The sequence below is a fragment of the Scyliorhinus torazame genome, chromosome 15 (assembly GCF_047496885.1).
Source record: "Scyliorhinus torazame isolate Kashiwa2021f chromosome 15, sScyTor2.1, whole genome shotgun sequence".
NCBI classification, from domain to species: domain Eukaryota; kingdom Metazoa; phylum Chordata; class Chondrichthyes; order Carcharhiniformes; family Scyliorhinidae; genus Scyliorhinus; species Scyliorhinus torazame.
This window is the reverse complement of record NC_092721.1, coordinates 152,152,058-152,604,981: the sequence shown is the minus strand read 5'-3', so window position 1 is coordinate 152,604,981 and position 452,924 is coordinate 152,152,058. Positions and strand designations below refer to the sequence as shown.

The following is a 452,924-nucleotide window of genomic DNA, read 5'->3' as shown; positions in this document are numbered from 1 at the left end:
AATACTCAGCCATAGCGGTTTCGGATCATGCCCCACATTGGGTGGACCTGGAAGTAGGAGAGGACAGGGAACAGAGAACACTATGGCGATTAGATGTGGGACTGATGGCGGATGAGGGAGTGTGTGCAAGAGTGAGGGGGTGTATCGAGAGATACCTGGAGGCGACAGAGAGGGGTGCGGGGAGCCCTGGTGGGGTCCCCTATCAGGAACAACCATAGGTTCGCCCCAGGAAGAATGGATGGAGGATTTCAAAGCTGGTACCAGTTGGGAATTAGGAAGGTGGGAGATTTATTCATAGATGGGACTTTCGCGAGCTTGGGAGCACTGGAGGAAAAGTATAAGTTACCCCAGGGGAATTTCTTGAGATATATGCAGGTGAGGGCGTTTACTAGACAACAGGTGAGGGAATTTCCGCGGCTCCCGACACAGGGGATACAGGACAGGTTGCTTTCAGGGGTGTGGGTCGGAGAGGGCAAGGTGTCAGAGATTTATAGTGAGATGAGGGAAGAGGGGGAGGAGTCAGTGGGCGAACTAAAAAGAAAGTGGGAAGAAGAATTAGGGGAGGAGATAGAGGAGGGTATGTGGGCTGATGCCCTAAGCAGGGTAAATTCCTCTTCGTCATGCGCCAGGCTTAGCCTGATTCAATTTAAGGTGCTACATAGAGCACACATAACGGGGGCAAGATTGAGCAGGTTCTTTGGAGTGGAGGACAAATGTGGGAGGTGTGGCGGGAGCCCGGCAAACCACGCACATATGTTTTGGGCGTGCCCGGCCCTGGAAGGGTATTGGAAGGGAGTGACGGGAGTGATTTCGCAGGTGGTGAAGGCCCGGGTCAAACCAGGCTGGGGGTTAGCTCTATTTGGAGTTGCAGAAGAGCCGGGAGTGCAGGAGGCGAAAGAGGCCGATGTCGTGGTCTTTGCGTCCCTCGTAGCCCGGCGCAGGATCCTACTCATGTGGAAGGAGGCGAAACCCCCCGAACTGGTGGCCTGGGTAAACGATATGGCGGGGTTTATTAAACTGGAGCAGATAAAGTTTGCCCTGAGAGGATCGGCTCAAGGTTCACCAGGCGGTGGCAGCCATTTCTCGACTACCTCGGGGAACGTTAGAGGGAAGACGGATGACCAGCAGCAGCAACCCAGGGGGGAGGGGGGGAGGCAGTTGAGTATAGGTCAATAGAGTACGAGGTTTTGTTACTTGTATATTATTATTATTATTATTATTATTGTTAAAAAGTTTAAAAATTTCTGTTTTGTTACTGTTATCGTTTCGCTTGTTTTGTAAGCGGGAAAAATGTTGCTCAGGGAAAAAAATTTCAATAAAATATATTTTTTTTTAAAAAAGATCAGCCATGATCTCATTGAATGGCGGAGCAGGCTCGAAGTGCCAGATGGCCTACTCGTGCTCCTAGTTCTTATGTTCTTATCCTTGACTTATGCAAATAATCGACTCACCCTGGCCTCAGTGAGGTGCACCTTACACGATCTTTAGCTGTATCAAGCTCAGCCTCGCACAGGATGACATAGCATTCATCCTGTGAAAGGTCTAACTTCACACCTCCTCATCCACAATGGGTCCTAGCTCATCCTCCCACCTAGCCTTCACCTCAACCACCAAAACCTACTCTTCTCCCATAATCCACCGGTATATCCCAGATGTGCTACTCTCCTCCGACCCTGCACACGAATGGATCCTCTCCAGCAAGATAGGTGCCTCTGGGAAAGTCAGAAATGCCCGTTGAACAAAATCCCGCACCTGGAAATATCTGATCCTTTTCAGTCCCCAAGCTCTGCTTTCTCCTCAACTCCTCCTAACTCACAGACCGCCCCTCTCCAGAAACAAATCCCTCACCCTCTCTAGCCCCTTATCTTTCCACCCCTTGAATGTAATATCCAATTTTTCAGGCTTAAATAAGTGGTTCCTACAGATTGGGGCCCACCTTGACATCGCCCTTAACCTGAAATGCTGACTGAGTTGCAGCCATATTTTTGGCATGGAGACTACCATCAGATTCACAGAATATTTGGCGAGCGAAAACGGCAGAGATACCGTCACCAGGGCCTCCAGACTCGTCCCTCTACGTGACCCCGACTCCATCTGTACCCAACTAATGTCCTGATCCCCAAACCACCCAACACTTTCTCTGCAATGACTGCCCAAGAATACAACAAATTTGGCAGCGCCAACCCCCCCCCCCCCACATGCCTTTCCCTCTGTAGGATCCCTCTCTGAATCCGAGGTGTTCTCCCTGCCCATATGAAGCCCATTGTGAGCTGCTCCATCTCTCAAAAAAAATGACTTTGGCAGAAGAACTGGGAGGCATTGAAATAAGAATACAAATCGCGGCAAAATGTTTATCCTAATAGATTGAACTCCAGCCCACCGGCCTCCGTGGAAGGCTGTCCCACCTCTGCAACTTCGCTCTAACCCTGCTTGCCAAGCTTGTAAAATTTAGTTTGTGAAGTCGCAACCAATCCCGGGCCACCTGAACCCCCAAATAGCAAGAATTGGTCTCCGCCAGACGGGATGGCAATCCCCCCAACCCAGCACCTTCCCTCAGAGGACTCTCCTTTCAGAACTTAAAAGGTGGCTTTCAAATTCAAGGACAGATAAAATGTTCTAAGGACACCAAAAACCTCATTGGAAAAGGGACAAACGAACAGCATTGTTTAGGAGAAATTTACAGTAAGCTATGCCACTTGGGGACGCCTCATCTAACACAACCGGAAACTGCATAGACTCCGCTGTAGAGAAATGGCGAAAGCGGACAGAGGGAGAACAAAATTCTGGCTGGGGAGCTCCCCTTCCTCAGAGCAATTCTCATCTCATCTCCATGTGGCTCTAGGGTTGATTTGCTGAGTCATGGGACCACGAGAAGAAGACATCCTCGTTGAGGAACTGAGAACTGGATAACACTCAGAATCAGGAGAGATTTCCTTTCTCCTCACCCTAGGGCACAGTGAGCAAGTGTAGCTTCCCCGGTTGACACCCTGGAAAGAATTACGTAACTCACCTCAGACCAAATTGAATACGAAACTACAGATTATACATGTTAATTTTAGATCTTAACATTATGCCATGTTTCACAGTAACAGGGAATGACTCAGCTATGAACCTCACTACGAGGTTACTGGGCAAGAGGTGTGATACAGACAGCATAACATCATGGTAGATCACTCAATCCCTTTATAGCTGGTGATGACTGTATTGGTTGGTGCTCAGGAAAAGGCTGCCTATTCGGACCTTTGGCCAGGGTACCGAGAATAGTTCAAGGGAGATAAATGCTCCCATTTTAGGGGCAATCATTGTTCTTACAAATTCAATTAAATACCAATTAACAGCATGCCTTCGCTATTTTTTTCAATACGATTTTGAGATGACTTGTTCTATATCAACCACTAGAGGGCACAGATTTAAGGTGACTGGCAAAAGAATCAGAGGCAATGTGAGGAAAAGTTTTTTTTTTAAATGATGAATGGTTAGGATTTGGAGTGCACCAGTCCCTTCGGAAGGAAATTGTATAAATACTTGAAGAACAAATTACAGATTATGGGGGACTGGGAGTGAGACGAACCAGATTGTTCTTTGAAAGAACAAGAGCAGACTCAATGAGCCGAATGACCCTCTGGAGTACTCTAATTTCTGCATTTCCACATATGTGGACTCCAGAGGTTACTGTTCCAGAGAAGCAATAATGGCCAACACTGATGGTTTCGTTGTCAATAACCACCAGATAATCACAGCAAATAACTTCAAAGTTTTCTAAGGAGTCAACATGATTTTTTTATTTATTTGCGTTAAATGAATTCGGTAGAGAGACGAGATTGACAATCGCAAGTTTTTCCTTTGGTGTCAACATAGAATGGGTGCTGCCTGCTTGATTCGATACAGTGATAGTATTCAGAACAAAATGTGGAAATTTGTCAAAATTGAAACAGCTGGCTGTTTCTGCAGGGGCAGTCATTTCACAAATCAACACCTCAAGTAAATATGACTATAGAAATCTATTGGAGTACTCTTGTTTTATGGCAAGGGGTATAGAACATAAAAGCAAAGTAGTAATGACAAATCTAACATCTGGAGTGAAACCACAGATGGGTTATTGTGTAAACAAATGTTGCAGCAATAGAGAGTACAGCACAGACTTACTAGGATGCTGTCTGGTTACTAGAGATACAAATACAAAGGATGTTTTGTGTTAAAACTCTCACGATGACCAATGGGGAAATCGCTGATTGATCTCCCCATGGGCTTGTGGAACAAGAGTTTGCCTGTTGAGCGGGCGGAGACCAGCCCAATAGGGGCTCACCAGCGGAGCCTTAAATGTTGACCCACAGACCCGGACCGACAGTTCCCAATAAGTCCGGGCTGGAACATTTATTTAGTACGCTGCTTAGTATGTCTGAAAATAAACCTGCTTGGTCTTTCAGCCTGCACCTTCTGGAATTATTACAATTTAAATAATTAAGAATTAGCTAGATTAGATTAAGGGGTAATTTGATAGAGACATTTAAAGTTTTAAAGAGAGGGTCAGTGTGTCCATTAATTGAGTTTAGTTAGAAGAGAATATGAAAACATGATTAAATGCAAGAGAATTGAGACGAGAAATTTGTTTTAAAAAGGTGAATCTTGACGCTGGAGAATAACCTGATTAACAAAAGGTTGTATTTATATAGCACAATTAAGTAAACCACCCCCCCCCTCCCCCCCCCCCCCCCCGAGGCACCCCCAAAGAAAACGCAACACCAAGCAACATACGGAGATGTTCAAGATTACTAAATGCTTAATCAAGAGGTTGATTTTAAGGAGTGTCTGAGAGAGAGAGGCAGCAAGATTTAGGGAAGGAATTCCAGGGCTTGTGGCCTGGACAGTTGAATGTATAGCCCTAATGGTGGAGCAACATACTACGACTCATGGCAATCCTTGCAATAGACTTTCCATTGTCATCCAGGAGACATGCCGATGACATGCCCAAAGGGTAGGCACGTATACGGAAACAAAATGTGCGAAACAGAAGCTTGGGAAACCTGGTGTGACTCATGTTTAGCTTTGTACAAGACTGACCTCCAGACAACCTTGCGCAGAAGTCTTGATTCTTGGTGATTGGATATTTATCTAACTTGGCAGCCTGATTAACTGTTAATTGGTAGTCTCCACAGATGTGGACGGTCTTGTCAGGCTTTATCACAGGAATCACTCCATGAATTAGCTGGCAGGATAATGCCCGGTTCTTCCGATCTCTTCAGTTCCATGTCCAACCTTTCTCGTGAAGCATATGGCACTGATCTCGCTCTAAAAAAACAAGGGGTTGCCTCTGGATCACATAGATCTTCGCCTAGAGGCCCTTTATCGCGGATAACGTTCTCAAACTTCTTAACGCAGGCAGTCGCCTTCCCATACTTGGAAGATCTCCAACTGGATTACCTTGAGATATTCACAGCTGAAAAGGCTTGGCCCTTTGCCTGACAGTTATCACCAGGAGCTGAGCAGAGTGCTGCTGAGAGCTTACAGGTACTGCGGTAGTACCGTTTTTCTTGGCGGCTTCTCCTGTGTAAGTTGTTAGTTTTGCTCTGGTACCCCTCAAACTCAATGGCTGGACTCCTTGTAAATATCAAATGTGTGCTCTTATCACCATGGCAGAGGCTCCCATGGCAACTTCCATCTTAAAGGGTCTACCGTTCACCAAAAACAAGTGATGGGGAATACTTTGCCCACTTTCTTTGCAATAAGTTTTCCCAAGGGCTCTCCTGGTTGAGTTGAATTTAAATTGTTGCAATATCACTGATAGCTTTAAGTAGTAGTGTTTTGACCAATTCAACTATCTCAGTGAATGACTTGAGTCGATCCGCTTGGGGATGAGGCTGCATATTAAATTGTAGGCCTAGGTCTCACGCACTCAGGATTGCCTTTCTCTTCCCTGCCTCCTCTATTTTGTTAGGTCTGAAAAAAATAGCCCAAACATTCAATGTATTGTGTTCAATCGTCCACAGAAGCATCAAAAGGATCTATCCATCAGACTAAGGGCACAACTGAACACTGTTTTTATGTTTCTCAACTCAAACTGAACTTCAACGTGACTTAATGCTCACAATCTTGACTGCTTTTCTTCCTTTTATCCTCAGCACCAATGTAATATTTTCATTTCATCATTAGGCAGACAGCAATTGCAACACTTATTTTCATGTAACTACAATACAGAGGCGTGTAGCCTCGAGCTGTTGCTGCCTCGGGGATCACAGCCAAAAAGTCTCACTTCGTGACCCCACTGGGGGTGACTGCCCAGTTTAGGAAGCCTAAGTACAAGCTTTTTTGTCCCCATCTATATTCTCCCCTCTTAGTGATCACTGTGCTTCTCTCTGGTGAAAAGTGAAGATAGATCCTGGGGGGAATAAACACAGGATTAGTGACCTTCAGGATGTGGGGAAATTGAGTGAAAGTCAATTGATGCATTTTAACATACCATGATCTTAGTCCAAATTCAAGGATGATAACAGCAGCAATGTTACCATTGCACCATAAACTCTGATTCCAGAGGGGCTTTTAACAAGTGGCATTCCCCTTAGTCTGAAGTTAGCATGCAGCAGTGGTTGAAGTCTGAGAGAGGTGTACAGACTGCCCAAAGTGAAAAAAAATGTTTTGTAGGCTGTTTGCATATAGCAGAAAATGCAAATTCTACACTTTAAAAATAAAGTTTAATCTGTGAAACAAGATCATGCAGGAAAGCTATACAGATTTTTAAAACCAGGCCATTTTTTTTTTTTTTTTTTTAAATGGTTAGAGACCCAGGAATAGTGAAAATTTAAATCACTTCCAGATGGGATTTATTCAATCCAGATATTGTTGTGCCTTGAAACAAATGTTTGAATCTTTGAACATTCTCCTCAAAATGAATTTTCAAAGCAAAATTTAGTTCACGTAGTTACAGGTTAAAATGGTCATTATTTTATAGATTTTAAGAGACAAGTCCACAGGTCACTGAAAGGGGCATCACAGGTGGAGAAGGTAGTCAAGAAAGCATACGGTATGCTTGCCTTCATTTGCCGGGGCATTGAGTATAAAAATTGGCAAGTCATGTTGCAGCTGTATAGAACCTTAGTTAGGCCACACTTGGAGTATAGTGTTCAATTCTGGTTGCCACACTACCAGAAGGATGTGGAGACTTTAGAGGGGGTGCAGAAGAGATTTACCAGGACATTGCCTGGTATGGAGGGCGGCAATGAGGAGAGGTTGAATAAACTTGGTTTGTTCTCACTGGAACGACGGAGGTTGAGGGGCGACCAGATAGAGGTCTACAAAATTATGAGGGGCATAGACAGAGTGGATAGTTAGAGGCCTTTTCCCAGGGTAGAGGGGTCAATTACTAGGGGGTATAGGTTTAAGGTGTGAGGGGCTAGGTTTAGAGGAGATGTACGAGGCAAGTTCATTACACAGAGGGTAGTGGGTGCCTGGAACTCGCTGCCGGAGGTGGTGGTGGAAGCAGGGACGATAGTAACGTTTAAGGGGCATCTTGACAAATACATGAATAGGATGGGAACAGAGGTATACGGACCCCGGAAGCGCAGAAAATTTTAGTTTAGACGGGGAGCATGGTCGGCACAGGCTTGGAGGTCCGAATTTATTCTTCCGTTCTTTATTCTGGAGGGCATCTTAAATGACAGGACAATTATATTTGCACTCAAGCACCATTTCTGGTCAAACACATAATAAAACATTGAATAAAATTCTGTCTCAAGCTTGTATATGTGAAATGTGCTGAGTAATTTACTGCTTCATACAGTAATTTCTTATAAAGATTAACCATCCAAGTAGTGATAAAGTAGTAAATAAGTCAAATTCATTATATGCATTTTTATTTAATGAATTAAAAAATACAGAATCAACTACATTTCTGCTCGAAGTGACAAGATTGCAAACCTAACAAACTCTTTCATTTTTTAAATAAACTCAAGGCTTTCATTTATCAGATGGACTGTACACAATTTTATATTTCAGATAATTAGAACTGGGGGAAAAAAAGAGTGGGAAAGGAGAGAAGCAAAATGCAAAGTAACCTGACATTTAACTATTCTTCTTCTTCCCTTTCTGACATAATTCTGCTCTTTGTCTGCCAACCAGCTTCAAGTTTTATGGAATCTGAAAGATTTGTGCAATTTTCTTTTTGCTCACCAATAAAATTAATGGATTCTGGAGCACCTATTGGAACTTGCCTAAAGTGTTTTTACCTAATTGTAGCAGATGAGCTTTCAATATGGAAACACATTTTAAGGAGACAATATTTTCTCAATATGACTTAATGTTTGAACTGAGAAATCAAAACATATTTCCTTATACAATGTGCCAAGTTAAGATATGAAGTATCTTGGACATTAAATCACTTAAGGATACAACCTTCTGCTGATCAAAAGGCAATAATGTTGACATTGAAACAAAATGCACAAGCCAACTTGGTTTGCAGTAAATCCTTGCATCCTATTCCCAGCCCAAAGCATTTCAGCATTTGTTTAGGTACAAAATCTCAGATCCTCTGTAAAAGTGGCTCAATAATAGCACTGCAATCCTAATGGTTATTAAATGCTTTGACTGACAACATCAATCCACATCTGAAATAACTGATGTAAGTCTTGGACATATCTCACACTTAAGTCACATCATAAATGGCAAGGCATTTTAAAGAGTGTGCAACTTCATACGTTGCTGTTTTTATAATCATACAACTGGTGTTTGAGCTATCTTAATAAGTATTATTTTGGAAAAGTTTGGACTTTGTCAGCAGTCCAGTTTTGCTAAACTATAAGCTTAACAGTTGCTATTTTTTCGGAAGTTGAAATCCTCATAAGTGTCAAATCACTCTTCATTTGGGCCAGTCATTTGCGCAGAGGGTCTTTATTTTAGATGTTCCTGAAACATACCTATGCAGAGCAACAGGAAGCAATACTTGTCTCTAAAATTTTCAGTAATGTCAGTTAATTACATTAAGCCAAGTTTGTACTCCATCATAAGATGTGGTTCTCCCATAACTTCGCTCTGGGCTGGATCTAAAAAGGAAAGGAAATTAAGTGGAAGCTTTCGCAATCTCAAGATTACATATCTAAGATAAAGTGCAACAAGGATACTTCTACACAAACTGCTCGATAAGTAACTAATTTCACCATAACACACAGTTTACAAAACTATTGATACTCAAGACATCTAATTCGCTTTTCTGTTCAGATATTTTAATATTTACACCAATTGCTATTTTTTTTTTTTAATATAAAAGCAAAGCCAGGAAAAAATAAAATAAAAATATTTTTATTTGCTGCACAGGTATGAATTCAGATGCTAAATAAAGCACAAGAATGCACCAAGCCGTATAAACTTACCATTCAATATGTCTTCAAAGCCAATGCATTCATCGTTCCCTTGGAGAGTTTCCAGTGCAATGTTCGAGCTTATGAGGAAAGGCAAACGCTGTGCCTAATTTGAAACAGCAGAGTTATCTTTTGGTAGCTTTTGAAACAGCATTTTGAGATCAACAGTCAACCATTCAAAAATAAAGCAAAAAAATTGTATTAATACAATTTTCAAATAAGTTAGGTTATTCATGAAGGCCCTGCCTTTTCAACCTTGCCCTTGCCTCCGCCTCTCCACCGCCGCCGCCCACCCCCCCCCCCCCCCCCCCCCCCCCCCCCCCCCCCCCCCAACGCCCGAGGTGAGATATCATCAGGTTAAATCACCACCAGTCAGCTCTCCCCCTTAGGTTTCATAGAATTTACAGTGCAGAAGGAGGCCATTCGGCCCATCGAGTCTGCACCGGCTCTTGGAAAGAGCACCCTACCCAAGGTCAACACCTCCACCTTATCCCCATAACTCAGTAACCCCACCCAACACTAAGGGCAATTTTCGACAGTAAGGGCAATTTATCATGGCCAATCCACCTAACCTGCACATCTTTGGACTGTGGGAGGAAACCGGAGCACCCGGAGGAAACCCACGCACGCACGGGGAGGATGTGCAGACTCCGCACAGACAGCTGCCCCTAAAGGGAAAAGCAGCCTCTGGTCATTTGGAATGATGGTGGCTTTACCTTTACCGAGAATAGGTTAAGACATTTCATATGCAATTGCCTTGAACTGCAAGCAAATGTGGCAACCATGTTGTGCAAGGTTTTGTCCTACAAACGGCAAAGGAGGGATGACCAGTTCATTTTTTGTTTTAGTGCTATTAATCAAGGGAAGAACATTGGCCAGATTTGGAAGAAGTCCCTTGCTTTTTTACAAATAGTGCCGAAGAGCTCTGGTTTAATATCCCATCCAAATAATATTTGGATACAAGTACATCATGCTCCCAGTACTGCAGTGAATTGTCAGCATAACCCCATGCATTAAAATACAGAAGTGAAACTGAAATCCCAAACTTCTGACTGTCAACTTGGTTCAATACTTTTACCACAAGGAATTGGGAGGAGCGTTGATTATTTAAGTAGGAAATGTCTCCTGACAAGAAAATATTAGGAAATTGTGAACATATAGAACATAGAACATAGAAAATACAGCACAGAACAGGCCCTTCGGCCCACGATGTTGTGCCGAACCTTTGTCCTAGATTAATCATAGATTATCATTGAATTTACAGTGCAGAAGGAGGCCATTCGGCCCTTTGAGTCTGCACCGGCTCTTGGAAAGAGCACCCTACCCAAACTCAACACCTCCACCCAACACCAAGGGCAATTTGGACATTAAGGGCAATTTATCATTGGCCAATTCACCTAACCCGCACATCTTTGGACTGTGGGAGGAAACCGGAGCACCCGGAGGAAACCCACGCAGACACGGGGAGGACGTGCAGACTCCGCACAGACAATGACCCAAGCAGGAATCGAACCTGGGACCATGGATCTGTGAAGCAATTGTGCTATCCACAATGCTACCGTGCTGCCCTTAAGAACAAATAAATCTACACTACATCATTTTCCCGTAATCCATGTACCTATCCAACAGCTGCTTGAAGGTCCCTAATGTTTCCGACTCAACTACTTCCACAGGCAGTGCATTCCATGCCCCCACTACTCTCTGGGTAAAGAACCTACCTCTGATATCCCTCCTATATCTTCCACCTTTCACCTTAAATTTATGTCCCCTTGTAACGGTGTGTTCCACCTGGGGAAAAAGTCTCTGACTGTCTACTCTATCTATTCCCCTGATCATCTTATAAACCTCTATCAAGTCGCCCCTCATCCTTCTCCGCTCTAATGAGAAAAGGCCTAGCACCCTCAACCTTTCCTCGGAAGACCTACTCTCCATTCCAGGCAACATCCTGGTAAATCTTGTTTGCACCTTTTCCAGAGCTTCCACATCCTTCCTAAAATGAGGCGACCAGAACTGTACACAGTACTCCAAATGTGGCCTTACCAAAGTTTTGTACAGCTGCATCATCACCTCACGGCTCTTAAATTCAATCCCTCTGTTAATGAACGCGAGCACACCATAGGCCTTCTTCACAGCTCTATCCACTTGAGTGGCAACTTTCAAAGATGTATGAACATAGACCCCAAGGTCTCTCTGCTCCTCCACAATGCCAAGAACTCTACCGTTAACCCTGTATTCCGCATTCATATTTGTCCTTCCAAAATGGACAACCTCACACTTTTCAGGGTTAAACTCCATCTGCCACTTCTCAGCCCAGCTCTGCATCCTATCTATGTCTCTTTGCAGCCGACAACAGCCCTCCTTACTATCCACAACTCCACCAATCTTCGTATCGTCTGCAAATTTACTGACCCACCCTTCAACTCCCTCATCCAAGTCATTAATGAAAATCACAAACAGCAGAGGACCCAGAACTGATCCCTGCGGTACACCACTGGTAACTGGGATCCAGGCTGAATATTTGCCATCCACCACCACTCTCTGACTTCTATCGGTTAGCCAGTTCGTTATCCAACTGGCCAAATTTCCCACTATCCCATGCCTCCTTACTTTGTGCAGAAGCCTACCATGGGGAACTTTATCAAATGCCTTACTAAAATCCATGTACACTACATCCACTGCTTTACCTTCATCCACATGCTTGGTCACCTCCTCAAAGAATTCAATAAGATTTGTAAGGCAAGACCTACCCCTCACAAATCCGTGCTGACTATCCCTAATCAAGCAGTGTCTTTCCAGATGCTCAGAAATCCTATCCTTCAGTACCCTTTCCATTACTTTGCCTACCACCGAAGTAAGACTAACTGGCCTGTAATTCCCAGGGTTATCCCTAGTTCCTTTTTTGAACAGGGGCACGACATTCGCCACTCTCCAATCCCCTGGTACCACCCCTGTTGACAGTGAGGACGAAAAGATAATTGCCAACGGCTCTGCAATTTCATCTCTTGCTTCCCATAGAATCCTTGGATATATCCCGTCAGGCCCGGGGGACTTGTCTATCCTCAAGTTTTTCAAAATGCCCAACACATCTTCTTTCCTAACAAGTATTTCCTCGAGCTTACCAATCTGTTTCACACTGTCCTCTCCAACAATATCACCCCTCTCATTTGTAAATACAGAAGAAAAGTACTCATTCAAGACCTCTCCTATCTCTTCAGACTCGATACACAATCTCCCGCCACTGTCCTTGATCGGACCTACCCTCGCTCTAGTCATTCTCATATTTCTCACATATGTGTAAAAGGCCTTGGGGTTTTCCTTGATCCTACCCGCCAAAGATTGTTCATGCCCTCTCTTAGCTCTCCTAATCCCTTTCTTCAGTTCCCTCCTGGCTATCTTGTATCCCTCCAATGCCCTGTCTGAACCTTGTTTCCTCAGCCTTACATAAGTCACCTTTTTCCTCTTAACAAGACATTCAACCTCTCTTGTCAACCATGGTTCCCTCACTCGACCATCTCTTCCCTGCCTGACAGGGACATACATATCAAGGACACGTAGCACCTGTTCCTTGAACAAGTTCCACATTTCACTTGTGTCCTTCCCTGCCAGCCTATGTTCCCAACTTATGCACTTCAATTCTTGTCTGACAACATCGTATTTACCCTTCCCCCAATTGTAAACCTTGCCCTGTTGCACGTACCTATCCCTCTCCATTACTAAAGTGAAAGTCACAGAATTGTGGTCACTATCTCCAAAATGCTCCCCCACTAACAAATCTATCACTTGCCCTGGTTCATTACCCAGTACTAAATCCAATATTGCCCCTCCTCTAGTTGGACAATCTACATACTGTGTTAGAAAAGCTTCCTGGACACACTGCACAAACACCACCCCATCCAAACTATTTGATCTAAAGAGTTTCCACTCAATATTTGGGAAGTTAAAGTCGCCCATGACTACTACCCTATGACTTCTGCACCTTTCCAAAATCTGTTTCCCAATCTGTTCCTCCACATCTCTGCTACTATTGGGGGGCCTATAGAAAACTCCTAACAAGGTGACTGCTCCTTTCCTATTTCTGACTTCAACCCATACTACCTCAATAGGGTGATACTCCTCGAACTGCCTTTCTGCAGCTGTTATACTATCTCTAACTAATAATGCCACCCCCCCACCTCTTTTACCACCCTCCCTAATCTTATTGAAACATCTATACCCAGGGACCTCCAACAACCATTTCTGCCCCTCTTCTATCCAAGTTTCCGTGATGGCCACCACATCGTAGTCCCAAGTACCGATCCATGCCTTAAGTTCACCCACCTTATTCCTGATGCTTCTTGCGTTGAAGTATACACACTTCAACCCATCTCCGTGCCTGCAAATACTCTCCTTTGTCAGTGTTCCCTTCCCCACTGCCTCATTACATGCTTTGGCGTCCTGAATATCGGCTACCTTAGTTGCTGGACTACAAATCCGGTTCCCATTCCCCTGCCAAATTAGTTTAAACCCTCCCGAAGAGTACTAGCAAACCTCCCTCCCAGGATATTGGTGCCCCTCTGGTTCAGATGCAACCCGTCCTGCTTGTACAGGTCCCACCTTCCCCAGAATGCGCTCCAATTATCCAAATACCTGAAGCCCTCCCTCCTACACCATTCCTGCAGCCACGTGTTCAACTGCACTCTCTCCCTATTCCTAGCCTCGCTATCACGTGGCACCGGCAACAAACCAGAGATGACAACTCTGTCTGTCCTGGCTTTCAACTTCCAGCCTAACTCCCTAAACTTGTTTATTACCTCCACACCCCTTTTCCTACCTATGTCGTTGGTACCAATGTGCACCACGACTTCTGGCTGCTCCCCCTCCCCCTTAAGGATCCTGAAGACACGATCCGAGACATCCCTGGCCCTGGCACCCGGGAGGCAACATACCTTCCGGGAGTCTCGCTCGCGACCACAGAATCTCCTATCTATTCCCCTAACCATTGAATCTCCTACAACTATTGCTTTTCTATTCTCCCCCCTTCCCTTCTGAGCCCCAGAGCCAGACTCAGTGCCAGAGACCTGGCCGCTAGGGCCTTCCCCCGGTAGGTCATCCCCCCCAACAGCATCCAAAACGGTATACTTGTTTTGAAGGGGAACGGCCACGAGGGATCCCTGCACTGTCTGCCTGTTTGTTTTTTTCCCCCTGACTGTAACCCAGCTATTCTTGTCCTGTACCTTGGGTGTGGTTACCTCCCTGTAACTCTTCTCAATCACCCCCTCTGCCTCCCGGATGATCCGAAGTTCATCCAGCTTCAGCTCCAGTTCCCTAACACGGTCTTTGAGGAGCTGAAGTTGGGTGCACTTCCCGCAGGTATAGTCAGTGGGGACACCGGTGGTATCCCTCACCACCCACATCCTACAGGAGGAGCATGTAACTGGCCTAGCCTCCATCCCCTCTTACCTTACAGAATATAGCTGCTGTGTGGACTAACTAGATCTCCGCCCTCCGACTCTGCTACACTTCTTGTAAACTCCTGGCTCTCTTCGCACTCTTTGCGGAAATGTCGGAAACAAAATGAAAGGAGCACCGTAGTCCCTTCTCACCTAACTCCCTCGGTCATCAAACTCTCACTATCGCACTCAAAAAGCACCAAATTCAGCACTCAGTGTATAAATATCTGCAATCTCCTTTCTGGAGACCACTCAAAAATATCCCCGAAGTTTCATAATTTAAACCCCTTCAAACATCGGTACAGCAATCCTAGTGGTTGTGGTATAGCAATCCAGAGGTTGAAAGTTCAAATCTACCACAGCAAAGTGGCATCCCAGCAACAAGCAACTCATACTAGTCATGAAACGGAATTCAGAAAATCTGGTCATTTGCAGGAGAGCACTAAAATGCAATCATAAAAACTGCTGGCTCATGAAGGGAGCCTCCTATTCAGTCTGACCTAGATATAAATCTAGGTCCACACAATGTGGTTGACTCATCGTCTAAATGGCACCTCAGAATAGGTCACTCCACATTGCTGGAAAAATCAGAATCTCCATCACTATCTTTTTTGTGGGCTGATTTTAACATAGTGCTAGAAACCTGGATTAAAATCAGCAGAGAAAAGTGCTATTTAAATCTCTCGGTGCTGATAGGAGCAACACCCGACAACAATTGATAGAAATAAGTTGGAACACTTGATGCTGACTGCATTGACTTTAGTAAAATTTCTAAGAACACCAGATAAAGTAAATGCATAAACTACCTGCAGTCCTATTTTTAAAGCTCAAATGCATGCAAAGACTTGTAGCCTTCGATAGAAATGTATAGAGAGAGTTTATTCAAGTGCATTTTTGGCAACTTCATTTCTATTATGTTGTAGATATTTTTCATTGCTCTCATTATGCCTTCTATTATTTATTTTACTTAAATACTGTTTCCCACCACCTTTAAGATACTGTACTTTTGTACTTCCAGTTCTGACAAAGATTTCAACTCTGCTGTTCTCTCCAGAGGCTGACCAATCTGCTGATAGTATTTTTTCCATTGTTCCACATGTATCTCATTAAATCATGTCTCTCACTCCTCATTCATAAGGCAGACAAACACACACACAATATCTGTACCAGCTGAAGCTAGATCTAACAAAGTACAAAAGGAAATTCACACTGCTAATTTCCTACGGGTAATGCCACATGAAGATTCACACTAGTGACCAAATGTCTGTTGTTATATGAACCTTGTAGATAAACGTTAGTTTGTAAAAACAGATCTGCAGCTAATAATTAGTGACAGAGATGCAAAATTCTGTATTCAAACTGCAGCAGAATCTGCACATGCCCAGTATTATAGTAAACGTTTTGTATACATGCTTTCAGAAACAGTGTAAATATAAGCCTCTCCATGCACTGTTCATATACATTATAAAAAATCCTCACAACGCAATTACTTCTATTATTGAAAGTGCTCAAACAAACCACCTTACCTGTTTTACAGCTCTGTATTCCATTTGCAACTTTAGTGGAGCATGCAGTCCTTGAATATTTCTCAATGTAGCAAAATTCATTTTATTTTGATTGAGCTGAAACTGAATACATAAAATACACATTAAATATGAAAGTGAAATCAGAATGACCCGAATCATGGCACTTATCCAAATTGTTCTCCTGTTTGCAATAAATATAGTTTTGCCTTTTTCATATCTACATTTTGGTACAAGCTGTTCATAGAAATTTTAAACACTATAATGTGCATACACACCAGTCAATCTCCATTCCATCACACACAGGCAATGAAGACGAGATGCAGCATTCAGGTTAAGGAAAGTTAGAAAGGAATAACTGAACTCTGATCTGTGATGGGAAAATTGGAGGAGGCAGAGAACAGGAAATGAGGAGAAAAACATTGCACTCCAATAATTTCTGCTCAGTTGGGTGATTTATAACCAGTTAAACCTGCTTTTCAAAGGTAGGAAGTTTAGAGGATAATCCTTCCAGCAACTATATCCAGCAGCATCACTACAGAGGTAGCTAATCCAAATTGTTGCAACAATTTACAATCTAATGACTTAGATGAAAGGACCAAGTGTCATGTATCCAAGTTTAAGAATACAAAGTTGGATGCAATAGCTGTGAGGATGGCAGTGTATGCAAAGAGATAAAGAAAGGTTAAGGGAGTGGGCAAAAAGGTAGTTGGTTAGTAATGTGGGAAATGAGGTAGAAAAAAACAAAAAAAACTGAATATTATTTAATTAGTGAGAAACCCTAAAATGGTGATATTCAGCCCCTGTGCAAGAAACACGGCAGGCTAAGTGCAGACAGGGTTTCCCAAACTGGATTCCGTTGGATCCATCAAGAGTTCCACGATAGACCAGCCTAATGTATAAACTTTGAACACATTTGCTTTGAAGCTGCTTGTCCAATCTGAGGCTAGTTTTTCCCTGCATTGGCTGCTGATAGGATGTATAGTCACAGATGTGTAGTCACTGGGACGTGTAGTCACTAGTGAGCCTCTCTCTTCAGATAATAATCCAATTCTCTTGAATGCCTTGATTGAACCTGCCTCCACCACTCTCAGGCAGCGCATATTACATGCGTGGAAAAGTTGGATTATTTGAATCTTTTTCAAATTATAACCTAACCCAATAGAGCCGGTCAAGTCTCCTGATAAATCAACAACTCTTGCTAATGCACAGGGTCCGCAGTCTTTCTGCCAGGATTTGACTGCAGGTAAATGAAGAGGTGGGTTCCAGAAACACACACATATATATATATATATATAATATATATAGACAAAGTCAAAGATGCAAGACAATACTTTGACTGCAAGTCTTTGCAGGTAATTAAGTTTTTACAGAGCCAGACGGAGCAACTGGAGAGAGGGATAATCACAGGTTCAAGAGGTATGAATTGTCTCAAGCCAGGACAGTTGGTAGGATTTCGCAAGCCCAGGCCAGATGGTGGGCGACATGAATCCAAAGTCCTAGTTGAGGCCGTCCGGAACTTGGCTAATGCTTCTGCTCGGCGATTCTGCGTTGTCACGCGTCCTGAAGGCCGCCTTGGAGACCACTTACCCGAAAATCAGAGTCTGATTGCCCTTAACTGCTGAAGTGTTCTCCGACTGGAAGGGAACATTCCTGCCTGGCGATTCTCGCGCGACCTGTAAAGACTTAATTACCTGCAAAGACTCGCATTCAAAGTATCGTCTTGCAACTTTGACTTTGTCTATATATATGTTTCTGAAACCCACCTTTTCGTTCACCGGAGGAAGGAGCTGTGCTCCGAAAGCTAGTGATTCGAAACAAACCTGTTGGACTTTAACCTGGTGTTGTAAGACTTCTTACTGTGCTCACTCCAGTCCAGCACCGGCATCTCCACATCAGGATTTGACTGATCAACGTTTTATTGTTCGTGTCAGATGTGCATGTACAGATTTTAATCAAATGCAGTTTTAATGAAGCTTTTTTACACAATTTGGTTCAGTGAAGTTGGTATAGAATTAATTTAATTCCTTCTGTAGGTGATGCATGGGCCTTTTATTTTAAAGATACTTTGAGCTAAATTAATATACATGCACCAATGAAGATGTTCAGAATGTACTCAGGCCAGAAGAACGACAGAGGCAGATTATTATAAATACCAATTTACAACTTTGGGTGTAATCACAAAAGCTTGGACAAACTGTAAATGTTTATAGAATAAATCCTCCTGTTCTCAGTTATCTGCTTCCATCCTTTGACAACATTGTCGTTACAATATTGGCCAGTCGTTATCGCAAATGACTCACCTGGCTAAATAAAGGTCAAATAAATGTGTGAACCTTGACCTTGGGTTTCTTAACCATGAGGAAGTATGACCCTGTAACATTTAATGTCTTGCATGCTTAAACAACAAGTGGAAATCATTGTTCACGTATCTTCTCATTGAACTGTTGACCCTGCCCTCATGAGGTTCTCATGCATGCATTTTTGAACACGAATCATGACAATGTAAATCAGGAACAGGAATCGTGACCTTTTCCTCTCAAATGCATTGAAGCTAACCAAAGTACCCCAACTGTTGCAATGACTGGCCAGCAATGCAATATGAAGCTATGCATGATGTCCAGGAGTTGGTAGTTGTGACCTTGTGTCGCACTGCACTGCATCTGTGCTTGCTAGATCATTGAGGAGAATAAATATATGCGGCATTAAAATGTATTTTAAAAATCAAACTTTCTGGACTTACATTGTTTTCCATAACTTCCAGCGGATGACTTGGCATAAGTTCAGACTTCACATTGGAGAATCTTAAGATAAGAAAACACAGAACTTATTTAAAAAAATATTCATTGTAATTTGCACAGTATTCGATACTCGATGGGTCCTGACTTAATAATAAAAGGCTGTGCTCCAAATCTATGTCTTCAATCTTCCCTTGTTTTTATGCTTCCTAACAGTATTTGTTTCCTTTGCCCTGGTGGCCATTCTTATTTCACTTTATAACTAAATTTACTAACTATAGTACATGCGCTTGTCTCTTGCTTTACAAACGGTCATGCTCCCTAGGTTGACATTATCAAACCTCAGGCACAACAGGAATTATACAACGAGATCCCAGTACAGATCCTGAGGTGACTGCACTATTCAGATTCCACCAATCTAAAACCATCTGTCGATACTCTTTATCTACTGATATTCATGGTTATGTTCTCCTTTCAGATAGCAAAATGAACACAAATAGGGATAGGAAATGTTGAGATACAAACTACTCTATAAAAATTGAAGTGACAAAATAAAAAAGATTTTATTTTACGATGGAGTGTTTACTTCAATTCATAACTCTTAATACTACTGAATCTACAATAGCCTTCAGGTGTCATCTCTCCATACAAATGTGGCAATTAGGAATTCTCCTGGGTTCGATTCCGACCTTGGGTAACTGGTGTGTGGATTGGATTGGATTAGTTTATTGTCACATGTGCCGAGGTACAGTGAAAAGTATTTTTCTGCGAGCAGCTCAACAGATCATTCAGTACATGGGAAGAAAAGGGAATAAAAGAAAATACATAATAGGGCAACACAAGGTATACAATGTAACTACATAAGCACTGGCATTGGATGAAACATACAGGGTGTAGTGTTAATGAGGTCAGTCCATAAGAGGGTCATTTAGGAGTGTGGTAACAGCAGGGAAGAAGCTGTTTTTGAGTCTGTTTGTGCGTGTTCTCAGACTTCTGTATCTCTTGCCCGATGGAAGAAGTTGGAAGAGTGAGTAAGCCGGGTGGGAGGGGTCTTTGATTATACTGCCCGCTTTCCCCAGGCAGCGGGACGTGTCAATGGAGTCAATGGATGGGAGGCAGGTTTGTGTGATGGACTGGGCGGTGTTCACGAGTTTCTTGCGGTCCTGGGCCGAGCAGTTGCCATATCAGGCTGTGCAGCAGCCAGATAGGATGCTTTCTATGGTGCATCTGTAAAAGTTGGTACGGGTTAATGTGGACATGCCGAATTTCCTTAAGTTTCCTGAGGAAGTATAGGCGCTGTTGTGCTTTCTTGGTGGTAGCGTCGACGTGGGTGGACCAGGACTGATTTTTTGAGATGTGCACCCCATGGAATTTGAAACTGCTAACCATCTCCACCTCGGCCCCGTTGATGCTGACAGGGGTGTGTACAGTACTTTGCTTCCTGAAGTCAATGACCAGCTCTTTAGTTTTGCTGGCATTGAGGGAGAGATTGTTGTCGCTGCACCACTCTACTAGGTTCTCTATCTCCCTCCTGTATTCTGACTCATCGTTATTCAAGATCCGGCCCACTACGGTCGTATTGTCAGCAAACTTGTAGATGGAGTTGGAACCAAATTTTGCCACGCAGTCGTGTGTGTACAGGGAGTAGAGTAGGGCGCTAAGTACACAGCCTTGCGGGGCCCCGGTATTGAGGACTATTGTGAAGGCGGTGTTGTGGTTCATTCTTACTGATTGTGGTCTGTTGGTCAGAAAATCGAGGATCCAGTTGCAGAGTGGGGAACCAAGCCCTAGGTTTTGGAGTTTTGATATAAGCTTGGCTGGGATTATGGTGTTGAAGGCGGAGCTGTAGTCAATAAATAGGAGTCTGATGTAGGAGTCCTCGTTTTCGAGATGCTCTAGGGATGAGTGTAGGGCCACAGAAATGGCATCTTCTGTGGACCGGTATGTGAATTGCAGTGGATCAAGGTGTTCTGGGAGTATGGCGGTGATGCGCTTCATGATCAACCTCTCGAAGCACTTCATTGCAACTGAAGTCAGGGCCACCGGACGGTAGTCATTGAGGTATGTTGCCTGGTTCTTCTTTGGCATCGGTATAATGGTGGTCTTCTTGAAGCAGGTGGGGACCTCGGAGTGGAGTAGGGATAGGTTGAAGATGTCCGCGAATACCTCTGCCAGCTGGTCCGCGCAGGCTCTGAGTGCACGACCAGGGATCCTGTCCGGGCCTGTCACTTTCCGAGGGTTCACTTTCAGGAAGGCCGATGGAGTCTGCACATTCTCTCCGTGTCTGCGAGGGGTTCCTCCGGGTGCTCCAGTTTCCTCCCACAGTCCAAGAATGTGCAGGTTAGGTGGATGGGTCATGCTAAACTGCCCCAAAGGTTAGATGGGGTTACAGGGATAAGGCAGGGGAATGGGTAGGATGCTCTTTCGGAGGGTTCCTGCAGACTTGTTGGGTCAAATGGCCTCCTTCTGCACTGTAGGGAATCTAATGATTCTACCTGCTCTAATACACAGACAACCCAAACAGAAAAGTATATTAGACCCAACCAATCTTTTGATATTAGCAAACACAAGGGTGATTGAGAAACTGTATTTTTAACCATAGACATTGAGAAAACAAAATGGACCATAAATCACCCAATAGGCAGCTCCTAACTGCCAACAGTTGTAGTGACTGCTGTACTGATGCAACCATAAGATGACACTGCAAAGAGGAAGTTTCTCTCCGTCCCAAACCAAAACCATTGTGAGGAGTTGAGGTAAGTGTGGGAGTTTAGGAGAATAAATCTTCATCTTTTACCTTCTTAACATTTAGCACAAATTGCTGGTAATTGATGAATAGACATTTAAGTATATTTTTTGGCCTAAGGAAAGTAAAAAAAGGTCTCTAATTTGGGCAAAGAGGGAGCTGAATAGGGCAGTTAGCAACTGGCTAGGACAGGCTCCTGAAACAGGAGGCTGAAAATATAAAAACAGGCCTCAAACATGCAGTCTGTGTGGGTTGCTAGCTGCAGTGAGTGAGACTCTGGAGTTAAGTGTGGGAGTTTAGGGAAGTGGGGGAGAGAAGTATTTGTTTCCCTTACTACGTCCACAGGTTAGTGGGCCAGGAGCAGACCGAAGCCGGAGAGGTAAGTTGCAGCAGTCCTACAACATTGAGTTAACACTTCCATGTAATATCACAGGTAAGGATTTGGTAGATGAGTATTTTCCTCTTTTTGGACTTGCTTTGAAATTGAAGGCTAGGTTGAAAATGTTAGTGCGAAAGTAGATAAGTAGTAAGATTAAAAACCAATTGAAAATCTAATAAAATAAAATAAGGATGGAGGGCCAGGCAATGTGCTGTAGTTGCAGCATGTGGGAGATTGTGGACCCCATTGTGGTTCATGTGACCACACCTGTAGCAATTGTTGGTTGCTCGAGGAACTTCGGCTCAGAGTTAATGAGCTGGAGTCTGAGCTTCAGACATTGCAACACTTCAGGGAGAGTTACCTGAACACTGTTTCAGGAGGCACTTGCACCCCTTAGATTACCTTGCAGTAGCCTCAGGCCCTGCCCTTGTCCAACAGGTACCTTGGGCTGGATTCTCCGATTTTCAGGCTACGTCCTGACGCCGGCGTGGGAACGGTGGCATTTTACGACCGAGGTTTTGGCGCAAACAGCTACCGATCCTCCATTTCGTGGGGGGTTAGCAGTCAGGCAGCGTAGAGCACCCGGCTCTAGCTGCCAATACAGCTGGAGAATTGCCGGGTCCGTGGCCGCGCATGCGCACGGCAGCAGCAGCGCCGTGCAACATGGTGCCGGCCGTGCACAGACCCAGTCTGCCAACTTATACCCCACCTTTGTCCGGCTCGCGACCCCCAGACCACCCCCAATAGTGCCCCAGCCCCTGCCATAATCCCCCTGCCCACGGATCGGCCCTCCCCTGACTGTGGCAGTGCTGGACTGAGTCTGCAGCCTCCACGCCGAGTTCCCGACAAATAATAGAAGAGACCAATGCCGTCGGGAACTCGGCCAGTCGGGGTCGGAGCATCGGGGGGGGAGCCTCAGGCAATGTCCGGAGGCTGTCAATTAGGCGTGCGGTGCTTTGGAGGGGGCAGAGCAGAGAAAGTGGCCCGCCCCCAATCTCAGCATGAACATTTATTCTCTGGCCGATGGCCGAACGAGGTTTCGCCATTGGTGACCGGACAGTCACGCGCCTTGAATTCGATCATGGTCGGGAACAGGAGGGTGTGGTTACAAGTGAGGCAGGTAGAGGGATCCAAGAGGTAGCACTGCAGTAGCCACAGACCCCACCCTTGTCCCACAGGTTGGAGATTCTTGCTCCCTGTGTGGACAAGAGCAGGGACTGTAGGGAGGATGAGCAAACTGACCACCGCAATGTGGTACAGGCAGCCAATCAAGTGGGGGCAGAAAAGATAAATGTAGTCAAAGTGAGGCATAGTATAGTTTGGGGAACAGACACCGTTCTCTGTAGTCAGATGGAGAGTCCCGACGGTGGTGTTGCCTGCCCAGTGCATCTGTTCCGGGCTGGAGAGGAACTTGCATGTGGGAGGGGGGAGGATCTCGCTGTTGTGGTCCATGTAGGTATCAATGATATAGGTAGATCAAAGAAAGAGGTCTGCAAAAGAGCTAGGTACTAAATTAAACAACAAAACCTCAAAGTTTATAATATCTGGATTATTACCTGAGCCATGTGTAAATTGGCATAGGGTACATAAAATTAAGATATGAATATGTGGTCAAAGACTGGTGTGGGAGAAGTGGATTTCGGTTTGTGGGGCACTGGCATCGGTACTGGGGAAAGTGGGGGTTGTACCATTGGAACAGCCTACATCTGAGCTTTGCTGGGGCTATAGTCCCCTGGACCTGATGGGTTGCAGCATATTAAAGGAAGTAGCTTTCAAGATAGTGGATGCAGCCATAGCAACCTTCCAAGAATCCTTAAATACTGGAACAGTCCCAAAGGATTGTAAAACTGCTAATGTAACAGCTTTATTCAAAAAGAGGGAGACAAAAAAGTAGTAACTGAAGACCAGTTAGCTTAACTTCTGTCATTAGGAAAATGTTAAGAGGCCATTATAAAGGATGTAATACCAGAGCATTTAGATATGCATAGTATATTGTAGCAGAGCCAGCATGGCTTTATGAAGGGAAAATCATGCTTGACAAATTTATTAGAATTTTTTGAGGTGTTAACGAGCAATGTGGATGAAGGGGAACCAGAAAATGTAATATACTTGGATTTCCAAAAAGCGTTCGATGAGGTAGCACACAAAAGGCTACTTGGCCCATGGTGTTGGGGGTAGTATGTTAGCATGGATAGGGGATTGGCTAACTGATAGAAGACAGAGTTGGGACAAGAGGAGCATTTTCAGGATGGCAACCTATAACTAGTGGAGTGCCACGTGCTGGGGCCACAATAATTCAAAATATCTATTAATGACTTGGACGAGGGAACGGAATATACTACAGCCTACAGAGGAATGTAAACAGGTTAGGTGAGTGAACAAAAACTTGGCAGATGGAATATAACATAGAAAAATATAAAGCTATGCACTTTGGTAGGAAGAATAAAGGAGGTGAATATTATTTAAATGGAGAAAGACTGCAGCAGAGAGGGATTTGGGGATCCTCGTGCATGAATTACAAAAAGCTAGCATGTAAGTTCAGCAGGTAATTGGGAAGGCAAATACAATGTTGGCCTTTATTTCAAAGGGAACAGAGTATAAAAATATGGAAGTCCAGCTAAAATTACATAAGGCACTAGTTAGACCACATCTGGAATACTGTGAACATTTTTAGTCCCTTTGTCTAAGGAAATATTTGCTGGCATCGGAGGCAGTCTAGAGCAGGTACACTAGGTTGATCCCAGGTATGAAGGGAATTTCTTATTAGGAGAGGTTAAATAGATTGTGCCTGTATTCAATGGAGTTTAGAAGAGCAAGCGGTGATCTTATTGAGACATATAGGATTCACAGGGGGGCTTGACAGGGTAGATGCTGAGAGGATGTTTCCTCTTGAGGGAGAGTCTAGGACCAGAGAGCATAATCAAAGTGTACGGGTATTAAGACAGATGCGGAGGAATTTTGTCTCAGAGGGTAGTGAATCTGTGGAATTCTTTACTGCAGAAATCTGTAGAGGCTCGATCGTTAATTGTGTTCATGGCTGAGATAGACAGATTTTTAATCAGTAATGGAATCAAGGGTTATGGCGATAAACTGGGAATGTGGAGTTGAGGGTTAAAGCAGATCAGCCAAGATCTGATTGAATGGATGAGCAGACTCGATGGGCTGAGTGGGCTACTTCTGCACCTATGTCTTGTGGTCAGTGGGTAAAATGCAATACTGCACGGCCATTCTGTAAGATCACCATTGTTTTCACCCAGAACCATTGTAAAATGATGAAGTGTTTTGTAATTAAGAGAATTTCCTGCTTATCCAGCCTGAAAGGAAATTGTAGCTTACATTCTTCACCTCTGTCCTTGATCAATTATATCTCTGTTCAGCTCCTCCACTTAGGAGGCAGCATCTGCATGCTTAGTAATAGACAAAAATCCGCAGGCTTTGTCAATCAAACTGTGAAGAGTTGAATCACTTAACTATTAACAATTAATAGTGTTGTGCAGAGAATTGATCACATTTAATCTGGAATGCCATGTTCAGTTTTAGACATTGAATACTAGGAATGATACACTGGCCCTGCAGGGATTGCAGTATACATTCACCAGAACGCCAGGGCTTATGGAATTAAATGAGGACAATTTGCACAAACAGTGCTAGTATTTCCTTCAGCATAGAAATCATGGCGATCAACCACAATCTAATTAAATGTCAGTAAAGACTAGAGGGGTTACATGGTCCACTCCTGTTCCTTATGCTCCTGAAGCACAAACCAGCCACCCAGAACAAAACTGATTCAGCTATCATGTCAAAAGTTTAAAACGTACATTTCCAAGTAATCTATTTCTCAATCAGTGCTTCGCCATAATGCGCATCTATAAATAGATATTGACTGTGTAACCCAGTTCCAGAAACCACTAATTAATTTTCCAGATTAACCTTTCATTGTTTGTTTCTGCAGAACTGACGTTTTTGGCTCCACAACCAGGAAAGACAAGGTACTGAAATATGATGGTTCTTTGAATAACAAGGTAGTTTCACATTTGTAAAAAAACAAAAATACTTCCTTTTTTGTTCCAATTAGTTGTTTACACAATAACAATCAATCCAACTAAATATAGTGTTTTTGCAAAACTAAGATACTAAAATATTAATATGTTGTCATATTACAAATAAATTTCTCTCCCCATGTCTGCATGGATCTCACCTCAACCCAAAAATATGCAGGGTAGATAGATTAGCCACACTAAATTGCCCCTCAATTGGGAAAATTAAAAAGAAATTTCAAGGAGCTGTCTTTCTGATCCCATTTCTGTTGTTGTAAACTATTACATTTGAAACCTGTTCTATGGACTTACAGGGGCATTTCTTTGAAGCAGAAAATGTTATTTTAGGCCCACACAACATCACTTAAGATGCAAATTACAGATATAGAACTATGACATCATTAGCTCTTTAAGGATTTGAGTATCATTTAATCCAATCTACTATGTCAAGTAAATTATTCCACAGAATGTGCATACTTAAGAATCAAATTTGTATGCTAGTTTGGAAAGTCTCTTGTGCAATCTATCCAATTTCAGAACTGATTACCACCACGCCTACAGCAGTCAAGGCAACTCATAAGCTCGACTAAATTCCACCCCTAAAATGTAGAACAGAAAGACAATGATGTAACCCTATTCCTTCCACAGGTCCTCATAAAATACTTACCAATGATGAACTCTACAAGTACTTCAGTGCCAGTAACGTAGGATTGGTGTATTGGTTTCTAAATTTAACGTATTTTTAATTCAATTTATTCTTTTAATATCCCATCCACCACTCCCCTGTTTTCTGAATTTGTTTGTCACTACAGGATTGTCACATTTCATAGAATCCCTACAGTGCAGAAAGCCTTTCTGCCCATCGAGTCTGTATCGACCCTTGGAAAGAACACCCTCCTCAAACCCACGGCTCCACCCTTTTCCATAAACCAGTAACCCCACCTAACCTTGGATGCTAAGGGCAATTTAGCATGGCCACTCCACCTAACCAGTACATCTTTGGACTGTGGGAGGAAACCGGAGCACCCAGAGGAAGCCCACTCAGACACAGGGAGAAAGTCCAAACTCTACATGGCAGAACAAAGTGCTTCCTTCTGCGCTGTAATCATTCAATGGATTATGTAACGAACTAATCAATTTTCACCTTGTTGCTATTTTTTGGGACTGAAGTTGTAGAATTAGATAAATAATTCCAGCAGTCTGCAGGCTTAACTCTGAACAACATACTAGTTTAACAACAAACACACTAGTAGAAATGTACAATCTCTGCATGACAAATGTTACTATTCTAAAAGAATCTTAATCCTGAAATACAAAGAAAAATACATAATTGACAAAAATAGGCAACACTGAGACATGGGGTTCTTTGGATTCATTTAATACAAACAAATTTGAGTGGTAATAAGCTAGTAATAGGCAAAACAAAATGTAGTTGCATCAATATTGCTTACGTTCCAAGAACAAATAAATATCAATGGGTGGTTAAGTCAGTATTTATAAAAGAATCATGGGTTGCAGGTTTAAATATCAAAACTCTCTGGTCCATCTCTTCAATTCAAACAATTCCTGCTAGCTTGAATTATATCTCATAACTAGAGAGTAGATTTGCGAGTTTTATTCCAAACACAGGACTCTAAATGCAGTACTTGCAGCAACTGAACTCTAATCAGCTTTTGGTGCCACACCACTGTAATGTCCGTAATTAAAAATCATCCTTTGTGACTCTGACAGTAGAAGATTTTCAGCCCTGGTCTTTTCTGCACCTTTGACCACACCACCCTCTCCAATACCTTTCTTTCATTATCAAGCTCAGTAGAACTGTCCTGTTTAGTTCCATTCTTGCCTATTTTGTAGCCAGAGCACCTTTCTGCCCCCACACAAGACTGCAGGATGCCATAAGGATCTGTTCTTGATCATCTCCTCACCTTGCAGCTGTTTGCATCTGTAGACATGAAGTTAACTTATATAATATATAGACATCCAACCCCTCCACTGCCTCTGTGCTGTCCAACTGTTTATCCAACATTCAGTATTCAATGAGCCACAAATTTCTGTGGTAAATATCGGGAAGACTAAAGCCACTATCCTCAGCTCTCATCACCAAATCATTTTCCCGCCCAATCACGGACTTAAGTTGAAACAGACAATTTACGATTTTTTTTATAAAAAGATTTTTTATTCAAATCTTCAACATTTGTACAACAATACACAAGCCCCCGAGCCCCCTTGCACTCCTGGACAGCAACCAGATCCCCAAAATGTAAAACAAACAAGCCCCATCTCTGGTGGAACCCGTCACCTGCCCGTCTCAGAGCAAATTTCACCTTCTCCAAATACAGGAACTCCATTAAGTCCCCCAGACACGCCGATGCTCGGGGGGGGTGGGGGGAAGAGAAGCTGACCTCCACCCCAACAGAATCCGGCTGCAAGCAATCAATGAGGCGAAGGCTAAAACATCTTCTCCCACTCCCGTCTGCAACTCCATCAGGTCTGACACCCCGAATATGGCCCCAAAGGACCCCGCTCTAATTTCACATGCTGAAAAACAATCCCCAATATTTCTCCAACTTCAGGCAGGACCAGGACAAATGGACATGATTGGCTGGGTCTCTCCCATACCGCTCTCAACTATCCTCCGCTCCCTCAAAAAGCCAGATCATCCTTGGCTTCATTAAGTGCGCCCTATACACCACCTTTAACTGAATCAAACCCAGCCTCACACGAGGTCAGGGCATTACCCCGTTGCAGCATGTAATTGATAATATGGAATGATGTGGAGATGCTGGCGTTGGACTGGGGTGAGCACAGCAAGAAGTCTTACAACACCAGGTTAAAGTCCAACAGGTTTGTTTCAAACACTAGCTTTCGGAGCACTGCTCCTTCCTCAGATGAATGAAGAGGTATGTTCCAGAAACATATATATAGACAAATTCAAAGATGCAAGACAATGCTTAGAATGTGAGCATTTGCAGTTAATTAAGTGTTTACATAGCCAGAGATAGGGGTAACCCCAGGTTAAAGAGGTGTGAATTGTCTCAAGTCAGGGCAGTTGGTAGGATTTCGCAAGCCCAGGCCAGGTGGGGGGGTGAATGTAATGCAACATGAATCCCAGGTCCCGGTTGAGGCCGCACTCATGTGTGCGGAACTTGGCTATAGGTTTCTGCTCGGCGATTCTGCGTTGTCGGGCGTCCTGAAGACCGCCTTGGAGAACCCATACCCGGAGATCAGAGGCTGAATGCCCTTGACTGCTGAAGTGTTCCCAACTGGAAGGGAACATTCCTGCCTGGTGATTGTCGTGCGATGTCCGTTCATTCGTTGTCACAGTGTCTGCATGATCTCACATCCATCCTTCCTGTCTCGAATCTATGATTCCCTCTTATTGGCATCACCCTTAACCCTGCCCTCAACTTGGAAGTGCTGCCAAACATTCCCCCAAATCTTCAGCGTGGCTACCATTACATGATCACCCGAATACTTCCCTAGGGTGAACGGTAGTGGTGCCATTGCCAGCGCCCGTAACCTCGACTCTTTACAAGAACCCGTCTCTATCCGCACCCAAAAAGCCCCTGTCTCCTCACTCCAGACCCACACCTTCTCCGCCCAGCAAAAGTACAACAAGTTCGGAAGGGCCAAGCCCCTCGACTGCCGCCCCCTTTGGAGCACAGGCTTCCTTATTCTAGCTACCTTCCTTCTCCACACAAACGATGAGACCAGCCTGCCCACCCCTCAAAAGAATGACTTTGGCAAGAAGAGCAACAGACACTGGAACAGAAACTATGGCAAAAAAAAATCATTCTTACTGCCTGCACCTAGCCTGCCAACGACAAAGGGAGACTGTGCCATCTCACCAAGTCCTCCTTCAGCCTCCCCAAGCTCTGAAATTTAGCTTACAAAGTCGTGCCCAATCCGACTGTTTACAAGCTTAGTACTGTATTCAACCTTAAGCTGAACCTCTGAACCTAAAGCTGAACCTCTGAACCTATACCCTCATCATCACAAAGATGATTATGTTCATTCTGGAACATTGTCAGCCTCTGTCCCAGCCACCTGCTCTTAACTCGATTCCATTTCTTTATCACTTCCAGACTTTATTCCAATGGTATAATGGCATTTTCCAGGAAAAGGACACTGGGCCACGGTATGGAACAGGACAGATTTAGAGGGAGATGGTGGTGTAGTGGTTATATTGCTGGACTACGAATCCAGAGGTTCGGGTGAATGCTCTGGGGACATGGGTTCAAATCCCACCACAGCAGCTGATGGAATTTAAATTGAAAGCTGTTCTCAGTAATGGTGACCATGAAACTATTGTTGAACCCTTCTGGTTCACTAATGACCTTCAGGGAAATAAATCTGATATCCATACCCAGTCTGGCCTACGTGTAACTCCAAATCCACCACAATGGAAGCCCTCTGAATTGACCCTGCAAGCCATTCAGCTCAAGGGCATAGAGTGGTGACCAGAACTGCACACAGTATTGTATCATAACCTCCCTATTCTTATATTCTATGCCTCAGCTAATAAAGCCAAGTATTCCATATGCCTTTTAACCACCTTATCTATCTGTCCTGCTACCTTCAGGGATCTTTGGATGTGTACCCTAAGGTCCCTCTGGTCCTCTGTACTTCCTGGCATCCTACTGTTCATTGTGTATTCCTGTCCCTTGCTAGTCTCCTCAAAACAAAATCCTTGATCCCATCATTCTTTCTTGTCCAATTTTTGAATATGTTTCCGCATCCCAAATTTGTGCCCATCTTTCCCGGAACTCCATTTTTGAATCCCTCCAATCAAGTTACCACCCCTGCCACTGTACCAAAACAGCTCTCAAAGTCATAAATGACATCCTATTTGACTGTGAGAAAGATAAAGCATTCTCCTCATCCTTCTCGACCTGCCTTTGGTACGATTGACCATGTTATCGTTCAACATCTTTGACTACATTGACCTCATACCATTCTTATCTAATTGTAACCAGAACATCAATTGCAGTGGCTTCTCTTCCTGCTCCTGAACCATAACCTCTGGTGTTCCCCAAGGATCTATCCTTAGCACCCCTCCTATTTCTCATTTAAATATTGCTTCTCGAGAGCACATTTAGTTTTTACATGAGCTGTTGACACCCAGCTCACTACCAGTTCTCTGACTCCTTCGTTATTGCTAAATTATCAAACAGAGTCAAATGTACAATCTTCTGATGCGTAGTTACACATGTTATCCATTACACCACTGAGTCAGTCAGTAAGCCGGTGGTATTCCCAATTGGTCTACCATCCACGTATGGACAGGCTCTGCACCCCCTCAGCTTCAAAGAGCAGAGAACAGGCTTTCTCAGACTACTACAGCCATAGATAAAAGTGTGTGCTTAAGTAGAATGGTCAGTGGGGTTATGCCTGGCAAGGTGGGCTGCTCTGTACTATTTTTGTCATTCCAGGGGCTGTTGTAACCTGCTGGCTGGCTCTAAATTAAATAAAGGCTTTCCCAAGAATTGAACCCATGATCGGCCATTTACGTGACAGGAATTTTGTCCAAATAAATAGTAGGAAGACTGAGCACTCCAGGCTGTTTCCTAGCTACCAATGCCATCCCTCTCCTTGGCAACAAACTGAGACTCACCCAGTCTGTACTCAACCTCGGATCATGCTTGACCGAGAATAACTTTCCAATTCCATATTTGGGATATCACTGAGACCACCTATTTCCACCTCTGTAATATCACTTGACTTTGCCTGCCCAAGTTAATCTGCTGTTGAAACCCTGATTCATGCATTTTGTTACCTCTAGTCTTAACTACTGCAACTTACTCAAGGCTGGTCTCCCATTCTATCGTCGGTAAACTTGAGTCCAAAACTCTGCTGCCTGTGTCTCAACTCACAGCAAGTACCCTGTTCTCACTGGCCTACACTGGCTCGTGGTCTAGATGACATAAGGAGGCTACAAAAAGATATAGATAGGCTCAGTAAGTGGACAAAGATCTGGCCACTGGGACATATTGTGGAAAAATGTGAAATTATCAATTTTGGCAGGAAGAATAATAGAGAAACATTATCCATATGGTGAGAGATTGCACAGCATTGAGGTGCAGAGGGATCTGATTGTCCTTTTGCATGAATTGCAAAAGTCAATAACAGTAATGGCTGAACTCCATGATCATCCCACAGAATAACTCTGTCCCTAGATTCTCACAGATCACACAATATACATTGGCAAAGAGTGGAGAACAGGAAGACAAACCAGTCAGTAATGTTGTCAACTTGGAGGAAAAAATGCTTAGACAAACAAGCTGTTCTAGGTATTTAACAGAACTTCCCACCAAGTTATTGGTTTTGAAATACTTAACTATGTCATACCACAATTCTGAGTAATTTTAGTATTATTCAACAATAATTTCAGCAATCAATATCCATACAAGCTATACAATACTTACCCTCGACGCAAAGTATCATGCACACCATAGGGTCCTGCATGAGGAGCAAGTTCACCAACAGGAACACTGTCCTTCAGCTGGGATTTAAGTCCTCTGGTATACTGTAACAACAATATTACAAATGCCTAAAAAGTGGGCTTCATTTGCAAATATTATATAGCTTACAACAGTGAAATGCTATGCAACTGTTTAGTCTTTCTGTAGAGCATTCCATTTATAGTAGAGGAGATTTGTTGCCAATGTGCTAATCTTGGGGTAAATAAATGGACATGGTACTTAATGTACTTAGAGCAGCCAGCAGTAACTGCTCTTGGCACAATACAAACCATGCTCCATTTATTAATGTTCCAACTCTCAGGGATACCCAATGACATATGCACTCGATTGTAAAAGATTCTTGACCAAGTTGATATTAAACTGACAATTCAAATACACTTTTCAACTCAAACTTGCATATTTTACCTTGAAAGGAGGCCTTTTAAAATATGCATGTGACTTTATTATAAAGGTCACTACAGATGATGTCACATGAACATATAAATGATACCCATATCCCTAAACTTTTGGTATCACAATTCACAGAATAGTACCCCCAACAATATAGAATTGAAATCTCAATAGAGAATGTCAGTCATGTTGTTCATCAGATATTCCATGTCATATTGCAAGTACTGTAGCATCATAAAATATATCAGATAGGTGTAGCAAGCTCACCCTGAATCAGACAATACAAGTCCAAAAGATCTAGATGTAGTGTAGAACTGTCATGGGCAATTAAGGATGGGCAATAAATGCTGCCATACCAACGATACCCATTGCTCATGAATGAATAAAAAGTGCCATCTTTTGGAAGAGACATTAAACAAAGGTTCCATTTGTAAAAAAATTAATTTACGCGATGCAGACATTGCTGGTTAGGCCAGCATTTAGTGCCCATCCCTCGCTGCCCTTCAGAAGGCAGAGGTGAGTTGCCTTCTTGAACAACTACAATCCTCGAGGTGTAGGTACACCCACAATGCTGTTAGGGAGGGAGTTTCAGGGTTTTGATCTAGCGAGTGAAGGAACGACAATATATTTAGTAATCGGGGTGGCGAATGACTTGGAGGGCAACCGCCTGGTGGTGGGTTTCCCAGATATCTGCTGCTCGTCCTTCTAGATGGTTGTGGTTGCAGGGTTGAAAGGTGCTGCCTAAGGAACTTTGGCGAGTTCTTGCAGTGCATCTTGTAGATGGTACACATGCTTGCTTGCCACTGTTCGGCAGTGGAGGGATTGTCTCAGTTGAAACTTTTTTTAATTGAAGGACAGTTCTAACCAACATTTATTTCTCAAACAACATCACTACAAAAATAATTATTGTGTTTGCCAACGCCTCATGGCTTTGTGCACAGTTTCCTATATTACAAAAGTGACTGGCGGCACAGTAACAATGGTTAGCACTGTTGCTTCACACGCCAGGGTCGCAGGTTCAATTCCCAACTTGGGTCACTGTCTGTGTGGAATCAGCACGTTCTCCCTGTGCCTGCGTGGGTTTCCTCTGGGTGCTCAGATTTCCTCCAAGTCCCAAAAAACGTGCTGTTAGGTAATTTGGACATTCTGAATTCTCCCTCTGTGTATTCGAACAGGTGCCGGGGTGTGGCGACTAGTGGATTTTCAGTTTGGACAGAACGGCCAATAGCTTACATTTCCAGAACCCTGGCTGGCACAGAGCACCACTGTGCATAAATTGAGAAGGAAGAACTGGCCATCATATTGTCAGTAAAGAAATTCCACCAGTAAGTCTATGGGCATCATTTCACATGGGCTCGAAAGACATGCTGCTAGGTAATTTGGATATTCTGAATTCTCCCTCCGTGTACCCAAACAGGCGCCAAAATGTGGCGACTAGGGGCATTTCACAGTAACTTTATTGCAGTGTTAATGTAAGCCTACTTGTGACAATAAAGATTATTGTAAAATAAAGTGACAGGCTATAAAGCTGCATGGATTTCCCCGAGGTTCTGAAAGGGGTTGGATAAAAAGTTTTTTCTTCAACAAGAGCAGTAGTCTCAAAAGGGCCGTGACTGGGTGAAAAAGAAAACGTGCCGGGCTGGTTTTCAGAAATCCCGTTGAAGCAAAGCGGGACTGAAACCGCTAGCCCGAGCAAACAATTCCGAGGTGCTCCTCCCTCACTTCAATGTGCTGCTTTATAAAAACGCCGTGCAGCAACCCACTGATGAGAAGTTTCGCTTTCGGTGGCGGCCTCTCGACTCCAGAAGGAATCGTCAAGTAAATGAGGCCGTTGGATGGGAATTAGTCTCGGAGACGGCCCGCTGCCCCTCGCACGGCGTCAGCCGCTTGAGAAAGCGGCGCCGGGAGCCCTCAGCCGGCCCGCCCGGGAGCCCTCAGCCGGCCCGCCCGGGAGCCCTCAGCCGGCCCGCCCGGGAGCCCTCAGCCGGCCCGCCCGGGAGCCCTCAGCCGGCCCGCCCGGGAGCCCTCAGCCGGCCCGCCCGGGAGCCCTCAGCCGGCCCGCCCGGGAGCCCTCAGCCGGCCCGCCCGGGAGCCCTCAGCCGGTGACTAATCAAAATTGAAACCCGCCCGCTCCGGAACCGGCCCCCCGCCGTCCACCAGGCGCATGCCGGTCGGCCCGGCTAGCTCGCCCAGGCCCCAGTAGCCCTCAGCAACTCCGCTTCTCACCATCTCCAATGCCCGATTTTCACCCTCCGTCTCCGCTCAGCGACAACTTCCGACCAGGTGATCCCCCCCGGGCGCGCGCCACTTCCGGCGGCTGCTTCCCGCTCATCAAACCCGGAGAAGAGGAACGGCCCCGTTAATAAACTGCCCCAAACTTGCAGCATGCGTATCTCGGTCTTTTGGCTAAGATCAAGCCCAAAATGAGGTGCGATGTCTCTTCTGGTCAGCTCGGATCTTGAATGTCTCCCTTGTGGAAATTATGCGTTGGATTCAGTTTGAATTTGAATTGTTTTTTGGAGCAAGAAATGAGATGGATTAAGAGCTTCCCTTGTCCATTCTGCTCATTGGCTTTGTAACCATAAGAATGGAGTAAAAACTTAAATTAAATCAAATACCTTTCCGGGAAGGAAAAGTCAAATTATTCCCCCTCCCCAGTAACCCCACATAACCTCTGGAAGGTAATTGTCAAATGTGGATCCTATTATTTAACATTTTTATAATAAGTTACTCAAATGAAGCTTAAAATTCTAAGGAAATTTGTTATATAAACTGGTTAATTTTCTTCAAGATGAACCAATGAGAAGACAGATGATGACATAGAAAGCTCTCACACTCAATTTCTATTCACAATGGTGTGATTTCAGTTGCCCAGTCTAATTGAGCTCAGAACTAAGTTGGGTCATGTATATTGTAGAAATATTGAAAATAGAAGCAAGAGTTGGCCATTCAGCCCTTTGAGCCTGCGCCACCATTCAACATGATCATTGGCTGATCCTCCATCTCAACGCCATACTCCCAGTCTTTCCCCATACTCCATGATGCCTTTAGAGTCTAAAAATTATCTATTTCCTTCTTAACTATATTCATTGACTTGGCCTCGACATCCTTCTGTGGTAGAGAATTCCACAAGTTCACCACCTTTCCAGTGAAGAAGTTTCTCCTCATCTCAGTTCTAAATGGCCTACCCCATATCCTGAGACTGTGACCCCTTGTTCTAGACCCCCCCAGCAAGAGGAAACAACATCCCTGCATCTAGTCTGTCCAGAATGTTATATGTTCCAATGAGATCTCCTCATTCTTCTGAATTCCAGTGAATACAGGCCCAGTCGATCCAATCCTCATACAAAAATCCTGTCATCCCAGGAATCAGTCTGGTGAGCATTCGCTGCACTCTATGGCAAGTATATCCCTTTCTTAGATAAGAAGACCAAATCTACACACAGTACTTAAGGTGTAGTCTCACCAAGGCCCTGTACAGCTGCAGTAATATATCCTTGCTCCTGTATTCAAGTCCTCTTGCAAATGAAAGCTAACATTCTATTTGCCTTCCTAACTGCTTTTAGCCCCTACATGCTTACTTTCAGTGATTGGTGTATTAGACACCCAGGTCGCTTTGTATGTCAACATTTCTCAATCTATCACCTTTTAAATAATACTCTTGTCATTCTGTTTATCCATCAGAAGTGGATAACTTCACATTATCCACGTTATACTGCATCTGTTGTGTATTTGCCCACTCACTCAACTTGTCTAAATCACCTTGAAGCCTCTTTTTTACATTCTCCCCACCACCCACATTTCCACCAAGCTACATGTCAGCAAACCTGGAAATATTACATTTAGTTCCCTTACAAAATCATTGATGTATATTGTGAATAGCTGGGGTGCAGCAGTGATCCCTGCAGGACTCCACTTGTCACTGCCTGCCACTTTGAAAAAGATCCATTTATTCCGACTCTCTTGTTTCCTGTCAGCTAATGAATTCTCAATCCATGTCAATATATTACCCCCAATCCCATTTGCTTTAATTTTGCACATTAACCTTTGATGTTGGGCTTTATCAAAAGCTTTCTAAAATTCAAATAAACCACATCAGCTTGTTCACCCTTATTTATTGTACTAGTTACCTCCTCAAAAAACTCCAGTAGGTTTGTCAAATGATTTCCCTTTCATAAATCAATGTTGACTTTGGCTAATCCTATTAATATTTTCTAAATGTCCTGTTATCATGTCTTTTATAATAAACACCAGCATGAGGCTAACCAGTCTGTAATTCTCTATTTTCTCCCTTTTTTAAATAGAAGGACTACATTTGTACCCTCCAATCTGCTGGGACTGTTACAGAATTTTGGAAGATGATGACCAATGCGTCCAGTATTTCCATGACCACCACCTTAGTACCCTGGGATGTAGATTATCGGGCACTGGGGATTTTTCGGCTTTCAGTCCCACTAATTTCTCCAGCACTATTTTTTTAGTAATACCTGTTTCCTTCAATTCCTTCTTCTCACTAGACCTTTGGTACCCTAGAATTTCTGAAAAGTTATTTGTGTCTTCCTATGTGAAGACAAAACTAAAAAGTAATTGCTTAATTGTTCTGCCGTTTCCTTGTTCTCTATTGTAAATTCTTCTGTTTTGGACTTTAAGTGACCTATGTTTGTCTTCACTAATCTTTTTACATATGTATAGAAGCTTTTGCAATATGATTTTATGTTACATGAAAGCTTACTGTCATACTCTATTTTTCTCCTATTAGTCAATCTCTTTGTCCTCTTTTGCTGAACTTCTCCCAAACCTCAGGCTTGCTACTTTTTCTAGCAATTTTATATGACTCCTCTTTGGATCTAATATTATCCTTGGATTTAGGCACCTAGTGTAGACACCTGGGTTGGCCACTTCCCGACTTAAAATGGAGAACCGCAAAAGCTGAAGGGAAATTCAGCCAACACAGGCAAAGACTAGCAAATACAGAAATCATGTATATTGAAACCTGCAAAACAACCAGACAGCACTGAAACCAGCAGCCATCTGCATAGTAATGTAGCAGCCATCTGCATAGTAATGAGCGATTCCAAGGCACAATGGCAACAGTTAAGTCTCAAGTCAACGCTCGCTACAAGATAGGCGCCCTAGCTACCAATCCATACCAGCTTTTGAATCCTGCAGACTCAGGACCTGTACGAAAGGCCATTTGTTCCCCTGACCTGGTGGGCCAGTCCGAAGCTAAGTATCGGCCTTTTAGTGATAGGTATAGCCTAGAAAGTAGAGTTTATGCATGAGTAGTGATTTACTGTGTATAATAAATGTGTTTTGATTTGAATCTTACTAATTGGTGTGTTGAGTTATTGATCATTACTTGAACTTGAACCTGGTGGTATAAAGATACCTGGCGACTCTAGAGCAAAGATTAAACAAACAGAGCAAATTACGAATTAAGAGCCAACCAAAAGTTAGCAACATATTACTGGTGACATCCTGACAGGACCCGACTTAGAAGTGGCTTAACCACTCCGGGAGAACCCAAAATTTGAATTATAAATCCAATTGGGAACAGAAAAACCTCAAGTGTTCAAGCAGTTCTGATCAATCCTCTTAATTCGGAAGTGTGTTAATGCATGCGTAACTAATAGGGCGATAAGGTAAACTGATAGATTTTTGTTGCGAAAGACTGTCGGGGGTTTGTATTCCGGAAAATAGCAAAAGCTGTACCCATAATTACAGCACCGCCTTAATACCCCTCGTTCCAAATTTTAAGAGAAGTATTCAGAGAGGAAAGATGGCAATGCAGGCAATGCAACGCCTCATGAACCCCAAAGAATTTGTGGTCGCAGCGACCAGCAGTAGAGTAGGACAGTGTCCCGTTTGGGAAGAGGAAATCAGAAAGTACCTCAAAGGAAAAGGATGGCCCCTTTGGAGCGAATTCTGTGACAATGAGGAAACAGGATCCGGGAGTATAGGACATACTTGGTGGGAGAACCTGTCAGAGATTCATAAGAAGAGCTTGGGGAAAGCCGATGGCAATCGTGTCCTGTTTGGCACAATTGCGAGGCACAGAGGAGGTCGTTCGGACGCTCCGTAAAGAGATAGAGGAGACACATCGAATGAGTAAGGTCGATGTGGGCGAGATAGAGAAAGAGAACCTAGAATTAAGAAGGAAGTTAGCAGCAAAGGACGGAGAGGTGGATGATGCCAAGAGGGCACACCAGTCTTGTCTGGCGCACCTAAGCAGCTTCCAGACACAGTACGAAAAGACCTATCAGGACACGCAACGTGCAGTCCTGGTAAGAGAGGAAATAGACAAACAGGTAGAGGCATTGCAAAGGCAGAGTAGCGACCTGAAAGCAGCATTACGAGCACTCCATTCTACCACCACGGATCACAGACAGAGCTCAGTAGATCACGCTAAGTGCCGGAAGCAGATTGCAGAACTGCAGTCTTTGCTTTCAGTTCAGAATGGATTCCAGAGCACCTTTGGATCCCAGTTAGATGCAGAAGACGGCCCGGATTGGGAAGAATTAAATGAGACCACGCATAGATATGTTCAGGGAACATGTGCGCAAGGAAAGCCCCAGAAGAGAAAAGCGCCCCAATCCCCCACAGAGCAGATATTTCAGGCTCCAATGAACCCAGTCACCTCCCACCGCACAGCCACATCGGACGACACGGAATTTCTGTACACCACCTCCTTAACAGTGACCCAATTACGGGACGCGTGCGATAAAATCACACCGTTCCTCCCCACCTCAGACCCCCACCACTTCTTTGCCAGAGTAAAACAGCAGGCTACCATGTACGGCCTGGATGAGCGAGAGCAAGTAAAGCTCACAGTTTTGAGTTTAGACCCTTCGGTCGTAGCAGCCCTTCCCGACCCACAGAATGTAGGAGGAGGCACCCTTGCAGAAATGCATATCACGATCCTAGACACGATCAGCTACAACAGAGGTGACCCCGTAGAAGGCCTCAATAAGTGCAGGCAAAAGAAAACCGAGCACCCCACAGCGTTTGCTGGACGCTTGTGGATCCATTTCGCAGCTGTTTTCGGAGACTTAGACCGCGCCCATTTGTCCCCAGACAACATGGCCAAATGGACCCACACCCTTATCTCCCATGCCACAGAAAAGGACAAAAAGCTTGTGCCAATTATGATCCCTCAGAGGAGGTTCATAATGAGAAATGAGTTGTAAAAAGATTGTCCCGCACCTGGGAGCAATCTGTTCAAAACAAACCCACGAACAAAAATCCTGAAGAACAGCAGGCAGAAGCAGACATGCACACAGTTAAGGCACACCAGAACCCCGCATGGGTAAATGAAGGCAGGAACAGCTCCCCACAAAAGTCACAGGAGTGTTACAACTGTGGACAGTTGGGACACTTTGCAAGAGAATGCAATGCCCCACAAAAGCAACAGAGAGCCCAGCAGACAGGCACTCTAAATAAAATCAGGACATAGTGTTAGAACCCGTTCAGATCAGACAGACCTGAACGGAACGGACTGACGGTGTTCGGGCTCCCCCAGTTGGGTCTGCGACACCCTTTGGGATAGGTCCGGCCGACCAGTAGTTGCAGCAAAAATACGGGGACAGCCCATCGCGTTTCTCTGGGACACAGGGGGGTGCCGCACCACAATAAATTCCTCCACCATGTTTCAAAAGGACACGTGGCCCACTACAGCCACCATCACCCTCAGTGGCTTTACAGGCCACTCACAGCAGGGACACATCACAGCCCCTGTACCCATTCAAATCGGCAACATCACCACCAAGCACCCCATAGTTTTAATCGATCTACCCCACACAGCAGAACACATTTTCGGCATAGATTTTATGAATTCCCACAATCTATCCTTTGATCCAGTCAACCAATGTGTCTGGAGAATGGCAAAATCTGCAAGAGCCTCCGCAACGCTCACCATAGGAGAATATGCAAACAAGATTAGCGCAGTAGGCAAATTTTGGTTTGACCCGACTACGATTAGCACGGACAAGCAGGTTAGGGCAGTTTTACAAAAGAACAGGACAGCATTCGCGACCCACAAACACGACTGTGGCCGGATGACTGGTTCAGTACAAATCATAGGACCTGACCCTAGATCCCAAAAGCAATATGGATTTCCCCAAGAGGCAGAGGGAGAAATCGCAAAAGTTATCGACAGCTGATTAGAGCAGGACGTACTCAGATCAGTAGCCTCTACTAATAATGCCCCGATTTGGCCAGTGAGAAAGCCCGATGGATCATGGCGACTGACCATCGATTACCGGGAACTCAACAAAGTCACCCCTGCAGCAGCCCCCACGGTAGCCACAAGTCCCGAGACCATGCTCAAACAGGGACTCAACTCACGATACTTTATGGTTTTGGACGTCAGTAATGGATTCTGGTCCATTCCATTGGCAAAAGCGTGCCAATACAAATTTGCCTTCACTTTTAAAAATCAGCAGTACACGTGGACATGCCGTCCACAAGGATTCCACAACTCCCCCTCCATTTTCCACTGACAGTTGGCAAATGGTTTGTCAAAATTTTCTCGCCCCGAATGTCTGGTCCAGCATGTGGACGACCTATTACTTCAGACAGACCCCAAGGCAGAGCACATTGAGCTTCTGGCCGAACTCCTACAGAAAATTGGTTGTAAAGTTAACCCCAAAAAGGCCCAGATTTTGGAAAACAAAGTGATATATTTGGGTACAATTATCACACATGGTAAATGAGAGAGCGAGCATAAAAGGATTGACTCGATTGCCAAATTGCCCCTTCCCCAGAATGTTTCAGCCCTCCAGTCGTTTTTAGGACTGGTTGGCTACTGCCGAAACCACATTGACGGTTTCGCCAGCAAGGCAGCACCCCTCTCAGACCTAAAGAAAGGAGCCCCCTAGGAATGGCTTCTGCAGCATACGGATGCTGTGGACTTATTGAAAAGAGCACTCATTGCAGCCCCCGCACTACAAGTTCCAGACCCGCTCTCCCCCTATGCGATAGAGGTAGCAAGCACAGACCGCACCCTTTCGGCCGTGCTCCTCCAGGAACGGCATGAACAGTTAAGGCCCGTGGCTTACAGGTGAGGACCTTGAGAGGATTGTTATCACCAAGGAGGTAGTGATGGGCAAGCTAATGGGGCTAAAGGTAGACAAGTCTCCTGGACCTGATGGAATGCATCCCAGAGTGCTAAAAGAGATGGCTAGGGAAATTGCAAATGCACTAGTGATAATTTACCAAAATTCACTTGACTGGGGTGGTCCCGGCGGATTGGAAATTAGCAAACGTGACACCACTGTTTAAAAAAAGAGGTAGGCAGAAAGTGGGTAATTATAGGCCAGTGAGCTTAACTTCGGTAGTAGGGAAGATGCTGGAATCTATCATCAAGGAAGAAATAGCGAGCATCTGGATGGAAATTGTCCCATTGGGCAGACGCAGCATGGGTTCATAAAGGGCAGGTCGTGCCTAACTAATTTAGTGGAATTTTTTGAGGACATTAACAGTGCGGTAGATAACGGGGAGCCAATGGATGTGGTATATCTGGATTTTCAGAAAGCCTTTAACAAGGTGCCACACAAAAGGTTGTTGCATAAGATAAAGATGCATGGCATTAAGGGGAAAGTAGTAGCATGGATAGAGGATTGGTTAATTAATAGAAAGCAAAGAGTGGGGATTAATGGGTGTTTCTCTGGTTGGCAATCAGTAGCTAGTGGTGTCCCTCAGGGATCAGTGTTGGGCCCACAACTGTTCACAATTTACATAGATGATTTGGAGTTGGGGACCAAGGGCAATGTGTCCAAGTTTGCAGACGACACTAAGATAAGTGGTAAAGCAAAAAGTGCAGAGGATACTGGAAGTCTGCAGAGGGATTTGGATAGGCTAAGAGAAAGGGCTAGGGTCTGGCAGATGGAATACAATGTTGACAAATGTGAGGTTATCCATTTTGGTAGGAATAACAGCAAAAGGGATTATTATTTAAATGATAAAATATTAAAACATGCTGCTGTGCAGAGAGACCTGGGTGTGCTAGTGCATGAGTCGCAAAAAGTTGGTTTACAGGTGCAACAGGTGATTAAGAAGGCAAATGGAATTTTGTCCTTCATTGCTAGAGGGATGGAGTTTAAGACTAGGGAGGTTCTGCTGCAATTGTATAAGGTGTTAGTGAGGCCACACCTGGAGTATTGTGTTCAGTATTGGTCTGCTTACCTGAGAAAGGATGTACTGGCACTGGAGGGTGTGCAGAGGAGATTCACTAGGTTAATCCCAGAGCTGAAGGGGTTGGATTACGAGGAGAGGTTGAGTAGACTGGGACTGTACTCATTGGAATTTAGAAGGATGAGGGGGGATCTTATAGAAACATATAAGATTATGAAGGGAATAGATAGGATAGATGCGGGCAGGTTGTTTCCACTGGCGGGTGAAAGCAGAACTAGGGGGCATAGCCTCAAAATAAGGGGAAGTAGATTTAGGACTGAGTTTAGGAGGAACTTCTTCACCCAAAGGGTTGTGAATCTATGGAGGTCCTTGCCCAGTGAAGCAGTAGAGGCTCCTTCATTAAATGTTTTTAAGATAAAGATAGATAGTTTTTTGAAGAATAAAGGGATTAAGGGTTATGGTGTTCGGACCGGAAAGTGGAGCTGTGTCCACAAAAGATCAGCCATGATCTCATTGAATGGTGGAGCAGGCTCGAGGGGCCAGATGGCCTACTCCTGCTCCTAGTTCTTATGCCTCCAGAGTCTCAGATGTTGTGGAGCAGGGACGGGACATCACTGTTAAAAGGACCAAGACCCTTCTTTTGCAGGGACGGGACATCACTGTTAAAAGGACCAAGACCCACACTTTCTTTGCAGATAACCTACAGTACCCAGGCACCCCCCACCAATGTGAAATCATCTCACCGCACCACAACACAGGCCCCTTTATTGCAAAAACACCCCCCAGAAAGATAGGTAGTCCAACCCAGAGCCCCAAGCACACAGACACGTGCGAACCCATGAGAACATATGTGGATGGATCTTTCACAATATTAGAAGGGAAGCGCATAACAGGATGCGGCATTTACGTCGAGGATGCGCAGGGACGCGCCCTAGAAGAAATAGCAATAAAACTACCAGGCCACTTAGGCGTGCAAGCTGCAGAACTTGCGACCATCGCATACATAGTGGAACGCCCAGATTCCTTCCCCAGCCCAGCAGACATATATTCGGACAGCCTCTATGTCTGCAACAGCCTTACGGAATTCCGACCCCTGTGGAAAGCAAGAGGATTTGTTTCCGCAGAGGGAAAACCCCTCCCTTCAGCCCCATTGCTCTGCCACATTTTAGAGAATGCACAGGACAGGACCTTTGGAATAGTTAAAGTTCGTAGTCACCACCGTTCCTCCCCCCCGGAAATGTAAACGCCGACGCACTGGAAAAAGCAGGTTCCAGGCACGGATATTTTTGGACACCCCCCGAGAGCGCACCAGTGAATGCAGATCAGGTCTCGCAGACTAATATCGAGGATTTAGTACATGCCCAGAAGCAGGACAGCAATCTCATGGAGATTTTGAAAGGAAACTATCCAGCACCCTATGATAGATTCAAAAATGCACTGACCACACATGACGGTGTGGTGTTAAAAGACACCCTTTATGTGGTTCCTGAACAGGACAGGAATCAGCTCATTTGTTTGTTCCATGACAGTCATGGACATCAGGGAATTGATCCCACTACAGCCCACCTCCGGCAGCTCTGTTGGTGGCCCAGTTTAAAGGAAGACGTAACGCACTACGTTGAGAATTGCCTTATCTGTGCCCAGAACAATCCGGACAGATACGCCAAGAAAGCTCAACTTAGTCACACCCGCCCCGTTAATGGCCCCTGGACTAACCTCCAGATCGATTTTATAGGACCATTGCCCCCTTGCAGGAATGGTTACAAATACGTATTAGTCGTCATAGACACTTTTACGAAATGGGTAGAGGCATTCCCATCCAGAACGAACACGGCAAAGACCACAGCCAAGATCTTAACCCACCACATCTTTACGAGATGGGGACTCCCCCGCAGCATTGAATCTGACCAAGGTTCCCATTTTACGGAACGTGTCATGAAGAACGTCCTCACGATATTTGGCATTATCCAAAAATTCCACATCGCATACCACCCCCAGTCAAGTGGTATCGTGGAGCGCATGAATCGGACCCTAAAATCAACCCTCAGAAAAATGGTCCAACAAAACAACACCACTTGGGATTCAGTCCTCCCTTTCGCGCTGATGTTTTTGAGAAATACTGTCTCAACTTCCACAGGTTACACCCCACACACTCTCATGACCGGACGCCCCATGGAAGGCACAGAATTATTATTAGGATTGGACTTGACCAGTCCCGAAGTGACGGCCCTCACACACGAGAACGCAGTCAAACAGTTAGTGGAGAATGTAAAAACGGCTCAGCTAGCAGCCGCAGTAAGATTAGGCACACGAAAGAAACAGAGCAAGGCCTGTTTTGACAAAACTGTGCATGCAACTGAGTTTGAGGTAGGACAGCAGGTCATGCTCTCAATTTACAACCCCAGCACATTCCTGTCACAAAAGTATTCGGGTCCGTACTCCATTGCGGACAAAGTAAGCCCCTCCGTCAAAAAATTAAGTACCCCAACGGAAAGACTGCGTGGTTCCATATTAACCAGCTTAAGGCATATGGCCCACAGTCCAACCACGCACACCACGTCATGCTCGACGCAGCAGACCACACCCTGCCCACACCCAACGTATCCCTACCCTCCCCCAACACGGCCACCTCATCCACGGACTCGCCCTCGACTCCACCCCCGACCTCTAGACTCCGCCCTAGAACGCCCACAGGCAGCAGCGACTGTGACACAGACAATAGCCACAGCACGCCTCCCTACTATCCCCAGGCAACAGGACCCACACCCAGCGAATCTGACCACGATTCGAGTCATCCCTTCCTCATCACTTTCCTCAACAAACACCCTACGATGACGATTCCGTCCCCACAGAACTAGAGACCACCTTTTGGCACCGCGATAATTCGTTCAGGCTCGTCCGGAACGACGAGATGGACCCCAAATCGCATCATGCAGCCCTATCAGCCCTTATACACTCCAGAGTATGGCATCCGGGAGAAGATGATGACTTTGAGTCTGACTCCCAAAGCGAGAACCCCTTCGCGACCCTGTTCGCAACCGATAACTGAGGTGGCCAGATGATGTTTTAACAAGGAACCGCTTGGGAGAAAACGGTGTCCTTTCTGATGGAACCTGCAGCATGTTGTTTAATGTTGTTTGTTACTGTTAGTGTTAAATGTTGTTCGTAAGATCGGAAATTTTTTCCACGGCCCCATGCCTTATTTGTCTGTAGAAACCTATGAGAACTTGCCAGCACACTCATCAGCAGAAACCGCTGCGAGCTTGCCAACCCCCCGTTCATAACTGCCCTTCTGGTTCGAAGGAAGAACCTTTACGGCAACCCCCCACGATGACTACATTTTTGCCTGTTCTTGTCGGTTGCTCAGGCAGTGGAGAAACGGCATTGGTCTCCGCCCTGCCTGAGGACCCCCCTCTGGTCAGCTACGCTCGGGTAGAGCACACACGGCATTGGTCGCCGTCCTACCCGGGGATTTCATCCAAATCTTACCCGTCGCGGCCCATACGCACCTCATTTCGGCACTTTTGGTTCAAAAAAGTTTTGTTTTGTTTTCAGGCGACCCTTAGGTTGCCATCCCTATGCTATTTACATCCTCAAACATTTGGATGGTAAATCGCACAGCCTGCAAGACGGCTCGCACTGTTTCAGTATTTTTTAGTGTGTCTTGTCCGGAATATTCGGTTTAAAAAATAAATAAAAATGAGGGAGTCACACATAGTGACAAATTGTAAAGGGAGAATTGGCACTAAAGTACAGACATACTAACGGACGAGATATTAACCAAGATAGTAACAGACACTACTCTTGATCCCACAGAACCCCAGAAGCTCCAGGAAAAGAGATGAAACGGAAAGGAAGAGAAGAGAAGAGAAAGAAGAAGACAATGAAGACAGCATACGAGTTTTTCGTCATAATGTGTACCCGGTTTCGCGCGAACGCGAACCCCCTGACCCCAACCCCCCCCAGCCGTTAATGATTCACTTCCCCATAGCACCCATAGCCCAGTAACAGGCAACACCACACCACCATGGTGTGATAAGCTCATAACGTGGTACTCCCTTTCCTACGTAGTCGAATCCCTATTAGTGTTGGCGATACTCTGCAGCATCGTGCAGACTATCCGCATGAGGAAATGGAGAAGGAGAGCCTACCGCGCTAGCACCCCGGTATACAGAATGAGATCCCCTATTTTCTGTTTTCACCAGACCCCCGAACCCGTCGATCTGTAATAAAGGACATTCGTTTGCGTTCGTCTGTAAATAATGAAATGGAAATATTGTACACCCCTGTGCTTGACTGCCAAGCCAGGAAAAATGTAAATGCTGCTATTATTTTGTATTGTTTAGGAAGTTAGAATGATTGAATGTGTGAGTGAGTGTAGTTTATTGAGGACAGTTAGAGGTACCGTTTTTTTAATTTTGTAATGCATGTCCCTGTTTTGACATTGCGCCACTTAGAAATTGTTAGTTAAAACTTTTCTTGCATAGTCAGTGTAGAGGCCATAGAAGAGTGCTCGCTGGGTCAGGGAATGAAGACAATGCAGTTATGTGATCCTTCACGCTTCGCGTTGGGGATCACAAGGAGGGAGTGTAGCCGCCTGGGTTGGCCACTACCCGACTTAAAATGGAGAACCGCAAAGGCTGAAGGGAAATTCAGCCAACACAGGCAAAGACTAGCAAATACAGAAATCATGTATATTGAAACCTGCAAAACAACCAGACAGCACTGAAACCAGCATCCATCTGCATAGTAATGCAGCAGTCATCTGCATAGTAATGAGCGATTCCAAGGCACAATGGCAACCGTTAAGGTGAATAAAGCCAAGCCAGACTCCTTGGCGCCAGCTGGAGCCAAGACAAAGGAAGGCCAACGGACACTTCGGGACCGCCCAGTGATCAGGGAACAACTCCAGTATTGGAGAAATCGATCCAAGTGATCGGGACGCAGTCCAATCACTTGGAACCAGGTACGGGGTCCGCCCCGAAAGGTGGGAAGCCCCTGGGGACTATAAACTAAAGCCCCCAAGTTCAAATCGTCCTTCTTTGGCAGGGTCACTCAGCAACTTGAATCAACCCGTGAGAGTGACCTGTCTCAGCTGCTGCCAACCAAGTAAGTCTCAAGTCAACGCTCGCTACGAGATAGGCGCTCCTAGCTACCAGTCCATACCAGCTTTTGAATCCTGCAGACTCAGGACCTGAACGAAAGGCCATTTGTTACCCTGACCTGGTGGGCCAGTCCGAAGCTAAGTATCGGCCTTTTAGTGATAGGTATAGCCTAGAAAGTAGAGTTTATGCATGAGTAGTGATTTACTGTGTATAATAAATGTGTTTTGATTTGAATCTTACTAATTGGTGTGTTGAGTTATTGATCATTACTTGAACTTGAACCTGGTGGTTGTATCATAAAGATACCTGGCGACTCTAGAGCAAAGGTTAAACAAACAGAGCAAATTACGAATTAAGAGCCAACCAAAAGTTCGCAACACTAGTTTCAAATCAGAGTTCTTCAGTTTCCATCCTAATGAAGAATTCTATCACGTTATGGTCACTGTTCCCTAAGGGCACAATATATTATTTATTAATCCTTTCTCACTGCATATTACCAAATCCAGGATAGCATATTCCCTAGTCGATTCCTTGACAAACCATCTGGTATGCACTCCAGGAATTTATCCGCCACAGTATTACTGCTAATTTTGTTCGCCTAATCTATACATAGATTAAAATCACCCATGAATACTGTAGCACCCATGCATCTCTAATTTCCTGCTTAATGCTATCCCCTACCTTACCACTGCTGTTTGGAGGCGAATAAACAACTCCCACTAATGTTTTCCACCCAGATTGATTGTACATGAAGATTTTCTGAGCCAATATTCTTTATCATTATTGCACTGATTTCATCCTTAACTAACAATGCCATCCCATCTGTTTTTATTTTTTGCCTGTCCGTCCTAAATATCAGATAGGTGCCACACTAATTATATCTGCTAGGATATGACTGGAAAATGGACAGATAGTTTAGGGCAGGTAATGTTAAGAGGAATGCATAGGGTGAAAGAAAGATTTACATTTATATAGCGTTTTTAATGACCATTAGATGTTTCAAACACTTTACGGCTGACAAAATACTTTTCTAGTATAGTCACTGTTGTAATATAGGAAATGTACCAGGAATGTGGAAAAATGAAATTTGACTTGCCAGTAATTTGACCCTAATTGCGAAGTGAAATGATATCAGGTGCAAATAGGATTTATATCGAAGAAACGTAAATATGACAAAAAGTGTACTGAAATAAGGTTTACTTGGACTGGAGCCAGTGAAAACCCTCAGTCTGTATTATGTGTTGAAGTTCTGACAAAGCCATCTCTTCTGTTGCAGACACTAGGAAAGAAAACATGAACAGCACAATAATTAGAAGCCAACATTTTTCAAATACAAGTGGCCACTGTTTAAAGTATGTTGTAATAGCGGATTTCTGTTTTTGTGCAGTTGGTAAATTAGGGATGTTCCCCAATAATGTTGCAGCTATTTTATTTTTATTTCTTAAAATCATACTGTTGTGTCCCTCCCTAACCAGTCACCACATCTTCCGCTTCCTGCCTCCATCCCCAATCCTCCCACTCACTTTCTTCCTCTCTTGTTCACCTACCTTCCCATTCACCTCCTCCTTCCCCAACTCTCCCACTCACCGTTTCCCTCAAAAAGCCTTCCTGCTCATTGCCTCCATCACACTCCATATAAGCCATAGATTCCCTAAAGTGCAGATTTGGCCCATCGAGCCTGCACTAACCCTCTGAAAGAGCACCTGCCTATGCCCACTCCCCTGCACTATATCCGTAACCCTGAGCAACTATGGGAGGAAACCAGAGCATTTAGAGGAAACCCACACAGACACTGGGAGAACCCGGGTCTCTAATGCTGTGAAGCAGCAGTGCAAACCTCTGTGCTAACTTGCTGCTCTCTCCTGACTGTCACTCACCGCCTCTCCTGACGAGTTGATACTTCCGCTTGCCAATTTTCCTGCTCACCGACCATCCACCTGCTGCCTCTCCTACAACACCATTTCTTCTGTTCATCAATCCTTCCACTCACTGATGTGGAGATGCCGGCACAAGGGTGGTGATATGCCTATGGGCAATATCATTGATGGATGGTGTATGACCTCCAACCAGCAGGTGGCGGTGCAGGCACATCATGCGGCCTCCAGACCATGGTCATGTGACCAGTGACTCCCATATAAGTAGAGACATATCCAGCCATCACCAGATGGTTGTAAGACATACAAGTCGGTGCTAGGTGCAGTTCCAGAGGAGTAACAAGGAGACTCCATGATAACATGCTCTGTAACAGATTACTATCTTACCACATGAGACTCAATAAAGATCCTGGTTTAGACAAGTCAAGGTGTTTGGTAGGTTTTGGTAGGTTCTATACCTTTGCAAGGTATAGAAGACCAAACACAGCAATCAGAACACATACGATGGATTTTTTTCTGGGTTGAAGACTTGAATTGATGCAGGCTTATAATTCTTATTATCAACTGATGAAAAGCTCTTGTAGTCTAGAAGGACAGAATCACTGCTGTTTTATGTTCACAGTGGCAGATTTCTCTTATTAACATATACTCCAGTTAAGGTGCAATGCTGGAGTCCTCACATGGTTCTTCAGGTAAAGAGTTACGGCCAACTTGCGTCTCTGTCGATACGTGGTAAAAGAGCAGGTGACCTTAGGTCCTTTTTTCCTTTGCTGGCATAGGTGCTTTTGTCTGTTTGACCAGAATGTGCCTTATTGAAACCCTGTTAACGATCCTCTTTCCATGCCACCCCGTATGAGCCCAAATTTTTCAATAACCTTTGTTGTAGCACCTTGTTAAATGCCTGCTGGAAATCTTAAGTGCACCAGAAACACATACACTTTTATCCACATTGTTTGTTCATATGGCATAAGTTCATATTTACAGTTCCTAAGTTTGTATTGCATAAGCATGACAAAGGTCAAGAATATAACGCCCTTATTAGATAGTTTCTTTTTTTATAAGTATGTTTATTGAGATTTTACATTTTATAGCAAAATAACACAACAAAGTTACAAAATACAACAGCAACAAAAGCAAGGAAAAGAAACAGAAATGGTGTAACACGCATGAGCACAGTATGGAACAGGGGAACAACGTCCCAATTGGTTGAATACCATCATTACATCATGAGCCCCTGGGGATAACAACCACAGTGCCAGGCCTAGCCTAGCACCAATTGACTCATTAAAAAAAGTATACCCCCCAGGGCCTCCAGCACACCCCAAAACCTGCACCCCAGTCATGCTTGTATCTTTACTACCCCATCGTGAGTAATGCCCCAGAAGAGGATAACTATTCCAGCCCCAGGCAAGAGAGAGGGGCCCTCACCCGGGAAGAACACCTAATAATTAGGCCCCCTGGAGGAGAGGCCATCTCCCTGTCACAAACACAGAAACCACCTCCCCAGAAGCAAACAAAACAACATCTGGCTCGCCCGAATGAAGAGAAAAACAGAACCCCCCAGAAAGGGGATATCCAGCATATCTCAAAGCAACCACCATCAACAGCAGAAAAGATATCCAGAATAACATCCCTGCTCAACAACCCGACCACCACACAAGCCCAAGGGAAGAATACAAAGAGAGACCCAAACAAGGGGGGAAAAAAACTCAAACTCAAAAAAGAGATAGAAGAAGCCCATTCCTCCTCAGGACACAAACTCTGCCCAGGCCAAAGAAAAATTAAAACGCCGATTCTTAATTCAAAGAAAGGAAAAATACAAAAGAAAAATTCAAAACGGATTAGCTCTAATTGGGATGGGGGGAGGGCGGTGGGTGGGGGTACTCTCCTCAATCTCAGTGAGGACTGAGCTAACCCTACCAATCACACCTACTCACCCTTCACCCTGCCCCAGCTCCACTTTTCTTCATAAGCGAGATGGGGTGACAAAAGTTACGCCCCTAACCACAAGTATTATAAGACACAATAACCAGAAGGAGTAAAATCTGCACAAATCACATTTGTCATTATTGACTCAAAATTACCTTCCCAACACAGAATAAGGATAATCAATGGTGCAGGCCATCACACTCACATTTCGCACTTCCCTACAGGAAAAAAGTCAACTACATGATCAACAGGGAGTCACAATAAAGATTCTTGAAGAATCGCAAGGTAGATTTCAGGATAAAGACGTCTTCCCTGTCATACGAGAAGGCAAAGGATAAGGCAGGATCAACAAACACTCTCCAGGATATCTGCAGGATTCCATCGATCGAAGCACGGGAAGTCATTCCTTCTATATACCATCTCTCTGACGCCCAGGAGGTCCCTGGACAGGGGTAGAGTCGACCTGCTCACCCACCTCCAACTCCTCACGATGAACATCAAAAATGGGGCGATATAGGACCAGTGATCGGTTGGCCCTTCTGACCGTGGTCTCGCACACAGGATATGTTGTACTCCATTGACTGTGATGCACCCAGCCTCTGCATCAAGATTACCAAAGCATGGAAGCCAATTCTTGAACTCAGTCAGGAATTGATCTTTCATCTCTCGCCAGGGCAGGGCTCAGGAGGTCATCTCGCCCGGACCTCATCTCCTGATCCCGTCAAGATACCAGACACACCATGCAGTTGGATTTTGATGACACAAAAGCAGCCCCTGACCAGAGACAATGTTCTTTTTAGTGCAATAATCCTCTCATGCACTTCTACTGCTCTTCTGAAGGTACCCTGCGAGCCTTCAAAGTGAGCTGACGACCTGTGCTGCAGAGCCGAAATTCTCTGTCAAGGCAATATCTTCGAAGACGGCCATCACCCAATGCAGATAGCACCGTCAAGGCGAGAACCTGCTCAGCAACAATTGCACCACTCCCAGCAGTGCCTAACCCCAGCCCACTCCAACCACCATGAACAAATTGAGGTTTTTAGAATTTTGGGGGGGCTCTTCCTCACAAAAAGACCAATCAGGAACTTCTTGGGACATGTAGCCCAAGAAAAAACAAGTAAGAAATGTGCATCAGGATGAAACAATGGATTAAAAGACGAGCAGAGCCAGAGATCGCGAAAATGCAATTGCTCCCAGGCCCACATCACGTGACCCCCCCTCCCCATTACATGATTCTAATGGACGCGTGATCATTGTTTTGCACATTTTCATTTCGCAATATTTTTTAGGAATACATTAGGAGAGCAAACCAAGAGATAGCTGTATAAGTTTTGACTCTGCTGCTGACATTAAAGTCCCTTGGAGTCTTATGCTTATGAGTTAGAGTAGCAAAATCTCAGGAAACATTACACTACAGAAAGGAACTAATAATACTTGTATCTAGAAAACTATAGACCTGTGCTCTGAATATATCAATGACAGCCTCCACAGCCATCTGGGGTAGAGAATTACAAAGATTTATCACCCTCTGATTGAAGAAATTCCTCCTCACCTCAGTCCTAAATGGTCTCCCTCTTATTCTGAGACTGTGTCCCCTGGTTCTAGAACCCCTCCCCCCAAACCAGGGGAAACATTCTGCATTTACCCTGTCGAGGCCTGTAGAATTTTGTACAGTTGAATGCGATCATCTGTCATTCTTCTAAACTCTAGACAATACAAGTCTCCTCAATCTCTCCTCATAGGACAATCTCACCATCCCTGCGATTAGCCTGGTTGACCTTTGTTGCACACTCTTTAAGGCCAGTACATACTGCAGGAAGGGGCATGAGGTCCTGCAGCAGGGGTTCAGGGAGCTAGGCAGAAAGTTAAAAGACAGGACCTCTAGGGTTGTAATCTTGGGATTACTCCCTGTGCCACGTGCCAGTGAGGCTAGAAATAGGAAGATAGAGCAGCTAAACACGTGGCTAAACAGCTGGTGTAGGAGGGAGGGTTTCCATTATCTGGACCACTGGGAGCTCTTCCGGGGCAGGTGTGACCTATATAAGAAGGACGGGTTGCATCTAAACTGGAGAGGCATAAATATCCTGGCCGCGAGGTTCGCTAGTGTCACACAGGAGGGTTTAAACTAGTATGGCAGGGGGGTGGGCACGGGAGCAATAGGTCAGAAGGTGAGAGCATTGAGGGAGAACTAGGGAATAGGGACAGTGTGGCTCTGAGGCAGAGCAGACAGGGAGAAGTTGCTGAACACAGTGGGTCTGATGGCCTGAAGTGCATATGTTTTAATGCAAGAAGTATTACGGGTAAGGCAGGTGAACTTAGAGCTTGGATTAGTACTTGGAACTATGATGTTGTTGCCATTCCAGAGACCTGGTTGAGGGACGGGCAGGATTGGCAGCTAAACGTTCCAGTATTTAGATGTTTCAGGCGGGATAGAGGGGGATGTAAAAGGGGTGGCGGAGTTGCGCTACTGGTTAGGGAGGATATCACAGCCGTACTACGGGAGGACACCTCAGAGGGCAGTGAGGCTATATATGGTAGAGATCAGGAATAAGAAGGGTGCAGTCACAATGTTGGGGGTTTACTACAGGCCTCCCAACAGCCAGCGGGAGATAGAGGAGCAGATAGGTAGACAAATTTTGGAAAAGAGTAAAAACAACAGGGTTGTGGTGATTGGAGACTTCAACTTCCCCAGTATTGACTGGGACTCACTTAGTGCCAGGGGCTTAGACGGGGCAGAGTTTGTAAGGAGCATCCAGGAGGGCTTCTTAAAACAATATGTAGACAGTCCAACGAGGGAAGGGGCGGTACTGAACCTGGTATTGGGGAATGAGCCCGGCCAGGTGGTAGAGGTTTCAGTAGGGGAGCATTTCTGGAACAGTGACCACAATTCAGTAAGTTTTAAAGTGCTGGTGGTCAAGGATAAGAGTGGTCCTAGGGTGAGTGTGCTAAATTGGGGGAAGGCTAATTATAACAATATTAGGAGGGAACTGAAGAACCTAGATTGGGGGCGGATGTTTGAGGGCAAATCAACATCTGACATGTGGGAGGTTTTCAAGTGTTAGTTGAAAGGAATTCAGGACCGGCATGTTCCTGCGAGGAAGAACTTTACAACTTTACAAACTGGACTGGGCGTATGATGCCCAACCTCTCTCGCCTGCTTAGTTCTTCATCCACATTTGTAAGCGGGACATGACCGTCAAGCCCTGAAATATTTGGGCTGATCCTCTGGGTCAGCATTAATTTTTGCATTGGCCCCCTTTATTTTTCCCAGGCCGTCCTGAAAACCTCTGGTTACTTTCTGAGGATTTCATACAGACCACCAGTACCCATCCAGAAAATCTGTTGCCAGTCCAGATGGAGTCTTTGTAACCAATCATAGCTCATGAGGCTGGGCCCGAGTCCTTGCAGCACTGCTAGGGGTAGCCTAACCGACTGCTTTCCATGGGTAATGAGGGTCACTGTGGTACCGATGATGGTCAATGGTTCCCCAGTGTATGCTGCCAGCTGGGCCTTGGTATCCCTCAAGCCCAGGTGCAGGATACCCATATAGAGTTTATGGAAAGTTTCTTGCCCGATAATAGAGACAGCAGTCCCCTGTTGATTTCCATGTCCAAGGGGTGACGGTTGACAAGCCTTATTCTAATTGGGACCATTTTGGGGGAAGTGATACGGTTTTACTGCATTAGGTCTTCTTCGGGCAGGGCAATTTTCAAAGCCCTGGCTCGGGTAGCTTGTGCCATCTGGCCAGGGCAACGCATTTGCTGTCAATCCTGTTGCCACTACAGTTCATGCAACCACAAGTGCAGTGCTGTTGTGGGTACTCCTCATCGTCCGCCAGGGAGATGCCCCATCGATCCGTGGTGGCCCTTGTCCATTGGGTTTGCCTGTGACACTGTTTCAGTGGTGACTGGGTTACGTGAACCCTATCCTTAGGGGGCGTCACCCTTTCGAATGGGGACCAAAGGTGTATAAACCATATTCCATGGAACCATGGAGCCCTAGACCTCCTTTCCCTCTCATGGGAGAGTGGCAGCTCTGTAGCCCTTTGTAGATCCAAGGCCGGCTCCACTAACAACTTCCATTGAGTCGCCATATTGTCAATGCCAGACACCAAACGATATCTTAACATCTCAGGGAGGGATGGGCCGAAGTTGCAATGTTCAGCTAACTTGCGAAAGCGCGTCAGCAATTCTGTAATTACTGGGCGTCGAACGTGGAGAAGGTGCGGAGCTAGGCCAGAGGGGTGGATTCCCAGTGGGTCAGAATGGAGGAGAGTTTGTGTAGGAAGTCGAGATTGAAGGCGCTAACAACAGCGTCGCTCCTGATGGCCCCAGGGAAATACTCAGGGAGTCCAGTAGTAATAGCATCGTTGACAATTTGGAGGCAGTTTCGCCAAAACTTCAGGTTGGGGCAGGGTCAAGGGAAATGCCAATTCGGGGAAATTTGAGCCAGGGAAGTGGGATGGAAATTTTCGGAGATGGGAGGAGAAGGGAGTTAGGGCACCAAAAGATCTGTTTCTTCGGAGTCAGTTTGCAGGATTGACAGAGCTGGGAGCGAAGTATGGGCTGGAGCAGGGGGAAATATTTAGATACATGCAGGTTCGAGACTTTGCCAAGAAGGAGATACAGAGCTTCCCGGTGGAGTCGGCTTCCACATTGCTGGAGGAGGGACTGGAGAAGTGGGTAGTGTCAGCGGTTTAGGGGGCTATTTTGGAAAAGGAAAAGGCACCGCGGGAAGGGATCAAAGCAAAGTGGGAGGAAGAGTTGGGAGAGGTTATGGAGAAGGGGTTCTGGTGTGAGGTGTTCCGGAGAGTGAATGCCTCCACCTCGTGCGCGAGGTAGGGGCTGATACAGCTGAAGGTGATATATAGAGCACACGTCACAAGGGCGAGGATGATCCGGCTCTTTGAGGGGGTAGAAGATGTGTGTGAACATTGTGGGGGGGGGGGGAAACCATGTTCAAATATCTTGGTCCTGTCCAAAGCTGGAGGATTACTGGAAGGAGGTTTTTAGGGTAATCTCTAAGGTGGTGCACGTGAAACTGGACCAGGGCCCTCGTTGGAAACGGGCGCGGAGGCAGATGCTGTAGCCTTCGCCTCATTGATCTCCCAAAGGCGGATCCTGTTGGCATGAAGAGCAACCTATCCACCCTGTGCCCTGGCATGGCGGGGGTCCTGCTGGAATTCTTAACTCTTGAGAGGGTTAAGTTTGAACTGAGGGGAAGGATGGAGGGTTTCTATAATTCATGGGCGTTATTCATTATGCACTTTCAAGAATTGGATGACATCGAACATTAGGGGGGGGGAGTTGAGGGGTGGCGGGGGGGGGATTATGTATGTTGATGGTGACTATGGATGATTCCTGATTCCTTTTTTTTGATTTGATGTTTGTGTTGACATGTGGGCTGTTGTTTGGGAGTTTGGTGGGAGGGTGGGATTGTTGTTGATAAGGGGATTGACATTGCATTCATTACCATTTATTGTTTGTTGGTGGGTGTAAATTTTGAAGAAAATGTGAAAAAGGAGAATAAAAATATATTTTTAAAAAGAAATTCCGTAATCGATTTCCCAGAGGTTCACTCCACCGTATTGAACCGGTACCTCGGAATATCACCGACGGTAAAGGGTCGTGATGATTCGAGATAAGTTCCACGAGTTCCTTAAATGTCCTCGAATCCGGGCTGCTGGGTAGGTGAGGCTCTTGATGACACCACCAAATGGCGGGGCCCCGCAGGCAGTCAGGTGTATCCACCAATACCATTTGCTTGGATAAAATACTGCATCCGTTCGGAATACTGTGCCCAGTCTTCTACGTCTGCGTCAAAAGCCTCTAGTCTTCCAAAGAGTGCCATTTTCAAACACCCGCTGACCTCGTTCCCGAGCGACGGTATTCTGGTGTGGTCAGGACGTCCAGAATCACAGCCACTGTTTTCCTCGTCGCCAGTATAAAAGCTCAGGAGACCCGAGAAGGTAAGGTAAACCGTATTTAATAAACCAACACAAAGTAAAGGCAGCAACGCGGCTTCCAGTTCAAAGGTCCCAAAGATCACACTGGTCCCAGTCTAGGTCGGCTTTTAATTGGCGGATTTACAAGCCCCAACTGGGTGCCTCTTCGCCCACTAGCGAGGGAACTCATATTCCATGAGTCCCATGGGGAGATCAATTGAGGTGTCCCCATGGGTCTCTTGAGGGTTATTACAAATCTTCATCAGAGAACTTTTAAATTATTTTAAAATTTATTTTTATTTTTCATAAATTTAAACTACCAATTCCTTTTTTTCCAATTAAGGCATTTAGTGTGGCCAATTCACCTACCGTGCGTATCTTTGGATTGTGGGGGTGAGAGCCACGCAGACACGGGGAGAATGTGCAACTTCCACACGGACAGTGACCTGGGTAGGATCGAACGCGGGGCCTCGGCGGTGTGAGGCAGCAGTGCTAACCACTGCATCAGCAAGCCGCCCCAAACTTTTTAATTGTTACCTGATTAATATATGCATAGATATAGCTTTTATTTAAAAAGTGCCCAATTCTTTTTTTTTCCAATTAAGGGGAAATTTAGCGTAGCCAATCCACCTACCCTGCACATCTTTGGGTTGTGGAGGTGAGCCCCACGCAGACACGGGGAGAATGTGCAAACTCCACACAAACAGTGACCCGGGATCGAACCCGGGTCCTCAACGCCATGAGCCAATGCACAGATATAACTACAAAAGACTTGTTCACATTTGATTTTTGTGTTTGCACCTATTTTGTGCCAAAAAGGGGTTCTGACATTGTGAGAATGCTTGGGTGTCCTCGATGCTCTTGTTAGCTCCAGAGGGATTTTGCGGGAATCCCACACACTGAAACTATGGCCTGTTCGACCAAATCAATCATAATCATAGTGGATGAGGTGCCAATCAAGCAGACTGCTTCATCCTGGATGGTGTTGATCTCCATGGTTGTTGCACCCATGCAGGAAAGTATCTCATTACATTCCTGACTTGTGCCTTTAGATGATGGAGAGGCTTTGAGGAGTCAAGCCAAGAACCACTTACCACAGAATACCCAGCCTTTGATCTGGTCTACGAGCCACTTTACTTCTGCGCTTGGTCCAGTTAATTTTCTGAAAAATGGTACCCATGCAATGTTGATAAGTGGTGAACATGCCAATGATAATGTCAAGGATGGTGGTTATGCTCTCACTTGTTGGAGATTGCCTGGCAATTGTGAAAGTGACATGGCACTTATCAGCCAAGTTTGAATGTTTACCAGTCTTTAAATCGATTGCTTCATTGTTGCCCTATTGTGTATTTTCTTTTCATGTACTAAATTATCTGTTTGAGCTGCACGTGGAAAAATACTTTTCACTGTACCTCAGTACATGTGACAATAAACAAATCCAACAAATCCAATATAAGAGAAATTGTGAGCGGCATTGAATACTGTCCAGTTATGATGGAGAAAAGATTATTGATGAAGCAGCTAAAGATGGTTGATGCGAGGTTGCTGTAAAGTGCTCTTGCAGTGGTGTCTTGGGGCTGAGATGATTGCCTCAAGCAATTAAAACGATTTTCCATTACTTTATGTCAGATATGATTCCAACCACTGGAGAGTATCACCCCCTAATCGCCACTGACTTGAATTTTACCAGGGCTCTTTGGTGAAATTCTGCCTTGACATCAATTCAGGAACTCTGAAATTTAGCTCTTGTGTCCATGTTTCAACATTGTTTTTAATGAGATCTGGAGCCAAGTCATTCTGGCAGCATCTAATTTGAGCATTGATGAGCAACTTATTGATGAGTAAGCTTGTGGTCATTCAAAAGTCTGCTTCCCATGTCCTAACGTGGTCAATTCATGTTCACCTATCACCTCTGTGCTAGCTGACCCACATTGCCTCCCAGTTAAGCAGAAAATTGATTTTAAAATTCTCATCCTTGTATTTTAATCTGACTTTGACTTTGCCCCTACCTATCTCTTTAACAATCTCCAGCCTTACAACCCTCTGCACAATATCTGCACTCCTTCAATTCCTTAAGCATCCCTGATTTATAACCTTTGGCTGTCAAGACCTTAAGCTCTGGAATTCCCTCCCTAAACCTCTCTGCCTCTTCTCCTCTCTTTTGACCTTTAAGCCACTCTAAAACCTACCTCTTTGTCCAACCTTTCAGTCATTTACCCTTATATCTCCTAATCGTGTCACATTTTGTTTAATAAAGCGCCAGGGAAGCACCTTGGGGCATTTTATTACTTTCAGGTGCTGCATGTTTGTTGTTTGGCTTAATAACACTGTTGATGACAGCTTCCATCATTTAGCTGATGATTGGTAGAACACTAATAGGATGATAATTGGCAAGGTTGGATTTGTCCTGCTTTTTGTAAACAAAGCAGAAGTATCCAATTTACCATAGTATCATGTATATGCAAGTGTTGTAGCTGTAGCAGTGAAAGCTTATATCAGAGTGTGGCTAGTTCTGGAGCACAGGTCTTCGTCACTACAGCTGAAGTGTTGTTGGTACCTGATGTGTTAGGCAGGTAGGTTCGATGTGGACTGCACTCGATGCAGGGAAGCTAGAAACAGACGTCTAACACTGGAGAAGATCCAACACATTTATTCAACGATAGAACTGATATACATATTCAGCTGTGGGTTGACACTATACTGAACTGACTGGAGACCTTGTAGTAGCCTGACCAGACTTACTAGCTACCGCATGGTGTTTGCACTAGCTAGCTCGTGGACTCTGACTGTCTCAGTGGCTGGGTCCCAAAGAGCAGGAAACCTAGTGCCCTCTGGCTTTATAGTGGTAGTGTCCTGTCTGGTGATTGGCTGCACTGTGTTGTGTGCTTACTGGTCATCCTGTGTGTCAATCACTGCCTGTCTGCATCTTATTATATACATGCGTGGATATTATGACATCCCCCTTTTTTTTTAGATAAATAAATACTAAGGTGTGCGTGCGTATATATATATATATGCCTGACTATATACAAAAGGTGTCTAAATGAACGTATATACATAGGAAGGTGTCGATGGTGCAGATACATGGCAAACAAAACAATATTTATAGAGGTTAAATCGATGAAGTCACAAAATGTACAAAGGTTCAGTCTATAGATTCAGTCTTTGTGGTGGGCAACGAATTCTTGTCGATCGCCGCAGAGGTGGATCAGGAGCCGCCTACACATGGATAGGTGGCATCGCTGCCATCGCAGTGGTCGCATGGGCTGGCAGGATTGCTGGTAGATCGGTGGTCTCGTGGCAGGATACATCCGGAGGAAGCATCGTAGGCGGCAGGGCACGTCGGTCACGTAGCAGGCGTGGAACTCTTCGCAGTGCCCGTCTGTTGCGCCGTAGCAGGGAGCCATCAGCCATGCGAACAAGGAACGATTTTGGGGCCACTTGTTTGATCACAACAGCTGTGGCTGACCAGCCGCCCTCAGGCAACTGGACACGAACATGATCAGTTGGGGCCAGCTCGGGTAGATCCATGGCATGAGCATCGTATGTGGCTTTCTGTTGGGCCCGTGACTGCTGCATTTTCTGTAAGACCGTGAGGTGGTCAAGGTCTGGAACATGGATGGCTGGAACTGTGGTCCTCAGCGTGCAATTCATGAGCATCTGCGCTGGAGACAACCCAGTGGACAGCGGGGTTGCCCTGTATGCCAGCATCGCCAGGGTGACGTCGGAGCCTGAGTCTGCACCTTTGCACAGCAACCGCTTTACAATATGGACCCCTTTCTCGGCCTTCCCATTTGACTGCGGGTAGTGGGGACTGGAGGTTATGTGACGGAAGTTGTAGGACTGTGCAAGATCAGACCATTCCTGGCTGTAAAAACAAGGACCGTTGTCGCTCATTACCGTGAGCGGAATCCCATGCCTGGCGAACGTTTCTTTGCAGGCTTTGATATCCGCCTTCGACGTGAGGTCGGATAGTTTCACCATTTCTGGGTAACTGGAGAAGTAGTCGACCAGGGGTACGTAGTCACGCCCCTTGGTGTGGAAAAGGTCTCCACCTACTTTGGACCGCGGAGAGGTCACGATCTCGTGCTGCTGCAATGTTTCTTTGGGTTGAGCTGGTTGAAACTTCTGACAGGTAGGGCAGTTGAGGACTTTGTCGGCAATGTCCTGGCTGATGCCCGGCCAATAGGCCACCTCCCAAGCTCTGTGTCGGCATTTCTCGGCCCCAAGGTGACCCTCATGGAGTTGGCCCAGCAACATAGCCCGCATGCTCTGAGGAATTACGATCCGGTTGAGTTTCAGAAGGATTCCCTCCACCACCGTCAGGTCGTCTTTTACGTTATAGAACTGGGGACATTGTCCCTTCTGCCAGCCATTGGTAAGGTGCTGCATCACACGCTGCAGCAGAGGATCCTTGGCTGTCTCCTCACGAATTTGGACCACCCGTTCATCAGAGGCCGGAAGGTTGGTGGCATACAACTGCACTTGCGCTTCTATGTGGCAGATGAAGTCACTTTGTTCACACGGTGTGGTAATGGACCTGGACAGGGCATCTGCAACGATCAGCTCTTTGCCTGGCGTGTAGACAAGTTCGAAGTCGTAGCAGCGTAGCTTAAGAAGGATTCGCTGTAACCGAGGTGTCATGTCATTTAAATCCTTCTGGATTATGTGGACTAGAGGCCTGTGGTCTGTTTCTACCATGAATTTTGACAGGCCGTAAACGTAGTCGTGAAACTTGACTATCCCTGTCAGGAGGCCCAGACACTCCTTCTCAATCTGAGCGTACCGTTGCTCAGTGGCCATCATGGCCCTGGAGGCATATGCCACTGGAGCTCAGGACGAGGAGTCATCTCGCTGAAGGAGCACCGCCCCAATGCCGTCCTGGCTTGCATAAGTCGATATATTGGTTTCCTTGATTGGGTCGAAGAACGCTAGAACCGGGGCTGTGGTGAGCTTTGCTTCCAGCTCACGCCATTCCTCTTCATGCATGGGCAGCCACTGGATTTCCGTCGACTTCTTGACGAGATGGCGGAGGGCCGTGGTGTGGGATGCCATATTGGGAATGAATTTCCCGAGGAAGTTGACCATCCCGAGGAAGCGGAGGACCGCCTTCTTGTCCTCCAGGGTCTTCATGGCGTTGATCGTCGATACCTTGTCGGGATCTGGCCGCACACCCTGCTGCGAGATGTGGTCACCCAGGAACTTAATATCCAATTGACCAAATGAGCACTTGGCCCTGTTGAGCTGGAGACCATGTTCATGAATTCTCTGGAATACTTTCTTGAGGCAAGCGATGTGTTCCTGGGGTGTTGTGGATCAGATAATTACGTCGTCAACATATACTTGCACCCCGTCGATGCCCTCCATCATCTGCTCCATGATGCGATGAAACACTTCGGAGGCAGATGTGATCCCAAAAGGCATCCGGTTGTAGCAGTAGCGACCAAACGGGGTGTTGAACGTGCACAGCTTGCGACTGGACGCGTCCAGCTGTATTTGCCAAAAACCCTTGGAGGCGTCCAGCTTAGTAAAGAATCTGGCATGAGCCATCTCACTGATCAACTCTTCACGTTTTGGTATCGGGTAATGCTCCCGCATGATGTTGCGGTTTAGATCCTTAGGGTCAATGCAAATGCGAAGCTCCCCTGACGGCTTCTTAACGCAGACCATGGAGCTGACCCAGTCTGTTGGCTCTGTGACCTTCGATATGATGCCCTGGTCTTGGAGGTCCTGTAATTGCTTCTTCAGCCGATCCTTGAGGGGCGCCGGCATCCGGCATGGTGCATGAATTACAGTGGTGGCGTTCGGCTTGAGCAGGATTTTATATTGGTATGGGAGCGTGCCCATTCCATCGAATACGCTGTGGTACTGCGTGATAATGTCATCTATGTCGGCTTGCATGTTTCCATCAGGCGAGGTCGCCGCCGGTGATGATGACATGGTGTGGACTCGCTGAACCAGGTTCAGGAGCTTGCAGGCTCGAGCACCGAGCAGGGATGCTCTGTCAGGCCCGATGATTTCAAACCGCAGTGTTGCCTCGATCGCCTTGTTGGATACCCCTAGTTGACAGGAGCCACTGGCAGCTATGCCATTGCCATTGTAGTCAAGGATCTGGCAGGCCGGTGGAAGGATGCTTGGTCTGGCGCGGATCATGTTGAGGTCAGATTTTGAGATAAGGTTCGCTAATGCGCCGGTGTCCAGTTTAAATCGGATGTGAGCCTTGTTAACTGTGAGGACAGCACACCACTCGTCATCGGGATCCACACTGAGGATCGAGAGGCGTTTCGCCGTTGTGGTGGAAGGCAGTGCATGTGTAGTTATGACCACCGCGTGGTCCCCTGCGGTGGAGAGAAATAGGGCGATCTTCCTGGCATCCGATGCTGATTCGAGGTCAGAGGGCTCGATGTACAAGAGGAACTTTTGCTTGAAGATTTTCCAATTGGTGCCGAGGTTGTCGGAGGTGCGGAGCTGCGGAGGAGGCTGGATGTTTTCCATTTCACCGGATGGCTGCTTGCTGGTCAATGCTGATTCACTCGAGGTAGGTCCATCAAGATCAGTGTCACTCTGGTTCCATGATGTGTTAGGCAGGTAGGTTCGATGTGGACTGCACTCGATGCAGGGAAGCTAGAAACAGACTTCTAACACTGGAGAAGATCCAACACTGTTTTATTCAACGATAGAACTGATATACATATTCAGCTGTGGGCTGACACTATACTGAACTGATTGGAGACCTTGTAGTAGCCTAACCAGACTTACTAGCTACTGCATGGTGTTTGCACTTGCTAGCTCGTGGACTCTGACTGTCTCAGTGGCTGGGTCCCCAGAGAGCAGGAAACCTAGTGCCCTCTGGCTTTATAGTGGTGGTGTCCTGTCTGGTGATTGGCTGCACAGTGTTGTGTGCTTACTGGTCATCCTGTGTGTCAATCGCTGCTTGTCTGCATCTCATTATATACATGAGTGGATGTTATGACAGTACCCTTAGCCGTTTTTGTGTCCGGTACACTTACTACACTTGCTCCACGTTCTGACAATTTCACAATTCAGTTGTTGCTTGGGGTACAAAGTTTCACCTTACTTAATTTTATTTGTAACTTCTTTGAATTTTTATTATTTCAATCTGTATGGATTTTGAACCTTTCATTGCAAATAATTTATCCTTATTCGATTCATTAATTCTCTTCATAATCTTGAAAACAGCAGGTGAATTACCTTGTATTGTCCTCTTTCCCGAAAATCCACAATCACATTTCCTTATAAACTTAAATCCTTGATAACCAGAACAATCTTTGTTTACCTGACTCGGTGCTCTGTCAAAGATGATAATTTCCTTCCTATACTGGAGTGACAAATAACATGACCATTAGACTTTCTGAGGTTCACTGGGATGAAAAAAGATAACACTCATTTCCTAAAAAGCAGAGTAAGATCAGCCCTTAGAGGATTCAGAAGGAATTACCAATTCAATGTGAAAGGAGGAAGAAGAGCAAAGATAAAGCTTCCTGGTTCAAAATAAACATTAAAATCCTGTGCTATTGTTTTAAGAAGGAGGCTAGAAGGTTTAATGTAACTATTGCTGATCCCATTATGTATGACTTTTCAAGAAAGGGGCCCAATTCTGGAAGATCTTTCCCTGCTGAAGATACAGGAAGTGGATTTGTTTTCTTTCACTTCTTGTCCATTATGTGTGTCCAGTGATATCTTGTGTTTTATTTCTTTGTTGAGCAGAGAGAAAAGGCCTGGAGGTGCCCAAACTCTGGATTCTTGTAAAACATGATGAGAGGTATATTAAGGATGTTGCTCATACAATCAATATGGTGATCTGCTCAAAGCCTGCGGAAACACTAATCTGAAGTCACTACAGATGCAGAATCAGCAAGAATGTATTCCCAGATGTATAACATACCTCCCTCTTTACTTCATTAGTGCAACGACAACGGTTAACATTTACACAACAGATTTCCAGATATGATATTTCTATACATATATACAATTCAGTAAAACAGTTTCTGTGATGGATGCCTATTCCTTTTTGGTAGAATTTGGCGTTCTTGAACTCAGAAGTGTCCTTATTCCTTTCTGTAGGTGGTACTTCTTGAGTTCTTATTTCAGTATCTGTCACTTTCGGCATTAAAAGGTCCTCTGAAACAGAATCTGAACTCGTCACTTTCTCTGGGCTCCATTCCAAAGTATAGCTCTCCAGATTTTCTAACAGTAGAACCTCTTGAGAAGTTTCTGCAAACTCACTTTGTGCAGCAAGCAACTGATTAGCATGATGTCGCCAAACTCTTTCATCATCCATCTGTATGGTGTATGATATTGGACTTGCCTTTGCTAGGATCATAGCTGGCACCCATTATCACTGTCAATTCGCTCTAGTGTTCCAAATCATGTGAATATTTTGTCTAGTTTTCAATGGTCTGCTCAGTCATCATTGACTTCATTATCGTGGCTTCTGGACATTTCGAGGGTGCATCCACAATCACTAAGAACATGTGTCTCTCCAGCGGATCAGCATGATCGATGTGTATTCTCTGCCATTGATGAGTCGGTCATTCCCACCAATGTAATGGTTGTAATGGTGGATTGTTCCCTTAGTTTTGCACAAAATTGGCATTGCCCAAATTTTGCTTCAATTTGATCATCTAATCCTGGCCACCAAAAATAACTGCGTGCCAATTTCTTCATCCTTACCACACAGGATGTCCCTCATGCAGTTGGTCAAGGCCTCTACGACATAAGCACGGAGGAAGAATCACACACATTCCCCACAATAGAACTTCATTCTGTACTGTCAATTCAAATCTTTGTGTGATGTAGAGTTTGAGGTCTGAATGTTTCCTGTGAACGTCTGACAGCATTCCTTTTTGGAGCAAATCCATCACCTTCCCCTTCATTGGATCGGTTCTTGGATATCTTTGAACTTGAGATGAAGTCACAGGTACAGTATGCATGAGCGAGAAATGCAAAATATTGTCAAAATGCTCTTATGAGTGATGGTTGACTTATGGGTGATGCTTGACTTGTAATGGCAATCGTGATTAAAGCATCAGCATTTGAATTCTGCTCAGACTGCAATATGGGATATTGTAAGCGTATGCTGACAATATCAATGACCATCTTTGCAATCTCCTAGCTGCCAAAGGAGGTAAACCTTTACATGGCCCAACAATTGTAGCCAAAGGCTGATGATCCATCAAAGGGGTAAAATAACACCCATAAAGGTAATGGTGGAACTTTCTTATATCGGAAATGATGCTCAAAGCTTCTTTTTCTAGCTGAGCATATTTCATTTAATGATAAGAGTGCATGAAGCAAATGTTATCGGTCCTTACTCTCCAGAAGGCATGATGTGGAGATGCTGGCGTTGGACTGGGGTGGGCACAGTAAGAAGTCTTACAACACCAGGTTAAAGTCCAACAGATTTATTTGGTATCACTAGCTTTCAGAGTGCAGCTTCTTGATCAGTGAAGAGGTGGGTTCCACAACCACATATATAGACAAAGTCGCCCTGCAGTTCTTGACATGCCTGCGTCTGTCTGTGGCCTGTGCGTGTTTATAAACGAGGAAGAAAAATCTCAGTGCAAATGTCTTCGGTACCAGCAAGTTGCCATCTTCCGGTCTTATCCTCATTGGCTGGGACACCCGGTTACTGGGATCGTGCTATGCTCAGTCTTGATGGGCTTCATTGTGTTCTCTTATTTCTTGTGTCATGGGGCTGACTGACTTGTTGAAGTGAGCTTTCTGCTAGGGGTGGGGAGTGAATAATATCTCTAATACCATTGTCTCTCTCTTCACAAAAAAAAATATATAGACAAAGTCAATGGTGAAAGATGATACTTTGAATGCAAGTCTTTGCAGGTAATTAAGTCTTTACAGGACCAGACGGTGCGACTGGAGAGAGCGATAATCATAGGTTAAAGAGGTGTGAATTGTCTCAAGCTGAGACAGTTGGTAGGATTTTGCAAGCCCAGACCAGATGGTGATGGGTGAATGTAGTGAGACATGAATCTAAAGGTCCCGGTTGATAGCCAAGTTCCGCATGCATGAGTATGGCCTTAACCGGCTTGTAGCTTTGAGTTCGAGCTTTGAGACATTTGGATGTGTTGTCTGACTTGATTTTTAGGTGTAGCTCAACTCCAGTCATACAGCCTAATAAATCTTCAAACACCTTCACATACTTCTTCAGAAGTTGTTGCAAGTTGCTCTTTGAATTCACTAATTGATTTACTATAGGCGGGATTCTCCGTCCCCCCGCACCAGATTCTCCGTCTTGCCAGGCGGCCAATGGGGTTTCCCATTGTGGGCAGTCCCACACTGTTGGGAAATCTCCAGGCTGCCGGCACAATGGAGAATCCAGACAGCGGAGAATCCAGCCCTATGTCTCTCTGAAACTCGCCACTATGTTTTGTTGCAACATCTCGCAGCTGCACTTAAAAATCTAACACATTCTTCTTTTTTCCAGAGGTGGAGGATAAGTGTGGGCGGTGTTCAAGGGGGCAGACAAACCATACTCACATGTTTTGGGCTTGCCCAAAATTGGTAGAGTTTTGTGAAGCCTTTTCGAGTTTCAATCAGAGATTTTGGGGGTGAATGTGGCCCCGGGCCCATGGATGGCAATATTCAGGGTTAGGGGATCTGAAGGTGCAGGTGGGGAGTGAGGCTGACATGTTGGACTTTGCTTCCCTGAGAACCTGGAGGATGATCTTGTTAGGGGGGCGGGCCCCGGAGATGCCAAGGTGGCAGGGTGTGTGAGTGACCTGGCGAAATTCCTATATCGGTAAAGATAAAGTGGTCAGAGGAGGGGTTCTTCTCGGGGTGGAGGTTGTTCATCGCTTTCTTTAAGGAATGCTAGGCGTCAGTGAGGAGGGAGGAAGGGGAGTTTGTTTTGTTACGTGGTGTCTTTCTTTTATATTATAGTTATAAAGTAGGCCATGCAATGTGGTCAAGGGAATGGAGGGGTTTTTGTCTGGTGACAAGTGTATAAGGATGATTGTTTTGTGTGTTTGCATTTAAATGGAAAATGCCTTGAATCTTTGTTTTTAAAGTAGGGAGTTTATGCTTCAGTTAAACAAGGCAATAGAGAGACCACATCTTCAGTACTGTGTACAGTATTAGTCTCCTTATTGGTCTCCAGCTCTCCAGAGGCTGGTTTAGTTCAGTGGGCTAGACAGCTGGTTTGTGATGTAGAACAAGGCCAGCAGCACGGGTTCAATTCCCATACCAGCTGAGAATTCTGAATTCTCCCTCTGTGCATCCGAACAGGCGTTGGAATGTGGCGACTAGGGGCTTTTCACAGTAACTTCATTGCAGTGTAATTGTAAACCTCCTTGTGACAATAAAGTTTATTCTTTCTTCTTCTTTATTTCAAGAATGACGTAAATGCGTTGGAACCAGTATACCAGGTTTACCAATGTTTACCAGACTAATACCAGGAATGGGCAGAATGCCTTATGAGAAATTGTTGGACAGACTAGGCTTGCTGGAGTTTACAAGAGTATGAGGTGACTTGATTGAAACCTGGAAGATCCTGAGGGGTATTGACAGGGTGAATGTGGGAGAGGGTGTTTCCTCTTGTGGGGAATCCAGAACTAGGGGTCACTGTTTAAAAATAAGGGATCACTTATTTAAGACAGATGAGGAGAACTCTGTTCTGTCAGAGGGTTGTGAGTCTTTGGAGCTGTTTCTGAAGAGGTGGTAGTAGCAGTGTCTCTGTACATTTTTAAAGCAGAGGGGGAAGGATCTTGGTATGTAAAGGGGTGAAAGGTTATGGGGGGGGGGCAGGCTTAGGTGGCACAGTGATTAGCACTGCTGCCTCACAGCACCAGGGATCCGGGTTCAATCTCGGCCTTAGGTGACTGTGTGTGCAGAGTTTGCACTTTCTCCCCATGTCTGCTCTGGTTTCCTCCCACAGTCCAAAGGTGTGCAGGTTAGGTAGATTGGCCACACTAAATTGCCCCTTTGTGTTCAAAAATGTGCAAGTTAGGTTGGGTTAAGGAGATAGGGTGCAGGAATAGACCGAGGTAGGGTGCTCTTTCAGAGGGTCAGTGGAGACTCAATGGGCTGAATGGCCTCCTTCTGCACTGTAGGGAATCTATGGAATGTGGATTTGAGGTTATCAGATCAGCCACGATCTTATTAAATGGCGGAGCAGATTTGAGGGACCGAATGGCCAACTTCTGCTCCTTGTTGGCCTGTTCCTGTCATATTGAATGACCTAGCAGCTTCCACGGAACTGGATTCTCTGTCAGCGGGATCCTCCGTTTCGCCGGCAGCGCACACGCCCGCGGATTTCCAGACGGCGTGGGCTGCCCGCACAGGAGTCTTGGTCTTTTCCTTCTCCTAGTTTTTAAATTCTCGCCTCTGATGGCCAACCCCAATTGCATCTCGATCCAATTTAACAACAAATACACAGAGTGCATTAAATGTTTCTAATCGTATAACTAAAGTCAAGTATTGGTGGCTCACTGTCACAATGACCCCCAACCCCATTATCACGCTCCAAACAAGAAACTTTTCAATAAAAGCAAATTACTGCGGATGCTGGAATATGAAACCAAAGAGAAAATGCTGGAAAATATCAGCAGGTCTGGCAGCATCTGTAGGGAGAGAAAAGAGCTAACGTTCCGAGTCCAGGTGACCCTTTGTCAAAGAAACTTTTCAATGTCAGATTAAAATTAAGAGCGTGCTTCTGTCCAGTGCCATACTGCAAGTACCACCTCAGTCACTTCTGTTTAGAAATGCACACATGGTGGTTTAGCACAGTGGGCTAAACAGCTGGCTTGTAATGCAGAACAAGGCCAGCAGCACAGGTTCAATTCCCCTACTGGCCTCCCCGAACAAGCGCAGGAATGTGGCGGCGAGGGGCCTTTTCACAGTAACTTCATTGAAGCCTACTCGTGACAATAAGTGATGATTATTATTATTATTATTGTGGCGAAAGTGTTAAAGGGCGTCTTTTCTACTTTGGTTTGCATCAAGGCAAAAACAGCCCCAAACATTAAAAACGAATTCTGAACATAACGCGGCTTCCACTTGGCAAGAATGCGTGGCACATCGGGTTTAACTTCTGATTACTTGAGCTTTCGATCTGGGATCTGAGCAGCAACTTCCTCAGCCCCATCCCATTTGTGTCATGTTTAAATGCTTCTCAACACGCAAATAAGGTGGTTTCCTTCCTGCCAACCGTGAGAATGGCCCAAGTTCCAAAAGAGGAATCAAACACAGGAGGAAACACGCAACAGACAGACCGTGCTCAGTACCTGTGCCTATCCAAATCACCCCCATCCCAGCACAACATATATTCCCAGGTCAAGTTTTAAACTGACTGTCCCGTCCTTCGGCGTTTCAACCAACCGCGGATATACTGACAAACTGCCCTTTATACTAATTTCAGGGAATTGACACTTCATTTTACAAGGGATTGTACCACAATGTAAATAGTTATTCCTGGAATTGAAAGCTCTCTCGTTGTGTTGTGTGGTTTGCAAACGCTGCAATAGTGTCGGGTAAACCAGATGTTGGTCAGGAGCGAGTTTCGGGGGGGGGGGGGACATTTCTTAATGACAGGACATAATTTTTCTTTTCAAGTTAAGGAATAGTTTGGGAGCCAGTTTGCCGGTTTTGTTCTGCACCCTTCGCAAAACCGAGGCCAACTAAAATAATCAGGCTGCTGCTGAAACGCTTCGATTCTGACTCATTCAAAAGCGAAAGTTTCAAACTATCCCCGGAATAACCATGTTGGGCATTCAGTCCGCATGGGATCGCTGGAAAGCGACAATGTCACTGACTGGCTGGCGGTGCAGCGCCATACAACCGTTTCCAAACCCTCTCTCTCTCTCTGGCTAATCTGGAATCAATTCAACCAGAGAGGGAGGAATTAGATGGTCTCAGTCATGTTGGCCGGTGGTGTCCGTCCCCAGATCGCTGCGACGTCATTGGGGTGTAACGTTTCCGAGGCGAGTCGGCAGCAACGGTATAAAAGCACAGGATACTGATCACAGAGTAGAAATTATCCCAGTCTGGGCTCACACTGCACTGGATACATTATTCATGAGCTGAGACCCCCCCCCCCCCCTTAATTCTAGTTATTTGCAAAACGCGCCTTCTGCTGAATCCGAGTTGATGTGAAGGGGCAGAGCTTTGGGGTCGCCCCAGGAGTGTTCGCATTGGACATGTAGACGACTTCATTCCGCTGGCTATTTCACACCCAGAGCTCGCTCCATCGTGCTGACTGACACAGAGAGCAGATAAATAACCTGGGGGAAAGCAGTCTTCATTCAAGAAAACGTCCATCATTCATCCCCACACAAGAAGCAGCCACGTGTTCCACTTCAAGATGTCCTATGTTTTGATAACATTCATGCTGTATAGTCAGGTCGGAAATGTAGTTACAGCACGTAAGTAATATTTTATGTTTGAAATTCTGAGGGAAGCTGGCAATCGTCAAGAAATGTAACTTCTTCCAATGGGTGAAACAAGCAAATTGATTGTCTCGTCCTTCGGGGACTTTAATCAGATGTTGAACCAATCGTGCATTTATTGAAAGGGTGAATTCTTACTCATGCCCATTGCAGGGAACGGTTACTAAATCTGAGAAGTGACATCCCCCGATTGCAGCAAATGACTGTCTAACGGGAACCGGCTATTCCCGGAATCTGAAGGCGCTCGCAATATTCCAGGCGTGGGTAGCCTGTCCTCTGAAAGTGGCGAGTAAGCCCGGAATTGGAATGAGGAACACTGGCTCGCGTTTTATTTTAGTTAATGCATCGTTTTAAAAGGAAGTATGAAACAAGTATGCTTCATTTCGCAATACTCAGTTCTTAATTCATTCAGTGTGTTGCGAGAAAGTAGACAAATCCCATTCGCGGGTTTTCTTTTAACCTTTTTGTTATTTCGTTGGCTGGTACCTGAACTCCAGCAAACCTCGCTCAGCCTCTAGGAGCTCCGTTATTGAAGGGACAGGACGCGTGGTTTTGCACATATTTAATATGTGGGTTCTGGATTGCTAATCTGGGAATTCCCTTGTTGGTACCCGTAGCTTCTTCATATCGGCTGTAGACTTGTACCCTCTCGACCCGCATCACCACCAGGTTCGCTGTCTACGGTCCCGGGTTGATTTGACATCTGGGCAGAGGGAGTCAGCACTTTGCACTAAGCTTTCCCTCTGACCCTCTGCTGATCATTCATATGCACCGAGTTGTGAACTTACCGACTTGCCCTCTCCTTTTTGGAAGGCGGAAAGCTACATTCGAGTGCACGCGTCGCTTCTACTTTCCAAAATGTGGGGTCGTACATATCGCGGAAAATACATAATTAGCATTTGCCCTTCCACTCTTGTAATTATGATGTGGAGATGCCGGCGTTGGACTGGGGTGAGCACAGTACGAAGTCTTACAACACCAGGTTAAAGTCCAACAGGTTTGTTTCGATGTCACTAGCTTTCGGAGCGCTGCTCCTTCCTCAGGTAGTGACATAGTGAAAGCTAGTGACATCGAAACAAACCTTTAACCTGGACTTTAACCTGGTGTTGTAAGACTTCGTACTGTACTCTTGTAATTAGTTAGCACCGGAAGATTAATTAACCCTTCTAATATCCAACACAGACAATGGGACACTCAATTGGTTAACATAATTATTTTCAGTCATCATTTCTAAGCACGTTACTTGTATCATTGATGATAACTATCATTTCACAAGCTGAGGTTTCTAATAGGGACAAAATCAAAATTAGGGTGCTGGAAATCGGAAATGAACCCAGAAAATGCTGCTCAAGTCATATCTGACCCTGCTGAATACCGTAACTGATCTCGCAGAGTATATAATGAAGGTGATGTGGCCCACTCACCTAACCTGAAAGATAACGTTAACACTCCGCATGGAGAAGTGGGCGCGAAGGAGGGGGCTGGAGTCCTGCAGTGGGTCGCAGTTTGTGCAGCGACAGACTGCGGGTGGGTTGACGAAGCGGCCACAGTGTGAGCTGCACGAAGCCAGGCAGATGTGCAGCAAACAGCTCGCACGCACAGCCTGTGAGCCCAACCTACCGCACACAGCCCATCATGCGGCAGCTACCGCAGCTCGATAGTCCGCTTTGAGAGAGAGGTCTCTGCATGAACGGCAGCTTCGAGTGGACAATAATGGAATGGATGACAGATTATAAACTGACTCAGATCAGATTCACATCAGGCCAAATGTACAGATGTCTAAAATAAAACACAATTCCACCACCTCGGAGCGCTCTAATACAGACAAAGTAATTACAATATGCCTTTAATGTGGCAGATTGAATTGTAGTTCAGTAATAGAATAACATTTTAATTGTGTTCAAGATTCACCGGCGTTATGTAAAGTTCTGAAGTGAAATACAGTAAATTACTTGAGGGTTCAGCTTGGATATGAAATCAACAGTTAATGAATTGCTTTCCTCGCACCCTCCCGAATAATGCCCAGAGATAGCCCAGTGAATGTACCAATACTAATTCAACTCATTTTTACCTATTTTGTACTGTAGTGCTATAATAAAGTGAGACTGAGTTGAATGGTTAGCAATCTGATAAATAAAATCATGGAATGTTTCAAGCTGGTAATTTTAAGGGGGAGCCGGCGTGAATGCTACTGTTTATATGTTGGGAAAATAAGCGGTCTTATCTCATAGCACAGGCTCGAAGTCCAGGGGTCAGTAAAGAACCAACATTCGTCAAATGTAATTTCAGGTACATAATACAATTGATTTAGAAACGAAAATGGAAAATCAAGCCATCCTTCATATCATGTGTTCATTGCCCTCAGCCAGCAGTGCTTTCCTCCACATCTGGGATAGGATGGTGTTCACTAATGCTCCTGGCTCAATGATTTCTTCTAATAGCGGGTTCAGCAATTTTGGCGTGCCTATCGAATTAGTTCTGGAGTGCAGCTATGGAGTAGGATCCATTCCAACCTGCCACTGTCTGAGTTGTGCACCTTTGTAGTGAATTGATATCTCAGAACCAGGAGAGAGTTCTGTGGACACCTAGTTATGTATTCTTGCAGAACAATTCTGCATAATATTTTTTTAAATGTCCATAAAATCTTAAGGGCTCCCTGAGTGTCTTAAACCAGGCACGACAATATAATTGATACTTGGTTTCAAACCCAGCAGTGCGAAAGGATTTCCTCAAGGCAGAGGAGGGGGGGGGGGGGGGGTGAGGGGAGTTGCTGTGTGAGACAGGTTCCTCCAACAACACTTAGACAAGAATGTAGCGATAGTTGTATACAATGGAGACAGGCCGGATACTAACAGCGATACATACACTTGAATATCGTTCAAAAATATAACTGCTTTACATTAAAGAAAACATTTTTATTGCTTTTTCATGCAACACAGTTGTGATTATATAGTTCAATACAATTGAGCAAGACAAAAAATGCTGACTATGAAAGAGAAAGTGATATTTTTGCATATCTGATATTTGTGGGATTCAAATAGAAGCATATATTTGAAGAATATACTTGAGATTGTCAACCAGAATATACTTGAGATTGTCAACCAGCTAAAAAAAAATGGGTGGCCAATGATAATTTGAAAGATGGATTTTGATAAGTTATCTTTATCAATTGCTAAATTATATTATTAACAGGAGGGCCTGAACATTATTCAAATAATAGCTGCAGTTTTTTAATTTCCTGCATCACGTTTTGGTACAGTGGCATCTCCACCATCCAGTTTAAGATGTATAGTGCCACAATAAGCTTTCACAAAAGGAAAAAGAGAAACTTTACTTTGGAACTAGGAAATGTGGAGCCACAGTTTCCATTCTGAAACACACACACAGCAGGAGCATTGTCCAGTTGTCTGAGAGTGAAATCTTGGTAAATTAATGAGTGATTGATCAGCACAGTCACAACAACAATTAAATGCACTTTTACTCTTTCTCACTTCCATTGTAGTAATCAAGTGGACCCAGGCAAACGGATTAAAGAAAAAAATTGTTTCCATTATGATTAAACAACAACTAAGTTAATTTAAAATTGATATTCTTAATATTTATCCAGAGTTTAGTTTGTCTTCCTTTCAGCATTTCACTGCACACTAGACACTGTACTAAAGTGTGGTATGAGTGACAATTTCCAGTATTTGTGTGTCCTGCTTTTTGCTTTGTTGTACAAAGCACTGCAACATGTTGGAACTTATCAACATTTACCCTAAATTGAGGTCACTGCATCTAAAAACTTCACAGCATGGAGAAAGGGCCTTTTTAGTATGTCAATGTATGTCATTGCTTTTCACTTCTGATTGTTCTGTTCTCGGACCTCAGGGCTTTCCTTTATACTTCTTCAGGAGTTCAGAAGGATTTATTTTACTCCATTGCACAGTTTTGAGCTAAAGCTACAGGGTGCTCAGAGAGATAGCTACAGTAATATATCTAAATATTTTTAAAACATATTTTGGTAGCTTGACTTACAATAGACTTAGCCTTCAGTTTTATTCAGGTTAAGATTCAAAGTAGCCATCATTTTTTGGCAATATAACTCTGATGGATTTTCACCCTTATGATTACAGAAAGATGTATATTTGACAATGTATGGGACAATGCATGAGAAGATGTTTAATGGGGCTTGAAATGTATGCAGAAGGACCACTGTGCAAAACCATTGCTGCATGATTGATAACTTTATTGCAAGCTGATGGCTATTTAGATCTTAAAGGTCAGGGGCTCTGTACACACCATGATTTGTTAAAGTGAATTAGAGTTGTCTTCCATTAAAACTACCTTAACGTGGTTCAAAATACATTGACAAAACACCAGCATCTCTCAGAGATCATATAGTTGTAAAATATGCCACGCAAAATGTTGACAGAAGTGAAATTTGTAAATTAATCAATTGTTTTAACTTACGAATGTAATAGCAGGGGAGTAATGCATAGGTAAAAGTGCCAAATAATGTCAATTATGCGTAAAGGTTTTAAAAAATAAATTTAGAGTACCAAATTCAATTTTTTTACCAAATGAGGGGCAATTTAGCGTGGCCAATTCACCGCCCCTGCACACCTTTAGGTTGTGGAGGTGAGACCCAGGCAGACATGGGGAGAATGTGCAAACTCCAGTATTGCTCAAAGGTACTTCTATTTTTCTTTTATGCATAATACCACCCTTTATCAGAGTGATTCATAGAAATAAGTTACAGATTTTAATAAAATTGAGATGTCCCGTAGATTTGAAAATAAATTCTTACTCACAGTCACACACCATATGATTAAATGCTTACATGCAAAACTGACTTGGAATTGGTGCCCCTGCACGAATAGTCCCTACCATTTTCAGGACTATTCTTTATCTGAGTGTATGCTGAAAAGTTTTTGTGGGTTAATGAAGAGTTCCTACCCTCTTGGAGGTTATTTAAAAAGGGAGTAATATTGGAATTAATTTATGTGGCTTCAACATTTTTGTGTTTTTCTCAGCCTTCTTTTGCAATCACAAAAAGTAGCCTCAGTAGGGTGTAGGTCATTGCAGGGTAGGCTCCTGACCGTCGCTCGGTGACAGACTAATTGATAAATTACAATGTATTTTCAAGCAATGACCTTTTAGAGAAACTTGTGCAGGAATAATGTGGGTAGGATTTAACATCTTCACAATACTGACATCAGTATCTTCCCAAAGCCAAATCAACTAAGCTGATTTATTACTCTTCCCCTCACTGTACTTATAGAACAAATTGTTAAGACTATTTACACATGAATGTATGTGTGTTATGGGGATTTTGTAAAAGAATATCGCAATGTTTATGAACCTGCCATTATTGTTATGTATTTCTCCTCACATATTCTATGAAGAATACATGATATGCGCCAATACTTTCTATGGTGAAAGTACATTTTGGATGCCTTCTTTTTCAAGAATTATATTCTAAGATAGTTCTGCTTATCAAAGTAGATCAGCGTGAGGAAAAATAATACTTTTCCATTTCAAGCTTTCATTTTAAGTGTTCAGCAGTCCAGAGAAAACATGGTTTATGTCTAAGTGCTGTGAAATTTGGCTCCTTGGTGTCTGGTTATTCAGCACCATTACTGTTGTATTGTCTTCAAAATGGCATCTGTGAATCATGCGCACACTTCTGGTGCTAACCGGACTGGACACCATTTTGGTAAGGATGGTAGTGTATGGGTAGGGAATGTCTGCCAGAAGCACAGAGTAGGCAGAACCTGACATCAATCAGCATATCATGCTGATATGATGCCAGAGCTGACATGTTGGATTCAGTGCACTCTCTTATTAATGCTTTCTCTTAACCTCACACAACTGAACACATTTTGATATCAGAAAGGACCCCACACCAGCAATATTTAATCGGATCACCAACTACTTTCAGATTAGTTGCTGGTTAACTTGTAGTGGCTACGCCATGATGGTAGAAGTGTTTGATGAGTTGCAGAGTTGTTTAAAGTTGCTGAAGTCTACATGTGTATGTGCTGAAGAACTTTGTTCTGGCTGCCAGACATATATAAAAATCACTTGCTCTCAGACATAGGTGAAGCCGTATGTATTCCTCTTGTACTACAGCATGGTAATGAGAATGAGGTGAGACAAAGCAGGGCAAGCTATTGGAAGAGGGAGGAGGTAGAGTGGGGAGAAGAATTCTTAGCAGGAGGTCATATCTATTCAGGACAATCAGGTGCAATTCACCTACCTGGACATCAATCAGGAACAGTGGGTGAAATTTAATCAGTTGCATAGCATTCCCAATGGCGGTATCAAGATAATTTCTGCTTCCATGTTAGGAACTGGTGCCCACCCAATTGATATTAAAATGTAAAAGGTCAGCAAAACATGTGCCAATGCGAAGCATGGGGCATTTCCATTGGAAGATTCTGCTATCAGGTGACAGTTACACAGGTCCGGGCAGGCTATAAAAGAGCTGCCTGGACAAGCTGGGAGGCTGTGCATCAAGGCCTTGAATTCCACTTGTACCTTTGTTTGTTCTGCAGTTTTGTCAGTTTATTTTTACAACTCTTCACAACCATTAGCCTCCCTTAAATATATTTCCCTCCCAGTCAATCTCCCCATGCTAATGTATTAAAATCTATTGTCCTGGAAGCTCCCCCCACCCAACTCACCATCATGTTTATGCCCTTTACAAGTATAATTTGAGATGTCCGAACAAAGACATTGATTGTCCACAGTTCAGGGTGGCTTCCCTGCAGATTATCCTGCAGGCTGTCAGGGAGTGACAGGGGGTGCACTTCCCGAGCAATGACAACAGGAGACACTCCTGCCTATCCAAGATGGTGTGGGTGGAGATTACAGAGGAGGTTAGCAACTGTGTGGTCCACCATTATGGCTGCAGTGCCGGAAAAAGATCAATGACTTCCTTCAATCTGTCCGGGTAAGTGTCAAGTTGTCATGGGATTGTCCCTCATGTGGGTATCAGACCATTTATGTGTGCAAGCGCACAGCTAGATTAGCAGACAAATGTCTGATCAGCCTCGTGACTATATGACACTTGAGGCTAAAGCATGTGGCAGTTTGGTTTGAGTGAGGGATTTGATACAAACCAACATATTTATGGGCCAGTATATGCGATGGATATGCATGCTGGCAAAGGGGTCATTTAATATTTGTCAAGTCACTAATATCCACTTTCTCCTGCAGGACAAGCAGACCCATAATTAAAAGGAAAGGACAAAGACAAGTGGTACTTGATCTCAAGGTCCTCACTCCTGTTGACGAATAAATCCTCTAGATAGTTGGGAAACAGGGAGGCCGACCCTTTGCTGATGGCAAAGCTGAAGTGGCAAGGCAGCAGAATGAGAATGCATCGAGCCTGGTGCTGCCATATTGCGCACTTCGGCCCTGAAAGGATTGTGCTGTGCTCGTAGACTCTGTGGAACTTTAACTTTCTTTCTGTTCTCCTTTACAGTTGCCCACATCCAGATCTGGGGCATAATCCACTGGAGACTGAAGACTCCACCTCTGGGCACAATGACACCAGCCATCCTGAGGATGCATCATCACCTACCCCTCCCGCACCCTCCACCAGCTCAGATACACTCACCCAGGTCATGAAGGGATCGAATTTAGAATCTGGGCCACATTTTGGTGAGCACAGCGCAGACACATCCCAGCAGCTGATGGAAGCTATGATATCTGAGGTCCTGGACACTCAGATGACTGCTGCGGATCAGGCCCCTGCTAAGTTCCAGGCTAATGACGGGCCCCAAGAAATTTGCTGAAAATGCAGCAAAGGTTAGGGGAAGATATGGTGGAATTGCCAGAATTTATTTGCAGAGTGCCGAGGAGTTCATGCATGCCATGAGTTATGTCTTTTCTCAAGCATATGAGTGCATGGTTTCCTCCATGGAGAGATTGGGGGCCACTTTGGAGAGCTGGTCGAGCAGTCAATTCGTGTGAACTCTGACCTGCACTCCGTCATTTTAGTCATTGATGTCATACAGCAACGGATAGGTGAGAGAAGGATGAGGTACCTTCCTCCAGGTGCCCCTTCTCAGGGAGATAGGGATGTGTCCTTGAACACTCTGATGGAAGAGGAGCCTGAGCCATTTACTCTGGGACTTCCTCTCAGGACACCTCCAGGGTGAACAACCTCTCATCTTCCCCTTGGCCATTGACCCTATTGCCTTCAGCAGACATGACCAAGGAGGATGCCCCTGCCACCCTCAGTAGGATGGGAAATCACACTCAGCAGCCTGCCTCCACCTCAGCTGCTAGTGTTCGTACGACCAAGACCTGGTGGTAGAAAAAGAAAACTTAACAATTTATTAGAGCACAAAGGTAGCACAGAGGTTTATTATGACATGTAAATATTGTACAATATATTGTTTCTACTTTATTCACGTGTCCGTCATTATCCATTTTAGGGACTTGATTAGTCAGACACCTAACTATATTGTCATGTTGCATGGCTGGCACTCGCGGCTGCAGGGGAATGTTATACATTTACTTTATTGTATAAGAGACTACAGTGTTGTTTGTTGGTGACCAGTCTTTATTTAGTGTTTATGTGTGTGTCAATTTTGATGTTCGCCAATCTGTGGGATTTCGGGGAACATGCAGGTTCTGCAGACACTCCATTATTGCCAAGGAGATTGCCTGAGATTATGTTCCACAGGGACAATTGAATTTCCTTATGTGAAATCGATCACCTCCAATGATGCGGTAGGTTCTGATGTTTTGGTCATTATGGGCATTAAACGGTCATTATATGCCTTCAGGGTATTATGCCCACTGATGCATCAGTTTTCCAGACAAGTGTGTGTGACAGATATCCACACCCCTTGCTATTCTAAGTAGTAGAAGATGCAGGTTCAGGTTTAATTTCTTGGAGGGTGTGGGTTGAGGAGGAGAGGGGAGGAGGGAGCGGTTGGTGTTGGTGGGTGTGGAGGTGTTGTTGATGGAAGCTGGCAGGGGTTGGTAGACAACCTGAGTAGACAAATCTGTCCCAGGGATGGAAGAATGGTTGTGTAAGCTCCTTAATCTTGGTTGAATATTTATGTGTATTAGATTGTCCCTGGTATCCCCAGCACGTCTCTCCTCGGCTTTGAATCCATTAGAAACTCATTCACATTCATGTTCTCTTCCTGAGGCTCATCCCATTCATCTTTACCAAATTGTGCAGAGCACAACATACCACGACTATCTGTGAAACATTGTGTGATACATAATGCAGAGTCCCTCCGGATCTGTCAAGGCAGCAGAGGTGCATTTTTGACATGCCAATGATCATTTTGACATGCCAATGATCTATTCGATGATGGCTCTGGTGGGGGTGTTGGCTTCATTGTCGCGAATTTCCACTCTTCTGATGGTATCATCAACCAGGACCGGAGCGGACAGCCTCGCCAAACATAATCCAGCTGGCAATCTGAACAAGGACTTCGAAAAGCTCAAAAAGTCGTAGGTTCCACAAGATATACAAGTTATGAGAACTAACTAGGAAATGAGTACAACCTGCATGATTCTTTGCCTGTGGTCGCTAACCAGTGGACAGTAAGAGGAATCCCTTGTGGTTCACATGTGCCACTGGAAGCTGTAATACAAATGAGTGCAGTCAGTTGCCCCTTGCACACCACGGAAAATGAGCGATAACCACAAAGTCCAGTGCCTTGCCTAGCTGGCTGTCATCATCAGTGGTGAACCTAACAAACACATTGGCACAATGGAAGAGGGCATTGGTCACCTCTTTGTTGCATCTGTGTGTGGCAGTCTGTGACATGTTACACAAGTTACTTGTGAAGCTCTGATGGCAGCCGGTGGTGAAAATGTTGAGTGGCGTGACCACTGGATTGGAGGAGCTGCCAAATCCATGTGACTGCATGTCTCACTGCAGGATACAACACATTTTAGTGACTGCCTCAGGTACTGCTGATATTTCCCCATGGTAGGGCCAGCAGGCTTTGTTGTCTTAATATGTTTGAGGGGGGTGGACCTAGGTAGAGTGCGTTTCGGAGCTTCGGTGCAGATTTGATGGGGCAAAGGGCCTTCTTCTGCACGGTAGGGATTGTATGGATTGCTTGCTTTCATCGGGGGTGGTATACTCATGTGTTCTACCATAGGTACAGCCTGGATGGTGTCAGCTGCTACTGCGAATTCATGGTTGAGAAGTTGTTGAAAATGTCCTTTCTAACATTGACGGATGGCAATGTCATCCTTAAGGAGAGAAATATCACTTGGTGAGTGAAGGGATTTTGCTAATTTGACCTTGGTCAATAGATGTGCTTGGTGGCTCCAAAAAAACTTTTCATGTCATGAGGATCAGCAGAGTGTTGGATCTCTCAGGCTTTCTCTTCCCACCACATGTTCTCTATCTTTTGGATTTGTCTCTGTGCATCAATCTTGAGCTGTTTTGATGCTGCCTTCTTGACTGGTGATCTTGGGTTATTCTGCCAGCCAATGAAGGCTGCTCGTTTTTGTTCAAGAAGGTTAAGATGGTCACATATGTCAGCATTATTTTCAGCAAAACAATCCTGGTGATGATAATGCACAAACACAATGGACTGGACCCTGGAGTCTAGTACAGCTGAGTTTATCTGATCCCACTGTTCTGAAATTGAGTTGAATGTATGAAGAATTTCCAGATTGGTTGTGAGTTGAGCTCAGAATTCCTGTCTCTGGTTTGGCTGTTTTCGGGCTGAGACACTGATCTTCTCCATCTCCAGCTTGTGCGTCTTATAATGTCTTGGTGCTAGGTAGATGTTCATCACCGATCAAACAAGTCCATGATCTGTTCAGCAGGCATGAGTCTCCTGCAATGATTGAGTGATATAGACATTGCTTAGATCTTTGATCTGAACAATGACATAATCCAGGGGATACCAATGCTTTGATCTAGGATCCTCCATGTAGTTTTGTATTTGTCCTTTTGGCATAAGAGGGTGTTTGTTATAATGAGGCCATGTTGAATGCACTTTGTCAGCAGGAGTGTGCTATTTGCATTGGCTTTTTCCACGCCGCTATTCTCAATGGTTCTGCTCCAGCCATTGCAATTACAACCAACTATGGCATTACAGTCCCACAGAATCATAGAATCATACAGTACAGAAGAGGTCATTCGGTCCATCAAGCCTGCACTAACAAAACTCTACTCTAAATCTACACTAATCCCACTTCCCAGCACTTGGCCCATAGCTTTGAATGTTATCCTGATGAAAACAGCACAGTCACAGATGCTGCAGCCCAAAGTCACCTCTGTCTCAACGTAAGTGTCTAATTATCCAAAAACCTTCGTACAGTGGCATTGTGGCACAGTGGTTAACAGTGCTACCTCACAGCACCAGGGACTCGGGTTCAATTCCGACCTTGGGTGACTGCCTGTGTGGAGTTTGCACATTCTCCCTGTGTTTGCGTGGGCTTCATCCAGGTGCTCCAATTTCCTCCCACAGTCTAAAGATGTGCAGGTTAGGTGGGGCTATGGGGTTACCAGAATAGGGTGGGGGAATGGGCCTAGGTATGGTGCTCTTTCAGAGGGTCGGTCCAGACTCGATGGGCCAAATGGCCTCCTTCTGCACAGTAGTGATTCTATGGGTTTAGCTGTGCCTGTGAAAATTCTTGTCTGGGGTCTCACATTCAAAGTTACTCGTGTTACCAATCCTCCATTGCCATAGGACTTGGTAATTAGACTCTGGCAAAAGCCTATGTGAGGATTTGTTTAACTTGGGAACCGGGAGGGGCTGTCATTGTCCACAAGATCTTGACGGGTTAGTGATCAGATATTGGTGACATGTCAAACTAGAATGGATGGGACCACTTTGCCACTGAAGTGTTATCCTGAAGATAACACTTCTCCACCTTTGTGGCCGGTGAGATGGACAGTCTTCCTCCACCTGTTCAACTGTTGAGGGCATTTTAGACAATACTTTGTCAGGCACTTCCCTCCGATCTTGCTGCCATGGATGGCCCTACCAGGAGCAGGGTGCTTTTGATTACATCATTCAAGAGATCGTCAGAGCGCATCAGCTTTTTCCACCACGTCAAATGGTGATCCATGATAACATGGCCTGAAGTGTACAGCATGCATATACCCAAAGCCATGCTGCCACATAAAATGTGATAGACGAAGCCACTGGTAAATCTTGCAGCCTGATCTGTCATTTCTGTCACCTGCACTGCGATGCCACCAACGAATATATCTTCCCCTCCACGATTGTTCACTCTGCAACACCCTGGCCTACTCCTCAATCACCCCAGTACTCTACTCCTTCCCACAACTCCTTTCCATGGAAGCGCAGGAGATGCTCTTTTTACCTCCTCTCCCCTCACCATTAAAGGCTCTGAACACTCCTTCCAAGTGAAACAATGATCTACATATAATTCTTCCAATTTAGTATACTGAAGTCACTATTCACTATGCGGTGTCCTCTACATTAGTGAGATTGAACATAGATTTCATGACTGCTTTGTTGAACATTTCTGTTCAGTCTACAAGCATGACCCTGGGTTTTCAGTCATCTGCCATTTTAATTCTCCAACTTGCCCTGAAGCTGATATTGCTGTCCTCTGTTTCCTGCAGTGGCCAAGTTGGTACCAGACTCCACCAAGATCCTCAACATTGAATGAAGGCTTTCTGGCAGACCTGCTCGTGCATCAGGCATTTCATTGCGATACTCATTAGCCTTCTTCTGTAGGCTGCCTCATCAAAGTCCTTATCTGTCTCTACAGCAGAATTCATGTCCAACCTCACCCTCTGGTGAGCTGGCACCTGGTCTTCCCTTGTTCCCCTGTCCTGCCTGCAGGCCCCTCGTGTCCGGTGGCTCACCAGATGCAGATCGTGCCTCTAAGCTATCCATTAAAATATATTCAATGTTCGTATCTGAGCTGATGGCTCCAAATATGAGAATAAGTGACTACGTTTCTTCTTTATCACTGCCTTCCTGCTCTTTCATCTCTTGTTCTTCCACCACTGCTAAACCAGGCACAAGGATGAGGTTAGGGGAAAGACAACAGAAAAATGACTTGCAAGCTTACATCATCCACAGCTGCAAGTCAGAAAAGATTTTGGGTGATAGGATGTGGGTGTCACTGGCTGGGCCAGCATTTATTGCCAAACCCTAATTATGTTTGAACTGAGTGCCTTTCAGAGGGCATTTTAAGAGTCAACCACATTGCTGTGAATCTGGATTCACATGTAGGACAGACCAGGGGCGTCATTCTCCGACCCCCCAGTGGGTCGGAGAATGGCCGTTGGCCGCCGTGAATCCCGCCCCCGCTGGTTGCTGAAGTCTCCGGTACCGGATATTCGGCGGGGGCGGGAATCGGGCCGCGCCGGTTGGCGGGCACCCCCGCTGGATTCTCCGGCCTGGATGGGCCGAAGTCCCGCCGATAAATTGCCTGTCCCGCCGGCGTAAATTAGAGTACCTATTTACCGGCGGGACAAGGCGGCGTGGGTGGGCTCCGGGGTCCTGGGGGGGGGGGGCGCGGGGCGATCTGACCCCGGGGGGTGCCCCCACGGTGGCCTGGCCCGCGATCGGGGCCCACCGATCCGCGGGCGGGCCTGTGCCGTGGGTGCACTCTTTCCCTTCCGCCTCCGCAACGGTCTCCACCATGGCAGAGGCGGAAGAGACTCTCCCCACTGCGCATGCGCGGGAAACTGTCAGCGGCCGCTGACGCTCCCGCGCATGCGCCGCCCCGACATGTCATTTCCGCGCCAGCTGGCAGGGCAACAAAGGCCGTTTCCGCCAGCTGGCAGGGCGGAAATCCCTCCGGCGCCGGCCTAGCCCCTCAATGTTGGGGCTCAGCCCCCAAAGATGCGGAGCATTCCGTACCTTTGGGGCGGCGCGATGCCCGTCTGATTGGCGCCGTTTTGGGCGCCAGTCGGCGGACATCGCGCCGTTTGGGGAAAATTTCGCCCTAGATGTGGATAGCAGGTTTCCTACCCTAAAAGACATTAGTGAACCAGATGGGTCTTTACAACAATAGTTTCATGGTCATCATTAGACTTTTATTCCAGATGTTTCATTGAATTCAAATCTCACCATCTGTTATGACAGGATTCAAACACTGGTCCCTAGAGCCTTATGCTGGGTCTCTGGGTGGGGGAGTGGAATACAAATTTGATGTTGGGAATGAGTCTTAATTCCGAGAAATTGTTGAATGGACACGTGGTACACTGAGCAGCCTATCAGGCTAGTGGCACAATTGGTGTGATAGGGCCTTTGAAAGTACAGTCACTGACCTGGATCTCTTGCATGAGGTAATTGAACTTGTTTGAACAAAGTTTGCGCCTTGCTTGCATTGCAAGAAACTGAATGCGGTAATCACTCACCACAATCCCCATGGCTGTTTTCAGGGCCTGTACAATTGTATGGTGAAGATCTCTTGACTCTGTCCCAGCTACATTATATAACCATGACTTTAAAAACCATATGCTGATCTCACTTCGATGGTCAGTCGGACCCCTGGCTGCATTGTCAGTGGAGATCAATGGATTGGCTACCGCTGGGGCTGCCATCCCTATTCAGGACAGTGGCTTGCATCACCCACCTCCTCCCGACAAGAACTTCCAGCTAATCAGTGGGTCAGCAGCTCATCAGCTTCAGCAGGAGCAGTGGCCACGGGTGGGACTGCACTGGGAAGAGGAATGTGCAGTGATGGATGAACACCCTCACAACCAGGTAAATGGGATCTGCAGTTGCCAGGACCAATCAAACAGGTAGTGACAAGGTGGTGGTGGGAGGGTAGGGGTTGGTGAGGGAAGGTGGCACCATTGTTGTGGGATACAATTGGGGTCCCTCTGGATACTAAAGAGTGACCAAAAATGAATGCCCACCGGAGGCCTCCAGATTTTACCTAGTAGTCGCCCCATGCAACAGAAAACCTCCTAAGTGCCTGTAAGATGTCAGCGAAAACAGGAAGAGGCCCTCCATTGGCCACTTAAATGACTCAATTGGACTGGCAAAATGGTATGGCGACAGGAAGAGAACAGGCAAGCCACACACTGCCTTTCTGTGCCTCTTGACAGCCGTTTCACATTGCCTTTTTCGGGGAAGGCCAGCTGTAGTAAGTGCCACTGGACAGTGTCAGACCTTCCCTGTGATCAAGGACCCCAGGGCTGAGCCCCACCCGCTGAGAGTTGCTGTCAACTCCATTTAATGGCAGCACCATCAGGGAGGTGGTAACTGCTGCTGGTCTAACACCCACCTGAGGTTTAGGATCATTGCTGGATCCAAGCCTATATATAGGTGAATGATGGTTGGATGGGAGTCTCGGAGAGGAAAAATGGAGGTTGGCAGCAAGGGCAGAGGGTGGCTTTCAATGGGCTCTCCTCTCTTCCCGTTGCTGGGGTCTTTGAGTGCCTTTGAACAAGGGACACCTCCTAGCAGCCCTCAAACCCAACAGAGTTTGCTTTACGGGTTTCCTGCATGGCGGGCTCCCACTGCAGCTGCCTATGTATAAGCATCAGCTGGACGAGGCCTATAATTGGTCTGTCCACAGCTCTTCCCACTATGAACTTAATAAGGGTGGAGGCTGGAAGTTGGCGGATTTCCCACCCACCGCTCTCCCGTCTGATGAAATTACCCAGGGGGTGGTATGAAAATCTGCCCCTAAGAGTTAACTTGGCTCAATAGTGGCACTGTTACCCCTGACAGAAGATTCAAAACTAGACTGTTACTTCACCACAGTACTGAGGGAAAGCTGCATTGTAGGAGATTTCTCTTTTTTTGCATGAAATATTAAATCTAAGCATCCACTGCCTGTTAAGTTGGAGGTAAAGGATTATATAGCACTATCTAAAGAAGAAAAGGAAGCTCTTCTAGCCAAAGTTTTCCCCACCAAAAATAAATTCACAGTCAATTGCTTCAAGCTAATTTCTTGTTTGAAGAAACTTACTGTGCAAATTAGCTGCTATATTTGTCTTTATAAACAAGAGTGATTGCACTCTAACAGCAATTCATATGCTGTGACGTGTTTAGTCTTAGGATGCGATTAGGTGCTATAGAAATGCAACTCCGTCACTATATGATCCTGTCAATGTTATCGTGAAGTAGTATCAAGTTGGCTCATTTTATTCCACAACAAAAAGGGGTTGCATAATCTATTATTTAAGTGTTCAGAGGAATGGGCAATAAATAGGTAAATTTCTCCGTGAAAGTGATATTTGATCATTTCTATATTGAATGTAATGTAAACCATCTTGTTTGTCTCAGGTGAATGCTTTTCAACGGGCCTCTTGTTTAAATGGAGAAATATCAGCACAATTGAGATTATTATTGTTATGCTTATGGGTTTGGATAGTAGAGCATTTTCCAGATTGTAGAAGTCCACTGGCAGGAGTGACCATGAAACTGAATCTTAAGAGAAATATAAGGGCTGACTTTTCATTCGGCTGCAGAGATGGGACCAGAGGGTGATAATTTTGACACCACCTGCTGGTGGGAGGTCACACTGCTGAGTACATGGCCATCTGCTGGTGGGAGGTCACACTCCTGCATACATGTAATATCTCAAGGCATATCACCACAAATTGGATATGTGCCACCTCCTCAAAAATCATTCTCTGGATCCCAAAGGTGGCATTTGCATGTTCCCGACCTGCATTTCCTCCCGATGATGGACTCAGGACCTGGGAAAGAAAATTGAGCCTCCTAGTTCAGACCTGAAACTTTTAACAAGGTTCAATGGGGAATTTTGTATTGCCATTAAACCTGATGAACACAATTTGAAACTGCTAGTTATTTTCTTTTCTGTCCAGTTTTCTTATTCCAAAAAACAAATTAAAAAATATCTGCTGTTGCTTATTGTTGCCCTTGTTGGTGAGCTTTTCAGAGAAAGCGGAGGCATCCTTCATTGGGAAAATTAAAATGACCAATTAATGATTAACTAATCCAACGTCTGGAGTTAAAACAACAATGGAGCAACCAAATATTTGATGGACTTGTGATGTTAACTGGGCTAGTGTTGTTGCAATAGAACTATCCTGCAATGCTGGATCAACTGAAGAGTAAGCACCCACTCCATCAATTACTAGCAAGCTTTCAAACTGCTGGTCACTGGCATTCATCAATTGAGAAGCACAAGGTTCAGGGTCACCTTAAATATCAGTAAACTGCTGAAAAACTCTGATGCACTACTTAGTTGTATTTTCTTCTCATAGGAGTCAAAGATTTCAAGATTTGGATGTTTCAATTAATCATTACAAACATAGAGAAGATTAGAATTAAATATTTTTTATTGTAATTCTCAGGATTTTACTTTATTTAGTTAAGACACATGGGAGTGGAGAAACTATTGTTATTGCAGGTGTGTCTTGATTGTCAAGTTTTGGCAATAGGGCAAACAAAATCCTATCAACAAACCCGTCCAGCAGAAAACTGCATTTCTATTTTCCTGTGAAATTATTTCTAAAATTAGAAACTATCTTTTTATTGGGGCCGAGTTTATTTTGCAGCTGTATATGTCACCGATGGGTTTGGCAATGCTTGCTGCTGGTAGAACGTGCTGAAAGAGGGAAAATGTTGAATCTACATTTGGATCCCACCTGATTCTCCAAATAATTCAACTGCAAGTTAGTAGAAGGAATGGAACCTTTTAATGTTGTTTCATGGCTTTGTATTGTCAAACAAATGCTGGTTAAAAACTTTAGTGACAGAGTGGCAAGTTAACAATGTTAGAGTCAGCGACTGATAGATCCAACAATTTGTTAATTAGGCACAGTTTGGTATACCTTTGAAAGGGCATGTGCAAGGGAGTTTCAAAGCTTCAGAATTTTCCTTTAGAAAATGAAATCCTTCACCTGTTACAATAAAAGTCATAGTGCCAGATTTTCACAGAGGAGCCAGGAAAGTTGGGATAGGAAACGTCCTGAATCAGCACACCCATCCCCTTTAAGAGGGGCCTGCCATAATTTCATTCTGAAGAGGCAGGGGCGGAATAGATTTGGCCTGTTTAGAGACGGTCATGAAATCAGGTGAGTGCTGAGGCAGGATGCTTAGAAGTTTCACCATGAATTTCTGAGACCTTGGGCGCGATCCAACCACAAACAGAGTCCATTCTTGGTGCGGTCATTCCAGGCGTTAACGACCCCACTATCTAACTGAACTCTATCTTTTCTTCAGTCCTCAGAGGGGAACGCCCTGCTGAGGCTGCACTCAGTCACAATTACTGCACTCAGGAGCTCTGCTCCTCACTGTAGGAAGAGATGTGGCACCCCAATCTCTCGACCCACTCGTCCCCCCCAACTCACCTGTTGGAGGATCCTCGAGCCCTGCGTACCCCATCTCATATGGACAGTGCACCTTCCGGCCTGATCCCTGGTGCGGGCAAAATACCACCTGGGCACCTTGGCACTGCTAGCCTGGCAGTGTTCCTGCCAGCATCACCTAGGCCCACTGGCAGTGACAGGCTGGTGCCTAGGTGGCACTGCCAGGGTGCCAGGCTGGCAGAACCAAGGTGCCTGGATGGCATCAACAATGCCAGTATGCCACCTTGCCCAGATACCAACCACCCAGGGGCCTCCAATCAGCTGGGATATCCCCTCAAGTGCCGTTCTGCCTGTTCCCCCTTTGTGGGGACCAGTGCTAAATGGCGCCTGGCTGGGGTCTCCTCGGCGATGGCAGTAGGTCCCGGGAACTGGTTAGATCTGGTGTAGGCAGATTTAAACTTAACTCTGCAAGTCTGGGTCCTGCCCTTTGTGAATGGCATCCAGAACGCAAAATCTCATTTGATCCCGCGAGGCATAACGTCCGTTGAGAATCCCAGACGAGGCTCTCCCGGGATCTACTGGCCCCATCCTGTTTTGATTCTGGCGGGAAGCAGCTGGTAAATTGCATCCCTTGTTCCAGTTGTATTAAAGGTTGTTAGGCTGGGCCACATGGTGGCCCAGTGGTTAGCACTGCTGTCCCACTGCGCCGAGGACCTGGGTTCGTTCCCGGCTGTCCGTGTGGAGTTTGCACATTCTCTCCGTGTCTGCGTGGGTCTCACCCCCACAACCCAAGAAGATGTGCAGGGTAAGTCAATTGGCCACACTAAATTGCCCCTTAATTGGAAAAAAGATTCTGTACTCTACATTTAAAAAAAAAAAACGGTTGTTAGGCCTCAGACTCTCACTGCCCCCTACCCACTCTCGTGCCTGACGTATTCCACTCCACCTCCATGCCCCTTCAGAATCCCTATTCCCCCTCCACAGCCATTCACTCAGTATCCAGTATGGACAAACCTCAGGAGCTATATGGAGATGAAAAATTAAACTTTTACAATCTAAGAGAGCTCTCTCTCTTCTGCACTTACTACTGAAAAATTTCTCATTCATGAAACCCATAAAAAAAATTAATCTCCTCAAATGGTAAATCTGTTGTAAAAATTAACAAACGTCTATGCAGTAACCACATTAAAACAGCTAATCCTTTAATGGCATCTCACCTTTGAGCCAGAAATTCTGGGTTCAAATCCCAGTCCAGGGCTTTATGACCTCTGATGGCATGTGCATACTGAGGCCAAACAAGTTGATTATCAACCTGTAAATTCTTTTACTATGCCTATGACCGGTGGTAAGAGCAGATGAGGTTCCTGGTCAGCCTTGCTTGATGTGGAATGGTGTGCCTCAAGCTCTAGCCTCTGGTAATAAGCTAGAGACCTGTTCCAGGAAAAATTAGCCATGGAAACAGATGTAAGCATATGCTTCATCTGCAGGAAGAGAATCAAGAAGATTCTCCCTCATGAACTTTTAATAGTTAAAGCAAAAGCCTTCTTTGGTATCCTGATGTAGCTTTTTCAGCTTCGGTGGAACAGATTTCTTTTGGTAACAATAATTCATTTTCCTGGTATCATCCTGGTGAATCTTTGATGTGTAATATTTATGGCTTCAACATTCTCCTATAACAAAATGCCCAAAACTGTCGACAGAACTCCATCGGCAAACTATTGCTAATCAGAAGCTCTTTGCTTCATACCTTAAGTCACAATTTATAAAATACAAAATTATATATTTTTAATGGCCTTATCTGACTTGAGGCTCGCTTTCTACAAATTATGTACTCTATGGTCTCTCTGCTTCATAATTTTTTCTTTGAGTTAAAATTCCCACTTGTTCCTCTTCCCAAAATGCATTGTCACATACAGTTCACTACACTAACTTTTTAAAAAGAAATTTAGAGTACCCAATTCTTTTTTTTCCAATTTAGGGGCAATTTAACGTGGCCAATCCTCCTACCCTGCACATCTTTGGGTTGTGGGGATGAGACCCACGTAGACATTGGGGGATGTGCAAACTCCACAAGGACAATGACCTGGGGCTGGGATCGAACCCGGGTCCTCAGTGCTGTGAGGCAGCAGTGCTAACCACTGTGCCACCATGCCGCCCCTTCACTACATTAACTTGGATGTACCAACAGCACGGTAGCATTGTGGATAGCACAATTGCTTCACAGCTCCAGGGTCCCAGGTTCGATTCCGGCTTGGGACACTGTCTGTGCGGAGTGCGCACATCCTCCCCGTGTCTGCAAGGGTTTCCTCTGGGTGCTTCGGTTTCCTCCCACAGTCCAAAGATGTGCAGGTTAGGTGGATTGGCCATGATAAATTGCCCTTAGTGTCCAAAATTGCCCTTAGTGTTGGGTGGGGTTGGGTGAGGTTACTGGGTTATGGGGATAGGGTGGAGGTGTTGACCTTGGGTAGGGTGCTCTTTCCAAGAGCCGGTGCAGACTCGATGGGCCGAATGGCCTCCTTCTGCACTGTAAATTCTATGTAAAAAAAACAAACTGCATACATGTTCTGCAACTTGTCTGCCACTCTGAAATTATTTACAGTTCCCCGCTTTGCCAAATCTCCTCCTTTACAAATAAATTTAGAACATATTTGTATGACCACAAGGCGAAAATTTTCTTTCGGTATTATGGGATACATCTTGAGGTTCAATTGGTCTTCGGTCTAAAGAAACCACTCAATTCCTGGAAGCTATGGAAAAGATGCATGGAATTTATTGAAAACATTAATTGTTTCAGGCTGCTTAGGTACTTCTTGATCTTCTGCATTGATATTGTGCTTTAGAAAAAATTATACTGTGAACACGTCTAAAACAGTAAAACATTTTGATCAATTATGTTGAAGTTCTACGATAAGTAACTTATGAACGGGGTTATCCCTACAAACTGTGATAGATGGCAACCATTTTGAAGTCTGGGGGCCAAGATTTGATTGCATTACTGCATGATCTGAGGAAATGTCTTTTTGTTTTGCATTTAAAACAACTTAACAACTTTAGAAATTTGAGGGTAATACATCCAACTTCTATTGTCTAAAGGATTAGTTCCTGTTTATACTTTGCTATTTTAAAAGTGTTATATCCAAATGTGCTACAATGGCTATTTCTTTAACTGCCTGAATTATTTTCCTTTGGGGTGCGTTTTATAAACTTATTTGTTTTCCATTGACGATACTTTGCTTGTTAGTTGGTGCAGCAATGATAGTCAAACAAATGTCTTTTTTCTAAGGTGAGGGCGTGCCCTGGAATCTAAAGACAGGTTGCTCAAATGTAAATATGTCAAGGCTAATTCTACAAAACCAAATATATGTTGACAAGCTGTTTAGCTTTTGTCCCTGATTGCATATCTTGTCCATTAAGATTTATGAAAAAAGTAAAACATAGAGGGGAAGACACATACAGGAGTGGAGTCAATGTCAGATGAACCCATCTCAGCTTTTATCATTAGAGATTTGGTGGGACAGAGTGGTCACATTTTGATCTCCTATGGCCTACCTGCCATAGTGATTTAAACACAGTATTTGCTTGTTTATTTTTATAATAAAAAACCTCATGGAACCTCATCCTAGAATCATAAAATTTACAGTGCAGAAGGAGGCCATTCGGCCCATCGAGTCTGCACTGGCCCTTGGAGAGAGAACCCTACTTAAGCCCAGGCCTCCAACCTATCCCCATAACCCATTAACCCGACCTTTTGGACACTAAGGGGCAATTTAGCATGGCCAATCCACCCAACCTGCACATCTTTGGACTGTGGGAACAAACTGGATCATCCATAGGAAACCCACGCAGACGTTGGGAGAAAGTGCAAACTCCACACAGACAGTCACCCAAGGCTGGAATTGAATCTGGGTCCCTGGAGTTGTGAGGCAGCAGTGCTAAGCACAGTGCAGCTGTGCTACTCCCCCTGGCCCTGGCAGAAGCCCCCCGTCCAGCGGCACAACTGACATCAACCTATGGCGATGTTGGACACTTTCCGTGCTCCCTCTCTCTCCCGCAGCAGCCACGATGCTGGTTTCACGATTTTTAAAAGCCCATCAGAGGCGGAGCATCGCGGAGGCCCCGGAGAATACCGGGTCGGGCCTGCTAATGACATGCAAATGATGTTTACTGTATGTATGTTCTGGACTCCATTGACGAGGTGACAGAGAATTGTGATTTGGTGCCTGCCGCGATAGGGTCGGAACCTATTCTCCGCCCAATCGCATTTCACAATTTGGCGTCAGCCAACGGAGAATCCCGCTCATGGTCAAAAATATGTTACAATGGAAGTTTGGTGCAATTTAATTTAAAACAATTTGATCCACATTTTCTCCTCGCTGATGGAATGGACCACCTGCCCCTGTCCATTGCAGGACACAACTTATTTTCATTCTATTTACTTCAATCAAATAAAAATCAGACAGGTTCTACAACAGTCAGCCTGTTCCACCATTACCACCCAAGCAATAAAGGTGCAATTTCCATGTTTATCGGAGATTTTAACAAATACACTTATGTGATCATGAAGCTTTGAATTTAGAATTGATCCTTATGTTAGCAATGGTGTCGAACAGGTGCTTTACCTGGAAGCTGTAGAGGGAAGAGATAAGCAATCAGCTTACAGCTGGTTTGTGCTATAATTCTATGCAATGATTAATGTACTTTTGTAAGAATTGTTCTGAGAATTACAAATCAAACATCCAGAACCTGAAGGTTAAAGAGTTCTGTTGTCTTAAATCAGCAACTGTGACTTTATGATTGATGATGACTCAAATATAGTTGCACTGCCCTACTTACAAAAATGTGCTCTAGGTTCCCGACTACAGTGTATTTAGCTTGAAAAACACCTTCTGTTAAAGTTAGTAGGTCATTAAAATACCATACTAAATATTAACAGCGGGAGATCATTTTGACTTTTTGGAAACATTTGATATTTTTCAGAGTGTGTTGTGACCTTAGTTTAACAATTGAGTTTCAAAAGCAAGTATCAGTTAACAACACCATGCCATGTAAACATCATAATAGTCAAGAAAACCAACATGTTATACTATTCCCCTTTCTTGTACCATGGGGTTCTTGGGAGATAAGGATATTCCGTGTTCTGGTATCTTGATATTGTGAGTATCATTTAGCATAAAATAATGCAGTATATCATGAAAATGTCAAAAATACTTTTGAGAGCTAATGGAGTATTGAATTTACAGTGCAGAAAGAGGCCATTCGGCCCATCGAGCCTGCACCTTGGAAAGAGCACCCTACTTAAGCCCAAGCCTCCACCCCATCCCCATAACCCAGTAACCCCACCTAACCTTTTTGGACACTGAGGGATAATTTAGCATGGCCAATCCACCTAACCTGCACATCTTTGGACTGTGGGGGAAACCGGAGCTCCCGGAGGAAACCCACACAGACACGGAGAAAGTGCAAACTCCATAGAGACAGTCACCCGAGGCTGGAATTGAACCCGGGACCCTGGAGCTGTGAGGCAGCAGTGCTAACCACTGTGTCATCGTGCCGCCTGTGCTAATGTGGATGGTATGTACTGAGAACGAGGCAGGAGGAAAATGTATTCAAATAGAACCAGCTAATACACAGGGTGCGATTTAACGGAAACATTTCTAAGTTTCGTTTTGGGCAAGTTTAACTGGGTGTTTCCTGCCAGCTTTGTCGGTGAGATCCACACTGCTATTTAACCAGCCCATACTTGGAAATGCTTTAATCATTGGGAAGCTGAACTCTCCGGCCAAACTGGCTCCTCAGAGATCGGGCCGACATTTGAAAAGATTCCCCAATCTCGAAGTGAGCTTGAAGGTCCCCAACACTCCCTACCCGTGGGTGATGTCACCCTCTCCTGACACACGGGCATTCCCCACAGCCCCCCAAGTGAAGAAATCCTTCTATGGGGTCACTGAGGGCCCGCCTTTTCAGGTCTCCCAATGCCTCTTTTTGGGTCTCCCCTCCTTTCAGGACCCACCCTACACCCTCCAAACCTTTACGAGGCCCGTTCATACCCCTCCTCATCCCCCTTTCATGGGCATGGCCCCACTCAGTCCCGGCCCTTGGCAGTGCCACCCTGGCACCATGGCAGTGCCGCTTGGACCTTTGAGCAACATCTAATTGTTTATATTACTGTGTGCAATTCATTTAAGTGCGCCCTACATTTGAAATGTTTTGATGCAATGTTTAAAAGGTGTCTTATGGACTGTTCTGTAACTTCTGGGTTGCTGCTGGGCTGCGCACCCACACACCCTAGAAGGACCTTTGCCATTGACCATGAATAATTGGTGTGTAGCAGCTCACTGCAATGTGACCAATGGACACCATATGGAATCTTTATTCTAATTTATCTCATTTAGAAATAAATGATTTATTCTAAGTTTTTATTTAATTTGTTAATTAATTTTATTTTAGTGATCACCAGACCTATGCTCAATAAATATTATGATAAGATACTGGACTGTACTCAAAAAAAATGAAAGATAAAAAGAACGTTAGTCCTTAGATCGAGTGGTTTGTGGCTGGAATTAAGTTATATAAACCTCTGGTTTGGCCCCATTTAGTGCACTGTTTTCAGTTTTGGCACCTCAGTAAAGAAGGATATAGGGGCCTTGAAAGGGAAGCATTGCATATTCACTTAAATATCCAGAAGCTAGAAAAGTTAAACTATGAGGGTGCATGGAGCAGTCTAATGTTGCATTGACGTAGAACATTAAAGTGACATCTAATCGTTAGGGGAGAGGGACAGGGCTACATTAGAAGGAGCGATAGTGGAGCAGGAGATAAAAGATGGGATTGGGAGGATGCAGTTGGGGAAGGTGGCAGGGCCGGATGGGTTTCCGGTGGAATATTATTAAAAATTCAAGGATATGTTGGCACTCCTGATGATGGGGATGTTTGAAGAGGCGATAGGGATGGGGGTGTTGCCACAAACTTTGGGGCAGGCATCTATTTCCCTGTTGCTAAAAAAAGATACGGATACGACGGAGTATGTGTTGTATAGGCCCAGATCACTTTTAAACGTGGACGCAAAAGTATTGGCGAAGGTACTGGCGGGTAGGCTGGAGGAGTGCCTCCCGAAGGTGAGAGGTGAAGATCAGACGGGGTTTGTGAGAGGGAGGCAGCTCTTTTCAAACATTAGGGTATTGAACGTCGTTATGGCACCGACAGAGGGGAAGGAAACCGAGGTGGTTGTGGCATTGGACGCTGAGAAGGTGTTTGGCCGGGTAGAATGGGGGTACTTGATGGCAGTTCTGGAGCGGTTTGGGATTGGACCAAGATTTGTGAACTGGATAAAGCTACTATATAAGGAGCCGAGGGCAAGTGTCCTCACAAACATCAGCTCAAGATACTTTTCTCTCAACCTTGGGACTAGGCAGGGATGTCCTGTGTTCCCTCTGCTGTTTGCACTCGTGATTGAGCCGTTGGCCATCGCATTAAGAAGTTCAGGGGTATGGACAGGAATAGTGCGGGGGGCGGATAGTGCATAGGGTGTCCTTATATGCCGATGACTTGCTGTTATACGTGTCGGAACCAAGTGTGTCGATAGGGGGAATATTGGAGCTGCTTCGAGAGTTTGGGTCTTTCTCAGGGTACAAACTAAATCTAGACAAGAGTGAGTATTTTGTGGTGTCTCAGCTGGGGGTGGGGGCAGGGGTGGGGGGGGGGGGTGCTGCCATTCCGTAGGGCAGGGACTCACTTTAGGTGCCTGGGGGTGCAGGTTGCCGGGGGTGGTGAGGGCTCCGCAGGTACAACATTTCTAGTTTGGTGGGAAGAGTGGAAGCTGATCTGGCAAGGTGGGATGGTCTCCCTCTGTCACTGGCGGGCCAGGTACAGGTGGTTAAAATGAACGTGTTGCCGCGATTTCTGTTATTTTTCAATGCCTGCCGATTTTCCTGCCAAAGGCTTTTTTCAGAGAGATTGAGGGAAGGATTAGTTCGTTCATATGGGGAGGGAAGGTGGCCAGAGTTAGAAAGGTGCTGCTACAGAGGGGAAGGCAGGCAGGGGGTTTGGGTCTTCCGAAACTGATGTATTACTACTGGGCGGCGAATGTGGAGAAGGTGCGGAGCTGGGTAAGAGGGGTTGATTCCCAGTGGGTCAGAATAGAGGAGAGTTTGTGCAGGGAGTTGGGATTGAAAGCACTGGCAACTGCATGCTCCCGATGGCCCCGGGGAAATACTCAGGGAGTCCGGTAATAATAGCTTCATTGAGAATTTGGAGGCAGTTTCGCCAACACTTCGGGTTGGGGGCAGGGTCAAGGGAAATGCCCATTCGGGGGAACCACAGATTTGAGCCAGGGAAATGGGATGGAAATTTTCGGAAATGGGAGGAGAAGGGGATTAAGACACTAAAAGATTTGTTTCTTAGGGGTCGGTTTGCAGGATTGAAGGGGCTGGAAACAAAGTATGGGCTGGAGCAGGTGGAAATGTTTAGATACATGCAGGTTCGAGATTTTGCCAGAGAGGAGATACAGAGCTTCCCGGTGGAGCCGGCCTCCACATTGCTGGAGGAGGTGCTGACGACAGGGGGACTGGAGAAGGGGGTAGTGTCGGCGGTTTATGGAGCTATTTTGGTAGAGGAGAAGGCACCGCTGGAAGGGATTAAAGCAAAGTGGGAGGAAGAGTTGGGAGAGGATATGGAGGAGGGGTTCTGGTGTGAGGTGCTCCGGAGTGTGAATGCCTCCACCGCGAGGTTGGGGCTGATTCAGCTGAAGGTGGAATACAGAGCACACCTCACGAGGGCGAGGATGAGCCGATTCTTTGAAGGAGTAGAAGATGTGTGTGAACGTTGCGGGGAGGTCCCCGCTAATCACGTTCATATGTTTTCGTCCTGTCCAAAGCTAGAGGATTACTGGAAGGAGGTTTTTAGGGTAATTTCTAAAGTGGTGCACATGAAACTGGACCCGGGCCCCCGGGAGGCCATATTCGGGGTGTCAGACCAGCCAGGGTTGGAAACGGGTGCGGAGGCAGATGTTGTAGCCTTCGCCTCGTTGATCGCCCGATGGCAGATCCTGATGGGGTGGAGAGCAACCTCTCCACCCTGTGCCCTGGCATGGTGGGGAGATCTGTTGGAATTCTTGACTCTTGAGAAGGTTAAGTTTGAACTGAGGGGAAGGATGGAGGGGTTTTACAATTCATGGGCATTATTCATTATGCACTTTCAAGAACTGGATAACATCGAACATTAGTTGGGGCGGGTGGGTGGGAGGGTTGGGGGGAGGGGGGCTGTGTGTTTTAATGGCGACTATGGGTGATCCCTAATTCCTTTTTGTCATTTGTTTGTGTGAACATGTGGGCTAATGTTTGGAGTTTGGTGGGAAGATGGGATCGTTGTTATTGATATGGGGACTGACATATTTGTTACTGATTATTGTTTATTGTTGGTGGGAGTAAATTTGGGAGAAAATGTGAAAAAGGAGGAGAATAAAAAATATTTTTTTTAAAAAAGTGACATCTAATCAAGTTGCTTAAGACGATTAAAGGGATTTATGGGGGAGATAGAGAAAAACTTATGACCTCTGATAGGGGAGTCCATGAGAAGGAAGTGTAACTTTAAAATTAGAGCTAGGAATTCGGGTGTGATTCCAAGAAGCACTTATTCATAAAAAGGTTAGTGAAAATGTTATGGAATCAAGGCAGGTAGACAGAGTTAAGATACAGATCAGCCATGATCCACTTGAATGTTGGGGCAGACGTTAGGAGGCTGAATGGCCTACTCCATTTCCTATGCTTCTATAATTATGCTCCTGTGGGTCTTGGTTTATCTGACTGACTTGTTTCACTTACTTACATCTATAATTCCTTAGCCACCCATTTAATTGACCCATCAGTCGTTCTTATGTTTGTCAACTAAAGTTATTTTAGTATCAAAAGTGAATTTTCATAATACATAAAGTACTCATCTTTATATTGCCCGAGAACCAATACTGCCGGACTCCACTACTCGCACCCTCTGGCGAGAGCTTTTCGTAAATCTCTTCCTTTTAACCTTATATATAGGTAATTTTTTTCTTTGACCCCATAAAACTGGAAATAGTCTGTTTCAAATTACTAGGTTTCATCCCTTCATCATTTTAAATACTTTTATTAGATAAGCTTTCTTTTGGTCCTCAGAATTACTTACTACATCTCCTATTTTAATACTGTTTGTAAATATAGTCTCTCTAGTTTACTATCTGAATAATTGATATACAAATGAATTGAAGTAATACCAGAGTGAAGATAGCACGATAGCACAGCGGGTAGCACTGTTGCTTCACAGCTCCAGGGTCCCAGGTTCGATTCCCGGCTTGTGTGGGGTCTGCACATCTCCCCGCGTCTGTGTGGGTTTCCTCCGGGTGCTCTGGTTTTCTCCCACAAGTCGCTGTTAGGTAATTTGGACACTCTGAATTCTCCTTCTGTATACCCAAACAGGCGCCGGAATGTGGTGACTAGGGGCTTTTCACAGTAACCTCATTGCAGTGTAAATGTAAGCCTACTTGTGACAATGAAGATAACTTTATTACTTTAAATACCTGTTTGTAATCACTCTGATAATTGCTTTAACTCTTATTCTCGGTTTCCTTCAACAATTTTTAATGTGGGATTTAATCACGCTTTCAAAAAGTGTAGGTATACTAGATTTCCATCACCAACCAATTTATTGATGTCTTGAAAGAATTTCTGAAGATTAGTGAAACACAACAGACATGATTTAACTAAATGGCAACATAGCCTCATAGTGAATGTGTTTAGCCGCATGATTCCCAGCGCTCCAGCACCGAGAAACACAACGCTATCAAATGTCACTTTGGTTAGACGTGGGGCTGCAGGAGGGAGCATGTGGCCAAGGCCGAACATAGCCTCATTTTCTGTACTGAGGAGCTCCGCTCGCCGGAACTCCACAGTGTAGCGAGCGATCGAGATGCCATTTTTAAGTCCCCTCTGAGCCCCCGATGTGATCCCTGATCCCCTCCTCCAAGCTCCAACTCACTATGAGGGGGCCTCAGACCCCCCACCAGTGACCGCACAGGGAACCACTGCCTGATCGCTGCTGCATGAAAAATGCCAGCTTGGCACCTCATGTGCCTACCTGATACCAAGGCAGTGCCACCTGGGCATCTTGGCAGTGCCAGACTGGCACCCAAGTGACACTACCAGGGTGCCAGGCTGCCTCAGTGGCAGCAGCAGTGCCAGGGCACCACTCTGTCCAAAGGGCATGCACCTGGGAACCTCCGATCCTATGGCAGACCCCCACAAGTGCCATTCTGTTTTTAATTCAAAAAAATATACTTTATTCATAAAATTTATCATTAGCATTACAGAACATTTCGAATTGTCTTGACTGTACATTTCCATCAGAGTTACACATTGCCTTGACTTTCTTCCATTCAATTTTGATAATATTATACACATATCACTCTTTACGTTACAATTCCTTCTTAAATATTTACATTGTCATGTTTATTTTATACATTGGAGTGTTGGTGGCCCAGACCGAGGGGGGTTTACACTGTTACCCGCCCCTCGGTGTACATTTGCTGGAAAGACTTTACACAGTGGTCTTTCCCCATTGCGCCTTGGCGGCAGCTACCCCAAGCTTGAGTGCGTCCCTCAGCACGTAGTCCTGGACCTTGGAATGTGCCAGTCTGCAACACTCGGTCAAGGACAAGTCTTTGCACTGGAAGATCAGCAAGTTTCGGGCAGACCAAAGAGCGTCTTTCACCGAGTTGATGACCTTCCAGCAGCAGTTGATATTTGTCTCGGTGTGTGTCCCTGGAAACAATCCGTAGAGCACAGAGTCCTGTGTCACAGAGCTGCTCGGGATAAACCTTGACAAATACCACTGCATCTCTCTCCAGACCTTCTTTGCAAAGGCACATTCCACAAGGAGGTGTGTGACCGTCTCATTTCCACCACAGCCACTCCAAGGGCAGCGTGCATTGGCGCAGAGTCTTCGGGTGTACATGAAGAATCTGACAGGGAGGGCCCTTCTCACCACCAGCCAAGCTAGGTCTTGGTGCTTGTGTGAAAGTTCTGGTGATGAGGCGTTCTGCCAGATGACTCTGGCAGTCTGCTCAGGGAACCATCCAACGTCCTCCACGGTCTCCTTTTCCCTGAGGGCCTTCGAGGACATTACGTGCTGACCACTGCTTCCTTGCCTTGTGGTCAAAGGTGTTTTCCTTCAAAAACTTTTCCACGAAGGACAGGTGGTACGGTACGGTCCAACTACTTGGAGCGTTCCGCGGCAATGAGGCCAGGCCCATCCTTCGTAACACCGGGGACAGGTAGAACGTCAGTATGTAGTGACACTTGGTGTTTGCATACTGGGGGTCCACGCACAGCTTGATGCAGCTGGATACAAAGGTGGCCAACAGGATGAGGGAGGCATTGGGTACGTTCCGCCCTCCCTTCTCCAGAGGTTTGTACATGGTGTCCCTTCGGACACGGTCCATCTTGGATCTCCAGATAAATTTGAAGATGGCCCGGATGACTGCTGTGGCGTAGGGTCGGGTTATGGGCCAGACCTGCGCTACGTACAGTAACACCGAGAGTACCTCACACCTGATGACCAGGATTTTGCCCGTAATGGAGAGGGAGCGTTGCTCCCACCAGCCCAGTTTCTGTCTTACCTTTGCTATGCGCTCCTCCCAGTTTTTGGTGCACGCCCCAGCAGCTCCGAACCATATTCCCAGCACCTTCAGTTAATCTGACCTGACAGTGAAGGGGACAAAGGACCGGTCGGCCCAGTTCCCAAAGAACATGGCCTCGCTCTTGCCACAGTTTACCTTGGCTCCCGAGGCCAGTTCAAACTGGTCGCAGGCATTCACGAGCCTGCGCACAGACGCAGGATCTGAGCAGAAGACGGCAACGTCGTCCATGTACAGGGAGGCCTTGATTTGCATGCCTCCACTGCCTGGGATCGTCACTCCTCTTATACCCGGATCCTTCCTGATGGATTCGGCAAAAGGTTCTATGCAGCACACAAATAGGGCAGAGGAGAGAGGGCAGCCCTGCCTGATTCCAGATTTGATCTAGAACTTTTCTGATTCCCACCCATTGATTGAGACTGCGCTATAGATGTTTGTGTAGAGCAGTTTGATCCAATTGCAAATTCCCTCCCCAAACCCCATTTTGGAGAGCACATCCATCATGTAAGTGTGTGATATTCTGTCAAAAGCCTTCTCCTGGTCAAGGCTGATGAGGCAGGTGTCCACCCTCCTGTCCTGCACATAGGCAATTGTATCCCTGAGTAGCGCGAGGCTATCAGAGATCTTCCTGCCAGGTACAGCACAGGTCTGGTCAGGGTGGATCACCGACTCCAGAGCAGACTTGACCTGATTGAACAGTGCTTGTCCAAGATGAAGGGGAATGATCCAAATGCCTTAGGTGCCTCGGGAAACTGCATATTAAAGTGAGACTAGCTGTCTCACTCTAATATGCAGATTTGCCAAAAAGTGACCCGCCCACAATGGACAGTATTCAGATTGTCCCGTCTTGCTCCCAAGATTGCTTTAGATCTTGTGAGCCGTTGCAAGCCGGGTAGATCCCGGGAGCGATGTATCCCGGCTTCTATTGGCCATGTTGCGCCGAGGCGGCTGCTTTTCAGGTGCAACGTGGCTATTCGATTGCACCCAACATGTTACTTTTTATATTGACTTCCTTGTAGCATCCTTTTAAAAAGAAAATCTGCAATAACAATGGTGCATGGTGGTAATTTTTCAAAGTCAGGATTACATTTGCTACACTGAAATCACTTAGTCATGTTTATGGAACTTGCTAAAACGCATTGCCCTGAATTTAATCTATTTTTCTCTCAGTTTCTTAAATGTTCTAGTGTATATGCACTATGCTTGGGAACCTTTAGTTTCTTCTAATTGCTTTCATTGCACAAGTGGTTTGCTGATGCTTACTTGTATTATAGATAAATTCCTGTGCTAAAGTAATTGACTATGTGGAGACTGATGTGAACATTCCATTTCAACATTTTTGGCATTTCTCAATCTACAAATAACTATCACGCATGCTCTTACCTCTTTATTTATTTTGTTTCCTGCTATGTATATAATTGAAAGAAAATAATTTGGATGGCTCTTGCTGCTGTCTGTGATGTGGCTTTCAATTGTCCTCTTACCATTTCCGGTCGAAGTTTAGCATCGCCTTAATTAGCCTCCATCTCAAGAAGGTGTGACCTGATGGTAATTGTTATGATTATGAAAAAAGTTTAATGGGTAGACATAGAGATAATGCTTCCACTTGTGGCATGGTCAAAACTCAGGGCTGTAAATAATAGTGACAAGCAAATCCAATCAGGAATTCAGGAGAAACTTCTTTACCCAGTGAGTGGTTAGAATGTGAAACTTGTTAAAATGCAGTTGTTGCGTTTAATAGCAAGACATCCCAACTACTGTATTCAAATGACACCAAGTTTGCCGAATGCCTTCTTCGCCACCCTGTCCACCTGTGACTTCACTTTCAAGGAGCTATGAGCCTGTACTCCTAGATCTCTTTGTTCTATAACTCTCCTCAACACCCTACCATTAACTGAGTAGGTCCTGCCCCGATTTGATCTACCAAAATGCATCACCTCACATTTATCTAAATTAAATTCCATCTGCCATTCATCGGCCCACTGGCCCAATTGATCAAGGTCCCATTGCAATCCGAGATAACCTTCTGCACTGTCCACTATGCCACCAATCTTGGTCTCATATGCAAACTTACTAACCATGCCTCCTAAATTCTCACCCAAATCATTAATATAAATAACAAATAACAGCGGACCCAGCACCGATCCCTGAGGCACACCGCTGGTTGCAGACCTCCAGTTTGAAAAACAACCCTCTACAACCACCCTTTGTCTTCTGTCGTCAAGCCACTTTTGTATCCAATTGGCTACCTCACCCTGGATCGCGTGAGATTTAACCTTATGCAACAACCTACCATGCAGTACCTTGCTAAAGTCCATGTAGACAACGTCGACTGCACTGCCCTCATCTACCTTCTTGGTTACCCCTTCAAAAAACTCAATCAAATTCATGAGGCATGATTTTCCACTCATAATGCCATGCTGACTGCCCCTAATCAGTCCTTGCCTCTCTAATAGCCTGTAGATCCTATCGCTCAGAATACCTTCTAACAACTTACCCACCACAGACATTAGGCTCACTGGTCTTAGTTCCCAGGCTTTTCCCTGCAGCCCTACTTAAACAAGGGCACAACATTTGCTACCTTCCAATCTTCAGGCACCTCACCTGTGGCTGTCGATGATTCAAATATCTCTACTCGGTGACCCACAATTTCCTCCCTAGCCTCCCACAACGTCCTGGGATACATTTCATCAGGTCCCAGGGATGTATCTACCTTGATGCGCCTTGAGCACCTCCTTCTCTGTGATAGGTACATGCCTCAAGACATCACTATTTATTTCCTCCATTTTATTGGTTAATAGTTTGAGTTGCAGATGATCTAGAACTCCAGTCGAATTTATGAATTAGCAGATAAAGATCCAAATAAATGTTATTAACCGGGCAATGTGCATCCAATACTTTACCTTCCTTCTCAAAGTTTCCAATTGGCTTCAAATCTGAAGATCTTTAGTATCTAAAGCCATGCCTGTATATGAAACAATACAGAAGTGTATTTGTACTCGGACATTACTGTGCTGTTAATGCAATATGAAAAATCACAATGACGATCAGTTGAATAATTTATCATTTTGACTGTGAAGAGACACAACTCTTATTTGTGAAGCAAGAAATGTGGACCTGGACTCTTGGGCTGGATCATTACGCTCCCCTCGGCGGGTTCTGAGGTGGTTTGGGTGGGAGGGGGTGAGAGATGAGGTTAGCTTGAAACTGCATGGATGGGATTCCCCCTGGGTTCCAGCCCACCCTATCCTGGTAGCGATTTTACACTGAGATGGACAGGGCCTCAGGCGGCAGGCACACCCTTGTCCCAGTTAAGGCGCTTATGTAGCCGCTTGATGAAAGTGGGTATTTTCCCATCGAGCCTCAATTTCTGAGCCGGCGGGCAAATGACAAGTCGAGGGGGGGACAATGGAAAAATAAAGTATGTCCTATCTCTGGTAGGGTGGGGGGGGGGGGGGGCTCTGTCGGAAGCCTCCTTCTGACTGGTGGCGATGGCCTCCCTCCTCAGACCTATCCACTGAGACCCCAGGTTGTCCCCAGGCATTCCCGACCCCCGCCACTTACCCAGGGGCTCCGTGTTGGGGAGTTCCCTGCAGTGCCTCTTCCGGCCACTGCAGCGCTGTGCCTGGAGGGGACTGGGGAGCTGGCGGCCACTCTGAATCGCCAGCAACTCTCCAAGGCGGCACTTCCTCCCAAGCGAGAGATCGATGTCCAGCCCAACGCCGATCCACTGGAGTGTAATATGGCAGCTGGGCGGAAGGAGCTGGCGGGGACGTGTTCCCCGCCGAATCTGGACCCTCCACCATCCTGAAAATTCAGGCCAGGCTTTGCCACATGCTAAAATTTTAATTTTAGCCTTGACGCAATGAGAGGTGCCCAGCAGATGACAGGTGCTTTCCTTCAGGAGGAAAGGAAAACTGGAAAGCAAATCATTATTTTTCTACTTCCGAACATGTTGCCCAAAGCACTGGCCAGAGAGCCAGCTGGGTAACCACAGGCTACCTGAGGCACCAGAGCTTAAAGATGAAATAGTTAGAAATATATTGGAAGGATAGCATTTTCGTATCAATAATAAAGAAAGAGAACTAATTTAAAAATATTTCAGCTTTAAACTTTAATTTCTGAGTTATTTTAAGAAAAATCCATGGAGGACAATATATTTATAAAATCTATAGGTAACTAAGCTCTGTACATTGAAAAAAAGAACTATTAGGCAGTCTTTTAAAACTGATCGTTCAATAAAAACATTGATTTAATAATAATATTTATTAGTGTCACAAGTAGGCTTACATGAACACTGCAATTAAGTTACTATGAAAAGCCCCCAGTCGCCACATTCCGCCGCCTGTTCGGGTACACTGAGGGAGAATTCAGAATGTCCAATTCACCTAAGAAGCACGTCTTTCGGGACTTGTGGGAGGAAACCAGAGCACCCGTAGGAAACCCACACAGACACGGGGAGAATGTGCAGACTCCGCACCGACAGTGAACCAAGCCGGGAATCGAACCTGAGACCATGGTGCTGTCAAGCAACAGTGCTAACCACTGTGCTACCATGCCGCCCATGATTTTTCCATAATAGTACCGAAACCAAACACTCCATAGAATCTTGCTTTGGACTGAAATAGCTGCAAGTGTACTAAAATACTTAGTTAATTTGGTTAGTCTGATACATAGAGATCAACAATGAGTTATCAGCAAGCATAATAACATCTCTGAGTACAGCGTCATGGCGAGCAGTTAGATTGGTGATAGAATTATGCTTTGTCACTGAGAATTTTTAATATTGCTCGATTGGAAATTAAAGTAAATCCTCAACCGATATTGTTGAAAATGATTTTTATGTACATCCCACTAATATGATTTGTTAATATTCAACAAATGGTATGCCTCCGACATGTGAGATTGTTCAGCAAGTTATTTATTAGCAACCCTCCCCAGTTTAGAAATCAATGACAAGGGGGTCACGTGATGTGAGCGCGGGGGCGATTTCATTTTCCTGAGCTCTGGCTCTGCTCATCTTGTGATCCTTTATTTTATCCTGGTGTACATTTCATATTTTTGGGATGTCCCTGGAGGATCTCAAGTGGTGTTTTGCAAAGACAAGCAAGATAAATCGTAAAAATCCTCATTTGATTGTGGCGGTTGGAGTGGGCTGGGGTTGGGCCCAGATTGCATTGGCATTGTTGTGGCTGAGCGGGCTCTCACTTCAGTGGTACTGTGTGCATCCAGATGATGGCCACCATTGAAAATGTTCTGGATGAGGATCGTGGCTCTGAGGTGCAGGTCGCTAAAGCTCACTTTGAAGATTTGCGAGGTATCCTTAGGAGAGCAATGGAGGTGCGTGTGAGAGTTCGTGCATTCGAAAGAGCACTTTCCCTGGTAGGGGCCCACCTTTGAATCATCGAGATCTTGCAATATGGTGTGTCATCTCACCCGGACGGGTTTGGGAGGTAGGGGTTGGGCAAGGTGGTTCTGTGAACCTGGTCCCTGGCGAGAATTGGGTGGCGAGTTCCTGATTGATTGAAAATTGGCCGCCATGCCAGGATGGAACACAACGTATCCAGTCTTTGAGGCCAGAGGCCGTTTGCACCCCCCCTCCCCCTCCCCATTCACTGATCCTATATTATCCCTGTTCATTGTAAGGGGATGGAGGTGGCCAAGTGGGTGGAGTCACCCCCCCCCCCCCTCCCCCCCTCCCCGACTGGAGCCTAAGCTGTGGGTTGCCTGGGTGTCAGAGTGATGGCATAGTGGAAGTGATGGTGCTTCGTCCTTTGGAGTCGTTTAGAGATCCTGAGCAATGTTCGCTGATCCTGTCTTAGCTTTTGCCTTCTCGAAAATATGGATGGTTTTATTATCCTGCAGTTCTTCTATAATCCTGGACGTTACTCTCTTGTGATTATGTCATTGATTATATATAGTTGCCTTTTCTCCTGCAAGGGCGTGCGAGATATAAGCACAAGGACAAGTGTCCTCTGTCTGTTGAGTTGATTTTGTGGAGTGTACAGTTTTACTCCTTTTTATCATCATGTGTTATAATCCTTGTGGTTATGGGAGGGCAATGCTTTTTTGTCATCTCTTATCTCATTCATAATGAAGATGAGTGGAGCCAAAGCAGGGCAACAGGTGGATTGTTGGGGTGGAGTTGGATGGTAGGGTTAGTTCAGTCCTCTATGCAATTGAGGATAGCCCCCTAGTTAGAACTAACTGTATCCGGTTTTTATTTTGTTTTTTTTTGTTGTTTGAATTTTAAAATCCATGTCTTTCTCCTTCCATGGCCTGGGCAGACTATGTTTCCTGGAGAGGATTGGGTTCCTTCTGACTCTTCGCTGAGGTTGTAGTTTTTCCTTTGGGCCTCTTTCTTTTCTCTACAGAGCTATTAGGATGAGAGGATTCGACTAACGGTGCACACCGAGGGACGTTGGTTAATCTGTGGTTGGTCTGGTGAGGGAGATGTATATTGGTGTGCGCCAGAACATGGCGTGAAAAATTTATCCTGAACTCTTGTGGTAATTGTGAGCAGACATGTGGGAAAGCATTTTCATGGTCTCAACCTGTCTCTCCCTTGATCTTTGGTGGGATGTGTAGAGGGATCTAGCTATGCCCAATGATTTATCGAGACGCCAGTAGTGTTTTCTCCTGCCCCCCTCTGTACTCAAGTACATTGAACTGTTTTTTTCTTTGCTTATGGCTATGTACCATTAAAAAAAATTTGTTGTGTTGTTTGGTAAAATGTAAAACCTCAATAAACCTTTTTTTTTTCAAATCAGTGACAATAAGCCAACACGTATCAGTTAAATTATGATATTTAAGTTGAGAATGCAATGCTTTGTTGACAGAAACTCATTTTCATTTATCGAACAGAATATGTTGAATTTGAAGAACAGCATTACTATACTCTTCATGTTTAGAAGATAACACATTCTTAACAAACTCCTATTTATTTACAAGTTAGCAGAAAAAAATATTTGTGTTGCTTTTGAAAGTATTATGATAAAACCTTTAACACACACATTGAACCTTTATCTTGATACATTTTAATAGTTGCACCTCTAACTCTGGGGCTAGTACACAATTTTAACTCTTAGTTCTTTGGTACAGGGTCAAAGCAGAGAACAATTGACCTGATTGCGGACTTTAAATATAATTACTTTGAAAATGAAACAATATTTCATTTTGTTAGACAGGGCAAATTTTATTAAAAAGGATGTGGGGGCAACCCTCTATTGAATTTAGATTTGTATCTTTTTACAGCCTTTTGGGACTCAAGGAAGTACAGTATAATAAGACTTCCTGTATTGAATCTATTGTGAGCTGCAGGCATTCATTGTTTCATATTTACCCACTGTAACTCTCACAGAACCCAGATATTAAAACTTGTTGGTATTGTTTCCATTTATGTTGCTATAATTGTAAAACTAATTTAAAAATATACTACCCATGATAAATTGATTTTTCTGGAGGTGGGAAACTGTCCTTACGACCTAACTTAAGGGTACACGTTAGATTCATTCTGAATACCTTAAGGTAGGATCTTGTTCCCTCCCCAATGGTAAATTTAGTGCAGGGGATATTTAACCAAGCAGGAGGGTGCCGGGTGGGGACTCTCCTGTCTTCCCATTTCAACCCTGAATAATTCTGTGGTGGGAAGGCCACCCACATGCCTTCCCGCCCCACCCTCAGTTGAGGCCTGAAGTGGGAAATTAATGTCTACTTAAGGGCCTTTACCTGTTGGCGCTGGTATTAACCCAACAGCGGGTAGGGGTCTTGCTCATGACAATGAATTCGGTATGGGGTTTGTTGCCATCTCCAAGGAAGGGGGTCCCTCATTCAGAGGCACTCTTGCCTGACCAAGAGACCTGACATTGGGAAGTGAGGAGCAGGTGGGCCCACTGAGAGCTATCCCAGCCCTCACTGCTGACCTCTCCTCCACACCCACCATCGTTCACCTCTGGCCTGGGATCCACAGATAACCCTAGGTCTCTGTGGTGGTTGTCGTATCACTAGCAGTTACTTCTAGCCAGAGGTGCTGCCATTCAACAGAGCTGCTGGACATCAGCTCTTGGGAGAGCATGACTTCTGCCTCCAAGCTCCTTGATTTTGAGGGAAGGCTTGCTCCTGGCTTGTTACATGCCTGAGTGGCACATGATGCAGTGAATGTTCCCTAAAAGAGGCAAAATGGTGCTCTCTCAGCTCTCCAACTGATGGCCGAGAGCCCTGCCGTCTCCACAAGATTCTGCCCCTGGATTTGTTTCATTAACTTGAAAGCCAATGTGGAAAATAAAAATCTTTTCTATTTTTCAGGTTCATCTGACCTCCTCGCTCCTGTACTTAGCCCAAGAGCTAAACAACATGTCATCAGCCTTAACCAGACACTACAGGTGACATGCAGGTAATTGTACAGTAATATGTATACATATAAAACATTTTAATAAGCATGATTTCTCATTAGGCTATCCAACTACTGAATGAAAGTGTTAAGTAAGAAATCAGATTGTGATGCATGATGAACTAATATGCTATTTATACGAAATGTGAAAAATAATTCCTTTATGTAATATATATAACAAGCTCTATGCTCTACATGTTCTTTAAATATTTAACTGAAGTAATCTATACTCCATGCGGGTGAATTTCCTCACTATTTTCTCTGCAGCAGTGATGTATAAATGTCATATTTTGTGATGGAGGCATTTTGATGGCAATTATTTCTACCATTTCCTTGCTTTTAAGAGGCTACACATGAGTTTTCTTGTATTTTTGAGCCTCCTTGTGATCCAACCATCAAGTCACAGTGCTAGTTGCATGCGGTACAGTGAAGCCAGCAATATAATAGCTGCAAGTTTCCTGGGTTTACATTGCTATTGTCCTCTGACAACATCGTCAGCATCTGTCCATCTCTGAAGACGATGAACGTGTAACAAACACTTATTTCAGAGGTGTCCTCATCCCATGGTGCAACTTTGTTGATGGCTAGAACTGAATCCTTGAGAGGCAGTTTCTGCCACAAATGTCCACGTGAAGCTTCCAAGTGTTATTGTGGGGTGTTGTTTTTAGCATTGGTGCCTGTTGCCAAGTTTCTGTAGCCATTGGTCATTGTGGTGGTGCACTCTAACCTAAAGGAGGTGTTGCCATTTTCCTCTGTTATCAGTTAGCGACTCCCAGGTGTAATAATCATGTTTAGGGCCTTCAGGTTTGCTTGTAAGCATCCTTGAAGCAGAGATTTGGCTGTTTCACTGATTGCCTGGCTCTGGCTACCTCACCACACAAAGTTCTTGGGTGTGTGACCATCTTCCATCCTGTGGATGTGCCCAAACTCTGTTTGATGAGTGCAAATAAAGTTGGGAGCTGTGCCCTTGAATGGACTGTCACATTTGAGATTTTGCCCTACCAACTATGGGGCATCTCATTCCTTAGAGTCATTATGGGGAAGGCATTTTCTAGGGTCATACTTAAAAGACTTAGTGTGATTGTTTATTACTCTCAAGTCCTTTTCTAAATTTCCTTATTCTATTGTTGATGGGATTTAGTGGCACGTTAGACATGGGTACAAATCCCATAATGACCGCTAAATCTCGTGCGAACCCAAAATGGGATTTGCGCTGGTGAGATTTTGGAACATGATCTTCCCAGGCCCTCCTCGATGACATGGTCAGGAGGACGCAAACCTGATTTGCATGAATTTGAATGCATTATAATATAATTAGCATGGTTAATGCCACATCTTCAGCCCGCCTAAAATCTTCCACCCACCAGCTGTGATGGGAACCAGATGCCATGACCGAAGAGGGAGGTGAGCACCACTATCGCCATGTAGCACACGGGAGTCCAAAGGGACAGAGCCCACTGCTCAGCTCTAGCGGGGGGGAGGGCAGGAGGGAGTCGCAGCTGGTGTAGGTGGTCTTGAAGTATGCTGCCTGTGCTGTTTAAAAGACCTTGGAGGCTGAGTTAGTCTGATGTGTGTGGCATGGAGGTATGGGATGGCTGCGGGGCACATGTGGTGGGAGGTTGGAGTGTGATGAGACCCCGAAAGAGAAGGCAACATGGTGCCCAGCCTGGTGAGGGGGAGAGTCTCAGGTGTTGTGGCAATGTGATAACTGAATGATGCAACCTGAGTAAGAAGGGTGCCTATGAGCTTTGCCTATTCCTGAAGCAGAAAGCAATTGTGCTTGCTCTCTCTCCCTGGTGCAGAGGCTCTTAACTGTTCTCTCACAGGCCCACCTCACTCTCAGTGCAGGCCACTCCTACTCCTCCCCTCCAAACTCCATGATTCTCTCCTCAGACGGAGTCAGGATCCTCAGCTCAGGTATCGCGCCACACTTTTCCTCTTGCTCACAGTGGTTGTGGGCGAACTTCTCCTGCAGGAACATAATTGGGGATAATGTGAGCTGGATGCCTGGCGGGTCAGAGGTTGATGGCACCTGGCATGTGTGGGCACTGCGCCTAAGCAGAGAGGGATTCTGATGAGGAGTGTCAGGAGGGTTTGAGGATGCTGGTTGGAGGTCGAGCGCTGGGACCCCCACGACGTGGCGGCATGTGGGACTGAGGTGAGATTGCATGGGGTGACAGAAGGTTGGAGTGCAGCGAGAAGCCAAGGAGCTCTTACCCTAGCAATCGGAGTAGGTTGTTCATCTTTTTTCTGCATTGCACACCCCTCGTCTTGGTCAGGCTGCTGGCACTGACCAGTGCTTCCAACATCTCCCAGCTGGGATTCACCATCTTACTAGTGGGCCTCCTGCCAGCCCAAAGGTATATTGCTGCCTGTCCCTCCTCCACAGCACCCAGCACATGGATGAGTGCTCCCTCTGTGAAGCCAGGAATTGGTTTCCTCACTGCCATCTTCCAGGCTTGAGTGAGAGCAAGTGCTGTGGAGCCATTTACATGCAGTGCCTCCTTGATTAACGTGCTCAGGTGACCGCGGGAGTGAGCGAATCAGACACTTCATGCCTCAGGTGCAGTGTTTTTCATGTCGGGAAGAATAAATTCTTCTAATTGCCTGAAAATTCCGGTCTGGATTGCGTTGCCGTGGCTGGCGGTAATCACACCAATATTCTCACCGAAAATGACACTTGTTTGAAAAATTCCACCCTTTATTTCTATCACTACAGATGTACTTCTTCCCCATTGTCAATATAAAGTGTCGACCTTGAAGTATAATTGATCTAAATCACTTCCACTGCTGGTAAACCTGCCAGAGGCTGGCGTCTATCTCATTTACATCCCGCCAATGAATGCCTGACACCCGCACGCCAGATTCGCCGCGAAGCAGCTGGGAAAACACGCGGATGTGAAGTTATTAAGAATAACATGGTGTGCAGATGTCGGGGCTCACCTAAACAATGCCTGTGTCTGTCACCACAGTTCAACATGGAGGCTGCTCATAACCATGGATACTGAACAACTACAGCAGTGGGTCGGGGGGAGCATGTACAGGTGGCCCTTCCAGATTGTCCTGGAGGGGCCCTTCCAGATTGTCCTGGAGGGGCTCTATCTTCCAGCCTCAGAATGTTCCTGGAGGTCCATCTTCATTGTCAGGAGGTTCATCTTCAGGTCTCCGAGTGCTCCCGGAGATCTATCTGCATTTTTAGGTGGTCCTCCTTCTTTCTTCATTAGTGGGTCAGTGATGTTGAGTGACTTTTCAATCAGGTACCCCCACACGACAGAAAACTACACGGCATTCAAACCTACCCTGCCACTGAGTGTGGTGTGAAATACCTGGGTGAAAAATTAGTGTCCTCCCCGAGGGACCCTGATCTGTGTTGCCACTTTAAGGGATGATCCTTTGCAGTTCAGTTGTCTGCTGCCCCTTTAAAATTTGGATCCAATAATGGATGCAGAATTTTCTGCCTGAGGCTCCACACTCAGGAGTGTCAGTTCAGAAAAGTTTTTACACACAAAACATCTCCAAGATCAATTCAATGCCCTATGACTCAGCATCCTAGTCCAAAGGACTCTCACATTGTGTCAAGGGCCTGGATTTCCACTGCAATGGAGAGACCCAAACCGGAAGTCCCGTACCTGAACACAGCACCAACTATTTTCACAGGTGTAGGAATGGACCTAGGTCAGGCTTTAGACCATAAGAGAGAGGAGCAGAATTAGGCCATTCAGCCCTTTGAGTCTGCTCCACCAATCGATCATGGCTGGTATGTTTCTCATCCCCATTCTCCTTCTTTCTTCCCGTAACCTTGATCCACTTACTAATCAAGAACTTATCTATCTCTGTCTTAAAGACATTCAGTGACTTGGCCTTGTGCATGCAGGTTTTGAAGAGATTGTATCCATAGAAATCAGCAGCTGCCTCCAGTCATGCACGATTTTGGTGTGAGACATGTCTGAAACTCGCTGTGTGCACATTAGACCTAGTAAGAGCAAATCTGAACTTTGTGGATTTGTTTGAATGGCCAGAGTACTCTTCTGGAAATGTAAAATACTCCTTTAAATATGGTCCTGGAATACCTTTGGGATAGGTAAGGTGCCTTTTGGCAGAGGTTATGAACAGAGGATTACTAAACAGAGGCATGAATATGCATATAAAGTGCATAAACTCATTGCAACTGTGAAGCTCATTGGAGTTGTCAAAACCAACTGTCAGAGATACAGAGATTCCCGGTGGAGCCGGCCTCCACATTGCTGGAGGAGGTGCTGACGACAGGGGACTGGAGAAGGGGGTAGTGTCGGCGGTTTGCGGGGCTATTTTGGAAAAGGAGAAGGCACCAGTGGGAGGGATCAAAGCAAAGTGGGAGGAAGAGTTGGGAGAGGATATGAAGGAGGGTTTCTGTTGTGGGGTGCTCCGGAGAGTGAACGCCTCCACCTTGTGCGTGAGGTTGGGGTTGATACGGCTGAAGGTGGTATACAGAGCACACCTCACGAGGGCGAGGATGAGTCGATTCTTTGAAGGAGTAGAAGATGTGTGTGAACGTTATGGGGGGGCCCCCGCTAATCATGTTCATATGTTTTGGTCCTGTCCAAAGCTAGAGGATTACTGGAAGGAGGTTTTTAGGGTAATTTCTAAAGTGGTGCACGTGAAACTGGACCCGGGACCCTGGGAGGCCATATTCGGGGTGTCGGACCAGCCAGGGCTGGAAACAGGTATGGAGGCAGATGTTGTAGCCTCCGTCTCATTGATCGCCCGAAGGTGGATCCTGATAGGTTGGAGAGCAACCTCTCCACCCTGTACCCTGGCGTGGCGGGGGGACCTGTTGGAATTCTTGACTCTTGGGAAGGTTAAGTTTGAACTGAGGGGAAGGATGGAGGGGTTTTACAATTCATGGGCATTATTCATTATGCACTTTCAAGAACTGGATAACATCGAACATTAGTTGGGGCGTGTGGGTGGGAGGGTTGGGGGGAGGGGGGCTGTGTGTGTTAATGGCGACTATGGGTGATCCCTAATTCCTTTTTGTCATTTGTGTGAACATGCGGGCCAATGTTTGGGGTTTGGTGGGAGGATGGGATCGTTGTTATTGATATGGAGATTGACATATTTGTTACTGATTATTGTTTATTAGAACATAGAACATAGAACATAGAAAAATACAGCACAGAACAGGCCCTTCGGCCCACGATGTTGTGCCGAACCTTTGTCCTAGATTAATCATAGATTATCATAGAATTTACAGTGCAGAAGGAGGCCATTCGGCCCATTGAGTCTGCACCGGTTCTTGGAAAGAGCACCCTACCCATAGTCAACACATCCACCCAACACTAAGGGCAATTTTGGACACTAAGGGCAATTTAGCGTGGCCAATCCTCCTAACCTGCACATCTTTGGACTGTGGGAGGAAACCGGAGCACCTGGAGGAAACCCACGCAGACACGGGGAGGATGTGCAGACTCCACACAGACAGTGACCCAAGCCGGAATCAAACCTGGGACCCTGGAGCTGTGAAGCAATTGTGCTATCCACAATGCTACCGTGCTGCCCTTAAGAACAAATAAATCTACACTATATCATTTTACCGTAATCCATGTACCTATCCAATAGCTGCTTGTAGGTCCCTAATGTTTCCCACTCAACTACTTCCACAGGCAGTGCATTCCACGCCCCCACTACTCTCTGGGTAAAGAACCTACCTCTGACATCCCCCCTATATCTTCCACCATTCACCTTAAATTTATGTCCCCTTGTAATGGTTTGTTCCACCCGGGGAAACAGTCTCTGACTGTCTACTCTATCTATTCCCCTGATCATCTTATAAACCTCTATCAAGTCGCCCCTCATCCTTCTCCGTTCTAATGAGAAAAGGCCTAGCACCCTCAACCTTTCCTCGTAAGACCTACTCTCCATTCCAGGCAACATCCTGGTAACTGTCCTTTGCACCTTTTCCAAAGCTTCCACATCCTTCCTAAAATGAAGCGACCAGAACTGTCCACAGTACTCCAAATGTGGCCTTACCAAAGTTTTGTACAGCTGCATCATCACCTCACGGCTCTTAAATTCAATCCCTCTGTTAATGAACGCTAGCACACCATAGGCCTTCTTTACAGCTCTATCCACTTGAGTGGCAACTTTCAAAGATGTATGAACATAGACCCCAAGATCTCTCTGCTCCTCCACATTGCCAAGAACTCTACCGTTAACCCTGTATTCCGCATTCATATTTGTCCTTCCAAAATGGACAACCTCACACTTTTCAGGGTTAAACTCCATCTGCCACTTCTCAGCCCAGCTCTGCATCCTATCTATGTCTCTTGGCAGCCGACAACAGCCCTCCTCACTATCCACAACTCCACCAATCTTCGTATCATCTGCAAATTTACTGACCCACCCTTCAACTCCCTCATCCAAGTCATTAATGAAAATCACAAACAGCAGAGGACCCAGAACTGATCCCTGCGGTACGCCACTGGTAATGGGATCCAGGCTGAATATTTGCCATCTACCACCACTCTCTGACTTCTATCGGTTAGCCAGTTTGTTATCCAACTGGCCAAATTTCCCACTATCCCATGCCTCCTTACTTTCTGCAGACGTCTACCATGGGGAACCTTATCAAATGCGTTACTAAAATCCATGTACACTACATCCACTGCTTTACCTTCATCCACATGCTTGGTCACCTCCTCAAAGAATTCAATAAGACTTGTAAGGCAAGACCTACGCCTCACAAATCCGTGCTGACTATCCCTAATCAAGCAGTGTCTTTCCAGATGCTCAGAAATCCTATCCTTCAGTACCCTTTCCATGACTTTGCCTACCACCGAAGTAAGACTAACTGGCCTGTAATTCCCAGGGTTATCCCTATTCCCTTTTTTGAACAGGGGCACGACATTCGCCACTCTCCAATCCCCTGGTACCACCCCTGTTGACAGTGAGGACGAAAAGATCATTGCCAACGGCTCTGCAATTTCATCTCTTGCTCCCCATAGAATCCTTGGATATATCCCGTCAGGCCCGGGGAACTTGTCTATCCTCAAGTTTTTCAAAATGCCCAACACATCTTCCTTCCTAACAAGTATTTCCTCGAGCTTACCAGTCTGTTTCACACTGTCCTCTCCAACAATATGGCCCCTCTCATTTGTAAATACAGAAGAAAAGTACTCGTTCAAGACCTCTCCTATCTCTTCAGACTCCATACACAATCTCCCGCTACTGTCCTAGATCGGACCTACCCTCGCTCTAGTCATTCTCATATTTCTCACATATGTGTAAAAGGCCGTGGGGTTTTCCTTGATCCTACCCGCCAAAGATTGTTCATGCTCTCTCTTAGCTCTCCTAATCCCTTTCTTCAGTTCCCTTCTGGCTATCTTGTATCACTCCAACGCCCTGTCGGAACCTTGTTTCCTCAGTCTTATATAAGTCTCCTTTTTCCTCTTAACAAGACATTCAACCTCTCTTGTCAACCATGGTTCCCTCACTCGACCATCTCTTCCCTGCCTGACAGGGTGGGTGTATTGTTGTTGGTGGGTGTAAATTTGGGAGAAAATGTGAAAAAGGAGGAAAATAACAACTGTCAGTAATGTCAAGGTTAACTGTTAAAGGGAGCTGTCAAACTGTCGAGGCATCTAAAACCCCTGCCCTTTAAAAACTAAGTGTTCTTTTTTTTAAATGACTTCTTGCTGTTTCTCTCTGTCTGTTGACACAATCTTTAGGGCCACCATTATGAGATAAGTGCTGCATGACTGATTTCACAACAGTCCATAATCACAGTAGGATGCCTATCATTTCAGTTTGATTGACAGCTCCAAATGGTTATGGGCTCTCTGAAGTGGGACTATGAATTGCAATGCTTGTTTTCATAAGTAATTCTGTAATTGAATAGAATGTTTGTTGTTATAAGGGAAAATGTAGTTCAAGGAATATAAATGTAGTAACTTTTTTATGAATGAGTGTTTTTTTAAAAGTCTGCAATAGAATTAGTTTTATTTAATCAGACTATGTTCTGAGATCTTCCGATGGTGTAAACTGGGTGAGTTGGCATGGTAGGTGTAAAATCAAAAAGGGATGGTGGGGGGCATGGGTTAGCATGAGTTGTCATGTAGGCATAGGGGTTATTAAGGGCACCTCTGAGTCATTTTCTTCCAGGTTGGGTTTGCGGAGCGAGGAAATGTCTTGTCTCTCCACGCCCACATGGGTGTAAATATCCAGGCCAAGGAAGCCAAATATAAGTCACCAGCTTTCACTGGGTGCATTACCAAAGGCATAAGACATGTATGAATTTCACGAAATCGGAAGGCAGGATTAAATTGCATTGAAATAATATGCAAGTGGGCAATTATGCATACTATTGAGGTTCCTGATTTTGTTTCCATACTGGGGCTGATCTAATTGCCTCCAGTTTTGCCACTGCTGTGAGTCTGACAGATGGCCTCCAGCACAATTCTCTGTTCCCACTTGCCATCTTGCCCGTTCCAGTGGGCTTCCAATATCCAGCCCAATGAATACCTGGATGCTGTTTTTAATATTCTTTCATGGGATCTGGGCATCGCTGACAAAGCCAGCATTTGTTGTCCATCCCTAATTACCTTGAACTGAGTGGCTTGTTGGACCATTTCAGAGGGCAGTTAAGAGTCAAGTACATTGCTGCCTGTCTGGAGTCACGTGTAGGCCAGACCAGGTAAGGACGACGGATTCCATTCCCTAAAGACCTAAAGTGAGCCAGATAGATGTTTAGAAAAATTGATGATGGTTAGACTAGCTTTATATTTCAATAATATTAATTGAATTTAAATTAGACCAGATATTATGGTTGAATTCGAACCCGTGTCCCCACCGAATACGAATCCAGCAACATTACCAGTACACCACCATCTCCCCCAGTGTGACTTCCCACACTGCTTTTCATTGGCTGCAGGGGATTAAAACTGTTACCGTTGCAATTCTGTCACATGCTCTGGTTGTAAGTGGGAGCAGCTGTTATTAATTGGGGAAAGGCTAAGGCATTATTCTTAAGTACATATAAGAAACAACTTTCACCGGGTTTAGGGGAAGGAAATGGGAGTCTATGTTCTCAGGGTTTTGTGAAGAAACTGATGTGAGGAAAGATCGGTTCTAGATTCCTCCTTTGCTCAGTGAATGAGCAGCGTGGCATAACACTAATGGGGTTGCCAATTGGCCTGTTGTGTTTACAGATGCTGAATAACCCGATGTTTATTACAAGCATTTCCTGTCTTTATTCCATATTTCCAGTGTTTCATTTAAGTGAATAAAATGCATGAATAAAACATGTGCGTAGATTTGATTTTTGATTGCACATCCAGACCATTAAAATTGTAACATTGAAGCTCAGTATACAGCTGATATTTCCAGAGTGATCTGATTTTATTTAAACGAAAACATAACTGGACTGTGTAATGATTTATCTTTTTATTTTCACAGGGGATCATCACGCATATCATGGTCCTGGCCAAATCATGTAATTAACGGAACTGAAAGAATAAGTATAATTAACTTTAACAGTTGGGACAGCGATAGACCTTACTGTAGTAATCTGACTTTGAGCAAAGCTCAGGCTAAAGACACAGGATACTATTACTGCAATAGCTCATCTTCAAATGCTCGACAAAAAAAGACTGCACTCTACATATTTGTCAAGGGTAAGACAAACATCACAGTTTTTATTCGTTTAAAAGATTCCTTGGGCGGAATCCACACCACCCCCCCCCCCCCCCCCACCCCCACCCCCCACGCCGGATGGGAGAATGACCCGGGCGCCGCGCGAGTCCCACCACGCCGCCCCAATGCCCGCCCGCGATTTCCCCCCCCCCCAAACAAACCGGTGTGGCGCGAATCACGGCTGGCCGCTGGGAGAATCGCCGCTTGCCGTTGGTAATGGGCGAGCGGCGATTCTCCGGCCCGGATGGGCTGAGCGGCCTGCCCAACACGACAGGTTCCCGCCGGCGCCATCCACACCTGGTCCCTACCGGCGGGAACAGTGGGGGCACGCTGGGGGGGGGGGGGGGCGGCCTGTGGGGGGCCGAGGGGGGGTTCCTGCACCGGGGGGGCTCAAAAGGGGTCTGGCTCGCGATCGGTGCCCACCGATCGGTGGGCCGGCCTCTCTGAAGGAGGATCTCCTTTCCTCCGCTGCCCCGCAAGATCCATCCGACATCTTCTTTCGGGGCGGCTGCGGGGAGGACTGCAACCGCGCATGCGCAGGTGACGTCATTTACGCGGTGCCGGTCACGTCATTTACACGGCGCCGCTTTTACGCGGCGCCAAGGCCCGGCACGCGTAAATGACGTGCGCCGCTCCTAGCCCTCCGGGGGCGGGGGAATAGGGGGCGGGGAACGGCCTCCGACGGCGGAGTGAAACATTCTGGGTTTCACGCTGGCGTCGGAACTTAGTCTCCTGATGGGAGAATTGCGCCCCTTTTGTTTCTGCTAAGCTTCTGACATTTTACATTCAATGATTTATTGATTCTGTTAGAAATAAAATGTTACAAAATAATGACTATGTAGATGCAAGGAAGCAGATCGGATTGGGATCAAATATTTAGTACCATCCTTTATGGAGTTTAAAACATGAAGTACAGTGGGACCAAGCAGCATACAGAAGGCCATTGAAGTCATTTGGCAGGATTTTCCCATTGGAGTCGAGTTTTTATTTTGTGTCAGAAGCTTGTTTCCACTAGAAATCTTACTTCTGCAATTTTTCCAGGGCTGAGCCCCTAATTGGGATGATGGTGGGTTTCCCACTCAATTAAATCTTATGGGGGTGCGAATGAGACATGATTCAGACACCATCACTGTGGATGCTGCTTGTCATAAGGGAGAGAGTTTGTGCCAATGCCTGCCACTGCACCACCTGGACCCCAGATGGCACAAGAGGCCTGGCACCCATGAAGGAGAGGAGGTGGGTACTCTTCCTGGATGTGCCAATTGAAAACCATCTCATGCAGCAGGGAAACCACACTCTTCAGGGTCATCTGCCTTGGCTTGAGGGTGTTGCAGGACACCACCTGACCACCCTTGGCACTAGAACAAGCACCATCTGTGCCTGTGATGTCCCATTCATTGTGAATTTGATGAGTAATCCATCACTTGTGAAGGGGACATCTATTACTTGTGTGATGCAGTTGCCTGTAAGATGCCACAGAGTTGTAGCTGAAGAGGGCACCATCTTCTGTGACCATCTTCCTAGAAAATCGGAGTTCCCTTTGCCAGTGGTTCTCAGCCGTCTACAGGTGTCTTTTCTCTTGCCTATAGATCCTGTGCTCAGAGTAGTATCTACTCCTTTGTGACACTTGTCCCTTTCCTCTGACCTCCTGATGTCAGGTACTCTGCCAATCTTGTGCAGCCTGTTGCTCCTTAACTCCAGTTGCCATAATCTCTGAAGATGCAGAACCCATTTCCATCTGCACCCTTCCTGGCGCTCAGCTGGTGTTTGAACCACTGTGCTCACTACTCTAATGCCGCGGAGGTTGAGGACACCCTAATTCTGGCTCCTCCAATGACTTGTGGGGGAACTTTAACAAGAAAAACTTTTAAAAAAACATTTTAAGTACCTTTTAAATTCATCTCGCCTCCAAATCATGCTTCTTGCCTCCATGCAACAATCCCAGCCGCCTCATTGAAAATTTCAATACTTGAAAGGAATCTAAGCAGAGGGAAGAGGCCTTAAGTAGGCCTCAGTTGGTGACCAGACAGGATGCTGTCCATATGCTTTCCCACCAGGACATAATTGGGACAGAGATGGGAAGGTAACAGGGAGCGAAATTCTCCATCCCGTCGCGCCACATTTCTGCCCCGACCCGCCGGCGGGATGCTCCGTTACACCGGCCGGTCAATGGGGTTTCCCATTGTGGGGCAGCCCCACGCCGTCGGGAAACCCCCAGGCGCCGGCAAAACGGAGACCCCCGCCGGCGGAGAATGACGCCCAGGGTCTCCGTCGATTAAATGACACTAAACCCATCATGGGGGGAGCATTAAATTCTGCCCACCCAGGGAAGTACAAACCTTGTCAAGGGTTGCTTGTGGGAAACTGGGGTCGCTCGTTCAAAGACATTCAGTGGAGGACAAGTGGAAATAAAGTCAGTCACACTCTATCCTGAAAATGAATAAAACAAAAAGAAAATATACCTAAATATTTCTAACAAAGTTCTTGTGAGATACCTAATTGAAATATATTATAATTTAACCAGCATGTCTTAAGTTTGATGAATATTAATGGATTCTATACTGTTTATCGTTAAAAAGAATCCCTCCAGTGTTTTCCGTATATATCAGAGTTTGGGAAACAGATTGTGGGTAGAATTAGATTCACTAGTGGTTCTGGATTATTTCCTGTGGCAGGACATTGTTTAGTCAACTTCTCAAATTAGCTCCATGAGGCCCACTGATCTGCCTTTTTCCCAGGTTTAGAGTGAAACTTCTGTTTGCATTGTTTGTAAATACACAAACCACACCAAAAGTGCCTTCAGTTTAAAGTGGAAGTGTGATTGCATGCCTTAAGATTCACTATTCTTATCAGCCACATGTAATCTTTTTATTTTATCATTGGGCAGTTATTAATAATACGATAATGAAAAATACTGCACTCTGTATAACCCGAAAATCATCTTTATTTTTGTTAGTACTTAATCAATACTGGACTTCTGCTCCTTTACATACTGATAAAATGGTTTCTTCTAATCATCAACATAGTTCACAAATTTATTGCTGTCTAGTACTGAAGCTGATCTAAATCATCCCTGGCTCCTGTATGGGTTTTCCATATTTAAAAAATTAAAAATTTAGTGATTTGTCTATCCTATTTTACTATCTTTTACTGAATGCTACTTGGTGGACTATGGTTCCATGCATGTTCAATTATCCACTGCTAATGTATGAATTTTCCTTCCCTACCACCCCCTCACAAACTCTCCCTCCCCCACAACCCCTTCACAAACTCTCCCTCCCCCATAACCCCTTCACAAACTCTCCCTCCCCTATAACTCCCTCACAAACTCTCCCTCCCCATAACCCCTTCACAAACTCTCCCTCCCCTATAACTCCCTCACAAACTCTCCCTCCCCATAACCCCTTCACAAACTCTCCCACACCCACAACCCCTTCACAAATTCTCCATCCCCCCATAACCCCCTCACAAACTCTCCCTCCCCCACAACCCCTTGACAAACTCTCCATCCCCCATAATCCCTTCACAAACTCTCCCTCCCCTATAACTCCCTCACAAACTCTCCCTCCCCACATAACCCCTTCACAAACTCTCCCTCCCCCCATAACCCCTTCACAAACTCTCCCTCACCCATAACCCCTTCACAAACTCTTCATCCCCCCATAACCCCCTCACAAACTCTCCCTCCCCTATAACTCCCTCACAAACTCTCCCTCCCCTATAACTCCCTCACAAACTCTCCCTCCCCCATAACCCCCTCACAAACTCTCCCTCCCCCCACAACCCCTTCGCAAACTCTCCCTCCCCTATAACTCCCTCACAAACTCTCCCTCCCCCCACAACCCCTTCACAAACTCTCCCTCCCCTATAACTCCCTCACAAACTCTCCCCCCCAACCCCTTCACAAACTCTCCCTCCACCCACAATTCCCTCACAAACTCTCTCTCCCCCACCACTCCTCACAATCTCTCCATCCCCTATAACTCCCTCACAAACTCTCCCTCTGCCCACAATTCCCTCGCAAACTCTCCCTCTCCCCATAACCCCCTCACAAACTCTCCCTCCCCTATAACCCCTTCACAAACTCTCCCTCCACTATAACGCCCTCACAAACTCTCCCTCCCCCCACAACCCCTTCACAAACTCTCCATCCCCCCATAACCCCCTCACAAACTCTCTCCCCCCACCACCCCCTCACAAACTCTACCTCCGCCTACAATTCCCTCGCAAACTCTCCCTCTCCCCATAACCCCCTCACAAACTCTCCCTCCCCTATAACCCCTTCACAAACTCTCCCTCCCCCCACAACACCTTCACAAACTCTCCATCCCCCCATAACCCCTTCACAAACTCTCCCTCCACTATAACGCCCTCACGAACTCTCCCTCCCCCCACAACCCCTTCACAAACTCTCCATCCCCCCATAACCCCCTCACAAACTCTCTCCCCCCACCACCCCCTCACAAACTCTACCTCCGCCTACAATTCCCTCACAAACTCTCCCTCCCCTATACCTCCCTCACAAACTCCCCCGTGCTGCCCACAATTCCCTCACAAATTCTCCCTCCGCCCACAATTCCCTCACAAACTCTCCCTCTCCCCATAATCTCCTCACAAACTCTCCATCCCCTATAACTCCCTCACAAACTCTCACTCTGGTCATAACCCACTCACAAACTCTCCCCCCCATACCCCCTCACAAACTCTCCCTCCCACCCATAACTCCCTTGAGCGCCTGCTTCTGGCCTGGGCGGGGGAGGGGGGGGGGGCGGAAAGGGTTCCGCTCTGATGGCTTCACAACACTGTATCCTCATCAAGGCCCCAGGGCTTCGCATGCCTGCTGCTGGCCTGGGGGAAGGTCTGCTCTGTTGCCGGTGCATAACCAGGCCTCTCCCTCGTCTCATGGTCTTGTGTGTACTGCCAACCGTTACTTACCTTCCACTCTTTGGTTCTCATCCAATCAGAGTCTGATTTCACTCTGCATTTTCTGCTGATAGGCTCATTTGAGCCCAGTGCAGGGAGTAATCAGCCTCTGATTGGATGCCCTGCTAACTGTCTGATCTCATTGATGTGCACTCCCGCTGATGTGATTCTGAGCATTCCAGTAACAGGTCTGGTGGTACAACAGGGTGGCTAATGGCAGGGGTCCTCCACTGCACGGAGCACTGTGCCTAGGCACAGTATAGTTCATTGGCCGCAATATACCAGCACACCATGGCCGAAAAGCAGCTCACCATGGTGCAATGTGGCCGGTAACTGCCGAGAGACCACACTCCCAGGATCTACCTGGCTTGCCACGCGGCATGAAATCTAATGCAATCTCACTAGACATCGCAATGTGAAGCCCGTCCATTACGGGCAGGGTCAATTTTTGGCAAAACTGCATATTAGAAAGAGACAGCTAGTCCCACTCTAATATGCAGTTCTCTGAGGTAACCAAGGTGTTGCGATCTATCCCCTTCACCTTGGAGACCTCGGCTGAGCGCTGTTCAGTACTGATGTGCACGAGTGGGGACCAGACGGAATGACACTCGTGGGGGTCTCCCAGGGGATCAAAGGCCCCCAGGTGCTCCTCCACTGGGCAGGGTGGCATCCAGGCAGTGCAGATACCAGCCTGGAAACCTGACAGTGCCACCTAGGTACCAGCCTGACTCTGCCAAAGTGCCCAGGTGGCACTGCCAGGCTGGTTGAGCCAAGGTGCGAAGCTGGTGGTGATTGGGCCTAGGGGTGCCTTATGCATGTGAGGTGGGGTGTGTGGGGTGAGGGGGGGGGTGGTGAGGACCCCCTTGTAGGTTAGTTGGGGTTTTGGGGTTATTTGGGAGTCAAGTCTGGGGGTCGAGAGATCAGGACGCCATTTAAAAATTGCATTCCAATCTCTCCCTGCACTGAGGAGTTTCAATGAGCGGGGTTCCTCGGTGCAGGAAATGGGACTACATTCCGGCCCCGGCTGCATGTTCCCCGCCGAGGACCCGTATCTAACCAAAGTCGCGTTAGATAACATTGTGTTTCTTGGTGCTGGGAGCGCGGGGAAACACGCAGCTAAATGTGCTTGCTATAGGACATAGTTCCCAAATGGCTCGATTGCGTCCATTGTAAATCCGCCCCTGCCTATTGCAGAATTACAGGACCTTACTCTAGCTATGGCAATCTCTTCCGGCTCCATTCTCAGCAGTGATGGCTTTGAGGTTAAAGTAAGGAGCAGTCCCATAGCTTCAGTTGCTGGTGACACTGTGTCTGCATGCTGCAATATCCAGCATCTCTTCCTAATACTTCTCATAATCTCCACAATGAGATGGTCAGTCTCAGGAAACAACATGGCAATCAATTATCTTTACGCATGGAAGTAGCTCTTTTCTTCATTTTTTGCCATTTTTGAATAGTCCACAAGGGAGTAATTATTTTTTTCTCTCTGGTAATGGTTGTTGAGGGTGTGTATAATGTAACAACATTTAAAAAAATATATACTTTAAGAATACAACTTTCCTCAAATGAAAAGAAAACAAAATCTAGCCTTTCATCTCATTAAGTGGTTCTCAGGGCATCTTTTTCCTTTTGGCTTTTTTCTTTGTGTGGGATCACAGACAATAGAAATGTTTTGCTCAAAATACAGTAAAACATCTTGGGAATAAGTCTGTCAGACAAATTTGGGAGTGTTGAATGCACTCAGCGAAAAAGGTTGGACTAATCTGTAGCTTTGAACAGTATTGCCATTCCATAGCTAAATTGTTAGAATTATGGGATGAGGTGATTTTAGTTTGGCTGAGAATAATGAAATTAATTATTGTCCAATTAAACTGCAGTTTTTGCGTTGCTGAAAGTAATTTTGGTTTTACATTAACATATAACTTGCATGCAAAGCTGCTGCATGAAGCAGTTAAAAAATAACTTATATTGTTGGAGAATTTAGCATGTACAAAGAGACAACTTTACAAGGTTGTGGTTGGCAAATGGGCATTCAATGGAAGTGGAAGCATAAATGGAAAAGTACCAAAGAAGATAATTTAAAAGAGGCTTTTGAAGCTGGAAAGGAGAGAGTACAAAGTTTGTCTGAAAGTTCCCAGGTGATCTTGAAACTTAAATGCATGCCAACGAGCAAAGTTCTGTGCAAGCTTGAAAACACTGTTGCACAGAGCTTTGTTTTTTCTTACTTGACAGTAATTTTGACCCAACAGAATAATTCAGAGCTAATGGGTGGGATTTAACGAAATGGGAACAAAGTCCATTAGTGAGCGCGTTTAGCGCATGCTCCCCAGCCCGTGCAGCGCCGAGAAACACAATGCCAGAAAACGGCACTCGTGTTAGATGGGTGCCCCAGCAGGGAACTCAGGGAATGGGCGGGATTTGCATCGCAACACCTCGCGACGTTGCGTTAGATCTCGTGAGGCGTTGCGAGCCGGGTAGATCCTGCGAGTGGGGTATCCCGGCTTCTGTTGGCCACACTGTTGCAGGCGCAGCGTGGCCATAAAATTGCGCCCAATATCTTCATTCTGCTACAAGCTGTATTTGTTCCATCACTGCATCCTAAGAGATAAGGTGGGTTATGGTTGCTGCATTTCGACTGTCCACTTAATTGGTTTGGTTCCCTTCTGAAAACCTAATATTCCAATAGAAGCCAGTTATGATTAGGCAGAGTAGTTGTCCGATTACTGCTGTTATTTTTTGGGTGGCAGGCTTGCCCATACCACCACCTGAAAAGTTGGTATGGGACCCTTCCTCAGTGATCACAGCAGTCCCACAACCATTTAATGTTCCGAGGAGTGATAATTGGCTGGAGAAGAAAGTCCCAGCCCATGGTAACCCCAGAGTCCAGGAGATGGTGAGTGCAGGGAGTCTCATGACGGGGATGTGAGGCCTGGGGGAAGTGGGGAGAGTGGGTTGCAGGTCTCGATGGAGAGGCCAGGTTGGGAGGGAACACCAATGGGGGAAACAGACCTTGTGGGGACATGAGATAGGTGCCCCCCCACCCAGGCTTTGTGGGGCCCGAACAGGATGACCTCCTGGGCTTCCCCCTGCAGTTGAACTCTTCCTGCATCCTCAAAATTGGCCACTTAAGGGCCTCAATTGGCTCGAGGGTGGGCCCAACATAAAATTGCAGACAGGTGGGGCTGGGTGGGAAGGCAGCTGGAAGGCCACCCATGGAATTTTATGGGTCCCCTGCCTATGGGTTTGCAGGCGGGCACCATGAAATTCTGCCCAGTTAATCCATTGGAATTGTTCCATGCATATGCCCTATCAAAGCATGCATCCAGCAAGGCTAATTGAAACTTGTGCAAATGAACACTGATACCCATTAGATACTTTCAATGTCAGTAGATTATTGACACCAGTGATGCAACGGTGTCTATTCATGAGATTCACAACCGTGGCAAGAATAGAGGAAGTCTGAAGCTTCATAGTATCCAACAGACTTGCAAAATTACTTTAAAGGTGTTCTTCTGCTTAAAGATTATGCTGCAGGTATGGAATCTTTTGAAGACAACTGCCATTTTCAGTGAAAACCACTGTCACAACCAAACTTTTATTCTGATAAGTCTTTGGAAGAATGTCAGTGCAGTTCTGTAACTTCCAGCTGTATTTACATTTCTGCAGACTTTGGTGAAATCTGACTAGAGTCTTTGGGTTGGCAACTTGAGATACCACAAAATCTTTTTCTTACATTTCCACTGACTAAAAACATCGATTTTGTTTCAGACAAACACAGTCCATTTGTGGAGCAACACACAGATTTTCCCAAAGTTGTGTTAATGATGGAAGGAAAGAGGCTAATTATTCCATGCCGGGTCACAGCCCCAAATCTCACTGTCACTTTAAAAACGGTAGGTTGGATGGAGTATTTATATAGATTGCTAACAACTTGTAGTGCATTGTTTCTTCAAGCATTTATTTCATGAGTTGTTTTCTGAACCCATGGTAATTCTTGCTGATAATGATAGGTTTTTTATTTCACTGATTAAACAGCTTGGCATCTGAATCGTTCCGAACAAGTGTACAACTTCCTGAAAGCCAAATTGAAAACAAACATTTCAGTTATAATAATGAAACAAGCTGAAAATAGTAGCAAATTTCACTCATTTGGTTGGTTGAATTCAGCTTTATGCTTTTATTATTATTATTAATCATGCTCGTCTGCCAATTTCTACTGACTTTAAAACTCAGATCCTGCTTTTGGATGATTGTTTAATTTTTTGAGTACTGTTTTGCCGTTACAAATTTTAAAATGCGTACTGAATTTGTGTACTGTTTGAAGAATATGTAAAACATAATTTATATAACATTCCCTTAGTGCCATCCTCCTGTCTCCTCGCCATAAACCTGCACATTGTTCCTTTTCAAATAACCGCTCAATTCCTTTCTGAAGGCCCCATTTGAACCTGCATCCACCATGTTGTCAGGCAGTGCATTTCCGACCCTAATCACTCGCTGTGTGAAAGATGTTTCTCACATCACTTTTGCTGAATTTTGATTAATCTGAGTAATATTTTAATTTGGTTGTTACATATGTTCTGGCCAAGATTTGAGAAACATTATTTAGTAAAAATCTAGGTGGCGGTCGCTGTTCAACACACTCCCTCATTAGAACATTTTGTAAATGTTATCATCTGTGTGAACCTGCAGTGCTTGCAATTATAGAAATTGGACTTGTATAGTGAAACTGTCTGTCACAGTTAATTGCCAGAAATTTAAAGTATGGCATTGAGTTTCGCTACTGTAGCTCTAAGCTTTCTCGTCAATCCTTTCCTCTCCGCCTCCCTTCCTGTTCATTCCAAATTTCTACTGCTGTTTGTGCAATCTTCTCTTTATATGTCCACTAACCTTGGCCTGTGATTCCTCTGTTGAGCTTGGCTAAGTCAGTGATTTGAGTGTTGTACCGGTGCCAAAAGATCTTGGGTTCAAATCCTGGCAAGGTTGTCTCAGTGTTTCATTCTTCTGTGTTGTCTGCAAGCAGCATAATATAGGAGATGGGTAGAAAGTAGGACAGTGCAGAGACTATGCAGTGTTTGTTATACAGTGTGGCATTTTAAGCAGGGATCAGGACTGCATTCAGTGAACATTTCAGAATGTTACTGCCTCTTTCTCTCACACCCTTTCCCAGCATCTGCTACTGTTAGGGCCTAACTCAATTGTTTTTACTGTCACCTGGAACTTTAAAAAAAGAACCCTGGAAGTATTAAAGAAAGTAAGAAATTAGGTTAAGAAACATGAAGAAGAATTTGAATCTTCACAGGGCAGAATTTTCCTAAAAAATGGCAAAGTGTCAGGTTCCGAATGAAAACCGGCATATTACTCCCCACAAGCACAGCCAGGTTTTCACTCCAGATTTACTGACACTTTGTCACAAAAAAATAGGGGTCATATTTTGCGTTGTCACTCTGTCAGGGCCTGATGGAGGCGGCAAATGGTGCCCCAATCTCAAAGTGCACTTAAAGGCCCCTCGGGACATCAGGACCCCTGGCAGACAAGGAGAACACCCCCAACACTCAAACACGCAGGTTTCCCCCCCCTCCCACACACACACACACACACACACAACACTCAGGCATCAGGGTGATCCCCACCCCCGCATCACCACCGGCATCATCATTCCTCCATTCTCAGTGTCTGCCACCCCTCAACTGCCATTCAGGCACAAATGTGATGATCCCCCCCCCCCCCCCCCCCCGCAAATAATGGGAACCCCCTGCCCCAGTGGAGTTCCCTGGAGGCCTGTCCTTCGCCCTGGCAGTGCCTAGATGCCAGGGAGTGGCATCATCACACAGGGGTTATACTCTACTCCGCGTTCCGGCATGGTTATCACGATTGGTTTTCGTTTTTGAAGCAATGCCTTTCGACACCTTTCCGGGGAGGGAGCGGGGTGGGGGGGGGGGGACAAGGGAGATATGAAGCTGAGATCTCACTGCCAGAAACCCCGATTATGACTCCCTTGCAAGTGTTAGCAGCCATAACGGGATTTGTGCCTGTGGCAAACGGCCCTGAAATCTTCTCACATGCTTCAAACTGCTTGAAGTTCGTCATGTACAGCAAATTGTTTTGAAACATAGTACTGCTGTTGTGTAGGCAAATATCTTTACAATGAGGAAAGTAAACAGGTAAGAATAGCAGAAGACAAATTAGGAATATGAAAAAAGAAATGAATAAGTAAATAGAAAAGATTAACGAAATGAATATAACTCTGAATTTGCATATATCAATAAAAATTGAAAGACCTTTCTGATCAAGTTATTTAGTACTGGCCATATTAAATAATGTTAAGTGAGAAATGTTTACAAATACCAGTATTTCTAATCCATTTAGTTTGAATAATTTCCATACAATTCTTATTTGAAACAAAATTGAACTTCAAGGTTTTCCAGGTTTATTATGATCCAATGTACTCTGCAAGTAACTTAAACGGCAGCAAACTTAAAGTGTGTAGAAGTGCAGTTAATTTCACTCTTTGTTGGTGTAAATATACATATATATTTCCAAAGGATATGTTATAGTTTGGGTAATAGGACAAAAATGTTTCCCATTGAGCAGCATAATCCACAAGCAGGAGCGTCCATATAATACCCAAGTTGGCAGCACAGCAGAGACAGTAGGTCTGTATCCTGTGTTGACAGGAAGTCAGTGAGATAGGCCGAAAGTCACATTTATTACATCCTACTCGAGGCATCCCTCCTGTCCCACCCTGTAGAACTCTTTACATGAGAAACGTGTATGCAATTACATTTGTTTCATATTGTTTTTTCCTTTTGCATCAAAGCACTTAGTTGGCAAAATCTAATCCATGGGTCTTTTATTTATTTATTTTTATGCCCCTTTCTTCCCAAGAGAGCTACTCGCCACAATGAAACTGCCTTCCGCTGAGAGCGTGGAATTCTCTGAGACGTAAACTTTTCAATAACTGCTTTTAATGGCAGTCCCTGCTCAGTTAACAGAACTGGGAAGACAATATATTTTCCTCTCCTTGAGGTGTGGGTTACTGTGGTGTAGCATTCCATATAGAAGCAACTGACCGAGACATCAGAAAGCCCTCACGAGAGCATTTTACTGGTGATAGGTCAGCTGTGCAGAATACAGATATAAAGATTGCTTTGTTGGAGAAGATGCGGTGTGCTGAGTGTGTGGTCAGTAAGAACTCATGTTACAATATGAGGTTTACCAGGATCTGCAGCTGCGTATCATCAAAGTTAGATATGATAGATGAGGCCAACAAGTGTTCTTGGAAGTGCATCTTTCTATCAGTCTCCGGACAGATTGGTTCATTGTTAGTAAATTAATTAACATTTGTTTATTGCTCAGTGTACAGAGGAGAAAGTTGTTTGGCAGAATTTTACCATGAAACATGCAACTAAAAAAACCCTTTAATTTAACTAGTGGCGATTTAAAAAAACTGAAATTCTACTGCACTGTGTTAAAATAATTAGTTGTGACATAACCTAGAATTTCACACAGTTATAAATCATCCAGCATCTTTGAATACATTCTGTGGTGATTTAAATAAAGCAACATATCAGCTCCCAAAGTGCTCATTTAAGTTTTGATCCCTGTCAAGGGCAATCAAATGTACATTCACATAAGGAAAAGTCAAGATCACATGACACATTGACCACTTCTGACATAGCTTGTGTCAGTGGAGAGAGGTTATAAACAACTAAAATGTCTCTGTATATTCAGAGGCTACTGTGGATTGAGAAATACTTTGCAGTTTCAGTGCTTTGATGGAGAAAGTGACGTAGCAACTTTTTTGCCTTTATTAGGGTGAACTCATGGGCGTCATTCTCCGACCCCCCGCCGGGTCGGAGAATGGCCGTTGGCCGCCGTGAATCCCGCCCCCGCCCCCGCCGAAGTCTCCGCTCCCGGAGATTGGGCGGGGGCGGGAATCCAGCCGCGCCGGTTGGCGGGACCCCCCGCTGGATTCTCCGGCCCGGATGGGCCGAAGTCCCGCCCAGAAACTGCCTGTCCCGCCGACGTAAATCAAACCTGGTATTTACCGGCGGGACCAGGCAGCGTGGGCGGGCTCCGGGGTCCTGGGGGGGGGCGCGGGGCGATCTGACCCCGGGGGGTGCCCCCACGGTGGCCTGGCCCGCGATCGGGGCCCACCGATCCGCGGGCGGGCCTGTGCCGTGGGGGCACTCTTTCCCTTCCGCCTCCGCTACGGCCTCCACCATGGCGGAGGCGGAAGAGACTCTCCCCACTGCGCATGCGCGGGGAAACTGACAGCGGCCGCTGACGCTCCCGCGCATGCGCCGCATTTCCGCGCCAGCTGGCGGGGCAACAAACGCCATTTCCGCCAGCTGGCGGGGCGGAAATCCCTCCGGCGTCGGCCTAGCCCCTCAATGTTGGGGCTAGGCCGCCAAAGATGCGGAGACTTCCGCACCTTTTTGCCGGCGCGATGCCCGTCTGATTTGCGCCGGCTTTGGCGCCAGTCGCCGGGCATCCCGCCGTTGGGGGAGAATTTCGCCCATGGAAACTGAAAAATTAGCTGGATAAAATAATGCATGGCATTTATCAATATGGAAGGAGAAAAGATGAAAACATAAATGAGAATGGGTAACATTGAATCACATGGGTGGTATAATTTTAGGTGTAGGTGTTACATAACTGAGAACTCAAAAATGGAAATTTGATTCAATATGAAATGGCTGAAAACAATTCACAGAAAAAAATTAATCAAAAAGGCATAGTTTTACATTTTACAAAAGAAAAACGAGTTTGTCAGGTTTTGATCCACTGATAGAATTGAACTATAGCAAACAATCAAAGCCAAACAACAATTGCAGGAAATAAGACTACAATCTAATATATTTGAAACACACCATACACAAATATAATAATTTTGTTTTCTTTTGCTAACTTATGTCTCAAAATAATATTATTATACTTTGATATCATTTTTAAAATCTGTACCATAATAAGAGTATTCATCTTCTATAAAATAAACATCTTGCAATGTTGTATTAGAAAGAACAATCTAAGATGGAAGAGACCCAGGGAAGGGTTATAGAAAAATTCTCTTCAGATAAATCTTTGCTGTATGTGTGATTTCTGAATGTTGAATAGTTTTTCTCAAAGAGTGACTACACTCCCTGTGGATAAATTCCATGTTGTATTAGTTGGCATCCAGGAATTGAAAGGCATAGACGGTTACTTAAATAGGCTCACTTACAGTGCCGAGGATCCGGGTTCGATCCCGGCTACGGGTCACTGTCCGTACAGAGTTTGCATATTTTCCATGTGTCTGTGTGGGTCTCATCCCCAAAGATGTGCAGGATAGGTAGATTGGCCATGCTAAATTGCCCCTTAATTTAACAAAATTAAATAGGCTTGCTAATAATCTGGTGTATTATTTGAGATTATTGCTTTTCATTTCACAGCAATTAATTAAATTTGAGGCACTATTTTAATCACTTTGCCCTTTATCATAGAAATGCTCATATCAATGTCTTTTCAGCCTGAGATGATTCACTATAATGACAAAACTTCTGTTTTTTACTTTTAGAATTCCTTATCCTTTATCGTTGATGGCAAGGAGGTTATGTGGGACAGCAAACGAGGCTTTGTTATTCCCAGACCCACATACAGATTTATTGGACTGCTGACATGCGAAACCAGTGTGAATGGAAGGATGTTTCGTTCTATTTATTTAACACACAGACAGGGTTTGTAGCTCCATTTCCTGTTGTTATTTAATAATATGATAATAATCGCTTATTGTCACAAGTAGGCTTCAATGAAGTTACTGTGAAAAGCCCTAGTCGCCACATTCCGGTGCTTGTTTGGGGAGACCGGTACGGGAATTGAACCTGCGCTGCTGGCATTGTTCTGCATTACAAGCCAGCTGTTTAGCCCACTGTGCTAAACTAACCCCTTATTTGCCATTATTATAACTGCTTATATTTGCTGTATTGCACTTTAGTATCCACCAACCAGTTCTTTGCCGGGCTGACAACTGATCCACACATAATGATGTTTGTGCGTTAGGTATTTAGTGGTGACATTGTAGAGCCATTTATGGCACAGAAGGAGGCCATTTTGCCAGTTGTGTTTATGTCAGCTTTCCATGGAGCAGTCCAGTCAGTCGCATCCCCCAAGGAAACACGTTTGTTTGCTTCAAGTGCTCATCCAATATCCTTTTTAAAATCATGGATCATCTCTGTTTCTACCACCTTTTGTGGGCAGCGAGTTCTCGGTCATTACTACTCACTGCATAAACATGTTCTTCCTCCCAACCACCTGCATCTCGTTCCCGAAACCTTAGATCTGTGTCCTCTAGCCCTTTTGCCACCAGCGAGTGGGAATAGATTTTCCTTGTTTATCCAAACCTGTCATAAGCTTGTGCACCCTTATCAAATCTCTCCTCAATCTCCTTTGCTCCAAGAAGAACACCCCAGTTTCTCCAACCTAATCTTGTGCTAAAATTCCAAATACCTGGAACAATTCTAAGTCTCCTCTGTACTCGCACACATTTCCTAAAGTGTGGTGACCAGAACTGGATGCAATACTCTAGTTGTGGACTAAGCAGAGATTTATACAGATTCTGCTTAAGCTTTGTGCTTAATATCTCTGTGTATCAAGCCCAAGATCTCATAAGCATTGCTAACCACTCTTTCAATACGTCCTGCCATCTTTAAAGGTACATACACATGAACCCCAGGTCCCTCAGTTCCTGCAAATCTTTTAGAACTGTACCATTAAATCTGTATTGCAACTCCCTATCCATTTTGATAAAATGCACCAAGACACCCTTCTCTGTATTAAATGCGACCTGCAACTTGTCTGCCCATTCTCCTCTCTTATCTTTGTCCTGTTGCAGTCGATTGGTATCATGGTCACTGCTTATCCCTCCCCAAAGTTTGATATCAGCGGCAAAATAAATTTTTTTACTGTGTATTCCAATATGCATACTGTGTGTATGCCATTCAACTCCTACATTTGAGATTCTTGAAACATGTAACAAATCTCTCCTCCTTTATATTATTTCCATCTTCCCTCTACTCCGCCCCCCCACCCCCCAAAATCAGGGTTTATGCCCCTTACTAGCTGATAAAGTTTTGATTCTGAGTTTCCGTTTTGCTGCTTGTGAATTGCATAGGAGCAGGTAAAATCAGACTAGATGACTTGGTCATTAAATTCCTCTCCATCTCTGTCACAGACCCCCAGTTCACCCTCATTTCTAGGGTGACCCCTCAAATTAGTAACTGCTCAGTAAGAAGTCTTACAACGCCAGGTTAAAGTCCAACAGGTTTGTTTCAAACACTAGGGGTGCAATTCTCCCATCGGGAGACTAAGTCCCGATGCCGGAGTGAAAACCGGAGTGTTTCACTCCGGCGTCGGAGGCCGTTCCCAGCCCCCTATTGGCGCCGCGTCATTTACGTGCGCCGGGCCTTGGCGCCGCGTAAAAGCGGCGCCGCGTAATTGACGCGACTGGCGCCGCGTAAATGACGCGACCGGCGCCGCGTAAATGACGCGACCGGCGCCGCGTAAATGATGTCACCCGCGCATGCGCGGTTGTCGTTCTCCCCGCAAGAAGATGGCGGATCGATCTTGTGGGGCAGCGGAGGAAAGGAGGTCCTCCTTCAGAGAGGCCGGCCCGCCGATCGATGGGCACCAATCACGGGCCAGACCCCTATTGAGCCACCCCCCCCGGTGCAGGAACCCCCCTCGCCCCCCCACAGGCCGCCTCCCCAGCGTTCCCGCGCTGTTCCGGCCGCCTGTGACCTGGTGTGGATGGCGCCGGCGGGAACCTGTCGTGTTGGGCAGGCCGCTCGGCCCATCTGGGCCAAAGAATCGCCACTCGCCCATTACCAACGGCAAGCGCCGGTTCTCCCAGCGGCCAGCCGTGATTCGCGCCGGGCCGGTTTCGTGGGGGGGGCGGGGGGGGAGAATCGCGTGCGGGCGCCGGGACGGCGTGGCGGGACTTGCGCGGCGTCCGGGCGATTCTCCCACCTGGCGTGGGGGGGGGGAGATTTCCGCCCTAGCTTTCGGAGCACTGCTCCTTCCTCATTCCTCATTGACCTGAGGAAGGAGCAGTGTTCCGAAAGCTAGTGTTTGAAACAAACCTGTTGGACTTTAACCTGGTGTTGTAAGACTTCTTACTGTGCTCACCCCAGTCCAATGCCGGCATCTCCACATCATTAGTAACTGCTGATTAACCAGTGTAGTTTTTCTAAATCCAACCGATTGTTTAGTTAAGAACACAGCAAAATATGCTGGAAACCTGAAATAAAACTGAAAGCTAGGTCAGGCAACATCCATGGAGAAAGAAGCAGAGTTCATTTTTAAGGTCAAAGACTTTTCATCAAATCTGTTTAGTTCACCAGTACATTTTGTTTAAAAAATAAATGAAGGACTTGCAACAACTAAAAGAATTTTGGTGACCCAAAGCAGATAATTATTGCCTGACCACTTTGATTGTATCTGGCATCACTGTTGTTGAATTCAGAAGCTTCCCTGTTGTTGATCCCAGAATCAAATTAATTTTGGAAAAGGTGAAATCCATGTCTCCAAGGTCAGTAGTTCTCTGCCAGAATGTAACGGCTTGCTGGAAATCGATCACATTTTTGGTGTTGAACACATGTTCGATGACAAGTATTCACCTTAATGAATGTTTCCTCAGATTTTACAGCATATTATAAATTAATTACAGCACAGAGAGAAGGCATTCAGCCCAACAGGCCCATGTTGGTGTTTATGCGCCATATAAGCTTTCTCCCACCTTACTTCATCTCATTCCATAAACATATCAATTTGGAAGACCTGCCCTGACATCAAGTCTAATTTTGAAGGTTGCCTCATATAAATTTCAGCACTCAGGACATGGAAGCACTGGCCCACGGGTAGGGCATCACTGAAAAAGAGATCTTTAAACATTTCAGTGCTATGCTTTTAAGAGTTTGAATACTTATTAAAAACATTTATTCCATTATTTAAAGTAAATCAGGTGTGCCAAACATTTTTGCATACATTCTGGGGGCGATTCTCCAATATTGAGCCCAAGTGTGAACGCCGTCGCGTTTCACGACGGCGTGAACTGGGCCCAGGTACGACGGATTCTGGACCCCACAGGGTCCAGCACGGCACTGGAGCGGTTCACGCCGCTCCAGCCTCCTTACGCGGTGCCAAATGGGCGCCGCACCAACCCGCGCATGCGCAATTGGGCCGTGCCAACCTGCGCATGCGCGGGGACTTCTTATGCGCGTCGGCCCCGACCCAACATGGGGTCGGTGTTCAGGGGCCGGCCACGGCAGAAAGTCGGCCTGGGGGAGGAGAGGCCAGCCCGCAGATCGGTGGGCCCCGATCGTGGGCCAGACCCCATCGGAGGCCCCCCCACCCCCCGGTGAAGGAGCCCCCCTCCCCGCCCACAGGCCGCCCCCCGACCGTTTCCGCAGAGTTCCTGCCGGCAGCGACCAGGGGTGGGTGAACGGCGATGGCGGTATTCTGTCGTATCGGCGCAGCCGCTCGGCCCATCCAGGCCGGAGAATCGGCGGCCCCACAGATTCCAGTGGTCCGCGGCCGGTGCCGCGCCAAACGCGCCGGTGCAAATGGCGGCGATTCTCCGCACCTCGGAGAATCGCGCGCCGGTGTCGTGGCGCGGTTGCGGCGATTCTCCAGCCCGGCGCGGGGCTTGGAGAATCGCCCCCTCTAACTTTCACAGGCAGAAAGTAGCACTCTTACCCAATGAATTCTAAGCCTCGTAGATATGTAACGATCTTCTGAATATTATAGAACATAGAACAGTACAGCACAGTACAGGCCCTTCGGCCCACGATGTTATGCCGACCATTTATCCCAATGTAAGATCAACCTAACCTTCACCCCTTCAATTTACTGCTGTCCATGTGCCTGTCCAAGAGTCGCTTAAAGGTCCCTAATGACTCTGAATCCACCACCTCTGCTGGCAATGCATTCCACGCACCCACCACTCTCTCTGTAAAGAACCTACCTCTGAAAGCTCCCCTATACCTTCCTCCAATCACCTTAAAATTATGTCCCGTCGTGACAGCCATTTCCGCCCTGGGGAAAAGTCTCTGGCTATCCACTCTATCCATGCCTCTCATCACCTTGTACACCTCTATCATGTCACCCCTCTTCCTTTTTCGCTCCAGTGAGAAAAGCCCTCGCTCCCTCAACCTTTCTCCATAAGACATGCCCTCCAGTCCAGGCAGCTTCCTGGTAAATCTGCTCTGCACCCTCTCCAAAGCATCCACATTCTTCCTATAATGAGCCGACCAGAACTGGACACAATATTCCAAGTGTGGTCTAACTAGGGTTTTATAAAGCTGCAGCAAAACCTCACGGCTCTTAAACTCAATCCCCCTTTTAATGAAAATCAATACACCATACGCCTTCTTAACAACCCTATCAACCTGGGTGGCAACTTTGAGGGATCTATGTATGTGGACCCCAAGATCCCTCTGTTTCTCCACACTTCCAAGAATCCTGCCTTTAACCGTGTATTCAGCATTCAAGTTAGACCTTCCAAAATGAATCACTTCACATTTATTTAGGTTGAACTCCATCTGCCACTTCTCCGCCCAACTCTGCATCCTGTCAATGTCCTGTTATAACCTGCAACAGCCCTCAACACTATCTACAACTCCACTTCCTCATCCAAGTCATTTATAAAAACCACAAAGAGCAGAGGTCCCAGAACAGATTCCTGTGGGACACCACTGGTCACCGACCTCCAAGCGGAATACTTTCCATCCACTACCACTCGCTGTCTTCTTTCGGCCAGCCAATTCTGTATCCAGACAGCCAAATTTCCCTGTATCCCATGCCCCCTAACTTTCTGAATGAGCCTACCATGGGGAACCTTATCAAATGTCTGACTGAAATCAATATACACCACATCCACTGCCCAACCTTCATCAATGTGTCTCATCACATCCCCAAAGAATTCAGTGAGGCTTGTGAGGCATGACCTACCTGCCCCTCACAAAGCCATGCTGACTATCTTTAATCAAACTATGTTTTTTTAAATAATTATAAATCCTATCTCTCAGAATCCTTTCCAATATTTTGCTCACCACAGACGTAAGATTGACGGGTATGTAATTCCAGGGGATTTCCCTATTCCCTTTCTTGAACAGGAGAACAACATTCGCCTCCTTCCAGTCATCCAGTGCTACTCCCGTGGAGAGTGAGGACGCAAAGATCATTGCCAACGGCGCAGCAATCTCCTCCCTCGCTTCCGTAGTAACCTTGGGTATATTCCGTCAGGCCCAGGGGACTTATCTATCCTGATGCTTTTCAAAATTTCATATATGATCCTGCAGTTTAGGTTAGCGCAATATTATCGTAACTTCATAAATAAAATACAATGATGGATCTGCAGAATTACAAAAACAACTTTTTTGGATTGCTATCAATGATTTTGTAGTTAATGGGATTGGCAATCAGCAAAAGCTAAAAGGAAGGTAGCAGATTATATCAGGCTGCGATTTTTCGACTCTGCCGCAGCACGCTCCCCTGTGGCTGATGCAGTGAGCCATTCAGATGTCCATTGACTTCAGCTCGAATGGAAGACCCCACCGGCAGCACAGGCCAGAAAATTCTATCTATAGTTTCAACACTTAAAATCTTATTCATTTTAAACTAACCTTAGAGCAACATATTTTAATTGTTGTGTAGCCATTTTAGCCCAGTCCATATAACTTTTAAAATAACTTGATTTCTGTCATAGCATACAGATAGTACTGTGAATTTCTAATGCTGATTGTTTTTTATAAATATGCCTTCCTCTTTGTGACTATCAATTTTGTGCTTCCCACCCTCCACCAGCATTCAAGTCATGCATAATTTTACAAACATTCCCGTCAGGTTGTGCCAATGTAATCAGTTGCTATAATAAATGTATTTTCTTACCGAATGACTCACCCTCTTATTACCCCTAGTCCATTTCTGTTTTTAAACAAAAAAACCTTATAAATAAGAAATCTTTCCAATCTGTTCTGAGCTGCTTTTCACTTGGATATGCAGTAATTATATATTTTAATACATATATATGAGTGAAAAATTCCTGAGGTACACTTGTTTAGATTTTTAAATTTAAAAGAAATCTTTTTATTGTCACAAGTAGACTTACATTAACACTGCAATGAAATTACTGTGAAAAGCCCCTAGTCGCCACATTCCAGCGCCTGTTCGGGTACACAGAGGGAGAATTCGGAATTCTTAGCTGGTACGGGAATTGAGACCGCGCTGCTGGCCTTGTTCTGCATCAATAACAACTAGCAAATATGCATTTTTCAGTATGAGACCTATGTATAGGCGGCACAGTGGTTAGCACTGCTGCCTCACAGCGCCAGGGATCTGGGTTCAATTCTGGCCTTGGGTAACTGTTTGTGTGGAGTTTGCACGTTCTCCCCGTGTGTGCGTGGGTTTCCTCTGGATGCTCTGGTTTCCTCCCGCAGTCTAAAGATGTGCAGGCTAGGTGGATTGGCCATGATAAAAAATTCCCCTTAGTGTCCAAGGATGTCAAGGTTAGGTGGAGTTATAGGGATAGTGTGGGGGAGTGGGCCTAAGGATGGCCCGATTTAAAGGAAATGAAACAGAGTCCTGTGTTGGGCACGTTTAGCTGGGCGTTTCCTGGCGCTGGTAGCACCGAGAACGACCCTGCTATTAAATGGGTTTCTGCTTCATTTCTGGGCCTCAGCGAGGAATGCCACATCAAAGCCGCACTTTGACCCATTTCCTGCACCAACGAGCTCCATTTAAAACCGTGGCCTTCGGACCACACCAACACCCCAGCTTAACAATTAGGGAGTCATCGAGTCCCTCCGCACCTCACCTCATAAGGGCAGGGCAACACCGGGCCCGATCCTTGGCATGTGCAAGATGCCACCTGGGCACCTTGCCAACCTGGCAGTGCCCTGCTAGTCTGACAGTCCCACCTGGGGATCCTGGTATGGCAAGGGTGGCACCCAGATGGCACTGACAGGGTGCCTGGCTAGCAGCAGGGTGCTGGGTACAACCCTGCCCAGAGCCCGACCACCCGGGGCACCCGATCACCTGGGAGACTCCCTCCTCAAGTGCTGCCACATCTGGTCCATGTTTGTGGAAACCAGTGCTGAACTGCGTCCACTTGGGGTCTCCGGGGCAAGCCGTTCAATCCCGGGCGCCCGGTAGCTCCGACCGACGTAAGTGAGACTAACCACTTACAAGGAATATGCAAATCTGGATCCCGCACTCAATGGACGGATTCCAGATCATGACACCTCGTGAGATCTCGTTAGATCTCGCGAGGCGTGGTGAAGCCGGTAAATCTTACGCGAGGCCTTTCGCAAGATTTACCGGCCTTGATGCGTCCTGATTCGTGTGCGTCGAGGCCGATAGAACGCACCCTATATCTTTTTGAATTTTGATTTGAAGTATAAATGCCAAGTTTTTTCAAAGATGAGTTACAAAAATTGTGTCAACGTTCTTGGAACCTGCTGTTTTAAAAAAGTGTGTGCTAATGACCTAATTTGACCGCGTTGGGGAAAAATGTACTGAGTCCACAATGTGGTTGTGATGTCAGCATAAATGTCATTACTTATGGTTTTTCAATGAATTAATCTTTACTACTTTGTGTTAAAGAAATTTTGCATAATAAGTGTGTGCGGCAACCCTCAAAAGTCTCGGCAAAACATTCTCCCATTTAAAAATACATTGGCCCGAATATTGCGGTCAGTAAAACCTTGAAGGAAGCTGCCCACAAAGCCAATCTCTGAGGCGTGGATTTCACCTTTTCCAACATTAATTTCTGGCAGCAATCACAGAGGAGCTTCAGAATCCAGTGACAGTGATGTCATTGAGCAGGTTAAGCAACCAATCACATTAATGAATTTTAACAGACAGCAGACCAGGAAATAAATACATGGATTATCTTTTGCTAATTTCACAGACAGCAAAATAAAGATTTGGACATACACTGGAATTTAAGCAGAAACTGAAATATCTTAAACAAACCCAAAAAGTAATTTTATTGAAAACCTATCGAATTTTTGTCATAATGGAGAAATTCAACATTTCACAAATATAAAATCAGATTTTAGGCCTGGAGAGATCATTGAGGAGTAACGTTTAAAATCCAGTTACACCTCATTCAGAAAGGTGTGATTCCCTTTTGGGTAGAGTGTAAAAGTAGAAGTTCACACAAACGCAAGTGATTTCTGCACCGTCTGTGGAGATTTGAACAATGCACCATGTGGAACATCAGGGAATCACTGACAGCAATTTCTAGATTGCCACATTTAACTGTGCAGGTGCAGATACAAATACCAGAAGTATCTGTCAATTTTATAGTTGTGATGATAGTGAACACAGATTATTTTCCTATCTTGGCTGTTCTTTACACAAAAGTTTGGAATAAAAATTAGTTTTAAAAACATAGGTCACAACTGCAGTAGCCATGAGTACAAATCCCATAATGGCTGCTAAATCTTGCAAGAGGCCCAAAACAGGATTTGTGCTGTGAGATATTGGTTTTGTATCTTCCCTGCCCGCCCCCCCCCCTTGTTTGAGATCGGGGAGGGGAGGGCCAATGTCTATGAAAGGAAAGGTCAATGGCTGTGAAGTGATAGGGTGAAGCTTGTGAAGGGGGGATTCCTGGGGGAGGATGATGCCTGTGAAGAAGGCGTGGTGCCTTTGAGAGGAATGCACTGATGCGTGTATGGTGATGGTGAGGCCATCGCAATGCTTGTAGGGGTGGGGGCAGTGCAGTTAGGGGGGCTCTCTGTGGTGAGCTGTGGGGGAAGTTTATTTTTCATACAGATCAGGGCACTGAGTGCCAGACAATCTGGAGTAAAGGTTTGGCTATGTTTCTGGAGAGAAACATGCCCGTTCTTAGTCTGAACCTGACATTCTGCCAGATTTTGGAAATATTCTGCCCATAGTCACTAATCATTCCTGTTAGATTGGAGTTATAATTTTGGAATCCTCCTAAAAAACGCACACAATTAATTTCTAACAATGTTAAAGCATAAATGGCTGGACAATCACATCTGACCGATATCTGCCATCGTGGATTCTGTCCAGAATGAAGGTTGCATCACCTTGTTTTGTTTCAATGCAGAATTGTAAAGTGGGTTGATTAATCAAAGCATTTGAATATATCTTTTTCCGGGGGAGAACTAATCTAATCTGTTGGTTTGTTTCAATCAATCTGGGAATGCTCGTATTTGGTGATGAATGTGCTGCACTTGATAATAGATAAATTTGCTATTAAAAAAAAACTATTGCACATCATAACTTAGTGTAAACATGCTGTATTTACTAGTTATTTATTAGTATTCTTAAATTATAAAATTTGATTGTATATAGAATGATATGAAGTGATGCATACAGTATGCATTGTATCCAGATGGCTGAGTTTTTTTTACAATCTTAATTTTCTTTTATTATTGTTTGAAATATAGTTGATGGCATCAACAAGGTACAGCTTAATGTTACCAACCCAGTCAAAATGCTGAGTGGAAAAACACTCGCTATCAAGTGCACAGTGACAGCAAAACTGAATTCAAGAGTTGAGATTATTTGGGATTTCCCTGGCAAAGTAAGTACCTTCAGCAGGATACATACTTCAAAGGCATTGTAAGACAAAGTCTTGTTGATAACTCAGCTTTTGTTTCTGGATCACACTCTTGCCCTTCAGAATTACTAGGAAATGTTGAAAGATGTTGCCCTTTTAGATCAAAAGTATGAATGAATAATTTGGATTGGCAGAGAGCCCGGAAACTGAAAAGATATTGCATAACTTTTAATTTTACTTTTTAAAAATATATTTGCACAGTGACAGTCCCTTATAGTTTTAAACCACAAACTACACAAAAGTGATAGAGTGCTGAATAAATACAAAATAAAATTAAACAGAAAATCATCCAGAACTATCTTTGACTGTCTCTACAGTTTTATTATTCTCTGAGTAAGCTTGAAATGCAACCATAATATTCTTTTTATGGAAAAATACCAGTTAAAAATGAATTATATTTGAAGTACAAACTTTTAAAAATGGCGTTCACCCTCCAAACCCTCAACCATGTGGCCAGAACCTACTGGCCGTTCACACCACTGGGAGCATCCGGTCCCTTAGACAAGGCACCCCCTCCAAGGGTTCCCGATGGCGAGGGGTGCATTCAATGGGAAACCTGCTGATAATGGCGGGACCAGAAGATCCTGCCGATGGCGATTGGTGGGCTGGCTCTGCTGCCATGAAACACGCAACGGAATGCGCGGAAAATCCTGCCCACAAAATCATCAAAAGAAATACATATTTAGGATAAACATTTCAAAAGCCCTTTATTGGTTCCTGCTCCACTGTAAACATCTAACCATTTGCTGGAAATCTATCCTGTTTTAGGTATTGAACATTTATTTTGTAATGCAATGATCATTGAGACTGCAATTTTTCAGCACATTCATGAAAGACACTGTCAGATAAACTCACTCCCACGCTCGATGTATTTTGAGAAAGTTATCGCAATGTCATTAATCACATTGGGCAGGATTCTCTGTTTGGGAGACTATGCTCTCCAGTCGCAGTAGAATCACTCATGGTCTCTGCTGACACTAGGAGTGGCGCCCAGGAGCGATTCCCACTCCCTTGCCATGCAAATATATGCATGACTGGGAGCTCCCCATTCTGAATCCTGCTATCTGACCGCCATTGGGAATGGCACACCAATACCAAGGTCTGGTGCTTTCTCCCCCCCCCTCCCCCCCACCCATAATGCAAATCCCGCTCCCCACCCTCTGCTGACAAGTAGGGGCATCCTTCCCCGTACCACCACCGCGGGAAATGCTGGGTCACCCCCCCCCCCCCACAAAGCACGCACATCTGAAGGTGAGCTGAGCCACCCATGATTCCCCACCAGAGAACCCCCATATCAGAGCCCCCCCCATATCAGAGGACCCCCATATCAGTCACCCCTGCCTGAAAGTTAAGGAGCAGTCCAGATAGAAACAATGAAAAATCACTGCATTTTCATTTAGCTGTCTCTCACACCTGCTGTCTCAGACAGAAGTGTAGAAAGCAGCTGATGTTACTTCTTAGAAAGCCAAAACACATGACAAGGCTTTAAACCCCCTCGGGTCCTTTGATCTGTGAGACTTCTATTACCTTTCAAAGAAAAATAGCTTTTGGTAGGCTGTAACTGATAGGGCATTAACTTCCAGATAACCAGGTGTCAGGATTGTTTATTTTCATTTCCCTTCACACTTGAATGCATCTCAAGTACCTGCAGTGAACCCTAACCACAATGTTTATAAACATCTAGCTATGATTCAGAGGTCATGTGCTTTCTGCTGAGTAAAAGACAAAGTGAAAGCACTTAACTCCTAGATGTTTCTAAACATTGTGGTTAGCCGCTGGCATAGGACTGGAGCATAGGAACAGCACCTATCCTACTTTTTACCCAATGCATGATTCTCCACCAGGAACTTTACTACTGGCGGTGGGCGGTGAAGAAGCTACTCCATTGTCATTCATAAAATGTCGGAAATAATTTATTTTTGGTATATTAATGAGTAAAGGATTATTATCATCATATTTTCTTTAAAAGTGGCATAATGATTACTCAACATCACAAGTGATTTGTCTGGTTATCAGGAATGCAGAGGTAGTTTTAAATGATCTATATTTATATTGTCAAACACTAGAAATAAGGTAAAAAGTTAAGTGGGTTTATTTTAGTGGTTCTGTGTAAAGGAGGGTGAACATTAATTAGATTCATGTTAGACATGGCTGTTTACATCTAGGTTATTTTGGTTTCAGTCTAATACTGTGCTGCTATTGTGCTGAGAGCACCTACAGCGTGAAAAGTTAACAGGCTCGAAGAAGGAAGGAGATGTTGCCTAGCAACCAGGGGCACCTTTAGGGTAGGAAGGCTTTTTATGATTAACTGAATTCATGGCAGTTGATGAGAGGAAGCTCAAGGGTGAGAAGAAAAGCCATACAATGGAGTAATAGATAAGAAGGCCAGTGCCAGAAATCGATAGAAGAGCTGGTTAACGAAACTAGAGATGTTGGGAAGCACTTCTCCATGCAAAGAGTGGTAGAGGTTTAGAACTCTCTTCGTCAAACAGCAATTGATGCTAGATCAGTTGTTAATTTTAAATCTGAGATAGATAAATTTTTGTTTAACAAAGCTTTTAGCTTTGTGGGCGAAGGGCAGGTATATGGAGTTAGGCCACAGATCAGCCATTATTTCATTGAATGGTGGTGCAGGCTCGAGGGACTGAATGGCATACTCCTGTCCCTATGTTCCTATGTAAATTCAGAGAGATTTCCAGGAAATCTGCAGTTAAAAATACAGAAAATTGGAATTATAACACAATGTTGAACAGTGAGGACAGACTGAGTGAGAGGGAGCTGGCTTGTGAGAAGCCAGAAAGATATATAAAGTGGCTATATGATTTGTGATAATTTACTACAGTTTGTGAGACGTTAGTTGCAATAATTATGGAAATCAATGGTTGAATCTCAGAGTTTGTGTAAAAGCATTCAAGACAAAGGAATCTTGCATAGAGAGTTGGAAAACCTGGAGACCGATTCCTGTTAAACAGCGGAGGTGAAGCTTTGTTTGAAAGGATAGTTTAAAAACCTGGAGGTGTATTCTTGATGTAAACAGCTAATGGAAAGCATTGTTTTAAAGAACGTTTTAAAGTGCATCTTTTTTAGAATGGAGCTTGGAAACACATGTGACAATCATCTGGAGGGAATTGAGATGTAATCCATGGAGGGTCAAATAAATGGCATCTGCCATTTTGTTTCAGGATGGAGTGTTATCCTTGAAATCTGTGTACATTTGTGAAGATGAGGGGGAGTGGAGGAATATTCTATTAAAATCAAACTTTTCATGTTTAATAAATGTTTTTTGTTCTTAAAACCAAATTGGCATTCCTGTGACTGTTCCTCCACGTTTTCTAAAAAAAAGTAAAACATTACGACCAGGATTCCATTCTGGGACTTTCCCATTTCTTAGTAAGACCTACAGGGACAGTGTACATGATAGTACTGTGGGCAGGATTCTGCAGGGATGTTCGCAGTGGGCACAAATCCTGCAATGACCATAGATTCTCGCGAGAGGCCAAAAACGGAATTTGTATTGGCGATATTTCGCACCACCATGTTCCTGGGCTCTCCCCGAATAAGCAATCAGATTCACGCCCAAGAAGGGTGATAACATGATTTGCATCAAATTGAATCAATTTCAATATCATTCGTCAGATTATAGTTGATTCTTCTGACCTCATTGAATCTTCCCGCCCACCAGTGGGGTGTCACGCGGGCATGATTTGCTACTCGTTACCTGTCATAATGATCATGCTGGGAGTGCAGAGGGCCCTGGAGGTCCTGGGGTTGAGGGCCGAGTCTGGGCTGTTCCCCCTGGCACTGTGCCAAAGGGGATCGACCCAAAGCTTGTAGGGCTGTGGGGGGGGGGGGGGGGGGGGGGTATATTTTTAGTGCAGATCTCTGAGTAGCTGGGTTTACACGCTTTATGAAGCCTCGCCAGAGTGACAGTGCTAAACATGTGCACCGATTTTGTTCTGACAAAGTATCAGAAGATCTAGACAGAAAACGTAGCTGTGTTTCTGGGGAGAAACATGCCGGTTTTCAGTCAGAACCTGGCACTCTGCCATTTTTTCGGAAAATTCCGCCCTATGTTTAAAACGTGCTACATGAAACATATTTCTTGTTTTGTTTTCATTTTAAGAACTTGGTTGTGCGCAAATCATCACAGGAACAGCCTAATCTGAAATTCATATTTCCCCCCTCCCTTCCTGTTGAAATTAATGTGAAGAACATTATGAATTGCTTCACAGGAAAAGTGTATTGTGTACACTATACCCACTCTGTGTAACAAATTACACATGCTGTCGAAAAATGTATAGTATATGAAATATATTTATTTAATCAAACAAAACTTATACCAAAGCAAAAGCAAATCCTATGCTACGTGAATTTAAAAAGGAAACATTTCTTCAATTGATAATAATAATCTTTATTAGTGTCACAAGTAGGCTTACATTAACGCTGCAATGGAGTTACTGTGAAAATCCCCCAGTCGTCACACTCCGGCGCCTGTTCGACTGAGGGAGAATTCAGAATGTCCAATTCACCTAACAAGCACATCTTTCGGGAGGAAACCAGAGCGCCCGGAGCAAACCCACACAGACACGGGGAGAACATGCAGACTCTGCACAATGACCCAAGCCGGGAATCAAACCCGGCTCCCTGGTGCTGTGAAGCAACAGTGCTAGCCACTGTGCTATCATGCAAGTAATGAAAAAAATGAGGTGTATTGGTTTCCCGTTTATGTGCAGTACTACACTCTCTCGGTCCTCTGTTATACATATGATTAGAACATTCTCTTTAAAGTGCAATTAGTTGAAGGAAAATGGAGTTAAGACACTGTTCATTGTTTTTATGAATGATGTAATCCAGGCTCATATGTGGCAAGTAACATTTGCATTCCACAAGTGCCAGACAATGGCCACCTTCATCTCACTTTAACATTCAATGGCATTACCATGACTGAATTCTTAACTGAAACTTAACTGAACCAGCCACATAGATATGGTGGTAACAAGAGCAGACCAAGGGCTGCGAATTGTGCAGCGAATAACTTGCCTTCTGACTCCCCAAAGCCCCTCCACCATCTAATAGGCACAAATCAGAAGTGTGATGGAATTCTCTCCAGTTACCTTGATGCATGCAGCTCCATCGATATCCAAGATAAAGCTTCCCACACCATCCACCACTCCCATTCGTTGCCTCCACCAATGGTGCATAGTGGCAGCAGTGTGTATCATCTATAAAATGCAGCTTGCAGCAACACTCCTTGGCTCCAAACTTGCGACCGCTATCCGCTAGTTCACTTCATTGTCACTGAGTCAAAATCCTGGGACTTCCTCCAAAAAGCCTGCACCACATGGACTACAATAATTCAAGAAGGCAGCTCACGCTGACCTTTATTGGCAATTAGGGATGGTTGTTAAATTTTGGCCTTGCCAGTAGTACACACATCCTCTGAAAGAAAATGATTTTTAAAAATCGCACAGGCTCTTTTGACGGCTCACTTCACAAATGTGTTGCAAAATGTAACACTAAACCAGACATCAGAGGCGGGATTCTCCATCTTGCCAGCTGGCCAATGGGGTTTCCCATTGTGGGCAGCCCCATGCCATTGGGAAATCCCCAGGCGTGCGTGCGCTGCCGTTGCAACGGAGAATCCCGACAGTGGAGAATCCAACCCCTGATTCCTGGATCATGCCCTGTTAGTCATGCAGGCATTAATGGAGATACTAGAATTAGCTATTGTTCTGCATTCAGTCTATACGGGTTGTCCCATACATGGAAAAAAAACTATAGGACATACATCAATACACAATGTAAATACATAGTCACAGACATCAGGGGAAGCATACAGAGTGTAGTACTGCTCAGTAGAGAAGATGTGTGAAGAGATCAGTTCAGACCATAAGAGGGTCATTCAGGGGTCTGGTAACAGTGGGGAAGAAGCTGTTTTTGAATCTGTTAGTGTGTGTTCTCAGACTTTTGTATCTCCTGCCCGATGGAAGACATTGGAAGAGAGAATAACCCAGGTGGGAGGGGTCTTTGATAATGCTGCCTGCTTTCCCAAGGCAGCCGGAGGTGTAGACTGAGTCAATGGATGGGAGGCAGTTTTGTGTGATGGACTGGGCTGTGTTCATGACTCTCTGTAGTTTCTTACGATCTTGGGCTGAGCAGTTGCTATGCCAGGCTGTGATGCAGCCCGATAGGATGCATCATCATTAAAGATAAATGAGAATCCATCACTAACTGATGTTACAGCTATGTTGTATACAATCTTAATATCTTCTCTGTCTGTTTCAGGGAAACAGGAGCACATCTATAACAAATAGAATTGACCAGACAGACCGGAGAATAAATACATTTTACAGCATCCTTGTTATTGACAAAGTACTCACATCTGACAAAGGGAACTACGTATGTCAAGTAAAAAGTGGGGAATCTGTGAAAAAAAGAAAAGCAACAGTCAAAGTTTATGGTAAGAAATAGTAAAATAAAATCAATATTCAAAGTCAAAATGTTCATTTATTCTACTTGTCCTAAAATCCTTCGTAAATGCTATGCTTGCCTAAAAGTGCTATGTAGGCCAGAACACCTGACGCCTGCATTTGTGCTCTGTACATTTTCAGTTTGCAATGTACACAAGTTGGTGTCGAGCTCCAGTTCAAAGAGCTTTTTGAAGGAAACACTTCCATTTTCTGATTTCAAATGAATTTCAGAGCCTATTAGATTTACTTTGGTCTGTGTGCATTATATTTTTCCAAATCAAATATGTTTATCACTCTCCTAACATTATTAGAGCAATTGTAATCTCACAGACAATGAGAAAAAGGATTCCATCAAAATTAATTGATGGGAAATTCTATGAGTGGGATCTCACAGCCCCTCCCGCCAGCGGATCGTCTGGTCCTGTTGAAGTTGACCCCTTGCAACGGGTTCCCCAGCAGAAGGCAGAAGGGAGGGCAAGCCATACAAAAGCCATAGACTTTGGTGGGACCAGAAGATCCCACTGGTAGCCAGGGGGGCGGGGGCAGGGTGAGGGTGGGGGGCTGGGGTGGTGCTGAGAAAATCCTGGCCTTCGGGTCCGCTGAGCAGGAAATCCTGTCATCTGCTCCTTTCCAAAACCTGCCGTAAGAAATGATGAACAATAACATGAAAAAAATAATTTACAATTAAACACTGTCAAAGTTCTTGTGCCAGTTTAATATAAGCGAAATACCTATAATTAGTCTTTTTAATGAGGCCATTCATGTAATTTAAAATATCTCACAGGCCTTCACAGTTAATGAATTTCCTTTGGACATGTAATAAGTACTGTTTTGTAGGCATAGAAAGCAGCTAATTTGCAAACCACAAAATCCTGGAAGTAGCATTCAAATAAATGACCATTTAATCTATGTTGACTTTTACCAGCTGAGGGATAAACATTGTCCAAAGCACTGGGAGAAACATTGATCTCTTCTTTAAATAGCATCCTGCAATTGTAACACTGTCCCAATAAACATATCATCTTGGATTAATGTCATAAAGTTATAACAGATCCAAAAGTTGAAGGGCGCGATTCTCCCCAAAGACTGACTTGTGTTATTTTGGGTGAGTTTGGCGGGGTGTTTGAGAACCCATCCATCCTCGTGGACATTGGGACATCACTCCCTGCCCTTAGTGAGCATACTCTGCTCTGGAGTTGATGAGGGTCTTCACACCTTCAGGGACCCCCTTTCAGTCCCCCACTTTAAGCCTACCTTCCACTTCATCTCTCCCAACCTTCATAACTGTAAATTCCTTCTGCACTGTAAATTCTATGATAACCCACCTTCGTACCCCCTCTTCACACATCTTTTCATTGGCATGGCCGACATCAGGTCCTGCCACTTGACTGGACCAACCTTGCGCCTGGGCACTGCTCCTGGCACGCTGGCAGTGCCAACCTCATATCCCACCATTTTTGGAGACCAGTACTAATTTGCACCTGTGTGAGGCCTGGCCGCTTTGATCGGTGACTCCCGGGAGCCAATTGAATTTGACCTCAAACGGGGTGGGCATATTTTTCTGAGCTATTAATATGATTATCTGGATCACACCTCGTAAGGGCATGATCCAGACCATGTCAGACGCCGTGGGTCGGGTGCATCACGTTTGGCTCGGTGCCTAGCGCAAAACCCATTTTGGCCCACTCTTGGTATGCACCCGGCAGAACGGGATCAGTGCCGGATGCAATGCAGTGGGAAAATCGTGCCTGACATATCTCAAAATGCAGCACTTGCAGTATGTTGCTTTGCCAAGCACTCTATTTTCCAGTAAAATAGTTCAGAGTGGGAAGTGTTGTGATGATGTCACATGTATGCCATGTGATAATATACTTCAATACAATTTGTAATATCCCATCTTGTCAACATTTCATATACGTATTTAAAAAGATAGGGCGCGACCTTCCCAAAAGGCAACATTTAGCCACGTGTTTCCTGGTACTCGCAGTGCTGAGAAACACATAGCTATTCAATGCAACTTGTGTTGAATAAGGGGTCTGAATGGGGAACGTGCGGCCGAAGGCGGACATAACCCCATTTTTTACAATGGGGAGCTCTGCTTTGTAGCGAGAGATCAGAACACCATTTTAAAATCGAACCTGGGTCCTCGGCGTTGTGAAGCAGCAGTGCTAACCACTGTGCCACCGTGCTACCCCCAGAAGTTTTCATCAATCTATTTTACCTGCATTTTATAACATGAATATGGATGAATCATCATTCCACATCAAAATCACAGGTAAACGATCCCTAAAAAGGTGTTGATATCACTAAAACATTTGCTTTCCTTGTATTTTCTATCCCTACCAGATAAACCATTTATTAATGCAAGATGCCGGAAATCATGTATTGCTGATGTGCTTGCTGGGCAGGCAGCCTATCGTTTTCCAGTAAAAGTCAAAGCATTTCCACGGCCGGAGGTTTTATGGTAAGATTAAAATTAAACAGCTATGACTTGGAAACTGACCACAAGAAAAATTGCCTAAAAAGTTTGTCTTTACATGACTTCACATTTAGACAGGACACAGACCAAAAGGGTGTATATGAGTAAGAATAAAACATTTGTAATTCACAAAGGATGAAAATGCATTCACTGGTTTGCAATTTAAGAGATTTAGCTTAGTCATACCAGGCGTGGGTTTGACATTTCCAAAAGATAAACATAGGCTCAGTGTTTAACTTCCCTGTTTTGGATTACAGTTTAGAGAGTTCAGAATGGAGGGGCAACATGTACTTTTATATGCACATTGTGGCCTAGAGCTATTGGATAGGCTCTAATGTTCTTTCCATTATATGTCTGATCAGGAATCTCTCCCGCTCTTACTGCCTGCTATTGGCGTGTGTTGGAAGGTTTCACAGTTTGATACTCAACCTGATTGGCCACATTATGAATGTACCTTTCTTAACTATTAAGTCCTGGGGCAGGACTTGAACTCAGAGAGACTGGTTAAGGGTTGCTACCCAATGTGCCACAAGACCTCCTTGCTTCTTTGATTTACTGACTACTTATTTACTATTTCGAATCATTATTGAGAGCACACAAATAATCTTTTGAGGGAAATGATGCAGAATGACGAGGAACATAGCGCACGATCTAGCAGCCCTGTTGGCTGCCGGCACAAATCCCGTTATGACTGCTAAGTTTCGTGAGCGGAATAAACAGGATTTGCGATGATGAGATCTCAGTTTGATATCTTTCCCTCTCCCTGCTGGTGACGTTATCAGGTTCACGCCCTTTAAATACATTTTATTATAAGTAAAGGGATTTACGCTGCAGATTCCGCCCACGATGTCTCCTCCCCCTTCCCCTGGCGGCATAACGTCACTCCGGAGTGAATTGCGACTGGTTTTCAAAAGCCAAGACCAGTCGTGATGACCATACTGGGGATGCAGAGGTTCCTGTTGGCCCCGGGGTTTGAAGGACAAGACTCGGTACTGCCCCCCTTGTACCCTTGCAATGTTCCCTGGGGACAGTGCCAAGGGGGATGTGCCAAAGCAACAGTGCCAAGGGGGCACATGAAGGGGCAGTGCCAATGGGGCTCTGGCAGGGGGGGATAATTATTCCTTCACCCCGGGAGGTTCTCCTTATGTGTGGTGGGGGGGTGGGGAGAGATGTCTGTGGGGGGTGGGGGTATGGCTGTGAAGGAGGAGAGTGCCCATGACACTGCCATTGTTGATGTGTGGGGGGGGGGAAGTACCCCCCCCCCGATACTTGTGGGGTAATGGTGGAGGGGGTGCAGTGAGGGGGGGGAAGAGTGCCCCCCAATACTTCCGTGGTTGGGGTTGTTGCCCCGGTGCTTATGGGAGTCCTGGAGGATTTGGGGGAACTTAATTTAAACGCAGTTCGGGGCACCCTTTAAAGATGGCACCCCGATCTGTGTGGAGCCGGACTTGCTGGCTCTATCAGGCCCCATACCACCAGAGTAAAGACATAAACCACCCCCCCAGATTTTCTGCGCGCTAAGTACCAGGAAATCTGGTATGAAAACTCGGCTGTGTTTCACGCCGGTTTTCTGTCAGAGCCTGACATTCCGACATATTTTGGGAAAACTCCACCCATGGGGCGGGATTCTCAACTCCCATGCCGAAGTGGCCGCGCCGTCGTGAACGCCGTCGAGGTTCACGACGGCGCGGAACGGCCAGGAAGGGGGCCAGGATCGGGGCCGCGGCATCTACACGCGTCAGGCCTTGTCACCCGTGTAAAAGCGGCGCCGCATAGATGACGCGGCCGGCGCCGCATAACGGCGTCATCCGCGCATGTGTGGTTGCCGTCCTCTCTAAGTCCGCCCCGCAAGAAGATGGGGGACGGATCTTGCGGGGCCGCGGAAGGAAGGAGGTCCTCCTTCAGAGAGGACCGCCCGACGATCAGTGGGCACCGAACCCGGGCCACCCCACATTCCGGGTAAAGCCCGGTGCAGGATCCCCCCTCGCCCCCCCACAGGCCGCCCCCCCCCCAGCGTTCACGCACCGCCCACGACTGCAGCGACCAGGTGTGGACGGTGCCGGGGGGAACCCGCCGTTTTGGCCTGGCCGCTCGGCCCATCCGGGCCTGAGAATAGCGGGGGTGCCGGAGAATCGCCATTTTCGGTGTCTCTGGCGATTCTCCGGCCTGAGAAACCCGACCGGGCTGTTCCCGCCGTTTGGGAGAATCGCGGGAGTGCGTCGGACCGGCGTCCCCGGAAATCTTGGTGGCCCAGGCGATTCTCCCAACCGGCATGGGAGTGGAGAATCGCGCCCATGATCTTTGACCAGCTAAATGTAGACAAAGTAATTAATTTTGTTGTTGAAATCTGCATGATATCTATTATTTTGCTGATGAAGATTCCAGAATACAGTGCTGTATTCCCATTGGAGCTGTAAGAAGTATGTTGTAAGGCCCTTGGAATTTTCTGTAATGAAAAGACACTTGGCAGCAAGTTCTGGGAAAAAAAATCATTCTTTAGCCCAGACCCGAGCACCCATTCGTAATATTTAAATGAGGTGACCTCACCCTGACTCCATGTGGTCAAGAGTAGGAGTGCGCCACTGGGCCTAACCGGGAAACTTTCTACTCCCCAGCCCTGGATTCCCACTCTTGCAACCACGGCAGTGTCTCTTGCCACCTGGAAACCAGTTCCTGGCCATGCTGATTAGACCGGTTAATTAAAATCCTTTTTCATGCTGTAGGGCGTAGAGCGTTTGTCTGCTGATTCCACCCAGACTGAAAATTCCTGTCCCAAATTAAAATTGGCCCTAGTGACTCATCTCAGAGAATGAATTAAAAAGGATTTGTATTTTAGCACATTTGTGGTGGTTCAGAAGCTCCTAGTGCTACCTCTGTCATCTATAATGGCTATAGAATTAAAGAGGAAAGAAGCATGCAGACAATGAGAGCAGCATTCCATCTCCATGATAGAAGATGTAGGCTATGAGGAGGCTTTTGAAAATAGGGAGCGATATTGTAAGGTGGCGTGCAAAATTATGCTGAAGAAATAACAGCCCAAATGAGCTGCCTATGAAAAGGTTTACCTATAAGATAATAAGGACAGAAGAAATAGGAGCGGAAATAGGGGCCAGGATTCTCCGAAAATGGGGCTATGTCCCCACGCCTGCCGGAAAACGGGCGCGAATCACTCCAGACTTTTTTCAAAAAGTCCGAAGTGATTCTCCGACTTCAAGAGGGATAGCAGGCGCCCCGCAGCTCCTGCTGGTGATACGGGGCCCTGGTAGAGTGGGCGTTAAAGTCTCGGATGGATTTTAACACAGAAGTATGAGGTCATGCATTTAGGGAGGTCAAAACATTATAGGGAGTACACAATAAATGGGATATACTAAAAGGGGTAGATGAAGTGAGAGATTTTGGCGTGCAAGTACACAGGTCCCTAATGGCAGTAGTTCAAGTAGAAGAGGTTATAAAGAAGGCAAATGGAATACTCTCCTTAATTGACAGAGGCATAGAATATAAAAGTAAGGATATAATGTTGGAATTGTGTAAAACACTATTGAGGCCAATACTAGAGTATTGTGTGTAGTCCTGGCCTATCCCTAATTGTCCTTGAGAAGAGGGTGGTGAGCCAAACTTTACTTTGCTGTCTGTATAATGATATCTACAGATGAAAGATAATCAGTGTGTTTTATTTATTGGTTTGTCTTCTGTGAGAATTCTTCAATGTGATTGGTTCCTTACCCTGTTTGAATACATCACTGTTCCTGGAGGCCTGGAAGTCCCCATGGCTTAACACCAGATTCAAATTAATGTCAGGGAGAGGGGAATCAATGCCACAGCCATTGCTAGATCTTTGTGGGTAGCTTCCTTCAAGAACAGCAGTCAGTGTGTTTGCTTCACAACGGATCATAAAATCCAGGCCTCTAGTTACCTAGATGTTACACACTGTATTGTAAAAAAAATGATTTTTCTCAACAGGTTAAAGAATGGGCAGCCTCTTCCTGAAAGGTCTACTCGTTATAAGATCACTGGCTATGCACTAACAATAAGAGACATTTCAGAAGAGGATGTTGGTAGTTATAGTATTATACTGGGGCTCAAACAATGGAACTTTTACAAGAACCTCACATTCTCTCTCAACGTAAATGGTGAGTAAATATAGACTACATATTTCTAAGTGCCCATTATGAACAAGGAGTTCCAGAATTCCTTTATTTGAAAATTCTTAATTTTTAAGTACAATTATACAGTCCGATTGTTGTTGAATTGGCATCAGAAATGTAATGTGACATTATAAATTGGATCAAACAATTAAAGCATCAGTTTAGACCACACAATGTGATTTAGCTTCATGACAATCACAAAGTAGATTCAGCTGATGCAAAGCCCTCTTTCAGTTTTAAGTGGCCTCCTGACCATTACATTAATTGAAAAAACCTGCCCATTACTTTACTTTGATCAGTTGGAAATTCACTTGCAATACTGGAGGTTGGTACATTGTACTGTACAACTTTATCGAACTCTGCCACCCTCTTGCTCACTTAGTCTCTTAAGATAGCAGAACAGTATGCTTACTGCCAATTATAGTGGACGGTGCTACTAATGCACTAGGAATTTCAGTGTAACATTAATAAACAGTAATCGACACATATTCAAAGCTCCGTTAACTAGACAATTGTGAAGAGGTTTGCTCTCCTGCCCACTCAATTCTCCATCTGAAAATATAAACAGACAGAAAATTGATGAGCTCCTTTTGAAAACAGCCATTGTCCCAAGCACCGTGCCGAGATCAAATGTGCCAAGGTGCAAGAGACCATCGTCAATTTACAGGGAAGTATAATTCACAGAAATCCAAACTCTGAGATTGGATGACATAATTTGTAATATGAAGATGGAGCAGGTTTATGAAACAAGGTGGAGGAAACATGTAAAAAGGGCAAACATTGTAAATTCGACAAGTGGAGCCAGGGCAGATTAGGGAACTTAATTAGGGTGGGCTGGGCATACACAGGAAATGAAGTGGGAGGTGGAATTGGTGTTTGTGTCAGGTGAAGTCTGGCAGGTGATAAGAATCCTGCAATGCAAAGAAGCCTTTTAGTGTTCTTAATAAATAGACATTTTTAGAGACACTTTTTAATATAAAGTTAAATTAAGCTGTGTATTTGATTATTTAATTATTCTTTCTTGGGATGTAAAGAATGCCATTCCCCATCCTTAATTTCTCTTGAGAGGGTGATGGTTAGTCCCACTTGAACAAGCAAAACATTCAAAGTATAATCCAAATTCCTGTCCCAGCTCCACAGCATAAATGTAGCTGTTAATATTTAATTATCAAGGTACAATCCAAGTAAAATATTCTTTTTACAGAATTCATTGCAAATGAAATTGAGCAGATGAGGGATTATTGCTGAAGTATAACTCTGAGGTGAATTAGAATGAGTAGTTTCCTGGTTGCCTCTTAGTATTACTGGATATGAGTGGCTAAATAATGCACAGAGTATCGGGCACATGTTTATAGCAAAGGATTGGAAAAGATTAGGTGAATGGAATATCTCTATACTTATATTTACAGTTATATTACAACTCTTGATCTGATCTTCATTATTTGCTCCCTTTCCCTATTTTCTTTTTTTGGCCAACTGGCTGTCTGATACATGCAGATCCCACCATCATAATTAGAGTCTCAAAACCAAGAATTATACAGGTAGTTTCTCTTTTCCTGACATGCAGCAGTAGTTGTGTAGTAAGGATAATGAGACTAATGATTAGCGGCACGGTGGCATAGTGGTTAGCACTGCTGCCTCACAGCTCCAGGAACCCGGGTTCAATTCCAAGCTCGGGCAACTGTCTGTGTAGAGTTTGTATTTTCTCTCCGTGACTGTGTGGGTTTCCTCTGAGTGCTCCGGTTTCCTCCCATAATCCAAAGATGTGCAGGTTAAATTTCCCCTTGGTGTCCAAAAGGTTAGATGTGGTTACGAGGATAGGGTGGAGGCGTGGGTTTAAGTAGGTTACACTTTCTAAGAGCTGGTGTAGACACGATGGGCCGAATGGCCTTCTTCTGCACTGTAGTGATTCTATGAATTAATATTCAAATAGTCAAAGGTGTGAAGGTTCATTTCTTGGCAACCCAAGTGTGATAGCCACTGAGTCCTAGATGCGTAAGCACATATTCTTGTACCTAGATGCCAGTACTGCTTTCCTGCAGCTGTCTTACCCAAGTGGCAATTTTTCTAGCTGTACAATGGACATTTTTCTTTAGCATCCTGGAAGAACCTATAAAAGAAACATACAATGTGCCAGCCATTATAACCATTAACATGTCCAACTCCTGTTCTGTTACATCAGCACCCAGTCAATCAAAGTGCTTTTGTGAATGGCTTTGGAAAGGGCTCCATTTCCAGGGGCCTACTTAAGGGGGCAGTGATTTTCGGAGTATGATTCCATGGTGTCATGTCTCTTCTAATAGTCGTTGTTTTTCTTGCCGCTGAGGTGGGCCCATTGAAATCTTTACCTAATTCCCATTTGCGCACAATTTCCAGAGGGAATATTCCTCAGCATGTTTTTAAATTCCAAATGTATAAATTGTGAAGATGCTCCTTTTGTTTCCATTGTTAGTTAGTATGTGAATTAATTATATTTATTTTATTTTAGTTTATTCGAATACATTTTGTAAGGATCCACTCCTGTCACAATGTCTCATTAAATGAGGCAACACATCAGAGGAATAGTTGTGCTGGCCTCCTCACTCGATTTGTAGTGCTCCTAATTTTCTGGTCACTAAGATCAACCACTCTTAAAATCAGGGATCTACTGAACAGGAGGCATGATTCTCCAATCTGTACTTGCATCAGATGTGGTTCTGTGTGGGGAGTGGAGTCTCACAAAACTTACCATATCATCAATAATCAACAGATGGAAAGTATAAAGAGTTTAAGAATGAAAAAGTTAAAGTTAAAAATTATATTTTGTAAAAATTGACAGGACAGGACATAATGTGGCTAGTTGCTTGAGATAATATGCAACCCAAACTTATCAATTAAAAAAAAAAATGTAGGTTTAGGAAGTCGATACTCACATCTTTGAAACTGATAACTGTGCTTCATACAGTGAAACCAATGACAGCAACCATCTGTGAGCAACAAATGCCTACCAATAAAATGACCACAAAATCAACAAAATGCCCAGTTACTTTTATTTTTGAAAAACCTCTTTGTAGTGCCCCGTGACATGTAATTGTCACTGATTTTAAAATTATCCATGGTGAACATTATGGCAATCCAGATCAGCACAAAGCAGGGGCTACATATCCTTTCAAAAATGGCTGCCATAAAGTGCAATAGTTCCCAATGATACAAGAACCTTTCTGATGCTGGAAGATAGAGTAAGAGTAATAAAAGAGCAAAGAGAAAGAAGGAGTGGTGAAGAAGTGTTACCATTCTTGCCATAATGTCCTTTGGTGATAAACGCAAAAGTAATACTGTGTGGAGTAATGTTGTATGAGAGGTGCAGTTACTTACAACTGTACAAGAGGACATTTTTAAAAATTTGTTCATGGGAAGTGGGCACCGTTGGCTGGGCCAGCATCTATTGTCTGTCCCTGAGGGTATTTTAAGAATCAACACCATTGTTGTGGGACTGGAGTCACATATAGGTCAGACCCTAAAGGACATTAGTGAACCATATGGGTTTTTGCAACAATTGACAATGGTTTCATAGTCATCATTAGACTTTTAATTCCAGATTTTTCATTGAATTAAATTTCACCATCTGCCATGGTGGGACTCGAACCTAGGTTCCAAGAGCATTACGCTGGGTCTCCAGATTACTAGTCCAGTGACAATACCACAATACTGCCGTCACATGCTGGGAATAAAGAGTTGCTTGTGAGAACCACGGATGGTTGCTGTTGACGGGTTTCATGGTATAATGTAAAATATGTAGCCAGGTAAAATCCAATATACCAACAGAAACCTAGGCTGGAATTCTCCGGCTGTTGGGATTCTTTTTTCCCGATGGCAGCGCACCCCCTCCCGTGGGTTTCCTGGTGGAGTGGGGTGGCTTCAATGGGAAATCCCATTGACAAGCGGCAGGAAGAGAGAATCCCGACGCCAAGGAATGGTGTGCCACCGAGAAACAGGTGGCTGTGGTACTGGAGGATCCTGCTCATAATATAAACCAAGTTCTTAGAGAGATCAGGGCAATGAAAAATTCCTAATTTTTTCTATATAATTAGCAAATCTTTTAGTGAATTCCACCTCTGACCAGTTTCCCACAATCGTATATTAAGAGCAATATTTTTTCACTTTTAAAATCTTAGTATAATGTTGCATGTTTTAATTGTAATACTATATACTGCCCTACAAAATGTATTTGGACAATCCCTGTGTAGTTATCACCCAGTGACATTAAGCCATGTTAGGGAATGTTCTCGAGCAACTGTGGACACTATAAAAAAACACATTCTTGCTATCCTAGGTGCCTCAGCTTTACTCAGAATGGAAAAACTGAAGCAACTCTCAGAGTTTCAAAAAGCTATCATTATTGACTATCACTTGTGTAAAAAGTCTGCCCATGAAATATCCAGGAGGACTGGAATACCAAAGTCGTCTGTGAACTTCATTATCAACAAGTACAGGAAGAGAAGCAATGTAGACAATAAATCCTGCCCAGAAAGAGCAAAGAAGGTCCAAGGCGAAGCCCATCATTCCTTGAGGAAGAAGGTCAAACAAAATCGAAAAGTCAATCATCAAAGTATATTGAGATTCAGCAGAGACATGTGAATGCAGCCTGCTATACAGGCACCTGCAACATAGCAGCAGGACCTTGCTATCTGTGATACTGCTAAAGCTGTGAGATTCTGCTTTGAAACACAAAAAAAAGTGTTCAGCTGCTGGAGTGGATACCAAAGGAGAGCAGAACTGAATCCAATAAACACTATATGGCAGGAGCCTGAACACATCCTAAAAGTATGAATCCATACTTTTGCTTCCTTATCCAGCAACTTAACGATGTTAAGGAACTTGAGACATTGCTAAAATCAGAAATGCAGAAGATAAACATGTTTATTACATGCAGAGAACTTGTAAAATCGTTAGCAGAAGACTTCCGGCCTTTATTAAGAGCAGAAGATTTGCAACTCAATGCTGAAATAATTGGGACATAGAACACTTTCTTGTTATTCATTCAGCCATTTGTTTGCTTTAGTATTGTAACATATCTCCTGAGGATTGTTCAAACACTTTTTGTAGGGCAGCATTCTTTTCGTGAAATTGCAGTATGTATCTTCACAGATGACTGTGTAAAGTTCGATTTTTCTCACATACAAAAAAAAAGAATTTTGATGAGACAAACAGGACAGAGCATGAATACATTCCACTGCAAAGATGGTACTCTCTTCACTTAGGGTCTGTGAATAAGGGCCTTAGTGTGTAATTTAGCGAATTGTCATTTTGATTTCATATCTTTTCTATTTAGCTTTTGGTTTTCTAATTAATTTGTTTTTGCAGTCAAACCACATATATGTGAAAAGCCAGTGTCCTCTCAGAACTTTGAGCTCTACCCTTTGGGCAGCAAACAGATTCTGTCATGCATTGCCTATGGCATCCCTATTCCTAGAATTCAATGGGCATGGCAACCTTGTGCCCAAAATAGTTCAAAAGCACAGTAAGTAGATTTGTTTGTTTGACTTTTCATTTATTTACACTGTAAAGTACTATTAACAATATGGGTTAAGTGCAGGTTGTGGGTTTACTTACATTTATTTAATAAAAAAAGTCAATGTGTTTAATATATATTTCATTATAGTAATTTCTCATGCCCGATGATTGTGGCTAGCTACAAATTGTGCCAAATGAATATTTTTTATAAGTGCATATATGCCAAACACAAAAATAGAAATGAAACATTGTTAACTATAAATAAAATCCTCAGGGCAGTCAGTGTTTAAAAACTTAGATATTTTTGTTTACCTAAACAGGCTTTTTCATTATTTTTAAATTATCAGAAATGGAATTCACATATTATCTCCTCTATCAAATATCATTTTATTCAGAAACTTCCAATGAGCCTCCTTTAAACATTCTCTCAATCCAAGTGTATTTAAACCTATTTAAAGGCTGGTTCTTTTCCCCCTCAAAGCCCCTCCCCTTTACCATTGTACTATTTTGCCTGTTGGCTGGTAAAGTTTATACAAAAGAATTGCACACCACTGTGTTTGACTGGGATTTCACACATAGAAGCTGTTGGCAAACTGCCTGTGGTAAGCACTTTCTGTTTGCACTTATTTTCAGGGGGCATGTATTTAAATGGTCAAAGATTAATGTGAATCTCTTTTTTGTAGAGTTAATCATGGTTAAACATGTGTGAGATTTTGTTTTCTTGTCTATTTTTTGCTTTCTTTGACACTGATTTATGATTGATGCAACAAACATAGTTTAGAAGTTTGTTACTGTGGCCTGGGCTTTCGCAGAGTCAGAGCGACTCTGGCGGCATGTAAAAATGGTGGGTGGGATCTGATCCCAGGATTCCCACTCCCATTCCTGGTGCCCTCATTTTTCGCTGATGCATAATAAGGGTGCCAGTTGTGCACTCCTGACATGACCGGCTGCATTGCATCTCCTAGCCCTCTGTAATTTACGTGGAGTTTGGCCAGCTTCTCCATGACTCATGGCTCACGACCTCTCAGGAGTAGTGAACCATAGTCTAGATTCAGGAACCTTTTGAAAGGTAAGTTCAAAAGGACTTACACATGGCCCTTTCATGCCCCACTGATGCCTCTACCCCAACACAGTGCCAACTCATGCCCCTCACCCACCCCTGTGGCCCTTCATACTTTCCATACCAACTCAGGAGCCATGTAATAACAATAATAATCACTGAAAAAACAACCTAGTATATCCACTTAAAGATGTCAATCAAGCAAAGCCAAAAATTCACTTGCCAAACAAGAATCCTCTGTAGAGGTAAAGCTTTTATTAGTCTGGATTCACAGTCAAGTATGCATAATAATGCTTGATTGTGATCCCAGATGGATAAAAACATTAGCTCAGCAAAGGGTTCTATTTTGACAGCTGAAGTGAATTGTTAACTTTGCTTGATTGAAAACTTTAAGTGGTTATATAATTTGTTCTTTCTGTAATCTCTTTAGTCAAAGTCTGAATGTTTATTTATATGTGTTTGAAGCCTCTGTTATTGATAATTTAATTGTCTGTCTGACTGACTCTTCCATCGGGTTGTAGGACCAGCATTTAGTTTCTTTTACTGGAGTTCCACACTTACCATTGTTACGATATGGCTCATTAGTTATATACATCGTACACTGTGGGTGATTGGACATTGAAGAGGCCTGAGTTGGTATTGAGTTGGCTTGGACCATGGGGTGTGGTTGGAGGTGCATGACATGGCACTGAGAACATAAGGGCCATTGGTGGTAGTTGGGTGGGGGATGAGGGGGTGTGAGAGATGAGGACTAGAGAGCCCAAAGTCATCTAACACAACTGGTGCAATGTCCCAAAGGACAAAAGCGAGCCTTCAAACCAGCCCATCTCAGCACTCACCGACTCCCCCGTGTACACTGATGTTCTGCTCCTGGGGTCGGCAGGTCCGACTCCATCTCAACCCCGGTCCCCAGAGCAAATATTGTGAGTATCAGGGCACATTTTACCGAGGCAGGCGCAGCAAGTCAGGACATTTCTCAACTTTAACTGCCTCCTTGATGGCCGAAATCCAGCCAATGTATTTAACCTGTTTGATTACAGACTATATACACTCATTTATAAATGCAGAAATTTAATGTGCATTATTTCTGCAGATGTTTAGAAATGCGAGTATACTTAGAATAGAAGGATGCAACATACAAAAGTAGTGAAGCATCTGTACCAAGTAATTTTAATAATACTCCCTGAACAGACAACAGGAAAAGGAGAAAGTAACACTTTGCGGATTGTGATAGAATAATCTTGACTGAATTATAGAGACAATTGTTCTTTGGAAAAGCTGGTTTATTCAAGAATCATTGCGAGAAAAGGCATGTCCTGTGATTCCTGCTTCTGTTGCATAATATTATTGGAAACCCGCAGAAATATTTTTCATATGTAGTATGTCTATTTTCAAAGCTACAAAGGAATTCAGTCCACCAGTTAATGTGAACATTTGTGGGAAGGTTTAAGGCATATATTTCTTGTAATGTCAAAAATAGGTTCTGCTGGCTTTCCCCATTTTAATGTATTTTAATCTCTCCTTGGTGTTTAAAGATTTACAGAATTATTGTCCAATGATCAAGAGAGCTTTGATGTATTTCTGCTGCTCTTGCCACTTTATTAAGCTGTTTATTACTTAATTTAAATAAAGAGTCTTGTAATCCATTTGAATCAAATGTGTCATGCTAATTTTAGTGTTGATGTTTCTAACAAATTGACATGCAGGCTCAGTGTATATCTAATAGCGAACAATGCACCTTCAAACAGCATTTATGTTGAGCAAGACTTCTGTTTTCTATCTGACTTTGTGTAAACTGAATTTTACCAGTTCATATGGGGTGGGGTTGGGAGGAGGTGAATGGCAAAATGAATTAGATTTTCACCTCTGTGATCTGAAATTGAATCAATTGGTCTTTTCACCTGACTATGAAGCAATTAGAGTTTTTTTGTAGTGTCAACCACCATTGGTGGTGTTTGGGGGGCATGAATTGGCATGGGAGATATAAGGAGCCATGGGTCAGGGGGTGTAAGGGGATGCGGTCTCACAGCAATTGATTGTTCGCAGATCATTATTTAATGGCCTCATGTAGGGAAGGAATATGTTAAAAGATTTTGAGTGCCTGCATCAATTGCAGCGCCTTGTATTCCACCAATCACTTCTCAGAAGACCATGCATGACACATCAAAGATTTTCTGAAAATTCACTCATTATGTGTGACGGCCTACTTGGAATGAGGTTTCTCAGAAAATTGAAGATTATTTAGAGGCAGCTTGGCGCAGTGGTTAGCACTGTTGCCTCATGGCGCCGAGGACCCAGGTTCGATCCCGGTCCCAGGTCACTGTCTGTGTGGAGTTTGCACATTCTCCCTGTGCCTGCGTGGGTCTCACCCACAAAATCCAAAGATGTGCAGGTTAGGTGGATTGACCATGCTAAATTGCCCCTTAGGCTGGCATTACAGGGAGGGGCATTGGGCCTTGGAAAGGTGGTCTTTCAAATGGTCGATGCAATGCTCAATGGCCTCTTTCTGCACTGTAGGGATTCTATGATTATCTTAACAGAAATTTCAGCCCGGATTCTTCATTCTCCACTGCTGCGATCGGGAATCCGTGGGTGTGGGGAGAGGGGGAGATGCAATATCGGGATGCGCACCAGGCAGCAAATCGGTCACAAGTTTCAGTGTCTGCCCGGTGGCCATAACACGTTTCCTGACGACCCACTCGGGCTTCCCATCCCGACCCGGTGACACCATTAGGGCTATTTTGCATGTCATTGGCGGGCAGCATGCACCATTCGAGAAAAGAACAACTGTGTGGGCTGCCACTTAACTTTCTATGAAGCACTGGAAAACAAATAGGCAGACATTTAAAAAAAAATACAGTTAGAGAAACAACTACTACCCTGACTTAATAGATCCCTGCAGGGCTATAAAAATAAACAATCTGATTTATTGCTTTGAAATTCCAGCTAGCTGTCAATCACAATGCTTTTAGCAGGCAATGGAGCATAAATTTCAATGTGAACAGTCCAGTTCAAAGCATTTAACCTCCTCGCCATATACACTACCTTCAATAATTCAAAAGGCAATAAAATTGACTGTGTGTAATCCACTTCAAAGTTTTCCACCACTTTAAAGGCACAACTTTCACCTTCATTTCACAGAAGTTTAAACTTGGCATTATAGAACATAGAACATAGAACAATACAGCGCAGTACAGGCCCTTCGGCCCACGATGTTGCACCGAAACAAAAGCCATCTAACCTACACTATGCCATTATCATCCATATGTTTATCCAATAAACTTTTAAATGCCCTCAATGTTGGCGAGTTCACTACTGTAGCAGGTAGGGCATTCCACGGCCTCACTACTCTTTGCGTGAAGAACCTACCTCTGACCTCTGTCCTATATCTATTACCCCTCAGTTTAAAGTTATGTCCCCTCGTGCCAGCCATATCCATCCGCGGGAGAAGGCTCTCACTGTCCACCCTATCCAACCCCCTGATCATTTTGTATGCCTCTATTAAGTCTCCTCTTAACCTTCTTCTCTCCAACGAAAACAACCTCAAGTCCATCAGCCTTTCCTCATAAGATTTTCCCTCCATACCAGGCAACATCCTGGTAAATCTCCTCTGCACCCACTCCAAAGCCTCCACGTCCTTCCTATAATGCGGTGACCAGAACTGTACGCAATACTCCAAATGCGGCCGTACCAGAGTTCTGTACAGCTGCAACATGACCTCCCGACTCCGGAACTCAATCCCTCTACCAATAAAGACCAACACTCCATAGGCCTTCTTCACAACCCTATCAACCTGGGTGGCAACTTTCAGGGATCTATGTACACACTATGTATTATGACAGGCTTTTTAAAGGGTTTAGGGGTGCAAAGAACATTTTCAATGTATTATTATGGATGTGTATTTATGAGATAACAAGTGACTTCTGACCCATGACTTGAGCCCCTCTAGCCCAGTACAAGCCCCCACAGACCCTTAGCTCCCATGAAGGCCCCACTTGGCACCCTGGCGGGAATTTCTGGGAGGCTACTTACCAATTTGCAAACTCTAGGACTGCAAGGTGCAAGGTTGGCACAGCCAAGGGGTAGATCCTGAAGGGCAGCAATGATGTGAGGGGCTGAATAGTGGGCCAGGTGAAGTTGAAGGGAAGTTCTGGGACAAGGTAAGGAGGGATAGAATAGAGGGGTCTGCCCACGATTCTAAGTTGGGGTGGTGCCCTTCCTGCGATCCGATCTCAGAGGTGCGTAACCTGCCTGAGAGATTAGGTCCTGCCCCTCTCTGTGGCATCGCGGATTCTGGTGTGCCATAGAATGGCAATGAAAACCTGATTTCCAGTAAAACAAATTCCGGTTTCCAATTAGTTCTTTTCCAAGTGCCATGGAATGACATGTCGGGGGGTGGGGGGGGGGGGGGGGGGGGGGGGGGGACGACTTCTCGCGCCAGCGGAGACCAGTCCCAATTCTCTGCTGGTGGGAGCACTTTGACTCCCGAGCGGAGAATCCCGGCCTTCATTTAAAGGCATTGTACTTCTCTACATTTTTAATTAACCGAAAAAGTTGCACATAGGAGCAACTACATTCAATGATGTGGCTTCACTAAAGAGGCAGCATTATTGCCCTAATTGTTCTTCAGATGGTTCTGGTGAGCTACAGTCTGTGTGGTAAAGATTCACTCAGACTGCTGTTAGGAAAGGAGTTCCAGGGTTTTGACACCTTGACAATGAAAGAATGACAAAATATTTCCAAGTCCAGAGGTGCGTTACGTGGAGGGAATCTTGCAGGTGCTGGTGTTCCCATGCATATATTAGACCCTCGAGCCTGTTCCGCCATTCAGTCAGATAATGAATGATCACTAATGGTTTTGCTCCATATCACTTTATATCTTTAGCTAACAAAATGGATCAATACAAAGCAAAACGCTGCAGATGCTGGAAATCTGAAATAAATACCAAATGCTGGAAATACTAATACTCAGCAAGTCAGGAAGCTTCTGTGGAGGAAACAGAGTTAAGAGGATCCTTCATCAGAACTGAGAAAGGCTAGAAATTGGTTTTGAGCAAGTGAAGGGGTGGAGGGAGGAGGAAGAACAAAAGTTCAGGCCTATGACAGGGTAGGAGAGATTAAGCAGGAAACGGTTTTATGGTGTGCAAAAACCGAAGGGAGACTAACTAACTTAAGACCAAAACTAATAGGTAGGGTAAAAACAAAACAAAAGTTGTGTCCAGCTGAGGTGCAATGGCTGCAAGTCAGGTGTCTGAATGCAAAGTGAAGGCATAAAGAAATAAAAAATTAACGGCAAAAGAAAGGAATAAAATGGAAGCAGATGCTACCATCTAAAATTGTTGACGTCAATGTTAAAGCAAGAAAGCTTTCGAGTGCTGAGTTTAAAGATGAGGTGCTGTTGCTCGAACTTGCGTTGGGGTTCATTTGGAACAATGTGGTAGGCCAAGGAGAGAGAGGTCAGAGTGAGACAAGGTGGAGAATTGAAATGACAAGTGACAGGAAGCTCAGGCTATGTTTGAGGATTGAACAGAGAGGACGTCCTCTGGAAGTCCTGGACTTTACAGATGCCAATCTTCAGACAATTCGATTCACTCCACATTATACTAAAAAACGGCTGAAGGCGATGGATACTGCAAAGGCTCTAGGACCTGACAATATTCCAGCATTAATACTGAAGATTTGTGCACCTGAACATGCTGCATCCCTAGTAATGATGTTCCAGTACAGCTACAACATTGGCAATGTGGAAAATTGCCCCGACATTCCTTGTCCACAAAATGCTGGAGAAATCCAATCCAGCCAATTACCGTCCCATCAGTCCACTCTTGATCATCAGTAAAATGATGGAAAGAGTAATAAACAGTGCTTTCAAGCGGCACTTCATTCTAAATAACCTGCTCACTGACTCTCAGTTTGGGGGCCGCCAGGCTCACTCAGCCCCTGACCTCATTACAGCCTTGGTTCAAAAATTGACATAAGAACTAAACTCCAGAGATAAAGGGCGGGATTCTCTGATCCTGAGGCGAAGTGTTGACACGTTTCTCAATGGTGTCAACATGGCCTCAGGAGCAGCGGCTCTGACCCCTTCAGGGGGCCAGCATGGCACTGGAGCAATCCGCGCCGCTCCAGCTGCCGATCCCCGGCATCAGATAGATGCCGCGGGTCTGGGCATGCGCAGTGGGACCGCCTCCAATGCGCGCATGCGCAGTGGCTCCATTATCCGCGCTGGCCCCGACGCAACATGGCGTAGAGCTACAGGGGCCGGCGCAGAACAAAAGAGGCCCTCAGCCCAAGAGGCCAGCCCGCCGATCGGTTGGCCCCGATTGCGGGCCAGGCCACAGCAGAGGCCCCCCGGGGTCGGACCCCCCTCCCCACCCACCAGGCCGCCCCCGGATGCATGCACGCCGAGGTCCCGCCGGGTAAGAGCAGGTGTGAATGGCGCCAGCGGGACTCGGGTTTTTTTGCGTGGCCGCTCGGCCCACCCCAGCGGAGAATGGCTGGAGGGGGGCGCGTAGAGCGGCCCCCAACTGGCGCTGCGCCGGCGCCAATGGCGCCGATTCTCCACTCTCCGGAGAATCGGCAGACCAGCGTTGTGCGATTCGGGCCCGTCCCGGCGATTCTCCGGCCCGGCCTAGGCTGAGAGAATCCCGCCCAACTTTGACTGAGAATGGCATCAAGGAGCTCGAGCAAAACTGGAGACCATGGGAATCAGGGAAAAACACTCTACTGGTTGGAGTCATACCTGGCACAAAGGAAGGTGGTTGTGGTGACTGGAGGTCAATTTCGGTTCCAGGACATCACTGCAGGAGTTCCTCAGGGTAGTGTCCTATGCTCAACCACCTTCAGCTGCTTCATCGATTACCTTCCATCATAAGGTTAGAAGTGGGGATGTTCACTAATGTCTGCATAATGTTCAGCACCATTCGCAACCCCTCAGATACTGAAGCAACCCATGTCCAAATGCTGAAAGAGCTGGACAATATTTAGGCTTGGGCTGATAAGTGTCATCTAACCTACATGCCACATCAGTGCCAGGCATTGGCTTTCTCCAGCAAAAGAGACTCTAACCATGACCCCTTGAAATTCAATGGCATTACCATCACTGAATTCCCCTATATCACCATTGACCAGAAACTGAACTGGACTAGCCATATAAATACGGTGGCTACATGAGCAGGTCAGAGGCTAGGAATCCTGCAAGTAACTCACCTCCTGATGTCCCAAAGCCTGTCCAGCATCTACAAGGCACGAGTCAGGATGAAATCCTTTCCACTTGCCTGGATGAGTATAGCTGCAACAACAGACAAGAAGCTTAGCACCGGCCATGACAAAGCAGCTCACTTGATTGACACCCCAATGATAAAAATACTTTCTCTGCACCACTGACGCACAGTACAGCAATGGGTAGCATCGACAAGATGCATTTCAGGAACTGACCAATATTCCTCAGACAGCACCTTCCAAAGATACAACTGCTACCACCTGGAAGGAAAGGAAAAGCAGACTCATGGAAACACCACCACCTGGACATTCCCCTCCAAACCACACACAATCCTAACTTGTAAATATATCATCATTCCCAACAAAACTCTATAACTGCCTCCCTAACAGCACTGTGGGTGTACCTACACCACATGGACTACAGCAGGTCAAAGGGTAGCTTAAGGGCAATTCGGGATGGGTATTAAATGCTGGCATAGCCAGTGAAGCCCACATCCGGTGAACTAATGTAAAAAGTGGTCACGAAAGGCATACAGTATAGAGGAGACTACCTTTTGAGCATTAAGAAGTGAAAGTAATTTAATGTTTCACTTGCTTATAGCTTAACCATTGGTACCCATGTATCATTCTAGTTAAATCTATGCTGTAGTCTCTCCAAGGCCAATATATCCTTCCTAGGTATGGTGTCTAGATCTGCTCATTCACAGTACCCTGGGTGTGGTACTTACTGCCCTTTTCTTTCCAGGGTGTAGAGGTTGCAGTTTTGGGAGGTGCAGTTGAGGAAACTTTGGTGAGTTCCTATAGTGATCTTGTAGATGGTGCATACTGTTGGCTCTGTGCATTAGTCGTGGAGGGATTGAATGTGTACGGTGATGGTCGGGATGCCATCAATTTAGTTTTTTTGCTTTGTTCCGGATGTGTTGAGCTTTTTTAATGTTGTTGGAGCTGCAAAGTGGAGAGTATTCCATCACAATTCTGACATGTGCCATGTAGATTTGACAAGGATTTGGGGAGTCGGGAGGTGAGTCATCCAACTTAGATATACTGCCTCCGACCTATGCTACTGCACTCACAATATTTATTTAGTGGGTCCAGTTATTTTGGTGGTCAATGGTGCCCCCCTCCGGGTGTTGATGATGGGGAATTGGTGATGGTAAGGCCTTTGAATGTCTAAGGGGGTTAGACTCCCCTTTGTTGGACATGATTATTCACTGAAACTTCTGTACTGTAGTGCACTTGTACATATCGTCAATTTATCAGCCCAAGCTTGTATGTTGTCCAGGTTTTGTAGCATGCTCACATTGTGAACAAAACTGAAATCTGCACAATCTTCTGATCTTGGGATTGAGGGAAGGTCATTGATCAAATAGTTGAAGATAGTTGGACCTAGGACACTGCCCTGAGGGACTCCTGCAGCAATATTCTGGAGCTGATATGATTGGCCTCCAACACATACAACTACCTTCCATTGTTCTAGGTTTGACTCCAGCCATTGGAACTATTTCCACCAATTCCCATTAAAATCAATTTTGATAGGACTCCTTGATGCTACACTCAATGAAATGCTTCCTTGATGTCATGGGCAAGCACTCACACCTCTTTTGGAATTCAGCTCTTTGTTCATGTTTTGACCAAGGCTCTAATGAGGTATGGAGCCAAGTAGTCCTTTTTGAACCTAACTGAGCAGAAGTGAGCAGGCTGGCAGGCAGATTGATGGCAGCTGAGTAGTCCCAGTAGTGTCAGAAGCATTTTAGTGGCCAAAGTTGGGACTACAGGCAGTCCCCAGGGAGGGAATACCAGATTATAAGGTAAGTCTGGTTTTTTAGTTAGAGAGGGATGAAGGACCCTAGCAGGGGGGGAAAGGGGTCAGGATTTGGAGTGGGGATTTACACAGACTCATTCAGAGCCTTTGGGTAGGGTAGGCACAAATGGGCTGGGGGGGGCGTTTACTACCTTGGGGTTGCATCCAATGGGAACAGTGGGTCCCCCAAAAGGATGTACTCCCCCATCCTTCCCACCTTTTATCACAAACTGGCAAAGTTTGTGGGATGGACACATTCTTTCCGTCTTCTCCTACGTAACGTATTATAGTGGCAGAGGCGGAATGAAGCCCTTAGGTGGTCTTTAATTTGCAACTTAGGGGCTTCAATAACCTAAGGGTTGGTGGGCTGGTTGACGCCTTACTTATCCCCGATAAAATGGGGGACAGCTCAGGGTGGGTGGGAAGGCAGTATTTTATGGTGTCCCCATGCATTCAAATATTTGGGCGAGGAGCTGTAAAATTTACTTCAAGGATCAGGATGAGGACATTTTTTGTTTTCCTATCAGCCTGTTTACGCTAAAATAAAAGGAAGAAGCCAAATTAAATGCCCAAAGGATGCCTGAGGTCTACTCAACTCCATTTGCAAGTGCTACTTGATATGGACGGCCTGTGCACCTACTAAATCACTTCAGAGCATGAATAAATATTTTTATTCAGGCCCAAGCATTAATTTGTTTGGGCCTCTTGCTAGTGCCCTTGAATGGATGGTTCCACTGCTGTGCGCTATACTTGAAAATCTGCCACATTCTGTCGGAGTGTGAACAGTAAGCTTTGAGAGATAAAAGTTGGTTGAAGTAAAGGAAGTTTGTGTCAACTGAATGGTGATTAGCCTTGCATTAACAGTAGTCTAACAAAAGATTGGTACAAGCCTCCTGACACATGCCACCATTGGTGTGCAAGCCTCTTTATGTTGTTTCTTTATTCTCAAGAAGGCTGTTTGGCTTGAGAAAAGTGTTGAAAGAAAATTGAATTCTCTGTATGACAAGAGTCACTGAGTTTAAGTCAAGAACTGAGTCAAACTCAATTTGAATTCACACTGTGGAGAATTTATCACTGCTCAAGGTGAATTTTGAATCCAGATAAGGCACTTTACTATTTAGAGATTCTGAATCATATCCTAATTTGGAGTTGATGTGACATGACAGCTTTGTGCAAGTTCCATTGCTAAGAGGTGGTTCTCAAACACGTTGGTAGGCAAATAGCAGTGGCCTTCTCCTGCATGGGCCATGGGAGTTTTCTTATCTCAATGTAGCAGAAGGTGCTGCTAGTTTCCTGTGCAAAAATCACAGTTTATGCTGCTTTCCTCTTGTTGTTTTAGCTTCCTCCCCCACTACAAGATCATTCCCAGCAGCACAATTCTCCCTCACTCTTCAAATGTGGTGCAATGTACTTCCCTTAGCTGCCTGATTAGCGCTTGAGACTCAATCAATCCTAAACATTCCATCACAACCACAATAGTTAGGAATATTTTTTCAAGATTTAAATTACTCTGACAGCCATGCTCTTTAACAGTACCATGAGAAACTGGTATTGGAACAAAATTAGATTGTGTTGTATATTTAACAGCACGTTCTTGGCTATGCTTTCCTTAACATGTTTTTACAATCTATTTCAAATATCACAATTATCCTTTGTCCCAATGTCCAATTTTTTTCAGTGTTGATAAAAATACTATATTACAAATCTTTCAGATGTTTCCTCCAGAAGGGAGTGTTGCACATTTAGCCTGCATAAAGAAATAGTGTGCTCTTAAAAAATACTAGAAAGACTGAAATAGCAATAAGGTAACTTATCATATTTATTAAGACCCTTATCGTTTCATATGCCATTTGTAAAATTCCCAAATGGCGGTGGCAGGTTTAACATATTGCATTATACATAGATTAGAAATCTAATACCAACATCCAATAGCCTATACATCTGCTCAACTAACCAATTATAAAATTAGATCTTTCTTACACACAGTTTTTCCTTGTCTTGTTATTTGCTTATTTCTCTAGGTCACTTCACGCTATGGAACATTCCCCGTAAAAAAGAGCGAGGGAGGAATGGGGCAGAAATTCAACAATTTTGCACCTATTTTACTGGAGTAAAACTTGTGTAATGACAAATTAGTAATATGATGGTTGTGCTCAATCTGACCATCTATTTGGGTAACTGCTTAATATGCCAGGGCATTGAATATATTAATGAGAAGCCTAATTCCTGTTGAAGCATGCATTGGAGAAATTGATAGATGCTTGCAGGGAAAGTGGCTGACCAGCTCTACTTAGATTTTCAGGAGCTTCCTCCTGTCTAATCTGCAGTTGTCAGCAAAACGGGTAACTTTTATTAAAAAAAACCTAAAGTGAAGCCAGAGGTAGAGCAGGAATGCTTGTTCTAGTTCCAAGCACTACTGTAGGCTGCTGCCAGCTGATATTTGCCTCTCCTCTTTCACTGGCTCCTCTCCAATATTGTTTTCTCTTCCCCCCCCCCCCCCTCCCCCCCCCCCCTCATTGCCCTCGACCATCCCTGATGTGGTATGCAGCCCATGATTGGTGCAGCAGCTCAACTCGATTAGTAGTGAAGCCAGTTTCTGTTAACTCTTGGGCCTGAAAGTTTGCTTGCACTCTGGAAGCATCCAAAAATGAGCCAAACTTAAACCTCATGACTCCTGTCAGTTTTTCCTCTGTTGGTTTGCAGGGTGACTTTTCCAGGGCTTTTACAATTTGCCTTGCATCAACACCATGCTATCACCTCCCTGTCAACTTTTCACTGTAATTCTCGTTTACATTAAATTATTCCCAATTGGCATTCTACTCTGCTCATAGGCCAATTCTGCTTCTCTGATCACACTTTCCTGAAAGCTAGTACGTGACTTACTTAAAATTTTGAAAAGCCTGTTCGTTGGCAGGTGATATGTATCCCAGTTTAATTACCATTAATTGTTACAATTTGGACAGCCTCTCAACTCCCTCTATTTGTGCTCACAGCAAAAGAACAGAAGACTGTGCCCCCATATGATCTGAAAATTCTAATCTTATGAATGCTGTAAGATGTGATGGCAAAATGTAGGACTAACAGTTACCCTTTTACCACAGTGTTAAACAATGCAAACCTACTTGGATTACTTGCCCAGGCTTCTTTCCTCTTCAAAAGGTAGAAAATGCTTCTGTTGCTGATTTTCTCCTTGGTTCAATTGCTCTGTTTTATTACCTTTGCTCTCGTGTCGCCAGGTATCTTTATGATACCGCCACGAGGTTCAAGTCCGAGTAATGATCAATAACCCAATACACCAATTAGTAAGATTTAAATCAAAGCACATTTATTATACACAGTAATCACTATTCATGCACAAATTCTACATCTAAGCTACTTCTACAACTAACAGGCCTATACTTAACTTTGGACTGGCCCACCAGGTCAGGGGAACAAATGGCCTTTCGTTCGGGTTCTGAGTCTGCGAGATTCGAAGTTGGTACGGATTGGTAGCGCCTATCTCGTAGCGAGCGTTGAATTAGGACTTACTGGTTTCGGTGATCACTGGAGTCACTGCACCAGTCACGGTCAATGTTGGTTCGTGTTGCTGGGTGACCCGGGCAGGAAGAAGAGAGCGGTGAAGAGAGCGAAGAGGTGGAGAAGAAGAGAGCGATTTGAACTTGGGGCTCAATTCTTATAGTCCCCAGGGGCTTCCTGCCTTTCGGGGCGGACCCTGTACCTGGTCCCAAGTGATTGGACTTTGTTTTTCGAGGAGGTCACTAAGATGATTGATGCAGGTAGGGCAGTAGATGTTGTCTATATGGACTTCAGTAAGGCCTTTGACAAGGTCCCTCATGGTAGACTAGTACAAAAGGTGAAGTCACACGGGATCAGGGGTGAACTGGCAAGGTGGATACAGAACTGGCTAGGCCATAGAAGGCAGAGGGTAGCAATGGAGGGATGCTTTTCTAATTGGAGGGCTGTGACCAGTGGTGTTCCAGAGGGATCAGTGCTGGGACCTTTGCTCTTTGTAGTATATATAAATGATTTGGAGGAAAATGTAACTGGTCTGATTAGTAAGTTTGCAGACGACACAAAGGTTGGTGGAATTGCGGATAGCGATGAGGACTGTCTGAGGATACAGCAGGATTTAGATTGTCTGGAGACTTGGGCGGAGAGATGGCAGATGGAGTTTAATCTGGACAAATGTGAGGTAATGCATTTTGGAAGGGCTAATGCAGGTAGGGAATATACAGTGAATGGTAGAACCCTCAAGAGTATTGAAAGTCAAAGAGATCTAGGAGTACAGGTCCACAGGTCATTGAAAGGGGCAACACAGGTGGAGAAGGCATACAGCATGCTTGCCTTCATTGGCCGGGGCATTGAGTATAAGAATTGGCAGGTCATGTTGCAGCTGTATAGAACCTTAGTTAGGCCACACTTGGAGTATAGTGTTCAATTCTGGTCGCCACACTACCAGAAGGATGTGGAGGCTTTAGAGAGGGTGCAGAAGAGATTTACCAGAATGTTGCCTGGTATGGAGGGCATAAGCTATGAGGAGCGATTGAATAAACTCGGTTTGTTCTCACTGGAACGAAGGAGGTTGAGGGGCGACCTGATAGAGGTATACAAAATTATGAGGGGCCTAGACAGAGTGGATAGTCAGAGGCTTTTCCCCAGGGTAGAGGGGTCAATTACTAGGGGGCATAGGCTTAAGGTGAGAGGGGCAAGGTTTAGAGTAGATGTACGAGGCAAGTTTTTTACGCAGAGGGTAGTGGGTGCCTGGAACTCACTACCGGAGGAGGTAGTGGAAGCAGGGACGATAGGGACATTTAAGGGGCATCTTGACAAATATATGAATAGGATGGGAATAGAAGGATACGGACCCAGGAAGTGTAGAAGATTGTAGTTTAGTCGGGCAGTATGGTCGGCACGGGCTTGGAGGGCCGAAGGGCCTGTTCCTGTGCTGTACATTTCTTTGTTCTTTGTTGTTCTTTGTTCTTTGTCCCAATCGCTTGGTTTGATTTTCTCCAATGCTGGAGCGGTTCCCTGATCGATGGGCGGTCTTGAGGTGCTCGTTCACCTCCTTTTGTGTAGGCTCCTGCTGGCGCCGAAGAGTCTGGTGTTGCTTTGTGTGTCTAAATGTTGCTTATTGTTCCCAGGGATTGCTCATTAGTATGCAGATGGCTGTTGTTTTGTTATGCTGATGGTTGCTGGTATCGATATTGTCTGGCCTTTCCAGAGGTAAATACACAGCCAACGTGCAGCTGCTGGTTTTTGTCTTGTTGGCTGACTTTCCCATCAGCCTTTGCCGTTCGCCATTTTGAATCGGGAGTTGGCCATTTTAAGTGGCTACATTCCCTCCTTGTGATTCTAAAGCGAAGCGTGAAGGATCACATAACTATGTTGCTTTCCATTCCCTGACCTGGGGGGGCACTTCCTTCATGGCCTCTGCACTGACCATAACTATGCAAAAAAATATTTAACTGACAATTCTAAGGGCGCAATGTCAAACAGGGACATGCATTACAAAACAATAAATTGGGAACCTCTAACTATTCTTAATACACTACACTCACTTAAACATTTCATTATCCTAACTTCCTCAACCACACAACAAAATCATAGCAGTTTATACACAGTTTTCCTGGCTTGGCAGTCAAGCTCAGGATCACACAATTTGCTCATGAACAGTTCTTTACATTTCTTTATTTACAATAAAACCGCAAATGAATGCTCTTTATTATAGATCGCGGGGGTCGGGGGTCTGGTCGTATCCAAAAATAGGGGATCTGATCCTATATACTGGGATGCGAGCGCGGTAGGCTCTCCTTCTCCATTTCCGTAGACGCATAGTCTGCACGATGCAGCAGAGTATCGCCAATACCAGTAAGGTTTCTATTACATATGACAGAGAGTACCAGGTTATAAACCTGGCACACCAAGATGATGTGGTATCGCTGGTGACTGGGCTCTGGGTACTGCGGGGAAGTGAAACATTAACGGCTGGGGGGCTTGAAGTCATGGGGTTCGCGTTCCCGCGCAACTGAATGTTCAAAATCATGAGGGTGATCCACGTGAAGGAAGTCCTCATGGCTCTTCTCTTTCCTTTTCTTTCTTCTCTTCTCTGGTCCTAGAGCTTCTGGAGTTCTGTGGAAACCAGCATAGTGTCTGTAACTATCTTTGTTTAATATCTTGTACGCTAGTGTGTCTGTCCTGCAATGCCAATTACTCCCTTTATAATTGGTCACTATGTGTGACTCCCTCATTTTTTGTTTTTCCAAAAACCAAATTTTAGGACAAGACACACTTACAAATAATGAACCAGTGCGAGCCGTCTCGCAGACTGCGCAATTTACCATCCAAATGTTTCAGGATGTAAATAGCATGTGGTTGGCAACCTAAGGATTACCTGAAACAGAACAAAACTTTTTGAACTAAAATTTCCAAAATGAGGTGCGTATGGGCCGCGACGGGTAAGAGTTGGATGGAGTCCCCGGGTAGGACGGCTACCAATGCCGTGTCTCTCCTACCTAAGCGTAGTTGATCAGAGGGGGGGTTCCCAGGCAGGGTGGGTCCCAAGCCATTTCTCCACTGCCTGAGCAACCAACAAGAACGGGCAAGAAATGTAGTCACCGTGGTGGGGCTGCCGTAGTGGTTCTACCTTCGAACCAGAAGGGCAGCTACGAACGGGCGTCTGGTACCTTAACAAGTCTCTGCAGACAAGCTAGTTCCGCTGAACTAGTGTCTGGCAATAGTGAGTCTCTGTAGGCAAGTCCTCAGAGGTTTCTGCTGAAAAGGCGTGCGGACAAGTTCTCAGAGGTTTCGGCTGAAAAGGCGTGGGGCCGTGAAATCTTTTTTTCCTGTCAGACATACAACATTTAACGAACATACAAACAACATAAAACATGCTGCAGGTTCCATCAGAAAGGACACCACTTCTCCCAAGCGGTTCCTTTTAAAACATCATCTGGACACCTCAGGTCTCGGTTGCGAACAGGGTCGCAAAGGGGTTCTCGGTTTGGGAGTCAGACCCAAAGTCGTCCTCTTCTCCCGGGTGCCAAACTCTTGAGTGTATCAGGGCTGAAAAGGCTGCATGGTGTGACTTGGGGTCGCTCTCGTCGTTGCGGACGAGTCGGAATGAGTTATCTCGGTGCCAATAGTTGGTGTCTAGTTGTGTGGGAACGGAATCGGGGTCGTCAATGTGGTTCGGTGGTCGGTGGTGGGGTTTGTTGAGGAAAGTGATCATGAAGGGATCACTTGGATCATAGTCGGAGTCGCTGGGTGTGTTTCCTGTTGCATGGGGATAGTAGGGAGGCGTGCTGTGGCTGTCGTCCGAGTCACAGTCGCTGTCTCTGCTGCTGCAGTCTGTGGGCGTTCTGGGGCGGAGTGTATATTTCGGGGGTGGAGTCGTGGTCGAGTCCGTGGCTGGGCTGGACGTGTTGGGGGATGGTAGGGTTACGTTGGCTGTGGGCGGGGCGTGGTGTGCTGCGTCGAGCATGACGTGGTGTGCGTGGTTCGACTGTGTCCCATATGCCTTCAGCTGGTTGATATGGAACCACGCAGTCTTTCCGTTGGGATACTTTATTTTATATACGGAAGGGTTTACTTTGTCCGCAATGGAGTACGGACCCAAGTATTTTGGTGACAGGAATGTGCTGGGGTTATATACGGAGAGCATAACTTGCTGTCCTACACTGTACTCAGTCGCATGCACTGTCTCGTCGAAACAAGCCTTGCTCTGTTTCTTCCTTGTGCCCAATTTTACTGCAGCTGCTAGCTGAGCCGTTTTAACATTTTCAACTAATTGCTCTACTGCTTTCTTGTGTTTGAGGGCCATCACCTCGGGGCTGGTCAAGTCTAAACCTAACAAAAATTTTGTGCCTTTCATGGGGCGTCCGGTCATGAGAGTGTAACCTGTGGAAGTAGAAATTGTGTTACACAAAAACATCAGCGCAAAAGGGAGGACTGAGTCCCAAGTGGTGTTGTTTTGCTGGACCATTTTTCTGAGGGTGGATTTTAGGGTCCGATTCATGCGCTCCACGATACCACTCGACTATGGGTGGTATGCTATGTGGAATTTTTGGGTGATGCCAAATATCGTGAGGACGTTCTGCATGACACGTCCCGTAAAATGGGAACCTTGGTCAGATTCAATGCTGCTGGGGAGTCCCCATCTTGTAAAAATGTGGTGGGTCAAAATCTTGGCTGTGGTTTTTGCAGTGTTTGTCCTGGCTGGGAATGCTTCCACCCATTTCGTAAATGTGTCAATTACCACAAGTACATATTTATAGCCATTCCTGCAAGGGGGCAATGGTCCTATAAAATCAATCTGGAGGTTAGTCCAGGGGCCATTAACGGGTCGGGAGTGGCTGAGTTGAGCCTTTTTGGCATATCTGTCCGGATTATTCTGGGCACAGATAAGACAATTCTCGATGTAGTGGTTTACATCGTCCTTTAAATTCGGCCACGAGCAAAGCTGCTTGAGATGGGCTGTAGTGGGATCGATTCCCTGATGTCCATGACCGTCATGGAACAAACAAATCAGTTGATTCCTGTCCTGTTTAGAAACCACATAAAGGGTGTCTTTTAACACCACACCGTCATGTGTGGTCAGTGCATTTTTGAACCTCTCATAGGGAGCTGGATATTTTCCTTTTACAATCTCCCTGAGATTGCTATCCTGCTTCTGGGCCAACACTAGATCCTTGATCTTTGTCTGTGAAACCTGAACTGCATTCACTGGTGCGCTTTCGGGGGGTGTCCAAAAATATCCATGCCTGGAACCTGCTTTAGCCAGTGCGTCGGCTTTCACATTTCCAGGGGGGGAGGAACGATGGTGACTGCGAACTTTGATTATCCCAAAAGTCCTGTTCTGGGCTCTCTGTAAAATATGACGGAGCAATGGGGTTGAGGGGAGGGGTTTTCCATCTGCGGAAACAAATCTTCTTGCTTTTCACAGGGGCAGAAATTCCGTGAGGCTGTTGCAGACATAGAGGCTGTCCGAGTATATGTCTGCTGGGCTGGGGAAGGAATCTGGGTGTTCCACTATATATGCGATGGCCGCAAGCTCTGCTGCCTGCGCGCCTAAGTGGCCTGGCAGTTTTATCAATATTTCCTCGAGGGTGCGTCCCTGCGTGTCCTCAACATAGATACCGCAACCTGTTATGCGCTTCCCATCCAAGACTGTGGAAGATCCATCCACATAGACCTTTATGGGCTCACACGTATCCGTGTGCTGGGGGCTCTGGGTTGAACTACCTATCTTTCTGGGGGGGTGTTTTTGCGATAAAGGGGCCTGTGTTGTGGTGTGGAGAGATAATTTCGCATTCATGGGGGGTTCCGGGGTATTGTAAGTTGTCGGCTAAAAAGATGTGCTTCTTTGTCCTTTTAACAGTGATGTCCCGTCCCTGCAAGAGAAGGGTCCATCTAGCTGCTCTAATCTGGCTTACTGTACCGTCCTTGAGTCGGCCGTCCAGGAAAAGCTGGATGGGGGTGTGTTCGGTGAGAATTGTGCTGGGGTTCAGTCCGGTAATATACGAAAAATACTGAACTGCCAAAAAATACTGCGAGCAGGTGCCTCTCACAGGCTGAAAATCCCTGTTCCACAGCATCTAAAAGTCTGGAGGCGTAAGCCACGGGCCTTAACTGGTCGTGCCGTTCCTGGAGGAGCACGGCCGAAAGGGTGCGGTCTGTGGTCGCTACCTCTATGGTGTAAGGGGAAAGCAGGTCTGGAACTTATAGTGCGGGGGCTGCTATGAGTGCCTGTTTTAAAGAGTCCACAGCATCCGTATGCTGCGGAAGCCATTCCCAGGGGGCTCCCTTCTTTAGGAGGTCTGAGAGGGGCGCTCCCTTGCTGGCGAAACTGCCAACGTGGTTTCGGCAGTAGCCAACCAGTCCTAAAAACGGCCGGAGGGCTGAAACGTTCTGGGGAAGGCACAATTTAGCAATCGAGTCAATCCTTTTATGCTCGATCTCGCGTTTACCGTGCGTGATAATTGTTCCCAAATATATCCCTTTATCTTCCAAAATCTGGGCCTTTTTGGGGTTGACTTTACAACCAATTGAGTGTAAGAGTTCCAGGAGTTCGGATAGAAGCTCAATATGCTCTTCCTTGGTGTCTGTCTGCAGTCGTAGGTCATCTACATACTGTACCAGACATTCGGGGTGAGAGAATTTGGCTAAACCATTTGCCAGCTGTCGGTGGAAAATAGAGGGGGAGTTGTGGAAGCCTTGTGGCAGGCATGTCCACGTGTACTGCTGTGCTTTAAAGGTGAAGGCAAATTTGTACTGGCACGCCTTTGCCAATGGAATGGACCAAAATCCATTACTGACATCCAAAACTGTAAAGAATCGGGAATTGAGTCCCTGCTTGAGCATGGTCTCGGGACTTGTTGCTACTGTGAGGGCTGCTGCGGGGGTGATTTTGTTGAGTTCCCGGTAATCGATGGTCAGTCGCCATGATGCATCGGGCTTTCTCATTGGCCAAATCGGGACATTATTAGTGGAGGCTACTGATCTAAGTACGCCCTGCTCTAATAAGCTTGGAGATTTCTCCCTCTGCCTCTTGGCGAAATCTATACTGTTTTTGGGGTCTAGGGTCAGGTCCTGTTATTTGTACGGAGCCAGTCATCCGTCCACAGTCGTGCTTGTGGGTCGCGAATGCTGCCCTGTTCTTTTGCAGAACTGCCCTAACCTGCTTGTCCATCCTAAGTGTGGTCGGGTTGAACCAAAATTCGCCTACTACGCTAATTTTATTTGCGTACTCTCCTATGTTGAGCGTTGCGGGGGCTCTTGCGGATTTTGCCATCTTCCAGACACACTGGTTGACTGGATCAAATGAAAGATTATGGGAATTCATGAAATCGATTCCCAGAATGTGTTCTGCTGTGTGGAGCAGGTCAACTAAAACTACGGGGTGCTTGGTGGTGATGGTACCGATTTGAATGGGTACAGGGGCTGTGATGTGTCCCTGCTGTGAGTGGCCTGTAAAGCCGCTGAGGGTGATCATAGATAATCATAGAATTTACAGTGCAGAAGGAGGCCATTCGGCCCATCGAGTCAGCACCGGCTCTTGGAAAGAGCACCCCACCCAAGGTCAACACCGCCACCCTATTCCCGTAACCCAGTAACCCCACCCAACACCAAGGGCAATTTTGGACACTCAGGGCAATTTATCATGGCCAATCCACCTAACCTGCACATCTTTGGACTGTGGGAGGAAACCGGAGCACCCGGAGGAAACCCACGCAGACACGGGGAGAACGTGCAGACTCTGCACAGACAGTGACCCAAGCTGGAATCGAACCTGGGACCCTGGAGCTGTGAAGCAATTGTGCTATCCACAAGTCTACCATGCTGCCTCGGGTTGGGGCAGTATGGTGATAGTGGCTGTAGTGGACCACGTGTCCTTTTGGAACATGGTGGAGGAATTTATTGTGGTGCGGGACCCTCCTGTGTCCTAGAGAAATTCGATGGGCTGTCCCCGAATTTCCGCTGCAACTACCGGTTGTCCGGACCTATCCCAAAGGGTGTCGCAGACCCAACTGGGGGAGCCCGTACACCGTCAGTCCGTTCCGGTCAAGTCCGTCTGGTCTGAACGGGCGCTAGCGCTATGAATGGGCTCTGTCTTTTTCTTACTCAGAGTGCCCGTCTGCTGGGCTCTCTGTGGCTTTTGAGGGGCATTGCACTCTCTTGCGAAGTGTCCCAACTGTCCGCAGTTGTAACACTCCTGTGACTTGGGTGGGGGGCTGTTCTTTACCTCATTCACCCATGCAGGGTTCTGGTGTGTTTTTACTGCCTGCATATCTGCTCCGGCCTGTTTTTCCTCGGGATTCTTGACTGCGGGTTTACTTTGTATAGATTGCTCCCAAGCGCGGGACAATCTGTTCACTACCCACTTCTCGTTATGGGCCTCCTCTGAGGGATCATAACTCACGCAGGCTTTCTGTCCTGTTTCTGTGGCATGGGAGATCCATTTGGCCATGTTATCTGGGGACAAATGGGCACGGTCTAAGTCTCTAAAGACTGCTGCAAAGTGGATCCACAGGCGTCCAGCAAACGCTGTGGGGTGCTCGGATTTCTTTTGCCTGCATTTGTTGAGGCCATCTACGGGGTCACCCCGGTTATATCCGATCACATCCAGGATCGTGGTATGCATTTTTGCAAGGGTGCCTCCTCCTACATTCTGTGGGTCGGGAAGGGCTGCTGCTACTGAAGGATCTAAACTTAAAACTGTGAGCTTTACATGCTCTCGCTCATCCAGGCCGTACATGGTCGCCTGATGCTTGACTGTGGCAAAGAAATGGTGGGGGTCTGAGGTGGGGAGGAACGGTGTGATCTTATCGCACGCGTCCCGTAATTGGGTCACTGTTAAGGGGGTGTAGTATAGAAATTCCGTGTCGTCTACTATGGCTGTGCGGCGGGTGGTTACTGGGTTCATTGGAGCGTGAACTATCTGCTGTGTGGGGGGTTGGGGAGCTTTCTTCTTTTGTGGCTTTCCCTGCGCACATGTTCCCTGAACATATCTCTGCGCTGTTTCGTTCAATTCTTCCCAATCAGGGCCGTCTTCCTGATCTAATTTTTCTCCAAAGGTTTCCTGGAAACCTTTCTGAACTGAAAGCAGCGGCTGCAGTGATCTAATGTGCTTTGTCTTTGTTCTGTGGTGGCAGCATGGAGTGCTCTTAATGCTGCCTTTAGGTCACTACACTGTCTCTGTAATGCCTCTACCTGCTTTTCTGTTTCTTCACGTACCAGGACTGCACGTTGCATATCCTGATAGGCCTTTTCACATTGAGACTGGAAGCTGCTTAAGTGCGCCAGACAAGACTGGTGTGCCCTTTTGGCATCCTCCACCTCTCCATCTTTTGCTGCCAACTTCCTGCTCAATTCCAAATTCTCCTTTTCTACCTCGCTTACATCGACCTTACTCATTCGATGTATGCCCTCAACTTCTTTCCGGAGCCTCCTCTGTGCCTCGCAATTGTGCCAAGCAGGACACGATTGCCATCGGCTTGCGAGCTTTCCCTAAGCTCTTTTTGTGGATCTCGCTAAGGGTCTCCCACCAAGTATGTCCTATACTCCCGGGACCTGATTCCTCGTTGTCACAGAATTCATTCCAAAGGGGCCATCCTTTCCCTTTGAGATATTTCCTGATCTCTTCTTCCCAAATGGGACATTGTCCCACTCTACTGCTGCTGGTCGCTGCGACCGCAAATTCCTCGGGGTTCATGAGGCGCTGCATTGCCTGCATTGTCATCTTTCCTATCCGAATGCTGCTCTTCAAATTTGGGACAGGGGTATTAATCCGAATGCTGCTCTTCAAATTTGGGACAGGGGTATTAATCCGAATGCTGCTCTTCAAATTTGGGACAGGGGTATTAATCCGAATGCTGCTCTTCAAATTTGGGACAGGGGTATTAAGGCGGTGCTGTAAATACGGGTACGGCTTTCGCTACTTTCCAAAATACAAACTTCCGACAGTTTTGTCGCAACAAAAAATCTATCAGTTTTACCTTATCGTCCTGTTAGTTACGCATGCATACACACACTTCCGAATTCTGAGTATTGATCAGAACTACTTAAACACTTGTGGTTTTCTGTTTCCAATTGGATCTCTAATTCAAATTCTGGGTTCTCCCGGAGTGGTTTTCCATTTCTAGATTGGGTCCCGTCAGGATGTCGCCAAATAATGTTGCTGATTTTCTCCTTGGTTCAATTGCTCTGTTTTATTACCTTTGCTCTCGCGTCGCCAGATATCTTTCTGATACCGCCACGAGGTTCAAGTCCGAGTAATGATCAATAACCCAATACACCGATTAGTAAGATTTAAATCAAAGCACATTTATTATACACAGTAATCGCTACTCATGCACAAATTCTACGTCTAAGCTACTTCTACAACTAACAGGCCTATACTTAACTTCGGACTGGCCCACTAGGTCAGGGGAACAAATGGCCTTTCGTTCGGGTTCTGAGTCTGCGGCATTCGAAGTTGGTACGGATTGGTAGCTAGGAGCGCCTATCTCGTAGCGAGCGTTGAATTAAGACTGACTGGTTTCAGTGATCACTGGAGTCACTGCACCGGTCACGGTCAATGTTGGTTCGTGTTGCTGGGTGACCCGGGCAGGAAGAAGAGAGCGGTGAAGAGAGCGAAGAGGTGGAGATGAAGAGAGCGATTTGAATTTGGGGCTCAATTCTTATAGTCCCCAGGGGCTTCCCGCCTTTCGGGGCGGACCCTGTACCTGGTCCCAAATGATTGGACTTTGTCCCAATCGCTTGGTTCGATTTTCTCCAATGCCTGATCGATGGGCGGTCTTGAGGTGCTCGTTCGCCTCCTTTTGTGTAGGCTCCTGCTGGCGTCGAAGAGTCTGGTTTTGCTTTGTGTGTCTAAATGTTGCTTATTGTTCCCGGGGATTGCACATTAGTATGCAGATGGCTGTTGTTATGTTATGCTGATGGTTGCTGGTATCGATATTGTCTGGCCTTTCCAGAGGTAAATACACAGCCAACGTGCAGCTGCTGGTTTTTGTCTTGTTGGCTGACTTTCCCATCAGCCTTTGCCGTTCGCCATTTTGAATCGGAGTTGGCCATTTTAAGTGGCTACACTCCACTCTCAGACAGTAAAGTTCAGACATGTAAGTTGCTCTAAACTGAAATAATAGAACCCCAAAACATTAATGCCCTTTCGGAAGCTTTGATGAACAAAACATAAGCATCAGCATCCTTGAAGCCACTGCCACAGCTGCAATGTGGAAAGCAGCAGTTAAACATGGAGCTACAGTGCAACGAATACTATGGGGGTGATTCTCCCATGCCACGCCGTCTGGGAGAATCGCTGTGAACGCCAGTTTTTCTCGCGACGCCGTTCCGCCATTCTCCTAACCGACAAGAACGGCATCATCGAGGTAGGCGCCGCGCATGCTGGAGAATCTGTCGAGCAGGCAGTAGAGGCAATTCTCCCAGCACCCCGCTATTCTCCAGCCGGATGGGCCGAGGTCCCTGGGGTCAGGCTGTCGCCGTTCAGCCCTGCTAAATAAATTTGTCAGCCAGTCGTGCTGGCTGACGATGCGGATGAGGGAGGTGAGTAGGCGGGTTGGGAGTTTGGGGGGGGTAAGGGGGTTGGGGGGAAGGGGGTTGGCGGAAGGGGTGTTGGGATGGGTAACGACAGGGCTAAGGAGGATGTGTTGTGGAAAGGAGCAGAGAGAAGGGGGATGGGGTAGGAGAAGGGGGAGAGGTGGGGGAATGAGAGGGGGGAAGGAGGAGGGGGTGGTGCAAATGATGCCACCATCCTGTCTGCTTGGAACGGGGGGGGGGGCCTCCACGGTTGCCCGCAGGACTGAAACCCCCAGCTGGAGTGCCATGGCAGGAAGGTGGTGAAGACACCCTTCCAATTCGAGGGCATAGTGAAGGGCTGTGTCCGCTGGCGCTGCGATGAGGAGGGACGGGGTGAACTGTGCGGGATACGGATACTGTGGGCAGGTGTCACGGTGCGTGTCTGAATGAACCGTGACCAGGCAGCCGGGCACCCATTCATCAAAAGGCCCCTGGCTGCCTACGTGCCAAAGCGCCCGCCTAACAAATTTTGTTGCCTCTCCCTTCCAAACCTCCCACCCCCCTTCAAGTTCATGATGTATTCACAGCAGCCATCGATGTTCGCCGCCATGGCGGCAGCAGCAGCCATGCAGATTGGCATTCGCCTCGGGCTGGCCAGGCGGCTCAGTGAGGGTGCTGCAGAGGCGGATGCAGCAGAGGTAGTGGCTGCGGAGGGCCCTGTGCCAGGCGCTCCTGCTGCAGGCCATCACGCCGGACAACTCCAAGAGGAGGCAGAGGGTGCGAATCACCTCCATGTCGTCGGCCAGGAAGAGGGTGACGACTCCGATCCTGATGGGGCACCAGGGGAGGAGCACGAGCAGGTGGTCGTGCCAAGGCGGCGGAGGCGTCCCGTGCGTCACCATGTCTATCGGGACCGCAGTTCCTTTGAGGACCTAACAGAAGCGGCATGCAGGAGGAGACTCCGATTGGGCCGTGAGATGGTCGGGCATATATGCCACCTAATAGCGCACCTGGCACCACATGGAACGGGGGGAGGACATGCCATCCCAGTGAGAGTGAAGGTCACGGTCGCCCTGAATTTTTTCGCAACCGGCTCCTTCCAGTCGCCGAGCGGGGCCCTTTGTGGAATCAGTCAGCCCTCGGTGCACCAGTGCATCTGGGCAGTTACCAACGGCCTTTATGCCGTCGCGGGATGATACATCAATTTCCCGGAGGAGCACGCGCACCAGGCTGCCAGGGCAGCGCAATTTGCCTCAGTGGCCGGGATCCCGATGGTACAGGGCGTCATGGATGGGGTGCACGTCCACCTGCGTGCACCGACGTGGAACAGGGATGTCTTCCTGAACAGGAAGGGGACATATTCTATGAACGTCCAGGTGGTATGTGACCACAGAATGCGAATAATGCACGTGTGTGCCCAATACCTGGGCAGCATGCATGACGCCTTTATACAGGCGCAGTCCTTCATCCCCGCAATTTTCGAGGGTCACCCCCCCCCCCACCCCTCCCCGGATGAGGTGCTGGTTGCTGGGCGACAGGGTTTATCCGTTGCGTCCGTGGCTGATGACGCCTATACGGAGGCCGCAGACCAACGCAGAGATCAGCTACAATGAGGCCCATACTGCAACCAGGGGTGTCATGGGGAGGTGCTTCGGCCTCCTTAAAATGAGGTTCCGGTGCCTGGACCGCTCTGGAGGCGCTCTACAGTACGATCCCGACAGGGTCAGAAGAATCGTCGTTGCATGCTGCGTCTTGCACAACATCGCCCAACAGAGGGGCGATGTAATGGAGGAGAAAGAAGCGGTGAGCCCGATGAGGGCATCGACTGTGAACATGAGGATGAGGATGAGGAGGAGGAGGAGGTGGATGATGAGGAGGGCGAGGATGGGAGGGCGGCGGGGCACGGACACCACCAGGGTGCGGGATTTGGCCGTTAGGCCGCACAACGCTACCATTTGGGACTGCGAGCACGCGAGGCGTCGATTGCCGCACGTTTCGCACACTAGGGGGAGGGCTTGTTCAGGGCACTCGCACCGTTGACCGCGCGCACAGGCACCACCCAGCACCTCCCTCACCCACCACCCGCACCATCGCACAACCCTACCACACGCGGCACCACTCTCTCGCAACCCCACACCTGCGGCAACTCGTTACTGTCGTTACACTTTTACTTCCGTAAGCGGGTGTGAACAGTGCCATGTTGGATGATGACAGCCCGCTCTGCGATGAGCTGTGAGCTCCGGATCGCGACAGAATGTCTGACTCATGGTCATATCTGAACCCTCCAGCTCCGTGTTCCCTTTATGCATCACGGACACTCCATCACATGCCCATGTGGGGCAGCGGGCGTCGGAGCACTGCGGACGATGGCGTGTTTGGTGTTGGGGGGGAGGGGGCACACCCGGCATCACTCTTGCAATGGGGGGAGGCACACCTGGCCTCACCCTTGCAATGATTTTTGAACACCATCGTCACTGGGCACCCTCACGTCCCCCCTCGGCACCGGACATAGGACAGACGCATGTAGGTTTGGTGTAACAACTTTAATTGTGACATTGAAAGACACGTGCCCTAGCCCCTATTACTAATCTGTGCCCTGCATCCGTGCCAACTTACTACGTGTCTAACTTTTTGGCATTACGGGCCCTATCACTACGTCTAGGTGTTTCCCCAAACGGTACAGCAGGAGTGGAGGCGGACTGCTGAGAATCACGCCCTGCGACGTGGCTCCCCGTCGGCGCGCGCTTCCTGGGGCGGCCCGGCCTGGATGGGCCAGGCTGCTCGGCGTGCGTGCTGGATGGCGTGTTGCCACCCTCCTCTGCCCGCTTCCCACCAGATGCACCAGGGACAGGACGGGGGGAGTGCGAGTGTTCCGGTCCCTCCCTTGCTGGTGTAACGGGGACGGACACCGGAACCTCCACCTCCCTCGGGGTGCCCGGTGGCCCCCGGGCCTCTCTATGGGACGGTGGTGCGTGCGGAGGCAAGCCCCGTTGCACCACCGACACCTGGCGCTGCCAGTCCTGGAGGCCCGCTGTGGAATCGACCAGGGTCTGAACGTTCCCAGCGATGGAGCTCAGGGAGTGTGACATCCCTGTCAGGGACTGTGCTGCCTCCCGCTGGGTCTGCGCGACGCCATCCAGCACATGGGCAAGGCCGCCGATGCTCTCAGCGATGGCCTGCTGGGACTGGGCCATGGCCTGCTGGGACAGGGCCAGACCCCGGAGCGCGGCGGCAATGTCCAGCTGGCTATGGAGCATGGCTGCCTGTAAGAGGGCAGCTCTGTCATGGGCCACGGGTGACGCGTGCACACTAAGCCCCAAGCCCTGAAGAATCTGACCCATGCCCGAGACCGTTTCCCCCATTGTCTCCACCGCGGACGCCACCCGTGCGGTGTCGGCCTGGGTGGCAGCCATGACCGGCACCACTCCCTGCTCGAGGACCCAAATTGACTCCTCCAGCTGCGTCTGCAGTTGCCGGAAGACAGCCGTCATCCCGTTATCTGGTCCCTGGGGTTGCAAATGCATCGGACCTGTGGGTGGGCCTGGAAAGCCCAGGGACCCGGGAACCGTCTGGGCAGCAGCTGGGTGCTGGGCATGGCCTGCCCTCCGACCGCCCAGCCCCTCGGCTGCTCCTACCTCCACCTGCTGTACCGGTTCAGCTGTGTGGTGCGCACCAGTCTGTGACCCAGAAGCCTCGTCACTTACTTGCCCAACCGAGGTGAGTGTATCTGCGATGGCTGAAGTGGTGGGTGACAGCAGTGCCTCGGCCACTAGGTCCTCGTCTGTACCCAGGTCTGGGGTCTCCTGGCTGGAACCTTGGCCGGTGCATTGAGTCCACGGCCCATGTCAGGTGCCGTGCCCCTGTGCCTCGTATGTTGCAAAATCCTCTGTGCGTCACTGTCCTGAGGGGCTGTCCTGTCGCCGTCACTGTCCCGGCTCGCTATACCCTCCTCGTCCGTCTCACTGTCATCTGTGTCATGACTGTCCGTCCTGACGTCTCTGTCTGTCCTCTGTGTGTAACCCCTTGGTGGCCCGGCCTCAGAGGAGGGCCCTCCTGCCCGTGATCCTTCCCCTCTGTCCCGTGCATCCCTGTGGCTGGAAGAGGTTGGAGCTGGACGGCGGCGGGTTGACCGAGCAGTTCCAGGACGGTGCTCCTCTGGCCCTGGAGAACACAGTAAGGCACAATTCGTTAGGCAAGCGGGGTCGTATGTGAGGGGGTGGAGGGGGCAGTGTGAGGGTGTGGACTGTGGGGGTGGTGCAGTGTCAGGCGGTGGGGTGTGAGGGTGCGGATTGTGGGGTTGGTGCAGTGTCAGGCGGTGGGGTGTGAGGGTGTGGACTGTGGGGGGTGGTGCAGTGTCAGGCGGTGGGGTGTGGACTGTGGGGACGGTGCAGTGTCAGGCGGTGGGGTGTGAGGGGATGGACTGTGGGGGTGGTGCAGTGTCAGGCGGTGGGGTGTGAGGGGGTGGTGTGTGAGGGGGTGGGGGTACTGATGGGCTGAGGGACTGCATGCAGACAGGGGATTATCACTTGGTGCTTCGCCTCCGACCTGGCACGGTGCTATCTCCCGGCTGGTGGCTCCCCCAGCAAGGTCAGTGCCCTTTGCTCGTAGACGGTAAGGGGGTGCAGCTCAGGTGATCCCCCTCTGTTCTTGAACGCTCCCTCTGATCGTGAGCTGCCTTGCCCTTGGGGAGTGGGGTGATGAACCTCAGGGTTAGGTGGTCATTAGCACACATGTAAGCACCATTATCACTAGGTGGGGACACTGGGACCCACGCCATGGCACCTGCCCACGGTGTGGGGTGGGGGGTTCATGATGTGTCCCGGGTGCAACGTGGGGCCCCAGCTCCCCCCGCCCCCCCCCCCACCGGGCGTGGGCACAGGGGAGTTGGGGCGTTGCCCGGGGGAAGTGTCAGGGTACTTACCCTCGCTGCCCTCGCGGGGTCATGCAGTTTCTTCCTGCACTGGTCTCCCGTGCGGGGGATGTGCCCCACAGCACTGACCGCCGTCCCGACCTCTCGCCATCCATGCCTCACAGTGCTGCACGGCAGCTGCTGTTCCCCGTCTGGGGAAGAGGATGCCCCGGCGCTCCTCCACAGCCTCCAGAAGTGCCTCCAGGTCGCTGTCCCGGAAGCGGGGAGCAGCGCGATGGGGCTCATCCATCTCCGACCTCGGTGTCTTTGTGCCGATCCGCGCACTTCCTCTTACACAGCATGGCGTCGCCCTGGCGTCGCGCGATGACGCCGCTGGTCTTTCGCCATGCCCACCGCGTTTCCCGTGGTGCCGCTGCTGGCCCCTTTTCTGTCCCTGAATCGGTCGCCCCCTATATCTATTAGGCCATTCTTGTGGGATTCTAAGTAACACTATAAGACATATGAACAAATAAATTATTCCCTGTTAGACTGGAATTTTGCACCCATTTAACATGTTAAGGATATGAAATATTCTTGTTAAAATTAAGTTGAAGTTGCAGCCAGATAACACTATGGATCGACTAGCTGCAACTTCCAGAAATGCACATATACATGGCTAATATTTATTATACATCTCCGCACAGATAATACAGAATGTTTGCACGACAGCATGCTGCTCTGTTACATCCCATCTTAATAAAGGGTCAGTGTATAGGTACCACAATGTGATGATGTCATATCAAGCAGTGTACTTAATAGAATAATTTAATTAAGGAATTTTGGCAGTCCATTTAATCTATTTCAAGATAGCTGAAATTCTACAACCATTCGCTGGTGGTGTGAGTTTCTTCCTGCACTGGTCTCCCGTGCGGGGGATGTGCCCCACAGCGCTGACCGCCGTCCCGACCTCTCGCCATCCATGCCTCACAGTGCTGCACGGCAGCTGCTGTTCCCCGTCTGGGGAAGAGGATGCCCCGGAGCTCCTCCACAGCCTCCAGAAGTGCCTCCAGGTCGCTGTCCCGGAAGCGTGGTGTGAGTCTCTGGTCCCGCCAGCAGCACACCCCCACCCTTGTGTTTCCCAGCAGCGTGGGGTGGCTTTAATGGGAATTCCCATTGACAGTGCTGGGAGCAGAGAATTCTGCTCAGGCGAATGGTGCGCTGCCTCCCGCCAGCGAAAACACACGACTGGGAGGCTGAAGAATCCCGCTCAATGTATAGAGGAACATAGGACTTAGGAGTAGGCTTTTCGGCCCTTTGAGCGTGTTGCACCATTTGATAAGATCATGGCTGAAGTGATTTGGGCCTCAACTCCACCTTCCTGTCTGCCCTCCCCATAACCCTTGAGTCCCTTGCCTATCAAAACTCTTTCTAACTCAGCCTTGAATAAATTCAGTGGCCTAACCTCCACTGCTTTCTGTGGAAGAGAATTCCACAGCCGAACAACCGTCTGAGAGAAAACATTTTTCCTCATCTCCATCTTAAAAGGTAGACCTCATTTTTTAAACTATGTTTCCTAGTTCTCATCTCTCACATCTACCCGGTATCCACCCGGTCAAGTCCCCTCAGAGTCTTATATGTTTCAATAAGGTCACCTCTCAGTCTTCTAAACTTCAATCGGTATAGGCCCAACTTAAGAGCATAAGACAATAAGACATAGGAGCAGAATTAGGTCACTCGGCCCATTGGGTCTGCTCCGCCATTCAATCATGGCTGATTTGTTTCTCATCCCCATTCTCCTGCCTTCTCCCCATAACCCCCGAGCCCCTTATATGTTTCTTTTTCAAACATTATTAAAATAAATCTATTCACTTGATTTCATGGGTGAGATTCTCCGACCCCCCGCCGGGTCGGAGAATCGCCGGGGGCTGGCGTGAATCCCGCCCCGGCCGGTTGCCGAATTCTCTGGCACCGGATATTCGGCGGGGGCGGGAATCGCACCACGCCAGTTGGCGCCCCCCACCCCCCGCGATTCTCCGGCCCGGATGGGCCGAAGACCCGCCGCTAAAATGCCTGTCCCGCCGGCGTAGGTTAAACCACCTACCTTACCGGCGGGACAAGGCGGTGCGGGTGGGCTCCGGGGTCCTGGGGGGGCGTGGGGCGATCTGGCCCCGGGGGGTGCCCACCGATCCGCGGGCGGGCCTGTGACATGGGGGCACTCTTTTCCTTCCGCCTTCGCCAAGGTCTCCACCATGGCGGAGGCGGAAGAGACTCCCTCCACTGCACATGCGTGGGAATGCCGTCAGCGGCCGCTAACGCTCCCGCACTTGCGCCGCCCGGAGATGTCATTTCCGCCAGCTGGCGGGGCGGAAATCCCTCCGGCGCGGGCCCAGCCCCTTAAGGTTGGGGCTCGGCCCCCAAAGATGCAGAGCATTCCGCACCTTTGGGGCGGTGCGATGCCCGACTGATTTGCGCCATTTTGGGCGCCAGTCAGCGGACATGGCGCCGATACCGGAGAACTTCGCCCCATGTGTCTCCTATTAATTGAATTAAGGGGCGAAATTCTCCCCCAACGGCGCGATGTCCGCCGACTGGCGCCAAAGACGGCGCCAATCAGACGGGCATCGCGCCGGCCCAAAGGTGCGGAATGCTCCACATCTTTGGCGGCCTAGCCCCAACATTGAGGGGCTAGGCCGACGCCGGAGGGATTTCCGCCCCGCCAGCTGGCGGAAATGGCGTTTGTTGCCCCGCCAGCTGGCGCGGAAATGCAGCGCATGCGCGGGAGCGTCAGCGGCCGCTGACAGTTTCCCGGCGCATGCGCGGGAGCGTCAGCGGCCGCTGAAAGTTTCCCGCGCATGCACAGTGGGGAGAGTCTCTTCCGCCTCCGCCATGGTGGAGGCCGTAGCGGAGGCGGAAGGGAAAGAGTGCCCCCACGGCACAGGCCCGCCCGCGGATCGGTGGGCCCCGATCGTGGGCCAGGCCACTGTGGGGGCACCCCCCAGGGTCAGATCGCCCCGCGCCCCCCCCAGGACCCTGGAGCCCGCCCACGCCGCCTGGTCCCGCCGGTAAATACCAGCTTTGATTTACGCTGGCGGGACAGGCAATTTCTGGGCGGGACTTCGGCCCATCCGGGACGGAGAATTGAACGGGGGGTCCCGCCAACCGGCGCGGCCCGATTCCCGCCCCGCCCAATCTCCGGTATCGGAGACTTTGGCGGGGGCGGGATTCACGGCGGCCAACGGCCATTCTCCGACCCGGCGGGGGGTCGGAGAATGACGCCCAAGGTTCCAATTTTTTTTCTCTTAGAGCTTGCAAGTTTGAAATCTGACACTGTGCCTGTATTTTTTTAAATTCTGGGACAATAAACTAATCTTATAAAATTGAGATGGTGGTGTACCACAGATATATCAGTGATCCAGGATACAAATTCCAATGGTCATTGTAGCCTTGATTTTCTATAGCTGGTATTTTAAGGCTACCATTAGCCTGCTTAAAATAATTTACCCATGTTAAAATAAGTGAACTTGCTATGAACACCTTCCAAAACAATTAAATTATTTTTTAAAATAAGGAGACCAAAACTGTACACAGAACTCCATGGGCGGCATTCTCCGAAGCCGCGCAGGCTGGGAGAATCGGCGTTCGCGCCATTTTTTCACGTGTTGCCGGCGCGCGATTCTCCGAGGTGCGGAGAATCGCCGCCGTTCGCGCCAGCGCGTTTGGCGTGGCGCCAGTCGCTATCCGCGGCCGGGCCGCCAAGTCTCCGGCCCGGATGGGCCGAGCAGCCGCGCGTAAACGGCCTAGTCCCGCCAGCGATTTCCACACCTGGCCGCTGCCGACAGGTACTCGTCGCGAAGGCTTGGGGGGCGGCCTGTGGGGAGGGTAGGGGGGATCCGTTTCCGGGGGGGGGCCTCCGATGGGGTCTGTCCCACGATCGGGGCTCACCGATTGGTGGGTCGGCCTCTCCCCTCCCGGGCCTACTTACTTGCACGAACGGCCCCAGAACCCCGGCGACAAGTTGGTGAGGGGCCGGAGTGCTCTGCGAGGCTACCACACATGCGTCGGTTGGCACCGGCGCCACTGCGCATGCACGGATCCCGCAGCGCCCAGTTCGCGCCGGGATCTGCGGCTGGAGTGGTGCGAACCACTCCAGCGCCATGTTGGCCCCCTGTAGGGGCCAGAATTCATCGTGGGAGCGGCCTGTTCATGCCGTCGTAAACGCGACGGCATGGACACTGTGCCTCCATTTCGGAGAATCCCGCCCCATACATGGGCTGTAAAACTTCCCTACTTTTATATTCCATTCCCCTTGCAATAAATGGCAACATTCCATTTGCTTTCTTCGTCACTTGCTCTACCTGCATACTAAGATATTGTGATTCATGTATCAGAGCACCGAGATCCCTCTGTACCACCATGTTCTGCAATCTCTCTCCATTTAAATAGCATATTCTTCCTGCCAAAGTGGACAATTCCACATTTCCCCACATTATACACGATCTGCCAAATCTTTACTCACTCACTTAACCTATCTATATATGTTTGTAGACTTTTTGCCTCTTGTTAACTTACTGTCCTACCTATCTTTATGTCATTAGCATATTTAGCAATCATACAGCCAGTTCCTTCATTCAAGGCATCGGTACAGATTCTAAATAGTGGAGCTCAACACTGATCCCTGTAGCATTCCACGAGTTACAGCTTGCCAACCCGAAAAGGACCCATTTATCCCAAGTGTGTGCTTCCTGTTAGCTAACCAATCTTTTATCCATGTTAACATGTTACCCCCTATTTTGTGTGGTAACTTTTGATGTGGCACCTTATCATATACCTTTGGGAATTCCAAGTACACTACATCTACAGGCTCCCCATCTACATGCTTTACCAGTGAAAATGATCTTGTATAAAAATATCATACCAATAAATGAATCCAATTACTGAGAAAGGCATTATATAAATGGCGAATTGGAGCACAATTCAATAAATAATGGGCGGGATTCTCCGACCCTCCGTGCCAGAATCGCGCCCGGCGCGGCGGTGGAGAATAGCCATTCATGCCAGAAATCCGGCCCGCGGACCCGCCAGTCGCGCGCAGCGCGCACGGTCGATGCGGCACTGGTCGGGGGCCGTTGGAACAGGCCCCCGCAGCGATTCTCCGCGGTCGACCGGTCGAACACCCGCCGGCGTGGTTTACATCTGGTACCACCCACGAACACGGTGGCGGTCCTGGTGGGGGGCGGAGGGAAATCTGATTCCCGGGGGGGAGGGCCTCAGCGGTGGCCAGACCCACGAACGGGGGCCACCGATTGGCGGGCCATCGCGATCTGGTGGGGAGGTACCTTCCTCCGCGCGGCCCGTTATGTGGCTCCGCCATGTCTGCGGTGCCTGCGCCGAGGTGGGCCTCCGTGCGCATGTGCGGAACTGCTTGCCGCCGCCATGCGCATGAGCGGCCGCGCGGTCTGGACAGCAGGGCCCCGCCGGCAGCCAGAGCTGCGGAATGCATGTCGGGGCTCTGCTAGCCCCCTGGAAAACAGAGAATCACCCCTGACTTTTGAGGAAAAAGTCCGGAGTGATTCTCGCCCATTTTCCAGCGAGCGTGTGGACTTAGTCCCCAAAAGAGAGAATCCCGGCCAATGTTTTTTTGAGACTTAATTTAATTCTCTGGGTATTTAAATTCTCTGAGGCTTTGTTAAACGATTTGTTAAATCTGTTTATTGTATATAAGATTGTGACAGTTTACTACATCTGTAGTTTTCATCAAAAAATATTGAGGTGGAAATTCAATTTCATTTAAGGGAGACTAATAATCCAGCAAATCCTACACTGGTTTTCTACAAAAATGTCCCTCAATTCAAATTTATTTTCTTTGCTGAACTCTCATTTGAATACAGCTGTTAATTTAGTTAGCCTAACAATTGAACTAGTTTGTCACATAATTCTATTCTCATAGGGGGATCCACTGTTTTACTTTCTTATATAGTAATGTCAGATGATTAGTTAGAAAGAATAGGCGATGTGTGTGTGGTAGTCACCACTAGTTTTATTATATGTATTACGGTAAGACACATATACTAGAGGTACGGGGGTAAATCCCTGCCTGCTGGCTCCGCCCAGTAGGCGGTGTATAAATGTGTATGTTTGCCGGTGCTGCAGCCATTCTGGTTCCAGCTACAGGAGGCACAACATCTTTGCTCAATAAAGCCTCAATTATTCCACTACTCTCGTCTTTGTGGTAATTGATAGTGCATCAGTGTGTGACTTAAACCTTGACAGTTTTGATGGGGGTGGGGCGTGGGGGAAGTAAAGTTGCAATGGTACAAGTTATGAGGGGAATAAACAGATACCTAGCAACAGAGTCAGAAGCAGAGTGAGAGCTTCCTGCTTAATTTTAGTACAAACCAGTTTGAAAGACTTTGCTACTTAGAAAAAGCAGATAGCTTAGTAACAGCGATGACATGATACAGTTTGTTATTTCCTATGTAACAAAGAGCATTCTGAAATAGGGTTGAACTATTTTGTTTGCATCGTAATCATCATTGAGCCCTACAGTGCAGAAGGAGTCCATTCGGCACATCAAGTCTGCATCGGCCCTACGCCGATAGAGCACCCTACCTAGGCTCAATCCCCCACCCCATATTAACTATTAAAAAATCCTCTGGGTATGCATTTGGCTCTTAAATAAATATATATATATATTTAAAATAAATTTAGAATACCCAATTTTATTTTTCAATTTAGGGGCAATTTAGCATGGCCAATCCACCTACCCTGCACATCTTTTGGAATGTGGGGGTGAAACCCACGCAGACACAGGGAGAATGTGCAAACTCTACATGGACAGTGACCCAGGGCCAGGATTCGAACCTGGGACCTCAGCACCATAGTCCCAGTGCTAACCACTGTGCCATGTGCCACCCGGCTTTTAAATGTATATGATCATATAGGATATACAACAAAGAAATAGGCCATTTGTCCCACCCAGTTCGTACCGGTCTTTATTCTCCACTTGAACATCTTTCCTTCTTTCCTCATCTAAATCTACCATCATAACCATCTACTTCCTTTTTCACATGCTTGTCCAGCTTCTCCTTAAAACTCATCGTCACGTTTCCAATTAGTAAAATAGGGCAGGGCATACTGCCTCCAATTTAATACAATAATGTGTCTAGCCCAGTGTTTTTCAAACGTTTTTTTTAAGGGAATAGTGTAGATGGGCTTTAGAGTGGTTTCTCAGGTCGGCGCAACATCGAGGGCCGAAGGGCCTGTACTGCGCTGTAATGTTCTATGATATAACCATTCCCTGCGGTAGCAAGTTCCATATTCTCACAGTCTTTGTGTAAAAATAAATCTTCTGAATTGTCTCATTAGATTATTCATTAGTCTGTCTCATCCAAGATAGGAGAAAGGCAATTGAAGGTATATGCAAGGTTCTGGCCGGGATTCTCTAAAATTGCGGCTAAGTGTTGAGGCTGGTGTATAAACACCGGAGTGTTTCATGCCGGGTCAACGGGCCTCCTGGCCCAGCGATTCCATGGCCCACAGGGGGCCAGCACGGCGCCAGAGTGCTGCACGCAGCGCCGGCGCCGATATGCGGCCCTGCACTGTCGGATCGCCACGCGCATGCACGGATCCGGGGCCGGCAGTGCAGGTCCGCGGCGGCCGCTTCCGCACCAGGCCCGTGCAACATGGCGGAGCCACACAGCAGGCCGACGCGGAAGAAGGTAGGCCCCGTTCCCGGATCGTGCGCGCCCGCCAATCGGTGGCCCCCGATCGTGGGCCTGACTGTCGTGGAGGCCCCCTCGCCGGAGTCTGTTTCCCCCCCCGCCCGCCCACCAGGACGGCCACCGCAGCCGCGGGTCCGAGCTCCCACCGTGTGGAACCATGTTAGAACCACGCCAGCGGGAACTCGGCCGGTTGACTGTGGAGAATCGCCGCAGGGGCCTCTTTCAACGGCCCCCGACCGCCGCCGGTCGCCGGAGAATCGCGTCCCGGCGTCGAACCGGCATCGTGGGCCGTCTCGATGTCAACTCCGATTCTCCGAGCCGGCGCGGACTCGGAGAATCCCGGCCACAGTATCCAGTTCACACAATGTGACTTACCACTGACATAACCTTGAAGCATAAAATGGCATTGCTCCAATGCTGCTGGAACTCCCTCCTTAACAGTACTGTGGGTGTATCTACACCAGACAGATTGCAGCGGTTCAAGAAAGCAGCTCATCATCATCCTCCCAAGGACAATTAGGGATGGGCAATAAATGCTGGCCCAGCCAGACAAACCCACATTCCATGAATTAATTAAAATGATTAACCCAAAAGTAACAGTTTAAGTTTGTTCCATGTATGTGAAATTATAAACAACACCGCATTTCAGAATATGATACAGATTGAATGTTCAATTAAGGTACAATAGGTGCAAAATGGATTGACACAATTGCAATGCAATACAATTTTGAAAATATAAGGCTGGATTCTCTGATTCTGCGGCTATGTCCGTCTGGTCGTACGCCCAGTGGGGGGCTAGCAGCCTTGCCACATAAAGCCCCGGCTTTACCTGCCGACATGGACGCGCCATACAACATGATGCCGGCCGCACGCGGACCTGGCCTGCCAAATAATGCCCCCTGTAATCCCCCCAGCCTCGCCGAAGCCTCCCCTGCCACGTAACAGCTCCCCCCTCTTCCCCCTCCGACTGTGGCGGCGCTGGACACAGTCCACAGCCACCACACCAGGTTTACGAAAAGTGAGAAAACACGTATCCCACGCCGTTGGGAAGTCGGCCCATCGGGGGCGGGGCATCGGGGAGGGCCTCAGGTGATGACATCCTGAGGCCATCCCAACAGCGTGGGGCGTAGTACACCGTTCCTGAGGGGACAGAATATTGGAAAAACGATTTCGCCGTAAAAACGGATTCTCCGGCCGATCGCCAAACGCGATTCCGGTGTCAGTGATCGGAGAATCCCGCCCATAGTATTTTACTTTCATTGGTAATTTGTAGGAAACTGGGGCGGGATTCTCCGCAATCGGCGCGATGTCCGCCGACCGGCGCCAAAAACGGCGCTAATCAATCCGGCATCGCGCCGCCCAAAAGGTGTGGAATTCTCCGCATCTTGAGGGGCCGAGCCCTCACCTTGAGGGGCTAGGCGCGCGCCGGACTGATTTCTGCCCCACCAGCTGGCGCGAAGCTGACTTTGCCGTGCGGCTCATGCACGGGAGCGTCAGCGGCCGCACATGGCATCACGGCGCATGCACAATGGAGGGGGTCTCATCCGCCTCCGCCATGGTGGAGACCATGGCGAAGGCGGAAGGAAAAGAGTGCCCCCACCGCACAGGCCCGCCCGCGGATTGGTGGGCCCCGATCGCGGGCCAGGCCACCGTGGGGGCACCCCCCGGGGCCAGATCGGCCCGCGCCCACCCCAGGGCCCCGGAGCCTGCCCGCGCCGCCTTGTCCCGCCGGTAAGAGAGGTGGTTTGATTCTCGCCAGCGGGACAGGCATTCCAGCAGCGGGACTTCGGCCCATCGCAGGCTGGAGAATCGCCGGGGGGGCCTGCCAACCGGCGCGGTGTGATTCCCACCCCCGCCGAATATCCGGTGCCGGAGAATTCGGCAACCGGCGGGGGCGGGATTCACGCCAACCCCCGGCGATTCTCCGACCCGGCGGGGGGTTGGAGAATCCCGCCCCTGTTATTGAAAACATTGCCTAATCAAATGCCATATCAGCACTGACGAAAAATTGTTTAAATTAAAAAAGTGTTACTATTCAGTTGCAGCGCACTTCAGGGGCGTCATTCTCCGACCTCCCAGCGGGTCGGAGAATGGCCGTTGGCCGCCGTGAATCCCGCCCCCGCCGGTTGCCGAAGTCTCCGAAGGGAGAAAAGTCGGCGGGGCGTTAATGTCGCCACTGCCGCGGAGAATGTCATGGGTCTGCGCAAGGCAGCCGATTTTCGGCCTGCCGATATTCTCCCTTCCGGATGGGCCGAAGTCCCGTCGACGTGATGACCGTTCACGTCGACGTAAATTAAACCTCCTTTTCATCGGCGTGACCCGGTGCTCCAGGCTCACGCCGACCAGCGTGGAGGTGAGTGACGGCCTGGGGGGTTGGCTCTGGGCAGGCAATGGCGTGGGCGCAGTCTGAATGCGTGAGGAGAGGTGTGTCTCGGGTTGTGTGTGTGTGTGTGCGGCGGGGGGGGGGTTTTGTTAGAGTAGGCTGGGCTCCGGGGGAGTGCCGGGAAGGGGTCCGTGCCGGGGAGGTGGATGGGGGGTCCGTGCCGGGGTGGAGGTTGGGGGGGGGTCCGTGCCGGAGTGGAGGTTGGGGGGGGGTCCGTGCCGGGGTGGAGGTTGGGGGGGGGTCCGTGCCGGGGTGGAGGTTGGGGGGGGGTCCGTGCCGGGGTGGAGGTTGGGGGGGGGTCCGTGCCGGGGTGGAGGTTGGGGGCTGGTCCGTGCCGGGGTGGAGGTTGGGGGGGGGTCCGTGCCGGGGTGGAGGTTGGGGGGGGGGTCCGTGCCGGGGTGGAGGTTGGGGGGGGGTCCGTGCCGGGGTGGAGGTTTGGGTGGGGTCCGTGCCGGGGTGGAGGTTGGGGGGGGGGGGTCCGTGCTGGGATGGAGGTTGGGGGGGGATCCGTGCCGGGGTGGAGGTTGGGGGGGGGGGGTCCGTGCCGGGGTGGAGGTTGGGGGGGGGGTCCGTGCCGGGGTGGAGGTTGGGGGGGGGTCCGTGCCGGGGTGGAGGTTGGGGGGGGGGTCCGTGCCGGGGTGGAGGTTGGGGGGGTCCGTGCTGGGGTGGAGGTTAGGGGGGGGTCCGTGCCGAGGAGGGGGATGGGAGGGCAAGTGAGTTGGTCCACCTGGCCAGGTGCCAGCCTCCAACAGTTGGACCCATGCGGTCCATGCCACCTGGCTGGGGGGAGGAGGGGATATGGGCAATGATGACATGTCGTCGTTCCCCTCCCCCCCACCAGGCCATCATGTTTTCAGATCATCCAGCGATGTTGGCCGCCCTGGCGGCAGCCGCTCATGTCTATGTTGCCCTGGATGAGGAGGAGGAGGAGGAGGAGGAGCGTGCCAGAGAGGTGGCGCAGGCTGCCGCAGAGGGGCAAGCGGCAGCCGCCCAGGCTGGAGGGACACCTGACCGACAGGACGAGGAGGGGGAGGAGGATGCCGCGGCCCCACGGCAACGGAGGCACCCGAGGGCGCCCCGTGTGTACCGGCCCCGGCAGTCATACCAGGACCTCATGGACCGGGAATGCAGGAGGAGACTCCGGATGAGCCGGGAAACCGTGGCACACATCTGCCACCTGCTGGCACACCTGTCACCGCGTGGCACTGGCGGGGGACACCCTCTCCCCGTGTCCGTCAAGGTTACGGTGGCCCTGAACTTTTATGCAATGGGGTCATTCCAGGCACCGAGTGGGGACCTGTCCGGCATATCGCAGACATCGGTGCACCGCTGCATCCGGGCAGTGACAGATGCCCTAAATGCCATGGCGCACCGCTACATCCGCTTCCCCGTGGACCGGGCCAGCCAAGATGCCCGGGCCGTGGGCTTCTCTGCCGTGGCCGGGTTCCCCATGGTCCAGGGCGCGATCGATGGGATGCACGTCGCCGTGCGGCCACCTGCAGATAACAGGGCCGTGTTCACTAATAGGAAGGGGACCTATTCGATGAACGTACAGGTGGTCTGTGACCACCGCATGATGATCCTGCACGTCTGCGCCCATCACCCAGGCAGTGTACACGACTCATTCGTGTTGTCGCGGTCATCCATCCCCGGCATGTACGAGGGACGCCATCCCCGGCTGAGGGGCTGGTTGCTGGGCGATAGGGGCTACCCATTGCGATCGTGGCTGATGACGCCTATACGGAGGCCACGCGATGAGGCGGAGAACCGCTACAATGATGCACATGTAGCGAAAAGGGGAGTGATAGAGAGGTGCTTTGGCGTGCTGAAGATGCGTTTCAGGTGCCTGGACCTCTCTGGGGGCGCCCTCCAGTATCGGTCAGATCGGGTCGGCCGCATCATTGTGGTGTGCTGCGTCCTGCACAACATAGCCCAGCAGAGGGGCGATGTGCCGCAGGCAGAGGAGGGCGGAGTGGAGGAGCAGCAGGAAGAGGCCCAGTCCTCCCCAGATGAGGGGGATGGGGGCAATGGTCAGGGCAGGCGGGGTAGACACAGGCGGGTGGCTGTCCACCGTTACCGGCTGGCCCAGCGGGCACGGGACAGACTGATAGACGCCCGCTTCACTGACTAGATGGGCGTGGGAATCGGGTAGTATGGCCACAGACCGCACACCATGGCAACAGCCGACCACCCACACCCCCCACCCATCCACCCACCCAGCACCCTCACCCCCCTCCCCAACCCCATCCACCCCACCTGCATGCACACCACCCCCCCCCCCCCATTGCCGATCCACCTGCGGCACAACGGGCCGGGCTCACACAGTTGCGGGTGGACGCGTGTCTATCGCAGGCCATGGAGGATGATGACAACCGCCCTGCGATGAGCTCCTGGCTCTACATCGTTGGACTATGTCTGACCCATGGCCACAGTACCACCATCCACCCGGACCATCCCTGCATGCGGCTGTGACACTGCAGCGCACGGTCCCGTCCTCTGCCCGGGGGATGTTGATGGCGGCCCAGGGGGAAGGGGGCAGACTCACCTGGGGCTGAGGTAAGACCACCCCTCACACACACACTTGCGCTCAACGTACATGACACCCCCGCACACTTTGGACAGAGCACAAAGGCAGCTTCGGTAGGTGTAACATTGACTTTAATAACCAAAGGAGTTCATGCACGTGCCCTAGCCCCTAAAACTCATCTGTGCCCTGCACCCGTGCCAACTTACTCAGTGTCTAATTGTTTGGCCTTACGGGCCCTTTGACTACGTCTACGTGGTTCCCCAGACGGTACAGCAGAACTGGAGGTGGACTCCTGTGATTCCTGCCCTCTGACACTGGATCCCTTTGGCGGCCGTTTCCTGGGGCGTCCTGGCCTAGATGGGCCAGGCTGCGGCCCGGGCGACTGGGATGGCGAGCTGCCAGCCTGTCCTGCCCGTTGCCCACCCGATGCACCTGGGACAGAAGGGGGGGAGTCCGAGGTGTCGCGGTGTACCGGGACCTCCCCTACAGAGGGAGCCGGGACGGACCACACCACCTCCTCCTCCCTCGGGGTGCCCGATGGCCCCCAGGCCTCTACATGGGTGGGGGATGCGAACGGACTGGCCATCCGACGCCCCCCCCGACATCTGGCGCTGCCAGTCCTGGAGGCCCGTGCTGGTATCGACAGGGGTCTGCAGGTTTGCAGCCATGGAGCCCAGGGGGTTGGCAATCCCTGTCTGTGACAGTGCGACGCCGGCTCGCACATGGCCACTGGTGCCGATGCCCTCAGCCATGGCCTGCAGAGACTGGGCCATGGCCTGCTGAGACTGGGCCATGGCCTGCAGAGACTGGGCCATGGCCTGCTGAGACTGGGCTATGGCGTTGAGCGCCTCTGCCATCTGGCGCTGGCACTGGCTCATGGCCTCCTGTGAGAGGGCAGCCATTTCCTGGGCCACAGACGCCGCCTGCACGGAAGGCCCCAGGCCTCGCAAACCGTTCCCCATGTCTGACACCGTCGCACCCATTGCCTCCACCGCGGACGCCACCCGTGCGGTGTCAGCCTGGGTGGCACGCATGACTGGCACCACTCCCAGCTCCTGGACGCGGGTGGACTCCTCCACCTGCGACCGCAGCCGCCGCAAGCCGCCCGTCACCCTCTTCGCTCGTCTCCGGGTCGGTGGTTGCATCGGATCTATGTGTGGGTGTGGTAACTGCAGGAACCCGGGATCCATCTGGGCGGCAGATGTTCGCTTGGGCTGGGCTGCCCTCCGACCGCCCGGTCCCTCTGCTGCTCCTACCTCCACCTGCTGTACCGGGACGGCTGTGTTGTGCGCACCAGTGAGTGTACCAGATGCCTCATCACTAAAGTGCCCAACCGTGGTGAGTGTTTCTGCGATGGTGGAGGGTGTTGGTGACAGCAGTGGCGTTGTGTCGTGCTCTTCGTCCCACTCTGAGTCCATGGCACTTTGGGGTGGGGGTTCGTCTCCACCCATCCACTCTGAGTCACTGTCCGGTATTTCGTCTTCCTGGGTAGTGCTGTCCCGGGTAGGGGTGTCCTGGGTAGTGGTGTCCTGGGTAGTGGTGTCCTGGGTAGTGGTGTCCTGGGCAGTGGTGTCCTGGCTCGGATGTGACGGGGGCCTGTGGCTGCCCCCCTCGTCGCTGGGTGGTCGTTCCCGCACGTGACGGGGGTGTCGTCTCCCTGTTGCTCCAGGTCTCTCCATCTCCCGTGGTGTGCAAGGGGCATCCTGCGGGCGTCGCATGCTGGAGGGTCCGGGTCTCTCCGTCTCCCGTGTTCTCCGAGGGGCATCCTGCGGGCGTCGCATGCTGGAGGGTCCGGGTCTCTCCGTCTCCCGTGGTCTCCGAGGGGCATCCTGCGGGCGTCGCATGCTGGAGGGTCCGGGTCTCTCCGTCTCCTGTGGTCTCCGAGGGGCATCCTGCGGGCGTCGCATGCTGGAGGGTGCGGGTCTCTCCGTCTCCTGTGGTCTCCGAGGGGCATCCTGCGGGCGGTCTGCATCTGCGGGGATGGGTGCCTGGACGTTTGGTCCTGCGATACACAATGAAGCATGCATGGTTAGACATCAGGCAGTGATCTGGTGATACGGGGGAGGGGGATATAGGGGAGGGGGGATATGGGGACGGGCTGTCGGTGGCTCACTCGCTAGTACGCCCCCCGACCTCTGCATCAGCAACCTCCCGGTCCTCAGGTCCGCCAGCCAGTTCCAGGGCCCTTTCCTCGTGTACGGTCAGTGGCCTCTCATCAGCGGGCCCTCCTCCAGTCCTCACATGCTCCCTATTGTTGTGTGCGCGCTTCTCCTGTGGGGGGGGGGGGGCAGGGGTAAAAGGCAACAGTGTTAGGCTGGTATATGAATGCACGCCATCGGTTGCGCGTGCATTGCAGAGGTTAAGGTTAGGGCTGGATTCACTTGGGGATATGGGGGATATGGGGGAGGGGGGGATATGGGGGAGGGGGGATATGGGGGAGGGGGGATATGGGGCAGGGGGGATATGGAGGAGGGGGGATATGGGGGAGGGGGGATATGGGGGAGGGGGGATATGGGGGAGGGGGGATATGGGGAGGGGGGATATGGGGGAGGGGGGATATGGGGGAGGGGGGATATGGGGGAGGGGGGATATGGGGGAGTGGGGGATATGGGGGATATGGGGGAGGGGGGATATGGGGGAGGGGGATATGGGGGAGGGGGGATATGGGGGAGGGGGGATATGGGGGATATGGGGAGGGGGGATATGGGGGAGGGGGGGATATGGGGAGGGAGGATATGGGGAGGGGGGATATGGGGGAGGGGGGATATGGCCCGTATGACGCTGCACGGCGTGAACCACTGCGCAAGCGCGGATCCCGTTACGTCGCTGCTAGCCCATTTCGGGCCGGAGACTATCGACCCATTTTTCCGATGTGACGCAAGTCGGATTTGCGCCGTTTTTTGCGCCGATCGGCGGACTTTCCGCCGATAACGGAGAATTTCGCCCCAGATATTTACAATTGATTTTATACTGGACTTACATTTTAATTCTCTAAGATGCAATAAAGGCGATCGTGCAGTTCATTTCAAGAGTGCCGTGAACTAGTAAAACCTTTTTTTTCTATACGTTTGTCTAAATTCAACTTCACCTCATTTACTACACAGAATATGAAAGTTCTAGATTTTGTGTGACAGAAAGAAACTGCAAGTGGCAATTAGTATTCATAGACATATTAACCTTGTCTGTTATGACCCCTAAGTGGGCAGACACGGCATGTATTGGAACAAATCTGTGTAGATCAGTCTTGCCAGGTCTCTTCCCATGTTGTGCTTGACATGCATTTCCGGTCAGGATATCATCAGGCGCCAGAAGCTCCTGCCAGAATTAGGTGGAAACTTCATTATAATACGAATACAGGCTCTTAAATTCACTGAAATGCATTTGAAGTCCAGGGTTGCTGGACTGATCCTGTCAATAAAAATGTGTTAAAGAGACAATCGGCAACTTTCAGGCGCTATTCAAAATTGTCATTTTGTTTTACATTTGCTATTACGTTTATTCATGGACAATTCTGAGTAAAAGAGCTTTTTAGAAATTCATTTGGTGCACTCACACGCACATTTGAAAGCAAGTATCCTGTGAAAGAACGGGTGGTTCTGTGGAAATTCCTCCATATTTGTGCTTTTTCGATGAAGAGGGAGAAGAATGTAGGAATGCACAAGACAGCTTACATTATCAGAAGATTATGCATTTTCATCATTAGCCCCATAAATACATTGGTAAACAATAAAAATTTGTGCGTGAAATTATTTGAGTAAAAATGTTCGCAGAGACTTTGCTTACTTAGGGAAGCTGTGATAGAGTATGGCACAGCCAGTGGTGGGTAAGGTCACTCCAGTCCTGAAATTGTTCACCTTGGGCTCCTTCTAGGCTGCTACATGATCATTATTAGTCAATGTGTAGTTCACAGATGGATTATGCAGATGACTGTTGCCAGAACAAGCTGCCTTTGTGCATGACTGGCAACTGCTGTGGGGTCTCAAGCTTTTTTCCAAATGATAGCAAATATTGGCACACTTGTTTGCAGTCAAGTAGCCCTACATACTCCTGCATGCATGAATTTCAAAGGGTACTACCCAACTGCTCCATCTACAGTTCCTCTTTGACCAAGTGTGGAGGGCCATGTTTGGGGGAACATGCACTTCACCAGCAGTCACATTACTTTAATTTTGAGACAACCTATCATGCCTCCATTATTTGGTTCACAAATCGAACACCAATATGAGCTTATACAGCACCTTCAGCGTAGTAAAATATTCTGAGGTGCTTCACAGGAGGGTTATCCAACAACATTTCACTTCAAACCACAGAAGGAGATATTAGGACATATGCCAAAAGCTTAGTCAAAGAGGTAGGCTTTGTAGATTCATACAAACGTTACAGCATAGATGGGAACATTCAGCCAAGCATATCTGTGCTGGCTCTCTGAAAGACCAGTTTATCTAGTACCGCTCCCTCACCTTCTCCCTGTAGCGCTGCAGGTTATTTTCTTTTCCCTGTTAAATGCCATGGCTGAATCTGCCTCCATCACACACTTAGACAATGGATTCAAGATCCTAACCACAGGCTTTTTGCAATGGCGTAGTGGTATTGTCACTGGACTAATAATCCAGAGACCCAGGCTAATGCTCTGGAGACCCAGGTTCAAACCCCACCATGGCAGATGGTGAAGTTTGAATTCAATAAAAGTCTGGAATTAAACGTTTGACGATGACCATGAAACCATTGTTGATTAGTGAACCCATCTGGTTCACTAATATCCTTCAGGGAAGGAAATCTGCAATCCTTACCTTGTGGCCTACATGTGACTCCAGATGGGCAGCAACATGGTTGACACTGAACTGGGCAATAAATGCTGACCCAGGCAGCGACACCTCATGATTTAATTTTTTTTAAATTACTTTAAATCTGTGCCCTCAGGTTCTCAATCCTTCCACCAATGGGAACAATTTCTTTCTATGTATTCTGCCCAGATCCCTCATGATTTTGATTACTTCCACCGAATCTACCCTCAAACTTCTCCTCCAAGGAAAACAGGCCCAGGCCTAACTTTTCTAATCGTTCTACACAACTGAAGGTCCTCATCCCTGAAACCACTCTCATGAATCTTTTTTGTACTTTCTCTGATTTCTTCAAATCGTTCTTAAAGTGTGGTGGCCCCTGAACGTAATACTCCAATTGAGGCCAAACCAGTTTTATACAGGTAGATCATAACTTCCTTGCTCTTATACTCTATGCCTTTATTTATGAAGGTCAAGATCCTGTGTATTTTACTAGCTGCTCTCAACCTTCAATGATTTGTACCTATATACCCACAGGTCCCTCTGTTCCTGCACTCTTTTAGAATTGTCTTCCTTATCTTATATTGACCCTCTACATTCTTCATATTAGAATTAATCACAGCACACTTCTCTGCATTAAACTTCAACTGATACTTGTCTGTCCATTCCACCAACCTGTCTATTTCCTTTTTTGGATTGGATTGGATTTTGTTTATTTTCACGTGTACCGAGGTACAGTGGAAAGTATTTTTCTGCGAGCAGCTCAACAGATCATTAAGTGCATGAAAAGAAAAGGAAATAAAAGAAAATACATAATAGGGCAACACAAAGTACACAATGTAACTACATAACACCGGCATCGGGTGAAGCATACAGGGGTGTAGTGTTAATAAGGTCAGTCCATAAGAGGGTCATTTGTTTTAATCCTCCTCACTGTTCACAATATTTCAGAGATTTGCATTGTCTGCAAATTTGAAATTGTACCTCATACACCAAGGTCTAGATCATTCATGTTTCAAAAAAAAAAAACAGGGGTTCGCACCCCAACCAATGGAGAACTTAATAAAGATTATTATTATTATAAACCTTCCTCGTGCCTGAAAAACAACCACTCACCACCACTTTCTCTTTCCTGTCATACAGCCAATTTTGTATCCATGTTGTTACTGTCCCTTTTAGTCCATGAGTACTAACTTTATCAAATGCCTTTTGGAAGTCCATGTACACCACATCAACCATATCACCTTCATCAATCCTCTCCGTTACTTCATCAAAAAACATACATAAGTTAAATAAACATGATTTTCCCTGAACCAATCTATGCTTATTTTCCTTAATTATCCAACATTTGGTAAGGAACTATTAATGTTGTCCTGAATCATCTTTCAAATGCTTCCTCACCACCAAGATTGAACTGACTAGTTACTGGGTTTATCTTTTAACATTTACAATTCTCTAGTCCTCTGACACCACCCTTGTATCTAAGGAAAATTGGAAAATTATGGCCCGTGGCTCTGCAATTACACCTGCACTTCCATCACTATCCTTGGATGCATCTCATCCGGTCTGGTGCCTTATCAAATTTAAAGGAGTCTGCTTTCCACTGCCTCCTTCTTAAAAATGTTAAAACAATCAACTGTCTGAACAACCTCCTTTTTCACCATGGCCTGCACAGTGCTTTCTTCCTTGGTAAGAGCAGATGAAAAGTACTAACTTAGTTCCCCAACCATGCTCATGCCCCCACGTGTAATTACCATTTTTGGTATCTAATTGGTCCTACTCCTTTATCACCCTTTTACTCTTTATATGCCTGTAGAAAAACTTTGCATTTCAAAGAACAATACAGCATGGGAAAAGGACCTTAGGCCTTCCAAGCCTGTACCGGCCCTGATACCACCCTTGGCCAAAACCCTCAGGACATCCTAGTACCATATCCCTCTATACCCATCCTATCCATGTATTTGTCGAGATGGCTTTTGAATACTGTTAATGTATCTGCGTCCACAACATCCCCTGGCAGCGCGTTCCAGGCACTTACCACCCTCTGGGTAAAAACCCTGCCTCGCATATCTCCTCTAAACTTTGCCCCACGGACCTTAAAGCTAATGACTGACCCCCTCACCCTGGGAAAGAGTGCCTGCCTATTCACTCTATCCATGCCCCTCATAATCTTGTAGACCTCTATCAGGTCGCCCCTCAACCTCCGTCGTTCTAATGAAAACAGTCCGAGTCTATTCAGCCTCTCCACATAGCTAACATCCTCCATACCAGGCAACATCCTGGTTAACCTCCTCTGCACCCTCTCCAAAACCTCCACATCCTTCTGGTAGTGTGGCAACCCGAATTGTGCGTAAAATTCCAAGTGCGGCCTTACCAAGGTTCTATACAACTGTAGCATGGCTTGCCAGTTGAGTTTTTATACTTGATGCCGTGTCCAATGAAGGCAAGCATTCCGTATGCTTTCTTGACTAACTTGTCCACTTGTGTTGCCACTTTCAATGATCTGTGGACTTGTGCACTCGGACCGCTCTGATGTTCCATATTCCTAAGAGTTTTTTCCTTTTATGTAATTGTCAATTTCTTCCTATACACTTGTTTAGTTTCTTTTATTTGCTTTTTCAATTTCCCTCTGAACCTTCTGTATTGAGTCTATGATTTTCAATTATATTATCCACCTGACAACTACCATCGACAGATTTGTACACCCTACCTTTCCCTCGCAGGGGGAATGAACTTTAACTGATTCTGTACTATCTCTTTTCATGATTCTGTAAAGGCAGCCAATTGTTCGTTACAATTTTGCCTACCAGTCTGTGCTTGCAATTTATCTGGATTAAGATTAATTCTCACTCCATTGAAGTTGGCTGTTCTCCAATTAATCATTCTTATTCTGTATTGTTCCTTGTCCTTTCCATAGCCAACCTAAACCTCATGATGCAATGATCACTATTCCCTAAATTCTCCCCACTGACACTTGATCCACTTGTCCCACTCTTTCCCAAGAACCAGGTCCAGCCGTGTCTCTTTTCTTGTTGGACTGGAAACATGCTGTTGTCGAAAATTTTCCCAAACACACTCGAGGAACTCTCCCTCCTCTCTGCCCATTACACTACTACTATCGCAGCCTATAGATCATTAAAGTCTCCATTATAACTATACTATGATTCTTGCACTTCTCTGTAATTGCTTTTAAAATTTAAAATCTTCTCCCACTATAGGTGGCCTAAAGATTACACACAGCAATGTAATTGCACATTTCCCCCCTTTTTAAATTTGTTCATGGGACGTGGGTGTCGCAGGCTGTGCCAGCATTTGTTGCCCATCCCTTATTGCCCTTAAGTGGCAGTTAAGAGTCAACCACATTGCTGTGGGTCTGGAGGCACATGTAGGCCAGACCAGGTAAGGATGGCAGATTTCCTTCCCTAAAGGACATTAGTGAACCAGATGGGTTTTTACAACAATCGGCAATGGTTTCCTGGTCATCATTGGTGGAAGGATTGAGAACCTGAGGGCACAGATTTAAAGTAATTTTTAAAAAATTCACCCACAGCATATGGGTGTCGCTGCTTGGTCATCATTTATTGTCCTTCTGCACTTCTGGTGTCCCCCCCCCCCGCAGCGCGATTCAAGTCGCCACCCCCGGATCTCTGGGTCCCCTCCTCCGCCTGAGCACAGGAGTGACCCTTCCCCCCTCCCCCCTGAGACCCACCCAGAGACCCTATAAATAAAGAGACTCCTCCTGAGATCTCCTAAATAAGGAACTCCCACAGAGACCCCCGAAACAAAGAGACCCCCACAGATACCTGCTAAATAAAAGAGACCCCTGCACTGACTGCCCCTCCCCGGAAAAGTGCCCCCTATCAGAAAGCCCCAGATGAGAGACTCCTACCTGGAAGCTAGAGAGCAATCCAGACAGAGGCAGTGAAAAACATGAATGCTCTAAAACTCACCTGGGCATATACCTGCTAGCTCAGGCAGAGGAAGCAGCACCTGCCAATTCCTGGAAAGAGAAAATCAGTCAGCTGAGTTTAAACTCCCTCAGATCTTTGATCTGCAAGCCATTCATTTATTTCTCTTTGATATTAATTTTAATAGGCTGTGGTTGACAGCTTCCACACACCCCAGCTGTCAGCATTGTTCCATTCATCTCCCTTCATGGTTGAGTAACTCTGAAATGCTCTGACTACAATGTTTATAAACATCAAACTTTGATTGACAGCTCCTGAACCACTTCAGGCAGAGTTAAGTGCTGTAAATTTCTAGCTGACCACTTCACAATCATTCAATCGTGAAAGGAGGTGATTGGAAAGCACTTAATTTAAACACAGCTGACAGGCTTTCTCTTTCCAGGAATTGACAGGTGCTGCTACTTGTGTCTGAGGCAGCAGGTGTATAGCTCAGGTGAGTGTTAAAGCAGTAGTTTTTTTCACTGCCTCTGTCTGGACTGCTCTTTAGCTTCCAGGCAGGGGTCTCTCTTCTGGGGGGCTTCCTGACAGGGGTCACTTCTGGGAAGACGTCTGTGGAGGGGTCTCTTTATTAAGTGTTCTCTACAGGGTAGTCTCTTTATTTAGAGGGTCTGTGGGGGGTGGTCCTTATTTAGGGGCCTCTTGGGGGAGGGGGGTTCTTATTTAGGGGTGTCCCTGGTGGTGGTGCAGTTGGAGGATTCTGGTGGGGGTGGGCAGGTCTTGTATTATGGGAGTTGTGAGAGTGGCCCTTGGATGGATTTTGGGGACAACTCCCTTAAAGAGTTACCCCCTTGGCCCACTGCGAGGTCCATCACGTCAGGGCCACACTTGTCAGTCTCCCTCAGCTGGTCAATGGAGAAGAGGTCTTGATCTCCGAGACCCCCGACGCGACCACTGACCCCCCTCCCCAAACCTCAATGCACAGTGGGAGAGTTCCAGGCCCTCCCCCCACATCCTTCCCAACACGTGTGCAGGGCACCCAAGCCTGATCCCAAGTGCACAAAAATGCCAGCTTGGTACCTTGGCAGTGCCACCTGGGCACATTGGCAGTGCCAGGCTGGCACCCAGGTGGCACTGCCAAGGTGGCCACGTGGCACCAGCAGTGCAAGGGTGCCACCCTGCCCAAAGGGCACGCAACTGGGGCCTCCGATCCTCCACCTGCTCCCCATTTGTGGGGACCAGTGCTGAACAGCACTCACCCGAGGCCTCCGAGGCAAAGGGGATAGATCTTAATGTCTTGCTTACCTTGAGAAACTGAATATTAGAGTGAGAGTAGTTGTCTAATATGCAGATTTGCTAAAAAATGATCCCACCCACAATGGGTGGGATTTACATTGCAACATCTCGTCAGATTGCATTGGATCATGCGAGGCATTGCGGGCCAGGTAGATTCCGGGAGCGGGGTCTCCCAGTTTTTATCAGCCACACTGCCCATGGCGAGCTGCTTTCCAGGCGCAGCGTGGCTGTTGGATCACGTTCATTAACTTTAATTTTTAGATTCCTCTTCTCAGTGTTCCCATAAACTATCTGATCTGCTCTTTATTTTTGAAGGTTTCCTAGAACCATAGAATCCCGACAGTGCAGAAGGAGGCCACTCGGCCCATCGGGTCTACGCCGACCCTCTGAAAGAGCACCTTACCTAGGCCCATTCCCCGGCCCTATACCCAGAGCCCTGTAACCTCATCTAACCTTTGGAAAGGAAGGGACAATTTAGAATGGCTAATCCACCTAACAAGCACATCTTTGGACTGTGGGAGGAAACCAGAGCACGGGGAGAATGTGCAAACTGCACCGAGTCACCTAAGTTTGGAATTGAACACGGGTCACTGGTGCTGTGAGGCAGCAGTGCCAACCACTGTGCCACCAAGCTGCCCTTCAGACAAACTTGTCCAACAACTAGATTCCAATGTGCCTTCAAAAAGACTGAAATCTTTGAAGTGATTGTTCGCTGAATTCATAAGAAGCTGTCAAGACTTTGCATATTTTAACACAAATCACAAGATGGACCTATCAGCCACAAACAAACTGATTAAAATCTTTAATTGTATTGAGTTCATAAGGGAAATGGACCTACATTTTGGTAAGGTCACGGAGGAATCCACACCAAGTAGTTCAAAGAAACGTACTGTGATCCTTATGGAGGTCACCCGAGGCGCCGCCTAGCAATTTAACTGCATTCAGTCATCTTCTTTAGGTTCTTCCAACTGGACAGTATGGGCTCTAGGCTGACGCCTACCTCTACCAGGGTGCCTGGATCTCTGGTTGGTCTGTGGTCTGCTCTCTCTCGCCTGGGCCGGTGGCCACATTCCCCTCTTAGACCCGCCTCACCCTCAGCGGATTCTGGGGAAGTTTCCCGTCGGGACAATTCAGCCTTCGGCCAACAGATCGGGCCTTTACGGTGCTCAGTCCAGGGCAGAATAGCCATCTGTGGAGGGGTTCCGCGCTGGGAGGGTGGTTCCCAAGGCACTCCTCGCTCTGCACTTTCCCGGGACAGTGAAATTTGTATGGCTTGTTGTTCATTCAGGGAAGATTGGCCAACAGGTTATTTTGGGTGGTGGCATTGTTAATGCTGCGTACTAAACGGTCTCACAGCATTTCCTGCAGGACAGTGTCGTATTTGTAAAACGTTGCAATCTTTCACAACCATGACAAATACTCCGTGACGGACTCACCTGGGGTTCACTCCGTGGTATTAAAACAATATCACTGTATGATAACGGATGGACTTGGCTTAAAGGCTGCCCGACTAGAGTTACTAGTTGGTTGAAGGTTTACATGTCAGGCCCACAGGAGAGGTGAGGCTTTCTATCACTCCGAACATATGTGCACCACAGGCAGTCAGCAAGATGACTGTCCGGCGGTCATTCTCCGTGATATTGTTGGCCATGAAAAAGTACCACATTCACTCCGCATACTGATCCCAGTCTTCCAAGCTGGCGTCAAAGACATCTAACTTTCTATGTGTGACTTCCTAACCCAGCATTAAGTCATTAACATATATGACAAATAGTTGAAGTCCCAATACAAATTGTGTAGGACACCACTACTCATTCCCTGCCAATTAGAGCATCTGCCCATTACCCCAATTCCCTGTCTCTTCCCATTCATTCAATGTCCAAACCAGGCCACTAATTTGCCTTCAATTCCCTGTACCTCAAATTTAGCTAACAGCTTCTTTATGAGGGACTTTATCATATATAGACAAATTCAAAGATGCCAAACAATGCTAGGAATGCGAGCACTGACATTAAGTTTCTACAAAGATGCAAGAAAGCAGACAAGATCCCGAAAGGGCTACAGATCACAAACCCACTCAAGTCGACCTACAACACAGACTACGCTGAGAGACTCTGCCGTCGCACCTCTCTCACACTCCTCAACCACCTCGTCTGCCAGCTCTACAGCAGACGACGCAACCTGGAAACCAAGATAGAGGCCATATTCTCAACTTGCGCTGAGGATGCAGCAGACCAGCTGCGGAACACCGCCAAACAGATGAGACAACAATACTATGCCACCTATATGCATACCAAGAACAGAAAGCTTGAGAAACTTGGCATCACCACCGGCAGCAACCAAGCCACCCCCGGTGTCACAGTAGAAAACAATACAGGGAAATCTATTGTCAACTTGTCAGACTACACCCTTCAACCAGACGAAATCGAAGTCCTCAGCAGAGGGCTTAATTTCTGCACCACCACCAAAATGGACCCCATCAGTCTCGCGGCAGACACGGAGGAATTCATCAGGCGAATGAGGCTCCGGGAATTCTTCCACAGACCCCAAGAGGCCAACAGCGAACCCAAGCAGACTACCAATGAACCGGAACAGCAGACCGAGAGATCTGCGGTGCGGCAACCAAAGAGGAAAGAGTCGAATTGGACCCCTCCGGAAGGCCGCTGCCTTAGACTCGACATGTATGCTCAAGCCGTCAGGAGTCGCGTCAATGCCAGATTCATCAGTCGCATTCACAAGACAACCCCGAACGTCACCCAAGCACAACGCAATGCCATCCGCGCTCTCAAGACCAACCACAGCATCGTCATCAAACCAGCAGACAAAGGGGGGGCCACTGTCGTACTGAACAGAACGGACTACTGCAAAGAAGTATACCGACAACTGAACAACCAAGAACACTACAGACAGTTACCCGCAGATCCGACCAAGGAACACATCCGCCAACTTAACAGACTGATCAAGACCTTGGATCCAGATCTTCAGAGCACCCTACGTGCTCTCATCCCACGTACTCCCGGCATTGGAGATCTCTACTGCCTCCCAAAAATACATAAGGCCAACACACCAGGCCGCCCTATCGTTTCAGGCAATGGGACCCTGTGTGAGAACCTCTCTGGCTACATCGAGGGCATTTTGAAACCCATCGTACAAGGTACACCCAGCTTCTGTCGCGACACGACGGACTTCCTACAGAAACTCAGCACCCATGGACCAGTTGAACCAGGAACATTCCTCGTCACAATGGACGTCTCGGCACTCTACACCAGCATCCCCCATGACGACGGCATTGCTGCAACAGCCTCAGTACTCAACACCGACAACTGCCAATCTCCAGACGCAATTCTGCAACTCATCCGCTTCATTCTGGATCACAACGTCTTCACCTTCGACAACAAGTTCTTCATCCAGACGCACGGAACAGCCATGGGGATCAAATTCGCACCCCAATACGCCAACATCTTCATGCACAAGTTTGAACAGGACCTACTCACCGCACAGGACCTTCAACCGATGTTATACACCAGATACATCGATTACATTTTTTTCCTTTGGACCCACGGCGAAGAATCACTGAAACGACTACACGATGACATTAATAAGTTCCATCCAACCATCAGACTCACCATGGACTACTCTCCAAAATCAGTTGCATTCTTGGACACACTCGTCTCCATCAAGGACAGTCACCTCAGCACTTCGCTTTACCGCAAACCCACGGATAACCTCATGATGCTCCACTTCTCCAGCTTCCACCCTAAACACATTAAAGAAGCCATCCCCTATGGACAAGCGCTCCGTATACACAGGATCTGCTCAGACGAGGAGGAGCGTAACAGACATCTACAGACGTTGAAAGATGCCCTCGTACGAACGGGATATGGCACTCGACTCATCGATCGACAGTTCCAACGCGCCACAGCGAAAAACCGGACCGACCTCCTCAGAAGACAAACATGGGACACAACCGACAGAATACCCTTCGTCGTCCAGTACTTCCCCGGAGCGGAGAAACTACGTCATCTTCTTCACAGCCTTCAACACGTCATTGATGACGATGAACACCTTGCCAAGGTCATCCCCACACCCCCACTACTTGCCTTCAAACAACCGCGCAACCTCAAACGAACCATTGTTTGCAGCAAACTACCCAGTCTTCAGAACAGTGACCACGACACCACACAACCCTGACATGGCAATCTCTGCAAGACGTGCCAGATCATCGACATGGATACCGCTATTACACGTGAGAACACCACCCACCAGGTACGCGGTACATACTCGTGCAACTCGGCCAACGTTGTCTACCTCATACGCTGCAGGAAAGGATGTCCCGAAGCGTGGTACATTGGCGAGACCATGCAGACGCTGCGACAACGAATGAACGGACATCGCGCAACAATCACCAGGCAGGAATGTTCCCTTCCAGTCGGGGAACACTTCAGCAGTCAAGGGCATTCAGCCTCTGATCTCCGGGTAAGCGTTCTCCAAGGCGGCCTTCAGGACCCGCGACAACGCAGAATCGCCGAGCAGAAACTTATAGCCAAGTTCCGCACACATGAGTGCGGCCTCAACCGGGACCTGGGATTCATGTCACATTACATTCATCCCCCACCATCTGGCCTGCGAAATCCTACCAACTGTCCTGGCTTGAGACAATTCACACCTCTTTAACCTGGGGTTACCCCATCTCTGGATCTGTAAAGATTTAATCACCTGCTAATGCTCGCATTCCTAGCATTGTTTGGCATCATTGAATTTGTCTATATATGTGTTTCTGGAACAGACCTCTTCATTCACCTGAGGAAGGAGCAGCGCTCCGAAAGCTAGTGACATCGAAACAAACCTGTTGGACTTTAACCTGGTGTTGTAAGACTTCGTACTGTGCTCACCCCAGTCCAACGCCGGCATCTCCACATCTATTTTATGGGCATTGGCCTGATTTTAAATGAAATCATGTGAACATTTTATCAATGCAATAATAAATTTTAAATGCTGTTTCCAGATGTGAAGCATCAGAGAGTGAAAGCAGCACTGTTTTTCTGGATGCGTTTGGCAGCAACATCAATATACCTGGAAATAAGATTCATGCCATTAGTGAAAGACCAGAATTACTGGATGGGAAATATAAGGTATTTACAGAATTAAAATGCATCTACATATATATCAATTTTGAGCAATTTTGGGTGTGATTCAGAGGACTTCTGTTAAAGTCCATGTCATAATATACACCAGTATATTATGGTGCACACACACACACACTGATGGACATGCAGTGGGACCAATCAGCATACACAACACCGCAGCCAATCACCAGTGAGAGCATACACACTATAAAGACAGGGGACAGGAGAGTTCCCGCTCATTCTAGTAGCAGCCAGCTCGGAGCACAGAGCTCACAGCCTGCAACACAGACATTCACCATGTGCTGAGTGCATCACCTGGTTAGGACTAGGCAAGGGTCAACAGTTAAAGCTGGTATTGCTTTACCCACAGTTCAAGTATGTTAATATAGTTAACCTTATAATAAAATAGAGTTGCACCACTTCCAGTGTTGGTGATCTGTTTGTGATCCAGAACACCCAACGCATCAGTCCACTGAATGGCATGTTTAGCAGGTATTTCTCGCCTGCAGTGCCGAATAACCTCCCATTTTACCATTTTTTGGGGGGTTAGGAGAGATTCTCTCTGCCGAGCCGTACCTAGAGGGATTTTCTGCTTGCGAGTGAAGGCTGCTCACAATTTTGTCTGGCTGCCCCGATCTCCCCCCCCCCCCCCCCACCACCACCACATTTATGACAGCCACCCTCACACCCCCAACCTTGGGAAGGCCCCGGGAACCTGCATCACCACCCCTCTTTATCTGGCAAGGTGCCCCCAGATCAGATCCCTGACAGTGTCAACCTGGCACCTGGGCACCCTGACACTGCCAGCCTGGAACCCTGGCAGTGTCCCTGTCAGCCTAATCGTATCACCCAGGCAAGGCTGGCAGTGCCAATGAGCCTAGGTGCCAGGAGGAGAGCCAAAGTGTCACCCTGCCCTGTTCTGACCATCCAGGGGTCTCCAATGGCTTGAAGATCCCCCCCTTCCCCGAGGTGCTGTTACACCTGGTCCACATTTGTGTGGACCAGTATTAAATGATGCCCTGGTGAGGTCTCCCAAGCGTGACCGGTGAATACCAGTCCTGGTATTTCAATGAGCGATTATGCTAATTTTAATATTCAGAACTGGATCTCGCTCAGCAAAGGCGAGATTCATTGAATCTCATGAGATGTTTTGAGCATTGTGAGAGGCCTCTCGTGAGAGTCAACGGCCTTATCTTGACACCAGGTCGAGCGCGCCGAGGCTGCTGAATTGTGCACATTGTTTCAATTACTTTACAAATATATTATAAATGTGTGATCTTGGGCGAAATTCTCCCGAAATGGCGCGAAGTCCGCCGACTGGCGCCCAAAACGGTGCCAATCAGACGGGCATCGTGCCGCCCCAAAGGTGTGGAATGCTCCGCATCTTTGGGGGCCGAGCCCCAACATTGAGGGGCTAGGCCGACGCCGGAGGAATTTCCGCCCCGCCAGCTGGCGGAAACGGCCTTTGTTGCCCCGCCAGCTGGCGCGGAAATGACATCTCCGGGCGGCGCATGCACGGGAGCGTCAGCGGCCGCTGACAGTTTCCCGCGCATGTGCAGTGGAGGGAGTCTCTTCCGCCTCCGCCATGGTGGAGACCGTGGCGGAGGCGGAAGGGAAAGAGTGCCCCCACGGCACAGGCCCGCCCGCGGATCTGTGGGCCCCGATCGCGGGCCAGGTCACCGTGGGGGCACCCCCCTGGGTCAGATCGCCCCGCGCCCCCCCCCAGGACCCCGGAGCCCGCCCACACCGCCTTGTCCCGCCGTTCAAAAGGTGGTTTAATCCACGCCGGCGGGACAGGCAATTTATCGGCGGGACTTCGGCCCATTCGGGCCGGAGAATCCAGCGGGGGGGGGCTGCCAACTGGCGTGGCCCGATTCCCGCCCCCGCCGAATATCCGGTGCCAGAGACTTTGGCAACCGGCGGGGGCGGGATTCACGGCGGCCAACGGCCATTCTCCGACCCGCTGGAGGGTCGGAGAATGACGCCCCTTATCTGCAGATGGAATTATTTTGGTATATTCAGGGCTTTTAATATCTTCTTCATGTATTTATCTTATATACGACATCTCTCCTGACAGGGCGAGGCACATATTTTCATGACCATGCTTAAGCCATTCTAGAACCAACTCTTGCAAGGAACACAAAAGCAATTGCACCTTTATCATGGGGAAACTTCCAGTTTTATCTATATAGAAAATTGTATAGTGCCGTAACACTTTTAGTGAACGGAGCTTTGAGTTTTTGGAAAATAAATTTTTGTCTTGATTTTTCTATGGCATTTCCTGTCTATTCTCCTCTGCGAATAGAATTAATTCAACCCTTATTAATGGGAGTAAAGATTTCACTTCCCACTGGCCATAAGGCGTAGATATGAGACCATTTCACCCTATTTCCAAATGGGTTTTGAGGGCACAGGACAAAACATGAAAATACATGGCTGGAATAGTACATTTTCAATCAATGTTTGGCATTTACAATGGGATTGTGTTAGATGTGAAAATGCTGGATAGATAAGGCCAGTTGGTCTGTTGAACTTATTTCATGATGTATATTCACTGCACCACACACTACCAGCAACCATGCAATTTCATTGGCAGGCTAAAATCTAGTTTAGGGAGAAAAATAATCATGAAAATTTCTCAGGTGACTAAAACCATTCCAGGAGATTGCATTAACCTTGATTTATATGACTTAATTATTTCACTTATCTTTTGTACACTATGATTTCCACCTGAACCAGGAACTGAATCAGCCCTATTTTGAAGGTATGCTGTAAATTCTCACTCGCTGCACAAGTTGCAATTAAATGTTTTTCTCATTACTATACATATAATAACAATATTGATATAATAACAAATTGCTTTGGATTATTGGAAATAAGCAAAGCAAGATAATCAAAAATATTTCCACTGACCTTTATAGCCACCCGTGAGACTTGAGCACACAATGTAGTTTGACACCTAAGTGCACTTATGACGGAGTGCTGCACTGTTGAAGGTGCCATTTTTCATTTGAGATATTAAATTGAGGGACCATCTGCCTTCTCAGCTTCACAAGAGAGATTCCATCCACTCTTTGAAAAGGAGCGAAGGTAGGGTGCCCCTGCGATGTACTGGGCAATATGAATTCCTCAACTAACATCACTGAACCAGGTTATCTGGTCATTGCTGTTTATGAGATCACACTGAGTACAAGCCCCTCGAGCCTTCTGGCCCATTTAATAAGAATATTGTTGATTTGTTGTGTTTTGAGCTCCACATTCCGAACTACCCATGATAACCTGTGATTCCTTTGTCCAACAAGAATCTATCTATCTCCACCTTCCAAATATTTAATGACCCTGCCTTCACTGCCTTCTGAAGCAGAGCTCTAGAGTCACACAACCCTCTGCGAGAAAAATATTCTCCTCATCTCCTAAATGGGTGACTCCAATTTTAAAACAGTATCCCCTAGTTCTGGATTCACTCACAAGAGGAAACATCAAAGTGTCCAGGTATTTCTCTCCGTCCCTTACGGTGCACAGTATCTGCAGTTTGGCTGCCAGATCGATGATCCTGATCCAGAATTCCTCTGGTTGCTAATTTCTCCAGTCTACTTACGTTACCAATCTATTGCCTCATCCCTGGAACAATTCTTATAAATATTTTCTGTAGATCAAGATATAATGATCATAATTAAGTTAGATTCAGTCTGAGGAACTGTATTCAAAACCGAATACTGGTTATTGAGCAAAAGTGCACCATTGGGACCCCTTGTCCTCCTTCACTGAGTGTTGATCACCTGTGTACCCACATGCTCTTCAGCAGCAGGGTGACCACCTCCAGAAGCATACTATCCACATAGTCCTCAGCCTCACAGGATGCACCGCAATGACGCCAGCTCCTCCTCAAGCTCCCAAACCTGGAGCTTGAACTCCATGTGGTTATCCAGGACACGAGCAGCATCCTGGAGTTCCCATTAAGGATGTGCATACAACAGGACTTGGATACCTTGCTATTTTTCTATTTATTAGGCGAATAGTTGAACAACAAAAATAAACTTAAGAAAAAATAACATCAACCACTCACTAATCACCCCATGCTCCCTTACCTCCCAGGTCTTTGATTCTAGAGAATTTTTTAAAAAATGACTCACTGTTTACTCACCCAATTTACTCTCCTTCAGAGCCCTGTCCGGAGCCTTCTCTTTTGCTTTCCTTGTAGTCCTGCAGCATCTTCTCCTGCTGTTGCTACTGAGGTCTGTGCTTGTGTAGCTGGAGTCCAAGTGCTGTACTAAAATTGGAGGTATTATTTTGAATATTATCCCAATCGACCATTCCTAATATACTAATGCTATACTCACATCAAATAATTTTCAGTGAAAAAACAAGTCCTTTTTATTGCATTTACTCATTCTTTCTCTCACTCTGATCTTCTTCTAATTTTTTAAGAGGAAAGAATTGTTTTTCCTATCACACCTTATTGTATCCCGAGTATGTCCCAAAGCACTTTACAATCAATGGGTTACTTTTGAAGTTTATATCATGATTATAGGCAAGCACAGCAACCAACTTTATACAAAGCAAGGTCCCACAATCAGCAAATGAATGAATGTTGTTAGTGATATTGGTCGAGGGATAAATATTGGCTAGGACACAGTTCCTTTGATGATATTATGGAATTTTTAATGTCTTTATAAAAGCATAGCCTCAATTTAACATTTCATCTAAAAGGCACCTTTGACAACGCCCTCTCAGTAAAGTATTGAAATCTCATTCTAAATGATTTGTTTGAGTATTTAATGGGACTTGGAGCCATGACCCCTGACTATTAAATTAGCCAAGTTGGTGTTTTTCACCACCTTCTCTGCCACTCTGAGTCCCAGACATAATGGTCACTGAGCTAAGCCATTTTCTATTAATTGTATGGATGACTGAGTTAGATTAGCAGAGGAATCAAATTAATATTATGGCATTCTAAGAATTCTGCTACAAGATATCCTAGATGTCTAGTGTTCATAGGAATTTGTGACATTTATTTAATTCTTTAGAACTGAAACCCATTGAAGAAGTAACATCTTGTTGACAGTAGCATTGCAGTTTTTAAAATTCTGCCAAGTTTCACAATGAAAATGAGTGATCAAATTGACATTAATTATTTCTACATTGCAAAGTGATTGCGGTAAGACATTAATGGCGCACTAATGTCATTAAACATTTCTTTGTAAGTACAATATTTCACTGGTGCAATTCTATTCAAAGCCATGAACAATCTGTTATCATTAGTTGTAAAACACTGTATGAAAAGTCCCTGAAATCAAGGAATTGTAGGTCAAAGGATTTATCAGAGTAGACAACATAATGATGGTAATGTAATTAATGTTCTCCTTAATATGACCCCCATAATATTTAAAGATCGTACATATCAGGGTTGAAGGAAAGCACAGGAAATGAGCACAAATTCACTCTGATTAAAACAGAATGATGACCGCAATGTTTTAGCAGCATTTCCGTATTAACTACTTTATAAATGAGAACAGTTGCAAAGTAATTATAGCATAGTATAGATAGTGCCCTTAAATTATTAAACTCTACTATAAAGCTCCATCACTGTTTTCCTGAGAGATAAGGTTTCCATACCCCACACCCCAAAGGTCATGCCATTCTGTTAGAGATACTTGCAGAATATAAGTTTAAAACATTTTAAAGTTGTGGATCATTCAATTACCAAAACGCCCAGTCTTTTGTCATTGTTAATTATGATTAAATGCTTTCAGCTTCAAGGTCCAGGTCTGCTGATCACTTAAATCTCTACCACACATGGGAGGAATTCCAACATTTTTTGGATGGATAGTTTGTGGGAGGGAGATAAACGTTAAAATGCCATCACAAATGTGTCTCCTACTGGTTATTTGTGGACTGTTTGAGCAGCAGTGCTTTTTTTTTAAGAAAAGCCTTGCAGATAATAAGAACTTTTGAAAATTTATTTTTATTCTTTCTGGAGTGTGTGGGGAAATTGTCGAAGTGTGAAACGTCTTTACACACGCGAGGATTTTAGTTTTTTTTTTTAGTACCTCTGCAGCCACACAGTATAGCAGGAATATTACTCAGGATGCCTAGCACTAATTGTCCTGAGAAGATGGTGGTAACTGAGTGGCTTGCCAGTTTCTCAACCATTTGACATGGGCTTGAGTTCCACACAGGCCAAATTGGCTAAGGATTGAGGACTTCCTTCTCTAAATCCCATTCGTGAAGCAGAATAATCCACATCTTCATGGTCGCCTTCACTAATACCAGCTTTTGACTTCCAGAGACTTTTTGTAACCGAACCCTCAAACTGTCGTGGTGAGATTTGAACTCACATTCTTTGGATTAATGGTCCAGTTTTCTGAATTACATATCGTTAGGGGAGAAGCAATCTATATGTTTATTTAAATTGGCGATTTTATTCTAAATTTACCACATGTTAAATAAGGACAAGATAAAGAAGCTTATAATCCTAACCAATAACTATCAAGCTTGGCTCAATGGCAGCAATACTGTCTTTGAATCAGAGGGTCATGGGGAAAACTTTACACCAGCGATTTGAGCACATGATCTAGACTGGGACTTCAGTATAATACTGAGGGAATGCTGTGCTGTTACAGGTTCTATCTTTTAGATGAGACTTTAAACTATAAAGCCCCATCTTCCTTTTTGGCTGGACATTAAAAATCCTGTGGAAGAAGAGAAGGGGAGTGCTGATAAAAAGGACATGCTGTTGAAGATTTTTGTCTTGCACTCATCAGGACAGATGCAAGCATTTTATTACAGACCTTAATGTGCTCAAACCCATGCATTACATACGAGCACCAGGTGAAGCCAGTAATTTCAAGCTGCAACAATGCAGGGTCAGGGTGCAGCCATAAATCAAAAAAAACTTTCTGCCTGCCACACAAATGAGTAATGTGGTAAATGAATTTCAGCATTGGTACAATTCCTGTACATACACTGTGCATCCCAATGACTGGCAGATAGGACCAAACAACACATCCCTTCACCTGTTCACAATAGGCATGACTGTACTCAACCAACCCATATGTCTAACGTTAAACGTGATTATGTGATTGGGCAACATTTGTTGAACAATTCTGACTGTGCCAAGAGTTATACCAACAACCAATTTAAGATTATCAGCGGGGCTTGTAACGTAGCTCACATACGCTTGCGCTGGAAGCTAAATTTATTGTTAAACAAGGACCTGTCCTCTGCAGGCAAAAGGAATATATCCAGACATTGCACCTCTTTTGAATGAACAAATACAATGGGAGCAAGAGCTCTCTGGTGCATTCATCATGACATCATCTCAACCAATCGGAGCTGTCTTGCCAACCAACCATTCAGCACATCTTGTCTCATGCAGGATAAATTGTTGTTGCCTTTGAAATTTGGCATTCTTGCATTTGCGCTGATAGAACATAGAACATAGAAAATACCGCACAGAACAGGCCCTTTGGCCCACGATGTTGTGCCGAACCTTTGTCCTAGATTAATCATAGATTATCATTGAATTTACAGTGCAGAAGGAGGCCATTCAGCCCTTTGAGTCTGCACCGGCTCTTGGAAAGAGCACCCTACCCAAACTCAACACCTCCACCCAACACCAAGGGCAATTTGGACATTAAGGGCAATTTATCATTGGCCAATTCACCTAACCCGCACATCTTTGGACTGTGGGAGGAAACCGGAGCACCCGGAGGAAACCCACGCAGACACGGGGAGGACGTGCAGACTCCGCACAGACAATGACCCAAGCCGGAATCGAACCTGGGACCATGGAGCTGTGAAGCAATTGTGCTATCCACAATGCTACCGTGCTGCCCTTAAGAACAAATAAATCTACACTATATCATTTTACCGTAATCCATGTACCTATCCAATAGCTGTTTGAAGGTCCCTAATGTTTCCGACTCAACTACTTCCACAGGCAGTGCATTCCATGCCCCCACTACTCTCTGGGTAAAGAACCTACCTCTGATATCCCTCCTATATCTTCCACCTTTCACCTTAAATTTATGTCCCCTTGTAATGGTGTGTTCCACCCAGGGAAAAAGTCTCTGACTGTCTACTCTATCTATTCCCCTGATCATCTTATAAACCTCTATCAAGTCGCCCCTCATCCTTCTCCGCTCTAATGAGAAAAGGCCTAGCACCTATGTGTGCAAAACAAAAAGCTTCAATAGCATGTCTCTTTTTTCCAGCAATACTCATGGTCTGTATATTAAAAACTCCACTGATGTTAAATGCGAGGGTATCCCATAACCCAGAAGGGTAACTTGGAATAGCATTTCTTAGTAGTGTATATTTTCAATTTGGTATAATGTGAGAAAATATATGCAAACCAGGGAGGAACTGTCCAGTTATTTTGTGATCAACTAATAAAGAATATTTATGAATTTGAAATATAAGGACTATAATGCACTGCAACAGTACACTTAACTACACTGATGGATGTACACACAAAGTATTACATGAAATTACCCCATTGTTCCCAACTACCTACGTGTCCTGCACTGAGACTCCCTTATTCCCAAACAACATCCAATATTATATAACTCTGAGCAAAATCCAGCAGACAATTACCAAGCACAGGTTATTTTTCCACATGTGGGAAAACCGTCTTCAGCTTCAGCGAAGGTGTAATCTTCTTTGTTTGAGTTTTGGATTTTAACTGGCTGCCCTTTTAGCAATAACTTGTTTTCAGGGGTGACTCTTTTCTGCAGCTGGATGGTAGCTGCCTGTCATGTGTCCCTTTCTCTAGTTATTGTGCTATGGATATACCATTCTTTGCTTTTGACGTTACCCATCCTGTGGACCCAGCTTTTACCACATAAGTGCCAATTCCCTTATCTCTCCACTCTGAAGTCACCTCTTCTACACCTCATTGTTCTCCCCAAGTCCCAAAGGTAAACACTTGCTTTCCTCACTGGTACTCCAATTTGCATATCAAAACACCCCTTCAGACAGCTACCCTTCTTAATTCCCCTTTTAAAAAATTTATTTTATCTCAATTTCATTTTTTAACCTTAATTTCCCCCAATTCTGAATATGTATTACTAAGCAACTAAGAGAAGGGAAGTTTTTCCAATGTCCTGATTAACACTTACCCGTCAACCAACAACTAAAGCAGATAATCTGGTTAATTATCTCAAAGCTGTTTCTGGAATCTTGCTCTACACAAATTGGCTGGCCATATTACAGCAGTGATACTCTCCAAAAGTACTTATAAGGCTTTGAAGTGCTTTGGAATCATCCTGAGATTATTCTTCGCATGGACAACAAAATCGAATGATGCCCAGTTTTGAGTTCTATTGTACACCACGGCTAAACTAATCAAAAATATAATATAAATAGGGGCTGGTTTAGCACACTGGGCTAAATAGCTGGCTTTTGAAGCAGACCAAGGCAGGCCAGCAGCACGGTTCAATTCACGTACCAGCCTCCCCGAACAGGCGCCGGAATGTGGCGACTAGGGGCTTTTCACAGTAATTTCATTTGAAGCCTACTTGTGACAATAAGCAATTTTCATTTTGTTTAATTTTCAATACTTGATGCAAAAAAAAAGAATTCAAATGTACCATTGCTGATTTTGAAAGGTAGTGTGGGGGAGGGGTGGGGGTGGTGAAACAACGAAATATTTATTTGATTCAAGCTAAAAATTCAGACTATAATTACTCTTTATTCTGCTACAGGTACAGTACTTCAAATCCTGCAACCCATATAGTGGCAGTGTCTGAAAACTGGACATTATTTCCCAACACTCGGAGTGCCTTAGTAAACCTTGACCCTCCCCCACCCAGAGAGGAGATATCATATTATGTCCCCTATTCACTGAATTAAGAGGTTCTATTTTTTTCCCCCAAAAACCAGCAAGTTCCAAAATTTGGCATGGATTCGGTCTAAAGGTTGCCGCATTTGAGGCACCCTCCATGTTTCTGGAAGGTTTCTTTTTAGTAAATTGCTTAGTTAGATTGTGCTTTTATGCTGCACATTTACAGTGACAATACGTTGCTGTGCAACCGTAGAGGTGCATCAAACATGACTTCAGAGGATAGCGGTGTGAGTCCCTTTGAATGAGGCAACCCTACATCATTTGTCTTTCAAACTGCATGGAAGTACATTCTCAGAATTTTTCAAAGCTACCCAGAGTTGATATAAAGATTTAGAATGTAGACATTCCTGCCTTCTTCCATAACAGGTGTAAACAGAGCTCTCTTCTGAGGAGGAGAAGATCAATGTAAATGAAGTACTACTTGGCTGGAACTGACATTACAAAACCAGCTTCAGCTACCACTAAGTATGACCCAAACCAAATCTGCCTGCACATTCAAAGGCAGGAACAGAACAATAAAGATGTAATGGTTCCACAGGGAGAGCTTTCCTGTTATTCTACCAATATCATTGTTTTGGAATAAAACATTTTCAAAGGGTTGAAACGTAACAATTTCACAATTATGTAAGTAAAAAAGTGGGACCATTGAGTAATTGCACCTATTACACCACTACTAAATGAAACTTTCCATTTGATGGGAAGATTAATAGGATGTACATGATTGTGTTTTTCCACCTTTTTCTTTTAGACTGTTGGTGTTCTGGTGGTGGCTGAAGCTAATATTTCTGGAATTTATCACTGCTTGGCTTTAAACAAAGTAGGAAAAGATGAGAGGAATATTAACTTTTTTATTACAGGTAAGAGACTAAAACAGGAATTAAACTGCATATTTCAAAATAATGACAACTTGCATTTGTATATGGACTTCAAAGAAAAAACATCCCACTGGGGGGAGGTGAGGTGATGGGACACGGAAAACAATTTGTAATAGAAAAAGGGGATAAAACAATGGGGGCTGAGCTAAGGTGATGAGCAAAAGCTTTGACAAAAGCATAGTGTTTGGAGCACGTTTAAATGTGGAGGGAGAAGTGAAGGAATTCAGGGAAGAAAATCAAGTGTGTAAAGCCAACGCAGCTGCAAGCTCTGCTGCAAATCATGAGATATGGAGCAGGGATCAGGGGTCAGGGAGACCAAGTTCAGAAAATTAAAGGAATTGGAACAGCTATAAAATTGAAGAGGTTGCTCAGGGGTCCTTGGCGGATTTGGAAAAAAAAAGATTTATGAGTTTGGGGACAGAGAGCCATTGTACTTCGCTCTTAATGGGCAAGTAGGTTTGTATATAGTTGAGTTGAAGTAAATTGAAGTTGAGAGAGGATGGTGGCCGGCAAGGAGAACATTGGAGAAATTGGGAATAGTTTTTTGATTTTGCTGCCTGGACGGTAACCTGATGGGTTGAATCGCCCTGTATCATCCCCATCAACTTCCCTTCCATTGAAATTACTGATTCATTGCACATTCCATAAAGGGCAGGGTGTAATTTCCAAGATCTGGTAGGAAAGTTGCTAAACCCGAATTCTAAAAAAAGAATCAGGCATCTATGATTGTTAAAATGGTAGTTTTCTTTGTTAAATTATATATCTGCAGTACAATGTCTAGCTGGAGGTTGAATTGGAATTCAAAAGTTATTAATTTAAAATTGAGTTGCTTCCTCTGTGTAATCAAGTAATTCAGAGACTCAAAAGTATCAATCCTTTAATGTGTGGTAGGCAGTGCTTTTCTACTCAGGCATCGATGGCGTGATTTGGTTAAACAAAGTCCTGCAGCAAAACTTAATAATTTGGATCTAAATCTGATAACTCCTCAGTTACTTTCTTCTCTTTATTTGCTTTCCCTTTTCCAGTTAATTCCCTCCTTGTGTATTATTCTCATTTATCAGGATACCTGGATAGTTCTAGTCTCTTTTTCTGTCATCACTGCTTCTTGATCAACTGCCCAGGAGGCAAGTTGGAGTGATATCGGAAGGGACTCCACCCTTTCAGTTTTCCTTTCCTCTCATGACTGACCTAGTCAGGACTTGAAACTGTTCCAATAGGAAGCATAAGTGCAAATGTCAATTGAGAGTACAAGCTCAACATTGCTAGATCCAGTGCTGCAGCTACCAGGAATCTCCTCTTTCTGAAACAACAAAGAAAAGTGTTGTCCTCTATACAGGACAGGCATTAAAATGGAGAACTTGGTCCGTTCGCTTTGTCTACTTAAAATAGGGATAGGATTTTCCTTCTAGGAGTGGGAAATGAACATCAGGATTATTTCTGGGTCCTCGTCCTACTCTCCCCAAGGAAAGCAATTATAGCCCCTGATTTTCACAGAGACAGACTGATAATTGGCTAGATTGTATTTTGGGCAGCCAATTAGCAACAGCCGGGGAGAGCCAAAGACACAACTGAAAGGGAGCAGGCCTGATTTAAACAGACCATGGCAGCAATTCTATGGCTGTCATTTCATTGCATTACCTGCTGATGGAAAGATGTCTCAGGAGAGACAGAGGTCCGGAATCTAAGGCAAGACAGTTTTGTGAATGCAAGACTGAGAGATCTCGAAACAGGAGAAAATCACTCTCCCAAAGCAAGCAGTCCTGGATGTAGGCCACTGATACTGTGAGTAGAAAGAGTGTGACATGCACAGAAGTAACATTCGTGCCACCCAAGTATCAGGCAATGATAATCTCTAACAAAGGAGAATTTAATTATCGTCCCTTGACATGCAATAGCAATACCATTGCTGAATCCTCCACCTAAACATCCTGGGGGTTACGATTGACCATAAACTAAACTGAACCAGCCATATAAATGCTGTGGCTACAAGAGCAGTTGTTAGGAATTCTGCAGGTGTTTGGAATTCTGCATTGAGTAACACATCTCCTGACTTCCCAAATCTGTCCACCATCTACAAGGCATAATTCAGGGGTATGATGAAATGCCCTACAGTTGCCTGGGCAAGCGCTGCTCCAACAATACTCAGGCAGCTCAATGCAATCCATCATTTGATTGCCACCCCATCTATTCCCTGAAACATTCATTCCGTCCATCACTGATGCATGGTGGCAGCAGTTGTATCATCTACAAGATGCACTCACCAAGGCTCCTTCATTAGCACCTTCAAAACCCACAACCCCAAAGGACAGGGGCAGCAGATGGGAACAAGTTTCCCTCCAAGCCACATACCATCCTGACTTGGAACTCTATTGCCAGTCCTTCATTGATGCTGAGTCACGGAGGTGGATTGGCCATGTCAAATTGCTCCTTAATTGGAAAAAATGAATTGGGCACTAAATTTATATTAAAAAAGTGAATGCCGGCAGCCGCAACATGTTGCCTTGCTCCATCTGATTGGCACCCAGATGATCCAATGGGTGATTAGCTTTCCTCATGTCACATCTGGAGCCCCATTGTTCCACTGACCAATAGGAGGTGGCGGGGGCGGTACTTCCGGCACTGGGACTGTTGGAGCTCGGGGCTGAGTGAAGTTAGTGTGAGGCGGGTCTCGATGCTGGCAGTCAGCACCAGTTCAATGGCTTCCACAAGTATTTCAATGCCTACACCATCACAAGGAAGAGGAATTATGCGATAGCTACATAAACAGGGATTGCAGCAGTTTGTTTATTCTTCAAACCAAGATCCAAAAAGAAGGCATCAGCAGCAAGGACAGAAAATAAATGACATGTGGTTGACTCTGGGGAAGGGCATGTGGAAATTTAAAGACCAGCATGTGAAATCTGTGTGAATGTTTGAAACCTCTGCAGTCGTGTCACTATAATGGTGTATTTTAAGTTATCAGTCTACACAAATAAAACACATGGGACGCCTTGTGCTGTTTGAAAAAAGAGAATGCATCCGCAGGCATGCCCCCTCAGGCGGATCCACCAGTGCACAGGCCCAGTGCCCAGTGAGACAGACTGCCTCCTCCTGAAATCAGCGTGCTGTCGCAGGATCACATTTCTTTTTAAAAGTGGCAGAGTCTTCACACAGAAGTGGCGGCAGGGAGCAGGTCACGCGCCTGGCACGAACACTGATGTCACGCGATCCATGCTTTGGCCGCGAAATCACGGAGGCGAGATTGCTCCATTTTGTAGCTAACAGCAAGCAAGCAACAGGCGTGTGTGAAGAACTAAAGATGGATCAGTTTGTAAGAAGGAAGAGAGGGTCAACGACACAAACAGGCCCGGATCTCCTAACTAAATCTGCTGGAGAGAGCTTCTCAGGAGAGTCCATGGCAGGACAAAGCAGTGTTGATGTGAGCTTCAGGGCCTCTAATGAGCAACCCATTAAGAAGAAACCGTGAACAAAGCAGTGTAAAAATGATTTCTTGAGCTATAGCTTTATTAATTGTGCCAATGCAAATCAGGATGCTAAGCCCATCTGTGTTATATGCAGGGAAGTACTCAAAAATGAAAGATTAAATGCTCAGAACTTCAGTGGATTTGAAGACTAATCATGGAACGATATCGGATTGGGCAGGTTCTGCTCCTGCCCCAGTACTGGCGCTGGAAAATGGGTACACCGACCAACACCAGTATTTTCATCTGCCCACTTCTGTTCCTTCCCCAATTGAACTACGAAGTTAGCCATAGGTGTCAACCAACAGTAGCTCAGATTGAAAGGAAAGAGAACAATTGCGAGAAATCTGCTGACCAACAGATTCCAGATAAAGAGCCACACATTAACATTTTGATGTCTTAAAAAAGCACTATCCAACACTAACTGTACCAACAGTATTTCTTGATTTATCACATCTGTTTGAGAGTCCAAATGATCTGCAAATTCACCTCAACTATGTCTAATGGTACTTAAGATAGCGGGAAGGAAGGAGGTTAAAATCTGCCAGTTTCCTTAAAGGCCACAATGAATAGGAGGAAAGGTGTGCTTTAAATTCAAGGACAAATCACAGAAAGCAACTGGTTGAAATGGAGTGATTAACAACCAGCTTTGTTTGCCTAGATATCAGCAATAAATGACTGATTGATGTCTGAAAGAAATATATGTGTTTGTACAGCATTTTATCACATCTCCCGGGAAGTTTTATAAGCACTTAACATATATTGAAGTAGTTTGACTCTGAGGTCAGGCATTTTGTGTACAGCAACATTCCATAGACAATGATGAAATGAATGGTGAATTATGATTTTTGATGGTTGAGACAGGAACATTGGGGGAACTCACTGTTCTTTGATGTTAATCTGACATGCTATGACAGGGAAATGGGACTTTGGTTTAATCGCCTCATGTGGCATCCCATAGTGTCATCAGAATGCCCCCTTCAAGTCACTGTTTTAATATTTTATCTGAAGGACAGCATCCCAAATACTCTTTTTGTATTCTTTTATGGAATGTGAGCATTGTTGGCAAGGCTGGCATTTGTTGCCCCATCCCTACTTGCCCTTCAGAAGGTGGTGGTGAGCTGCCTTCTTCAACTGCTGGTGTAGGCACACCCACAGTTCGCTTAGGAAAAGAGTTCCATGTTTTTCCGACATGAAGGACGGCGTTATATTTCCAAATCAGGGTTGTGCGCCTTGGAGAGGAACTTGTGGGTGGTAATTTTCCAATGTATCTGGTGCCCTTGCCCTTCTAGGCGGTAGAGGTCATGGGTTTGGAAAGTGCTGTTTAAGGAGGAGTGACAAGCACAAGGGTGTCCTCGGGCTGGAATGGACAAGGTGGGTTGAATGGCCTCCTTCTGTGCTGTATCTTTTCTATGATTCTATCAGTGGGTTCTGTATACACTGCTGCCAGAGTATGTTGGTGGTGGAGCGAGTAGATGCTTAAGGTGGCGAAAAAGGAATGGCAAGGTGGCTGCTTTCTCCTGGATGGTGAAGGGTTTCTTGTGTGCTGTTGATCCTGCACACATCCAAACAAATGGAGAATATTCCATCACATTCCTGACCTGTGCTTTCTCGATGGTGGACAGACTTTGGGGTTTCAGGAGGTGAGTTACTCGCTGCAGATTTCCAGCTTCTGACCCATCTTTTAGCCACAATGTTTATGTTTTTGATTTCCGGTCAATGTTAGCCCCCAGGGATATTAATAGTTGGTAATGCCACTTAATATCAAGAGCAGATGGTTAAATTCTCTTTTGGTGGATTTGATGATCACCTAGTATCTGTACGGTATGAATGTTACTTGCTGCTAATCAACCCAAGTCTAAATCTTGTCCAGATGTTGCTGCATATGAACACAGGCTCCATCAATATCTGAGCAGCCATGAATTATAGTGAATTCCCCACGCCTCAGCCTATGATGAATGCAAGGCCATTGATGAAACAGTTGAAGATCATTGGGCCTCGGACATAGAATCATAGAATTTACAGTGCAGAAGGAGACCATTCAGTCCATCGAGCCTGCACCAGCCCTTGGAAAGAGCGCCCTAATTAAGCCCATGACTCCACCCTATCCCCGTGAACCCAGTAACCCGAACTAACCTTTTGGACACTAAGGGGCAATTTAGCATGGCTAATCCACCTAACCTGCCGAACACTACCATGCAATGATGTCCTTGGGCTGAGATGTTGACCTTCAACAACCACAGTCATTTTGTGTTAGAAATGGGGCATGATCCTCCCAAACTTCGACTATGGCACTTGGAAAATCTTTTTGCAGAATCGACTTTTCTGTGCCATTCCAGAATGGCACACCGGGGTCCATGCTGCAACTGAGTGGGATGGGTCCTAATCTCTCTAACAGATCCCACTCCGCTGAGATCAGAGCGCTATTTTTAAAAGGCTCTCTGATCACAAATGGCTGCTGCAGCCCCCACTCCCACCCCCAATAGATTGCTGGAAAGGCACCCACAATCGCTGTCAAGAGCGCCCCCACCCTGAACCCCCCTTCAGCCACCCAGGCTCTCATTCAGCACCCCCTTCAATTCCCCCTTTACCCCCCCCCCCATCTACCCCTTCAGTTCCTCCCTCAGTAGCCCCTTCACCCCCCTCAGTATTCTCTCATTTCCCCACTTCCCCCTCAGTCCCCCAGTGCCCTCAATCCTGCCTTCAGGCCACACCCCTTGGCAGTGCAAACCTGGTACCTTGCAGTCCAAGGGGTGGTAAGGTGGTAAGTACTCTCCCAACACTTGCCCCCAGGATGCCAAGCAGTCTGTTTCATGGGAGATGAGGGTCAAGGGGGCTTGTGGTGGGCTATAGGGGCTTGGATAGGGGGTCTTCCCTGGGATGGGGCCCATTTGGCTGCTCTCCCCATATGCAGCCTTTAAACCCCTTAAACAATCAGTGCACACTCAGCCAAATGCTGCCTTGATGTCAAAGGGCAGTCACTCTCACATGCTCACATCCATTTTTAAAAATTGAAAAGGGCACCTTATCTCTCTCAAAGGCAGATTACCTCCCCAAAGGACACCTAACTTCCCTCAAAGGTATCCCAAGACCATACACAAAAGGGTACCACCCAACCGCTCCAAGGACTCTGTAATGTTTAGACTTGCTCCTACCTGGTCTAATCTGCACATGTTGTGTTTTCCACTCCTGGCTATTGAAAATCAGACATGACTGAAGGCAGATACTGTCTTACAAGATCACCTGCCTCCGCGGAACATGCATAAATCCCCAACCGGCCCCATTCCCACCACCGCATCGTACATTCGAGATGGGAGGGAGGAGACATCCAGATTTTGGCCTCTTGCATATTGGAGGGGTTCTCCTTGGTTGCGATATTCCAGGTCAATGTTTCTGGTTGAGTTGACCTTTCATCAGAACTGGTTCACCCATTCATCTGTTCTGATGAAAGGTCATCTTAGACTGAAACACTGGGTGGGATTTGTTCTTGTCGCTGCAGGGACTGAAAACCAACTGGCTAATCTGATTGACCAACAGCTCTGTAAAATGGGACTTCCTCCCGAGGGAGGGGCAGAAGTCCTGCGTGCAGCCAATTGATGCTCATTCGAGCATGAAGGGGCTGTGTGGCACCTGGAGTCGACAGGGTTAGTGTTAGGAAGGGAAACCCAACCATCCAAAACATTCAGGCCTCCATTTTTCCTTCGTCTGAGCAGATCCTGTGTATACGGAGGGCTTGTCCATAGGGGGTGGCTTCTTTAATGTGTTTATGGTGGAAACTGGAGAAGTGGAGCATCGTGAGGTTGTCCGTGGGCTTGCAGTAAAGCAAAGTGCTGAGGTGACCTTCCTTGATGGAGATGCGTATGTCCAAGAATGTAACCAATTCTGGAGAGTCGTCCATGGTGAATCTGATGGTGGCATTGGTGAGACCACATCTGGAGTACTGTGTACAGTATTGGTTCCATTATTTAAGGAAGGATGTAAATGCATTGGAAGAGTTCAGAAAAGGTTTACTAGATTAATACCTGGTTGTCTTATGAGGAAAGGCTGGACATGCAGAGCGTGTATCCTCTGGAGATTAGAAGAGCAAGGGACAATTGATTCGCATGTATAAGATCCTGAGGACTCTTGATAGGGTGGATGTGAGGAGGTTATTTCCTATTGTGGGAACATTTACAACTAGCTGGCATTGTTTAAAAATAAGGGGCCTCCCATTTAAGACAGAGATGAGGAAAAGCTTTTTCTCTTATAGGGTTCTGAGTCTTTGGGACTCTCTTTCTCAAAAGGCAGTGGAGGCAGAGTCTATGAATATTTTTAAGGCGAAGCTAGATGAGCAAGGAGGTGAAATGTTATCTAGGATAGGCACGAATGCGGAGTCGAGATTAAAATCAGATCACCCATGATCTTATTGAACGGCGGAACAGGCTCGAGGTGCCCAGTGGCCTCCTGCTGCTCCTAATTCATATGTTTGTAGGTTCAAATGATCACAACTTGATCCACAATGTTTGAATACCCATGTATGAAAAAGCCAACCTACCTCGTCCAGCATATTTTGTACAGTGATGTTCCTAACTGTGCATGGAATAAAAACACCTCAAACTGGAGCTACTCCTTAAAGGAACCTGACAAAATAAAATTATTTAATTACTATTAGGTTCAGCATTTTAGTCCAAACCCAATTTTGAACAACTTAGAAACTTTGTACTTAATCACTGTCATTTGTGCTAACCTTATACAAAATGGCAGTCTGACAGTTGCCTTATTTAATGGCTCCGTGTGCTCTCTTGTGTGTCCTTCAGATTTCTGAATTGCCACGACTAATTTTCATTTCCACATCTTCTGGTGTGACTTCCAGTAACTGATGGCAATTGCCTCCATATTCATCTCACAAAGTTTGATATTGGGCAGGTTTCTCCGTTTTGGAGACTATACTCATCAGAAGTTCCCTTCAACTTTGAATGCATGTCAAGTACCCTGCTTTGAATCAAGCCATAATGTTCATAAACATCCAGCTATGGTTAACAGCTCCTGACCAGATCAAAAGCAGTGAAGTGCATTCTGTGGAGAAAAAGAGAAAGTGAGAGCACCTAACTCCTAGATGGCATTGCCCTGTGGCTGCATCAGCAAATGGATACCACTTACTTTGTTCAGCTGAAACAGGGACAGTGTTCGTTCGTCTGCATGGGATGACTGGAATTAACTGAGGTAATGTTTTTATTTCCTTCCCTGTTGGGAAGCTTGTAGATCCACTTGTCTTATCAAGTTGTAATTAAACAACAAAGCATAATACTACTGGCTTGCCTCAGACTATTACTCTTTCAAAAAAGGTTTTCATTCAACATAAATTATACAAATATGTATTAAATGCTTGTTATAGATGGCGCGATTCTCCAAAAGGGAACAAAGTCCCATAGCGAGCGCATTTAGCCGTGTGTTTCCCGGCGTTGCAGGGCCGAGAAACTCATGGCTATTCAATGTGACTTTGTTGTATAAGGGGTCTGAACGGGGAAAACGCATCCGAGACCAAACATCGCCCCGGTTTCTACAGTGGGGAGCTCCACTTGCCGGAACTCTCCGGTGTAGCGAGAGATCAGGAGGCCATTTTAAAATAGTGTCACGATTACTGAGGTGCCCAAAGCGACCCCCGATCTCCCGGAGCCTGAACACACTATGGGAGGGTCTCCGCCCCCCAATACCCACACAGGATCCCCCCCCCCGCCCGGCCCGGCCCGATTAGATGCATGCAAAAAATGCCAGTTTGGCACCACCAACCTGGCAGTGCCCATGGCAGTTGGCAGTGCCACCTGGCAGTACCAGGAAGCCCAGGTGGCATCAACAGTGGCAGGGCATGCAGCTGGAGGCCTCTGAACACCTGGGAGACCCTCACAAGTGCCATTCCGTCTGGTCCCTGTTTGTGGACACCCCTGCTGAAGATCTTTGAGGCAAAGGGGATTAACCCCAAAACTTTAGGTACCTCGGGAATCTGCCCATTACAGTGAGACTAGCTCTCTTGCTCTAATATGCAGATTTGCCAAAAAGTGCTCCCACTCACATTGGGTGGGATTTACATCGCAACGCCTTACAAGATCGCGATGGATCTCGCGAGGCATTGCAAGCCGGGTAGATCATGGGAGCGAGGTCTCCCGGCTTTTATTGGCCATGCTGCACTGTGATGAGCTGCTTTTCTGGTGCAGCGTGACTGTTGGACCGCACCAATAATGTCAAGAAGTATTTTTACTACAACCCAAAAAGCACAAAAGAAGAATCATTAGAGTGGCACTGCCTAGCCTATCAGTCAGAAAAATGTTGGTATTTAATTATTATCTGTATCACATTTAAATACAAAAATGGTCAATCAAATAATTTAATCGGCTGTTGAACACAAGAACCTATTTCAACCATACAAATGTTTGCAATAGTAACAGAATATGAGGCACCCCTTCTGAGGCACCTCTACTCGGTAGCTGACAAGTGTTTTATATTACTGGTATTCCATTTCCTGCAACATTGTCAAGCTTGTATCAAAAAATATAGAAATGTTTGGGAGCTCTTAACTCACTCCATTCACCCCAGGTGAAAATGATGTTAAAATTTTACTCCTGAGCAAATTTTAGTTGCTGTTTTCTTGGAGACTAGAGTGTCATAAAAATGTAAATTAGACTCTTGTGATATTATTCGGATGGTCAGGCTCTTGAACGGCCTACTTACTGAGTGAAATGTTTGAGGAGCAGGAGTGCTCCTTTGGACCTTACAAAGAATGATTGAGCCACTAATGCCCCACAATTCCCCTTCTGCTCCACACAACACTCTCAAACTATCACCAACCAAACTTAGCTGAGTGTCAGCTGGGCAGCCACTGTAAAATCTGCACAGCCTCAAGTTTAAAAAAATATATTTTAATTCAAGTTTTTCAATTTTATACGTAACAGAAACAATAACAAGTAATAGCAAGCTCCCCCCCCAAAAGCCAAACGGAACCCCCTCCCTCCTCCTGACCACCCCCTCCCCCCCCTAACAACCGACGGTGACCAGCTCTTTAAAGCACAAAATAAACAGCTGCCATCTTCGGTAGAACCCTTCAATTGCGCCCCTCACAGTGAACTTAACATTCTCGAGATACAAGAATTCCATTAGACCCCCCAGCAATACTGAGGCACTGGGTGGAGAAGATGACCTTCAACCCATCAGCACCCACCTTTGAGCAATCAACGAGGCAAAGGCCAGAATATCATCTCCCGGCCCAATCTGCAGCTCCGGCAGGTCTGGTACCCCGAATATGCCCCTGAGGGGACAAGGCTTCAGTTAAATTTGTAGGATCGTGGGCATGGTGCTAAAGAAGGAGACCTGGAACCCCACAGGCTTAGAACATGACCAGAACATGTGTACATGGTTAGCAAGGCCCTTCCCACAATGCTCACACACATCCTCCACCCTCACAAATAGCCTGCTCACCCTGAATTTGGTTAAATGGGCCCAAAGCACTACCTTTCACAGCCTCAAGTCAGTGAGACAACACTGGAACCCATTTTATACGGGCAGCTAAGCAGTGAAATTCAAATGTTATAAAGGATTGTTGATTCTGCCTAGGAATGAATATTTCCTGTATTATGTGGGGGGTTTCCTATCGCTAAGCGGGGAAATACAAACAGCTCCTTTATATGGGTGCTGCAAGTGGTCTAAGCATGTTTGGGATAGTGCAGAAGGAACTCAGCAAAAGCTTGTTCCTGCTCCTAACCCATACCTGTAGACCCCTTCTGAAAGGGCGTTGCGGACTTTTAAAATTAATTAACAGGATGTTGATTTCCTTTGCAAGGCCAGCATTTGTTTCTCATCCCCAATTTCCCTTGGTCTGGTGGCAGTGGTCAATCTCTGTAATGAGGGTTCTCCCTGTTGCTAACCTTTGGTTGGTTCAATTGGCTCTGTTTTATAACCTTTGCTCTAGAGTCGCCAGGTATCTTTATGATACCGCCACGAGGTTCAAGTTCAAGTAATGATCAATAACTCAATACACCAATTAGTAAGATTCAAATCGAAGCACATTTATTTACACACAGTCAAATCTACTCATGCATAAACTCTACTTTCTAAGCTATTTCTATCACTAAAAGGCCAATACGTAGCTTCGGACTGGCCCACCAGGTCAGGGGAACAAATGGCCTTTCGTTCGGGTTCTGAGTCTGCAGGATTCAAAAGCTGCTATGGACTGGTAGCTAGGAGCGCCTATCTCGTAGCGAGCGTTGACTTGAGACTTACGTTCTTGGGCGGCAGCTGGACAGGTCACTGTCAAGGGTTGGTTCACGTTGCTGAGTGACCCTGTCAAGAAGGACGATTTGAACTTGGGGGCTTTATTTTATAGTCCCCAGGGGCTTCCTGCCTTTCAGGGCAGACCCCGTACCTGGTTTCAAGTGATTGGACTTCGTTCCAATCGCTTGGTTCTATTTGTCCAATACTGGAGCGGTTCCCTGATCGATGGGCGGTCTTTAGGTGTCCATTAACCTCTTTTATGTTGGCTCCTGCTGACGCTGAGGAGTCTGGCTTGGCTTTGTTTACCTTAAATGTTTTGATTGTTCCCGGGGATCGTTCATTAGTATGTAGATGGCCGCTACATTATTGTGCAGATGGTTGCTGGTATCGATGCTGTCTGGGCTTTTGCAGAGTCTAATACACAGTAAACTTGCACCTGCTAGTTTTTGCCTGTGTTGGCTGAATTTCCCTTCAGCCTTTGCTGTTCTCCATTTTATGTCGGGAATTGGCCAACCCAGGTGGCTACATCCCACAGGGCTGTTGGAGGGGGAATTCATTGATTCTAATGCAGCGCCAATGAATAAACAATGATATATTTCCAAGTCAGCATGGTGTGTGACTTCATTGGAGAGGAATCTGCAGGTGGTGGTGTTCCCATGCACTTGCTGCCCTTGTCCACATGAGTGGTAGAAGTTATGGATTTGACATGTTCTGTCAAATATTCTTTCAGAACATCTTGTGGTTGGTACAGAATGCAGCCATCGTGCATCAGCGGTGGAGGGGGCGAATGTTTAAGGTGGTGGATGGGGTGCTGAACATGAAGGCTGCTTTTTCTGAAGTTGCAAACTTCTTGAGTGTTGTTCGAGATGTACTCATCCAGGAAAGTGGCGATTACTCCATCTTGCTCCTAACCTTTGCATTAAGATGGTGGGCAGGATTTGGGAATTAGGAGATGAATTATTCACTGCAGAATTCCCAATCTCTGACCTGCTCTTATAACCGCACTATTTATGTGGTAGGTCCAGTTAAGTTTCTGGCCGGGATTCTCCCCTACCCGGCGGGTCGGGGGGTCCCAGCGGTGTGAGTGGCGTGAACCACTCCGGCGTCGTGACGCCCCAAAGGTGCGGATTTCTCTGCATCTTTAGGGGCCAAGCCCTCACCGTGAGGGGCTAAGCTTGGACCGGGGTGGTTGGCGGCCGCCGACCGGCGGGAAGGGCCTTTGGCGCCACGCCAGCCGGGGCCGAAAGGATTTCGTCGGGCGGCGGACGTCCGCGCTTGCGCGACAGCGACAGCGGCTGCTGATGTCATCCCCGCGCATGCGCAGGGGGGGTCACTTCCGCGTCGGCCATGGTGAAGACTGTGACCGAGGTGGCGGGAAAAGAGTGCTCTCCACGGCACAGGCCCGCCCGTGGGCCCCGATCAGTGGGCCCCGATCGTGGGCCAGGCCACTGTGGTGGCACCCCCCAGGGCCAGATCGTCCCGCCACCACCCCCCCACCCCCCACGACCCAGGAGCCCGCTCGCGCCGCCTAGTCCTGCCGGAAAGAGAGGTGGTTTGATTCTCGCCAGCGGGACAGGCATTCCAACAGCGGGACTTCGGCCCATCACGGGCCGGAGAATCGCTGGGGGGTGCTCGACGACCGGCGCAGCTCAATTCCCGCCCCTGCTGAATATCCGGTGCTAGAGAATTTGGCAACAGGTGGGGGCGGGATTCCCACCAGCCCCCGGCGATTCTCCAACCCGGCGGGGGGTCGGAGAATCCCACCCTTGGACAGTGGTAATCGCCACTGGAGAATCTGGGGCGGGATTCTCCGAACCCCGCCGGATAAGAGAATCGCCGGGGGGCGGCGTGAATCCCGCTTCGATGCCAGCTGCCAAAGTCTCCGGGCGGCCGGCGGAGTCCTCGGGGGTGGGGATCCGGCCCCGGGTTGGGCCCCCACGGTGGCCTGGCCCACGATCGGGGCCCACCGATCTGCAGGCGGGCCTGTGCTGTGTAAAGCTCCGCCATGGCCCGGCATTTGTGAGGTGCACATGTTACTTGCCACTCATCAGCCTAAATTTGAGTGTAGACCAGGGGCGAAATGCTCCCGAAACGGCGCGATGTCCGCCGACTGGCGCCCAAAACGGCGCCAATCAGACGGGCATCGCGCCGCCCCAAAGGTGCGGAATGCTCCGCATCTTTGGGGGCCGAGCCCCAACATTGAGGGGCTAGGCCGGCGCCGGAGGAATTTCTGCCCCGCCAGCTGGCGGAAACGGCCTTTGTTGCCCCACCAGCTGGCGCGGAAATGACATGTTGGGGCGGCGCATGCGCGGGAGCGTCGGCGGCCGCTGACAATTTCCCATGCATGCGCAGTTGAGGGAGTCTCTTCCACCTCCACCGTGGTGGAGACCGTGGCGGAGGTGGAAGGGAAAGAGTGCCCCCACGGCACAGGCCCGCCCGCGGATCGGTGAGCCCCGATCGCGGGCCAGGCCACCGTGGGGGCACCCCCCCGGGGCCAGATCGCCCCGCGCCCCCCCCCAGGACCCCGGAGCCCGCCCACACCGCCTTGTCCCGCCGTTCAAAAGGTGGTTTAATCCACGCCGGCGGGACAGGCAATTTATCGGCGGGACTTCGGCCCATCCGGGCCGGAGAATCGAGCGGGGGGGCCCGCCAACCGGCGCAGCCCGATTCCCGCCCCCGCCGAACCTCTGGTGCCCGAGGCTTCGGCAACCGGCGGGGTCGGGATTCACGCTAGCCCCCGGCGATTCTCCGACCCGGCGGGGGGTCGGAGATTGTTGCCCTAGATCCTGTATCTATGTCATTCAGACACACACTGCATCCTTATCTGAGGAGTGACGGACAGTGTGCAATCATCAAAGAACATCTCTACTTATGACTTTATAAGAGCCTAAGGAATAGAAGCATGAGTCGACCATGATTGAGGGAAGGTCATCTTGTTGGTCCAGGAAACTATCCTGAAGAACCCCAACAGCAATGTGCTGGGGCTTAGATGATTGGCTTCAAATAATCACAACCATCTTCCTTCGTGCCAGGAATGATTCCAGCCAATGGAGTTTTCCCCATAATTCCAAATGACTTCAGTTTTACCAGCATTCCTTGATTGCACACTCAATCCAATTGATGTCATGGTGGCCCATCTCACCTCACCCCCAGAATTCAGTTTTTTTGTTCATATTTGAACAACATCTACAATGAGTTCTGGAGGCAGGTGGCCCTGGTGGAACTCAAACTGAACATGGCCATGAGGTTGTTGGTGAACAATGATGCATGATAGCACTATTGGCAGCCCCTTCCATCATTGAGAGTAGGCCATTGGGATGGCAATTAGCCAGATTGGATTTGCCTTTTATGTGGACAGGACAAACCTGAACAATTTTGCACCTTGTTGGGTAGATGCTAGTATTGTAGCTGTACTGGAAGACCTTGACTAGCAGGGAGTGGGATTTAACTAAATGGGAACAAAGTTCCAGAGCAACCATGTTTAGCCGTGTGTTTCCCGGCACTCACAGTGCTGAGAAACACCCCACTATTTAATGCACCCGTGGTTAGATCGGGGACTCAGCAGCCTCTGCATGGCTGAGACCACACATAGCTCCATTTTCTGCACTGAGGGGTTCCGGCAAGCAGCCGATCTTCCCCAAGCCCCAACTCAATATGAGGGGGTCCCCAGGCCCCCCCCCACACACCACCCCAACATCCATGCAGGGCACCCCCAGCCCGATTGCCACTGCATGAAGACTGCCAGCCCGGCACCTTGGCAGTGCTAACATGATATCCTGGAAGTGCCCCTCCCAGCTGGCACTACCAACTGGGCCCCTTGACAGTGCCAGGCTGGCACTCAGGTGGTACTACACTGCCCAGAGGGCAAGCACTTGGGCCTTCCAATCCCCGGGGAGACCCTCCACAAGTGTCATTCCGTCTGGTCCCCATTTGTGGAAACCAGCACTGAACGGCACTCACCCGAGGTCACCGAGGCAAAGGTGATACATCCCTACCCCTCGGGTGACTCATGAAACTGCACATTAAAATGAAACCAGCTGTCTATCTCTAATATGCTATTTGCCAAAAAATGATCCCGCCCACAATGGGCAGGATTTACATCGCAATGTCTCGCAAGATTATGTTAGATCTCGTGAGGCATTGCGGACCACATAGTTGCCAGTAGCATGATCTCCCAGCTTTTATCAGCCATGTTGTGCTGCAGCGCGCTGCTTTTCAGGTGCAACATGGCCATTCGATTGTGTGCAGTGTCTCTAGTTCTGGAGCACAAGTCTTCAGTGCTAGAGCTTGGGTGTTGTTGAATCCACAGCTCTTTCTATATCTAGTGCGCTGTTACTTGATATCACATGGTGTAAATCGAACTGACTGAGGATTGGCTATTGTAATGGTGGGAAATTCCATAGGAGGCTGAGGTGGATCATCCACCTGGCATTACTGGCTAAAGATGGTTACAAACATTTCAGTTTTGTAATTAGCACAGACGTCATCATTGAGGCTGGGTCCTGAGTTCGGGCTGGTGCAAGTTCAGTAGTTGTGTCACTCATGGATGTGGACATTCAGGTAGAATTTTCCACTTCTGGCTCAGGAAATAGTGCATTTGCAGGAAATAATACATGGCAGTTTTCCATCCACAAAAATTTATGGGTGGAAAATCACGAACTCGACTTGTGCAATTTCCCAATACGTTCTCCCAGCGTGTGCCAAGAATGTGGAAGTGGAAACTCCCCCACCCAATACACCCTTTAGGTTCCAAGAGCATAACCATTTGTTTGGAATACAAAGGTCTCTTCTTCCCCAAGAAATTATACCTCTGAGAGATCTCAGGAAAGGACGAGATAAAATTGCAAGAAATAATGTTCTGCGTTCCACTCACCCATTGGTTAAAGGGTTTTAAAGCTAAATGTCAGTTGTGACCCACAAGTTGCCAGGCAGTTGGAAATACATTGTGACACTTGTTGATTTGTGGTTTAGATTTCAAATCCTGTCACTGAGTCCTCAGTTTTTTCTGTATTGTTGGTCATATGTTTTCACAATGCGCATCGTATCTTATACAGCAAGTTCTCAGCTTCTAGTTCACAGCTCTCCTTCTCTGTTGGCACTCAGCAGGACTGTGGGTGTGTTAGTAATTACTACGGGTGAGACAGGAACAGGACTGCCTTATCTCCGAGATTTCCCAGTGTCACTTAATGCATTTTGTTTTGAGATTCTTGATGGTGCTTGGCAAAGATAAACAATATCTTCCATCAGGAAACCTGTGAGCTATTTCCAGAGGAAGTTTCAAATCGCTTAAGTAAATAAATTCCCTTTAAATTATTTCAAAGTGTGTTGGTTAGTTTGGAGGAAGATTGCAAAAGGCAGCACGGCTGTTGTTTTTCCATCAATTAATCCTGTTTTACAGTTAACCTATAATCTGTGAATGGTTCAGATATATCGACTTTTTTCTAAATATCGGGCTGTTGATTAATACCATTCTCAGGTGCAGAAGTTGGGCTTACCTTCTGGTGGCTTGATTTGCACTTCTCATTCCATATATTTTAAACCAATAAACTTAAATTCTGCTTTTAACCCCCATATTTAAAATGGCACTATTGGTCTTGTGACTACTTTGTCTATACCTATACCCTGATTCTAATTTAATAATGCTTTTATTTACATTGTTGTCTTAAAAAACAATTTTTGTCACATTGATTATATAATAGACTGTTTTTTATTGATAGGCTTCTGCATATTTTGAATGCATGAGCAGTATGTGACAGGGACATGAGACAAATAACTAATTTATTATGTAATTTTGATACGTAACTGGTTTATGAATAAGTTGACCTGAAATAATTGAATGGCATTGATGAAGGATGGACAATTGCAGAAGAATGTCCCAGTTACACCTGAGGGACAAAGTTGAAAATGAGGCGATATTGGACTTATACCTCTGATCTCTGAGTTGATAGATTTTGTATAGGTAGGTGCAATACCTGTACACTTACCTTTCCAAGTTACAGTCAATTCCAAATGAATGCAGACATAATCTAAGCATATTTCTGATCCATGAAAAGATGTACAATTTATAGGACTACCTCCTTTTCATCTCCTTCGGACAAAACTGATCCAGGTGGAGTGCATAAATGCAACATTTTGATCCCAGCACAAGGTGATAGAGCTTTATAAGCTTAGCACTGCCAAATTCCATCCAGAGCTTTATAGACATTTAATCACTTCTGTATGAGTTTATTTGCTTTTGTTGTGAGTTTTCTGTTGTGCTTAGGTTGAATTGCTGAATGAACAATTAAATGGCAGCAGTGGTGCAAAGGTTAGCCACTTGCCTATTTTTATCTGCAGGTTACAGGACTCCTTATCTAAGCACAATCCTGATCCAAACATAACAGTTCTTGGCAAACTAGTCAAAAGTTTATCAAGATCCAACAGTATTAGCATTGTACTACTCTGGTGTGTATTAACAACTTGCCTTCTCTTCCCTATTTCCACCACATGCTGTATATTTATAGCACCTTCCAATACCACTTTCATGAGTCATCATTAGAGGGTGCTGTGACAGACATTGGGTGGAAAACTGTTGGGTTTATCTTCATCAAAATATAGCCGATTGTAACCTTCCACTGCAATGTTTATCTCTCTGTTTTCTTGCTGGGATACAGTTCCATGGCCTGTTGAATCTGCCAAAGTGACTAATCTTCATGTCAGAGCCTGTACAAAGTATGTTGGTAGGCTTTTCCAATGTAATCTATCACAACTAAGTCGATTCCTTGTTCTCACTGGACATCCACACTTGGGCTTTTTGGAATAAGGATCATTGGATACAATTTTTTAAAAAAAATATTTACGGGATGTTGGCGTCTCTGGTTAAGGCAGCATTTATTGCCCATCCCTAGTTGACCTTCAGCAGGTGGTGGTGAGTTGTCTTCTTGAACCGCAGCAGTTCTTGAGGTGTAGGTACACCCACTGTGCTGTTAGGGAGGAAATTCCAGGATGTTGCCCTAGGAACAGTGAAGGATATATATTTCCAAGTCAGGGTGGTGAGTGACTTGGCGGGGAACCTCAGGCTTGTGGGGTTCCGAAGTATCTGCTGCTCTTGTCCTTCTAGATGGTAGTGGTTGGGGTTTGGAAGGTGCTGTCAAAGGAACCTTGATGAATTACTGCAGTTCATTTGTAGATGGTACACATGGCTGCCACTGCCACACATGGCGTTGAGCCTCTTGAGTGTTGTTGGAGCTGCACTCACCCAAGCAAGTGGAGAGTAATCAATTACACTCCTGCCTTGTGCCTTGTATATGGTGGACAGTCTTTGGGGGTCAAGAGGTTGCAGATTTACACTGAATTACTTTGGGGTTGTGCTTACTATGATGTGAGTTACTTACTGTAGAATCCCTAGCCTTTAACCAATCCTGGTAGCCACAGTATTAATATGGCTAGTCCAGTTCAATTTCTGATCAATGGTAACTCCCAGGATGTTGATTGTGGGGGATTCAACGATGGTAATGCCATAGAATGTCAAAGGGTGGTGGTTAGATCCTCTCTTGTAGGAGATGGTCATTGCCTGGCACTTGTGTGGTGCGAATGTAATTATGGGGGCATTGGTGGTGGTGGTGGGGGCGGGGGGGGAGGGTGGAGGAAGCTAATGACTTAATTGAGGATCAAACCAAAGATCTTCTAGGATTTAGTGCACCACTGCCTGCTGGATTGACCAACTAGATCACTATAACAGCTTAATTGTGACATTTGATTGGATTCATTAAAATTGATATTGAAAATGACCATTTCTCTTGACTATACATTTTTGTTTGTCTTATTAGATCTGCCTAACCAATTTGGATTTGAGATTGGTATGGGACATAATACATTCCCTATTGAAGGCGATGACCTGATTCTATTCTGCCGAGCCAATAAATTTTTATACTCGAACATTGCTTGCCGTCTTCTAAGCAGGGACAATCATACGACGTATCACCTCAGCAGCCTGAATAAGATCAACACCAAGGAATATTCAATTGCTTTGAACTTTATCATCAGAAATGTGTCTCTGGATCAATCTGGAACTTATGAGTGCACAGCCAGTAACGTTATCACTCAGGAAGAGACAACTCAAAAGCAGAGGATTTATATTCGAAGTGAGTAGATGTGTTTCTTTTAATGTGAATATGACACAAATGATACCAGGAGTTAAATAAAAGAGTATTGTGATTCTGACCATCTGTAAGTTTTATGGTTGTTACAAAAAACTATTGATCTAAAAATTGCAGATTTGCACTGAATTACTTTGGGGCTGTGCTTATTATGATGTGAATCAGATATGTACAATAAAATTCACTGTCACTAAATGTCAGTGGCCAACTAGTTGCACAATCTATTGTTGTCAATTCACCTCAACACGGTTATCCATAGAGATCTCTTGCATAATAGAAGTGGTACAGGCGACTGTATAATAGATAAGGGCTGATCGTTAGGCATGCAATCCAATATGCCTGTAACTGTTTCAGGGTGATGTGTCCATTTGTTAAAGGTTGTTAAGCCTGTCATTGAACAATAGTCATGTTATGGACAATCTATTAGATTACTGATGAAGCTGAGGGAGAGATTTTATTGCAATTTGTTTGGAAAAGTGAGCAATAATTCAAATGATTTGATCTAACTGAAATGTATTGGTGACACCTGACTGATGCTGTTTTAAATCAAAACATAATCGATCATCTGATCATTTTCTTATTTCTAATGACCTGAGGATAATGGGCTGGATTTACTGACCACCCCGCCGTGTGTCCTTTGGCAGCGGAGTCAGACCGCCAGCGGGATCTACGGACCCTGCCGTTGTCAAAAGGACTTCCCAGTGACAGCACCCCTCATCGCTGGGACACCCGTGCGCCGGTGTGGGACCGGAATTTCCCACGGCCGTGAACAGCCGGTAAATCCTGCCCAATGACTCAAGAATATGAACATAATTAAAATTGCAAATGTTAAACAATAATGGAAATCTACCAGTTAGTGATTTAAAAATAAATAGCACATTCAGTCTTCCATCCTCTATTTTGTGCCACCTATAAACAACAAATCCTTTATTCTTTTTGTTTTATTTTTGAACCAGCAAATACGTGGGGCTGGATTCTCCGGTCGCCGATGCCGAAATCGCATTTGGCAATCGGCCGGAAAATCACAGTTCCCGACCAAATCGGGGGCAGCGCCACTTTCGCGATGGTCTGCCCCCTCCAAAGTGGCGTACTCGCAGGGTATGCTGCGCCACTCATCAACGGCCTCAGGACACTGCCTGAGGCCCGCCACCCGATGCTCCGCCCCCGACTGACCGAGTTCCCGACGGCGTCGGTCACGTGTGGTCTCATCCATCGGGAGCTCGGCGAGGCGGGTGCGGACTCAGTATTCGGGCGCCACAGTCGGGGGAGGGCTGATCCGTGGGCAATGGGGACTTTATTAGGAGCTGGGGGCATTGTGGGGGAGGGGGTCCGGGAGCGCGAGCCGGCCAAAGCTGGGGGCACTATTTTATGGGTCGCGTTTGCAAGTGGCCTCCACCATGTAGCACAGCATAGCCGCTGCAGGCCACCGCTGTGCGCATGCGTGGCCATGGACCCGGAAATTCTCCAGGCCATATCGGCAGCTGGAGCTGGGTGCTCTACAGAGCCAGCATGCTAGTCCCCAGCAAAACGGGGAATCAGTGGCCATTTTACACCATTTTGTCTGGGGTAAAACGCTACCGTTCCCACGCCGGCGTGGGGACATAGCCCCAGAATCGGAGAATCCAGCCCATGTTATTTCAATAACCAAACACTTATGATTTAACTGGGTAGAAACAGTCTAGAACAAAGCAATCTTCTCTTGCATAATTACAAAACCAATAATTTTGTATTAATCAGATCAGAACTGCGTAACTGCATATAAAAGACTTGCAGCCAAAAGTTATATTTTGTTGGAGAATTTATTTAATAAATAATTAAGGTACATGCGGGAAAAACACTGAAATGTGGGGTAGGGTCTATCTGGTCTTTTTTATATATTTTAAAAATATTTATCTGTTAATTTTTGTTTCATTTTATAATTTTGTCTTTATTTCATTAGGTTTCCTCCTGCTCCATGCACTGTTTCCCATCTAAAACAGTGAACTGGAAACTTACCCCTAAGCCTCTGTCAGTGCCACTTTGTAACCAAATGCTAGGAAGTTTCTGAAGTTTTTCCATTTTTAATTTACTTTCCTTATTGTGCGAAAATGTTTTGTTCACTTTCTACTTGCTCTTGAGATCAACTGTGATCAGAGTCAGTCTGTGGAATTTGAGGGTGTGAACCTTTACCTTGAACGTACAATTGTGGAAATGAAAATAGAGCAATTTTTATAACCCACTGTGACACATTGGTTAGCACTTTTGTTTCACAGCGCCTGGGACCCGGGTTCGATTCCCGGCTTGGGTCACTGTCTGTGTGGAGTCTGCATGTTCTCCCCGTGTCTGCGTGGGTTTCCTCCGGGTGCTCCGGTTTCCTCCCACGAGTCCCGAAAGACGTGCTGTTAGGTGAATTGGATATTCTGAATTCTCCCTCAGTATATCCGAACAGGCGCCGGAGTGTGGCGACTAGGGGATTTTCTCAGCAACTTCATTGCAGTGACACTAATAAAGATTATTATGATTATTATTATTAACACATCAATCTGCAAAAGCAGTGTTACCCCTGTGGGGCAAGCATAAGAGCTGCGACAGTGTCGTTGAATATTTAACTTTTTATTTAGCGATTTTATTTTTGGTCATTGCTCACTTTCCATAGACTCCATAGTGCACCAAGTTCTCTCAGGTGGGGTCAAATGGACTACTCATATTATAACAAGATATACTAAGAAAACTTTCCATTAAAACAACTGGAGTAACAAAAATGTAAACTTGTCTGTCTCAAACGATATGTGTACAAAACCTGCACAAGGTTATTCTACTTGAATTGAGTGGTACATAATATTATGGGGCTATTTTCAAACCAAGTTGAGCTATGTTTTGTGAGTAAACCTGGTTCTTAACTTCAAACACACCATGACTGAAATAACCAACAGTGCCATATATTATCTGGAAAGCTCAGCCCAAACTAAAAAACTAAAAGTAACACAACTTTAGTAAAATATTACAGAGGTACTTGACGGAAATTACATGAACCAGGAAGAAACTTTGATGGACAATAGCATGATGCGCCTGTATGATATGCTTCAGCAAGCTCTTAGCAAATGAAGAATTCTTAAAATTCACTTTATCAGTACGTTCACAAGATGGCACAATCTTAAATTGTGTACTTACTCATTAATTAAGTGTTATGTGTCATTACAAAAGAAAAATCTTTTAATCATTTAACTTTTAATCATTTTTTTCTCTCTAATTATTTATCCGAATATTGAGTTACTGTTCCTGGCCATGTGAGGAAAATGAAATGTGGTATGGAGAGACAGTATTGTTTCATCCTTGATCATGTTTGATAAGCCTTGATTAAGGTCAGCATGGTAGCACTGTTGCTTCACAGCGCCAGGGTCCAAAGTTCGATTCCCGGCTTGGGTCACTGTCTGTGCGGAGTCTGCACTTTCTGCCCGTGTCTGCATGGGTTTCCTCTGGATGCTCCGGTTTCCTCCCACAAGTCCCGAAAGATATGCTTGTTGGGTGAATTGGACATTCTGAATTCTCCCTCTGTGTACCCGAACAGCCGCCGGAGTGTGGCGACTAGGGGATTTTCACTGTAACTTCATTGCAGTGTTACTTTAAACATACTTGTGACAATAATAAAGATTATTATTATTATATTTGTTAATTTGGCCCCCCTGCTGATTGTAACTCCTCTCATTCAGCAACTGCTTATGAAAATTGATTTTAAAAAACACAACACAAAAAATGTTCAACAGGAATGATTGTAGTTTTATCTTAAACTGTTTTATAAAGAATACTGATTAGGATACAATACTAGCTTTCAGATTTGCTTATTGCAAAACAGACTTCCCAGCAATAGGCCTCTGTGTATTGTTTCATACTTTGTGCTTGTGAATCTTTATTATTTTATTAACAAGTGTACACATTGTATCCGCTGTTAGGATTGCTTCTCAAAAAGGGCTGAAGCACTATATTTTAGTGTGTGTTTGTTTTATTAATGAAACAATGCCTGCAGTCTTCAGCAGAAGAGGATTTGAAGCGCTGTCTCAGATGTGTGTGCTGCAGTACTGCACTATGCCAGCTGGCTTCATGACAAGATGATTAGTATGTTATTCCATTTTGCATCAATTAAAAATAAGCAAGATTAATTGACAGATTGGCAATTAGTTGGTCTGGCTTCAACTCTGCATGAATTTTATTACATGCTGGAAATCACGTCCCAGTTATCTTTTTATTGGACACATCTGGACCACAGTGTTTAAAACGTGGTGGAAAAAAACAAACTTTTATAGATTTGAACATTGTTGTGAATGAAAGCTTTCAATAGCACGTAGTAAAGCGTATCCCATAAAGAAAAGCTACTCATTTGAGAGAGGTGGAACCAGACTGACAAAATCCAAACAGTTTCTCCTGCTTGTGAACTTCTAAGTGGACTTCCTCCTTTAAAAAGTGGCACAATGCCCTGAAACTGAACTTATCTTTCACATGGGAATAGCTTTTGTGGAGGGTAGAAAACAATAGAATTTCCCCCCTTGATATCAGGTTCACAGAGAATTTACTCATTTAAGGAGAAAACTAAAGATGGTAATTGTGAAAGTTTCTCTGCTAAGAATTGGCAAGTCTGTAATTATGTTCCCAGCATGATTATTTTACTTAAACCAAACAAACTTAGTAACTTAATGCACACAGATAACTTATTAAACTTGCACTTGTTGTGTTACTATAATGTTCCTTCCAGTTAATGTCCTTGCGCAGTTTCACAGCTGGCACCAACCTTCTGGTATTGTGTCTAAGTGAATAAATAACCCTCTTATTGTCATCACATTCATTATCTTCTGTTACCTTTGACAGCTTAAAGATTATTTTGACTATTTTCAAAGTGGAAATTCTCTCTATTATTTATGGAGAGTAATAAATGGAAATTGGAGCATCAGCAGCCATTACATTGAGCGTACCTATCGTTATGAACTCATTTTTTTCAGTTGTGAAAGCTTTGGAACCTATTCTATAATTCAAATATTGATTTTAAAGGTATATTCACATATATCTAATTGAAGGACTTGCATTTATTCTCATTTTAGCCAGGTCACTGAAAATCAAGCGTTCTAAATGGCATACATTGCCATATGTAATCTGAAAAAGTCAGGAGGCAAGATTTAATAGCCTGCCATCAGAAGTATCACTCTGAAGTCTAGAGAATACTTTGTAGCAAACCTACTTAGTGTGGTGATCTCCAACTACTATTTTTTAACCTAAACCTATGACTTCTTTGATTTCAGCTCAGGAAGCCCCATACCTTCTGCACAACTTAAGTAACCAGGAGGTGAACATCAGTAGTTTGATTACTTTGGAGTGCCAGGCAGAGGGCAGACCAATGCCCCAAATCATATGGTACAAAAACAACCAGAGACTACTTGTGGAACCAGGTATGGCTCCTACAGAAAATATACATGTTTACAATGTGAACCTAGAAATTACTATTGGTGAGGCCAGTGCGTGAATGCTTAATATATTTATGATATTCCTTTGAGATGTTAACCAGTCAAAATCAATGTAGCCTGGTATTATTAACAATTTCTAAACTATATCATTCTTAAAATGTTCCTGCAATTATTTTCACAAAATTGAAGTGGTATTACTGAAGTGGCAAGCTTGGCTTTCATTACCGTCATTTAGAAATTTACTTATATAGAATACTGGCATCCTAGGGCAGTACTGAAGTTTCAGCAGCACCAGGATTTAAACTATTGCTAGAGACACCTTTCGTAATGATCATTTTGTTTCTCACCATGCTCATACTATGCTTGTTTACTGTTTAGTGTTTAACATGATTTTTAAAAAATATATTTGGGGTGACAAAATAGCACAATGCATTAGTATTTCAAAAGCCTGTGCCATTTAGGAAGTGGTTTCATGTCTACGGCTCAGATGGATTTAGGTCTACAGTTCCCATGTGACAAGTTCATAGTATTGTCTGTCAGGGAAAAGGATCTGAGTAACCGTTTGATACTTTCCCACAGGCTGGAGGAAATCGATCAGAGCCACACCAGGGTGCCTCCAACCACTGGCGACCAATTAAAGTGATCTGCCACATAGGGCCCATTCTCACATGTGAAGAGAATGGTGATGGGAAAGTGCAATAAATTGGGGGGGGGGGGGGGGGGGGATTACAATATGTTTTTTAAAGAGATTTAAAAGCCTGAACTTTCTGTGTATAACATTCTGTATTCTGCTGAAGCTGATATATTAACATTATAAATTTCTGAGGTTATTTTGCAAATAAGATTGAATTCTTTTTATTTTCTATTCTAACACCCTATAATGTCTCGACAAAATGAGCATTGTGATAATTTGATTAACTTTGCACTTCATTATTGCACCAACATATAGGCAAAACAAACCAAATCTAATGCTATCTTTTACTCCTGTATGATTTGGGCAATACCGTTAAGAATAGACTAAATAGGAAGTTGTCTTTTTTCCCCGTAAAGGCAGTGTTTTTATAACAGTGTATCTGTATCATGCAGGATGTCATAGTATTAGATTGCTGTCTAGCTGCTCAACTTATAGATCTAAGTAAATGGAACCTAACAATAAACAAGATAAGGCTGCGTGGAATACATCAGTCTAATTCTCTGTCACATACTTCATACAAAGGTATTACCCTGGGACCAGGAAGCAAAACGTTAATTATTGAAAGAGTCAAAGAAGAGGATGAAGGCTTATATCAGTGCCAAGCCACAAACAGGAAAGGCTTTGTGGAGACTTCTGCTTACATCACTGTTCGAGGTAACTTGCAGAAGATATATGAGGGATGTTAAAGCCATTTTATAATGTAACTGCAAGTTAGAACTCTTCAACCCAAATGGTATAACTTCTAAATGAAGTGTTTTGGGACTGACACTGCTGCAGTGTCCACTTGAGTTCTTATATATTTGAAGTCACTCTGCGGTGACAAATTTTCAATTGGTGTTGATATTTTAAGAACAAGTTCATTGGAATATCCAATGAGTTGGCAGCAAGTTCTTTTGACATGAGTAGGATTTTGGTTGGGAGGTAGAAGGCAGAGAGTCGGGATGATGGGGACTTGTGCCAATTGGCACAATGTAACTACTGGTGCCCCCGAGGAATCTGGACAGCACCTTCAGTTTTCACTTTATCAATAACTTAAGATGAAGCAGCATTAGTATTTCCAAGTTTGCTGGTGACACCATAAGCTGGTGGTAAAGTACGTAGTGCAGGTGGAACAGAAGGCTGCAAAAGGACATTGATGGCAGATGGAAATCAATGCTGGGAAGTGTGTTGTCATCTACTTTGGAAGAAAGATTTGCCAGTCCATGTACTAAAAGGGACAGGTAGAAAAAAATAATTAAAATAACAAATTAAATGTTAGCCATTTTCTCAAGGGGGCTGGAAGTTCATAGAATACCAGAATTGTCATTGCACAGAAAGAGATACCATGCTGCGAAGGTATGAAGAAACAAAAATCTTTAAAAATTGTTTCTCTTCCATGTTCTCTTGTTTAAATTCTTTTCTAAACAATGGACAATTGCTGGGCTGATAAAATGACCACCGCTGGTTACAAGCAGATTCCAAACCATTCCAATGTACAACGGCTGACTCATCAGCCTCCTGGAATGTGACCAGTATTGGATGACCATTCCAGCCAAGTCAACACAAATGACTAGTGGACGAGATGTCTACACCAGCCAGCTTTGCACAAAGAGCTATTGTGACTCCTCATCTGAAATGTTGTGCTAATAGTTGCATAGTTACCTGTTCAAAAATACAATGGTATTTAACAAAGGTCCTTAAAGTACATAATTAGCTGAATGGCTTGTCCTGAATATCCCATCACATGACTGAGACAAAGGAATTCTGCCAGACAAAGCCACCTCAAAGAGCCTCATTGGACATTGACTGACTGAACTTCACTCAAGTGAATTAATGCAAATACCTTTTTGTTTTTTTTTGGAACTCACAATTTGAAACTTCTTTCCCTTTCTTTCTCTGCCTATCTACCTTGTATGCTCATGAGTGTGAAACTCTGTCACGATACATCCCTCTGGTCTTGAACGTGTTAATAAATCCTAGTTTTGTTGCATCTTAAAGAATTTGCTTTGGGATTATTGTTAACGTTGGACCTCATAAACTGTGTTTGGGAAACGCACCAAGGCCTATTTCAACAAGGGTATAAAGAACATTAAATCAGAAATTGAACTATCGCTGTCATGGACAGAATGAAATGAAATGAATGAAAATCGCTTATTGTCACAAGTAGGCTTCAAATGAAGTTACTGTGAAAAGTTCCTAGTCGCCACATTCCGGCGCCTGTTCGGGGAGGCTGGTACGGGAATTGAACCGTGCTGCTGGCCTGCCTTGGTCTGCTTTAAAAGCCAGCGATTTAGCCCAGTATGCTAAACCAGCCCCTTAGAAGGGATGAGCAGTAATAATAATTGGGCAGCATGGTGGCACAGAGGCTAGCACTGTTGCCTCACAGTGCCAGGGACCCGGGTTCTATTCCAGCCTTGGGTGACTGTGTGGAATTTTCAGATTCTCCCCGTGTCTGTGGTATGATATGAAGATTAGGTGGATTTGCCATGCTAAATTAGTGTTCAAAGATGTGCAGGTTATGTGGGGTTACGGGGCTAGGGCCAGGGAGTGGGTGTAGGTAGGGTGCACTTTTGGAGAGTCGGTGCAGACTCAATGGGCGGAATGGTTTTCTTCTACACAGTTGGGATTCTATGATTCTATGAATTCAATTCGCCTTGCCTTTTTGTATGTAACAGAGGCAGTTCAGCCTGTAATGTTCATGCTGGCCCTCTGAAAGAGCCATTCAGCTAGTCCCACTCCCTTGCCACTTCTCCCTAGCTCTCTATATTCTTTTTCTCGTTGGGTATTTTCTTTTGAAAGCCATGATTGAATCTGTATTCCATCCTAACCAGTCAGCACAGGGTTTCCAAGCCAATCTGCACATACTCGACTTCCTGAAGATGCCGCCAATTTCAGAATGGTAATGATAGTGAGTGTTGACAGTTCACTGTCAAATTCTCTCCACCTCATCCCAAAACCAAGCTCAATGGCAAGGTTACAATGCATTTTATACTCGGATAAACTTGTGAGGTAGCGCAGGGAGAAGCTGGATCTTTGCGGTGTGACACCACTCCTCTCCACACTACACCTTCCTCTTCCTTGTACAATAAAGCTCGACTCTGTGATGTGCAACTATTTCGAGGAACTAAGCAGAGACCAGATGCATCTAGTTTGGGGGAGATGTTGAATAGAATAGGACTTCAATTGCCTCTCTGCTTAATAGGAAGCAAGGTAAACATCTGAGCAAGAAAATAATAGAAAGACAGCTGACATGGACTTAATTGGGCAAATAGCCTATTACTGTGTGGTAATTACTTTATGGGTAACGCTTATGGGTAACAGGTTGGACATGGTAGCGGGCGTGGGGAGGGAGGGGAGGGGACAGGTGCGTGAGAATTGAGCTGAAGTACCCACATTCGATTTCCAACGTTGGGGAAATTGTCCACAATTAAGTTGGGGGTGGGAAGGTACCGATGTGGAATCCCAACTGGCAACAGTGTGATGTCCATCAGGCTGGTAAGGAGAACAATTATCCCTGAGCCCATTGAAATTTAATGTTGGTTCAGAGATTTAATGGGGCTCGAGTGACACTCCTGTGCCTCCCAAGGACCAGCCAGCTGGGTTTTCCAGTAGTATCAGAGAGTGGGACCCTCAATGTCAGGCCCAATTGAGGAAAGGGGGAGAGACCACTAATAGCCACCGCTCTCCCTCACCTCTCTGGCAACCCTATACTTGGGACCCCAACCTGTCCCTCTCACCTGTGTGCAGAGATCCAGTGGCAACCTCCTGGCTTGGCTTTGAAACATTACAGGCAGGTGGCCACTGCTCCCAATGGCACTGCTGGTCTCTGAATGACCTGCCGGCCTCTGAATGACCGGCAGCTCTTGGGAGTAGTATTTCTGTTACACCTAAGACTTGAATTCATGCAAGGTCCAATGCTGGCTAGTTAAGTGCCCGAGGGCTCTTAAGTTGTATTGGCCCTTCCCTGTGAAAGTGACAGCAGGAGCGAATTTGCCAGGGCTAGCTGCCAAGCAGTGGCTGCAGCTCAACTGAACACCAGCACCACTAGACAGGCAAGGCTGCTGCCAGTATGACATCCACTGGGCCTAGGGTCATCACTGAATCCCAGGCCAGAGGTCAGTGGTGGTGGGGGGCAGGGAGTGGGGGCTGGGGGAGTGGCTTGTGGCTGGGAGGAGGGGGGGGGGGAGGAGTGGTGCGGCTGGATGTTTTGAAGGCGAAGGAAGCTGGCAGCAAATGTAGTGGAATGGCTTTCAGTGGACGACCCCTTTCTGCTGGTCCCTCTTTCAGGCCTTTGTGTGGTGGACACCTCCCCCCACTGACTCCAGTGCCTGCAAGCAACCCTGCACATGTTTGCTTGTTATGCTCTTTGCAAAGTGAGCCCCCTGCCCATTGCTGGGTTAATATCGGCGGCAGCAGGGCAATACCCTAGGTGGAAAGTAATTGTCCACTTAACGGCCTCAATTGGTGATGGGGCAGGAAGGCTGTCCATGGGCTTTCTTGCAGCAGACTTAACTGGAGTGGAGGTGGGAAAGGGTGAGTTTCACAACCGCCACCCTCCTGTGTGATTAACCATGCCCGCCACTGGTTGGGCACAGGATTCCATCCTGCAAGTATGTGTTTATCATGGAAGACAAATACGGGATAATTAAATTTAAAAAGTCAAAAGTTTAGCATACATTTTATCAGATAAAATACATAAAAAGGAGAATAAAACCAAAGAAAAGCATTTGTGTTTTCCAAAAGAATTGGATGTGCAATATGAAGCTTTTAAAGATTTTAAAAGAAAAGAGTTCCGTATTTTTTTCTAATGTTCACTGTGTGTTTCCAGGACCAACAGAGAATTCAAACCTGGAGCTGATAACACTGACATGTACGTGTGTAGCTGCTGCACTCTTCTGGCTACTTCTGACTCTCTTCATTCGTAAACTCAAAAAGGTAAGTCCCAGCCACTCTGAAACATTAATGTTTGTTCTTTTGCCCACAGATGCTTTTTGATCTACTGAGTGCTTCCCAGCACATTCTGGTTTTGTTTCAAGACCACTCTTCTTGACATTAAACATTCTTGACATTATACCTCAGGGTACAGTAACAGCCAGTTTACATCTGAAAGCTATGCCAAATGTGTTGGAGATTTCCGTGCTTTGAAAACTTCATGGCTACATAACGATTCCAATTGCAATATTTAATCTTTGCTGTGAAGCACAGTATCACCGGAAAACACCTCTGGAGATGATACTCCGTTACATCAGAGGTACTAGTGTTGTTTCATTTATATTACAGTGCTCCTGCCAAAGCCAGGATAACCACAAGCGACAGCACCTTAATACAAAACAGCATTAATCTCACCATCATGTCACGCAGTGGTGTAAGGTTTTCTCAAGGATGCCTCAGTACCTAAAGATTATTATAGTAATGAGGCCCTAACCTCTTACGTATTGTATATCTTTAAAAATAAAGAGACATTCGCTGATCGGATTGAAGGATGTTTTAACAACAGAAAATCTCTCCTGGCTCACACCTCACACTTTATAAGATCTTTGAGTCACTTACTCAGAAGGAGGAACTGAGATGATTTCCCATTGCCTTTCTTAGAGTTTGCAATCTTCAGAGTACCTTCTCCCTGAATGGTTTATAATCAAGGCTAAAGAGCCCAACATACTCTATATAATGGAGTTAGGGAGAGCTGCACCAATGGGAAACAAAGTATTCCTGCAAAGGGAATCCCCATTTCCCATTATAGGGTAGCAGGCATTTGAATCTCCAACACCATCCCCCTTCAACAAAGAAGTCAATTGAAGATTCCAAAACTGGGAAAGATTTTAGCTAAGTAAGGGTATTAACAGGTATGGAACCAAAGTGGATAAAGGGATTTCAGGTACTAATCAGGGTGAAAGAGGCTCAAGGAGCCCGTTGCCATGATTGTGAAGAGTTTTGGTAATGGAGCAGATATGAGAAGCTGAGCTCAGTTTGAATAGGACTGAGCTTTAATTGGTAGCTAGCCAAAGATTGGAGTGGGCTGGTCAACTTGAATGGCCTTGGGCTTGCCAGCATTCAGCTGGAGGAGATCGTGGCTGATCCAGAGCTTGATATCAGATAAGCAATATGGGACAATGGAGGAAGCAGCAAAGGGTGAGCTGGGTTTCATCAGCATACATGTGGAAAATGACAAGACTTCTAGATAATTCACCAAGGAATAGTGAAGAGAAGGGCGTCCTGGATACACTCTGGTTCCAATCGTGATGACTATGAAAGCAGAAACTGAAAAAACGATATTGTCCAATATTTTCTGGGGGGGGTTTCAGATTCCAGCATCTGCAGTAATTTGCTTTTATTTAAGCAGAAACTTGGATGGGTTAAATAAAAGCAGCGAGGAGAGAAAAGTGTAGAAGACAATTGTTGGAGGAGGATGAAATGATATTGAAGGTGGTAGAAGAGGCTGAGCAGGATGACAGAGAGAGCCATGCCCGCAGTCATAAAATATGTTGTTTGTGACTTTGAATATTGCGGTTTAAATATTGTTGATGAGGGTGGAGGTGAGACAAGAGACAACTCAAACAAATGGAGAGAAAGAGGTAGGACCATGGCTGAAAAGCAACAACATATTTCGGAAGAAAAATACTGCCATTGCTGGAATCTGAAATAAAAGCAGAAAAGGTCAGGCCACATCTGTGAAGAGGGAAACAGAGTTACTGTTCAGGCCGTGACCTTTTATCAGAAATACTCAATCTGTTTCTTGCTTCACAGATGCTGCCTAACATGCTGAGTACTTCCAGCATTTTCTGTTTTTATAACCTATGCCAGGACCTTGGAAAGAAAGGAGAGACTGGATAGAATTTAGGTGGGTTTCTTTCAGGGGAGGTAGGGATGGACATCAGCTGGAATACTAATACTGTTGTTGCGTCAAGAGAAGAAATGAAATTGGTGCAATAAGGTCCCTCTGATGATCATGGAATTCTAGAGCAGGGGTTTTCAAAGAGTGGGTTGAGAACCATGGGTGAGTCGTGGGTGGATGTCAGGAGGGTAATGGAGCGATCAGTGGTGGCTTTCCCGTGGTGATCCTGATCACGGGAGAAGCACCCAACGGCAACTACCGCCATTTCTATAGCCGCCATTTAAATGAGAAGGGAACAAGAGGGACCTTATTGCGCCTGTTTTGGACAGCACGGTAGCACAATTGGATAGCACTGTGGCTTCACAGCGCTAGGGTCCCAGGTTCGATTCCCCGCTGGGTCACATTCTGTGCGGAGTCAGCACGTTCTCCCCGTGTCTGCGTGGGTTTCCTCCGGCTGCTCCAGTTTCCTCCCACAGTCCAAAGACAGGCAGGTTAGGTGGATTGGCCATGATAAATTGCCCTTAGTGACCAAAAAGGTTAGGAGGGGTTATTGGGTTACGGGGATAGGGTGGATGTGGGGGCTTAGGTGGGTCGGTGCAGACTCGATGGGCCGAATGGCCTCCTTCTGCACTGTATGTTCTATGTAACTATCTGTAAGGCTGTGTGCAGTCCTCTGGCCAGAAACAGCAGCAGTGAGCAGGTCACGCTTGAAGTGAAGCGCCCTGTATGGGCTCTAGGTACCAAATCATGGAGGAGAGTTTATTCCATTTTCTAACTGCCAGCAAGCAAGGCAACAGGACAGTGAAGCTGGATCATTTTCTTACAAGAAATAGACGGCTGGAGATACAAATAGGCAGTGGTACCTACTGGCCTGGATCTCACATCTGAATCTGCTGGAGAGAGCTGCCCAGGAGAGTCCAGGGCAGGACAGAACAGTGCTAGTGTTAGCTCTGTACAGAGCTCCAGGGCCTCTGTTTAACAGCCTACAAAGAAGAAACTTGCTTGGGAACAAAGCAGTATAAAGATGATTTCTTGAGGTATGGTTTTGTCAATTGTGCCATTGCAAATAAGGATGCAAAGCCCATGTGTGTTAAATGCAGAAAAATACTGGCAAATGAGAGAAGTTTCAGATTTTGAAAGAGAAGTGGTGGGTGAAAAATTATTTTTGAAGTTGAGATCCTGGGGTCAGTTATTAACTTACAGCTGACTCCAAATGAAAAGGCATGTTCTGCTCTACGCTTCCTGAAGTCGATGACAATCTCCTTCATTTTGTTGATCTTGAAGGAGAGATTATTGTCGTTGCACCGGTTCACCAGATTCTCCATCTCATTCCTGTACTCTGTCTCGTCATTGTTTGAAATCCGACCCACTACCGTGGTGTCATCAGCAAATTTGAAAATCGCGTTGGAGGGGAATTTTGCCACACAGTCACAGGTGTATAAGGAGTATAGTAGGGGGCTGAGGACACAGCCTTGTGGGGCACCGGTGTTGAGGATGATCGTGGAGGAGGTGTTGTTGCCTACTATCCTTACTGATTGTGGCCTGTGGGTTAGGAAGTTCAGGATCCAGTTGCAAAGGGAGGAGCCCAGGCCCAGGCCACGGAGTTTGGAGCTCAGTTGCATAGGAATAGTGATGTTGAAGGCTGAGTTTTTCTGAGGTTCTGTGGTTGTTCCACCAAGGTTTAGGGTTGCTGACCTTCCAGGATTGACCTGGAGTCTCCAGGAATTGAAGATCAATTTCCTAGACCCCGCTGTGTGCAGTCCTGGGGTCATTAAAAGCATCGGGACATTAAAAAAAGTGTCTTTTTTCTGAAGTTTTTCTTGAACATTTCCCCTTTATCAGATATAAAAATATTGAAAATGGGAGAACGGCTTTATGGCTGACAGTCAGCATCATGTAATGGGTGATGAGTCTTTCTGCTTTCCTACTGACGTATCAATAGGATGGATGTGTTGGCTGACTAATGGCTGGAGTGTGGGGGCAAAACCTCTGATGAAACCTTCAGGAAAACATTTAATCACAGTTGGTAACCCTATGATAGATGAGCAGAGGTACACCCAAGAAAAGTTACCCTCATAGGCCTGACCCGAAGTAGGGGGGAGGGGTGGCAGGGAAGGTTGCAAAAATACTAAGGCTGGGCAGTGTGTCATTTTCCAGGGATCACTTGTGCAGGGTTTTGGCAGGACAGGAGTCCCACTGTCTTCCTTTGTGTCCAATTAAAGATGTTAAAAAGCCGGTTTAGAGCTTGTCGGTGCCTGAAGTACTGGACAGCTTACCAATGCCACTAAAAACTGATCAGGCGGGTAAAGTGTGGGGATCGAGGCCTGGCTGCCACAGTGAATAACCTTGGCTCCATTCGAGGTTCAGGGGACAAAATGGGAACTGGGTGGTTGGTAAGGGAATGCCCTTGGCAAAAAGGTGGAAGGGAGAGTGGAAAGTGGGCCAAAACGCAGGGGCAAGACTTTCAAGGACAGCAAGACCTAGAAGGATTGGCCAAAGCTTGCAATGGGGGCACAACTGTCTGATTTTGTATTTCAAGGCGATGAGGAGCAAAATCTCATGGCTCAGGAGGGTATGGGAGAGAAAAGAAGGGCAGAAAGGCAACAGATGTCAAACCTGCAACACAGAATTGACCGCCAAAGATGGAGTTACCTGATGGTGATCAAAAACCAGTGCCAGGTGATGGCAACTCTCCAGAAAAATAGTGTCCTCCTCGCAAAGACCTCAAACTTTGCAGCAGTAATTGCTATGCCCTGCCAATAGCTATCAAAGTCAATGTGGCCTTGAATTTCTTCATTCTGGCTCCTTCCAAGGATTTATTGCGGACCCTAGTGACATCTCAAAAACAGCTGCACACCACTACATCTATCCCTGATGCCAGGGGCAATGGGTTTTGCCTCCATCTAGCTGGACTCCACCAGTTGCAGGGCATCATCAATTATACCCCTGTGGCTATCAAGTCCCTGAGTGACGAGCCAGTGAGATCCTTCAACAGAAAGACCTCCATTCCCTCAATATCCAGCAAGTGTAGAACCGCAAGAGCTTCATCCATTTGTACACTCAGGTCCCTGGCAGCTACCATGACCCCTTCACCGTCTGACAGTCCAAATCTTTATTCCAACCACCAAAGTGCTTGGATGGATCCTAGGGGAAGAGATGGTTACTGACCCATCTATGAAAACCCAAGAGAGAGGCACTAAGGTGATACAACCAACTCCACCTGTTCAGTAGGACAACCATTGAGCATGCCATTGGGCTTCTGAAGGTGTGATTCCATTGTCTTGGGTGATGCCCTTCCATAGGATCTTGCTCATGGTGGTTGGCTGTGCTTTCCATAACATGGTGCTCAAGAGAGATATGGACCTTAAGCACTGTGAGGTCCAGAGCATTGGGGGGTGAGCAGGAAATAAGAGAGGAGGAGGAATTGGAGGTGGAAAACATTTTTTAAAAGTTAATTTTACGGGATGTGGGCATTGCTGGCTAGACCAGCATTTATTGCCATCCCTAGTTGCCCTCCAGAAGATGGTGGTGAGCTGCCTTCTTGAGCTGATGCAGTCACTGTGATGTAGGTACACCCACTGTGCTATTAGGGAGGGGGTTCCAGGATCTTGACCCAGTAACAGTGAAAGAACGGCGATATATTTCTCAGTCAGGATGATGAATGACTTGGAGGGGAACCTCCAGGTGGTGGTGTTCCCAGGTATCTGCGGCTTTTGTCCTTGAGATGGTAGTGGTCATGGGTTTGGAAGGTGCTGCCTAAGGATCCTTAGTGAGTTCATACCACCTTGTAGATGGTACACATGGCTGCCACTGTTTATCGGTCATGGAGGGGCTGAATGTTTGTTGAAGGGGCAACAATCAAGCGGGTTGCTTTGTCCTGGATGGTTTTGAACTTTTTGAGTGTTGTTGGAGCTGCACTCATCCAGGCAAGTGGAGAGAAATCCACTGCACTCCTGTCTTGTGCCTTGTAGGTGGTGGACAGGCTTTGGGGATTCAGGAGGTGAATTACTCGCCGCAGGATTCCTAGCCATTGACATGCTCTGTAGGTCACATTATTCATCTGGCTAGTCCAGTTAAGTTTCTGGTCAATGAGAATTCCGAGGATGTTGATAATTCAGTGATGATAATGCCATTCAATGTCAAGGGGTAATGTTTAGATCCTCTCTTGTTGGGGATGGTCATTGCCTGACACTTGTGTGGCGCGAATGTTATTTGCCACTTGTCAGTCCAAGCCTGGATGTTGTCCAGGTCTTGCTGCATTTGGACATGAACTGTTTCAGTATCTAAAGAGTCACAAATGGTACTGAACATTGTGCAATCATCTGAGAACATCCCCATTTCTGATGATGGAAGGAAGCTGAGGTGGGTCATAGGACTATTAATCCAGAGCCCCATTGTAATCCTCTGGGGACCTGAGTTTGAATCCCATCACACCAGATGGTGGAATTTAAATTCAATAAAACATTTGGATTTAAAAGTCTCATGATGACCATGAAACCATTGTCGATTGTCCTAAAAACCTAACTGGTTCATTGGGAGACAGGGGCCTGGTAGTGAAAAGTCCCAGACTCATGCTGGTGGAATTTGAATTCAGTTAATAAATTTGGAATTGAAAGCTAGTGTCAATAGTTGGACCATGTCAGCTCTCATTGATTGATGTTGACACATGTCCTGGAGGGAAGGAAATCAGCTGTCCCCACCTGATCTGGCCTTCATGGGACTCCAGACCCACAACGATGTGGTTGACTGTTAAATGCCCTCTGAAGTGGCCGAGCAACTACTGAGTTGTATTCAACCGTGACAAAGAGATGATGCTGGATGGAAAGGTGTCCCTGCTGCACAATTAGCTATCGGCCTCCTGTCATCCTCTGGGTAAGAGGACCACCTTCTCCCCCTCACAGCCTCCAGCTTGGTAGAAATACTATAATGGTTCAAGGGTTCAAGTCACATCATGGAAGCTGGTTGAATTTAAATTCAACAAATTAATAAATTAAAGCTGGTCTCAGTAATGATGAACAAGAAATTATTGTAGATTGTCTGAAAAAAACTAATGTCACTAGCGTCCCTCAGCAAAGGATGTCCACAGTCCTTACCTGGTCTAGCCTACATGTGGCTCACAGCAATGTGGTTGATTCTGAAATGGCTGAGCAAACTGCTGAGATATACTAAACTGTTACAAAGTCAAAAGAGAATGAAACTGGACGGACCATCTGGCATCGACATAGGCACCTGGAAAGGTCAATGGCAAGGTCCTCTTTACGAGCATCTGGGGGCTTGTGCCAAAATTGGGAGAGTTGCCCCACAAAATAGTCAAGCAACAACATGACATACTCATACTCACGGAATCACAGAAAATGTCCCAGACACCACCCTCAACATTTCTGGTATGTCCTGTCCCACCGGACAGAACCACCAAAGATGGCTGCAGAGTTATATACAGTGAGGAAGGGTGGTCCTGAGCGTCCTCAACCTTGGTTTGATGAAAATTATGAATAGATCGCTGTTGAGTAGATATTCTATGCACTAAACATGTGAAAAATCTTCAGTTTTTTAATAGGAAGACATCTTCAGGATCTGTTCAGTGTCCATTGGGAACAGTTTCTTAAATTCATTCATATTAAATTAGTTTTTGAAACATAATCTAAAAATAACTATGCGTTAAATACTTGCTGTTGTGCATTGAGAATTGTCTGTAGATTTGACTGATATAATTTTTAAAGCAAATATCTTGTAGAGTTCTGGCTGCTTTTCTTGCTGAAAACCCTTTCAATTTTGCTTCCATATAAATTTATATATATATAATTGTTCTTGTTAAATAAACCCTAACACTGCATGATTATTTTATCCCTGCCTGCTGTTTAATCAAGACAGTTTGACAGGGTACATAACTTACTGCTAATTAGTCCAGTGAAAGATGCCATTTAGTTTTGAATGGATCACACTGGTGGTTTTGTTGTAGACTGGTGAACCCTGAAGGTTACTTCAGCCGAAATGCTTAATGATACAATGTTTTCCTTTCCAACTACTAACCATTAAGATGATGAGTATTGGCATGAAGACTAAAATTCTGCAGGACAAATGTAAAGGTCCACCCTGCACGAACGTGTTTTCTCATGTTTTGGTTTTGTAGCCTAGGTCAGCAGAAATAAAAACCGACTACCTGTCAATCATAATGGACCCTGACGAAGTACCACTCGATGAGCAATGTGAACGCCTTCCCTATGATGATAATAAATGGGAATTTCCTCGAGACAGACTGAAACTAGGTATGAGCACAAAGTTTGAATGCTAGTATTGGAGTGCTGGGTGATATGTACTTTTTTTTTGTCTCAATAATAAATTCAACCTCTCATTTTTAGAAAATAGCCCAGTTCATCGTGGTGGGAACTATGGTGGCCAGACCCACTCAATTATGGGAGAGGTTCCTGGTGGCGGGAATTCCCCCCCCCCCACCCCCGATTAAATTGGAGAGTGAAAGGACTGACACCTGACAGGAGATCAGTTAGGCTCATTCATGAGTCAATTGACACCTATTATCCCTGAGCCAACCTCAATTTAGTGGTAGCTCAGGGATTAAATGGAGGCTACACGGCCCTTTTCTATTTTTTAAAATTCCCTTTCTTGCTCGAACTGCAACCGAATTCTCTCCAGTTCAATTTCCCCACCAGAAAATGTCCATGATGCTGCATTATTTTGTGGGCCCTCCTGTGTTTCTAGCATCTCTTTCAAATTTAAATGTTGAGCAATGGCGTCAGAAGGTGGACATTGCTCAGGCGCTCCAGAGCATGGCCCAGTCACAGAGGAGCATCGCTGAGGGCGTCAACAATGGGGAGCCACCAGGCTGGCAAAGCCAGATGACTCTGGAGCTCACTCCACCTGCCCCTCCAACCCATGGAGACCAGGGCCTTACAGGCTTTGTCAGGGAGGAAGCACTGGAGACCAACCCACAGACTTCAGTCAACGAGATGACGGTGGTCTGCAGTTCTCCTAAATCCCCCCTCCTGACACTGGTGCATCACAAGGACAGTGGGCAGAACAGGGTAGCAAGGCGACGCCAGTGACACTGCTAAGTTGGCCAAGTGCTCGCCAGCTCCAGGCCCTCCAGAAGACATCCACCAATGGCATCAAAGGCTACAAGGCGTGGAAAACTGCAGGCTGCCTCCAACTCTGATGTGCATCGTGGAGACACACCTAGATCTAGCAGTACACCACGAAAGACCAAAAGATTGAGGAGCACTGAGTGGGCACTGATGGGGAAGGAGAGGGGTGGGGTAGATTCACAATCTCGACTTAGAGGGAATGGAAATGTCAATAGTTCACTATTAAAACATGTTACACTTGATACATGTGAAGCCTCTGTCACATTAATCTTCACAGCGGGCCTGCTTGCAGTCCACCCCTTGTTGCCCTCCGAACCCCACCCCCGGCCGGCTCCTGGACACAGTAGTCTAAGATCAAACGACCCCGCTACAGACCCCGATCAGAGGGCAGGTGTAATCACACTGTCAGCAGAAAGACAGGAGTCAGACTTTGGCACAAGCTGAAGAGCACCAGAGCTTTCCTACCCACGTGTTATCATCACTTTCCTGCTGTTTATGGTGACCTGCTGACACAGGCCCATCACCCTTGGAGGGTGGAACAGAGTGGCCCGGGAGGGAGTGGTGTTAAATGGATGGGGGGGGGGATTTGAGGGGGTAGAGGGATTGGGGAGAGATGGGGGATTGGAGGGGAATTAGGGGGGTGGAGGGAAATGGTGGGGGAGGGGATTGGAGGAAGGAGGGAAATGGGGGTGTTGAGCTGACGGACATAGCCTCATGCTATGGCACCTCCTGCGGCTCCTTCGTGGGCTCATCCACCTGCCCTCCTGGTCTGCTTCCTACTCCTCAGTCGAGGCTGTGTGTCCCTCCTCCTCCTCTTCCAGATGTCACCCCGTTGCATGCCAGGATGTGGAGGGCACAGCAGACCGCCACAATGCGGGAGACCTTCTGGAGTCTGCAGGGCACCACCAGAACAGTCCACGCATCTGAAACACATTTTGAGCAGTCCGATGCACCGCTCAATGACAACACGGGTGGCAACATGGGCCTCATTATATCGAGTCCCCGCCTTGGTCTCAGGCCTCCGTATTGGCGTCATCAACCAGGACCTCTGTGCGTACTGTCAGGATCCTCCTGTCAATCCTTGTTTGTCTGTGGGTTTGTCCCTTTTAATATCTGTTATTTTGCTATCTCGATTTTTGTACATGGACAATTAGTGTGCCTATGCCTTTAAGATGGACTTCACCTTTAATTCGAAGGCAGGTTGCAAAGAGCTGTTTATGTTTCGGATCCGTGCTGACACATCGTGATGGACTTGGCTTTTGGCCAATGGATTGTTTATGGCGGCACGGTAGCACAGTGGTATACCTCACATTTGTTGGATTAAACCTTGCCAGGGCAGCACGGTAGCACAGTGGATAGCACTGTTGCTTCACAGGGCCAGGGACCCAGGTTCGACTCCCGTCTTGGGTCACTGTCTGTGTGGAGTCTGCACGGGTTTCCTTTGGGTGCTCCGGTTTCCTCCCACACAAGTCCTGAAAGACGTTAGTTGAATTGGACATTTTGAATTCTCCCTCTGTTTACCCGAACAGGCGCCGTAGTGAGGCAACTAGTGGATTTTCACAGTAACTTCAATGCAGTGTTAATGTGAGCCTACTTGTGACAATAATAAAGATTATTATTATTAGAATTGCCGGGCCTTATCAATGACCCCTGCCAATTGGTCGGAGTTTTTTCTGGAAAGTTCCTTCCTCTGTGTGATTGAGTTTTCTTTTACTTTCGTTTGGTCAGAAGCTGGAGAGTCACAACCCTGGAGCTGAATTCTCCATCGGCGGGATCCTGCGTTTCAACTGCAGTGCACTCACCCGCGGATTTACCGATGGCGTGGGGGTGCCCACAATGGGAAACCCCATTGGCCAGCTGCCGGGACAGAAAATCCTGCTGCCAGCAGCGGTACGCCGCACCGGAAAACGGGTGCAGCAGGACGGAGGATCCGGCCCACAATCTCTTTCCCATCAAATATATTCTTTCTGAAGATCCAAAGTAAAGACCTTTCCCTCTGCACAGCCAGACTGAACTCCAGCCACCAGCTGAAGGCATAGTCAGTTGTTTAAAAAGCCCTTTGCAAATCTCTTGTGGGGATGGGATCTCTGTTCTTATCTCAGTAAGTTCATTGGTCATCGTGGTGGAGTTCAAAACATGTAGGAATTAAACAGGCCTGAGGCTGTTCCTTTGAGTGAAGGTCCAGGTTGGTAAAAGTTAAAGTACCTCTCCAGAGGAAAAACCTATTGTCTGGGAGTACCAGCTGACTGCTACTGCCAGAAGATCATCTCTAACCATACACTGGGGGCTTCGATCCCTAAGCATCCTGGGACAATAGCCTGCTTGACATCAGAAGCAAGGACACTCATCCTTCATTTCATTTTAATTCCTATTATTTTACCCCCCTCCCTCTGTATGTGTCCGTCTTGTGTGTCTGGTGGGTAGAGGGTGGGATGGTAAAAGGGGGGGGGTAGTAGATTAGCTGGCCGTTATTATGTTATAATTATTGCATATTTCAACTTTATTCTTGTTATAAATAAACAGTTATTGTGTTCAACTTACTAACCTGGTGGCTATAACTTATTGAGTAGTCAAGGAGCCAAAATTCTGCAAATTTTACATTAAGTATTGGTTAATTCACTTGTGTTGGGTCTCCATGGGCTGCGGGATTGGAATCGCCCACGCACTAGCAGAGGGTGTCATAACAGTACCCCTTGTTCCCCAAGAGCCAACCTGTCACCCTGGGGTGGTCCTTGAAGACGCCGGGGATCTCTGAGTGCCCCAGGTTGTGGCTGTCATGCATGCTCCCTGGGTAGCATGCAGCTATGTGCATGATACGGCGGCAGTGGTCGCACGCACTCTGAACATTCAGGAAGTGGAACCCTTCCTGTTAATGAAGGGCACGCCCTGATGCCCTGGTGCACGCAAGGTGATATGCGTGCCATCTATTTCCCCCTGGACCTGGGGCATCCCAGTGATGATGGAGAATCCTGCAGCCCGGGTATTTTGGTAGGCTTGGTCGAGATTGAAGGTGATGTAGTTGGAATCCTGGGCAAACAGGGCATCTGTGACCTCCCGGATGCATCTGTGGGCTGTAGCTTGAGAAATGAACCCTGGAATGAACCGGTTGCAAAACGTTCAGGCCACTGGGAGTGGGTGTCTTCCTTCTTCATGGGGTGCCATGTCCCCGAGGATGTGACACAGGTGCCGCACTGTCTCTTTGTCGAGACGGAGCCTCCTGCAGCACATGCTGTCCGTTATCTCATCGAAAGATCAATGATGCCTGTACACTTTGGGCCGTCGCTGACCTCCCCCTCGGGGTTCCTCCTCAGCCTGATGGGTGGCCGGGTCTTCAGGGTCTGCAGCAGACCCCTGCACATGGGGTGCCACCTGCAGCCTGCTGCTGCTGCCTTCTCCGGCGTCTGCCTGCCTTGGCTGCCACCAGCAACGCGAGGGCAGCCTCTGCTGATCCACACCAGCAAACATTTTTAAATCTGAAAGGAATTGGAGGCGGGGAGAGACTGACAATCTGTTAGGGCTTCCATCCCAGGACCCTCAAATCCCGTAAGTATTCCCCCCCACACAAAACTCCCGCCTTCTCTCTGGAGTGCCGTCCAGCGAGCCAGTTGTGCTGGCAAACCTTGCTCTGCACACTCACCTCCGGTGAGCCCATTGACACCAAACCTCTGCCTGGCACATTCGAGAGACCATTCTCCGGTACCCTTTCCTGATTCACACACTTACCCTTTGGTCATGAGAGGATCCCAAGTGCTGAAGACCAGCTCTTTAGTGTTTGATTGTTGGCAGTTGCCTCTATGGTGCTAACTCTCCTCGAGTTCAGGCACACTGTTCAGGCTTCAAAGTTTCTTGAGGTGCTATGCACTAGTCATCGTCTGAGGCATGGCATCGCACCCAATGTTTCTAACGTGGTCCCTGCTATGCTCCTAATCTCTTCCTAACATTCTGAATGTTCATCATCTCGACTGTGGTTGTAATTTGCAGGGTTGCTAAATAGCTGGAAACTCAGGAAAATCCCAGCCATGCCTCCTAGTATGCTTCCAGCGGGCAGATCAGTGTCACAATCAGACATGGAAAAGAAATTGTGATGACCATTTTTAGTGGTCTTTTGGGTCTGCCTCTGAACTGCCCCAAAACAGTCAGTTTTCTTCAAGAAATTCTAAGCCTAAATCTCAATGGGCTACTTTTATTGCCTATCCTTGCCTGATGTCTTTCCAAATCTTGGTGACAGTGCAGGGGTTTTCTCAGGCACTTACTTTCTGAAAACCAGACAGGCCCTCAGTTGTCTGTAGAACCCATGGTGCGTTTACTTTCTGGTCAGGTGTTGCCAGAATACATTTTCAGTCGCTGTTTCCTGGATAATCATTAGGAATGGGAATCATAGCCGACTTTCCCCTCACTAATCCAGGAGCACTACAGCCAATTATGTTTCGAGTGCTATACCCAGCTAGAATCAGCTAAATCAGTAGAAATTGAATGTGGGGCTATCCTGCTCTGCATGGTTCAATATGTCTTTAATTGAAGTCAACAAAACTGTTTTCCTTGCCACAAAAGAATTGGTTCCTTTATGTTATTTATGACAGGAAGCTTAAGTTACAGGTTAAGCTGATAACAGAACCATATTCCAAAGCTGTTTGTTTGGGTGAGAGTCATGGTTGTTCCTTACATTTTATGAATTCCTGTGAGTTACAGAACAAAACAGGATATGCTTACTGGAACCATGGCATGAGCATTGGCTGTTGCTTCATCTTGCACTGGCATGTTTGCTAATGGTTTGCTAAATTAGCTGTGAAATGCATTTCCTCGAGGCTATCTTTAAGTAGTGTACTCCACATGTTTGTGCCATTGAATCCCTTTTCCTTAAAGGTTAATGAAGTAGCAAGTCAGGTATTGTGCAATTTCACCACTTCTGGAGGCCGGTACACCTCTACCCACTTCCAAACATGGCCTCTGATGACGATCTCAACTTTCTGTGAAAGTGAGATCATGGAAATTCACAGTGCGTATGGTTCACACTGCTGGCTTTGACCCTTTATGTCTTTATCTTCCATGGGGTTGGGGAAGGAACTCCTGCATCTGTGCCTCAGCTGATTTTCCAGTCTTTCCACTGCACTAGAGTTATGAAATGAAATGAAAATCGCTTATTGTCACAAGTAGGCTTCAAATGAAGTTACTGTGAAAAGCCCCTAGTCGCCACATTCCGGCACCTGTTCGGGGAGGCTGTTACGGGAATTGAACGGTGCTGCTGGCCTGCCTTGGTCTCAATTTAAAGCCAGCGATTTAGCCCAGTGCTAAGAGTGCAGTGACAAGGTGGGGAGTGAAATATTTTCACCAGGATCTTATATCTCCCAGCTATTTGTGAATAGTTCCCCTTTACTGCTGGTGTGTTAACTTCTTTGCAACTAACTACTTTTCGGACAAGTATCGTCATCAGAATGAACATATCCACTTTTTCCAAGAAGGTGGTAGGAATGTCCGATGAAAGTATTGCTGCATAGCTGACATTTAAAGATATTTGTTGTGGTATGTATATTTGAAGAGGAAACCAGTGCAAAAATAACTATAAAGTGGCTGAAACACAGCTTATCTGACCTAATACACTAATGCACTGAGACTTAATTTTGCATTGTGAGCTTCAGAGTGAATGGGAATAATTCAATTTGAAGTTGCCTATTTATCTTTCCTTGTCTTGATCAACAGGTAAAGCTCTCGGCCGTGGGGCTTTTGGGAAAGTCGTGGAAGCTTCTGCTTTTGGCATCAATAAATCATCCACATGTAAAACAGTTGCTATTAAAATGTTAAAAGGTAATCTGATTCTGATATTTATTTATAATAAAAATATACTTGAAAAATATTGAATCATTAACAATTGTGCCTTGTAAAGAACAAATCTCCTTGTAGGTTAAATATTTGAAAGTGTTTAAAATTCTGCTGCAAAATACTTTGTCCTGATATTCTTCAGTTTGCAATCCCGACAGTTAAGCCAGAATTGCACACAAAACGATGGCCTCCAGCACCGACCCTGCTGGGGAGCAGTCAATTGTTTGACATCTTATTTGCATGTGTCATATGGATACATGTACAGTGCCTCCTTACGTCTGTAAGATGGCTTCGCTATCCCCCTATCCATATTTTGTGGGACATCGTGGTTAACAAGGCCCCTGCTCCTGACTTCAGGGTGGGTGACCCTGTGGAGGATGGTTCACCTTCCACGCACAAGTGCATGGGAGTCCAGAGGTCAATCTGAAGAACAGTAATTCCCAGTTTCGCAAGGCCCCTCCCTGGCCTCTTTTCCTGACCATCATTTGTCTTGCAGTGGGTGGATGGGAGTTTCACCTTTACAAAACAACTTGGAACTCCCAGAAGCAGCAAAGATTCTCCGCCCCCCCGTGCCACATTTCAGGCTCGCCCCGCCAGCGGGATGCTCCATTACGCCGGCTGGTCAATGGGGTTTCCCATTGTGGGGCAGCCCCACGCTGCCAGGTAACCCCTGGGCTGCTGGCTAAATGGAGCATCCTGCCGGCGGAGAACCCAGCCCCTGGTCTCAATGTGTTCCTGGGGATTCCACTAATCCATCACAGTTACAGTAAATGGCGATCAGAACTCCTGTGCAAACATGAGGCCTGTATGTTTGCCATATGCCACCTGTGTCCTTTATGAAGCGGAAAATAAAATAAAGAATGGTGAGACTATAAAATAATACGTGTTAATTTTGTCATGAGTATTGATGATGGTTACAGAATTATTCCAGTTCTTTATGTACATGTTTGATATTTGCATATATGTCTGTGCAGGACAATTAAACCCTTCATTTGTTCATTTTTTATTGCTGGGATTTTGAAAATGCCCAAACTAAAAATGACAATTGTAGTTCTTTAAGTTGTTTAATATTTTCTTCACAGAGGGGGCCACAGCCAGTGAATACAAAGCTTTAATGTCAGAACTAAAAATCTTGATTCATATTGGACATCACCTGAATGTGGTGAATTTGTTGGGAGCATGCACCAGACATGGAGGTTCGTAACCTTATGACTGTATCGATGGTATATTAGAATTTAATAATAGCACAGAACAAATCTTCATTAAGGTTTGACTGTAAAATGACAAATTACTTTGTTAGAAAGAAAATCCCATAACAAAGTAAATCAATGTGGAAGATCCCCTCTGTTGCTGTTTATAGCAAAACCATGAAAAAGCACATTTATCCCCGTGCTACTAATAACAAATAGAAGAAATCTCACGCTATGTGTAAAAATGTTCAGCTTTTTTAAAAGGCACGATTTTTTTATAATTCCTAACAATATGCTTTTTTATCAGTAACAGTAATAATTTGAATGGGCTTGGGAAACTACAGCAGAGGTGGTATTCTCCGGTCTCTGACACTGAAATTCCGTTCGGTGATCGGCCGGAGAATCCCCGTTTGCGGCGAAATCGGTGGCTGCGCCACTTTTGCGATGCTCCGCCCCCTCCAAAACGGTGTACCCGCCGTATGGACGGCCTCAGGACGTCACCTGAGACCCTCCGCCGATGCTCCGCCCCCGATGGACCGAGTTCCCTACGGCGTGGGTCACTCAAGCTATTTTTTTTCGGGAACCCGGTGTGGCGGCTGCGGACTGAGTCCAGCGGCGCCACAGTCGGGGGGGAGCCGATCCGCGGGCAGGGGGGGCTTTGGCAGGGCCTGGGGGCACTGGTGGAGGGTGGTCCGGGGGTGGCGAGGCTGACCAAAGGGGGGCACTATTTGGCCAGCTGGGCTCGCACGCGGCCACCGCCATGTGCATGTGCGGCCATGGACCCAGCAATTCTCCCGCCATATCCACAGTTAAGGGCTTTACACTGCGTGCCTGTTAGCCCCCCACCAGATGGAGGATCGGTGAAGGTTTTGCGCCATTTTTCTGGGCACAAAACGCCACTGTTCCCACACCAGCATGAGCACTTAGTCTCAAAATCGGAGAATCCAGCCCCAGATGCTTGAGGCAGGGGCAGCTGACCCCAGCTTTCCTCAATTACCTAGTTCTAGTTTTGCTGGGATGCATTTATTAGGGTAGGTTTTAGGAAGTGGCACATTACAGGTCATGGATGTTGGATTGCCTGCCTTACTGCCAGCGTGAAAGGAGGGGGAGTGGAGTTGGCAATGGTGGGGGGACATAGAGTTATATTCACCATGAATGTAGTGTTGTGGGTGCACTTCTGCTTCTCCTGGTTCCACACACTGGTTTAATTGCGAATATTTCTCAAAAGGTTACATTTATTTGGTGGTCGCATGGGCCATTTTGCATTCATTTCAGTGAAGAAGAAAATTATGTGGCGTGTAAAACAGGCTGCCGATTCACTGACTACCCCCCAGTTCTACACTACTGCCCACGGCCAACTTCACCCACTATATTTGCTGTTTGTAGAGAAAATATTGCTGTTATCTGAAGGACATTGGGAATGGTTTCAGATTCAGTTTAGGTTCCAAGTCCACTCTTACTCATATGCCCTGTTGAATAGTTCATCACCATGCAACGGCTGAAATGAAGAATGAAAACCAGATCAGAGAGCTGGGCGGTGACAGAATTCTTTAGATGAACACATGCTCACAACAAGCCAGTCAGATGAAGGAAATACCATGAGGAACCATGGCAAGGATGTCAGTATTATTGCTTACTATTTTATTTGTAACTTAAGCAAACAAATCCTCAATATTTGGAAACAAATATCTCTACCCATGAAGCCAAAGGCATATGATGCACTGTGTAAATATATTGGGTATCAAGAGTGAGAAATGCATGTTTAAAATAACGTCCCAAATTTCCGCTGCATATCCAGGCCCTAAGTTTCCTCAGGTCAAGACCTGGAGATCATGCTAGGATTACACTCACCAATGTCGTCTAACACTAGCACTCCAGAATTTGTAGTTGGAACTTTTCATGGAGCCTGTGGCTATGACCCAATTTTCCAGTCATCAGGCAGCTAATTGCTTGAGGCTGTGGCTTCTGCCCCAATCTCTGCAGTAATTTAGAAAATTGTTCCCTTTTTATGGCTGGACCTGCCCTGTTGGTGTTGGATCCTTTTTTAAAAAATGGGCAATTTAGCATGGCCAATCCACCTACCCTGTACAGCTATGAGGAGCGGTTGAATAAACTTGGTTTGTTCTCACTGGAACGAAGGAGGTTGAGGGGCGACCTGATAAAGGCCTACAAAATTATGAGGGGCAAGGTTTAGAGTAGATGTACGAGGCAAGTTTTTTACGCAGAGGGTAGTGGGTGCCTGGAACTCGTTACCGGAGGAGGTGGTGGAAGCAGGGACGATAGTGACATTTAAGGGGCATCTTGACAAATACATGAATATGGGAATAGAGGGATACGGACCCAGGAAGTGTAGAAGATTGTAGTTTAGTCGGGCAGCATGGTCGGCATGGGCTTGGAGGGCCGAAGGGCCTGTTCCCGGGCTGTACATTTCTTTGTTCTTTGTTCTTTGTTGTACAGCGGTTATGGGGGTGAGACGCACAGACACGGGGAGAATATGAAAATTTACACGGACAGCGACCCAGGACCGCGATCAAACCTGGGTCCTCGGCGCTATGAGACAGCAGTGCTAACCACTGTGCCGCCCTAATTTTGGACCCGTTTGAGTCAATCTGTAGGATGGTATAATAATTTTTTTAAAAATAATCTTTATTGTCACAAGTAGACTTACATTAACAATGCAATGAAGTTACTATAGAAATCCCCTAGTCGCCACATTCTGGCACCTGTTCAGGTACACGGAGGGAGAATTCTGAATGTCCAAATTATCTAACAGCTCGTCTTTCGGGACTTGTGGGAGGAAACTGGAGCACCAGGAGGAAACCCACGCAGACACAGGGAGAACGTGCAGACAGTGATCTATGCCAGGAATCGAACCTGGGTCCCTGACGCTGTGAAGCAACAATGTTAACCACTATCCTACCATGCCGCCCATGATGCCTCAATTCACTTGGCATATTGGCCTCCTGGAACTGCAAGAGGCAAGCAAGATCTCTCAGTTTAGTGCACTCCTGTGTCAGGGTTATCTGTCTTGACATGACATTTGTTCATGTAGAAGAGGAACAGAAATGCAGCATTTCTCAGTGAAAGACGAGGTGTGCAATTTTCCCCAAATTGCACAGTGTTGGATCAGGCGAGAAAAGTTGCGTTAAGCTCACTGGCTTCACAGAGAGATGCCTTTTCTCGCTAGATTCAATTGTATTGAGGGCAATTTCAGAGTGCTGGCAAGGATCACACAGCCAGCTGGAGGGGCGGGGCCTAAACACACCTGCTGCACCGGGATTCTGAGATCAGGGTACCATTTTTAAAGGGCGTCCCAATCTCAAAGATAAATTAAAGAGCCCCTCCTACCCACTCCCATGGACATTGAAACCCCCCCTACACAGCGATCGGGGTCCCCTCATGGAGATCACTGCCCTTCCCCACAGAGATCGGGATCCCCCACAAAGATCAGGATGCCCCAGCGGAAAGGTGAACATACCCCAACCCCTACAAGCAGAAGGGCAACCCACCCCGCCACGCAAACATCGGGGTTACCCGACTCCTACCCACCCCGGATATCGGGGCACTACCCCCACCGCCTCACTAGCTTCGATCTCCCCCTTCCCAGTCACTGGTACCACCCCTCTCCTCATCTCATGCCCACCCTACTTCACAGTCTCCTGCCCAACCCACCTTCACAGGGCCCCCCAATGCATGTACAGACACCCTTCCCTCTCCCACCACATATAAGGGGAACCCCCACCTCAAATGTGTCTGTGTGCCTCCGACGTCGTCTTCGCGATTAGTTTTTGAAAACCAGTATTAATTCACTGCGGCATGACATTACACTGCTGGGAGTGGAAGATTCATCATGGCTGGATGCTATGGCATCAAGTCTGGTAATTAGATGATAATGTATTGAAATTTATGGAAATCAGACATCACCAGTAGAGGATGGGGAAGGTCTCAAACAGATCTCGCCGGCATAAATCCCGTTTTTGGCTGCCTGCGGGATTTAGTGGCCATTACGGGATTTGCGCTCGCGTCTTGATTTCAGGACCTTAATTTAAGAAATAATGCATAAACCAAATTTTTTTGTTTACACCTTCCAAATATTTGGCTTCTCGATTAGATGCCTTGAGTTTTGCATTCCATCTGAGATTGAGCATTGAAAATTAAGTTCCAGGTGAATCAGAAACCCTGCCAGTTCTGCTTCAAGAGGTGAGCACTTGAGGAGCTGAGAATAGAACTGGAAAGGGGAAACTTCGATGTATCACAGTCTCACCACAGAAACATCATACACCAAAGGAATAGCTCCATGAAGGCAGCAGTTATTGATTTTTAAGTTTCTAAAAATATATTTTTAGCAAGAACAGTCTTTAGGTCTTGAAATATTGATTAGATTTGTGAACCAGGCACAAAGGCTCTGTATTTTGCATACTTACATCGAAACATAGAAAATAGAAGCAGGAGGAGGCCATTCGGCCCTTCGAGCCTGCTCCGCCATTCATCATGATCATGGCTGATCATCAAGTTCAATACCCGGATCCTGCCTTCCCCCCATATCCTTTGATTCCTTTAGCCCCGAGAGCTATATCTAATTCCTTCTTGAAATTTCACAACGTTTTGGCCTCAACTACTTTCTATGGTAGCGAATTCCACAGATTCACCACTCTCTGGGTGAAGAAATTTCTCCTCATCTCAGTCCCAAAAGGTTTACCCCTTATCCTCAAACTATGACCCCTAGTTCTGGACTCCCCCACCATCGGGAACATTCTTTCTGAATCTACCCTGTCTAATCCTGTGAGAATTTTGTAAGTTTCTATGGGATCCCCTCTCACTCTTCTAAACTCCAATGAATATAATCCTAACCAATTAAATCTCTCCTCATATGACAGTCCCGCCATCCCAGGAATCAGCCTGGTAAACCTTTGCTGCACTCCCCCCATAATAAGAGCATCCTTCCTCAGATAAGGACACCAAATCTACACACAATACTCCAGGTGTGGCCTCACCATCACCCTGTACAATTGCTGTAAAACATCTCTATTCCTATACTCCAATCCTCTCACTATGAAGGATAACATACCATTTGCCTTCTTTACTGCCTGCTGTACCTGCGTGTTTATTTTCAGAGAATCATACACGAGGACACCAAGATCTCGCTGAGTATCCACCTCTCTCAATTTACATCCATTCAAATAATAATCTGCTTTTCTATTTTTGCTACCGAAGCAGATAACTTCACATTTATCTACATTATACTGCATCTGCCATGCATATGCCCACTCACTCAGCCTGTCCAAATCCCACTGAAGGATCTCTGCATCCTCCTTACAGCTCACCCTCCCACCCAACTTTGTCCAAATAATTTATATATAATGTGAACAGTTGGGGTCCTAGCACCGATCCCTGCAGTACCCCACTAGTCATTGCCTGCAGTCAGAAAAAGACACATTTATTGCAACTTTTTACTTCCTGTTTGCTAGCCAGCTTTCTATCCATCTCAAGACACTACCCTTAATCCCATGCACTTTAACTTTACATATTAATCTGCTATGGGAGATCTTGTCGAAAGCCTTCTGAAAGTCTAAATAAACCACAGCCACTGGTTCTCCCTGGTCAACTCTACTAGTTACAGCTTCAAAGAATTGTGATAGATTTGTCAAGCATGATTTTCCTTTCGTAAATCCATGCTGACTTTGTCTGATTACACCACTGCTTTCCAAAAGCTGTGCTATGAAATCCTTGATAATTGACTCCAGCAACTACCGTATGTTAGGCTCACTGGTCTATAGTTCCCTATCAAATCATAGGGACCACACTCTTGATTTGATGATGTATGCGAACAGCTGGAAAGACAAACTTAGAAAATTATTCCAAGGCTATTCCAAGTATATTTTAAAGAATTACATTGACATCTGTAGTGGAGTAAATGCCAGATTCCATTATAAAATAGCAAAGCACTTGGAAAACAGTGGCAGAATCAGACAGAGTCAGTCAGCGTGGACTAATGAAAGGAAAATCAAGCTTGACAAATCTACTGGAATTCTTCGACGATGTAACTAATAAAGTTGATGAGGGGGAGCCAAGGGGTGTGGTTTAATTGGACTTTCAGAAATCTTTCGACAAAGTCCCACAAAAGAGATTAGCGTGTAAAATTAAATCGCATGGGATTGGGGATAATCTACTGAGATGGATAGAACACTGGTTGGCAGACTGGAAACAAAGGGCACTATTTTTACACACAAAAAAACAGAGTCCAGCTTTGGGCACGTACAGCGGGGTGTTTGGGCACCGAGAACGACCCCGCTGTCTAACAGGGCTCAGCCTTTTATTTGGCCACTGAGAGGAATGCGTGACCGATTCCGCACTTACCTCATATCCTGCACTGGCGAGCTCAGCTTGTCAGTGCAGGAAGATGACGTGAGGATTGGGGTGCCATTTCTAAATTCCGCCCTGATCTTTCAACCCCCCTCTGCCCCTCCACTGCAGCCTCCGGAACCCTCCACTGCTCCAACGTACCTCTTAGGGGGTCCTTACGCCCCCCTCCCTCACCCCACTACTTAAGGGAAGGGCACCCCTGGGCCCGATCCCTGGCACGGTCAACCTGGCACCCAGGCCAGAGTGGCATTGCCAGGGTTTCTAGGTGGCAGTGCCAAGGTGCTACCTTGCCCTGTCTCTGACCACCCAAGAGTCTCTAATGACCTGGGAGCAGTGCTAAACGGCGCCATGGCGGGGTATTTTGATCCTCACCACTTGCACCCCTCAGTTCCCCCGCTCTCCCAACCACCCACATATGTCCCCAATCCTACCCTCTCCTGACTCATCTGGGAGCAGAAATTGTTCCAATAGGGTGTACCCCGGCAACCTGGAAAACGTCCCCCTCTCCTTCCTTGCAAAGTCCCTCACCTGCATGTATCTAAATTCACTTCCCCATTGCAACTCAAGCCTCTCTCGCAACTCATCCAAACCTGCAAACTGCCCTTCCAGATACAAGTCCCTCACCTTCACCAGTCCTGCCTCCCTCCACTTCCCACACATCCCATCCTCCAGTTTCCACACAGTGCTTTCAATACCGACATCCCCTCCAACCTAAAATGTCTCCTCAGCTGATTCCACACCCTGACTGTCGACTGCACCACCGGGCTTCCCATATACTTATTCACAATATATGTTAATGATTTAGATGAGGAAACGAAATGTAATATCTTAAAATTTGCAAATGACAACAAAGCTGGGTGAGAGGGTGAGATGCAGAGATGGATCAGTGTGATTTGGACAAGTTGAGTGAGTGGCCAAATGAATGACAGATGCAGTATAACGTGGATGAATATGAGGTTATCCACTTTGGTAGCAAAAACAAGAAGGCAGATTATCTGAATGGCTATAAATTGAGAGAGGGGAATGTGCAACGAGACCTGGGTGTTGGCCTTCATAGCGAGAGAGCCTTGGTGAGACTACACCTGGAATATTGTGTGCAGTTTTGTCTCCTTAGCTGAGGAAGGATGTTCTTGCTATAGAGGGAGTGCAGCAAAGGTTTACCAGACTGATTCCTGGGGTGGCTGGACTGATTTATGAGGCGAGATTGAGTCAGTTAGGATTATATTCTCTGGAGTTTAAAAGAACAGGGAGGCCTCATAAAAACCTATAAAACCTAACAGGACTAAACAGGGTAGATGCATGGAGTCCAGAACCAGTGGTCACAGTCTAAGGGTATGGGGTAAACCATTTAGGACTGAGATGAGGAGAAATTTCTACATCCAGAGTGGTAAGCCTGTGGAAATCGCTACCACAGAAAGCAGTTGAGGCCAAAACATTGTGGCCTGGATTCTCTGTTCTGGAGACTAAATGTTGCCTCCAGTGGAGAATCGTGGGACATGCATGCTTCCGCTTGGTGTGTCGGCGAGGAACGATTCATGCCATGCAAATAGGCCAGCACACAGCTCAAGTGCAGCCCATTCGACTCCTGGCCCTGCAGGCATCTGATTTGCTGGGGTTGGGATTCACATTCAGAGCCTAACGAGCTGAAGTAGCTTTTAAGCACTCCACTCAGTGCAGACTGTCATTCCAGCCAAGAAGATGGCTGCTAAAAGACCAGCATCAAGGTACCTTGGTGGACAGCATTGAGGAGAGAAGGGACACCCTCTTCCCCAAGGTGGGGTGAAGACTAAAGCCCGCTACACTGAACAAGGCCTGGGCTGAGGTGGCAGAGGCTGTGAGTGCTGGCAGCCTCATCAAGAGGACCAGCAATTCCATAAGAAGATGAAGACCTCCTTCGAGCAGCTCAGGTGAGTAATCACCTCCGTGCCCCTGGCATCACTCCCGTCCCTCACTCCTCACATTGTCCAACCCTCTAAAAGCCAATAACCCACCTTTCTTACAGCCCACCCTCCATGAAGGGTCATGGCTGAGGGCATCGAAAGCATTGGCCAGGCGCTGACTGACCTTAGCCAGTCACAGAGGGGCAAGTCACAGGCACAGAGGGATATAACTGAGGCAATAAGGAACATGATTCACTCGCTGAAGGACATGATCTAATCTCAGTGCACCCTTGCCGAGGTCATTGAAACCATGGTTCAGCCGAAGGCAGACCTCCAGGATTGGAAGCACCAGGTGATGGTGGTGTCTCCGGAGTTCACGCCGGCCTCCCCGCCGCCCTGGGGGTCAGCAAGCACCCTAAGGGCGGATGCAGTGATGGGCCCATCTCGGTGCCTCCCGTAAGGGAGATGCTGGAACACCTCAGCCCCGTCCTTCCAAATCCCCCCACCGAACACTGGGGCATCTGCTGTCAGTGGGCAGAATAGGGTGGCACATTGTCACATATGACACCTGAAAGTCAGCCAGGCTCATCCAGGCCCAGACCCTTCAGACGTCAAACGCCAAGGGCACAACAGGGCCAAGGGTGAGACAAGCCACAGGCTGCCTCCACTCCTGACGTGCTTTCTGGGGAAACACCTAGAAGAGGTAGGCCACAAAAGATAAGAAAGACAGATGATACTTAAGCTGGCATGAGTGTAGTAGAGAGTAGATAGTCAGGGAGAAGGACACACATGATGTAAATAGTCACAATTGAACCCCTTTGCACTACCAATCCCATCTGCCTCTAACCTCTGACGGATGTGAAGGATGGGTTGGGTCTGGGTGTTGTGTGGTGGCCGGGTGGGCCAGGTTAAGAGTGGGGTGGTTCAGGCCACCCACGACACATGAACGTCCCACATGCTCACTCCCTCACGGAGAAGTGGCAGGGCATGGGGGCAGCTATGTTAGCCCACCTTGCATGACAGCATCCCCAGTGAGTGAGCCCTAACCATTCATCGCAAACCATCCCCCCCACCCCATTATATCTGGGCCCGTGCGAAGGAATTGCTAGCACACATGAATGAATAATCTGGGCGGACAGTGATCTGTTAGCTTAAAGATAGGAGTCAGACTTTGTCATAAAATGAGGAGCACCAGAGCTCATCTCACAGTGAGTCATCATCATACTCCGTCCTGCAGGCAAGATCCACTGATACTGCCAACCCAGGCCCAACACCCTGTGGTGATGCTGGTAGAGCCCTCGGAGGGGGAAGGGAGAGGTGTGGCCGTGGGAAGGAGTGGAAGGGACTAAGGGAGAGAAAAGGGTTGAGAGGCTCAGAGGCAGGTGGATTTTGGGTGGGGAGTGGAGGAAAAGGTGGGGCAAAGCGGAGACGATTCCGATGACCAGGCCTCCTGGTTGGCTAATCTGGAAGTGATCAGGTTGTCCTGTGTGCGACAGCCCTGGATCGCACATTGGTTGGCCTGCCATGCCAGCTTGGGAACCTCGCCAGGATCCTCCTGGACTCCATCATCATCCCCTTCTGGTCGGATGAGGCATGGCATTCTTCCTGCTCCTCCAGTATGTCGCCTGTCTGCGGCACAATGTTGCGCCATGCTCGAGACCCTCGCGGGGTATATTGGAGCGCCCCACCAGAGCGGTCCAGGAATCAGAAGCCCATTTTCAGAATGCCGATGCACTGCTCAGTGACGCTGCTGGTGGCTGAGTGAGCATCGTTAGAACAGTTCCCCATCTCGGTCTGGGGCCTCTTCAGAGGTGACATTAGCCATGACCTTAGCGGGTAAGCTTTGTCGCTCACTAGCATAGCCCTAACCCGAGGGAGGACCTCGAAGGTGCCGGGAACCTACGAGTTTGCCAGGATGTATGTGTCGTGCACACATCTGGATATCAGGCACACCAACTGTATATTCATGCGTGGAAGTCTTTCCTACTGATGAAGGACACCCCATGTTGAACCGGTGCTCGGGGGGACGGACGGGGGGACGGGGGGGACGGGACATGTGTGACTTCGATCACCTCCGGACCAGGGGGAAGCCAGTGATGGGGGCAAACCCAACAGCTCAGGCATCCTGTTGGGCTTGTTCCAGGTTGAGGGTGACGTATGCAGATGCCCAGGTGCATAGGTCATCCGTGACAGCGCAGTCTGCATGGTGCCGCCGGCGCGGGGCGTATTGCTCGCTGCTGCCACCAGCGGGGGATCGGAGCATCGCAACGGATTTGGCGCCTGGCACCGATCCTGTTTTTTGGACGACGCTCCATTTTCCACCCGATCAGGAATCCCGATACTGGTGTCAGGCAATGGAAAATCCACCCCTGTATGATTCAAGTAGAAGTTCGATATAACTCTTGGAGCTAAACGGATCAAAGTATAGTGGTGGAAAGCAGGACCAGGTCACCATGATCATAATGAATGGCGGGGCAGGCTCAAAGGGCCGATGGCCTACTCCTATTCCTAGTTTCTATGTGCTATGTTTCTACGATTTATATTGGGCTTTTATTTTGTATACGCAGGTCCTTTGATGGTGATTGTTGAATACTGTAAATATGGCAACCTCTCTAACTATTTGAAGAGCAAGAGGAACAACTTTGTGCTGCACAAGGTGATTGCACCGTAAAGATCTTTATTTTTAATATTGAATTATTGAGATTCCAGCCAAATTAACATGATAAATCAAAATTAATATCCAAGGGCAGCATCTTCCTTCACGGCAGAGAGAATCTTCAGAACGTGTCTGCTTCTTCGTTGCCACTTACCAACAATTTTAATATTGAAAATATGATAACAAGGGCCTGAACCTTTCTCCCATTGGGCGCCCACACTCAGCGGGCCCAGAAGCGGGCATGAAACGTGTCCCTGCTCACGGTCGTTTCCGGAGCGCAATTTCTCGCTGCCGAGCCAGTTAATGGCCATCCAGGGTAAAACATGCTCTGTGAAAGGCTGAGCCCTGCCATGGAGGTCGGGAAGGGGATGGGTTTTAGGAAAAGTGAGGGTGTGGGCTGACGCTTCCAATGTCCTCTTCAGGGGAACAGCTGCTGTGGAGCTGTCTCAGGGAGCTGCTGACATGTGAAAAATAAAGAGTGACAGAAAATCTATGTAAGGGTGTCTAGGCAGCACATTCAAACACAAACCTCAGTCCCCAGGCAACTTTATAAATTTTATTTCAGCCCTGATATCGCATCCTTCTTTGGATTGAGGTTGAGGCCAAAACATAAAGGCTGTCTGGCCAATCGGTTCGCCTGTCGCCTTAGTAGCAGATAAGCCATGTAAGATTACATTTCAATGGCCCCTTCATGGGGTAAGTTGCCTGCTTGCTTGTCAGCGGGCACGCTTCCAAAGTCCGTATTCATCTGCCCACCAAAATATTGTTCAAGTGCATGCTGACGTCGGGGGGCGTCCCTGACGACCACTCGCATGATTTCACAGACTTCTGGGTTGGGCGCGGGCCTGCCTGAGCAACATAGAACTCTGGTGAAGGAGTGACTGAAGTACACTATTAAATATTCAAAGTTGATTAACCCTGATTTATTTTCTATTCAGCACATATCATTGGCTTGAGTAGGAATTGACCACATGGAGAATCATGCGCAAGAACTTGTGTTCTACCACTTTGAGGCACAGGACTAGAAATGTGTTTCGGCAGCTTTCAGGCATTCTATTGTCACAGGAAAAATCCCTGCACCCGAAGGAGGAGGCATAAGGATTGTGAAAAACTGGTTCTTCACGCCTCATCTATATATAGGGGGCCGGTCACTTCGGTTCCTCTTGGCTCCACACTAATTTAAAACAAAAAAACCCAACTTATAATCACAGTGGTGGTTGCTGTCTAGGCCACATCCACATCCAGAAGACCTTAAAGGTACAGGCTTTAGACCTGCTCTACTCAAGGCATTCTAAGTTCACTGAGCGATCCTAAAGCATGTGTCGGGCCCATCATTTCCTTATGAAAAGGGACTAATGCCTCTTTCGACTTCGCAAACATGGTCCAACCGAATTCCATCTGAGATATGTTTCAGGCTTCCTTGTGCTACACACCATTCAACTCTGAAAATAGATCTCTTTCACTCCAAGGTTTTGAGGTGTTCATACAACTATAAATTCTTTAGTGGTGCTGAAAACGCACTAATATTATTATCATAATAGATAGAGTTGTTTATCTGATAAAATTACGCACTTACTTGTATCCAGTATGCGCTTTCTAGAAACTGAATTTTCCTTCTTTTCAGTTAGTTTTGCACTGATATCACTTCAGGAGTTAGTTCTCCATTTCATTGTTTGCCTTGGCTCCACTGTGAGCTCCCATGGCTGAGGGGATGGAGACAGGCAAAACACAATAAAATGTAAGAGTTCAGTTTAGCAAAGGCTGCTGTCTATTTTCAAAACATGTTTTGTTTTCGTAAGTTTGCTAAGATTTCTTCCTGTGTTCTATCTGTGTGTAGGAAACTACACTCCAGTCAGACCCAGTTCAAGAAAAGGCTTCCATGGAGGGTAAAAAGAAAAGGCTGGCAAGTGTCACCAGCTCCGAGAGCTCCACTAGCTCTGGGTTTGATGAAGATAAAACTCTAAGTGATGTTGAAGAGGAAGAGGAGGGTAAGACCTGATTCCTTCCTGATTTCTTCCTGATTTACAGCCTTCAAAGTTATTTTTACACCGCACTGAGTATCTTTGATGTCCTTGCTGATTATCTATGTAATAAACATCCGTGGGATATTCTTAATAGGAGGAGGCACACCTTTCAAGTTTGGAAAGGAATAAAAATACATGGTGTGCTCTGAATGACAATTATAGTTCTTATCAGATTGTCTCTAGATTTTCAGAACAGTAGGGAGGAAACCTCACCTTATTATTTTGCCACTAATTGCCATGCGAGGTGAAAGGATGTTACAGGGAGTAAGTGAACATCAATTGTAGCTTTAGTGCTGCCTATTCTGGCTGGAGCTCTGCCAGATGATCTGGAATTTTACTACGCTACCAAGGCAACAGCTTGTCAATGACGGCAATACGCTGGGGAAAATTCAGATCGGAACGATGGGCTTTATATTTCCTCCTTGGTCCACCAAACATACAGAGTAATTTATCCTTCTCAAATCACATATCCATTTCAAATCTCTGCAGCTATTGAGAAAATTTGTGTTCCAGCATTAACTGTACTATTTGGATCAAAAAACGGCAGAGAGCCAATGGATGCTGAAACTCCGATGACAAATGGTGTCACAGAAAACATATTCAACTCTTATCTCAATTAAATATTTGATTTGGATTGCTGGGCTGATAAATTAGTGCCAGGCATCGTAATTAGTATACACCTTCATGTACAAATCTAAGGCAGTGAGTATCGTGGGTCCAGTTGGATAAATGTGCACTGCTTAAGTCTAATTTCTGAAAAAGGGTTTGCAAGCATGACTCTAGTCTTCTGGTCACTTTGATCGCACTCTGACCTCTCCAACCTCCTCCTCCTACACCATTTCAATTAAAATCAATGCAAGCTTAAGGAACAGTAAGTTATCTTACTGCTTGACACGTCCCAGCCTTAACGTTGACTTTAACTACTTCAGATCTTAATCAACTATTTTCTCTTGGACATATTGGGATGGTTTTTAATGATCCTCTGCCTGTGGGTTTGAAGATGGTGGTTTGGGGGGGTGGGGGGGGTGGGGTGGTGCGGATGAGGCACATGCCAAGTGACCAGGCCGTCCCCCTGCAGGGGGTAGTAACAAACATGGAGAAATTCCTTCCTTAATAGGTCCCTGGACTCATTGTAGGGTCTCCCAAAGCTTTAGACCACTTCCACCCTCCCTCCGCTAATGTTATCTTCCAGCATGGCCTCTCAAACCCCAGACTCTACCCTTCACAGGGCCTGTCAGCTTGGCATCCGGCGATACCCACAAACATACCTAAATGATCCAGGGCCTCATGCTTAAAGTGCTGGAGAACGGCTGGCTTCTGACTGGCCAGCAGCTGTCTGAGAAAGGATTTCCTATCCCTGAGGGCTGGAACTCCCACCTCCACTCTATTAGCAGTCGAGTAGGGAAACTGGCACCTTGTATAATTTAGCCAATTGTAACTATTTATGCCTCCTGTGACTACATCTTTTTATTTTAATAAACATTTTATTGAGGTATTTTTGGTATTATAACAACAAAATAAACATTGTACATGAAACTATAAACATAGTGCAAAAGCCGTCTCCCTCCCTTACAGGTCCCACCTTTATTAACTCCCTACTCTAAGCTAAACTAACCCCCCCCCGTCCACTGATGATTCATTTTCCGCGGAGAAGTCGACGAACGGTTGCCACCTCCGGGTGAACCCTAACAGTGACCCTCTCAAGGCGAACTCGATTTTCTCCAAACAGAGAAAGCTAGCCATGTCCGATAGCCAGGTCTCCGACTTCGGGGTTTTGAGTCCCTCCAAGCTAATAGTATCTGTCCAGGGAAGCAAAGGCCAGAACGTCTGCCTGTTTCTCCTCCTGGATTCCCAGGTCTTCCGACACCCCGAAAATCGCCACTTCTGGACTCAGTGACACCCTTGTTTTTAATACCGTGGATATGACATCTGCAAACCTCTGCCAAAATCCCTAAGCTTTGGACATGCCCAGAACATGTGGACATGGTTCGCTGGTCCTCCCGCACATTTTACACACCTGTCTTCCACCCCAAAGAATCTGCTCATCTGGGCTGCTGTCATATGAGCCCGGTGAACGACCTTGAATTGTACCAGGCTGAGCCTGGCACATGTTGCGGACACGTTGACTCGATTCAACGCATCCGCCCATAGACCATCCTCTATCTCTCCTCCCAGCTCCTCCTCCCACTTGCGCTTCAGCTCCTCGGTCTGCGGCTCCTCTGACCCCATAAGTTCCTTGTAAATGTACGAGACACTCCCTTCTCCTACCCACGCTCTGGAAACTACCCTGTCCTGAATCCCCCTTAGCGGTAGGAGCGGGAAGGTTGACACCTGTTTACATAGGAAGTCCCGCACCTGCAGATACCTGAATTTGTTTCCCCTCGCCAACCCAAACTTCTCCTCCAGCGCCCTCATACACGGAAAGCTCCCCTCTATAAACATATCCCCCACCCTCTCAATCCTTGCTCTTCGCCATATCCGGAACCCCCCATCCATACTTCCTGGGGCAAACCGGTGATTATTACAGATTGGGGACCAGACCGATGCTCCCTCTGCTTCCACGTGTCTCCTCCATTGCCCCCAGACTCTCAGGGCTGCCACCAGGGCTGGTGGAATACCGTGCCGGCGGGAACGGCAGAGGCGCCGTTATCAACGCCCCCAAACAGGTGCCCTTGCATGAAGTCGCCTCCATGCGTTCTCATGCCTCCCCCTCCTCCACCACTCACTTCCTGATCATGGCTATATTCGCCGCCCAGTAATAGTTACTAACGTTTGGCAGCGCCAGCCCGCCCTCTCCCCGACTCCGCTCAAGCATTACCTTCCTCACTCGCGGCGTCTTGCCCGCCCAAACAAAGCCAGTGATCACTTTGTTGACTAATTTAAAAAAGGACTGCGGAATAAAGGTGGGGTGACATTGAAACATGAACAGGAATCTCGGGAGGACCGTCATCTTCACCGTCTGCACCCTCCCAGCTAATGACAACGGGACCGCGTCCCATCTCGGAAAATTGTCCTTCATTTGGTCTACTAGTCGGGCCAGATTTAATTTATACAGCCGGTCCCATTCCCGCGCCACTTGAATGATTAGGTACCTTAAGTGTTCCCCTACTAATCTAAACGGCAGCTCCCCCAATCGCCTCTCCTATCCCCTCGCCTTGACCGCAAACATCTGACTTTTACCCATATTTAGCTTATACCCCGAAAACCGGCCAGAATCCCCCAGAATCCTCATGATTCCTTCCATCCCCTCTATTGGGTCCGATATACATACAGAAGCAGGTCGTCTGCATAGAACGAGACTCTGTGCTTCACCCCCTACCCCCCCCCCCTCCCCCGGACCAACCCCTTCCAGCCCCTTGAGGCTCCCAGAGCAATTGCCAACGGCTCTATAGCCAGCGCGAACAACAGTGGGGAGAGGGGGCATCCCTGTCTCATCCCCCGGTGCAGTCTAAAATAGTCTGATGTTGTCCTATTCATCCGTACGCTTGCCACAGGAGCCTGATACAGCAACCTGACCCAGTCAATAAAGCCCTGCTCAAATCTGAACTGTCCCAGTACCTCCCACAGATAATCCCATTCTACCCGATCAAAAGCCTTTTCTGCATCCATTGCGATCACTACCTCCTCCTCCCTACCTTCCGGGGCCACATTGAACATCTTCAACAACACTGGCCCCAATATCCCAGAGAACATTTTATAAAACTCCACTGGGTACCCGTCCGGCCCTGGGGCTTTACCCGACTGCATGGCCTTCAGTCCCTCCACTATCTCTTCCAACCTGATCAGGGCCCCCAGCCCTTCTACCAGCTGCCCGTCCACCTTTGGGAAATTCAGCCCCCCAAGAAGTGCCTCAGCCCCTCCGGTCCCGTAGGGGTTTCCGACCTATACAGCCTGCTGTAGAAATCCCTAAACGCCATATTCACCCCTGCTGAATCTCCAACCAGGTTCCCATCTCTGTCATTTCCCTATCTCCCTGGCTGCCTCCCTCTTTCTAAGCTGCTGTGCAAGCATTCTTCTGGCCTTCTCTCCATACTCATAGATCGCCCCCCTCGCCTTTCTCAGCTGCTCCACCGCCCTTTCTGTGGTTAACAAGCTAAACTCCACCTGTAGCCTCCGCCGTTCCCTTAAAAGCCCTGCCTCTGGGGTCTCCGCATACCTCCCATCGATCTGTAGTATCTCCTTTACCAGTCGGTCCGTCTCTGCCCTGTCCACCTTCTCCCTATAGGCCCGTATTGGGATCAGCTCCCCTCTGACCACCGCCTTCAGTGCTTCCCAGACCACCGCTGCTGAAAATTCCACCGTGTTGTTGACTGCAGGTGGTTCTGAATAGATTTCCTCAGCCGCTCGCACACCTCTTCGTCAGCCAAAAGTCCCACATCTAACCTCCAGTGCGGGCGCTGGTTACTGTCTTTACTAACCTGCAGGTCAACCCAGTGCGGAGCATGGCCTGAGATTGTGATCGCTGAGTACCCCGTGTCCACCACCCCTGCCTGTAAGGCCCTGCTCAAAATAAAGAAATCAATCCGGGAGTACACTTTATGTACGTGTGAGTAGAAGGAGAACTCCTTCACCCTCAGCTGCCCAAATCTCCATGGATCCACCCCCCCCCCCCCCCCGCCCCCTGCTCCATGAACTCTTTTAGTTCCTTTGCCATTGCTGGCACCCTGCCTGTTTTCGAGCTTCACCGGTCCAGGCCAGGGTCAATAACTGTGTTGAAGTCCCCTCCCATGACCAACCTGTGCGAGTCCAGGTCCGGTATCTTCCCCAGCATCCTCTTTATAAACTCCACATCATCCCAATTTGGCACATACACATTTACTAGTACCACCTGCACCCCCTCCAGTTTCCTTACTGGCCTCCCACATCCGAGACTATTCTACCCGCCTCAAACACCACCTGCTTATTGATCAGGATCGCGACCCCTCTAGTCTTTGTATCTAGTCCCGAGTGAAAGACTGATGACCCAGCCTTTCCTCAATCTAATCTGGTCAGTTACTCTAAGGTGCATCTCCTGCAACATGACCACGCCCGCCTTCAGTCCCCTAAGATGCGCGAACACACGTGCCCTCTTGACCGGCCTATTTAACCCTCGAACATTCCAGGTGATCAGCCTAGTTGGGGAGCTCATTTCCCCCGCCCCCTTCGCTGATCAACCATCCCCTTTTTTGGGCCCGCCTCCAGCCCATGCTCCGCGCCTCCACCGGCCCGCCCCCAGGCAGTCTCCGCCCTAACCTCCTCTCTGTCCCGAAGCCCAAGTCCCTCCCTCATCAGCAGAACATTCCCCCCCTCCCCCCTCTGTAACCCAACCCCCTTAATAAACCGAACATATGCACCCCCCCACTACACTTCCGTGAGCTAGCCCACCCAGCTAGCTTGGTGGCCCCCATCCCTGGCGCCAGATAGTCTCCCACCTATTGTTCCTCCCCCTCCCCCGCTCATACAAACATACTCCAACATCAAACAATCCCCACACAATTGCCTGACAGAAAAACACCAAAATCTAAACAAGCACACCTCCATCCCCCAACAGTGCAAATGAAAACCTTAACTCACTCAGCTCTGCCGCTGGTCCCAAATCAATACAGAAGGCATTACAAACAGCTTCCACAAAACAAAAAACGGGAAACTTTTTTTAAAGAACAGAAAAACAACAACAACAAAAAAAAAACCATGAACGTTGCAGCAAAGTTCAAAAGTTCTCAGTCCACCACCAGTCCTTTCCTTTTCACAAAGTCCAGCGCGTCCTCAGGCGACTCGAAATAAAGGTGCTGTTCCTCGTACGTGACCCAGAGACGGGCCGGATACAACAGTCCGAACTTCACCTTTTTCTTAAAAAGGATCAACCTAATCTGGTTGAAGCCTGCTCTTCCCCTGGCCACCTCCACACTCAGGTCTTGGTAGACCCGCAGGATACTGTTGTCCCACTTACAGCTCCGTGTCTGCTTGGCCTACTGTAGAATGCGCTCCTCATCCAAGTACCTGTGGAATCTCACCACCATTTCCCTCGAGGTGGGGGGGGGGTCTCCCGTTCGCGTCTTCCTCGCGAGTGCTCTGTGAGCTCTGTCCACCTCCAAGGGTCGGGAGAATGCCCAATCCCCCAGCAGCTTCTCAAACATGTCTGCGATGTACGCCCCAGAGTCCGCTTCTTTGGACCCCTCCGGGAGCCCAACGATTCTCAAGTTCTGCCGGTGGGACCTATTCTCTAGGTCCTCCACCTTCTCCCAGAGATTCTTCTGCTGGTCTCTCAGCATCCCCACCTCCAACTCCACCGCAGTTTGATGTTCCTCCTGCTCAGCCAGCGCCTTCTCTACCTTCTGGATCGCCCGATCTTGGGCGTCCAATCTGAGCTCCAGCCGCTCAATTGACTCTTTTATCAAGTCCAAGCAGTCCTGTTTCTGCTTAGCAAAGCCTTCCTGAATAACTTGCATCAGCTGCTCCATTGACCGCTGGGTCGATAAACCAGAGGTCCGGTCCTCCGCCATGCTGTCTCCTGCTTCAGCCCAAGCCTTCTCTGTCTTTCTGTTTCTGCCTTTACGAGCAATTCTAGTCCTTCTCTCCATGCACCGATGAGGGAATTCAGTACACAATTGCCTCTGTCATCATTTTACAATTCAAGTCGGGTAGAAAATCGGGGGAAAAGGTCCAAAAGTCCGATCTGAGCGGGAGCCACCAAATGTGCGACTTACTCCTTCATAGCCGTCACCAGAAGTCCTGTGACTCCATCTTTTGATTCTATGTTTGTCTTATTATCAGCTCTTGTGACCATGCTCCATCATGTCCTTTAAAGCTCCTGATATGGTCCCTGCTTTATTAAAATAAATAAATAATAAATAATCTTTTATTGTCACAAGTAGGCTTACATTAATACTGCAATGACGTTACTGTGAAAAGCCCCTAGTCGCCACATTCCGGCGCCTGTTCGGGTACACAGAGGGTGAAAATTCTCAACTGGTACGGGAATTGAACCCGTACTGCTGGCCTTGTTCTGCATCACTGAGCTAAATCAGCTGAATTGCAGTAAAAATTCAAAATTAACAGCGCACTCTTTTTTTAAATAATTGGTAGATGCTGATGACTTGTACAAACAACCAATTACCATGGAGGACCTGATCAGCCACAGTTTCCAGGTGGCCCGAGGCATGGAATTCCTGGCATCAAGAAAGGTTTGGATTCAATACCAAGTGAAATCGGAAACTCTGGTTCACTGAGATTAAGAATCAGTACTCATCTTCTCTCCAATCTGTCATGTTAACATAAAGACTAGTCAAACATAGCAAAATCCAGAACGTTGTAATGAATATTCATTCAGCATTTCATTTCAATTATAATTTGGAATTAAACAGATTGGTTTTCAACTCTTTCTTATGTTACAGTTATGTGAGGTTACCTTCTTCTGATAAGCAATCAACTGGACATCAACAGCAATTGTAGATTGTAGATGCTATGTCAGTGGAAAAGAGGAATGTTTTGAATACAGTCATGTAACTGGTTCTTAAAAATATTATTTAAGGACTTCCGGTTGCGGCTATGCGGAGCTAAGTCGCACGTTCGGCAGCTCCCGCTAAAAATGGACTTTTGGGCTCTTTTTAGGGCCCACAACGGCGCTTGTTCGGCGTTTCCCGGTGTGGGAAGGGGACAGCAACATTCCCCCGATAGTGTGTGGAGCGGACCAGGAGTGGGGCGATTAAAAAAGTGGCATTGAAGCGAAGAAAGGTGCGAGGGAGGAGGACCAAGATGGCGGCGGGCAGAGACCAGAGAGCATGGAGGCAGTGGACGCAAGAGCAACAGGAGCTTCTCCAGCGCTGCTTTAAGGAACTGAAAGCAGAGCTGCTGGAACCAATGAAGGCTTCAATCGATAACCTGCTGGAGACCCAGACGGCCCAAGGGGCGGCGATCCGGGAGATCCGGCAGAAGGTCTCGGAGAACGAGGACGAGATCCGGGGCCTGGCGGTGAAGGTGGAGGCGCACGAGGCGCTCCACAAGAAATGGCAGGCGAGGTTTGAGGAGATGGAGAACCGGTCGAGGCGGAAAAACCTGTGGATCCTGGGTCTCCCGGAGGGGCTGGAGGGATCGGACGTGGGGGCGTGCGTGGTCACCATGCTGAATTCGCTGATGGGAGCGGGGGCCTTACAGGGGCCCTTGGAGCTGGAGGGGGCACACCGAGTGCTGGCGAGGAGGCCCAAGCCCAGCGAGCCGCCGCGGGCGGTGCTGATGCGGTTCCACCGGTTTGCTGATCGAGAGTGTGTGTTAAGATGGGCCAAGAAGGAGCGGAGCAGCAGGTGGGAGAACGCAGAGGTTCGGATCGACCAGGATTGGAGTGCGGAGGTGGCGAAGAAGAGGGCCGGTTACAACCGGGCGAAGGCAGTGCTGCACAGGAAGGGGGTGAAGTTCGGTATGCTGCAGCCGGCGCGTCTGTGGGTCACATATAAGGATCGACACCACTATTTCGAGTCCTCGGAGGAGGCGTGGGCCTTTGTTCAGTCTGAAAAACTGGACTCAGACTAAGGGTCGGGGATGAGGGGTCGCGGTGGAGGGATGATTGGGGATTGTTGGGTTGTGTTTCGAGGGGGGTTCTTTGTTTTCTGGGGGTTGGTTGGGCATTGTTTTAATTAGGTCCACCGGGCAGGCTCATGGGGCGGGTGGGTGGACTGCTTGGGCGGGTCGATGGTCGGTGGGGGGTATGTAGCCCCGCAGGGGGGGGCGGGGAAAGAGGCCTGAGTTGGGGGTAGTGGGACCGGGCCTGGAAGGGGTGCTGCGCCAGGGGAGGCGGGGACGGGCGAGTGGAAAGCGCGGGTTTTTTTCCCCCGCGTTTAGGTCTGAAGGGGCGTGGCCGGAGCTGGGAAGCGCGGGCTTTTTCTCCCGCGCTGGGAGTGGAATGGACGCGATCCCACTGCTGGACAGGGGGGGGAGGGGAAGTTCCACACTGGGGGGGGTCGATGGAACAGCTGGAGTGGCCGGGGTCAGCAGGTGTCAGCTGACTTACGGGAGTGCAATGGGGGGAGCCATGCAGCTAGTGGGGTACCTAGCTGGGGCGGGGGGGGGGGGGGAGAGGGGGTGGACCGGGTTGCTGCCGGAATGGCCAAAGGGGGTGCTGGAGTTGGTAGAGGAGGTCGGGGCAGGGGTCTGCCGCTGTGGGGAACAGGCTGGGTGTGGGGTGCGGGCGCGTGGCTGGCCGAGGAGGGGTCATGGCTAGTTGGCGGGGGAGGGGGGCGCGTAGCCCCCTGATCCGGCTGATAACCTGGAATGTAAGGGGACTGAACGGGACGGTTAAGCGGGCCCGGGTGTTCGCACACCTGAAAGGGCTGAAGGCGGATGTGGCCTAGCTTCAGGAGAAGCACCTGAGGGTGGCGGATCAGGTGAGGTTGAGAAAGGGGTGGGTAGGGCAGGTGTTTCATTCGGGTTTGGATGCAAAAAATCGGGGGGTGGCGATCTTGTTGGGGAAGAGAGTGTCGTTCGAGGCGCGAGCATTGTGGCAGACAATGGCGGTAGGTATGTGATGGTAAGTGGCAAGCTGCAGGGGGAGCGGGTGGTGTTGGTCAATGTATATGCCCCGAATTGGGACGGTGCGGGGTTCATGCGGCGTATGCTGGGCCGGATTCCGGACCTGGGGACAGGGGGCCTGATAATGGGGGGGGATTTCAACACAGTGCTGGATCCGACATTGGATCGCTCTAGGTCTAGGACGGGCAGGAGGCCGGCGGCGGCCAAGGTGGGAGAGGTGGATCCATGGAGGTTTGCGAGGCCGGGGGCCAGGGAATTTTCATTCTTCTCCCATGTTCACAAGGCCTACTCCCGGATTGACTTTTTTGTCATGATCAGGGCGCTGATTCCGAGGGTGGAGGATACAGAGTACTCGGCGATAGCCATTTCTGATCATGCTCCGCAGTGGGTGGACCTCAGGTTGGGGGAGGAGAGGGACCAGCATCCACTGTGGCGCCTAGAGGTGGGTTTGTTGGCGGACCAGGAGGTGAGTGAGCGGGTCCGGAAGTGTATAGAGAGGTACCTGGAGGCAAATGACAATGGGGTGGTGCAAGTAGGGGTGGCCTGGGAGGCGCTGAAGGCGGTGGTCAGAGGAGAACTGATCTCCATTAGGGCACACAGGGAGAGGGGGGAAAGGAGAGAGAGGGAGAGGTTGGTGGAGGAGGTACTTGGAGGCCCCGGAGGAGGGATTGCTTAGGGAGCGGTGCAGCCTCCAGGCTAAGTTCGATTTGTTGACCACCAGGAAGGCGGAGGCGCAGTTGAGGAAGGCGCAGGGGGCGGTATATGAATACAGAGAAAAGGCGAGCCGGATGCTGGCGCACCAACTTCGGAAGCGAGAGGCAGCTAGGGAGATCGGGGCAGTTAGGGATGGAGGAGGGAACACGGTGCGAAATGCGGTGGGTATCAATGGGGTCTTCAGGGACTTCTACGAGGAACTGTACCGGTCTGAGCCCCCACTGGAAGAGGGAGGGATGGGTCGCTTCCTGGACCGGTTGGGGTTTCCGAGGGTGGAGGACGGGCAGGTGGCGGGGTTGGGGGCGCCGGTTGGGTTGGAGGAGTTGGTCAAAGGGATAGGGAACATGCAGGTGGGGAAGGCACCGGGCCTGGATGGGTTCCCAGTTGAATTTTATAAGAAGTATGCGGACCTGCTGGGCCCGCTGTTGGTAAGGACCTTTAATGAGGCAAGGGAAGAGGGGGCTCTGCCCCCGACGATGTCTAGAGCACTATTTCCCTAATCCTGAAGCGGGCAAGGATCCCCTACAGTGTGGGTCATACAGACCGATCTCACTCTTAAATGTAGACGCAAAGTTGCTGGCAAAGAGTTTGGCCATGAGGATAGAGGACTGTATGCCGCAGGTCATACACGAGGATCAGACGGGGTTCGTGAAAGGGAGGCAGTTGAATAACAATGTACGGACGCTCTTGAATGTTATAATGATGCCGGCGATGGAAGGGGAGGCGGAGATAGTGGCGGCGATGGATGCGGAGAAGGCCTTTGATAGGGTGGAGTGGGGGTACCTGTGGGAGGTGTTGGAAAGGTTCGAGGAGGGGAGGGGTTCGTCAGGTGGGTGAGGCTGCTGCATGAGGCCCCGGTGGCGAGTGTGGCCACGAACAGAAGGAGGTCAGAGTATTTCCAGCTACACCGGGGGACGAGGCAGGGGTGTCCCCTGTCCCCCCTGCTCTTTGCACTGGTGATTGAACCCATGGCCATGGCATTGAGGGAGTCAAGGAACTGGAGGGGGCTGGTGCGGGGTGGGAAGGAGCATCGGGTGTCGCTCTATGCGGACGATTTGCTGCTATATGTGGCGGACCCGGTGGGGGGAATGCCGGAGGTGATGGGGATCCTCAGGGAGTTTGCAGATTTCTCCGGGTACAAGCTTAATATGGGGACGAGCGAGTTGTTCATAATGCACCCGGGGGACCTGGAGAGGGGGATTGGTGAGCTCCCGCTAAAAAGGGCGGAGAGGAGTTTGTGGTCCCCCCGGGGAACACCTTCAGATATATGCAGGTAAGGGCGTTTGTTCGGCGGCAGGTGGTGGAGTTCCCACTGCTGCCGCCACGCGGGGTCCAGGACAGGGTGCTGTCGGGGGGGTGGGTTGGAGAGGGAAGGATTTCGGCAACATATCAGGTGATGCAGGAGGAGGGGGAGGCCTCGGTGGAGGAGTTAACGGGTAAATGGGAGGAGGAGTTGGGTGAGGAGATTGATAAGGGGATGTGGGCGGATGCCCTGGGGAGGGTGAACTCTTCCTCCTCTTGCGCGAGGCTCAGCCTCATACAATTTAAGGTGCTGCATAGGGCTCACATGACCGGGGCAAGAATAAGCCGGTTCTTTGGGTGCGACGACAGGTGTGCTAGGTGCTCAGGGAGCCCAGCAAATCACACCCACATGTTCTGGGCCTGCCCAGCGCTGGAGGACTTTTGGAAGGGTGTAGCGAGGACGGTGTCAAGGATGGTAGGTTCCAGGGTCAAGCCGGCTGGGGGCTCGCAATATTTGGGGTGGCAGAGGAGCCGGGACTGCAGGAGGCGAAAGAGGCCGGTATTCTGGCCTTTGCGTCCCTGGTAGTCCGGCGAAGGATTCTTCTTCAGTGGAAGGATGCTAGGCCCCAAAGCGTGGAATCCTGGATCAGCGATATGGCGGGGTTTATTAAATTGGAGAGAGTGAAAATCGCCTTAAGGGGATCAGTGCAAGGGTTCTTCAGGCGGTGGCAACTGTTCTTAGACTTCCTGGCAGAACGTTAGAAGATGGTCAGTAGTGGCAGCAACTCGGGGGGGGGCCTCCGGGGGGGGGGGGGGGGGGGGGGAGGGGGGGGGGACTCCGGGGGGAGGGCCTCCTGGGGGGGGCCTCCGGGGGTAGGGGGGCCTCCGGGGGGGGGGCTCTCTGGGGAGGGGGGGGTGGGTGGCCTCCAGGGGGGGTTGGCTTTTTGTTTTTCTTGAGTGGATGTGTATTTTTGCCTTTGTGGTGATGAAGGTTGTTAATTTATTATTTATGTATATGGGGGGGGGGGGGCGGGGGGGTTATTTTTTTTTTCTTTCTGTATTTTGTTGTTGATATTTTGTGAAAATTTGAATTAAAATTATTTAAAAAAAAATATATATACATTATTTAAATATTGTATACAACATTTGGAGGTTTCAATTTAAGGTTGAAACATCAAATGCAGTTGCTATTGAACAGAAGAAAATAGACAACAAGTCCTAACAGTTCCAGAGCATATTTGTTTTTTGTTTGTTCATGGGATATGGATGCCGTTGGCAAGATGAGCATTTGTTACCCATCCCTAATTTCTTTTGGGAAAGGCACCTTATTGAACATCTGAAGTCTAGTTGGTGTAGGCATACCCTTAGTGCTGTTGGGTAGGGAGTTCGAGGTTTATACTCAGCAACAATGAAGAAACAGCAATATATTTCCAGGTCAGGATGGTATGTGTTCACATGCATCTGTTGCCCGTATCCTTCTGGGTGGCAGAGGTCACAGATTTGTAAGGTTGCTGAAGAAGGCTTGGTGAGTTGCTTGGCGTATTGCATCTTCTAGATGGTACACGCTGCTGCCACTGAATACCAATGTTGAATTGGGTGCTGATCAAGTGGTGTACTTTGTCCTGAATGGTGTTGAGATTCTTGGGTGTTGTACGCTCATCCAGGCATGTGGACCATATTTCATCGCACTCTTGATTGTGCCTTCGGGATGGGAGATGGGATTTGGGGAAATGAGTTACTCTCACCTCTAAACTGTTTTTGTAACGACGGCATTTAAATGGCTGGTCCAGTTAAGCTTCTGGTGATTGGTAATTTCCAGGATGTTGACAGTGAGGAATTCAGCAATTGCAATGTATTACGATCCCAGAACAGATCCCAACAGTAGCTAGGATACTGGACTGAAACTCCAATATTTAATTTAAACTTTGTAAGACTGTGAGGAAAGGATACTTTGCTCCTGGAGGGACTGTAGGGAGAAATAGGGATATGGTATAAACTTTATTACTAACACAGTATTAAAACCTTTAACATCACACCCGAAAATAGCTTACAATACTATCTTTATTCCCACTTAAACAACCAGAAAATAGACCATTTCAACTCTCAATCTACCCTAATTACCAATGGCACAGAGCAATACTTGCTTAACAGAGTTATTCTTTTAGAATGAGATCTCTTGACACTGCTTTACAGAACAGATCTGACTCCGGTCCAAACCCCTGCAGAAACTCTGGCTGAATGATTTCAAAAGCCATTTCAACTTGCTTGTTTCAGCACACCCTTGTCCTCAGACAAGTCTGCTCAGCTTTAAATACAATTAATCTCTTTTAACTAACCTACAATAAGAACAAACTGCCTTACTTGATCTTTCTTAAAAAGCCTGTGCGTTAGATCCACCTAGCAATTACATCATTAGCCAAGCTGAAAATTAATTAATTCCTCTAGGGAATCCCCTAATCAAAACAAAATTGAATTAGCCCAAACATTTACATTGGTTAATTGCACCTCAGGCTCCGAAAAGCTTTGTCTTTCAAACCAAGATTATTTTAAAAACATGACTGCAGCAGTCAAACACACTCTTTCCCAGGCTTTTAACCTTAACTTCACCAAATAATTATAATCCAATATAACATCCTACATTCATCACAAATGCCATTGAATGTCATGGAGCGAGAGTTAGATTCTCTCCTGTTCGGGATGATCATTGCCTGGCACTTGTTTGGCACAAGCTTTTTAAAAATTAATTTATGGGATGTAGGTGCCATTGGCCCAGAATTGATCGCCCATTTCAGGGGACATGTAAGAGGCAACCACATTGTTGTGGATCTGGAGTCACATGTCAGCCAGATCAGATAAGGACAACAGATTTCCTTCCCTAAAGGACATTAGTGAACCAGAGTTTTTACAACAATCAACACAAGTTTCATGGGTCATTATTTGACTTTTAATTCCAGATTTTTATTGGATTCAAATTTCAGCATTTGCCCTGCTGGGTCTCCAGAGTATTACCCTGGTTCTCTAGACTACCAGTCATGTGACAACATCACTATGCCACTTCCTCTTTCTTAAGTATTAGCTGCCATTTATCAGCCTAAGCTTGAATGTTGTCCATGTCTTGCTGCCTACATGAATAGACTGCTTTAGTACCTGAGGAATTGTGATTGGTGCTGAACACTGTAGTAATAAAATTAAAAACAGGAAAGTTGCAAGTAATCATTTGACAAAAACACAGATGAAAATGTCACGGCACAGTGGCGCAGTGATTAGCATTGCTGCCTCACAGCGTTGAGGACCCGGGTTCGATCCTGACCCCGGGTCACTATCCGTGTGGAGTTTGCACATTCTCACCGCGTCTGTGTGGGTCTCACTCCCACAACCTGAAGATGTGCAGGTGGATTGGCCATGTTATATTGCCCCTTAATTGGAAAAAAAAGAATTGAGTACTCTTAATTTTTTTTTTTAAAAGAAAATCTCAGATGGAACACAAAACGTTGATCATTTATGTTTACAACATTCATAACTCTCACTTTTGAAATCTTACTATAGGTAAAGAAAATAAACAATTTATTACCATGTGCCGACACTCTCAGTGGTTCGGAACAAACTTGTAAATGTAGTTTGTTTCCTCCCTAATTGTGTTAATACAGTTAGACCAAGAACTTAATAGTTTGTGGAGTGAATGTCATGTTTCATTCAGTATCTGCTGTATCATCCTGTGTCCATTGATTAACATTGTGTGTGTGGGAGATCCTGTGCTCTGTTCTGAAACATTATGAAAACGTCATGGAAAGATCACAGTGCACATTTTTACATTTGTTTTCTTACCTGTTGTCCATTTGCCAATTTGGAACATTTATGTAAACCAAGCTGAAACACTTGTTTCAACCATTTAGACGCACAGTGTGTGGTTGGACATGTGACGCCCAACTCTTCCTCACACCCAGACTTGCATTGAATGATTATTACATTTAATGACCTGCTTTCAAGCTGCGATTTCTGAAAACAAATACATTTATTACGCATGTTCTAAGGAACTCGAGCAGACTTCCTACTTATTTCCCCAGGAAAATAGTTAAATTATTATTTTTTTGTATCGTTAAGGAAGGGGTTTTACTAAAAAAGCTTTAGAGTAAATAATGATGTCAGGAAATTCGTGGCAAAGATTGAGGAAATGAGTTTTCAGAGTGCAACTCTTTTATTACAGTGCATCCATCGAGATCTGGCAGCAAGAAACGTCCTTTTATCTGAGAACAATGTAGTTAAGATCTGTGACTTTGGACTTGCACGAGATATTTATAAAGATCCTGATTATGTACGAAAGGGAGATGTAAGTTCATTCAATTACACTGCTTGTAACTTGAGAATTATAAATGAACTTAAGTAAGGAGCTGGTCATGTCAATAACTGTTGTTCATCACTATTTGTAGGCAAGGCTTCCACTCAAATGGATGGCCCCTGAATCTATATTTGACAAAATTTACAATACTCAAAGCGATGTCTGGTCTTATGGAGTTCTGCTGTGGGAAATATTTTCCTTAGGTATGTCATAATATTTACATCTATCACTGGCATTGAGTTACAGGATAATTTAGGGCTGCACATGTATGATTGGCATACTTAGATATATGTTTGAAAAACAGGGATATTCGTTTTAGAGTAAAATCAGACTTATGAAGATGATAGAACATTTATATAGACAAATAGGGCAGAATTGCAATTCCTTGGTCAGAACCACCACATTGCGATGACTCCAGGTTTCTGCAATGGCATGGAAACATGCAAGCACACAATTTTGAGACACAAAGTGCTTAACTGGCCAGGAGTTCCATTTGCTATCCAATTAATGATGGTGAACACCAGGAAGGAGACGGGAACAAGCTGATTTTCCGGGTGAGTGGCAGCTATTACTGAGGCTGCCAGTCAGCCACACCTTTAATAGGGCAGCACGGTGGCACAGTGGTTAGCACTCACGGCGCCAAGGGCTCAGGTTCGATCCTGGCCCCAGGTCACTGTCCGTGTGGAGTTTGCACATTCCCCCTCTGTCTGCGTGGGTCTCACCTCCACAAACCCAAAGATGAGCTGGCTAGATGCATTGGCCACCTAAATTGGCAAAAAAAAAAAGAATTGGGCACTTTAAATTTTAAAAAAATACCTTTAATGTGGAAAAACGTCCAAAACATAGCCAGGGGAAAAATTACTAAGCCAAAGAAGGAGAGGGTGGCCTTAAAAGAGGTCTGCACTTTAAATGTTAGTCTGTACTTTTTTCTTTACAAATGCTAATAGTGCATTCCTAGAATTTTCTGATTTTATTTTGATCTGTGTGAACTCTATCTCTCTAGTATACATTGGCAAGCACAACTCATCATGAAACCCATCTGTTAAAATTTGAGGTGATTCAGAATTGATAGTGCTAGGAAAATATGATCTAAATGTCCTTTTGATAAATCCAAACCCAGACCAATGTATAGTTCACATCCCAGAACCATACCTTTCATGTCATTTACAATGTTTGTTAGCTACAAAAATGATGGCAACCAATCACATTCTATCAAAAATATTTCAGTGGCACCCAACCGATATGTCAATTCCATGTATTCTGTTTTTTATTAAACTTAGACATGATGGCCCTGATAAGTCTTGTGGCATATTCCAACAGTAAGTTGGGTTTGGAGTGCAGTGCAATGATCCAACAGTTAGGACAGAAGCTGAATACCCCGGATCACAGGCTGCACTTCTAATTTTCCTCAGGCCTTGTTTAGGACAGAATGTCTATCTGCCTCTGACGTGGCCTCCTTCCTCAGAGCCTGCATGCCTGTGAACTCCCATTCCAGGGAATACCTCAGCTCTGCCAGGGGTCTACCAACCACCTTCTGACCAGGGGAAATGACGGCATCTGGAGGTTCAGGCCTGGCTGCTAGCATGGATGCCTGAAGAATACAACCAGTGTAGGAGACGAAATGCAACCCCGACATGGCTGTTGACCACCTTTAAAATTTCAAGGTTCCAAAATTTCAGGGACTGCCTAGTGCTGATCCTACTAATTTAATTGCGGTCTCACAACAAAAATATTGGAATGAGAAATGTCTCATTGAGCTCGGATAATTTTGAGGGATATTTGGAAAAGATTCCTCGTAAGTTGATCCCGGTGGTTAGGCAGGAATAAAAGCCTTCAGGCCCCATCCAACAGAATCAGTCATTATCCGGGACTGAGTCTAAATATCAAATAATTTACAATCGAAGTGCAACAGATCGTAGGTATAGAATAATACATTATTACATATTGACAATTTATTAATGCTGAATGGCTCTACATAGTTGCCAGCTGTCAGCCTTTTATGTAGACAGCCAGTTGATTCAATTCACTTGGCAGCTGTTAAAATAGCTTTTTAGCTTGTGCATAGAGAAAGTTCTGGTGTTTGGGGTATTGTGCGCTACAAGAGCCTCACCGTCCTCCGTTTTCAAATGACAAACAGAGAATTGTCCAATACTGTGAAGTGGGTTGGCTATTTAGCAAAGGCCATGGATGTTCACCATTGGTCAATGAAGACTACGACTGAAAAGAGATTGGAGCAGGTTTGGGATAAAAGGTGGAATGACCCATTTAACTTGACCATGGGATACAATTAAAAGCAGGAGAGTTATTGATTCTGTCCTATTTCTGTGTATCCAGGGCTTGGTGTATCCATTACACTTCATGTAACTGTATTCCAGGGCTTGGTTTCCTTGGTCCTTCCCGAATGCTCTCTGGCTGCCCTCATCTGTCCCACTTTCTCCTCAGCTTCATTTCCTGTTGATTTGCAGTGGATAATCATAATCTGGACCTCATGGGGTTGGAGGACAAGTGCTGCCAGTTCATGCTTGTCATTTAAAATTTGGGGTTAAAGGCATCAAAGGATATGGGGTGAAAGCGGGAACAGGTTTCTGAATTTGATGATCAGCCATGATCAGAATGAATAGTGGAGCAGGCTCGAAGGGCTGAATGGTGTTTCCAGCTCCTGTTTTAATGGGCGTGATTTACTGTCCAACTAGCCGCGTGTTTTTCAGTGGCAGAGATGGCCCGCCAACGGGATTTACCGACCCTGCCATTGTCAAAGGGGATTTATCTGTAACTGCACCCCTCGTCACCGGGAAACCCCAGCGACGGTGTGGGACTGGAATATCCCGCCAGCATGAACAGCCTGGAGATTGCACCCTATGTTTCCAGGTTCATTCCACCAACAATTCTCCGTATGACAGATGCCATTCTATTCATCAGAGTCATTGAGAGCCAGAAATATTATTCTAGTAAATGCCTGAAGAGAGACTCAGTTGAAGGTGGGGTGGTGTGATAGGACAAAGCAGCTGGTTAGCAACTGCGCACTTTAGTATACCTGAGTGCAACTGGTAGAATTTGTAGTTCAAGCCATAACAAGTTCATGTCCTACTGCACTCCCATTGTAGCTACTTTTCATATCATAAATATAAGGCAATGAGCTTTCAGTTTTCACAGAAACCAACCATGCCTAAAGCATGACTAAAAATCCAGAATTCAGGGTACTATTTAGTATTTTAAATTATACAATTGTCTTGAAGTATTGGTTTGGCTTTAGGCCTTAATTCAGGACTGTTTTCATGAATCTGTTATCGTTTGAGTTGCCTTTTGTTTTGAAGCTGTCGATCAGATTCTTTGTGTGTTTGTTTTATTCATTTACAGGATGCGGGCATCGCTGGCTAGGCCAGCATTTATTGCCTATCCCTAGTTGCCCTTCAGAAGGTGGTAGTGAGCTGCCTTCTTGAACCGTTGCAGTCCCTGTGTTGTAGATACACCCACAATGCTGTTAGGGACAGAACTGCAGTAATTTGACCCAGCGACAGTGAAGGAACAGCAATAAATTTCCAAGCCAGGATGATGAGTACCTCAGAGGGGAACCTGCAGGTGGCGGGGTTCCCATGTATCTGCTGCCCTTGTCCTTTTAGATTATAATGGTCGTGGGCTTGGAAGGTGTTACCCAAGGAACCTTGATGAGTTCCTGCAGTGCATCTTGTAGATGGTACACATGGCTGCCATTGTTCATCAGGAGTGAATTTATGTGGATGGGGTATCGATCAAGCAGGCTGCTTTGTCCCAGTTGGTGTCAGGATTCTTGAGTTGTTGGATCAGCACGCATCCAGGAAAGTGGAGAGTATTCCATTACATTCCTGACTTGTGCCTTGTAGATGGTGGACAGGCATTGGGGAGTTGGCGGATGAGTTACAGGCCGCAGGATTTCTAGGCTTTGACTTGCTCTGGTAGCCATAATGTTAATATGGTTAGTCCAATTCAGTTTCTGATTAATGGTAATGTTGATAGTGAGGGATTAAGCAATGGTAATGCCATTGAATGTCAAGGGACGATAGTTAGATCCTCTCTTGTTGGAGATGGTCATTTCCTGGCACGAGTGTGGCACGAATGTTACTTGCCACTTGCCAGCCCATGAATATTGTCCATGTCTTGTTGCATTTGGTCATGTGGTGGTATGTATTAGGGGTAATACGGTACACCATGAATGTCGAGGAGCTATTGGAGGACAGATGCTGGGTCCCGATTGGATCTGCCGCCTATCGATGGTGCTACAATTTATTGAGCAGACTTAAAAAGGAATATGGAGCTACGGATCGCCCCGGAGTACCTGCGAATCGGCCCCCAAGCAGCTAACGCAACATCGGCATTTAAACATTGGCTGGCGTGCTTTGAGGGGTACCTCCAAACGGCCCGCGGCAGACCAACGGAAGACCGGAAGATGCAGGTCCTGCATTCCAGAGTGAGTCCCGAAATCTACGCTCTCATCGAGGACGCGGAAGAATTCCCAGCGGCGATCAACTTGCTGAAACAGACCTACATTAGGCCCGTCAACCAGGTCTACGCACGCTACCAGCTCGCGACGAGACGACAAATCCCCGGGGAATCGTTGGACGAATTCTTCAATGCGCTGGCGATCCTGGGAAGAAACTGCGACTGCCCAGCAGTAACGGCGAATGAACATACGGATCTCCTGATCAGAGACGCTTACGTAGCAGGTTTGGCATCGTCGCAAATTCGCCAGAGACTTTTAGAGAAAGACTCTCTCGGACTCACAGAGGCACGGGCCCTTGCAGCCTCCCTCGATGTGGTGTCCCAAAACACCCGTGCCTATGCCCCCGACCGCACTGCAGCCCCTTGGGCTCCGTGGACCCCCACCGCGACCGACCCCCCGGCATCCCCCACCCCTCTGCAAGCGTGCGTGGCCAGAATCCCAGACCACCCGGGGGGGCCCCGTTGATACTTTTGCGTGCAGCCTAAACACCCCCGCCAGCGCTGCCCGGCCTGCTCGGCCACCTGTAAAAGCTGCGGCAAAAAGGGGCACTGCGCAGCGGTGTGCCAGTCCCGTGGGGTCGCCGCTATCTCCGGGGAAGAAAGGGGACCATGGGCTCAACCCCCCCAGCGACCCACGGGCGGCCAACGGGCGCCGCCATTTTGGACCCCGGACACCACGAGGGGGGGACGGGCGCCGCCATCTTCCTACTCACGGGCCGCGTGCGATCCATGGGAGCGGCCATTTTGTCCACCCCCGGCCGTGTGCGACCCATGGGAGCGGCCATTTTGTCCACCCCCGGCAGCGTGCGATCCATGGACGCCGCCATCTTGGCTGACAAGCAAGGACCCCAGCGTGGACGGCTCCACACTGCCTGAAGACAACGATCTGATGCACCAACCATGTTTGGCATCGGTGACCCTCGACCAGTCGCGGCCCCGGACGCTCCAGACGACAACGACAAAGGTGCTGGTGAACGGGCACGAGACGCCGTGTTTGATCGACTCGGGGAGCACGGAGAGTTTTATTCATCCGGACACGGTAAGACGCTGTTCTCTTGTAATTCGGCCAAGCACCCAAAAGGTTTTCCTGGCGGCTGGGTCCCACTCCGTTGCAATCAAAGGGTTCTGCATCGCAAACCTAATGTTGCAGGGGAGAGAGTTCAAAATTTACCGGCTGTATGTCCTCCCCCATCTCTGCGCTCCCACTCTCCTGGGGTTGGACTTCCAATGCAACCTCCAGAGCTTAACATTTAAATTTGGCGGCCCTATACCCCCACTGACTATCTGCGACCTCGCGACACTTAAGGTCGAACCGCCCTCCTTGTTTGCGAACCTCACCCCGGATTGCAAACCCATCGCCACTAGGAGCAGACGGTACAGCACCCAGGACCGGACGTTTATCAGGTCCGAAGTCCAGCGGCTGCTGAAGGAAGGCATAATCCAGGCCAGCAATAGTCCCTGGAGAGCTCAGGTGGTAGTAGTGAAGACAGGGGAGAAGCAGAGGATGGTCGTAGACTACAACAGGTACACGCAGCTAGATGCGTACCCTCTTCCCCGCATATCCGACATGGTCAATCGGATTGCACAGTACAAGGTCTTCTCCACCGTGGACCTTAAGTCCGCCTACCACCAGCTCCCCATTCGCTCCGGTGACCGCAAGTACACTGCCTTCGAAGCAGAAGGGGCGGCTATACCACTTCTTAAGGTTTCCATTCGGAGTCACGAACGGAGTCTCGGTCTTCCAACGGGAGATGGACCAAATGGTTGACCAGCACCGTTTACGGGCCACGTTCCCGTACCTCGACAACGTCACCATCTGCGGTCACGACCAGCAGGACCACGACGCCAACCTCCGCAAATTCCTCCAGACCGCTAACGCCCTCAGCCCCACCTACAACAAGGAAAAATGCGTGTTTAGCACCGACCGTCTAGCCATCTTGGGCTACGTAGTGCGTAATGGAGTGATAGGCCCCGACCCTGAACGCATGCGCCCCCTCATGGAGTTCCCTCTTCCCCACTGTGCCAAAGCCCTGAAACGCTGCCTGGGCTCCTTTTCTTATTACGCCCAGTGGGTCCCCCAGTACGCAGACAAGGCCCGCCAACTAATCCAGTCCACTACTTTTCCCCTGTCGACAGAAGCCCGCCAGGCCTTCAGCCCCATCAAAGCGGATATCGCAAAGGCCACGATGCGCGCCATTGACGAGTCCCTCCCCTTCCAAGTCGGGAGCGACGCATCCGACGTAACTCTGGCGGCCACACTCAACCAAGCGGGCAGACCCGTGGCCTTTTTCACACGGACCCTCCACGCTTCAGAAATTTGCCACTCCTCAGTAGAAAAGGAGGCCCAAGCCACAGTGGAAGCTGTGCGACATTGGAGGCATTACCTGGCCGGTAGGAGATTCACTCTCCTCACTGACCAACGGTCGGTAGCCTTCATGTTCGATAATGCACAGCGGGGCAAAATCAAGAATGACAAGATCCTGCGGTGGAGGATCGAACTCTCCACCTACAACTACGAGATCTTGTACCGTCCCGGAAAGCTGAATGAGCCGTCCGATGCCCTATCTTGCGGCACATGTGCCAACGCACAAGTGGACCGCCTCCAAGCCCTCCACGAGGACCTCTGCCACCCGGGGGTCACTCGCTTTTACCACTTGAAAAAGGCCCGCAACCTCCCGTACTCCGTCGAGGAGGTCCGAACAGTCACCAGGAACTGCCAAATCTGCGCAGAATGCAAACCGCATTTTTTCAGGCCAGATAGAGCGCACCTGATAAAAGCTTCCCGCCCCTTTGAATGCCTCAGTCTGGATTTCAAAGGCCCCCTCTCCTCCACCGATCGCAACACGTACTTTCTTAACGTCGTTGACGAATACTCCCGTTTCCCCTTCGCCATCCCCTGCCCCGACATGACCGCGGCCACGGTCATTAAAGCCCTCTGCACCATCTTTACCCTGTTTGGTTTCCCCGCCTACATCCATAGCGATAGGGGGTCCTCCTTCATGAGTGACGAGCTGCGTCAATTCCTGCTTAGCAAGGGCATAGCCTCGAGCAGGACGACCAGCTACAACCCCCGGGGGAACGGCCAGGTAGAGAGGAAGAACGGAACAGTCTGGAAGACCGTCCTACTGGCCCTACGGTCTAGGAGTCTCCCAACTTCCCGCTGGCAGGAAGTCCTCCCGGATGCCCTTCATTCTATCCGGTCCCTGCTGTGCACCATCACGAACCAAACGCCTCACGAGCGCCTCCTTGTGTTCCCGAGGAAGTCCGCTTCTGCAACATCACTTCCGACCTGGCTGGCAGCCCCGGGACCCATCCTGCTCCGGAAACATGTGCGGGCGCACAAATCAGACCCACTTGTGGAAAAGGTACATCTACTCCACGCCAACCTGCAGTATGCCTACGTGGCGTACCCAGACACAGGACACTGTCTCTCTACGGGACCTGGCGCCTGCCAGAGCTCCCCACACCCCCCCAACACCAATCACCACCCCCTCACTCCCGCCGGTGCACCCCACAGCCACCCCCTTCCAGGGGGATCGGTCCTCCTCCCAGGCCCGCCCAGGAGTAGGGAAACAGAGAGGGACAGCGCGATGCTCCCAGAGTCGACCGGACCCGAGCCAGCACCACCACCACCACCCGGGCTGAGACGATCGGAGAGGGCGACCAGAGCACCATCTCGACTCATCGAGTCGACTTAAGATGTATATAATTCAGTGGCCCAGTAAAGCGGCATTGTTGTAAATAGTTAACGCTGCTAATCGGGTAAAATGTGAATAATTCGGTGGCCCAGTAAAAGCGACATGGTTGTATATAGTTCAATGGTTAAGGCACCGACCCTGTAAACCCCAACCACCATATCACCCACCACCCCGATGGGTTCCTTTTTAACAAGGGGAGAATGTGGTGGTATGTATTAGGGGTAATACGGTACACCATGAATGCCGAGGAGCTATTGGAGGACAGATGCTGAGTCCCGATTGGATGTGCTGCCGACTGGGCTCCACCCGATAGGCGGGGTATAAGAACCCGGTTTACTCCCCTCAGCTGCATTCTGTGACTGAGCTGCTGGGGAACAAGTCTGAACAAGCCTGCTCAATAAAGCCTCGATTGAAGTTCTCTACGTCTCGCCTCGTGTGTGATCGATGGTGCTACAGGTCATGGACTACTTAAGTATCTGAGGAGTCGCGAATGGTGCTGAACATTGTGCAGTCACCATCTAACACCCCCACTTCTGACCTTATGATGGAAGGAAAGTCATTGATGAAGCAGCTGAAGGTGGCTGGCCCTAAGGAACTCCTGCAGTGAAGGCCCAGAACTGAGATAATTTACTTCCAACTACCACAATCATCTTCCTTTGCGCCTTGTATGACTCCAAGCAACGGCGTGGAGTCCCCCTGTTTCCAATTAACTCCAATTTTGCTCCGGCTCCTTGGTGCCAGACTTGATCAAATGCTGTCTTGATGTCAAGGGCAGTCACTCCCACCTCACTTCTAGTTTTAAGCTCTTTTGTCCATGTTTGAACCATGGACAAGATGGACAATGCAAGAGGACTTTGGGTGGTACATATCTCCACTAAGCCTGGAGAAAGCATGATTTCTGATATATTATGTATCAGATTCTCAAAATTCAGCAATTTCATTGCTGTGGTCATTACACTGAACTTCCCAAACACCTGCACATTTTCTTGATGGATGATAATAGTGAGGAGAAATGTTGACATTTGTGGCACCCTATCCACTGATTTTACTGAAATCTATTTCTGGAAATTGTTAAATCTGACACTGAAAAAAAACATTCAGCCCAAAGGTAATTGTAACAGCAGATCTCAACTCAGCACAGTATTCCTACAAGTTGCATTTAGAATGAAAATGACAGAATTAAATGTTACCCCTGTATCTATACTTGAAAAAATTATTTATTTGCATGTTGGATTCAGGAGCATCACCATACCCAGGAGTTCAGATTGATGAAGAATTTTGCCGAAGATTAAAAGAGGGTACAAGGATGCGAGCTCCTGAATATTCAACTCCAGAAATGTAAGTTGACTGATAGAAGAAATGACAAAACATTTAGGACCTTTACACGCATCAGAGTACTTTTTACTGAGGTGGGTTCAGCGATTCGGCAAATCTGGCTCCAAGTCAACTGAACAATTTAAAACTGAGTTATATTTTTATTAGGGAAGGGATCTGAAGCATGGTTGGGTAAATGGAGCTGAGGTATAGATCAGCCAGTGGCAAAACGTGCTGAATAGCTGACTTGAGTTCCTATGTCGTGGGGCTGTAGCAGATTTTCTCCAACCTTTAACCTCAAAATAATGGATCTCAATTAATATTAAAACCTACTTAAGATCAAATCCTTCTCCAGCAAATCAAATATGATCTGCAATGAATCAACTGTATAGAATTTGTTTGATTTCAGGATGTGGTGTTTACAGATTTCATCTAGAATTTATTTTGCATTGTCACAAAAAACAAAAATTAGCATAATTGTTTATTTTAAAGTCAGGTAATCTGATTGTTTGTTGGGTCTATTCTAGTTATCAAACATTACTTGATTGTTGGCATGTTGATCCCAAAGAACGACCTACGTTCATTGAACTTGTGAAAAAGCTTGGAGATTTATTGCAAGCAAATGCTCAACAGGTACTTAGGTTTTTTCTGCAATGCATTGTATTTCTTTCACAGTTAAATATAATGTTAAAACATTTTAATTCAAATGTTCATCATTATGTGTCAGGTTTAAATTGTTATGAAAAATATGATTTTCATGTCACTATTTTTGGTGATTTTTAAAAAGAAATGTACTTTTATTGGAATTTTCAAGTTTTTTTTACAAATACTTTAGCAAAATAAAAGAGGAATGAAAAAAACCATAGGTCTATGCAAAACAGGTACAGCACAAAACAGAAGTAATTGCGAACATAGGAACAAATAAGACCAGGTGTATTGGGGACAATATCCCCAATGTATTCCATCCACGGATACAAGACCTGTCTGCACCAAAGCAGCGTACAGACAACAGCACAGAGTTACACCATACCGATTACTTTGAAAAAAATAATAGAGGGAAAAAAAGCATCCATAGAACCCCAGAGCTAAAGGGATACTCCATAGGGGTGGGTGTAGGGCGGGGGGGGGGGGGGGGGGGGGGGGGGTGCCGCAGACCTCCACGAGTGCCGTTCCATCTGGTCCCCGTTTGTGGAGACTAGTACTGAACAGAGCTCGTCAGGGTCGCCAAGGCGAAGAGGATAGATCCCTACACCTTGGGTGCCTCGGGAAACTGCATATTACAGTCTTGCTTTAATATACAGATTTGCCAAAAAATTATCCTGTTAGACCTCACGAGGCACTGCAAGCCGGGGAGATCCTGGGCTTTTCGGGCACAGTGTGGCCATTCGATCGCGCCCTACAGATTTAAAGTTCAAAATCATGAGGGGGCTGCACAGAGTGGATAAGGAGAAACTGTTCCCATTCATAAGAGGATCAACAACAAGAGGGCACAGGTTGAATGTGATTTGCAAAAGAGGCAAATGTGATGTAAAAACATAATTTCACATGAGTGGATTGGGTCTGGAATGCACTGCCTGGAAGTGTGGTGGAAAGTTCAATTAAGGCATTCAGTTTAATCGGGGAAGAGCCAGTTGTGGAAATTCTGCCCGCCGGCAGCGGGATACCCATTGGATTGTACGTCATTCACTTAAAGCCAATTATCCCAGTGTCAATCCCCTGGGAGAGGTATTACTTGAATAGGAACAATGTGCAGGGGTATGGGGAACAGACAGGGGAATGGCATTAAGTCATGATGCTCATTTGGAAAACCGGCACAGCCATGATGGGCTAAATGGCCACTTTCTATGCTGTAACAATTCTATGACTTGCATAACTGTCTCATTGTCTCAGTTTTATTCCAGTGTACAAATCTATGTTACAGCTTTCAGCATTTGCACCCCAGATATGACAGCCTCGCCTATATCTGTTTGACCTGATGAAATTGTACTGATAACCACAACAGAGCAATTATAATGAGCTAATGTTGTGTAATGATTGAAATGGCTCTTAATGATGCTTGTGTTTACAATATATAAAACTGTTTAATATTTTTAAATTATTATGGTTCAAGGGATTTGTTGGTTTTATAAGTACTTCGCCCTTCTGGGACTTGAGCATGAACCTAGCCAGGGAAGAATGGTAACAAAAATTCTCCTCTTTTGTAAGAGTCCTAGCTGAAGCAAATTTATGTAGTTTCAATCTTGTTCCAAATGCTTATAATTTCACAGCACAAAATTACTATTAATTAACCACAGATTCACCATTCTCTCTCAGATAATGGCTGACAGGAGTAATGGAAATGTCACATTGGTCACATTCTGGGGCTGGCATTAAACATTGAGAAATATTTCCCCTGCTACTTAAAAATAAATAGTGAAGGTGGATGCAAAGAGTTCATTTAAGAACTTGATTCACATAAGGATTAGAGGAAATCTTGCATTTTTGGACAACCCTGGATTAAAGCTACTTTTAAATATAAGCATTTTTGTGTATGCATTTAAAACAAAGGAAATGATCTCATTTTCAGGATGGAAAGGATTACATCCCACTGAGTACCATGCTGGGAACAAATACTTTCTGTTTTTTAGTCGCAACCTCACCAGATTCCTGCTTGAGAGAAGAAATGGAGAAAACAAAATTGAATTCTGAACATACAGGAAGTTTTGGGTAAGATTATATTATCCTTTACCTGAAAAGTGTGAATATTTACTAAAAGGTACTGAATTTAAGGGAGCTCATTGGAGCGGGCATGGTGGGGTTGGGGGTGCTCGAGCTGGGAGAATCAGGCAGGAAGATCCACGACTGATTCCCAGCTTCGGTAAAACTGTCCGCAGTTTAATCGGGGAAGAGCCAGTTGTGGAAATTCTGCCCGCCGGCAGCGGGATACCCATTGGATTGTACGTCATTCACTTAATGCCAATTATCCCAGTGTCAATCCCCTGGGAGAGGTATTTCAACCCTCAGGGGACCTTAATCACGTGGGAGGCCCGACGCTGGCCAGTTAAGTGCCTGAGTGCACTTAAATAGTATTGGGTCTCCTGCACTGTAGCATCACTGAAACTAAACTCCACCCAAGGCCACTGTTCCCAATAAAATTAACAGTGAAATGACCATTGTTAAGTATGGAGTTAACTTTCTCAGAGCATTCTACAAAATCATCCAGCATGAGTTCTGTGCTATGACATTTACCATAATTTTCCACATTGGACTTCCTGTGGCGGCATGTAGGAGAAAATTGCACAAAAGGTAAATCCCGCCAGAGTCCTTTTTTTTGGTCCTCCTAGCTCATTCGAGAGAGATTGGGAAGGACCTGAGAGGCGGTTAAAGAGCATGGAAGGGTGCTAAAGGGGGTGGAGGAGACCGTGTCGCAACAGAGCAACCAAATAGCCTCACTGGAAGCTGAGCTACTGGTGGCAGAGGAGAGGACTAAGGGCCCGAGGCCGATGGTCGAAGGCTTGGGGAACAGGTCCAAGAGGCAGACCCTCAGGATCGTGAGGTTGCTGGGTTGAGGGGGGTGATGAACAGATGTCCCCTCCTGAGCTAGATAGTGCACACTCCAGCTGAGGCCATAGGCGAATGAGCTGCCATGGGCGGTGACAGTGTGTTTCCACAGCTCCCGGACGAAGGGTCCTGAAATGAGCCAAAGAAAACCGGGAGGTGAGGTGGGAAGGCAGTAGCATTCAAATTTATCAAGATGCCGGGGCAGAGCTTGCAATTAGGCATGTGTCCTTCAATAAGGCAAAGTCGGCATTGTACAAGAGCGGAGAGCATTTTAGTGTGGTGTATCCAGCGAGATCGAGAGTCACACTCAAAAGATATTTTCTTTTAGCCGGCAGAGGAGGCAGAAGCTTTCATCAAAGAACAAAGATTTACACTGAATTGAGTGAGCTTGAGTGGGACTTTAATGGATGTTGATGGCACGGGATTGTTTGGGGATGTTTTAATATTTTTGTATATATGTTCGGTTTGTTCTGAATTGGAGTGTATATGTGAATGATGAAGAGGCCAAAGAAGTTGGGGGTAATGATTAACACAGCAATATGGACAAATATGGCCCAAGATGGAAAGTTAAGAAGTGTTAAAGCTTTGGTTTTGATTATTCCTTTTTAAGGGGGCAGTGGACCTTGGCGGGGGGCTACCTCACTAGCAGTTAGATATTAGCTAGTGAATCGGAGTGAGGTTGGGGGAGGGGCTGAGATCTGTTGGACCTGTTTGGAGAGATTTCAATGACCCTGGAGGGTTTGTTTGGTAGGGGGAGGGGATGGTAAAGATAGCGCATTGGGAGCTAGTTAGCAGGTTTCTGGGTTAGTGGAAGGGGTCGGGGAAGGGTAGATTGCTGAGGGTGACCAGGGGTTTTTCTTTGTCTCACCTTATAGCTGGGGCTGGTGGCCTTCTTATGTGGGTCTTGGCTCGAGGAACTTGAAAGAAGAAGGGGATAATCCCTTGTGGTGGAAATGGCTGACTTGAGAGGGAGGGTTAGTGACAGACATAGAGCAAGAACATAGAACATACAGTGCAGAAGGAGGCCATTCGGCCCATTGTGTCTGCACCGACCCACTTATGCCCTCACTTCCAGCCTATCCCCGTAACCCAATAACCCCTCCTAACCTTTTTGGACACTAAGGGCAATTTAGCATGGCCAATGCACCTAACCTGCACATCTTTGGACTGTGGGAGGAAACCGGAGAACCCAGAGGAAACCCACGCAGATACGGGGAGAACATGCAGACTTCGCACAGACAGTGACCCAGTGGGGAATCGAACCTGGGATCCTGGCGCTGTGAAACCACAGTGCTAACCACTTGTGCTACCGTGCTGACCTCTGATCAGACTAGTCACATGGAACATTAGGTGTTTGGGGGGCCCGATGGAATGATCGAGAGTTTCCTCTCATCTGAAGAATTTAAGGCTCGATGTGGTGTTTCTGCAGGGGACCCACCTGCAGGTGAAGGATCAGACTAGGCTTCGAAAGGGTTGAGTGAGCCAGGGGTGTGGGAGGGTTTGCGATCTTAATTAACAAAAGGACCCGTTTTGTTGTGGGAATGGTCTTGGCGGATCAGGCAGGTAGGCATGTTATAGTCACTGGGACACTGGAAGGTAAGTTAGTGTCGTGTTATTCACCCTGGGGTAACACGGACTGCAACACGATGCAGTTAAATGATCAAGCATACACCAAACGTAGGCGTTGGTTCAATAAGATTTATTGAACTTCAGTAACGAAGCACACAGCTGCCTGTGGGTTGACTTTCTACTACTCTAAGTAAACAAACATTAACTATCTAGACCAGGCTAGCTCTGATCCACGTGTAGAAGGTGTTGAATGATTTGTACATCCTGACTGTCACTACAGTTGTCACCAGTGGAAAGAGGCAGAGTGCTGATGCCTCGTGTGTTTTATAGTTGGAAGCCCCCCTCTGGTGTTCTGTCTGGTGATTGGTCGTGTTCTGTTCTGTATGTTGATTGGCTCACCTGGGTGTCTGTCACTGCCTGCTTTTACCTCATGATGTGCATGGGTGCATATTAAGACAGTTAGTGGTGTTGGTGAATGTGTATATCCCAAACTGAGACGATATAACATTCATGAGAACCTAAAGTCATTGGCCCCTTCGGGGTGGCTAAGGGTCTGTTGGTGTTTATGGAGAAGATGGGGGGACAGACCTTTGGCAGTTTATGCACCCTGGGAGTAAGTAATTTTATTTTTTCTTCCCAGTACATAACTTTATGATGGGAAGGTTTCTTCTGCCTGGGGTGAGGAAAGCTGAATACTCCACAATAATCATCTCATACCATGTTCCACATTTAGTAGATTGGTATTAGAAATAGGTTCAGTTTAGCGTCCAACATGGAGGCTGGATGTGGGGGTTATTGGCGGATTTGGGGTTCTGTGGATGGATATCCAGGGTGATAGGTGAGTCTGTGAGGTTTAGCGGGAATGAGTCAGTCTCACTCCCGGTTCTGAGTGAAGCGCTGAAAAATTGGTTAGAGGGGAGATAATCTCGCACAAAGCGCATATGGATTGGGTGGCAAAGGACGAACCCCAGAAGTTGGTAGGGACATCTTGGATGACCACAGGTACTCGAATGACCAACCCCAGAGTGCTTGACTAGCAGGAAGAAGCTGCAGATACAGTTTTACCTGTTATCCACAGATAAGGCGGTGTGCCAATTGCGGTGCTCGAGGGGGGTTATGTTTGAGTTTGGGGAGAAAGCCAGTCATCTCTTGGCTTGCTAGTTGAGGTGACAGACAGCCTCCCTAGAGATTATCCAGGATAGAAACTCGGGTGGCAGGCTGGTGTCCGATCTGAAATAAAGTTAATGGAGTGTTTGAAATGTTTTATACAAACCTTTACAGGTCGGAGCCGCCGGGGGGGTGGGGGGGTCAGGTATGTCAGAGTTTTTGGAGGGCTTAGAGCTTCCCGAGGTGGGGGAGGAAGAGCATGAAGGGTTGTAGGGGCTTTTGGGCACAGAGCAATTGGGCAGATGTAGACAGGTAAGGCCGGGGGGCCAGATGGGTTCCCGGTGGGAGTTGTTTGTGGGACAGCTGGTGCCATTATTAGTGCGGATGTCTGAGGACCCGGTGACACGGTTCCCTGTCTGAGATACTGATGCAAGCATCAATTTCACTTCTATTAAAAAAGGATAAGGACCCTGTGGAATGTGGGTCGTGCCCTTTTCCTCTGCTTAATGTGGATGCCAAGATATTAGCACTGAAGCTGGAGCTATGACTTCCTCAAGTTATCAGAGAAAATCAGACGGGTTTTGTCAAAGGCTGGCAGATGTCGTATAATTTGCGGCGATTGTTAAATGTGATGCTTTCCCCGTCGGAGGGGCCTGTTCCAGAGGGAATCGTCACATTAGATGCCGAGAAGGCATTCGATCAGGTAAAATGAGGGTATCTTTTTGCAGTTTTGGGAAAGTTTGGGTTGGGTCTTGAATACGACTATAGGACACGGCCCCAACAGCTAGTGTAGCACAATACCATGAACTCGGGTTATTTCCAATTACATAGGGGAACTAAGCAGGGGTGCCCTCTGTCTCCGCTCTTGTTTGCATTGGCAATAGAACCTTTGGCCATCACCTTGAGGGCTTCAGGTAAGTGGAGGGGGATGGTGAGAGGAGGGGTGGAGCATTGGGTGTCCCTGTATGCTGATGATCTCTTACTTTATGTGACAGACCAGTCCCCACCATGGGTGATATAATGGAACTGTTGACATGCTTTGGTCTTTTTCAGGGTACAAGCTAATTTTGGGGAGAAATGAGTGCTTTGCAGTAAATCTCCAGGGGAGGGGAGTTAATCTAGGGGTGCTACCTTTTCGTATGGCTGATTCCAGCTTTAGGTATCTGGGGGTCCAAGTGGCCAGGGATTGCACCCATCTCCATAAACTGAACTAGACGAGCTTGGTAGGCAGGGTCAAGGCTGATCTGCAAAGGTGGGCTAATCTTCCCCTGTCTTTGGCGGGTAGAGTTCAGTCAGTCAAGATGAACATTTTGCCAAGTCATTTGTTTTTGTTCCAGTGTTGCCAGTCTTTCTTCCTGAATCTTTTTTTAGGAGAGTTGGAAAGTTGTTTACATCCTTTATATGGCGGGCAAGACCGTGAATTTTCATAGGCCAGTCCTTCAAAGGGATAGAGAGTCTTGGGGCTTAGCATTGCTGAACCTAATATTTTACTACTAGACAGCTAATGCGGAGAAGGTGTTGGGCTGGTTTTGTGATCCGGGAGCCATGTGGAATCAAATTCCAGCTGGAATCAAAGCCATGTGGAGGGTCTGGTCTGAGGGTATCAGCGATGGCCTCGCTCCCGTTCTCACCATATGTGACAGACCAGTCACAATATATTTGGAAAATCCAGTGGTTGTCCAAATTTTGAAGATATGGAGACAATTCTGACAGCATTTTAAACAGATCAGTGTCGAAGATGGCTCCCATTTGTGCTAACCACCTGTTCGAGTCGGCGAGAATGGATGCCACTTTTGGGGGATGGGAAGGAAAGGGGCTGGATAGAGTGGGTGACTTGTTCCAGGAGGGGCGATTTGCCAGTGTGGAGGAATTGACGGAAAAGTTTGGGCCCTCGCAACCTGACTTATTCAGATATTTACAAGTTCGCAACTTTGCAAAGCGGATTTTCCTGACATTCCCCGTGGAGCCGCCATGGGGAATGTCATGAGGTCAGAAGAAGGGAGCACTTCATAGAATTTACAGTGCAGAAGGAGGCCATTCGGCCCATCGAGTCTGCACCGGCTCTTGGAAAGAGCACCCGACCCAAGGTCAACACCTCCACCCTATCCCCATAACCCAGCAACCCCACCCAACACTAAGGGCAACTTTGGACACTAAGGGCAATTTATCATGGCCAATCCACCTAACCTGCACATCTTTGGACTGTGGGAGGAAACCGGAGCACCCGGAGGAAACCCACGCACACACGGGGAGGATGTGCAGACTCCGCACAGACAGTGACCCAAGCCGCAATCGAACCTGGAACCCTGGAGCTGTGAAGCAATTGTGCTATCCACAATGCTACCGTGCTGTGTTTCTGGTGTCCATAAACACTTCTGGTGTTTATGGACGGATTATGTCAGAGGATTCAGCGTCGGTGGAGGGGGTTAAGGGCAGATGGAAGGAGGAGCTAAGGCCCATATTAGATGACAAAGTGTGCAGTAAGGCCTTGTGTATGGTGAACTCCTCCTCCTCGTTCATGAGGCTTGGTTTAATCCAACTCAAGGTAGTTAATAGGACTCATCTGACTAAGTCCAGAATGAGTCGCTTTTATGCAGAGGTGGAGGACAAGTGCAAGTGCTGCTCAAGCAGTCGAGCCAATCATGTGCACATGTTCTGGTCTTGCCCCAAGCTTGTGTGTTTCTGGGTCTCCTTCTTTAACACAATGTCAGTGATTCTGAAAATTGAGCTGGAGCTCTGTCCCTTCATCGCCATATTTGGGGTGTCAGACTCACCGGAGTTTATGACAAGCCACAGGTTTTGCCACAGGTTTTGTAAAACATAACCTCCCTTCAGTGCTGTGTCAGCCTCCCTTCATAACTCATCAATTTAAGAGTTATTTCATTCTCCTTGGCTGTCTTCCCGATATCTACATATCTTTCATAAGTAAAGAAACCTAAATGACTCAGCAAGTGAGGGGGAGATTTTAATAGGATGGCACCAGTCGTGCATGGGAGGCCTGAAGCAGAAAGTTCGGAAGGAGGTGAGGCCCAGATGCTTTTAACTGACCAGCCTCATTTTAATATTCACAATATGACTTTCACCTGAAGCCAGCAAGTAAGATATGAAGGCTGCAACAAATGGATGATGGTTTGGAGAGTGAGAGAAAGAGGCAGGGCAGGTTTATGGCTTCTTACTGAAGAACAAAAAATATTGCTCACCTCGGCTTCGTCTGACCAATCTGCTGCTTCCTGCCAGGATTTCTGTGATGGTTTTGACTGTGGTGGATATCATTCTGAGTTGTAAGAATCACATTCGTCCCAGGTTCAATTCCCTGCTTGAGTCGCTGTCCGTGAGGAGTCTGCACGTTCTCCCTGTGTCTGTATGGATTTCCTCCGGGTGCTCCGGTTTCCAACCACAAGTTCGGAAAGACGTGCTGTTAGGTGAATTGGACATTCTGAATTCTCCCTCTGTGTACCCGAACAGGTGCTGGAATGTAGCGACTAGGGGCTTTTCATAGTAACTTCATTGCAGTGTTAATGTAAGCCTACTTGTGACAGTAAAGGTTATTATTCCATTAAGTGCCGCAGATATCACAAGGCCCTGACTTAAACTTTATTTAGCCCACACCTGCTTGCCGCAGGAGCCTCCACTGACTTCAAGGTCTGTGGAGAAAAGATGTTGCATGGTAGAAACTGTCTGGATTCAGGGCCAATAAATGGACCAGGCCAAATTTAACCCCCTCCCATTCACTGTTCCTGTGAGGGGGGGGGGGGGATTTAATTGTAATATTTGATTTGACTTGACAATTGCTGCCAAACAATGCAGTAGAATTTAGTGTATCCACATCTTTTCCACATTTCAGTTTACTGAATAATAGTTGTTATTTTGACAGTCCCTACTTTACATTCCAGTGTTAAATGCCATTTTTCAGTTTGCAGAGTTGGTCTGCTTTCAGACAATCTGAGAAATATACAGCTTCCATACAAGTTAATGCCATATACAATTTTAGACATTCTTCTTACATACATATATTGATGTCATTAAATATTCTGCACTAAAATTAAATTAATTAAAGATCATTTAACAGAATTTAATAAGATTTTGCTCATAGTTAAACTAGGAAATGTTTTTGCCTTCACTTAAATTCTGATGTGCGGTCTCATTTCAAAGTGTAACATATTGTTGTTCCTGCAGACATATTAACACTTGTGTGAAGAAACAACCACAGAATTTAAAGACATTTGAAGAGTTACCACTTGAGCGTGCAACTTTAACAGATGTAAGTTTTCTTATGAATCTAGATTGTCGAGCACTGTTTGATAGCCTTGGCTCTGCTTCAAAACTTAAGAGTTACAATACAGCTTTGCTAGCATCCTTCCCCACATTACAATGGATAGATGTTATCAACCGTGTTGTGACCAACTTCACAAAATACTTTTGGTTTCCCGCTGAATCTGTGCCTCTGCCCTTTTGAATTTTTGAACACCTTGGCCTTTATGGTAATAATGAAATACAAAGTAAGATATGATTGTAAATATTTCAGGAAATGAGAACTCGTGCCATTATCAATTATTTTGAATTATTCTCATGCTTTGAAAGTTAATTTTAATCAAACAGAGAAAGATGGAACTTTTGAGCTTAAACTCCAAAGGTTCTTCTGAAATAAAAAATATTTTCCTTTGTTCACGACTTGAATCAAGTGTGAGTAATTGTATTGGGGTAGATTTGTTTGCCACACTGATTCACAACCAGCATCATTACAAATATTAAAAACAATTAATTCTTCGCAATACGGTGCAAGATTTCCTCTCAAAACTTAATCCACTTCAGTTGCAATTGGAGCAAATAAGAGTCTGCAGTCAAAATTATCATAAGGTACAAAAAAGTTGGGAGATTTAAAATGACAGTGGGAAGGAACTGAACCAGACATAACAATAGCCCAGGATGGCAGGCTAATGACAGAAATGTTAATCAAAGGACCTGCACACAGTAGAATGGAGCTGGGAGGAAGGGGAATGGGGGGCAGGGTAACAGCAACATATCTTTAGGCAACTTGTATTTTTGTTGTTCACCCCTCCTCCCCACCCTTTCGTTAATAATGTTCAGTCTGGATGAAAATTAAAATAGGAAAGAAAATGTGAGAATGCTATTATCCAGATGCAATTTTTGAAATAATTTATCATAACTGTGCCAGTTAATATTAAGTTTAGTTTCCTTGAAGGGAATGATTTGTAATTCCCTGGTAAATGCCTAGGGTGGGATTTAGCGGGTCTGTTAGTCGCAGGCGCGAATCCTGTTGTGGCCTCAAAATCCCGTGAGAGGCCAAAAACTGGATTTGCACCGGTGAAATTTTGGAACGCGATCTTCCTGGGCCCTCTCCAATGACGCGAGCAGGTTCACACCTAGGAAGGCTGCGAACTTGATTTGTATCAGTTTGGGTTGTCACGTCACCCTGTTCTGCCCGCTGCAGATGAGTTGCGCCAGACTCAGAAAGGGGGGATTCAGATTGGCTGATCTCTCCCAGGGTCTCAGGGTGGAAGGCCCCTGGAGGTTTTTCCAGCGGACCCTCCTCCCTCCAGCTGCTCATGAGCCCTTGGAGTGCTCCATGAGATGGAGAGGCAGCTGGAGTGTGTTCCAGAAGCCTCAATGTTATCTGGCGCTGCCAGTCCTGAAGGCCCGCCATGGTCTGTACCATGCGGTTGAACTCCTCAACCATGCTTCTCAGGGACTGAGCCATGCTTCGTGATCTCCTGTCATGGATCTGGCCTTTGGCCCCAGGCATTCCACTGCCAACGCCACCCTTGTAGTGTTGGCCTGGGTGTCACACATTGCATGCAATATCTCCTGCAACAGAAGGCTTTGGGCCACCTCCATTCGATCTTACAATCGCAGGAATGTCACTGACAATCCCACCTTGTATTCCCAGCTCTTTGTATCTCCAGCAGCTAAGGGATGAATGGCCCAGGCTGAGTCCTGGGATCCAGAAAACTTTTATTCCTTCACTTTGTATTCAGGTGGCTGCTATCCAGCCATTCACACCTCATCGGGACACATCTTTTGTTTCTTTACTTTACCCATTGCCATAAAACCTTTTGTCGGACTTCCAGTTGCGGCAGGGATGAGCTAGCCGCACGGTTCGGCGGCTCCAGCTCCGACGGAACTTCGGGCTCTTTTAAGAGCCCCAACGGGGACTTGGACGGCCGTAAAACCCGGTGCAAGGCGCGAGGGAAGGGAGTCCCCCCCGAAAGACGGAGGGAAAAACTGGCGGCGGCGGCTGCAGCCCGAAGAATCTGCAGCCAGAAGGTCAGAGGGAGTGAAACAAAATGGCGGCGGAGAAACCACAGGTGACATGGGGGCCTGAGCAGGACGAGGTGGTGAGACGGTGCGTGGACCTGCTGAAGAAGGAGGTAATGACCCCGTTGTTACAGGCAATTGAGGGGCTTAAGGAGACTTTAAAGACCCAGGAGACGGAACTTCGCGTGGTGGAGCAGAAGGTGTCAGGTATTGAGGATGAGGTCCTGGGCCTGGCGGTCAAGACTCAGACGCACGAGGCACTTCATAAAAAGTGTGCTGACAGGATTGAGGCCCTTGAAAATGGAGCGCGAAGGAAGAACATTAGCATACTAGGTCTCCCGGATGGTGTGGAAGGAGTGGACTGTGGAGCGTACGCAAGTAAGATGCTGAGCTCACTGATGGGTGCTGAGGCCCCTGCGGGCCCCATGGAGGTGGAGTGGGCAAATCGGATCCCGGCGAGAAGACCAAAAGTGGGAGAACCACCGAGGGCGATAATCGTGCGATTCTACCGCCTTAAGGACAGAGAAGAGGTCCTGAGATGGGCTAAAAAGGTGCGGAGTAGCAGATGGGAGAATGCGGTGGTAAGGATCTACCAGGATTGGAGTGCGGAGGTGGCGAGAAGGAGGGCGAGCTTCAACCGAGCCAAAGAGGTTTTGCACAAAAGGAAGGTGAAGTTTGGGATGCTGCAGCCGGCAAGACTATGGGTCACGCATCAGGAGAGACACTATTATTTCGAGACGGCGGAGGAAGCATGGTCCTTCATCAATGAAGAGAAACTGGACCGGAACTGAGGGACTGATGCTGCAGGGAACTGTTATTGTTGTTATTATTGTTTTTGTTAATGGGATGGTGAAAGTTAAGCGAGAAGTAAACAGGGAAGGGGGGGGACACTGGGGAAATGTGGGCGCCGGTGAGGGGGGAGAGGCGGGACATAGTCAGAGAATGGGGAAGGAGAGGGGGAGGGGAAAGGGAGCTGCGCCATAAGAGGCGGGACAGGTAAAGGGATGTTCCCACGCCAGAAAGAATAAGGCGGGAAAACAGGCGCAAGGCGGATGGGAGTTCCCTCACACCGGGGGGGCCGAGGAGCGAGCAGGAGTAGCCGGGGTCAGTTGAAGTCAGCTGACTTACGGAAGTGATATGGGGGGAGCAATCAAGCTAGATAGGGATCTAGCGGGGGGGGCGGGGGGGGGGGGGGGGGGGGACTGGGTTGCTGCTGCGGAAATCCAAAAGGAAATGGCTAAAGAGAAGGTGGTCGGGGGCGGAATGCGACGCTGGGGGAGCGAGCGGGAGCGCGGAGGCGGGATATGGGACTGGCCTAGGGAAGGTAATGGCTAGTCGACACGGGAGGGGGGCAGGTTGCCCCCCAGTGAGGCTGATCACGTGGAACGTGAGAGGCCTGAATGGGCCGATAAAAAGGGCCCGAGCGCTCGTGCATTTGAAAGGACTAAGGGCAGACGTGGTTATGCTCCAAGAGACGCACCTAAAGGTGGCGGACCTAGTTAGGCTAAGGAAAGGATGGGTGGGACAGGTGTTCCACTCAGGACTGGACGCAAAGAACAGAGGGGTGGCCATTTTGGTGGGGAAATAGGTAGCATTTGAAGCAAAGAACATCGTAGCAGATAGTGGAGGTAGGTATGTAATGGTGAGTGGTAGGCTGGAGGGAATGGAGGTCGTGTTGGTTAATGTGTATGCCCCAAATTGGGACGATGCGGGGTTCATGAGACGGATGCTGGGGCGTATTCCGGACCTGGAGGCAGGAAATTTGATTTTAGGAGGGGACTTCAATACGGTGCTGGACCCGGGGCTAGATAGATCCAGCTCAAGGACTGGAAGAAGGCCGGCAGCGGCCAAGGTACTTAAGGGGTTTATGGACCAAATGGGGGGAGTGGATCCATGGCGATTTCTTAGACCCAGGGCTAGGGAGTATTCCTTCTTCTCCCACGTCCATAAAGTGTACTCCCGGATAGATTTTTTTGTTTTAGGAAGGTCGTTGATCTCTAGGGTGGAAGAAGCTGAATACTCAGCCATAGCGGTTTCGGACCATGCCCCACATTGGGTGGACCTGGAAGTAAGAGAGGACAGGGAGCAGAGAACACTCTGGCGATTAGATGTGGGACTGATGGCGGATGAGGGAGTGTGTGCAAGAGTGAGGGGGTGTATCGAGAGATACCTGGAGGTCAATGACGACGGCGAGGTCCCTGTGGGAGTGGTCTGGGAAGCACTAAAAGCGGTGGTCAGAGGAGAGCTGATTTCTATTGGGGCCCACAAAAGGAAAACAGAGGCCAAGGAAGGGGATAGATTACTGGGGGAGATTTTAAGGGTGGACAGGGAATTTGCAGAGACCCCGGAGGAGGAGCTGTACAGGGAGAGACGACTCCAGACCGAGTTTGACCTTCTGACCACCAGAAAGGCGGAGGTACTGTGGAGGAAGGTACAGGGGAGGAGGTATGAATATGGGGAAAAGGCTAGTCGCCTGTTCGCGCACCAACTGCGAAAGAGGGCAGCAGCGACGGAGATAGGAGGAATTAGGGATGAAAGGGGAGACACCGTGCGAAGGGCAGGAAAGATAAATGAGGTGTTTAAGACCTTTTATGAAGAACTGTATAGGTCTCAGCCCCCAGAGGGAGAGGAGGGGATGCGGCAGTTCCTGGACCAGTTGAGGTTCCCGAAAGTGGAGGAGCAGGCGGTGGCAGGCCTGGGGGCGCCGATTGAGGTGGACGAGGTTATTAAGGGACTGGGAAGCATGCAAGCAGGGAAGGCCCCGGGGCCAGTCGGGTTCCCGGTGGAATTCTACAGAAAATATGTGGACTTGTTGGCCCCGTTGTTGGCGAGGACGTTCAATGAGGCCAGGGAAGGGGGGACACTACCCCCGACAATGTCGGAGGCGACGATATCGCTAATTTTGAAGAGGGATAAAGATCCGATGCAGTGTGAGTCCTATAGACCTATTTCACTATTGAATGTGGACGCCAAACTGCTAGCAAAGGTGCTGGCATCGAGGATAGAGGACTGTGTCCCAGGGGTGGTGCACGAAGACCAGACAGGGTTCGTAAAAGGGAGACAATTGAATGTTAACGTGCGACGGCTATTAGGGGTGATAATGATGCCCTCAGTGGAGGGGGAGGCAGAGATAGTGGCGGCAATGGACGTAGAGAAGGCATTTGATAGGGTGGAGTGGGAGTATTTATGGGAAGTGTTAAGGAGGTTTGGGTTTGGGAACGGATTTATTCGCTGGGTTAGACTACTTTATGGGGCACCGACGGCAAGCGTAGTTACAGGTCGACATAGATCGGAGTATTTCCAATTATATAGGGGAACAAGACAGGGATGCCCGCTGTCTCCATTGTTGTTTGCGGTGGCAATTGAACCTCTGGCCATGGCACTGAGAGACTCCAGGAAATGGAGAGGGATGACTAGAGGGGGAGAAGAACACCGAGTTTCGTTATACGCGGATGACCTATTGCTATACGTGTCGGACCCAGCGGGGGGGATGATAGAGGTTATGCGAATCTTGAGGAGGTTCGGGGAATTTTCGGGGTATAGGTTAAACATGGGGAAGAGTGAATTATATGTGATACATCCAGGGGACCAGAGTAGAGAGATAGAAGGCTTACCGCTAAGGAAAGTGGAAAGAAACTTCCGATACTTGGGGATTCAGATCGCTAGGAGCTGGGGAACCTTGCACAGACTTAATCTGACACGGCTGGTAGAACAAATGGAGGAGGACTTTAAGAGGTGGGACATGCAGCCTTTATCGCTGGCGGGCAGGGTGCAAGCAATTAAGATGATGGTCCTCCCGAGGTTCTTATTTGTATTTCAATGTCTCCCTATTTTAATCACCAGGACCTTTTTTAATAAAATAGATAGGAGCATTACGAGCTTTGTGTGGGCAGGGAAAGTTCCGAGAGTAAGGAGGGGGTTCCTTCAGCGCAGTAGGGACAGAGGAGGACTGGCACTACCGAACTTGGGAGATTATTATTGGGCCGCCAATGTGGCAATGATACGTAGATGGATGATGGAGGGTGAGGGAGCGGCGTGGAAAAGGCTGGAGAGAAGGTCCTGTAAAGGGACGAGTCTAGAGGCGCTGGTGACGGCGCCGCTACCGTTCTCACCGAAAAAGTACACCACAAACCCGGTGGTGGCGGCAACACTGAACATATGGGGACAGTGGAGGCGACAGAGAGGGGTGCGGGGAGCCCTGGTGGGGTCCCCTATCAGGAACAACCATAGGTTCGCCCCAGGAAGAATGGATGGAGGATTTCAAAGCTGGTACTAGTTGGGAATTAGGAAGGTGGGAGATTTATTCATAGATGGGACTTTTGCGAGCTTGGGAGCACTGGAGGAAAAGTATAAGTTACCCCAGGGGAATTTCTTGAGATATATGCAGGTGAGGGCGTTTACTAGACAACAGGTGAGGGAATTTCCGCGGCTCCCAACACAGGGGATACAGGACAGGGTGCTTTCAGGGGTGTGGGTCGGAGAGGGCAAGGTGTCAGAGATTTATAGTGAGATGAGGGAAGAGGGGGAGGAGTCGGTGGGCGAACTAAAAAGAAAGTGGGAAGAAGAATTAGGGGAGGAGATAGAGGAGGGTATGTGGGCTGATGCCCTAAGCAGGGTAAATTCCTCTTCCTCATGCGCCAGGCTTAGCCTGATTCAATTTAAGGTGCTACATAGAGCACACATAACGGGGGCAAGATTGAGCAGGTTCTTTGGAGTGGAGGACAAATGTGGGAGGTGTGGCGGGAGCCCGGCAAACCACGCACATATGTTTTGGGCATGCCCGGCACTGGAAGGGTATTGGAAGGGAGTGACGGGAGTGATTTCGCAGGTGGTGAAGGCCCGGGTCAAACCAGGCTGGGGGTTAGCTCTATTTGGAGTTGCGGAAGAGCCGGGAGTGCAGGAGGCGAAAGAGGCCGATGTCGTGGCCTTTGCGTCCCTCGTAGCCCGGTGCAGGATCCTACTCATGTGGAAGGAGGCGAAACCCCCCGGACTGGAGGCCTGGGTAAACGATATGGCGGGGTTTATTAAACTGGAGCAGATAAAGTTTGCCCTGAGAGGATCGGCTCAAGGGTTCACCAGGCGGTGGCAGCCATTTCTCGACTACCTAGGGGAACGTTAGAGGGAAGACGGATGACCAGCAGCAGCAACCCAGGGGGGAGGGGGGGGGAGGGGGGGAGGCAGTTGAGTATAGGTCAATAGAGTACGAGGTTTTGTTACTTGTATATTATTATTACTATTATTATTATTGTTAAAAAGTTAAAAAATTTCTGTTTTGTTACTGTTATCGTTTCGCTTGTTTTGTAAGCGGGAAAAATGTTGCTCAGGGAAAAAAATTTCAATAAAATATATTTTTTTTAAAAAACCTTTTGCCATTTTGGGCGTGATTTAAAAACATATATATTTTTATTAAGCTTTTGTCATTTTATACAAAAATACAAACACAACAGTAACCGTAAAAAAAAAGAATAATAAACTAATCTACACAACCCTCCCTCTTGAATCAAACCCCCCATTGCTCCCTCCCCCCTTCTACACCCCTCTAGCAGCTAACTGTGACCAATTCCTTGAAACTTTGTATAAACAGTTGCCATCTCCAATAGAATCCTTCAATTGAACCCCTCAGTGTATTTGACCTTTTCGAGGCGTAAAAGCGCCATTACGTCCCCTAGCCACGCTGAGGCACTAGGTAACGTCACCAACCTTCATCTCAACAGGACTCATCTCCCAGCAAAGGCAAGGACATCTGCCCCTCCACCCTTCCGTAACTCCAGCACATCTGATACCCCAAATATAGTCGCTAAAGGACAGGGCTCCAGCTGAGTGTTCAGGATTGCCGACATGGTGCTGGAAAAGGAGACCCAAAAATCCACAAGCTTGGGACAGGACCAGAACATGTGTGTGTGATTAGCGGGTCCCTCGAACAGCACTCGCACCCTTCCTCAACCTCCGCAAAGAAACAACTCATTTTGGCTTTAGTTAGGTGCGTCCTAAACACTACATTGAGATGGATGAAGCTCAACTTCGCACACGTTGACTTGGCAAGCATCCTGTGAAGGGTCTCACTCCACTCCTCTTCCTCCAATATAGGCCCTAGCTTCTCCTCCTATTTGGTCTTCACCCCCTCCGCCGAAACTGAATCATCCCCCTGAATCCGCCTATGCCGGACATAATACCTGTAGCGCACAAAGACTCCGAGAGACGAATAGAGTGAAGTCGATGAGGCTTTATTAAGCGTGACTGTTTCCCCCGCAGTTCAGTAGTAGACTGCCTGCGGGGGAGGACTCCAGGTACTTATACTCCGCCTTCAGGGCGGAGCTAGAGGTCAACGTCCAACCAGGACCCGGGATCTGTCAGCCAATGACATCATGGCTTCACAGTCCCACATGACCCCTAATACATACTACCACATTCACCCCTTGTTAAAAATGAACCCGGCGGGGTGATGCTTCGCATGGTGGTAAGGGTTTACGAGGCTGGTCCTGGGAGGAAAACTTTCACATGTTATAACAGTATGTACACGGTTTTTTTTTGTTTCAAACTATTTACAGTAATCGTCAGGAAAAGACAAAACGTTCTCGTTAAAAGTCCACATTGTACTGTTAGATCGACGCCACGAGTCGGTCGGGCGGTCTGGTCGTCCGTGTCGATCGCCTCGGCCCCGGTGGTGGTGGTGGTGCTTGTTCCGGTGTTGTCTTCTCCGGGAGCCTTGCGGTTTCAGCTTGGGCTTCATTCCTGGTCGGGCCTGGGAGGAGGACTGATCCTCCTGGGAAGGGGGCGGTCGCGGGGTGCGGCGGTGGCAGGAAGGGGGGGGGGTTGGGTGATTGGTGTCGGGGGGGTGTGTGTGTTGCTGGCGGGCGCCAGATCTCGCAGAGAGACTGTGTCCTGTCGGCCGTCGGGGTACTCCACGTAAGCGTACCGCGGGTTCGCGTGAAGGAGGTGAACCCTTTCGACCAACGGGTCCGACTTGTGCGCCCGCACGTGCTTTCGGAGCAAGATGCGTCCTGGGGCCGCCAGCCAGGTCGGCAGCGACGTTCCAGAGGAGGACTTCCTGGGGAAGGCAAGGAGGCGCTCATGAAGCGTTTGGTTAGTGCTAGTACACAGTAGTGACCGGATGGAATGGAGGGCGTCCGGAAGGACCTCCTGCCACGGTGAAACTGGGAGGTCCCTGGACCGTAGGGCCAGTAGGATGGTCTTCCAGACCGTGCCGTTCTCCCTCTCTACTTGCCCGTTCCCCCGGGGGTTGTAGCTGGTCGTCCTGCTCGAGGCTATCCCGTTGCTGAGCAGGAACTGGCGCAGCTCGTCACTCATGAAGGAGGACCCCCTGTCGCTGTGGACGTATGCGGGGCAACCGAACAGTGTGAATATGGTGTTCAGGGCTTTAATGACTGTGGCCGCGGTCATGTCAGAACAGGGGATGGCGAATGGGAAGCGGGAGTACTCGTCCACCACATTAAGGAAGTATATGTTGCGGTCGGTGGAGGGGAGGGGTCCTTTGAAATCCAGACTAAGGCGTTCAAAGGGGCGGGAAGCCTTAATCAGGTGCGCACCATCCGGCCTGAAAAAATGCGGTTTGCACTCTGCGCAGATGTGGCAGTTCCTTGTGACTGTACGGACCTACTCCAAGGAGTATGGGAGGTTGCGGGACTTGATAAAGTGGTAAAACCGAGTGACCCCCGGGTGGCAGAGGTCCTCGTGGAGGGTTTGGAGGCGGTTAATTTGTGCGTTGGCACATGTGCCGCGGGATAGGGCATCGGACGGCTCGTTCAGCTTTCCGGGACGATACAAGATCTCGTAGTTGAAGGTGGAGAGCTCGATCCTCCACCTTAAGATCTTGTCGTTTTTGATTTTGCCCCGCTGTGCATTATCGAACATGAAGGCTACCGACCGTTGGTCCGTGAGGAGAGTGAATCTCCTGCCGGCCAGGTAATGCCTCCAATGTCGCACAGCTTCCACTATGGCTTGGGCTTCCTTTTCCACTGAGGAGTGGCGGATTTCTGAAGCGTGGAGGGTTCGGGAGAAAAAGGCCACGGGTCTGCCCGCTTGGTTAAGGGTGGCCGCTAGAGCTACGTCGGAGGCGTCGCTCTCGACCTGGAAGGGGAGGGACTCGTCGATGGCGCGCATCGTGGCCTTTGCGATATCCGCTTTGATGCGGCTGAAGGCCTGGCAAGCCTCTGTCGACAGAGGGAAGGTCGTGGTCTGTATTAGGGGGCGGACCTTGTCTGCGTACTGGGGGACCCACTGGGCGTAGTATGAAAAAAACCCAGGCAGCGTTTCAGGGCTTTTGAGCAGTGCGGGAGGGGAAATTCCATGAGGGCGCGCATACGTTCGGGGTCGGGGCCTATTATCCCATTGCGCACTACGTAGCCCAGGATGGCTAGCCGGTTGGTGCTAAAAACGCACTTGTCCTCGTTGTACGTGAGGTTCAAGGCTTTAGCGGTCTGGAGGAATTTTTGGAGGTTGGCGTCATGGTCCTGCTGATCGTGGCCGCAGATGGTTACATTGTCGAGATACGGGAACATGGCCCGCAACCCGTGTTGATCAACCATTCGGTCCATCTCTCGTTGGAAGACCGAGACCCCGTTTGTGACGCCAAATGGGACCCTTAGGAAATGGTATAATCGCCCGTCTGCCTCGAAGGCTGTGTACTTGCGGTCACTTGGGCGGATGGGGAGCTGATGGTAGGCGGACTTGAGGTCCACGGTGGAGAAGACTTTATATTGGGCAATCCGATTGACCATGTCGGATATGCGGGGGAGAGGGTACGCGTCTAGTTGTGTGTACTTGTTGATGGTCTGGCTATAGTCTATGACCATCCTTTGCTTCTCCCCTGTCTTTACTACTACCACCTGTGCTCTCCAGGGACTATTGCTAGCCTGGATTATGCCTTCCTTTAGTAGCCGCTGGACTTCGGACTGAATGAAGGTCGTATCCTGCGCGCTGTACCGTCTGCTCCTAGTGGCGACGGGTTTGCAATCCGGGGTGAGGTTTGCAAACAAGGACGGGGGTTGCACCTTCAGGGTTGCGAGGCCGCAGATAGTGAGTGGGGGTATTGGGCCGCCAAATTTGAAGGTAAGGCTCTGTAGATTGCACTGGAAGTCTAATCCCAGTAATGTGGGGGCGCAGAGTTGGGGAAGGACGTAGAGCCTGTAGTTTTTGAACTCCCTCCCCTGCACCGTTAGGGTAACTATGCAGAAGCCTTTGATCTGTACGGAGTGGGATCCTGCAGCTAGGGAAATCTTTTGTGGTCTGGGATGGGTGGTCAAAGAACAGCGTCTTACCGTGTCGGGGTGGATAAAGCTCTCCGTGCTCCCGGAGTCAACTAGGCATGGTGTCTCGTGCCCGTTTATCAGCACCGTTGTCGTCGTCGCCTGGAGTGTCCTGGGCCGAGCTTGGTCCAGCGTTATTGAAGCGAGACGTGGTTGTAGTAGTTGTAGCGCACAAAGACTCCATGAGACGAATAGAGTGAAGTCGATGAGGCTTTATTAAGCGTGTCTGTTCCCCCGCAGCTCGATAGTAAACTGGCCTGCGGGGGAAGACTCCGGCTTCTTATACTCCGCCTTCAGGGCGGAGCTTGAGGTCAACGGCCAACCAGGACCCGGGATCTGTCAGCCAATGACATTAGGGCTTCCAGTCCCACATGACCCCCAATACATACTACCACAGTAGTTGAGCGTCTTCTTCGAACCCCGTGGAGCCGTCGACACTGGGGTCCGTTGTTGCCGTCCAAGATGGCGTCGGGGGTGAACAAAATGGCTGCCCCCATGCATCGCACATGGCTGGGGGTTCACAAGATGGCGGCGGGGTGGACAAAATGGCCGCCCCCATGCGTCGTACAGGTCTGGGGTGGTCCAAGATGGCGGTGCCCTTCCTCCCCTCGTGGTGGCCGGGACCCAAAATGGCTGCGCCTGCGGGTCGCACATGGGGCGCTGGGGGGGGTTGGGGAGCGTTAGGAATGCGCGGGGCTCCCTCATCTCTGGGGACAGCGGTGGTTGGGACCCAAATTGGTAGCGCCGGCGGGTCATACGTGGGGAGCGGGGGGGGGGGTTTGGGGGGCGTTAGAGCCGCGCAGAACTCCCTCTTCTCCGGGGAGAGCGGTGGTCGGGACCCAAAGTGGTAGCGCCGGCGGGTCATACATGGGGCGCGGGGGGGGGGGGGTTGGGGAGCGTAAGCGGCGTGCAGGTCTCCCTGTTCTCCCGGGACAGCGGTGGTCGGGACCCAGAGTGGCTGCGCCTGCGGGTCGTACATGGGGCGCCGGGGGGGGTTGGGGAGCGTAAGCGGCGTGCAGGGCTCCCTGTTCTCCCGGGACAGCAGCGACCTCGCGGGACCGGCACACAACCGCGAAATGGCCCTTTTTCCCGCAGCTCTTGCAGATCGCTGCGCGGGCCGGGCAGCGCTGCCGGGGGTGTTTCGCCTGGCCGCAGAAATAGCAGCGGGCGCCCCCGGTGCGACTTGGCGTTTGGACCGCGCAAGCCTGTGGGGTGTCCGGGGGGGGGTTTGTCGCGACGGGTACGTACGGAGCCCAACGGGCTGCCGCGCGGTCGGGGCCGTAGGCGCGGGTATTTCGCGCGGCCACGTCTAGGGAGGCTGCTAGGGCCCGTGCCTCTGAGAGTCCTAGCGACTCTTTTTCTAGAAGTCTTTGGCGGATTTGGGAGGAGTTCATACCTGCCACAAAAGCATCGCGCATTAACATGTCCGTGTGTTCATTTGCGTTCACCGACGGGCAGCTGCAGGCTCGTCCCAAAATTAGTAGCGCGGCGTAGAATTCATCTATCGATTCTCCGGGACTTTGCCGTCTCGTTGCGAGTTGATAGCGAGCGTAGATCTGGTTTACTGGGCGGACATAGAGACTTTTTAGTGCTGCGAACGCCGTCTGGAAATCCTCTGCGTCTTCGATGAAAGAGAAAATCTCCGTGCTTAACCTCGAGTGCAGGACCTGTAGTTTTTGGTCTTCTGTGACCCGGCCGGTGGCCGTTCTGAGGTAGGCCTCAAAACAAGTCTGCCAGTGCTTGAAAGCTGCTGCCGCGTTCACTGCGTGGGGGCTGATCCTCAGGCATTCCGGGATGATCCTGAGCTCCATAGTCCTTTTTAGTCACGCTTAATAAATTGTAGCGCACAAAGACTCCGAGAGACGAATAGAGTGAAGTCGATGAGGCTTTATTAAGCGTGACTGTTTCCCCCGCAGTTCAGTAGTAGACTGCCTGCGGGGGAGGACTCCAGGTACTTATACTCCGCCTTCAGGGCGGAGCTAGAGGTCAACGTCCAACCAGGACCTGGGATCTGTCAGCCAATGACATCATGGCTTCACAGTCCCACATGACCCCTAATACATACTACCACAATACCCTCTTCCGATCCTGAACAGGAAAAGATCCTCTCCAGCAAGGAAGATGGCAGCACCACCGGGAATGCTGGAAACATCCGTCGAACAAAGTTTCATCCCCAAAGATACCTAAACCAAGCCCAAGAGCCCAAATTTCTCTTTCAATTCTTCCAGGCTAGCAAACCGCTGCTCCCGTAACAGCCTCCCCGAACAGGCGCCGGAATGTGGCGACTAGGGGCTTTTCACAGTAACTACATTTGAAGCCTACTTGTGACAATAAGCGATTTTCATTTCATTTTCCAGAAATAGATCACACACTCTCTTCCAGCCACTTCTCCTTCCACACCCCAAACCTAGCATCGAAGTGAGCTGGCTCAAACAGGTGCCAGCCTTGACACTGAGCCCATCTTGAAATGCTGACGGAGTTGCCTCCATATTTTTTAAGTGGACACAAACCGGGCTGGACGAGTACTTTGCTGGAGCAAATGGCAGAGACGGTGTCACCAGTGCCCCCAAACTAGATCCTCCATATGTTATTCTCTAAGTCTGAATAAAGATTGTAGACTTCCAGTTAACACAAATACTTTATTCAATGGGTTCGTTCTGTTTCCAGAGCTTAACTAGATATAATACAGATAGAAGCTTCAGGGATGTAGTTACTCCGAAGAATAAAAATAGATGGGTGACGGTGAGAGGGGCTGGGAGGAAGCAGTCAGTACAGGGATCCCTTGTGGTCATTCCCCTTAGTAACAAGTATACTGCTTTGGATACTGTTGGGGGGGCGTCTTACCAGGGGTATGCCATGGGGTACAGGTCTCTGGCACAGAGTCCGTCCCTGTTGCTCAGAAGGGAAGGGGGAGAGGAGTAGAGCATTAGTCATTAGAGACTCCATAGTTAGGGGGATAGATAGGAGATTCTGTGGGAACGAGAGAGACTCGCGGTTGGTGTGTTGCCTCCCAAGTGCCAGGGTGTGTGATGTCTCGGATCGTGTTTTCGGGATCCTTAAGGGGGAGGGGGAGCAGCCCCAAGTCGTGGTCCACATAGGTACCAACGACATAGGTAGGAAAAGGGATAGGGATGTAAGGCAGGAATTCAGGGAGCTAGGGTGGAAACTTAGATCTAGGACAAACAGAGTTATTAACCCTGGGTTGTTACCTGTGCCACGTGATAGCGAGATGAGGAATAGGGAAAGAGAGGAGTTGAATGGCGGTTACGGCGAAAAAGTACGCAGACAATTTGACAATGTAGGCCCGCGGTGCCTCCTGCCTGATCACCGTGGCTGACTCAGACCATCCGCCTTCTGGGTCCCTGATTCTGATGGCGTCACCTATTGTCAGTGGCTTGAGTGGGATTGCATGTTGATCGTAGTATAGTTTTTGTTTGGAGCATATTGCCCGCATGTCGTCGAGAACCGATGCGTTGCCGGGGTCTCGGAATTGCTTTGCCGGTAGGGTTGTCCGGATGTCTCTGCCAAAGAGCATTTTCACTGGCGACAGTCCCGAGCTCAATGGGGTTGCTTGGTACGATAACAGAGCTAGGTTGATGTCGGAACGTGACTCGGCTGCTTTGCTGATGAGTCGTTTAATGATGTGGACACCTTTTTCCCCTGTTCCATTTGATTGCGGGTAGCGATTCTGTGTCGCACCGTTGTCTGACCTCGACATTTTCCTGTATTTGTGGTATTGATTCTGTATTTCATCGTTCGTGAAAGCTGTTTTGCTTGTTTGTTCTGGAGCAGATGTGAATTTGTGAGATTCTTTATCATGCCATGGCATGTTTGTAGTCTTGTCATTGTTTCGCAGTGTGTTGTGGCATTGTCCTTCACGTGCAGAGTTGTACCATGTTTTACAGGTCGTTGTTTCAGTGTTGTTGTTTCTGTCGTTCCTGTCTTTGTTGTATTCGTTGGCGCTCTTGTTGTTGTCGTTTTTGTTGTTCTTTTTGTCGCGCTTGTTGATTCTGTTTTCGTTGTTTTCGCTTTTATTCTTATTCTTTTTCTTGTTGTTTCTGGGATACTTCTTGTTGCTTTTGTCGTTCTTGTTGCGCTGCATGTTGTTTTTGTTGTTGCTGTTGTTGTTCTTGTTTCTGCTGTGCTTCTTGCGGTTTTAGTTGTTCTTGTTGCGCTCAATGAGTGTGCCATGTGGATGGTTTGAGTAATTGTCACAGTTATTGGTGTCAGTGTCCTTTGTGGTCTCTGCTACATTGAGCGTATCTTCTTGAGAATTGTGAGAATGATCTGATGTTGCATTGATGTTGGTGACATCAGTCATTTGTGGTGGATTCGGTTCCTCTTCTTTGCTTACTTGGTACTCCTCTTCCAGAGTCATTTCTGGTTCACTTGAATCATCATTGATTTCTGGGTGCTCACCTTTTGGAGTCATTTCAGGTTCATTTGAATTATCATTGATTTCTTGGTGCTCCTCTTTTGGAGTCATTTCAGGTTCATTTGAATCATCTGTGATCTCTTTGTGCTCCTTTTCTGGAGTCAAAATCTTCACGATTTCATTTTGTTGTGGGTTGTGGTGCTCCTTTTCTGGAGTCAAAGTCTTCAAGATTTCTATTGATGTGGTCTCTCTGGACTCTTGGTGCTCCTCTTCTGGAGTCAAAATCTTCAGGATTTCTATTGACATGGTCTCTCTGGACTCATGGGTGGCCGTCCTCTGATTATTGAGTGCTTCTGTGCAGACGAGCTGAGATATATCAGTCTCGCTGTGATCCTGCACATCCTGTATGGGGATTGTGATTTCTTCATCACTTGTCTCACATACAGTGGGTAGACATTCAGTGTCTTCTTCTGGTGGCTCAAAGAAGCTTTATAGATCTTCATGGTCCTGTACAAGCATGGCGTTCGCTATGGAGTATTTGCTTGCTTCCATTTTTGAGTCTGTCACCGAGCTGTCTGTGGAGGCTTGCGTCACTCTCTTTGTGGAGGCTTGCGTCGCTTTCTTTGTGGAGTCCTTCATCGCTCTCTCTGTGGAGTCCTTCATCGCTCTCTCTGTGGTGTTTGTCATCTCTCTCTCTGTGGAGTCTGTCATCGCTCTCTCTGTGGAGTCTGTCATCGCTCTCTTTGTGGAGTCTGTCATCGCTCTCTTTGTGGAGTCGTGTAGTGTTCTCGCTGTAGAGTCGATCTGCGCTCTCTCAACGGAGTCGTTCTGTGCTCTCTGTGTGGCGTTGTCGTCGTCTTGGGGATTGGTGTCATCCAATGTACCAACAATGTGCCATGGCACCATGGTATTGGATTCATCTACCATGAGAAGAGTCGTATTGAGCTTTTCAACCGTGTTGCTGATGCTGTGATCAGGATCTCCGAATAACTCAGCCATGTCTGAGCAGTATTGTGTGTATTGTTCGTTGGACAAATCATCGCTTTTTGTTTCGGAGTTGTGATCGTTCTCTTCATGTTTAATGAACAAATCATCTTGTGTGGAGGCTGGGACCCTTCGTGGTGCGTGGACCACTCTCTGTTTCTTGGCGTCAGGCCGCAGCACAATCCTGCACTCACGAGTCGGGATGTCATGTATGCTGGACTGAAGATTCCCCAATCCGAAGAATTTATCGTCGGGGTCTTCACGGTGCAACACCTCTAGTTGCGGTTCGGATTTGGTACTGGGGTAGCCATCTCCCAAGGTGAAATTTTTGTCTGAGTCGTAGTCTACAAGGACCATATCATCTTCTAGGGCTGTGCTAACTGCTTCTTCCACGGTGTTGTGAAAGTTATTTTCAACTGCTGGTGTAAGTTCGGGCATTGTTCTGTCTTTTGAGGCAATAAAATTGGGTTTTGCAGCTTTAAATTTATTTTTGTTCATTTTCGTGCATTTCCCTTTTAAGTGGGCATGGTCCTGGTCCTCTGACATCATGACGCGTAGGACTCGATTGCCCATGCGCGCTCCGAGTTTCCTGTACTGAGCGCTCTTTTCGCAACTGCGCATGTGCGGCTCCCTTCTCAAGATGGCTGCCGCTCAGACCTTCCTTTAATCCTGCCTCTGCCTCGTGGTAAGTTTTGGGGCCGCTTTTTCCGATTTTCCTTTCTAGATACTGATTGTGTGTTTGTAGAGACTGACAGTATTGATTTTGTTTTTGTTCATAAGCAAGACATTTTTGTATAGCAGTTTCTAGAGTTAGATGCTTATTTTGTGATAGTTCTTCCCTCAAATTTTTACCAGATAGTCCAGAAATTAATTGATGCATTACCACAGTGTCTCTGAAATCAGCATAATCACAGTCTTGTGGTATTAACTTGAGATTTGTAATAAAATCAGAGATGGGCCCTCGGTTTCTCTGACAAGAGTTAAATCTTTCCAGCATCGCACCAGCCTGACTGTTACAGCGTTTAGCACATTTTTTGAGTATACCGTCTACTTTGGTGTTGTCTTCGCCTTCTAAATAATTAAAGCAATTATACATTTCTCTAGCTTCATGCCCTCCTGTTGAGAGTAGTAGGGCTATTTTCATTGCGTCAGAGGCAGTGCTTAAATCATTAGCTGTAATAAATATTTGGAACAGCTGTTCAGACATTTTCCAGTTATAACTTAAATTACCGGTTGTTTCCAGCTGCCATGGTGTTCCAACAAGTTCCATTGAATCAGTTAGTCGTCGAGGATCCATTTGTTGCGAAGTCTTCAACAGTTGAATATCCGGTTTAAGTTTTTCTTCTCTTGCTGGTGTCTAGCTAGCTTTCTGAAAACACTCCGGGTACCATATGTTACTCTCTAAGTCTGAATAAAGATTATAGACTTCCAGTTAACATAAATACTTTATTCAGTGGGTTTGTTCTGTTTCCAGAGCTTAACTAGATATAATACAGTCAAGAAGTATGACCAGTGAAGCTAAGGTAAACTGCCTATGCTGAGCTGTCTCTGTCTGCTGCTGCTCACTAGCCCTGTGCTTCTAAAAGAGGCGGATCCTGCCTTGGGCTCAACCCTTTATACCCGTCTCTGATGCTGTCCTCTAATGATGCTGTGGCTGTTACATCCGTGCTGCAGTCCCTGGTGTATGTGCAGATGTATGTACAGATGTACAGATCACTACACTCTACACGACCCAGACTCCTTCTGCACCCAGGTAGATGGCAGGTCCCCACACCACCCCAACAATTTCTCTGCATTGGCGGCCCAGTAATAAAATATCAGAGTTGGCAGCGCAAGGCTATCTGTCCCTCTGTAGGACACCATTCCGAATCTTCGGAGTTTTTCCAGCCCATATGAAGCCTGATAGAAGCTGCTCAGCCCCCCAAAAAAGTGACTTAGGTAGAAATACCGGAAGGCGCTGAAAATGGAAAAGGAATCTTGGCACAATATTCAACTTGTTTGATTGAAGCCTGCCTGCCAGGGACAATGGGAGGCTCTCCCACCTTTACAGGTCATCTTTGACCCTATCCACTAGGCTGGTGCAATTCAATTTACGGAGCCGTGCCCAATCCCAAGCCACCTGCCTTTAATGTACATTTAGTAAATTCTGACAGCTTATGGCCTCCTCATTATAGAAATCCATTTTGTTTTTAAAATCCAACACTAGAAATTGACTTTTTCCTGTAAAATAAATGGTCAAACAATCCTGAAATAATGCATGTCTGAGGAAGCTATGATCACACTGTAAAATGTCCTGATCAAACTGCACTTCAATATTATGCCCTTTCTTGGCTGTCAAAAAACAAGGGAGACATGCAGTCTCCAAAGACAGTATAGAGAAGAGCCATAACTCTGATCCCGAGGGCGGGAATTTCCCATTAGTGTCGGGAAACTCTTTTTGTGTCAGAAACCTACCTCCTGTGGGAACGTAAATGAGTTTTTAAAATTTTCTTGAGGGCGAGTCATTAATCGGGATGGAGACTAGTTTCCTGTCCATTTGAATCTAATGGGGGAAGTAATGGAGACAGGTTTCAGACACCCATGGCAGCCATCCCTGAGGCTGCTGCTTGTCCGAAAGGAGATTGTGGCAAAGCCTGTCACTGCACCAAGCTGTCTCAGAACAGCTACATCACTGGCCTGGCATCCATCCAACACTGTGGAAACTCTCCCATGTATGTGTTATCCACAAAAAGCAGGACAAATCCAATGCAGAAAATGACCACCTCATTAGCCTCCTCTTAATCATCAGCAAAGTGATGGAAATGGTTGTTGACAGTGTTACCAAGCAATACTTACACAGCAATAACCTACTCACTGATGCTCAGTTTGGGTTCTGTCAGGGCCAATCAGCTCCAAACATGGACCAAAAAGCTGAGGTGCAGAGGTGAAGCGAGAGTGACTACTCCTGACATTAAGGCAGCAATTGACTGGGTGTGGCATCAAGGAACTCTGACAAAATTGAAGCTAAGGGGAACCGGGGCTAGACTTTCCACTGTTTGGAGTCCAGCAAGCACAAGGAAGATGGTTGTGATTATGGGAGGTCAATCATCTCAGTCCCAGGCCATCACTGCAGGAGCTCCTCAGGTTGGTGCCTCGGCCCAGCTATCTTCAGCTGCTCCATCAGTATTAGAAGTGGAAATGTTCAACGATTGCACAATGTTCAACACCATTCCTAACTCTCAGATGCGGTCCCGTTTTGTAACAAGACCTAGACAACATTCAGGCTTGGGGGTTGATAAGTGACAAGTGGCATTCGTGCTACACAATTGCCAGGCAGTAACCATCTCCAACAAGAGAGAATCTAACCATTTTCCCTTGGCTTTTATGGCATTACGATCACTGAATTACCCACTGTCAACATCCGGGGGTTGCTATTGACCAAAACCTGAACTGGATTAGCTCTTTAGATACTGTGGCTACAGGGGCTTTTCACGGTAACTTCATTGAAACCTACTTGTGACAATAAGCTAAAAAAAAAAGCAGGTCGGAGTCTAGGAATTTTGAGGTGAGTAACTCACCTCCTGAGTCCCGGAAGCCTGTCCAAAATCTACAATGCACCAGTCAGGAGTGTGATGAAATACTCTCCACTTGCCTGGATGAGTGCAGCTCCAACAGTATTCAAGAAGCTGGAAACCACCCAGGACAAAGCAGTCTCGTGATTGGCATGTCGTCTAACTAACTAAACATTCATGGACTCTACTACTGATGCACAGTGTGCACTATATACAAGATGCACTGCAGAAATTCACCAATGGTCTTTCGACAGTACCTTCCAAACCCATAGCCTCTATCATCTAGAAGAACAAGAACAGCAGATGCTTGGGAACACCACCGCCTGCAAGTTCCCCTCCAAGGTACTTACCATCCTGACTTGGAAATACATCGCCTTTCCTTCACTGTCGCTGGATCAAAATTCTGGAACTCCCTCCTTAACAGCACTGTGGGTGTACCTGTACACATGGACTGCAGCAGTTAGATCATAAGACCATAAGACATAGGAGCGGAAGTAAGGCCATTCAGCCCATCGAGTCCACTCCACCATTCAATCATGGCTGATTTCAACTCCATTTACCCGCTCTCTCTCCATAGCCCTTAATTCCTCGAGAAATCAAGAATTTATCAACTTCTGTCTTAAAGACACTCAACGTCCCGGCCTCCACCGCCCTCTGTGGCAATGAATTCCACAGACCCACCACTCTCTGGCTGAAGAAATTTCTCCTCATCTCTGTTCTAAAGTGACTCCCTTTTATTCTAAGGCTGTGCCCCCGGGTCCTAGTCTCCCCTGCTAATGGAAACAACTTCCCTACGTCCACCCTATCTAAGCCATTCATTATCTTGTAAGTTTCTATTAGATCTCCCCTCAACCTCCTAAACTCCAATGAATATAATCCCAGGATCCTCAGACGTTCATCGTTTGTTAGGCCTACCATTCCTGGGATCATCCGTGTGAATCTCCGCTGGACACGCTCCAGTGCCAGTATGTCCTTCCTGAGGTGTGGGGCCCAAAATTGCTCACAGTATTCTAAATGGGGCCTAACTAATGCTTTATAAAGCTTCAGAAGTACATCCCTGCTTTTATATTCCAAGCCTCTTGAGATGAATGACAACATTGCATTTGCTTTCTTAATTACGGACTCAACCTGCAAGTTTACCTTTAGAGAATCCTGGACTAGGACTCCCAAGTCCTTTTGCACTTCAGCATTATGAATTTTGTCACCGTTTAGAAAATAGTCCATGCCTCTATTCTTTTTTCCAAAGTGCAAGACCTCGCACTTGCCCACGTTGAATTTCATCAGCCATTTCTTGGACCACTCTCCTAAACTGTCTAAATCTTTCTGCAGCCTCCCCACCTCCTCCATACTACCTGCCCCTCCACCTATCTTTGTATCATCGGCAAACTTAGCCAGAATGCCCCCAGTCCCGTCATCTAGATCGTTAATATATAAAGAGAACAGCTGTGGCCCCAACACTGAACCCTGCGGGACACCACTCGTCACCGGTTGCCATTCCGAAAAAGAACCTTTTATCCCAACTCTCTGCCTTCTGCCTGACAGCCAATCGTCAATCCATGTTAGTACCTTGCCTCGAATACCATGGGCCCTTATTTTACTCAGCAGTCTCCCGTGAGGCACCTTATCAAAGGCCTTTTGGAAGTCAAGATAGATAACATCCATTGGCTCTCCTTGGTCTAACCTATTTGTTATCTCTTCAAAGAACTCTAACAGGTTTGTCAGGCACGACCTCCCCTTACTAAATCCATGCTGACTTGTCCTAATCTGACCCTGCACTTCCAAGAATTTAGAAATCTCATCCTTAACAATGGATTCTAGAATCTTGCCAACAACCAAGGTTAGGCTAATTGGCCTATAATTTTCCATCTTTTTCCTTGTTCCCTTCTTGAACAGGGCGGTTACAACAGCGATTTTCCAATCCTCTGGGACTTTCCCTGACTCCAGTGACTTTTGAAAGATCATAACTAACGCCTCCACTATTTCTTCAGCTATCTCCTTTAGAACTCTAGGATGTAGTCCATCTGGGCCCTGAGATTTATCAATTTTTAGACCTCTTAGTTTCTCTAGCACTTTGTCCTTTGTGATGGCTACCATATTCAACTCTGCCCCCTGACTCTCCGGAATTGTTGGGATATTACTCATGTCTTCTACTGTGAAGACTGACGCAAAGTACTTATTTAGTTCCTCAGCTATTTCCTTGTCTCCCATCACAAAATTACCAGCGTCATTTTGGAGCGGCCCAATGTCAACTTTTGTCTCCCGTTTGTTTTTAATGTATTTAAATAAACTTTTACTATCATTCCTAATGTTACTGGCTAGCCTACCTTCATATTTGATCCTCTCTCTCCTTATTTCTCTCTTTGGTATCCTCTGTTTGTTTTTGTAGCCTTCCCAATCTTCTGACTTCCCACTACTCTTTGCCACATTATAGGCTTTCTCTTTTGCTTTGATGCATTCCCTAACTTCCTTTGTCAGCCATGGCTGCCTAATCCCCCCTCTGATAACCTTTCTTTTCTTTGGGATGAACCTCTGTACTGTGTCCTCAATTACTCCCAGAAACTCCTGCCATTGCTGTTTTACTGTCTTTCCCACTAGGCTCTGCTCCCAGTCGATTTTCGTCAGTTCCTCCCTCATGCCCCTGTAGTTACCTTTATTTAACTGTAACACCTTTACATCTGATTCTACCTTCTTTCTTTCAAATTGGAGATTGAATTCTACCATATTATGATCACTGCCTCCTAAGTGCTCCCTTACTTTAAGATCTTTAATCAAGTCTGGCTCATTACATAACACTAAGTCCAGAATGGCCTGTTCCCTCGTGGGCTCCATCACAAGCTGTTCCAAAAAGCCCTCCTGTAAACATTCAATGAATTCCCTTTCCTTGGGTCCACTGGCAGCATTATTTACCCAGTCCACCTGCATATTGAAGTCCCCCATGATCACTGTGACCTTGCCTTTCTGACATGCACTTTCTATTTCGTGGTGCATTTTGTGCCCCTGGTCCTGACCACTGTTAGGAGGCCTGTACATAACTCCCATTATGTTTTTTTTGCCTTTGTAGTTCCTCAACTCTACCCACACAGACTCCACATCATCTGACCCTATGTCATTTAGTGCTATTGATTTAATTTCATTCCTAATTAACAAGGCAACCCCACCCCCTCTGCCCAACTCTCTGTCTTTTCGATAGGTTGTGAACCCCTGGATGTTTAAATGCCAGTCCTGAACCCTCTGCAACCACGTCTCTGTGATGCCTACCACATCATACCTGCCAGTCACAATCTGGGCCACAAGCTCATCTACCTTGTTCCGTACACTGCGCGCATTTAAATATAGCACCTTTAATTCTCTATTGGCCGTCCCTTTTTGTTTTCTTAGTGTGGTGGACCTTGGTTTACTGAGCCTTTCCATACACTGTGTCATATTTTGTGGGATGGGGACTATCGTAACCTCTCCTGAGTTTTGTCTTTTCGTGCTTTTTTGTATTCCTAAGCAGCTACGCTTCCCACTGATTACTTCACCTCTTGGTTCCCTGACTTTCCCTTCCCCCCAATCTTTAGTTTAAAGTCCTATTGACCACCCTATTTATTCTTTTCGCCAGAACACTGGTCCCAGCTCGGTTCAGGTGGAGACCATCCCAACGGTATAGGTCCCCCCTGTCCCAAAACTGATGCCAGTGTCCCATGAAAAGGAACCCCTCTTTCCCACACCACTCTTTCAGCCACGTGTTAACTTCCCTTATTCTTGCCTCCCTATGCCAATTTGCACGTGGCTCGGGCAGTAATCCGGAGATTATGACCCTTGAGGACCTGTTTTTTAATTTGAATCCTAGCTCTTTATAATCTCTAAACAGGTCCTCTTTCCTAGACTTGCCTATGTTGTTGGTACCGACATGGACCACAACAACTGGATCCTCCCCCTCCCTCTCCAGTATCCTTTCAAGCCAGTCAGAGATGTCCCGCACCCTAGCACCGGGCAGGCAACATACCATGCGGGACTCTTTATCTTGCTCACAAAGGATACTATCTATCCCTCTGATAATAGAATCCCCTACAACTACAACTTGCCTATTTACTCCCTCCCCTTGAATGGCCTGCTGAACCATGGTGCCTTGGTCAGCTGACTCATCCTTCCTGCAACCCTGTTCGCCATCCACACAGGGAGCAAGTGCCTCATACCTGTTGGACAGAGTCAAGGGCTGAGGCTCCTGAGTTTCGGGCTGCTGGTTCCCTTTACCTGCCTGACTTGCAGTCACACCCTGCTGTCCCTGGCCACTGGCAGGATTTAAACTACTTACTCTGACAGGTGTGACTGCCTCCTGAAACACAGTGTCCAGGTAAGTCTCCCCCTCCCGGATGTGCCTCAGTGTTTGAAGCTCAGACTCCAGCTCATCAACTCTGAGCCGGAGCTCTTCGAGCAGCCAACACTTACTGCAGATGTGGTCGCTGCAGCTCGCAATGGGATCTGCCAGCTCCCACATCAAGCAGCTCAAGCACATCACCTGACCAGCCATCACTAATTAATTAATTAGTTTAATATAAGTTTATGAGTTTAGCTGTGTTTTTTTTTAAATTTGGGGCAGATTTGCTATCAACCACTCAGATCACAGCTTCCCTCTGACGTCACTTTTGGGAAAAAAACTGGAAAACAGGAAGTTACCGTTAGGTTTTTATACTCACAGAGACTGCTCCTCCTCCTCCAAATGGCTCCCGAAATTAGGCCCGAAGAAAGAGAGAGAACAAAACAGTAGGGAAAAAGCACCTTCTCCCACTCTTCACCGAATTACCTCACTGCACCAAATTACCAAATTCTCACTCGGTCTGTATCTCTCTCACTCAGGCTGTGTCTCCTTGACCTGCGCAATGCTTAGTTCAGGAAGGTGGCTCACAACCACCTTGTAAGGGCAATTAGGGATGGACAATTACCAATATTTCTTAACGACCTAGACCTTGATGTACAGGGCCTTACCAATTACATCCACATCTTGTGAAAGGGACCTGAGAAGGCACTGGGAAGGGAGAATCATGGCGCCCTTGAGGTGGAGGAGAGAATTCTATTTTAGGTGGGTGGCAGAATGCACCTCATCATGCAGAAGGGGCCCCTCTCTCTCCTCAGCTTCGTCTCCCTGTGCCTGAGAGTATTTCAGGTCACGGCCTGACTGCTCCAGCTGCTGGACCCAGTGCCATCTGAGCCCTCAATGCCCCATCAGGTGCGATTCTGATGTTTTGTTGGTAAAGAGGGCACATCTGTTGTCTGGTTGGTGCACCATTGTACAGCCTCCTGTGATATATCACATGGGCGCGCAGCTGACAAGGGCACAGACTCTCTCCTGGAGTCTCCTTTGTCATTGGTTCTCAGTCACGTACATGAGTTTCTGCCACTGTCGTCGATCCTGTGATCAGGTTAGTGTCTCCCCCTTAAACCCCTTGTCCCTCGCTTCTGGCCGCCTGATGCCTGAGACTCTGCCCTCAATGTGCAGACTGGGGCTGTCAAATCTACTGGTCTCAAGTTGTAAGGGTACCGCACCAGTTTCCATTTGCAGTCTTCCTGGTGCTCAGATGGTCCAAACAGTTCTCTCCACTGCTGATGACCATGAAATTCCAGGTGATACCAGGAAGGTGAGGCCCCCTGAACTATAAAAGGTCTTCGTTCTTAATTTAAACTAATAGCCACACAGATAAATATGAGTTAATTAAGGAATGCCAGGCGGCACGGTGGCGCAGTGGTTAGCACTGCTGCCTCATGGCACCGAGGACCCGGGTTCAATCCTGGCCCCGGGTCACTGTCCATGCATAATCTCCCCGTGTCTGCGTGGACCTCACCCCCACAACCCAAAGATGTGCAGGGAAGGTGGATTGCACACTAAATTGCACTTAATTGGAATTTAAAAAAATGTTTTTAAAATAAATTTAGAGTATTCAATTTTTTTTTTCCAATTAAGAGGGCAATTTAGTGTTGCCAATCCACCTACTCTACACATCTTTGGGTTGTGGGAGTGAAACCCACGCAGACACAGGGAGAATGTGCAAACTCCACACAGACAATTCTAAATGAGTGCTGGAGAAGCCTGGCAGGCCTCAAGCAACCACCAATGAAGAAGAGAAGAGAACAGGTTGCTCAATCAACCAAAAAGACATCCCATCCCAAAGAAGCAAAACAAACCTCCCAGGATGCCCCCAACAAGCACACTCGATAAGGTACATTCCAAACCCCGAGAGGCAACAGGATATTTGCCGCAGCGCTGGACTTAGCCTAGCCCAACACGTCCCAACACACAGGAAACAATACTCCCAGGACCTCCAACACACCCCAAAACCTGTACCTCAGCCAAACTCATACCTCTCCCACCCCTTCCGGAGCAGTGCGCCATCCCTACTAATGCTGAGAATAAAAGGGACAATCACTCTAGCCCTAGCTGGGGGGACCCCCAACACGAAAGGAAGCAGAACCATCAAGACCCCCAACAATTGGATCACCTCCAACCTTCATGACTAGCATTGAGAATAGGACGATATAGGACCAGCGATTGTTGGGCCCAGCTGCCACTGGCCTTGAAGATTGGATTTGTTATGATCCATTGAATCTGATGCACCCAGCCTCCAAATCAAGATTACCAAAACACGACAACCAATTTTCAAACTCAATCAGGAACTCGCTTCCCACCTCGTGCCAGGGACTGAGCCCGTGCACACAACTTGCCCCGCCCCTCCTACCCAAACCCTTACATCATGCAATAGGATGTCGACAACACTAAGGTGGGCTTTCACCAGGGAAAGTGCTCCTTCAATTGTATGAGCTCTCTCATACGCCTCCACTGATCTCCAAAAGGTATCCCGCAATTCTTCAAAGTGAGCTCCAATGACCTGCACCGCAGGGCCGAGATCTTCAACCAAAGCAACATTTTCAGCAGCAGCCATCGTCCAAATGCACACAGTACCACCAAAGTGAGAGCCTGCTCAGCAACAACTATACCAGTGCAAGCTGTGCTCACCCCCAGCCCAAGGGACCGCCATCAACATACGAGGAGTTTTACGATTTACCTCGGCTCTTCTTCACAAAACACCAATCAGGAACCTCCAATGACATAGCGCAAGCCATGTAACCCAAAAGAAAGCAAATATGAAATGTGCACCAGGATGAAGTCTGGCCACATGGTTCAGTGGCCATTTTGTTCTCGATCCTACCTCCGTTCCTGTCTGATCAGGACTGGGAAAATCCAGCCCTTAGCTTGAGTCTAACTTATGAATAAGGACTGAAGCAATTTGGGTTTTTCACTTCAGAATGCAGGCATTGGAGAGGCGATCACAGTTATAAATTAAACTGGAAGCAGGACAGAGGCAGAGCTTCAAATTATAAACGGTAATTTTAGGGTTGATATCAGGATGCTTCTCACCCAAAGTGATCAACACTGGACTCCTGGCAGAAACAAAACTCTGGACTCATTCAGAAACAATTAGAAGAGCAGAGGGGAGAGTGTAGGTTCTTTCGAGAGATTTTATTCAATATCCTTTAATCATATTTTAAAATGTTGGAAGGATCTATTAGATCACATAGCCAATAAGAAAGTTAAAAAGCAATCCTGTATTAATTTGGTTTTTTTTTCAGGACTATCAGACTGATAGTGGAATGGTTTTAACATCAGAAGAATTGGATCGTCCAACGTGGATGGAGAGCAAACCAAGGCATTCACAGTCTTTTGGGTAAATCAACACAATATGCAACATCATTGTTAAAAGCAGTAATTATAACAGGAAACTGGAACTACATGGTTTAGAAATTGAAATAGGCCAGATCAGGGAATACATACAGTTTGGCACTCTATGTTTGTCTGCACTAAATTTGCAGGGAAGTGATTAAGTGGGAAATCCTTGTTGTGGCGAAATGCTTTTTAAAAGTATGACTAAATTTGTGCTGCATAAACATAATTCCAAATACCGATAGCCAAGTAAAGTTGCTGTAGCAGCTTAATTCCTGAGTAAATCTTTGCTATTTATGAGTGTCCCATTAATTACCTGGTGGCTTTGTGATTCATTCTAACTTAATTAGGTTTCAAAGCTTAGAATAAAAATACGAGCAGGATTTTCATGTGAAACCCTTCCTGCACTTTCCTACTTCCTAAAGCATTTTTCCTTACTTTATTTGCAAAACAGGAATAGATCCAGCTTGTAGAGGTTTTTTAACAGCTGCAAGTGCGATCGATTGACAAAAATGGGCTATTAATAAAATTATATATGCAGAGACAGAACTGAAAAGTGTAAAGCAATCAACTATAGGGAGGAGAGATGGGTGTCAACATTTCTTTCAAAGGAAAAATGAAAGTCAGATTGGAAACGTGATATAAAAGTGATTCCCAACAACAAAAAACTGAGTATGGTCAAAAAACTTAATGTTCTTTTTTGTAGTTGAAGAAAGGATGCATTTCGGAATGTAATCCTCCACACTGGTCCCTGGTGTAATTTTTTTAAATGGCCTTGTCCACATTACATCATTACATACCATTAGTAGAACAACTTAAACATTTTTACTTTCATGTTTTGGCTAGACTTGTGCCATTAATAGGAACTAAACATGAAATAGAGGATATCCTAACAGGTTATTCTGCCAATTGATTTTTTTCTAAACTAATTTATGCAAAGAAACAAAGCACAACACGTAACGGGAGAATGGGAAATGAAGGGAAAGCATTAACATATGCTTGTGCAAGGCTATCCAAAATAAGAAAGAAAGTGTCTGTTTTAAAAAAGTAGTCAAAGTGTTTCATATCAATGGATAATTTTTGAAGTAGTGGTCCGACACAGTGGCAGAGTGGTTAGCACTGCTGCCTCACGGCGCCAGGCACCCGGATTTGATTCCAGTCTTGGGTGTCTGTGTGGAGTTTGCACATTCTCCCTGTGTCTGCTTGGATTTCCTCCGGGTGCTCCGGTTTCCTCCCACAGTCCAAAGATGTGCAGGCTCGGTGGATTGGCCATGATCAATGCACGAGTGTTCCACTCATATTGCAGCTTGAAGTCAAACCAGGCGCACCAGCTACTAAGCCAATCTAACTCAAATGTATAGAGGTAAACTATAGAGATGCATTATATTGTGTGGCATTTGTTCAGTTATGATGCTGATAGAGCTACATCAAGTAGGATGACATATAAAGAAAGAAGTTCCACATTTCTATTCTCTAATATTAGGTCCACCAGAGAAAATTCAATGGGGTCTCAGGGTCCTGGTCAGAGACAGAGAGCCCACTGAACTGCACACCAATCTTCAGGACCGAAAAATGGCCTTGACCAAACATACACTTTTAACCCCATCTAATTATGTTGTGATCATATCCTGCAATCTGTTCTCTGCACAAAAGCACTTCATTACCACATTTACGATAGTCCCTTTAATGGCATTTCCAGAGAACTTATACATAAGTCTGTTACCTTCATGTATATATAAAACGATCTGCTAATTTCCCTTCTTACTCCTAACTTCCTTAGGACGAGGTGCACTTATTCTACAACTTATTCAAAGGCACTTTGGCCAGAGCACTTCCGCACACCACAAAATTAGAAATACCGTAATACTCTTCAAAAGGAAGGTCATTTACTTAGAGTATCAAAGTGTCTATGACAGATTATAATGGGATTAGTTAGGTTCAAACATTATCTCTAACATATCAAGAAATATATATCAATATGGTTCCCCTCCAAGTCACCCACCACACTGACCTGGAAATATACCACCGTTCCTTCAATATCATTGGGTCAAAATCCTAGAACTCCCTTGCTAACAGTAATGTGGGTGGTACCTACGCCTCGGGGACTGCAGCAGTTTAAGAAGGCAGCTCACTACTGTTGTGTATTCATATTTGTTTCTAGTTGAAACAAAGTCACTTTAAGAGTCCGATCATGTGATTATATTGATGACGCCATTGACCATTTGCACGCGAAAATGGGCAGACTATCCTAATAGCCTATAGAGTAAACACCTTTCCAATAAACCACTTGTTTGTTTGTACCTTCTTGGTCTGCAAGCCTATCTTTTAAAAATACCACAAAGAAAATAGCACCAGGAAGTCGGAACCATGCTGGCAGGCTCCCAGAGAAGTGAAAAAATATACAGGAAAATCATCGATCCGGGGACTTCTGGTGGTGACATGTAGGTCAAGGTCACACGTTGGGTGGCTCCCGCTAGAGCTTTTGTTTTATGGCTCCTTTCACCCAGTGCTGGGGGAACTCTTATGCGAACTGTGTCCAGTAAAGTTGTGATAATCAGAGGATGTCGAAAACGCAACGGGAGAACAAGCTCTAGTCCGCCTGAGAGCTCAGGTTCAGTGCGGAGTGCTGTGGGGAAAAAGGTGGCGGAGGAAAGCTCGCCTGGTGGGGCTGCGGCCATTATGGTGGACACGTTGGCCGAGGTGATGGCGGTTGAGTTTGAGTGGCAGTTTGCAAAGCATTTTGAACAGCATGGAAAGGAGATGATGGGAACGTTCAAACAGCTGGTGGAGGATACATAGGCCCCGATAAAGGAAGCTCTTGGAAAGACGTTGACGATGGTGAGGAATAATAATTGCTTATTGTCACAAGTAGGCTTCAATGAAGTTACTGTAAAGAGCCCCTAGTCGCCACATTCTGGCGCCTGTTCAGGGAGGCCGGTACGGGAATTGAACCCGCGCTGCTGGCCTTGTTCTGCATTACAAGCCAGCTGTTTAATCCACTGTGCTAAGCATGGTGAGGTGTTGAAGGAGGTGGAGGAGGCATTGTCGTGGCACAGCGACTAGTTCGCCTTGATGGGAGAGGAGCTGTGGAAGGTGTAGGAAAGTAATAAAGGGCTGAGAGCCAAAATGGAGGACCCGGAGAACTGGACATGGTAACAGAATCTTCGGATAGTGGGACTGCCTGAGGAGCTGGAGTACCAGAAGGCCAGTCACTTGATGTTTGCCAAGTTCTTGGGGGAGGAGGAGAACACACCCCTCTTTGAGCTGGATTGGGCTAATCGGTCGCTCTGGCTGAAGCCAAAGGCGAATGATCCACCAAGAGCTGTGATAATCTGTTTCCACAGCTATCAGATGAAGGAGAAGGTCTTGAGATGAGCCATGCAGAATTGGGAGTTGAGGTGGGAAGTCAGTGGGATTCGTACATGCCAGCACGTCACAGTGGAACCGGCAAGATGACGGGCTGCCTTAAACAGGGCAAAGTCGGCGTTCTATAAGTGTAATGTGCGATTCGGGCTGGTCTACCCCGCGAAGTTGAGAGTCACGTATAACTCCAGGGACTATTACTTTGAGATGGCGGAGGAGGCTGAGGCGTTCATGAGGGCTGAAGGATTGGAACTGAACTGAATTTGGACATTTTTTTCCTATGTTGTGAGAGGAGATGGTTTGCGGACGGTGGGATAATGAGTTTGGGGGGGTTTCTTTCCCCTTTTGCTTGGGGTTTATCATGTTTGACTGGTTTAAAATGGCTAGGTGTCGGATTATTTTCTTGTGGTTTGTGTACTAGGTATGTAGGGGGTTGGGGGCTCTGGCGGGGGCCACCTCGCTGGCAAACTTAAGTTGTCTGATGAAAGGGAGCAATGTGCGGGGAGGGGCCCCGGCCAACCTAGACTGTGTGGACAGGCTTCGATGGGCCTGGGACGTGTGAATGGAGGAGGGATGGGGAGTATGCAGAGGAGTGGTTTCAAGAGGAGGTAGTTAGGGGGTTTCTGGGAAAGGGGGCAGGGGTATCTGGCGATTGTCATTTTTGATCACGCTCTGCACTTGGTGGATGTGGTCCTGAAGAAGGGGCCTGCATAGAGGCTGAAGTGAAGGTTGGATGTGGGGTTGCTTGCGCATCCGAGATTTTGTGTGAGGATGGCAAAGACGATTGACGGTTATGTGGGGTTTAGTAGGAATGGGGAAGTCTCATAATTGGTGGTTTGGGAAGCGCTGAAGGCAGTGTAAGGGGCGAGATCACCTCGTATAGGGCGCAGGTGGATAGGGAAGCAATGACGGAGTGGCAGAGGCTGGTAGATGAAATCTTGGAGTTTGATGGGAAGTATGCGGAGGATCCCGCTTCCGAGCGTTTGATCAGTAGAAAGGAACTGCAGACGCAGTTTGACCTTTAGTCTACAGGAAAAGTGGTATGCCAGTTGAGGCGGGAGCAGAGTGTGGTGTATGCGTACCAGAATGCCAGTCACTTGCTGGCGTGACAGCTCCGCCAGCAGGCAGCCTTGCAAGAGATTGTTCGGGTCTGGGATGGGGTGAGGGGGCTCATGGTGGCACCGGAGCAGGTGAACAGGGAATTTTGAGTTTATAAGAGTTTAAAAAAACATTAATTTACAGGATGCTGTGCCTCGCTGGTTAGTCCAGCATTTATTGCCCATCCCGAGTTGCCTTTCAGAAGGTGGTGGTGAGTTGCCTTCATGAACCGGTGCAATCCCTGAGGTGTAGGTACACCCACTGTGCTGTTAGGGAGGGAGTTCCAGGATTTTGCCTCAGCGACAGTGAAGGATCTGCAATATATTTCCAACTCAGGGTGGTGGGTGACTTGGAGGGGTTCCTCCAGGTGGTGGGGTTCCCAGGTATCTGCAGTTCTTGTTCTTATAGATGGTAGTGGTCGCGGGTTTGGAAGGTGCTGTCTAAGAAACCTTGGCACTCCTGCGGTGCATCCAGTAGGTGGTCCACATGGCTGCCACCGTTTGTTGGTGGTGGGGAGTTTGAATGTTTGTGGAAGGAGTAGCAATCAACCGTGCTGCTTTGTCCTGGATGGTGTCGAGCTTCTTGAATGTTGTTGGAGCTGCACTCATCCAGGCAAGTGGAGAGTATTCCATTACACTTGTGCCCAGTAGATGGTGGACAGGCTTTGGGGGAGTCAGGAGGTGAGTTACTCACGATAGGATTCCTAGACGTTGACCTGCCCTGGTAACTATAGTATTAATATGGCTAGTCCAGTTCAGTTTCTGACCAATGGTAACCTCCATGATGTCGATTGTGGTGGATTCAACGATGGTAATACCATTGAGTTTCAGAAGGTGATGATTAGATCCTCTCTTGTAGGAGATGGTCACTTCCTGGCACTTGTGTGGCACAAATGTAACTTGCGACTTGTCAGCCCAAGCCTGGATATTGTCCAGGTCTTGCTGCATTTGGACATGGACTGCTTCAGGTTGCATAGGTTAGAGCCTCTGAGGGATGAGTCTGATATGAGGAAGTTCTTGGAGAGGTTGGAGTAGGAGAGGAGGAGGAGACAGAGTTGAAGGATCAAGTGGGGATTGAGGAGGTTCGGACAGCTATAGGGAAGATGCAAACGGGTAAAGCACCGGGGCTATATGGGTACTCGGTGGAATTCATTAAGGGTTTTTTGGATCAGCTGATGCGGCTGTTGGTGGAGATGTTTAAGGACAATGGCTAAAGGGGCACTCCCAGAGACAATAGGCCAAGCATCTGTTTCGCTGTTGTTAAAAAAGGATCAGGACGCGGTGGAGTGAGGGTCGTATCAGCCAATATCCCCGTTAAATATGATGGGCAAGGTTCTTGCCAAAGTGTTAGTACCTTCCGCAGGTGGTTGGGTAGGATCAGACAGGGTTTGTAAAGGGTAGGCAGTTATCCTCGAGTGTGTGGCTCTTGTTAAATGTGGTGCTCTCCCCATCAGAAGGACGGGAGCTGGAGGTGGTGCTGGCGCTGGATGCGGAGAAGCGTTTGATCGAGTAGAGTGGAGTTATCTGTTTGCGCTATTGGAGAGATTTGGGATTGGGCCTAAGTTTGTGGCGTGGGTCAAATTGTTATATAAGGAACCAAAGGCGTGTGTTCATATAAATGAGCTGAACTCGGGATATTTTCAACTGCATGTGGGATGCGACAGGGGTGTCCCATGTTCCCCCCCCCCCCCTTCCTTTGTGCTGCTGGAGCCCTTGGCCATTGTGCTGAGGAGCTCAGATAAGTAGAGGGGGATATTGAGGGGGGGGGATGGTGGCCCATAAGCTGCCCCTGTATGCTGACGACCTTCTGTTGTATAGTTCTCACCCGGATCCCATGGTGGGGGATATGATTTGGGGCTTTTTCGGGATATAAATTGAATTTGGGGAAGAGCGAGTGGTTTTTGGTTCCCTCTCCAGGAGCGGGAGCTGACTTGGGAGGATTGCCATTTCATGTGGCGACTACTCACTTCAGGTGCCTGAGGGTGCAGGTGGCTCGGGACTGGGCCCAGCTCCCGAAATAGAATTTTAGGAGCCTGGTGGGTAGGGTTGAGGCAGATTTGTTGAGGTGGGACAGCCTCTCCCTATCACTGGCAGGCCGGGTGCAGGCGGTAAAGATGAATATCTTGTTGCGGTTTAATTTTTATTCCAGTGTTTGCCGGTCTTTTAGCTGAAGCCATTTTTTTTATGGGTGTGGAACGGTTGATTTTTTTCCTCATTTGTATTGGCAGGAAAGGTGGCAAGGATTCACAAGACGGTGCTTCAGAGAGGGCAACAGTCAGGGAATTTGGCTCTTCTGAATCCAATGTATTACTATTGGGTGACGAACGGTGAGAAGGTGCGGGGCTGGGGTAGGGAGCCAGAGGTGATGTGGATGAGGATGGAGGCAGACTCTTGTAGGGGGTCGGAGCTGTGGGCGCTGGCAATGGCGCTGCTCCCATTTGCCCCAGGGAAATAATCTGGAAGACCCTCTTTAAAATCACATGAGGAGAACTCTGTTTTCCACAGTAAAGGTAGGGGACATTCTGGTGGAGTTGGCAACAAGAAAGAATTGCACAGGCTTGAGGCGGATCTCCTGAGTGACGGCCCAGGTTATTAAAATGAAAGTGACTCCCCAGAGGTAATCACACAGTTTGGGGATTTGGACTGAATGTTCCAGCCAGAAGATCCTCGTTAACCATTCGACCACAGGTTCTCAATCACTCCATGTCCTGAAAGGACAGTCAGCTGAAAAAACAACGTCAACATCTGAAGCAAGGGCACTCATTTTCCATTTCACATTAATCCCAATTTATTTTTCCCCTCCACCTCTCATTTCACCTTTGTTAAGGAAACGTGTCCGAAATCAACTTCATGAAGGTCATTATGGGAATGCTTCATTGTCTGAACAAACGTTTCAGCCAGCCCATTTGTGGCAGGATGATAAGGAGCAGACCGGATGTGTTGGATTCTGTTCTCCTTCAGATAATTTTTAACATCTTACAAAATAAACTGTAGCCCATTGTCGTTAAGAAGTTGTAATTGAATCTTGCAAAAATCTCACCCAGTCTTTCTATTGTTCTCTCCAAGGGTGCAGTCTTCATAATCTCAACTTCAGGTCATTTTGAGTGTGCATCTACCACAAAGACAATTTGTCCTTCATAATCTACATAAACTCTTTGCCATGGCCCTTCTGCCCATTCCCATGGGTATAATGGTGTGAGTGGCGGTAGGTTTCAATCCTTTTCACAGACTGAACACATGGCCCCCTTCTCCTCTAGCTTCTGTTTATCCCCTTCATCCTTACTCGTGAGCAAGGATTATTGTCTAAACGATTAAGCCAATTCCTGACGACACGCAGGAATAGAACAAATTTTACAGCCCAAAGCTCTCCGGCATTACTCATGGTAAAACGTCCGTTACGCACAGCATTTGATTTGCTGAAACCACCTAAAACAAGAGAAATTGTTGAGAGGAAACAGCAAAGTCAGATTTTGCGATGCAAGAACAGGACTAAACGCCAGTGATTTTCAGACAGGTCAGGAAGTATTGGCAAGGAACTGCACTCTCAGTGCCAAGTGGACACCTGCTATTGTCTTAACATTGACAGGAATGGTCTCCTACACCATTCAAACAGCGGATGATGTATTGTGGAGGAGCCTCCTCATCAGCTTTTAGCAACTAGAACTAGTTTGCCAGAGACAGTCAACCGAGAGTCCACAACAAACTGTGCCAAGTGGAGACCTAGACATTCCTGAGAACCTGACGATACCAGAAACAACTGTGGAAGACAGTACCTTTGTTGAGGACACTTCAACACCGAAACAACCTCCGATGACTACCTCCACTCCGGTTGAGACAACTACGGACGACATCTAAACTAAATCAAAAACACCAGAGGTTGCAGTCAACCCTAAAAGCAGACGTCTGAGCTTCGCCAACAACCACACAGAAAACAATGTCCTCCGAAACGTCTAACTTATTGATTGTTGTCTCTATTAATTGTTCATAGTATAAATTTTAATTGTTAATGTTATAATGTGGGTGAGATTCTCTGTTTGGGAGTCTCCGCCACAGTAGAATTGCAAACAATTTACACATGGGAGCACAAATCGGGAAGCAATTCCATATCCATTGCCATGCAAATCAATGCATGGCAAGGAATATGAGGGTTTCCCGAGGAAATACTGCTATCCGGCCACCATTTCGTACAAACCCCTGCCACCACCCCCACAACCCCTCCCCCCCCCCGAAAATAGGAGGGTAAAATCCCCTTCTAGATTTTAAAAGTGTCAAGGGGTGGGGAAATAGAGATTCAGCCATGATCATATTGAATAGCGGAGCAGGCTCAAAGGACTGGATGATCTATTCCTGCTCCTATTTTCTCTGTTTCTATGTTTACTTTCCGACTTAACTTTGTGTTGTCAGCAAATTTAGCAACCATGTCTTCAGCCCTTTCATTCAAGTTATTTATATAATATTGCAAGTCATCGTTCACAGGTTCCACTAATCTGACTTCACCTCTTACCTCTTCCATTACAGTTTTAAACAAAATCCGATATACCCCCTGACCAGGGGCGAAATTCGCCCGAAACGGCGCGATGTCCACCGACTGGCGCCCAAAACGGCGCCAATCAGACGGGCATCGTGCCGCCCCAAAGGTGCAGAATGCTCCGCATCTTTGGGGGCCGAGCCCCAACATTGAGGGGCTAGGCCGGTGGCGGAGGAATTTCCGCCCTGCCAGCTGGCGGAATTGGCCTTTGTTGCCCCGCCAGCTGGCGCGGAAATGACATCCCCGGGCGGCGCATGCGCGGGAGCGTCAGCGGCCGCTGACAGTTTCCCACGCATGCGCAGTGGAGGGAGTCTCTTCCGCCTCCGCCATGGTGGAGACCGTGGCGGAGGCGGAAGGGAAAGAGTGCCCCCACGGCACAGGCCTGCCCGCGGATCGGTGGGCCCCGATCGCGGGCCAGGCCACCGTGGGGGCACCCCGCGGGGCCAGATCGCCCCGCGCCCCACCCCAGGACCCTGGAGCCCGCCCACGCCGCCTTGTCCCGCCGTTCAAAAGGTGGTTTAATCCACGCCGGCGGGACAGGCAATTTATCGGCGGGACTTCGGCCCATTCGGGCCGGAGAATCGAGCGGGGGGCCCACCAACCGGCGCGGCGCGATTCCCGCCCCCGCCGAATCTACGGTGCCGGAGACTTTGGCAACCGGCGGGGGCGGGATTCACGCCAGCCCCCGGCGATTCTCCGACCCGGCGGGGGGTCGGAGAATGACGCCCCAGAACTTTATATATCAGGTGCTCTGGCACTATGTATTATGTACTGAAGAAAGACCCTACTCTAGCTGAGTTTTGCCTGCCAGAAATGGCTTAGGATGAAAGTTGATCTTCATCTGTCACTGATGGAGCAGTAACTTTACCAGTTACCCTGGGGTTGAATCATACTCTTATGAAAATTCATTGTGAACAGGTTTCATCTCTCAAATAGCTAAGCTAAAAATAATGGGCGAAATTCTCCCCCAACGGCGGGATGCCCGCCGACTGGCGCCAAAGCCGGCGCCAATCAGACGGGCATCGCGCCGGCAAAAAGGTGCGGACGTCTCCGCATCTTTGGCGGCCTAGCCCCAACATTGAGGGGCTAGGCCGATGCCGGAGGGATTTCCGCCCCGCCAGCTGGCGGAAATGGCGTTTGTTGCCCCGCCAGCTGGCGCGGAAATGCGGCGCATGCGCGGGAGCGTCAGCGGCCGCTGTCAGTTTCCCAGCGCATGCGCGGGAGCGTCAGCGGCCGCTGTCAGTTTCCCGCGCATGCGCAGTGGGGAGAGTCTCTTCCGCCTCCGCCATGGTGGAGGCCGTGGCGGAGGCGGAAGGGAAAGAGTGCCCCCACGGCACAGGCCCGCCCGCGGATCGGTGGGCCCCGATCGTGGGCCAGGCCACCGTGGGGGCACCCCCCGGGGTCAGATCGCCCCGCGCACCCCCCCAGGACCCCGGAGCCCGCCCACGCCACCTGGTCCCGCCGGTAAATACCAGGTTTGATTTACGTCAGCGGGACAGGCAATTCCTGGGCGGGACTTTGGCCCATCCGGGCCGGAGAATCCAGCGGGGGGTCCCGCCAACCGGCGCAGCCGGATTCCCGCCCCCGCCCAATCTCCGGGAGCGGAGACTTCGGCGGGGGCGGGGGCGGGATTCACGGCGGCCAACGGCCATTCTCCGACCCGGCAGGGGGTCGGAGCATGACGCCCAATGTTGCTTCTTTAAAGATAAAAGCTCCAATATAGGGCAAAAAAAGCTATGTATAATGGTGTCAAAACACTTGGGGAAGCTGGATCATTTCTGAAGTTTCAGTTCAAGCTTCCAAATTGCTGCTAATAGAATGTCCAAAATTGGAAATTCACCAGCCTAAGATCTTGGGCACTTGGAAGCATCTTGGTGTTTCTGGAAAGTACCTTACAATATAACCAATAGGGATACTGATAACTCATAAGCCTAGTAAATTGACACCTAGCTACAACATGAACAGAATGCACATTTCATAGCTTCAAGAATCAAACTTACACGCATTGCTATGAACAGACATTCTGTTCTGCTTTCCTCCAGTAACTGAAGCTTTACTTTCATTCTCCAAAAGGTAGTATGTACTTAATTTTTTACCAATAATTGAGATAATATATGTAAGAAATCAGTGGCTGGGATTTTCTGTCCCCTTTTCGGTGGGCAGGAATGGCAGCAGGAGCAGGCAGTCCAACGGGAGTCCCAAATGGCTTTAACACCAACGGGATTTCCCATTTTGATTGTCCCTACCCCCCGCCAATGACATAATGGGCGTTGGGAACCCCATCACCATACATTTTAATATAATTTGTGGGCTTCCCCGCTCTATTATCCTCCCACGTTTGGATTTCAGCCCACCCTGCCAGCATGGCGATGTGAGACCCGCCTGCAGGGTTCTGTGTTGATCTCTGTAGGTGCATGCACACAAGGGGTTAATGAGTAGGTAGCAGCACCACATGATCACCAGAGGGCTGGACCAACAGGGGTATACAGGGCAGCCACACGGGGTCTCTGGCTCTCTTGGGTGTGCTGTGAACAGGGAAACATCAGAATCACATAGATAGTTAGTGGAGTTACATTTAGTTACAATTGTTAAATCTTGTTATCCAATTCCTAGTTCCCATGTTAAGGTAAAGAACTCACGCATTAATAGTTATAGTTACTCAATAAACCTTTGTTGTTACTGGACGAGTTCAAGTCTTCTTCACCAAGATTCAGAGGACCTCACCATCAACCAAGGATTGAGTAACACGTGTTATCGACCACGCAGGTAATACTACATGGTACTACGGAGTGTGTTGGCCTTAACGGATCTCTTGGGCACAAACCAGTAAGATGGAATCACTTCCAGAACACCTCAGAACCTCTGGTAATCTCCAGTATAATTGGAAGATTTTCCTGCAACAATTTAATTTGTTTCTGGAAATTAAGGACATGACCGCTGCGCCAGATTTAAAAAAATTGCATACCTCTTAGCTGCGGCAGGGAAACCGGCCATGGAGATATATAACTCATTTACCTATGCCGAAGGGGAGGACAAGAATAAGTGGGACACAATTATTAAAAAATTTGATACCCACTGCAAATCGAAGGTGAATGAAACATTTGAACGCTTCAAGTTCACCAGGCGTATACAAAGGCCAGGAGAATCATTCAGCAGCTTTCTCACTGACTTAAAGCTGCTGGCCCAATCCTGTAATTATGAGACCCTCCGTGACTCCCTCATCAGAGACCAGATTGTCAGTGGCATTTCTAATGAGGGACTCAGAAAATCTCTCCTTAAGCCCAAAAATCTTGATCTTGAAATGGCTACACAGCTATGTTCTGCTCATGAAATCAATGAAGCACAATATCAACAGTTTACTTACCGGGACCAAGGCCTCCACCACGAGGTTGGAGCAGTCAAAATGGTGGCCCAGGCTTCTCAAAGGCGCTCCTCCACCGGCAATCCCGCGCGTGCGAATCTACAAGTGGCCCACACACATGCGCAGTTCGAACGGAGACTGGAACCGGCTGAGAACGCTACTGCGCATGCGTGAACGTGCCAGGATGGCGTCATGACGTGTCGTAACTGCGGACATGCCCACTTAAAAGGATAATGTCCAGTTTATGGCAAACAGTGCCTGAGGTGTGGAAAGTACAACCACTATGCCTTCAAATGTCGAGCTGTGCTACAGATGACTTCCACGGGACAACAACTAAGACCCTGCGATGTTCGGAACGTGGCATTTATGGACCGCCAACCAATATTCAGTGATTACCTGTCCGGAAACGATGACCTTGCCTATGATGACTCCTACGGTGTGGACACGATTACAGTAACGGAGGAACCTTACATCACCACGCCTCATCCAAAATGCCCGAAAGTGAACAAAAAGGGGTTTAAAGTCTCAAAACAAAAAATTATTTTCCCCAGCGACAGAATGAGGCTCGAGCCTCCACTTACAGTTAAAGATCACTGCCGCAGCACCCTGAAACATACCGTTTGCAACACCCAAAGAGACGAGCACAATGACAAATCCATAGCGAAAGATTTGTTCATTGACGATGATTACTCAGGGGATGAGTTCCTCATTGGACAAATAGAGCACCATGACACATCCTTGACAAGAAGCGATGATTTGCTCGCTGACGAATGCCAGTCAGCCATGGATCAGTTCTCCGGATCTGATGGTCATTGCAGCAGCAACATGGGTGCCAAGTTCCATGCAGGTCTCATGGTGGGAGAATCTAGGACCATGACGACATGGCAGCTCGCCGACAAAATGGATGACAACCACATGTCATATATCCTAACAGAAGGCGACGCCACGCAGAGAGCACAGATTGACTCCACTGAGGGAGTGATACCGGCATCCATAGCAAGCTCCTTGACAGGCTCCAGAATAGCCACAAGCGACGACTCCGGAGCGACAGCCGTGAACGAGGAAGACTATGACGGTCTATCTGCCTTGTATGAGCAGCCAGCCGCAGACATTAAATGTCTACCCACTGTTGATCAAAGCAGTGAACAAAACCACAACAACAACAGATCTCGTGATTTTGTGTCTGCGCCGCAGCAATCACCCAACCCAGCTTGAAAAAAAGATGACATACGGGGTCAACACTGCAAGCACAAAAGAAAGTCCGCTACTAACGTCAACTTACTTTGACCATTCCAATGTCTTATGATGTCCTCACGGACACACATAAACACTGACAGTCACAACGACATAGCGACATCAACACTGCTACCTCAACGACAGGCGAAAGGATCAACCGACCTGATCAAACACATACTGTCTGGACTCACAAATTTTTTCGTTAGAATTGGACTTTCTAAACGTTGATTGACTTTGTACAGTCATTAATACCATCCCATTCTGTACACAGCGTTACTTGTTTTATCCGTTCCCAGTTGACTTAATTCATTATGTTTGTTTAGTTTTCGTTACACCATACAGAAAACCTGTAGCACATTAAAAAGGGGGAGATGTAGTGATCTCTGGAGGTGCATGCACACAAGGGGTTAATGGGTAGATAGCAGCACCACATGATCACCAGAGGGCTGGACCAACAGGGGTATACAGGGCAGCCACACGGGGTCTCTGTCTCTCTCTTGGGTGTGCTGTGAACAGGGAAACATCAGAATCACATAGATAGTTAGTGGAGTTACATTTAGTTACAATTGTTAAATCTTGTTATCCAATTCCTAGTTCCCATGTTAAGGTAAAGAACTCACACATTAATAGTTACAGTTACTCAATAAACCTTTGTTGTTACTGGACGAGTTTGAGTCTTCTTCACCAAGATTCAGAGGACCTCACCATCAACCAAGGATTGAGTAACACGTGTTATCGACCACGCAGGTAATACTACAGGTTCTTTTAACCAAGTGTCTAAAATATGGCAGGAAGAGCCAGTAGGCCCAACAGCGCCTCTCCTGCCTGAGTTGACACTTAGTCAAACAAATGAAAAAATCCACTGTGTTATTATCGGAAACACAACACCTGAATAAAAGTCTTGTAAATGAAGAAACTACAAATGAAATACATACAGATACACGAAATGCAGACGCACTTGCACTGACAAGGGCATAATGAAACTCAAAAGTTCTGTTTTCATTTGGATTCTGACACACTTTTCCTGATACACCACCTTAAAGTTATTGATAATCAATTTCCTTCAGTATTTTAGCGAGATATTTTCATGCAGACATTAGCAATTTTCTATCTTATAGGCATTATATAATGCCGAATGCAGGAACGAAGCATGCGTTCTTAGATTGTACCTGGCACTGAATCTGCTTTTGTTCTTTTTTAGTTTGAAATCAGCAAGCAAGATGAAAGAGCCAGTATTATTTGAAACCGCCAATCCAACAAGTACTAACGGTACTGCTTACCACTTTGGAGCTGAAGGCAATCAAATGCCTGAACATGAGAGTTTGGATTTGCTGAATTCTTTTGAGGCAAAAATGAATTGCTGTACACCTCCACCAGACTACAATTCACTGACCTTTTATACCTCGCCACCAGTTTAAAGAAGGGCCATTTCATTAATACGGCAAATAGCGAATCTGCAAATTCAAAACTTTGCAGCACAATTTGAAAAAGACTTTGCCTCAGTGCCTTTGCCAATATGTAACCATAGTCCGCTACTCACCTATAATAAGCAGATGTTAAATATATCCAAACACTTAATGTACTGACACCAAAGATAATGGCCCAGATTTCATGGTCAGTAGCAAAGTGACTGATCTCGAAGAAAGATTCCCCAAAAGATTTAGCAGTCTCTGTGGCATGGACTTTTCCTCTGCTGACATCAATTTGAATCTGGTTTCTAGTTAAGAGGACCTTCAGATATCCAGCAATAGAAATTACTCATCACATGGGATAAGCAGGCAGTCAAAGTATTTTCACAGACAGCATACCAAGAAGTAATTAGTTCTTATTATCCATACTTACAGTCACATTTTACAGAGAGCAAAATAAATGATTGGGCTGTGCACACAGGATTTAGAAGTATGGTAGTATAGTGCTTATGTTACTGGGCTAGTAGTCCAGAGGCCTGGACTAATGATTTGGAGACATGAGCTCAAATCTTACCTCGGCAGCTGGTGAATTTAATTGACTAAACAAATTAGAAATAAAAAGTTAGTGTCAATAATGGTAACCATGAAACTACCAACTTGTGGTAAAAAACATCTGGTTCTGCCATGTCCTTTAGGAAATCTGCTGTTCTTACACAGTCTGGTCTATATGTGACTTCAGACCCACAGCAATGTGATTGGCTCTTAATTGCCTTCTGAAATAGCCTCAGAAGTCACGATGTTGCATTCAAGATAAAGACGCATCACATTCTCAAGGTAATTATGAGTCGGCAATACAGAGCATCAGCCTCAATGAATGAATCAAACATGCAAAAGTTGAAACATTGTAAATCCAGTTTAAAAAAAAATAAAGGTGTGATTTTTTTTGTCATAATAGAGAAATTTTGCATATATAAAAAATTATTTCCAGGATCAGAGAGGCTTTGTCAGTGTATTTGTGAATATATTACATAGTTAAAGACACAGATATGTCTCATTCAATGAGATGCAACTTTTTCAAGGGTTTTTATGGTGGGCCTAATAGCAGAAAAGCGCAAAGTCTTGTCAGTTCCGTGATTTCTGCTTGATTTCAAAGGTGGTGACATTTGTGGGGAACTCAACACTGTTTTCCTATTGGGAAGAAGAGAATCGCTGAGAGCAACCTCTGTATTTATGTATTTAACTGCTGTGCAGGTGCAGACTCCAGTGGTTATTGTCACTTTCAAGGGAGTAGTGGTGGCAAATGCAGTTTTGTTGTCATTAATACCACAAAATCCTGAGCCCAACATTCCAAGGAATAGAATTCTGTTCTCTTTCCACCTCGTGGCCTGAACACTGTATAACTAGAACAAGTAAAATCTCAACTTGTTGCGTTTCCAGCTGTTTTTACACTATTCCAGATATTAGGCTGGATTCTCCAGTTCCTGTTTGCTGGCGGCGCGATTCTGTCTTCCCGACGCTAGTCAATGGGATTTCCCATTAAACCCATCCAATGCTGCCGGAGAAGCCACGGGTGAGGGTGCGTTGTCGGCGGGAAAAGTGAATCGCAACAACCAGACTTCAGGCATCGTGTCTAAGACTACCCAAAAGAGCATTGAATTCATACACTCCTGCATCAGACGTTGACAAGCCCCATTTGAATTATTAGAGGCAATCTGAAACATCTCCTGGACAGTTTGGATTTGAGCCCCCAGTAACTTTCAGCTACCCAGTCTAATTTGATTACAGTATCCACTTCCTTACAATTTCACACAGATAGATAAATGTAAATGCTGGTCCACTTTAGTGCACACGATGTACATTAATAAAGCTGCTGTGAATATAAAGCTAAATTCCATGAATTGTGACTGCTTCAGAAATACATGGAGCAATTTATCGGCCTCGTCGTACCCGACTTGGTGGCGCAGTTGAATCTTGCGAGAGGCCCCTCAATGCAACCAAACCTAGCGAGATGTCGCAACCTGGACGTTGTCCACGCTGGCTGAGATACAGATCAGCATATTTGAATTAGCCTCGAGGCTCATTCAAATAGGGCATGTGTCAGATTCGTCCGATGCCTGGGAACTAACGGCATCCAAAGCAAAGCCTTGACTGGGAGCTATTTAGTACTGCTCCACACAAACGTTGACCAGGCGCAATGGCACCTGGAGTATTTTCCAGGCCACTGGAGACCCCTCGGTGGTCAGGGACAGGAGAGGGTGTCATCCCGGCTCACCCTCTGGCATCTGGGCACCTCAGCACTGCCAGCCTGGCACCTCAGCACTGCCACCTTCGCTCCCCCCAGCCCAGGTTGGCGGTGCCAATCTGGCATTTTTGCTTGTGCGTGATCGGGCTGGGGTTTCCTGGCATGGGTGTTGAGGAGTGCGTGGGGGTGGCATTGGGATTTTAAAATGATGTCCTGATCTCTCATAATGGGGAGTTCCAGTGAGCAGAGCTCCTCATTGTAAAAGACGGGGCTATGTGCGGCCTCGGCATTCAACATTGGCTGCGTTGAATAGACATGTGTTTCTCAGCAATGTGAGTGCCAGGAAACACGTGGCTAAATGTGATCACTCGGTGACTTTGTTCCCTTTTGGGAAGATCGCGCCCTACGAGTCATTGGGTAGCGGTGGGCAACTCGCCAGCAGAGCCGGCGGGAACGTCCCTGAAAGACCCGCCACAAATGAATTTATGAACTTTTTCGTTCAATCGTGCCCTTAGAAATTTTTGGGTTGAATTCCACCCATGGTGGAAACCCCCCTTTAGTGTCATACGCTGGCTTTATTTTAGAAGTATTGCTTATTTGTTTTGTAAAATTACAAATTAAATATCCCAAATGCACTATGAAATGAAAGAAAGATTTTGAATTTATCTTGTGCCTTGCATCTTCCCAGAACACTTCGCAGCTGATGGATTATTTTTGAAGTGTTGTCACTATTGTAACCTAGCCAGATAGCTAAATGATGTAGCGTTTTCTGTGGTTGATGAGTAACAAAACACCAGGGCATTTGGTAAATTTCCCATATCTTCAAATAGTGCAGTTGGATCATTCCAACACACGCAAGGTGGTGCTGATGTTTCTGTGTGACATCTCATTTGAAAAGTTATATCTGTATAATGTAGCACTCCCAGTACTGTACTGAAGTATTGGCCTAATTAAGGGCTCAAGACTTTAGGGTGAACTCACAGGGTGGGATTCTCCCTTCTGGGGACTACGTCCCCACGACGACAGGAAAACCGGTGCCAACCACTCCGGCATCAACAGCCCCGAAAGTGAGGAATTCTCCAAATGTTCGGGGGGTAAGTTGACGCCGGAGTGGTTGGCGCTGCTCCAGCCGGCGCTGGAGGGCCGGTGCAAGTTCACGCATGCGAACAGCCAGCGTAATCTCGCACAGGTGTGGACCGGCCGGCAGATTTCCGCGCATGCACGGGGGTTCTCTTCTCCTCGCTGCCCCCCGGGGAATATGGCGGAGCCCTACAGGGGCCCGGCACGGAGGAAAGAAGGGGCCCACGGAAACAGCCCGCCCGCAGGATCGGTAGGCTGAGATCGCGGGCGGGACCACCATGGGGGCCACCCCCGGGGTCGGATCCCCCCACGCTCCCCCAGAACTGCCCCAGCACACTTACCTGCCAGGTCCCGCCGTGTGTGAGGTGAGTAATTCACGCCGGCGGGACTGGCCAAAACTGGACGGCTCTCGGCCCATTGGGGCCCAGAGAATCGCCGGGGGGAGCCGCTGTCAACAGCCCCCGACCGGCGTGGCAGGAATTCCGCTGCCCCCCGAGAAATGGCGTCGGAGAATAGGCCAGCCGGCGTCGTGGTGGCGGGACGGGATTCGCCCCTCCCCCCCGGGGATTCTCCGACCCAGCGCAGGGTCAGAGACTCCTGCCCACAATCTTCTAATTCAAAGAGTTCTACCATTGAGCCAAGTCTGACACTGTAGTTATTGTTTATTTCAGACCATAAGATATAGGAGCACAATTAGGCCATTCGGCCCACCGTGTCTGCTCCGCCATTAAGTCATGGTTGATCCCCTTATTAATCAAGAACCTATCTATCTGTGTCTTAAAAATACTCAGTGATTTAGCCTCTACAGCGGCAAATTCACAGATTCACCACCCTCTGACTGAAGAAATTCTTCATCTCTGTTTTAAAGGATCATCCCTTTAGTCTGAGATTGTGTCCTCTGGTTCCAGTTTTTCCAACAAGTGGAAACATCCTCTCCACGTACACTCTATACAGGGCTCACAGTACCCTGTATGTTTCAAAAACGGCGCAAATCAGACGGGCATCGCGCTGCCCCAAAGGTGCGGAATGCTCCGCATCTTTGGGGGCCGAGCCCCAACATTGAGGGGCTAGGTCGGCGCCAGACGAATTTCCGCCCCGCCAGCTGGCGAAAAGGCCTTTGGTGCCCCGCCAACTGGCGCGGAAATGACATCTCCGGGCGGCGCATGCGCGGGAGCGTCAGCGGCCGCTGACAGCATTCCCGCGCATGCGCAGTGAAGGGAGTCTCTTCCACCTCCGCTATGGTGGAGACCGTGGCGGAGGCGGAAGGGAAAGAGTGCCCCCACGGCACAGGCCCGCCCGCGGATCGTTGGGCCCCGATCGCGGGCCAGGCCACCGTGGGGGCACCCCCCGGGGCCAGATCGCCCCGCGACCCCCCCAGGGTCCCGGAGCCCGCCCGCGCCGCCTTGTCCCGCCGGTAAGGTAGGTGATTTAATTTACGCCGGCGGGACAGGCATTTTAGCGGTGGGACTTCGGCCCATCCGGGCCGGAGAATCGAGCGGGGGGGGGCCCGCCAACCGGCGCGGCGCGATTATCGCCCCCGCCGAATATCCGGTGCCGGAGACTTCGGCAACCGGCGGGAGCGGGATTCACGCCAGCCCCTGGCCATTCTCCGACCCGGCGGGGGGTCGGAGAATCTCGCCCCCGGAGTCCCCAACCGCTCCTCATGTGACAAGCTCTTCATTCTAGGGATCACTCTTGTGAACATCCTCTAGACCCTTTCCAAGGTCAGCACATCCTTCCTGAGATACAGGGCCCAGAACTGCTTACAATACTCCAAATGGAGTCTGAACAGAGCCTTATATAGCCTCAGAAATACATCCCTGCTGTTGTATTGCAGCCCTCGCGACATGATTGCTAACATTGCATTGCCTTCCTAACTGCTGACTGAACCTGCACATTAACCTTAAGGTTAAACTAGGACTCCTAAGTCCCTTTGTGCTTCTGATTCCCTAAGCCTTTTCCCATTTAGAAAATAGTTTATGCCTAAATTCCTCTTTCCAAAGTGCATAACCTCACACTTTTCCACATTGTATTCCATTTGCCACTTCTTTGCCCACTCTCCGAGCCTTTTCAAATCCTTCTGCAGCCCCCCTGCATCCTCAATACTACTTGTCCCTCTGCAAATCTTTGTATCATCTGCAAATTTATCAACAATGCCCTCAGTTCCTTCTTCCAGATCATTAATGTATATTGTGAAAAGTTGTGGTCCCAGCACAGACCCCTGAGGCACACCACTAGTCACGAGCTGCCATCCTGAAAAATACCCCTTTAATCCCCAGTCTCTGCCTTCTGCCAGTCAGCCAATCCTCTATCCATGCCAGTTTCTTATCCTTAACACCATGGGCTCTTAACTTATGTAACAGCCTCCTATGTGGCACCTTGTCAAAGGACTTCTGGAAATCTAAGTAGATCACGTCCACTGCTTCTCCTTTGACTAATTTCCTTGATACCTCCTCAAAGATCTCTAACAGATTTGTCAGACTTGACCTCTCCTTGACAAAGCCGTGCTGACTCAGTCTTATTTTATCATGCACTTCCAAGTACTCCGCAATCTCATCTTTAATAATGGGCCTAAAATCTTACCAACTACCAAAGTCAGGTTAATTGGCCTACAATTTCCCATCTTCTGCCTCCCTCTCTTCTTAAACAGTGGTGTTACATTAGCCATTTTCCAATCCTCTGGGACCCTCCCTGCCCCCAGTGATGACTGAAAAATCACCACCAATTTCCTCAGCTATCTCTTTTAGAATCCAGTCCAGGTGATTTATTTACCTTCAGACCTTTCAGTTTCCCCAGAACCTTCTCCTTAGTGATGGCCACTACACTCACCCCTGCCGCCTGATTCTCCTGAAGGTCTGGTATTCCACTGGTGTCTTCCACCGTGAAGACTGATGCCAAGTAACTATTCAATTCCTCTGCCATTTCTTTTTTTCCTATTACTACTTCTCCAGCCTAATTTTCCTGTGGTCCAAAGTCTATTCTTGCCTGTCTCTTACCATTCATATATAGAAAAAATCTCTTGCTATCTTCTTTTACATTACTAGTTAGCTAATACTCATATTTCATCTTCTCCCCCTCCCCTTATTGCTTTTTTAGTTGCTCTCTGCTCGCTTTTAAAGGCTTCCCAATCCTCTGGCTTCCCAGTAATCCTCGCCACCTTGTATGCTTTTTCTTTGATTTATGCTGTCCTTGACTTTCCTCATCAGTCATGGATGCCTCGCCCTCCCCTTAGCATGTTTATTCCTCCTTGGGATGAATTTCTGTTGTGCCTCCCGAATAACCCCAAGAAACTCCATCATTGCTGTTCCACTGTCTTCCTTGCTAGGCTCCTCTTTCAATCAACTCTGTCCACAACATCGTACTAATTAATGACAGTAACCCAAGCGGGAATCGAACCTGGGACGCAATGTGCGCAACAAGCTCATTTACCTTGTTCCGTATACTGCGCGTGTTTATGTACAACACCTTCAGTCCTGCATTGACCTTGTCATATTTATCCCCTTTTTTTTCTCTCCCTGAAGTTAGATTCATGCCACCTTCTAAACTCTCTGTTCTATTACGTGATCTGGAAACTTTACTAACCTCTCCTGAGCCCTCGGCCCCTGTAACTAGTTTGAAGTTCCCGTCATTAACAAGCACTTCTACCTTCTCCTTTAAATTGGATTTTCTAATTCTCCATACAACTGAACAACACCACCCCCCCCCCCCCCCCCCCCACCCCTATTGACCCTGTGCCAATTAACCCGTGGCTCAGGTAGTAATCCAGAGATTATTACTTTTTTGTTTCTACTTTTTAATTTAGCTTTGGTTCCGCTTTTAAATTTTAAAACTACATTTTCTTTCACATGTATGTAATCAAAAATGTACATGGCTAATATAGCACTGATGTGTAAAAACCTAAATGTTATTCCTCACAACTAGTTTAAAATGGGGAATGGGCAACTTTATATGTTGTTGAAACTTGTATTATATTTAATAAAAATAAGTTGTGAGATTTGTGAACTGACAAAATTAAGCTTAGTGTTGTATATTCTTCATTTAATAATAATCTTTATTATTGTCACAAGTAGGCTTACATTAACACTGCAATGAAGTTACTGTGAAAATCCCCTAGTCGCCACATTCCGGCACCTGTTCGGGTACACAGAGGTAGAATTCAGAATGTCCAAATCACCTAACAGCACATCTGTCAGGACTTGTGGGAGGAAACCGGAGCACCCGGAGGAAACCCATGCAGACACGGGGAGAATGTGCAGAATCCACACAGACAGTGACCCAAGCCAGGTATCGAACCTGGGACCCTGGAGCTGTGAAGCAACTGTGCTACTGTGCTGCCCATAATGATACAATAATGACAGAAATTTAATATGAGCTCATTAATTGGTGTGCTAAAATTAACACTAATTTAATTAAATAGATTGAATAGCAATAGTATTCAGTACTCCAAATCCAACTGTCCAAAAACCAGAATTATCCGAAAACAGGACATTCTTTTGTCAGCTCACAGAACATGGTGAATGGTGATTTAAAAAAACAATTTGAAGTTCTTTGAAATACAATACATGGTTATATGGGTGCCTATCTAAGTCACATCTTTGAAATCATTGTAACCACTGAATAGTATTTTTGACATCATCACTCTGAAACCTGGGTATCAAATATGGGAATTAAGTACAAGGAACTCGCCAAGAATATATGGTGAGTTAATACAGGTATCCTGGAGGGATTGCCAACCTCGGAAACAAAGATGGAACAACCTCAAACCAGTTCAGAAAATTGAAATTAAAATGCTTGGGCGAAATTCTCCATAAGCGGCGCGATGTCCGCCGACCGGCGCCAAAAACGTCGCAAATCAGTCCGACATCGCGCCGCCCCAAAGGTGCGGAAGTCTCCGCATCTTGAGGGGCCGAGCCCTCACCTTGAGAGGCTAGGCCCGTGCAGGACTGATTTTCGCCCCGCCAGCTGGCGCGGAAATGATATTGCCGGGTGGCGCACTCGCGGGAGCGTCAGCGGTCGCTCACGGCATCCCCGCGCATGCGCAGTGGAGCGGGTCTCTTCCGCCTCCGCCATGGTGGAGACCGTGGCGAAGACGGAAGGGAAAGAGTGCCCCCACGGCACAGGCCCGCCCGCGGATCGGTGGGCCGCGATCACGGGCCAGGCCACCGTGGGGGCCCCCCCGGGGCCAAATAGTCCCGTGCCCCCCCCCAGGACCCCGGAGCCCGCCCGCGCCGCCTTGTCCCGCCGGTAAGAGAGGTGGTTTAATCCACGCCGGCGGGACAGGCATTCTAGCAGCAGGACTTCGGCCCATCCGGGCTGGAGAATCGCCGGGGGGGGGGGCCCGCCAACCGGCGCGGCGTGATTCCCGCCCCCGCCGAATCTCCGGTGCGGGAGAATTTGGCAAACGGCGGGGGCGGGATTCACGCCAGCCGCCGGCGATTCTCTGACCCGGCGGGGGGTCAGAGAATCTCGGCCCTTATCTTTATCAGCTGCCTGTTCTAATCTGATCTGTCAGGTAATCCAAAATCTGGGAAAATCTGAAATCTGGCATTGTCTAGGTCCCAAGGGTGTCAGATTTGGACAGCGGACTTGCATTCATTTGGTGTACTGATTTCAGAGTTTTAGGTCATTTTCATATGGGCATTAAAATAACTCTCCAGTCTATAATGCATTGGAGAATATTTCATCTAAATTTATCTTTTTAAAGCGAGAAAATTATTTAGGAATCAATGTAAATTTAGATTACATCAATGTGAGCTGCTAAGAATTTCATTAAAGTGTTCAAATCAGAATTCAAATTATGCATTATTCATATTTTTAGCATCTGATCTAGTGGCTCTGGCATAAACAAATTTAAAACGCACAGCGGCTGGTGCAATCACAGAATTGCTACAATCAAATCACTAGTTCTGTGATTACTGTCGAAAAACTTGACATAAAAATCAATACTAGGTGACAATGCCTTTGCAATAACTTTATTTGAATAGAAACGTTAGCATTTATTAGGACACTCAGACTTCCAATACTTTTATAATGTAAACAGCTGCTGGAGTTGGAGAATACAGTCAAGTGAGAGAGCCATACCACTTTAAGTTACGTATAGCGGGAAACACTTCAAATCACTCATGATTCAAGGACTTTGCTGTGCCAAGCATTGGAAAATTACACAAAAGAATGCTACAGTTTTGAATTTAGATGCCAACAGATAGCTAGGAAGAGGCAAATATAGATACCCAGATTTGAGGGGCTATTTTAAATGTGGTAAAATCGTTTTTTTCCAGCAAATATAGCTCCAAAACAATTTTGTATTAAGTAATTTTATGTCATACCCAAGCATATTTGCTGCTGTCTTTTAATATGTATTCTTGCTCAAAGTAGAATTTCAAAAGACTCCTAAATGTGCTTTGATTTGCTGGCTAATCTTACAGAACAACTCAACAAAGTGAATAGGATAAAGCAAATAGCATTTTCATGGTATCCTATATTCCTAATACATTCTTGGTGGGGGAGGGAGGAACAGAGGGAAATCCAAAGCTATGTTAAGTTACATTTTTAAACGAGTCATTCTATAAAATAAAAGCATAAAATCTTTTTATAATAAAAAAAAGCTCTGAACTATAGGCATTATACGTAGTGGGTTGAGAAACCCCCGGGGGTGATAGTTATTCATTGTGATTTTTTGTTTCGGAAATTCCTGTTTCTTTTTATCCCATTCGAGTGTGACACTTTGGCCTGGATTTTCATCTCGGGCTTGGGAAATGTGAGATGGCCCCTTCCTGATATCTGAAATCCTTTCCCGCTGTATTGCTTATCTCTGAGAGACATGGGAACACATTGTGCAAACTGATGCAGTGCAGGAGGAGTGTGGGTATGGAGGTGGGCAGATTAGAAGCGCCGCCTCATTCTCTGGGCAGCTCTCAACATTGTTATTGTACTCCCCAATCCTCTCCCCTACCTTTCCCCCCACTCACATCACATACCCCTCATAATCACCATTACCCCCTCTATGCCCCCCAGGAATCATCCATAACCACTCATCCTGTATCCAATATAGGCAGACTTCAGGAGGCATGTTTTGAAATAGACATGAAAAAATAAACTTCAAACACTCTAATTTCATTCAAACACACTATATATGGAGAAAATAAGCTGTCATTCATAAAAGCCATTCAAAATATTTAAATGCCTCTATTGATCAATCTGTTGAAAAAACAGGTATTCATTTACCACATCAAAGATAGATAACCCTTCAATAACCTGTTAAAGCTGTCAGTCAAGCTGTGAACACAGCCCACTTGCTGAGATAAGTGGTGCTGGAGATTTTGAAACTTAGTAAATTATTCATAATAGCCTCAGCTATCAAAACAAGCCCTTCAAAGTAAATAATGAAACTATTGAAACAAAGGTGTTTGTGCAGTGTGTCCAGGAAGCTTTTCTAACACAGTATGTAGATTGTCCAATCAGAGGAGGGGCAATATTGGATTTAGTACTGGGTAATGAACCAGGGCAAGTGATAGATTTGTTAGTGGGGGAGCATTTTGGAGATAGTGACCACAATTCTGTGACTTTCACTTTAGTAATGGAGAGGGATAGGTACATGCAACAGGGCAAGGTTTACAATTGGGGGAAGGGTAAATACGATGTTGTCAGACAAGAATTGAAGTGCATAAGTTGGGAACATAGGCTGGCAGGGAAGGACACAAGTGAAATGTGGAACTTGTTCAAGGAACGTGTCCTTGATATGTATGTCCCTGTCAGGCAGGGAAGAGATGGTCGAGTGAGGGAACCATGGTTGACAAGAGAGGTTGAATGTCTTGTTAAGAGGAAAAAGGTGACTTATGTAAGGCTGAGGAAACAAGGTTCAGACAGGGCATTGGAGGGATACAAGATAGCCAGGAGGGAACTGAAGAAAGGGATTAGGAGAGCTAAGAGAGGGCATGAACAATCTTTGGCGGGTAGGATCAAGGAAAACCCCAAGGCCTTTTACACATATGTGAGAAATATGAGAATGACTAGAGCGAGGGTAGGTCCGATCAAGGACAGTAGCGGGAGATTGTGTATTGAGTCTGAAGAGATAGGAGAGGTCTTGAATGAGTACTTTTCTTCTGTATTTACAAATGAGAGGGGCGATATTGTTGGAGAGGACAGTGTGAAACAGATTGGTAAGCTCGAGGAAATACTTGTTAGGAAGGAAGATGTGTTGGGCATTTTGAAAAACTTGAGGGTAGACAAGTCCCCCGGGCCTGACGGGATATATCCAAGGATTCTATGGGAAGCAAGAGATGAAATTGCAGAGCCGTTGGCAATTATCTTTTCGTCCTCACTGTCAACAGGGGTGGTACCAGGGGATTGGAGAGTGGCGAATGTCGTGCCCCTGTTCAAAAAAGGAACTAGGGATAACCCTGGGAATTACAGGCCAGTTAGTCTTACTTCGGTGGTAGGCAAAGTAATGGAAAGGGTACTGAAGGATAGGATTTCTGAGCATCTGGAAAGACACTGCTTGATTAGGGATAGTCAGCACGGATTTGTGAGGGGTAGGTCTTGCCTTACAAATCTTATTGAATTCTTTGAGGAGGTGACCAAGCATGTGGATGAAGGTAAAGCAGCGGATGTAGTGTACATGGATTTTAGTAAGGCATTTGATAAAGTTCCCCATGGAAGGCTTCTGCACAAAGTAAGGAGGCATGGGATAGTGGGAAATTTGGCCAGTTGGATAACGAACTGGCTAACCGATAGAAGTCAGAGAGTGGTGGTGGATGGCAAATATTCAGCCTGGATCCCAGTTACCAGTGGTGTACTGCAGGGATCAGTTCTGGGTCCTCTGCTGTTTGTGATTTTCATTAATGACTTGGATGAGGGAGTTGAAGGGTGGGTCAGTAAATTTGCAGACGATACGAAGATTGGTGGAGTTGTGGATAGTAAGGAGGGCTGTTGTCGGCTGCAAAGAGACATAGATAGGATGCAGAGCTGGGCTGAGAAGTGGCAGATGGAGTTTAACCCTGAAAAGTGTGAGGTTGTCCATTTTGGAAGGACAAATATGAATGCGGAATACAGGGTTAACGGTAGAGTTCTTGGCATTGTGGAGGAGCAGAGAGACCTTGGGGTCTATGTTCATACATCTTTGAAAGTTGCCACTCAAGTGGATAGAGCTGTGAAGAAGGCCTATGGTGTGCTCGCGTTCATTAACAGAGGGATTGAATTTAAGAGCCATGAGGTAATGATGCAGCTGTACAAAACTTTGGTAAGGCCACATTTGGAGTACTGTGTACAGTTCTGGTCGCCTCATTTTAGGAAGGATGTGGAAGCTCTGGAAAAGGTGCAAAGAAGATTTACCAGGATGTTGCCTGGAATGGAGAGTAGGTCTTACGAGGAAAGGTTGAGGGTGCTAGGCCTTTTCTCATTAGAGCGGAGAAGGATGAGGGGCGACTTGATAGAGGTTTATAAGATGATCAGGGGAATAGATAGAGTAGACAGTCAGAGACTTTTTCCCCAGGTGGAACACACCATTACAAGGGGACATAAATTTAAGGTGGAAGATATAGGAGGGATATCAGAGGTAGGTTCTTTACCCAGAGAGTAGTGGGGGCATGGAATGCACTGCCTGTGGAAGTAGTTGAGTCGGAAACATTAGGGACCTTCAAGCAGCTGTTGGATAGGTACATGGATTACGGGAAAATGATATAGTGTAGATTTATTTGTTCTTAAGGGCAGCACGGTAGCATTGTGGATAGCACAATTGCTTCACAGATCCATGGTCCCAGGTTCGATTCTGGCTTGGGTCATTGTCTGTGCGGAGTCTGCACGTCCTCCCCGTGTCTGCGTGGGTTTCCTCCGGGTGCTCCGGTTTCCTCCCACAGTTCAAAGATGTGCGGGTTAGGTGAATTGGCCAATGATAAATTGCCCTTAATGTCCAAATTGCCCTTGGTGTTGGGTGGAGGTGTTGAGTTTGGGTAGGGTGCTCTTTCCAAGAGCTGGTGCAGACTCAAAGGGCCGAATGGCCTCCTTCTGCACTGTAAATTCAATGATAATCTATGATTAATCTAGGACAAAGGTTCAGCACAACATCGTGGGCCGAAGGGCCTGTTCTGTGCTATATTTTCTATGTTCTATGTAAAACAGAAGACCTTTTTAAGCCACAGCAGATGTTCTCACAATCAAACAGTCTAGCAGTAAATGGCTGCATTTTCTTTCTCTGAAGGACAGCTGAAGTTTTATTTTCAATCTAAAGGGGTTTTGAACATTTAAATTACTTTGATAATTCCACTAGAGGTCATGAACATTGTTTTCTTCAGTTTTTAATGAATTATAGCACTATTACCACCGTGGAAAGTACTCTAATGCATCTCAACATTTAAACAATGCTAATGTCCAACATATGTTTTCCGGGAATAGCCCTATGATGAGCCACTGCAGTAGAAAAACATTTGCATCACAATACATCATCTGAGAATTACATTTGAAGTTATCAAAAGAGTTAACACCTATCAGCATTCCCCAGGGGTCATGAACTCTCCAATGTGGCACATTTGTTTAAGGCTTCCAGCACACAAAAATAGCAGAGGGGAAGGAAACTTAAATTTCCTGTAAGGGTCACAATGGCAACTGTGTCCTCAGAAGAAGTGCATGTGGGGTCGCAACTCAAGGCCTTCGTCACCCGTAAAAGGCCACACAAAAATAGAGCGGGATCAGGAAGGCACTGGAAATTTGAATTTACTGCAAATGTTCTAAGGTTTTCCCAACTCTATTCCTGCGTCCATCACTAGACAAAAATCCGGCCTCTCATGTAGCCAAGTAATCGACTTCCTCACCTAACCCAATGTCCCTATTGAAGCTGAAACTAGGAGTTGCAACAATCTATTTCTGATTTTGGCTACCATTGTGCCCAACATCCATTTGGAGCCATTCTGCAGTGATAAGGCTAAAATCAACAGTTGGTTGGGGATGGCGGAAATCCTCCTTTTGCTTTCTCCTACATTATGTTCTATATGTTGGTGCTCCAAGATATTTCTTTTACAAATTTAGAAATCCCATCAAAGCATTATTCTACCTTATCCAGAATTCGCTGGAAGGGAAAAATGGCAGAGAATTTATTACGTTTGCTGCGCAATGCATTGTTGTGGAAATGGGATCACATAGAAATGGTGGTTTGCGTGCTTTTAGGCCGGAATGTGGCGACCAGGGGCTTTTCACAGTAACTTCATTGAAGACTACTTGTGACAATAAGCTATTATTATTATTCATTATTCAGGACCTTTTAAAACAAGATTGAAAAGTATATTAAAAAATGTACTTAAAAGTAAATATGGAACAATGCCGAGGGATTCAGTAAGTGTAGCATCAATATCCGTTGAGTGGAGATGCGGCCAGTTGAGTGGATGCTGAGCAAACAATAATTCTGAGATTTCAGAAGTGGGCAGGCAAAGTCATTTTTCTGAGATTGCATTTAATTAATAAGGATTTGAGTGTACAAACGTGAAATCAAGTCTTGCACATACACTGTTTCTCCTATGAGCAAATGCACCATGCATTTTGCACAAGAAAAAAATCTCCGTTTGGGAGACTAAGTTCCTACGTTGGTGTGAAAACGGTGGTGTATTACGCCAGGAAAACTGCCGCAAAACGGCCACTGACTTCCTGCTCCTGGGGGGGGGCTAGCAGGGAGGCAGCAGAGAGCTCCCAGCTCTGGCTGCCGATACAGCCTGGAGCATTGCCAGGCCCGTGACCGCGTATGCGCACAGCTTCATGGCAGACTCAGTCCGCAGACCTGGACCGCAAAAATAGTACCCCGCTTCGGCCCCTTGTGCGTCCCGGACTGTCCCCCACAGTGCCCCAGGCACCGAATGAAGCCTCCCTGCCCGTGGAACAGCCGCCCTCTGACTGTGGCGGCACCGGACTGAGTCAGGGTAAACAATTGAATTCAAAGAAACCCCCAACACACCAGTACGTTTCTCCATAAAATCTTAAAATTTAAGTTTTGACTTGTTTAACCACTGACCATTAGGTGCAACATGTTTTAAGTGACTACAATGAAGGAAGCCGTTCAATTTTTAACTTGACTCATGTGATAAAAATGCAATAAAAGAAATGAAATAACATTGTTTTCTGCTGCACCTGAAAATGTGCACACAATATTTATACACTTCTGAAGAAGTGCAACTGAAGGAAACCAATATTTGAGAGAGGAGACATGGTCAGAGATTATTTTGTTCAGCATGTTTGATGGAGGATACAAAAGATCCAAGAGACTCAGGTGCACACTATTGTAATTGAATGAGTAACTCAGTAACCTCCAAAATACTGTGCTTTAATATAACTAATTTGCTTTAGATTCGGGGTCTAAATGGGCACAAATGCAAAGGAAATTCCAGGTCATCGTCTGGATCCGTTGAGTTGGTTAATGAAGTGGGACGTCCAGTTCGCGTACACAAGTTTTGAACCATTTAAGTTGCAGCAGTCTGCACTGTAAAATGTTGTTAAATGTGTTGTTTCCATTTTGAGCAAATATGTATAAACAAGATAGCCTTAGTTATTGCAACCTTATTGTTTTCAGTGTATGTCTAAGCTCATGCGCAAGAATATTTACATTAATTTTTTTTTGCCCAAGGTGATTACACTGAGTCGATGTTTGGAATCTATGTACACTGCAACACACATTAGATAAATCCAAACCCCCAGCCTACACTCATGGAATACTTATTCACAAATTGCATAAGATGTTTCAGCACATCTATCCTATTGTTCATTGTTAATATCAATTATGAAACTGGATTCACTTGCAACATTCTTTCTGTAGGCCCAGGACTGGGAAAAAAACACTACATGAGAATTGTGCAATATTGCTGGGCAGTACATTCAATAGAACTGTGTACAGATCTTTATATACTGTATTTAGCAACTCACTGTTCAGACCCTAAACTGACTGAAATTTCTCTGGTTGTGCACAGTTTATCCTGAATGAAGGGGAAGTGAATTCTGCAACCGTCTTTTCTTGGAACTCATTCTGTTGTTCGAAATGTATTTCTATATGAAATAATAAAAATTGTTTTATGACCTCCATGCCATTGCATCATTTTTGTGCTAAGGATTGCACTAACAACAAACTTAAGAATATCAGTCAGGCTTGCAATGTAGCTCATTTAGACTTGCTGGAAGCTACATATATTCATATGCAAGGACCTGCCTCTGCAGGCAAAAGGAACATATCCAGATATTGTACCTTTTTAGAATTGGGGATAATAACTCCCTGGTTCATTTGCCACTGCAGTGTCTCAACAAAGCAGAGTTGGCATGTCAACCAATCAGCACCCCTTTTCTCATGCAGTGTAAATTGTTGTTCCCTTTGTGTCTAACCTGATGAGTGTAAGATGAAAAGCTTCGACAGCAGGTCTCTTTTTTCAGCAATACTCATTTTTCTTAGTTGAGTCAGAAATCTCATTGGTTCTGTGTGCTGCAGTGCATGAACAGTACAAACAAGAAACATAGGAGAGTGAAAATAGAGTTAATGCTTTGAGTCCGTCTGAAGAAAAGTCACACAGACAAGAAAGGTTAACTCTATTTTCTCTCTTCACAGACGCTGCCTGACCTGCTGAGTTTTTTTTCAGCATTTTCTGTTTTTGTTTTAGATTCTAGCATCCGTGGTATTTTGCTTTCAAGCAATAAGCCACGCTTTATTTTGGAAAATGTCAAGCTCCAGAATGATCGTCTGACCTTTGGAGAAATGCATACCTGTTGCACTAGCACTGACCTGAAAGGTTGTCTTTTTGAGCACCTTCTGAAGAAACCTGGGCAATGCGAATACACAGATGGAAATAGGTTGACAAGGTAAAGTGCGTGGAAGCTAAGGCTAAAAGAGACTGGATGCATTAGCTAGATCAGATGGAAAGTTGACATGGAGATTTAATGTCTCCTTGCATTACTTTACTAATGATTAGCAAAAGGCAGTAATTAGATTGGGATTAGGGATTAGATTTACCCGGTGTTTCTGTATGTAAGACATACTTGGGCAATCTTTAAAACTGCTCATGTAATTAGAAGAGCTCAGTATGGTGCACAGGCCTTAAACTCTATTGTTAGGATGTTTTCCGCTCCTGGGCCTTTGTTGTGTCACCTGCTTCTGAATGAACCACGAAGAAGGATTATCTCTCAGTACTTTTGGAAATGTCTGCAGGCAGCCTAGTGTAGTCAAGTGTTTGTAACTTATTCCAAGATATGCCACTGCTGCTCCGGGCAAGCCTTCCTACATTTTGCATAGAACCTAGCTTGATGGAGACCAAGTAATGAGTGGCATACCAGGCCATGAGTTTACAGAGTATAATTCAACACTATCACTGCAGAGGGCTCTCAGTGACTGCCTCATGCTTTGGCCAGCTATACCTCTGTTGATTCAGTCCAAACACAGCTTGGAGGTAATGCTTCATTACAAGAGGGTAGCCAGGGAAAGGGTTGGCCCACTGAAGGATAGGCAAGGGAATCTATGTGTGGAGCCAGAGGAAATGGGCGAGGTACTAAATGAATACTTTGGATCAGTATTCACCAAAGAGAAGGAATTGGTAGATGTTGAGTCTGGAGAAGGGTGTGTAGATAGCCTGGGTCACATTGAGATCCAAAAAGACGAGGTGTTGGGCGTCTTAAAAAATATTAAGGTAGATAAGTCCCCAGGGCCTGATGGGATCTACCCCAGAATACTGAAGGAGGCTGGAGAGGAAATAGCTGAGGCCTTGACAGAAATCTTTGGATCCTCACTGTCTTCAGGTGATGTCCCGGAGGACTGGAGAATAGCCAACGTTGTTCCTCTGTTTAAGAAGGGTATCAAGGATAATCCAGGGAACTACAGGCCGGTGAGCCTTACTTCAGTGGTAGGGAAATTACTGGAGAGAATTCTTCGAGACAGGATCTACTCCCATTTGGAAGCAAATGGACGTATTAGTAAGAGGCAGCATGGTTTTGTGAAGGGGAGGTCGTGTCTCACTAACTTGATAGAGTTTTTCGAGGAGGTCACAAAGATGATTGATGCAGGTAGGGCAGTGGATGTTGGCTATATGGACTTCAGTAAGGCCTTTGACAAGGTCCGTCATGGTAGACTAGTACAAAAGGTGAAGTCACACGGGATCAGGGGTGAGCTGGCAAGGTGGATACAGAACTGGCTAGGTCATAGAAGGCAGAGAGTAGCAATGGAAGGAAGCTTTTCTAATTGGAGGGCTGTGACCAGTGGTGTTCCGCAGGGTTCAGAGCTGGGACCTTTGCTGTTTGTAATATATATAAATGATTTGGAGGAAAATATAACTGGTCTGATTAGTAAGTTTGCAGACGACACAAAGGTTAGTGGAATTGCGGATAGCGATGAAGACTGTCAGAGGATACAGCAGGATTTAGATTGTTTGGAGACTTGGGCGGAGAGATGGCAGATGGTGTTTAATCCGGAAAAATGTGAGGTAATGCATTTTGGAAGGTCTAATACAGGTAGGGAATATACAGTGAATGGTAGAACCCTCAAGAGTATTGAAAGTCAGAGAGATTTAGGTGTACAGGTCCACAGGTCACTGAAAGGGGCAACACAGGTGGAGAAGGTAGTCAAGAAGGCATACGGCATGCTTGCCTTCATTGGCCGGAGCATTGAGTATAAGAATTGGCAAGTCATGTTGCAGCTGTATAGAACCTTAGTTAGGCCACACTTGGAGTATAGTGTTCAATTCTGGTCGCCACACTATCAGAAGGAGGTGAAGGCTTTAGAGAGGGTGCAGAAGAGATTTACCAGAATGTTGCCTGGTATGGAGGGCATTAGCTATGAGGAACGGTTGACTAAACTCGGTTTGTTCTCACTGGAACGACGGAGGTTGAGGGGCGACCTGATAGAGGTCTACAATATTATGAGGGGCATAGACAGAGTGGATAGTCAGAGGCTTTTCCCCAGGGTAGAGGGGTCAATTACTAGGGGGCATAGGTTTAAGGTGAGAGGGGCAAGGTTTAGAGTAGATGTACGAGGCAAGTTTTTTACACAGAGGGTAGTGGGTGCCTGGAACTCGCTACCGGAGGAGGTGGTGGAAGCAGGGACGATAGTGACATTTAAGGGGCATCTTGACAAATACATGAATAGGATGGGAATAGAGGGATACGGACCCAGGAAGTGTAGAAGATTGTAGTTTAGTCGGGCAGCATGGTCGGCACGGGCTTGGAGGGCCGAAGGGCCTGTTCCTTTGCTGTACATTTCTTTGTTCTTTGTTCTACACAATGTAGGATGACATTCTTGGGGATCAGATTTTGACTGTGTAGTGCTCATGGTTTCAGCAACTGGATCACCCCAGAGAGAATCACTGTGGTAGTATGTATTAGGGGTCGTGTGGGACTGGAAGCCCTAATGTCATTGGCTGACAGATCCCGGGTCCTGGTTGGCCGTTGACCTCTAGCTCCGCCTTGAAGGCGGAGTATAAGAAGCCGGAGTCCTCCCCTGCAGGCCATTCTACTATCGAGCTGCGGGGGAACAGACACGCTTAATAAAGCCTCATCGACTTCACTCTATTCGTCTAATGGAGTCTTTGTGCGCTACAATTTATTAAGCGTGCCTAAAAAGGGCTATGGAGCTCAGGATCATCCCGGAATGCCTGAGGATCAGCCCCCACGCAGTGAACGCGGCAGCAGCCTTCAAGCACTGCAGACTTGTTTTGAGGCCTACCGCAGAACGGCCACCGGCCGGGTCACAGAAGACCAAAAACTACAGGTCCTGCACTCAAGGGTAAGCACGGAGATTTTCTCCCTCATTGAAGACGCGGAGGATTTCCAGACGGCGTTCGCAGCACTGAAAAGTCTCTACGTCCGCCCAGTTAACCAAATCTACGCTCGCTATCAGCTCGCGACGAGACGGCAAAGTCCCGGAGAATCGATGGACGAATTCTACGCCGCGCTGCTGATTTTGGGACGAGCCTGCAGCTGCCCTTCGGTGAACGCAAATGAACACACGGACATGTTAATGCGCGATGCTTTTGTGGCAGGTATTAATTCCTCCCAAATCCGCCAAAGACTTCTAGAAAAAGAGTCGCTAGGACTCTCAGAGGCACGGGCCCTAGCAGCCTCTCTCGACGTGGCCGTGCGTAATACCAGCGCCTACGGCCCCGACCGCGCGGCAGCCCATTGGGCTCCGTACGTACCCGTCGCGACAAACCCACCCCCCCCCTGGACACCCCACAGGCTTGAGCGGTCCAAACGCCAAGTCGCACCGGGGGCGCCCGCTGCTATTTCTGCGGCCAGGCGAAACACCCCCGGCAGCGCTGCCCGGCCCGCGCAGCAATCTGCAAGAGCTGCGGGAAAAAGGGCCATTTCGCGGTTGTGTGCCAGTCCCGCGAGGTCGCCGCTGTCCCGGGAGACCAGGGTGCCCTGCAAGCCGCTTACGCTCCCCAACCCCCCCCCAGTGCCCCATGTACAACCCGCAGGCGCAGCCGCTCTTGGTCCCGACCACCGCGGTCCCGGGAGAACAGGGAGCCCTGCACGCCGCTTACGCTCCCCAACACCCCCCCCCGTCCCCACGTATGACCCGCCGGCGCTACCAATTTGGGTCCCGACCACCGCTGTCCCCAGAGATGAGGGAGCCCCGCGCGGTCCTAACGCTCCCAACCCCCCCAGCGCCCCATGTGCGACCCGCAGACGCCGCCATTTTGGGTCCCGGCCACCACAAGGGGAGGAAGGGCGCCGCCATCTTGGACCACCCCAGACCTGTACGACGCGTGGGGGCGGCCATTTTGTCCACCCCGCCGCCATCTTGTGACCCCCCAACCATGTACGATGTATGGGGGCAGCCATTTTGTTCATCCCCGCCGCCATCTTGGACGGCAACAACGGACCCCAGTGTCGACGGCTCCACGGGGTTCGAGGAAGACGCCCCACTAGTACAACCACGTGTCGCTTCAATTACGCTCGATCAAGCTCGGCCCCGGACACTCCAGACGACAACGACAACGGTGCTAATAAACGGGCACGAGACACCATGCCTAGTCGACTCCTGGAGCACGGAGAGCTTTATCCACCCCGACACGGTAAGACGCTGTTCCTTGACCACCTATCCCAGCGCACAAAAGATTTCCCTAGCTGCAGGATCCCACTCCGTACAGATCCAAGGTTTCTGCATAGTTACCCTGACGGTGCAGGGGAGGGAGTTCAAAAACTACAAACTACACGTCCTTCCCCAACTCTGCGCCCCCACATTACTGGGATTAGATTTCCAGTGCAATCTACAGAGCCTTACGTTCAAATTCGGCGGCCCAATACCCGAACTCACTATCTGCGGCCTCGCTACCCTCAAAGTGCAACCCCCGTCCTTGTTTGCGAACCTCACCCCGGATTGCAAACCCGTCGCCACTAGGAGCAGACGGTACAGCGTCCAGGACCGGACCTTCATTCGGTCCGAAGTCCAGCGGTTACTAAAGGAAGGCATAATCCAGACCAGCAATAGTCCCTGGAGAGCACAGGTGGTAGTAGTGAAGACAGGGGAGAAACAAAGGATGGTCATAGACTATAGCCAGACCATCAACAGGTACACACAACTAGACGCGTACCCTCTTCCCCGCATATCCGACATGGTCAATCGGATTCCCCAATATAAAGTCTTCTCAACCGTGGACCTCAAGTCCGCCTACCATCAGCTCCCCATCCGCCCAAGTGACCGCAAGTACACAGCCTTCGAGGCAGACGGGCGATTATACCATTTCCTAAGGGTCCCATTTTGCGTCACAAACGGGGTCTCGGTCTTCCAACGGGAGATGGACCGAATGGTTGATCAACATGGGTTGCGGGCCACGTTCCCGTATCTCGACAATGTAACCATCTGCGGCCACGACCAGCAGGACCACGACGCCAACCTCCAAAAATTCCTCCAGACCGCCAAAGCCTTGAACCTCACGTACAACGAGGACAAGTGCGGTTTTAGCACCAACCGGCTAGCCATTCTGGGCTACGTAGTGCGCAATGGGATAATAGGCCCCGACCCCGAACGTATGCGCGCCCTCATGGAATTTCCCCTTCCCCACTGCTCAAAAGCCCTGAAACGCTGCCTGGGTTTTTTTTCATACTACGCCCAGTGGGTCCCCCAGTACGCAGACAAGGCCTGCCCCCTAATACAGACCACGACCTTCCCTCTGTCGACAGAGGCTTGCCAGGCCTTCAGCCGCATCAAAGCGGATATCGCAAAGGCCACGATGCGCGCCATCGACGAGTCCCTCCCCTTCCAGGTTGAGAGCGACGCCTCCGACGTAGCTCTAGCGGCCACCCTTAACCAAGCGGGCAGATCTGTGGCCTTTTTCTCCCGAACCCTCCACGCTTCAGAAATCCGGCACTCCTCAGTGGAAAAGGAAGCCCAAGCCATAGTGGAAGCTGTGCGACATTGGAGGCATTACCTGGCCGGCAGGAGATTCACTCTCCTCACCGACCAACGGTCGGTAGCCTTCATGTTCGATAATGCACTGCGGGGCAAAATCAAAAACGACAAGATCTTAAGGTGGAGGATCGAGCTCTCCACCTTCGACTACGAGATCTTGTATCGTCCCGGAAAGCTGAACAAGCCGTCCGATGCCCTATCCCGCGGCACATGTGCCAACGCACAAATTAACCGCCTCCAAACCCTCCACGAGGACCTCTGCCACCCGGGGGTCACTCGGTTTTACCACTTTAACAAGTCCCGCAACCTCCCATACTCTTTAGAGGAGGTCCGTACAGTCACAAGGGACTGCCACATCTGCGCGGAATGCAAACCGCATTTTTTCAGGCCGGATGGTGCGCACCTGATTAAGGCTTCCCGCCCCTTTGAACACCTTAGCCTGGATTTCAAAGGGCCCCTCCCCTCCACCGACCGCAACACATACTTCCTTAATGTGGTGGACGAATACTCCCGCTTCCTATTCGCCATTCCCTGCTCTGACATGACCGCAGCCACAGTCATTAAAGCCCTGAACACCATCTTCACACTGTTCGGTTGCCCCGCATACGTCCACAGTGACAGGGGGTCCTCTTTCATGAGTGATGAGCTGCGCCAGTTCCTGCTCAGCAAGGGCATAGCCTCGAGCAGGACGACCAGCTACAACCCCCGGGGGAACGGGCAAGTAGAGAGGGAGAACGGCACGGTCTGGAAGACCGTCCTACTGGCCCTACGGTCCAGGGACCTCCCAGTTTCACGGTGGCAGGAGGTCCTCCCGGACGCTCTCCACTCCATCCGGTCGCTAATATGTACGAGCACTAATCAAACGCCTCATGAGCGTCTCCTTGTCTTCCCTCGGAGGTCCTCCTCTGGAACGTCGCTGCCGACCTGGCTGGCGGCCCCAGGACCCATCTTGCTTCGAAAGCATGTGCGGGCGCATGTGCGGTCGAAAGGGTTCACCTCCTCCACGCGAACCCGCAGTACGCTTACGTGGAGTACCCCGACGGCCGACAGGACACGGTCTCCCTGCGGGATCTGGCGCCCGCCGGCAACACACACCCCCCCCCGACACTATTCACCCAACCCCCCCCCTTCCTGCCACCGCCGCACCCCGCGACCGCCCCCTTCCCAGGAGGATCGGTTCCCCTCCCCTCAGGCCCGACCAAGAATAAAGCCCAAGCTGAAACCGTAAGGCTCCCGGAGACGACAACACCGGTACAAGCACCACCACCACCACCGGGGCCGAGACGATCGACACGGACGACCAGACCGCCCAACCGACTCGTGGCGTCGATCTAAATCAATATATGGACTTTTCACAAGAACATTTTGCTTTTCTCCCGATACCTTCTGTAAATAGTTGAAACAGGACAAAATTGTACATACTGTATTGCCATATGAATGTTTTCCTCCCAGGACCAGCCCTGTAAACCCTTACCACCATGCGAAGCATCACCCCGCCGGGTTCATTTTTGACAAGGGGTGAATGTGGTAGTATGTATTAGGGGTCATGTGGGACTGGAAGCCCTAATGTCATTGGCTGACAGATCCCGGGTCCTGGTTGGCCGTTGACCTCTAGCTCCGCCCTGAAGGCGGAGTATAAGAAGCCGGAGTCCTCCCCCGCAGGCCATTCTACTATCGAGCTGCGGGGGAACAGACACGCTTAATAAAGCCTCATCGACTTCACTCTATTCGTCTCACGGAGTCTTTGTGCGCTACAATCACATTTTCCGATTCTCTCTGGATTTTGAGCTGCGCTGAGTTCTTCATGGACGGAGAGAGAGAGGGCTCAAAATCGTCTCCAATGTGTGAAATCTCCATGACTTATCCTGTTTACCGTACAATTTTAGAATGACCAGGAATAATTTTACGTACACTGGTATGATTTCAGTTATCTTCTCCTCACACGGGTTTCCTCAAACTAACATGATTACTTTATTTGTTGAATTTTACTATTTGAGAACTGTTCTAAATAACAAGCAATAAGTTACATGTATACAGATTCTCCGGCCACGCCTGCCCGGCGACCGGAGAATCCCGCCCGAGGTCAATGGACTTTTTCATTTTAGCCCGTGGCGATCATGCAGTGGGCGGGGTGGAAGAATCCAGCCCCAAATCTCAATTTGTTGCTGTACGGACTTAGACTGATGTCACCACAGTTGTAGATATCATTGCGGATACCAATGCAGCATAATTGTTGAATCTGCAGGTGTTCTCATGGAGTTTGCCATATTATGATGTGGAGATGCCGGCGTTGGACTGGGGTGAGCACTGTAAGAAGTCTTACAACACCAGGTTAAAGTCCAACAGGTTTGTTTCGATGTCACTAGCTTTCGGAGCACTGCTCCTTCCTCAGGTGAATGAAGAGGTTCGTTCCAGAAACATATATATAGACAAATTCAAAGATGCAAGACGAATGCGAGTCTTTGCAGGTAATTAAGTATTTACAGGTCCAGACAGAGCAACTGGAGAGAGGGGTAACCCCAGATTAAAGAGGTGTGAATTGTCTCAAGCCAGGACAGTTGGTAGGATTTTGCAAGCCCACGCCATATGGTGGGGGAATGAATGTAATGCGGCATGAATCCCAGGTCCCAGTTGAGGCTGTACTCATATGTGCTGAACTTAGCTATAAATTTCTGCTCAGCGATTCTGCTTGTCGCACATCCTGAAGGCCGCCTTGGAGACTGCCTACCCGAAGATCAGAGGCCGAATGCCCATGACTGCTGAAGTGTTCCCCGATGTCACGCGATGTCCGTTCATCTGTTGACGCAGTTATGGTGCCAACACATGCCACCTGCTATAGACCCCGTGACCCATCAAGTGTGCAACTCACAAAGTCCTCTCTTCGTTCCCGCAGGAGATGATAGCCCAAAAGAGGGTAAGGGTCAAGACAGGGTGGATTCCCAGAGATCCGAATCCTCATTCCCCATTAGGAATGGGCTCTGGAAATCGCGGGGTTGACCGAGGAGAGTCACCAACAGCGAGGTTGGCTTGCGCCAGAGAGGTGAGGATCTACTGCCCCTTCATCCAGGTGATCTGTCTCAAGTGAGTTGTTCATGTCAGAGAAAATGATCCTTCCCTCTCACTGACCACATGTCCATTGTCTAGCAGGATCGGCATCTGATGGTGCCGGGTCATCCGAAGTTGTTCCACCGCTGCCACCCAAGAGCCCACCTCAGAGCAGAGCTCCGAGGAGACCACCATCGAGGTGTCACAGCTCCCATCCTCACCTTCCACCAGTGCAGAGACACACACCTCGGTGGGCGACATTAGTGGACAGGCTTCTGGGGCACAATCGGGTCAGTCCCACACAGTTGCTGATGCACATCAGGTGGAGGCAGGAACATCCAAGCGAGTCAGCAGTCGGAGGTCTGCAGGATCCCAGGACTCAGCAGAGTCCCAGTGAGATGCCGAGTCTCTGGACAAGGTTATCCCAGAGCTGATGAAGATGATAGGACACAGCTGTGAGTTTCAGGAGGGGATGTCAGTGACATTCATAGATCATAGATCATAGAATTTACAGTGCAGAAGGAGGCCATTCAGCCCATCGAGTCTGCACCGGCTCTTGGAAAGAGCACCCTAACCAAGGTCAACACCTCCACCCTATCCCCATAACCCAGTAACCCCACCCAACACTAAGGGCAATTTTGGACACTAAGGGCAATTTATCATGGCTAATCCACCTAACCTGCACATCTTTGGACTGTGGGAGGAAACCGGAGCACCCGGAGGAAACCCACGCACACACGGGGAGGATGTGCAGACTCCGCACAGACAGTGACTCAAGCCGGAATCGAACCTGGGACCCTGGAGCTGTGAAGCAATTGTGCTATCCACAATGCTACCATGCTGCACATAAGTGCATAGCCAATTGGAAGAGTCCCACAGGCTACAGCGTCTGACAATGGGTGGCACCGAGGCCAACACTGCTAGGGTGGTGATCGCAGTGGAAAACCTGGAGCAAGAGGTCAGCGTCTTGAGTGGTGGTGGCCAAGGCACGGCTCAGTCTGTGAGGATCACAGCTGAGGGCCTCGACATCATGTCTCAGTCAATAAGGGACATGTCCCAGGCACAGGTGGACATTGCTAAGGCACTCCAGAGCATGACCCAGTCACTGAGGACCATCGCTGAGGGCGTCAACACCATGGTGCAGACAATGGGGAGCCACAAGGACTGGCAGCACCAGATGATGCAGAGGCCTATGGAGCTCACTCTAGCTGCCCCTCTGTCTCCTGGAGACTATCTGTAGCTAGTGGGGATGGAAATATCAAATATTCACAATCAAAACATGTCACACCTGATACATGTCACGTTAATCTTCACAGTGGGCCTGCCTGAACCCATCGTTGCCCTCCACTCCCACCCACCCCCCGTCAACTGGGCACAGTGGCCCAAGATCAAATGCCCCGATGCAGACCCCATTCAGAGTATGGGTGTGAGCGCCCTGTCAGCAGAAAGACAGGAGTCAGACTTTAGTGGGTTAGATTTTAATCCACCACATCTTTACGAGATGGGGACTCCCCCGCAGCATTGACTCCGACCAAGGTTCCCATTTTACGGGACGTGTCATGAAGAACGTCCTCACGATATTTGGCATCACCCAAAAATTCCACATTGCTTACCACCCTCAGTCGAGTGGTATCATGGAGCGCATGAATCGGACCCTAAAATCCACCCTCAGAAAAATGATCCAGCAAAACAAAACCACTTGGGACTCAGTCCTCCCTTTTGCGCTGATGTTTTTCCGAAACACGATTTCCACATCCACAGGTTACACCCCACACACCCTCATGACCGGACACCCCATGAAAGGCACAGAATTTTAACTAGGATTAGATTTAACCAGCCCCGAAGTGACGACCCTCACACACGAGAAAGCAGTAGAACAATTAGTGGAGAATGTTAAAACGGCTCAGCTAGCAGCCGCAGTGAAATTCGGCACAAGAAAGAAACAGAGCAAGGCCTGTTTCGACAAGACAGAGCATGCGACTGAGTTCAGTGTAGGACAGCAAGTCATGCTCTCCATATACAACCCCAGCACATTCCTGTCAGCAAAGTACTCGGGTCCGTACTCCATTGCGGACAAAGTAAGCCCTTCCGTCTACAAAATAAGTACCCCAATGGAAAGACTGCGTGGTTCCATATCAACCAGCTGAAGGCATATGGAACACAGTCTAATCACGCACATCACGTCATGCTCGACGCAGCAGACCACGCCCCACCCACAGCCATCGTAACCATACCCTCCCCCAACACGTCCAGCCCAGCCACGGACACAACCTCGACTCCACCCCCGAAATATACACTCCGCCCCGGAACGCCCACAGACTGCAGCAGCAGCAACAGCGACTGTGACTCAGACAATAGCCACAGCACACCTCCCTACTATCCCCATGCAACAGGACCCACACCCAGCGAATCTGATCACAATTCGAGTGATCCCTTCACGATCACTTTCCTAAACAAACCCCACCACCGACCACCGACCTACAATGACGACCCCGATTCCATCCCCACAGAACTAGACACCACCATTTGGCACAGAGATAATTCTTACAGCCTCGTCGGGAACGACGAGAGCGATCCAAAATCACCCCATGCAGCCCTATAAGCTCTGATACACTCGAGAGTTTGGCATCCGGGAGAAGATGACGACTTTGAGTCTGACTCCCAAAACGAGAACCCCTTTGCGACCCTCTTCGCAACCGATAACAGGTGTGCAGATGATGTTTTAAAAAGGAACCGCTTGGGAGAAAATGGTGTCCTTTCTGATGGAACCTGCAGCATGTTTGATGTTGTTTGTACTTGTACTGTTAAATGTTGTATGTCAGACCGGAATTTTTTTTTTTTTCCCAAGCCCCACGCCCTTTCATAAGAAACATAAGAACATAAGGACTAGGAGCAGGAGTAGGCCATCTGGCCCCTCGAGCCTGCTCCACCATTCAGTGAGATCATGGCTGATCTTTTGTGGACTCAGCTCTACTTTCCAGCCCGAACACCATAACCCTTAATCCCTTTATTCTTCAATAAACTATCTATCTTTATCTTAAAAACATTTAATGAAGGAGCCTCTACTGCTTCACTGGGCAAGGAATTCCATAGATTCACAACCCTTTGGGTGAAGAAGTTTCTCCTAAACTCAGTCCTAAATCTACTTCCCCTTATTTTGAGGCTATGCCCCCTAGTTCTGCTTTCACCTGCCAGTGGAAACAACCTGCCCGCATCTATCCTGTCTATTCCCTTCATAATCTTATATGTTTCTATAAGATCCCCCCTCATCCTTCTAAATTCCAACGAGTACAGTCCCAGTCTACTCAACCTCTCCTCGTAATCCAACCCCTTCAGCTCTGGGATTAACCTAGTGAATCTCCTCTGCACACCCTCCAGTGCCATTACGTCCTTTCTCAAGTAAGGAGACCAAAACTGAACACAATACTCCAGGTGTGGACTCACTAACACCTTATACAATTGCAGCAGAACCTCCCTAGTCTGAAACTCCATCCCTCTAACAATGAAGGACAAAATTCCATTTGCCTTCTTAATCCCCTGTTGCACCTGTAAACCAACTTTTTGCGACTCATGCACTAGCACATCCAGGTCTCTCTGCACAGCAGCATGTTTTAATATTTTATCATTTAAATAATAATCCCTTTTGCTGTTATTCCTACCAAAATGGATAACCTCACATTTGTCAACATTGTATTCCATCTGCCAGACCCTAGCCCATTCACTTAGCCTATCCAAATCCCTCAGCAGACTTCTAGTATCCTCTGCAATTTTTGCTTTACCACTTATCTTAGTGTCGTCTGCAAACTTGGACACATTGCTCTTGGTCCCGAACTCCAAATCATCTATGTAAATTGTGAACAGTTGTGGGCCCAACACTGATCCCTGAGGGACACCACTAGCTACTGATTGCCAACCAGAGAAACACCCATTAATCCCCACTCTTTGCTTTCTATTAATTAACCAATCCTCTATCCATGCTACTACTTTCCCCTTAATGCCATGCATCTTTATCTTATGCAGCAACCTTTTGTGTGGCACCTTGTCAAAGGCTTTCTGGAAATCCAGATATACCACATCCATTGGCTCCCCGTTATCTACCGCACTGTTAATGTCCTTAAAAAATTCCACTAAATTAGTTAGGCATGACTTGCCCTTTATGAACCCATGCTGAGTCTGTCCAATGGGACAATTTCCATCCAGATGCCTTGCTATTTCTTCCTTGATGATAGATTCCAGCATCTTCCCTACTACCGAAGTTAAGCTCACTGGCCTATAATTACCCGCTTTCTGCCTACCTCCTTTTTTAAACAGTGGTGTCACGTTTGCTAATTTCCAATCCACCTGGACGACCCCAGAGTCTAGTGAATTTTGGTAAATTATCACTAGTGCATTTGCAATTTCCCTAGCCATCTCTTTTAGCACTCTGGGATGCATTCCATCAGGTCCAGGAGACTTGTCTACCTTTAGCCCCATTAGCTTGCCCATCACTACCTCCTTGGTGATAATAGTCCTCTCAAGGTCCTCACCTGTCATAGCCTCATTTCCATCAGTCACTGGCATGTTATTTGTGTCTTCCACTGTGAAGACCGACCCAAAAAACCTGTTCAGTTCCTCAGCCATTTCCTCATCTCCCATTATTAAATCTCCCCTCTCATCCTCTAAAGGACCAATATTTACCTTAGCCACTCTTTTTTGTTTTATGTATTTGTAGAAACTTTTACTATCTGTTTTTATATTCTGAGCAAGTTTACTCTCATAATCTATCTTACTCTTCTTTATAGCTTTTTTAGTAGCTTTCTGTTGCCCCCTAAAGATTTCCCAGTCCTCTAGTCTCCCACTGATCTTTGCTACTTTGTATGTTTTTTCCTTCAATTTGATACTCTCCCTTATTTCCTTAGATATCCACGGTCGATTTTCCCTCTTTTTACCGTCCTTCCTTTTTGTTGGTATAAACCTTTGCTGAGCACTGTGAAAAATCACTTGGAAGGTTCTCCACTGTTCCTCAACTGTTTCACCATAAAGTCTTTGCTACCTTAGCTAGTTCTTCTCTCATCCCATTTTAATCTCCTTTGTTTAAGCACAAAACACTAGTGCCTGATTTTACCTTCTCACCCTCCATCTGTATTTTAAATTCCACCATATTGTGATCACTCCTTCCGAGAGGATCCCTAACTATGAGATCCTGAATCAATCCTGTCTCATTACACAGGACCAGATCTAGGACCGCTTGTTCCCTTGTAGGTTCCATTACATACTGTTCTAGGAAACTATCGCGGATACATATTATAAACTGCTCCTCAAGGCTGCCTTGACCGACTTGGTTAAACCAATCAACATGTAGATTAAAATCCCCCATGATAACTGCTGTACTATTTCTACATGCATCAGTTATTTCTTTGTTTATTGCCTGCCCCACCATAATGTTACTATTTGGTGGCCTATAGATTTATGCCGAAACCTCTGAGAACTAGTCCGCAGAGACTTGTTAATGTCCCAGACGCCAGTTCAGTGGAACTCGTCTGTCGACAGATACACAGAACCCCGTTCATAACTGCCCTTCTGTTTCGAAGGTAGAACCAATACGGCAACCCCCCACGATGACTACATTTCTTGCCCGTTCTTGTCGGTTGCTCAGGCAATGGAGAAACGACATTGGGACCCGCCCTGCCTGGGAAACCCCCCCTCTGGTCAACTACGCTCGGGTAGGGCACACACGGCATTGGTCGCCGTCCTACCCGGGGACTCCATCCAAATCGTACCCGTCGCGGCCCATACGCACCTCATTTCGGCAAAGTTTTGTTCAAAAAGTTTTGTTTTGTTTTCAGACAACCTTTAGGTTGCCAACCCTCTGCTATTTACATCGTCAAACATTTGGATGATAAACCGCACAGTCTGCGAGACGGCTCACACTGGCTCATTATCTGTATGTGTGTCTTGTCCTGAAATTCGGTTTTTGAAAAAAAATGAGGGAGTCACACATAGTGACCAATTATAAAGGGAGTAATTGGCACTAAAGGACAGACAGGCTATCATACAAGATATTAAACCAAGATAGTAACAGACACAATGCTTGATCACACAGAACTCCAGAAGCTCCAGGACCAGAGAAGAGAAGTGAAAGAAGAAGAACCATGAGGACATCCTCCGCATGGCTCATAACCCTAATGGACATTTGGTTGCATGCGAACGTGAACCCCCTGACCTCAACTCCCCCAGCCGTTAATGATTCACTTCCCCACAGTACCCAGAGCCCAGTCACAAGCGACACCACACCATCTTGGTGTGACAGGTTTATAACCTGGTACTCCCTGTCCTACTTGATAGAATCCCTATTGGTATTGGCGATACTCTGCCACATCTTGCAGACTATTCGTCTGAGAAAATGGAGAAGGAGAGCCTACCGCGCTCGCACCCCGGTATATAGGATAAGATCCCCTATTTTCGGATATGACCAGACCCCCGACCCCCGCGATCTATAATAAAGAGCATTCGTTTGTGATTTGTTGGAAATAAAGAAATGTTCATGAGCAATTGTACAATCCTGAGCTTGACTGCCAAGCTGGAAAAATGTGTATAATACTGCTATGATTTTGTTTGTATGGTTTAGGAAGTTAGTGTGATGAAATGTTTGAGTGAGTGTATTTTATTCAGGATAGTTAGAGGTTCCGATTTTCTTGTTTTGTAATGCAGGTCCCTGTTTGACATAGTGCCCCTCAGAATTGTCAGTTAAAATTTTTTTGCATGGTTATGGTCAGTGTAGAGGCCATAGGAGAGTGCTCGCTGGGTCAGGGAATGAAAAACAACGCAGTTATGTGATCCTTCACGCTTCGCGTTAGGATCACAAGGAGGGAGTGTAGCCACCTGGGTTGGCCAAGTCCCGATTTAAACTGGAGAACAGCAAAGGCTGAAGGGAAATTCAGCTAACACAGGCAGAAACCAGCAGGTACAAGTTACTGTGTATTAAACTCTGCAAAAGTCCAGACATCATCGATACGAGCAGCCATCTGCATAATAATGTAGCAGCCATCTACATACTAATAAGTGATCCCCGGGAACAATCGCAACATTTGGGACAAACAAAGCTAAGCCAGACTCCCTGGCGTCAGCAGGAGCCAACACAAAAGAGGTTAACGGACACCTCAAGATCGCCCATCGATCCAGTATTGGAGAAATCGAACCAAGCGATTGGAACGAAGTCCAATCACTTGGAATCAGGTACAGCGTCCGCCCCGAAAGGCGGGGACTATAAAGTTAAGCCCCCAAGTTCAAATCGTTCTTCTTGACCGGGTCACTCAGCAACGCGAACCAACCCTTGACCGTGACCGGTGCAGCTGCCGCCGATATCCAGTAAGTCTTAAGTCAACGCTCGCTACAAGATAGGCGCTCCTAGCTACCAACCCATACCAACTTCGAATCCCGCAGACTCAGAACCCGAACGAAAGGCCATTTGTTCCCCTGACCTGGTGGGCCAGTCCAAAGCTACGTATAGGCATGTTAGTTGTAGAAGTAGCTTAGACGTAGAATTTGTGCATGAGTAGCAATTACTGTGTGTTGTGGGAAAAATCAACCACTTCAAGAGTCAGACTTGCTGTGATCAGATAAATGCAGTTTTATTGTTACACAAAGCTTCGGGAGAAAGCGTATGTACCCCGCGGTACAGTAGCCAGTCTTTCTTCCGGTTTGAATGGCAGTCATTCATTTTATACTTTTGGTTCACAATGAGCCCAAATACAAAACAATTATCACCTTGTTATCTTTAAACAGCCACTTCGGGTTCACAATGAACCCAGATACAAAACAATTATCACCGTGTTACCTTTAAACAGCCACTTCGCGTTCACAATGAACCCAGATACAAAACAATTATCACCTTGTTATCTTTAACCATTTTATAGATTGTACATCGCTATCACAATAAGCCCAGATACAAAACAATTATCACCTTGTTATCTTTAAACAGCCACTTCGGGTTCACAATGAGCCCAGATACAAAACAATTATCACTTTGTTATCTTGAAACGTTTTATAGATTGTACATCGCTATTTGTAAGCATTTTGCCATTTACACATGGCCACAGTCAAAGAGGTTTAACAGGTTACAGGCAGCGGCAGGAAGGTCGTATCGATTGTCCCTTTGTTTTAGGAAATGGCCCAAGACATTCGTATTAGCATATCATTGTGTACACCTTGGCTGAAGTCAGCTTTATTCAAGTGGTGTCCCGCATTTATGTATTTCTTAATCTTCCTGTCTGGCTTCCTTTGTCCTGGATCTGTTCCTATCTGTCCCACTGGCACCCCGCTGGACTCCATGCATCAGTTATGTCTGCTTTATTCTCTGTGTCTCCATCTCGTGTGTCAGGCAGCCATCTTCTGTGCCAAGTGCCCTTTTGAACCATTTCCCACTTCAACCCCTCCTTTTGGTTCGGGCTGTTTTCGCCCCAACAGCCCCATAGACCAACACCACGGTACCTCTCATAGGTATAGGTCCACAACTTCCCGTCTTTCTCCGCATCTCCTGGAGTCTTCGGGGAATATCGTGATTTCGTTAAGGGTGACACTGGCTCCTGACACGACCTTTGTTACGGTACTACAGCAGATTTTTAGACACCCAAAGCTAAGGCAGCACACCAGTGTGACCGATATGAACATGACCAGTCCGTGTATTAAATAGGGTCCCCAGATATTCCCCACTGGCCACTCTAGCCAGCTACTTCATTTTGTGGGTCCCTGTCTGAAGTTATCCAGTTGTTCCCTGATATTGTGAATGGCCTCTGTAATATTATAGGATTTGTCTATGACATGGGTTATACATTTATCTCCTATGATTGTACACACTCCCCCTTGTTGGGCTAACTGGTAGTCTACTGCATACCGTGTCTGTTGTGCATATAATCTGAGTTCAGCCATTTCTTGGTTGACAGCCTCGAGCGCTTTTGAGGTACTGTTTCCCAAGATTGTTAATCCACAAACAATTACATTTCTGTTCTTAGCACTAATCACTCCTGCTGCTCCCCCCAGAGATAGAGTCCCGAGGAACCCGTACCCCAGGGATGATCCTAATGTGCCCGGGGTTTCCCAATCAGCGCAGAATTCCTTGCTGATAGCCCGGGTCACTATTCTTCTCTAAACATGTCCCTTCTGAGGGCATGGTACAGTGAGTGGTCCTATGGTTCCCACTGCAAAAAGGTCTGGGAGATGTAGTGTTTCTGTCGCGTACGTTCCATTGAAGAGGAACATGTATCCCTCCTTTGCCTGGTAGCATGTAGTGTCCTGATTATGAGTCTGCCTGTATTCCCAATTTTTCAGTTCCCCTGACTCCCCGTTGGATTCCACCACCTGCTCAGTATCAAATGGTTATGTCCATGTGGCTGAGCTTACGTGAGTCCCATTGCACTGCCCACACATGAGCTGTCTTCCTGCGGTTATGTTCAGGCATTTTAGTTCATTGCAGGTGCAAGTAAACTGCCCTTTAATAACCCGACAATGCTGGTGGATGCACTGCATCTGTATGCAGGAATTATTTGTGGGGACCAGGGAATAGGCACATCCCCATCCCTGCCCTGTGAAACAAAGCGGATAGTTTGCTGTATCTTGACCAGATTTCCCTCCCTCCTTTTGGAGCTCCCCGCCCCCAGAGTCTTTACAAATTTCACACATCATTTACAAGTTTCACACATTTCCCCTGTATCCCCTTTATATACTTTCCGATTTCTCCCTTACAGGGTGCACCTGATGTATCAACTATATATAAATTGCTCGGGATCCACCCAGGGGTGGCTACAAATAGGGCTTCTACCGACTGTGCTAATGGGTAGCATACAGTTCGATTCCCGTGTAAGTTTATGTGGGCTTTGTAAAATAGATTATCCTCTAGCCCAGTTAAATTTACAGTCGCGACAACGCAAAGTATCATAATCACACCCGTGGTTACACACATTTTTACAAGAGCAAGTATCAATTCTAACACTATAGTTTATAATCTGTCTGTATGCTTGGTTGCAGAACTGTTCTACACTTTCCGAGTACACTGGTCGTTCGCTCGCGGTCTCCTCCTGTGTTTGGGGGAAAGCAATCGGATTAGTTCATTCATGTTCAGGTTTATACAATTCTAGCTGGGTCCAGTGTTTCCATGTTCCCTTCCCTCTTATGTCAATACAGGCACAGGTGTCTCCACTAATTATGACTTCATATGGCCCATTCCATTTTGGGGCAAATCCTGGCTTAACAGGTAGTGTTTTTATTAGGACGCGACTTCCCGTTGCTGGGACATCAGGGAATATTTCAAGCCCCCTTTGTGTGTCTTTTTGTTCCTGATTGTCTTTTACGAATTTGCGCATCCCTTTTAGCTGGGTACTCAGTTCCGAAACATATCTCCTGATTTGGTCTTTTAGAGGACCTACATCAGTCCCACCTGTTCTGATGCTTTCTGGTAATTGCATCGCCCGTCCTGTCATTAGCTCATAAGGGGTTAATCCGGTTGTCCGGTTTGTAGTAGCTCTTAGCCTCATTAGTATAGTGGGCAACACCTCTGTCCATATCTTTCCCGATGTTTGCATGGCTTTAGCTAATGTATTCTTAAGTGTTCTATTTATACGTTCCACCATCCCAGAACTCTGTGGATGATAGGGGATATGGAATTTTTGTTTTATCCCCATCAGCTTACATACTGTTTTCATCACTTTCCCAGTGAAGTGTGTCCCCTGGTCCGAATCAATTTGTAGGGGCACTCCCCATCTAGGGATACTTCCTCTGCCAATATTCTGGCTACTGTGGTAGCAGTACAATTTCTGGTCGGAAATGCTTCTACCCACCGGGTGAATTGGTCTATGATGACCAGACAATAAGTTTTTCCATGGGATTGTGGTAGTGGCCCTGTGAAATCCATTTGCAGGTGTTCCCAGGGTCCCTTGGGTCTGGGTTGGTGTCCCATTTTAATTTTGATGGGTTTACCAGGGTTGTGTTGTGCACATATCACGCATCGGTGGCAGTGTCGGGCTACGTCCCTTCCCACCACCATTCTCATTCTAAGCTGGTTATCATGGCCTCTCTACCCACATGCGAGAGCCCATGGTGTAATTCCAATAGGGTGTTCTGTATGCATACCGGTGCTATCACCTTATCCTCTCGTCTCCAAACATTATCAGCCCCTTTGGCTGCACCCTGCGCTTCCCATCTCTCTCTCTCCTCACTTGGGGTGTTCTCCTGTAATTCCCTAATATCTATATCTTCTTCCACTGGTTCTGTAGCTGCTATTGGTAGCGCGCTAATCGTTTTTTGTTCTAGAGCCAGTTGTGCTGCTGCATCAGCTGCTTGGTTTCCTTTGAAATTCAACCAATCCGGGTTGTCTCTTCCTGGCTCCTTCTGGTGCGCTTTAATTTTGATTACTGCGGCTTCTCGGGGTTTCTCACTGGCTTTTAATAGCGCCTTAATTCTTTGCTGATGTTTGATAGGGGTTCCGCCAGTGGTTCTGAACCCTCTCCTTCCCCATGTTGTCATGTAATCATGTATAATTCCAAATGCATATCGGCTATCCGTGTATATGTTCACGGTTTTTCCCTCAGATAACTCTAGTGCCTGTGTGAGCGCCACTAGTTCAGCTACTTGCGCGGATTGACCTCCGTCAATGCTTCCTGACCTTATGGTTTCTAACTTATCATTCACTACTGCCCACCCTGTCCGGGGTGATCCTTCCACATATTTTCGTGACCCATCTACAAAGAGGGTCTCCTCAGCTGTTGTTAATGATGTGTCTTTTATTCTACCTTCTCCTTCATCTCGGTCTACATCTCCACAGGTGTGTGGCTCTCCTGTATCTAAAATCCTTTCTGCTGGATTCTCCCCTATATCTCTTACTATTACTGCGGACTTGCTTGGGGGTAGGAGGAGAGCTTCCCACTTGGCCCTCCTTATGTTCGAGACTGACCTCAATTTCCCCGGCTATGCATCTTGGCAACCCGGTGACTGTCGGTCCCTCTGCAGTCGAATAGTACCCTATGGGTCTCCTCTTGTCGCCATGGTCCTGTGTCACTACTGCGGAATAGAATCCTCCCTCATTGCTACAATGGATATGAAAGTCTTTATTCGAATCTGGTAACCCAAGTCCAGGGGCTGATATTAGTTCTGTTTTTAGTTTACTGTAAGCCTCTTCCTGCTCCGGTCCCCATTTTACGGGCTCTAACGCTGGTTTTCCCTTTTTGACTAGTCCCTATATTGGTTCGGCCAATTTTGCGAACCCCGGGATAAAACCTCGGCTATAGTTGAATAACCCTAACACCTTCCTACCCCTCTTATGGTGACGGGTCGTGGCATTTGTTGAATTGCCTGCTTCCGATCTGCTGGTATTTCTTTAAGTCCTTGGGATATAAGGTGTCCTAGATATAGGACCTGTGCCTTCCCGATTTGTGCCTTCTTGGGGCTTACCTTTAACCCTGCAGTTTCTAACTCGTGTAGGATTAGGTACAGTGCTTCCTGGTGTCCCGACTTGGACTCTGAAGCTATGAGGATATCGTCTACATATTGTAGGGCCGTGCTGCCCTCTGGTAGTTCTACCCTACTCAGGATGTCACTCATTACCCGATGGAAGATAACGGGGCTGTTGTGGAATCCCTGTGGTAGGCGAGTCCACGTGTATTGTCTGTCCCCTACTGTAAAGGCGAATTTGTCCTGGGATTCTGGATCCAATGGTAGGGACCAGAATCCATTGGCTATGTCCAATACTGTGAATATTTTATGTTCCTGTGACAGTCTATTCAGGATTGTCGAGGGGTTTGCTACAATGGGGTGCAATTTGGGCATGACTTTCTTAAGTCCGGTATAGTCTATCGAGAGCCTCTAGCTCCCATCAGGCTTGATTACTGGCCAGGTTGGGGAGTTAGTGGTGCTTGTGGTCTCCCTTAGGATTCCCCTCTCCACTAACCCTTTGACTATTTCTACTATGGCCTTTTCTGCCTCTGGCTTTATTGGATACTGTCGGTGGGGCTTATGCTCTGGTCCTGGTACCCTTATCGGGTCCGTTTTAGTCAGTCCAGTATCTAATTTTGTCTCCGCCCACACTCTGGGGATGGAAGCACAGATGGCTCCAAATCCCCCTGTCTCTAATTCCCAATTTCTGGCGGTGACTGTGGCCACCTTAATGATTTCCAAGTGATTTGTAAGTTTCCCTATTTTAGTTTCCCGACCGTCCTGTCTTGGCCAAATCAATTCTCCCTTTCCACAATCTATTAAAACTTTATATTCCTTCATTAAATCATTTCCCATTATTGTACCCTCGTTATTTTGGCATACGTAGAATCTCATGGGTATATACAAATTATTTAGTTCTACTAACGTGGTTTCGCTCAGGTAGGCGGGTGTTTTGTTTCCTCCTATCTCGGTTAGGCGAACATTTTGTTTGTATGGGGTAAGGGTGGGTTGGTAACAGATATGGACGCTCCTGTGCCCACTAGCACCTCGCATTGTCTGCCCCCTACTAGTGCAGACACATAAATTCTTCCCTCCCTTTTACCCTTGTGAGTGGGGGCTGCAGACAGTTAGCCCTGCTGACCTCGGAGGTTCCGTGATCCCTCCGGTTCTGTGGTGGTCCTGGATCGGGTCGGGGGTCTCCCATGCTTCTCCCAACACACTGCCTCTGAGTGTCCATACTCATTACAGTGGCTGCAATGCTTCCCACTGTCTCCTGGTCTGTCTCCTTTCTGTGGGGCCCCGCAATCCCTCGCATAGTGCCCTTGCCGGCCACAATTGTGGCAGGTCAGTTTCGGCTTGGCCCAGTTCCCATTACTGGGGGCTGCTACTCTTTCTGGTCTTGCTCTGACCTGGGACGTCTCCTCTACCTGTACATCGCTAGCCCACTCTACCAACTCGTCGTAATCCTGGGACATAATCACTCCCATTTTTAGGATAGCCTGGTGGGCACTCGAGAGTCCATCTTTAAAAGCTTGGATGAACGCCCGATCCCCACGGCATGGGTTCCCTTGCCCTGAGCACTCTTTGTACACGTGGAACAATCGTTCCCCGTATTCAGAAGCTCCTTCCCCTTTCTGTTGTCTTGTGGTAGTGATCTTGCTCCAGTAAGTGGGAGCGTTCCCAACACTCCGTGGATTTCCATTTTAAATTGGGCGAAGGGGTCCTGCTGTGTATCTATCTCTGCTGGTAAAGCGACGGCATGTGCCCACCGTCCCCCGTTATAATCCTGGGCTGCAGGAGTGGCGGGTCCGCCAGCTACCTGCCTCCACTTATCTGCTGGACAGGCTGCCCTGACCAGCTGGTGTACGTCTCTTAGGTGTAACTGGTGTCCTACCCAGATTGTGTCTAATTCTTCCCAGAATTTGGTGTTTGCGCTTCTAGGTTGTAATTTGCCCAGGGGAGCCATTATCTGCTGTCTCTCACCTGGGGTAAAGGGTTTATAATTCGCTTTTGGCTGCGCCTCTGTTCCCCCTCGGGTTACTGGCGCTAAATTGTATTCTAACGCACCCCACCCTGCCTGAGGGGCGGTTGGCCCCTGCTGTGTGGGCTCGTAAGGGGGTAGGGGATCAGTTTCCCCCCTCCCTTGTTGTTCTCTCAACAAGTGGTTGTGTTTCTCCAGTTCCCTTACTCTAGATTCTAATTCCCTGATCTTCTCTTTGTCTTCCTTCCACTTTTCAGTAGAGGTGCCTACTTGTTCAATTAGTCCTGCTAACTGATGTACTAACATTATCCCTATCTTTTTAGTCTTGTTTCTCTTTTCTTTGTCTATCCAACCCCTCTGTTGTTCTAAGGTCTGGGAAGTGTCCCAGCCGTCCTTCTTCATCTTTTTTATCAACACTTGTCTGTCTGTCATATATGTCTCGATAAGAGAACCTGCAGATCCCCTTTTTATATCATTGCCTGCCATCTCGCAGACTTCAATACCGGTTACTATGAGTAAAGTGTGATCTCCTTGGAGGGACTTCACTACCCCCCAGCCACTATTACTACCCTAGCACCGTCTGCACGGCCACAGCTGCCTCCTAGCAAAGTGTGCTCTCTACTGAAGGGACTTCACTACCCCCCCCAGCCACTATTACTATTCCAGCGCCGCGTTATCGCTACCGTCTCTCAGGGTTTGACTTATACTCACGGTGTCCACTATTACCACCTCGGCAATGTGCTTCTCCACCGGAGTTCGGATACAGGTCAGAGTTGATCAGCTCCTTTTCCGCACCGCTAATAAGACATTGGACAGCCCAGTACCCAACTTATGCTCTACTTTCATACAAGAACTCTGCGTTTGGTCGCCACTACAGAGTTCGGGGTTAGCCGATTTCTGCCACTTGTGCTTCACAATCCTGAGTGCCTTTGGTGCCTCAATACCCACTTCAAATCCTGACCTTCGCGTGGGAGATTCCTCCTCTTGACAGCCAGTCTAAGGCTGGGCGTTTGGGGCAGCACTACCTTGTCCGTTTGTTGATCAGCACAAGCCACAAATCCTTAATACTACTATCAGCAGTTAGTACCAAATCTGATCTATTATCATGTCACTATACAGTCAAGACTTATATCACTATGCTTATCACTATAGGTACCTTATTTTAAACTGCACCTTTTGACCTGTCTGACTCCTGCAGATTCGAAACGATCTTTACCCCAGCTTTCCGATCGAGGCCTTCGATCGGAACTCACCAGAAGTAAGATCCTGCCGACTACGCCAATATGTTGTGGGAAAAATCAACCACTTCAAGAGTCAGACTTGCTGTGATCCGATAACTGCAGTTTTATTGTTACACAAAGCTTCGGGAGAAAGCATATGTACCCCGCGGTACAGTAGCCAGGCTTTCTTCCGGTTTGAATGGTAGTCATTCATTTTATACTTTGGGTTCACAATGAGCCCAGCCATTTCCCACTTCACTGTGTATAATAAATGTGCTTTGATTTGAATCTTACTAATTGGTGTATTGAATTATTGATCATTACTTGAACTTGAACCTCGTGGCGGTATCATAAAGATACCTGGCGACTCGAGAGCAAAGGTTATAAAACAGAGCCAATTGAACCAACCAAAAGTTAGCAACAATGTGCCAAAACAACATTTGGACCTGTTTAACTTTAGGCCGTTGGCATGTACACAGCGGAATACCTTCTGGGGGTACCTTCCCACAAGTCCCGAAAGATGTGTTGTTAGGTGAATTGGACATTCTGAATTCTCCCTCTGTGTACCCGGGCAGGCGCCAGAATGTGACGACTAGGGGATTTTCACAGTAACTTCATTGCAGTGTTCATGTAAGCCTACTTGTGACAATAAAGATTATCAGCTCATTTTCACAAAAAAACAAACACACCGGGTCACCCTTTACAGGTTTCTTTACCGAAACAGAGGATATGCCTGAGAATGTGTTCTCATGTCCAGAACTTTGTCGTAGAAATGATCTGTCCATCAATGTGTTAGTTGTCCCACATATCAGTGCCATTCTCCATCCAGGAGCTGCAGCTGTGCAGGTCCTCCCACACGGCCCAATCTCACCGGAATCACATCCTGGCATCCACATATTCCACTGGCGCTCAAGGTGCAGTTGAACACCCTTGAATTCCACCGTGTTTAACCGATGGTGCTGTGCCAGTTACATGCAGCATTCACTACTCCAGCAATAAAGCATCAGCAATCTGCAAAAGCATTTCTTCAACAGCGTTAGCATGTGGCCCATTTGGAACAATGTCGCACATCAGGTACTGCAGCATCTTTTTCTTCAAACTAGCTTTCGTTCTGGACTCGTACGTCCCTCTGAGCCGGATATTCCAGGACCCAGGTACCTTAGAAAATATTGTCCTGCTTTCCTGCTTCAGAAAAGGAAGGAAACAACAACAGCAGACTCCAGGCACTTGCAGCCATCAGCAGGAGCAAGCAGCAAACACAACCTGCAGCTGCAAAGTGCTCCCACAACTAACGAGGTCAATTCCTTACCGCTAGAATGGTCCAGCCCCCAACAAAGCCTGCTTCTCCAAGGGCACCGCTCCCCCCTGCCCCCCAACCCCACCCAGCACTGGGGCAGTAGCTCCCGTACCGTTGAGATGCATGCCGCAAAATGGAAATGGCTACCCCCCTCCTTCGTTCCCCTCAGCAGCCATTGTGGCAGCTTCACGATTTTAAATAGGAGTACTAAATGATGCCTGTGTGATTTCTCGCTGGGGAGCCGGTTAATTCCCAGGAGGACGTTACATCCGAAGTCAATCGCGTTAGTGAGATTGACATTAACGCAGATTGGGGTTAACGGTGTGCTGGCCATATTTGGGCATGATCTGGAACACGCCATCAGGAGTTGGCTGATTAGATGGCACATTGAATCACGCCCGGCCTGAATCTTGATTTTGGCCCTTCCGGCTTTTTAACCGGCGTGCTCAGATCCGCACTGGGCGCAATGCGATTGTTAAATCGCACCCTTTGTTAAGCAAAGTGGAGACTAGCAGTTTAGGGACCTAGATCACAGGCAAAGCCGAGCTCTTGCAGAGATTAGCTGTTGTGCAGAAAGATAGCCGAAGATGTCTGTCTCTGTAACCCCAAAGATTCTACAATAATGAAAGGTACCCAAAAGAAAGCTGTGTGGTAATAATTTGCTGGATTTGGCTCATAGTGTTTAAACCTACGGGATGCTGTTTTGAGGAAGATGTATTCTTGAGAGTTTAGAAAAATAGATAGGTTTAGTTGGGGGGGGAGCTATTTAAGCATACCGTCTGGGTAACCATTATTGTCGTTAATTGCAAATGCTGTTCTTTACTGTTGTCTTTTTTGCTGTGTGATTTGAAGTTTAATAAACATTTTGTTATTTGAATAATTTACAAGACTGATCTCTTTCCTCACCTTTTTCCCAAATCATAAAAATAAATCAGTAGCTTTCGGAGCACTGCTCCTTCCTCAGCAGCAGTGCTCCGAAAGCTAGTGATTTGAAACAAACCGGTTGGACTTTAGACTTCTTACTGTGCTCACCCCAGTCCAATGCTGGCATCTTGATATCATAAAAATAAATAGTTAAGAACTGGCATTCCGAGTTTCTCTGTGGGATTTGGGATACCCTCACATTGAACATCTATGGGGTTCATAACAGCTGCGACTTCTACAACAGAAAGGATGGGCTCCAATCTCTTTTCTCATTCCTGTGCCAAGTTGGAGTTCAAATGCTCCTAATCAGTGACAACAGGCTTGATGCCAGCCTGCCAATGCACCAAGCATTTTGGTGTGTATACCCATCAGCCTTTTTACTGTACATTGCCCTGTCAAAATCCTCATCCAAGTCTTCTCCCCCTCCAGTGAGCTGGCACATGCAACATCTTTCTCCCCAGCCTGGTTGACGAGAAGCCCACTCTTACCTGATGACTCACTCTCACATCAATACCCCCCTCCGAGGCCTGCAGAGCATCAGTATCTCAGTTGTTATCTCAGAGTGTCAGATCCATTTTTCTTCCTAACATTTGTGCCAGTTCTTGGGTATCCTGAAGCATAAATGCATAAGGGGAGGGTTGGGTGAGGGGAAGGGCAGCAGGGGGGCGGGAGTGGGGGCACTGTAGGGGAAGCAAGTGGTACATGGTTACACCATCTGCAGCTTGTACATCATGCCAGAATGCAGAATGAGGGGGAAATGGAATTTGAGAAGGTCACTTCAGGGTGGTACTAGTCATTTGCAGACCAGACCAGATGGAGGCAATAGGACACTGGTGAACAAGTTGAGGTTTTGCAAAAGTTTGCAGATTGCATTGTTATGGGGGCGGCATAGTAGCACAGTGGTTGCTTTACAGTTCCTGGGTCCCAGGTTCGATTCCCGGCTTGGATCACTGTCTGCACGTTCTCCCTGTGTCTGTGTGGGTTTCCTCCGGGTGCTCCAGTTTCCTCCCACAAGTCCCAAAAGGAGTACTGTTAGGCAATTTGGACTCTCTGAATTCTCCCTCAGTGTACCCGGAATGTGGCGACTGGGGTTTTTTCACAGTAACTTCATTGCTGTGTTAATGTAAGTCTACTTGTAACAATAAAAATTATTGTAAGATTATTATTATTTTCCCCAACTTTCCATGATGGGATTATGAACTCAGAAACTTTGGCTCGTTAGTCCAATGTCATAGCCACTAAGCTACTGCAAAATTATGCCAACAATGTGGGTTCAATCCCCACATTTGGTGTGACATTTCATGGAGGCTCAGACTCCTCACCTTGCCCTGAGCTTGCGGAATGGCACCCCTCAAGCTACTCAACTGCTGTTGTCAAAAATGTCTGTATCTAATGGAGAGATGCCTATGACCCTTTGGGACGACAGATAAGATGACTGCATTTCTCCAATTTAATTCCAGCTTGTTCTAAATTAGGATTGTCGTTGCGATGCAGACTCGCAACAGTCAGGATAGGAACTTGGGCGAAAACAATCAGCAAAGGCAACCGGGGACAGGAACTGATAATTTGATAAAGATGCTCAAACAGTGTGAGATTTCCATAGAGCAAGCAAATAGAGGGATTTGCTTGTATTGCAGTCATCATGTGGGTTTTGAGGGAGTGAGCTCTTGTGGATCCCTTAAAGATTTTCTGGAGTTTATTTTTTGAATACAGGATGGAAAGATATGTTCACAGACCAAACTTCTTGTCGCCTTTCGTGCTGTTATCTTCCTCTGGAATGCTATTGTGTACTACGTGTCAGTTCCTGGTCTGACTATAAATCAGGAATTCCTTCCTACGGCCGGGTCTGATCCCAGAACAAAGCAATGAGATCAAAAAAGACTTGCAGCCAGGAACGTGTCATGGAGCTAGTGTTTCTGTGTGTTGGGTGGGGGAAAGTTGCTTTTCTGAATTGAGTGGTGGTGGAGTGGGCATTTGTGAATTAGGGGTGAAATAGGAGGAAGGGAGTCTCTGTGAACTGGGGGTGGAAATTGAGGAAGTTTGTTCCTCTACACTGGAAAGAGAGAAGGGAGTGTTTACGCAATGTAGGTGAGCATTTAAATAATCACAAACCTGGGCTGAGCAGTTGAATAATAATAATCTTTATTAGTGTCACAAGTAGGCTTACATTAACACTGCAATGAAATTACTGTGAAAATCTCCTGGTCGCCAAACTCCGGTGCCTGTCCAGGTACACCGAGGGAGGATTCAGAATGTCGAATTCACCTAACAATCATGTCTGTCGGTACTTGTGGGAGGAAATCGGAGCACTCGGAGGAAACCCACACAGACATGGGGAGAACGTGCAGACTCCACACAGACAGTGGCCCAAGCCAGAAATCGAACCCTAGTCCCTGGCGCTGTGAAGCAACAGTGATAACCACTGTGCTACTGTGCTGCCCATAAAAGGGGAATTTCAGGAGTGGGAATATGGATTAAATCCAAATACTACTTCGTTTTGTTATAGTTTATAAAAAATAAAATCATTTGCCAACTTTGAAACAAAAATATTGAATTAAAAAAATTAAAAGAAAAGAAAAATTAATGGGAATATTTTATTTTAGTGCAAGATTGCATTGTTTTCCAGGGGACATATCATGAAATGTACCTTTTGTGAGGACATTGCATTGGAGGAGGGGAAGCAGCACTTGAAATAAATGTGTACTATTCTGGACTTCCTGTCCACATTTCTGCGTAGGATAATTCATAAATACCATTTTTTAAAAATCTGTTCTGTTTAGAAACATTGTACAAAATGGCTGCATTTGGAGCGTAGAATCTACATGTATAATCCATGACCTTTTTTAAAATAGTATATTTATTCAGGTTTTCATTTAGGAGAAAAACACAACAAAATTCCAAAAGAATACATCTCCATAACCCCATAAATAATAACAAGAAAAAGTTTTAATATATATGAGTACAGAATGGAACAGGAAAACGACACGACATTCGACCTGTGGGGCGTGGGAGGGGATGACCATTTTGTCTTGTCATGTTCAAAGATGTGCATGTTAGGTGGAGTGGCCATGCTAAATTGCCCCTTTGTGTGCAAAGATGTGCTGGTGGAGTGAGTTTATGTAGGGTGCTCCTTCAAAGGATCGGTGCAGACTTGATGAGTCGAATGGCCTCCTTCTGCACTTTATCCTGTCCATCGCTCGATCTGTGGTGGGGCTAAATGAGTATCTAATCTCATCCATTGTATTTGGATACCAGACCCATCTTCACCTATGTGGAAGCCAAGAGCGGATTCATCCTTACAAAAACCAATGAAAATGCACGAAAACCCCCACCTTCAGGGCAGTCACATTCATACCACACCACGCAACCAAACTCCAATCCAGGCTCTAGGCAGAACCAAAATCATTCTAGACAAGTATAAAGAGGGGACTGGCAGTGACACAGAAGGAACCCAGTTCTCCCCAGTAGAAATAAATCTTGCAGGATAAAGACATGGGATGGGATTCCCATCCCGCTGCACCAGATTTCTAGTGTGGAGCGCCCTAGGGATTCTCCGTCTCATCAACCGGACAATGGGGTTTCCCATTGTGGGCAACCCACGCCGTTGGGAAATCCCTGGTCTGTCGGCGCAACGGAGAATCCTGACGGCGGAGAATCCAGCCCATGGATTCTCAAATTCAGTAACTTAAAAAGAACCAAAATAAATAATACCAAAAAAACCTTGAAACAGATTAGCTCTAACTGGGGGCTATCCTCAATCTAAGCGAGGACTGAACTAACACTACCATCCCACCTACCCACCCCTCTCCCACATCCCGGTCCCACTCATCCTCCCCAATAACTAAAAGGAGTAAAACTGTCCCCATAATTGACCCAACACGACTCTAGTAAATTAGGATACTGAATGATACAGGCATTACGCTCATATTTTGCACTCCCCTGCCATAGAAAAAAACAACAGATAATCAACAACATCATCAACAGGGAGAAACGTCTTGGATTATAGAAGAACCACAGGGTACTTAGCAGGATAAAGATATTGTCCACATTGCACGAGATGACGGAGGGCAAGGCAGGATCAACGAGCTCTCTTCAGGATCTCTCAAGGATTCCAATGATTGAAGCACGAGACACCATCGCTTCCGCTTGCCATCTCTCCGATGCTAAAGCGGTTCACAGCTTTCTCCGGTCGGGAGAATGACTCACTGGGCTCAGTCACTTCCAATCTCTCATGACAAATATCGAGAACAGGACAATACTGACCCCCTTGCATCAAAGACAGGATACGTTGTGCTCCATCGAGTCTGATGCATCCAGCCTCCAAATTAGGATTACCAAAGCACGGCAGCCAATTTTGAAACAAAACTCAATCTCACTTCTTGCCAGGGTCCAAGCTCAGCGATACACCCCACCTGGCCCCACTATCCCGAAACAGACAGGATGGATGACACACCATGCAACAGGATTTCAACAGCAAAACGGCAGGCCCTCAGCAGGGTAAGTGCTCTTTGATAACAAGAACCTTTCCGCATGCCTCCACCACTCTCCTAAAAATTCTTCAAAGAGAGCTTTAACAACCTGCACCAGAGTCAAGATCCTCAGCCAAGACAACATCTTCGATGGTGGTCATCATCCAGAAGCACGCAGCACCACCAAGACAAGGACTCACTCAGTAGCAACTGAGCCACTGCTAGTTGGGCCCCGTCCCGGCCCACTGCGACCGCCACGAACAAATAAGGATTTTAACATTTTATCTTGGCTCTTCCTCACAGAAACATTAGTGAGGAACTTCCAGGTAAAAAGACACATGTAACACAGGAAAAGACAAATATGAAGTGTGCACCAGGATAAAATGACGGATTAAAGGATGTGCAGTCAGTGTTCACAAAAACAGAGCCACTCCTGCACTCACATCATGTGACCCCCCCATGACCATTTTGATCTGACATTACTTAACACCTATGGGGAAGATGAAAGGAGAAACAGATTTAATTTCTCAGCACTCCGTTTCTATCACAGAGCTTGCAGGATATAAAGAGAAAGGAGTCCAGTTGCTGAATGAAGTTCTCCATTTTTCTCATTTTCTTTTGAAAGATTTTGATGACAATAAATATAGCTTTTCTGGTATTTTTATGGATGAGAAATATATAATTCTGTTTATATTATTTCATGGATTTGGTAAGCCAATATCTATTTCCCATCCCTAAGTGCCCTTGTAAGTTATAGCAACTCATCAGCTGAAGAAAAATAAACTGGCCAAAATTGGAAAGGATATATTCCATTTTACAAGGACATGCTGTACCGAAAACAGAATCCATGTCTGCAGGCAGACAGCAGAATATACATCCTGAAGACTCATCTCAGATTGGAACAAAGCAGGGACATGAGTCATGACAGGGCCAACGGAGAAATAATGCGGGAAGATCTAAACAGCCCGAATTCACTCCAAGAGAAACAATGGGATGGAAATCAGTTTTGCGCTGGCCAGGCGAAATCGCACTATGCTAATGGAAAACGATTAAAGTTGTCCCCAACATCCATTTGAGCCATTTGAAAGAGATCAGCGGTCTCCCGAGAGATAATGGAACTTTTTGTGGAGAAACGAATCAAATTAATTTCATCCTGCCAGCAATTAGCAGCCTTTGTCCTGGAACTCACCTGTGGGAGGGCCAGTCAGCTCCATTCAGGTTTCTGCCCTTAAAAATACGGGACTCAGAGGCTCTCGCTCTGTTGCTTTGCTCTCTCTTCATTTGCTATGAGGCTCTTACCAGACTACAAGACCAAAGGAACAAGGATCAAGGCCCAGAAGCCAAATGGACCAGTCAGTTTTTGAGGAAGAGCCAGAGACATTGGTATCAGTTTAACTATTCTCCCTGGGAACAGTGAGTATAGTCCCTCAGCAACTGCCAATTAGGTTAGATTGTTGAGATCGGGTGAGTGAGTGTATATATACAGAGTGTATATATGCAGCATGGTAGCATTGTGGATAGCACAATTGCTTCACAGCTCCAGGGTCCAGGTTCGATTCCGGCTTGGGTCATTGTCTGTGCGGAGTCTGCATATCCTCCCAGTGTGTGCGTGGGTTTCCTCTGGGTGCCCCGGTTTCCTCCCACAGTCCAAAGATGTGCAGGTTAGGTGGATTGGCCATGATAAATTACCCTTAGTGTCCAAAATTGCCCTTAGTGTTGGGTGGGGTTACTGGGTTATGGGGATAGGGTGGAGGTGTTGACCTTGGGTAGGGTGCTCTTTCCAAGAGCCAGTGCAGACTTGATTGGCCGAATGGCCTCCTTCTGCACTGTAAATTCTATGATAATATGTTTGTGTGTGTTTAAGTAAATTTGTGTAAAAGTAAGAATTTTCGATATGCCTTTTAGTTTCTTGCTTCCCATAGTATTTTTATAATCGGTGTTTGTGTGGTATAGTCTGAGTTGTCGAGGGGCTAATTTTCTTGACTAAATTATTTATTTCCAAATCTACCATTGTTGTAGTCTCACCTTTCTTTCACTGTCCGCTCTGGTTGAGTCACAGTGATTGGCAGAACATAATTCCGTAGTCGACAAAAGGGATCCGAGCGCTTCGAACACGCTCACTCAAGAGGGGCTACTGGTTAGGGATAAAACAGTGGTCCCTCTTTCTCTCTCTCTTGTGAAGTTGCACGAGTGGGGCACTTCCGGGTGACATTTCACCATCAACAGGAGATAGACTCACACAGACGTAGGTGGCTGTCAAGGTAACTGGTGTGACACAAGGACAAACTCACTGGTTAGGCATAAACAGTGAGAGTTGTTCCCTCTTTCTTGCGAAGCTGACCCAGTGCGACACTTCCGGGTTGTGGTTTCAACACCTGCAGGAGAGAGAGATACCTGCAGGAGAGAGAGATACCTGCAGGAGAGAGAGATACCTGCAGTTATCAGTGACACCCAATACCAGTCTGTTGTGGAGTAAAGGGCATCCTTGAGGAGATGATGATGAGCCACCTTCTTAAACAGGTTTTGGAACAGGCTGACGAACTGCCCCCAAGTATCCAGGAAGCCTTCCTCTGACCCTCGGATGGCGTACTTAATCTTCTCCAGGTGGAGATATTCCGAGAGGTCAGCGAGCCAGTCTGCAGCTTTGGGTGGTGCTGCTGATCGCCAGCAGGATTCTCCGGCATGCGATTAGGGAAGCGAAAGCAAGGGCGTTGGCTCCCTTCCCCATGTGTAGCTCTGGCTGCTCCGATACCCCGAAGATTTCCACGATTGGGCATGGCTTCATCCTCACCCCCACAACCCTGGACATTGCCTCGGAGAAGGCTGTCCAGAACCCAGCAATCTTGGGGCAAGCCCAAAACATGTGGGTGTGGTTGGCCGGGCCCCTCTGGCACCGTTCACATTTGTCCTCTACCTCTGGGAAGAACCTGCTCATTCGGGTTCTGGTCAGGTGCGCTCTGTGTACCACTTTGAGCTGCATTAGGTTTAGCCTTGCGCAGGAGGAGGTGGAGTTCGCCCTGCTCAGTGCTTCGCCCCAGAGTCCCACCCTACCTCTGTCCCCAGTTCGTCCTCCCATTTGTGTCTGGTCCCGTCCAGTGGTGTTCGGGCTCTGTCCAGTAGCTGTCCGTATATTTTCCCACATAGCCCCGCCTTCCCGCTGCTTGTGCCTATCAGGTCCTCTAGTAGTGTGCTTTCCGGGGCCCCGGGGTACCCTACTGTCTCTTTGCGGCTGAAGTGTTTTATTTGGAGGTGTCTCAATTCCTGTCCTCTTGTTAGTTTCCACTTCCTCGTCAGATCGTCCAGTGACCCCAGTCTGCGCCCTACGTAGAAGTCCCCGACCATCAGTGTGCCCCCGTCCCGCCTCCAACTTTTGAAAATATTATCGAGCATGGCTGGGGGGAATCTGTGATTGCCGCAGATGGGGGCCATAAGAGACATTTTGGTTAACCCGAAGTGCTGTCTCAACTGGGTCCACGTTTCAGCGTGGCCGCTACCACTGGGCTCGTTGTGTACCTTGTTGAGGAGGATGGGGGTGCTGCTGTGGCCAGGGCCCGGAGGGCTGTTCCTTTACAGGATGCATCCTCCATTTGTACCCAATCTATGTCGCGTTCTTGTACCCATCCCCTCACTTTTTCTGCCGTTGCTGCCCAGTGGTAATATTGTAGTTTGGTAGAGCCAGGCCCCCTCTGACTTTCCCTCTTTGCAGTGTTGGTTTGGGAATTCTCGGGTTCTTGCCCCCCACACAAACACCATGATTAGCCTGGCTATGTTTTGGAAAAAGGCCTTGGGGATGAAGATCAGGATGGATCTAAACAGGAAGAGGAACCTTGGCAGTACGCGGTTCTGGGCCATTTTGAACGGGGGCCTCTTCAGCTCTGTCCCTCCCCCTTTTGGGTTCACTGGGAATGTCTCGCATTTGCCCAGGTTACTTTTGTAGCCCTAGAAGGTTCCAAACTCTTTCAGTATTTGCAGTATTGCCTTCAGTCCCTCCTGTGGCTTTGAGACATAAAGGAGCAGGTCATCTGCATAGAGTGAGACTCTGTGCTCTCTATCTCCTCTCTTTATTCCCTTCCAGCCGCCTGATGTTCGCTGTGAGCCGCCTACCCTTGACAAAGCCGGTTTGGTCCTCTGCGACCACCTCTGGCATGCAGCCCTCCAGCCTTTTGGCCAGGACCTTTGTGAGTATTTTCGCATCCATGTTCAGCAGTGAAATGGGTCTGTATGATCTACATTTCGTCAGGTCTTTATCTTTTTGGGGTATTAGTGAGATTGTGGCCTGCGCTAACGTTGGGGGCAGGGTGCCCCTTGCCAGTGAGTCCACGAACATGTCCCTTAGGTGTGGGGCCAGGTCTGGTGCAAATCTTTTGTAGAAGTCTGCCGGGAACCCAGTGCCTTCCCCGCCTGCATGGAGCTGGTGCTCTCCATGATTTCTCCCAGGTCTATTGGTGCTTCCAGCTCCCCCCCGTCTGTCTTCCCCCACCACTGGCAGTTCCAGTCTGTCTAGGAACTGTTTCATCCCCGCATCCCCACCGGGGGGCTCGGGTACAGTCTCCGGTAGAATGTCTTGAATGCCCGATTGACCTCCTTTGGTTCTGTTACCAGTCTGCCTCTGCTATCCTTTACCTTCGCTATTTCCCTCGTGGCTGCCTGCTTTCTCAGCTGGTGAGCCAAAAGCGGCCAGCCGTGTCCCCGTGTTCGTAGAAGGTCCCCCATTGTCTGACAGAGTTGGTACACTGCTTTCCTAGTGGATAGCTGCAAAGTCCATTTGCAGCTTTTTCCTCTCTGCCAGCAGCTCTACGGTCGGGGCCTTGGAGTATTTTCTAGCGATTTCAAGAATGGAGTCCACTAGCTGTTGCCTGGGTACCCACTCTTCCCTATCTCTACTTGCCTTGTAGGCAATGATCTCTCCTTTGATCACGACCTTCAGTGCCTCCCAGAAAGTGGAGGGTGAGACCTCCCCGTTTTGGTTGTTACTAACGCAATCGCCAATGCCCCGCGATGTTTTCTGACAGAAGGCCTTGTCGGCCAGGAGGTCCGTGTCCAGCCTCCATGTGGGGCGCTGGGCACGGCCTGTCTCCAACCTCACATCCATATGATGTGGAGCGTGGTCAGAGATAACGATCGCGGAGTACTCCGTTCCCGTGATCCCTGGAAGCACCGATTTCCCCACTGCAAAGAAGTCGATTCGGGTGTATACCTTGTGCACCTGTGTAAACAACGAGAGCTCCTTTTCTCCCGGGTGCAGGAACCTTCATGGGTCTACCGCCCCCATCTGTTCCATGAAGGCCTCTAGCTCCCTAGCCATGCCAGACGTTTTCCCCATTCTCGGGTTTGATCGATCAGTCAGTGGGTCCTGCATGCAGTTAACATCGCCCCCCATGATCAGTTGGTGTGTGTCAAGGTCGGGGATTTCCACCATGGTCTTCTTTATGAATTCTGTCTCCCAGTTGGGAGCGTACACATTTACCAGTACGACAGGTGCCCCTTCCAGGACACAGCTGACCATGACGTACTGACCCCTGGGTCCATAACTGTCTGGGTTCCCGTAAACCTTGTCCTTTTGCTAATTAATATTGCTACTCCCCTAGCCCTCGTCTCGTAGCATGAGTGGTATGTCTGTCCCACCCAGCCCTTCCTTACCAGCAATCGGTCCTTCTCCCTCAGGTGCGTCTCTTGTCGGTAGATTATGTCTGCTTTTAGGCTTCTTTGGTGGCCGAACAGTCTGGATCTCTTCACTGGGCAGTTGAGTCCCCTTACATTCCAGGTAACAATCCTGGTGGGGGGTTTCTGACCCTCCCCCGTGTTGGATCATCCATACTTACTTGGTGGACGCGCCCCTGCACTCCGGGGTTTCCCTTTGCTAGGGGGCCGTCCAAAAATGGCCAGGGTCAACGCTCTCACCATGGGATCGGGCCCCAGCACTCAGGGGTTTCCCTTTGCCTAGGGGGCACCCAATGTGGCCACCAGCTGTGTGTACACCACACGGGTGCGCCCCTGCGCTCCGGGGTCTCCGTCCGCTCTGATGCCCTCTCGAGTGGCTGTTTGAGGCGCCTTCTTGGTACCTTGACCTGCTCCCTGCCCGCCGAGGCCTATGTCTGTACTGCTTCACTATCTCACCCTTCTCTTTGCTTCTCGTTTGTTCTGCGTTCTCCCCCAGACTCCTCTCCCCCCTAGCCCCTGTCCCTTTGTCCCCCCTCTGCATTCTCCACCCCCCCCCTTCTGCCACCCCTCCCCTCCATGTGCCAGACGCTCCCTCTCCCCTGAGGGGCGCCGCGGCCTCCTTCCTTCCTCCCCTCCCGTGCTGGCCCTCCTCGCTAGTATGGTGGCCCTCCTCTCAGTATTTGCCCAGTTCTGGCCCTGTTTAACCTTTCTCTTACTGGCCCTTGTCTCGCCCTCCTGTTTGCTTTCCTCACCCTCATTTCCCTCGCTCCACTCCCCCACCCTTGCATTGAGAGGAAACAAGTTCTGAGACAAGACAGCACAGTCCCGCGCAAGGCATAACACACATGTGCACAGTTCAGGAGTCCATTGTCCTTGTTTGCAGTCTGTCCTCCGCTCTTTGTTCTGGTTTTCCTTTCCTTTTCCTCCCCCAGTTTGTTCGCTCTAACGAACTCATCAGCCGCCGCTGGGGTGTTAAAATACAGCTCTTTTCCCTCAAATGTTACCCAGAGTTTGGCCGGGAATAACATCCTAAATTTTACCTTGTTTTTGTGCAGTGCTGATTTTGCCTTGTTGAATTCAACCCACTTTTTGGCCAGGTCCACCCCAATGTTCTGATACACCCTAATGGTCTTTCCTTCCCACATGCTCTGTTTTGTTTTCCGGGCCCACTTTAGGACTCTCTCCCGGTCTTGGAACCGGTGCAGCTTCGCAATAAATGCTCTGGGCTGGTCCCCGGCTTTGGGCTTGGGTCGGAGCGACCTGTGCGCCCTGTCTATTTCCGGTGGGTTTGGGAATACCTCCTTTCCCACTCGCGTGCCCATCATTTGGGTGATGTAGCCTATTGGGTCTCTGCTCTCTATCCCCTCTAGCAGACCCGCAATTTTAATGTTCTGCCGTCTGGACCTATTTTCCAGGTCCTCCACTTTCCCTCTTAGGCTCCCCTGGGCCGTTACAAACCTTTTGACCTCGGCTTCTAGGGTTATCACCCTGTCGCTCTGGTCCGAGGCGGCCCTCTCCAACTCCAGAATCGTTTTTTTCTGTGCCTTCACTTCTCTTTCCAGGCCTTCGATGGTCTGCTGCATTTTGTGCGTTGTCTCCTTCATCATTGCTTGGAACTCCGACCAGAGCGCCTCCTTTATGCTGGTCGCTGCGTCCTCCACGGTCGCTGCTTGGTCCGCCATCGTTTTCCCTTTCCGGCTCACCTGTACCTCCGTCTCGTCTTGTGGGGCCACCTGCCTGCGCGTCCGCCGCTCATGCGCCTTACCCTCGCTGCTGCTGCTGGTGTCCCGCTGTCCCTTCACCTTGTTGTTTTTCTTTCCTCCAGCCATCTGTCTGTCTCTCTTTCTTTCCCCGCTGCTGTTCCTTACCCTGAGGTTGATCTCACTTCCCCCGCTTCTCTGCTTTCTCTGGGTCTGTCTCGACATTCAATCATTTCTAAGGTACTACATTTACTTTTTGTCCAAGGCACTCGCATGTCAAATATCCTAAAAACTGACGTGCCATTAACACTGTTCCAAACCATCATTTAATTTTCACTTCACTTAAAAAGGAGGGTGAAGGGACAATTTCAGAAGAACAACGGATGGATTAATCTGAATTACAAGGAAGTCATTTTAAGATGGTTAATGGCATTTTATGTCACCAAATTCCTTGTGTCGACCCCAGGGTGTCAAGGCAGTTCTGTGATAACATAATAGAGGCACTAGCCATAATTTGGAAACAGGATGTGGAGTATTTGGCATGAGGGCAAATTTTGCAGAGTTGTTCAAGGGAGGGAAACAGGATAAATCAGGAAAGGATAGACCAGTCAGTTTGTGATCAGAAGAAATCTGTTAAAATGCACAATGGCAGATGGAGTTAAAAGAGCCCAGAAAATCTGACGCTATGTCAATTAGTGCAGAGAATGAAGAATTAAAGTGTTCATAAATTTGAGGGGGTAAATTGCTTGGTGTAAGTAACTAAGGGGGCACCAATTTGGGATTACTAGAAACATAAAAGGAGATGTTCAAAGTCTTCCTCTGCTAAGTGTTTAGAATCTGAATGTGTTGTAGAAAATGGCTATTGAAGCCCAAGCGATCAACATACGAGAGAAAAACACACAAAAAACATTAAAAGGTGCGGGGGAAGAGCAGGATAATAGGATTAGAAATAGATACTTTGATGTTGATAGCAGCCTGGTTATTATGGGCCAGACAGTCTCTTTCTGTCATAAGATTTCTATGATCCATAGAGAGCGTCCCATGATGAGTAGCAATATGGGGACCTCTTCTATGGATCAAATGACCACACAGAATGGTGACAAATAACATTCTGTACATGGTTTAATTCAATTCACTTATGCTTTATTTGTACAGTCTGAGTTAACATAATTGGAGTTAGAGAGCTTGGTTGTTAAATCACCAATTGATTAATAGGGATTATTCAGTGCCACCTGGGACTAACAATTTGAAGGAACTAAACGTCATCCTTTTTTGAAGTGATGGACTCAGTGACCATTGCAGATTAATTCTCTGTAATGCTGCCAGCACAGTATCGATTTTTCTTCAAGAGTTTTAATTAAAATTAATAGAACAAAAGTATGTTAAAATTAATTTGAATTTGATGTTTGAAATGGAATAAATTTGTTTGTACAAGGAAGCTCACAACCAAATGTAGCATTCAGATCACGGCGGGTTAAAAGGCAGGTAGATAATTGGACCAAGGTGTGGTGGGGATGGGGGGGGCTGCGGTGGTGGGAGTTGGAAACAGGTGGGGGAGGCAAATGGAGGGGTAGAGGGATGGAGATATAGAGATAAGGAGTGATTATAGAGATCGGTAAGAGGGTGTTTTGCTGTTAAAGTGAGAAGTCATAATGTATTTAGTATTAAGAAAGATTTCTCACTGCAGGAAATTAGAAACCAGACTAGCCTTTGTGCTCATACTGCTGCAGCATCATCAAGTGGTCAATGTGTGTATTTCCAGGGATATCTGCTGAGATGGAATTAGGGTGCAATATCGAGTGGACTCAATTGAAGTATTTCACGTATGACCTTCTGGCCAGGTTATCTGAATTGGATAGGATATGGTGAAAGAGGGGACATAGATATAAGCTATGCATGCATAAGGCTGGGTTTGATAGCAGGAGGTTTGCCATTTCAGAGTCACTAGGCTTCAGAATTCTGACTTCAGCACCAAATGGGAGCACTGAGCCGAGTTCAAACTTGCTGGCTGAAGGACTGGTCCAACAATATTCATAAACACGGCCTCCTAATTGGCTGCCTCCTAGCTCGAGCCACCCTGTGGATGTTGTTGGAGCAAAGGACTGGCAGTTCTCGAGCTTTAGCAGCTCCGGCTAGCTCTCCCAGTGGTACTGGTGAGGCAGGCTGGGGCTCGAGAGGGTGCCCCAACATGGGGGTGGCTCATAGGGGGAAGGTCCTGTGAGATGGAGGGGAACCTCCCCCAAATGGAACATTGGGGCATGGGGTTGCCTTTCCTACTGCCCTTTGAAAAATGGAGTCAGGTTTTGATGGCCAGACGCTTGTAGGGAGGCTGCCTCTGGTGACCTCCAAGCATGTCAGTGTCGCAGTCTTGAAGAATCGTCTCTAATAGGGGATTGATTATTTAAATTAAATTGTCCCCGTGTGTATGAGGCAGCTCACCTCAGATCCCACCCACCATTGAGAACCTGCCTACTCCTACAATTTTACTGCCCCCCCACCCCCACTCCCGCAGTCACCCTCCATTTCATGGACTGCAAATTTCTACCCATTCATTTGAACAAGGTGTGGGCCCATTCGGCGACTGCAAGTTCACTGAAAATGTTCAAAAGGCGGATGAACTCCTGCAGGAAGCTTGCACAAGTGGAATGTTGGCCAGGTAATGTACCTCATGATCACAGTTATCTCCTGAAACTGTACATTTAAATTAACCACTTTCCAGGATGATGGGAAATGTCTAGAATTCTTTCCTCGCTGAATTTGCCCAACATTTTATTTTAAAAATCCACTTTGTTGGCTTGTCCAAGAATCTACATTGGCTGCATTTTTAAAATTTGTTTATGAGATATGGTGGTCACTGGTTGTGTCAGCATTTATTCCCCACCTCCAACTGCCCTCGAGAAGGTGGTGGTGAGCCACCTTCCTTCTTGAACCGCTGCTGTCCATGTGGTGTAGGTACCCCCACAGTGTTGTTAGGGAGAGAGTTCCAGGATTTTGATCCAGTGACAATGACGAAATGGCGATATATTTCCAAGTAAGGATGGTGGGTGGCTTGGAGGGGAACCTCCAGGTGGTGGTGTTCCCATGAGTCTGCTGCCCTTGTCCTTCTAGAAGGTAGTGGTCGTGGGTTTAAAAGGTGCTGTGAAGGAACCTTGGTAAGTTGCTGCAGTGCATCTTGTAGATAGCACACTGCTGTCAGGTAGAGACCATTTTCGGTCATATGTTGCCTAGTTTCAGTTAAGATGAATGGGACAGTCTCAATGGATCAAGAGGTGATTTGTTTAGCCCATTTTTAGTATGTCTCTGACTTCCAAGACTTATTATAATTACCTGTCAAAGCACTGAATAATTAATAGCTCAGATCTTCCAGGCTCTATCTTGTCAGAAACTGGACATACTCTACAAGATAGTCCATGGGATCCCTCCGCAGTCCCAATGGACTGACTCCATGGAAAGTGCTGGAAAGCCTGTTTCCCCTGGAAAAGTCTCCAACTCAGAGTTAGAGTCAGAGGCTTCAGGCATTTCTGACTTACCTATCGGAATAGCTACCCAGTCAGACAGAAAACTCCTGAGTAACTATAGAGCTCGACAGCACAAAACCTGACCTGACCAACTCCACCCCCCCACCCCCCCACAATCCCACTGGCCCCTAGCACCCAACACCTATTTAAGATTCATTCTAGGGATGTGGGTACACTGGCTAGGCCAGAATTTATTACCCATCCCTATCTAATTGTCCTTGAGAAGGTGTGATGAACTGCCCTCTTGAACCGCTGCAGTCTATGTGGTGTAGGTACACCCACTGTGCTGTTAGGGAGGAAGTATCAGGATTTTGACAGTGAAGGAATGGCGATATATTTCCAAGTCCGGATAGTGAGTGGCTTGCAGGGGAACTTTCTAGTGGTGGTGCTCCCAGGTATCTCCTGCCCTTGTCGAGGGCAGTGGTTGTGGGTTTGGAAGGTGCTATCTGTCATAATATCTACTCATGTATATACTGAAGTGCAGACTGGCAGTGATTGACATACAGGACGACCAATAAACACACAACACAGTGCAGCCAATCACCAGACAGGACACTACCACTATAAAGCCAGAGGGCACTAGGTTTCCCGCTCTCTCTGGACCCAGCCACTGAGACAGTCAGAGTCCACGAGCTAGCAAGTGCAAACACCATGCGGTCGCTAGTAAGTCTGGTCAGGCTAGTACAAGGTTCAATAAAACCATGTTGGATCTTCTACAGTGTTTGAGGTCTGTTTCTAGCATGTTTCTAGCAAGTACAGTCCACACCGAACCAACCTGCCTAACACATCAAGGTACCACGGAGTGATACTGAAAATTGACGGACCTACCTCGAGTGAATCAGCATTGACCAGCAAGCAGCCATCCGGTGACATGGAAAACATCCAGCCTCCTCCGCAGCTCCGCATCTCCAGCAACCTCGGCGCAAATTGGAAGATCTTCAAGCAAAAGTTCCTCTTATACATCGAGGCCTCCGACCTCGAAGCCGCATCGGACGCCAGGAAGATCGCGCTATTTCTCTCCACAGTGGGGGACCACGCCATCCACATCTACAACTCACTTACGTTCGCTGAAGGCGAAGTCAAGTCAAAATTCAAAACAGTCCTGCTGAAGTTCGACAGCCACTGCGACATTGAGGTGAATGAGAGCTTTGAACGGTATGTTTTCTAGCAGAGGCTTCAGGGCAAGGATGAACTTTTTCAGTCCTTCTTGACCCATCTCCGCATCCCAGCGCAGCCATGTAACTATGACTCGACGGCTGATTCCATGATCTGGGATCAGATCGTTTTCGGGGTCCACTCCGACTCCCTTCGCCAGCAGCTCCTGAAAGTCAAACAGTTGGCCCTCTCTGTCGCTATAGAGACGTGCGTTGTCCATGAGCATGCTAAGAATCGCTACTCCCACATCAGGGCGGCAGAGACTGCGAAGCTGGCCTCCCACAAGGAGGAAAGGGTGCAGGCCATCGCACAGATGCAGGGCCTGAGCATCGAAGAGAGTGGTCGTTTTGCGCGCTTTTCCCGGGTCCCTGCGCATGCGCGCCACGACCGAGTGGACGACGAGGCAGACAACCCGACTGCGCAGGTGCGTACGTCGACCGACCGCACTATGCATGCACGATGGCGCACGGAACGCGCTGACGTCGGCGTCATGACGTGTCCGAATTGTGGCTCCGCCCATTTAAAGCGGCAATGTCCGGCAAAAGGACGCCGGTGTCTACAGTGTGGCAAGCTTGGCCACTATGCAGCCCTTTGCAGATCTGCTCCACCGCTCAGCAGCCAGCGATCCCAGCTGCAGCGCAGAAGTGCCCGCTCAATACAGCAAGGCATGCCAGATTCCGATCCCGACAGCCCAACAGACCCTGATGTTGAGTGCCTCAAGTCCCCACCGGGTGAGCATCATAACTACACATGCGCTGCCTTCCACCACAACGGCGCAACGCCTATCCATCCTCAGTGTGGATGACGAGTGGTGTGCTGTCCTCACAGTTAACAAGGCTCGCATCTGGTTCAAACTGGACACCGGCGCATTGGCAAACCTCATCTCAAAATCCGACCTCGACACCATCCGCGCCAGACCAAGCATTCTTCCACCAGCCTGTCAGCTCCTTGACTACAATGGCAATGCCATAGCTGCCAGTGGCTCGTGTCAACCAGCGGTATCCAACAAGGCAATCAAGGTGACGCTGCGGTTTGAAATCGCCGGGCCTGACAGGATTGCTGACAGACTTTGAACTTGTCTACGCCAGGCAAAGAACTGATCGTTGCAGATGCCCTATCCAGGTCCATTACCACACCGTGTGAACAAAGTGACTTCATCTGCCACATAGAAGCGCAAGTGCAGTTGTGTGCCACCAACCTTCCGGCCTCTGACGAACGGGTGGTCCAAATTCGTGAGGAGACGGCCAAGGATCCTCTGCTGCAGCGTGAGATGCAGCACCTTACCAATGGCTGGCAGAAGGGACAATGTCCCCAGTTCTATAACGTAAATGATGACCTGACGGTGGTGGAGGGAATCCTTCTGAAACCCGCCAGGATCGTAATTCCTCAGAACATGCGGGCTCTCGTGCTGGGCCAACTCCATGAGGGTCACCTTGGAGTCGAAAAATGCCGACGCAGAGCTCGGGAGGCGGTCTATTGGCCGGGCATCAGCCAGGACATTGCCGACACAGTCCTCAACTGCCCTACCTGTCAGAAGTTTCAACCAGCTCAACCCAAAGAAACGCTGCAGCAGCACGAGACCATGATCTCTCCGTGGTCCAAAGTAGGTGTAGACCTTTTCCACGCCAAGGAGCGTGACTACATACTCCTGGTCGACTACTTCTCCAGTTACCCAGAGGTGGTGAAACTGTCCGACCTCACGTCGAAGGCGGTAATCAAAGCCTGCCAAGAAATGTTCACCAGGGATGAGATACCGCTCACGGTAATGAGCGACAATGGTCCTTGCTTTTACAGCAAGGAATGGTCCGATTTTGCACAGTCCTACAACTTCCATCACGTAACTCCAGTCCCCACTACCCACAGTCAAACGGAAAGGCCGAGAAAGGGGTCCATTTTGTAAAATGGTTGCTCTGCAAAGCTGCAGACTCAGGCTCCGACTTCAACCTGACGCTGCTGGCATACAGAACATCCCCGCTGTCCACTGGATTGTCTCCAGCGGAGATGCTCATGAATCGCACTCCGAGGACCACAGTTCCAGCCATCCATGTTCCAGACCTTGACCATCTCATGGTCTTACAGAAAATGCAGCAGTCACGGGCCCAACAAAAAGCCACATACGCTACTCATGCCGTGGACCTACCCGAGCTGGCCTCCAATGATCATGTTCGTGTCCAGTTGCCGGAGGGCGGCTGGTCAGCCACAGCTGTTGTGATCAAACAAGTGGCCCCAAGATCGTTCCTTGTCCGCATGGCTGATGGTTCCCTGCTACAGCGCAACAGACAGGCACTGCGAAGAGTTCCACGCCCGCTACCTGACCGAGGTGCCCCGCCGCCTATGATGCTTCTTCCGGACGAGGCCACCGATCTACCAGCAATCCTGCCGGCCCATGCGACCACCGCGATCCCGCCTATCCAAGTGCAGGCGGCTCCTGATCCACCTCTGCGGAGATCGACAAGAATTCATCACCCACCACAAAGACTAAATCTATAGACTGAACTCTTGTACATTTTGTGACTTCATCGCTTTAACCTCTGTAAATATTGTTTCGTTTGCCATGTATTTGCACTATCGACACCTTCCTATGTATATACGTTCATCTAGACACCTTTCGCTCACACACCCTAGTATTTATTTATCTAAACAAAAAGGGGGGGGGCATGTCATAATATCTACTCATGTATATACTGAAGTGCAGACAGGCAGTGATTGACATATAGGACGACTAATAAGCACACAACACAGTGCAGCCAATCACCAGACAGGACACTACCACTATAAAGCCAGAGGGCACTAGGTTTCAAGCTCTCTCTGGACCCAGCCACTGAGACAGTCAGAATCCACGAGCTAGCACAGTGCAAACACTATGCGGTAGCTAGTAAGTCTGATCAGGCTAGTACAAGGTCTCCGGTCAGTTCAGTATAGTGTCGACCCACAGTTAAATATGTATATTAGTTTTATCGTTCAATAAAACCGTGTTGGATCTTCTACAGTGTTAGAGGTCTGTTTCTAGCATCACTGCATCAAGTGTAGTCCACACCGAACCAACCTGCCTAACACATCACTGTCTGCCTTTGTCTCGCATACGGCCCAAAAATAGGGAACATGGTTAACTGAGTATTCGTGGCTACAGTGGCAGTAAGTCAATAGATTGGACGAACAATTTAATGTGGATAAAGCAAGGATTTGTGATTGAACAAGTCCAAAATGTGATATCTGCCCAAAAACTCCAGAATCCTTCACAAAACACTTCTGCTGTGGGTAGAAGAATTGACACCAGAAATTCAGATGCAATGATAACCACATTTTCCGTGGGATATCTGTAATATTACTGCAATCTGAAAATGGCGCTTCTGATTCCTTCCAAATGGGGTGAGCAGTGAGAGAACTTATCTTTGTGAATGAGTCGCCATTCGATTGAACCAAAATATTGGAATGCAGCTTCACTAGTTCATATTCTGAGTGCTTGCTATCAACTCTTTTGGCATATCTTCAGTAGGGCTCTCTTTAAAGTTTGAACATTCAAATGGTAACAAAATTCTTCAATGATTTTGAATGCCATTAAATTGCATTCTCCACCACCATCTAGTGGCAGAAGTCAGGAATAGCAATACAATTACAAACACAAAGCAAAAGGAGATATTAGTAGGGGTGACGGGGGTCAAAGAGCCAGGTATAAAGGAGGGTGAATTAAAAAGGTAGATGTGTTTAGAAAAGAAATTCCAAAGCTGGGGACTAGATGATTAATGCAGAGCAGCAGATAATAGGTTGGGTGATTATAGTGTGGGAGGAGGTTATAGACAGAGGGAGGGGCAAGACCATAGAGGAATTCAAACATGAGGATAACAGTACTACATTTCAGTTAATAGGACTAAGAGTAAATGGAGGTCAAGGACAGGATGATACATGAGCAATAATTGGCTGACTGTATCCTATCCTGAACCATGAGCTGAAATTTACTAAGGCCAGAGATTGTAACACTGGTCAGTTGAGCCCAGGACTGCCTGTTTCTGAAGAAACAAAGACAGACATGAGGGTTTCATAAACAAATGGATGGAGAGAGGACATTGCCGCTTTAAATGGGCGGAGCCACAATGTGAGGCAGGAGAGGGCGATATCAATTTGCAAGAAAATGTTTTGCTAGCTTATGTTTGAGGGCAGCAGCCTGAGTGGTGATGTTGCTATGACATAGTAGCAGCATGAAATATCTTCATCTGTTGCTCAAATCTTTGAGTACATTGCCCTTAAATCCAGTAGGTGAATTTCAGTGCCAGTGTGATGCGAGGTATGTAGGCTATACTTCCCAAAGTTAGACAGATTGTCTAACCCTTCCACTGTTGGCAACGGGGAAGGTATGGACTGTACCCAACCAGCCCGTTGTTGCAAAACTCAAATCAAAGTCTCGCGGAATATGTAATTCCACGATTGGACAACATTTGCCAAATAATTCTCAGTGTGCTCTCTCAGCCGAATTAATATTGTTAGTCGGTTTCACCGTGTGGTGCATTTTTGTATGCACTTGAAGCTCCATATTTTAATACATGGCCATGACCGTTGCAGACTGAAAGAACATGTACACACATTACACCTGTTTCAGTTGAACAAAATAAGTGTCAGCCATTCGCTGGTTCATTCCTCAGGGCAATGGTTTGACCAATCAGAGTCAAGTTACCTGGTTTAAATTTCAAACAATGCTTGGCAGTTAACTGTCAGTCAACATCAACTGGTGCATTGTTCATGGCAATGCCTATATAGTCAGAGATCATTTGCAAACCAAACAGCACTCTCTTCCCATATACATGTGTTGATTCTACATGCATTGTATTCTTGTGAATGTCCTGATGAGTGCAAGGTGAAAAGCTTTGATAAAAACACGTCTAAATGCCAAACCCCCATAGAGATACGATTCAATTTTAATGGCATTGAATCTATAATTTCTGAGTGCACAGCATCTGCATTTGGGATTGGAGACGTTAATATGTGGGGAGTCTTTATATCATTCACTCCCTCCATCAGTCATCAACTTGTATTTACATCGCACCTTTAATGTCATAAAATGCCCCAAGGAGCTTCAAAAAGTGTCATAAAACGAAAGCCATAAAGCCACATACGGAGATACGAGGGGAGATGCCCAAAGGTTTGGTCAGAAAGGTAGGTTATAAGGAATGTCTGAAAGAAGGAAAATGAGGAGAGGGGTAAAGAAGTGTAGGGAAGGGTTTCTGGAACTTGCGGTTTGGAAAACTAAAGGCGGCCAGCAATGTGGACGAAGTAAAACTGGGGATACACAAAAAGGTGGAATTAGAAGAGCGCAGGTCACCAGGAGGGCCGTGAGGCTGGAGGAGATTACTGAGATAGGGAAAGATTTGAAAACAAGGTTGGGAATTTTTAAACCAAGACATTTCTCCCGATCTACCAGCAATCCTGCCGAGATAGGGAAAGATTTGAAAACAAGGTTGGGAATTTTTAAACCAAGGCGTTTCTCGACAGGGAGTCGATGTAGATCAGCGAGCCACAGGGATGATGGGGGAACAGGACATGCTTGAAAATAAGACGAGGGTAGGGGAGGGCTATTAGGAGAATGGGACTTGCTATGAGTTAAGGCAAAGGCAGCAGATTTTTTGAGTCCCTCTAGTTTAGAGGGTAGAATGTGGGAGACCAACCAGGATTGGATTGGATTTTGTTTATTGTCACGTGTACCGAGGTGCAGTGAAAAGTAGTTTTCTGCGAGCAGTTCAACAGATCATTAAGTACATGAAAATAAAAAGAAATAAAAGAAAAATACATAATAGGGCAACACAAGGTACACAATGTAACGACATAACACCGGCATTGGGTGAAGCATACAGGGGTGTAGTGTTCATGAGGAATGGTTGAGCCGAGAGATAATGCAGGGGCGGATGCAGCTTTCAGCAGGTGAATGGAGATAGAGGTGACATCTGAGTACGATATCGGACAGCAAGTAATGCTTTCTGTGTATAACCCCAGCACATTCCTGTCGCCTAAATACTCGGGTCCGTATTCCATTGCAGACAAAGTAAGCCCATCCGTTTACAAAATAAAGTACCCCAATGTTAAGACTGCGTGGTTTCATATAAACCAGTTAAAGGCTTATGGAACACAGTCGAACCACGCACACCACGTCATGCTTGACGCAGCACACCACACCCCGCCCACAGCCAACGTAACCCTACCAACCCCCACCACGTCCAGCCCAGCCACGGACTCGACCTCGACTCCACCCCCGAAATATACACTCCGCCCAGGAACGCCCACAGACTGCAGCAGCAGAGACAGCGACTGTGACTCTGACGATAGCCACAGCACGCCTCCCTACTATCCCCATGCAACCGGACCCACGCCCAGCGACTCCGACTGCGATCCAAGTGATCCCTTCCTGATCACTTTCCTGAACAAACCCCACCACCGACCACCGCACCACACTGACGACCCCGATTTTGTCCCCACACAACTGGACACCAATTATTGCCACCGCGACAACTCCTACAGACTCATCCGCAACGACGAGAGCAACCCCAACTCACACCACGCAGCCCTTTCAGCCCTAATCCACTCCAGAGTTTGGCACCCGGGAGAAGAGGACGACCTTGGGTCTGACTCCCAAACCGCCAACCCCTTTGCGACCCTGTTCGCAACCAAGAACTGAGGTGTCCAGATGATGTTTTAAAGGAACCGCTTGGGAAAAGTGTTGTCCTTTCTGATGGAACCTGCAGAATGTTTTATTTTTTTTGTCAGTTTGTTACATGTTGTTTGTCCGACAGGAGAATATTTTCCACACGCTTGTTCTGCGGAACTAGCTTGTCTGCAGAGACTGGTCAAGAGACCAACCGTTGCCACACGCTCGTTCAGAGGAACTAGCTTTTCAGCTGATACTTGTTCGGGTATCAGACGCCCGATCAGAACTGCCCTTCTGGTTCTAAGGATAGAACCACTATGGCAGCCCCACGACGATGACTACATTTTTGCCCGTTCTTGTTGGTTACTCAGGAAGTGGAGAAACGGCTTGGGACCCGGCCTGCCTGGGGACCCGCCCTGCCTGGGGACCCCCCCCCCCCACCCCCGTTGGTCAACTATGCTCGGGTAGGGGAGAAATGGCGTTGGTAGCCGTTCTACCCGGGGACTCCATCCATCTCTTACCCGTCGCGGCCCATACGCACCTCATTTTTGACATCTTTCATTTCAAAAAGTTTTTGTTTGTTTGGGTAACCTTTAGGTTGCCGCCACCTGCTATTTACATCCTGGAACATTCAGATGGTAACTCAGCACTGGTTCATGATTGGGAAGTGTGCAGTGTCCTAAAATTTGTTTTTGAAAAAAAAAATAAGGGAGTCACACATAGTGACCAATTATAAGGGAATAATTGGCACCAAAGGACAGACACACTAGCATACCAGATATTAAACAAAGATAGTTACAGATACTATGCTTGTTTCTGCAGAACTCCAGAAGCTCCAGGACCGGAGAAAATAAAGAGAAGAGAGGAAAGAGAAGGCAAGAGAACAGCCATGACGGCTTCCTTCATCATGATCAACATACTGTTTTTGGATGTTTGGTTGCGCGTGACCACGAACCCCATGACTTCAAACCCCCCCAGCCGTTAATGTTTCACTGCCCCGCAGTACCCAGAGCCCAGTCACCAGCGACACTGCATCATCCTGGTGTGCCAGGTTCATAACCTGGTACTCCCTGTCCTATGTGATCGAAGCACTGTTAGCGTTGGTGATACTCTGCTGTGTAGTGCAGAATATGCGCCTACGTAAATAGAGAAGGAGAGCCTACCGCGCTCGAACCCCGGTATATAGGATCAGATCCCCTATGTTCGGTTACGACCAGACCCCCACGAATGAAATAATAAAGTGCATTCACTTGCGTTTATTATTGTAAATAAAGAGATGTAAAAAACGCTTTCATGAGCAAAATTGTATGATCCTGAGCTTGACTGCCAAGCCAGGAAAGATTATATGAAATGCTGTGATTTTGTTGTATGCTTGAGGAAGGTAGGATAATGGAATGTTTAGCGAGTGTAGTATACCAAGTATAAGTTAGAGGTTTCAAGTTTGTTATTTTGTAATGCATGTCCCTGTTTGACATAGCGCCCTTAGAATTGTTAGTTAAAATGTTTTGTGCATAGCTATGGTCAGAGCAGAGGCCATGTAGGAGGTGTACCCCCGGTCAGGCAATGGAAAGAAAGAAAAAAAATGATGTGATCCTTCACGCTTCGCGTTAGGATCACAAGGAGGGAATGTAGCCACTTAAAATGGCTAACTCCCGATTAGAATGGCCAAACCCCGATTTAAAATGGTGAACGGAAGAGGCTGATGGGAAAATCAGCCAACAGGACTCAAACAGACAGCTGCAGGTAAAACAGAATCTTCGCCTCTGGGGAAGCCAGACCTAACCGATACCTGAAGCCATCAACATAACAGCACCCCAGCCATCTGCATATTAATCAGCTATCCCCGGGAACAATTGATACAAAATAGACACACAAAGCCGACCCAGACCTTTCGGCGCCAGCAGGAGCTGACACAAAGAGAGGTAAACGACCACCCCTCGATCAAGGAATCGCTCCAGTATTGGAAAATATCGAACCAAGTGATTGGGACCAAATCCAATCACTTGGAACCAGGTACAAGGTCCGCCCCGAGAGGCGGGAAGCCCCTGGGGACTATAAAAATAGGGGCCAAGTTCAAATCGACCCTTCTTCTCCTCTCCGCACCCTTCGAGACCCTTCTGCAAGAGAACGTAAGCTTTACTCCAACGATCGCTACCAGATAGGCACTCCTGACTATCGACCTGTACCAGCTTTTGAATCCCGCAGGCTCAGAACCCATTCGAAAGGCCATTCGTTTCCCTGACCTGGTGGGCCAGTTCCAAAGTTAAGTATTGGCCTGTTAGTTGTAGGAAGTAGCTTAGAAGTAGAATTAATGTATAAGTATTAATTGCTGTATATAATAAATGAGCGTTGATTTAACTCTTACTAAGCGGTGTGTTGGATTATTAATCAGTACTCGGACTTGAACCATGTGGCGGTATCAGAAAGATACCTGGCGACTCAAGAGCAAAGGTGATAGAACAAGAATACGTAAACGAAGGCTAAAATGAGCAACACCACCTGCATATGTCTCTGATCGTGCCCTCGCTTTCCACATCTGGAAGCAGCAGTCCAGCAGGGTGTACCTCGGCAACCTGGGGAACTCTTTCCAAACATTCCGTGCGAAGTCCCTTACCTGCAGGTACCTAAACACACTTCCTCTCGGGAGCTCGACCCTCTCCTTCAGTTCATTTATACTGGCAAACCCTTTTTCCAGATACAAATCCCTCAACTGACCCGCCTTATTGTTACATACCTGGTGTGTATTCATTGCTTCAGTGAATTAATGGCCGGTTTGATTCTCTGCATCAGCTGAAGACTTGATAGTTCTGTGGCTTTCAGTTCTTGGCTTTGCCACTACCATTGTCTTGCAAAGCTAGAATGCAATTCCTCAAGCTACAGAATCATAATGGTCTTCCTCAACAGTTGGTCATCAGCGAAGTAGCTGAGAGAATGGTTATGGAAAAATTATTTGTCTCTGGGTTTCAAAAAGCAAAGGGTTCTGGAGGATTCTGGAGCAGCACGGTGGTTAGCACTACTGCCTCAGAATGCCAGGGACCTGGGTTCAATTCCAGTCTTGGGTCACTTTGTCTGTGTGGAGTTTGCACTTTCAGTGTCTGCGTGGGTTTCCTCCGGGCGCTCCGGTTTCCTCCCACAGTTCAAAGATGTGGAGGTTAAGTGGATTGGCCATGCTAAATTGCCCTTAGTGTCCAAAAGGTTAGGTGGGGTTACTGGGATAGGGTGGGGATTTGTTCTAGGAGAGGTGCTCTTTCAGAGGGTGGATGCACCCTATGGGCCGAATGGCCACCTTCTGCATTGTAGTGATTCTATGACTCTATTAAGATGAATGTGCTCCCAGAGATTTTTTTCTATTTCAATGACTCCCTACTTTTCTTTCCAAGTCCTTCTTTGTCAAAATTAATAAATTAGTGTCCTCATTTATTGGGTGTGTATGACCCAAGGATCCGTAGGGGGTTCCTCCAGTGAGATAGGCAATGAGGAAGTTTCGCTTTACCCAATTTATTATTTTACTATTGGGCAGCCAATATTCAGAAGGTACTTGGGTGGCTCAGTAATCCAGGTTCCTGATGGGGGAAATGAAGGAAAGTTCCTGTAAGGGTCCGAGCCTCGGGGCATTAGTAACCGCATCATTGCCGTTCTCTCCGGCAAGCTTTCCTCGAGTCCGGTAGTGGTGTCCACCCTGAGAATCTGGAAGCAGTTCGGACAGCATTTTAAACTTATTTCCATGTCTTTGCTGGCCCCTATCTGTAATAATCACCATTTTTGCCACTGGGTTTGGACTCGACCTTTAGGTCATAGGAGGGGAAGGATTTGGAGAAAGTTGGAGACCTGTTCATGGAGGGAAGGTTTGCCAGCTTTAAGGAGCTGTCGGAGAAATTTCAACTCCCTAGTTCCAATGTATTCAGATATTTTCAGATCCATAATTTTTCGCTCAAGGTTTTTCCCTCTTTCCCCTTGACACCGGCCTCCTCCCTGCTGGAGAGGATTTAGTCTTTGGCCGGGTCTGGTAGGGGATTATTTTGTGCATATACATTAGATCCTATCAGTGGAGTCGGCTCCATTGAGTGAGGTAGGTGGAATGGGAGGGTGAATTGGGTCCCATTCTAGATGATGAGGTTTGGAGTCTGATCCAATTCAAGGTGGTGCACAGAGCTCATCTGCCAGGGCGAGGATGAGCGGATTCTTCTCTGGGTTGGAGGACAGGTGTAAGCATTGTTCTTGGGGGCCGGCTAACCACACTCGTGTGTTCTGGTCTTGTCCAAGTTAGTAAGCCTTTGGGCCTCTTAGAGAAACTTAATGTCGATCTGGAGCTATGTCCACTGGTGGCCATTTTCGGGGTATCAGACCCACCGATGCTGTGGATGGGCGTGAAGGCGGATGTCCTTGCCTTTGCCTCGTTAATAGCCTGGAGGCAAGCTCTGCTTGAGTGGAGGTCTCCTATCTCCTGCTTGATTGGGTGACCTCATGTTGTTATAACATTTGGAGAAGGTCAAGTAGATCATTAGGGATCAGTAGGAGGATTCTACCTAAGATGACAGCCATTCATTTCCTTTTTTAAAGAGCTGGTTCATGTGTTAAGTGAGTTGGTTCAACGTTGGCTGCAACTGGATGCAGTGAAACTAGAAACAGGCTTCCGACACAGGAGATGGTCCAACACTGTTTTATTGAACTTGCTGATTGCTGTACATAATCTGCTGTGAGTTGACACTCTATCAATCTAACTGATAACCTCCTACTGGCTTGACCAGACTAGCTCTCTACCTCATGGAGATGGTGCTCACTCGCTTGTGCACTCTAACTATCTCAGTAGCTGTGTCCTGTGAGAGGCTTAATGCCCTGTGGGCTTTATAGTGGTGGTGTCCTGTCTGGTGATTGGTTGTTCTGGGTCATGTGTGTTCATTGATTCAATCACTGCCTGTCTGCATCTCATTATATACATGAGTGGATATTATGACATCTCCACTTTTTAAAATAAATTTTGGAACGTGGCGATATATATATACATGCATGACTTTGTACAAGTGGTGAGTGAATGAACATATGTACATGGGAAGGTGTCTATCGTGCAGATACAGAGCAAACTGAACAAAATTTACAAGATTTAAGTCTATAGATTCAGTCTTTGTGGCGGGCGATGAATTCTTGTCGATCGCCTCAGAGGTGGAGGGGGGGATGCCGGCACCTGGACAGGCGGGATTGCTGCCATTTCGGTGGCCTCGTGGACAGGCGGGATCGCTGCCAGATCGGTGGCCACGTGGGCCGAGATGTCCTGAGGCGGCATGATGACATGCGGAGAAGTGCGGTCAGGCGGTGAGCAGGGAACTTTCCGCAGCGCTCTCCTGTTGCACCGTAGAATGGAGCCATCAGCCATTTGAACAAAGACAGACCTGGGGGCAACCTGTGTGACGACAAAAGCTGGGGCTGACCAGCCTCCCTCAGGCAACTGGACGCGAACAGCATCTTCTGGAGCCAGCGCAGGCAGATCCGTGGCATGAGCATCATACGTGATCTTCTGCTGGTCCCTGGATCACTGCACTTTCTGCAGCACCGTGAGGTGGTCAAGGTCTGGAACATGGATGGCTGGAACAGTCGTCCTCAGGTTGTGTTCATGAGCAGCTGCGCCGGAGACAAACCAGTCGACAGAGGGGTTTCCCTGTATGCCAACAGCGCCAGGTTGAAGTCCGAGGCTGAGTCTGCAGCCTTGCACAGCAACCGCTTGACAATATGGACCCCTTTTTCTGCCTTCCCGTTTGATTGCGGATAATGGGGACTGGATGTGATATGCCTGAGGTGGTAGGATCGTGCAAAGTCGGACCACTCTTGGCTGTAGAAACATGGACCGTTGTCACTCATTACTATGAGTGGTATCCCGTGCCTGGCAAACGTCTCTTTGCAGGCTTTGATGACTGATTTGGACGTGAGGTCCGACAGTTTCACCACTTCCGGGTAGCTGGAGAAGTAGTCGACCAAGAGCATGTAATCATGCCCATTTGCGTGAAAGAGGTCTATCCCCACCTTGGACCACGGAGAAGTCACGATCTTGTGCTGTTGCAGTGTTTCCTTGGGCAGAGCTGGTTGAAATTTCTGCCATGTTGTGCAGTTGAGGACCGTGTTGGCAATCTCCTGGCTGATGCCACGCCAGTAAACTGCCTGCCGAGCTCTGTGTCGGCATTTCTCGACCCCAAGGTGACCCTCATGGATCTGTCAGAGCAGCATGGTTTGCCTGCTTTGGGGAATGATGATTCTATCTAGTTTAAGAAGGATCCCCTCAACAATCGTTAACTCAGGAAGGGCATACTGGCACTGGAGCGGGTCCAGCGGAGATTCACACGGATGATCCCAGGAATGGTAGGCCTAACATACGATGAACGTCTGAGGATCCTGGGATTATATTCATTGGAGTTTAGGAGGTTGAGGGGAGATCTAATAGAAACGTACAAGATAATGAATGGCTTAGATAGGGTGGATGTAGGGAAGTTGTTTCCATTAGCAGGGGAGTCTAGGACCCGGGGGCACAGCCCTAGAATAAAAGGGAGTCACTTTAGAACAGAGATGAGGAGAAATTTCTTCAGCCAGAGAGTGGTGGGTCTGTGGAATTCATTGCCACAGAGGGCGGTGGAGGCCGGGACGTTGAGTGTCTTTAAGACAGAAGTTGATAAATTCTTGATTTCTCGAGGAATTAAGGGCTATGGGGAGAGAGAGCGGGTAAATGGAGTTGAAATCAGCCATGATTGAATGGTGGAGTGGACTCGATGGGCCGAATGGCCTTACTTCCGCTCCTATGTCTTATGGTCATCCTTAACGTTGAAGAACTGGAGGCACTGCCCCTTTTGCCAGCCATGGGCGAGGTGTTGCATCACGCGCTGCAGTAGAGGGTCTTTGGCAGTTTCTTGGCGTATTTGGATAACTCGTTCAGTGGCTGGGAGGTTGCTGGCACACAACTATCTCCTGTGCTTCAATGTGGCGAATGAAGTCGCCCTGTTCACACGGCGTGGTGATGGATCGGGATAGGGCATCCGCGATGATCAGCTCCTTACCCAGTGTGTAGATGAGTTCGAAGTCATATCGGCAGAGACTAAGAAGAATTCGCTGCAGCCGAGGTGTCATGTCATTTAAATCCTTCTGGATTATGTTAACTAAAGGCCTGTGGTCTGTTTCCACCGTGAACTTTGGCAGACCGTATACGTAGTCATGAAACTTGACTATTCCTGTCAGGAGACGCAAGCACTCCTTTCCGACCTGGGCATACCGTTGTTCGGTCGGAGTCATGGCCCTGGATGCATATGCCACTGGAGCCCAGGACGAGGAGTCGTCTCGCTGGAGGAGCACCGCCCCAATGCGTCTGTGGATATCTTGGTATCCTTGGTTGGGTCAAAGAACGCCAGTACTGGGGCTGTGGTGAGCTTAGCCTTCAGCTCAAGCCACTCCGCTTGATGTGCGGGAAGCCACTGGAACACTGTCGACTTTTTAATGTGATGCCGGGGGGCCGTGGTGTGGGATGCCATGTTGGGAATGAATTTTCCGAGAAAGTTTACCATCCTGAGGAAATGGAGGACCGCCTTTTTGTCCTCTGGGGTCTTCATGGTTTTGATTGCCAGCACCTTGTCAGCGTCAGGTTGCACACCCTGCTGTGAAATGTGGTCACCCAGAAACTTCATAGCGGACCGACCAAATGAGCATTTGGCCCTGTTGAGCTGGAGGCCATTTTCATGAATTCTCTGGAAGACCTGTTTGAGGCGAGCGATGTGATCCTCGGGCGTCGTGGACCAAATGATCACATCATCCACATAGACTCGCACCCCCTCGATGCCCTCCATCATTTACTCCATTATGTGATGAAATACTTCGGAAGCTGATATGATACCAAAAGGCATGTGGGTGTAGCAATACCTGCCGAACGGAGTGTTAAACGTGCACAGCCTCCGACTGGACTCGTCCAGCTGTATCTGCCAGAAACCACGGGAGGCGTCCAACTTGGTAAAGAATTTGGCATGAGCCATCTCACAGGTTAATTCTTCACGCTTCGGGATTGGGTAGTGCTCTCGCATTATGTTGCAATTCAGGTCTTTGGGATCAATGAAAATGCGGACTTCGCCAGAGGGTTTCTTGACGCAAACCATGGAGCTGACCCAGTCTGTTGGTTCCGTGGCCTTTGAGATGATGCCCTGGTCTTGGAGCTCTCGTAGCTGCGTTTTCAGACGATCCTTGAGGGGAGCCGGCACCCGGCGTGGTGCACGGATGACTGGGGTGGCATTCAGCTTGAGCAATATCTTGTAGCGATATGGCAGTGTGCCCATCCCATCAAACACATTGTGGTATTGCGTGAGAATGTCGTCTATCTCAGCCTGGAGATTCGCATTGGGCGAGGCAGTCGCCACTGTCGCGGACATGGAATGAACTTGCTGGACCAGATTTAGGAGTTTGCATGCGCGAGCACCGAGCAGGTATGCCTTGTCAGGCCGGATGATCTCGAATCTTAACGTCGCCTTGATTGCCTTGTGAGATACACCTAGCTGACAGATCCACTGGCAGCTATGGCATAACCATTGTAGTCAAGGAGCTGGCAGGCTGGTGGAAGAATGCTATGTTGGTCTTGGATGCTGTCGAGGTCCGACTGTGATATGAGGTTTGCAGACGCGCCAGTGTCCAATTTAAATCGGGATGCGAGACTGGTTGACCGTGATGATGGCACACCACTCGTCGTCAGCATCCACACTCAGGATTGAAAGGCGGTTTGCAGGCGTGGTGGAGACCAGCTTGCGTGTGGTGATGATGCCCACCCGATATGGAGACTCGAGGCAGTCAGCATCGGGGTCCGTTGGGCTGTCGGAATCAGAATCCTGCATGCCTTGCTGTATGCAGCGGACACGTCTGCGCTGCAGCTGTGATCACTGGCTGTTGCTTGGTGGAGCGGACCTGCAGAAGGCCGTGTAATGCCCAGGCTTTCCACACTGTAGACATCGCCTTCCTTTGGCTGGACATTGGCGCTTTAAATGGGCGGAGCCACAATTTGGACACGTCATGACGCTGACGCAGCGCGTTCTGTGCGCCATCCCGCATGCGCAATGGGGTCAGTCGACGTTCGCACATACGCATTAGGGTCTTCGGCCTCATCGTCCACCCGGTGCGGCGCGCATGCGTAGGGACCCGGAAAAGCGCGCAAAACGGCCACTCTCCTCGATGCTCAGGCCTTGCATTTTTGCGATGGCCTGCACCCTTTCTGCCTCATGGGAGGCCAGTTTTGCAGTTTCTGCCACCCTGATGTGGGAGTAACGATTTCTGGCATGCTCATGGACAACGCACGTTTCGATGGCGATGGAGAGGTTCAACTGTTTGATTTTGAGGAGCTGCTCCCGCAGGGAGTCGGACTGGACCCCGAAAATGATCTGATCCCGGATCATGGAATCAGCCGTCGAGTCATAATTACATGACTGCGCTCGGATGCGGAGATGGGTCAAGAAGGACTGAAAAAGTTCATCCTTACCCTGAAACCTCTGTTGGAAGATGTACCGTTCAAAGCTCTCATTCATCTCAATGTCGCAGTGGCTGTCGAATTTCAGCAGAACTGTCTTGAATTTTGTCTTGTCTTCGCCATCGGCAAACGTGAGCGAGTTATAGATGTGGATGGCTTGATACCCCGCAGTCGACAGGAACAGCGCGATCTTTCTGGCATCCGCTGCTGCTTCGAGGTCGGAGGCCTCGATTTCCAGGAGGAACTTCTGTTTGAAGACTTTCCAGTTGGCGCCGAGGTTGCCGGAGATCCGGAGTTACAGAGGAGGCTGGATCTTTTCCATACCGCTGGATAGCTGCTTGCTGGTCGTTGCAGATTCACTCGAGGTAGGTCCGTTAGAATTAATAGCTCCCTGGTACCATGATGTGTTAAGTGAGTTGGTTCAACGTTGACTCCAAGTGGATGCAGTGAAACTAGAAACAGGCTTCTGACACAGGAGATGGTCCAACACTGTTTTATTGAACTTGCTGATTGCTGTACATAGTCTGCTGTGAGTTGACACTCTATCAATCTAACGGATAACCTCCTACTGGCTTGACCAGACTAACTCTCTACCTCATGGAGATGGTGCTCACTCGCTTGTGCACTTTAACTATCTCAATAGCTGGGTCCTGTGAGAGAGAGAGAGAGAGAGTCTTAATGCCCTGTGGGCTTTCTAGTGGTGGTGTCCTGTCTGGTGATTGGTTGTTCTGTGTCGTGTGTGTTCATTGGTTATCCTGTGTGTCAATCACTGCCTGGCTGCATCTCATTATATACATGAGTGGATGTCATGACACTGGTCACCGTCAGTTGTTAAGGGGTTTAGATTAGTTCTGGGGGATTAAGTTATTGGTGCTTGACTTCCGGTGACGGCGGGCGGGAGGCAGCCGCACAATGGAGGGCTCCCGTTCGGGAACGGCATTTTCGGGGCTTTAAGCCCGGTCCCAGGGTCCACGGAGGCGGCAAAAACAGGGAGAAGGCACAGTAAAGGAAAATGCCGAGGGTGAGCAAAAAAAACGGCCGTTAAAAAAAAACAGCTGAAGGTCCGTCGGGAGTGGAAAGGTCACCGCGGGATCACCAAGGGAAATGGAGGCTGGAGCACCAGGGGAGGCCGCATTGCTTACGGTTGAAGAAATAACTAAGGTGATGGCTGCGGAATTGAAAAGGCAGTTTACAAAATACATGGAGACAATGAGGAAGGAGATGATGGAGGTTTTGAGTGTCCTGGTGGAGGAGGCGATTTCCCCGGTGATGGCGGCGGTGGTGAGCGCAGTGGCGGAGGTGCGGGAGCAAGGGGAGGCGCTGAAGGAAGTGGAGGAGACATTATTGCAGCACGGTGATCAACGTATCTCGATGGGGAAGGAGATGCGGAAGGTGATGGAGATTAACAAAGATTTGCGAGGAAAAATGGAAGGCCTGGAAAACAGATCCAGGCGACAGAATTTGAGGATTGTGGGGCTGCCCGAAGGAGTTGAAGGACCGAGGCCGACTGAGTATTTTGCCACGATGCTGGCGAAACTATTGGGGGAGGGGGAGGATCCCTCCCGATATGAACTGGGTCGGGCTCATCGGTCATGGAGGCCTGTACCAAAGGCGAGTGAGCCGCCAAGGATAGTGACTCTGTGCTTCCGTAGGTACAGTGTGAAGGAGAAGGTTCTGGGCTGAGCCAAGCAGAAGCGGGTGGTGCAGTGGGCTGGAGCTGGTATACGTGTATACCAGGACTTTACGGTGGAGCTGGCGAGGGGACGGGCTGCTTTCAACCGGGTGAAGAGGGCACTGTACATTGGCAAGGTGAAGTGCGGCATTGTATATCCAGCGAAGCTGAGGGTGACTTACAGGCTCAAGGACTTTTATTTTGGAACGGCGGAAGCAGTGGAGGAGTTTGCGAAGGCAGAAGGACTGTGGCAGAACTGAGAAATTGAGAAATAGCCATGTGCCGATGTAACCTCATGACTGTATTTTCTTCTTTTTTGTTTCACTGCGTGCGTGTGTGGGCTAAAGGAGCCAATGTTGTATATATTTGGACAAGGGAAGGGATGGGACTTTCACTCAAAATGAGGGCTCTTTGGGGTGTAGGTGGATATGCGGGGTTTGTGCGCTAAAAGGGGATTTCTGGGCTTTCCTAGGGCCGGGCAAAGGGGAAAGGGACCCGGGCGGAGGCCTCCACGCTGGCTGGTTTAAGCCGGCCAGTGAACGGAAGTGAGGTGGGTGGAGGGGCTGCGGCCATCGAAGCCTGGCAGAACAGGGTCCGAGTGGTCTAGCCGGGGTGGAAAGTTGGGGGGGGAAGGAAACGAGGTTGGGGGGAGGAATTTTACAAGAGGCAGTGGACGAGAGGAGTTGGAGAGGGGGGGGCGGGGGGGGTGGGATGTTTACAGTTCTTGGGTATCATGTATGGTACCCTTTCACAGGTTGGATGGCGTTGAATGTGGGGGGGGGGGGGGGGGGGGAGGGAGGGTGTGGACGCTATAGGTTAATGGTGACCATGGGCGGTCCCGGATTCCTTTTTCTTTTTCTCCTTTGTTTCCACCGTGCGAGGGTTTGTTTTATTGGATGCATATATTGACAGGTGGGCCGTTGTTTGGGGTGGTGGGAGGATGGGATTGTTGTTATTGTTAAGGGGATTGATTTTGTATTTGTTACCGTTTACTGTCTGTGGGCGGGGTGTAAATTTTGAAGGAAAATGTGAAAATGGAGAATAAAAACATTTAAAAAAAAGTTATTTGTGCTTGTGATTGTTTGTCATGCTCTGTAATTTGGGTTAATTGTTTTATAGTATTCCGTTTTATAATGAAAATTTTCATATAAACGAAACACAGGTCCATTGAATGTACTGAACTGGCATTACCCCTCATCAATGGGGGGTCGGGGGGCACGTGGACCACTGAGGATCTCACGGGTTGAGGCACTTCATTCAGGTGGAGTTGAGAGGGGCAACTGTGGGTAAGAGGCTATTGTGTGACAGAGGAGGGATTGAGGATTATTGGAAAGGTGTTCACATAGGGGGATGTGTATGGGTGGATGTCTCAGATCCTGAGGATTGTGGGGCAGGGCATTGTCAGCACTTCTCATTGAAGTTTTTTTGTCACTTTGAAGTTCTCTTACATTTAGTTTAGGATTCTGGAGAATCATGGAACCAGTTGAGCTGGCAATTCTTTTGATTGCTCTCGAGCAGCAGCAGCAACATCGACATGCCGCTGCACGCGGCCAGGACTAGCACCCTGCAGAGGAGAGGGGAGGCAGGGCTACAGATGGTGGACCCTCTGAGGAGACACTACCGGTCACAGGTATTGCAACTTAGAACTTCCTACCTCCAGATGCCAGAGCTCCAGTGCCAGAGATGACGGATTTTCTCCTGGGGTACAGGTGATGCAAGAGCTGGCACCACATGGACTGGTAGGTCACCCATTGCCTGTGCCCTCAAAGTACAGCTGCTCTGAACTTCTATGCCAACGGCTCATTTAATGGCTACACAGGTGACCTGTGCTGCACTTCCCAGGCAGTAACACACAAGTGCATCAGTGAGGTCACAGATGCACTATTTGCGAGGGCCCACATGCACATCAACTTGGATGGGGACCAGGTGACCCAGGGCGTCAGTGCCATAGGCTTCGCCCATATAGCAAGCACACCCTAGGTGCAGGGCGTCAGCGACTGCAACCACGTGGCTCTACGTTCCCCTTGGGCCCTCTTTGTGAACTGCAAGGCATACCTCTTCCTCAATGTCCACATCATCCGTGACCACATGATGCACATCATGCAAGTGTGTACCCATTGTTCGGGAGCATTCATGATAGTTACTTCTTGAAGAGCTCACAGATGCCAGCCATTTTTGAGGGAGAGCAGCAACTGGAAGGATGGCTCCTTGGGGACAAAGCTTACCCACTCAGGAGGTGGCTGATGATGCCAGTGCGGAGACAACATTGAGCCTTGCTACAATGAGACTCGTGTGTTAACATGTGGTCGAGCAACAACTGGACTGCTCAAGATACGGTTCCGGTGCCTGGACAGGTCAAGGGGAGTCATTCAATGCAACCCCCAGAGGGTGTCCCACATCATGGTGCCTAACGTGGTACTGCAGCAGGGCGAGCAACTGGACCACGAGGAGATGGAGACGCCACATCTCCTCGAATGAGGAGGATGGTAACAAGCAATTTGCAGAGGAGGAGGAAGGACCTTGGCGATGGCCAGGGCCACATAAGGTGCAGGGCTAGGGACGCTCTCATTGACACTCGGATTGGTGACGACCAGGTTTGGGGTGTGGAGACCTCTCCCACTGTGACAACCAGGTTCGGGGTGTGAAGACCTCTCCCACCATAGGGTCTCATTTCTTCTCACTACTGTGGAGCGCGGAGGTGGTCATGGACATGGTTGCTCCATTCATGTGCAGGGCGCTAAAGAGACTGACCAGTCGCTAGAAGAGAATGATGATGACTTGCAATAAGGCAAGAGCAATGCTCATCTTAACATCCGCGAAATGTCGAATTCCTGCCTAACAGAGCTGAACATGACCTGCCACTGAACGGGTGATTTAGGGGCCCATAGAGGCATCTCAGCTGCTACTGCCTCCTCAGAGGTCAGGGGTCCTGGTGTGTTTTGCCACCTCTTGATGAGGTCTTTTACATTTTCAGCTAAAGGCACCGCATAACTCGAGAATATTGGCAGACATGAGAGGCCTGAGGGTTGGTGGAGTGGGGGATGGGGGTGGGAGGGTGGGGGAGAGAAAAGAGAGACAAGTGCTGCCATTCTCATATTGCACAGGATGGAAGCACTGAGTTTGCATGGGGGTTTGTGGAGCACGGAGCCAAGACATGACATGATAGCGTGGAGGCTCTTTATGGGTGATCAGTGATTTTAAATGCTGGTTAGTGATTATAATGGTGACTTATCTCTACTAGTGCCAAGGTTCACCCGTGCCCGCTAGGTGCTCTTCATTTCCTTGTCTTCCTCTCCCCCTGCCACATCTAGGTGTATCACCAGGATCCACAGCTGAGGTTGAAGCGGCCTGCTGACCTCCACACCCTGTTGCCGGAGATTACCCTGGTAGGCGGAGGCCTGGAACTGGAGGGTCTGGGTCTACTTTTGGGCTTAACGGGTATTGCAATGTTGTCCTCCTCGGTGTGTGAGGCTGGAGGGGGTGTCAGATGGGCTGGACACACCCAGGGTCTACTGGATGGAAGGCCCTGGGCTGTGCACCTGCCGATCCTCTTCCCTTCGGGTGCATGGGCGTCCCTGGGCTCCAGATCCAGAAGCCCCGCCGTCCTTGGCGCTGACACTCGGATTCCCAAGAGTGTCTGCATGATGCAGTTGATGCCCTGTCCTACCATGAGTTCATGCCCTCAA

The 452,924-nt window shown here is 47.1% G+C and overlaps 3 protein-coding genes, 1 non-coding gene and 1 pseudogene across 8 annotated transcripts; 4 read left to right on the top strand and 1 right to left on the bottom strand.

The window, feature by feature from the left end:
* Positions 1–7,830: 7,830 nt before the first annotated feature.
* pomp (proteasome maturation protein) lies at positions 7,831–35,455 on the bottom strand. Its single transcript, XM_072476951.1, has 6 exons — positions 35,298–35,455; positions 32,625–32,725; positions 19,043–19,103; positions 16,303–16,404; positions 9,360–9,453; positions 7,831–9,032 (listed from the first exon to the last, which is right to left on the bottom strand). The coding sequence occupies exons 1-6, from the start codon at positions 35,298–35,300 to the stop codon at positions 8,965–8,967; spliced, it is 429 nt and encodes a 142-aa protein (XP_072333052.1). The 5' UTR covers positions 35,301–35,455; the 3' UTR covers positions 7,831–8,964.
* On the top strand, positions 35,366–48,546 carry LOC140391908 (protein NYNRIN-like). Of its 4 annotated transcripts, none has more exons than XM_072476950.1 (2): positions 35,366–35,499; positions 37,376–48,546. In XM_072476950.1, exon 2 carries the CDS (start codon positions 39,089–39,091, stop codon positions 40,256–40,258), a length of 1,170 nt encoding a protein of 389 aa, XP_072333051.1. In that variant the 5' UTR covers positions 35,366–35,499; positions 37,376–39,088; the 3' UTR covers positions 40,259–48,546. The 4 variants fall into 4 exon arrangements, with proteins under 4 accessions (XP_072333051.1, XP_072333048.1, XP_072333049.1 ...); XM_072476947.1 differs by having other exon boundaries at positions 35,369–35,499; XM_072476948.1 differs by having other exon boundaries at positions 35,414–35,752.
* Positions 48,547–67,564: 19,018 nt separating this feature from the next.
* Positions 67,565–67,701, top strand: LOC140392220 (small nucleolar RNA SNORA57). The gene has a single exon (XR_011935281.1). It is a non-coding gene; the product is annotated as a small nucleolar RNA SNORA57 (small nucleolar RNA).
* Positions 67,702–71,926: 4,225 nt separating this feature from the next.
* flt1 (fms related receptor tyrosine kinase 1) lies at positions 71,927–387,785 on the top strand. Of its 2 annotated transcripts, none has more exons than XM_072476946.1 (30): positions 71,927–72,453; positions 111,648–111,735; positions 121,165–121,382; positions 130,093–130,217; positions 135,884–136,043; positions 145,785–145,921; positions 152,243–152,417; positions 154,774–154,891; positions 158,867–159,036; positions 164,395–164,551; positions 222,127–222,253; positions 232,843–232,951; positions 252,480–252,794; positions 258,077–258,223; positions 259,455–259,586; positions 263,740–263,846; positions 271,874–272,009; positions 278,541–278,645; positions 279,743–279,856; positions 290,661–290,749; positions 292,587–292,737; positions 299,839–299,936; positions 308,435–308,557; positions 308,658–308,769; positions 317,979–318,078; positions 318,582–318,687; positions 320,621–320,760; positions 328,447–328,531; positions 356,328–356,422; positions 387,059–387,785. In XM_072476946.1, exons 1-30 carry the CDS (start codon positions 72,393–72,395, stop codon positions 387,069–387,071), a joined length of 3,813 nt encoding a protein of 1,270 aa, XP_072333047.1. In that variant the 5' UTR covers positions 71,927–72,392; the 3' UTR covers positions 387,072–387,785. The 2 variants fall into 2 exon arrangements, with proteins under 2 accessions (XP_072333047.1, XP_072333046.1); XM_072476945.1 differs by lacking the exon at positions 387,059–387,785 and adding an exon at positions 371,205–375,897 and having other exon boundaries at positions 71,928–72,453.
* Positions 190,268–201,885, top strand: LOC140391713 (putative nuclease HARBI1; annotated as a pseudogene).
* Positions 387,786–452,924: the final 65,139 nt, after the last annotated feature.

What these genes read in the sequence shown, in the direction of transcription:
- LOC140391908 (XM_072476947.1), top strand. Translation starts at nt 44,586, where the DNA reads ATGGAGATTTTGAAAGGAAACTATCCAGCACCCTATGATAGATTCAAA.
- pomp (XM_072476951.1), bottom strand. An exon ending in CATGATACTTTGCGTCGAGG is followed by an intron (nt 19,104 to 32,624) that starts GTAAGTATTGTA and finishes TCTTATCTTAAG; the next exon opens with ATTCTCCAATGTGAAGTCTG. An exon ending in AATACAGAGCTGTAAAACAG is followed by an intron (nt 9,454 to 16,302) that starts GTAAGGTGGTTT and finishes GTTTCAAATTAG; the next exon opens with GCACAGCGTTTGCCTTTCCT.
- flt1 (XM_072476945.1), top strand. Translation starts at nt 72,393, where the DNA reads ATGTCCTATGTTTTGATAACATTCATGCTGTATAGTCAGGTCGGAAAT. An exon ending in CAAAATAGTTCAAAAGCACA is followed by an intron (nt 164,552 to 222,126) that starts GTAAGTAGATTT and finishes TGCTGTTTCCAG; the next exon opens with ATGTGAAGCATCAGAGAGTG. An exon ending in GCAGAGGATTTATATTCGAA is followed by an intron (nt 252,795 to 258,076) that starts GTGAGTAGATGT and finishes CTTTGATTTCAG; the next exon opens with CTCAGGAAGCCCCATACCTT.